At 43.3% G+C, this 576,716-nt stretch overlaps 16 protein-coding genes, 3 long non-coding RNA genes and 1 pseudogene across 117 annotated transcripts; 12 read left to right on the forward strand and 8 right to left on the reverse strand.

Moving 5' to 3' along the window:
• The first annotated feature begins 85,931 nt into the window (after positions 1 to 85,931).
• On the forward strand, positions 85,932 to 92,892 carry LOC110500218 (troponin I, slow skeletal muscle). Of its 2 annotated transcripts, XM_090214203.1 has the most exons (6): positions 85,932 to 86,100; positions 87,372 to 88,251; positions 89,992 to 90,123; positions 91,470 to 91,559; positions 91,858 to 92,034; positions 92,377 to 92,892. In XM_090214203.1, the coding sequence occupies exons 2-6, from the start codon at positions 88,150 to 88,152 to the stop codon at positions 92,455 to 92,457; spliced, it is 582 nt and encodes a 193-aa protein (XP_090070329.1). In that variant the 5' UTR covers positions 85,932 to 86,100; positions 87,372 to 88,149; the 3' UTR covers positions 92,458 to 92,892. The 2 variants fall into 2 exon arrangements, with proteins under 2 accessions (XP_090070329.1, XP_090070330.1); XM_090214204.1 differs by lacking the exon at positions 85,932 to 86,100 and having other exon boundaries at positions 87,315 to 88,251.
• A 19,212-nt stretch (positions 92,893 to 112,104) lies between these two features.
• On the forward strand, positions 112,105 to 169,792 carry LOC110500219 (non-muscle caldesmon). 50 transcript variants are annotated; one of them, XR_016490226.1, is made up of 17 exons: positions 112,306 to 112,723; positions 132,885 to 132,978; positions 138,521 to 138,603; positions 146,359 to 146,493; positions 149,227 to 149,611; positions 149,830 to 150,033; positions 150,707 to 150,780; positions 151,453 to 151,717; positions 152,679 to 152,819; positions 154,573 to 154,616; positions 154,737 to 154,812; positions 157,388 to 157,522; positions 157,729 to 157,821; positions 161,549 to 161,617; positions 163,130 to 163,195; positions 165,028 to 165,064; positions 167,841 to 169,792. XR_016490226.1 is itself a non-coding variant. In XM_036957608.2 (16 exons), exons 3-16 carry the CDS (start codon positions 138,530 to 138,532, stop codon positions 167,855 to 167,857), a joined length of 1,752 nt encoding a protein of 583 aa, XP_036813503.2. In that variant the 5' UTR covers positions 112,306 to 112,723; positions 132,885 to 132,978; positions 138,521 to 138,529; the 3' UTR covers positions 167,858 to 169,792. The 50 variants fall into 50 exon arrangements, 27 of the variants coding, with proteins under 27 accessions (XP_090070338.1, XP_036813514.2, XP_090070340.1 ...); XR_005038574.2 differs by having other exon boundaries at positions 112,312 to 112,759; positions 167,838 to 169,792; XR_005038573.2 differs by having other exon boundaries at positions 112,312 to 112,759.
• A 3,405-nt stretch (positions 169,793 to 173,197) lies between these two features.
• On the forward strand, positions 173,198 to 183,060 carry LOC110500220 (troponin T, cardiac muscle). Of its 8 annotated transcripts, none has more exons than XM_021577447.3 (16): positions 173,198 to 173,218; positions 173,967 to 173,993; positions 174,298 to 174,318; positions 175,229 to 175,261; positions 175,534 to 175,551; positions 176,470 to 176,487; positions 176,846 to 176,863; positions 177,310 to 177,328; positions 177,444 to 177,507; positions 177,683 to 177,799; positions 179,323 to 179,400; positions 179,507 to 179,620; positions 179,751 to 179,863; positions 180,161 to 180,251; positions 180,969 to 181,009; positions 182,851 to 183,060. In XM_021577447.3, the coding sequence occupies exons 9-16, from the start codon at positions 177,451 to 177,453 to the stop codon at positions 182,888 to 182,890; spliced, it is 651 nt and encodes a 216-aa protein (XP_021433122.2). In that variant the 5' UTR covers positions 173,198 to 173,218; positions 173,967 to 173,993; positions 174,298 to 174,318; positions 175,229 to 175,261; positions 175,534 to 175,551; positions 176,470 to 176,487; positions 176,846 to 176,863; positions 177,310 to 177,328; positions 177,444 to 177,450; the 3' UTR covers positions 182,891 to 183,060. The 8 variants fall into 8 exon arrangements, 7 of the variants coding, with proteins under 7 accessions (XP_021433122.2, XP_021433123.2, XP_021433124.2 ...); XM_021577448.3 differs by lacking the exon at positions 180,969 to 181,009 and adding an exon at positions 181,322 to 181,359; XM_021577449.3 differs by lacking the exon at positions 176,470 to 176,487.
• A 4,619-nt stretch (positions 183,061 to 187,679) lies between these two features.
• LOC110500222 (dynamin-1-like protein) lies at positions 187,680 to 200,039 on the reverse strand. 4 transcript variants are annotated; one of them, XM_021577460.3, is made up of 19 exons: positions 199,551 to 200,039; positions 198,893 to 199,037; positions 198,119 to 198,165; positions 197,951 to 198,022; positions 197,787 to 197,873; positions 197,452 to 197,614; positions 197,101 to 197,221; positions 196,841 to 196,972; positions 192,632 to 192,838; positions 192,121 to 192,241; positions 191,757 to 191,912; positions 191,325 to 191,414; positions 191,146 to 191,238; positions 190,462 to 190,515; positions 190,200 to 190,277; positions 189,822 to 189,959; positions 189,634 to 189,743; positions 189,065 to 189,224; positions 187,680 to 188,910 (listed from the first exon to the last, which is right to left on the reverse strand). In XM_021577460.3, the coding sequence occupies exons 1-19, from the start codon at positions 199,650 to 199,652 to the stop codon at positions 188,854 to 188,856; spliced, it is 2,133 nt and encodes a 710-aa protein (XP_021433135.1). In that variant the 5' UTR covers positions 199,653 to 200,039; the 3' UTR covers positions 187,680 to 188,853. The 4 variants fall into 4 exon arrangements, with proteins under 4 accessions (XP_021433135.1, XP_021433137.1, XP_090070354.1 ...); XM_021577462.3 differs by lacking the exon at positions 190,200 to 190,277; XM_090214228.1 differs by lacking the exons at positions 196,841 to 196,972; positions 197,101 to 197,221; positions 197,452 to 197,614; ... (3 more) ...; positions 198,893 to 199,037; positions 199,551 to 200,039 and adding an exon at positions 193,031 to 193,150.
• A 354-nt stretch (positions 200,040 to 200,393) lies between these two features.
• Positions 200,394 to 203,425, reverse strand: LOC110500224 (dnaJ homolog subfamily B member 9). The gene is made up of 3 exons (XM_036957624.2): positions 203,223 to 203,425; positions 202,551 to 202,790; positions 200,394 to 201,779 (listed from the first exon to the last, which is right to left on the reverse strand). Exons 2-3 carry the CDS (start codon positions 202,765 to 202,767, stop codon positions 201,334 to 201,336), a joined length of 663 nt encoding a protein of 220 aa, XP_036813519.1. The 5' UTR covers positions 202,768 to 202,790; positions 203,223 to 203,425; the 3' UTR covers positions 200,394 to 201,333.
• LOC110500223 (sugar phosphate exchanger 3) lies at positions 203,395 to 213,012 on the forward strand. The gene is made up of 14 exons (XM_036957620.2): positions 203,395 to 203,577; positions 204,210 to 204,409; positions 205,106 to 205,220; positions 205,607 to 205,699; positions 206,249 to 206,332; positions 206,542 to 206,687; positions 208,274 to 208,370; positions 208,654 to 208,738; positions 209,112 to 209,329; positions 209,812 to 209,953; positions 210,312 to 210,413; positions 210,716 to 210,915; positions 211,033 to 211,098; positions 211,245 to 213,012. The coding sequence occupies exons 2-14, from the start codon at positions 204,333 to 204,335 to the stop codon at positions 211,335 to 211,337; spliced, it is 1,518 nt and encodes a 505-aa protein (XP_036813515.1). The 5' UTR covers positions 203,395 to 203,577; positions 204,210 to 204,332; the 3' UTR covers positions 211,338 to 213,012.
• Positions 213,013 to 213,738: 726 nt separating this feature from the next.
• LOC110500225 (cyclin-dependent kinase inhibitor 1) lies at positions 213,739 to 223,589 on the reverse strand. 2 transcript variants are annotated; one of them, XM_036957622.2, is made up of 3 exons: positions 223,440 to 223,589; positions 217,495 to 217,994; positions 213,739 to 216,873 (listed from the first exon to the last, which is right to left on the reverse strand). In XM_036957622.2, the coding sequence occupies exons 1-3, from the start codon at positions 223,550 to 223,552 to the stop codon at positions 216,815 to 216,817; spliced, it is 672 nt and encodes a 223-aa protein (XP_036813517.2). In that variant the 5' UTR covers positions 223,553 to 223,589; the 3' UTR covers positions 213,739 to 216,814. The 2 variants fall into 2 exon arrangements, with proteins under 2 accessions (XP_036813517.2, XP_036813518.2); XM_036957623.2 differs by having other exon boundaries at positions 222,721 to 223,570.
• A 9,583-nt stretch (positions 223,590 to 233,172) lies between these two features.
• On the forward strand, positions 233,173 to 239,291 carry LOC110500930 (suppressor APC domain-containing protein 1). Its single transcript, XM_021578436.3, has 4 exons — positions 233,173 to 233,517; positions 234,900 to 235,067; positions 238,652 to 238,816; positions 238,994 to 239,291. The coding sequence occupies exons 1-4, from the start codon at positions 233,416 to 233,418 to the stop codon at positions 239,087 to 239,089; spliced, it is 531 nt and encodes a 176-aa protein (XP_021434111.2). The 5' UTR covers positions 233,173 to 233,415; the 3' UTR covers positions 239,090 to 239,291.
• A 2,100-nt stretch (positions 239,292 to 241,391) lies between these two features.
• LOC110500228 (uncharacterized) lies at positions 241,392 to 243,325 on the reverse strand. The gene is made up of 2 exons (XM_021577471.3): positions 243,179 to 243,325; positions 241,392 to 242,910 (listed from the first exon to the last, which is right to left on the reverse strand). The coding sequence occupies exons 1-2, from the start codon at positions 243,208 to 243,210 to the stop codon at positions 242,364 to 242,366; spliced, it is 579 nt and encodes a 192-aa protein (XP_021433146.3). The 5' UTR covers positions 243,211 to 243,325; the 3' UTR covers positions 241,392 to 242,363.
• Positions 242,453 to 251,192, forward strand: LOC110500226 (PR domain zinc finger protein 4). 3 transcript variants are annotated; one of them, XM_090214230.1, is made up of 11 exons: positions 242,453 to 242,768; positions 244,472 to 244,529; positions 244,654 to 244,769; positions 244,877 to 245,065; positions 245,214 to 245,948; positions 246,176 to 246,325; positions 247,805 to 247,923; positions 248,070 to 248,155; positions 248,254 to 248,816; positions 249,692 to 249,860; positions 250,121 to 251,192. In XM_090214230.1, exons 3-11 carry the CDS (start codon positions 244,655 to 244,657, stop codon positions 250,467 to 250,469), a joined length of 2,475 nt encoding a protein of 824 aa, XP_090070356.1. In that variant the 5' UTR covers positions 242,453 to 242,768; positions 244,472 to 244,529; position 244,654; the 3' UTR covers positions 250,470 to 251,192. The 3 variants fall into 3 exon arrangements, 2 of the variants coding, with proteins under 2 accessions (XP_090070356.1, XP_021433142.3); XR_016490250.1 differs by lacking the exon at positions 242,453 to 242,768 and adding an exon at positions 243,689 to 243,776 and having other exon boundaries at positions 248,231 to 248,816; XM_021577467.3 differs by lacking the exon at positions 242,453 to 242,768 and adding an exon at positions 243,689 to 243,776.
• Positions 251,193 to 251,287: 95 nt separating this feature from the next.
• LOC110500227 (transmembrane protein 209) lies at positions 251,288 to 256,963 on the forward strand. 2 transcript variants are annotated; one of them, XM_021577469.3, is made up of 15 exons: positions 251,288 to 251,392; positions 252,374 to 252,518; positions 252,637 to 252,695; positions 252,838 to 252,969; positions 253,089 to 253,306; positions 253,547 to 253,739; positions 253,930 to 254,105; positions 254,234 to 254,305; positions 254,395 to 254,491; positions 254,578 to 254,703; positions 254,867 to 254,964; positions 255,094 to 255,208; positions 255,295 to 255,392; positions 255,519 to 255,592; positions 255,795 to 256,963. In XM_021577469.3, exons 2-15 carry the CDS (start codon positions 252,379 to 252,381, stop codon positions 255,847 to 255,849), a joined length of 1,653 nt encoding a protein of 550 aa, XP_021433144.1. In that variant the 5' UTR covers positions 251,288 to 251,392; positions 252,374 to 252,378; the 3' UTR covers positions 255,850 to 256,963. The 2 variants fall into 2 exon arrangements, with proteins under 2 accessions (XP_021433144.1, XP_021433145.1); XM_021577470.3 differs by having other exon boundaries at positions 251,336 to 251,392; positions 252,397 to 252,518.
• Positions 256,964 to 257,050: 87 nt separating this feature from the next.
• Positions 257,051 to 300,595, forward strand: LOC110500231 (S-adenosylhomocysteine hydrolase-like protein 2). Of its 3 annotated transcripts, none has more exons than XM_090214237.1 (17): positions 257,051 to 258,378; positions 281,128 to 281,236; positions 283,186 to 283,329; positions 287,396 to 287,496; positions 287,725 to 287,827; positions 288,016 to 288,110; positions 288,248 to 288,354; positions 288,588 to 288,704; positions 288,877 to 288,940; positions 289,979 to 290,067; positions 290,167 to 290,237; positions 292,554 to 292,648; positions 294,306 to 294,404; positions 295,669 to 295,737; positions 295,952 to 296,030; positions 296,876 to 296,996; positions 298,048 to 300,595. In XM_090214237.1, exons 1-17 carry the CDS (start codon positions 257,926 to 257,928, stop codon positions 298,052 to 298,054), a joined length of 1,923 nt encoding a protein of 640 aa, XP_090070363.1. In that variant the 5' UTR covers positions 257,051 to 257,925; the 3' UTR covers positions 298,055 to 300,595. The 3 variants fall into 3 exon arrangements, with proteins under 3 accessions (XP_090070363.1, XP_090070364.1, XP_090070365.1); XM_090214238.1 differs by having other exon boundaries at positions 295,669 to 295,732; positions 295,947 to 296,030; XM_090214239.1 differs by lacking the exon at positions 298,048 to 300,595 and having other exon boundaries at positions 296,876 to 297,000.
• On the reverse strand, positions 267,370 to 269,581 carry LOC118942918 (uncharacterized). Its single transcript, XR_016490251.1, has 2 exons — positions 268,994 to 269,581; positions 267,370 to 268,558 (listed from the first exon to the last, which is right to left on the reverse strand). It is a non-coding gene; the product is annotated as an uncharacterized LOC118942918 (long non-coding RNA).
• Positions 300,596 to 302,626: 2,031 nt separating the features above from the next.
• On the forward strand, positions 302,627 to 337,841 carry LOC110500229 (striatin-interacting protein 1 homolog). 9 transcript variants are annotated; one of them, XM_090214232.1, is made up of 23 exons: positions 302,805 to 302,870; positions 309,581 to 309,650; positions 310,747 to 310,821; positions 312,475 to 312,546; positions 315,676 to 315,810; positions 316,047 to 316,167; positions 325,352 to 325,420; positions 327,300 to 327,406; positions 328,882 to 329,009; positions 329,329 to 329,517; positions 329,899 to 329,949; positions 330,808 to 331,040; positions 331,783 to 331,848; positions 331,988 to 332,051; positions 332,529 to 332,600; positions 333,013 to 333,087; positions 333,265 to 333,362; positions 333,538 to 333,664; positions 335,312 to 335,412; positions 335,670 to 335,736; positions 335,937 to 336,041; positions 336,224 to 336,428; positions 336,996 to 337,841. In XM_090214232.1, the coding sequence occupies exons 4-23, from the start codon at positions 312,531 to 312,533 to the stop codon at positions 337,247 to 337,249; spliced, it is 2,283 nt and encodes a 760-aa protein (XP_090070358.1). In that variant the 5' UTR covers positions 302,805 to 302,870; positions 309,581 to 309,650; positions 310,747 to 310,821; positions 312,475 to 312,530; the 3' UTR covers positions 337,250 to 337,841. The 9 variants fall into 9 exon arrangements, with proteins under 9 accessions (XP_090070357.1, XP_021433148.3, XP_090070358.1 ...); XM_021577473.3 differs by lacking the exon at positions 312,475 to 312,546 and having other exon boundaries at positions 302,720 to 302,870; XM_021577472.3 differs by lacking the exons at positions 302,805 to 302,870; positions 312,475 to 312,546 and adding an exon at positions 309,151 to 309,423.
• Positions 337,842 to 340,411: 2,570 nt separating this feature from the next.
• LOC110500232 (short transmembrane mitochondrial protein 1) lies at positions 340,412 to 346,307 on the reverse strand. Its single transcript, XM_021577476.3, has 3 exons — positions 345,971 to 346,307; positions 345,688 to 345,741; positions 340,412 to 343,404 (listed from the first exon to the last, which is right to left on the reverse strand). The coding sequence occupies exons 1-3, from the start codon at positions 345,983 to 345,985 to the stop codon at positions 343,330 to 343,332; spliced, it is 144 nt and encodes a 47-aa protein (XP_021433151.1). The 5' UTR covers positions 345,986 to 346,307; the 3' UTR covers positions 340,412 to 343,329.
• Positions 346,308 to 350,337: 4,030 nt separating this feature from the next.
• On the forward strand, positions 350,338 to 357,890 carry LOC110500233 (aldo-keto reductase family 1 member B1-like; annotated as a pseudogene). Its single transcript, XR_016490252.1, has 10 exons — positions 350,338 to 350,517; positions 350,925 to 351,096; positions 351,434 to 351,550; positions 351,657 to 351,734; positions 351,853 to 351,975; positions 352,093 to 352,199; positions 352,481 to 352,562; positions 353,238 to 353,321; positions 357,285 to 357,367; positions 357,446 to 357,890. The product of XR_016490252.1 is annotated as an aldo-keto reductase family 1 member B1-like (transcript).
• Positions 357,891 to 358,594: 704 nt separating this feature from the next.
• Positions 358,595 to 369,692, reverse strand: LOC110500234 (aldo-keto reductase family 1 member B1). The gene is made up of 10 exons (XM_021577478.3): positions 369,443 to 369,692; positions 362,527 to 362,694; positions 362,183 to 362,299; positions 361,812 to 361,889; positions 361,429 to 361,551; positions 360,618 to 360,724; positions 360,259 to 360,340; positions 360,055 to 360,138; positions 359,866 to 359,948; positions 358,595 to 358,795 (listed from the first exon to the last, which is right to left on the reverse strand). Exons 1-10 carry the CDS (start codon positions 369,506 to 369,508, stop codon positions 358,753 to 358,755), a joined length of 951 nt encoding a protein of 316 aa, XP_021433153.3. The 5' UTR covers positions 369,509 to 369,692; the 3' UTR covers positions 358,595 to 358,752.
• A 13,423-nt stretch (positions 369,693 to 383,115) lies between these two features.
• LOC149973020 (uncharacterized) lies at positions 383,116 to 392,531 on the forward strand. Its single transcript, XR_016490254.1, has 2 exons — positions 383,116 to 383,273; positions 389,831 to 392,531. It is a non-coding gene; the product is annotated as an uncharacterized LOC149973020 (long non-coding RNA).
• A 9,573-nt stretch (positions 392,532 to 402,104) lies between these two features.
• Positions 402,105 to 414,309, reverse strand: LOC149973021 (uncharacterized). Its single transcript, XR_016490255.1, has 3 exons — positions 414,178 to 414,309; positions 407,950 to 408,004; positions 402,105 to 402,243 (listed from the first exon to the last, which is right to left on the reverse strand). It is a non-coding gene; the product is annotated as an uncharacterized LOC149973021 (long non-coding RNA).
• Positions 414,027 to 433,961, forward strand: tfec (transcription factor EC). Of its 24 annotated transcripts, none has more exons than XM_090214253.1 (9): positions 414,112 to 414,412; positions 418,510 to 418,588; positions 421,234 to 421,485; positions 422,064 to 422,165; positions 424,421 to 424,463; positions 425,834 to 425,890; positions 425,998 to 426,073; positions 426,991 to 427,138; positions 432,754 to 433,961. In XM_090214253.1, exons 2-9 carry the CDS (start codon positions 418,520 to 418,522, stop codon positions 433,207 to 433,209), a joined length of 1,203 nt encoding a protein of 400 aa, XP_090070379.1. In that variant the 5' UTR covers positions 414,112 to 414,412; positions 418,510 to 418,519; the 3' UTR covers positions 433,210 to 433,961. The 24 variants fall into 24 exon arrangements, with proteins under 24 accessions (XP_021433158.1, XP_090070371.1, XP_090070377.1 ...); XM_021577485.3 differs by having other exon boundaries at positions 414,163 to 414,412; positions 421,219 to 421,485; XM_090214249.1 differs by having other exon boundaries at positions 414,186 to 414,412; positions 426,964 to 427,138.
• The last annotated feature ends 142,755 nt before the right edge of the window (positions 433,962 to 576,716 follow it).

The raw sequence follows: 576,716 nt of genomic DNA on the forward strand, positions 1-576,716 counted from the left end.
ATCTGATCAAACCCGCATATGCGGCTCATGGTAATGTCATTATGCCCTATAAGTAGTAATGCCTACATATGGTATCAGTACTGAATGTTTTTTTATTTTTATGATTGACAGTTACCAAGGTCATACAAAGGTTACTTTGACCATTCTATGGCATAAACAAGGTCGTTCTTGTAGGTTCGTTTTACTGTCCTATGGTCCTACTGTCGTAGGTTTTTTTTCTTTCTCTCCATTCTATGGTGGTCCATCTTCTTGTGGGGTTTAAAGGGTGTTATAGTTCCGGTATGAAATAATTAAAGATGCGATACTATAGCTCTCCTCCACACTGAGAGGGTCACCAGGGTCGGATCCGCTCGGTGTTGCTGGTGGCTGTCCTTTTTAGTTCCCTGGCATTTCTTCCATGTGGGATTTGTTATAAATGAGGGGATCAGGAGTGTTCAGAGGGCTTGCGCTCTCTCTCTCTCTCTCTCTCTCTCTCTCTCTCTCTCTCTCGCTCGCTCTCTCTCTCTCTCGCTCTCTCTCTCTTTCCCACTCTATATTTGTCTCTCCTTCCCTCCCTCTTGGTCTGTGTTCTGACCTAAAAAAAAAGCCTTGTTCCAGCTGCTCAGTCAGGAAGAGGCGTTGACTGAAGTGCTTTTGGGAAATAGGTGCAATAATGTCACGTTATTAAATATGCAGCATTTGATGTAATGAGACGATTGCCGTATCAGGGCCTCGGATAGTCAATCTGCTGAACTTGCCTCGTCATAAACGCACTTGCCGGTGTATTAGAATCAAACTAAAAAAGACCTCTTGGGTTGTCTGTCTGGATATAAGTAGATTTTCATGATGAATAATAAGTCTTTATCATGTAAATGTGACCCATTCCAGCAAAAACACAGGGATATATTAAAACCTTGGTCAAAATTATGTTTGTATCACATTGGAATAACAAATGCCTTACCCATTTTTATTGAAACATCCCTAAAAGATGGCTTTTCAGGGCACAAAACATGTTGATTTGAAACAATCCACTTTGAAAGTATGTGAAGCATGAAGGAACAGATTTGTGCCGCACAGCCGTCATTGTCTTGGTACAATATTGCAATTTGAAAGGTGATCAAGCATGACTCAATATGCTACAAGGCCAGCTGTCAGTGGGCCATACAGTAATATTATAATTCTGGCATTCCTTGTTTGCCTCTTTAAAGCTTGATCATTTTGGGAGGATTTTACATTTAAAACAGTGCTCCATAAAAAGTGCATTTATACATGTTATTGGTCACATACACATGGTTAGCAGATGTTAATGCGAGTGTAGCGAAATGCTTGTGTTTCTAGTTCCGAAAGTGCAGTAATATCTAACAAGTAATCTAACAATTTCACAACAACTACCTTATACACACAAATGTAAAGGAATGAATAAGAATATGTACATATAATATATGGATGAGAAACGGCCGAGCGGCATAGGCAAGATGCAATAGATGGTATAAAATACAGTATATATATACAGTGGGGAGAACAAGTATTTGATACACTGCCAATTTTGCAGGTTTTCTTACTTACAAAGCATGTAGAGGTCTGTACTGTTTATCATAGTGTAATCACTTCAACTGTGAGAGACGGAATCTAAAACAAAAATCCAGAAAATCAATGATCAAATGATTTTTAAGTAATTAATTTGCATTTTATTGCATGGCATAAGTATTTGATCACCTACCAACCAATAAGAATTCCGGCTCTCACAGAGCTGTTAGTTTTTCTTTAAGAAGCCCTCCTGTTCTCCACTCATTACCTGTTAACTGCACCTGTTTGAACTCATTACCTGTATAAAAGACACCTGTCCACACACTCAATCAAACAGACTCCAACCTCTCCACAATGGCCAAGACTAGAGAGCTGTGTAAGGACATCAGGGCTAAATTGTAGACCTGCACAAGGCTGGGATGGGCTACAGGACAATAGGCAAGCAGCTTGGTGAGAAGGCAACAACTGTTGGCGCAATTATTAGAAAATGGAAGAAGTTCAAGATGACGGTCAATCACCCTCGGTCTGGGGCTCCATGCAAGATCTCACCTCGTGGGGCATCAATGATCATGAGGAAGGTGAGGGATCAGCCCAGAACTACACGGCAGGACCTGGTCAATGACCTGAAGAGAGCTGGGACCACAGTCTCAAAGAGAACCATTAGTAACACACTACGCCATCATGGATTAAAATCCTGCAGCGCACGCAAAATCTTTGGAGGGAGCTGAAAGTCTGTATTGCCCAGCGACAGCCTCGAAACCTGAAGGATCTGGAGAAGATCTGTATGGAGGAGCAAACAAAGGTTTCTGTACCAAATATTAGGTTCTGCTTTTCTGATGTGTCAAATACTTATGTCATGCTATAAAATGCAAATTAATTACTTAAAAATCATACAATCTGATTTTCTGGATGTTTGTTTTAGATTCTGTCTCTCACAATTGAAGTGTACCTATGATAAAAATTACAGACCTCTACATGCTTTGTAAGTAGGAAAACCTGCGAAATCGGCAGTGTGTCAAATACTTGTTCTCCCCACTGTATATATTTTTGTTAATGAGATGAGTAATGTAAGGTATGTAAACATTATTAAAGTGTCACTTTTTTAAGTGACTATTGATCCATTTATTAAAGTGGCTAATGATTTGAGTCTGTATGTAGGCTCTGTGTTAGTGATGTCCTTGAGATAGAAGCTGTTTTTCAGTCTCTCGGCCCCAGCTTTGATGCAGCTGTACTGACCTCGTCTTCTGGATGGTAGCGTGGTGAACAGGCATTGGCGCAGGTGGTTGTTGTCCTTGATTATCTTTTTGGCCTTCCTGTGACATCGGGTACTGTAGGTGTCCTGGAGGGCAGCTAGTTTGCCCGAGATGATGCGCTGCGCAGACCGCACCACCCACTGCAGAGCCTTGCAGCTTGATGGTGGTGCAGTTGCCGTACCAGGCGGTGATACAGCCCAACAGGATGCTCTCAATTGTTAATCTGTAAAAGGTGGTGAGGGTTTTAGGTGACAAGCCAAATTTATTCAGTTGCGCCTTCTTCACCACGCTGTCTGTGTGGGTAGACCATTTCAGTTTGTCCGTTATGTGTACACCGAGGAACTTAAAACTTTCCACCTTCTCCACTACTGTCCCGTCAATGTGGATAGAGGTGTGCTCCCTCTGCTGTTTCCTGAAGTCCATGATCATCTCCTTTGTTTTGTTGATGTTGAGTGAGAGGTTGTTTTCCTGACCCTCACCTCCTCCCTGTAGGCCATCTCGTCGTTGTTGGTAATCAAGCCCACTACTGTAGTGTCGTCTGCAAACTTGATGATTGAGTTGGAGGCGTGCATGGCCGTGAAGTCATGGGTGACCTGGGAGTACAGGAGGGGGCTGAGCACACACTCTTGTGGGGCCCCAGTAGTGAGGATCAGCGAAGTGGAGATGTTGTTTCCTACCTTCACCACCTGGGGGCGGCCCGTCAGAAAGTCCAGGACCCAATTGCACAGGGCGGGGTTGAGACCCAGGGCCCCAAGCTTAATGATGAGCTTGGAGAGTACTATAGTGTTGAATGCTGAGCTGTAGTGAATGAACAGCATTCTTACATAGGTATTCCTCTTGTACAGATGGGATAGGGCTGTGTGCGTGGGATGGCGATTACATTGTCTGTGGACCTGTTGGGGCGGTATGCAAACTGAAGTGGGTCTAGGGTGGCAGGTAAGGTGGAGGTGATAACATTCTTGACTAGTCTCTCAAAGCACCTCATGATGACAGACGTGAGTGCTGGGGGCGATAGTAATTTAGTTCAGATATCTTTGCCTTCTTGGGTACATAAAAAAAATACATATGTCTCCAATTTAAAAAGCTGTGGAATCTGCATTGAAAATGATAAGCTGTCTGTTCTAACAATACAACAATACTGTACTTCAAATGCTTGGACTTTCAGGGCACATTTTCTCTATCGATTCCCCACTGAAGAGCTCTAGAGGCTGTGTTGGTCTCTGTGGGGCTAGGGGGGGTTAACGGTGTCACACATGGTCACACAGGCTGGAGTCAGTGTTGGAGCCCCAGCCAGGCTAACAGTGCATGAAAGAGGAAGGGCTTCTGTGGCTGCTGGGCCTCTCTTGGGATGACAGGGAGTGTTGTTGATCAGTAGAATGCTGGAGATGCAGAGAGAGAGAGAGAGAGAGAGAGAGAGAGAGAGTGAGAGAAAAAGAGAGAGGGAGAGTGAAAGAGCAGGATTGAGAGTGAGGGCAAGAGGCAGAAAGACAAAGACAGAGTTACAGAGAGAATGAGAGGTGGGTTAATACACTGGCTGGCTGCTTGCCTTCCTGCCAAAGAGCCCTCATCCCCAGTCTGGGCTTTGCAGCTAGGCACCATGAGGTGTGGAATGATGTGGAACCGTGCGTCATTGGCTGGCAGAGGACCCCAGGCATTGTGGTGCACAAGGGACAAGAATGGGCAGCCAAATCCTGGTTGTCACGGGAATAAACCCAGGTCTTCAGGAGGGTCCTCAGTGGAGGCGAGGGAGAGGGCAGGTAGAATCTTTTAGAGGGTTGAATGTCGGCTTGGGGGGGGGGGGGGGGTGGATTTAATTGCAACGATTTCTTAGTCATTGCCAAGTAGCTACTGTGCTGTTCGCTGTATAGGTATAGTGAGCATAGAGGAGAGAGGGCTGACAGTATGTCAGAGAGCCCTGAGAAGGGGATATCACGCTTGGGCGCGCCAAGAGATTAGACAGCTGACAAGGCAGGGCTTCGGCCGCTCGCTCCCTCACTCTGTGTTTATGAGAACACAAGGGGGAGGCCAGGCCGCTGATAGGCTTTTGGCACAAGGAGGGTTACTGGAGTCCTCTCTCTCTCATATCCCCCCTTCCCGTCGACCGTCCCTGAGAAATTAGTAAATTCGCATGACATCCGATCTGGGTTTATGTGTTCACAATATTCCACACTTCAGGGAGATTGGTGCTCCCATTTCAGATGAAATTGTTCCATAGTTGGAGCTTTTCTTAGGCAAATGATTGTCGTTCCTCTTTTGTGCTGTACCTTAATCAAGCCATACTCTTCCGTCACGGCAAATCTCATTCTCACCAACAGCCTGTGGGAAGTGATGATACAAGTTTAAAACGCTGTATGGTTGTAGGTCTAGGCTTACACAAGTTGTAGGCCTACATATTTTTCCACCAAGATCAAGTTAGGTTAACTAAAACACTACACTCTTAGACGAAAAGGATTCCAAAATGGGTTCTTCTGTTGTCTCCTTTTTGGTTCCATGTAGAACCCTTTTTGGTTCCACGTAGAACTCTTTTGGGTTCACAAAAGTGTTCAACTGGAAACCAAAAAGGGTTATTCGATAGGTTCTCCTATTGGGACGAAAAGCAGAAAAGCGTTTTAGGTTCTAGATACCACCTTTTGTTCTAAGAGAATTGCAGTTAAACCCCAACAATTGTTGTCAATTTCTTCCCATTAGTTTTCACAGACTTTTTGGTCACTGGTGTTATTTTTTAAGCTGTGCCCACTCTATTCTCAACCTGTCACTCTCCTGTCAGAAACTACAAAAGCCGGGGAGAACTGAAGAGTGAAAAGCAGTCTTTTCACATACTGCAGTTCTGAACACGCTCTGCAATAATGTATCAAAGGATCTGTCATCTCAAAAAAGTCACCACGGAACCATGTAATAATAACATTTGTTTTTTTAACCCTTGTGTAGTCTTGACATTCTGTATACTCCCCTTGTCCTAAGGGTCTTCACTAAACCCCTAAAATAAAGCTGAATTGAATTTTAAACCCCAATCTATTTTGCATGAAGACACAACCTGTCATTCATCACAAACTTTGTGAATATCTGGGTTTTCTCTCTTCACATTGCAGAAAGACTGCATTTAATCAGTGAACACTCGTTTTTATTACACCCCACCTGTCATAATTGTTTTCTTTATGAAAGTAGAGGTTTATTATTATTGTTATTATTATTGCTAAAGATATTGCATAGGTGTAAACATAATTTTTTTTTAGCAAGAGCTAGCACTTCTATAGCTTAAGAAAGTAGCAGAAATGTGAAGAAAGTAGTTTTGAATGCATTTTATCGAAGGGAAACAATAACAGTCTTGAAATTTTTGGCAACATAGTGATATATTCTTATATACTGTACAATGAGGAATTCAACTACAAAATACTAGTCTTCTCCCATTTTTTTAACCATTGCCCCCACCCCCAAGGTGTATAAAGAACAACAATAAGAATAAAATAAGATAAGATAGATACAAAACAAAAACGTGAAGAATATAAATCAATCAACTCTAATTAGCACATGTAGGACAGTATGCAAGTGTGTGTGCGTGGACTTTGCAGATGTATTTCTCACTGTGTGCAGCAGAGTGTATTTGTTTTACAGTCCTTTTGGGGGCAAAATTAGCATCTCCTCCTCTTGCCTGCCTTAGACTCAGGAGGATCAAGACAAGATTCAGCCCCCTGAACAGCTTTCACAAGCGCTGCATAGGCTGCTGTTCGGGGGAGGCGCTCCCTTCTTTGAATGTGTGGGGTTACAAGTGCCTTTCCCAGCTACTCCAGGAACACCCTCCTCTTGTTCCGCTTATCAGGCATCCAGATTATAAGGACACAAGGCGAGACCCAAATGCAGACACAGGAAGCAGATGGTTGAGCTCTGATATTTATTAATCCAGGCAAAAGGTAGGTCGGGGACAGGAGAGAGTTCATAAACCGGGTCAGAGTCCAAAACAGTACCAGACGAAGAGCAGTCTCGAGGTCAGGCCAGACAGGGGTCCAGTAACCAGATGCGAGTCAAAACAGTACAAGGGGATAGGCAGGCTTGAAGACAGAACCGGTAGAGTGGTCAGGCAGGCGGGTTCGGAGTCAGGACAGTCAAGGGTCGAAACCAGGAGGAATAGAACCAAAAGATACTGGAAAAAATATAGGAGCACGGAAAAATGCTGGTTGACTGGCAAACAAGACGAACTGGCACAGAAAAACAGGAAACACAAGGATATATACACCTGAGACAATAAGCAACACCTGGAGGGGGTGGAGACAATCACAAGGACAGGTGAAACAGATCACGGTGTGACACAGGTAGGGCTGATCTTGTTCCATATCACAAAGGCATTGTATGAGGACACATCAATGATATTATAGAAGATGACCAGGGGACAGCGGGCAGTCATCCTCCTGCAGCTGTAAGTTCCAATAACCTTGTCCATGTTGTCCACGCCTCCTTTATTGTGGTTGTAGTCCAGGATGATGGCTGGCTTCCTGTCCTCCAGTTCACTGATCTCAGCTGTTTTGTGCAGTCTGCTCAGGAGGACCACATTCTTGTTCCTCTTTGGGAGATAAGAAACTAGAGTGGTGCTGGGGGTGAAGGCAAACTTTGATGGGAAGGCCTCTCTCCCCCTTGTTGCGAGGAGTGCAGGAGGAGCTCACACTTGTTCTTTCTATCTGTGCCAACCATGGTAATCTTCCTCTTCCGGAGCTGCTGGCTGAGTTCATAAGAGGTGAAGAAATTGTCACACGTGACATTTTGCCCCTTCAGTCCATCTGTCACATCAAGCACAACCCGCATCCCCTTGTTCTTCTCCGGGCCTCCACTGGTCGGCTTCCCTGTGTAGACTTGCATCTTCCAAGCGTAGCTGGATTGTGCGTCACAGGCCACCCATATCTTGATGCCATACTTTGCAGGCTTGCTGGGCATATACTGCCGGAAAGGACAGCGACCTTATGACAATAGAGATTACTATCACTAATTAGTATCAGTGTCACATAAAACAATCACATAAATCCATGATATTACAGCAATACATAATACATGGAACCAGTTGAATGGAACCATTTGAATGGAACCAGTTGCTCATCCACTGTTACTTCAGGCCCAGGGTTGTAGAGGTATGGCAGACGCTCCACCCACTTCTCCCAGATCTCTCTTATGACCGACAGTTTGTCTCTCACACGTCCTGCAGGTCTTGACTCACGGTTATCAAATCGTAGCGTTCTTGAGAAAGTGTGAAAGACTTTCAGTGGCATCGTGGCTCGGAAAATCACCCTTCCATTTTGCTTCTCAGAGACTACATGTAGCCTCGCCTCAGGACCTGTACACGCCCACTAAGATTAGCAGCCCGATGTAGGCACGCAGGTTAATCTCATCCATCTTTTTCCAATTGTCTCCATATTTACAGAAACCCTCCAAATGTGTCATCTCCAGGATTATTTTTTCGATGGCTGGTGTGATGAACATGTAGAACGTTGAGGCGATGTCCTGGCATGTCTTGTGGACCCTGGGGTCATCCTTATGACATGTTGTGCTGCCATCCTGCCCTGGGTGTCATATGGTGACAAGGACCATGTTATTTTGCTATTCTTTGACAAAAATGTCTCTCTTTCAGCTTGGGGAATCTTCTTCTTCAGATACCTCCTCCTCTTCTAAATCATTATTCTCTTGTTCCTCCTGGACATCTGAAAAAATCAGATCTTCGACCTGTTGGGCACTGAAATGTGCACTCATGGCTTCAGTAAAGAGAGAACTGGGGGGACTGTCATCTGCAGCACCTTTATAGCCTCTGACTGCATTCCCCCATTAGTAAGCAATGCTTTCAAGAAATGTTTATTTTGTCTGAAATTGTTTTTGTTTTGTCTGTGAATTTGAGTCATGTGTGGGGTCGTGAAGGGGTAGTGGAGGAGAGATTCTGCACATGCACAAGAAAGTTTTTAATCAGTAGCACACATAATCTCAATTTCTCATTGTGTGTGTGTGTGTGTATGTGTCTGTGTGTCTGTGTGTCTGTGTCTGTGTGTCTTTGTGGTGTGTAAATTATTTTATAACTGCCGGGTCAAAAATGACCCTAAGACAATCTTTGTACCCTGGTGGTGTACAGCTTTCATGGAAATATGAACAAAGCTGATGTTTCACTTTTTCTAATGTTGGGGTCACTCTAGGATAAGTAATCACATTTCAATTTTTCAACATTCATTTTAAAAATAATTTAGAGTGTTTTCTCTGCTGTTAAACGTAGTGGTGGGTCATTTTTTACCCCTAAGACAACACAACATTTTTCTGTTACAAATACAGAGTGTACAAAACATTAAGAACATGTTTCCTAATGTTCCTAATATTGCGTTGAACAGCCTCGATTCATTGAGGCATGGACTCTACAACGTGTCGAAAAACGTTCACCAGGGATGCTGGCCCATGTTGACTCCAATGCTTCCCATAGCCACAGTTGTGTCAAGTTGGCAGGATGTCCTTTGGGTGGTGGATCATTCTTGATACACACAAGAAACTGTTGAGTGTGAAAAACCTAGCATCATTGCAGTTCTTGACACAAACCACTGCGCCTGGCACCTATTACCATACCCCGTTCAAAGGCACTTAAATCCTTTGTCTTGCCCATTCACCCTCTCAATGGCACATACACAATCCATGTCTCAATTATCTCCAGGCTTAAATATTGTTAATCTCCTCCCCTTCATCTACAATGATTGAAGTGGATTTTTAACAAGTGACATCAATAAGGGATGATAGCTTTCACCTGGTCAGAGCATCTGTCCTTAATGTTTTGTACACTCAGTGTATGTTTCCTGCTCTGTCTTTTAGTTTAACATGTATCTACACTCTTAGAAAAAAATCTGCTATCTAGAACCTAAAATGGTTCTTCAGCTGTCCCCAACCCTTTAAAGAACCATTTTGGGTTTCAGGTAGTGCCCTTTCCTCAAAGGGTTCTACCTGGAACCAAAAAGGGTTATCCAATGGGGACAGCCGAATAACCCCTTTGGAACCCTTTTTTTCAGAGTGTAGTCTTCTCCCAAGGTACTGTTGAGCATTGTTGTCTATCACATTCATTTAGCAAAGTGTCCTCATGCCAGTTTCAACAAAAGTCTGTACTTGAACTACAAGTCAGTCATAAATTAGAACTTTGCTCATTTTGGTGTTCTGAGTTGCTGAGATAATTATAGCCCACTGTTTAATGTGTGGGCAGTTAACTTGGCAATTTGCACAACAGAATATCAACAGGGCCCATGGTGAACTTCACAGGCCCCGCTTTCATTTTAGAATTGGCTCCTCCACTGACGTGTGTTTTTAGAAACGCTGCCTAAACCTCAAATAGTTAGACAACGGCTGTGCATAATTCGCGACGGGAAACGTGGAGGGATTTGAACATTTTGAAAAGGAATGTTTCAGCTGTAAAATCAAGGTCAAAATTGAATTGGCGGCTTGCTGGACTATTAACGTTTAAATCATCCTCCCAGACAGGGGGCCGGTGGCTACTTGTGTTATTATCACCACCAGGGCACGTTTTAATGTCAGATTAACCAGAGAACTGATTGAACTTCCTCCATTAGTGACAACCCTTTAGGACTAAGTGGCGGGCATTTCACGAATAAATGGACTTGCCATTTGAAATGTTGCTGTGCACGTCCGTCAGCTAATGTTCTTCCCATATCAAGATGCACGACACCGTAGGAGAGGAATTGAATAGAGGCCGTTAAGGTATTGAATCGAATACCCTCCTCTAGAGAACGTAACATTTGTTGTATTAATGAAGTGGGTAGAAGCCTGGTCAAAGCAGAGAGACACAACTCAGCACCAGCAGATGGGAAAGGCCAAGTCTGCCATGTGTGCTGGCTTATGAGGATGTAAGGGGAGCTGAGGAGGAAGCTAGCTCAGAGAGCCTAGAGAGATGGGGCTGATTTAGAATGTGATAAACTATCTTTCTGTTGCGGGAATAAGTGGTGGGAGCTTTAGAATGGTTTTTTTTTCTTCTCGCGGCTCATATAATTCCTCCACCTCGGCTGCGCCAGTGGCAGACAGTCGGTATTAATCCATTACATCCCGAGGAAGATTACATTGTTTTGGGAGACATGGAAAGTCCGCTGGCCGCTGCTATACTGAATATAAAATGGTTAAATCAAGTTATTAAAATACCACTGGTCACTGTGTTTAATTAGAGATATGTTACATTTAAGGTAATGTCTGACACCTACAAGGAATTGTCACCCCGTGATGGACAGTTAGACATCGGAGTGAGGTGATTGGCTCCCTTAAGAAGGGATTGTACATTGATGTGGTGATGTGCTGATGAGGCACAGGGAGTCAGGCATAAAGAGGGGCATGCTAAATAACCATCAAACAGAAATAGTCAATGGTGAGGAACTAATCAGTGATTCACACAGATAACTCTGGGTGTTTTCACCCTGGATGACGTGAGTCACACAGCTGATTTGATACCGTCAGGGACGGAGAATACTTTTCCCTCTCTTTTCTCTCTCTTATTCCCTCTTCCTATCCTTCCCTCCACAGCTGAAAATGCCACCAAGTCATCTTTCCTGAGACTAGTAGCCCAAAATGTTATTGTGTGGACTCATATTAAGCGGACTTTGCAGTCTGCATATCAAACAAGCTCTCACCAGGTCAGATTCAGAAGAGGAGATGATGAGAAGAAAAGGAAGAAGCATCTTTGTGATGCATGGGGTCACAAAAACCCACGTGTTTCCTCAGTTCAATGTGTTGGGTTGTGTTGGGAGGCATGAAGGGTAAATGCAGGCAAACACATTAAGGGAGTGTTGATGTAACCAAACTTTAAACTGCTTATTAATCATGCATTTCATCTAGTTACATAATTTACCAGAGCAAATCAGTTCAACTGCAATGCTCAACTGTTGGTGTAAATACTTAAACTGCGTACATAAATAGTGTTCCATTGTGCTCTTGATTCATGGAGTAATCCAGATTTTTCTCTGCAACTACTTTAAATAATTAATGCACTTTATATCAGCCGCCCCAAGCATAAATGTTAGGAAAGTGTATGTATGTATGTACGTATGTATGTATGTATGTGTGTGTGTGTGTGTGTGTGTGTGTGTGGTGCGTAACGTGTGGTGTACATATAATACTATCCATATATGAAATATATGTATAAGAAATACTCAAATTAGGATACATTAGCATTTTAGGTCCATGTTTTATCCAGGGAAGTTCATTTCAACTTCTGAAATATTCCAAATAAGGAAACACTGAATAATTTTGAAATTTTTTCCATCTACCGTCAGAAACAACAAAAGTCTTAGCCACTATTCTACTACAATAACACTTTTGATGTCAACATAAAATGATTATAGAAGCATGGCCACTAGTGGTAAAATATTGAATAGCCATCTTCTCAGCAGAAAGACAGTTAAATCATTCTTTATCTTTGTCAAAGTAGACAGAGATTGTGTGATTGGAGAAGGGAAAGCACTGTTTGCCACCTGAGGTCTCCACAGGTCCGATGTACAAGGCTTCAGACAGCAGTATGCCTGGCTGCATCCTGTATCATGTGTTGTTAGACCACTAAGGTAGCTTGAAGCATGGGCATACTCAAACCACTGGTCCACTTTGCTTACCCTTTTCAAATCCATTATTCAAACATATTGGGGAAGGGCTGTGTTTCTGTTCCCCATGCTACCTTTCAACACACATTCACAAACCATGTGCCACAACAAAAGGTTGACTCAGTGCTTGTCGAGATTTGAGACATCGTGCAGATTATCAATAGATGATGGCGTTCTTGTAATTGAACTGGCTAACAACAGAAAGACAAACTAAACTAGGAAAACTAGGAATAAATGGTTATGTTAGCAGAAAGGATACTGTAACTTTCTGTTATAATCTCCACCCGGCACAGCCTTTCTAGGGAGTTTTTCCTAGCCACCGTCCTTCTACACCTGCATTGCTTGCTGTTTGGGGTTTTAGGCTGGGTTTCTGTACAGCACTTTGAGATATCAGCTGATGTACGAAGGGCTATGTAAATAAATTTGATTTGATTTGATTTGAGTAAGAGCTGGCCCAGTCCAATAACACAGACACACACAGACACACACACACTTGGCTTTAATTTAAGAATTTAAGTCACAATTTCCATTTTAATAATCAGCAAAGACAGTATCAATCCGATACTCTAAATAAACACGATCCACTTTTGAGATAAGAAAATATATAATGAGGATTGTTTTCAAAATGTCACATTGTCATGTAGCAGTGAACACCTTATGGGCATGATTTGTATATGGGGTTATATTGCAGTCTGGGCCATTCAGACATTTTCTCCATCTCTCTCCTAATGTTGTTAAGTACTGGAAGACACCGGGCTGCATGCAAAAGGCTATTCCAGGCCATTTATCTTGCGTTCAGTAGCCTTGAAATGGCATTTAAAGATTTTATTGTGCATTTCATGAAAGGTCGGCATTGCTCGTTGGGCACTTGATGTGCAGTGGACTGAAAGGTTCCTTGCAGCCAGTCCCGTCTACCCCGTCTGCCCCCTCATCCTCTCTCCTCGGATCAGTTCCCTCAGGGAGAGGGTACTTTTGTTGTTGTTGTTTATTATTATTATTATTATTATTATTATTATTTTGCCCTAACCATACGAACCCTCCCCTAAATGGAGTAAACTAATGGTCAACAACACTTAAACTTCTACTTCCACCATATACATTTTACGGACACAATATATTTTGTTTGTTTTTAGTCCCATCCTTCAGCTACCTTCAATCCCTCCCATCTATTTCTGAAGAGCAACCAGTTTGCATTTCTATTTTGTCACGTGCTCCCTCTCCGGCCTCTATTATTTATTATTTCCGTGTCATGTCCGTGCGTTGTCCGTTTGTCTTATTTTGTATTATGTTGTATATATTTATGAAAACACTCACTCCCTGAACTTGCTTCTCGACTCTCAGCGCACATTGTTACAGAATAACACCTCACCTAAGGTAAGCATCGGGGAGTGTTTCTTGTTTTGTTTTTGTTTTGGAGGTGATCTCAGATCCGGGTGTCAGAACCGGAGATACCTGGGACCAAAAAAAAAAAAGTGCTTTTCTTTCAAAAACAAGGACATTTCTAAGTGATCCCAACATTTTGGACGGTAGTGTATTTTTCAAATGTGCTGTTTCACAAAAGTACTGAACCTATATACATTTTGCTGACACAGTATATAGGAAGGGTACTTTCACTAAACCTGTGTGGGCAGAGAGATCAGCTCCTGATCCGTGGTGCAGCGGATAATGCTGTAAGCTGTGTGTATATGGTACACACAGAGCATGTACACACACACACACACACACACACACACACATACACACAGCGCCCACGTTTACACACACACACAAGCACAGACGTGCACACATACACACACTGTTTCAGAAGACAATGCAAAAAAACCCACAAAAAAACAGTTTCTTCATTTAATAGATTGAACAAGCCTCCAGTACATACTCCCTGTTGTGACTATGTTTTTAGGACTTCTGTTGCCTTGTTGCCTGGTACAGTCTCCTGGCCTCGAGATGATCCAACTAACAACCCTAAACCCCTACAGCTACATCGATGTGGGGTCTGTAAGGTGTACGGGCACAATATGCAGATGAAAAGATTTCCCACAAGGTCAGAGAACAAGACGTGCAGCCACGCTCTCCTGCTGTTGCCAGGACGGTTGTGATCTCCGGGGTTACACCCTTCTGGGTCCCCACGGGCATTCTGAGTCTGCCTCCGGACAAATTACACATGGTTCTACAGTACTTTACAGTTTTCAGAGAGCATCGCATGCTGCTTTGTGTGGGGGATTCCAAGCATTCACCTACAGTAATTTAAGCTGCCTAACATTATACTCTACCCATTCATTCTACTAACCAACTAGGAATTAAGTGTGGCAGTCAAAGCCAGCAGTAACAAATACCTCAGTATAATGTATTGCGTAGTGGTGTTGTCATCTTTAGACCAAGTATCCCTCTCCTGGTATGGTAACCTGGACTCAGAGCATTTCGTATTATTCTGTACGTAAATCCGGATTCTCCATTTAGTATGGAATGTTACTTTTGGTATGGTTACATAAGACAAAAAAAGGGTGGGTGGATGGATAGGCACATAATGCGAATGTCTAGCAACTTAAAGGTTGGAAGTTCAAATCTCATCACATACAACTTTGGCATTTTAGCAACTTTTCAACTACTCACTAGTTTTGAGCTACTTTGCAACTACTTAGCATGTTAGCTAACCCTTGCCCTAACCCTAACCTTAACCCTTTTAACTAACCCTTCACCTAACCCTAACCTTAACCCTTTTAGCTAACCCTTCACCTAACCCTAACATTAACCCTTTTAACTAACCCTTCACCTAACCCTAACATGAACCCTTTTAACTAACCCTTCACCTAACCCTAACATGAACCCTTTTAACTAACCCTTCACCTAACCCTAACATTAACCATTTTCTCTAACCCTTCACCTAACCCTAACATTAACCCTTTTAACTAACCCTTCACCTAACCCTAACATGAACCCTTTTAACTAACCCTTCACCTAACCCTAACCTTAACCCTTTTAGCTAACCCTTCACCTAACCCTAACATTAACCCTTTTAACTAACCCTTCACCTAACCCTAACCTTAACCCTTTTAGCTAACCCTTCACCTGACCCTAACATTAACCATTTTCTCTAACCCTTCACCTAACCCTAACATTAATCATTTTCTCTAACCCTTCACCTAACCCTAACATTAACCCTTTTAACTAACCCTTCACCTAACCCTAACATTAACCCTTTTAACTAACCCTTCACCTAACCCTAACCCTTTTAACTAACCCTTCACCTAACCCTAACATTAATCATTTTAACTAACCCTTCACCTAACATTAACACTAACCCTTTTAACTAACCCTTCACCTAACCCTAACATTAACCCTTTTAACTAACCCTTCACCTAACCCTAACATTAACCCTTTTAACTAACCCTTCCATTAACCCTTTTAACTAACCCTTCCCCTAACCCTAACATTAACCCTTTTAACTAACCCTTCACCTAACCCTAACCCTTTTAACTAACCCTTCACCTAACCCTAACATTAACCCTTTTAACTAACCCTAACATTAATCCTTTTAACTAACCCTTCACCTAACATTAACATTAACCCTTTTAACTAACCCTTCACCTAACCCTAACCTTAACCCTTTTAACTAACCCTTCACCTAACCCTAACATTAACCCTTTTAACTAACCCTTCACCTAACCCTAACATTAACCCTTTTAACTAACCCTTCACCTAACCCTAACATTAACCCTTTTAACTAATCCTTCACCTAACCCTAACATTAACCCTTTTAACTAACCCTTCACCTAACCCTAACATTAACCCTTTTAACTAACCCTTCACCTAACCCTTTTAACTAACCCTTCACCTAACCCTTTTAACTAACCCTTCACCTAACCCTAACCTTAACCCTTTTAACTAACCCTTCACCTAACCCTAACATTAACCCTTTTAACTAACCCTTCACCTAACCCTAACATTAACCCTTTTAACTAACCCTTCACCTAACCCTAACATTAACCCTTTTTGCTAACTCTTCCCCTAACCCTAACATTAACCCTTTTAACTAACCCTTCACCTAACCCTAACATTAACCCTTTTTGCTAACTCTTCCCCTAACCCTAACATTAACCCTTTTAACTAACCCTTCACCTAACCCTAACATTAACCCTTTTAACTAACCCTTCACCTAACCCTAACATTAACCCTTTTAACTAACCCTTCACCTAACCCTAACATTAACCCTTTTTGCTAACTCTTCCCCTAACCCTAACATTAACCCTTTTAACTAACCCTTCACCTAACCCTAACATTAACCCTTTTTGCTAACTCTTCCCCTAACCCTAACATTAACCCTTTTAACTAACCCTTCACCTAACCCTAACATTAACCCTTTTAACTAACCCTTCACCTAACCCTAACCCTTTTAACTAACCCTTCACCTAACCCTAACATTAACCCTTTTAACTAACCCTTCACCTAACCCTAACATTAACCCTTTTAACTAACCCTTCACCTAACCCTAACATTAACCCTTTTAACTAACCCTACACTTAACCCTAACATTAACCCTTTTAACTAACCCTTCACCTAACCCTAACATTAACCCTTTTAACTAACCCTTCACCTAACCCTAACCCTTTTAACTAACCCTTCACCTAACATTAACCCTTTTAACTAACCCTTCACCTAACCCTTCACCTAACCCTAACATTAACCCTTTTAACTAACCCTTCCCCTAACCCTAACCCTAACCCTTTTAACTAACCCTTCACCTAACCCTAACATTAACCCTTTTAACTAACCCTTCACCTAACCCTAACATTAACCCTTTTAACTAACCCTTCACCTAACCCTAACATTAACCCTTTTAACTAACCCTTCACCTAACCCTAACATTAACCCTTTTAACTAACCCTTCACCTAACCCTAACATGAACCCTTTTAACTAACCCTTCACCTAACCCTAACCCTTTTAACTAACCCTTCACCTAACCCTAACATTAACCCTTTTAACTAACCCTTCACCTAACCCTAACCCTTTTAACTAACCCTTCACCTAACCCTAACATTAATCATTTTAACTAACCCTTCACCTAACATTAACACTAACCCTTTTAACTAACCCTTCACCTAACCCTAACATTAACCCTTTTAACTAACCCTTCACCTAACCCTAACATTAACCCTTTTAACTAACCCTTCCATTAACCCTTTTAACTAACCCTTCCCCTAACCCTAACATTAACCCTTTTAACTAACCCTTCACCTAACCCTAACCCTTTTAACTAACCCTTCACCTAACCCTAACATTAACCCTTTTAACTAACCCTAACATTAATCCTTTTAACTAACCCTTCACCTAACATTAACATTAACCCTTTTAACTAACCCTTCACCTAACCCTAACCTTAACCCTTTTAGCTAACCCTTCACCTAACCCTAACATTAACCCTTTTAACTAACCCTTCACCTAACCCTAACATTAACCCTTTTAACTAACCCTTCACCTAACCCTAACATTAACCCTTTTAACTAACCCTTCACCTAACCCTAACATTAACCCTTTTAACTAACCCTTCACCTAACCCTAACATTAACCCTTTTTGCTAACTCTTCCCCTAACCCTAACATTAACCCTTTTAACTAACCCTTCACCTAACCCTAACATTAACCCTTTTTGCTAACTCTTCCCCTAACCCTAACATTAACCCTTTTAACTAACCCTTCACCTAACCCTTGTCGTGGAGCCCAATCAGCAACGCAAAACGGTCTTGAGTGGCAATAAATCTGTTAATTAGCTTATTCACTTTTCATACAACAACTATTTGACACACCCACACGTCCATACTCCGGTCACTATATTGGGCTGCAGCTATCCATACTTGGTAATCTTCAGAATAGGAATAACAAACAAAACATTCTGTTAGTTACAGCATGCCTTTTGCTATGTAAATATCATTGTGGGTTTACCAATAAAGTTACCATATTGTTTTTAACATGATCATCATTGTCTGTTATCTTTTAGCATTATGAATTCGATTTGGGCTATACGTAACTTTCAATGAGAGTGCCGCAGGGCAACCAATGCACAGTTGGGCTGGGAGCAATGTTTGGAATGCATGGTTTTGTTGGGTAATTGGGACTCGTGAAAAGGTAGGGGATAACAGTGGCTTGCGAAAGTATTCACCCCCTTGGCATTTTTCCTATTTTGTTGCCTTACAACCTGGAATTAAAATTGATTTTTTGGGGGGGGGTTGTATAATTTGATTTACACAACATGCCTACCACTTTGAAGATGCAAAATATATTTTGTGAAACAAACAAGAAATAAGACAAAGTCAATACTTTGTAGAGCCACCTTTTGCAGCAAGTACAGCTGCAAGTTTTCTTGGGGTATGTCTCTTTAAGCTTGGCACATCTAGCCACTGGGATTTTTGCCCATTCTTTAAGGCAAAACTGCTCCAGCTCCTTCAAAGTTGGATGGGTTCCACTGATGTACACAATCTTTAAGTCATACCACAGATTCTCAATTGGATTGAGGTCTGGGCTTTGACTAGGCCATTCCAATACATTTAAATGTTTCCCCTTAAACCACTCAAGTGTTGCTTTAGCAGTATGCTTAGGGTCATTGTCCTTGTGAAGGTGCACCTTCATCCCAGTCTCAAATCTCTGCACGACAAACAGATTTCCCTCAAGAATTTCCCTGTATTTAGCGCCATCCCTCGTTCCTTCATTTCTGACCAGTTTCCCAGTCCCTGCGATGAAAAAAAAGGGCTGATGAAAAAAGGGTGATGAGAGGTGTTGGGTTTGCGCCAGACATAGCATTTTCCTTGATGGCCAAACAGCTGAATTTTAGTGGGGAGTCTCCCACATGCCTTTTGGTGAATGCCAAACGTGTTTGCTTATTTTTTTCATTAAGCAATGGCTTTTCTCTGGCCACTCTTCCGTAAAGCCCAGCTCTGTGGAGTGTACGTCTCAAAGTAGTCCTATGGACAGATACTCTAATCTCATCTGTGGAGATTTGCAGCTCCTTCAGGGTTACAGTGCCTTGCAAAAGTATTCGGCCCCCTTGAACTTTGTGACCTTTTGCCACATTTCAGGCTTCAAACATAAAGATATAAAACTGTATTTTTTTGTGAAGAATCAACAACAAGTGGGACACAATCATGAAGTGGAACGACATTTATTGGATATTTCAAACTTTTTTAACAAATCCAAAACTGAAAAATTGGGAGTGCAAAATTATTCAGCCCCTTTACTTTCAGTGCAGCAAACTCTCTCCAGAAGTTCAGTGAGGATCTCTGAATGATCCAATGTTGACCTAAATGACTAATGATGATAAATACAATCCACCTGTGTGTAATCAAGTCTCCGTATAAATGCACCTGCACTGTGATAGTCTCAGAGGTCCGTCAAAAGCGCAGAGAGCATCATGAAGAACAAGGAACACACCAGGCAGGTCCGAGATACTGTTGTGAAGAGGTTTAAAGCCGGATTTGGATACAAAAAGATTTCCCAAGCTTTAAACATCCCAAGGAGCACTGTGCAAGCGATAATATTGAAATGGAAGGAGTATCAGACCACTGCAAATCTACCAAGACCTGGCCGTCCTTCTAAACTTTCAGCTCATACAAGGAGAAGACTGATCAGAGATGCAGCCAAGAGGCCCATGATCACTCTGGATGAACTGCAGAGATCTACAGCTGAGGTGGGAGACTCTGTCCATAGGACAACAATCAGTCGTATATTGCACAAATCTGGCCTTTATGGAAGAGTGGCAAGAAGAAAGCCATTTCTTAAAGATATCCATAAAAAGTGTCGTTTAAAGTTTGCCACAAGCCACCTGGGAGACACACCAAACATGTGGAAGAAGGTGCTCTGGTCAGATGAAACCAAAATTGAACTTTTTGGCAACAATGCAAAACGTTATGTTTGGCGTAAAAGCAACACAGCTGAACACACCATCCCCACTGTCAAACATGGTGGTGGCAGCATCATGGTTTGGGCCTGCTTTTCTTCAGCAGGGACAGGGAAGATGGTTAAAATTGATGGGAAGATGGATGGAGCCAAATACAGGACCATTCTGGAAGAAAACCTGATGGAGTCTGCAAAAGACCTGAGACTGGGACGGAGATCTGTCTTCCAACAAGACAATGATCCAAAACATAAAGCAAAATCTACAATGGAATGGTTCAAAAATAAACATATCCAGGTGTTAGAATGGCCAAGTCAAAGTCCAGACCTGAATCCAATCGAGAATCTGTGGAAAGAACTGAAAACTGCTGTTCACAAATGCTCTCCATCCAACCTCACTGAGCACGAGCTGTTTTGCAAGGAGGAATGGGAAAAAAAATTCAGTCTCTCGATGTGCAAAACTGATAGAGACATACCCCAAGCGACTTATAGCTGTAATCGCAGCAAAAGGTGGCGCTACAAAGTATTAACTTAAGGGGGCTGAATAATTTTGCACGCCCAATTTTTCAGTTTTTGATTTGTTAAAAAAGTTTGAAATATCCAATAAATGTCGTTCCACTTCATGATTGTGTCCCACTTGTTGTTGATTCTTCACAAAAAAATACAGTTTTATATCTTTATGTTTGAAGCCTGAAATGTGGCAAAAAGTCGCAAAGTTCAAGGGGGCCGAATACTTTCGCAAGGCACTGTATCTTTGGTCTCTTTGTTGCCTCTCTGATTAATGCCCTCCTTGCCTGGTCTGTGAGTTTTGGTGGGCGGCCCTCTCTTGGCAGGTTTGTTGTGGTGACATATTCTTTAAATTTTTTAATAATGGATTTAATGGTGCTCTGTGGGATGTTCAAAGTTTTGGATATATTTTGTTATAACCCAACCCTGATCTGTACTTCTCCACAACTTTGTACCTGACCTGTTTCGAGAGCTCCTTGGTCTTCATGGTGCCGCTTGCTGGGTGGTGCCCCTTGCTTAGTGGTGTTGCAGACTCTGGGGCCTTTCAGAACAGGTGTATATTTACTGAGATCATGTGACAGTTCATGTGACACTTAGATTGCACACAGGTGGACTTTATTTAACTAATTATGTGACTTCTGAAGGTAATTGGCTGTACCAGATCTTATTTAGGGGCTTCATAGCAAAGGGGGTGAATACATATGCACACACCACTTTTCCATTTTTTTTGTTTTGGAATTTTTTGAAACAAGTGAATTTTTTCATTTCACTTTACCAATTTGGACTATTTTGTGTATTTCCACTACATGAAATGCAAATATAAATCCACTTAAATTACAGGTTGTAATGCAACAAAATAGGAAAAACACCAAGGGGGATGAATACTTTTGCAATGCACTGTATCTATTGAATATTCTGTTGAAAGATGTACTGCAGTATGAATATTGAATCATGTATTGAGCTCTATTTTTATAACATTGAGGTTGTGTTGCACCAATGTTAAAAACCTATTGTGTGATCATGTTTAAAAGCATTTACTCTATACTTCCAGTGGTATAGCCTACCTTCTACTGAGCTGCAGTAATGATTTAGTAGCTGGGTAGTTCTCCGTAAATATATTTAGCTTGGCATTTAGCCCAGACTCTTGGTTGGTTAGTAGTTTGTCCTGAGTCTGTGGAGACTTTTGAATATGTTTGTTCTTACTTTGTTTCTTACTTTTAACTAACACGTACATTCTTTACATTCTTACTTTACATGTATTCTTTGACATTTTTTTTTTTTCATTTTTTCTTTCTTATTTTTATAAATAAATCCACCAACTCTTTTGTACCGAACCTCTTGCATTCCGCTTCCATCCTTCTCCATGTACCTTCATCTTTAAAGGTTAAAGGTTAAAGCATTACCAACTAGCCACAAACACATCCCTACTCAGTGGTGCTACTGGCATCATCACACTTCTCATACTATCAGCCTAAAACCTGCCAATATGATTGCTCATAACCCTGGGACTTGCATAAATCTCTATCCAGGCTCTGTCACCGGTTGATAGATGAACGGGTAAAAAAAATTGCAATATTGGGAACCAAACAATGCCTGCACTATAGTTAAATATACTGTATCTCTGGAGAAATATAAAACTCTGTTCTCTCAAGGACAAAGCGAGAGAAAAAAAATTAAAGAGACACAGAAAAGGGCCCGGTTTTTCCCCCCAGCTGTTTACAGGGTGCCTCAGAGGCCGTAAATTTAGAGGAGTTGAAGCATATTGGGCATCATCTCCGGCACCCATCATTCCAGAAATTGCCCCTCTTTACCCTCTCTGCAGAAGTACTCAGTTCATTGCTATGCTCGCGGATCCCTCACTCTGTCACTTTGCGGGTGACACTCCTCGCGGGCCCGCTAAACAACCAGCCGCCATGATATCCGAAGTGTAGAGGAGCCGATTGGAATTTGGCCTCCTCGAATATGTAAAGGCTAATGATATTTCCCATACAAGACCCTTTTCACACTCGCAGTCGTTGAAGTCAAGCCTTTAAAAGCATTGCGAAGAAAGGCTCCAGATGTCTAATCTGTCAAGAAAATGCTCAAGTCATGAGCGATTATTTTGCCATCTAACTGAATATCAGATCTGGCCATCTACACATCAACCACATCTTAAGGGGATTTAAACATGGCTTAACAGATTCCCTTTGACTCAATAAGCTCAGTCCTTTGAATGGAGGATCCAAAGGGTTGCCTGGAGGTCTGCAGTCTCTGCACCTAAATTCACAAAAGTGAAATATCCCGACACCAACTTTTATCGAATTCGACACTTTGAAGGGCTTTTTCTCTACTCCATCTCTCATTTTTAAAACTATTGATTCCCCCCCCCCAACCATTTCTGACCTTGCATTTTCAATAAGCTTCCCTTTTTCCTTCTAGCTTTTTTCGTTTTTTTCCTATAGCCGTACAATGTGTGTGTCTCTCTCTCTCTCTCTCTCTCTCTCTCTCTCACTCTCAGAGCTGGCAAAATTGTAACAGTAAACACACCATCTACTCTCAGCAATTATCAAAGGGGTTAGAGTGGGAGAGGAATTGATCTACACGCATGCAGCACAACAGCAAACAAAGCCTCTGTTTCCCCTGTGTGCATAGCAATTATGAAGTGCAAGAAGAAGCAACATTTGCACGAGATATAAAAAGACATCTAGACAGACATCGACAAACACAGTGTGTCACAAAAAAACTGTGACCAAACAGAAACACTTTAGCAATTGGTTGTAATTATCACTTGCATTTTGTTTTTGTGTTCCTCTGCAAAAAACACGTTCTTGATGTTTGCCTGCCCTCTTGACGATCATATTGATCAAGTTTACTATTTCCAAGTGAGTGCAAATATCTTCTTGTGGAAGCAGTTAGAAATGACTACATCAAACACTGTCGCTACATACGACCTATTAAGGTTTTGCACATAGGGCATCCTCATACAACCCCTTTCCTACTTCCATAATAGATTTCTTTGTTCTGCATCTTTGTCGCAACTCTCGTCTGTCAACTGCATGTGACTGTGTGCGTGTTCCTCTGCCTCCCATTCAATCTATTCCTGGAGTGTTTGATTCAAGCCCTGACATGAAATGTCCCTCAGTCGCTGGAGCGAGATATAGATAAATGAATGACATTTAGGAAAACATTTATTGATGTGATGTAGCTGCAACAGTCTGTTGTTTTTCAGTGCCATGATGGTACAGTCAAAGAAGTGCTGGGTTGTTTGGTTGACCCAACTGCTGAGTTGCTGGCATTGGTTCACTTAGTTGGGTTGTTTTCTTCAAAAACGCTGGGTTATTGATGCTGGGTGCTGGGTTATTGTTGCTGGTTTATTGAGATGTGACCCAGCGGGTCAGATCAGAAGACTGGAGGGGTAGTTTACTAGGGGCAAGGCATTGAGAGTAAATGTCATTCCTGTTCATCTGTTCCATTGTATGGTTGTTGCATGTGAAGGTTGAACATTGACATATTTGTAGCTTCAATGACACTTACAGAAGTGGATAAGTTTCTTGACAGCATATGTACATCACGTTGTTGGGAGGCAATAAGGTGGTATACTGTACCTTATTATAATGTGCCAGAAATAATCCAAATATTATAGAAGAATGTGTACAAAAAAAAAAAGGAAAATTGCATTTGCACAATATAAATTTAACATGATGGACAGATCTAGCTGAAAGCCATGCCCCTAAAAAGGCACTCCTCCTGAAAATAGCCTGAAAATTACATTTAAAAAAAGACCCAGCTGCTTGGTCAACCCAGCATCAGATGAAAAACTACCCAGTTGATGGTTAAATTAACTGATGTTTGGGTAATCCCAAAAACCCAACATGTTGGGCTATTTGCAAGACCCAACTGACTGGGTCAAAATAACTATTTAGCCAAGCGCTGGTTTACCAAATAATACACATTGGGTTGTTTTTAGCCCATCATTTTGGGGGTTAGAAATGCACTCACAAGGTCTGACAGAATCAAAATAAAAGCTATTATCTTGATGTGATGAATTAGTGGTGGTGGGAATATACTGGTTCCTTCCATTTACACAGCTATAGCAATAACAATTTCTTACTCTTTTATAGCGCTTTTCGTTACAATCTGAAAGAGCTTTAGGAAAAAATGACATGCCCTTAAAAAAATGTGTCAATAGATGGACGATCACGGCAGGCAAGGTTGTTCATTGGCTTGAGCTGTCAGCAAGGCTAGAGTAGAGGCAGTTTGGAGATGAAACGGAGTGGGGTCACATCCAGGGGGTTTCAGACAGCGCTTTCGGAAAGTATTCAGACCCCTTGACTTTTTCCACATTTTGTTACGTTACAACCTTATTCTAAAATTGAGTAAATATTTTTTTTCATCAGCAATCTACACACAATACCCCATGACGACAAAGCGAATGTATTAAAAATTAAAAATAAACAGAAATATATGAGTGGCTTTGGGACAAGTCTCTGAATATCCTTGAGTGGCCCAGCCAGAGACCGGACTTGAACCCGATCTAACCTCTCTGGAGAGACCTGAATTAGTTGTGTGGCAACACTCCCCATCCAACCTGACAGAGCTTGAGAGGATCTGCAGAGGGGATTGGGAGAAACTCCACAAATAAATGTATGCCAAGCTTGTAGTGTCATATCCAAGAACACTCAAGGCTGTAATCGCTGCCAAAGGTTGTTTCAACAAAACTTATTTCAGTTTTTACTTTTTATACATTTGCAACATTTTCTAAACCTTTGTTTGCTTGATCATTATGGAGTATTGTGTGTAGATTGATGAGGAAAAAATGTGTGTAATCAATTTTAGAATTACGCTGTAATGTTAAAATGTGGAAAAAGTCAAGGGGTCTGAATACTTTCCCGATGCACTGTAAACTGTGTACATACAGGAACGTACACCTGTACATTTAGTGTTTTCAATACAGACATGAACTCTATGTACTGATTTAATTGATCATTTGCACAGACTGATTGCTAGTGTTTGGCATCTAAATTAAAGACATGAGTAAGAGGACCATTTCTATTCTCAGGGAATGTTTGTCCAAGGATACAATTGCTTGTTTTCAATAGCGACCACAAGTTATGTACTCCACTTGAAAGATACCGGGAAAGAAATCATACCAAACAGCTGGTGCTCCATTGAGTCTTTACAGGTGAGATGCACTGGGCCAAAACTATTTGAATCAATGTTGTTTCCACGTAATAAAATGATGTTGAATCAATTGTAAAACTGATTGGATTTGAAAAAAGTAATTCAAGTAAGGGGATTTTATTTATTTTTTTCACCCAAATTTTAACCAGAATCCAATGACATGGTGATGTTTCACGTTGAATTCACGTTTGACAACAACCAAATGTAAGTCAAAACTAAACTTTGTGTGCCCAGTGGGGAGCTGTATGAGCAACTGGCTGAACATTGGCATCAATCTACAGTAATTAGCCCAGGCAGCCGATAGTGCAGATCTAGTGCACACTATCATCTAATACCCTGAATACACCGCTCGCGTTGCGTGCACGAGTGTTGCAAAATAAATTAAGAAATCTATATTATTCAATTATTGCGTCAACAAGCATCTGCGTTGTCAAGGGCTTAAAATAGATCAGTTCTATTTGTGACGCAGATCGCGGTGCAAGTCCTGCCTCTCCCATCTCCTCATTGGTTTATAGAAGCAGATACTCACATGCCATCTCCTAATTGGTTATTCCCACATGGGTGATTGAAAGACAAACTGTGTTGTCGGTCATCATGGTAATATTATGAAAGTTTAGATGTCAATCGCCATGTAAATTCAAAGACGAAAAAGCCTGGACGGAGGAGAGATGACTAGAAACGATTCGGTTGACCGTTTTATTTGTGGATTAATTGTCGAAGTAGAGGACCTTGTGCTTTTTAGGTCAAATAACAACTCAATGCTTATATCCCAGGACAAATTAGCTAGCAACAGCAAGCTAGCTAAATAGGACAAATTAGCTAGCAAGTGCAAGCTAGCTCTCTAAATTGCCATAAATGTTTAATGCTTTTCGACCTGTTCCCAAAGTAATGTAATTGGTTCAGAGTTTGTTTTGATATTATAACCTGCGTGTCGTGATTGCATTTGGTGTGGGGGGACAAAATTAATGTATGCACGATGGCGCACACGCGCAGCCGGTTTGGGTTCCATGTTAGATTGATGTGCATTCCCCATATTACATTTGTGTCCGCTGTGGACCGACTCGTACATAAACCATTCATGATTCAGGCTTTTTAAAAATGTATTTCACCTTTATTTAACCAGGTAGGCTAGTTGAGAACAAGTTCTCATTTGCAACTGCGACCTGCCCAAGATAAAGCAAAGCAGTTCGACACATACAACAACACGGAGTTACATATGGAATAAACAAACATACAATCAATAATACAGTAGGAAAATCTATATACAGTGTGTGCAAATGAGGTAGGATACGAGAGGTAAGGCATCAATGGCATCATTTCCCTCTTTAACTAGCTTTAACAGTGAAAAGGCACAACAACAAAAACTGGAAATATATGTGTAATGTGAGTAAAACACCATTTTCCACCACCATTTTTGTATTTTCAGACAATGTAGGATGTTGCACACCCTTGGCTGAATGCAGCGTGCAACATCCCACATTGTCAGACATCCAAATGGACATCCAATAGTTGTGGAAAGTTGTTTTATTAAGACAGTACAGATATTTTTGCAGTTTTTTTACAGCCTTCTCCCCTTTCAAGGTAGATAAGGAGGGAAATTATGCCATTTTAGCCTGAATCGAGGATGTTTTATGTACAAGCCGGGCCATGGAGGACATGAGCATATTACTTTGAATGCACATCAATCCTAGACGATAGTGCAGATCTAGCATGCACTATCGGCTGCCTAGGCTAATGAGATTTTTTTTATGCATGTGCTGAGAAACTCCACCTGATAAGGCTAACGTTGGATTCTTGCTATCCCCATGATTGACAAGAGCCCATGTGACATTATTCTTCGCGCATCTTATGAGTGCCAACAGCCGTAATTGGCTTTCTTCCTCACACAGGCACACACATTGTTTTGGCTCTCAGATCTTCCGAAGCTCCCTTGTGTGTTCTCTCTCTCTCTCTCTCTCTCTCTCTCTCTCTCTCTCTCTCTCTCTCTCTCTCTCTCTCTCTCTTCCGGGTTCACACATGGGTAATAGAGGCCATCTGCCTAAAAGGGCATTGTCAGCAAAAAAGTACCAAAAAGATTTCAATTATCAATATACCATTTAATATATCGCCTCCAGGCCAAACAGTCTGGCATCTAGACAGCGCGAGACAGAGGATGTTATCTCTCAAACGCATCAGCAGTATGGCTACTGCCTTTCTGTGGCAATTTGGCATCTCATGGCTGGGGGGATGGCCAGTCTCATTTGAGTACACTGTAGTGTAAAGTTACAAGAGTATGATGCTCTAGTGCAGGTATTCCCAAACTGGGGTACGCGTACCCCTCACCTTTTCAAACAGTCCATTTATATTTTCCAACAGGTCTAAACATTTGGGTGAGTTGTTTTTCTCGCCAGAGTAGCCTCGTTTCAAAACATCAAAATATCAAGTTAAACGAGTTAGTGTTCAGCGAAATAACAACACAATGTCAAATACAGGAAGCCTAGTTAAATAATTAACATCCAATCACATCAACCGTTACTCTCTCACGGGAATTCCACTAACGGTCCATAGCCAAACGTAGCTGCAGCTCATGTTGGTATCTGTACTGATGGCGCAACAGGGAGACAGGGAGACATAGTGGAGTGGTAACGTGTGTGCAAGCAGTTGCTCCAGATGCCACTTGGGTACACTGCAGCATCCACCGAGAGGCACTTGCTGTCAAGGGAGTGCCTGACAGCTTGAAAGATGTTTTGGACACTACAGTGAACATTTTCTTAAAGCAAGGCCCCTGAACTCTCGTGTATTTTCTGTACTATGCAATGATATGGGCAGCGACCATGTAACGCTTTTACAACATACAGAAGTGCGCTGGTTATCAAAGGGCAAAGTATTGACACGTTTTTTTAACTGAGAGGCGAGCTTAAAGTTTTCTTTACTGACCATAATTTTCACTTGTCTGACCGCTTGCATGATGATAAGTTTCTCACACGACTGGCCAATCTGGGTGATGTTTTTTCTCGCCTGAATGATCTGAATCTAGGATTACAGGGACTCTCCGCAACTATATTCAATGTGCCGGACAAAATTGAGGCTATGATTAAGAAGTTGGAGCTCTTCTCTGTCTGCATTAACAAGGACAACACACAGGTATTTCTTGTGTGCAAATGAACTCAAGCTTACGGACAATGTCAAATGTGATATCGTTGGCTGGCCCTCGCTTCATACTCGTCGCCAAACCCACTGGCTCCATGTCATCTACAAGACCCTGCTAGGTAAAGTCCCCCCTTATCTCAGCTCGCTGGTCACCATTGCATCTCCCACCTGTAGCACACGCTCCAGCAGGTATATCTCTCTAGTCACCCCCAAAACCAATTTTTTCTTTGGCCGCCTCTCCTTCCAGTTCTCTGCTGCCAATGACTGGAACGAACTACAAAAATCTCTGAAACTGGAAACACTTATCTCCCTCACTAGCTTTAAGCACCAACTGTCAGAGCAGCTCACAGATTACTGCACCAGTACATAGCCCACCTATACTTTAGCCCAAACAACTACCTCTTTCCCTACTGTATTTTATTTATTTATTTATTTTGCTCCTTTGCACCCCATTATTTTAATTTCTACTTTGCACATTCTCCCATTGCAAATCTACCATTCCAGTGTTTTACTTGCTATATTGTATTTACTTTGCCACCATGGCCTTTTTTGCCTTTACCTCCCTTATCTCACCTCATTTGCTCACATCGTATATAGACTTGTTTATACTGTATTATTGACTGTATGTTTGTTTTACTCCATGTGTAACTCTGTGTCGTTGTATGTGTCGAACTGCTTTGCTTTATCTTGGCCAGGTCGCAATTGTAAATTAAAACTTGTTCTCAACTTGCCTACCTGGTTAAATAAAGGTGAAATAAATAAATAAAAATATGGCAAAGCACCTGAGTGAGTTGGGTGCGCAATTATGCAGGTACTTTCCCGAAACTGAGAACACAAACAACTGGATTCGTTATCCCTTTCATGCCCTGCCCCCAGTCCACTTACCGATATCTGAACAAGAGAGCATCATCGAAATTGCAACAAGCGGTTCTGTGAAAATGTTATTTAAATCAGAAGCCACTGCCAGATTTCTGGATTGGGCTGCACTCAGAGTATCCTGCCTTGGCAAATTGCGCGGTTAAGACACTGATGCCCTTTGCAACCACGTACCTATGTGAGAGTGGATTCTCTGCCCTCACTAGCATGAAAACTAAATACAGGCACAGACTGTGGAAAATGATTTAAGACTGAGACTCTCTCCAATACAACCCAAAATTGCAGAGTTATGTGCATCCTTTCAAGCACACCCTTCTCATTAACCTGTGGTGAGTTATTCACCATTTTCGATGAACAAGTAAGGTTTTATATGTAAGATGGTTAAATAAAGAGCAAAATTATTAATTATTATTATATTATTTTGGTGCCCTGGTCCTATAAGAGCTCTTTGTCACGCCGGGTTGCGACAAAAACTCACACTCATTCTTATGTTTAATAAATATATTGTATAGTGTGTGTGGCAGGCTTACAATAATGGCAACAACAAAAAAACATTTGAGTGTGCGCTGACCCAGGTGCTAGAGGGGGTACGCAGCTGGAGATTGAATGTTTGAAGGGGTACGGGACTTTAAAAAGTTTGGGAACCACTGCTCTAGAGAGATGACTTTGATCATGAAATAGGATAAGGCTTTTGAAGATGTATCAGCTTTTGCATGAACTCACTACATCCTAAGGTATTACAGACAGACCATCAGGTTGGTACAATCTATTTGTATTCATTCCAATTGGGTTCTTCATTGACACATCACTCTTATATAAGATGATATGTTCATAAACTGTACAATTTTTCAAAAGCACCTATGAAGTCCTATATAATTTGGTTCAGGTGTGAGCCAATTTTCACTGCTTTTATTTAACCAGGTAACTTGACTGAGAACCCATTCTCATGTACAGCAACAACCTGGAGAATATTTACAGGGGAGTGGCGATGAATGAGCCAATTGGAAGCTGGGGATGATTAGGTGGCCATAATGGTCAGATTGGGAATCCAGCCAGCACACCAGGGTTAACACCCCTACTCTTACAATAAGTGCCACAGGATCTTTATTGACCACAGTGTCAGGATACCCATCAAAAGTCCCAGCCAAAAGGCAGCACCCTACAGCACATAGGGCAATGTCCCCAATCACTGCCCTGGGATGTATTTTTTTAGACTAGATGAAAGAGTGCCTCCCATCCATGGACCAACCAGGACAAATGCTGCTTAGTTTCAGAGGAGATTCATTCATACAATCAGTCATGGGAGGTGTAACTCCTAGCAAACTTCTGTATCACCCATACTATGTGTAAAAGAGAAAGCTCTATGTGTGCTCATCGAACATATCCCACCCCTTCATATTTCAAATGATATCCTCATTTGTTTTACGGTTCAAAATTAAACTAATAATGGGAATCAACAAAAAGTTATTGAAACAAATTTTGAAGCAAAGTTGTGCATGTGCATATATTACAGTAAGATATGCACATGAACAACTGAGAGCTTAAATATTAAACTTTTATTTGGGTTTCACCGCTCTTCGTCTTCCTCTGAGCATTCACTCTGCACCTGAATGAACATACTGCTTAAAGACAGTGAGAAACATGATTAACTTTTTATACCTTTCACACGGCCAACTATTCAGCTTCGGCAATGGCATCACAAGGTACAACGCCTTCTTAAATACATGTATGAGTGAATAACGCAAACACTGCTCAGATTTAAATAAGTCATTGTACTGTAGTGTAAGAGTTGGATTTAAAAGAACGGTATGTTTCTAAGGATTTTTTTTTTTAATCATATTTTTAAGGATTTTTACAGTTTCTTTAGGCTAAATACGTATATAACATGCTACGCTGGTGACCAATTTTTAAGCAAATGTTTACGTCAGTAAATCATGCTTTCAAGGCTGTTATGATCTCTTTTTCTCCCGTTATTTTTTCCAACATCTGCTCCTGAAGCCTCAAGGTTAGAACTGCCTCCAGGGTAACTGTGATTGTTTGGAGCATATGTTGTTTATGAGTTGAGCCAGAGCATCAAAACAGTGCAGAAGAGCTAGCTAGCTTCTCCTGGAATGAAGCTGCTTAAAGCTGCATAAGATTAGCAAGGATGTGTGAGTTTTGATGGAGATCTAGCGTGAAATATGTTTCGGGCAAAAGGTGGCAAGGTGTCCTGATGAGAATCTAGTCAGCTAGCTGAACTTGTCACGACAAACTGTCATACTGCATGTGTTTTTTGCATGTTTTATGTCTTGTGTCTCTTGGAACTATTCATAAGTATTCATGACACCCATAGTAGTGCATTGAACATGTCCACCATCTGACAACGTATTTACAAGGCAGACTACATGTTTCAAATGTGTAATTTCCCTATTTTGCCAAGAGACACATTTCGGCTCCTCTGTCCTGTTTGTATGCAGTGGATATTAGATTGCAGCAGCTGTCTTGCAGTGTCCAGATTGCGCCCCTCTCCTCTGTGGCACCAATCACACTCTATCAGGGAATACTTTAGCTCCAGCTATGACTTTAGACGTGGTGACAGAAAACTAAAAACAGTCTGTCCTCAGGGATTGGTCTATAACATCATTCTAATATAGGCCAATTTGACTTTATCTTTTTACCTCCCAAGGACAGGGTAGCACCTGCTGAAAGAATGTGATTTTATGTGCATGTTTATGGACACCTTGACTCTGGAGACTGGAAGGTGACTGATGGCTCGCTGCTTCCCAGAGAAAAACTTGCCCTACCCACAGACACACCCCTCTTCCCATTAATCAAAATGACACGGAGAGGGGAAACTTCCCCACATCCCACGTCTCCTAAAGACGTCTCCACAACCTAAAGAGGACATTATGTCTCTAGCCCCGACAGGTAGAGTAGACACAGGGACAGCACACGGAAAACAGAAACAAATGAAGAAAGAGTGAAAGAGATGGAGAAAGGTTAAAAGATATATTGAAGCACATTCCTTGACATACCTGTATTTTATTCAGCCAAGACTAAAACAAAGGTGCATTGATTCTTATGAATTATGTAGGCCTTACAATATAGGTGTGAAAGTGAAGTGTAACCATATTTATAGAGGTTAGTTGGTGGGGCAGTTAGGTGGGTGGGAAGGAATGCACATATCGCTGATAGACAGATACATTGATTGACAGAGACATACATACACAGCAAACGCTCCAGTGTTACAGCAACACTGGCCGTATTGAATTGAATACTGGGCCAGTTTCTACACGGGTCCACACTTTTCAGTAACAAATTATGCTCCTACACTTAGTCAGTGTGAGGGAATTAACAGTTTTAGTGTTATGCAATAACACCTCCTCCTCTTCTTCGTCTTCTGCTTCTTCTTCTTTGGGATTCGGTTGGCAGATCGCATCCAACTTGTAGGTGCATACACCGCCACCTACTGTACTGGAGTGTGATGCCAGGCACGGCCTACCTACATTCATTTGCGTTGATACAAAATTGGGAGAGAAAAAAAATGCCCTGACAATTATTTGCCCACAAAGAAAAACACCACCTATTCCACTATCTAATCCTACTCCAGGCCAATGGTCTGGGAAGACAGAACACTATCACTCAACACACCCTGCAAATCTTCTGCAGTAAAATCTCGCAATCCCAAGCACTTCTCTGCAGCTGCCACCACAACCCTCAATTTTCTGTGACTTTACATTCCATTTCTACAGTACAGTTGTCAACCATGGCTATGAATTCTAAGAAACCTTACTGAAGCACATATTATTCCTATCCCTTTCTCTTGGTCTCTGCTTACTCACAGGAATCCTCTCAGGATCCTTCACCCTGTACCCATCTTCCTCTACCACTCTCTTCACTGCTTCGGCATACATACACTTTCTGTACTACTTTGACCCTGGCAACCTCAACCTGTCTTTCCCTCACTGGACACCTCCCATCTACAGCCCCATGGGCACCCCCACAGCTTATACACAAAACTACACATTCCTTCGTCTCTTCCTTCGTCTCTTGCCCTCTTGCACACTTCTCACATCTAGAAATCTCCCTCCTGCACACGGTTGCAACATGACCATAAGCTTGGCACCTAAAACACTGCAGGATATTCGGAACAAAAGCTCTTACGGGATAACTAACACATCCTAACTTGACCTTGTCGGGCAAAGACTCTGTATCAAAACTCAGCAGGACAGACAATGTCTTCACCGTTTCACCACACTCTCCCCCGGATCTGCGTCTCACCAAACGGAAGGGCATCACAGACACCAGGAGTCTTCAATCTCAGCTCATCCTCAACACTTGCCATCCCCATTATAACTCCTATCAATGGCGCCCTTCACCGAAGAGCAAAGCAAGTCACAGTCCTTGTCCCGAGTCGCATGGATCGGAGCGCCCGCTACCTCTTCATCAGATCTTCCAGAAGGCTGATGAAATCCCCTACTCCATATTTACTCATAGTATGTTCCACTTTCATCCTTTTTTTCCTGTCCACTATCTTACCGCCAACCTAACCTGCCGCTCTTAGACCACCACCACAATAACACCTCATATAGTATGTTTAACCATAACACCATAACACCTCCCGTTGGATTAAGGACTTTGCAATAATATTTACAAGTCTTTAATGCCATATGCTCGTATGTACTTTAAGTGTAATGTGGTATAACCATCAACCTATTTTAAGGACGTGGCCTGTTGTGTAAATGCCACCCATTTTTTGGTGTTATTCAGGGGATCCTTTTTACCCTGTTAAGGTCGACGTGCCTTGGGAGAACGGCGGCGGTGGCGGCTAATCGACAGTAAGTATGGAACTGTAGCAATTTTAAATGTGGTGTTTAAGGCTCAGTGCCTTTGAATCCCCTAGACCTGCTCTCCTCCTCCCTTGACATACCTTCCGTGAGTGTTGCAACACATTAGTGTCTATATGAGTATGTGAATTAAACATATAAACCTAGTGATATTTGCTTGTGAGAAATCTGATATTGCTGTCTATGGAAGACTGTCTGGTAGGAGCTCCTGGAGCTGAACATATTTGGAAATTATGTAGGCCTATTGAGATAGTGCCTTGTGGTGCTGAAAATGAAAATAAATTGCATCCTGATATTGTTGTCTGATTACCATGCTCCACTCCTTGATGCGAAGACCCTGTGCTATATTTAGCTTAGTCCCAGGGACTTCACATTGCATCTAAGAAAGTAGCAGGGTACTGCTAAAGAAACAGTATTTTATCTGTATTCCTCCAGCATTAATTAAACATTTACAAAGACTTCAGGACTGGCAGTGGACATACTCAAACTTCAATTAATATAACCATAGACCACTTAAACTTTCACAACACTTGCACTTACGGATGGCCAAAAACAAAAATTGAAAGCCACGCCTTCACTTAGTCATCGCTTTTTGAGTGAATTGTAGAGTTAACACCCATTACTTAATTTGTTTGTTTGTTAGTGACAGAACATGGCTGTTGAATTCATTCAACTGTGAGTTCCAGCTGTAGGGAAATATTATGATTACAATTAAACTCTTTAGAACAATACATGAAATATATCATAGGCCTTCATTTGATGGGCAAGTTTTACCTTAAAACAGTGGTGTTAGGAACCTCCTGGTTTACTGGCGACATTAGGCCTGCAAATCACATTAGGCTGGCTTGCTAAGGGATGTATAATTCCTATTCGAATCCAGACAGAATTAAGAATGGAACAACTAGTTCAGTAACGGGTGCGATACATCTAACTAATGTATGTTATTTATCTTTGTGTACCATAAGATGAATCAATCAATGTACACGCAAAAACACAGATATTAAAAACAATCCTAAAAAGGTCTACCTGCAGTAGATCGAGCATGCTAGGAGATCTGATAATGATCAGTGTGGTTTTGGTGGCAACGTTTTACTCTTCACAGAGTGGAATGGAATGTATGGCGGGCCTATGGAGAACCTACCTCAGAACAGTAACATGCAATACATGGACTGATGTTTCGTCAGCCAAAATGGTAGTAATAACGACAGATGGAATATGAAAATGAATGTCGCTTTTGCTATGTTATTAAAAGTTAAATGACAATGTTATAACGAAAACATTGTAACTTGAAGAGATTTCACAATATGTACCTGACGTTTGCAGACGGTGTGTGGAAAATGTCCAGACCAAAGAGAATGTTTTTGTAAAGATGAAATGTGAAGTTAGTTGTCTAAATTGGATCTGAGTAAAATCCAGACCTTGCCTAGTAACTAGTTACGCCCAGAGAACTTGCCCTAAAGGTGGAAACGCCCATTTCTGACCCAAGGGTATAAAACATGTGAGTTAAGAATGAACATATCAGACTAGGTGACCACGAGCTACAGCCAAGCTCTGAGATAGTTGCAAACTCAAAACACAACATGAGGTTGAAAAAGACAAAGGAACCTTTTAACAATCTATGCTACGGATGATTAGCTGTGTCTAAGAGGGTGAACTCAAGCAGACCACCCGGTTACCACTCTCCAAGTAATCGTGTGTCTACACTGCTTTCATTCCTATCCTGGAGCCTTGAGCTGCACGGCTGACCGTACTCAGAAGACCCCCTTTCAGAACGAGGGTGAGGAAACAGACCACTAAGAGAAAGGACACTGACATCGTGTGGACAATCTGAGAGTTACACCCGGTAACAAAAGGGCCGCCATCAGAGGAGAAGGAGGAACTCGGTCCACGAGGAGATACCCAATCAGAGACCTTCGACACGTAATTACATCATTATATTCTGACCCATAAGAGCGGCAGTTCGGGGCAAGGTTAGGTTTAAACTAAGCATGGTTTAGAAATGTACCCAAGTGTGTTTTTCTCTTGTGCACTCTCTCTTTCTCTCTCTTTTTAAATCCCCATTTTGTGTAACACGTGTCATATTGTGTTGGCACGCTAGGGACCTGTTTCATTGTACTAAGTTCTAATCAATAGCCTAGACTGTGTGTTTGTGGATGTCTGTCTTATATTATCATTTTAGCTTGTCAGTAAACAAATAATCAACTCAATTGTTTTGGTACGGACTGACTTAGTGGGACTCGGCTTTGTGCAGATTTCCAGATTACGCAACGTTCAGGATGAGACTGTAGAGGAAATTAATTAATCAGCAATTGTTGTAAAATCGATATTCTGATATTCTTTGAGTTAATTTGGGGAAATATAAACTCAATATAACCAAACTTTCCCATGGTGCCCCAGGTTAATGAGTTAATATTTACCTGATTCATTTAATCACGTAAGTATAAACAGTTAATCATTCGATGAACAGCAGTCGTCACATTAATCAATACAATGTCACGACAACACTTACATAGTTTATTTAACACCTGAATCAACTCTAGAAATGCTACACAAAAAAATCCACATCAGGTAACAATGGCTAATTTGCTGTGTAGATGGGTAGACGGATACAGTACCGTGGATGCATACAGACACACAGAATTTGTAGGTAACATAGTTGGATACATGCTCTTCTCAAAATGACTGCATCAGCCTCCCTCCATTACTTAGAGAATACAAAAGTGGCCTTTGCCCTCGTCAATTTCAATATCACACAGGCCACAATATCTGCCTTGACAATATCAACTTTTCTCTCTCTCTGTTCCCTTCACTGTGATGATATTACAGTACGAAGGTGAGCGAGATAGTGTGTTACTCAGTTTAAAGCATTTTGATAGTGTCCCTCACCACAACATCCCCAATCGTTGGAAATGCAATTATGCTAATCATGACAGTCGAGGACAGGGGCAACAAAGCACTTTGAGTTTTTACCTCCTCTCTTGCACGGCCCTCGTCCCCGAGAATAATTACACTTAAAAGCACATAAGTTGGGCCCTCTTAACAGCTCGAACAGAGATGAGTTGGAGAGCTAGGTACTTTATATGTGTGGCAATGCTCTTTAAAATGTTTACTGGTCAGAGGGCGGAGATGGTAAATGGACAGCTAGGGCTGCAGCAGAGACTCTGACCATGTGCGTACTCCCCTCCCCCCACACACACACACTCCCTGAATGCTCTCAGCACTATTGGTCCTTTAGTTTCAGCATCTTCACATTAATAGGACTGCGGAGACCAGAGGAACGCTTAGCAATGGCTCACATTGTGGTGATGTTCTCCGAATGACAGAGTAATTGTTAGACTAATGATTTAGTGGAGTTATTCTGCCCTTTACACGATAACATGACTATTACCAGTCTAATTACATGGTAATAACATCATAGCTTGTTGTGTTATCATTATTGCGTATTATTGATTTTGGTTACATCTTTATTGCTTATATTGCTGTTAGAATCCTTATTACCTTGTTAAGACTAATGTATAGGACAACTATGCTTCTTTACTCTCACTTCGAGCATAAGCGTACATCTTTATCTACCATATTTATATTTAGTGTTACTTCCCACGCATGGCTGGATTCATGATTGCGGTAGAATTCATGATATTGAGCTGTACTGTCAAAGAGGGGTTTCTAGCCTCATGCCTCTCCATGTTTCGTGCATTTCAATATATAACTCAGATCTTTCAGGCCCCACTGCCCTCTCACCGGGCTAATTATCCTAAAGTGTTCTCCAAACCAATAATGTCACTTTGCGTCAGGGTAGCGGAACATTCTAGCTTCCTAAAAAGAATCTCGGGAATGAACCAGAGACAGTGATATGTAGTGTGTGTGGATAGAACAGCAGCACCGGAGCAGCAGGAGGCCAGCTGTGACTCGGCTCTGACTGTGTCCCCCCCACACTAAGTCAATGTAGGTCATTTCTTCTGATTATATTTCCTGGGTTTTTCCCTGTAGAGCCCCAGAGTGTAATTATGTGTGATTATTAGGTCATGGCGAGATATCATTAGCCCACAGACAGTAGAATGGGATGCACTTATCCTACACTGCAGTCTTTGAAGATGGGGAGGACAGGCTCCGACAAGTTTCCACGTAACTCTAGTCATATGAAGATTTCAAATGGGGTAATTAACAATGTTACTTATAGAGAAATAGCGAGAATACTAATAATAGTAGATACAACTATATCCACGCTGCTGATGCTCTTTTCTTGAAACTATACAAACAAATGTGGCTGGATGGTTTGGGGGAACCAGAAGAGAAACAGTGTGGTCAACGTGTTTTTTCAAGAGGTTGTGCACATTCTGCGCTCTAGACCTCACAACCACTTTCCTCTGGGAAACAAGCCCAATCTGACTCGCGTATGTTAATCCTCGGGTGTTTAGAAGTCAAGGAGAGCGCCTCCTAAACATCTGTTACTAGGACTATGGGGCCGGCCTTTTCACCCTTTACTTAAAAGAGAAGCGTTTCATTACATGGAAAATGCACAGCAGATTGGATGTGCATTCTAAAGCAGGGAGCGGTAAGCCTCTAATGCAAATATTATCCATACATCCGAAGCCATGTATTCTCTCACAGATTAAATTCGCTATTCCTTACATGCTCTCTTTGCAACTATCTTCTAGATACCCCTTAAAACTATTTTAATCTTCAAAGCAAGTTTATACTCTGGATGGACAAGGTGGATCTTATTCAAGAGTGAAGAGAGTCGTCTCCAGCATCACTTGCCTTAGTGAGGATGGCACTTGGGAATAAATGGAGGATGTGATTGCTGGTATAAGTCTTCGGTAAGAAGTCATCATTCTCTGTAAAAACAGGATATGACACACTGTGGCAGAACGTCCTTTGCTGGCTCACCATAATCGGTCGTTATGTAATGCTCTAACTGTTTTATAATAGTAGCCACTTAATTGGATTTCTTTTAATGCCACGTATACGGTTGTGGAGTCTAGTTTACTTGTGCTCCAGTTGGTTAATATGACTGATGTTGTTTCCCTTGTTCACGTTGCTGGTCGAGAGACTGAATTGTCTAATGTACTGTGGACCGCACACTGCTTTGTAAACGTATTGTTTGATTTGATGAGATTGCCGCTGGCAAATGTGTGTGTGTGTGTGTGTGTGCCTTCTATGTCTCAGTCAGTACAGCTATTTAGCCTTTCTCTTAGCCTGCAGTCAAATACCATACCTAGTACATTTGTCCTACAGGATCTTATTAGTGAGGCAAGAAATGTTTCTTTGAGAGAGAAAACATCAGCAGAAGTGTGGTCCATCATTTACACTTTCAGCGTTCCTTTTTCACTTGTATGCAGAAATACTCATTTAAATTGAATGTACGAGGGTATAGGCCAATATGCTGCACAAGCACATATGTTACGTGCTCAAAAGGAATTGAATTTCATGTAAAAACATATATCATTTTATTTCTATTGCTATCTCTGTTGAGTGGAGGAAGAGAGGTGGAACAGAGCAGGTACTGTGGCGGAGCTGCCTGAGATATCATAGCCAGTACAGAGATGGCGGTCCTGGCCAGGCTGAGGACAAAGAGGTCATACTCAGTGGGACTTGGCCACACACACTATCGCACCTGCCAAGGAGCTATGGGAACTTCAATGCTAGGGCTGGACAGGGCTGGACAGGACTGGGCTACAGTGCTGTAGACTAGTACTGGTGCAGTGAAATCTCACTGGCTATGGCTTTCAAAATCCTACTCCCAAAGGATTTGAAAGAACACATTTATGTCCCATTGAAATATACTCACGAGTAATCAAATAGCCCGTTTGTGATATAGGACCCTACAATTACATGTTTTTCTGACAACAAGGTCATTTTATTTTGGTTTGAGATCAACAAAGATCTTGGATGATGAAGTCGATGAGAAATCATAATGACTTATGAAAGAAACTTGCTTAGATGTGTCTTCGGGACAGGGCCGAGGCACAATGGAGAGGGATTGCCTCTGACTTCTATTCTGCAGATTACTGTATTAAATGTGACATAAACCCGGGCAATTCCACTCCTATAATGGCCAGGGAGAAATGTCTCAAGCAGTGATTGCTTTCAGCTTCATAGTCCTTGAGACAATTGTAACAACGTGTACACAGAGTATGATGACTGTAAGTAAACCCCCAATGAATGGCATGGCACGTCGTCATTGTAAATGACACAATGGAGCCATTTTAAATACACTGTGTGACCCACTGAAGTGTTAAACATGTACTCTCCAATTAGATATGATGACATATGCAGTAGTAAAACTCCAGGGCATGTTCTGCCAGGCCCTGATAATAGCTTGTTAAGATTGACTACTGGTGGTCGAAGAGCTAAGTGTAGGGCACCACATAATCAGCTCATTCAGAGGGGAAACTGACATAGTGAGTGACAAAATGTTTTGGAGTTTTACTCCCGTGTCAATGCAACTCTGGTAATGCTGGAGTAAATGTAAAGATCTTTGACAACATCTATTGAATCCCTAAAGGAATTAGCCCACCTACAAAACAATGTCAGACATGCCGGAAGACTACGTCAGACAACACGGTATGGAGGATGTAGACCAAATCAAGCCTGGGTTAAAAAACAACCAAGCGCTGTGTAAACTGTGGAAAGAACACACGTTGGGTTATTTCGACCCACTCAGTTGGGTCACTTAGTTGGGTTGTGTCCCTTGACGATTGTAGGCATGGCTTAGTAGGGGCTTGGCTTTCAGATAGTTATTTTTGGCAACCCTTGCGAATAAAGGTCATTTCAGCTCCTCTGTTCTGTTGTGTTGTCATCACATGTTAAGGTTGAGCAAAGACACTTTTGTAGCTTTACATGCATAGCCACTTGAGGAACTCATACTCTTGGGTAAGCCCTGCTCGACATACAGCTAACAATATAACAGAACAGATTATCCGGGATGACATATACATGACATGACATGACATGACATTAGCCACGCCTCCAGTCTTCTGATCTGACACAGTGGGACATAGCTCAATAACCCAGCATCAATAACCCAACTGAGTGAACCAAATGGCTGGGTCAAAATAACCCAACATGTGTTCTGTCCGATATTTACCCAAATTGGGATGTTTTTATCCCAGGATTTATTTGAGTGTATGCAAGCAGGACACCAATTGTGTCCCTGCTCATATTCCAAACTTCAATCGTCCTGTCAAAGTTGGACTCCTCCAATGGTTGATCCCCAAGGCAAGGGTGAAGGAGAGTTCAACCAGAGGAGAACTACCCAATCAAAAGGACGGCTTGAGATGGGGGGGAAAGGAAGAAAGGAGGAAGAGCAATACTCCAATCAAGGAGCTAGCAAGATAGTCTCCGCGAGATAGCCTCGAGTATAAAGCAATGGTTGTGATTAACACTTCTGGTGTCATACACTGAAGATGAACTCTTAAAACCTCATTTGAAACCGTTGGGATTAGCTCCGTGGAAAGGCTTTCAAAAGAGAAGTGCTCACTATCTGATTTCCCTTGCGTTAGTGGCTATTATTCTTATTCATAAAATACTGCCAGAGACCACTGAGGATTTTATGTGTCTTTGGTGGTTTCATTAAATGGAGACATTCTAATTAGACTGGATGGACTTTGATATCAGAGTAGTTGAACACATTGATGAAACATTGATAATCTGTTACCAACGGTTACAGACTTAGTTTGATGTGTTCGCTACTATGCACTGTACTGACCATGTTCATGCCTGTTCACTCTCCACACATTTTCAGGATCAGCCATTGTACATTCCTTCTTGTGTTTGCTACATTCAAACTTCCTATTTGTGAATTGTCATGTACGTACATAACCCAAAACGATCTCTGGAGCGTTTGACTCCTGTCCATATTTGATAATTGTTATGGTATTCATGTTAACAAGGATATAGATGTCACAATCTGTTAATATGGCACATCAGTGGTGATGTGGGGTGGGGAGGGGTGGGGGGGGGGGGGATCTGACCGTCCTTGAAACCAACCCGTAACAATGGTTTAATAAAGTAGAATGTGTCATGCGTCTCCAGGGCCTGACAACATTAGTCTATCTGTCAATCAACCGTAGGCGCCCGTGCCACTTTGATGCCCCTTGAGTGTGAAATAATTAAGATGCTGTCGCACTAAACGCAGAAGCATTTGGTGCATAAAAAGACAATATCTCTAAAGTAATTATCACGGACACTAGCGCACCACCGTGCCTTTGTGTAATTACCAAAGTGACATTTTTACGAAAGACTTTGCATGGTGATTTCACGCGTTGATGTCATGTGCGTCCAAGCATCGGCCTGTCACTAGCAGCCTGTTCATTGTGATGAGACAAAATGCACCACCGGTAAGACAAATTTCAACTGATTTGACTCGCCAACTTTTTTACTCGCCAACTAAACAACTACTTGTTAGCATTGTCTACTAGTCAACTGATATGACACTGTCAAATGGAACATTTTGAAAAAGTAGAGGAAGTTACATTTGAACAAATCTTAAGTAACCAATCACACGTGGATATAAGAAACATTGTAGTTTTTGGAGCTAGGCAATATTAAGAACCCTGTAAAGTGCCTCAGTGGCAAATCTCTGAGTAAAAACCTTGGCTTTTTACTTGAATTTCAGAACAATTACTTACACTATTAAAGTATTACATTGTATTACCATTAATATTGGTCATCCCAGAACTAAATTCACACACAGTTTGGTCAGAATCTATCCACTAGAGATTATATTTCCATTACCAAATGTGATTACACAAGGCACAGGACAATCTGAAGGACATGTAAGGGATATTTTAGAGTAGGTGATATGTCAGCGCACAACAAAAAAACTATTTCAAACCTGTTGGAAATCTGTGTTCTTTTTCTAACAATATAATGTTTTTCTTGCTAGGTCATTACATTGTCAATAGTTGACATGACAACTCGAATGTAAGGTTTCGTTCACCATCAATCCGATTATCTACCTTCAGAGCTGGATAATGACAGTAATCTCAGAGTGTTCTCACCAATCAGCTGTCACACACCAAGTAGATCACGAGATGTGCTTTGTTGCTATGGTCACAAGCCCCGAGTGCACCGATATGACACATATCAAATCTCGAAGAGAGGGACACAATTTGAACTGCACCATTGTGCCCGCCTGTACATACACCAGGTAGCTAACCACAGCAACATCTCTTTTTTAAAATGTGTTTATCAATTGCAATCAACCAGGTATTAAATAGTATTCTTGGATAGTAATACTTTGATTACTGCTTAAGAGCACTTAATCTTTTTCGAAAGCCTAGCTAGGGGTAAGTAATCCTATTTTGATTTCCTCACTGATCACGGCAGCATTGTTCTTATCAAAGTGTTCAACGAGATTACTTTCATAATGAACATGATTACTCAGTAGGGGTAGATGTTTTGCCAATGGCAGTTCAATCACCACCCAAATGTCAAATCTGGAACAAGTTGCACCTTTATCTAACGCTGCGATGTTATCAACATGATCAACACATTTTATTTGTTTTTATTTTTTATTTTTGAGTGGCAGCCCACATGTATATATGATATGAACTAATTATGAAATTATCTGAATTTGTATATTGTATCTGTAACCCCTGCCCCACCAAAAAGGGACACATTTTTCAATGTATTTTTGAATGCATTTGGTCACAAACAGAAAGATACACCTTTAGCTACCACATCTTGGAAACAATCCTTGAAATGAAGGATCTTGCATCTCAGTGATGTGAATCAAGCTGTGTGAACCTTCCCTTTAGAAAACAACAAAGATCGCATGTAGAAAGATAGAAGACGTGATGTTCCTACATGTGTTCTCTGCACTCATTTGATTTACTCAACCACACCTCCTTAATTCCTGTAAACCATATGAGTGGGAGTGGGATAAATGGCATAAATGGCAAACCACTTTCCTCCACTACACTACAAGAGACACTCTTCAATGCTCTGTGACATTAGACAACACTATGGCTCTTGAAGGAGCTCTTGCAGTTGTACTTTTACTTCCACATGAAGAATATACTAATGGTTGCATTTTCCACAAACAACTTGTGAATAATTATTGCAAGCACGCATAATTAAATTTCACACCAGATCAAGTGCTCCGTCTTTATTCTCCCATGTCTCCCCCCGTTATGACATATCGGCTTATCCTGTTAAATCGTTCTGGCTATCAGACTCTGCAGTGTGATTGGTATGTCAAGCTCATATCCAGTTTGGAGAGGAGAGTAAATCAGAAGGATTGGGGACTGCAATATTATAGATACAGCAAAAACAGTGTCTCAACAGGGTGTGGAAAACCAATGCACATTTTTTTGAAGTGTCTCTGCCCCTCACTGTGAGATAGAGAGATCAGTCAGTCTTTGATGTTGGGGAAAGAAACATTCCCAAAATCAACAGGCCCTGTAATCTACAAATAAACCAGTGACAGAGTTGCTAACAGGAGCCCAAAGCCAGAGGGAGATGGATCCAATGCAACTTAGATTTGTCAGTTAATGCTCTCGTGCTATCAGAAACAAGGGTTTCTGCTTCACAGGAAGAATATCACGCGGAGGAAAAACCCATGGGAACACTGTCTGAATCTCACCAATGTGGGAAACTAGTTTGTTCCAGTCAGTTTTTTTTTTTTGCATTTAAACTTCTTCACTAATGAACGACGGAAACATGGAACACTTGCACAAGTCCAGACTGCTTATCAAGATGTCAGTATGTTCACACCGTCCTGTAGTAACACTCAGTTATAAGGCTAGCATTTGCTGAGGACATACAGAATCTACAGCACAAGTGGTGGGAGTATGAAGTATGTCTGACATATTGGTTGTGTAGTCAATGTGTTCTTGTACTCATCCGTGGAGGAGTAAGTGGTCATCATTACCTTTGGAACAAGTAACAAAGCAATGGTGATCATGTTGAAATCCTTTCTGCACATGCAGTCTTTATGCTCCTGAGATTAGCACCAACCTGCCACCCCTGAGTCTGAAGACTAGACATGGCCATATTGTAAATGTGCAATAAAATAGACCTTTAATTGTCAATTAATCTGTGGTTCATCCGTGTTCATTATGATGCACTTAGCGGAAGCGACTTTAACATTGTGTAGGAGAAGCATTACATTCTGTGATGCTAAAGCTTCATTTACAAGGTCGTAACTTACGGTTAGGTATCCTCCTCTGATGCACTATTTGCAATTTGGCAAGCAAACATATCTTCAGGCAAAGCCAAGTGTCCCTGTGGAGACCAAAGAGCGAAGGAGAGAATGTGAATTGTGAAGGTGATATATTCAATTATATGATATAGATATATCCCAAAAATATTATTACATTATTTTGTTATCAGAACAGACCTTGGGGGCATTGAAGTATTATTACAAAAAGTCATGGTGCAGAGTTTAAACTATTTATTTTGCTTGGTGCTGCTGCATTACAATGTCTTCCATATAAACTATGATTACACTATGGGAACGATTCAGACATCCAGTGTGTCCCCCAATCTCTTCTCCTACTTAATAAAAGTGTACTTGCTCAAACAAAGTGGTATGCGTGCCTTCCTTCCACCACTTTGGCAAAGAGGCACAAATCAGACACTTGCTGAGAGACAGTTTTACTGCTGCAGTAACTCTCACACATCAGCCATGTAGTCTGGCCACGGCGCCCCCGCCGTTGCTAGGCAACACCTTGGGGCCAGCTCCCCCAGCTGCTGACCTGATTAGTTAATCGCAAAAGTAAACTGAGTGAACAACGGAATCACTCAAACAGCAAGGCATTGACTCTTCTATTGTCACCTGGTGACGGACGACAAGACGTGTTTATGATGCCGCTCAGTGGGAGATAGGCGAGTAGGTAGTGCCCTTTAAGTCATGGGGTCACTAGTGCAATAACTTATGTAGGTCTGTCCAACTGCTGAACATGCAATAGCTTTGCCACAAATTACCTGATTCTGAAAAGTCTGTTCTGGAATATTTTTCAAGCAGTATTAGCTATTCCTAAACATTAGCCGTGATCAGTCTTTGTGAAACAGTGGATACATTTTTTTTTATTAGAAGGTGGATACCATTTGCATTCCACAGGGTCGTACAGTTAGTTTGAACGGTACAAGGGAACATTTCATATCCTCTGGACCACCCTGCATTTGCGTCGTCTCACTTCCATGTATAGCATGTGAAGCCATTCCAAGTGTGCTCGCTCCAGGTCAACCATGTCACAGTGCTGTAGTGAATGTAATGTGACGAACAGTGTCTTTTTGCTAGCTTATCTCCAGCTAACTTGTTAGCTCTGACTCAGAGCTCCTCTCCTTTTGTCCACTGTTGCCATGAGAGGTCTCACCATGGGGACAGCGCTTTGTTGTACAGACAGATATGAATTCATGTTCACAAAGAAGGACAGACATGGTAGAGGATTCCGACAGATAAGTGAAGGTCACCAATTTGAAAAGAAGATTTGAATCACATTGTCGTTGCTATAGCCGACAATTCTTTGATTTGGCTTAGTGATAACGGCTAGTGGATATCAAATGGTACTCTGCGGACATACAGCATTGTGAGCTAAGAAAGACGGTCTAACCAAGAATGATGTGTTATCTCTTTTGGGTTTCAGCTGATGATGACCGAACATCATAACAATAATGACGTCCTAAACCTAGAATGAGTCGACATTACGAGTAGCAGCAGCCACAACAGATCTTCCTAATTGCATCTGCTAATTCAAGTTATTTTATAAATTATGTTCCTTGCATGTGACAGTGGATGTTGTTTCAAAAGTGACAGATGCGCATGCCTTGCCTTGGCTATCCGACATACAAAGTAGCTTGTTCATGTTACTGCATAGTGGGCGTGTGTGCCTGCTGCGCTTGTCATCGCCAACGCAACTTAAACCACGCACCAAGTCTATTGACAATCAAATCATTTATTTCTCCTTTCCATCTCCATCAAAACACGAGGAGGAGGAGGAGGAGGAGGAGGAGGAGGAGGAGGAGGACATACTTTTACTGGAGCCAGAAATGACCTTTCTCTAAGAAATCCTTGCGAGAAGTCATTGGTAACCCAATTAACAGGAAATGTCACGCTGGTAATTACGTCCCACAATGTGAATCATCCACGGAGGGTAGCTGCCACTGGCCTCTTGCGGAACGGACGGTAGGTGACATTGAAGGCTTTTCTCTTTCTCTCTCTCTCTCTCTCTCTCTCTCTCTCTCTCTCTCTCTCTCTCTTTCATTTCCTCGGCCTCGATCTTGGCCTCTGTCTCTCTTTTTCTCTGTCCCTCTCTCTCACTCTATCTCTCTCTTTCGGTCGTGGTCTCTCTCGTCTCTCTCTCTCTATCTCTCTCTCTGCTCTGTCTTGGTTAGTAATTTATGGAGCTGGAGACAGGATGTGGGAGTATTGTCGAGCAGGTGATCAAATCTGGGACATTTGTCAGAACTACCCCAAGGTACAGCAGAGTCTGGCTATAATGACCAGAGTCTGTCTCAGATCCGAAAGAATTCACGAAAATAAGAAAAATTATACAAGAATAAGACATGGAAATTCTGATTTTAAAGGCTCAGTGCATGAGAAATGCAACAGTTGGGAGTTGGTGTTTAAACAGCTGTTACAGTCCACATTATCATATTTCAGTTGTTGTGTTAGGGAGGTTTTGTATATTTTTGTGTTTTTCGCAGAAGCTGTATTTTAGATGTATTGCACAGACATATATCCCACATATATCACCCTTGTGGTTTATGGCTTCCCTTTACATTTCAAAATATTCAAATATATAATATAGGCTAGATACTGATGGAGAACTAATTAACTTGGAGAATGCAGTGATTTGGGGAAGTATTTGTCCAACTAGTGTAGATGTGAAAGACAGCCCCATGCACAGATGGTCACAGTACATCTATCCCCCAGCAGAGCAGATGGGAGGTCTTGGCTTCCCAGCGCTACATTTATTTTGTTCTCAATTCCAGTTGTAAATTAGCTTTTGATGTTTTCTGTTGTTTAATATCTAGATTTTCCTCAGCCGCTGTGGCAGCATATTCACATGTCACAATCAATACATCTAGTAAATAAACCGACCTCAACATTCCACGGTTCCTGCTTAATGTGAAATACTGTTTACAGAAGAATATTGACATCATGATACAATGCACCTAAAATGATTCAAATGCTCGCATCGTTCATGATTACTGATGTGATGTGGGAAGAAATACACTATATTGGACGTAATGAGGAAAAACTATTCCAAGCTTTACACGAAATGCTTTTACTAAGATTAGCTGTGCACTTCTTACTTACCAATGTGGTTAATGTTTTCTTTTTATCCAAAGTAGTCTATTGAGAAACTTATTGGCAGGCTGAGAATAAAAGTTTCTTCAAACAAGTATTTGTCTTTTTTCTTCCAAAGACTTAAGTTGAAAATGAACACCCTCAAAGCATATACCCACTCCTCCTTACATTCCAGAATTGTTTTTTGCAATCATGAAAGTGCCTAGCAGACGCCCTCCCAAAACATTTTCCCATATGTGTTCTTGTCAACGAGGGGTGGGAACATTCTTTCTGCAGAGTCTCAGAGCTTGACCTTAGACATTTTTTGTTCAATTCCCTTTTGATAGGATTATCTTCTCAATTATTATGAATGATGGAGGCCTTAAAACACGTGGGCCGCTCTCTTTCATGTATTGTCCCTATCTATAATGACTTATTTTCATAAATATCATGGTGAAAACCGCAGTTCATCGCTGGTAAATGTTATAGGTGCTCCGTCTCGATAGTCAAACGGAACAAAGAGAGAGGAGAGCTTAGAGAAGACCAATTCTGATAATACAAGATTTTGACCCAGTTTTTTTTATTGTTTTTGGAGTGCATGAAAAGAAAAATGGAGTCTGGACAGTTTACCAATAATAAGAATATTTCCCCGCGAATAACTATTTGAGAAACATCTGAAGAGTAGTTTGCTGATATAGTTGGCTACAAATTAATGGATTAAAGTAACAATCATTTGGGATACCAATAAAGGGTACTGATAATGCTTTAGTGACAGTGAGGTGCCAGACATTGAGTAGAAATTGATTAGAGTTCAGGACATCTGAAGCCCCTCTCTGTTAAAAATATTGAATAACTCAGATACATATTGAAATCCTTTGCAATGACATTAGTGCAGTAGGAGATATACACCCTGTGCCAGATGAAGACAACATACGTACCTAGACTACCACAGTGTCCATGACATCTAAAGATATATATATATTTTTAAACCATTATTTAACCAGGTAGGCTAGTTGAGAACAAGTTCTCATTTACAACTGTGACCTGGCCAAGATAAAGCAAAGTAGTTCGACACATACAACAACACAGAGTTACACATGGAATAAACAAACATACAGTCAATAATACAGTAGGAAAATCTATATACAGTGTGTGCAAATGAGGTAAGATAAGGGAGGTAAGGCAATAAATAGGCCATGGTGGCGAAGTAATTACAATATACCAATTAAACACTGGAGTGATAGATGTGCAGAAGATGAATGTGTCATGTACTGTCATGTTGTGTCTTGTCTCTGTCCTTTCCCTTCACCCTGTCTCCCTCTGCTGGTCGTTGTTAGGTTACCTTTCCACCCCCTCTTTCCCCCAGCTGTGCCTTGTCTCCTCCTAACCACCTCGTCACCCCTTTTCCCACCTGTTCCCTTTTTCCCTCTGATTAGTCCCCTATATCTCTCTCTGTTTTTGTTCCTGTCCTTGTCGGATTCTTGTTTGTTGTGTTTCATGCCTGAACCAGACTGTCGTCATGTTTGCTGTAACCTTGTCTTGTCCTGTCGGAATCTGCCGGTCCGTCTGAGCCTACCTATGTTTGGTAATTAAAGAAGCTCTGTTTAAGTTAATTCGCTTTTGGGTCCTCATTCACGCACCGTAACAGAAGAATCCGACCAAGAATGGACCCAGCGACTTCGGATCCTCTCCACTCAGCCGTCGGGATCCAGGGAGCGATGCTAGGCAGACACGAGCAGGAAGTGTCTGCTGCTCGACATGCCGTTGAGACCCTGGCCACCCAAGTCTCCAACCTCACAGAACAGGTTCACCATCTCCGCCTCGATCCACCGGCCACTTCCAGGGCTTTCGAATCTCCGGAGCCCAGAATCAATAACCCGCCGTGTTACTCTGGGGAGCCCACTGAATGCCGCTCGTTCCTCACCCAGTGTGATATTGTGTTTTCTCTCCAGCCCAACACTTACTCCAGGAGCACTGCTCGTGTCGCCTACGTCATATCTCTCCTTATTGGACGGGCTCGTGAGTGGGGCACGGCAATCTGGGAGGCAAGGGCTGAGTGTACTAACCAGTATCAGGACTTTAAGGAGGAGATGATACGGGTTTTTGATCGATCTGTTTTTGGGGAGGAGGCTTCCAGGGCCCTGTCTTCCCTATGTCAAGGCAATCGATCCATAACAGACTACTCTATTGAGTTTCGCACTCTTGCTGTCTCCAGTGGCTGGAACGAGCCGGCCTTGCTCGCTCGTCTTCTGGAGGGTCTCCGCGCAGAGGTAAAGGATGAGATTCTCTCCCGGGAGGTTCCTTCCAGCGTGGATTCCTTGATTGAACTCGCTATTCGCATTGAGCGACGGGTTGATCTTCGTCACCGAGCTCGTGGAAAGGAGCTTGCGCTCTCTGTCGCCCCCCTCTCCGCATCACTACCATCTTCCTCTGCCGGCTCGGGTGCTGAGCCCATGCAGCTGCGAGGTATCCGCATCTCGACTAAGGAGAGGGAACGGAGAATCACCAACCGCCTCTGTCTCTATTGCGGTTCCGCTGGTCATTTTGTCACTTCATGTCCAGTAAAAGGCCAGAGCTCGTCAGTAAGCGGAGGGCTACTGGTGAGCGCTACTACTCCTGTCTCTCCTTCAAGATCCTGCACTACCTTGTCGGTCCATCTACGCTGGACCGGTTCGTCAGCTTCCTGCAGTGCCTTAATAGACTCTGGGGCGGAGGGCTGTTTTATGGACGAGACCTGGGCTCGGGAACATGACATTCCTCTCAGACAGTTAAAGGAGCCCACGGCCTTGTTCGCCCTGGATGGTAGTCCTCTCCCCAGGATTCAGCGTGAGACGCTACCTTTAACCCTCACTGTTTCTGGTAATCATAGTGAAACCATTTCTTTTTTAATTTTTCGTTCACCTTTTACACCTGTTGTTTTGGGCCATCCCTGGCTAGTTTGTCATAATCCTTCCATTAATTGGTCTAGTAATTCTATCCTCTCCTGGAACGTCTCTTGTCATGTGAAATGTTTAATGTCTGCTATCCCTCCTGTTTCCTCTGTCTCTTCTTCACAGGAGGAGCCTGGTGATTTGACAGGGGTGCCGGAGGAATATCACGATCTGCGCACGGTGTTCAGTCGGTCCAGGGCCACCTCTCTTCCTCCACACCGGTCGTATGATTGTAGTATTGATCTCCTTCCGGGAACCACCCCCCCCCCCGGGGTAGACTATACTCTCTGTCGGCTCCCGAACGTAAGGCTCTCGAAGATTATTTGTCTGTAGCTCTTGACGCCGGTACCATAGTCCCCTCCTCCTCTCCCGCCGGAGCGGGGTTTTTTTTTGTCAAGAAGAAGGACGGGTCTCTGCGCCCCTGCATAGATTATCGAGGGCTGAATGACATAACAGTGAAGAATCGTTATCCGCTTCCTCTTATGTCTTCAGCCTTCGAGATCCTGCAGGGAGCCAGGTTTTTCACTAAGTTGGACCTTCGTAACGCTTACCATCTCGTGCGCATCAGGGAGGGGGACGAGTGGAAGACGGCGTTTAACACTCCGTTAGGGCACTTTGAATACCGGGTTCTTCCTTTCGGCCTCGCTAACGCTCCAGCTGTCTTTCAGGCATTAGTCAATGATGTCCTGAGAGACATGCTGAACATCTTTGTTTTCGTTTACCTTGACGATATCCTGATTTTTTCACCGTCACTCCAGATTCATGTTCAGCACGTTCGACGTGTCCTCCAGCGCCTTTTAGAGAATTGTCTTTTTGTGAAGGCTGAGAAGTGCACTTTTCATGCCTCCTCCGTCACATTTCTCGGTTCTGTTATTTCCGCTGAAGGCATTAAGATGGATCCCGCTAAGGTCCAAGCTGTCATTGATTGGCCCGTCCCTAAGTCACGCGTCGAGCTGCAGCGCTTTCTCGGCTTCGCGAACTTCTATCGTCGTTTCATCCGTAATTTCGGTCAGGTGGCAGCTCCTCTCACAGCCCTTACTTCTGTCAAGACGTGCTTTAAGTGGTCCGTTTCCGCCCAGGGAGCTTTTGATCTCCTCAAGAATCGTTTTACATCCGCTCCTATCCTTGTTACACCTGACGTCTCTAGACAGTTCGTTGTCGAGGTTGACGCGTCAGAGGTGGGCGTGGGAGCCATTCTTTCTCAGCGCTCCCTCTCTGACGACAAGGTCCACCCATGCGCGTATTTTTCTCATCGCCTGTCGCCGTCGGAACGTAACTATGATGTGGGTAACCGCGAACTGCTCGCCATCCGGTTAGCCCTAGGCGAATGGCGACAGTGGTTGGAGGGGGCGACCGTTCCTTTTGTCGTTTGGACTGACCATAGGAACCTTGAGTACATCCGTTCTGCCAAACGACTTAATGCGCGTCAGGCGCGTTGGGCGCTGTTTTTCGCTCGTTTCGAGTTCGTGATTTCTTATCGTCCGGGCTCTAAGAACACCAAGCCTGATGCTTTGTCTCGTCTCTTCAGTTCTTCAGTAGCCTCCACTGACCCCGAGGGGATTCTCCCTGAGGGGCGTGTTGTCGGGTTGACTGTCTGGGGAATTGAGAGGCAGGTAAAACAAGCGCTCACTCACACTCCGTCGCCGCGCGCTTGTCCTAGGAACCTTCTTTTCGTTCCCGTTCCTACTCGTCTGGCCGTTCTTCAGTGGGCTCACTCTGCCAAGTTAGCCGGCCACCCTGGCGTTCGGGGTACGCTTGCTTCCATTCGCCAGCGTTTTTGGTGGCCCACCCGGGAGCATGACACGCGTCGTTTCGTGGCTGCTTGTTCGGTCTGCGCGCAGACTAAGTCCGGTAACTCTCCTCCTGCCGGCCGTCTCAGGCCGCTTCCTATTCCTTCTCGACCGTGGTCTCACATCGCCTTAGATTTTGTCACCGGACTGCCTTCGTCAGCGGGGAAGACTGTTATTCTTACGGTTGTCGATAGGTTCTCTAAGGCGGCTCATTTCATTCCCCTTGCTAAGCTTCCTTCTGCTAAAGAGACGGCACAAATCATCATCGAGAATGTTTTCAGAATTCATGGCCTTCCGTCAGACGTCGTTTCGGACAGAGGTCCGCAATTCACGTCTCAATTTTGGAGGGAGTTTTGCCGTTTGATTGGGGCTTCCGTCAGTCTCTCTTCCGGCTTTCACCCCCAGTCTAACGGTCAAGCAGAACGGGCCAATCAGACTATTGGTCGCATCTTACGCAGTCTTTCTTTTCGTAACCCTGCGTCTTGGTCAGAACAGCTCCCCTGGGCAGAATACGCCCACAACTCGCTTCCTTCGTCTGCGACCGGGCTATCTCCTTTTCAGAGTAGCCTCGGGTACCAGCCTCCGCTGTTCTCATCTCAGTTCGCCGAGTCCAGCGTCCCCTCCGCTCAGGCTTTTGTCCAACGTTGCGAGCGCACCTGGAAGAGGGTCAGGTCTGCACTTTGCCGTTATAGGACGCAGACTGTGAGGGCTGCTAATAAGCGTAGAACTAAGAGTCCTAGATATTGTCGCGGTCAGAGAGTTTGGCTCTCCACTCAGAACCTTCCCCTTAAGACGGCTTCTCGCAAGTTGACCCCGCGGTTCATTGGTCCGTTCCGTATTTCTCGGGTCATTAATCCTGTCGCAGTTCGACTTCTTCTTCCGCGATACCTTCGTCGCGTCCACCCGGTCTTCCATGTCTCCTGCATCAAGCCCGTCCTTCGCGCCCCCGCTCGTCTTCCCCCCCCCCCCCCCATCCTTGTCGAGGGCGCACCCATCTACAGGGTCCGTAGAATTTTGGACATGCGTCCTCGGGGCCGTGGTCACCAGTACCTCGTAGATTGGGAGGGGTACGGTCCTGAGGAGAGGAGTTGGGTTCCCTCTCGGGACGTGCTGGACCGTGCGCTGATCGAGGATTTCCTCCGTTGCCGCCAGGTTTCCTCCTCGAGTGCGCCAGGAGGCGCTCGGTGAGTGGGGGGGGTACTGTCATGTACTGTCATGTTGTGTCTTGTCTCTGTCCTTTCCCTTCACCCTGTCTCCCTCTGCTGGTCGTTGTTAGGTTACCTTTCCACCCCCTCTTTCCCCCAGCTGTGCCTTGTCTCCTCCTAACCACCTCGTCACCCCTTTTCCCACCTGTTCCCTTTTTCCCTCTGATTAGTCCCCTATATCTCTCTCTGTTTTTGTTCCTGTCCTTGTCGGATTCTTGTTTGTTGTGTTTCATGCCTGAACCAGACTGTCGTCATGTTTGCTGTAACCTTGTCTTGTCCTGTCGGAATCTGCCGGTCCGTCTGAGCCTACCTATGTTTGGTAATTAAAGAAGCTCTGTTTAAGTTAATTCGCTTTTGGGTCCTCATTCACGCACCGTAACAGAATGTGCAAGTAGAGATACTGGGGTGCAAAGGAGCAAGATAAATAAATAAATACAGTATGGGGATGATGTAGTTGGATGAGCTATTTACAGGTGGGCTATGTACAGGTGCCGAATGAAGAATGACTCAATGATTTTACAGATTTTATTGGGGACATTGGCTTATGCAGACAGTGGCAGAGTTTGGTTGCAGAAGGGGTAATACAAAGACATGCACCACTGACTTCTGGAGAGCCTACATGTAAATACCAAGATACAGTATATAATACTGCTTAAGTAAATATAGGCTCATTAGTGTACTTCATGCAGATAGCATTATAAAACTAATAGCATTATTCTATTAGCTCACAGCTGTGGGTTATCCAAGGTCCACATCACTTACAGGTCTCACATTAGCTACAGCCGCTTTCCAAAAATAATGTGTTAAAAATATCAGGCTCAATGGCTTTATCATATCATGGGCTTGTCTCATAATCTATATTCGATGCTAATTAGCTGATTAGCCTGCTTAGAAGAAAAACATGTGCCTGATCGCAGTAGGCTCCAATGACTGCCAACTGTCATCACTCGTCTGTGCGAGCGAAGGAGAGAGAGAGAGCGAATGTGGACGTGGACGACACTTCATTTGGGCGTCTGGCTGGAGGGTAAACGCCATATCTGGATTTTTTTTCTTCCTGTCACCCCAGTTTCTGTCTCCACTGCAAACTGAAGAAGAGATTGAAGAAGAAAAGCCTTGGTCATACTAAGTAGCATTTTTTTTTTGGAGAGCGACAGTTGAACACTGAGAGGTGTGGTTGAACCGGTGGTGGTTGGAGTCGATCCATGGGGATGTGTCCCAGCTCCAATGGGAGATGGAGTGCTTTGAAATCTTGGTGATGAGAAGTCGATTGAAAGATTGAATCATTTTTTATCTTTTAATATGAAGGCGTGGCGCTCGGCCTGTTGGCACCTTGGCCGGGCTCTTGATTGCTCACAGATTCCACACACCTAGATGTCCAGGTTGCTGAAAGTGCAGGAAGTAGCTAGACTATTTGTCCCCTTTTCCATACTACACTGAACAAAAATATAAACGCAACATGCAACAAATTGAAAAGATTAGAGTCAGTTCATATAAAGAAATCCGTCAATTTAAATAAATGCATTAGGCCCTAATCTTTGGATTTCACATGGCTGGGAATACACACGAAGCCCACACAATGCCATACTCGGTCATCTGTTCGGTACAGTTGAAACCGGGATTCATCCGTGAAGAGTACACTTCTCCAGCGTGCCAGTAGCCATCGAAAGTGCATCTGTTGGTCATAGATAACTTTTTTTTTAAAGGTAGGGATGTGGATCAGAAAACCAGTCAGTATCTGGTGTGACCATCATTTGCCTCATGTAGTGCGACACATCTCCTTCGCATAGAGTTGATCAGGCTGTTGATTGTGGCCTGTGGAATGTTGTCCCACTCCTCTTCAATGGCTGTGTGAAGTTGCTGGATATTGACGGGAACTGGAACACACTTTCGTACAGGTCGATCCAGAGCATCCCAAACATGCTCAATGGGTGACATGTCTGGTGAGTATGCAGGACATGGAAGAACTGGGACATCTTCAGCTTCCAGGAATTGGGTATAGATCCTTGCAACATTGGGCCCGTCCATTAGCGTGATGAAACAAGAGGTGATCGCGGCAGATGAATGGCACAACAATGGACCTCATGATCATGTTACAGTATATCTGTGCATTCAAATTGACATAAATAAAATGCAATTGTGTTTGTTGTCCGTAACTTATGCCTGCCCATACCATAACCCCACCGCCACCATGGGGCACTCTGTTCATAACGTTGACATCAGCAACCGCTCACCCACATGATACCATACACGTTGTCTGCCATCTGCCCGGTACAGTTGAAACCAGAATTCATCCATGAAGAGTACACTTCTCCAGCGTACCAGTAGCCATTGAAGGTGAGCATTTGCCCACTGAAGTCGGTTACGATGCCGAACTGCTGTCAGGTCAAGTCCTTGGTGAGGACAATGAGCACACAGAGGAGCTTCCCTGACACGGTTTCTGACAGTTTGTGCAGAAATTCTTCTGTTGTGCAAACCTACAATTTCATCTACTGTCTGGGTGGCTGGGGTCAGACGATCCCGCAGGTGAGGAAGCCGGATGTGGATGTCCTGGACTGGCGTAATTGCACGTGGTCTGCGGTTGTGAGGCCGGTTAGGTGTACTGCCAAATTCTCTAAAAAGACGTTGGAGGTGGCCTATGGTAGAGAAATGAACTTGAAATTCTCTGGCAAAAGCTCTGATAGTCATTCCTGTACATTGACAAAACTGCACATTTTAGAGTGGCTTTTTATTGCGCACCTGTGTGATGATTATACTGTTTAACCAGATTCTTGATATATCTGTCAGGTGGACGGATTATCTTGGCAAAGGAGAAATGCTCACTAACAGGGATGTAAACACATTTCTGGGATCTTCGTTTTTGACAGTATCTATACTTTACTTTACTATTTATAGTTTTGACTACTTTTACTTCACTACATTCCTAAAGTAAATTATGTACTTTTTACTCCATTAGATTTCCCTGACACCCAAAAGTACAAAATTGCATTTTGGAATGCAGGTCAAATTCACACACTTATCAAGAGAACATCCCCTGTCATCCTTATTGCCTATGATCTGGCGGACTCACTAAACACAAATGCTTCAATTGTAAATTATGTGTTGGAGTGTGCCCCTGACTATCGGCAAATTAAAAGAAGAAAAACCAGGAACATTTTGCCATCTGGTTTGCTTAACATAAGGAATTTGAAATTATGTATACTTTTTTAAAATTTTAATACTTAAGTACATTTGAGCAATTACATTTACTTTTGATACTTAAGTATATTTCAAACTAAATACTTTCAGACTTTTGCTCAAGTAGTATTTAACTGGGTGACTTTCACTTTTACTTGAGTCATTTTCTATTTAGGTGTCTTTACTTTTATTCAAGTATGACAACTGGGTACTTTTTCCACCTGTTACACCCTGACCATAGTTTGCTTTGTATGTTTCTATGTTTTGTTTGGTCAGGGTGTGATCTGAGTGGGCATTCTATGTTGTGTGTCTAGTTTGTCTGTTTCTGCGTTTGGCCTGATATGGTTCTCAATCAGAGGCAGGTGTTAGTCATTGTCTCTGATTGGGAACCATATTTAGGTATCCTGTTTGGTGTTGGGTTTTGTGGGTGATTGTTCCGGTCTCTGTGTTTGCACCAGTTAGGGCTGTTTTGGTTTTTCCACATTTCTTGGTTTTGTTAGTCTATTCATTTTATCCACATCTCCCTGTGTCCAATTTCTTTATTAAAGAACCATGAGTAATAACCACGCTGCGTTTTGGTCCGCCTCTCCTTCGACACAAGAAAACCGTTACACCACCACTGAGTATCTGCTTGGAGTCATGTACCTGCCGTTTACCCATGGGGTACGCAGACCTGCACTATTTCTTAATTTATCTGAGAAATTCAACAGGGTTTGGTTTACTTTACTCTTAAACACTAACTGGATAATTATCATCTGCCATTCATTAGCATTGGCAATTTCCTTTTGTTGAGATGAGGAAAAGGAGGGCTGATTGAATTCCAAATTAAAAATGAAAGGACTGCAATATCTAAACATAATAACAGTCCACTTTACTCTGCTCGATAAGGTGTTGAGTTATGAGAAATGTGTAGGAGGTAAAAAGAAAAAAAAAAAAAACACAGTTTGTGTTTGACAATCTTAATCTATTCTTTCTGAGGACAAGTAAGGGTATGAAGTGAGTTGATTAGCAACATTCCACTTCTGAAATCTACAATTGTGCTACATTTCTTTTGCCTTTTGCCTACTTTTTCTAGAGTTAGCAAGACAGTATCAGTCATGTTAACCAACGAGAGCAACTAGTTCAAGATCTAATGAATACAACACATTACATGCACAAGACTAAACCACAATATTGGTATGTCTTGTAGATACATGCTACTTCCTGTCTTTGTCATTTACAGGCACACCTCAGGACACACTGGACAGTTTATTGGGGAATGTACTGTATCTCTACACCAGAGCCATTAACGACATCACTCTACCCACTCAGTGCTGTACTGCAGACCAGTTTTGGCACCAAAGATCTTCTTTGGCACCTCAGATGACATAGCTACTACAGTGACAAAATTATTATAAAAATGGCTAAATCTGTTCTGTAAATTGTTAGACATTGATCATCATACAGGTAAGTGGGATTGTATTCTGATGAGTTCACCTATTTGGGAGTGTATGGCACTTCTTTCTGAATCATGTCGATAACATCTTCACAGCAGTGTGCTGAGGCTCAAATCAAATAGGCAGATCCTCTTCTGTCTCTGGAGAAGGCTTGGATCAAATATAGAATCTTGGTTGGAATGTAGAATTTATGGCACTCACTGTCTCGTTGATATAATGTCATCTTCTGGGTGCTAATAGAGCCGAGCTAATGGAGTGTTTAAAAAGCACATGATGTATTATCTCTTCGGAAAATTCATTTATGACAAAGAACCTATGTCAACCCCATGACAGTCCTCTAAGCCTTGAAATAATATTAGAATTGACTGAGAATTCAGGGGTTTGCGTGCTCGAAGTGATTAATGTGAAGCATGTCTGTCTGCAGTGCACAGCATGTAGCATAGTGAGTTAGCCCTAAGCTAATTAGAGAAAGAACACTGGGATCAAACACAGCACTCAAAAGAGATGCTAAAAGCATTTTAGCCTATTCAACTCCCACCGCTTCTCCAAGACCTGAACATTAACTGTATTTTTACAGTGTATCTAGTGTGAACATCCTTAATGAAAAATGTATGTTATCGTTTATGCCATTTTATCCACATCTCCCTGTGTCCAATAACTTCAGGAAGTGGAAAATACCTATCTGAATGCATTTTAGTGTGTATATACAGTATGTGAAGGTGTTCTGCAAGCAAAGGCAGAGTAGTGCCCTGCGGTACACTACCTTCCATTGGAATTGTAAAATAGGTGGTCATACGTCAAATTAGATCACAAACTGTTATTGAAGCAGGGCTCCTCATATACCCTGTGGGATTCAGCTTGGCAGTAAGGACACTTTCAATAGGCGCTAATGCGTTTTGCTGTCTCATAACGCTTATATTTGATAGCAGCCAGGCAGAGCTGAAGGGCAGGTGTGTGTGTGTGTGTGTGTGTGTGTGTGTGTGTGTGTGTGTGTGTGTGTGTGTGTGTGTGTGTGTGTGTGTGTGCGTGCGTGCGTGCGTGCGTGCGCGCGTCCTCATCCCAGCCAGCTCTGTGATATTTTGTGGCTCTATACTCCATACATACCAACTCCTGAAAAATGACCTTTAATGCAACATGGTTGTCCCCAGTTCTTTTCCCTTCTAAATCTCCCTCCCTCCCTCCCTCCATAATTCCCAGCTCCCTCCCTCCTTTCCTCTCTCCAACATCAGGGCGGGTGGGTGGCGGTCTGGTTGAATAAAGCGAAAACAACTCTAACCTTAACAATTCAGAGCTAATGCCTAATCTTGACCTTAAACACTTGGAAATAAGACGTTTGGAATAACTTCAACATTTGGACGTTTGAGAAACATGGATGAACGTCTACTTCTGATGTGAGACTGTGAGAGCTTGTTGATTTCCTTCAGTCTATCTGGCATTAGTGTGTAAGCCTATAGCTTTACTGCCTAACATGCTGACCAAACTGGCTCGAGGCATGCGCCAGCGTGCGCATGCTGATTTTGTCTATCCCCACCTCACGCGTTCACAACACTCATGTTAAAATATTAAAATCAGGCGCCTCCTGAGTGGCGCTGCAGTCTAAGGCACTGCATCGCAGCAGTGGTGTAAGGTACTTAAGTAAAAATACGTTAAAGTACTACTTAGTAGGTTGTTGGGGTATACTGTATGTCATTTATTTGACTATTTATATTTTTGACAACTTTTATTTTACTTCGTTCCTTATGAAAATAACGTACTTTTTACTCCTTAAATTTTCCCTGACACCCAAAGTACTCGTTACATTTTGAATGCTTAGCAGGACAGAAAATGATCCAATTCACACACTTATAAACAGAACCTCCCTGGTCATTCCTACTGCCTCTGATCTGGTGGACACACGAAACACAAATGCATCGTTTGTAAATTATGTCTGACTGTTGGAGTGTGCCCCTGGCTATCCGTAAAAAAAAAGAGAAGAAAATAGTGCCGTTTCCTTAATATAAGGAATTTCAAATTATTCATACCTTTAATACTTGTATACCTTATTTGGATAATACAGTGCCACCGACACGGCCCACTACCAAGGACTGCCCCCCCCCCTCTCCTTCTCCGTGGCCAACGTGAGTAAGACATTTAAACGTGTTAACCCTCGCATGGCTGCCGGAGCCAGACGGCATCCCAAGCCGCCACCTCAGGGCATGCGCAGACCAACTGCCTGGTGTGTTTACAGACGTATTCAATCTCTCCCTATCCCAGTCTGCTGTCCCCACATGCTTCAAGGTGGCCACCATTGTTCCTGTACCGAAGAAGGCAAAGGTAACTGAACTAAATGACTATCGCACCGTAGCACTCACTTCTGTCATCATGAAGTGCTTTGAAAGACTAGTCAATGATCATATAAATATATGGATGAGCAATGGCCGTGTGGTATAGAGTACAGAATATACATATGAGATGAGTAATGTGGGGTATGAAATCACTATATAAAGTTGTTTAAAGTGACTAGTGATGCATTTATTACATCCAATTATTCATTATTAAAGTGGCTAGAGATTTGAGTCAGTATGTTGGCAGCTGCCACTCAATGTTAGTGATGGCTGTTTAACAGTCGGATGGCCTTGAGAAAGAAGCTGTTTTTCAGTCTCTCGGTCCCAGCTTTGATGCACCTGTACTGACCTCACCTTCTGGATGATAGCGGGGTGAACAGGCAGTGGCTCGGTGGTTGTTGTCCTTGACAATCTTTTTGGTCTTCCTGTGACATAGGGTGGTGTAGATGTCATGGAGGGCAGGTAGTTTGCCCCCGGGTTTGCATACCACCCCAATAGGTCCACAGACGATGCAATCGCCATCACACTGCACACTGCCCTATCCCATCTGGACAAGAGGAATACCTATGTAAGAATGCTGTTCATTGACTACAGCTCAGCAACACTATAGTACTGCTGCCTACATACAGACTCGAAATCATTGGCCACTTTAATAAATGGATCACTAGTCCACTTTAATAATGTCACTTGAATAATGTTTACATACCCTACATTACTCATCTCATATGTATATACTGTACTCTATACCATCTACTGCATCTTACCTATGCTGTTCGGCCATCGCTCATCCATATATGTATATATGTACATATTCTTATTCATTCCTTTACACTTGTGTGTATAAGGTAGTTGTTGTGAAATTGTTAGATTACTTGTTAGATATTACTGCACTGTCAGAACTAGAAGCACAAGCATTTTGCTACACTCGCATTAACATCTGCTAACCATGTGTATGTGACCAATAACATTTGATTTATTTTAAAACCAAATCATTTTAGACTTTTACTCAAGTAGTAATTTACTGGGTGACTTTCACTTTTACTGGAATAATTTTATATTAAGGTATCTACTTTTACTCAAGTATGACAATTGGGTACTTTTTCCACCACTGCATCGCAGTGCTAGAGGTGTCACTACAGACCCAGGTTCAATCCCCGGCTGTATCACACCTGGCTGTGATCGGGAGTCCCATTGGGCGGTGCACAATTGGCCCAGCATCCTCGGGGTTAGGGGAGGGTTTGGCTGTGAGGGGAGCCTTACTTGGCTCATCGCACTCTAGCGACTCCTTGTGGAGTGCGCAGTCACCGGCAGGCTGACCTCGGTCGTCAGGTGAGCAGTGTTTCCTCCAACACATTGGTGCGGCTGGCTCCGGGTTAAGTGGATGGGTGTTAAGAAGCGTGGTTTGGCGGGTCATGTTTCGGAGGAGGCATGACTCGACCTTCACCTCCCGTGCCCAGCGATTAGACAAGATTGAAATTGGGGAGAAAAAGGGGGTATTAAAAATACTAAAACCAACTGTGAACCAACCATATTAATTTGAGGACAGGTTGAAACACACATGAAACATTCTTGGATATTCAGCTAACTTGCTGTTGCGAGCTAAATTGTCCTGGGAGATAAACATTGGGTTGATATTTTACACTATATTACAGTGTTTATTTTCTTTTGCTGGATCTCTGTAGAATTTTCTAACTAAATCGTATATTCTCTACTCTAACAATGAATCCTTAGCTTTTTTTGTTAAATCTCCCCATCTTCTTCTTCTGTGGATTGTATACGGAGGTTGCCAACCAACCTTAAGGTGCATTAGAGCCACTAACTGGCCTGGAGTGTTTACCTACTGTAGTTCATCTTTCAATCACCCACGTGGGTTAGTATGCTACTAAAAACCATTAAGTAGATGGGAGAGGCTGGACTTGCAGTATGTCAAGCGTCTAAAATAGAACCAAGTTCTACTTCAACACCTGGCTATGCAGACGCCTGTTGACGTGCGTGAGCAGTTTGGATGAAATGATTGAATAACATGTAGGTGTACATTTATTTTGCTACATCTTGCACAGGCAAGGCAGGTGGTTTGGTCAGCATGCAACTTAACGCGGGCCAAATAGCCTACACACCAATCACCAAACACTTCTGGGAGCAGGCAGAGAAAGTTAGTGGACACACTGAGGCAAAAAGGACAATGTCTGAGTTTAATTCAGTAAGAGAAAAGCTGTGAAATGGAGTTGAAAATAAAGAGAAGGGAGGGCCAGAATAGTAATGTTTGGGAAAGATTTGAAGTGGTTAAAGAGGATTATAGCAGTGCCTATACTGTGTGACGACTGTGAGGCACTATACCCTACAATGAAGGGGACTTCAAGTAGGCCTATGGCACGTCAAGGGAACTGTAACCTACTTTTCAGATGGGTTAAATGAAACTGAAATCTGAACACTGACTGTAGGCTTATAACCTCTCACATAGTCTTAATATTAGCTCCTGCAGAATTAAGCATTTCTTGCAGTAAAATGATACACCTGTATATTTTGGCTCAGGAACAGGAGTGATTTCTTTCAGGAACAGAATATGATTTCTTTCTTTTCAGCATCTTGAGAGAATGCGAATGCACATTTAGAGATCATCTGTAGTAGAAGTGCTACAGTATCTTTATCAGAGTCATAAATACTGACAGTATTTCAACCACATAAAATAGGATACGCATGCAAGCCGTCTTATCAGAAACATATTAGGTCACAGTTTTCTATTTCCTTACAATCGGTCAAACTGATGGCATTTGGACATTCTGCACAGAAAATCGTTCAATGTTTTTGTTGTTGTTGTTGTTCTTGAGTTATTTCATTTTCTCCTCAGTCCCTAAACATCTTTTCTCCACGAAAGAAGCAGAGATGACAGAGAGAATTTTACCACTGTCAACTAGATTGAAGCATTCATTTTAGAATTTATGACATTATTCTGGTGTAGAAGAGTTTTATGGCAACACATAATGACAGAAGAGAGGCTAATTATAGACAAGATGACAGACAAATAACCTACCAAAATCTTGGAAATTAAAATCAGAATTATACCTAAATTAGGCAACAACAAAAGAATCCTGCACCTCCTGTTTTGTCATCTCTGACTCTAGCCTGCAACGCATTTTCTATATTTGTGGGTTAGGGTCGGGTGCGGACCTCAGGTTTTCACTTTATCACACAGTGGGCATTTGTGGATGGGTTACTTAGCAATTGCGGGCGGTTGCGGGTGAACGAACAGCTGACCCGGGCACCACTAACACACAAACATCTTGAGTATTTTCATTCCCATCACATACCTCATGAATCCTCATGAGGCAGCTGTATTTGAAGAGGAGGAGGAGGAGGAGGAGAGAAGAGAGAAGAGAGAAGAGAGAATAATAGCATCAGATTTTTTCCTTTTCTATAGTTTCATAAAGACAAGTTATTTGTGACCGTTTTAACAGAATCTGTCACATCTGACACATGGTGCAGTTTATCTGCTCTGCAGTCACATATCACAAAGAGAAACCTGAGGGGGTATAGAGGTTTCCCCCGCCTCCCAAATACACACACACACACACACAACACACACAAACACATGGATGACATGTAGATGACACACACACACATACACGATTTCAACAGCACAACATACGAACGAGTACCCCACGTTCAGCACTGCACCCCCAAACTCCACACCTGCCAACATGTGTTAGATGTTAGAGATGCTGTGTGTCTGGGATATCAGCAGAGCTCCACGCTCAGTATTCATGTCACTCTCCTTTTTGTGTGTTTTTTTCTTGCCTTGACTACTGTGCAAACGGCAGATTGAGTGAGTGTACTCAAAGCAAAGTACTTTGCTGTTTTTTTGGTTGGCTTTTACCAGACAAACAAACACTTTCCCAAACTTCCTCCACTAAATGAGGAACACATGCTGGATGCCCGGTCTCAAATGCAGACAGTTTACCGAAATAGAAAGGTCAAGATAAGGATGATGACGGGGGAATTGCAGTGAGTTTGACCTCTCTGGTGTTGCCAGGGGGAAGTAAATTGAACTAATCATCTTTGATTAAGGGATGGACTCTGGCTGGGAGTTAAGGTGACAACTAAGGTCATTATTCATAATGTGAAATGACGCATGGCCCGCAGCACCAACCAAGCAGCGCCACCCAGACAGACACCAGTATGGCAGTACTTGTGGATGCATACGGTAGTTAAGACAAATCGTAATTTCACATAATTCATTTATACGTCTGAGTAATGCCTGACAATGTGATGTGAATAAACTACGCTGAGCTCTTGCATTGTCAGCTAAACCCAAGAGAAAGGCATTCTGAATCTAGTTACAGTGCATTCGGGAAGTATTCAGACCCCTTGACTTTTTCCACATTTTGTTACGTTACAGCCGTATTCTAAAATGGATTAAATAAAAATGTAATATCCTTATCAATCTACACGCAGTACCCCATAACGATAAAGTGAAAACAGGTTTTTCAAAATTGTAGCAAATTTATAAAAAATGTAATAATAAAATACCTTATATTCATAAGTATTCAGACCCTTTGCTATGAGACTAAGGTGCATCCTGTTTCCATTGATCATCCTTGAGATGTTTCTACAACTTCATGGAAGTCCACCTGTGGTAAATTCAATTGATTTGACATGATTTGGAAAGTCACACACCTGTCTATATAAGGTCCCACAGTTGACTGTGCATGTCAGAGCAAAATCCAAGCCAAAGAAATTGTCCATAGAGCTCTTGGACAGGATTTTGTTGAGACACATTTCTACAGCTTTGAAGGTCTCCATGAACACAACGGTTCCAGAGTGCTCAGGACCTCAGAATGGGGCGAAGGTTCACCTTCTAACAGGACAACGACCCTAAGCACACAGCCAAGACAACACAGGAGTGGCTTTGGGACAAGTCTCTGAATGTCCTGGAGTAGCCCAGCCAGAGCCCGGACATTAACCCGATCGAACATCTCTGGAGAGACCAAAAAATAGCTGTGCAGAAACGCTCCCCATCCAACCAGACAGAGCTTGAGAGGATCTGCAGAGAAGAATGGGAGAAACTCCCAAAATACAGAAACTCCCAAAATGTGGAAAGAGTCAAGGGGTCTGAATACTTTCCAAAGGCACTGTATGATTGTTCACACAATCTGCCTTTGTTCCTAATCAACCAATAATCTTTGGTGCTGAAACTGTGCAGATGCTGAACGTACAATAAATGTAACAGCACAAGCGATGATATTGACAGTCTTTTGCAGTTTATTTGACCGCGGGGAACGAGCAGCTGTACACATAATTCATCTTTAAACACATGTTTCAAGGTCTGGATGTTGGGGGGTTGTTTATTTTACTGTCATGCTGGGTTTTTTTTTGTTGTTGCAGTTTGTCTCTCCTGCTAGCTAAACGGATGCAGGCAGAATCCAAAATCGAGTGTGTGGGTTTAGGAATTCAATATTCCATGGTTCTTGTTAGAGACTGAAGTGCAAACAACTCTTGCTCATTAAAATAATGTACGTCTCAAAGTCTGGGTGAATTCAGGCTGACCTTGCTCTAACAGTTGAACTCGGTTTCATCACAAAAGGGAATGGATGGAGTCTCACAAGTTAACCGTTGAGTTGTGCTGCGTCTTATTTGAAATATGCAACCCAAACTCCTACAGTTAACCCCCTACACTCTTGGGAATTGTCCTAAATGGATAGGGCATAACCATTGTAGAAAATAAAGGGAAGAGTTTGGAGATTATGGGAATAATTATAAGACTAAAGATGAGGACACAACACTTCACCTGTCACAAGACTGAATCCAAACATCACACTGTTGCTTTTTATGTGCATTTGACATTTACTGTACTTTTAGGCTCATTTGTTACTAAATCTGAAAATACTCTGGATACATTCAGTAACATAATACCAATATTTTGGGAACATTTGGGGTAGGTGCAAAAAATGGCAATGGTGTGAGTGAGAGGTCTAACGGACACACACCTCTCCAAAGTGTGCACAGTTCCTAAGTAATTTCAATGCGCTTTTATGACTTTAAAAAGATTCTTCAACTTTAAGTTGCTTTTTTTAGGTCTCATAGGAACTCCTTTATACAATAACTGTTGTTTTTTATGCAATCCAAACACAGTCCATTATAAATCACAATCTGGGTCAGGTGGGCATCATTTGAAAACTGGTTCTATTGCCAACATGACTAGCTTAATTATGAAACATGATGTTAGGTTCAATTCATAGAAGCAGATCATAACTTTGGTGCATATGGAATGGAGTCATCGAGTGCATTCAGATGCAAGGGCCGTGGCAAATTTTCTCATTCTGTTCAGGACAACCCAGGGTACAACGCCATGTCATCTTGTAACTGTACATCAAACATAGTGATCATAAACGTTGACACTGTATATTAAGAGAGTGTTATGATATGGAAATGTGAAGCTCACATTTGGACTCACAGGGTTTTGGCTTGCTTGAATGACATCAAGGCGGTATTTATTGTAATCTTCAAAGTCTCATCTTTCAAAATACATAGTCCTCGTAATTTATAGGAACTCCCTCGCTCAGACAACAAATATTTTCGAAAGTACCTGAGTCTGCTTTCTTCTGTTACCGTACAGAAAGCTCAGGCCCGTCAATGTTAGACATTTGTGAGAAAAAATGTTGTACACGTTATTCAAAAGTCTTTTCATGAGTCTTAATCCATTTATGTCCTTGACTAAATTAATTTCCCAAACAAGACTAGTTTATTCAGGGCCACAGTTGATGTGCTTCTGGACGCCAATGTTTGCAAAGCTACTTATCATGACTTTTGCTGAGGATCTAAGCTCATCTTGTTTATATGAGAAGAGAAATATGATTTGAATAAGCTTTTAATGGGCAGAGAAATGGCCCAAAGGACGTTGGCAATCTGAGGAAAGCGTTTAATCAGTTCAGAATCTATTTAGCAGGACAGACTTCTGTTATAAAACCTGGAAAAACATATACTGTATCAAGTGAACCAAGCAGGGGCTTGACAAATATGCACCTTTTCATTTGAGGATTCTTAGAGAAGTGCACATTTGTGTCAATGTAAAGGCTATAGTTCAGTGAGCCGTGCTTGTGTAATGAGTAACCTTGCCTAAGTAGCTTCCTAAGACTTGCCTAAGTAGCTCCCCAAAATAACGCCCAGGCTATAGCTCAGAGGACTAGGCTGTTCAAATTCAGTCTATTAAATTGTTATCACTATCTTGTTTGGAATCGTAGTGTACACTTCTACTGTATCTTGTTAAAGTATTTCATAAGTTGACGCAGTAGACCATATTGCCAAAATGAGGATTCTTGGAGATTTTGTGAGCGATACTTATCTCAAATTCAATTGCGTTGTGTTGGAGAAGAGCTGTGTCTCACGGTTGCAGCACTGCGACGTGGCGTTTGTCTCGATACGGTTGCTGCTGTGGGCTCAATTCACTGAGATTGCAAGCAACCCATTTTCAAGGGGACATTTTCTAATATCCAGTGACAGAGAGACAGAATGTTCTTGCTGGTTGAATTAGAATATGGTATTATGTCACACTCCACCCTCACTGATCTAGACAGACACCATTATGTGAGGCACTTGAACAGATCTAGCATTCCTTTTCATTTCTTCGCTTAGAAACATATTGATGAACGCCAGATGGAGAAAGTACTGCTCAGTATCAAAATCCATTTGAATCACCCGTCATTCTCGACGTGTAATGCTGAGATGATGCATTCACCTCCAAAAAACAGAATTAATGCAATGCTCAAACCCACTGGGGGAAAAAGATAAAAGCCAATGTGCTAAATATACTGATCTCTGAGATAAAAAGTTAAAGTTGAGGCATCTCAAACACATTTCTGCCAGCGGTGTGTCATGGCTCAGCTGTGAAGTCCAACCATTATGTGTGGAGAGAGAGAAACTATCGCAGTTCTGGGTCTTGACTTCATTGGTATTGCTGGTAAGTGCATGGGCTTCGGTACACTAGTCCCCAAAGTGAAATAAGTACCATGTGATCAAAGATATTACTGAGTATTTGAGCCAGTGGGAAAGTGCCCTGAATTTCTTTCCTTTCAGGGAAGGTAGCCTCCACAGGTAACCAAATGGATGAAAAAGCATGAAAAAGCAGCTACAGTATCACCATGGGCTCTATTGGCAGTGGTAAAATGACGTTGACCTCCAGTTATTTGACAGAACTGAAATCCCTCCATTTGCACAGATACTGCTGGGAGGTATCTGAATGCAATGCAGTATTCTACCTGCCTGGGACACAGTTCAGTCAGCTGTGTATTTGACTTGATATGTTTTTATTTTCCATGTTTCCACCTGCCATAATGTGTCTAAATACATAATGACAGAGTTGAAATATTCAATATTTTCTATATTCTGTATCCCACCCCTACCTTGCCACAAAACAACTGATTGGCTCAAACGCATTTAGAAGGAATGAAATTCCACAAATAAACTTTTAACAAGGCACACCTGTTAATTGAATTAACAAGGCACACCTGTTAATTGAAATGCCTCACGAACCTGGTTGAGAGAATGCCAAGAGACTGCAATGATGTCATCAAGGCAAAGGGTGGCTACTTTGAAGAATCTAACATATAAAATATATTTTGATATGTTTAACACTTTTTTGGTTACTACATGATTCCATATGTGTTATTTCGTAGTTTTGATGTCTTCACTATTATTCTACCATGTAGAAAATACTAAAAGAAAAACCCTTGAATGAGTTGGTGTGTCCAAACTTTACTGGTACTGTATATCTACAGTTGAAGTTGGAAGTTTACATACACTTAGGTTGGAGTCATTAAAACTTGTTTTTCAACCACTCTACAAATTTCTTGTGAACAAACTATAGTTTTGGCAAGTCAGTTAGGACATCTACTAAGTCATTTTTCCAACAATTGTTGACAGATTATTTTACGTATAATTCATTGTATCACAATTCCAGTGGGTCAGAAGTTTACATATTGTGCCTTTAAACAGATTGGAAAATTACAGAAAATTATGTCATGGCTTTAGAAGCTTCTATCTTTTGAGTCAATTGGAGGTGTACATGTGGATGTATACTCAGCAAAAAAAGAAATGTCCTCTCACTGTCAACTGCATTTATTTTCAGCAAACTTAATTAACATGTGTTAATATTTGTATGAACATAACAAGATTCAATAACTGAGACATAAACTGACAAGTTCCACAGACATGCGACTACCAGAAATTGAATAATGTGTCCCTGAACAAAGGAGGGGGTCAAAATCAAAATAACAGTCAGTATCTGGTGTCCTCACACGCTGCATTAAGTACTGCAGTGCATCTCCTCATGGACTGCACCAGATTTGCCAGTTCTTGCTGTGAGATGTTACCCCACTCTTCCACCAACGCACTTGCAAGTTCCTGGACATTTCTGGGGGGAATGGCCCAAGCCCTCACCCTCCGATCCAACAGGTCGCAGACGTGCTCAATGGGATTGAGATTAGGGCTCTTCGCTGGCCATGGCAGAACACTGACATTCCTGTCTTGCAGGAAATCGTGCACAGAACGAGCAGTATGGCTGGCGGCATTTTCATGCTGGAGGGTCATGTCAGGATGAGCCAGCAGGAAGGGTACCACATGATGGAGGAGGATGTCTTCCCTGTAACGCACAGCATTGAGATTGTCTGCAGTGACAACAAGCTCAGTCCGATGATGCTGTGACACACCGCCCCAGACCATGACGGACCCTCCACCTCCAAATCGATCCCGCTCCAGAGTACAGGCCTCGGTGTAACGCTCATTCCTTAGACGATAAAAGCGAATCTGACCATCACCCCTGGTGAGACAAAACCGCGACTCGTCAGTGAAGAGCACTTTTTGCCAGTCCTGTCTGGTCCAGCGACAGTGGGTTTGTGCCCATAGGCGACGTTGTTGCCGGTGATGTCTGGTGAGGACCTGCCTTACAACAGGCCTAAAGCCCTCAGTCCAGCCTCTCACAGCCTATTGCGGACAGTCTGAGCACTGATGGAGGGATTGTGCGTTCCTGGTGTAACTCGGGCAATTGTTGTTGCCATCCTGTACCTGTCCTGCAGGTGTGATGTTCGTATGTACCGATCCTGTGCAGGTGTTGTTACACGTGGTCTGCCACTGCGAGGACGATCAGCTGTTCGTCCTGTCTCCCTGTAGCGCTGTCTTAGGTGTCTCACAGTACGGACATTGCAATAAGGCACATTCACGCAGATGAGCAGAGACCCTGGGCATCTTTCTTTTGCTGATTTTCAGACTCAGTAGAAAGGCCTCTTTATTGTCCTAAGTGTTCATACCTGTGACCTTTATTGCCTTCCGTCTGTAAGCTGTTAGTGTATTAACAACCATTCAAAGGTGCATTTGGTGTGATAAGTGCAAATAAACAACAGATAAAAGTATCTATATCCACAGTAAAACGAGTCCTACATCGACATGATGTGCCGCCCAGTAAGGCGACAACCTGAAATGCCGCCCAGTAAGGAAGGAACCACTGCTCCAAAACCGCCATAAAAAAAATCCAGACTACAGTTTGCAACTGCACATGGGGACAAAGGTCGTACTTTTTGGAGAATTGTCCTCTGGTCTGATGAAAAATGGCTTAAGGACAACAACGTCAAGGTATTGGAATGGCCATCACAAAGCCCTGAAAAAGCGTGTGTGAGCAAGGAGGCCTATAAACCTGACTCAGTTACACCAGCTCTGTCAGGAGGAATGGGCCAAAATTCACCCAACTTATTGTGGGAAGCTTGTGGAAGGCTACCCGAAACGTTTGACCCAAGTTCAACAATTTAAATGCAATGGTACCAAATACCATCTGTCCTAAGACAACCTGAATGTGATGAAAGAAATAAAAGCTGAAATAAATCACTCTCTCTACTATTATTCTGACATTTCACATTCTTAAAATAAAGTGGTGATCCTAACTGACCTAAGTCAGGGAATTTTTACTAGGATCAAATGTCAGGAAATGTGAACAACTGAGTTTAAATGTATTTGGCTAAGGTGTAAGTAAACTTCTGACTTCAACTGTAAATACAAGTCTATGTATAAAGGCATAATGGTAGAAATGTAAAGAGCGGTGGTGTTGTGAGTAATAGTAGGATCCAATGTTGTGAAAGGGGACCCGCGCCATGATATTTACAGCTCCCGTTCATCATTAGTGACATCCAATCTGCACTGCATTGAAACTACCCCGATAAATTACTACAGACGAACAAAAGATGTTCCAGCACCAGCCAATTTGACAACTGCCAATTACTACTAGACTTACACTGTAAAACAATGATGTTGTTTAAACGGTAACTTACTGGAACCAGTTACCTATAAGTTACTGTAAAAGTAGGTACTGTATGTTACCGTAAATTCAAACTAAACTTTGGTTTAACAGTACATTACTGTAATGTAATATTAAACCAATGTTTCTTTGGAATTCACAGGTACATACTCTACTTGTTTTTTTTACAGTAAATTACCGTAATAACATATTATTTAAATGTTTTACTATGTATCAAATACCTGGCTTACTGTCAACCAAAACAATTATTTCATAAAAATACACGCCAACTTGTGTACCATAGGACTAAATGGTCTCTTATGGATACATTCTTAGAAGTAAAGGAGCCTGGAAGAACCTTTTGGGGTTCTAAAAATTGCCACACGGGATCCTTTCCAGTTCAAAGGTTTCTCTAGGAACCCCTCTGAAAAGGGTCTTTGAGAAATCCCTGTGTAAAGGTTCAAACCGGAACCTTTTGTGATGGGAGGGGTTAAATGTTTTACCTTTTTAATAATATATTGTAGGGGATGCAGCCTAACAGAAGATTGTAGGCGTGGCTTATTGGAGGCATGGCTTTCAGATAGTTATTTTTGGCCACCTGCTACAGCAACTTTAATTCCTGTTCATCATGTAAAAATTTCATACACTGCAAAGTTCAAAAAAAATTATATTTATGCATATTCTAATATAATGTTAATGGTTAAGTATAGTAATAAAGTGGTAACTAACTTTGGCACTAGAGTTACTCTGTAACCTCATTGAAATTACAAAACCGTCAATATTCAACCTTAAAATGTGATGACAATTACAACAGAACAGATGAGCAGCATTGACATTTACTCTCATGGCTGGCTTAAAAAGGTCTTAAAGTCACGTCGCTACTAAGCCACACCTCCAGTCCAGGGTTCCTCCAGGAACGCTTTGCTACATTAAAAACATGAAAGGTTCCTCCAAGAACCCCTCAACTAATCCAAAGTTGCAAAGATGAACCATTGACTAGCAATGGGGATCTCCAGGGTTCCTCAAGTCACCACTAATTCTAGTAGTGTATAGTGATAATTGCTTTGCAATGACTCACCACATTCATCAGCTAATTTATATTCATGTTTATCCTCGGAGATTGTATCAAAATGCAGGAGAAGCGTCTCTTCCACTTGCCAGCTCTTCCGAAAGCAGGCCTTGGGAGTATCAGATACTAGCTATACCCGCTTCTGTTACACCCAATCACATTTCACCTCTCTGCCAGATGCAGTGGTTTAGCATTCAGGGAGATTCACATATCCAAATTTACTTGAAATTAAACTTCAGATTGATCCACTGAGGACTTCCTTGCTAAATTGTTCAGCTCCTGTGTGCGGAGCAAAGCAGAGCAGAGTGGAGCTCTCTTGGATAAGGCGGGCGGTACGTTAGCTAGGGCGGGTTATGAGATACCCTTATCAAGATGGCAGGCAGGCCTACATAATAAATGTGGAAATAAAGCAGCCAGCATCTGTGATCCGCTGCAGCAGACAGCCCTTTCTTTCTGGCTATATCAGAGGCACATAATAAAGCTTTGTTTAATGCCACAGCTCCTCTCCTCTGCTCTCTTCTCTTCTGTCAGGGCAGAGCTGACAAATGAAAGGGCCCTCCTGACTCCCAGATAAGCCCAGGAGATCCCGGGCTAGGGATCATGGGCCATGGAAAGAGCTGTATGTAGTCCTGTAATTATCCCATCCAGGCTGGCTGGCTGTGAGTGAGTGAGTAAGAAACAGAGACATTTGCCTGCTACCTCTCAATTAGAACAGAATTCAATTGTACACCGAGGGGGTTGATGTGCGTGTCTGTGTGCGTGTGTGCGTGTGTGTGCGTGCGCGTGTGCGTGTGCGTGAGACAATAGCCAGATAGTCTGAGGTTGTGGCATTGAAGGTTTCTCCTGTAAGCTGTCTTGTGGTGACTGTGTCCGCCGCTTAGCTTTAGCCAATTAAAAATCAATTAATGAGTTCAAAGTCCTCTTGCGGGCTAATGGGATATGTATGGTTGGACTGATAAGATTCACTGTAGGTATCCTCATATGCACTATGTGCTTTATCCACCATTATATTTCAACAATAGCAGTGTTTTTATATCTGTACAATCTGTGCAGACAGAAAGCAATTTGTTCGAGGTCATAAGCTAATTAGCTAACACCTTTTTGTTTCTAACCCCAATGAAACATTGAGCTAATTTCTTGTTGTATTTTTCAGTATTTGTGTCCAGAGGGGTTTATGAGGCAACTCGGGAGAAAATGCCCTACATTCACATCGGATTATGAGGCATTACAATATTGCAATCGCTCAAGCAAACCTTAATTCTTACAATTTGTATTTATTTATTCAGATAGTTGAGGAAGTGGTGTACTGTATATTATGTATGTGTTTACAATCCACATCCCCGACAGAGAGATTGACAGGAGTTAGGAGAATAAATTGCTTGATGTAGCCTGCTTGTCCATTTCTCAAGATGCCTGATCTGACATTAATGGTAGATAGACTATACTGGGCACTCTGTTTATTTTTTTCCCCCACTTCTCCTCTCTTCTTCCCCTATCCCCCCTATCCCATCCCCCAGTAGCCCGGCGCCTTACAGGCCCATCCTCCTTTATCTGTGGGATGTGTAGTCATCCGCCCAGCCTGCAGCGCAGCAACCCCACAACGAGGGTCAACGGAGGTCATCCAACCGACAGACCAATCTGAGACATGCGTGCACTTCTCATGACCCAATACGTCACTCAGAAACACTCCGCCGCCACCATGTCTCATCCTACCGTAACCTGTCTCATCCTACCGTAACCTGTCTCATGCACCAACAATCCCAAATGACAGGACACAGGATCTTATCAGGGCTGCTGAGCCTGCTGGGGACAAGGAGGGCCGGCCCAACACACAGGTAGGTAAACCAGTCCCAGTCTTCTGGGAAGAGGTGGTTAGGTTCAGTAGGGGGGTAAGGTAGAAGCAGAACAGGGCCTAAGAGGATGCAGGTTAGCAAAAGTGTTGGTGTGCTATCTGTCCTTAGACAACCTGAAGTTGTTTACACAAACTAGAATGAACATTTATGAATTGCTTATGGATGTGTGACATGGTCCTTATGTAGTAAATCATTATGGATAAAATGTCAAATCATTCGGAAATATAACCTATCTGGAGAAGCAGAGAGTTGTGCAGTTGACAACGGGGCTGTAGTGCAAACCTTATTTGACAGTAGAATGTCAGCAGAAGAAATGCTGGATCCAACAATGTCAATTCCTACTAGTCACCTCAACATGTCAACAGCCTGTCTCACCAGTCAACCCTGCAGTAAAGACTGTCAATACAATACACACCCACATTTACCGTAGACAGAGTTAGAGTGACGGTGAGGTGGAACTGTCTACGGCATCACAATAAATAAGCACCGTTAATGTTGACAACAGAAGTTTAATATGCTGTCAAATGGATGAAGGATTTAATGTTGCATTGTGTCTTCTAGCTGAACGAGGGAGGGTTCTCCACTCCGTGCGTCAGCGCTGCCTCCACTCCCTGTTTTCAATGTACATGTGGGAATTGGATTCATTGAGTAGCGGACTGCAGTGTGTCATGCTCCACCTTCTCTATTATCATCTTTAACAACTGTATGTGACATGTTTACGAGTCCTCTCATTTGGAACCATTGCGTCATCTATTTTCTCCCTCCGAATGTGATCAGTCATGAAAAGCTTCTCCCTTGTGGCCGAAGAGAGTAATACATGTCAGAGATCAGTAGCAGCTTGGCTGGAGAGAGAGTGTGAGCGAGAGAATGAATGAATACACCGCACATTGGCGGAGAGTAAAACGTTCCCATCAAAGCCACTCCCATCATTATCAGATTCCCCAGCATGCTCTACTGCAGGTAGACTTTTTGCTGGATTGTTTTTCAAATCTGTGTTTTTGCATGTACATTGATTGATTGATTACTTTTCTGCCACACTAAGATAAATAGCATACATTATTCTAAACTAATCCATTCTGTTAGTTAGATTTATTGCACTGATATGGTTGTTCCAGTTTAAATGGTTTAGGTAGTCTCCTCACAATTTTTCTAACCCTGACAAACATCCTGAATGCAGGTTGTGGTTGACTAAAAAGTCCAACTGTTGGCTGGATTCCAATAGAAATTACACATCTGTAACGGTGGCACATAATCCACAAGGTTCCTAACATCACTGTGTATGGGAAAAATTTGGCCATCCAAGTAAGGCATTATGAAATACAGTGCATTCGGAAAGTATTCAGACCCCTTGACTTTTCGCACATTTTGTTACGTTACAGCCTTATTCTAAATTGGATTCAATAAAAACATTTCCCTCATCAATCTACAGACAATACCCCATAATGACAAAGCAAAAACAGGTTTTTCGAAATGTTTGCAAATGTATAAAAAAACAGAAATACCTTATTTACAGAAGTATTCAGACCCTTTGCTATGAGATTCGAAATTCAGCTCAGGTGCATCCTGTTTCCATTGATCATCCTTGTTTTTACAACTTCATTGGAGTCCACCTGTGATATATTTAAATTGATTGGACGTGATTTGAAAAGGTGTAAACACCTGTCTATATAAGGTCCCACAGTGCACGTCAGAGCAAAAACCAAGCCATGAGGTCGAAGGAATTGTCCGTAGAGCGCTGAGACAGGATGGTGTCAAGGCACAGATCTGGGAAAGGGTACCAAAAAATGTCTGCAGCATTGAAGGTCCCCAAGATCAAAGTGGCCTCCATCATTCTTAAATGGAAGAAGTTTGGAACCACTAAGAGTTGGCCGCCCAGACAAACTGAGAAATCTGGGGTGAAGGGCCTTGGTCAGGGAGTATACCAAGAACCCAATGGTCACTCTGACAGAGCTCCAGAGTTCCTCTGTGGAGATGGGAGAAACTTGCAGGACAACCATCTCTGCAGCACTCCACCAATCAGGCCTTTATGGTGGATTGGCCAGACGGAAGCCACTCCTTAGTAAAATGGCACATGACAGCCCGCTTGGAGTTTGCCAAAAGGCACCTAAAAGACTCTCAGAGCATGAGAAACAAGATTCTCTAGTCTGATGAAACCAAGATTGAACTCTTTGGCTTGAATGCTAACTGTCACGTCTGAAGGAAACATGGCACCATCCCTATGGTGAAGCAAGATGGTGACAGCATCATGCTGTAGGGATGTTTTCAGCGACCGGGACTGGGAGACTAGTCAGGATCAAGAGGAAGATGAATGGAGCAAAGTACAGAGAGATCCTAGATGAAAACCATCTCTAGAGCGCTCAGGACCTCAGACTGGGGCGAAGGTTCACCTTTCAACAGGACAACAACAGCTAAGTACAAAGCCAAGACAATGCAGGAGTGGCTTCGGGACAAGTCTCTGAATGTCCTTGAGTGGCCCAGCCTGAGCCCGTAGTTGAACCCGATCAAACATCTCTGGAGAGACCTGAAAATAGCTGTGCAGCAACACTCCCCATCCAACCTGATCGAGCTTGAGAGGATCTGCATAGAAGAACGAAAGAAACTATCCAAATGCAGGTGTGCCAAGCTTGTAGTGTCATACCCAAGAAGACACAAAGCTGTTATCGCTGCCAAAGGTGCCTCAACAAAATACTGAGTAAAGGGTCTGAATACTTATGTAAATGTGATATTTCAGTGTTTTATTTTTAAATGTGCAAACATTTCTAACAACCTGTTTTTGCTTCGTTGTTATGTGGTATTGTGTGTAGATTTTTAAACAATTTAATCCATTTTAGAATAAGTGTAACATGACAACACGTGGAAAAAGTCAAGGGTTCTGAATTCAACAACCATGTCTCTGTTACTAACAAACACAGTCATGGGTGGTAACACCCGGAAAGTATGGCTTAGTGGGGGCGTGGCTTTCCACGAGTGGAAGTGTTCCACCAGTTTAAGTGGTCTATGGTTATGCCAGGTATAGATTCATTATGTTTGTGGACAGTGCTGAAGTTTTGAAAATGCTTGCTTAAAACCGTGTGCCATTAAAGAAACGTTCTTAATCCAACATGGTTGTCAAAAGTTTGAAGATCTCTTTGTGTAATGGTTAAAAAAGGCATTATCGCATGACACCATGGTTGTAAACTAAATACACTTCCTAGTGTTACAAAATACAATATGAGGTGTTATTGTGTAACACTTAAAGTGTTAACTCCTTGACACTGACAAAGGGTAACAGAGTCAGCGCTAAGCACAGTGTTAATTTAACACTAAAAGTGTTATTACATAGACACTGGCCCAGTGTTAAATTTAACACTGGAGAATTTGCTGTGTAGCGTAACATTACATTGAATGTAATCCATTGTTGCTATTTACTGAATATTATGTTTGTTGACTCGCACACCAACGAATGGCATTGGCTGTTATTGAATAGGCCTCTAGGGAGTCTTTATGCTGTATGTTTCCCTTCTCGCTTTTGAGAAACATTTCAAATGGAGTAAAAGTCATTCTAAAAAGCATAGAGCAAAAGAGCACCTTTAATTGTCAGCGTAGTGGAATTGGGTTTTTACAGCTTAAGTCATTGGTGTGTGGTGAGTTTGCCCATGCATGTGTTGGCAAGATTAGTTATTATTGTTAAATGCAAATAGCCTCTCATGATCCCCACGTTGGATGAATTGTAGCTTGCATCCCTCTACTTTGAAAGAAACAAATTATATACCGCCCTAAATATTCATTCAACTGAATTCAGGCCATGAGAAGAATGGGAAACAGTTTCCCTTTTTCTACATTTCCCCCTATTCGGAGGGAGTGGAGACGAGAGAGGAGCCGCCACAGAGCACAGATGCTTTTCAAAGGCCTTATGCCAAACATGCCCCCTGTGTGGTGATTGGTACAGCGATTTGGTAAATATTTGATAGCGTGGCCTCATGTCTTTGAATCATTGCGTCCTTTAGGAGTTGTTTTTAGGTCAGGCTGAGAGACCGTCGATGTTGATACAGGGCAGTACAGGACGTGGTAGGCGGAGAGTGCGTTTGAAAAAGATACTTCAACTCTGTACAAAGTATGTCAAAAGATAGCAGCGAGCCCGTCGCCTCTCGGTTATTGTCCTGCAGAGCAGTAACTCTCTATTCGGACTCAAGAGCTTTCATCTGTGTTAAACAATATGCCCCCCTCTGTGACTGAACAGAAGTGATGAAGAGCGAGGGTGGAGAAAACACTAAAGGCAAAAATAAAGGCTGTTTACTTCAAGACATTGATTGAGCACAAAATAGTAATATGATGGGGTGTCGACTGAGAATAACTTTAGCTGTTCAGTGAACTTGAAGATGATGAAGAAGGACCTGTATCGACTACTTATGATTAATAGTGTGTACTTGTTATGATAAACAGGATTCTTGACATGGGAACTTCGGTCTTCTGTCTTTCTCACCTTGTTTCAAATCTGACACTACAAAGTAATGGCAATTTGAGACTAGTGACATAACCATTCATGTTCCATGGTGTCAAGTAGAACCGTAACTGATTTGGGCCTAATGCATGAATCTCTCAACATCATCCTGTTCCACAGCTTAAATTGTTTGTGTCTTCGGATACCTTCTGTGACAGCAACAATAATATCAAGTGCATCATGTGTTGTATGTTGATAATAGTGCAATACTTGATTCAGCATAAGTGGGTCCATTGTCCAAAGGCCTTAGGCAGCCATGATGGTGATTGAACTGGGTACAGACAGACAGAGGAGTGACGTCACCAGGCTTTATTAGCAAGGTGGGCATTGGGGAGTAGTTGACGCTATCTGTGAAGGCTCGTTGGGGACCCTGTTAATGGAAAACCGTTATGTAAATCCAATCGAATTAAAATTAGAACCACACTACTCCCGTCTAAGGTATGCAGAGGGAGAGTGGAGTTGAGTGGGGGGGTGGGGGGTTGTTAAATTATATTATTACTGCAGCTAATTTACATAAACCAATTGGCTGTAGGGCAGAATTTCCTTTCACCCTGGTATTAACTACCATTATTAAACCAAATAAGAAAAATGAGTCGTATTTTGTTTAGTTTTCGGATTGATGAGTGAAATCTGTTGGAAGGCACAGATCTCTTCTTTCAAAATAAGTAATTATTTCATCCCACTCCCTTATTTGGCTGGTCATACTTCAGCAGATATAGGACAAGGTTCATAGTTTCTCATTATACATTTTTATGATCGGATCCTTGATGCAGCGTTTATCCCTACTGAACACGACATGCATGGTGTAGGGCCCGTCAAACTCAACTCTGGACCTCAAAGCGCATTCCACTACATTTTGTCATTGTTCCCCTCTTATCAGGGACTTAGACCCGAGACACCAGGTGAGTGCAATTAATTATCAGGCAGAACAGAAAACCAGCAGGTTCCAGACCTCGTAGGGTAAGAGTTGAATACCCATGGTGTAGGCTGTATATTGTCATCTTCCTCTCGAATACGTGTCAAACTCATTCCATGGAGGGCCGAGTGTCTGCGGGTTTTCGCTCTAATTTTTTACTTGATTGATGACGGTTATTAATTATTAAGGATCTCCCCTCACCTTGTTGTCTAGGTCATAATTGAAAGGAAAAAACAAAAACCTGCAGACACTCAGCCTTTAATGGAATGAGTTTGACACCCCTGCTCTAGAAATTCTGCAAGAACCTCAGTGGGCATCAGTTCATTCCTGAGGACTCATATTGTCGTGTTATCCTCACGGTTAATGGTGCGTTCAAGACAACTGGGAACCCGAGAGAAAAAAAAACTAGGTCAAAACATGACATCGGTGATCTTCAGGTTGGAAAGTGGAAAGAGGATCGAGTTTTGGACTTGGAATTCCGAGTTGGAGGACCGTTTAAAAATATTTCTTTCTCATCCCAGCTCTTTTTTTTCCAGAGTTTCCAGTTGTCTTGAACGCGCTGAAGTTGAATATTTCCAAGTTCCCAGTTGTCTTGAACGCGCTGAAGTTGAATATTTCCGAGTTCCCAGTTGTTTTGAAAACGGCAAAATAGGCGAGTTATCCCGTATAATGACAAGCATTCTCTCAATGGACAAATGCAGCAGGGAGATAATTGTGATGGTAACACACATACAGCGCATTGAAAATAGTGTTGAGGTCTCCACTGTGGCACTAAGTGCACGTGACGGCACCTCAAATCTCTCTGGTTCCTCGCTGAATGGATTATTCATTAATAATGCCTGCCTGCCTGCCCACCTGCCTGCTTCAAGTTTAAGGCCCTAAGACCCAAGTGTTTGCTATCTGTTTATAACGGATTAACCTCTAAAATTAGATGTGTGACAAAGGGCATGTGGCAGACCAGGTTGAACAGCACCTTAAATACTGGAGCACATTTAGGCTTCATCCCAAATGGCACTCTATTCCCAACATAGTGCAAAACGTTTGACCAGAGTCTTATGGGCCCTGGTCAAAAGTAGTGTACCATGTAGGGAATAGGGTGATATTAGGAACGCTTACTCAGTCTCATGGAAAACATTACCATGAGACATATCGAGTTACTGTGTGTGCATCACTATGCAGCAGTGACATCAACCCCAGCTATTTTAGAGCATGGAACAGTGGGCATTGTGTGTGTGTGGATAGTGCCCGATGTGTGTGTGGGTGGGTGGGAGGGTTTTGTGAGTGCTTGTTGATATGCGTGTCTGCATACCTGTGTGCATGTGTGGGTGTGTATATCACACCACACATTTCTCTGTGTCAAATGCCAAGAAATGGCCTGTCCCTGTACCCTCTGATTTTCTCGCGTGTGCTGGATGCCGCAAACTTGACTCAGATCTCTAAATAGAGAGATACAGTAGTTACCTAGAGAGTACCATCCTTTCTACCACCAGGCCCAAGCCTACACTACACTAAAGTAAGTGGCGCAGTTGGCCATTACATTACCCAGAGTAATATCCACCTGTAATTAGGCCTGCGCTACTGAGCTCAATGTGTTCTCATTTACAAGCCAGAGCCTCTGGCTACATGGCTCCACTGAATCATAGTGTCAGACAGCCCCATAAAATGCTCAGTTAAACAATTATGTGCTTTTATAGCTGCCGCACCTGACCATGAGAACATCATAAGGCTTTGTTGTCTTTGAAACTGGTCTTGGAAGTATTATACACGTTGAAAAAAATGTTCTTTCAACACTCAACCTGCTTTTCTGCTTTGGTTAAACGTAATAAATAACATAAATTCAAACTAAATGTTACTGTATATACAACAAATATGTTTCCATGTTGTACCAAGTAGATATTAAGATATTAAGTTGGTTCCATAACATAAAGAAAATGACTCAAACACTTTCTTCACGTAAAACGTTCATAATAGCTGGTTACAATACAGTAACCAAATGGTGATCTCATCAATGGATGGCTTCAGTATCACAGTATGTACAGTTGAAGTCAGAAGTTTACATACACTTCGGGTTGGAGCCATTAATTAAAACTAGTTTTTCAACCACTCCACTCATTTCTTGAAGACAAACTATATTTTTGGCAAGTCGGTTTGGACATCTACTTCGTGCAAGTCATTTTTACAAAAATTGTTTACAGACAGATTATTTCACTTTTAATTCACTGTGTCACAATTCCAGTGGGTCAGAAGTTTATGTACACTAAGTTGACTGTGCCTTTAAACAGCTTGGGAAATTCCAGAAAATGATGTCATGGCTTTAGAAGCTTCTGATAGGCTAATTTACATCATTTGAGTCAATTGGAGATGTACATGTGGATGTATTTCAAGGCCTACCTTCAAACTCAGTGCCTCTTTGCTTGACATCATGGAAAAATCTAAAGAAATCAGCCAAGACCTCAGAAAAAAAATTGTAGACCTCCACAAACCTGGTTCATCCTTGGGAGCAATTTCCAAATGCCTGAAGGTACCACGTTCATCTTTACAAACAATGGTACGCAAGTATAAACACCATGGGACCACGCATCAGTCATACCGCTCAGGAAGAGATGCGTTCTGTCTCCTAGAGATGAACGTACATTGGTGCGAAAAGTGAAAATCAATCCCAGAACAACAGAAAGGACCTTGTGAACATGCTGGAGGAAACAGGTACAGAAGTATCTATATCCACAGTAAAAATGAGTCCTATATCGACATAACCTGAAAGGCCGCTCAGCATTGAAAAGTCACTGCTCCAAAACCGCCATAAAAAAGCCAGACTACGGTTTACAACTGCACATGGGGACAAAGATCGTACTTTTTGGAGAAATGTCCTCTGGTCTGAGGAAACAAAGGGCATGTGGTAGACCAGGTTGAACAGCACCTTAAATACTGGAGCACACTCTGGTCTGATGGCCATAATGACCATCATTATGTTTGGAGGAAAAGGGGGAGGCTTGCAAGCCGAAGAACACCATCCCAACCGTGAAGCACGGGGGTGGCAGCATCATGTTGTGGGGGTGCTTTGCTGCAGGAGGGACTGGTGCACTTCACAACATAGATGGCATCATGAGGTAGGAAAATTATGTGGATATATTGAAGCAACATCTCAAGACATCAGTCAGGAAGTTAAAGCTTGGTTGCAAATGGGTCTTCCAAATGAACAATGACCCCAAACATACTTCCAAAGTTGTGGCAAAATGGCTTAAGGACAACAAAGTCAAGGTATTGGAGTGGCCATCACAAAGGCCTGACCTCAATCCTATAGAAGATTTGTGGGCAGAACTGAAAAGGTGTGTGCGAGCAAGGAGGCCTATAAACCTGACTCAGTTACATCAGCTCTGTCAGGAGGAATGGGCCAAAATTCACCCAACTTATTGTGGGAAGCTTGTGGAAGGCTACCCAAAACGTTTGATCCAAGTTAAACAATTTAAAGGCAATGCTACCAAATACTAATTGAGTGTATGTTATTAACTTCTGACCCACTGGGAATGCGATGAAAGAAATAAAAGCTGAAATATATCATTCTCTCTACTATTATTCTGACATTTCATGTTTGTAAACAAGTGGTGATCCTAACTGACCTAAGACAGGGACTTTTTTTACTAGGATTCAATTTCAGGAATTGTGAAAAACTGAGTTTAAATGTATTTGGCTAAGGTGTATGTAAACTTCTGACTTCAACTGTACATCGATTAGACACCAATATCACCAAGATTCAGTGTTGGTAAAAAACATTCAATCATCAAAATTAGAAAAAAATTTAACAGATTATATAGGATGAAATTCACTCTCACGGGTGGCGAAAAAGAATAATAAGAAAGCCACGCCCCCAACTATTTTGATATACTTCTGTCGCCACATTCCACCCAACGGTATGTCATGTCTGTGTAATCTTTATTTAACTAGGAAAGTCAGTTAAAACAAATGACAGTGAAGGCCTACTCCGGCCAAACCCGGACGACACTGGGCCAATTGTGCCCCGCCCTATGGGACTCCCAATCACGGCCAAATGTGATACAGCCTGGATTCAAACCAGGGACTGTAGTGACACTTCTTGCACTGAGATGCAGTGTCTTAGACCGCTGTGCCACTCAGAAGCCCACTTGTATGTGTACAATGTTTAAAAGCTTTAATTTTATTTTTGTATTTCTCCAGTATCTTTCCTGAAGGAGAAAGCCTCCACTTCTATGTAAAACATAATACAATTAAGCATAAATACTACAATATAATACAGTCCTGAGTAACACTACAGTAAAAACTACAGTATAGTACAATCCTCATTAAAACTTTGTTCCAGACATTGTTATGAGCCGTCCTCATATAACTCTTCCACATATCAAAGTAAAGTGCCATTGTGCCCCTTTATGTCTCTATCAGGGCAGTGATTCAAGGGTTGAGGACAGGGAAGGGCAAGACACCCCCCCCCCCCCCCCCCCCCCAAACACACACACACACACACACATGATGATCATAATGTAGCCAATGTGTGTTAGGGAGGCGTATTAAGGGGCCCTATTTTAGAGAGCCATTCACATGAGGCAGCAGAAGCCATAAATCAATCATTCAAAATCATAAACCGCTTTTTCCTGCACGACATCACTGCTACACGTTCACTCTCTGATTGGCTTCTCTTTTAAAGGTAAGTTATCCGATCGTCTCGGCTCAGTCTATGAAAGCAAATAATATTCAGAGAAATATGTGAGAGCAATTAAAGCAGATAGGTCTTTTGAATGTTTCAAGTATATATTTTTTTTTGGTTAAGACCGTTGTTGATAGCAATCTGCCATGTAGAGTAGAATTTGGGTTGACATTGTTCCAATAAGAAATGTGTTCGCTTTTCAGGGATTATTTCCTATAAATTAACGATACAAATAGATTAAGTGTCAGTAGTTGCCAGCAGTTGCCAGCAGTGTGTATGGTTTGTGTTTACCTCATTGGGGCTAGTGTGTTAATGCTGTAGCAGTCACACCTCATATCTTTGCTCAGATTTGCAATGAGTAATTATTGTAATAAAATTGTATTTTAATGGTGTTTGACCTGCTTGGTTGTAAAATGTGGCATTGATTTTGAGTCCCCTCCCACCGTTACTCAGTGGCAGGAGCGGGCAACCTGAGATGTGTGTGCGTGCGTGTGTGTGTGTGTGTGTGTCTGGGTCCGTTCACACGCGTGTCTACTTTAGTGTAAGGAGCCCAGAGGGTTTATTTTAACACTGGGGGCTAATAAGTCTTCTCTACCAGTAGAACAGCATGCCACCGGAAAGGTCACAAGGTTGATCTTTCCTTGTAATGTCACAATGGTGACATTAAAGCAGACAGCCTTTTTACTCAATGGACCTCAGTTATTTGGTGGCCTGGTGCAGCATATACTGCAACAATGCCCTTGGTCGGTCAAACTTTCCCCTTGCGCAGTAGCTCATGCTAGCACCAAAGGTGATAATGGCTCAAGGGTATAGCACCACACACCTGAGGGGAGAGGAGAAATACTGAGAAAATGTCAGGAGAAATTGTTTTTAAAGGATCTTGAGTATTTAAACCTTTTTCTCCTTCATCGTTTTCTATCATCAGACAATTCCATCCAAGGGCCATGTTAACCTTGACAGTGAACCCTTGTTCTCTGGGTAATAAGAGAGCCAAGGTCAGCCTCTTTTATCCAAGTCAGGACATGAGGACCTTGTGGGGGGGGGACCTTGATGATCACAACTGTTTTTTCCAATAACTTCTATGATGAGTGATTTCTGTTTTTTTTTTTACTGTAGCTAATCACAAGTCTAACACGTGTGATGTAACCTATTACATTATATTCATAAGTGATCATTGTTTCTTACATCTCTGATACTTTCCATATGATGTCTAGTGTTGGGAATGTTCTGCCAATAAACCTCTGACCACAGCTATGTTGGCTCCCCAGCAGTACTCATAAACCAGAACAGCCATGTCTGAGGGGTGAGTCTGTAACTGTCACACTCTGTGTCTTTCAATCAATCACCCAACTATGGCAATGTTGTCAATATGGGACAGAAAATAACGCCTTCTTTCGATTTGTTTGTTTGTTTGTTTGGTTTGCAATATGTTGAATCAGACCGGTAAGTCAGTTTTGGACATATTTTTCCCACCTCATACCCTTTGTTGTATCTCATATCTTAAAAATGCCCTTTTGTTCATTACTTTGCTTTTTTTTGCACAATCAAACCTTTGTAATGGTCATTTTGGTACTGTATACATATGCTATGCAAAGCAGTTAGCATGTCATGCTTATGAATAGCCACACTGACATCTTGGCAACAGCTTGTGGGACTTAACATGTTAGACATTATAATCTATCAGCAATTACTGAGTAATTGTCGTGTCGCAAGGCCATTTGTCTCAGGCTAACTGATAATCATCCAAATGATCCCAAGGCCACCGTAGCAGTATCAACACGGAAGGATTCATTTGGTATCAATACCGAGCCACATACAGAGTAGAAATGAGCCCCTTGCTCTCTGAGACTGTGCTTCAAATGAAGGCTGGTGATTTGGTGGCGGAGCATTACATTCTATTACATTAGGAACCACAGCTCATCCTAATCAATAGAGACAGGCGGTTGTATGCTCTGTAGCTCCGTTGTAATAGAGACCACATATGACTATAGGCTAACATCATCAGTGACTGTAATGAATAAGCCTACCTACATATGAAGATGTGCTAACATGATTAGTGACTGTAATGAGCCTATAATATACTTTGTATGTCTCATCTCTCTCTTTCAGAAAAAGACAAAGTACTCAGCAACCCGCAGGTTACTGCTGAAGGTAGGTCGGTCTGATGGGAGTTTTCTTCTGTATGGACGTGAACAAGAAAATGTGTTCATAGTACTGAGAGCATATGTATGTTTAGCAGGCTGCATTATGACTGGTACACATGTTCAGATGTAGAATCTTAATTTGACCTACAGCATATTGTCACAGCAAACCATCTGGATCTGGCCCAAAAGGGTGTCCAAACCGGCCTGCGAGCGGTTTGAGTACAAAAATATATACAAAAGTTTGGGGTCACTTGGAAAGGTCCTTGTTTTTGAAAGAAAAGCTCATTTTTTTGTCCATTTAAAATAACATCAAATTGATCCGAAATACATTGTAGACATTGTAGATATGGTTAATGTTGTAAATGAGTATTGTAGCTGGAAATGGCAGATTTTTAATGGAATATCTACATAGGCGTACAGAGGCCAATTATCCGCAATCATGTGTTCCAATGGCACATTGTGTTAGCTAATCCAAATTTATCATTTTAAAAGGCTCATTGATCATTAGAAAACCCTATTGCAATTATGCTAGCACAACTATAAACTGTTGTCCTGATTAAAGAAGCAATAAAACTGGCCTTCTTTAGACTAGTTGAGTATCTGGAGCTTCATCATTTGTGGGTTTGATTACAGGCTAAAAAATAATCTGCCTTTTCCAGCTACAAATAGCCATTTACAACATTAACAATGTCTACAATGTATTTCTGATCAATTTTATGTTATTTTAATGGACTTAAAAAAGTGCTTTTCTTTCAAAAATAAGGACATTTCCAAATGACCCCAAACTTTTGAACCGTAGTGTATATTATATACACTGAGCATACAAAACAAAACAGCCTCAACTCATCGGGGCATGGACTCCACAAGGTGTCAAAAGTGTTCCACAAGGATGCTGGCCCATGTTAACTCCAATGCTTCCCACAGTTGGCTGGATGTCCGTTTGGGTGGTGGACCGTTATTTATACACACAAGAAACTGTTGAGCGTGAAAAACCCTGCAGCGTTGCATTTCTTGACACACTCAAACCTGGCACCTACTACCATACCCCATTCAAAGGCACTTAAATATTTGTCTTTCCCATTCACCCTCTGAATGGCACAAATTCACGTCTCAAGTGTCTCAAAATCCTGATTTAACCTGTCTTCTCCCCTTCATCTACACTGATGGAAGTGACATCAATAAAGGATCATAGCTTTAAATCTGGATTCACCTGGTCAGTCTATGTCATGGAAATATGTTTTTTTGGGGGGGGGGGACAAATCCTATACAAAAACTATGGATAGAGGACCATTTTTGTTGCACATTTTGACGGTGAGAAAATATAACACATTTTCAGTGTAGCCGCCCCAGACCTCATTGAAGACCGAATGCGAGCAAAATGAGTTTGACACCCCTGCTTTAGTCAATAATGTTGCTTGATAGGTGGTTAGGCTATTACCTTGCCAAAAGTAGGCTAGATGAAAAGTGCAATACTGTTAATATAACTGTGCGCTAGAGTGGGTTTTCAGTGAATTTATGTAAATCACAAAATTCTCAGCACCAAAGAATTATCAAATTAAGATTCTACATCTGTACACACACAACAACAACAACAACATACAAGTGCCTAGAAAATCATGTTCGCCAAAACTGATTGCAATAATAAATACAAGTTCAAAAACATTTGAAAACAGACTATTTGGTACATCATTTAAACTATGATTTGTACTGTGTTATCATTAAGTTGTTCAGTCATGTTCCCTTACAGCAAAAGCTACTGAAGAAAGCTGGGGTCTTGCTGGTCCAGGAGCAAAGCAACAAGGTGACAGAGAGGGAGAGCACCTTGAGCGAGAGAGTACCACCGCTGAAACTCTCCGGCCTATCTGTGCAAGAGCTTCAGGTACACTTACATAACGCCAAGGCCCAACGTTCAAGTACCTATATATTGCACTTCTATAGTCCAGAGTGTATATGGCTCTGGACACAGATGAGCAGTATTTCTGTTACATGTTTTTGAAATGTGTATTTCAGTTTGTATTTCACTGTCCTGAACTACAATTCAATGTATTTTGTAAAATACAAAATACTTTTCTATACCATTTTTTTTTTTTTATAATGGTTCACAATTTGTTGGCCCCCTTTCACCCTGTATTGGTATCAGAAGTCTGCTGGCACTATGGTGTGATAAAAGTGTCTGGTAAATGACCAATATGTAAATGTGAACAAAAATGAACACTTGCAGGGAATTATTCTAATGCTCTCCTCCCCATGAAACAAGGCCAAAAGGAATACCCAGTGTGCTTTGCAATTGTTTCTTTTTACATAAACATTTACATTTTGCTCATTTAGCAGACACTCTTCTCCAGAGTAACTTATAGTCAGTGCATTCAACTAAAGTAGATAAACAACCAAATATCAAATCAAAGTGTATTTGTCACGTGCGCCGACCTTACAGTGAAATGCTTACTTACAGGCTCTAACCAATAGTGCAAAAAAGGTATTAGGTGAACAATAGGTAAGTAAAGAAATAAAACAACAGTAAAAAGACAGGCTATTTACAGTAGCGAGGCTACATACAGACATTGGTTAGTCAGGCTGATTGAGGTAGTATGTACATGTAGATATGGTTAAAGTGACTATGCATGTATGATGAACAGAGAGTTGCAGTAGCGTAAAAGAGGGGTTGGCGGGTGGCGGGACACACTGCAGGTAGACCCGGTTAGCCAATGTGCGGGAGCAGTGGTTGGTCGGGCCAAATATCACAACCATAGCAAGTCAAATGTTTTTTTTTTCATTACAAGGCGTGTACTTGCAAATGTATTTTGAAAATACCTAAAATAACTGTAGTTTGATTAAATACAATAATTTGCAGAAGTATTTGCTCTTTTATTTTGATCCATTGGTCTTTAGAGTATTTTTTAATTGTAGCAAGATAGTCTATATGCCCATCTCTGGCTCTGGTCAAAGGTAGTAGGGAATAAGGTGCTCTTTGGGGCTCAGATAGTAGCCATCCAAGCTTACGTTGTCAGGATTTATTCCCTGGCGTGCTGTTGGTAAAGAACAGCATCTCCTTTTTTGTTTAGACATGTAAAAAAAAAAATTTGTAGCGCCCTTCTACCTGTCTCATTGATGAGTGGATGGAATTTTAAAGAGGTGGCTTTTGTAGTTTGTTTGATGCATCCTCCCACAGTACTTTTTCAACAGTCCTTGGTGGCTTATAGATGACTGAGTCTTTTTTCTTCACAGGAGCTCTGTAAGGAACTGCACAGGAAATGTGACACGGTGGATGAGGCACGATACGATATCGAAGCAAAAGTGCTCAAGAATGAGAAAGAGGTTTGCTTTTTGTAATGTAAATTAAACGAGTTTACACTGTCAGACTCAGGACAGTTACCTGAAGTTACCTGAGATCTATGAAAGTGCCTCAAAGTGTATTTCGTTGAAGATAACTATTTTTATACTGACTACTTTTGGTGATTTCAATATTCTAGAAGTTCCAAAAGTACCACAAAATGCTTTCTTTTTCAAACAAAAGCGTTTTGATTTTCATTGAAATGCCAAGACCACAAATGGCAACATGCTTAGCTGATAAGGGTACAGGAGAGTGAACCTTTTTTCTGTATGAACATCTCAGCTCGCGGACCTGAATGCAAAGATCAACGAGCTGAAGGGGGGGAAGCGACCTAACCTCAAGAGGGTCAAGAAGTCTGCCGACGCTATGCTGGGGGCTCTGACTGAGGCCAAACTCAGCTCCAAGTCAGACTTTAAGTCCAACCTGAAGACAGTCAAGAAAGACAAGAAGGAGGAGGAGGTAAGACTGGGAAGTTTAGAATAAAAAACTCATGCAATGGCTTCTGGTAATGTTATAGTTTACAGCGCAGTTTCAGCTGGTACTGTATTTTCTCGGTACTAACTACACAAACATGTGGTAACAATGGGTACTTAGTCCAAATAATTCACATTTGGGTTAAGGTTTGATTCAAATGACACTGTATCAAGATACAAAGTTCACTGGTCTTGTTGCCGTGTCTGAGTCGTGTTTGATCATCCATGCTGTACGTGACCATGGCAACCAGGCCGTCATTGTAAATAAGATGTTTTTCTTAATTGACCTTCCTGGTAAAATAAAGGTTACTGTCCATTCTCTTGGCAGAAAGTGGACCCGGGTGACTGGCGTAAGAATGTGGAGTCCATGTCTGGAATGGAGGGCAGGAAGAAGCTTTTCAATAGCTGAAACAGTTACAAATGCACGGGCTCTGTAGAGATCTGTGGCTGCATTACCTGCTTGTTTACTCATTCATATTTAGGATTTTCATGAAAATATATTTTTGCAGTGAGATTGTGTGTTTTTGGAGGAAAGTATGAAGTGTGAGGTATTTTACACTAAAGACTATGGGAACTATTTAGACAGTGGGATATAATCAATATAATCAATGTAATTAAAAACTAGTTAGTGTCGGCTACTTTAGATCATTATTTTTCGATGTCATGTTTGATTTAGATTCCTATAAAGAGAAAATAGTACAATGTGGAACAATGTTATATACTCATCATTTTAGTTCATTTTGTAAATATTCAATTCCAGTTTGTTATTAAAACATCTATTATTCTGTTTAGGTGTAATATCTGTGTGTCTGCCAATATTGCTGATTAAAAGAAAAATGATGAAGTTAGTTGTCTTTCATGTTGTTTACCTTTATCATAATGCAATATGCAAATATTAAATACACATACAGTGTGGAGGCTGTTTATAACATGGATAAGCCACTCAATGTGTAGTTTTGGCTTTTTCAAGAGCAGTTCTCCTTTCAGACTGTGGGTGACACTATTGACAAGCAGTTGGACTGTTTAACCAAGGTTGCCATTTTCAGTTCATTCCTATCACCACTAGGGTGTGTTAAAACATTAGCCTTTCATTTAAAAGTTGACCTGTGGCTGGTTTGTGTTTACAAATGATACCTGGAAGTATCACTCACTCTCTCTCTGACCTTTGGTTATCAATGCCAAAGTCAGCAATTAGCCTGATGATCACAGTCTTCCCTGGCCCAAAGACTACTTGCAAAGTAAGGAGACGTTTGAATAGTTGTGTAGTTCAGGTGAATTATACCTCGAAGTCATTAAAGCGACCGAAACTGGTTGAATTCAGCAGACATAAACGTAAGCACTTTCTAAAATGGGTGCCATACTGCGACCAAAACGCTGCTACATATGGCCTATAAAACCAGTCATAAGAGTATCCATAGAACTGTATTGGAGAGGGGAGGCAATGTTTTGGCAGAGAACGAGCTGGCTAGAGGAAGGGAAGGACAGTAGGGAACAACGGCATCCTCTCTGCAGATCATTACAGATGGTGCCGAGGCACACGTAGGTGTGTAACCTGCCGCCAGGCCACAAAGGGTGGGGGAAGTCAAGCAGCACGCTTCTGCAAATATGCATTTGTTTTTATGTGGCAGTGATGGGTTGTTATAGTTTTTCTGTGGTGAAGGACCTAGCCCTTTCCACAGCTCTCTTTGGCATGGGACACATTTGCCTGTGCTGATAGGGAAATGGTCAAGGCAAACGTGGTCGGAGTAAACATTTGCAGTGTCTGACAGAGGCTCTAAAACGATTGACATGCTGTATCCCATATGTGCTGTGGGAAACGGAGACACTATATCAATTGTGTTTGTATTTACAATGCGGTACAATGTGACTCTTCAGGTAGCTGATACTCCTCTGAAAAAGTTGTTTTTACGTTTTATGATTAGCAGACGGCCCAGTTTTGAATGAAAGCAGATACGGGCTCCGTGGTAATATTAAACATCCCCACACGATGTTATATGTGACCTTGCTGTGACTGGACTGCAGGAATGATTTCAAAGGTTTATTGTATGTTGCTGTACTGTATGTCACTGTGACTTAGACTGAAACAATCGAGGAACAAGGCTTGAGATCCACTCTGAGTACATGTAAAGGGTTGGTATTAAAATCAGTTGCTCAGCATGCAGTGGCCTGCAAAGCTTAGACTGGCTCATATAGCATCAATAGACAGACAGCTTGGCCAGGCTTGTGAGATACAATAATTGGCTAGGCTACATTGAAGTGTGGGAAATCAACTTTGCTATAAAAGAAGTATGTTGTTCATTGCTCTCTCTTCCATGTCTGGCGATCCTTGCCAGTGTAATATTTCCTTTCAACAGTCGCCCTGTAAAATGCATGCATTCTATATCAGACTAGTGACATTTCCTTAAATGACAATAAACAAGGGTTACCCACTAGGGAGGTTGTTGAAGTCATTCTTTCAGAACTAACCAATGAAAGTGCCCAGACTTCCATTTATGGGCATCAGCCGGCATGGCACGATCACTGGAGGGCCATGGGGGAGATGCTCTTTAAGGCCCAATGAAAGTAGTGACCTGAACCACATGCTGAGAGAGAACAAACTCAACAGATGTGTGGAGGAGTGGTCCACCTCCTGCCTTAGTGGGATGTTTTATTAGGCTTCCTATGGAGCATAGGCTGTTGGGCAGGTGCCAGGGCCCATCACACTTGACAGTATCTTTATGCTATGGGATTTAAGAATGCAGCGTTAGACGTCTCTGAAGCCTCCTCCTTGTCATGGCGATGGTTCCCCACCTGCTCCGAATGGAAATGGCTCAGTTACTGTAAAGGGCTGTGCTGCTTAGTGTGCAGCAAATTATGTAAGCCATTTCATCACGAGTTAAGTAAGGGTGTTTTCACACTTGCTCCCTTTCAGCCAGTTTTTGTGAACTCAGTTCGCAAAAAAAAAAAGTGCAGTGTGAACACTCCAAAGGAACTCAGACCCAATCAAAAAGAGCCCTGAAGCGAACCGAACTTGAGACTATCTGGAGAGGTGGTCTGAGTTCGGTTCGCTTGAATTCCGCCATCCGATTACTTTTTTTAGGACAATGTGAACGCAAAGCGTAACTGACTTGCCTAGGAAAATAAAAAAATAAAAAAAGCCAAGGGCAGTTTGAGTACAAAGAGAACTGACTTATTTTGCTTTTCTTTACCCCAGAATTCACTTTAAAGAAGACTGAGATTGGTTCTTTTAAAGTGGACTAAATGAAAACACCCTAATTTATTGGCAATTGAGGCGTATGGCGTATGGGAACAAGTAACATTATTCAACCACATTCCATGTTCAACGTTTTATATTCTCTGCCACAATTTGTCAAATTCGGGCATGAAGGCTCAAGTTTACATTAGGTATAGAGCTGAAGATGTAAGTAAGATGGATTTTCTGTATGTGCTTTAGCCTTATAGCTGGGGATGGCGGTGTCCCCCAGGGATGTGTTCTGGTGCACCTTGACATGTAGAAGAGGTGGAACCTGAGCCAGGTGGGTCACAGCTAGGCCTTCTAATCTCTCTGTAGGCCCGTAACACGCTACATGTAATTGATCATAATAAATCATTTGACATAATGCAGAGTGGAAATTGGCCGTGGAAGGAGGTCATAGGGGGATGGAGCAGGGATATGTTAAGTCCCATATAGGAATTCATCATGCAGCTTAAAAAAAAACTAGGATCCACAGAAGGGGCTTGGGTTTCATGAGACCTGTGGGGGATTTGGGAGATTAAGCACATGTATGGATGTTAAGTTGCCGTCCTGCGTTATTCAGTTTCATTTCGAATTTCAGGTTCAATGACAGTGTTCATTCGTAAATGAAAATGTGACACATTTGTCAAGTACAGAGTGTTTCTGGTTCATCTACTATGCTGTCACTTGCCGTGCTTGTGTTGAGGCCAAGCACACCAAATCCACTACAACTTTGTAACAACCTTTCCATAATGTTTCATTAGTGTCAAACAGCTTTACAGCAGCGTATTTACAACAACATTGTGTTTTTACTAGGATTCACTTGCCACAATTCACTAAAACTGGGATCGCTGCTCTGGAGACAGATTTGTGAAGCTGACGTTCTCAGATGAATCTTTTCTTTGCCCATGGTCCGAGGAAGATCAAAGGTCAATGTTGAGTCAACCATGAGATCAGAAGCTGTGGGAGTGTAGCCTTGACTGTGGCTACAGCTGAGCATCCATCCTCAGGTTGACCAAACACAGGGTGGAGAAAGCAAAGTGTTAATCCACCCTGTCTTTGATGTCGGCCGTGGTGTTAGACGTTGTTTTTCTGCCGCGGTGCTGGAGGTCAACACAGCTGCTGATTGAGGATGATTCCTTCTGATAGAGCAGCACAGAGGGTTTGTAGTCAGCTTCAGCAGGGGTAACATTATAACACTCACACTTGGTTATGCTGTATATGGGTGGCATTTGCCTGCAGGATTTGTGTGTTCGTTTGTGTCGTAACACCTAGCGATCATGAGAGTGCTCAGAGAACTCCCTGATTACGTTATTTTTTTATTTTTTTTTACCTGTCTAATAGACTGACACACAATTCAAATCAAATGAAATGAAATTGCATTGGTCGAGTACACACATATTTCGCAGATGTTATTGCAGGTGTAGCAAAATGCTCATGTTCCTAGCTCCAACAGCGCAGTAATACCTAAATATACAAAACAATATATGGAAATACCCAAAAATGTAGGAAATGAATTAAGAAATATACAAATATTAAAACGAGTGGTGTCAGAGTCTCGAATATGAATATATATGTACAGTGCCTTCAGAAAGTATTCACACTCCTTGACTTTTTACACATTTTGTTGTGTTACAAACTGGGATTAAAATATATTTGTCATTTTTTGTAAACAATCTAAACAAAATATTCTGTAATGTCAAAATGGAAGAAAAATTCTAACATTTGTAAAACATATATGAAAACATAAAACACAATTAAAAAAAAAAAAGTTGTTTATTTCACATTGGTTAAGTCAGTTAAGAACAAATTCTTATTTATAATGACCGCGTACTGGAGAACAAGTGGGTTAATTGCCTTGCTCAGGGTCAGAACAACCTATTTTGACCAACCACTAGGCTACCTGCCACCCCTAATATATCTTTATTAGATAAGAATTCAACCCCCTGAGTCAATACATGTTAGAATCACCTTTGGCAGTGATTACAGCTACCATGCTGTGTTGTCATGTGTTGCTGCCTTGCTATGTTGTTGTCTTAGATCTCTCTTTATGTAGTGTTGTGTTGTCTCTCTTGTTGTGATGTGTGTTTTGTCCTATATTTATATTGTATTTATTTATTTATTTTAATCCCAGGCCCCCGTCCCCGCAGGAGGCCTTTTGCCTTTTGATAGGCCGTCATTGTAAATAAGAATTTGTTCTTAACTGACTTGCCTAGTTAAATAAAGGTTAAATAAAAAAAAAAGCTGTGAGTCTTTCTGGGTAAGTCTTTAAGAGCTTTGTACACTTGAGTTGTACAATGTTTGCACATTATTCTTTTTAAATTCTTCAAGCTGGTTATTGATCATTGCTAGGCAGCCTTTTTCAAGTCTTGCCATAGATTTTCAAGCCGATTTAAGTCAAAACTGTAACTAGGCCACTCAATGTCATCTTGGTAAGCAACTCCAGTGTATATTTGGCCTTGTGCTTTTGGTTATTGTCCTGCTGACAGGTGAATTTGTCTCCCAGTGTCTGTTGGAAAGCAGACTGAACCAGGTTTTCCTCTAGGATTTTGCTTAGCTCTGTGCTTAGCTCTATTACGTTTATTTTTATCATAAAAATATCCCTAGTTGGTGCTGATGACAAGCATTCCCATAACATGATGCAGCCACCGCCATGCTTGAAAATATAAAGATTGGGTACTCAGTGATGCTCCAAACATAACGGTTTGTATTCAGGACATGAAGTTAATTTCTTTGCCACATTTTTTTCAGTTTTACTTTAGTGCCTTGTTGCAAACAGGACGCATGTTTTGGAATATTTTTATTCTGTACACGCTTCCTTCTTTTCACTCTGTCAATTAGGTTAGTATTGTGGAGTAACTACAATGTTGTTGATCCATCCTCAGTTTTCTCCTATCACAGCCATTAAACTCTGTAACTGTTTTAACGTCCCCGTTGGCCTCATGGTGAAATCCCTGAGCATTTCCCTTCCCCTCCGGCAACTGAGTTGGGAGGGTGACCTGTATCTTTGTAGTGACTTGGTGTATTGATACATCATCCAAAGTGTTATTAACATCTTCAAAGGGATATTCAATCTCTGCTTCTTTTTTTTTTTTTTTTTTTACCTTTCTACCAATAGGTGCCCATCTTTGCGAGGCATTTGAAATCCTCCCTGGTCATTGTGGTTGAATCTGTGTTTGAAATTCACTGCTCGACTGAGGAACCTTACAGAAAATTGCATGTGTATGGTACAAAGCTGAGATAGTCATTCAAAAATCATGTTTAACACTACTATTGCACACAGAGTTTGTTAAGCAAATGTTTACTCCTGAACTTATTTAGGCTTGCCATAACAAATGGGTTGAATTCTTATTGACTCAAGACATTTCAGTTTTTCATTTTTAATTAATTTGTAAAGAAAAAAACATAATTTCACTTTGATATTATGGGGTATTGTGTGTAGGCCAGTAACAACACCTCAATTTAATCCATTTTAAATTCAAGCTGTAACACAACAAAATGTGGAAAAAGTCAAGGGGTGTAAATACTTTCTGAAGGCACTGTATGATGGTGTGTACAGACAGTTTGGACAGTATATGAATAGGAAAGGTGTGTACAGCAGTACTGTAGTTGTGTAGGATGAGTCTTGACTAGAATACAGTATTTACATATAAAGTGGGGAAAACAGTATGTAAACACTATTAAAGTGACCAGTGTTCAATGACTATATACATAGGGCAGCAGCCTCTAAGGTGCAGGTTAGAGTAACTGGGTGGGAGGCCGGCTAGTAGTGACTATTTAACAGTCTGACAGTCGGATATTTAACAGTCTCTCACCTCCTCATTGGTTTTTAGGAGCATATACCCACATGGGTGATTGAAAGATGAACAAGGTTCACACTCCAGTCCAGTTGATTGCTGTAATGCAACTTAAAGTTGTTTGCCAACGCCATATAAAATCCACAGAAGAAGAAGACTGAACTAGGAGAAATGATTAGAAACTCACTAGGTTTCCACTTTTATCTGTGTATACAATTTTGGAGTAGAGAACAGTAGTGGGTAGAGACTCAAAATGGGTTGATATTACAAAGATCCAAAGATCCAGCAAAAAAATACCTTATACATTTCAGGTAAAAAAACAACCCAATGTTGATATCTCAGGACAAATTGGCTAGCAAAAACAAGCTAGATAGTTAAAAATCCATGTTTCATATGTGTTTCAACCTGTCCCCAAATTAATATATTTGGTTCAGAGTTCGTTTTCATAATTCAACCTGCATGTCCTGATCGCTTCTGGTGTGGATGGACAAAATCAACATGCGTGCGATAAAGCACACGGACACACTCTCGTGCCAGGTGTAGACACCATGTCAGGGGCCAAGCCAAATTTCTTCAGCCTCCTGAGGTTGAAGAGGGCTGTCGCGCCTTCTTCACCACACTGTCTGTCTGGATGGACCATTTCAGGTTGTCAGTGATGTGCACGCCGAAGGACTTGAAGCTTTTTACCCTCTCCATCAGATTGTTGTTGATTTCTCTACTAATTGGGAAGCTGCCATTGGATATGTATTTCCTAGAAAGGAAGGGGTATATTTCAAAGGGATCTAGCTCCTGCCATCCAGGACCTCTGTACCAGGCGGTGTTAGAGGAAGGACCTAAAAATTGTCAAAATCTCCAGCCACGGCCTCCCGGGTGGCGCAGTGGTTAAGGGGGCTGTACTGCAGCGCCAGCTGTGCCACCAGATACTCTGGGTTTGCGCCCAGGCTCTGTCGTAACTGGCCATGACCGGGAGGTCCGTGGGGCAACGCACAATTGGCCCAGCGTCGTCCGGGTTAGGGAAGGTTTGGCCGGTAGGGATATCCTTGTCTCATCGCGCATCAGCGACTCCTGTGGCGGGCCAGGCGCAGTGCACGCTAACCAAGGTTGCCAGGTGCACGGTGTTTCCTCCGACACATTGGTGTGGCTGGCTTCCGGGTTGGATGCGCGCTGTGTTAAGAAGCAGTGCAGCTTGGTTGGGTTGTGTAACGGAGGACGCATGACTTTCAACCTTCGTCTCTCCTGAGCCCCTACGGGAGTTGTAGCGATGAGACAAGATAGTAGCTACTAACAATTGGATACCACGAAATTGGGGAGAAAACGGGGTAAAATTCAACAACAACAAAAAACACACAAAAAAGAAACAAAAAAACATCTCCAGCCACCCAAGTCATAGACTGTTCTCTCTGCTACCGCACAGCAAGCGGTACAGATGCACCGCTTGCCAGGAACCAACAGGACCCTGAACAGCTTCTACACCCAAGCCATAAGACTGCTAAATAGTTAGTTAAATAGTTAACTAAATAGCTACCCAGACTCTCTGCATTGACCCCTTTTTGCACAAACTTTTTTGAATCATCACATACGCTGCTGCTACTGTTTACGATCTGTCACTCTATTCCTGGTTGTATGTACATATCTACCTCAATTGCCTCGTACCCCTGCACATCCACTCAGTACTGGTACCCCTTGTATATAGCCAAGGTATCGTTACTCATTACTTTCATTATTATGTGTTTTACTTTTCTATTATTTCTCTATTTTCTTTCTTTCTGCATTGTTGGGAAAGGCCCGTAAGCATTTCACTTTTATAGTCTACACCTGTTGTTTACGAAGAATGTGACAAATAAAATGTCATTTGATTTGATTTGGCATAGCATAAACCACAGTGTATTGCTGAGGTAAACACCTGAGATCACGATTTAATTTTGGAGTGAACAACAACAGCCTGCAGAGCTCCAGGTTATTATAACAACTATAAACATGATATTTTAAGCAATCAAATTATGCGTGAGAGTGGTTTTACATGAGAATAGTTAAGGTTAGTGATTTGTGGGCCTGGGGATTTGTGAGTAAAGGAGAAGGGGAAATGTGCCGGTCTGAATTATCTACCTTGCCGTTAAATACCTGCGACGTTATCTCGATCTACTCAGAGCAAACAAACATTTCATATGTGGTGTTTGTTGGATTTATCTGATGTGAGCGATGTTGATTGGAATTCTGTTTATACAGAACGTGCCAAAATCTAACGGACACTTTGTCCACACATAAAGTGGCACTCACTCACACACACACACACACACTCACAACATATTGCTCCTACCATACGTGTCCGGATTATGACTTAACATGTGCAATAGAGAATTACTATGCATGTGTATTTTTCTGGTTCAATGGCCTCATTTGCTTAAATGCAGCCTTTGTCTATAATGTCATTGTTTTAAGAAGAGAACAAAAGAGCAGAGATGCCCTTCTGCTATTTCCTAGTCATTTGCAGAACACTGGCTCTATTGTTTTATTATGGGGTCGTGGCTCCTTACCAACCCGCTAACATTTAGAACAGGGTTGGAGAGCCCTCGCCTAGACGTTTAATATTAGTTCAGATTGCGATCTGAGCCTGTAGTTATCAAGCGTCTCAGAGTAGGAAATGGCCCCAGAGTATGGTTCTACAGTACTTTTACGCATAGGAGTAAGAGCATGTTATCAACATTCCTGTGACATAAAAGTAGTCGTATCTCAGGGTGTATTTAGGAAAGCTTGAGAGGTGTCCTAACCAGTTAGGAGTTGCCAGAAGATGGATGCATTGAGACGACCGCAAGCGCACACATTTAGGGAGAGGAGGGATGTTTTAAAAACGTTTAATAATGCCGATTTAATCAAAAGATACGGGTTAGATTGGGATGGTATACTTTATGTGACTGACCTTGTTCTTGGTGCTATTTCTCCACCTACTGCTCTCATGGCAGAGATCAAAGTAATTGGCACTTGACACTTCTTGGCAACAGGAAAAATGCAACAGTGTAACAGCGATGATTTGGGTCCATCACAGACTACTATGAGCCGAACAATCCGTCAAACCCTGATGGCACTTACGGCACCTTAAATCAATCGAAGGTTCATTGATTTTCCCACCAATCAACGCCAGATTATTCAAAAACAAGCTGCTTTCACGCAAATCGCCAGTCATTGACTGTACCCTCATCAAAATCATTGCCCCACACATGGATGAGGACACGTTCATCAATGGAAAGCGGTACCACAGTATTAACACCCAAGTGGTTATTAATGCAGTCTATATGATGCTTGATGTTGTAGCCAACTTGTCTGAGTCTACACATGACTCTAGAGTGCTCAATGAGAGTGGGCTCAACATGGTTTGAGCACAATGTTGTTCCCCCTGGATGTCACCTGCTTGTTGACAAGGGGTACCCCCAGAGTAGATGGCTGCTGACCCCTTTCATTCTTCCTGGCGCTCAGCTCAATTATAAACAGCTGAGGCAATAGGCCTAACATTTGTTGTAATGGACTTTAGGCCAAAACATTTTTTATTGGACTTTATCTCAGCATATTAAAAATATGAATCTACAGTTGAAGTTGGAAGTTTACATACACCTTAGCCAAATACGTTTAAACTCAGTTTTTCACAATTCTTGACATTTAATCCTAGTAAAAATTCCCTGTCTTAGGTCAGTTAGGATCACCACTTTATTTTAAGAATGTGAAGTGTCAAAATAATTGTAGAGACATTTATTTATTTCAGCTTTTATTTCTTTCATCACATTCCCAGTGGGTCAGAAGTTTAAATACACTCAATTAGTATTTGGTAGTATTTGCCTTTAAATTTTTTAACTTGGGTCAAACGTTTCGGGTAGCTTTCCACAAGCTTTCCACAATATATTGGGTGAATTCTGGCCCATTCCCCCTGACAGAGCTGGTGTAACTGAGTCAGGTTTGTAGGCCTCCTTGCTCGCACACGCTTTTTCAGTTCTGCCCACAAATTTTCTAAAGTCAATACCTTGACTTTGTTGTCCTTAAGCCATTTTGCCACAACTTTGAAAGTATGCTTGGGGTCATTGTCCATTTGGAAGACCCATTTGCAACCAAGCTTTAACTTCCTGACTGATGTCTTGAGATGTTGCTTCATTATATCTACACAATTTCCCTTCCTCATGATGCCATCTATTTCGTGAAGAGCACCAGTCCCTCCTGCAGCAAAGCACCCCCACAACATGATGCTGCCACCCCCGTGCTTTAAGGTTGGGATGGTGTTCTTCGGCTTGCAAGCATCCCCCTTTTTCCTCCAAACATAACGATGGTCATATGGCCAAACAGTTCTATTTTGTTTCATCAGACCAGAGGACATTTCTCCAAAAAGTACAATCTTTGTCCCATGTGCAGTTGCAAACCTTAGTCTGTCTTTTTATGGTGGTTTTGGAGCAGTGGCTTCTTCTTTGCTGAGCTGCTTTTCAGGTTATCTCAATATAGGACTCGTTTTACTGTAGATATAGATACTTTTGTACCTGTTTCCTCCAGCATCTTCACAAGGTCCTTTGCTGTTGTTCTGGGATTGATTTGCACTTTTCGGACCAAAGTACGTTCATCTCTAAGAGACAGAAGGCATCTCCTTCCTGAGTGGTATGACGGATGCGTGGTCCCATGGTGTTTATACTTGCGTACTATTGTTTGTACAGATGAACGTAGTACCCTCAGGCGTTTGTAAATTGCTCCCAATGATGAACCAGACTTGTGGAGGTCTACAATTTTTTTTCTGAGGTCTTGGCTGATTTCTTTTGATTTTCCCATGATGTCAAGCAAAGAGTAACTGAGTTTGAAGGTAGGCCTTGAAATACATCCACAGGTATACCTCCAATTGACTCAAATGATGTCATTTAAACAAGAAATTTGTGGAGTGCTTGAAAAACGAATTTTAATGACTCCAACCGAAGTGTTTGTAAACTTCTGACTTCAACTGTATTTAAAATTACAAGTAAATGTGTTTTTATCAGAAGAGGAGGTGTGTCACAGCTCAAGGATGGTCTGCCGCATAATAATGGCTTGTGCAATAAACTGGTTGGTTGTTTAGCAGTAAAAACAGACAACCCCAGACAACCCCATGTTGACAACATGTGAACATGTTCCTCTTCGATGTTTATTGAAAACATAAATACATTTGTACAATGATCACTTGTCTCTCAAATACATGGTTACAGTTGTTGGTTAGCTAGCTAGCACATTTGAACCATATTACCATTGACATAAAATCTGTCAAAACACCTCAAAACAAGACATGGTATCAAGAACAAGATTAAACTAGCTGAAACAAGTCACTTACGATTCCCACATGGCAGTTTATGGTCATTGTTGGTAGCGATCTGGCCATCCAGAATCACAACAACTCACAGACCTCTGCCCCATTGAAGCGCGGGTATCTTTTGTGACGTTGTCAGCGAACCCATCTACATTGCACGACATCTTCAAACCACGGCAGATCCCTAACTAACTTCCCGACGATGGAAACCCAGAAGCTGACAATGACAGTGATGATGACAGTGATGGAGACGATTGCGATGATGATACCCGCCCCAGTGCCATAGGTGGAGAGGGAACTCTTTTCCTTCAGCACTTTGCCAACCTTCACTTTAGGTAGGCTCATCACACCAGTGGAGGCTGCAGAGGGGAAGAAGGCTCACAATAATGGCTGGAAAGGTGCTAATGGAATGGCATCAAACACATGGAAACCATGTGTTTGGTGAATTTGATTCCATTCCACTTATTCCACTCCAGCCATTACCACAAGCCCGTCCTACCCAATTAAGGTGCTGTGTCAGCACAGGAGAATGGTCTTGCAAAACACAATATCTAGCTACAGCTTAACTTTAACCTTAGGAGCTGGAAAGCACAATACAGACATGCCATAGTGGGCTAACATTTAAGTGTAGGCTAGATTACTGTGAACAAATAAACACACCATATTATTTCATATTATTTATTTTAAGAGAGTAATATTCTTCCTGCAAGCGAAAAACCTTTATTTTTAATTGTGTCTTCTCCCGTTCCAGCTGAGCAATATCCTTCTCGTGGTTTGTTGGAACCAGATCTTCCGGGGAGTCAGTGAAAATGGACAGACCAAGGCGCAGCGTGATTAGAGTTCCACATCTTTTATTTGCAGTGAAACTTAACAAAACAATAAACGAACCGCGACTTAAGTAGTGCAACAAACAATATCCCACAAACCAGGTGGGAACAGGGACACCTTAAGTATGATCCCCAATTAGAGACAACGAACATCCGCTGCCTCTAATTGGGAACCATACTAAGAGCACCAACATAGAAATGAAAAGACTAGAACACCCCCTAGTCACGCCCTGACCTACAACACCATAGAGAACCCAAAGGGCTCTCTATGGTCAGGGCTTGACAGTGGATGGGTGTCCTGCAGCAACAGCGAGATGTAGGGCCCCTCAGACGCTGTGCCAGAAGCTGGAGCGAGAGATGCGCTGCAACAAGATAATTATTGTTTTCAGTTTGGCATACTTATGGCCAATAAAAATAGTTTGTTAAGCAAAATATAATGTGAATAAAAAGTGTTTGAAATTGAACAGTAAGCTTAAATCATACTTATTGTCCTGCTTGTTGACCCTCAAAAGCGCACAAGCTTGGCCCTCTCCAATGCACAAGCTGGTCACATTTGAGCGACACAGATAGTTAAACACACATTCAGCTATAGCACTGAGGGATTTAGGTGGAGGGCCACTTCCTGAATGCAGAGAATTACCCATAAGACAACAAAATAGTCTACATTACAGTGTGCATGACGTAGCAACTTAACTCAACTTTTTACAATTGGTCAACACCATTATAATTATATTTTATGACGAGTACATTTTAATATGACAACACAAACAAGACATCGAATAGCCTACAAAACAAACATCATAACGCTATGTTGATAGGCCTGTAATTGGTTTGAGATTAATGTTGCTTAAACATATCAGTCTTGTTTTCGGAAATGTGTAATCTGCTCAGTGTGCCCTTTTTCTACTTGAAAAACTACAAAACGTCATCACACTTTCCCTTAACGGCTCTACTCATGACTTAAAAACGTTCTGAGATCAACTCATCGCTGAAAGTAGGAAAGAGACGCTTGATAACTACCTTTTATGTCATACTCTGAGCGGTGAGTAAATTAGGTCAGTCATACTTTTATCTCAATAACCTAGGAGTAATTCTGAGACGCTTGATTACTAATGGCCCTGATCCGCACTGACCAAATGTGTACGTGTTTGGAGGCTGTACGTGTCTCAGCATGCTTGAAATTGTTTGTTTTTACATTTACATTTTGGTCAGTCTGAAGACGCTCTTATCCAGACCGACTTAGTCCGTGCATTCGACTAAGGTAGATAAACAACAACATATCACAGTCATAGCAAGACAAAATAATATTCTGTAACCGTTACTGACGATGTTATTGTAGAATGGCGCCAACAGTGAGGGCCGCCTGCTTCTAGTCCTCAGGAAACTTTGCAGTATTTTGTTTTTATATGTATTATTTATTACATTGTTAGCCCAGAAAATCTTAAGTGTTATTACATACAGCCTGGAAGAACTATTGGATATCAGAGTGATGTCAACTTACCAGCACTACGACCAGGAATACGATTTACCTGAGGCGGATACTTTGTCCGAACCACCCAGGGCATTGGAACTGAATCCAGAGGTTGACCCAAAACAACGATGCCGCAGAAGAGGTAGACGGAACGGCCTTCTGGTCAGACTTCGGAGGCGCGCACACCACCCACTGCTTCCGATTATATTACTCGCTAATGTCCAGTCTCTAGATAACAAGGTAGGCCAAATTAGGACAAGGGTTGCTTTGCAGAGAGACATCAGGGATTGTAACGTACTCTGTTTACGGACACATTGTCACGCCCTGGTCTAAGTATTTTGTGTTTTCTTTATTATTTTGGTCAGGCCAGGGTGTGACATGGGTTATTTATGTGGTGTGTTTTGTCTTGCGTTTTTTTGTAGGTCATGGGATTGTGGTTAGTGGGGTTGTCTAGAATAGTCTATGGCTGCCAGGAGTGGTTCTCAATCAGAGGCAGGTGTTTATCGTTGTCTCTGATTGGGAACCATATTTAGGCAGCCATATTCTTTGAGTGTTTCGTGGGTGATTGTTCCTGTCTCTGTGTTTGTTGCACCAGATAGGGCTGTTTCGGTTTTTCACGTTACGTTTATTGTTTTTGTATTGTTCATTATCATCTTTATTAAAAATGTATAAAGATAACCGCGCTGCGTTTTGGTCCGCCTCTCTTTCAACAGAAGAATCCCGTTACACACATGGCTCTCTGGGGATATGCTATCAGAATCAGTACAGCCACCGGGATTCTTTGTGCGTCGCGTCGACAGAAATAAACATCTCTCCGGGAAGAAGAAGGGCGGGGGTGTATGTTTCATGATTAACGACTCATGGTGCAATTGTAACAACATACAGGAACTCAAGTCCTGTTTTTCACCTGACATAAAATTCCTCACAATTAAATGCAGACCGTATTATCTCCCAAGAGAATTCTCATCGGTTATTGTCACAGCCATGTATATCCCCCCTCAAGCCGACACAACAACGGCCCTCAAGGAACTTCAACTGGACTCTATGCAAACTGGAAACCATATATCCTGAGACTGCCTTTATTGTAGCTGGGGATTTTAACAAAGCAAATTTGAGAACAATATAGCACGCATGCTGGTAAAACTCTGGACCACTGCTGCTCTAACCTCCATGATGCATACAAGGTCCTTCTCCGCCCTCCCTTCAACAAACCTGACCACGACTCCATTTTGCTCCTCCCTTCCTATAGACAGAAACTCAAGGACTATTCAACGCTGGTATGACCAATCACAATCCACTCTTCAAGATTGTTTTGATCACGCAGACTGGGACATGTTCTGGATGTCTCAGAGAATAATAACGATTTATATGCTGATTCAGTGAGTGTTTATAAGGAAGTGCATAGGAGATGTTGTTCCCACTGTGACTATTAAAACCTACCCTCACCAGAAATCATGGATAGATGGCGGCATTCGCAGCAAAACTGAAAGCACAAACTACCGCATTTAAACATAGAAAGTTGACTGGGAATATGGCTGAATAGAAACAGTGTAGTTATGTCCTCCGCAAGGCAATCAAACAAGCAAAATGTCAGTTTAGAAACAAAGTGGAGTAGCAATTCAATGGCTCAGACACGAGAAGTATGTGGCAGGGACTACAGACAGTCACGGACTACAAAAACAAAACCAGCCATGTCACGGACACCGACGTCTTGCTTCCAGACAAATTAAACATCTTCTTTGCCCGCATTGAGGATAATACAGGGCCACCGACACAGCCCGCTACCAAGGACTGTGGGCTCTCCTTCTCCGTGGCCAACGTGAGTAAGACATTTAAACGTGTTAACCATCACAAGGCTGCAGGCCCAGACGGCATCCCTAGCCACGTCCTCTGAGCATGCGCAGACCAGCTGGCTGGTAAGTTTACAGACATATTAAATCTCTCCCTATCCCAGTCTGCTGTCCCCACATGCTTCAACATGGCCACCATTGTTCCTGTACCCAAAAAGGCAAAGGTAACTGAACTAAATGACTATTGCCCCATAGCACTCACTTCTGTCATCCTGAAGTGCTTTGAGAGACTAGTCAAGGATCATAGTACCCTCCAAACTCATCATTAAGCTTGAGGCCCTGGGTCTCAACCCTGCACTGTGCAATTGGGTCCTGGACTTCCTGATGGGCCGCCCTCAGTTGGTGAAGATAGGAAACAACATCTCCACTTCACTGATCCTCAACACTGGGGCCCCACAAGGGTGCATGCTCAGCCCCCTCCTGTACTTCTTGTTCACCCATGACTGCATGGCCATGCATGCTTCCAACTCAATCATCAAGTTTGCAGACAACACAACAGTAGTAGGCTTGATTACCAACAACGTTGAGACAGTCTATACAGAGGAGGTGAGGGCACTCGGAGTGTGGTGTCAGGAAAACAACCTCTCACTCAACGTCAACAAAACAAAGGAGATGATCGTGGACTTTAGGAAACAGCAGAGGGAGCACCCCCCTATCCACATCAACGGGAGAGCAGTGGAGAAGGTGGAAAGTTTTAAATTCCTCTGCATACACATGACGGACAAACTGAAATGGTTCACCCACACAGACAGTGTGGTGAAGAAGGTGCAACAGCGCCTCATCAACCTCAGGAGGCTTAAGAAATTTGGCTTGTCACCTAAAACCCTCACAAACTTTGCAGATGCACAATTGAGAGCATCCTGTCAGGCTGCATCACCGCCCGTAACCTCAGGGCTTTCCAGAGGGTGGTGCGGTCGGCACAACGTATTACCGGGAGCAAACTACCTGACCTCCAGGACACCTACAGCTCCCGATGTCACAAGAAGGCCAAAAATATCATCAAGGACAACAACCACCCGAGCCACTGCCTCTTCACCCCGTTACCATCTAGAAGGCGAGGTCAGTCCAGGTGTATCAAAGCTGGGACCGAGAGACTGATAGAAGCAATTTATCTCAAGGCCATCAGACTGTTAAACGGCCTTCACTGACACAATGAGGCTGCTGCCTACATTCAGACTTGAAATCTTTGGCCACTTTAATAAATGGATCACTCGTCACTAATAATGGCACTTTAATAATGTTTACATATCTTGCATTACTCATCTCATATGTATATACTGTATTTTATACCATCTATTGCATCTTGCCTATGTCACTCAGTCATTGCTCATCCATATATTTATATGTATATATTCTTATTCCATTCCTTTACTTAGATTGTGTGTATTAGGTAGTTGTTGTGGAATTGTTAGATTACTTGCTGCACTGTCGGAACTAGAAGCACAAGAATTTCGCTACACTTGCAATAACATCTGCTAACCATGTGTATGTGACCAATAACATTTTATTTGATTTTAAGTGTTCTGTTGGTTTATTTAGTAGGTTATATTATTGTGAAGAGCATCACTGCTAGTTTAATGCTTTTGAAAAGTGAACATAATTACAGTGCATTTGCAAAGGAATCAGACTGCTTGACTTCCTCCACATTTTGTTACAGTACGTTACAGCCTTATTCTAAAAAAATATATATTTTTAAAAACTCTTCAGCAATCAACACACAATATTTTTAGAAATGTTTGCACATTTATTAAAAATCATAAACAGAAATAGCTTATTTACATAAGTATTCAGACCCTTTGCTATGTAACTCGAAATTCGGCTCAGGTGCATCCTGTTTCGATTGATCATCCTTGAGATGTTTCCACAACTTGAGTGTAATCCACCTGTGGTATTGTCACGTTCTGACCTTAGTTCCTTTGTTTTGTCTTTATTTTAGTATTGTCAGGGCGTGAGTTGGGGTGGGCAGTCTATGTTTGTTTTTCTATGTTGGTTTCTGTGTTCGGCCTAGTATGGTTCTCAATCAGAGGCAGGTGTCATTAGTTGTCTCTGATTGAGAATCATACTTAGGGAGCCTTTTTCCACCTGTGTTTTGTGGGTGTTTATTTTCTGTTCTGTGTTTTGTTGCACCGTTCAGGACTGTTCGTTTGTCGTGTATTGTTTTGGTTTCAGTATTCATTCTTTATTAAATTACAATGAATACTTACCACGCTGCACCTTGGTCCTCTCTTTCTCCCGACGACAACCGTTACAGGTATATTAAATTGATTGGACATGATTTGGAAAGGAACCTGTCTATATAAGGTCCCACTGTTGACAATGCATGTCAGAGAAAAAACCAAGCCATGAGGTCAAAGGAATTGTTCGTAGAGCTCTGAGACAGGATTGTATTGAGGCACAGATCTGGGGATGGGTACTAAAACATTTATGCAGCTTTGAAGGTCCTCAAGAACACAGTGGCATCCATCATTCTTAAATAGAAGAAGTTTGGAAACACCAAGATTCTTCCTAGAGCTGGCCGCCCTGCCAAACTGAGCAGTTGGGGAGAAGGGCCTTGTTCAGGGGGGTTACCAAGAATCAAATGGTCACTGTGACAGCGCTCCAAAGTTCCTCTGTAGAGATGAAAGAACCTTCCATAAGGACAACCATCTTTGCAGCACTCCAGATCAATGCCACTCCTCAGGCACATGACAGCCCACTTGGAGTTTGCCAAAAGGCACCTTAAGACTCCCAGACCTTGAGAAACAAGATCCTCTGGTCTGATGAAATCAAGATTGAACTCTTTGGCCTGAATGCCAAGCGTCATGTCTGGAGGAAACCTGGCATCATCCCTACGGTGGCAGCATCATGCATTAATGCAAATTAAATTAAAAATCATACAATGTGATTTTCTGGATTTTTGTTTTAAATTCCGTCTCTCACAGTTGAAGTGTACCTATGATAAAAACAATTACAGACCTCTACATGCTTTGTAAGTAGGAAAACCTGCAAAATCGGCAGTGTATCAAATACTTGTTCTCCCCACATATATATACATTTGCAAACATTTCTAAAAAACAGTTTTTGCTTTGTCATTATGGGGTATTGTGTGTAGATATATGGGGGGACAATTTAATCATTTTCTGCTGTAATGTAACAAAATGTGGAAAAAGTCAAGGGGTCTGAACACTTTCTGAATGCACTGTACACGTGACGGATGGGAAAAATAATGAACATTATGTTATGTACATTATGTTGCAATCTTCAATTGGCACCTCTCTCCTATAATAAGGCTTGGAAAAGTATTATTGTGCTTACCCTGAGAACATCTGGATATAAAGTATTTTCAATGTCCAGAAAATATGTATTTTCACCTTTCATTTAGCACCTAAAATGCACCTGATTTCAATGTACGGAAAATGCTTATTTTCTTCTTTAATTCAAGCACCTAAATTGCACCTAATGTCAACATCTGGAAAATACGCTTTTCAACTTAATTTTGCTAAAAATTTGTTGACAAAAAAAGGTCACAATGGACCAGAATGCTAAGAATGACATCTCAAACAAATTCATCACACAAAAATGTAGGCTATTACATAACTGAATGAGTAAAAACGGTGTCTAAAGAACTTTAAAAGTGCCCTGCAATACACGAATGTGTAAAAAGTCTCACTTTATTACCTGGTTAATCCCAACATGTATCAAAAGAATGGGGGATATTTTGAGTCCTTTCTAAATTGTTTTTACGCTAGTCTCTAAGTGTTTGTTTGAGCAAACGGCCCCATTTTCGCCAAGATTAACATTTCATATGATCTTTCCTGACAGAGGATTTTCTTTCAGAGGCCCCTTGAAGGATAACCAAAAAAGGACATTCTGCAAGTGAGTTTTGGCTGCTTCGATTTTTTTGTGGTATTACTTTCAATGTCGGCATTTATTTCTTCACTTTTTTACGAAATGATGGACTGAGTTTTTGACTTTTGACATTTTTTTTTCACTGACAAATTTGGCCAGAATGAATTTTTAAATACATAGGCTTGGTAGCTCTTGGACCAGACTACGGACAATGCATAGGGCTCTCCAGCGGTAAACATTATGGGAGATGTGTGCGATTATGTTTTGAAGGGAGGGGCTTACGCTTTGTAGTAGCCTATTATTGAATACTGTGGAGCAGACCGATCCGAAGGCAGATTCTATCTCTTTACATTGACTGACCTGCTTCGTGGTTGTTTGCTACCCAGGTGAATCAACAATAATTTACTTTGTGAACTCAATAGGTAAGTTTTGCGCCTCAGAAATAGTTTGTGTTGTTTATCCAACTTGGTGAAATTTGTGTAGCGCGCACGAACGTAGTGCTTATGTTTACAACTTGTGCAATGCTCTTTTGGGGCTACGCAATGCTGCAATTTATTATGTCATTTTAAAATTATAGATTTTTACAGCAAACTGCGCACCAGCAGATTCCTAATAACTTTTTCAAAAACTACATTTAACCTATAAAGAATTAAAGAGTTCATGTAGATTATTTGTGCATGGCAATGAAATGTGGTTGTTATCGAGTATAATATGTTTCATTATATGGCAAATCACTTTACAAAACCTATTACCGATCTGGATGTGAATTCTGGAATGTCCCCTCAGTCCCTACCCGCCCCATGTCATAGATTCTTATCAGACAAATATGAGGAGGCAGTCTCCAAACTCATGGAGAGGGATGGGAGACAGATCTCTCTCCATTATAATAGACAATACATAGGCTGCATATTAATTGACAATTTCAGGTAATGTGGCATGTGATGATTTAATTATGCTTTTGATTGGTATTTGCCAGTGGGCTAACTTTAGGATGAATTACACCTATATAAATAATTACGTTATGAATGCATTAGTTTTAACTGAATAATACCTCAATGAAAAACAAACAAAACAACATCCTCCTTTACACAAAATAAAGAATTTTCCACTTAAAAGCACTTTCCTTTCATTTTCTGTCTACCCAAAATACATCCCAAAATATTTGTGGGGAGCCTTTGCCAGCACTGGACAGTCTCCAACAGCAAACTATGGCCTTAGCGCTGTGTTGTGGGATTTTACTGTCTCTTGTAGACGAATACTAGCTGTCTTCAATTGCCTGAGCCAAGGGATGTCATGAAAGCAAAGGATCCATCAGGTCAGGTCCTCTCCACTGGGGGTCTAAATGACTGCCTTGGCCCTCATCAGGGGTAGGCTTAACCATCTGCACTGGGTTGGCTAGAATCCTTATCCCTGTGTAGATCTAGCTGATGCTACACAGCACCAGTTGAGCCCAGTTAAACCATGATTAATCTGAGTAATCAACTTGATATCTAAGTTTATCAAAGCAGCAGGAAACGCTGATGTTATAACTGGCTGTAGAAGGCCACTCACTGATTCAACACTGTCCAAACAGTGTGTGGTATTCCAAGAACCTTGTCTCTCTCTCTCTCTCTCTCTCTCTCATCTGACCGCATTGTGGTACAGTAAACCATTGCAGTGAGATGCAATAACTCCAAATGAATCCATCCAAATAGTTTGAAGGAATCATGTCCTGTGCAATCCCACCATCACTTGGGCCAACCACCTCTTTTTCTTTATTTTTTTTTAACGTAGTTTATCTCAGCCTTCCGTTTGATCTCAGGTTGATTACAAAGCAGTTGCTGTGAAGTGAGTGAACGGTAGAAAAGGGGGGTTCGGGGGCTATGGAGCTGTAGAATTCTCCAAGCTAGACAGCACAGTAATTGTCCATGAAGCTGTATCTGATAACACTGCGGTGTTTGGAAAATATGAGGGGAATGCCTTATAAGGAACAGATTGAACCTGCTGACAGACCATTGGAATAGCCTTTGGAATGCATAACAGCCAGGCTTCGTTTTTTCGTCTCTTTCTGCCTCTTTTTTTTTTGCCTCTTTCGGCTTCTTTTCTTTAGCGTATAAAGAGCCTGGGTTATGCGCTGGGCTGTGCGGAGAGAGAGAGAGGGAAGGGGGGGTCTGAAGGTAATTCTGCACAGTGATAACAAGGGTTTGGCATGGGCTAGGGCCCGGGCAGGATGTAGGGAACACTGCCCTGGGTTTCCGGAGCCTGGTTTGCCCTGTGTAGTACAGGCTGTCGTTACTCTGCTCTCTCTGCCCTTCATTTACAGACTGTTTCAGGATCAGTTCTTCCATAACCTTAATCATTACTCAAAAAGACGTAAAGATGGCTTCAGACCAGTGGTCAAGGAAGGAGAATACACCCTCAAGGACCAGAGAAGGGAGTTTAGGCCTAGTTGGCCAAAGATTGGAACTTTGGGATGGGACTTGGACATAGACATGAGGCTTCACCCTGGAGCGTGCGATAGATTGTGGCCAAGGGCAGGGCTTAAATGCAGCCTTTAGATTCACAAACAATATAGTAGATCCCCTTAACTGTACTAGATAACTTTTCATTGCTCTCTGACTGACCTGAGCTACTTGTGTTCAAGGTCCCTGCAGGTGTGAAAACACACATTCTATCTACTCAATCAATACCACTGTCTTCAGGGTTGAGAAGCTGATGAAGTTATTGAGGACGATGTGAATCCAGGCCCTCTCTCTTTCAAGGAGTGCCTGGAGACACTGTGGTTATGAGAAAAAAGCTATTTGTTAGACACAGTTAGTATTTGAGAGAAGGCTAGTTGAATCATAATGTCTTTGAAAGGTGGCGTCCTCTTAGGATTCATGAGAAATATCTCAGTTTTTTTCCCCCTGTGTGTCTCTCTGTTTACAAAGGCAGCACAATTTTGACCAATCACATCAAATCTTTTCATATCAGATATTTTTCATAGAGAAAAAAAGATCAGAATTGGGCTGCCTGTGTAAATGCAGACCCAGAGTTCTGCAGTGCCTCTGTGATGCGAGGCAGAGCTTTAATCCACTGCAGTATTCAGTTCCAGAAGTTCTTAATATCTCTGCTGCAGCCTGCAAGCCTACAGTTACTATTACCACGACTGAGAGAGGCTGCCAACTAAACTGAAGTACGAAAAAGTTAACTCGCATCGGAAATTGTGTAACACAAACTATTTGTTTGTTCGTTTTTGCTATTACCATTGAAATATATTCAATTTATGTTTGTCAAATGTTCTGCAAGGAGTTCAAAATGATTACATGTTGACATGTAAATCCAATCATACACAGGCTTCTTAGAGTTCGCCAGAGCCTATTTTCTGGTTTGTCTTAATATGGACAACTTAAAGTATGTCAAGCATGCTTTGCCTAGTTCAGTTTATTGCCACTTGGGTTGATTTTATGCAGATTTTCTGCCTCAAGATATATTTGTGGGATCGAGGAGCCATATTTATATGCTGTCAGTTACACGACAAAGATGTCTCTTCTTCATTTTTGATTGAAAGAGTCGGCATCGTCAATGTCTCCAAGGGAGAAATCGAATTGGAGCACACAAAGCTCCAATTTGTGTCCTCTCGACAACTGTTCTCGTGGAGCGTTCAGTTCATTTGAAGTGGAGGATGATTGACATGGAACTCAACCTCAAGTGATTCTGCCCTGGACTCTGGCCACAGCATACTCACTGTTATTTATTTTCAGCTTTGATAGCATGTAATTTGAATGCACCCTATCCAGAACCACACAGTAAGTTGTATAATATGGTAAAGTTGGAGCACATTTGGAAAATTTGAGGGGAAAAAAAGGAATCTGCTTAACTCTTAACTGGTGACGATCAAAATAAATGGGTCAAATGCGGCATTCCTAATTTGTGAAGTAAGAGCGGCCAGCTGAAACTGAAACTCTAGATTTAGTTTATTTAGGACCCAGCAAATATGCAATAAGTGGCTTACAGATGTTTTGTTAGTAATATATAAATCAAAAAAATTCCTCTCTCCTTTTGAATCTTTCCTCTCATGGCATGACATCCTCTCTGTAATTCAACTTTATATTCTGTTTGTTGTTCTTCATTACCCAGCCAGGTTGCAATGGAAAGGTTCTGCATTGCTTTAGAACCCGTGCCAAACCAGGCTCGTATGTCTCCTCAGTCCTTGGTATGGAGAGTCTGGCAGTAGTAGAACTCTTCTGGGGAACGAAGAGTCTGGATTTCTCCCTGGTGATGAAGAAGAACGCTGACACTCGTTCTTTTTGCTGTGGCTCAGATTAGAAGGCCTTTTAGATCAAACCTCTCCCACATTTCTTAGACTTTGAAGTGCTATCATTCAAGGCCAGATTCCCTAATTGGTAGCATGGCAGACTGTGTTGATAATTGGCACATTTACCCATTGAACGCCAGTTGGCAGGCAGCGAGGCCTCCAGAACTCCACCAGCTGTATAAGGATATTTTCACATCCAACTCACTCACAACACAACAAACTCTCTTTTTAGAAGATGGGCAATGGTACAGGATCCCTTGGCTTACTCAACCCAAGTCTTATAAGGTAAAAGTACATTTTTCACCCCAAGGTATAAACCTAAAGGCTGAGGGTTATCGTGGGAGTGTGAGTTCAGTTCACTACCCCGATTCTCATACACTACTACTTATGTCATCCTCTAAAGATGTGTTATGTTCAGCTCCCAAAACGGCGACGGGGCTGAAAGTGTGTAACATTGTCGAGCAGGCCTTTTGCCCCTGGGCTTCTTTCCTCATCTGATAAAACAAGCACAGGAAATGTCTCTGCGAGCTGATTTGCTCTGTGTTTTCGTCTTCCCATAGGGACCACAGACATGCCTAGTGCTTCGACAAGTCCACCGGCACTAAGTTTCTTCACGTCCCCCCCCCCCCCTTTACAGCCTGCTAACATTCCTCCTTCTCTCCCTCTCCTCCCTCCTCCTCTCTCTCCTCAGCCACCAAAACTAAACAAACATAGCTGATCAAGGCTTTCATCACCTTTTTTAAAAGTCCCATATTGTAGGTTCCTGTGGGAATTAAAGGTCATATAGGTAATATAGTGAGGTAAATCCCAACAGTGTGTGTGAAAGATGCTATTGAGTGGAGGACCAGTGAGGTCATGTGTTTGGAGATGGAGATGGAGAGAGAGTCTATGAATAGCGACACAGGTATGAGGGAACAGATGTGTGTGTGTGCGTGCACTTAAAAAAATAAAACACCCTCAAATCTAGTTGTTTCAACTAATTATTATTAAATAACTGGTTCCACAGCATTTTCTTTTTGTTTACTCAACTTTTCGGTCAAAGTGTTACCTGAACTTAACATTTTTAGTTGGCCCAACATTAGAAAATGTTGAACTTAAAATGATGTCTTTGCTCAATTTGTCTCATATACTCTTTCAACCAGATTGACACATGATTGCGTTATGCACGTTCATTTATACAGTAATTAGTATTCAACATGTCCTCACCTGGGACACAGGCACACACACACACACACACACACATCTCTTCCCTCATACCCGTGCTGTTATTCATAGATTCTCTCTCCATCTCCAAACACATGACCTCACTGGTTAAGGTTTGGCACGGGGTAGGCCGCCATTGTAAATAAGAATTTGACTGACTTGCCTAGTTAAATAAAAAATGTGAACTCACAATCTCTTGGTTCATGGCAGTACGAGCTTCCTGCTATGCCACCATGTCTGTGTTAATTATCAGTTAATCTGACTATTCTCTCATTATTGATTTGACTGACTTATTTAAGCAATGTTTGGTTTTTCTGTAAGGTTGTTGGTGGGCCATTTTACTTTGTTTTAATGTTATTCCTTAATCACTATGATAAATGAAATAGTTTTTCTTGAGTGTACTTTTAACAGATCTGAGGTTTACTTTTAAGTCCAATGTGTAGCAATACAGGTGAAATCAGTTATTGACACAGACATGGTGGCGTAGCTGGAAGATTAGAACGCTGTGAACTGAGTAGTTGTGAGTTCAAATCCCAAGTGAGGAAATGTTGAATATTAATTACTGTATAAATGAACATGCTCAATGTGTATTGGAAATGTTGTATGTTAACAGCAGTGTGTGTAACTAGTTCCACAGCCCAAAAAATAATTTCTAGTTGAATTAATATTTTAGCAAACGCATCATTTTATGTGTTGGAACCAGCTACTTAATAATAATTAGTTTGTACGTGCGTGTGTGGAACTGTATGGATGGTAGAGGTGGTGAGAGCAAAGGGGAGTGTGGTGGTTTCATGGTGAATGCTGGCTCTCATGGGACAGAGCAGATGGAGGAATCAGGCTCTTGGGTAACAAGGGGATTTTACCATTCATATACAGCCATTGGATTTACCTCCGGCTCAGACACGCAAAGTGGTACCTTTTTTTAACTTGAGAAACTGGAGGATTTGCATCGAGTTCTCCGATTGACATCAATGGATGATTTGTGTGTCTGTGAAACCTCGAGTTATGCAGGCGTAGGGTTCTGGAGACAGGATTCTGCACTTTATTGCTGACTCTCCGTACAGTGAGTGCACACGAGAGATGAGGATGTTACTCATCTGTGTGTCACACATGTCTAGGCTCTGACTGGTATGACACAGGGTGCTGATGTGCTGTGCTAGTTGTAACACTACTGTACTTTGAGTAACACTTTATTGGGAGATCACCTTTACCCTTTGAAACGAACTGATGTAACAAACTTTGTCGCTTCATTATGTTGATTGTGCTGCTTCAGTTCAAAAGACTTTGACTTTGGAACTACGGTATCAATACAGTTCGATCCTTCTGGCCTGTCTGGATCAGGGACAACGCTCCCTTGCACAGCACAGCAGCAATCCGAAGCGATGACGGCTGCCATTTTTCTTCCTGTTGGAGCCAAATGTTATGTTTTTAAAGGTGCAGACCTTCAAATTGTCTCCAGTAATGTTACCCACCTGAATTAGCCAGCCCGGTCTGGGGTCTGTGTTCTGGATGGTATTAGGAGCAGTAGTAATTGTTTAAGAGTGCATTTATTGAGTGTACTCTCTCCCTTGTAATCAGAAGCATATTCCGGCATAAGCATAAGCATAAGCCTCTGAGGGTTGCTCAGGAATGTATTACAAGCAACGAGAGGAGCGGCGCAGCGAGCAGATCTCCCCTTCCATTTCTTTTCCACTCCACATGTCATTGCTTCCATACAGAGGAAGGCAATGAAATCTGATTAAAGCTGGAGATCAAATCATCAAATGGCTGACATGGAGGATCCATCCCCAATATAGCAGTTATAGTGTGTGTGTGTGTGTGTGTGTGTGTGTGTGTGTGTGTGTGCGTGCATTACTGTGTGTTGTGTTTCTCTCTCTCTTTCTCCTGGCATCTAATAATGCCAAAGACTTCTCCCCCACTTCAGAGAAAGGGGAATGTAAGTATCCCCCTCATCCACATACAGTACTGTGCGAGACCCGAGCCCAGCTTGAATTTGTTAGTTTGGAATCATTTCAGTATCGGGTAATTCATAAATTCACTTCACTGTTGGGTAACATGGAGCTGGCAGGTGGACTGCTTCCGTCCTATATGGTACCCTATTCCCTTAATAGTGCACTACTTTGGACCAGGGCCCCATAGGGCTCTGGTCAAAAGTAGCGCACTATAGAGGAAATGGGGTGCCACTTGGGACATAACCACTGCCTTTTGAAAGGGGTTTTAATCAGAGCTCCTCTGCAGGCAGAGAGGCTGGCAAACGAGAATGTCTTACCTCATAAGAGACCTGCTCAAGGTGATTGGGAGAAACCATCAGTCATGTTATTGTTAAACAGCCCAGGTCTAGGGCAATGGTGCTAAGGTGCTAGCCAAAACTCTGCTAAGAAGGGACAGATTCAGATTCATGCTGGGTTTCAACTCTCCTGCGTACACTTGTAGGAAGATAGCTGATTCATTGATTCAAGTATAGTGAAGTAGTTTTATTACTATTGAAAACAAACCCTTCTACCTAACAGGCCGGCCATCTTCAGTTAAAGATAAATTGATGAGTAGGCCTAATTATTTAATGGAACAAGACCCAATATGTAGCATCAATAGTCTGACAGACCGAGAAAACCGGCTAACAAATTTAAATGCAAAAAGCAGTGGCAGTCAGTCAATTCCACACATGCCAACAAAACAACAACTCGCTAACAAGTGTGATGCTAGGCTACCCAAAGACAATGGAGCAAATCTGCTAGGCCCCGCTGCTTATTTATGCAATGCACGGTTAGACTAAGTGAAGTAAGCATGCTCATTAATGGAGTGTGAGCGCTTCTTAATTACAGGCCTGTTAGCAGTAATTTTTTACCTTTATTTAACTAGGCAAGTCAGTTAAGAACAAATTTGTATTTTCAATGACAGCCTAGGAACAGTGGGTTAACTGCCTGTACAGGGGCAGAATGACAGATTTATACCTTGTCAGCTCGGGGGTTTGAACTTGCAACCTTCCCGTTACTAGTCCAACACTCTAACCACTAGGCTACCCTGCCGCCCCAATGGCTCTCCTCTCGTCAGACAAATGCAGACAGGTCTTCATGAGGAGGAGCATTCTGCTAGCTAGCTAAGACAAGACAAGGCTAACTCTGTCTGAGTGAGATGGGTTGAATAGATTGAACACATGCGATTGGGTGGGGTGGAGGTTTCGGGAGAGGAGTGTGGTGGAGGGGATGGAAGAGGGAAGGGGTGTGGGTGTATGACGTTGGGTGAGATGGGAGTAGATTAAATGGTTGGTTTGGTGTGAGGTAGTTGAGTAGTGTAGAGGGTTTGGATGAGGAGGGTAGAAGGGGGTGTGGTTGATGGGGTTGGAGATTTGGGAAGGATAGGGTTAGGTACTAGGGGTGAGGGTTAGAAGAGAGAGGGGTGTTGGGGGTGACAAGCTGGCAGGCCTCATTAAGCCCTGCTTTAATGAACCCAGCAGCTGAGTAACAAAACACAGGAAAAAGTAGAACAATGATGGCTTGTTAGGGGGAGGCCTGTGTCTATGTCTGCCCCGGGTTGGCAGATTCTCTAGGACAGAGGAGAGGATGTCTGACTGGTCTGGGCTCTGAAGCTCTGTGCCACCCGTTTACTATGACAGACATCTGGGGGACCACCTTGGATAATAAGCAGCCATTAGTTCAGGTTAAAGTTAATGACCAGTAATAGTACACCACCCCTGCCTGGCCCAGGGTTTGAGCCCATCCGAAATTAAATACCAGTCACTCAGGTTCAATACATAAACAGAGGGAACCGACTGGAAGTGAATAAGGTTGTGTGTGTGTGTGTGTGTGTGTGTGTGTGTGTGTGTGTGTGTGTGGCTCAGGTGGATGGGTATCATGTGAAAAGGAGATGGTTTTCCTTCTGAGCAGATTACTAGCAGAAAATAAATCGGGGGGGGGGGTCAGATTTGTTCCCATTATACTTAAGTTTACAGAGTCATCTAATTTCCAGTTTTGCCATTAGCTAAAATTGAACGAACCCCTATAAAGCGAACCTGAGCACTCTCCTGAACCGACTACTTCATTATTTACAATTTCATGGTTGTCTGAGATGTGTTATTCTAATAGATTTAGGAATTAGACGGTTTAAATAACATGCATTAACCTATAAAGCTGAATTTTATCCTTCGTTTGGCAGTAAATGTCACCTCGTGTTGAAAGAGAGGAGTAGTCTTCTTACCTAGAGTTGTGTCAGTGACGTAGCTTTAGTAGGCACGTAAAAAATACTTTATAGTCTGAAATTGTATATCTGAGGCAACGCGCCATTTTACAAAAATACTTAAGGCACTCACAAGAACTAACCATGAGGCTTCCAAGACTGGACAAGACAGAGAGAGATAAAAAAAAAAAAAGAGTAGTGGGAGAGAGCGAGAGGAGACAGAGAGCGAGAGAAACAGAGAGACGGGCAGATGGAGAAAGAAAGATAGAAGGGAGAGCGAGAGACTGGGATAGTAAGAGAAAGAGTGAAGGAGGAAGAGAAAGAGACAGGGTGAGTGCTTTGTTATGTCTCCTAGAGCTCTAGTGTTTCCTGAAATGCCTGGCAGCAGAGTCAGAAGTCAGAGCCACGGGGGGAAGAAGAGAAGGGAACGGCCTTCTGTCCTGACAGACAAGCACCGCTGAGTTGACATAATTTAACACACTGCCAACGCTCAAGATGTTTCACTGACAAAAATGGCTATGCTACTGAGATCTATTGAGATTTTGTTTTGTTTGCGTGTGGAGGTTGCGGGCGGATGGGGCCCATTGACAGATAGGACTAGGAGAAGAGATATATATATATATATATATATATATATATATATATATATACATATCAACAACATATATATATACCTGTGCTTTATGGAGATCAATGGCTTCTGGCCCCCACTAGCGCCTCGGGGAGGCACACAGAGTTTCAACCCCTCCCAGACAGACCGCTGGCCCTCTGCGACGCTAATAATAGCATCCAGCAGAAATATGCACAGAAACGAGATCACCTATAGTGCAGCCTAGCTTCCTGGATAGGAGAACACTGAGGCACAAGAAGGGTTGTCTCCTCTCTCCACTCAGACAGGAATGTTTGGTCTTGAGGAGCTGAACCTCACCACTATCGATTCCAATGATATCACACTCTCCTTACGCTGAGCTAGCTGCAGGCTCAGAGTCTGAAGAAGAGCAATATTTACACTAGAGGCAAACACACTGTATAGACGTTCATATTTATTTCACACAGACAGACCTAGACATTGCGCCGTAAGCAAGGCATCTCTAGAACACCAAGAGGGTTGGAATAGGAGACTCCTGGTTTCTGTCTAAGATGGCGGTGTTGTTGATATGGCTCTTCAAAATGAAGTGGATGGTTTAGAATGGCCCAGTTCCCTCACGGATATCTCACCAAGGGATTTGGTTGTGGTGGTGGGAAGTAGACTTGACTGGAGGACAGCTTCGTTACATCCATCACATCACAGTTAAGACCATGGTTTTTAGCAGTGCAATGACAACCTCAACAGATAGGAGTTTACGGAAGAGAGGAGCTTGACTGATAAATTAGCTGGTCTCTGGTCACAGTTTCCACTCCCATTCCCATTCATCAGTCTGCACTGCTACTGAACACATCTCTTTGTGTTACACCTTGCCTTTAGCCCCAATGCAGTGACCCCCCCCCCCCCATACAGATGTGCTCAGGCCTGCTGAGTGACGCTTGGATGCAAAGAGCAACAGACCTCGTCCTCTATCTGGGGCGGCAGGGTAGCCTAGTGGTTAGAGCTAGTAACCGGAAGGTTGCAAGTTCAAACCCCCGAGCTGACAAGGTACAAATCTGTCGTTCTGCCCCTGAACAGGCAGTTAACCCACTGTTCCTAGGCCGTCATTGTAAATAAGAATTTGTTCTTAACTGACTTGCCTAGTTAAATAAAATAAAAATCTCGTCCTCCAAAAACAAAAACACCTCCGGCAGCCATCACAGCTCCAAACTCCTTCACAACGAGCTCCATTATAATCAGTTATCCTGACAGGTATTTTTTTTAAACGTATTTGTTCACTAAACAAACCAAAATGTTTTCCCAAGGGGTCTCGAAGTAGCCTAAATGCTGGACCTCTCCACCTTTCCCGTCCACTCAGAGTAATAGCCCTCGGTGAGGTCATCGTGCTAGAGCTAGAATCTTAATCTTCTCTCTCTCTATCTTCTACCCCTCTCTCTCTCTCTCTCTCTCTCCCCTATCTTTCTCCTATCTCTTCCCAGGAATGCAACAGGCCCCTTATTTTGAAAGATCTCTTGTCACATAATACCCTTGAATATCCTTGCGCAACGCTTCAGGAAGCACATTCCGCAGCCTGATTTGCAGATTTGCGCGTGGCTAAACGATCGGATTGATGAAAATGTATGCTCTGAGGTAAAAACATGTAATTTTGAGGCAGTAATCATGGTACCAATTTTCTGTGGGGCAACACGGCCCCCTGGGTAGACACAGACAGAAAAAAAAGGCAATACACAAACATCTGTCAGTGCCTGTGTCATGTTCTGAGCAGGCCTCACAAGCCTCTCCTGGTGTGTAAGTGGTTGCGCCATGGCTTCTTTGCGGCTCGTGCTGCTTGTATGTTTCCATGTAAGGCATGACAGGAAGGCATTTCTCCAACTGTGATACAGACCAGGCACATAAATCAGTCAGATGTTTTCATTCATCTTTTTTTCCCAGTAAGTTTTTTTCTCTCGAAAGTATAGCCACATTTTCTTCCTCCTGGCAATCGAAGGGTCTCTCAATCTCCGCAAAACATAATTAAGTTTTTTTATGGGGGAAACTTGTCAGAAATGTTTTGGTGTACGATACTTGTTTTTTTTTTCTTTACAAGACACATCAGGAACTTCTCAGGGCTTTATGAGAAATACATTTGTATGTTCCAGAACATGTGTTCCAGGTGCCGTGACAGATACGGTGTCTGTCTGAGTCCGTTCCCCACTGCTCTGGGTCATAATAATTATGTGGAGAAAATTGGGCAGCTCAGCCCAGATCCCCTGAGACCCTTAAAGAGGTGGTGTTTTAAATATCTTGTTCTTGTCAAATCAAGAGGGGATTACAGCAGGAACACTGGTCTGTAGGCCTAGTGGCTGAGTGCCTGTCCTGTCTAGCTATATGATTCACTATATGATACACTATGTATGTACCATATGGGAGATGGAATATGAATAGGGGCCCAAACTATAATAAGCTGCTTACCAGGGGACATTCTAGCCTCTGTAGTCCCATACTGTAAACTGTAGACAACTCTTGTGACGTTGTCATGCTATACATGTACTGTATAGGCCTGTGGTTCCCCAAACTTTTCGAGATCACTTTCTGAGTCATAATGAAGACCGAGATCTACGGCTCAGAATTATTTTAAAACCTAAAAGAACGTAGGCCTATGCAACATTTAAAAAAAAGTTCTGTAGCAATGATATCTGTAGTAGGCTATAGGCCCAATACATTATCGGTGCATATTGGCTAGGCTTGAATTGCCCTGCCAATGTTGTTCTTCTCAGACAATTTTCTAAGTATATTTCAAAACTCGAGGTATATGATCTTGTTGTATTACTTGTGAGGCACATCTCAGTGGGTATAAATAATGTGCTTTCTTTATTTTACTGGACTGATTGTGCCTGGATTTGTTGTTCAGTCTCAGCGGAGGGAGAGCATCTCGCAGTCGGACCGTCCCTCAGCTCTCGTCCCTCAGCTAAGACTGACCATATAGGGGGTACCGTATTCCAGCTGGCAGCAAAACTCGAGTCACATTGCATTATTTCTGCACCAACTCATGTTGTTACTCCTATGACCAGAGAAAGTGAAATATTCCTTGATTTAAAAAAAAAAGACACAAGCTGCTAATAATAATAATAACAACAACGCAAGCCTATAGATACACTTTGCTACTCATTCATTGAAGCGTCATTGCTGGTTGCAGCGCAAGTGGAGAAGCGCATTTTATGGCATATAGCAGTGTTTTAATAAAAAGTGTTGACAGTGCTGCTGAGTATGAACTTAAACATGAACTCACTCATAAAAACGAAAGCTCTTTGCTGCATTCATTGACAGTCTCTCTCTAGTCATGGTTTTCGATGTTTTGAAATCACAGTATCAACTTACTTTGCTGTACGCTCAAGGAAGCTGCAGACAGACACATGATCTGAGCAATCCGATTGGCTAGCGGTAGGCCTAAAGGTACCCTTGATTTGCTCTCTGGGCACGCGGAGTTTGTACCTTCAGACACATGAAATGGGAACACTTCGCCTCCCCGGCATGCAGGGCAGCTGAAACAAGTCCACCTACTGCCAACAGCGCGAGACAGAAAAATGTAGGAATGATTGGCTTTATCGTTATTCTTTTCTATAAATGTTTAGCGATCGACTAGGAATGCCTCGGATCGACGGTTTGGTGGGACTGTTACTCACGCTTCACTATGTTATCATGCTCCATCTTGCTCATGCTCCATACACGAGTAAGGGCCCCTACTATGGGGCCTCTAGTGACACACAGGTCTATTTTGGTACAGGATGTGCTCCCGTCCCGAGTGGCCCCCAAACTGCAGACAGAGAGCAATACCAGAGTAGCAGATCCAGACCTTTTGGTTGTGCTGGCATCAGTAGTGCTTTGCTTTGAGTAAAACACATCATGTAGGTGTCAACACCCCAGCCTTGCTACACCCTGCTACTCTCTCTGGTCAGTGAACCTCAGATGAATGATCTGTCGAGGAGTGGTTCAGGGCCCGTTTGGAGGGTGTTTCTACTAAAAGACGGCAGGTGTCAAGATGGCGAGTTTGCACGAATGGGACGTGTCCCAAAATGGCGCCCTATTCCCTACATAGTGCACTACTTTGGAAGAAGTGCACTATATAGGTAATAGGGTGACATTTGGGACACAGACAGGATGAAGGAAGAGGAAGCTATTCTCCTGAAAAGGTGGGGTGAGAGAGTCATTCGTCAAAGTCCCCGGTCGTGAGTGAGTGTGTTTTCACTGAGTGAGTTTCCTGTCCACTAAATAGGATTCATTTAGTAACCACCCCCCCCCCCCCCCCCAACCCCTTCTGTCAAACTGCTGTAGAGTGGCTTCATACCAACGTCGGTATAGAAAGAATATGGAGACAGTTAGTGTACTGTATGTCCTAGTGGAATTATATGAGACAAAGGCTGTTGATATCCTGTGTCAAGAGCTCAGGTTGACATTTATTGTCATGAATCTTGTCCTGGAGACAGAACCGTGCGATTTCCACTAGATAGGCCAGCTGCAAAGTCAAAATTGGCTACATTGTAAAAATTCAGGATTTGTATTATTTTATTTTTGGTCTTAATTCAAGGTTAGCAGTGTGGTTAAGGTTATGGTTAGGGTTAGATTTCAGATCAGATGGTATGACTTTGGCTGTGCTAGCTAGTGACCACAGAGCTGCCTCCAGAACAATATTCATGATGAAAACGCTAACCTGCGTCAAGCGTAGGCAGATATTTATTGAGTTGACCTTCTGGATATTTGGACTAGAGTCTTGATGTATTATTTCAAAGGTTACATGCTGACAGTTAAAACCACTCCATGTTGACTAAATACGAGAGAGAAAAAAAAGCTAAGTGAGCTTCTTTATAGCTTTGTTCTACTGCTGAGTTTTGCGTTTTTCCTCTTGGCCAGACGTTTGGTTATCTTCTTTGATTGACAATAGTGGCAGGCATTTGTCAGAGACCAAATAGTCTGGTTGGCTGATAAACAAACGGTTTCTAACTGTAGCGCAGGGCTGAGACCCCTCGGATTGAGACTATGTTTAGCCACGAGGAATGTAACCTACGGTACAGTCCTTCCGGCTTTAGAGTGCAGAATGCAAGCACTTTCGCGAAAGAGGAAAAAGTATATTTTTCTAAAAGTGAACAAAGAAAGGTTAGGTATTTTCAACTCCCTACTGGCTTAAAATGGAGTCAGCCTTTGCCACAGGTTCACACACGCTTGCACCATAGAGATCGAGCCAGACAAAGATATAGAGTTGCACACAATGTGGTCCTCTTGTCTAGGGAAAGTCAGGCTAATAATATTCTGGGTTTACTTTGCTCTGTCTCAGAGATGCCACCAGAGAGACAGCATCATCCGTCATGTTGCTTAGAGATACAGCCAGCCCTAACCAAACCTGGGTCCAAATAGTATTTAAAATCGTTCAAATAGCTGAACTGTGCTTGATTGTGCTTGCCTGGGGCAGTGGAACCACTGTGGTCTAGCCCCAAAAGTGCAAACCCCACCCCATCTGGCACGCCAGGCAGACTTCAAGCAAAAACTCAACGTACTTCAACAATTCCCAATACTATTTGAACCCTGGCCCTTTTAACCCCGCTCTTTTGTGGTCAGTATGTTATGAGTGTGAGAGCTGCCTGTATCTCACTGCACAGCATGTTAGCTAGAAATATTTTTCTCTCTCCCAGTTATGTTACGGGAAAGGGAGCTTTTTTTTTCTTCCATATTTGGTCATATGGAGTACAGCCAGTAGCCTTTTGATGGTGTACAAAAAAAAAAACATCCCTATTTTGTGTGGGATTTGTTCTCCTTGGGCCGTGCTGCTCTGATACGGGCCGATTGTGAATCTGACGTTGAAAGTGCACCATTAAGGCACGGCGCAAGCCTTTTAAAACACAACGAGGACAAGAGAAAAGGCCTCATCTCGTGTACTGATGTTGCCCGTCGTTCTGAAACTAGCTGACATCTTTACAATGTCATTTAGGGTTCACTGTATAAACTAATCCCAATGCAAATGACTCTCTTAAAACAGTGTTTATAGCAAGGTAATGTTTTACTGACATCCTCCTTTTGTCCACTCTTCTCCGCTGTTGGCAGTTATCTCATTTGGACTGAGTCTTGGGCTAGTAGTTGATGGTTCAACCCATGATGATGGGAATTAACTATGGTGTGGTGGGTGTATTGTCTTTGCTGACGTAGGAAGGCCTCTCTGGGGGGGAAAGAGGAGGTGTGTGTGTGTGTGGGACCAAACCAGAAGGGTCAAAATAGATGATTGCAATGACTGTTCTATTTAAAACACCAATAGAACATGCCATGCCGAAAGACCCAAGCTAATCACACTGGCATTGGGAAATGTATCAATGTTCCATCATGGGGCAGAATTTGTGATCTCTCATCAGAATGAAAGGCATTCGATGGGCTTTTTTCCTGTCCTAAAAGGGTTATGTGACACTGAGTAATTTGACAAAAATGTTACGTCGCACACTGCGTTTAGTAACTGAGATGTCAAGCATATCAGGGAAAGAACCTTGTCTAGCACCACACTGATTGGACAGCAACATCAAGTAACACACTGGATCAGTTTGTGCCTGTGATGATTACAGTGTGTCTCAGTGATGGATTCTCAGCTGTGAGCTGTTACCGATAACCTTAGGCTATAGCTAGCAGTCAGTCAGAGTGTATTCATCACTGGGCAAGGAGATGTGTCAGGAATTGTGAACCATCGTCTGGGAATGCATGCAGGGGTCTCCTTATCCATCCCCAAGTGGAAACTCAAAGGCTTGGACCTCTTTTTCTTTTAACCCCAGTATTTTCCCCCTCGCTCCTCTCAATCTGACGGCCAAAGTCGGCACAATAGCAATCTGTGGTGATTTGGGAGGGATTGTGTGTGATCATCAGACTAAGTCACTAATGATGGCCGGTCTTAAGAATTCAAGGATGCATGGCGGGCAGATTCTTACCCAGTCACTCACCCAGTTTAGTCAGCCCTTATACTGTCATTTCCAATTGGCTCTCAGCTCTCCACTATTCTTAGAGTAGTGCTTTAATTTGACGAATTCTTCCGTGTTAGAGCTAACCGAAACTTCTCGCGGAATGAATTTCTTTTGGAGCGGACAGAGCCCTAACACATGAAGCAGATGGTATTGAGATCGAGCTGAACAAATCTGAGCTCAGGCGCTTTTGGCCACCTCATATCCTGCCCAAAGAAAGATGTGTCCCAGCTAAAGTCTTCTAGTTGGACACCACGAGATCTGTCCTCAGGTCAGCTGAGTTGGCTGACATTCCCTTGGCATCAGTATGTAGGGGAGGAAGTATGTGCAGTCGCACACAGATGCACACAGCCGTACACTCCTCCTCCTCACATTATCCCAGTGTTCACGATGAGCACGTAGTCAGCAGCTGGTCGGATCATGCCTTTGTGGTCCAACAGCAGTGTCTGTACCATGACAGACGAGGAGAGGGGGAGAAGGGAGAGAGAGAGAGAGGGGGATAGGGAGAGAGAGGCAACGAGAAAGAGAGTCAGAAATCATGGCCTCCCCCATGCCAAAAACCAGTGAATTTATGTGGCCACATCCTGGCGTGGTTCACAGCCTGGGCTGGGCCAGAGGCAGTAAATGTGTTAATGGACCCGAGGCGAGGCGGGGCCAGGGGCCCGACGTGTGAGATGAGAGGCAGATCACGCTGAACGGGACCAAGGGAGGACAACCTCTTCCAAACACATCATTACAGGTGGCGATGGACAGGACACACGCACGTTGGCTGGCCGCACAGAGACACTCACAGACCAAGACAGACACGTACACACACACACACACACTCCCAGATGTTCTCAGAGATGGAACATGTCTCTGCCCTCTGCATTGCTATCCACATTTGGATACATACCCACACCCCTACAGGTATCCTTTTGGCGTTTGCTCAAACTCAAACTGCCCCTTGAGCACCTGCAAAGCATTAGTCAGTGAGTCAGTCAGTCTGCAGTCAGTCAGTCAGTCTGCATATGATATCTGCTACAGTTAAACTCTGCTCTGTTCCTCTCCTCTGTGTATGAGTAGACAGAGTGCAGGCTGTGTGACTGTGAGACAGTCCTGATGGCTCCTGTGTACACACTGCTGGGTGGGAATGGGGAATCCTGACCTGTCACCTGACTGACAAGGAGTGACTATTACACTGTGCAGAGCTTAGTTTAGCTCGGGAGGGGATGATGCACAGTCTCATTACTGTACAGGCCATTAGCTGGTCTACTGCACCGTAACACAGACACAGACAGTCAACACACATACAAGTACACACAGACCTGAACTAAGACCTGAGTCCACCATAAAACATCACACCAATAGGTTCTACTCCAGCAGGTCTGAGATCAGTGTATGATTTTGTCTCACCACCTACAGTGCCTTGCGAAAGTATTCGGCCCCCTTGAACTTTGCGACCTTTTGCCACATTTCAGGCTTCAAACATAAATATTTAAAACTGTATTTTTTTGTGAAGAATCAACAACAAGTGGGACACAATCATGAAGTGGAACGACATTTATTGGATATTTCAAACTTTTTTAACAAATCAAAAACTGAAAAATTGGGCGTGCAAAATTATTCAGCCCCCTTAAGTTAATACTTTGTAGCGCCACCTTTTGCTGTGATTACAACTGTAAGTCGCTTGAGGTATGTCTCTATCAGTTTTGCACATCGAGAGACTGAAATTTTTTCCCATTCCTCCTTGCAAAACAGCTCGAGCTCAGTGAGGTTGGATGGAGAGCATTTGTGAACAGCAGTTTTCAGTTCTTTCCACAGATTCTCGATTGGATTCAGGTCTGGACTTTGACTTGGCCATTCTAACACCTGGATATGTTTATTTTTGAACCATTCCATTGTAGATTTTGCTTTATGTTTTGGATCATTGTCTTGTTGGAAGACAAATCTTTGTCCCAGTCTCAGGTCTTTTGCAGACTCTATCAGGTTTTCTTCCAGAATGGTCCTGTATTTGGCTCCATCCATCTTCCCATCAATTTTAACCATCTTCCCTGTCCCTGCTGAAGAAAAGCAGGCCCAAACCATGATGCTGCCACCACCATGTTTGACAGTGGGGATGGTGTGTTCAGGGTGATGAGCTGTGTTGCTTTTACGCCAAACATAACGTCTTGCATTGTTGCCAAAAAGTTACATTTTGGTTTCATCTGACCAGAGCACCTTCTTCCACATGTTTGGTGTGTCTCCCAGGTGGCTTGTGGCAAACTTTAAACAACACTTTTTATGGATATCTTTAAGAAATGGCTTTCTTCTTGCCACTCTTCCATAAAGGCCAGATTTGTGCAATATACGACTGATTGTTGTCCTATGGACAGAGTCTCCCACCTCAGCTGGAGATCTCTGCAGTTCATCCAGAGTGATCATGGGCCCCTTGGCTGCATCTCTGATCAGTCTTCTCCTTGTATGAGCTGAAAGTTTAGAGGGACGGCCAGGTCTTGGTAGATTTGCAGTGGTCTGATACTCCTTCCACTTCAATATTATCGCTTGCACAGTGCTCCTTGGAATGTTTAAAGCTTGGGAAATATTTTTGTATCCAAATCCGGCTTTAAACTTCTTCACAACAGTATCTCGGACCTGCCTGGTGTGTTCCTTGTTCTTCATGATGCTCTCTGCGCTTTTAACGGACCTCTGAGACTATCACAGTGCAGGTGCATTTATACGGAGACTTGATTACACACAGGTGGATTGTATTTATCATCATTAGTCATTTAGGTCAACATTGGATCATTCAGAGATCCTCACTGAACTTCTGGAGAGAGTTTGCTGCACTGAAAGTATAGGGGCTGAATAATTTTGCACGCCCAAGTTTTCAGTTTTTGATTTGTTAAAAAAGTTTGAAATATCCAATAAATGTCGTTCCACTTCATGATTGTGTCCCACTTGTTGTTGATTCTTCACAAAAAAATACAGTTTTATATCTTTATGTTTGAAGCCTGAAATGTGGCAAAAGTTCGCAAAGTTCAAGGGGGCCGAATACTTTCGCAAGGCACTGTAAATGACACTATACCGGGATCAGGAGGCGACACACCTACAGTGTTGACAGAGCCCTGACTCCGAGTCAGCCAGTCAGACGGAGTTGAGGTGCTCGGTTGGGATGACCTGACCCAGGTGAATGTCAAAGTCATAGTCTAGAATGATAGATTTCACTGTCTTGGCTCTCGCACCACGCTCATTGACAGAACTGGGCCTCGAAACAGAAACAGCCCTTTGATCACTAGGTTTCATTGGAACTCATTAAGTGAATAGCACCCTGGGGGGGAATGGCATGGAATGAAGTATTAATAGCTTTCTCCTTTTCCAAACAGATTTAAGACCCCCCTCCTACTCAACGTGGAACAGGCCGAGGCTGGAGTGACTGACAGACTGACTGACTGGTGCTCAGATTCTCTCTCTCTCCAGGTGAGAGTGCGTCTCCTGTTTCCTCCCTCGGGCAGCTTCTCTCTCAGCCTTTCCTTTCTCCCTTTCTCCCTTTCTCCCTTTCTCCCTTTCTCCCTTTCTCCCTCCCTCCCTCCCTCCCTCCCTCCCTCCCTCCCTCCCTCCCTCCCTCCCTATCCCTGCTTGTCAGTGCCAGAGCCAGACATGATTCATGTCTCCAACCATAGGACAGGGAATCAGGGATACTGTTGTTGCTGTCGGAATCTGTCGCTCAGACAATGCATGATATTGTCAGGAATTGAATGGAATGGTTAGATTATATTATATTATATTATTATATTATGATAATCAGGAGGAGGATGAAGAGGAGGAGGATGATGAACTCAAGATGGTGATGATCAAGCTGATGAGGATGATTATAATGGCAGCGATTGTGATGAAGACCTTTATTGTACATGGCCGTGCCAGGCTCTCACAGTAGCCTATGGATAGACTGACAGTGAGTAAGAGTGACAGCAGCCTACCTCTCCACCCCACCTGAGAGGCCCAGACAGGGGCCAGAGCAAAGAGCGCATAGCTCACATTCCTCCAGCATCTCCTAATGAGTAGGCCCCAGCGAGAGAGAGGAGGTGAAGGATGCCTGGCCCTAGCCTCGCTCTCCCTTTCCCTCTCTGCGCCTGCCACACAATCCCTGGGTCTTGTGCCAGCCCAGCACTGACATGGCAGATACCTGGGATACCTTTATTTCTCCCAGCTCCCTCCCTCCCTCTAACCACACCTGGCCAACCCTCACACCTGGGTCACCATGGCAATGTGCACACTGCTTGCGCTTTACCTGCAGGTACAGGCAGAGCCAGGGAGCTGGGAGGGTGGGAGCCGGCCCACAATCCCCTCCTCTTCTTTTCTTCTCTTAAAGGGAAAATAACAGCATTCCTTGGGATGACAAAAGTAGAAGCCTTAGCCAGAGTCCCATAGCTTGACCATGTTTACTCTCATGTCCCCACTACAGTAAACTGTGCATATTGTTGCAGTTTATGGATATATTGGAATATAGTCTAAGTAGACCAAGTTTGTGTTGGCTTCAATGTTTTCTTCATTCATTCTTTCTGTCTGTCTTTCTTTCGTTCTGCCTCTTTTTCTCTGGAGTTAATTTTAGTCCCACGCTCAAGTCGCCCAGAACGGCTGCAGTCCAAATATTGTGTCTTTTAATCAGTTTTGGACTCGGGGCAATCTTTGGATAACATGGAGTAAAAGCTGCTGTTGTGTCCCAGTAGAACTATCTCTCCCCTCTCGCTCTCCTTTTTTCTGTTTATCCGGCGAAGAAGTGTCAGGGGGTGTAAGTAATCTGCTGACAGGCCTGCCAATGTTAACGTTACACTTGACAACTTTTTTTTCTTCTCAACAACTTAAAGTGCTTCGTCCTCTGGAAGAATCTTCTGGAGTTGTTTTTAAAATGGCATGTGAATGAGTAACTTAAAGCTTCTTTCAAGACGTTGTGCTAACATCAGAATTTTAAAATGCCGCATTCCTCAAATAGTTTCCGAGGCGTACTCTTGAGGTGAATGTGTTTGTGCTAAAGTGGTGAAGACAAAAGTTATTCGGCTGTGTGTCACAGCAATGACTCATGGGAAAAAAAGAGGCCTCTATGTTCTATGGACTCACAGAGCAAAACAGTACATCAACATTTCACTGCATATTAACATAGCAATGCCTCTAAGAATGAAATGGTGCCACATTCTCTTCCAGCTCTCTCCTTGTGAATAGAGGACACATTGTTTGGGTGGTGTTAACACAAACCTGTCCTAAAATGATAGGGGGAAATAAAGCTAGCGTTGTCTGGATAACATCAACGTGGCTTTTTAATATAATGTTCCTTAAGCGCTGGGTAGTGTCAGCCAGAGAGTTGCGGCAGAGCATTAATTTGACTGGTAAATGTTTCATTATTGCCATTGTAGCTCTGGAGCTGGCAGACAGAGAGGGAACGAGAGAGAAAAAAGTAATCGTTTTACAGTGGGGCGAGAGAGAGATAGTTTACAGTGGGCGAGAGAGTAGAGTGAGCGTGGAAGAGAGAGAGAGAGAGACCTTAGTTCAGAGGGAGAGAGAGAGTAGAGAGTTTACAGTGGGCATTAGAGAGAGAGAGTTTACAGTGGGGAGAGAGAGTAGAGAGTTTACAGTGGGGAGAGAGAGTAGAGAGTTTACAGTGGGCGAGAGAGAGAGAGAGTTTACAGTGGGGGGAGAGAGAGAGAGTTTACAGTGGGGAGAGAGAGTAGAGTGAGTGTGGAAGAGAGAGAGAGAGAGACCTTAGTTCAGAGGTAGAGAGAGAGAGAGCCCTTAATTTACAGTTGATAGAGAGGAGAGAGAGATAGTGAGTGGAGCGAGAGACCATAGTTTACAGTGAACAGGGAGAGGCAGGCTAAAAATCGGTTCTGGTACGCAACCCTCAGAGGGAAAGTCAGAAAGATGTAATTCCAGGAAGCTCCCTTTCTCTCTCTCCATTCTTCTGCTCTGTGTATGTTAGCTTTGACGGAATATGGGTGGTCCCCTCGAGGAATCGGTGCGACACTGACATCGCTCCATTTTATCGACGGCTATACTCTGGAATGCTCTGCACTCTCACAGGCAAACTCCAAAACCCTGTTGAATATAATATCAAATGATGATCTATGCCTAAATCGTCATTCTTAAATATTCCCCAAATCATAGTCATACTAATAGTGTGCTCTCAGCCCCAGTGCTGCTTTTAGGAAGTATGTGATTAAACTAACGCTGGTGATGGCTTTAGTGTTTTTGGTATTGCTCTCATTTTGTCTAATTACAGTTGTGCGAATTACCGAAATCCACGTGCCAATTTTCTTCCTCCTGCAAATGGCGTAAGTGTATCTAAACATGGAGAGCAAATTATTTCTGTGTTGGAAATAATCTGGCCCGAATCACACGGGCATCGCAGTTTGACTCTGATAGTCCTCTAGTTGAAATGAGAAGGAGGTGGGGTCTGTGAGAGGCGAGAGAAAGAGAGGGAGGGAGGGAAAGAAATGGACAGAGGGACTAGCTCTTGGAGTGATGGGTTTTGTTTTAAAGCATACCTCCCCTGTCCTTGTGTTTCCTGTACACGCGCGTGTGGGTGTTGGAGACCCTTTTTGGTCCTCTCACTGTGTGAGGCTGCAGAGGGGCACAGAGCAGGAGGCTACAGCATGATCGACAGCACAACTCGGGAAGCAAGCCTGAAGAACCCACCCTGCCTCTCTAAAACTGATCCCGGATCTGATCCTAGCCATCCACTGACAGCCCTCTAAACAAAACAGGAAAAGTTGTAGAGATTTGGGAAGGAGAGAGCAAGGGGTGGTGTGTGTGTGTGTGTGGGGGGGGGGGGGGGGGGGGGCGTAGAGTTGAAGAAGGGAAAGACAGCAACCGGGAGAAGGAGGAAGGGAGGGCGAGTGGGAGGGAGGGGAGGAGTAGAAGGTGGAAAGGAAGAGGCGTTTGCCTTTTCTGTTGACTGCTGAGGCCGGTGAAAGATTGTGCAGCAGCAGGAGCTCTTTGTGTTGTAGCCGTGCTGGGATAAAGCAGTGGGAGAGAGGCTGGAATGGTTTAAGAGGGAACACAGTACATTTAAAAGTCTAATCGTCACAACTGCTAAGGTAGAGTACTGTAGCCTTTCACTCAATGCACTTTGCTGTTAGCTGTAGCAGTAGGCTAGATTGGGGTTGTGTACAGTTGTGTTCTTGTAAGAGAAGAGCGTAGGTGGATGATGACAGGCTAAGGATCTTCTGGGTGGTCCTGCTCCTCTCCCCGTCACGTACCCAGGGTATTTTAGTGAAGAGCGTTAACATCCTGCGCTAACATCTACTTCCTCCTCACACACTTTCTTCTCCTTTCTCCTCCTCCTTCATTCCTTCACTTTCTCCTTTTTAATTTTTTTTTTATAGTGAAATGTGACTGTGTGTTTGGCGTGGAGAGATATCAACGTTTTCACAGTACTGTACGGCTAGTATTGGTAGTGAATATCCCTGTATCGAGGTCTAGAGCAGAAAGACATCCGGGTCGTATTCACTACGCATCAAGCAGAAGAAAACAGAATGAAACAGGGAGGGACTACCTACCAATAAGAAACGCCTATTTTAGTTTTTCTGTTGCGTGCCCTAATGAATATGACCCAGCATAGGATACAGAGGTACCGGATGGTGGTAAACTCATATGTTCTTCCAAATCAAAGTTTATTTGTCACGTGCGCCGAATACAACAACTTTACAGTGAAATGCTTACTTACAAGCCCTAACCAACAGCGCAATTTTTAAGTAAAAAATAGGTATTAGGTAAACAATAGATAAGTAAAGAAATTTAAACTGTAAACTGACAGTGGAAATAACAGTAGCGAGGCTACAGTATATACAGGTGGTACCAGTACAGAGTCAATGTACGGAGGCCCCTGTTAGTTGGGCTAATTGAGGTAATATGTACATGTAGGTATAGTTAAAGTGACTATGCATAGATGATAGAGAGTAGCAGCTGCGTAAAAGAGGGGTTGGCGGGTGGCGGGATACAATGCAAATGGTCTGTGTAGCCACTTGATTACCTGTTCAGGAGTCTTATGGCTTGGGGATAAAAGCTGTTGAGTAGCCTTTTGGTCCTAGACTTGGTGCTACGGTACCGGTGGCCATGCGGTAGCAGAGAGAACAGACTATGACTGGGGTGGCTGGTGTCTTTGACAATTTTTAGGGCCTTCCTCTGATACAGCCTGGTGTAGAGGTCCTGGATGGCAGGCAGCTTAGCCCCAGTGATGTACGGAGCCGTACGTTCTACCCTCTGCAGTGCCTTGCTGTCGGAGGACGAGGAATTGCCGTACCAGGCAGTGATGCAACCATTCGGGATGCTCTCGATGGTGCAGCTGTATAACTTTTTGTGGATCTGAGGACCCATGCCAAATCTTTTCAGTCTCCTGAGGGGGAATAGGTTTTGTCGTGCCCTCTTCATGACTGTCTTGGTGTGTTTGGACCATTCTAGTTTGTTGGTGATGTGGACACCAAGGAACTTGAAGCTCTCAACCTGCTCCACTAAAGCCAGGTAGTACAGGAGGGGACTAAACATGCACCCCTGAGCTCCAGTGTCGAGGATCAGCGTTGTGTTGCTACCTACCCTCACCACCTGGGGGCGGAACGTCAGGAAGTCCAGGATCCAGTTGCAGAGGGAGGTGTTTAGTCCCAGGATCCTTAGCTTAGTGATGAGCTTTGAGGGCACTATGGTGTTGAACGCTGAGCTGTCGTCAATGAACAGCATTCTCACGTAGGTGTTCCATTTGTCCAGGTGGGAAAGGGCAGTTTGGAGTGCAATAGAGATTGCATCATCTGTGGATCTGTTTGATCGGTATGCAAATTGGAGTGGGTCTAGGGTTTCTGGGATAATGGTGTTGATGTGAGCCATGACCAGCCTTTCAAAGCACTTCATGGCTATGGACGTGAGTGCTACGGGTCAGTAGTCATTTAGGCAGGTTACCTTAGTGTTCTTGGGCACAGGGACTATGGTGGTCTGCTATGTAAACTACAACGTTGTTGATGATGATGTCGTCCTGCAGGGCGTAACCATGGATGATGACTTTGAGCGGCGCCGAGAGCTCAGGAGGCAGAAGAGGGAGGAGATGCGCCTGGAGGCTGAGCGGTAAGACTGGCCTCCTCGTCTTCCTCTTCTTCCCATCTCCTCTCGTTACTTTTCCTCCCCTTCATCTTCCTCCTGCTCCTCCGTCGTGTCTCCAACCTCTCTCGCTCTTCTTCCCTCTCCTCAAACCTCTTCCATGTCCATCAACAACTACACACACACTGACATATCTACGATATTGTTGTCTTATCTCATTGGAGTTTATCAGTATAAACTGGGTGGTTCGATCCCTGATTGCTGATTGGCAGACAGCCATGGTATATCAGACTGTATACTATGGGTATGACAAAACATTTTATTTTTACTGTTCTAATTACGTTGGTAACCAGTTTATAATAGCAATAAGGCACCTCGGGGTTTGAAACATATGGCCAATATACCACGGCTAAGGGCTCTGTCCAGGCACTCCGCGTTGCGTCGTGCTTAAGAACAGCCATAAGCTGTGGTATATTAGCCATATACCACACCTACTTGGGTCTTATTGCTTAAACATACCACTCTGAACATGACGTCATAACGGTAAGTGTGCAGCCAGAGGGAGTTACAGGTGCACGTGTTGTCCAGAGGGGGTGTTGATGACACAGCGAGTGCTGTGATCATATGACCTCAGTGCTCTTCAGAGCCCAGTTGAAGTCAGTTAAAGGGCTTTGAGCTGGGCTCAGGTTGTTACAGGTCCCTGTGATCTCCATGCCAAGTTGGAACCAGAGAGCCAACCCTTAAATAGTTTGGACTCTCCTCAGGGCTTTAAAAACATCACGCAAATATTGGCTTCCTCTCCTCCTCATGCAGGCAGTAATCTACCACCGATCTGATGACCTGTGTTGTGTTCTCTCTCTCTCTCTCTCTCTCTCTCTCTCTCTCTCTCTCTCTCTCTCTCTGACTCAATAAGTTCTGCTTCGTCTCTCATCATGTCACTGGTAGAATGTACTGTTGACCTCACATAAAAGGTCTCTGTGCATCCTCAAGTCAAATGAGTTACTGTAATACTTACTGTAACAAGCCCAGACATTTCAATTGAGCTCATCTCAAATGGATCACCTCAACCATGTCTCCTTTTACAGAGCAAGGGTACAGGAGACCAGGGCTGTCCTGCCCTGTTCCTGGAGAGCTATCGTCCTGTAGGTTTTCACTCCATCCCTCATCTAGCACACCTGATTCTAATAATTAGCTGGTTGAAAAGTTGAATCAGGTTGGTTACAACTGGGGTTGGAGTGAAAACCTACAGGAGGGTAGCTCTCCTTGAACAGGGATGGAGAACCCTGCAGTAGGCTACTTAACTCCAGGAGCTTAGTTTGCCCAGCCTGTCTGGGTAGCTTCATCCCTTATCCCGATTATACTTACAAACAGTCATTTAACCTGGCCACACACATCATAAAACATGAAAATGCATCATGGGCAATAGGATATGCAAATGTGTATCTCTGGAGGTCCAATCCCTTACTGAGCGATATGGCAGTGACATTTACTGAAGATATGAGAAGAGCTCCCTGCAGACCAGAGCTACTGAACAAGTCTGTAAGGCCTTGGATATGACATTATGTTAGTGTATGCTTGGCAAGATACAAAAATGTCAGTGCTCACCCTTAAAATGTGTTGCCAATAGAACAGAACAGATTAACCAGAATGACATTTACTTTCACGGGTGGCCAAACAGAACTATCTAGAAAGCCACGCCCCTACTAAGCCACACCTCCAGTCTTCTGATCTGACCTAGTTCGTAAACCCAACTGGCTGGGCAAAAAATAACCCAATGTGTGTTCTGTCCACTATTTAACCTAGCATTTTCTTGTGTGTTAAAAAAAATAAAAAACTTTATCTATGACACTGGACTCCTGATTTGTAAATACTGTAATGTGGCTAGAAACAGAAAATACTTCTTCCCAGTCAACTCAATCAGTGAATATAATCCTCTCATACATTTAATTGTGATGTGTGGTTATGTTGTACAACAAATGTAAACCTCTGTAGCAATGTTGGCATCTATTGTTGTACCTTTTAGGCATGTGCCTACGCCTCATTGCTCCAGCTCAGTTGATTAAACGATAACTTAATGCAGTCGTTATATTTCACGACGTGTCATAAAACCCGCGTTTTATATTATCTATATTATCCCACAGTGTTTATATTATATGGCATTTGGTAGAAAATACAGACTGTATGAGAGACTAAGATTAGTAAGTTATAGGCATGGTGGGAGTTTGTTCATGTCTGTTTATTTAGTTGGCGGGACCATGCACGATTTTCAACCTACAACCTACCTATGTTATTGATAAAAGATCCAATCGCTATATTTTGCAAATATGCTATAACAATCAATATTTCCATGTCTCTCCTTATCTAACAAGTCAAAAACACATGTCTTGTCGGACCAATCCAGTCAACCATCACCAAATATTATGTAAAAAGAAAACAGATATGCACGCATGCACACACACACACACACACACACACACACACACACAGACAGAGGAGTGAGAGCAGTCCAGTCTATACAATAAGATCTGCAGTCTGGGCTTCCAAACACTTTTACATTAGAAGTGTTTACTAGTAAAGATCACAAGGAGCTGTTTCCTAGTCGCTAGGCACTGGAGGAGGACTACATGGCTGGGCTAACGTGTGTGTGTGTGTGTGTGTGTGTGTGTGTGTGTGTGTGTGTGTGTGTGTGTGTGTGTGTGTGTGTCACAGGAGGTTGGTGGCACCTTAATTGGTGAGGATGGACTCGTGGTAATGGCTGGAGTAGAATGGTATCCCAACACAGGGTCTCCAGGTGTTTGATGCCATTCCATCCGTTCTAGCCATTTATTATGAGCTGTCCTCCCCTCAGCAGCCTCCACTGGTATGCATGCATGCTTGGGTTACTGTATAGCCCGTGCACATGCAATCTGGAGGTCTGAAAGTCCTGTAGGGGTTCAGCCAGATTGGACCGTCATCAGGTGGTGAAGGCTTGACGAGCTCCATTCGCCTCCTTTAGCCCAGTGAGCCAAGATTGGTGTGTTTGTGTGTGTGTGTGTGTGTGTGTGTGTGTGTGTGTGTGTGTGTGTGTGTGTGTGTGTGTGTGTGTGTGTGTGTGTGTGTGTGTGTGTGTGTGTGTGTGTGTGTGTGTGTGTGTGTGTGTGTGTGTGTGTGTGTGTGTGGCTCTGCAATGTGTCAGATCCAGTCCGGACCAGAACAATCTGTCTTGTTGACGGAGAGGTGAAGCTCCATCCCTAATCACCAGCAGGCCAGAGACTACCCGGCCAAGGTGGACTCCGCTTCACCGTCTACTGTGTAGTTCTGCTGTTCTTAATCAATCAAATGAATGTAAAGGCATCCACACTGCTCCCCTAAAGAATGTGGTATAGAGACCAGTGTTTCTGGTCACTGTGGCCCCAGGGGTTGGCTGACTGGGCCTTTTTTGTATTGCGCTCTGTGACAAATGACATACAACGATACAGCTGGGATCTCAAGCTGTCTGGTTGGTGGCCGGCACAGTGGAGTTCACATACTGTCCTCTGCCCTCTGTGACTGACCAGGGCTTTGCTATGACAATGTAATGCAGACACACACGTACACACACTGGAATCTTTTGAGTGCTGTTTTTATTTGTCCCCTTTTAAAAAAATGACATTCTGTTGGAATGTTCCCAAACCTTATAATCCTGTCCTGTGTTCTGTCATGTCACACGCGTATTTTTTTTCCTGGCGACTGAGCCCAATGCAGTTTACTTCATTTATGTCATATTTCATAGCCTAGGCAACATGCAAAGCAGTTCTGTGCAGGCCAGTGTTTGTCAGTCTGCTGCCCTTTGAGAAGCGAAGCTCCCATTTTCTCCCCCATCTCCTCCACATCTGTGTGCAGGCCAGATCTCCAGGGAGGCCAGGAAGAGGCCAGGAAATAACACCCATCCTCAGTGAATGGACCGTTCCAAACATGCCCTCCCCAACCGGCGGCCTGCACCATAAACTCTCACTGGGCCTGCTTGTGTCTGTATCTGTTAGGGCGTCTGCCCAGCTCTGAATGTTTGGGGTGGATTACGGTACAGTTGGAGCAGTCTGGTTCCCTCTCATTTTGGTGGTCCTGTGACCCACCCACTCTATTTCTTTTGGTGGGGGGGGGGGGGGGGGGGGGGTGGCATTTGTTCCACAATGTATATAAACCGAACAAATGTGTCTAGACATGACCCATAATGTCAAGCTGTAACTCAAAAGTAACCCACGCCCCAAGCGGGTATCTCACCATGGGAAGCAGTGTACTTGTCCTTACTCAGGTGCTCAGAAATAGGGGCAGCAGCTATAGAGGTGGGTGATGAGCAAGTTAAATGGTATGTAGGTCTATGGAGCACTGATAACAAGATAGAGGCCTGTAGAATGTCTGTAGACTTCTGGGTGGGGGCTATGGCGTTGCTCTCGCTCTCTCTCTCTGGGCCTAGAGGAGAAAGTGAAGGACAGGGCGAAGCGTGGGAATGGGCCAGCCGTTCTGGCAGTAAATCACGCCCCCCCCCCCCCCCCCCCCCCTTCCCTGTGCGTTCTCTCTCTCTTTCAATCTCTCTATCTCTCCCTCTCCATTTTAGTCCAGTAGAGGTGAAGAAGTGTTTTCTCATGGGCTTTCCGAAGTTGTTTTCACGGACATTGCTGAGATATTTTGCCGTAAAGAAAATATTTGGAAATATTTTCCCCTAATGTGTTTGGTGACTGGACCTAGTGTGACTGGACATTTTGTACTTACTCAAGTAGTCAGGAGCTGAATGCAACATTGGGCTTAAATCAACTTTATTGTACACACTGTAAAAGCGGACGACGGCAACATTCGGTTGGGGATTAGGATTTAAAACAAATGCAGAAGTGTTTACTGTTGAAAATGTCACACATTTGCAATAAAATGATTACCTTCATCCTGCAGAATTTAACCCACAAGGACAACATGTTCATGTAATGGCCGACATAAGTTATACATGTCATTGCAAGGGAAGCTGGCTAGCCAAAGTTTGCAATGCACTTTATTAACTGTAAGCACTCCTCGAGTAAGGCCACCCTTAATAATGGCTCGAGGGAGAGAGGGCGAGGGAGAGAGAGACCTACCTGAATGTGATTGCTGTGGCTGGACTCTCAGGCTCCTACTGTATAGGAAGATGTATTATCTTGAGCATAGGATAAGACCTCTCCCTATATTCTCTCTCTGATGGGAGGAGAGGCCGCACTGAAGTGGTAGGTGGTCTATAAGGAATGAGGATATTGCATTGGGGCCTTCATTGGTGCAACAGTCTAGAGCCAAGAGCTCCAAGCGCTTTGATTGACAAGAATGCTAACTAAGCCGTTAAGAGTTTGTTGGACTTTCGTAAAGCATCGTCAACCCGGAGATACTGTGATTCTAACTGCACTGTGCCACTAAGGACTGGTCCGATCTATTTTTAGACGCTGTTGTCTCAGTTTCCCATGACATTTAGGCTGTTTCTGGGACTATGCTACTCTCCAGAGGTTGAGTCAGTCTTTGCCACTCTGTTTTCTACAAACTGCACTTGGTAATATAGCCGGTCATCTATGTGCATAATGTTAAGGATGACGGGCAATATAGACTTTTCGAATAGAGCTTCTAGTGAAAGAGAGTGTGTGTGTGTTTCTCAATACACATACTACCGTGCTCCAAGTCCGCTAATTGGAGCAGTCGGAGTATGAGCACGGAGGGCAGTTCTCAGATGCATACTTTGTTTGTACACGTTTTGAAGCATGCGTCGATGCGAGCTTCAGCTCCCAGGATTGTTGATGTGAGATTGACGCAACCACGTAAGAAACGAAGACACATTTCTTGAAAACAATGGCGGATTTGGGTTATAAACTGAAGTGAGAGAAAATGATTTTATCATTTTGGAGTAACACCCACACTCTTTCTCTCCTTCGGTCCCTCTCACTTACAGTGCATGGGAGTGTATGTACGTTTGAGTGCCAGGGTGAGAGGGGGTGTGTGTATGCTAAAGGTATGCACCTCTCTACAATTTGATACACAGTTACAATCCCATCAGACTAGAATCTCTATTCTAACAGTCTATATTGCTCTTCATCCTTAACATTTGCACATAGATGACTGGCTATATCCCCAAGTGCCGTTTGTAAAACAAAGTAGCAAAGAGTGACTCAACCACCCACTGTGGAGCCAAGACCAGCCAATTAGAATGAGTGTTTCCCCACAAAGGGCCTTTATTACAGTTTGTGTTAAGTGACAAAACTGCCCATTTTAGAGTGGCCTTTGATTGTCCCCAGCACAAGGGGCACCTGTGTAATTATCATGCTATTTAATCGGCTTCTTGATATGCCACACCTGTCAGGTGGATGGATTATCTTGACAAATGATATCTTGTTTTGTCTGTATTGGTCAAACGTAATGCAATATTAGGGGAGTGCACAGTGCTTCTCAAAATTACGTTATCGTTGGTTTTCCTCACAAAAACGTACTAAGGAGAACGAACTCGGAGCATGGTAGTATGCATATTGAGAAACACCCTGTGTGTATGTATGTGTGTGTGTGTATATATATACATTTACATATATATATATATATATATATATATATATATGTAAATGGATATATATGTGTGTGTGTGTGTGTGTGTATATATAATATATATATATGTGTGTGTATATATATATATATATATATATATATATATATATATATATATATATATATATATATATATATATATATACACACACATATATATGTATGTATATACATACATATACATACATACATATACATACATATATATTATATATATATATATATATATACACATACATACATATATATGTGTGTGTGTGTATATATATATATATATATATATATATGAGAGATGGAGAGAGAGAGGGAATACAGTATCATGATGTCACTGTCCCCCCTGGTTTAGCTTGGGCGTGAGCAGAGTTCTGTGTTCAATTATAACAACATTCCTCAGTCAGTTTACCCAGCAGGAGAGACTGCTGTTCGCAAGCTGTAAAGTCTCCCATAAAACCACTCTGCTTAACATGTTAACTGCACATGCTTCAGTAACATGCAATACGCACTGCCAAACGGCCATATGATGTTTGCTTAGCTTAGCCGATGCCTGACACTGACTTTGAAGATCACACAGAGGCAGACAGAATGGAGCTCTTCTCACAAACAAAACAGAGGCGGGGAAGATAATAAGTTAGTTCAGTCCTTTAGGGGAGGGGCTTTCCCAATGGTTCATGAAATTGAAGATGAATCTACATAGAATGGACTGGGTACCTCTCTGTGGGCTAGAGACTTTCCTGTCATGCTGTCAAACTGCAGGGTGTTGAGATCAGTGATCTGGCCTTATAGTAGAGTTCTCGGCTGGCCAGTACAGTACAGGCAAAACACACTCACATACTGTACACACGTGCACACACTATACACACACACACAGACACTATACACACTACGGCCCTTCACACACTACGGCTCCCCACCACTCCTCCGCTCCACTGGGCTGAGCCTGGGCTGAGGCAGGCGTAGGCCAGCAGCTATGTTAGTCGGGGTCCTCTCATCACTGGCCAAGCCACATCTCGAGACACTGTTTTCATCAGGCTGTGAAAAGTGAAACCTCAGCAGCAGCACCAGTGGCCTGAGCTCAGCAGAGCAGAGCAGAACAGGGTAGAATGTGAGTACAGTGAGTCAAGTAAAAGACACCGTGAGTCTTTTGTATTGCACTGTAAATACCTGGAGAATTATCTGGAGAACAATGACTTACTTGACTCTCCTCTCTCTTTCTCCCTGCCTCAGATTGGCCTTTCAGGGTAGTAATGAGGATGAGGAGGAGGCTGCAAGGGAGCGTAGACGCAGGGCGCGTCAGGAGAGGATGAGAGGGATGGGAGGCGAGGAGCCCAGTGACAGCGTGGTGATGACCAACAGCAATAGGTAAGACCTGAAGACTTGTGTTAGCTCCCAAACATAATGTCTAGGCTTTAGCTCAGCGGCTAACAGTATTGCGGTGCTTAGGAGATTGTGGTTTGAACCCAGTTGCCCCTATAATAATGGATGTGTGTGTAACAAGGTTGTTATAGTAAACTGAAACGAAAACTAATCATCAAAAAAAAACAATTTAGTAAACTGAAATAAAATAATTAACAAATCTTTTTGAAAAACTATACTGAATAACGGAAACTATTATCTTTGACTCCGAAACGAATCAAATCAAATGTTCCGTTTTAGTTTTTTGTCAGGCAAGAAGACTTTGCCAAGAGCAGCACAGCAGATATTTGGCACGTTTGACTGGTAAAGCTAAAGCGACAGTAGATGAAAGTCAAGGAGGGAAGTCGGGGGAGGTGCATCTGTGACAGCCAAAAGTCAGACACTAATCTGGTTTTCTATCAGCAAGGCTCAGATCAAAGGCAGTTTTGCCATTGTTTATATACGGCTTTCTTTAAAATGCCGAAATAAACATGTACCTAACCCCAATATCACACACCAAACAAATAAAATCCTAATATAATATAACGTGTGTACACGTAGTACAGTCAATAATAGAGAGAGACCCTCAAATATCACGTGTATTTGTATATATCCACTGTACATAAATCGCGGCAAATTGGTTCCTGTTTCCGTCATGTTTGCGTGGGTCAAACAAAAACACCCTAGTGATTGGTTGACAATAGAGCCTCCAACAATGCAGACGATGGCTGCAGGATGAAGTCGTTGAGGAGCAACTGCAGAGACATCATGACCTTTGATCACATGCAGTCAACATGTAGGTGCAAGTTGAACTGTTTATTTATGTATTTTGGATTTTACCCACTTTTTCTCCCCAATTTTCAATCTTTTCTCATCGCTGCATCTCCCCAATGGGCTCGGGAGAGGCGAAGGTGGACTCGTGCGTCCTACGAAACATGACCCGCCTAACCGCGCTCCTTAACACCCACCAGCTTCACCCGGGAGCCAGGCACACCAATGTGTCGGAGGAAACACCGTTCAACAGGCACCCGGCCCTCCACAAGGAGTCGCTAGAGCGCGATGAGCCAAGTAAAGCCCCATCGGCCAAACCCTCCCCTGACCCGGATGACGCTGGGCCAATTGTGTGCCGTCCTATGGGACACCCGGCCACAGTGAACCCGGGTCTGTACTAATGCTTCTAGCACTGTATCTGCACATGTGCATGGGAACGCTTCACGCTGCTTCAGAGAGGTATCTACGGTACCAGAGTCTTGCACTTCAACGTTCCTGGTTGTTGCGGAAATTGACCCACTACTACTGTTTACTTTGTGCGTCTACATCATCATCGCTGAGTCTACCTTTAAATGTAACCTATGACCTGACCCATCACCTTGTGCATTATTGCACCACAGTGGAAAGAACTGACATCTCAAAAAACACACACTTAACACATAAATGGTTCCTAGCCTCCCACAAATAGGCTTCTTTCTGTCCCTTAAACTAAAACTGAAAGTAAATGACGTGAAAAACGAAATAATTTTTTAACATTTTTTTATCAAACTTGAACTAAATAAAAACTAGTAAAGTGGATCTGAAAACTTACTGAAACAGCTAAACTGAATTTCAAATAAAAATCTTAAATCTAAAAGCAAAACTATAACAACCTTGGTGTGTAACCCTGATCTCGTCCACTGTTAGAATGCAGCTTCCTCCTCCCTGGAGGAAGTCCATGGAAGCTCCAGGTTTCCCGTCAGCTGTCCTACCCTTTCCTATCCTCTTCTGTTCTTTTTTATGGTATACTCTCTCAATGGAATAGGTGCACTGTGGGTCCCTATCGTACTGTAGGCCAGTACCCTTTCTAAAGTGTTGAAGAAGCACAAGTCTTACAGTAGAGTATCGCAGACATAGACTTACATAATTTAAACAGAGACCCTCTTCTTTTGTCTACCAATCAGTCATAAATAGCTCACCCTACTGTCCGCCCCCATACCATCTCCAGTTGAGGTCAGTACAGCAGTTGACACTGGAAGTAGTGGGCTGCTCTGACATACACCAGTACAGAAGCACTGTTGTAGTGGAGAATGGTTTCTCTCTGTGAGGTCACAGCCATATCCTGTGGCTATGGAACAAGTCCGGGATTGTCTCGACCTGTGATCGGACGTAACCCGACCCATTGTTGATTGTGTTTGGTTCTGTGCTAACATTTGCCAAGCGGTGTCGTCAGCCTGTATTCAACTCTGCCGGTATGTGCGAGGTGGTTGGAGGGTTGGATGCAGACCCACGAACGGTATTGTATGGATGCCCTGTCAGCTTGCTCTGAGGCTGGGCAAAAGGAGGTCGCTAGTCGCTAGTGCAATGTGGACTGGATACGTTTCTGGGAGAGAAAAGAAGCCATGAACTTTCGTGTCGGCCTAAGTTACGCTGTTGGACCTAACCTGTGGATAAAAGAACAACCTCAAGCTAGGAAGACAGAAGACTCAGTGAGGTAAACTGATTAGACGTCTGAACTGGGAAATGGAGCTGAAATGCTATTTCCCCTGTTGTTGATGTCCATGTGAGCCGGGTAGAAATCCATATTCGTGGTGTCCAGATATTGGGGAATGTCCAGCAGAGTGGTGGTAGTTTAACTTCAGAAGCAGTGACCACATAGCGAATTCAGTGGTTAACTGTTTTTTGTCCCTCTGTGTAATTGACTGTGGCATGTATCTCTCTCTCTCGCAGTGTGACAGAGACGGTGTCTGTGTCCTCCTCCTCTATGACCTCCTCGGGTGGAGGAGACGATGATGAGCAGGCCCTGCTGGAGCGCATGGCCAAACGAGAGGAGCGCAGGCAGAAAAGATTGATGGAAGCTCTGGAGCGAGAGAAGGATCAGAACCCCGGCAGTGACGGTAACCACGGCAGCGGGGAGAATACTGTGGAGGAGAGGTCCGTCGGCCGCAGGGGCCGTTACCAGGACAACGAAGAAGAGGTGGAAGAGCGGAACTGCCGAAAGGAGGAGGAGGGGGAGGCTGCTCCGGAGGAGGAAGAGGCTGAGCAGGGAGAGGAAGAAGCGGATGAAGAGGTGGTGGAGGAGGAGAAACCGAGACAGTCCTATATGAGAGAACAGGTCAGTCTATTCTTCTTTTATGGACATTTCTGTCCATTTTATTTTCCATCAGTGTGTTTTCATTCATAAAATGTACCTTATTTATCCATAGGAATCCATTGACGTAAAAACTAGAAACGAGGCATGATCATGGATATATTGATTGGAATGGTGGCCGGAGTTTGCTGATTTATTTATCTGATTTTGATAAAACATGACACTTCCATTCCTTCTCACAGGAAGATACAGAAGAGCAAGCAGTGGTTTTAAATGAGGTTGAGGAATCAGAGGCAGAGGTTGAAGAAAATGCTGCATTAAGTGATAAGGTAGAGGAAGAAGTAGAGGAACCAGATCAGTTAGAGGTAGAGGGCACAACAGTGACCCTGAACAATGAGACTGAGGAAGACTGTCGGATGTCAACCATCCAAAACGGCTTGGATGGGGTAAGACTTTAACATAGAGGTGTGAAATGGGAGCATGAACATCTCTGGATAACTCAAATGTCTCCGAAATAATTATCAGAAATCGTCGTATTAACTCTAAAGACAACGCATAGTGTCTTTGTCAATGAAGCAGAGTGGCGGTGTAGCCTGAATGAATATTTCCCAGACATTGAAGTTCTCCAGACGCTAAGTGTGGGTCACAGTGTGGTTTTGCATCCACGGTAATAGAGCTACATCTCATAAGGTGTGGTTGAGGTCACGGTCATGTGGTTATCTTTAACGTGGTTTAATGCCATGCCATCCACGGAGTGGTCACAATACGGTCACTGTGTGTTCAGCTGCACGTTTGCCTCTGTGGGGAAGAGGTTGTGTGTGAAACCTGTGTTTTGCATATGTTTTCATGTCTACTCACTTTCCGCAACCCCCGGTTTTGCTGTCAGATGTGTGTCCCAAATGGCACCCTATTCCCTTTATAGTGCACTACTTTGAAGACTTGTGCCAAAAGTAGTCCAGTGGGGAATAGGGTGTCATTTTGGACAAAGCCAGGGTCACAGAGTGGAGTCACTGGTCTGGTTTGGATGGTGTGATGTCACATAGAAGCACCCACGCACAGACACAAGCATTCCTTCATTCCCAGAGTTCAGTGTGCTCAGCGTGTGTTCTGTGCCTGCAGGTGAATGAAAAGCAGAATGGAGGTCTGCACGAGGAGACTCCTCAAAAACACAAAAAAACAGAAAGGACACTGAGGTAGGAGCCAGAGACTTATGTGCGCTAATGGTATAATGCTACACGCAACACATGCATGCATACACACACATACAAACACACGCATTCTGTGGTCTTAGCATTCGGGCTCCTGAGTGGCTCAGCGGTCTAAGGCAGTGCATCTCAGCGCTAGAGGCGTCACTACAGACGCCCTGGTTCAAATCCAGGCTGTATCACAACCGGCCGTGATTGGGAGTCCCATAGGGCAGTGCACATATGTCCCAGTATTGTCCCGGTTTGGCCGGTGTTGGCCGTCTTTGTAAATAAGAATTTGTTCTTGACTGACTTGCCTAGTTTAAATAAAAGTTTTTTAAAAATTAATATAATTCATTGGTCATGATTCAAAACCTAGGGGGAGTTGAGGTGGAGAGAGGTGGGAGAGTATTGCCCAAGGTGTCTGTCATGTAATTGAAAGGCATATTTATCCCAGCGCACACAGACACACTGTTGTTTAGCATGATTGGTTTCTAGAGGAGAACAGCTGTATTTGACACGGGTCATGTAATCCTAGCTCCCCAGAGGGAAGCACTGGAGTGAAACCCGGCTGAGTCTTAGTGTGTCTGTGTACCTGTGCATTTGTAGGCTTGTGTGTGTGTGGCTGTCTTTCTACCAGTGTGACGAATATTAACCTGTCTTCCTGTGCGTGTCCCATAGCCGCGGCAGCGTGCGCTCCCCGGCGGCGGGGGCGGAGGAGCAGGACGACACGGCGCCCCTGGAGGCGGAGCTTAAGCTGGAGGAGCTGAAGCGCCGCCGTGACGATGCGGAGAGCGAGGAGTTCGAGAGGATGAGACGGAAGCAGCAGGAGGCTGAGCAGGAGCTGGAGGAGCTGAAGAAGAAGAGGGAGGAGAGGAGGAAGATCATAGAAGAGGAGGAGAGACAGAAGAAACAGGAGGAGGCCGAGAAGAAGGACAGAGAGGAGGTAGGGGTTCTCTCTCTCGCGCTCTGCCTCTCTCCTTGACTCTTCTGCACTCTCTCTCTCTCTCTCTCTCTCTCTCTCTCTCTCTCTCTCCCTTCCTCTCTCTCCCTCCCTTCCTCTCCTCATCTCAAGACTGTACACTTGATTTAGTCATAACATCTGTTGAAGATAACAGCTATATGTCATATTCCTGCCTGCTTCACCATGACATGGTCTTACTATATACTGCATCCTTATCGGCGCACTCCTATTTGAATCCCAATAATAATCCCTTTATAGGCCATCATTCTTCGTCCCCTGCTATATGACCTCACCTTAACATATCTACGCTATGATAGTCAGTCCATAATTTGCGTGTACATACTTGCACTTGACACCGCGCCATTCACCGTCCAATCACCTAGTTTGTCTTATGCAGACAGGTTTTTCTGGTTCCATCTCAAATGGCACCGTATAAAGTGGACTCATTTTGATCAGGGCTATGGCTCTGGTCAAAAGTAGTGCACTATATAGGGAATAGGATGCCGTTTCAGACACGACGTCTGTCATTTCCCGACAGGTCTCTGTGCTGTGCTTGGTTTTGAACATGGGGTCGTCTCATGTTGTGGTGCATAAGAGGCTGTTTTGTGTCAGGGTGGGTGAAGCCTGGATATAGGTGGACATCAAATAGAAGCCTGGATATAGGTGGACATCAAATAGAAGCCTGGATATAGGTGGACATCAAATAGAAGCCTGGACATCAATATAAATAGTGTTTACCTACTGCACCTACTGTACAGTACCAATAAGAACAGACTGTAATACAATAAAATAAACTGTAAAGAAGCATTTTCTTCTTTACTTTCAACTTAGAGGAGTATACCTGTGCTTAGTTATTGTTTGCGTGCGTACATTCTTGGTCGTGCGTGCATGCGTGTGTGACCGCTTCATAACTGAGAGTTCTGCTGTGTTCCACATCTCTCAGGAGGAGAAGAGGAGGATGAAGGAAGAGATAGAAAGGAGAAGGGCGGAGGCGGCCGAGAAGAGACAGCAGATGGGGGTGGAGACTGTCGACGCAGAGGCCAAACCCTTCAAATGCTTCAGTCCCAGAGGATCCTCCCTCAAGGTCAGTCGAAAACTTTTGACCTTTGACCTCTGTCACCTCCATCTATGATGTCTGTCTATGACCAGGTTCGAATACTATCACATAGCTTTAACCTATTCAGCCCTTTCATAAATCTAGCAAGTACACTGCAGGGATCCAAAAGCTACTCCAGATGTAACAGTTGGCTCCCATATAGTAGCTTGTACTTCTTAGTCTTTTTCATGGCATAATCTCTACCTTATTCTCATTCGCCTCATTGTAGGTAACAGGACCATTTTACTGGGAACGTTATGGCGTCATTGTTGTTGACAATAAGTGTCTCTGTTCTGTTGTCTTCTGTCTGTGTGTGTTTGTCTGTTGTCTCGCTAGTGCGTTAAAGGCATGGAAACTTGAAACGCCACAACTTATCACTTTAAAGATAATATTTGTCATGGAGTAGTGTGTTCAATCATCTTATGTGAATAAACGCTCCAGTGTTGCTGAAATAAACTCCCATGCAGTGAATGTCCTTGGGGGTTTTCACTTTTCTGCCAATGGAGAAAATCTAATTATTCCAAGTTTAGCAAATCTCCATCTCACAGGCTGGGTACACTGAAACCTGCCCTGAAATTACTTTGTGTGTTAGTGTTTTTTTTTTTAAGGTAATAATCTAATTCCATTTGTTGTTGTTTGTGGTCTGGTCTGTTGGTGAATGTTAACATCCTTCCATTCCTCTCCACAGCTTTACTTTGTCATCATGTTCACTGTAGGTACAGCTGATGGTAGAAGTTGCCCACAGGTTACAGATCTAGGATCAGATTACCCTTCCCCCATATCTTAACCTGAACCATTAGGAGGGAGGAACGTAAAACCAGACCCTAGATCAGTGTCTATGGGCAACGTTGTTCTACTCGTAGCTCATGCGTGTGTGACGCATTATTGTGAGGTTCTACTCATTCAAGTATTAACATTATTAACAACATTTCCTGTAGTTCCAGTGTAACGTAAACACATGAGTACACGCTCAGATCCTCTTGCACTGGTCCAGAGTAGTTACATTAGGATACAACGTTCCACAAGCTGCAAATGGGAGTCAACACAGTTAGCTAGATAAAGAGAGCTGCTCCCTTCAAAAACGTCAGACTCGGAGGATGCAGGAAACCGATTAGGTTAATAGGATTAGTGTACCCGCGTTGGAATGGTGCTGCTGCAGCTTGAGAATAGGGTATTTCCTGTCAAGAGGAGTATTTTAGGAACACCCACATTTCGGTAGCAGAGCCGAGCTAGAGACCAAGCAGGGTCCTTTTTTATTTCATTTTTTAGAGGGAGCGGGGATGGATGGTTGTTCTTTTCATTTCAGGATCGCTTTCCCCCCCTCTTAGCCCTGTTGTCGTATATCATAAACAGCAGTCGGAGCGAGGTTCCCACAGCGCGGGGCCTGAAAAAGGCCTGTGCTTCTCTGCTCTCTGCTCTGCTCTCTGCTTTTCCTGGCTGGGTGACAGTAGCTGTAGCTAGTGCTGTGGAGAACAGAACAGTCAGTCACATTGTGTCTTGCTGGGCTAGGAAAAGCCCAGTCTAAACAAGGATGTAATGGGTCTGGTAAAAAAAAAGAAGGGAAAGGTAGAACAGGAGAAAGGAGGAGAGGGTGCTGTTGGGTTTGGATGTGTGTGTGATGTGGGAGTGCTATGTGTATATTTGGTAGTGTGTGTGTGTGTGTGTGTGTGTGTGTGTGTGTGTGTGTGTGCGGCTACTGCCTAATAAATGGTTGATGCATAATTCACTGATCTCTCTACAGATTGGTGAAAGGGCAGAGTTTCTGAGCAAGTCGGCACAGAAAAGGTGAACAGTCGTTTCCATTAATTGTTTGAATCACAACTGGTGCTCTCAGTGTGAAGTCATACAGTTCAGTAATAAAATGACCCTTTGGCTAATTCTGTTGTTGTTATATGTTCTGACCAGCACGGTGAAGTCAACTCACTCTCCTGTCGTCTCTAAGATTGACAACAGACTGGAGCAGTACACCTCTGTTGCCCAGGTCAGAGGTTACACATCAACACAAATCACCTGACTAGTACAGTTACCAATGAGCCCTATGAGAACAAAATGTTGAAAAGATGTAGGAAAATGTTATTTTTTTGTTGAATTTTTTTTTAAATTACATCTTGTGTTGACTGGGATTGTATAACTGTTACCATTGTTGATTATCATATCTAGAACATACAGTATATTTCAATACTGCTCTGAATCTGAAATCTACAGTACATGCTTTAGATAATTGTAATGATACTATACTACAATCATTTTGATTTATAAGCCAAGAGAGTTTGTATCTATATTCTTCGTAGCTGTCTATTTACCACCACAAACCGATGCTGACACTAAGACTACACTCAATGAGCTGTATAAGCTCATAAGCAAACAGGAAAACGCTCAACCAGAGGCGGCGCTCCTAGTGGCCAGGGACTTTAATGCAGGGAAACTTAAATCCATTTTACCTCATTTCTACCAGCATGTTAAATGTGCAACCAGAGGGGAAAAACTCGAGACCACCTTTACTCCAAACACAGAGATGCGTACAAAGCTCTCCCTCACCCTCCATTTGGCAAATTTGACCATAATTCTATCCTCCTGTTTCCTGCTTACAAGCAAATACTAAAGCAGGAAGCACCAGTGACTCGGTCAATAAAGAAGTGGTCAGATGAAGCAGATGCTAAACTACAGGACTGTTTTGCTAGCACAGACTGGAATATGTTCCGGGATTCTTCCGATGGCATTGAGGAGTACATCACATCAGTCACTGGCTTCATCAATAAGTGTAGCAATGACGTCATCCCCACAGTGACTGTGCGTACATACCCCAACCAAAAGCCATGGATTACAGGCAACATCCGCACTGAGCTTAAGGGTAGAGCTGCCGCTTTCAAGGAGCAGGACTCTAACCCAGAAGCTTATAAGAAATCCCGCTATGCCCTCCGACAAACCATCAAACAGGCAAAGCGTCAATATGGGACTAAGATCGAATCGTACTACACCAGCTCTGACACTCATCGGATGTGGCAAGGCTTGCAAACTATTACAGATTACAAAGGGAAGCACAGCCGAGAGCTGCCCAGTGACACGAGCCTACCAGACGAGCTAAATTACTTTTTTGCTCGCTTCGAGGCAAGTAACACTGAAACATGCATGAGAGAATCTGTGTGATCACGCTCTCCGTAGCCGATGTGAGTAAGACCTTTAAACAGGTCAAAATTCACAAGGCCGCAGGGCCAGACGGATTACCAGGATGTGTACTCCGTGCATGCGCTGACCAACTGGCAAGTGTCTTCACTGACATTTTCAACCTCTCCCTGTCTGAGTCTGTAATTCCAACATATTTCATGCAGACCACCATAGTCCCTGTGCCCAAGAACACTAAGGTAACCTGCCTAATTGTCTACCGACCTGTAGCAAAACCAACACCATCATTACATTTGCCGATGACACAACAGTGGTAGGCCTGATCACCGACAACGATGAGACAGCCTATAGCGAGGATGTCAGAGACCTGGCCGTGTGGTGCCAGAATAACAACCACTCCCTCAACGTGATCAAGACAAAGGAGATGATTGTGGACTACAGGAAAAGGAGAACCGAGCACTCCCTCATTCTCATCGACAGGGCTGTAGTGGAGCAGGTTGAGAGCTTCAAGTTCCTTGGTGTCCACATCACCAACAAACTATCATGGTCCAAACACACCAAGACAGTCGTGAAGAGTGCACACAAAGCCTATTCCCCGTCAGGAGAATGAAAAGATTTGGCATTGGTCCTCAGATCCACAAAAAGTTATACAGCTGCATCATCGAGCGTATGGTTGCATCACTGCCTGGTATGTTAGCTGCTCGGCTTCCGACAGCAAGGCACTACAGAGATAAGTGCGTACTGCCCAGTACGTCACTGGGGCCAAGCTTCCTGCCATCCAGGATCTCTATACCAGGCGGTGTCATAGGAAGGCCCTAAAAATTGCCAAAGACTCCAGCAATTCTAGTCATAAACTGTACTCTCCACTACCGAATGGCAAGCGGTACCGGAGTGCCAAGTCTAGGTCTAAAAGGCTTCTTAGCAACCTCTACCCCCAAGCCATAAGACTCCTGAACAGCTAATCAAATGGCTACCCAGACTATTTGCATTGTCCCCCCTCTTTTACTCTGCTGCTACTCTCTGTGTATTATTACCTCAATTACCTTGACTAACCTTTGCCCCCTCACATTGATTGACTCTGTGCCGGTACCCCCTGTAAATGCCATACTACTGTTATTTTACTGCTGCTCTTTAATTATTTGTTGCTTTTATTTCCTATTTTTTACTTAACACTTATTTTTCTTAAAACGGCATTGTTGGTTAAGGGCGTGTAAGTACGCATTTCACTGTAAAGTGAAATTGTATTTGTCACAAACACAATTTGATTTGATTTGTATGGCTCCTTCCTCACGGCCATTTTAAACAAGTCACAAAAATAATTCCAGATACGAAAACGCAATAAGACATTTCTCTTCTCTCCTTTGCCGACACCGATCATTCCCCACTCTGAATCCAACACTAACATAGTCTCCCATTCCCTTTTCCCTATACAGAACAAGGATATGCGGTCCCCACGCTCCGGTGCCGTGGACCTGCCCATGGTGACAGATGGGATACGCAACATTAAGAGCATGTGGGAGAAAGGCAGCGTGTTCAACTCGCCCGGGGGCGGCGGGGGCACGTACAAGGTGGGGACCGGGAAACAACCGGGAATCTGGAACTCCATTTGGGTGCGGTTTGGGAGGAAGTAGGGAGCAAAGGGGGGGGGGGGGGGGGGCAGGGACTCGTTTCACTGCCACTTCCTGTTCATCCTCGATGACGACCAGCCCAGGGCGTTCTGCTGGAGTTGAACTTTGCCCATGTCTTTTTTTTCTGTTCCCTCCTCTACACACAGGAAGCAGCTGGGATGAAGATAGGTGTGGCGGGCCGCATCAACGACTGGCTGAATAAAACCCCCGAGAGCAAAACGCCAGGAGGAAGGCCCGCGGTAGGTCGTCTCCACGACAACCACTTACTGTACAGTGTGTTTGTCCTCTTTGCACCTCTTTATCTAATCCTATATTTATCCTTTATTGAGATGAACAATGTCTTTTTCAAGGGAGACAGCGAACAGACACTCATTATGAAACATAGTATATGTGCGGTCCCAACTCCGTGTTGCTCCTGCACTTGAGCTGTAGTGTAAGCAAGCATTCATCAGACCAGAGACTTAAGCTCATTTAATGATGATGGATAGGGCTTTCCGTGAACTAGCCCGAGTGTAAAAAAACATTAACGACGCCTGCTCTTTCCATGACATAGACTAACCAGGTGAATCCAGATGAAAGATACGATCCCTTATTGATGTCACTTGTTAAATCCACTTCAATCAGAGTAGATGAAGGTTAAAGAAGGATTTTAAGTCTTGAGACAATTGAGACGTGGATTATGTATGTGTGCCATTCAGAAGGTGAATGGGAAAGACAAAAGATTGAAGTGCCTTTGAACGGGGTATGGTAATAGGTAGGTGCCAGGCGCACCGGTTTGAATGTGTCAAGAACTGCAACGATGCTGGGTTTTTCACCTCAACAGTTTCTTGTGTGTCTCAAGAATAGTCCACCACTCAAAGGGCATCCAGCCTTGACTTGACACAACTGTGGGAAGAGTTGGAGTCAACATGGGCCAGCATCCATGTGGAATGCTTTCGACACCTTGTAGAGTCTATTTCCCGATGAATTGAGGCTGTTCTGAGGGAAAGAAGGGTTGCAACTCAATATTAGGAAGGTGCACTTAATGTTTTGTACACTCAGTGTATACAGTATGTTCTAATAGTTTTGAGAAGTGCTGTTAGCTACCATGTATTTTTGTACTTGTATTAATAATTGCCTGCAAATCTTGGAGCGGTAGTAAGATGATGTGCCCTGCTGGGAGAAATAGTCTGTCACCTAGTGAATATGAAATATAACTCAGATTAAAAGAAAAATAGCAAAGTGGATGAACTGTTGAGTTATAATCTAAATAAAATCAAATGTATTTATATAGCCTTTCTTACATCAGCTGATATCTCAAAATGCTGTACAGAAACTCAGCCTAAAACCCCAAACAGCAAGCAATGCAGGTGTAGAAGCACGGTGGCTAGGAAAAACTCCCTAGAAAGGCCAAAACCTAGGAAGAAACCTAGAGAGGAACCAGGCTATGAGGGGTGGCCAGTCCTCTTCTGGCTGTGCCGGGTGTAGATTATAACAGAACATGGCCAAGATGTTCAAATGTTCATAAATGACCAGCATAGTCAAATAATAATAATCACAGTAGTTGTTGAGGGTGCAGCAAGTCAGCACCTCAGGAGTAAATGTCAGTTGGCTTTTCATAGCCGATCATTAAGAGTATCTCTACTGCTCCTGCTGTCTCTAGAGAGTTGAAAACAGCAGGTCTGGGACAGGTAGTACGTCCGGTGAACAGGTCAGGCTTCCATAGCCGCAGGCAGAACAGTTGAAACTGGAGCAGCAGCACGGCCAGGTGGACTGGGGAGTCCTGAGGCATGGTCCTAGGGCTCAGGTCCTCCGAGAGAAAGAAAGAAAGAAAGAGAGAATTAGAGAGAGCATACTTAAATTCACACAGGACAGCGGATAAGACAGGAGAAGTACTCCAGATATAACAAACTGACCCTAGCCCCCCGACACATAAACTACTGCAGCATAAATACTGGAGGCTGAGACAGGAGGGGTCAGGAGACACTGTGGCCCCATCCGATGAGACCCCCGGACAGGGCCAAACAGGAAGGATATAACCCCACCCACTTTGCCAAAGCACAGCCCCCACACCACTAGAGGGATATCTTCAACCACCAACTTACCATCCTCAGAAAAGGCCGAGTATAGTTACAGTATAACCATGAAGTCATGAAGGAAAAACACATAGCACATAACCGCAGTCATTTATTTGTGTTGTAAAAAGTACATATCACATATTATCGGAGTATGTATTAGTTTAGTATGAAGTGTGACATGGTTCCTACCATGGATCACATGCTGGTTATCAGAAGGACTTAGGGCTTTAGTCAGACAGGCTGCTTCCCATGCTGGGCTGCATGGATGCATTCCAACATACCAGTGCTTCATCTCAAATGGCACCCTATTCCCTACGTAGTGCACTACTTTTGACCAGGGCCCATATGCCGTATTTATCCCAGTATTTTACCCAACAGACTCAGACTTTTCTGTTTCCATCTACGTGGACCGGCACCCGCGTTTCACTCAGCCATGGCCATGGCTGCTCTAATTTGGAGCCAAGGCCCCTGGGTACTTTTCAGCTGACCGTTACGGAACAATTGTTAACGGTGAACTTTAACACCTTCTCACAAAGCAACAGTCTTGAATGATGCAGAGGTCGTTGATTCTGCTCGCCTTTAAGTCTTTAGTCACAAGTCTTTAAGGCGGCAGGTAGCCGAGTGGTTAACAGCATTGGACCAGTAACCAAAATGTTGCTGGTTTGAATCCCTGAGCTGACTTGGTGAAAAAAAATCTGTTGATGTCGCCTTGAACAAGGCACTTAACCCTAACTGTTCCTGTAATTTGCAGAATCATTGTAGAATATACATTTGTTCTTAACTGACTTGCCTAGTTAAACAAAGGTTAAGTTAAAAAAAAATATCTAAACACTGGTGGCCCACTGGTTTGGGTTAAGTCTCGATGGAAAAGCACTTCTAGAGTACTCCATAGGGATCTGTTCAAAAGTAGTGCGTGGAAAAGGGGTGCCATTCTGGACGCAGCCCAGTCCTTTAATCTCTGTAGTCCTAATTTAAACTTCAGACCGTGTTTATTTTAAGACGTTCATGCTACACCCAGACCTGTTTTCAAATAGGCGCAAAGTGTGAGGGCAGCACTAGAATGCAAACGTACATACAGTAGCCACTGCCATAACCTCTGTCGGAGTCATAGATCATGGCGGCGTAGTGATACACCATGTGGCCACTAGAGGGCCGTTGCCATGGTGACGTGGTGTTGAGAAGAAGTAGTGCAGAAGGCCCGGGCATTGTGAGTGGTTTGGTGTGGCTGGTTATATGGTCGGTAACATGATACCTACTGCCAACCTTTGATGTGTAGCTTTTTAACCAGCTAAGAACCCCTGTGAGTTTTACATGGACATTAAAAGTGACTTTCACTTAAATAATTGACATAAAAGACTTGATTAATGAATCATGATCGCTCTCCGATATAGATTCTGATATGGGTGACTGACTTGCTCTCTGGGAATGTTTGGTCTGGTCTGCCTCTGCCTGCTGACAAATGATGTCTTGAAATGACTGCAACATCTGTCTCCCTCTTGTGGTTAAAAGGAGCATAACATAATCGCATTTCTGAAATATTCTTTACTGACTGTCGCTCTTCTGTCTTCTTTCCTTTAGAAGCTTCTTCCATTCTTCAATCTGAAGTGACTGTTTCTCCTTTCCCCTCCTAGCTCAGCACCTCTCTGGGGTAATCCTTCTCTTTGTCATCCCTCCTTCTTTCTGCTGGACTTCTCTTTCTGCCTCTTCTCCCTTCCCTTTTCTCAGCACCTCAGGTATTACAACCCAATTGTTGACGCACTTCTGTTTCCTCAATTAAAATACTGCAGACATTGTTGGAATTGTGTGTCTTGAATGTGAGTTGACGAGGACTACAGACACTGATGCAAGGGCCACCCTCCTTCTCCTCCCTCTCTCTCCCTTTTTCCATCCCTCCTTTCTCTCTCTGCAGGACCTAAAGCCAGGAGATGTGACCAACAAGAGAAGTCTGTGGGAAAACAAGGGCTCCTCCCCAGCCAAGGTAACCTGAACCACCTGAACTATTCATAGTACACACACACATACACTCTTGTAAAAAAAAATGTATTATCTAGAACCTAAAAGGGTTCTTCAGCTGTCCCCATAGGATAACCCTTTGAAGAACCCTTTTTGATTCCAGGGAGAACCTATTTGGTTCCAGATAGAACCTTTTTGGGTTCCATGTAGAACCCTTTTCACAAAGGGTTTTCTATGGGGACAGCCGAAGAACTCTTTTGGAACCCTTTTTTCTAAGTGTTCATGTACATAAACACACACACCTGAAAACAAACCTGAGTTTAGACCATGGCTAATGCCATGAAGAATGTACACTGAACAAAAATATTAACGCAACATGTAAAGTGTTGGTCCCATGTTTCATGAGCAGAAATAAAAGATCCCAGAAATCTTCCATAAACAACAAAAAGCTTATTTCTCTCAAATTTTGTGTACAAATTTGTTTGCATCCCTGCTAGCGAGCATTTCTCCTTTGCCGAGATAATCCATCCACCTGACAGATGTGGTATATCAAGAAGCTGATTAAACAGCATTATCATTACACAGGTGCCCCTTGTGTTGGGGAAAATAAAAGGCCACTCTAAAATGTGCAGTTTTGTAACACAACACAATGCTACAGATGTCTCAAGTTTTGAGAGAGGGTGCATTTGGCATGCTGACTGCAGGAATGTCCACCAGAGCTGTTACTAGTTAATTTAATGTTCATTTCTCTACCATAAGCCGCCACCAACGTCATTTTAGAGAATTTGGCAGTACTTCCAACTGTCATCACAACCGCAGACCACGTGTATGGCATTGTGTGGGTGAGCAGTTTGCTGATGTCAACTTTGTGAACAGAGTGCCCATGGTGGCGGGGGGGTTATGGTATGGGCAGGAATAAGCCACGGGCGACGAACACTACTGCATTTTATGAATGGGAATTTGAATGCACACAAATACCGTGACGAGATCCTGAGGTATCTGTGACCAACAGATGCATATCTGTATTCCCAGTCATGTGAAATCCATAGATTAGAGCCTAATTTATTTATTTCAATTCACTGATTTCCTCATATGAAGTGTAACTCTGTAAAATCTTTGACATTTTTGCATGTTGCGTTTATATTTTTTTTAGTATAGTTACAGATGTCAAAACAAAAATCCTACAAATTACTGGAATTTGTACCATCATCCTTTCTCACACAGCTGTGTCCCAAGTTGTACCATACTCCCTACACAGAGCACTTATTTAAAAAAATAAAATAATTTACTACAGCCTTATGAGCCTTGGTCTAAAGTAGCGCGCTACATAGGGAGTAGGGTTTCAATTAGGACACATATACAGTAAACTCTACAGTACATTCACATGTCACACAACAACAGTACACTTAAAAGTATACCTGGGGAGTGTTTTGAGGCCCTGTAGTATTCATCTGTTAGTTAATAATATCATATGATGTACATTTGCCAGCTAGGGGGATAACAACGGCTTGTTGCTTTGTCTTTTTTTTGTTTGAAGAGCTCTGAAGAAGAGCTCTCTTAGCTAGTTGACTTCACCGTTAACTAGTCTGGAAACCCTGGAGAGGTAAAGATGTTTTAAAGATGTCAACTTCACTGCACTAATATTATCACTGGAATGACCTCAGTCTACTATGATGTCAGGTCTTCTTCTCTTTTACTGGTAATAATTCGCTCTGGCCTGGTCCCAGATCTGTTTGTAGCAATGACCATAGGAGTTGGAAAGGCAGCACAAGAAGATCTGGAACCAGGAAAGCTGCACTGTAAATAGAAGTCAATGTTAAGGGCCATGTATTGTGCTATTGAAATATATAAACTTGGTGGTTCGAGCCCTGAATGCTGATTGGCTGACAGCCGTGGTATATCAGACCGTATACCACGGGTATGACAAAACATTTATTTTTACTGCTCTAATTACGTTGGTAACCAGTTTATAATAGCAATAAGGCAACTCGGGGTTTGTGGTATATGGCTAATATACCACGGCTAAGGGCTGTATCCAGGTACTCCGCGTTGCGTCGTACTTTAAGAACAGCCCTTAGCCGTGGTATATTGGCCATATTCCACACCCCCCCATGCCTTATTGCTTAAATATACTATACTATGGGTAATTACTGCCTCCAGTGCCTTTCACAAAATGGCTGTTCTATATTGTTTTCCATCCTTTAATTTCTATGCCCCTCTTAGACACAACAGCACCCACTCTTCCTGTATAGTCCTTTCTCTACTGTATATTTTAGTTTGTGTTGTTGTAGAGGTACACTTCATTTTACACATAATACATACACTTGGCCTTGCTAGCAGAACCAATCCTTGCTACTGTATGTGTGGTTCCTTTTAACCACATCCTGAACAGGCAGTTGAAAGGACAGTTATTTCCAACCTCTACTGTGACCCTCACAATACAGGACCCCATGGCGCTCCAACGACCACAGTGTTGGCCACAACCCCACCAAGTGGCCTCCGCTATTTACTAGGATGATATTTCACCGATAAAAGACACAATAATTATATTTATTTATGGAATGGCTCTAAATTTGGCCCCTGGAGCAGAGAGGCTTGTGAAATAGGCCCTGGCATGCCTTGCTCTGCTGTCTCCCTATAGCGGAACACACAGACAGAGTACAGCAGCCTGCCAGCAGTGCAGTCCAATGCTGTGGCGAGCCACATAGAGCTGGAGGGGCACTAGACTGCTGGTTAGTGCTGACGTAAACCAGGCGTGGTGCAGGGAAAGGTAGCGGGCTAGCAGTTATGAGCTGTGTTATTAACTAATCACAAATTGTGGTGATGTCAGGGGAGCTGTATGAGGGGATAGGGAACGTAGGAGCCTGATGGGCTTGGGATGAGTTCATGGGAGCGGGTGGGATATTAGTGGCAACCTATTCCCTATATAGTGCACTCCTTTTAAGGCTCTGGTCATAGGATGCCATTTGGGACACAGTCAGGACAGTGTTACCACAGGGAACTATGGGAGACGTTGTCCACGAACCACCGCGACCGGGCTTTGCTGGATAGGCTTCGTGTGGCTGTGTGTTTGGGGATGTGAATGCAGGGTTTGGATGTGTTGGGCAGGATGTGAACCCTGTTCATGTTGTTTCCCCAAATCCCCCGTTTGGCTGGAATAAGCTTCATGGTTCATTACTGTGGCATTTGCACTCTGTCTCAAACCTCTCAACCGAAGGCCCTAAAAATAATGGAAATCCTACTCAATTGAATATCAACCCTTCCTTATTAATGTAGAAGAGGTACATTTGGTCGAACCACGGCCTGAGATCGAAAGGTTCCAGTGCACACAGCTTCTCTCAGGAAATGGCAGCGTTGACTAAATGGACTGTTGAAGTGACTGCTACCTCAGATGACTTTCTCTCTTGACTTATTTCTCCACCTATCTTCTCTCAGGTGACTGGCAGAGGGGAGAATAAATCTGTTGCCAACGGTGAGTCCATTCTCTTACCATTACCAACATAGTTTTAAGCCTTAGGCTGAGGTCAAAGGTGACTGACTGTGTGTGTATCTGTGCCCATCTTGTTTGGGCCTATGCATGTCTTTGTATCTACGTTATTCATAAGTCTGTGCTCTACTGACAATACACACCCAGAGACGGTGAGGTTAAAGGGTTCTGCTCCATCTGAAAAGGGACAGGGAAAGGAGCCTGTTGTAATTTACCGTCGACCATGTGGCCCAGCAGCACCCATAACTCCCTTCCTTCCCACCCTGTAACACTATCGCCCCTGGGACCTGGCGTCAGCTGTAAATCATCTGTGTTTGCTGTTTGGCTCTCTGGCGATGGCGTTTTCAGATGCCACTTTCGCATTGTGTTCTATTTCCAAAGTGGCCCGCGCGCCACAACTCTTTTGTCCCGGTAGAGAGAACTGTTTGACCTTCAGGGATGCCGGGCGTGTCTGTGTAATGTGTCGTTTTTCCAACCCCCCCCCCCCCCCCCCCCCCCCCCGCCCTCAACTCCCCTGCATCAACCCCGCTCGCCCCTCTGCTCCTTACTCCGACCTGGATTCTATTGTTGGGGTCGGACCTTCCAGGCTGTGAACAAATGAACAGCTGTTGGGTTGACACATTACTAGCTCGTGTGGTGGAAGATTATCACGCCATACACCTCATTTTGTCAGGGGCTAGCAGAGGAGAGGCAAACTCAATATAACAAGCTCACTTCACAGTTTAGGCACGGTGTGGCTCCATGGTTAGTGCTTTCTGAAAATCTCGACCCAAGACAATCTGTCTCTCTACTTTAATCCTAAATGTGTTAAAGTAGAGAGAAAGACACTTGAAATAGCTACACATCCGTTTCTCGACACACACACACACCTTGTATTCACCCCCCTCCTCTTTGTTGTCGCTGAGAGAAGGGCAAATGACAACATGACAGGCGTCAGTTATATAAATGTCAGTAGAGACAGGTAGGCAGGCAGGGACCTCACAGGCATCTGACACCACATTGAGCAGCATGCAACAACCCCAGTCTCATGCTGAAAGGCCTGCTTAACTGTTCTTACTGAAGGCTCTAGTCATACTGCAAAGACTTAACACCAGATCAAGATTGCAACCAAGACAGAGGTCTCTTTAGCTGGCTAAATTTGACTGACTGTGGGTAAAGGCATAATGGTTTTGTCCTGAGGTGAGACATCCTAGATCTCTTTCTAATAGATATGTATGTGTGGGTGGGTGGATGGATGTGTGGATTTAACCCATCAGACATATAGTACCAGTTAAACGTTTGAACACACCTACTCATTCAACTATGAAATAGCACATATGGAATCCTGTAGTAACCAAAAAAGCTTTGCACACTCTTGGCATTCTCTCAACCAGCTTCACCTGGAATGCTTTTCCAACAGTCTTGAAGGAGTTCCCAAATATGCTGAGCACTTGTTGGGTGCTTTTCCTTCACTCTGCGGTCCAACTCATCCCAAACCATCTCAATTGGGTTTGGGTCGGGTGATTGTGGAGGCCAATCACCCGACCCGATCTGATTCAGCATTCCATCACTCTCCTTCTTGGTCAAATAGCCCTTACACAGCCTGGAGGTGTGTTGGGTCATTGTCCTGTTGAAAAACATCCCACTAAGAGCAAACCAGATGGGATGGCGTAGCGCTGCAGAATGATGTGGTAGCCAAGCTGGTTAAGTGTGCCTTGAATTCAAAATAAATCACTGACCGTGTCAGCAGCAAAGTGCCCGCACACCATCACACCTCCTCCTCCGTGCTTCACGGTGGAAACCACACATGCGGAGATCATCCGTTCACCTAGTCTGCGTCTCACAAAGATACGGAGGTTGGAACCAAAAATCTCAAATTTTGATTCGTCAGACCAAAGGACAGATTTCCACCTGTCTAATGTCCATTGCTGTGTTTCTTGTCCCAAGCAAGTCTCTTCTTCTTATTGGTGTCCTTTAGTAGTGGTTTCTTTGCAGCAATTCGACCATGAAGGCCTGATTCACGCAGTCTCCTCTGAACAATTGATGTTGAGATGCGTCTGTTACTTGAACTCTGTGAAGCATTTATTTGGGCTGCAATCTGAGGTGCAGTTCACTCTAATGAACTTATCCTCTGCAGCAGAGTTAAATCTGGGTCTTCCCTTCCTGTGATGGTCCTCATGAGAGCCAGTTTCATCATAGGTTTTTGCAACTGCACATGAAGCAACTTTTCCATATTGACTGACTTTCATGTCTTAAAGTAATGGACTGTCGTTTCTCTTTGCTTATTTGAGCTGTTCTTACCATAATATGGACTTGGTATTTTACCAAATAGGGCTATCTTCTGTATACCCACCCCTACCTTGTCACAACACAACTGATTGGCTCAAACACAACTGATTGGCTCAAGGAAATAAATTCCACAAATTAACTTTTAATTTAAATGCATTCCAGGTAACTACATCATGAACCTGATTGAGAGAATGCCAAGAGTGTGCTAAGCTGTCAAGGCAAAGGGTGGCTATTTTGAAGAATCTCAAATATAAAATATATTTTGATTTGTTTAACAATTATTTTGCTTACTACATGATTCCATATGTGTTATTTCATAGTTTTGATGTCTTCACTATTATTCTACAATGTAGAAAATACTAAAAATAAAGAAAAATCCTGGAATGAGTAGGTGTGTCCAAACTTTTGACTGGTACTGTAGGTTAGAGGTTAGTGTATTCAACCCTTAGAGTTTGACTGTAGCTCTTATCGACTTGTCTCTGTCCCTCAGCAGGTATGGGACACGAATGATACAACGAGCTTCTTCTGATGGCTGGTGGGGACCAAGACAATCCAAGACTCTTCCTTTTCTATGTATTATACCAAAACAAATATGACCACCACCCTGAGGGAACCCAAGGAATGGAGAGAAACAGGAGATTCTATTTAATAAGCACTGTACTGAAACGAACAGCCACCAACCATCTCGTCACATGACAGTGTAGTGCCTTTGCACAACGACTTACTATGACTTACTTTCACAACAAACAAACAAAATAATATGCTGTGAAATTTGGATGTTTTTATGATATGGTCATTTGTTTTATATGTGATAAGCAAAAACTTACAGAAGAGAAAAAAATGAATTGAAATTAGATATATTTCCCATGCGCTCTTCAGTACATGTGTAGTTTTGATATAGTAGAGAAATGTTTTTATGTGAGGTGTCCAGTTCCACAATCATATCCGTGTTCCGAAGAGAGACGTCTACCACCAATGCTCTGTCCATGTCGTCCATCTCACTTCTTTTTCAAATTTATATTTAAAGCAAAGCTTCACACACGGCTATTTTATTCATGTTCACCAGTTCAGGAGAGAGATTATACGGACTCCGTAGAGTTGGCTTATTTCACCTTTTTTTTTGTCTTACCAATTAGTGCAACAATGGTCTGAGTTAATGTGTTAGCACATAAGTACACGTCGTTATGAATATTATACCGTATCTTCTATTACAGCTTTATACTCAAGATTTGTTTCGCTTTTGTACTCTAAAATTGAGTGACTACCAACCGACAAGAGGCAATGAAAGGCAGTGCAAGCAACTAAAGGAAAGTTGTATATTAAAACGGCTATTATAACGTTTATTATCCTAGTTTCAATTTATTTATGTGTTTTTTTTAACGTGTTTTGTCATCGGCTGTCTTTGTAGCTTTTGTACCTGCTGTTTGAATCTCTAAATTCACTTTGTTAAACTTTCAAGCAACCCATAATTCAGCAGGTGTACATAAGAGTTACATCCTCATCGTAAGGACTCTCTGACCCACAACATTCCACACCACTAAGCACGCCGCCGGGCTTATTCACATGCATGCTCCAATGGCTTCTATTCAGGAGGTTAAGGACCTCAGCTTTGTCAGTGAGTTTGTCTGAATATGGCAGGCCAGATACACATTTATATACTATGCCTGTACCATGAGACGGCGTTGGTTTAAGCCGTATGTCGCCTTGCCATTTAAGCCCAAATCCGATGTACTAACTATAGGACTCTAAAAGAAGGGAAAGTGCACATTTCGATATTGACAACGACAGAGGATTGAGTCAGTCAAAAGAAGACAGATTTTGACTCCAGCCAACAATTGCGCTCGACGCTTGTTCTGGGTTTGAGTTTTCCTAAAAGTTCCGTAGTGGTATGTAAGGTCGTGTTTACAGCACAAATCCTTTACATGCAACGGTCTCAAGGCCTTGTTGCGTGCACCGAATAAACTGTACCTTGCACGCTGCCAACTCAGTATGACTTCCGCTGTTTTTTTTGTGTTTTTTTTACCGTTTCATTATCGATGTTCTATGTTTCATGTTTCATTCATTCATTTTGCATGACGTGCTTTGATAATATGGGTATTATATAGAGGTTAGCAGGGGCATTGTAAGATTGTTCTGTGTAAACCTTGACAATCACATTCCATGACTCCTTAGAAATACGAGCAATGGAGTCTGACCAAAATATCTAACATTATTTTACATTGCTGTTATTTCATATTTTGGTCATTTGCTTTTTTTTGTCCGTTTTTAAATTTTATTTTATTTTATTTCAAACACCCTCATTTATTGTGTAGAGTTAACTATGCAAGGCACTCTGTCGTTTCAGATACAACTTTGTTATAGTACTGGGTAGTTTCCTACAGAATGAATGTTATGAAATATTTGTACCGTTGACTCAACAACAGCAATAAAGAGATATAAATTGTTCCAATTTGTCCAATTTATTTTCTCTTTCCTTCTAACACTGAACTCACTATGTCATTGACTGCTTAGACAGCTTTACCTCTACCTATCTTGGAACTCAGAACCAAATGAATGTTAACAGTCTGTGTGAGTATGACATGACATGACTATAGCCCGATTAGATGAGCCACTGTTAAGACCTTGTTCCTGCTTTAATGGTTGAGATATATATCAGGCTTCCTTTATCTCTAACAATAGACTTCACTGCCCTAACCAATCAGATATAAGAGGTGGTCACATGGGTGGCAGGGCTGCATTATGTGAGCATTAGAGTCTCATTGAAGTTGTCTGTTTCTGGATCTGAAAGAATAAGACAGGTCCATTTCTCTTTCCTGTGGGGTTTGGAGGTAAGGCTGTTGACTGTGACCCCTGACTTGACTGTAACAATGACACTTTGCTGGGATGCATGTGTGAATGAATGCCTGCTCTGGGGCTAGACTGCTGTTTTGTAACCCATGTCAATCTGGGCACGTGGAATAAATGTTTTCTGTGCAAGAAGGGCCATATCATATTTTTGTTGCATTAAGAAATGCTGAACTAATACATTTCAGGCAATGCCAGAGAGAAAAGTTTATGGATTCTGTTTGATTTGCTTCTCATGGCTCAGACTGGACCGAGACAGACAGTCAGTGGGCACTAAGCTAGTCTTCTGTAGGGGGAACTGGGTGTTAGCATGCTTTGGGCTTTGACTTAATGCTGGTTAATGCTGAAAGCGGCACCCGCAACATTCCTGCCACTGTCAAACCATTTTATTCCAGCACTCAAGCCAGGGCCCAATGCTGACCGCACACATTAAAGCAAAACACATTTAATTCCACAGGGAAACAAGTCTCATTGCCTGTGAATTCTTGGTGGATTTCAGTTAATACGTTTTCAGACACAGCTCTTTAAACAGATGGTCTATATTCTACTTCACATCTCTCTTAGCTGGAGTTCTCTGTTGTAGCTATTTGGAGGTCGGACTGGGACACTATGTCCTCAACTGAGTTGAAGTCTGGTGTTGAAGAAATTCACTCTAGGCTAGTTACTTCCGTCCAAATGTATGTTATGCATAGGTGTGTGTCCCAAATACACTTCACTTGTCATGAACTGGCACGTAAGGTCAGAGGATGGGCATAGGGAAGGAAGGATGGGTGAGGTGAGGAGTAATGGTTTTCTAATCCAGCCCTCTAGGTTTGCTTCAGTTTTACCTTCATGGCAAAAATGGTCAATGTTAAGATTGACTCCCATCTCCTCTGATAGATAGTTTCATAATGGGATCATTTTTGGAATGTAACGCATGTTGCTAAAAGCTGTGGAGTTGATGGGTGCTGTATGTACAGCTCTAGAGGGTTGGCCAACCCGTTGTCCAAAATAGCTGGCCTTGACTGGCATGTTATTCATTGATTTACTGTGTGTGTGTGTGTGTGTGTGTGTGTGTGTGTGTGTGTGTGTGTGTGTGTGTGTGTGTGTGTGTGTGTACACAAGCATGTAGGCGCTCAATAAGCTCAGCCAACTTCATTGTCTGGAATAGCACCTAACACCTGCTGATGAACTGTGGTTTATTATTGTTAAAAATAACCCCTCTGTATATCAGCGGAGTGACTTTAGTTTTATGATCTGACGATTTATCTTTCAACGGAAAGTTGTCATCTCAAATGATTCATCCACACGATAGCATTCTTACATTTGTTAGTTAAATATAGAACTATATAACCTCATGAATCTGTTCCTGTCTGTAAAGTAATGATAACCTTCAGGTTGTCCATAAAATGCACCGTATCTGGTATGACAAGGCCATCAGCTTGAAATAAAACGTTGGAGTTTAATAAATGCCCGTACATATTTGGGAGATATGTGCCATTCCTTAGCACCTGTGCAAAGTGTTCACCTGCTATTTCTAGAAGAGTGTAAACTCATTTATAATACACTGATATACGATTGGGATGGCAGGGCAGTGGTTGTAAAAAATAAAATAAAGTTTAATTCACTGTTATCTGTTTGTCTTAAACTGGAAATCTATAAATAAAGTATTGGAAAGTAAACAGTGCCTTTTAGTGCCTGGTGCAAAGAATGCTTAAATGTGGCCCTCAAAGTGTCCGTTGCTGTCCCAGTCCCAGTGTAATGGTTAGTGTGTTATCCTGCCCATAGAGCAGAGAGGAGAGGCCCTCCATGCCAAGAGGAAATGGCTGAGGATTAGTCTTGGAGCTGTTTAGAGCTGAGGGCCTCAGGGCAGCCAGTCCCAGTGGTGAAATAACACCACATACAGACACTCAACTCAAACACATCAGATATTACTGTGCTGTGTGTCTCTATGTGCCGCAGATGAAAACGTCACTAGGCCTGAGTGCATTTAGAATGTTCCCTATTCCTTATCTAGTGCACTTACAGCCCTGGTTAAAAGTAGTGCACTATATCAGGAGAAGGGTGCCATTTTAGACACAGCTTTGTGTGGGGAGGAAAGATTCAAAGGTTTCAATCTTTATCCAGTATTTTTGCCATCCATCCGTGCCCCAGTCATTTCACCACTATATTTCTTCTCCTCGTCCAGGTAATCCAATCTAAACATGGCAGATGAAGAAAATGAGTAAGTACAGCATATTTATCTTTGTCGTCTCAGAAACTACAGCCTACACTACAGAATATTTAGTACATTTTTTTTCAAAACAATGTCTTCCAACAAAATGTCTCATGTTTTTCTGTTTCTTTTCTTTTCAGGGAGGAAGGTACAGTAAGACTTTGAGAATTGATTATTACTTTTTGGCTAAACGAAATATGCTTCAAGCCCACTTTAAGCTGAGTGTACAAAACATTAGGAACACCTGCTCTTTCCATGTCATAGGCTGACCAGGTGAATCTAGGTGAAACCTATGATCCCTTATTAAATCCTCTTCAATCAGTGAAGATGAAGGGGAGGAGACAGGTTAAAGAAGGATTTTTAAGCCTTGGGACAATTGAGACATATATTGTGTGTGTGCCATTCAGTGGGTGAATGAGCAAGGCAAAAGATTTAAGTGCCTTTAAGTGTCAGGCGCATCGGTTTGTGTGTGTCAAGAACTGCAATGCTGCTGGGTTTTTCACACTCAACAATTTCCCATGTGTATCAAAAATGGTCCACCACCCAAATGACATCCAGCCAACTTAACACAACTGTGGGAAGCATTAGAGTTGACATGGGCCAGCATCCCTGTGGAACGCTTTCGACACCTTGTAGAGTCCATGCCCTAACGAATTGAGGCTGTTCTGAGAGCAAAAGGGGGTGCAACTCGACATTAGGATGGTGTTCCTAATGTTTTGTACACACAATTGCACATATATCGCTAAGATTGACTATATTAGCTATATTGCAAATATATTGCTGAGCTGACTTAACCTGTGTCTGCGCAGTCGCAGAAACCCCCACAGAGGAAGGTAAAAGCTTTGTATGGCTTCGTACATTACTTAGACGTTGTTGGATTGAGTGCATGATAGATATACTGTAGCAAAAATAACTGTAACAAAAATGTTTTTTTTTTTTTTTTTTTTAAAGCATGATTCGTGTACCTGATCAAAATATACGTTAAACTAGATATTTTTTATGTGAAATTTCAAATGCTATGTCTACATTTGTCTCTCAAGATAAACATTTTGGAACGTGCATATCATTTGTATACTGGTTTCCTACCCTTCTGTCTTTGTGGTATATGCTTACATGGATATCCAATGTGTATGAGACTTATACCCTTTTCATGTGTCCTACTCCATATTCCATCCAATAGCTAAACACATGTTACACCATGCACTCTCCATTCCATAAACAGAATGTGTTGTTCACTCTAGAATGGTTTTCAATGTTCTGACAATGGTTGCATGAAATGTTTGTATGTACTGTATGGAAATGATACTGATACTGAATCCGATTCAAACAATTTGATCCAATCTGATCATTATGTATGAACATTTGTTTCATACCAGTTTGATGGTGTAATAAACAGTTTGCCTTGATCTTATCGTAGAAGTGGCCCTGACTACAGGTCTAGGATCAGATCACCATACACCAATTCTGAACCATAATCATTATTATCCTAAAACAATATCTGACCCTAGGTCAGTGGTTAGGGCTTCTACCAACTCATTGCCTTGTATGGAACCACTAATTAATCTTCTGTTCACTCATCAGTCGAGGTTGAAGTCCCGGCAGAGGAAGGTAAAGCGTCCCATGTGCTGTGAACTGCATGTATACAGATCCATAAATATAATAGTATTATCAATATATGCATATTGTACAGCTAGAGATTCCGTTTTCTTCAGTGTTGAAATACTCTATATTCCTATGTCATACATACTAGTTTCATAGAATGCACTGTAAAATGTTGCCTCTAGTCACTGGTACCTTAATTTCAGATGGCATACAGTATAGTTAATGCTGCATTAATGATTTTGGCTGTATTAATTATGAACAAAACAATGCGCTTTAAGCCTTATTCATATGTCTGATGTCCTTACAATAGATGCTGCTCCTGCAGAGGAAGGTAATGCTTTTCAATGCTTCATATGTACAGATTCTGCATGCTAATATACATGTAATGTACCCCACATACAAGTTATATACTGTACAACAAATAAAAGATGTGGTATGAGCACAGTGTTTTTGTAGTCAATGAAGTTGAAAGCAATTGTCCCGCAGATATTCTGTAATGTATAACGTACATAATATCTCTCCTCACGGAGCTGCAAAATAATATTTGCTTCATAATCAGATCAAAGACTGTATTTCTCTCTGCTTTATTGACTCTGCCTTAGCATAACAGTGGCTGACACTAAACAATCATATGCTTTTAGCCATAACAGAACCTGCCCCAGAACCTGTAGAAGGTACATTTGTATCTTGGCTATTATTATTATTATTATTGGCTTAGTACCAAAAAAAGTAATCATCCTTATCAAAGTGATAGTTAAGCGATGTATCTACTGTAGGTCTAAATGTGTAAAATAGCTGAACTATCCCTTTTTAAGTGATTTGCTTCACTCGTTGCAAATTCACTAATCAACGATATGACTTTACCACAGAACCTGCCCCTGCAGTTGTAGGTAAACCGTGTCATGGCTTGATATGCTTCTTGTTTTTGCACATTATTATTATTAGCGAATAATAACAATTGATCCACTTACTAATCCTTCGCTACCGTTACCGTAGACCCCACACCATACGTAGAACCAGGTAATGCTTTCTTGCTTTTAACATTAAATGTCATTGCTGCATATTAAGATGTACCCTAGCTACAGTATCAATATTAGACTTAAGTGTTCAGAGTAAAAGTATACCGGTGTTATTATTTTACCAAAAGTAGTTTGGCGTTATGTCGTGGAACATGTTTGTTTTGGTTCTGTCTTCTTTGCTTCAAGCTTTCCTCGCATACTAACATTGTATCTTCACCATAGAGCCAGAACCAGAGCCAGAGCCAGACGTAGAAGGTAAAGACCTGTTTTTGCTTTACCATGGTCTTTAGTTTCTAGTATAGATGTGCATTTGTGCTAATAGTACGCATTCCTTAATGCCAGTGAAGTAATCGAAGACACATGAGCAATCGGCATTGTATTAATGCAACATACAGTACATACTTATTTTCACAACACTGACTGAGTTATTTTTATTATTATATCAATTATAAAATGTATTATTTTTCTTTACCTCATATTTTTTACACTCAACTGATCCACTCCTCATTATCTTATCCTTACAAAAGAGCCCACTGCAGTAGAAGGTAATTTTGATCTTTTACCTCGACATTACAACGTTTTCCCCTGCATGGTTTATACCTTCTATCTGCAGTAGTAACTTAATGTTTTAACTAGGCACGACAACAGCTTGCAGCTAATCTGGCCCATAGGTGCTGTCAAAGTCGCAACAAAATATTTTTGCACATTAATTTTCATAATTATTTGCTTCCTGCTTTATTGATTCATTCATGTGTCCTTGCAACCGAGCCCCCACCTGTTGTAGAAGGTAAAGCTTTTGGGGGGCTTCATCTTACAGATACATACAGTGCATCATCTCATATTCTATTATTCGCTTCATGCTTTCCTATCTGCCGCCCCCCGCAGTAGTAGAAAGTCAAGCTTTTCTTGGCTTCGAATTTACTTAGTTTGAGCTGCATTTGATATCCCAGATGCATGTATGTTATAAGCTTTATTATAAACTGGGTGGTTCGAGCACTGAATGATGATTGGCTGACAGCCATGGTATATCAGATGTATACCATGTGTATGACAAAACATGTATTTTTTTAATACTGCTCTAAATACGTTGGGAACCAGTTTATAATAGCAATAAAGCACCTCGGGTGTTTGTGCTATATTGCCAATATACCACGGCTAAGGCCTGTGTCCAGGCACTCCGCGCTGCGTTGTGCATAAGAACAGTCCTTAGCCATATACCACACCCCCTCAGGCCTTATTGCTTATATAGCACACCTTTCACTGGTACCATTTGTGCCACTTTAGCATACCCAGCTAACAAACGTATCATAATGATTAACCCCCATTACTGACTAATGTGTACTGATTCAATATCAATAGACCTTTAACAGCATGCGCTTTACAAAGTCATATTCTCACACTTCACTGATCCACATTTCAGTCTATCGACTACTAAACAAATCGTTCTCATGTCCCTCACATAGAAACGCCTGCAGAAGAAGGTACCTGTTATACGTTGTTTTTGTCTTGTACAGAATGCATGAAGTGTACTCCCATAACTATAGACTGTGACGGTCTGCTGTGAATGTTCATTTGTATTCCTTAGTATCTAATACGTTGTGTTCCATACCATTGACGCTGCCTGTCAGAACATTGAGCCATCACTATGTGATAATGCATTGGTTTTGGTTGCGTAATACACACTTTCATACAGTAGGTTTCAATAGATAAGGCCTATCACTGAAATATCCTGCAGTAATAATCCATGTGTTACTATAGTGTACTGTACATGTATGAGTCTTGTGTTGAAAGCTCTGTGTGTAATCATCCCTTCTTTTTCTGTATGTTTTTCACCAACAGCCAGTGGAGAGACTCAAGGTGAGTGTTGTCTAGTTCTTTGTAACTTATAGTTCTAGATCCATTCTTGTTCTCTGTAACTAGTTCTAGGTCTATTCTTGTTCTCTGTAGCCAGTTTAAGGTGTAGTTGTCAAGTTCTCTGTGTGTATTTTGTATAGAATTTCAGAAAATCACTCTTAGAGTCATGTGTCTCAGTCTAAAATAAGTATGTATTATTTTATTATTTTTGCTATAAACAACAGACCATACTGAAGGCACAATTCACAACTGTTGAAACATTTCCAAAGCCATTTCTGTTTTAAAAAACACTTCAAACCTTTGGATTTTTCTCAATTTGGTTAAGAGATATTTAAAAACATTTTGATTTTTACTAATCAGATTTATAAAAAAAAATCTATATTGAATTTGATCACTTCTTATTTCTACTTTGAAATAAATATAATAGCCTTTTCTGTTGTGACTTACAGATTCCAAAGCCAAACCAAAGTAAGTGTTTTGATTCTACTTCGGCCAACAACTTTCTCTTGTGGTTTTTCCGTGTCTCTGAATCAAAGTCATTAAACGGAGAGTATTTGATGGAATCATCTCTGATGTTTTTCAGAAGTTTTATGCCAAATGTTGCCCCTCCAAAGCTACCAGAGGGAGATGGTAAAGTCGATTTTGACGTGAGTGATGCAATCCTACCAGCTAGATTACCTGAATATAGCAATAAGAGTGCCCAACACACTATTCACTCTCTCTGTGTGTGTGTGTGTGTGTGTGTGTGTGTGTGTGTGTGTGTGTGTGTGTGTGTGTGTGCGTGCGTGCGTGCGTGCGTGCGCGTGTGTGTTTGTTTTACAGGACCTGCATAGGAAGCGTCAAGAGAAGGACATGGCTGAGCTGACCTCTCTGATTGAGTCTCACTTTGTCCAGAGGAAGAAAGATGAAGATGAGCTCATCAGTCTCGTCAACAGGATCGTAAGTCCTCTACTGTAGCACTGCTGGAGCTCAAGCACACACTGCTGGAACACTACATGGGCATGTTTAAAAAAAAATATATATATTATTTTTTATTTCACCTTTATTTAACCAGGTAGGCAAGTTGAGAACAAGTTCTCATTTACAATTGCGACCTGGCCAAGATAAAGTAAAGCAGTTTGACACATACAACGACACAGAGTTACACATGGAGCAAAACAAACATAGTCAATAATACAGTAGAAACAAGTCTATATACGATGTGAGCAAATGAGGTGAGATAAGGGAGGTAAAGGCAAAAAAAGGCCATGGTGGCAAAGTAAATACAATATAGCAAGTAAAACACTGGAATGGTAGATTTGCAGTGGAAGAATGTGCAAAGTAGAAATAAAAATAATGGGGTGCAAAGGAGCAAAATAAATAAATACAGTAGGGAAAGAGGTAGTTGTTTGGGCTAAATTATAGGTGGGCTATGTACAGGTGCAGTAATCTGTGAGCTGCTCTGACAGCTGGTGCTTAAAGCTAGTGAAGGAGATAAGTGTTTCCGGTTTCAGAGATTTTTGTAGTTCGTTCCAGTCATTGGCAGTAGAGAACTGGAAGGAGAGGCGGCCAAAGAAAGAATTGGTTTTGGGGGTGACCAGAGAGATATACCTACTGGAGTGCGTGCTACAGGTGGGTGATGCTATGGTGACCAGCGAGCTTAGATAAGGGGGGACTGACTTGGAGCCAGTGGGTTTGGCGACGAGTATGAAGCGAGGGCCAGCCAACGAGAGCATACAGGTCGCAATGGTGGGTAGTATATGGGGCTTTGGTGACAAAACAGATGGCACTGTGATAGACTGCATCCAATTTGTTGAGTAGAGTGTTGGAGGCTATTTTGTAAATGACGTCGCCGAAGTCGAGGATCGGTAGGATGGTCAGTTTTACAAGGGTATGTTTGGCAGCATGAGTGAAGGATGCTTTGTTGCGAAATAGGAAGCCAATTCTAGATTTAGCTTTGGATTGGAGATGTTTGATGTGGGTCTGGAAGGAGAGTTTACAGTCTAACCAGACACCTAGGTATTTGTAGTTGTCCACGTATTCTAAGTCAGAGCCGTCCAGAGTAGTGATGTTGGACAGGCGGGCAGGTGCTGGTAGCGATCGGTTGAAGAGCATGCATTTAGTTTTACTTGTATTGGAGGCCACGGAAGGAGAGTTGTATGGCATTGAAGCTCGCCTGGAGGGTTGTTAACACGGTGTCCAAAGAAGGGCCAGATGTATACAGAATGGTGTCGTCTGCATAGAGGTGGATTAGAGAATTACCAGCAGCAAGAGCGACATCATTGATGTATACAGAGAAGAGAGTCGGTGTTGGTGAACATTCTGGTTGGCTCCCATAGCTTAAGCCTGGGCTCAGTGTGCCAACATAGTCTTGAGGTACACAGATGAATCAGGTTGGATACCTTATCTGTCACGGACTGTAACTGTGTGCGTGTGTGTGTGTGTGTGTGTGCGTGCGTGTGTGTGTGTGTGTGTGTGTGCAGGAGAAGCGTCGTACCGAGAGGGCAGAGCAGCAGAGGATTCGTGCTGAGCAAGAGAAAGAGAGGCAGGCCCGTCTAGCCGTGAGTCTCTCATTGTGTAATGTTTCCATTGTGATATCAAGGCCAACTGCGGCCCAAGTTGTTTTCTCCTCTTCTTTAACCTTCTGTTGCTCACTCCCCGACGCAGGAAGAGAAAGAGAGGAGGGAGCAAGATGAACAGCGTAGGAAGCACGATGATGACGCTAAGAAGAAGAAGGCTCTCACTACCATGACTCACACGTACGGTGGCATCCAACAGAAGGTTAGCGCTAGCTCCACACGCACTCGCTCTCTCTCATGATTACAACATTTGCATCAGAGTTGCTGCCCCCTCGTGGTTATCTTGACACGTGCATGCCCTCTCGCTGTGCTGCGGTGATGTCCATCCACAGCAAGAGGGCAAGAAGGGAGCCAAGAAGCAGACTGAGAGAGAAAAGAAGAAGAAGATTCTGGCTGACAGAAGGAAGGCTCTGATCATCGACCATCTCAACGAGGACAAACTCAAGTATGATATATTTAATTACCCCGAAATACTCACAGGTCTTTGACTGAGTCCCAAATGCACCCGGGCTCTGGTCAAAAGTTATGCACTTTTAAGGGAATAGGGTATCATTTCAGACACACACTGAAAGCTCTATTTCATTGTTGAAAGTATCTATTGCACAGGTTTATACATCGAAGAAAACATGAAATGCAGATGAATACACATAGTTGCTTAGAAAGTCTGCTGTGAAGGAGAGACCAAAAGTAGAACCTCATGCGCTGACTGAACGCTGGCGTCCCATTGGTTGTCGCCCTGCAGGGAGAAGGCCAATGAGCTGTGGCAGTGGATGATGGAGCTGGAGGCGGAGAAGTTCGACCTCAGCGAGAGGCTGAAGAAGCAGAAATACGACGTAGGTGTTCTCACTCCGGTCCAAGCTATGGTGACAATACCCGTGGCTGTTCTGTGCATGGTGATCCACAGGGTAAAAACAAGATCACAGGTCGTGCCTATGACATGACAGTATAATACGGTGATGATTACAAGACTGTGATGTTTTACTTCAAATGGGTCTGGGTCTTTTTCATGTGTCCTGACCTCCATATCATCTCCTCTGTCTTCCAATGACTGCATACCACAAGGGGCTGGTGAGGGGAGGACGGCTCATAATAAATGACGGGAGTGAATTGAGGAAAACTGTACTTACTTCAACTGTGATCGGGTTGTCTCACCTATCTCAAAATGAATGCACTGACTGTCTACGTCTCTCTGGATAAGAGGGTCTGCTAAGTGACTAAAATGTTCATGTAAAATGAATGGTATCAAACACATGGAAACCACGTGTTTGATACCATTCCATTTATTCCATTCCTATGTGCCCGTCCTCCCCAATTAAGGGGCCACCAGCCGCCTGCGCTCTATTCCAAAGCATTACGTGTGTCCCTTTACATGCTGTGAATGCAGTCTATTTCACAGAGAGTAACTTACACTCATGACATACAAAGCCGTTTAAACATATACATGCATAACATGCCACATCCCCTATTCTGAAACTGGTGGTGTTAATCCTACTGCCCAAGAGGACACCCTACGAGGGGCGCAGCTGTCTAAAACTCTGACTTGCTTCCAGATGAATGTTCTCCAGACCCGAATCAATGAGCAGCAGAAGTTGTGAGTAATGGGCTGTGGGGGCGTCAACCTCACTGTTGTGTAGTCCGCTGTCAGTCGTTGTTGTCAGAGTGAGCGTTTTTTATTTTACACTCGGGGCTCAGGGAAGCTCAACCGGGCGACCGGGTCAGGTCAGGTGGTGGACCACAGGTGAATGTTTTCAACCAAAGGTGAACCACACACTCCACACACTCAGACAGGTGGCGGTGCAGCCAGGCCGTGGCTCCAAACGGCAGGATCCCAGGTTTCCCTACAGATTTCAGTCAGTGTGTTGTCTCAGTGCTTAGGCAGCCTCCACTGTGTGTCCCTTCACAGATCAATCAGCTTCTGGCCCGTGTCCAGGACCACCAGAGGTAAGTACCCAGAGCCACACTGGTCAGTTTCTTCTCTATTTAAAAGAGCCTGGGGGGCCTAAACCAACCAACAAATGATAATTAATGCTACTCATTAAAATAAAACATTAAATCATGTTTTGGAATACTATCAAGACATTTGCAGTTGGGAACATTCAATGGAGTGTGTCTCAAAAGTCTAAAGTGGCTTCCTCTCTTCGTCTCCTCCCATTAATCGGTATTGATCTGAAGACACAGGGGTATGTGAAAGCAACCTTTCCTGCTTTTTTTCATCAGTGCAGACGAAGGAACGGAGACAAGGAGAAGGAGCTAGTTTAGACTATTGAGATACACCCATTGTCCCTCATCCATTCACTGTTCACTGTCTTAACCCCAAGGCCTTTTAAAGTCACATGATCCTGCTTGAAGAGAACTAGCTCGGAGCATATGATCCAACCTGGGAGAAAACATTAGGATCGTAGTGCTGCATCCTAATTTGACCAGTCTTTAGAGTGGCTCCTTCCATTCCATCCATCCCTCTCCATTCATCTAGAATAGACCCAAATAGTCTGGGAAGATCGTGATCCTAATCAACAGCCTACTATTGGCCCCAGAACATTGTGTCATCATCAAAACTGGCAGTAGATTATAGTCTTTGTAGGCTAACAAACTTAGTTAAGTCATATGTATTGCAGTTCATACATTACATACTGTAATGCCTCCAAAAAATGACCTCTGGAAAAATGGGTTGACTCCTGTCCACTATTTTCTGATGGTAAGTTGAATTTTACATACAGGTATTGGCTGGCTATAGCTTTCTAACTCATCTGTCAGGCTTGAGGAATGATAGATTGATAGCCTATAATAAATTATACATTTAAATGGTGCATTACGGGTGAAATTCTAACTTCCAATTCAGTCAAATGTTCACTTAGTCATGCATTGATGTCAATGGGAAACTAAGAGAAAATGAGAGTTAGGATTTGGCCCTAAGAGAACATCACGGTAAGACAGCTGAAGATAGGACACGATCGCCATGTCATTCATTCATCCTCGTCCTTCACTAACCCTCGGTCCTGTGTGTGAAAGTTCTGTCTTCCCTTTCATCCTGTGATATGCATGCCAACTCTCACAGAACTGTCTCTGTTTTCATTCCCAACCCCTCCTCCATCCCACACTCCCCCTCTTCCATACATCAATCGCTAACTATCTCTAACTCATTCTTTCAAAACTACTCTTCCTCTCTGGTGCTGAAAATGTTTAGGATCGATTTGTTGAAGATGTTCCTGGTAGAACCTTTGAATATACATGTACTCGATATTTAAAATATTTTGTTGGTCATATGTATTCACTCACATTAGTATAATAATCGCTTGAGGAGCTTATCTCTTTCAGCTCTTAGTATACCTACGTGTATTGTTCCCAAGTATACCAATATAATAGCGCCACCTACTGGTCAGATAGAGTGACAGAGGTGTTTGACTGGTCTGCCTACGCTGTGTGGTTTCACAGTGCCAAAGGCAGAGGCAAGGCCAAGGCGGTCAGAAGATAATGAGACCTGGCAGGATGAAGTCTTCAGGACTGAGACGCCAGACGATGACGGAGGATTGTTTTGTTGTTGTTCTTGTTATCAGTGTACATGCAAATTACTATGGAAATGTACTGTTATCACGGTCACTGTTTGCATGAAGCTAGAAACAATAAAGAGATGTTTGCTTTTGATTCAGTGTCTGGTTTGATTTTAATGAAAAATCTGAAAAGTTTTAATGAAAAGTCTTGAGGCTGAAAAAATGTACAAGACATACCCATTGGATAAAAGCGTCTGCCAGTTGGCATATATTATTATTACATAATGTACAATACTGTGGCTCCAGTAGTGCTAAAGCTTTCGTCTCATTTCCCTGAGGTCGTGAATTCAAATCTAGCTTGCTTCTCTCCCTCCAGTTCTGGCTCATAACTCATAACGTAAAGCGTTTTGAGCATCTGGAAAAAGCGTTATATAAATCCAATCAATTATTATTATTAGACAAAGCAACACGTTATTGAAATAAATGTATTTATTAACCACACATAGAATACTACAGTACAACATAACACATACTATTGCCTGCACAGTGCAATCCCTTACAGAAAAACCACATGATTTCCAATGTAGAAAATAACGATGTCGCATAAGAAATTTTACTTGACATCGTGTTTTTGGAACAGTACACGTGAAAACAAAAATGTGTTATGATACACACAGCGCTTTTAACGTAGTGTATTCAACTTAGATATTTGACACACATGATTACATTGTATATGTTTATTTATACAGTAATTATTATTGTGTCCTTACCTGGGATTTGAACAGCATTCCGATCTTCCTGCTACTCCACCATGTCTGTGTCAATATCTGATTTCACCCTGTATTCCTACACTTTGGGACTTAAAAGTAAATCTCAGCTTTGTTCAAAAATACACTCAAGAAAAACGATTATATTTATCATAGTGATTCAGGAGTAATAGGAGTAATAGAATAATATGCCCCACCAACATTAGATATCTATACAGAAAACCCTCAAATGTCTGAAATACGTCAATCAATGATGTGAAAATACTCTGATTAACTGATAACTAAAATAACAGTGCACATGGCACTCTTTTGCTAAGTGCAGAATTAATATATAAGTAATGAATATATAGGTAATGAATATACAGTATAAGGGAATACTACAGACTTTGTGGCACAGCAGAAATATCACACCTTTTAGCTGAACAGAAAACCACTTACTTTAAAACCACCATAACTTTTCATTACTTTAATTAGAAATTGTTTGGGATGGTTTGAGACCAATGTGATTTCCTGAATACTGGTAAAACGAATGTCTTGAGAACATCTTACAAACATCCTAATATGGTCCTCACCCTTATGGAAAAACCACATGAATTTCACGAGATCACATGTGATCTTTATGTGAAGTTAATGTGATAATGTGACAATATGTAAAGCAATATGTGATAACATGGAACTACACATGACAACATGCAAACACATCTGAAAACATGATCTCATGTGATGTTCCAAAAATACGTTTGCAAATTGTTTCAAATGTGAAATTTCACTTGCACATGATGTTCCAAAAACACGTTTTAACATGTGAAATGTCATCTGAATACATATGAAGTGTTCCAAAAACACGTGTTCACATATGAAATGTCATGTGAAGTGTTCCAAAAACAGGCTTTCACCTGATATTTCACACATGAAATCATGTGTGATTTCCGTAAGAGGGATACCAGCAACCTGAATTTCCTGGTCCGTGGCCATGACAGAAATCGACCACTGATGTATTAGCAAGAATACATTTCTGCACTGAAAAAAGTTGCACAGAATCAAGTCAACAATTGTGCGATTATCTGACAACACCAACAAAATAAGTAGCATAGCTCAGGGACACAACATTAAGTGTGCATAAATGCTCTTGGGCTTGAACTTGCACACTTTTGGTCAGCAGTGCTTTGTAACTTATTTGTTATCTAGAACATATATCTACACACAAAAAAAAAAAGAATACGGTTACAGTACAATGTTGTTCCCTGGTTTACAAAAGGTCAAAGGTACACTTAAGGTACCTTCAGAGGTATACATGGTACTGGTCGGTACCTTTTAGAGTACATGTGCAGATAATCTAGTAAAATGGGTTTTTTTTTTTATGTACCCAATATATTCAATCATTACTGCAGTTTTAAATGTAGGTGATGCAATGTGCTGGCAGGAGCTCATTAGCATATTTGGGGCCATTTGTTGTATTTGTGCCAACCGTCAGTGGAAATGTTGTACCAGTTTAACTAGTTTATCTTGGTTTGTCGTTATGTTGATGATGGTTGAGCCCCTCTTTTGACATTGTCAGTGCTGCAGTCTTTGTAAGAACAGCTGACAGTCAAGGGTTGCACTGTTAAGAGGTTACTGTGCCTTTCCAGTAGCATAATGGCAGCTAGTTCATAGAAAGTTTCATTTTCAATAATTTACTGTCAACTAGCTGTAAGTGGGTTATTGTAAGATTCACAGTAACTTACTGTAGCTAATCTGTCACACTCACTGACCTGACGGTCTGGTAGGAAAGTGAGTATTACAGTGACATGGTGACTAGCTAAGATTTAAATATTGTATGGCTCTTTGACATCACGTGCACTTATGTTAGCATTTAATAAGACTGGATAGCCAACAGCGCACAAGCTTAGTGTTTATGAACAGAACACAACAGACCACATTAACTGAGACGACATTCCTTCTCATGGGAGACCAAAAAGAGCTAGTTGAAAGCCACGCCTGCAATATTCTGACAGGCTGCAGTTACAGTATGCTGCCAATCAGCAAGTGATGTTGTCAACAGAAGATTCAGTGAAGACACAATAGGTTACTAGCATGTAATGCTAGTGGCAGCAAGTTGCCTGTAGGTTACTGACAATGTTTTGCCAGTTAGTTATTGTGAATCTTACAATAACTTACTGACAAATGGTTTTCAGTTAAGAAATGACAAATTCACAGCAACAAGCTGCCATCAAGTTACTGGAAAATGCACACTAACCTCTTCACAGTGCAGCTCATTACCAACACATCCTCTTACAAAGTTTGCAATGTCAAAGGAGGTGCTCAACTTACATTGGCAAAACCATCAAACGTTTAAACTTCTACTGATGGTTGCCACAAATACACATATTTGAACAATATGCAAATGAGCCCCACATTGAATTGTACCTTATATTCAAAATATTGGGTGGAGAAAATGTCCCATTATACCTACAAGGTACGGAACTGTACCATGTGAGGTCATATGTGTACCCTAACCATACCCTTATTCTTCGAGAGTGTGTTAACATTCCTGCCTAGAAGGCCAGCGTCTCGGAGTCTCCTCTTCACTGTTGACTTTGAGACTGGTGTTTTGCGGGTACTATTTAATGAAGCTGACAGTTGAGGACTTGTGAGGCGTCTGTTTCTCAAACTAGACACTCTAATGTACTTGTCCTCTTGCTCAGTTGTGCACCGGGCCTCCCAGTTAGAGCCAGTTTGCGTTGTTCTGTGAAGGGAGTAGAACACAGCGTTGTACGAGATCTTCAGTTTCTTGGCAATTTCTCACATGGAATAGCCTTCCTTTCTCAGAACAAGAATAGACTGACGAGTTTCAGAAAAAAGGTATTTGTTTCTGGCCATTTTGAGCCTGTAATCGAACTCACAAATGCTGATGCTTCAGATACTCAACTAGTCTAAAAGCCAGTTTTATTGCTTCTTTAATCAGGACAACAGTTTTTAGCTGTGCTAATGTAATTGCAAAAGGGTTTTCTAATGATGAGCCTTTTAAAATGATAAACTTGGATTAGCGAACACACTGTGCCATTGGAACACAGGAGTGATGGTTGCTGATAATAGGCCTCTGTACACCTATGTAGATATTCCATAAAAGAAAATCAATAGTCCTTTACAACATTAACAATGTCTACACTGTATTTCTGATCAATTTGATGTTATTTTAAAATGGACAAAAAAAGTGCTTTTCTTTCAAAAACAAGGACATTTCCAAGTGACCCCAAACTTTTGAACGGAATTGTATATAAAAAAAAAAATAACAGAATACCGTCATTTTATAGAAATAACACCAAGTTGCTCGATATACTTTAGGCAAAGTGCAATTTTTTTTTTGTGCCAATATACAGTGAGTAGACAAAACATTAGGAACACCTGCTCTTTCCATGACAGACTGACCAGGTGAATCCAGGTGAGCGCTATGATCCCTTATTGAAGTCACTTGTTATATCCACTTCAATCAGTGTAGCTGAAGGGGAGGAGACAGGCTAAAGAAGGATTTTTAAGCCTTGAGACAATTGAAACTTGGATTGTGTTATGTGTGCCATTCAGAGGGTGAATGTGAAAGAGGAAAAATGTAAGTGCTTTTGAACAGTGTGATAGTAGGTGCCAAGCGGACAGGTTTGTGTCAAGAACTGCAACCCTGCTGGGTTTTTCCACACTCAACCGTTTCCTGCCTGTATCAAGAATGGTCCACCACCCAAAGGACACCCAGCCAACTTGACGCCACTGTGGGAAGCATTGGCGTCAACATGGGCCAGCATCACTGTGGAACGCTTGACACCTTGTGGAGTTCATTCCCCGATGAATTGAGGCTGTCCTGAGGGCAAAAAGGCAAACTGCAACTCAATATCAGGAAGGTGTTCCTAATGTTTGGTATACTCATTGTATGAATAATCAATCTCCTTTAGGTCCACAGACCTGGTGGTGCAGCACAAACAGCTGACAACAACCAAGAAGTTGTGAGTTCAAATCCCAAGTGAGGTTGATTCCCAAGTAGTCAGCATACTGTCCTTTAATGTAAGCGCCTTCACTTCACTTCAACAACAACAAAAAACACAATAGCGTTCTCGGGGACGTCTCCGGAACAAACCGGAACTGTTTAATTTGAATGTCAATTATGCCTTTTCTAAAAAGGCAAAAATATTTTCAATTACACTTTCACACGCAAACATGTTGCATCCTCATGTCACATTTATTTAACATGTTTTCACATGTGCTCAACTGTTGTGACGTGTAGCTTCATGTTATCACGTTGCTTCATATGTTGTCACGTTATCACATTAAACTTCACTTAAAAAATCACACAAGATCACGTGAAATTCATGTGCTTTTCTCCCCGTAAGGGATGCACCACATATTGCCTGCACATTGTAAACATAAAATGACATAGAAAGCGGTACCAGTGCTTTTGACATTATAACTTAAATACATTTAATAAATAAAATATATTTAGGCTTACAGTATATTTTGTTGTGTTATACATTTTCATAAACAATGTGGGATGGCAGTATCAAATGTATGTGAACTGGAGAATATTTACACAAATTATATATTCTCCAGTTGAAGGCTAGGGTGTGAAACTGAGGTTAGAGTTTCAGCTTTGATTTAGGTTAGAAGAAAGGACAATTCATCAATCTCTCCCTGTTGTGTTACACTCAGACAGCTGAAGATAGGACAGGTTTTGCCTTCAAACAGTGAAAGAGGCGTCACTGCAGTACCTGCTTCGAATCCAGGATGCATCACATCCGGCCGTGATTGGGAGTCACACAGGGCGGCACACAACTGGCCCAGCGTCGTCCGGGTTTGGCCGGGGTAGGCCTCCATTATAAATAAGAATTTGTTCTTAACTGACTTGCCTAGTTAAATAAAGGTTAAATAAAAAAATTAAACTAAATAATAATAATAAACATTATTGGTTATAATTACACAGTACAGATATGCCTTAATGAGGTATCAGTTTCTTATACAGCTGAGCGATGATATGTATTTAGCCTTAACATAGCTGTGAGCCAGTACCATGTTTCAATCAACACACTTACGTGAACCACAACAGTGCCATTTCACATTGGCAAATCACAAGTCTTCCGGACATGATAAGCAGACACACACCTTCTGTCTTCCAGACATGATTAGTAGATTGCAGATTGACTTCAGTGGAATTCTCCTCCTTACCACAGATGAGTCTCTCTGATCTCAGCAATGACCTGACTGGCCTTCTGCAGAGCCTGTAGACACACAATGAGATACACTTGACTATGAAGCTTGTTCTGAATAATATAATATCGAAGTGCTACCTTTAGTTGTTGCTTTTTTGATCTACTTCCTGTACCAATGTTTGGGTGCATGTCAAACCTCACTGTTCATGGTCAAGGTACCAACCTCTAGCATGTCTGCAGCCTCCTTGCGTCTCTGGGCCATGTCCTCAGACTCAGTGAGCAGGTCGTTGAGAAGACTAGACTTATAGAGCTGACCCACCAGCTCACTCTGCAGACTGTCCTTCACATGGTTCACCAGGAAGTGCATCACTGCCTTAGGCACGCTACAGGACAGAGGAGGGAGGAAGGGAGAAAGAGAGGAGGGAGAAATCTGAGCTGCTGGCCTAATGGGAGCAAATATCTCTAGACTTCAACACTGCGCAGAAATACAACGGGTGGCAAGCAACCTAGCGGTTAAGAGCATTGAGCCAGTAACCGAAAGGTCGCTGGTTCGAATCCCTGAGCTGGCAAGGTGAAAAAAAGAATCTGCCGCTCTGCCTTTGAGCAAGCCAGTTAACCCCAAACAACAACTGCTCCCCGGACACCGTGGATGTCAATTAAGGCATCCACAATCCCTATCTGGGGTTGGGTTAAATGCAGAAGACACATTTCGGTTCAATGCATTCAGTTGGGCAACTGACTAGGTATCCTCTTTCCCAAAAAGAGAGGGACGGTGTCAGAAAACACATGCACCTGTCTTGGATGTTTTTCCGGACGATGAGAAAGTAAGACTTGATGAGTCTCTCGATGACCTCACAGTCACGCTGCTCCCGAGAAGACAACTTCCTGGCAACGGGAACGGGCTGCGGGAGAAGCATCAGCCAATCACTGATGGGCAACACACAGCATTTTGAAATCAAATAACTTTATTATTTGCTCACCACGTCCAGCAGGTTGACGGCAAGGCCCTTATGGGGGCTGGCGGGGCCAGAGCCGGGGGCCCCCTCGTCCCCTTTCTTCAGCATGCCTCTCCAGTTCCCTGTCCCCTCCTGGTCCCCCTGGGGCCCTGCTCCGGGAGGCTGAGGTTACACACAACACAAACAATCAGATGTAAAGCCGTTTTTACAGCATCTTGTACCACAAGTTGCAGAACCACAACGCAAACCAATCTATTTAAGTCAGAGCCAAGCTCAAACGCACAGAGAGGGAGAAGGCAGAGAGGACATTGTTAAGAGAGGGCATGAGTGCTGGGGAGCAGACTGAGCACACAGAGCAGAGCACAGCAGGAAGTACGGAGCATGCCCACACCCATGCCCCACCTTGGCACCCTCCGCGTCCACAGAGGCAGGGGGCTGGGTAGGAATGGGAGGCTGGCCGACTGGACCATTAACTACTGACTAAGAGGAAGAGAGGAGAGGAGGAATGAGAAGGGACTTGTGAAGTCAGGAGAGGTAAAGAAGAAAAGACCAGGGACAATTGGTATTACATTGCGATTAAAGAGAGCTGGAGAGATTGAGCATGGGAGCCATTTTGTTTCGAGTATTATCGAAGTGATTCAAAGTACGGTGGATAGTTAGTTACCTTATCCCTGGGGACGGCAGCGGGCAGCTCTCTCATTCTGTTTCTCCTCGACTCCTACAGGACACAGACAGCAAGGAGGAAAGTTACATCACTTTTACAACACACAATGTCCTCTTTTGCTCAGTTGATTCCCGGTACCTCCCATCTGTAAAATGTATGCACGCATGACTAAGTCGCTTTGGCCTAAAGCGTCTACTAAATGACATACACTACCCGTCAAAAGTTTTAGAACACCTACTCCTTCAAGGGTTTTTCTTTATTTGTACTATTATTTTGTACTATTTATTTGTACATTGTAGAATAAAAAAGTGAAGACATCAAAACTATGAAATAGCACATATGGAATGGGTGGGAACCACACATGCAGAGATCATCTGTTCACCCACACCGCGTCTCACAAAGACCTGGCTGTTGGAACCAAAAACCTCAAATTTGGACTCCTGACCAAAGGACAGAGTTTAACACTTTGTTGGTTACTACATGATTCCATATGTGTTACTTCATAGTTTTGATGTCTCCACTATTATTCTACAATGTAGAAAATAGTAAAAATAAAGAAAAACCCTTGAATGAGTAGGTGTGTCCAAACTTTTGACTGGTAGTGTACATTATCATATTATTATTACATCACACAACTATTATTATACAGAATTCATGTCAAGAGAAACGGTAATGAGCTGTCACCTCTATGTTGTTGTTCATGACCCCACAGGCATCAGCAAAGTCAGGGTGTTTGGTGTTGATGTAGGCCAGCTCTATGGCCACCAGATTATGCACCTGGAGTAAGAGAGTTGTATGTGATGCGATACAATCGGCATACAAATAACCCACATGCACATTAAACCGTTTGAACCTAAATTTACCATCTCATTGGTGATAGGCAGCCTTTTCCTGAGCAGAGAGGTGACCACTTCTACTATGGCGTCATGGAGCTTTGGAAATCTCAACAACTCCTATGGAAAACACAGGTATCAGGTGTGTGTGTGTTTAACTATACTTGTGGGGACTAGATGTTCCCACAAGAATAGTAAACAAACAAAAAGATGACCAACTGGGGACATTTTGTTGGTCCCCACAAGGTTAAATGCTATTTATATGTGGTTTAGGGTTAAGGTGAGAATTAAGTTTAGGGTTAGGAGCTAGGCTAGGTTTAGGGTTATGGTTAGGTTAAGGGTTAGGTTTATGAGAAAATAGTATTTTGAACGGGACTGAATTGTGTGTTCCCACAAGGTTAGTTATACAAGACTGTGCGTGTGTTGTGCGTGTCTGTGTGTGTGTGCGCGCACAGTGTCTACCTGTGTGCTGTAGTTGCTGCAGTGTTGGATGATCCTCTGCATCTCCTCATGGACCAGCTCTACACAGCGCAGGCTGGGCTCCTCCAGTCTCTTCACCTGCTTCTTCACCAGCAGCTCAAACGACACCTCGGGCACAAACAGAGACGGGCGAGGGCCCTAGAGAGAGAATGAAAGAGGGAGAGAGCGAGAGAGAGAGAAATTAGAGTAGAGACAGACATGTACCGTGTGTTGTTCCGACAAAGTAGCGATGATAGGAAGACACCGATTACTGTTTATTCATTCCCCAGTTTGAAGGTATGCCCACTCTTTGGCCAATACTGTTGTTAGAAGGAGAGAAGAAGAAGGTCTCAGAACTTCTACTCACAGTGGCGTTCCTGATGGCGGTCAGGATGTCTATGGTGTTGAGTCCTCCTAGGGGATCCACTGACTCTAATGTTCGCCCAAAAGTCTCGTGAAATATGTAACAGATTCTGGCACCACCGCATCTGCAAAACAAGAGGATAGATCAAGTTGACAGGGTGTGACAAACATGATGTGCTACTTTGAATCAAAGTAATAGTGCCAACACTCAAACTCATCTCAAGCATTTCATAATACAGGTACTACTACATGAAGTGTAGGGGAGGCAGGTAGCCTAGTGGTTAGAGCGTTGGACTAGTAACCGAAAGGTTGCAAGATCGAATCCCCGAGCTGACAAGGTAAAAATCTGTCGTTCTGTTAACCCACTGTTCCTAGGCGGTCATTGAAAATAAGAATTTGTTCTTAACTGACTTGCCTAGTTAAAAGGTAAAAAAAAAAGTGCATCTGGGTTTTCACAGGCATTTTGCCCAGACATCAGCACCACCTTGTGGAATAGAGACGGTACTACTACTCACAGCTCGGCCGTCTCAATGTACTTGGCAGTGCCCTCGATAGTGTGGCAGTACTCTGCAGCGAATTTGGTTATGAGCTGCAGAAGGGTGGCATTCTGGTCCTCAACGGGCTGGCCGTAGCTGCTCAACAGAGACTGGTACTGGGCCGCCAGCACGTTGATACGCGTTTTCAGCTCCGGTAGACAGTCTCTGATGTGGTGCATCAGTAACCTAGCAGGGACAGGAGAAATAGAATCACAGAACATTGATTTGAATGGCACTTGAATGGCAATTCCAATCTAATAGTTCTAATTCTATGGGCACAGTATCTGAGACCTTGAAGTTTCAATAGATACAGTAGGTTACTGTAATGAGAATATTTAAGATGAATAAAGTTCATGTTTAATTAAGTGTGACATTTACCTTTCTGTAATACACATGATTTCCAGTGTTCTGTTTGTGACACTCGGGTTGATGGTCACTAGACTCGATGCTGAATGTTATGGATTAAACTCATATCTGTTGATAGTGATTGACGCTAGACTGGAGGTACAAGGACCGAGGACACAGTGATTATTATTGTATTGTCTGTGAACAATGTGTGATTCTGTAGCAGCTGACAAAGTCACTGGCCTTTTGTTTTGATTTCCTACAAGTCTCTTGACTGGTGTTTACAGAACAGTTGTCAGCTGATTAGGTTATACAGTGCATTCGGAAAGTATTCATACCCCTTGACTTTTTCCACATTTTGTTACGTTACATACAGCCTTATTCTAAAATGGATGACATCATTTTTTTTCTCATTATCAATCTACACACAATACCCCATAATGACAAAGCGGTTTTTTTTTGAGAAAAAAAAATATACAAAAATATTTACATACGGTTAAGTATTCAGACCCTTTGCTAAGAGACTCGAAATGGAACTCAAGTGCATCCTGTTTCCATTGATCATTCTTGAGATGTTTCTACAACTTGATTGGAGTCCACCTGTGGTAAATTCAATTGATTGGACATGATTTGAAAAGGCGCACACCTGTCTACATCAGGTCCCACAGTTGACAGTGCATGTCAGAGCAAAAACCAAGCCATATTTTTGGAATTGTCCAAAGAGCTCAGAGACAGGATTGTGTTGAGGCACAGATCTGGGGAAGGGTACCAAAAAATGTCTGCAGCATTGAAGGTCCCTAAGAACACAGTGGCCTCAATCATTCTTAAATGGAAGAAGTTTGGAACCACCAATACTCTTCCTAGAGCTGGCCGCCCAAAGTCAAACTGAGCAATCGGGGGAGGAGTGCCTTGGTCAGGGAGGTGAACAAGAACCCCATGATCACTCTGACAGAGCACCAGAGTTCCTCTGTGGAGATGGGAGAACCTTTCAGAAAGACAACCATCTCTGCAGCACTCGACCAATCAGGCCTTTATGGTAGTGGCCAGACGGAAGCCACTCCTCAGTAAAAGGCACATGACAGCATGCTTGGAGTTTGCCAAAAGGCACCTAATGAACTCTCAGACCATGAGAAACAGGATTCTCTGGTCTGATGAAACCAAGATTGAACTCTTTGGCCTGAATGCAAAGCGTCAAGTCTGGAGGAAACCTGGCACAATTCCTACGGTGAAGCATGGTGGTGGCAGCATCATGCTGTGGGGATGTTTTTCAGTGGCAGGGACTGGGAGACTAGTCAGGATCGAGGGAAAGATTAACGGAGCAAAGTACAGAGAGATCTTTGATGAAAACCTGCTCCAGAGCGCTCAGGACCTCAGACTGGGGCGAAGGTTCATCTTTCAACAGGACAACGACCCTAAGCACACAGCCAAGAAAATGCAAGAGTGGCTTCGGGATAAGTCTCTGAATGTCCTTCACTGGCCCAGCCAGAGCCCGGACTTGAACATCTCTGGAGAGACCTGAAAATACAGTGCCTTGCGAAAGTATTCGGCCCCCTTGAACTTTGCGACCTTTTGCCACATTTCAGGCTTCAAACATAAAGATATAAAACTGTATTTTTTTGTGAAGAATCAACAACAAGTGGGACACAATCATGAAGTGGAACGAGATTTATTGGATATTTCAAACTTTTTTAACAAATCAAAAACTGAAAAATTGGGCGTGCAAAATTATTCAGCCCCTTTACTTTCAGTGCAGCAAACTCTCTCCAGAAGTTCAGTGAGGATCTCTGAATGATCCAATGTTGACCTAAATGACTAATGATGATAAATACAATCCACCTGTGTGTAATCAAGTCTCCGTATAAATGCACCTGCACTGTGATAGTCTCAGAGGTCCGTTAAAAGCGCAGAGAGCATCATGAAGAACAAGGAACACACCAGGCAGGTCCGAGATACTGTTGTGAAGAAGTTTAAAGCCGGATTTGGATACAAAAAAAATTCCCAAGCTTTAAACATCCCAAGGAGCACTGTGCAAGCGATAATATTGAAATGGAAGGAGTATCAGACCACTGCAAATCTACCAAGACCTGGCCGTCCCTCTAAACTTTCAGCTCATACAAGGAGAAGACTGATCAGAGATGCAGCCAAGAGGCCCATGATCACTCTGGATGAACAGCAGAGATCTACAGCTGAGGTGGGAGACTCTGTCCATAGGACAACAATCAGTCATATATTGCACAAATCTGGCCTTTATGGAAGAGTGGCAAGAAGAAAGCCATTTCTTAAAGATATCCATAAAAATTGTCGTTTAAAGTTTGCCACAAGCCACCTGGGAGACACACCAAACATGTGGAAGAAGGTGCTCTGGTCAGATGAAACCAAAATTGAACTTTTTGGCAACAATGCAAAACGTTATGTTTGGCGTAAAAGCAACACAGCTGAACACACCATCCCCACTGTCAAACATGGTGGTGGCAGCATCATGGTTTGGGCCTGCTTTTCTTCAGCAGGGACAGGGAAGATGGTTAAAATTGATGGGAAGATGGATGGAGCCAAATACAGGACCATTCTGGAAGAAAACCTGATGGAGTCTGCAAAAGACCTGAGACTGGGACGGAGATTTTTCTTCCAACAAGACAATGATCCAAAACATAAAGCAAAATCTACAATGGAATGGTTCAAAAATAAACATTCCAGGTGTTAGAATGGCCAAGTCAAAGTCCAGACCTGAATCCAATCGAGAATCTGTGGAAAGACCTGAAAACTGCTGTTCACAAATGCTCTCCATCCAACCTCACTGAGCTCGAGCTGTTTTGCAAGGAGGAATGGGAAAAAACTTCAGTCTCTCGATGTGCAAAACTGATAGAGACATACCCCAAGCGACTTCCAGCTGTAATCGCAGCAAAAGGTGGCGCTACAAAGTATTAACTTAAGGGGGCTGAATAATTTTGCACGCCCAATTTTTCTGTTTTTGATTTATTAAAAACGTTTGAAATATCCAATAAATGTCGTTCCACTTCATGATTGTGTCCCACTTGTTGTTGATTCTTCACAAAAAAAATACAGTTTTATATCTTTATGTTTGAAGCCTGAAATGTGGCAAAAGGTCGCAAAGTTCAAGGGGGCCGAATACTTTCGCAAGGCACTGTAGCTGTGCAGCGACGCTCCCCATTCAACCTGACAGAGCTTGAGAGGATCAGCATAGAAGAAATGGGAGAAACTTCCCAAATGCATGTGTACCAAGCTTGTAGCATCATACCCAAGAAGACCTGAGGCTGTAATAGCTGCCAAAGTACTGAGTAAAGGGTCTGAATACCTACTGTGTGTAAATGTGTTTTTTTATTTTTATAAATTAGCAAAAATAAATTGTAATGTGGTATTGTGTGTAGATCAATTTTAGAATAAGGCTGTAACGTAACAAAATGTGGAAAATGTCTACGTTTCTGAATATTTTAGAATGCACTGTAAGGACCTTCTTAGTGATGACCAGTTAGACATTTTCTCTGCTTCTGTGCTGGAGGAGTCTTCCTGCCTCAACTTGTAATAAATCGGTTAGATTTTTTGATTGCCTTGATCCGTGACTGCTCTTCTCTTTTGTTCACCTTGAAATTCCTATGACAGAATTCCATTATAGTAGTGGTAATTTCATGGGCACCATATCTGAGATCTCAAAGTTCCATTAGATAAAGTAGGCTGCACTTTGTGATTTATTGGCTGATCAGAGTTAAGAACATTTCCTGGCAAGTGTTGTTAGAAGTCACTACTGTAGTTGCTACTACCATTCCTGATGTGCTTATGTAATACACATACTAAACTGCAGTATGGAGGGAACAATAACATTCTCACCTGTTCAGAGTCCTGGACAGATACTTGGTTCCATTTCGATTAGCGAGAGAGGGATACTTCTTCTGCAGGAAAGCATGTTCATCTCGGATGGCATCGCTCACCGACTTCTTATTGTTGATGTCCAACTGACTCCTGCGTGAAACAGACAGAGACGTGTAGCACAAGACCGATTTCAGCTAATGTTGACTTTTAGGTAAGGTAGAGTACAGGATACTTTTGGGAGTGAGTGTAACGTGCTACAGTAGAGTATAAAGCCAGACCTGTTGACCACTCCGATGAGGCCCAGTTTGACAGGGATGACCCGGCCCAGCAGGGCGTCCATAGCATCAGTACCAGCGTCCATCAAGTCCAGCTTGGTCACCACCGCCAGTGTCCTCCTGCCTGTACACAACAACAGACTACAGAAATGAGTCCAACACAACATACTGTACACACCATACACTTTTACCAGTAGCAGAGAGAGATAAGTGGCTGCCCAAACACTGTGGATGAAAATGAGCATTATAGCCCTTTTACATTGATGTCAAAACTGAAAGGCGGGTCAAAACCCTGACATCCAAACTGTTCCCATCAACTAGATATGCGGGAAAAAAGTCAAACCCAGTACTGACCGTCGGGATCGACCTCACGGGCCACTTTGAGGGCCTCTGAGGTGGCCATGTCTGTGTTGGCAGCGGTCACAGCCAGGATGATGGAGTTGGGGTTGGAGATGTGCTTCAGGATCAGCTCTCTAATCTGCACCTCTATGTCTTGGGGCTGGTCGCCCACTGGGACCTGTAGGGTTGGGGGGGGGCACAAACACAGAGGAGTGACAGACGACGGAGTCTTTTAGTGTATCAAGCTCCAGCCAAGGTTTCAGTTGCCCTGCATGTCTGCTAGGCTTCTAGGTTCTCCTATGCAGAGCAGACACTTAGTACAGTTCATCTCCATCTCCAGTCACTGTTACCTTGGTGATGCCGGGTAGATCCACCAGAGTGAGGTTCACCACATTAGGAGAGAAAATCTTCAAGTGAATAGGCTCATCGCTGATCCCCTATAGGAAATACAATGACAAACAATGACTAGCTTTGTTGAAATTGTTAGGGACATATGATGTGACGGAGATCTTACCTTGTTAATACCGGAAATTCTTTCCGTTTCATTTTCGATTTCCTGCCTGATTTCACTGAAGTCTGGGTAGATCTGAAAAGACCAGCTTTGTTCATGTACAACACAGAAAACACAGAAAACAGAATATCATGAGTAGCAACACGTATCAATGCTTGAGATAAGTCATACCTTGTTTTTGGTGTGTAAGAACTTGCCCCATTCATCTCCTTCCACGCCTGTGGAATACAATAACACACGGTTTAGATACACAAAATAAGGTAATGGAATACGGGAGCGCTATCAATAATATAATGTGTCCTACATGCCATTTAGCTGACACTTTAATCCAAAGCAGCTTACAGTCATGCGTGCATACATTTGACATTATGGGCAGCCCCAGTGGGAATCGAACCCACAACTCTTTGCTTTGCAAGTACAACGCTCTTCCAACTGAGCCACACAGGATCACAATCATAGATTAGAATACTATATCAATAGCATCTCTATGATCACAATCATTGAAGGAATAACCCTAGATAGACTACATGTTCAGGTGTGGTCTGTTCTACAGGTCCCTAATAACGGTCAAGGGAGGCAGGTATACATTGTTATGCGTTTGTCCATGTTGTGGGGTCTGCAGTCTGAGAAAGAGGAAGTTTCAGCTCCTATTTTCAACAATGTGGTTATTGCAAAAAACAGCTCCCTCTGGGTTTAACATGATACAGTAGCAAGCGTGTGATCTTCTGAGTTTCACGACTAGATGAGGTATGAAATGGTACAATTGGTCTGAAGGGTTGCAAAACTATAACATGGGTGGCAGGTCAGAAACAATGACACAAAGTGGCCTGAAAATACAGAATGGGGAATCACGCACGCACGCACACACACACGCACACACGGTTGTTAGTGGTCAGTCAGTGTGCTCACATATGGTGGTGTTCCATCCCAGGTAGGACTACGTACCATTCTCATCTTTCATTTTCCTGCCATCTCCAGGATCCACATGGACTAGCTGTAGGATGAGTGGCCGGCGGGTCACTACACCTGTCCCACGGGGCAGCATGTCCTTGCCAACCAGGCTCTCCAACACAGAGCTCTTCCCACTGCTCTGGAGACAGGCATCACATTATGTCACATCATGGAGTTGGGTTAACAGCTATCACATAAGGACAGATCTGAGAACAGCAGTGTTACAAAATAATATGGCACATAAGGTGGTGGTGACCTGACTTTAGGAGAACTGATAATGAAGATGATCTAAAAATTGTCCTACAGTAATTGACAGGTGTTCCTCATAATGGCTGCTGCCAAAAAGCAGGCTTTGCCCGGGTCAAATGGAACATTCCAGCTGTCTGTTAACACATGCACACCAATAATAGCCACCCAACTGACTCGTGCACAAGCAGAATAGAAAGAGGTGTATTTTTAACAGCACCACGCTCCAGTTCAATGGCTCATTTTCAGCAATCCTGATGTTTTGCCCGAACATAATGAAAACCTCGAACACAAAATAGCTGGATAGATAGCAACGCATGTAGCTAGCTATGTAGCTATCTTTCAGGGTCATGTGAAGAGCCTAGCAGCATAGCCCATTTTTGACAACTAAGGGGAAGGATTTCACCTGGGTTCCAACGACTGCTATCTGCGGCAGCTGTATTATGTCTGCTCCCACCGTATTGAAGACATCTTGAAGCTTGTTTATAACGGGGATTAGAGCCTCCATGTTCAAGCTAAATTGACACCTTTCTAGAGAGATAAAATAATGGAGCAGCTATCCACCAGCTCTGTTAAAAGTCATTCAATGTCCCACAGACAGCATTGAAATAAGCCATTCCCACCAGTCTGCGACTGCGTTGTGTATTGTAGGGACTTGTAGTCTTCCAGATGCCAAACGCTGCTAGAATTTTATAAATATGACTGCATTTCCCAGAATAGGGCTGCTGCTCAAAAACGTTTGTTTTTCTATGGACGTGTAAGATTAAGATCACTTTACTGGTCAATTGCACACAAGCTCCAACCCGAAATTTGACTTGAGCTTTTAACCCAACCCCTCCAAAAGACACACTGGGCACCCAGGGAGCTCTTGTGGGGGCTTAAAGTGCCTTGCTCAAGGGCACAGGCAATAGTATATATGATTTGATACCATCAACACCCCAGTCGCCAGCTCACTTCAAGACAGATTTTTCCTGTCAGACCCGGACTCAAACTGGCAACCCTCTGGTTGCTGGCTCACCTCTCAAATCGCTAGGCTAAAAATAGTAGCTACATTATAGTGGCAGGCGAAAATAGTGTTTTGTAAACCTATTCTGAGATTTACACAAATTGATCAAATGTCAGAGCATGAATAGAATAGACACACATTTTGAAGATACTACAGTAATCTCAACCCCTGAATTTAGAGAATAAACTGTGATATAGAACATGATAGCATAGAATGATAGAAATAGATTTGTCTGCAGGGACCTTAGAGTAAATATATTTTTATTTCCAAACAAGTACCACTCCTCATTCTTTCAATATTTAAAAATAGATCATCCTTAGGATTAACAAAGTGCAGACAGCATTCAATAACTGAACATTGGTTTCACACAAAATTATAAATCAGGCAGCAAAGTCAAAGAAAGAGACAACAGAACAAAAGGTGCCAACTGCAAATATTGCACATAATAAAATGGCAGAGGCACACTTTTCTGAAAAAAAACTAGAGGTAACAGTTGATAATGGTGTATAACCTGGTTAAATACACATTTATAGTTAGGTTCTCTTCAACTTCACGATGAGATTCAACTCAAGTAATAGCAACTTAACACACTTGGGGGGGGGGGGGGGGGGGGGGTGCCATAATAAGTCCCCAATCAAATGCAAAAGCTCTAAAATTACAAGGCATAAGCCATTTAAAATGTGCTATAACACTGACTTTGTTTCACGATATTGGAAGAACTCTTTCTGAAAGAGAGAATTACTTTGGTTTTGCTTAGCTATTTCAATCTTCCAGAATGAAAATAAAAGAAAGCGTGATATTTTTTTCTCTCCTAACTCAATACATTTGCTGCTCTCAAAGATGGAAGCCAAGAGAGAACCTGAGAAATGGGAGAGTCGGTGCTTGTCATAGCATGATGTAAACAAAGTCAATTTAAATCTGAATGGAGGCATTGTAACATGCAATGATATCCATAAGTAAAAACCTAATACATAAGCCCAGATAAATTATATCCAAAATGAGTGAAGGGTATTGCTTGAGAACAGTTTGTTTTATGGCCCATAGGCATCAACATATTTATAGCATATTTTCTTTCTTTCCAAAACCATGTTCCAAAGTGCTAAATTAAAAGTAATTACAAAATAACCACAATAGCTAAACCCATACCCCGTGAGTAGTGGGATGTGTTTCTGGTAGAGATCAATCAAGAACAGTCTGTGTATGTGGTGACCATGTTCCCTCTGCGCTGTGTCACTGTCCTGCAGTGTTGTTTTGCCGAGCCCTGGAACCGGCTGTCCGCCCCGCCTGTGTGTCCATTAAAAGAGAACATCTTCTCCATGTCCTCAAACACGTCATCAAAGAGTTCTCCACCAAAGGAGCCCTGGAAGTGTCTCTTGTGCCTGTTCTGGGCCTTCTGATGGGCCTGTTGGTGGGCCTGGAAGTGGCTGTTGAAGGCCCTCTTGTGATGGGAGTGCTGGTTATGACCGAACAGGTTAGAGTCTCTGAACAGGTCATCAAAGTTGAAGTTAAAGTTCTGGTGGAAGTGCTGTCCACTCCTGCCACCGCCTGTGCCTGGCTCACCAGGGGAGGGGCCATGTCCAAACTGGTCATACTCCAGTCTCCTCTTATCGTCTGATAAGGTCTCGTACGCTGGGCAAAGGAAAGGAAACATAAGTCTCTTGGTGGTGTCCAGACATAAAAAACAAAACAAATGCTTTAACATGGAAAAACTTCATAACTGACTGTAATGGGAATATTAAGATCAATAAAGTTCATATTCAGTTTAGAGTGATTCACTCAATGTTAAGCATTTCCCTTTCTGTATTACACATGATTTCCAGTGTTCTGTTTGTGACACTCGGGTTGGTGGTCACTCGACTCGATGCTGAATGTTATAGATTAAACTCATATCTGTGTATAGTGATTGATGCTAGACTGGAGGTACAAGGACTGAGAACACACTGATTATTATTGTATTGAATTGTCTGTGAACACTGTGGCAGCTGACAAAGTCATTGGCCTTTAATTTTTACTTTATACAAGCCACTCGGGCTGTTGTTCGTAGTACATTTAGCGTTGCTGATCAGGCTATTGGGCCTTTTCAGCGAAGGCCAGTTAGACATTCTCTGCCCCTGTGCAGGATATTGTTACCACTGTTTGCAAACTTGTAATTAAGCCATTATTGATATACATTATTGATATTATCAATGACTGCTCTCCTTGTTCACCTGAAAATGTCTATTACACTGACAATATTAAAAGATTGGAAAACATATATTACTTGTTGAAATGTTTACAAGAGTATTAATACAACTACAGGATGAATAATTAACACTCCATCCAATACATTTGATGTGGACTTGATGTAAGGAGCCCTGATATAACAGATGAGGGGAGTGCCCAGAAGTTGACAGGACTCACCCTCAGCTATTTCCCTGAACTTTGCCTCTGCGTCAGGACTCTTGTTTCGGTCAGGATGGTACTTCATGGCTAGCTTATGGAAGGCCTTCTTGATCTGGCGCTCAGAGGCATCTTTTGGCACACCTAGGATGTCATAGTAGTCCCTCTGTGCCAGTATGAACTCAGTTATCATGAGAATACATACTGCTAACATTAAGACGGACTGTGCTGTGGCCATATTGGTGGTTAGCGCTTGCCTCCCTGCCCAGGAAAGAGAGAGGTTTGACAGTTAGTTGACAGTTTGCTACTTACACAAGCAAATAATGTAAAATTGACAAAAGTATAACTATGTAAGCGTTTTTTAACCTGTACTGTAGAAAGGAAGCATGGCAAATCTGTAAAACCTTCTGTGTGACATAGGCTTTTCTTTTTTTAAATCCCACTTTAGCTAGGGACATGATCTACAAATGTATTTACCCTAGTGAATAGATGGTTGAGTCAGCCACAGAATGATCCAACCATTTACATTGTATTTAAAGCAATTGATAAGGTAGTTTAAACCATTGAAGGTGGGTGGGGGAGAAAAAAAGTGTCAGAACAACAAGCACATAGAGCCTGTGAAAACTATGAAACACATCTGTTCTGTATGCAATTTCTAAGCTAAAAAAAATCACAAAAAAATTGAGAACTTACCTTGAAAAGCACTAACAACAGCGGCTCTTCTATGAGACGATAATGGCACAGCTGATCCGTAGGTGACAAACGATAGCAGGTTGCAATCCCGAGCTGTAACACCACGACTCGCAATCTTATTGGTTAATTCCTCCACCTACTGACTCGAAACACCACGATTGGCTGAAACTAGGGGCATGTGGATCTGTGTTGCATGCTTTCACTTCCGGTACACTCCAGTCCTGTTGGTGGCGGTAGGAAATGTGAAACCACAGCAGAAGAAAACAAAAAGAAACCGATTGCTACACTGTACAATAGCAGACTGGACTGTAAACAGATGATCTCAAGCTAGCGTCGCTGTTTAGGTATTAAAAAGGTAAGTCCTTATCCGTTTGACCTCAATCTTGATTACATATTTGCATTTCCATATTGTGTTATCCAATGCCAAATGTATATTTAGTGAAAGAGAAGTATCAAGCTAGTGTATTCCATATGCATTACCTATCACCAGAGTGAGTCACTTGAGTTAAGTGCTGCACTGCTGGCCAGCAACAGAAGCAGACAGAAGACAGCTCCCAAGGATATTTATTGCAAACCAATAGCTATATTCTTCCTATCTAGAATCAGTACATGGAAAAAGTAAGCAAGGAAATCTCAATCTTTGTTGTATGTTGCTGCCTTTATTGGCAGAGTGTAATTCAGAGGGTGTTTACACCAGATAAAGGTTTCAGACCAGATTCCAAGGTTTGTTGGCTGTTTAACTAACATTAAGGTCCCATGATGAGAAGTAGGTTAATGGTAACAAGCTTGTGACTTTATTCTTTGGAAGAGGCTTACCAAGACCTTTGGTCACCTGTTTGTGGCTTTATATCCTATACCTTTTACCAACGTTTACTAAGGTAAAAAATATCCACTTGGTCTCATAGGACTTTAAATCCCAGTTCTCTCGTTTCAGGCAAAGCTGTGTTTCTGACTTAGAGTTGTGTTTGCTGCTGTCCTGTGATCTAGGCTGTACTCCTGGATAAACTACTGTGGTGCTGTTCCCTCGCTGAACCCCCTATCACTCCTGCCTCCTACTGCTGTTCCCTTGAAGGCCTCCACCCCCTCCTATCCCTCCTGGTGACCCCTGTGATGTCGTCCCCGTGCTGTGGCTTCCTGGCGCAGTACACCCACCATCACCTGGTTGCCTTCCTCCTCACCTTCTTTAGGTAAACTCAACTCCTGAACTCCCACCAGCCTTGTAGGGATCTGGTATAAGACCCTCTGAATGTTCAGAGTTCTCATTCCAGTTCTCTTTGCCCTAAATGCTCTCTACACAAGCACTTAAACCAGAGCATACATACGCATTTGATACGCAGGCTCACTTGTGCTCATATAGGCCTACATCCTCCTTAAGTAAATACATTACTAAGCCAGGGGCCCCAGCACATGCTAATGCCTGGACCGGAGCTACAGTACTCACAGTCCTATACAGCTCTCCACTGATTTATTAAAATTTAAATGACATCATTGCTTCTTGGTCAGACTGGTTGTTATCAGACTAGGAGAAAGTGAACGTATCAGACAGTTGAGCAGAAAGAATCCGATTAACGCTGAATCTGTGCCTGTGTTGCTCACATTACCTCTCCTGACCTCCCTACTCTGAACCCTGACCTTTGACCCCACTCAGCTGTGCCAAAGATTTTATTGCTGTGCTTTCCAGGCCCTGTCATCAGGAAGTGACGTGTAGCCTAGAGTTCTTATTACAGGTTATATAGTAGTTGTAAACGGGTTGAGTACTGACCTACACACCAGCTGCTTTAAACAGCTAAACACATCATTGGAAGGCCCTGGATGTTTCTGGTCCCTTGTTCTGCTAAGAATGTAACAGGGCTTTATTAAGTCTCCCCTCCCTCTCCCTCCAGCTATGTCCTCCTGCACGCCTCAAGGAAGACCTTCAGTAATGTGAAAGTGAGCATCTCAGCCCAGTGGACTCCCTCTGTGCAGAATGCCAGCTCTCCTGCCTTCTCACCCGGGGAGGTACATACTCAGGAGGATGCGGATTCACTTCCTTGAATTATCCCCCCATTTCGCATCATCTAAAAGATGGCCTCTGATATAATGACTTAATTCCTGGATGTCTGCTATTTTGCCTTAGTTTGCACTATTGGATTTGTTTAGTGATCTCTTCAGGTGCAGTCCTCAATATTTACTTTTTGTGTAGTGGATGAGGAAGTGTTATCACGTGTGGAGCTACTGATGAGTACTGAAACAGACCATGAAGTACAGCTAATACTAATGGTCAAATGGTTAAATAAATCCCTTTATTCAGTTGCTCTGAAAATGTTTTTGTTTGATATGATATAATGTTTATTTATTGTGTTACTGTATGTATCTTTGATTGTCTATTCGGAATCTTCCTCCAGACATGGGAAAAGAATAACCTGTTTGCAGACTCCGATGAAGCCACTCTGTTCCTGGGTGTCCTTGACACCATCTTCCTGTTTTCCTACGCCGTGGTGAGTGTCAGGGCCAGCTGGGGTCATGGGGGAGGGGCGTACTTGTAGTCTAGCAACAGTGAGTCAATGTAACCTAATCAGTCATGTCAGATTTACTTCTCTCTCCTGCCCCACACTGAAAGTTGACTGTGGTGTTAATTCGTGAATATTATCTTTAATTATCAACATGGAAACAAGCACACTGGTGCCGTCTTCTCACATTCCCTATTCTGACCTCCCCACTCTGAACCCTGACCTTTGACCCCACTCAGCTGTGCTAAAGATTGTGTGGCTGTGCTTTCCAGGCCCTGTCATCAGGAAGTGACGTATAGCCTAGAGTTCTTATTACAGGTTATAATCTTGAGGATATATGGTAGTTGTAAACAGGTTGAGTGCTGACCTGCAGTGGAGGGTTTGGCCGGGGTAGGCCGTCATTGTAAAATAAGAGTTTGTTCTTTACTTACTTGCCTTACTTGCCAAGTTAAATATATATATTTTTTAAAGTCATAGTTAAATAGTCAAAGCAGGAGGACAGAGTAAATATGCGTGTGTTGTTCAATATTCATGCAGGGCCTATATATGAGTGGAGTGATCGGAGACCGCATGAACCTCCGGTATGTCCTCTCCTTTGGTCTGTGTGGTTCAGCCATAGTGGTAAGTGGGGCATTGCTTTTTATATTTCACATACATCTACACAGTTGGTACATCAGATTTTTACAATAGGCACTTAGTTAAAACGTAGTTACTACAATAGTCATATATATACTGCAGATTCTGCATTTTGATCCCATTACATTTCATTGTGCTCTATTGATGACGTAATCCAATATAACCTTGTGTTTTTCCCCTCCTTCACTTCCCAGGAGTTTGTGTTTGGTACCCTGACTGAGTGGCTGCAGTTCTATAACATCTACCTGTACTGTGGCCTTTGGGTGCTGAACGGCCTACTGCAGTCTGCTGTCTGGCCCTGTGTGGTGGCAGTCATGGGGAACTGGTTCGGCAAGTCGGGGTGAGTATCATGTCCCTCTCTCTGCCATGACACTAGTATACTCCAACACTGATCAATAGGGCTGGGAATTGCCAGGGACCTTACGATACGATATTATAACGATAAGATATTTATTGCGATTCCCACAATTCTATATGTATTGTGATTCGTTGTGATTTTTATTGCAATTCGATGTTCCAAACATATTGCTCACCATATGTCAGAAGGAGAGCCATGAGAGTTTTGGTCAGTCAGGGAAATAAGTGTTGAAAACAAATGGACTCTCTAAAAACAAGATGGAGAACAAGCTATGAAGGAAAAATACTGTAGTTTAGGTGCAGGTACAGAAAACTAGCAGAAAAATAACATTGCGATATTGTCAAAACGATCTACATTGATCACTACTGATCAATGCCGATCACTCACACAGATTGAGTTCGGCTCCCTGATTGTCAACAATCAGAGGTTGTCTTTACAAACAGCAGCCTTAGGGGATTGCTTTAACTGTGGGGTCGTTCCATATGATTTCAATCGCTTTCTGACGACACCCCTTTTGATTTGCCAGAAACCTGTCATACATGTTTGCGCATGGTGAAATTGGTCAGAAAGTAACATTTTAGACCTGAATGGCAAAACATTCAGGAGATAGGTGTTCAAAGTTGACCCATTTTGCGTAACTGTTTCGTTCCCCGGCAAGAAAACCAAAAATGTCAGGCAAACAGAAGGGGGAACTAACAGAGTCACTGACCAACAACCAAGATGAAACAGGTGGGGTTTTAGGAGAGGTTCTGAAAGACATGGGCGTGTCCACTGAAAGTTGACTAGCAACAAAAACTGTAACCTAAAGGACACCAAATACATTTGCCCAAGAAGAGGCAAACAAAAGAAAAAGCCACACCAAACTTAAAGACAGGAAGCAAAACAAGATCAGATCAGGATTGTTTGTCTAGAAATCAAAATAGGTCGCGCCAACTAAAGGTGTTAACCCTCCACATCAGTCAAGACAAGTGTCGCTCTTAAATAGCACCTGGGCCAGGACAGGTGAAACCCGTTCCCCCTAACGTGGTGGAAGCCAGCACAGGTGTAACACATACTGACTAACGAGGTGACACCAATCGGTGCGCCCTACGTGCTAACAAGCTATACGTGCTAAAGTCCAACCTCAAAACATAAATAGAAAAACAAATCCTGTAACAATAACCCACCCTACCATGGGACGTCCATGTCTTTATCTCTGATGAAGATAAACGGTTGAGTTTGGTATCATTTAAAAGTTTACAAATGGGGTTGTCAATCTATTCTATGATTTATTTTTTTTAAATGTTTTTAATAAAATTAAATAAAATTTAAGCCTTAACACCAATTATCTAAAAACACGTGAACTCAGATTTGACTCATTTTCACAAATGTTGTAGCTTAGACCCTATTTTAAATCATCTAAGATCTTATTTTACATCGAAGGGGTGCAGTCAGAAAGTGATTGAAATCATATGGACAGGAAGTGATGTACTGCTTTCTTCTAATTTAGTATTGTGTTGAGTATGTTGTGTGTATTGTGCATGTTCTTTAGAGTGCTGTAACCTCTGTATGTCTCCTCCTCCCTCCAGGCGAGGTTTTGTGTTTGGCCTGTGGAGTGCCTGTGCCTCTGTTGGGAACATTCTGGGAGCTTTCCTGGCATCCAGTGTTCTCAAGTACGGATATGAGGTGAGTGCAGATGCACACAGATATACATATTACAGATCTGCTCTGGGATTCACCTTTTTATAAGGTCTAGATGAAAAAGGGACATGTTGCATAGACAATAGAAATAGAAAAGGTAGACATTGTTGTCTAGAGAAAAGTGAATTTATGCGGTATTGTCTTTCTCTCAACCCCTTGCTACATAGTAGTCCATCTGTGGGCCCAGGGAAGAAAACATGAAAGCTCAGAGTATGAACAGCACAATTCCCAATACAAGGCACCTCAGTGTTATGCTGTGTTTCTGCAGTATGCCTTCCTGGTCACTTCAGTGCTGCAGTTTGCTGGTGGGGTGGTGGTGTTCTTTGGTCTGCTCACCTCCCCTAAAGAAGTGGGTGAGTATTGGGTCCACCCATGCTCAGTTTCCCTCATTGATCTGGTATTATCTCCCTATCATTGTATCGTACTGTACTTTTTTTCACTTCAAGCTTCGAGTTCAATTAGTCGTGTGTACAGGATACGCATGGTATACACCGTCCAATGAAATGCTTACTTGCAGGATCCTCCTCGAAAATGCAACAAGAATAAGAAATAATAAAATATAAAAATACGAACATAAAGTAAATGGCTCAGTAGAATAGAATAAACACTTTTAAAAAATTGTGAGGATGTTGTAATACTGTATGTGGAATATGATATAAAGCTCATATAGCTATGATGTACTGTGTGACTCTTTTGATGACGAGTGTCGTTTCTCTGTCCCATCAGGTCTGTGTTTGGAGTCAGAGACAAGTCTGAGTCCAGTGGAGAGAGATGCAGACAGCCACAGGCCTCTGATGAGTGATGAAGAGGATGAGGAAGAGGAGGGATCGGAGGAGGTGTGTGACGGAGGGTACTACACCATCCAGCAGGGGGATGAGGAGCCGCGGGAAACACCCAAAGCCATCGGATTCTGCCAGGCCTTCTGCCTGCCCGGGGTGCTGCCTGTGAGTGGGATATTACTAGAGCTCTCTGTGTGTCTCTGTGTCCCTCTTTCTCTCTCTTTCTCGTGATCCCTCTAACTCTGGCTAGCTGTCACCCACTCACTCTCTCACACTCACCCTGCTATCTCCCTCTTTCATTCACCCCTCCCAATATCCAATGTTCACCCAATATCTATTTCTATATCTCTATCATCTTATCATCCTCCCTGCCTCTCTGCTATCTGCCCCTCCATGTTTAAGCGTTTTCATTCTGTCTCTGTTCTTTAGCTGACAGTTTTGTTTAGGCAGTGGGGGGGGGGGGGGTGAAGACGTCACTAGTTGCGTTAGTCTCTTTCTCTCAACTTCTCCTCCCAGAACCTTGCCTTTGCAAATGGATCAATAAAGCAAGTATTGTATTATGAAGCATCTGACGATATGAAGATTTTAGTTCTGGCTTTCTGTGATGACTCTCTCAGTAACTGGTGACTGTCATCCTCTCTCCCCAGTATTCCCTGGCGTACGCGTGTCTGAAGCTGGTGAACTACTCCTTCTTCTTCTGGTTGCCCTTCTACCTGAGCAGGAACTTTGGCTGGAAGGAGGCCCAGGCCGACAGGCTCTCTGTGTGGTACGACGTGGGAGGCATCATAGGTGAGTTTTTCCTGCCCAGGCCTAGTTAACGCTGGCTGTATTGACTGGTTAATATGAATGACATTGGCATTGGTGTTGTTGAATGCGGTTTAGCTGTGGTAACATCCTAGCTAGCTATGCAGAGTCATTTATCTATGTTATCTGAAGGGGTCTACGTAGTCTACGCAAATGGAGCCGATTGAAGTCCGTTTGCATCGCTCTCTAACGTAGTTCCACGTACATTTGTGCGACTGAGTTTTTGGAACACGACGCAAATGGACCTCCGTCTGCTCCGTTTGCGTGGACTGTGTAGAGCCCTTAAGACGGGACCGCAAATTGTGTATTAATCTTCTGCTCTCTGTCTCTCTCTCTCTCACAGGTGGTACGATCCAGGGCCTGATCTCAGACTGCATGGGGAAGAGAGCTCCAGTGTTAGCCGTCAGTCTGCTGCTGGCTATGGGAGCCCTGGTGGGGTACAGTCGTGAGTACTCCTCCTTTTTTCATCCACCTTCCTCCTTTTTCTAGCCCAAAACATCTCACTATATTACTCAGGCCAACATTCAATTTCAATGTGATCCCATTTACTTAAGAAATAGTATTCCCATTTTATTTATTTTTTTAGGTCAGAGAGAAAAAATGGAAATGGTTCATTATTGTGTTATGTCAATTCTAGACCACCAAGGGGAGCCCTTGATGGGGGGGGAAGAAAATGAAGAATCATATGTCTCATACAGAATCCACAAAAAAAACATGTGAATTAACCCTGTGTTGTCCCCCCCTCAGACTCCCCTCCGGACCAGGTGGTGAATGCAGCTCTCCTGGCCACCACAGGTTTCTTCATAGGAGGGCCATCCAACATGATCAGCTCAGCCATCTCTGCAGACCTGGGGCGACAGGAGGCCCTCAGGGGCAGTCAGGAGGCTCTGGCTACCGTCACCGGCATAGTGGACGGGACTGGGAGTATTGGAGCTGCAGCGGGACAGGTAACACACACTAGAGATCGAGAAAGTACACACTCGCACGCACGCACATACATACATACACACATAAATATGTGCTTTCCATTGATTTAATGTTGAGTATTTTACCTTGTCTTTCAGTACTTGGTATCGCTGATCGAGAGCAAACTGGGCTGGATGTGTGTGTTCTACTTCTTCATAGTCATGGTAAAATAATCTGTCTAATCCATAATGTGAGACAATGTTCATGTATTCCGTTAATTAGTCACTTATTCTCCTCAGGAGCATCTTACATAAGACACAGTGTTGTCCCTGTTTGTGACATATTTGGTCCTGTTGTGATTGCCTCACAGACGGGGGGCAGCATAGTCTTCATCTTGCCGCTGATCGTGACTGAGATTCGGGCCATGTGGAGGGACAGACAGGCAAGGACACAACAGCTGTGATGCCTTCCTCACGGGGGCCATGTTTGTTCCTACTCCTTCCCTATGGGGCCTACTAACTGTCAGTCAATCAGATTATGTCCACTGATCACTACTGTAGATATATGTACAACATGTCTATGAATGTGTGTGTCCAATCTATGTATATATTTGGTCTGAATCACGTTTTTTAAAGATTACTTCAGCGCCTTTTACGAGTGGGGGCAGGGCCCTCTCAATGTTTGTGGTCTAAGATAGGAAGTTCCAAGCAGCTGTCAATGATTCAAATTCCTTTACCTGTTTACTGAAGTGTATAATGATTACTTGTATAGAATGATTGGATCTGCTCATTTGCTTAGTAGAGATCAGATTTCAAAGGCACGCAAAACACACACTCACTGAAGTCGGCCACTCACTCTTAGAATCTCACAGTCACACATCCGCTTGGTGGATTTTCAGTCATTGCCTGTAGCACATACATGTAGTCAGTGACCACGCTTACGTGCACACAGTATTCTGGACAGTAGCTCATTCATATGGGTTAAATAGTAACTGAAATATGGCCTACAACCTCTCACATGTAGCATAATATAAAGTTAACTCGTGCAGAATTATGCTTTTTTTGCAGTAAAATGTTAACTTTGTCTCGGGAACAGGAGTGGATAAATATTAATGATTTCTTTCAGCATCTCTTGAGAAAATGTGTGTAATGTGCAGACAGTCTTATCATAAACCTATTTAATTGTTTGCTCAGCTTTTAATTTAATTCAAACCGGTCAAACTGATGACATTTTGGACATTTTGTACAGACCTATCGTTCCATTGTTTTTGGAATCTTTCCACTGTTCTCCCCGGTCGCTAAATGAAACAGACAACTTTACCGGTTTTAGCTAGATTACTACTGCGTTCATTCTATCGATGTAAGACATTATTCTGGTGAGCACTACTTTATTTGGTCTTCTGGGACAACAAGTTATGACAGAAGAGAAGTTGCATGTATCTAACAATAGTTGGCAAACAAATGGCCTACTAATTGTCAGAAATTATAAACAGAAAGTGTCTAAATTAAGGGTGAAATTAGCCAGTAGGCCACACGGTCCAATACGGAGCATCAGTAAAACTTTTTCGGGTTATTGTAAACGGGAAATGATGTTTAAGTGTGTCAACTCACTTGAGTACCCCGAATAATAACGGAATATTGGTGTGCATTTAAACGTGGTCAGTGTAAAAAGTACGTTTGCCGATAAAGTTTTTAAGCAGCTTTGTAAGTCATAAAGGTCAGTAAACATTAACTGCACGCCTCTGAAATATTTTATTTATTTATTTAAAGAACAGTAAGATGACATCAATGTAAAAAACATCGTCTTATCAAAATGAGGTAAAAGTATACTGATTTTATTTACTGTAGGTACATAAATTAAAACGGTACAAGTAGTTCTCCTGGTTGGACTGGGATCAGTTGCTAAATTACTGTAGTGGTTTTAACCAAGGTCACAAGTGCATTTCAGCTGGTCCAGGACCTGCTAAACTTGATGAAATGGAATGTGTATTTAATTGTAACATTATCGAATGTATGTTCTTAATCTGTGATGAATGTTCGTTTTTTTCTCTCCATATGTGCACTTTAAATTCATATTTTAATGAGCCTATGTGATGTTTGTTTTGTTTTTTCAAGAAAAGAAAATTGACTCTTTCTAAACTGTTGCCTCCTATATTTTTATTCTTCACAAGGGAATTTACTATATATGTTTGGGAAACCACCTCAATGAATTTGAACTTCAATGACCTAAACTGTATTCACACAACTGACTTCTTTGTATAAATCTCATAAAGCAATGAAACCAGCATTTAGAAACATTGAATTAGCATACTTGTATTTATTTTCACATATAAAATGGACACAAATTAAGAGGATCTGTTCAGAAGGACTTTCGCGGTAAATTACTAATGGGATAGACACCCTTGTAGAACAGTAGATACATTCTGCTCAATCCTGTTACAGACGTGTTACGTCACTTCAGAACCACCAGGAGGAGCCTTTAAGGCAAAAATAATACCATCAAAATATGTGTAGTATTAGTAGGCCTCATTTTTATTTAACTAGGCAAGTCAGTTAAGAACAAACTCTCATTTACAATGACGGCCTAGGAACAGCGAGTTAATTGCCTTGTTCAGGGGCAGAACGACATATTTTTACTTTTGTCAGCTCAGGGATTCGATCAAGCAACCGTTACTGGCCCGACGCTCTAACCACTAGGCTACATGTCTCCCCTAATATAATTAGTAGGTTTAATATAATTAGTAGACTTAATATGGGTAGAGTTAGTAGGCCTACTAGATTTTACAGCTGTTGACACTGAAGATCATATTAATGTACAAGGAGGTAATAAATGATGGATGAAGACGAGTCTAAACAAACAATACGTTTGTATATTTATATCATTTATTTACATGTTTAATCATCTGAAACATACTGTAACAAATTAACATCAAAGTCAACAGTGCACCAAAAACCGGTCATTGAATCCTCATTGAAATGTGTCATTTTATTTTCAAACTATTACCAAACCGAATCAAAGCTAATAGTCTGTTCCCATGTAACATTGTAATACACTTTGCATACATTAACCATTATCCTATCAAAAACCTATATTATCCATTCATGCATATAAGGCATGCAATACTATGTTTTGATATACTTGGGATACTGTGGGCCAGGGGGGATGCAGGATTGAGCAGCCCAGTAGCTGTATACAGATCTATGATCATTAACTTATCACAGTTCGCTTGCCAAGGGAATTCTGGGAAAACCAGTACAGTCAGTAATATTACGGCTGAGTATTACCTTGTTTTAACACTGTTGTAATACCAAGAAAGCACCTAATATCTATTTATCATTTTGTGTCCGACCCAAACTACGTTAGCCCATAGTCTGTGTCCCAGTTCAGCAGTGAAGGTTTGTTTTTTCTAAACACTTCCCCATCCATGAGAGTAGCTCTATAAAATCAGAAATATAGAATTATCTTGTCAATAATGTTTTAGTGCAAAGACAGTTCAACAATACACATAATCAATTAGTTTTACCGAAAGGGTATTTAGAATTATTTCCCTACAAAAACAAAATATATAGTTAAAAATAAGTTAACAGACTTTTAAAGATTTGTTTTGAACACGTTGAAAGACAGGCGCATATATACCAACATGCACATATAGACTCAAGTCCAAACACACACAAAACAACAACAAAAACACCATAAAATATTATTAAATAAAAATGGATAATCGATTCCATTTGTGAGGTGAAGTGTGTAAACGGAAATCAAGACGTTCTGTTGACATGTCTCTCTACGTTGGCAAGTCAAGAGGGCGGTGTTATGAGGACCTCTTTGGATCCAGCCCTCTAGAACACAGGCCACTCGTCTGGCTATAGAACCACTTTGATTCAGGGTCTCGGACATCATTCTGTTGCGGTCTATTAATAAAGTCCCTGCCCCCCCCCCCCCCATCCTCCATTCTGTCTACTTCTGGGAAACCAGTCAAAGCAAGCCAGAGGGCTAGAGATAACAAAGCTCAGGACTCCCAGAGGACTTGAGTTTCCTCAGTCCTGCTTTGAGCTGGAATGGGCCTATCACTCTGACACACTGACTCTTTTACCTGATGTGTAACTAAAGCCTATGGTCTGAACCCATTTTACCACTGAACCAGCTATGGACAGTAATACAAAATCATCTCCTGTAGTTTCCAACAAATATGTTGTAATTATTTGACAATTTTTTATTTTGTATATCTTTTTTCAATTATTTTCACTTTTTTGTCAATCGCTCAATGAGGTAGGTAATCCAGATTATGGCTATTTGTTCAAACATGACACATTTTGGGAAATGCACTCCCTGTAGGACTGCTATTTTTTGCCACTATTATTTACAGTATTGCGATGTGACTCTAGAGAATGAATGGTATAAAGTTTGGAATGTAATACCAATGGATACATCTGTGATACTGTATATTAATCACAGGTATATCTGAGATGTATATGTGAGATGCTTAAGGCATGTGGATGTCTATGTCCCTTGCCTCAAGCCAACGCTTACAGATGTCTCACAAATCATATATGTTTTCATTTTTTTGAGGGTCAACTGCCTCAGTTGTCACAACAGTCTAGTATTTAGCACAGCAATGGAAATGTGTTACAGCTCAGCTCCTCATAAAAAAAAATAATCATTTACTGACAGAACTTGGAATGTTCCGTATGCATTAAGGATCCATGTACTTTTGTCAACTACAAACACCATTATAACTTCAACTCCGAATAATGTCAATGCTACATTACCTTCATACAGAAAAGAGTCGCGTTCAAAACCTAGAGGCTGCCATTATAAAGAGACAAGAGTAGAAAAGGATACATTGTAAAAAAGGATTTAGCCAACAAAAGCCATATATTCCGTTTTGTTACCAAACAGTTTCCAAGAATATGTTTTACTACCTTTAATAAGATAAATGGGTCAAAATGAAGCGGGCTAAATAGATCATGGAAAGAGTATGGGCTAAATAAAAACAGTTTTACATTTTATTCCGTTTTGTACTGAAGTTCTTGACCAATTTTACAGAGACGGTGGTGCCAACGGTGAAGTGTATGTCTGCCATAATAACAATATTTGAGCATGAACTTAAGCTAATTTAAGCTTGTTGCCTACTGACACCTTATATCACTCTGTAATAATACTCACACCAAGAAGCTGACATGACGCTTTAGTATCTTGTTGTTAAGAATAAAACAATTAGCGTCATAAAAAAACATATATTGAGAAGCATTATTACTCAATAAGATGTATCATTATCATAAAAGTCCCTACCGATGCAGCCATCGCCTGATAGCCTAAGTGCTGGAACTTCACCGTTGACCTTTGTACCCTAGGCTAATTATGGTCACGTTGCCAATTTGACCTGAGGTGACCCCGGGGCCTCTTACTCGAGTGGCTGATACTTTTACAGCCGTGGTGAAACTGAAGACGACACGTGGATTGTGGTCAGGAGTAGTTGAACTCCTCTTATCAAAACTCTGAGATAGGCTGTTAGAGAGCGGGCTGAGGTGGTTAGGGGTTAAGAAATACTATACCAAGGGTACTGTTGGAAGAACTCTCTTACAACAGAGCCGTTTAGGTTTTTTCCTGATGAGTGTATTTGAACTATTTCACAGTATAATCTAAAGCTTAGACAATCATACAAGCTTAGGAAATATAGATGAAATACAGCTATATAAATATATATACAAACATATCCATCATTTCCACTCAGAGATATTTCACTCTGAGAGGACGTTAGTTAGCTTCCTTGCGTGGAAATCAACAGAGTTTGTCAGGAGTTTTTAAGACATTTTGTAGCTATGAGCTTTTTGACAGTCAGAGTTGCTACAGAAAGCTGCAGAGATTATAAATTCATCTTAATGAGGTGATTTCCAAACGAAGCATGCCCACTGAATGGTGCTCTTTCTTGGGATGCGTTTACTGCAGGAAGGACCGTTTGTGGTGCATGGCCCTCCTCTTCTTCACAACAAAGAATTCTGTGGATGACCGCAGAGAGAGAGAACAGGTGTTAGTTCCCAGTCCCAGTAATGTAAGGGAAATAATATTTGCATCCCAAATGGCACCCTATTCCCTGTACAGTGCACTAATTTTGACCAGGGCCCATAGGGTTAAAAGTAGTGCACTAGATATAGAGGATAGGGTGGAATATGGGACACACACAACAAGGCTTATAACTGGGAAACTGTTTGGGAAAATGGCATAGGTAACAACACAGTGTTGTTGTAAGGCCTAAAATACAGTGCTTTTGCAAGCACACTGAGGTATTCACTGCTGTCACTCAATGCTTATTAACAGGTTAACAGGTTAATAACAGGTTCATATGAAGTTCAAAACAACCTGTAAACTTCTATTATCTCTCTATAAATGAAGACCTCAGGGCTTGTGGGAGTAATAATAATAAAAAAATACACAAATGTATTTATTTATATTATTTATTTATTATTATTATAACGATAGTCAAGTTAACCTCTGGACTCCAACATGTTGTAGGCTACTAACTCTCTATTGCCTTTTTTCGTATGGTTTTTGTACCAAGCCCAATAGAAGGAAAAAATAGGGGGAAAAGTGCGGCACCTCTCCCGTTCATTGACACTGACCTGTTATGGCGGCTTGTCTCCGTTTGACTGCTCCTGCCTTCTGGCTGGCCACCATCTTCTCCGGCCTCTGGATCCTATAGCTCTCCCTGGTGGTCACCTCCAGGTACTCCACTCCAATGCTGGACGACCCTGGAGATGATGCCTGCGCCAGCCTGACATTCTCGCTCTCTGCCCTCCGCCCGGCGATGCCAATCACCGGCTTCTTTACCACACAGCTGTGGTAGAACGCCGGCACATCCTGGCACTTCATCTCCTCCCACTCCATGCTGGCGCTGTTGGTGGCCGGCCGGCCGGCGTTGAAGTCAAAGCCCCAGCGCTTGTTGGCCGACTCCACGGTCATACCCAGGTGCCTCTGGAAGTCCTGTTGCAGCTGCTCGTGGTCCACAGGCCCAAACAGGTTCCTCCTCACCGGGCCCTGGGCCCTGCGCTTCAGCTCCTCCGTACTCCCACAGACCAACATGGCCCCATCAGATGATAATGATGATGCCATCTCAATGTCCCTGAGAGAGAAAGGGAGAGGGTTAAAGGTGAGGTGTCTGTTTTTCTGGTGTGGCCTAGGTTTAGACACACACTCATACCAACACACTAAACACACAGACACGCCTGTTCTGTTCAGCGTTTGCCCTTTAGGGGCATCGTTGAATTGTATGTGATCAAACACACATGCCCTACCTCCCTCAAACTCAACACTGGACCTTGAAGCCAGTTCCACTGCATTTTTTCATGGTTTCCCTCTAATCAGGGATTGATATAGAACGTGGACAACAAGTGGGTGCAATTAATTATCAGGTAGAACAGAAAACCAGCAGGCTCCGGACCTTATAGGGTAAGAGTTGAGTACCCCTGCCCTACCTAACCCACTTAGTAGTTAACCATATGGTAAGAGACCCACACACCAAATAAATCTCCAACATCCATAGAATCAGAATAGAAGAACACCTAAAGTATGTAAAAATGAACCTGCTCCACCTGCTCTGGTCTCTGCTCTGGCTGCCAGAGGTGAGAGGTCAGGAGGAAAGGTCACATGGTGCGGCCCGGGAAACGTATGGAGAATGTTTCACCTCATGTGAGAATGTTTTATGTGCTCTTCTAGTCACCCCATGTAATTACAGGTATACATTCTGAACTTCAGGAATGTTACACGTTTTTGTAGTTTACGAGTTACAACCGTCCAATACTAGTGTTTTAAATGAACTTATTTTTAGTGACACGCAAACATTCTACACACCAAGGAAATCTAGGCCTCTCAGAGTAGGAGTGCTGATCTAGGATCTGTTTTGCCTTTTAGATCATAAGGAATATAATTATATGGACAGGTCCTAGATCAGCACTCCTACTCTGAGACTGTGAATACAGGCCCTGATCAGCTTTTTATTTTAAATTAATATATTAATAGGTTCAAAATCACATAATTCCCCACAGCAATTCAATTTAAAAAATCAATAGCAAGTAAACCATTATACAGCTTCCAAAGTCTAGAAAATATTAATTAATATCCAATAGATCACATGTAACAGTCTGAATTGTTTTAATAAATACCTGTTAGGTTGGTCAGATTTGCCTTGCTGAGTCTATCCCTGGTATATAATGAGAACTTCCCTTCCCTGACCTTTCTTATCAAAGTTAGAAACATCTAGATCTTTTTTTCTTATTATTTTGCCTCCTTGAAATACAGTTTTACCCGCCAGAGTGTATCAGTCAGTTACCCACTATCAGCATCAGTGAATGGGAAGGAACCACACTGAAAAAGGTGCGCCAGACAGGCAGTGAATCATTTCTACGCCTTTGTTTATCTAAAAAATCGTTACACGGTGGGATTGAGCAAACTTTACAGCGTCTGGGACACAACTGCGTCTGCATTTAAATGCCAGCCCCCTCATACAAAGAAACACGCTTGTGTAACAGAAACCATTATTCCACATTGTGAACATTAGGTTTTATGCATCAGATGGACAACCTTTTCAGACGTTCATCTATAAAGAAAACGCAAAGAAACAGCCAAATTGAAAATAAAACGCATACAAAAAAATAAATAATAAATGTATGAATTAAACGGGTAAAATAAGTTTTTTAGGATCTTGTACTTTGAGAGACGCATACATGGGTTTCTTGGATGACAACTGCTGGGTGGCTTGGCTGACTCAACTGCTGGGTTTCTTGGATGACAACTGCTGGGTGGCTTGGCTGACTCAACTGCTGGGTTTCTTGGATGACAACTGCTGGGTGGCTTGGCTGACTCAACTGCTGGGTTTCTTGGATGACAACTGCTGGGTGGCTTGGCTGACTCAACTGCTGGGTTTCTTGGATGACAACTGCTGGGTGGCTTGGCTGACTCAACTGCTGGGTTTCTTGGATGACAACTGCTGGGTGGCTTGGCTGACTCAACTGCTGGGTGGCTTGGCTGACTCAACTGCTGGGTGGCTTGGCTGACTCAACTGCTGGGTTGCTTGGCTGACTCAACTGCTGGGTTGCTTGGATGACTCAACTGCTTGGTTTGACTCAACTGCTTGGTTGCTTGGGTGACTCAACTGCTGGGTTGCTTGGGTGATTCAACTGCTGGGTTGCAGGCATTCGGTCACTTAGTTGGGTTGTTTTCTTTAAAAATATCAAGGTTGGGTTGTTGATGCTGGGTTATTGATGCTGGGTTATTGATGCTGGGTTATTGATGCTGAGTTATTGAGATATGACCGAGTGGGTTAGATCAGAAGACTGGAAGCATAGCTTTTGTAGGGACCTAGCTTTCAGACACTTGGTGACCCGTGAAAGTAAAGGTCATTCCGGTTAATCTGTTATGTTGTATTGTTATTAGGAGTGTGAACGTTAACATGTTTAAATTCAATTGAGATCTTTAACGTTAAGAAAAATCCCTAAATGAAAAACAAAGTTTTTCTGTTTTTTACCCTACAAAATGCAGTTATCACAAAACAATATATTTTCCATGTTATGGACATCTAGACAATAGGCAATTAAGGCCTGGGGAAAGTTATGTATTTTAAGTAAAACCAGAGAGGAAGAGGTTGGTGAATTTGCAAGGCATGCAAGACAAGACATTGTGAGTTACATATTACCAAGACATATACGCTCGTTTCTGCCTGCCCCCTCATTTCTCTCCCTCGTGCTCCGCTAATGGTGAGAGTTTGTGTTCACTCTTTGGTTTGTTTCGTGTAGAATATCGTAGCCTATTCATTCATGATAGGCCCTGCTTTACTGATGTTGCGAGACATTGCAAGCCAAGAAATTGCGAGATACAGCATTCTATTGCGAGATACAGCTTTTGATTGCCGATCGATAGGCCTAGTGCACAGTTCGGACTCTGTCTGCCTGGTGGCCAACCTGCCTATACTGTGCCCTCTCTCACCCTCTGTCCCTCACTGGCTCGCTATGAAAGACACAAGTGTTTGCATTTTCGTAAGTACGACAACTAATCAGTCTCCTCCATTCCAAAATGACGGAATCTTAGGAGTCAATCTTGCACTTAGAAATGGGAGGCAACGTGGAGAAAGTGGAGGAATAAATTGTTTTGGAGTCAACTCTCCACCCCTGTCATCGTCGTTAGGATTTGGAAAAATGGCAGCAAAGTCCTGTCTGGAAATACTTTAAGAAGTTAAATGAGAAGGAAATGCTAACTTGCTAAGTGGAATTGAGGGTCAGTAATGGAGGTACAGGTGTAATGCTTAACCGTCTGAAAAGGACACATTGTGAGACCTCAAACCGTTGCTTGCAGCAGCGCATCTCCATTGTGAATTCACGTTGAATTTTATGCATTTTTCTTCGCGTTTTGACGGAAAACCGATTTTAAAAAATGGCTGTTTAAACGTTAAGAAATGTTTACCATTTGTCACATCCCTAATTGTTATCACATTTTAAGGTTGAACACTGAGCCTTTTATAGATGTAATGAGGCATAGTCCCTCAAGAGCCTATGTATATCCAAATGTTGGGATAGTTAGCACTTTGTCACAATATGTAAATAATCATATTACTCATTTTATATTAATGTATGTAATGTGCAAAAATATTCTAGGATCGTTTTATTTTGCACTGAACAAACTTAACATGATTAACAAGAATGACACTTAAATCTCACGGGTGGCCAAAAGTAATTATCTTATAGCCACCTCCCTTATAGGCCACCCCTCCTGAAAATAAAATGTTAAAAGTTGGTGGGTCAACACTGCATGAAAGTGAATAAAAACCAGATTGATGCTAAATTAACCCATGTTGGGGGTAATCCCAACAACCCAAAATGTTGGGTTATTCAAGAAGGGAATTCAGCATGTGTTCTGTTCAATATTTACCTAGTGCTGGGTTACCAAATAACACAAATTGGGTTGTTTTTAACCCAGCATTTTTTTGAGTGTAAGAATCTTAAGGAAAACAGGGGCGAGAGCCAGGGAATTGAGGTCGACTCAATTGAGCATTGCGCAATGGCCTGTCAACTGTTTGAAAACAAATGTACAGATTTAAACTGGGAGTTTTTACATTATATTCGTTGCTCTCTAGCTATAGATATTAAATATCTTATATAAAGCATAATCATAAAGGGAACAGTAGGACTAATAGGATATTGGTTAGGCCTACTATGCCAAAGATGCCTATTCTCGACATTGCGTTCATGACGCAGTTTGATCAAATTCTTAGCCTGTTCCGTAAAGAAGAAAAAACGTTTTACGTAAAAATACTTTGATTAAAATAAGTCTTCTTTCCAATAACATATTTTCATGAGAATAAAAACATTATTCTAAACTAATATAAACTGCCATTCCCTCAACAGCAACAGCTCAACTCCTTGGAGTGAAAGTTGTTTGCGTCGAAAAAGTGGGCGCGGTAACTAGATCATTTACAACTCTCTGGAATCCCCAGACCCACACAAACATTCTCAATCTCCGATCATAATTGTGCCCAACTTCTCCAAATAGGCGATAAGAGGAGAAACACTTTGAAACTACCACATTTTAAGAGTAGAGCACTCGATATCATTGCCAGATGTTAAAATAGATTCAAAGTAGCCTTATTTTGAACCAATACACAGAAGAAGTATAAATCACAGATGACGCAGTTACATTCGCATACTACATGAGATGTTGGTCAATGAGATGCAACAGAAGAAAATACACATTGACAATAAAAACCCGAACAGCACAGATTTTCCTATGGTTTGACTCTGCAAAGTGTGAATAAGAATAATGCAAAACTTATCAAATGTTGCCAATGTGACTTCTCTTACCATCAGTGTCCAATGATGCACCCAAATCTGAAATAATGTTGCGAATTCCTGACGTTGTGGGTCAAAATTGACGCGCCTGACCGAAGTATAGACTGATGCTCTTCACTGTCAACGATAAACTAATATCACTTTAAAAGCTCCCAGTTATTGCGCTCTCTTGTCCCCTTATGTGACTTGTTTGTTCCTAGAAGGCAATGGGACGTCCTACCGCCACAGAATATTTAATCACGTGATAATCACCGCAGAAGACTTAAACACGTCATAATCATCATAACAATCGGGTTTTGGGAGCTGGACCATTGAGCTGGACAATGCCCAACACCTTTATATAATCAGTGATTCAATCAATTTCATCCAATGACATAAATAGTTGGTATAAGTGCGCATCCTGGCCTTGCATTCTTAATTAAATACACTATTAGAAAAAAAAGATGCTATCTAAAACCGAAAAGGGTTATTCGATGGTCCCCATATGAGAACCCTTTTGAGTTCCATGTAGAACCCTTTCCACAGAGGGTTCTACCTGGAACCCAAAAGGGTTCTTTCTACCCGGAACCAAAAAGGGTTATCCTATGGGGCCAGCCAAAGAACCGCTATGGAACACTTTTTTCAAGTGTAGGCTAATGTAAAATCTGGCATACAATAAAAATCATCTTGGTATACTACTTCTTTTAAATCAACCAACACATTTTCTATTAGTTTTTCAATATATTTCCTACCTCGTTTTCATTATGAGAACGTTTTGAAGTTCGGTTGTAAGATTCGAACTGCGCGCAAAGATTTGTTGCGCTGTTCTCTCTCTAGGTAAAATATCTTGGCACATAGGACCCATTTACCCAGCTCTTTTGAATGTGACACATTCTTATGTTGGCATTGCGTCACGTTTCACCTTGGCTCCGATCCAAGACCACAAGTCACGTTGAATTTCAACGTGAGCTAGTCAACCCTCTACTCCATTTTGTATTTTTTTCTCCCGCAGTTTAGCCTACGTTTCATTTAGGTACAGTCATCTCCCGCTCGAAAAGTTCTCAATGGGACTGGCTAGGCACAAAATGTTTTTTGTTGCTTTGTGCCATTTTCAAATAGTTTGACCTATAGCTGATATTACTATTTAGGACAGTAGGTTACATATCAAGCATAAGGTCCATGTTAGTCTATTATGTTAGGATAGTTAGTCTATTGCGCTATCTATTAGTATTAGTCCGAATTAACATGAATTACTTATTCTAACTAACATTAGTTACAATGTTAGTATAAATAAACTCATATTTAATGAAAATGAATTAAACATGTTCAAAGCTTTATTAATACACTATTATAGTAGGCCATATATGGACAACAACAAGGCTGCGTTTACACAGGCAGACAATTCTGATATTTTCCCCCTAATTGTTTTTTTTTTCAAATCTGCTCTGAAAAGGAGCAGATTTGGGCTGCCTGTGTAAACTGCAGCCAAAATGTCATGTTATTATTGATGATTTATGTGTTGTTATACCTTTAATTTATGTTTTTAGTCTCCTGGTCTTACACTCTCACATAGAGATAAATGATGTCAATAAGAGATGTTTGCTTAGGCTACACAAATTGTTAAACATTTCCAGTGAATGACTGAGTGAGGTGTCTGTTTCTCAAACTAGACACTAATGTACTTGTCCTCTTGCTCAGTTGCGCACTGGGGCCTCCCACTCCTCTTTCTATTCTTGTTAGGGACAGTTTGTACTGTTCTGTGAAGGGAGTAGTACACAGCATTGTACGAGATCTTCAGTTTCTTGGGAATTTCTCGCATGGAATAGCCTTCATTTCTCAGAACAAGAATAGACTGACGAGTTTCAGAAGAAAGTTATTTGTTTCTGGACATTTTGAGCCTGTAATTGAACCCACAAATGCTGATGCTCCAGATACTCAACTAGTCTAAAGAAGGCCAGTTGTATTGCTTCTTTAATCTGGACAACAGTTTTCATCCGTGCTAACGTAATTGAAAAAGGGTTTTCTAATGATCAATTAGCCTTTTAAAATGATAAACTTGGATTAGCTAACACAACGTGCCACTGGAACGCAGGAGTGAAAAAATCAGCCGTTTCCAGCTACTATAGTCATTTACAACATCAGTCATTTACAACATCAACAATATCTACTGTTATTTTAATGGACAAAAACTTTGCTTTTCAAGGGACTGTCTAAGTGACCCCAAACTTTTAAATGGTAGTGTATATGGTATCACTATTAAAGTAATATCTCCTTCCTTGTATCTTTATTACATACCAGTGTATCCCCTTCCTCATAGGTCCTTTCTCCTCTTTCAGTTATTACATAGGTTCTGTCATACTTGCATGGCTGTGGGGTGACATCATAGGGACTGTTTGTTCAGGGGCCAACACCCAACACCACTCCTCAGTCTGAGCTGAGGTTGTTCCAGGTTTCCAGACCAACGGCTATTGCTATTTATACATCAGCTGATGTAAAGACATACAGCATCACTTTCCCACCGAATTGGATATTGGCGACCAAAACATGGCAACTAGAGGTCATTTTTGAACATTTGTCTCTGAACTCGATTGTACTGCATTGTACTCTGCTTAACTTAACATAGGCCTACTATATTTTCTGGAGCTTGGATGCCAACTTTTCTGGGAGTAGTATTATCATAACACATAGCTGGCCGACCAGGCCCCTGCGAGATGAGTTTAAAACACAGACAAGTATGATCTGTAGAGCTGGCAAGGATGTGTTTGAGATATAGTCTTTGGTTAGAGTGCATTTTGTTAGTTGCACATATTCAAATAAGGGTTAGGCAGAATTCTTCCAGAAGAGAATGACTGGGCGTCTCCATTTGTTTCCAACTCAGTCATGGTGACGATTGTCTTATGACAGAGTAATGAGTTGACTCACTCACTGACTGTTCCCAATCTTGAGAACGTGCCCATGACAGTGTCCACGACTCTCTGAATTCAGCTGGTACCCTTTAAGAACAAATCAGTCTTTGCGCATGGCAGGGTTGGGCTTAATTAGAATTGAAGGCAGTCAATTCAGGAAACTGAAATTAAAACGAAATGATTGAAAAAGAGGCATCTATTTTTAATGGCTTCTTAATTAACTGCAAAGGAGAAGCTATCCATGTCAAAGGTTTTATCACTTTGAATTAAAATTCAATTTGAATTGAGCCCAACCCTGGTGCATAGCAGTTTGAATGCATTGTAATGTGTGGATTATCATCAGCAGACAATGAAGCTCCTCAGTGTTTGTGGGAAATGTGTCCCTCCATTGTTTTCCCTTGACCCTGTCCTTATTTACTGTCTATCTATTGGTCTCCAGGCCAGTCTTTAATCCTCCTGTCTGTCTACAATAGAATTTAACCTTAATGTTTGTTGATTCTTCTGTTCACAACACAGTATTGCTAAGGACAGCACATTTGTCTATTAGCACATTGACCCATGTTGTCTAGAGAGTACAGGCCCTTTAGAAACACACACAGCACAACAGCCAATACCCTAACTTGCACAAAGTACAATGTATTATATGGTTGAGTAGGCCCTATTATGTATTGTGTTGGATGATAATCATATAATCTAAAAATAGCTATCATTGGTTTGACATGTAAAATGTTTCAGAATAATCTCATAAATATGTATTGGTCTTGTAAAAAAAACGACAGAAATCAGTAACTTTTGCGCTATCATTACAATACTATCCTACACTGAATCCTATTTGTCAAACTCAGGATGTGGAACAATTTTCTTAAAGGTAAAAAAAGGGAGGAATCTTGTCAATCGGCTTCTGGGTGTGAGGAAGCTCTGAAATGAAATACTTGCAGGCTTATATGCCCCAAGATGGTAAATGTGCACATGTGTCGTAGGAGGCACTGCAGAGGACACAGTTCACAGTTTCATTTCTACAGGAAGTCTATAGTAAGAGGAAGCAGAGAACCACAGGGAGGAGGACCTCAGTTCACACGTGTAGGGGGTTTCATATGCCCTTCTGACAGAATTAACCAAGGCTTATACGCTCATGGAGACCATACAGTATGTCCCACATGCTAGTATCAGAAGCACATGGGGTTTCATTTGATGGTTGTCAGAAATGCAGGACACCCCATAATATTAAAATGCTATTTTAAAACACATACTATTTTCAGGAAATTCTCAAGATTATCCTATAAATTAGGACACTCACTAGGCTTCGCTGTTTCCTGTGTGGTTCTGATAGTGATACCACATCATCAGACTTTGGCTGCAGGGAAAGAAGGGAGGCAGGCTGTCAGATTCCAGTAGTTACATGTCTGCTGCTAGCGTCGATTCATTAAAAATATAAGAGTACTACCACCACTAATTTTCTGTCTCCCCAAGGCTCAATATCATACTCCCTCAACATTCAGCCACGTAGGATATATTGCAACCCAAGCTGTGCAGAGCAATAATGGTATGGCAATAACAAGCAGCAAACCATGACGGACCCCCCCCCCCCCCCACCAATACCTCCAACCTCCCCCATGCTCCAGTAAAGGAGGTGAAAGGAGGTGCCAGTAGGGGAGTAGTAGTCCTCCAGCTGTAGGAGTTACAGGTGGGTGAGGAGGGGAGAGGGGGACTGGGTTCAATTTCATGGGGGGTGAGTGGGGATCGGTGGGGGTTCAGGGGGGTAGGTTGGAGAGGGAGAGAGTGCAGCAGCTGGATATTATCAGGGGGTGCACTGGGGGAGTAAAATTTCAGGGTGAACTGGTTTAAGATGAACTATGCCTGGAAAGGCCAGGCATGGTGTTTATTTTTTTGGGGGCTAGCAGGACTGTTTTTGGGGGGGCTGGCAGGACTGTCTTTTGGGGGGCTAGCAGCACTGTTTTTGGGGGGGCTAGCAGGACTGTTTTTTGGGGGGCTAGCAGGACTGTTGTTTGGTGGGCTGGGAGGTTCTGTGGTGTAGAGCGCAGACTTTCAATTTCACTCTCTTCCTTTGGAGTGAGCTACAGTATGTGCTGTTGTGCGTGTATGTGTGTGTGCGTGTGTGCATGCTCGTTTGTGTATAGATACAGTATAGACATTTCTAGATACAGTATACAGTGGATTCAGAAAGTATTCAGACCCCTTGACTTTTTCCACATTTTGTGACATTATAGCCTTGTTCTAAAATATATGACTTTTTTTCATCACTCTAGACACAATACCCCATAATGACAAAGCAAAAAAAGATTTTTAGACATTTTTGCTAATTTATTAAACAGAAATAACTTATTTACTTAAGTATTCAGACCCTTTGCTACAAGACTCGAAATTGAGCTCAGGTGCATCCTGTTTCCATTGATCATCCTTGAGATGTTTCTACAACTTGATTGCAGTCCACCTGTGGTAAATTCAATTGATTGGACATGATTTGGAAAGGCACACACCAGTCTTTATAAGGTCCCACTGTTCACAGTGCATGTCAGAGCAAAAACCAAGCCATGAGGTTGAAGGAATTGTCCATAGAGCTCCGAGACATGATTGTGTCGAGGCACAGATCTGGGGAAGGGTACCAAAAACTTTCTGCAGCATGGAAGGTCCCCAAGAACGCAGTGGCCTCCATCATTATTAAAGGAAAGAAGTTTGGAACCACCAAGACTCTTCCTAGTGCTGGCCACAAGGCCAAACTGAGTAATCGGGGGAGAAGGTCATTGGTCAGGGAGGTGACCAAGAACCCGATGGTCATAATGACATGGCTTCACAGTTCCTCTGTGGAGATGGGATAATATTTCAGAAGGACAACCATCTCCACAGCACTCCACCAATCAGGCCTTTATAGTAGAGTGGCCAGATGGAAGTCACTCATCAGTAAAAGGCACATGACAGCTCATTTGGAGTTTGCCAAAAAGCACCTAAAGACTCTCAGACCATGAGAAACAAGATTCTCTGGTCTGATGAAACCAAGATTGAACTCTTTGGCCTGAATGCCAAGCTTCACATCTGGAGGAAACCTGGCAACATACCTACAGTGAAGCACGGTGGTGGCAGCATCATGCTGTGGGGATGTTTTTCAGCGGCAAGGACTGGAAGACTCAAGTCTGTAATCGTTGCCAAAGGTGCTTTAACAAAGTACTGAGTAAAGGGTCTGAATACTTACATACATGTTATATTTAAATTATTTTGGTTTTATACATTTGTAAGAGTGTCTAAAAACCTGTTTTTGCTTTGTCATTATGGGGTATTGTGTGTAGATTGATGGGGGGGGGGAAAAAACTATTTAATCCATTTTAGAATAAGTCTGTAACGTAACAAAATGTGGAAAAAGTCAAGGTCTGAATACCTACCGAATGCACTGTATACAGGTGTGTGTGTCTGTATTTAGGGTACCGAGTCGTCTGTTATTTTCAGTGTGTCTGTGGTTTAAGGTGATGAGGTCCCTGCTCTTTGAAAGGCGTTTTTCCAGTAAATGTATTTGTGTCGGTGGGCCAAGGAGATAACTCTGGCCTTTGTTTTCTTCCCAACGTGTGTGTATGATGGGAAGTGACTCTCTAGCCCTGTCTTAATGACACTCTACTTGACCTATGTAATCCAACATACTTAAGGTAAAGTTTTGGGCGAAATGTGTACATTTCAGACCCAAACGCTCTCACGCATACTAGCCTTGAATAGCATGTCTGTTCATTGTCTTTTGGAGGTAAGGTGAAATGCTGTTATAATTCCTATGCTGTGTTTTTATCCTTATCTTCATCTGGACCCCATCTGGTTTATATCTGGTCACAGTGTATAGGGCCCAGGCCTGCGTGTGTATGTGTAAGCATGTGAGCGTAGGTGAGTGAGGTCGTGCGTGCAACTAGCAAGGACACTCTCTCCTCCAGCTGGATGGAGTTTGCTTGAACTGCTGAACAGCAGTGATGATGAGGCTTTATGGGTTAAAGCATGTGTCAAACTCATCCCACGGAGGGCCGGGTGTCGGCAGGTTTTTGCTCCTCCCATGCACTTGATTGATTCATTAAGATCACTAATTAGTAAAGAACTCTCCTGGTTGTCCAGGTCTGAATTGAAAGGGAAACCCCCAAAAAACAGTAGACACTAAGCCCTCCATGGATTGAGTTTGACACCCTTGGGTTAAAGTAAGAGAGAATACATCCAGAGAACTGAGTGTATTCTGTAAGGGGAAACATTAGGGAGAGGGGCAGAGAGACCCTGTGCTGGGGTCCGCTCAATTGTTAAAGGGAGGTAGGGTGTTGATGGTGACTGGGTCAAGTGGGCTCATCTCCACTCAAATAGCTCTGGTCTGGAGTGAGTCTGATCTTATGAACCTGACTGAAAGAGAGAGAGGGAGAGACAAAGCGAGAGAGAGAGAGAAGAGAGAAAGAGAAAGATTCTTCCCTTCACAGACTGAGCCCCTCCTGTCTCATGGCTCGCTTCACTGCTCGCTTCACCTTGCGTAGTCAAGGTCATTACATGGGGTTGTGTGTGTAGGACTCCACCGACCTACTCGCTGGAACAATTGGCCTTGAGCATTGAGCAGGGTTGAGTAGGAGACGTCTGGCTATCTGCTCCAGAATAATGTTTAAATTACACCTCCGTTAAAGATACCCTCAGTGAGTTCTATTTCACTGGAGGACTGACTGGGGATTCAAGATCAGGTAGGTCCTTGCGGGGTTGACCAATGTGTGCACGTGTGTGCATACCTCTGTGGTTGCTTGTGTGTATTTATGTTTGGAAACTGTATGTGCTTGTTTGAGAGAGCTGTACAGGAAGCAGGGGCCAAATCTAAATCATCAAGTAGAGGTAGTGGACAGAAGTCTCTACTATGATGAGTGCTTTGGGAGTAGTGGTGTGTTACAGTGCTAATGCATTAGCAATCATCAACAAATAGCACGTTTAAAACTTTTGGGGGTTTGGTAATAATAATGTTTGGTGACAAGTAAAGCAAACAAAGGATAAGTCATCATCAAGACAGTTTGAGTTTCATACTCTTGTTTTTATCTTTGCTTTAGGGCAAGAGAGAACTGTTTAAGCCCTGGGGCTATGATTTAATTAGGGGTGTTTTCCGCCACACTGATCCTCAACAAGGGAACCCCACAGGGGTGCGTGCTTAGCCCCCTCCTGTTCACCCATGACTGCGTGGCAACGCAGGTCTCCAACTCAATCGCCAAGTTTTCTGACGACATAACAGTGGTAGGCCTGATTGTCAACAATGACGAGACCGCCTACAGGGAGGAGGTTGAGGGCCCTGGTGGAGTGGTGCCAGGAAATTAACCATTGCCTTGTTTTGTATCACATTCCAATGATAAAACTGGGGGGGACAAGAGGACAAGTACATTAGAGTGTCTAGTTTGAGAAACAGACGCCTCACAAGTCCTCAACTGGCAGCTTCATTAAATAGTACCCGCAAAACACCAGTCTCAACGATACTCAACTAGTCTAAAGAAGGCCAGTTTTATTGCTTCTTTAATCAGGACAACAGTTTTCAGCTGTGCTAACATAATTGCAAAAGGGTTTTCTAATGATCAATTAGCCTTTTAAAATGATAGACTTGGATTAGCTAACACAACATGCCATTGGAACACAGGGGTGATGGTTGCTGATAATGAGCCTCTGTATGCCTATGTAGATATTCCATTAAACATCAGCCGTTTCCAGCTACAATAGTCATTTACAACATAACACTATGTTTCTGATAGATTTTAATTCATTTTAATGGACAAAAAAAAGAGCATTTCTAAGTGACCCCAAACTTTTGAACGGTAGACATTGCTCGTTCTGTAATTTCTTAATTTCTTTCTTTTTAGATTTTTAGACTATGTGTGTATTGTCTTGTATTGCTAGGTAATACTACACTGTTTTAGAGTATGGCCCAATGACGTGTCAGCATATTCCTTGTTGTTTTGATCTAGACTGACTCTGGTTGATTTTAGTTGATTTTAGTTTTAGGATTATGTTGGAGATTAAAGACCCTGTCCTCGAGATCTCCAGAACAAGTCCTCCTGAGACAATTTGTTTGTCCTGGGAAATCTTCGATTGGCATTGAACCAACTGAACCAGCCTGCTCTGAATTGTACTCTTTTACTGCCCCCAAGTGGTTGTAAAAGGGTACAACTTTGTTTGGAAAGTTAGAAAACGTCATATGTAAACTAGCTGCTACCAGCAGTGAACAGGCACTACCGTTACAACAAGTAGCTTTATCTCTATCCGCTGGACGCAATGCTTCACTGCATTGCCAGCAAATGGAAGGGAGGGGCCCATTGACTCTATGTATGGTATAGGGAGGAACCCAGGACATTCTTTTTTTGTACCAAACCCTCTTGAAAATTGGGAACATATAGTTCTATTTGCTGTAGCATTCCTCGTCTGAATTAGCCTGTTTACACATTCCCTTGTTGTAGTCATGGAGCTGTCAATCTCTCAACTCATCATTTAAATGACACTTAAGAGGAGATTTAGATTGATGTGCTTTCACAGTAGGCTACATTGTCTTGACGCTTGTAAAAATAAAATGGGGCCCAACCGCTCTCTGTGCCATGGTCACATTTGGACCAAGGTTACATCTTGCCAGGGGGCATCTGCAGCAAAACCCCATGGTAATCATAGATTTTCTTCTCTATGGGAGTGATAGCGTGTTGCGTGCCGTGTCAATTTGCTCTGTTCAGACTGTATTTGAATACTGTATTCTACATATTTAAACCAGGCTTACCGGGCTGTCAGAAACAAATTGACACATTAAAAACAACCTTTTGTTTTTAATGAAATGTATACTAGTGTCAACTCTTAGAAACCAAATGCTATCTGTGACTTAAAAGGCTTCTTTGGCGGTCCACATAGGATAATCCTTTGAGGAACCCTCATTGGTTCCAGGTAGAACCCTTTTGGTTCCAAATAGAACCGTTTTGGGTTCCATGTAGAACCCTTTCCACAGAGGGTACTACATGAAACCCAAAATGATTCTACCTGGAACCAAAAAAGGTTTTCCTATGGGGACAGCCAAAGAGCCCTTTTGTCACCCTTTTTTTCTAAGAGTGCAGAATCATGTAAGCCTGAGGCTTTTTGTCATTCTCGTTTGACAGCAGTCAATGACCTAAGCGTACTGTACGTACCTTATGGTACTTTGCATTGTGTGATCTCTATGCTCAAGTGAAGTCACATTCCATAACATGTTAGAACAGAACAAACGCGAAACTGTTTGCCTGAAACCAGGGATAACTCCTCACGGCATGGCTACACCCATTCAGTCTGTACTCCTCTGTTTCGATAGGGGATGTTTTTGATGTAGTGTGTGGAGCAGGGGAAGAGGCTGCTATCTCCATGCCTGTGTTACCCCCCCCCCCCCCCCCCCCAGTCAAAAAAATACCCCAGGCTCACTTTTCCAATTCCTGTTTTCTGTCGCTGCAATCTTTTTTTTCCATTGCCTTGTTCAGTCCCCTCTGGTGGATCTGTCAATAAGCCAGTCATGACAATGACACGTAGAATTTTTCATTACCTTGCCCCAGGGCACTATATAGTTCACTACCCATGCCTCTTTTCCACTCTTGTTCACACCCTCTCTCTCTCTCTCTCTCTCTCTCGGATTCTCTCTATTTGTTCCTGTCCTGTTCAGACGAAGCCTGCTGTGTTCCCTAGCTGTCTGTACTGCTGTTTAGCGAGAAGTAGAGCTGTGTAGGATTGAGCAGGACAACGTGTGACCACGTAGAACAGTCTAGGGCTGTGTGTAGGGCTGTATCAGCAGGGCACAAGGGCTGTGTTGGGCTGGCAGAGGTAGGGCTCTCCCATGGCCTACCCTCAGTGCCCAGCCCCTGGGTCCTACACCATGGTCATCATCCCTCTCCGGAGCAGCCTCTACAGTCTTGACGCCCTACGCTTCTACCTATGGGTGAGACCTGTGTGTGTGTGTGTGTGTGTGTGTGTGTGTGTGTGTGTGTGTGTGTGTGTGTGTGTGTGTGCCTGAGTGCGTGTTGATACGTATCAGGGGCTTCAGTTTGACAGATTCATAGGTAAAATATGCTGGCGTGAGTGCACACCGTGTCTCTGTCTGACTGACTGACTTATTGCACCGTACAGTATGTTCTGCATATTACCAAAGTGAGCGTATCAAGACAGGAAGGCCGGCGTGTGCATTTCACATGGTCTTATTTCACATAGGATTATGTAGAGAACTGTAGCTGCGATTATAGATAGCCAGTGTCTGTTCGACATGAAATGAGAGAGGGAGTTACAATGAGGCAATCAATTCCAAGCGTCATAGACACAAGCTATTGTATTGAGTTTGTATTGAGTAACACCAGCCAATAGTATCAAATCAAATCAAATGTATTTATATAGCCCTTCTTACATCAGCTGATATCTCAAAGTGCTGTACAGAAACCCAGCCTAAAACCCCAAACAGCAAGCAATGCAGGTGTAGAAGCACGGTGGCTAGGAAAAACTCCCTAGAAAGTCCATAACCTAGGAAGAAACCTAGAGAGGAACCAGGCTATGTCGGGTGGCCAGTCCTCTTCTGGCTGTGCCGGGTGGAGATTATAACAGAACATGGCCAAGATGTTCAAATGTTCATAAATGACCAGCATGGTCAAATAATAATAATCACAGGCAGAACAGTTGAAACTGGAGCAGCAGCATGGCCAGGTGGACTGGGGACAGCAAGGAGTCATCATGTCAGGTAGTCCTGAGGCATGGTCCTAGGGCTCAGGTCCTCCAAGAGAGAGAAATAAAGAGAGAAAGAGAGAATTAGAGAGAGCATACTTAAATTCACACAGGACACAGGATAGGACAGGAGTACTCCAGATATAACAAACTGACCCTAGCCCCCTGACACATAAACTACTGCAGCATAAATACTAGTACACCCCAGGTTCTATCTGGAGCTTCATTACACACATAAGGCTACACTCTTACATTTTTGTCATTGCTTAAAATGACTCTATTCACTCCTTGTTTCATGAGGTAGTTCTAGTGTCATGGATACAGATCCATGTTTAGTCTTCGAAAGGCAGAGCAGCAGGACTCCATTGCAAACAGCCACCCCAATGACAAATTCCCACATGTTTAGTCCAGCTCCTCACAGCTTCCTGGCAAAAGCCTCAAGATAGTATTACAGTCGCACAGTAGTAGGCGACTCATCAACACTTTATTTCCATATCCAACACAACATACTTGTAGCTCTACCAACTTCCCTTTCCAACACAAATCTCCTATATGGAAAATAAAGCTAATTGAATTTGAATGTTGCCTAAATCTCACTTCTTGTTGTCTCAGATTAAGAGGCTAAAGAGCTTGGAGAGGGAGCAGGACTCTCTGTGGACCGGGCTGCAGGTTCTGGAGCGAGCCCGACTATGGTACCGTCATAGACTGGAGAACAACAGATCCAGGCAGGCTAACGTGGGCACCGGGGCTGGAGCTAGGGCAGAGGTGTGGGGAGGAGAGGTGAGTTACTACAGTGAGATTGTTTTACACAGATAGACAGAGATACAGAACTTCGCAAATTGTTCTCCATATTGGCACCAAACAATAAAACGAGCAGTCTAACTAACATTTTAAATGGGAATTTTATGCCTTGGAAACTCAAGCTGAGCTTGCATATTCTGTATATACAGTTTAAGTTTGAAGTTTACACACACTTAGGTTGGAGTCATTAAAACTTGTTTATCAACCACTCCACAAATTTCTTCTTAAATCAAATCAAATGTATTTATAAAGCCCTTCTTACATCAGCTGATATCTCAAAGTGCTGTACAGAAACCCAGCCTAAAACCCCAAACAGCAAGCAATGCAGGTGTAGAAGCACGGTGGCAAGGAAAAACTCCCTAGAAAGGCCAATATCTAGGAAGAAACCTAGAGACGAACCAGGCTATGAGGGGTGGCCAGTCCTCTCCTGGCTATGCCGGGTGGAGATTATAACAGAACATGGCCAAGATGTTCAAATGTTCATAGATGACCAGCAGGGTCAAATAATAATAATAATCACAGTGGTTGTAGAGGGTGCAACAGGTCAGCAACTCAGGAGTAAATGTCAGTTGGCTTTTCATAGCCGATCATTCAGAGTATCTCTACCGCTCCTGCTGTCCCTAGAGAGTTGAAAACAGCAGTTCTGGGACAGGTAGCACATCCGGTGAACAGGTCAGTGTTCCATAGACGCAGGCAGAACAGTTGAAACTGGAGCAGCAGCACGACCTGGTGGACTGGGGACAGCAAGGAGTCATCAGGCCAGGTAGTCCTGAGGCATGGTCCTCGGGCCCAGGTCCTCCGAGAGAGAGAAAGAGAGAATTACAGTGTCCTTAAATTCACACAGGACACCGGATAAGACAGGAGAAATACTCCAGATATAACAGACTGACCCTAGCCCACCCAACACATAAACTACTGCAGCATAAATACTGGAGGCTGAGACAGGAGGGGTCGGGAGAGACTGTGGCCCAGTCCGACGATACCCCCGGAAAGGGCCAAACAGGCAGGATATAACCCCACCCACTTTGCCAAAGAACAGCCCCCACACCACTAGAGGGATATCTTCAACCACCAATTTATCATCCTGAGACAAGGCCGAGTATAGCCCACAAAGATTTCTGCCACGGCACAACCCAAGGGGGGACGCCAACCCAGACAGGAAGATCACGTCAGTGACTCAACCCACTCAAGTGACGCACCCCTCCTAGGGACGGCATGGAAGAGCACCAGTAAGCCAGTGACTCAGCCCCTGTAATAGGGTTAGAGGCAGAGAATCTCAGTGGAGAGAGGGGAACCGGCCAGGCAGAGACAGCAAGGGCGGTTTGTTGCTCCAGTGCCTTTCTGTTCACCTTCACACTCCTGGGCCAGACTACACTCAATCATAGGACCCACTGAAGAGATGAGTCTTCAATAAAGACTTAAAAGTTGAGACCGAGTGCGTCTCTCACATGGGTAGACAGACCATTCCATAAATATGGAGCTCTATAGGAGAAAGCCCTGCTTCCAGCTGTTTGCTTAGAAATTCTAGGGACAGTTTGGAGGCCTGCGTCTTGTGACCGTAGCGTATGTGTAGGTATGTACGGCAGGACCAAATCGGAACGATAGGAAGGAGCAAGCCCATGTAATGCTTTGTAGGTTAGCAGTAAAACCTTAAAATTAGCCCTTGCCTTAACAGGAAGCCCGTGTAGAGAGGCTAGCACTGGAGTAATATGATCAAATATTTTGGTTCTAGTCAAGATTCTAGCAGCCATGTTTAGCACTAACTGAAGTTTATTTAGTGCTTTATCCGGGTAGCCGGAAAGTAGAGCATTGCAGTAGTCTAACCTAGAAGTGACAAAAGCATGGATACATTTTTCTGCATCATTTTTGGACAGAAAGTTTCTGATTTTTGCAATGTTACGTAGATGGACAAAAGCTGCCCTTGAAACAGTCTTGATATGTTTGTCAAAAGAGAGAGAGATAGTTTTGGCAAGTCAGTTAGGACATCTACTTCATGCATGACAAAAGTAATTTTTCCAACAATTGTTTACAGACAGATTATTTAACTTACAATTCACTGTATCACATTTCCAGTGGGCCAGAAGTTTACATACACTAAGTTGACTGTGCATTTAAACAACGTGGAAAATTTCTGAAAAGTATGTCATGGCTTTTGAAGCTTCTTATAGGCTAATTGACATCATTTGAGTCAATTGGAGGCATACCTGTGGATGTATTTCAAGGCCTACCTTCAAACTCAGTGCATCTTTGCTTGACATCATGGGAAAATCAAAAGAAATCAGCCAAGACCTCAGAAAAAAAATTGTAGACCTCCACAAGTCTGGTTCATCCTTGCAAGCAATTTCCAAACGCCTGAAGGTACCACGTTCATCTGTTCAAACAGTAGTATGCAGTATTAACACCATGGGACCATGCAGCCATCATACCTCTCAGAAGGAGACGCATTCTGTCTCCTAGAGATGAACGTAATTTGGTGCAAAAAGTGCAAATCAATCCCAGAACAACAGCAAAGGACCCTGTGAAGATGCTGGAGGAAACAGGTACAAAAGTATCTATATCCACAGTAAAACGAGTCCTATATCGACATAACCTGAAAGGCCACTCAGCAAGGAAGAAGCCAGTGCTCCAAAACCGCCATTAAAATATCAGACAACAGTTTGCAACTGTACATGGGGGCAAAGATTGTACTTTTTGGAGAAATGTCCTCTGGTCTGATGAAACAAAAACAGAATTATTTGGCCATAATGACCATCGTTATGTTTGGAGGAAAAAGAGGGAGGCTTGCAAGCCGAAGAACACCATCCCAACTGTGAAGCACGGAGGTGGCATCATCATGTTGTGGGTGTGCTTTGCTGCAGGAGGGACTGGTGCACTTCACAAAATAGATGGCTTCATGAGGTAGGAAAATGATTTGGATATATTGAAGCAACATCTCAAGACATCAGTCAGGAAGTTAAAGTTTGGTCGCAAATGGGTCTTCCAAATGGACAATGACCCCAAGCATACTTCCAAAGTTGTGGCAAAATGGCTTAAGGACAACAAAGTCAAGGTATTGGAGTGGCCATCACAAAGCCCTGACCTCAATCCCATAGAAAATGTGTGGGCAGACCTGAAAAAGCATGTGCGAGCAAGGAGGCCTACAAACCTGACTCAGTTACACCAGCTCTGTCAGGAGGAATGGGCCACAATTCACCCAACTTATTGTGGGAAGCTTGTGGAAGCCTACCCAAAACGTTTGACCCAAGTTAAACAATTTAAAGGCAATGCTACCAAATACTAATTGAGTGTATGTAAACTTCTGACCCACAGGGAATGTGATGAAAGAAATAAAAGCTGAATAAAATCATTCTCTCTACTATTATTCTGACATTTCACATTCTTAAAATAAAGTGGCGATCCTAACTGACCTAAGACAGTGAATCTTTACTAGGATTAAATGTCAGGAACTTAAATGTATTTGGCTAAGGTGTACGTAAACGTCCGACTTCAACTGTATATGTCTTTACAAGCTAACAAGTGTCGTTAAACCGTACAGTCGATATTAAACATATCCCTCTGTACAGGGGGTGTCTTCGTGCCTCCTGCGGTCTCAGATCCAGAGGGTGAATGGATCTTTGGGTAGTCTGATGATTGAGCCCAACGTAACCAGCTGTCCCTCCTCTCCGAAGAGGGACGGGGTCGAGGTATCAGACAATGAGCTACGGTGGCAGAACACGGTACTGGTACAGGTGAGAGAGAACCCCTTTAGTATCTTTATCCTTGATCTCCAACCCTGGTCTTGGAGAGCTAACGGGTGTGCTGGCTTGTTTATTTCACAGCCCAGCACTAAAGCATCCTACTTCAGTTCTTTTGATTCATGTGAGTGGGTAGATTAGGTCAATTTTTCCTATGTTTTATTTTGGCAGGAGGTGAGCGAGAAGAATTTTCAAATCTCCCTGTTGGAGCTGGAGAGAGACCGCCTTTTGCAAGAGCTGAGTGTGCATCTAGGTGTGGAAGTGTAGTGGGCATAACTGAGTTATTTGAGTTTGTACATTGCTATTAAGCCCATTTCACTTTTATCCCACATGAGCGCACACACGTGACTGAACACCACTTCATAACTCTTCAACTAAAGTTATTCCAATCTATGTACGGATTTCATTGTCTCTCATCACTGTAAATATGCATGTAAAATAATAATTCAATATACTGAATGTACAAAGACTGAGTGTGTTATTGTCTTGTTTTCTTCAGTCCTGTTGGCTGAATAACCAAACTGACATGTAGGATCATCACCTCAGGCTCGTCCTCAAATTCCAAACCTGTATGCAAATGCCAAGTGGTCTTAGGCTAATTATGTTTGTCTGTCATGTACCGCCTGTGAAACACAGAGCAACACCAAACATCCCCAGAAGGCCCTAAGACCCTCAGCTATGGTGAAATGTGAAGGTGAATTCATATGTTGCAGTTCAAAATCTATAGTCAGAACATAAGCAGAGACAAACTATAATATTTAGATGATTGTCAAGTTATATATATATTTTAAGAGATTGAAAAGGTGTCACCAAGTACACTGCAATCTGATACACCAACTCCTTGTGCAGTAGATTTGTCTCCGGGCAGTAGCTAGTACCCTGCCAGCACCCTGTACCCTCTCTGTCAACGTTCATCATAGTTCACATTTCCGCCCCAAGCCTGTGAGGTTTCTGTCGATACACGTTACCGCTCCTCCGCTGGTGGTCCCGCACTGATGTTACCTCAGCTGATAAGACTTATCTATCCTCTCTATCACTGACACATGGCTGGCTCGCACACACACACACACACCTCGCGAGGATAAACACACTAAGGCAGCCATGCCCTGCACTCAATCTATTTGCACAAACACTATCAGACTAAATATCATTCCCCTGTTCCATTCAGTATAGTGTGGCTGTATGCTGGCGTTTATGGGCTATCATGAACAGGAGCTTTGGGAATGTTACTTTGCAATTACTAGTGCAGTCTACCACATGGCAGCAGGCCTATTTATCTAACGTTCTATTTCTTCCTTATGTTTTCTTCCTTCTCCTGTTTTCATTGTTCTCGCCATCTTCTCGTGGACCATTGTTGTTGTGGGGGATTTTCATCAGAGAGAATGGCGGTATCATTGTCCCCCAGAGAGTGTTTATCCTGTACCTATACTGGCCCAGTGTCTCTGCTCACTTGTTTGGCCCAGAGAAGTGATGTTGCCGCTGTTTGTCTGTGTTTGGAATTATACATATCCCACCAAGGACTTATAGTAATCCCAAACAGAGAGCGAGAGAGGCAGGGCACTGGGATGGACATACCCAAGCACTGCACGTTTAGCGGGGCACATATCACGTGCTATCGTTGGCCAACGCTTTCAGATTATGACGACTGCCTGAAACTCGCATTTGAAAAGCAGCTATTGGACTGAGAGAGGAGGCTTTGCTCAGTCAGCTAGGCCAAGGAAAGTTGAATGCTACTGAATTGTCACATCAACACATCAAATACAGTATGTTGCACACACTGTATTTGTAAAGTGCACATTTCTTTGGCCCGAACAATAATGATAAAATTGCATTCGTAAACGCAATCACGTACAGACCCTTTGTAACAAGACAAAAAGAAAACATCCATTACGGAAGATGCTTTCAAATAAGTAGGCCCCTGTTCCCTCTCTACAGACCGCCACTGAACCATCAAGAACAGGGTGCCAGCACTCAGCTAATTATTGGTTCTAATTCACACTGCAGAGCCAAACAACCTTTTATTGAGGATGTCATGCTTCTATGACACTTGACAATCTTTCTTCCTTGCCAGCATGGTTTATTGACTTTCAACTCTGCTGGTCTCCCACTCAACCTATCCTGTACCCTACTTGTTGTGATGTTTTCTTTTTCTTTTTTTCTGTGTTTTTCCTAGAGCTGTAATGATTTGTGTCTATGGTTTTTCCTATGAAGGAGAATTAGGATATACGTGCACCCACTCCCCTGCAGGTCTGTAGTGGTGTGAAATGTAAACAGATACATAGTTTGGTGGCTTCCTCTCGGGTGCTGCGGGTTTTTAATGCATTCCACAGACTATTAGGATGGAGAACTTCCTGCACAACCTCAGATGGCACCCTCAGATGGTTACTAGCTTTGAAGTACTCAGGAAGTCTAATAGACTTCACTGGGGGTCTAAATTAATCTATAACATCTCCAAGATGTTTTTATCTCCAAGATGTATTACAGTAAAACAGTAGTGTTGTGTTTGCATCAACAAAGTCCTGTGTATTTTATTTTCATGGCTGCCTGGCAATATCAGATAATGGATGTGTTTGTTTATGACAACTCGATAATGGTGTCCATTTTATTAACAAAGGGATACTGAAAATACTGTACATCCTCTTTTAATACTTGTTGTAATACAGTGTCCCAAAAGGGCACCATACAAAGAAAATAAGTGTCACTTTTCATCACTGCCAAAGATTATGCTAAAATGTATTAAAAAGTGTCCAAAGTTTCAATCATCCACACATAATAAAGTGTGATAGATGTTAACCTATTAGTCAGAGTGTAGAGTGTAAACAGTCATGAGACACACACTTCTGATGGATGCACCACTCCAGGCTCTCCTGTCATCAAGGCATTGATGTTCGGGCCTACACTCCCCTGAACTGAGTTCAAATGCTGAAAGGATGGATGACTCAAATCCACTTGCTTTCAGTCCATCACATCAGTGTCAAATAGCTAAGGATGAAATATGATTAATTCGCTCTAAAAAAAAAGTTTGGGGATTTTTTCCCCCCCAATCATTTTACTGGCACACTGAGTCACTGACACAACTGAAAATGTCATAAGGAATGTAGACCTACACAATTATATCTCTAGTGGCCTGTTTTCGAGTGTGATGCGATGACACTGTACATGAACAAGGAAGTGCAAAGCACGTACTGTACCTATGCAAAATATATTTGGGTTAAGGTCATTCTAAGCCTCACACTGGTTTACAAAGGCAAACCAAAATACCCTAATGCCTGGGGCTCCATGAGAGAAACATTGTGCAACTTTTAACCTGATTTAGCATCTGATAGCAGGCTTTACAGAGTCCAAAGGTGTCCATTGTCAAAATGCACTGTCTTGTTGCTTTTTGTCAAAATCAAGTAATCAAAATGTTCATTGAAATGAGTGATAGAGTACACAGTTCATTCATATATAACTTTCATGTCATTTCTTTTTTTTTAACCAAACTTCAACAAGGGTAGCATAACGTGATAGGAAAGTTAAAGTTTATTCGTTTTACACAGTTCTAGAAACTCAACTCTCCACTGTCGCTGTTCTTTGACTCGCCGTCGCTGTAGCATTCTGTCATCTTTGGCACGGGCGCACGGCTGCGCATTTCTCCAGCTGACATTTCAACTATCCCACCACCACGGGACACGTTGACATCTAACATACTCTGCAAGTGTTTTATGTAGTATATTGCAGCACGCAGTGTCTCCACTTTGCTGAGTCTTTTGTCCTCGAACTCTTGGGGAAGATGCTCCCGGAGCCGTGCGTAACCCTCGTTTACACAGCGCACCCGCTGCCGTTCCCTTTGGTTCCTTTTTCGAATGAACGCTGGTTCGAATGAATAGTCATATACACCGATGTGCCTGTGGAATGGGAAATATGAGAGACTCCCTGCGAATCTCTGACCGTACACAGGATCCAGGTAGGTTGTTGTGTTCAGGGGAAAGGGAAGTCCAAGCGTGTCCTTGTAATGCGCTATCTGGTGATTCATGGAGAGGCCGAGCGCTATGGGTTGGACATATGGGATGCGCTCATATAATCCCTTCTTCTGTTCCGACATCTTTCTGCAAAGAAAAAAATAATTTAGGGTTGAATTATACTAATGATATAGGCTATTCATTATAACACAATACTATTAGATTAGCCTGTAATCATGAAAAGTATGAAGCTCATCAAACCCATGGTTGTATTGGAAATTATAGGCTATTTCTAACTTTCATGCGTCTTAATTTTCCCAACACCCAAAAGCCTTCGAAATTACAGTGTAAAATCCATGGCACAGACTAGAACATTTCCATTAATTCCACAATTGAATTAATGACCTGAGCTTACCTTCTCACAGAGTCTTCATAATCATCTCTCATCGTGCGTTATCGCCTTTCCCCGTTTATGTTTGTCTATTGAAGTATGCAGCTGAAATTGTAACCTGTTAGAAAGCAAGTTGTCATATCCCCATTCCCTCTGTCTGTGACAATCTCTAGTTTTTGTTGGTTATCATGCCAGGTGGGTGTGATCCTATTCTGGGCGGGGAGAAAGGGATAGCAACACATTCTCTCAAAACAAAACTACAGTATGCTATGTATATGAGTAGACATGTATTACTGAACAAAATTGAATAATTGGGGATATACTTTTGACAGCAACATGATAGGGATAGTGGGGACAACGGGAGATAGAACTGTCAAACAAAAGCCATGTCTAATTTGCATATTGAATAAGCATCTAAGTCAATTCGCTTAAGTTACGTTTACACAGTTGTTGAACTGTGTAGCCTAAAAAAAACTTTTTGTTAGGGTCGGTGATAAAATAAAATAAAACAGAGAGGCTTTGGCAAATGACCTCAGATCAGATGTTTGTCCTGCAGCGCTGCATCTTGCTTGCGCATGCTCAGTGTGTCACGCTGTCATGGACCCGGAGAGGAAGCCTTTTGGTATGTTAGCTTTTGTTTTCTTAAAATGTTCACTTACTGTATGCTAAAAAAATATATATCTATTGCATGAATATATAACATCACAGCATTGTCTTTGAATCGTCAACTTGAGCTATACGCTCAAAAAGGGATCGTAAGGTTTGTTAGATCAAATTGTTAGTTTTTCTTGATTCTCGTCAACTAGCTAACGTTACTGTTAGCTAGCTATGCTTAGCAAGCTAGATAGATAAATAGCCAGCTAACTACAATGCCAATTGTATTCATGTGGCTAAAAGGTGCAATATGCAGAAATCGTTTCTCATTTTCCTAATAGTTTGCCTAATTTAAGTTTGTGTCTAAACAATGGATAGTGTAGATAATACTTTTTTTCATTAAACCAATAATTATTTTGTATTGAAGCTGGTGTACAAAACCGAAAGTAAAAAAAACTTCTTACACTTGCTTTCAACGAGAAAGACTGATCTATAAGTCACATTTCTATGTGAATTTGGTCAGGTCACCCACAAGTTAGCTTACATATAGCATACTTTGTTGATAGGGCCTCAGGTCAGTGGCTCTGATTTGGACTGTAACATGTTCTATGAAAGAGATATCTTGCTGTTAGATAGCTAACTCATGCATTGTGTCATATTTTGCAACATATTTTGGTGAATGTGACATGAAGCAAATTGATTATTGATCTCTATCTTCTCCAGCTCGGCAGAATGCACACATTTCACACTATCTTGGATGAGCACACACTACCGAAGTCAGGTATCCAAACACTGTGAAAGACTTTCCACACACATTTTATGTTTTTTTTGGTTTGTTGTCAGCCTCAAATGGGATATTACACAGCTTTTTCTAACACCTTTGACTTTTGTTGATTCCTCTCCAGAATGAATGACATGAACCTCAGCCCTGTTGGGATGGACCAGTTAAGTGTGCCCTCTGTGAGTGCCAGTCATCTGTGTCTACCCACCTCCCCAACACACAACCCCATCACTACAACAGGTAAAACACATTCACTTATCTGGTGAAACTGTATTTTCTTAATTTGTTTACATATTTATTGCAAATATAGTTGTTGATACAATGATCAATACATACATTTTCTTCAGGCATGTCTGTGGCTATACCCAGCCTGGGGCCCTCTCTTGGGTCTCTGCCTTCTGCTCTGTCACTCATGCTGCCAATGGGTCCTCTTGGTGACAGAGGGGTCATGTGTGGCCTTCCAGAGAGGAACTACTCATTACCTCCTCCCCCCTACCCACACTTGGAGAGTAGCTACTTCAGACACATACTGCCAGGTAGGACGAAGCACTTCTCTTCACCACAGTATGTAATCTCCATTGTATCTCTCATGGATATCTTAAGGATTAATGATATTACACCATGACACCTTAGCTGATCTATTTGTACGTGGATTGGACATGATTTCTCTTTCTCTCTATCAAGGTATCCTGTCTTACCTGGCAGACCGGCCTCCCCCTCAGTACATTCAGCCCAGCAGTCTAAACATGGATGGGACTCTCTCTGTGTCCAGCCAGAACCCCTCAGGGATGGACCCTTACAATGGCCCTGGAGGGCCTCTGGAACAAGGCCTGGTGTCCCTGGACTCCCGTCAGGTTGGTGGCCAAGGAGACCTCCACCAGGGTGGGGGCCACGAGGTGCAGCTGGACTCCACAGGGCTGAACATGGAGTCCCGGGTCAGCAGCCCCATGTCCCCAGACAGGATGGGAGAGGACCTGGCCAACATGGAGGGGGTGGTGGGGGCTGAGAACCAGCAGCAGCTGGGAGGGAGAGGCCAGAACCATGAGGGCCTGGGAAGAGTTGAGTCCTCTGGGGGCGTGATGCCCATGCACGGGCCTGGCCTGGAGCTTCCTGTGGGGATGGAGCCAGAGCACCTAGGGGGCCGGGTGGGGAACTCAGGGGGAGGCGGTCTGGGGGAGTCTTTACACAGCTCAGGGGAGCTGAACTCTGGGGTGGTGAGTGTGGTTCTCAACCAGTCCCAGCTGGAGCCTGTGTCACTCCATGGTCATTCGGGCATGGGCCTAGAGTCGGTGAACGTGTCCCCCATCACGGCAGAGGTGTCCCTGGGGCCAGAGAACAGCCTGTTGCTGGTCAACTCCACCCTGCAGCTGGAGGACTCCACCTCCAACAAGGAGAACATGGTCACTGCCTTCACCATCTGTGAGTAAGAGGGAAGGATGGCGGACATTTTGCTTTTGTGTTTACTTGTGCTGAGTTATTGCTGGGCCCGGTGGCTCATTTTGGTCTGTAAGGGAAATTTGAGCTTAGTAATGTATGAAGCTACACTAGCTTACTGTTGTTCTGCTCTCTTGATCCATTGGAAGCCTTTGAACTTCTGATCTGTATATCTTTGTCCTAACTTGTTGTTATACTGTGTTGGAGAACAGGGTGTACGCTGTGTGAGCGGTCGTATCCCTCCGACTGCCCAGAGCACGGCCCAGTCACCTTTATCCCAGACACGCCCATCCAGAGCAGAGCCCGTCTGTCTCTGCCTCGCCCGCTCTGCCTCCGCATCTCTGTAGCTGATCAGCCTTTAGGTATGGAAACCGCCGTGGAGATGCAAGCCTCAATTAATCGGGGCATGGATTCTTACAAGGTGTCAAGTGTTCCTCAGGAATGCTGGCCTGTGTGGACTCCAATGCTTCCCACAGTTTTTTCAAGTTGGCTGGATGTCCTTTGGGTGGTGGACCATTCTTCATACACACCTTAAAACTGTTGAGTGTGAAAACCCCAGTAGCGTTGCAGTTATAGACACAAACTGGTGTGCCTGGCACCTACTACCATACCCCGTTCAAAGGCACAAATATTTTATCTTGCCCATTTACCCTCTGAATGGCGCACACACACACACAATCCATGTCTCAAGGCTTAACAATCATTCTTTAACCTGTCTCCTCCAATTCATCTACACTAGTTGAAGGGGATTTAACAAGCGGCATCAATAAGGGATCATAGCTTTCACCTGGTCAGTCTGTCATGGAAAGAGCAGGTGTTCAAAATGTTTTGTACACTCCGTGTGTATTGATCTGGGCATTTCCATGTAAAAGGAGCCATGAGCACCAACATGTGAAGTTCATAGGAGCATTTAAAATTGGGTGTCAAATGAAAGCCAAGAGTCCATATTTTTGTTTTTTACATTAAGACATATATACATTTTTCAACTATGTTCCTTCCTAAAAAAAAATGAATAAGCAAAGGTTTTGATTTCTGGTTAAACAGATGGAAAATGGCTCTTAGAAACCCTCTACCAGGAAAAAGTCTTAAAAGGTATTATAAATAGATAAAAAGACAATAATATTGAAGACCCCTGTCAACTAATATCAAAACTTATATTTTGTTTTGGGGACATTTTCCTGCCTTCTGTAAGTTTTAAACATTTTGTGCCTTGAAATTACGTTACCAAAAACGCACATATTTTACGATATTATCTAATTTCTCTCCCTAATGAGGAGAGAAGATAATGAAAGTTCACAGAAGTAACAAGTAAAGGTCGACCTATCAATTAGTGTTTTTACTGATATTTTGTTTAGGAATTATTAAGTCATTTTAAATTCAAAGTTACCAAATCGGTCATTTCCGCAATTGAATTGGCTACAATGGGAAATCACAGTAGTCGCAAACCACAGTTGGGTTCACGAGATTGGACAGTACAGCACAGGAAAGAAAAGTATAGCTTAGTACAGTAGACTACAGTACAGAAAAGTATAGTACAGTAGTGTCAAGTACAGTGAACAGTAGAGCAACACGAGTTGAGTACACTAATGTACTGAACTGTACTGTTCTGAACTATACTTTGCTGTACTGAACTCCACTATACTGAACTATACATTACTGTACTCTACTGTTCTGTACTGTACTCTACTGTGTTTGCCGTACATTTTAAGTGAAACATCTGAGTCTCAGCGCAATTCCGTTACTGTGGAATTGCCCATCTATGAGATCTGCCCACTGAAAACAACCTATAGCTTGTTTGCACCTCATCAAAATCTCTATATGTGTGTGTGTGTCTCTCTTAGGAGTGTTTGCCCGGGACATCATACCTCCTAGGACCTGCTTTGGGCCCATGGTGGGTCAGCACTGTAGCAACGTAGACCTGCAAGACTGGCCAGACAAGGACACCCCTCAGATATGGAAGGTCAGCGGCTTATACTATACACATCTCTTCATTTAGTTTTCAGATGACCTTATGATAGCATTTCATGGACTCACATGCAATTCTATGTCAATTATGTGGATGAAGGAAGGCACCATTCTGACCAGTAGATGGTGGTGTTGTTTCAGATGTTCCACAACAACGTGCTGGAGTTCTGTATTGTGACCACAGATGAGAATGAATGCAACTGGATGATGTTTGTCCGCAAGGCACGGTAATTATCACTTAGTGAAGCCACCTCATGCATTTTGCTCAATGTTATCTTTGATCCAAAATGACTTCCATTCAGATCTGTGGTGTCTCTGTGAGCAGGACCAGAGAGGAGCAGAACCTGGTGGCCTACCCTGACAACGGGAAGCTGTTCTTCTGCACGTCCGCTGAGATCCTCCCAGACCAGGAGCTGCTCTTCTACTACACCAGGGACTACTGCAGGCAGATGGGGGTCCCTCAGGTCCCAGAGGGCCAGATGTGCCAGTGCGGCAAAGAATGCCAGTCCTTCGCGGAGCTCAAGTCCCACTTGAGCAGCCACAACAACCAGGACCACCCCCATTCCCACAGCCCCAGCCAGGACCACCACCAGGAACACCACCAGGAGGGCAAGCTGCCCAGTGGTACATCCAGCTCCTCCTCATCCCCCTGGGCCTGCCACTCCCACTCTAATAACACAAATAACTCTGGCTCCAACCCACACTCACACAGACACTCGCTTGAGAGGAAGTACAAGTGCAGTATGTGCTCGCGGGCGTTCACCACGTCCACTAAGCTCAACGTGCACTTCATGGGACACGTGGGGATGAAGCCGCACAAGTGTGAATACTGCAGCAAGGCCTTCAGTGATCCGAGCAACCTAAGGATGCACCTCAAGATACACACAGGTAGGAGATGGGTGGCGTGGCCTGCAGCTAGGGGATGGGTGGCGTGGCCTGCAGCTAGGGGATGGGTGGCGTGGCCTACACTCACACGTGCACACGTATACACATTGACATGGGACCTTTCAACATAGCAGCTTAGCATTATCTGTGTCAGTCTCAGGGGTGTTTTTAGATTATTCAAGATATTATTAGTTGCTTTAAAGACATGGGGGTTCTACTGTATACAATACCAGTCAAAAGTTGTCTTTATTTTACATTGTAGAATAATAGTGAAGACATCAAAACCATGAAATAAAGCATATGGAATAATGTAGTAACCAACGAAGTGTTCACCCTTTGCCTTGATGACAGCTTTGCACACTCTTGGCATTCTCTCAACTAGCTTCAACTGGAATGCTTTTACAACAGTCTTGAAGGGGTCTTGAAGGGGTTCCCACATGCTTGTTAGCTGCTTTTCCTTCACTCTGCGGGCCAAGTCATCCCAAACCATCTCAATTGGGTTGAGGTCGGGTAACAAGGTGCACCTGTTAATTGAAGTGCATTCCAGATAACTACCCTATGAAGCTGGTTGAGAGAATGCCAAGAGTGTGCAAAGCTGTCATCAAGGCAAAGGTTGGCTACTTTGAAGAATCTCAAATATAAAATATATTTTGATTTATTTAACACTTTTTTTGGTTACTACATGATTCCATATGTGTTATTTCATAGTTTTGATGTCTTCACTATTATTCTACAATGTAGAAAATAGTAAGAAAAAAACCTGGAATGAGTAGGTGTGTCCAAACTTTTGACTGGTACTGTATAAGGTGATTGATTATATGGTCTACGTATGCTTCTCATATAGGTTTTACTCACTCGAACGTCATGTGCTCCCACAGGTCAGAAGAACTACAGGTGTAATGTGTGTGAGAAGTCGTTCACTCAGAAGGCCCACATGGCGTCTCATATGGTGATTCACACGGGGGCCAAGAACTTCAAGTGTGACCTGTGTGACAGGATGTTCATCAGGAAGCAGGACCTCAAGCAGCACATGTTCACACATACACAGTAAGTCAACTAAAACAAGCTATTGACATGAGTAGTATGGGAAAAAGTCTCTGCTCTAGTTAATAGCCTGTAACTAGGGCCCAAAGTTTCTACTCAGGTCACATGGCCAGGGAAAACTCCTGGACACCAGATGTAAACATACTTTATAAAATATCTGGATTTCCATCTGTCTATTTTCCTCTGTTCTTATTGGCATTTCCCCTTCTATCCCTCTGCACTCTTTTCTCCACCCCTCTCCTGTCATCATTCCCAACGCACAGAGAGCGACAGATCCACTGCCCCAAGTGTGACAAACATTTCTTGAGGACCAACCACTTGAAGAAGCACATGAACTCCCATGAGGGTCGCCGGGACTACATCTGTGAGAAGTGTGAGAAGGGCTTCCTCACCAAATACCACCTCACCAGACACCTCAAGATCTGCAAAGGCCCCAAGACTGACCGAGGGGCCCAGGAGGAGGAGGAGGAGGAGGAGGAGGAGGATGAGGAGGAGGATGAAGATGATGATGATGATGAAGAGGAAGTAGAGAGACTGATAGATCCAGATAGCAGAGAGGACTGTGGGTTAGAGGGATACGATTCTGAGAAAGCATTGTCGCCACACAATTGACTGTGACTTCATTGTGCCAATACTAGATATGTTTATTTATATTTACTTCGTTTGAACTGTTAGTTTGTTTTGCCAATATCTCATTTGTTGTCAAGTTAAGGTTTCTTTTATTTTCAAATATCAGTTTAACATTGGGAACAATCAAACAAGGATAACCCAGATTGTGATTTAGAGGTACTGTATATGCATAGACTTCATGTTTTATTTCTTACATTTTCCTTGCCAGACAATGATGATGATATGCTGCTCTATCATCGCTCCATACATTAGTCTGAACTGCCATCCTATAAGTCGTTTGTGTCGATGTCGAAATTATGTGATTCACGTAGGCTGGCTTTGGCCCAACCCATCGGTTTCTGGGACCAATCAGAATGTGTTTGGGTTCTCAAAGAGTCGGGGAGGAAAGCAAATCCAGACTCATCATGGAGAAGTAATGTTAGTGGGCTTGCTGTTTGGCCGGAGCGATGTGGCTGAGTAGCCAGGCAATAATTTTCCTAGAAAAAGTTATAATTATGTTTTAACTCAAAAGACATGGCCTTTTAACACACAATAATATATATATTTTTAACAGTGGTCATCTCTTTATGGAATAGATGCTGAGTTTGAGTCTGTCTCTGGATGCTGGTTCTGCTGCTGGTTGAATGTTGAAGAAGTATACCATGTGATGTGTCTGCCACAATTTATTTTTGTATGTATGTATGCAAATATATGAATAATGTAAAACGTCAATTCCTTATTGATTGTGATAATGTAACAAAATATTACATTCCACATCTCATCTGTAATAAGGTATTAGCCAATTCACAACACAGCAGCACGTTTTGAAAAGGGGCGGGTGTACGAAACGGAAGTAGTTAGACAGCTCTTGGACATTACATTTCCGGTTGAAATGCAAAGTTTGCAGCGCCGTTGGAACTAACGGGGTATGTATAAAATATACTTACATTTAGCTGTATTTACTATATTAAATTAAACGTATCGTATTGGTGGTATGACTGACTAAGTAAAAACAAGTTAAACGAGTTGGTAAGACAAAAATACTTTGCCAGCGATTTAGTGTTTATATTAGCTAACCAACTGTTGACGTTAGCATGCTATGCTAGCCAGCCAACTGATTGCCAGAACATACATTTATTTATTTCACCTTTATTTAACCAGGTAGGCAAGTTGTGAACAAGTTCTCATTTACAATTGCGACCCGGCCAAGATAAAAGCAAAGCCGTTTGATACAACAACACAGAGTTGCACATGGAGTAAAACAAACATACAGTCAATAATACAGTAGACAAATAAGTCTATACATTACGCTTATTTACACTGAGCTGCATTGGGGTCGGGAAAGCAATCATGGTTACATTAAGACACAGTGAAGCTGCATGGGATATGGGTCGGATAACGTACCTCGATGCAGGGATGGGGATATGCCAGTGACCCTCTACTCTAAATTGGACCATTATCCACACTGATACATTGTGAAGATTGAAATACTGCTAGTTTTCCTGGAAAACTGCCCTTTTCGGCCTCATGCCAGCTAGCCGTAGCGATTGATTGCAGCCATTTTTGAGTTGTAGTGTCAGGCAATCAGCTCTTTTTGTTGTTCAACATGATGTAGTGGCTACTGCTTGCTAGCATGAGGATGAAAATGGCAGTTTTCTGGGAACGCAAGCAGTATTTCAATCTAACCGATGGAGCAGTGTGGACAAAGGTAAAATTTGGTGTACTGTGGCATATCCCATTCCTGCATTGAGGTACATTTTCAGATCTTGCACCGGCGCCATGGTGTGTTAATGAAACTAACCGTTATTGCGTTCCAACCCCAGTGCCGCTCAGTGTAAAACAGTTTAAAGACAGGGTCGGAATCTTCTGTGTCAGACACTGTTGACCATTCTGTCTGAATTTATCAGCCTACATGACTCCGACGAAACAGGAGGGCATGTCTACTCTCATTGACAGGACGATGAGGATGAGGAGGGAGGAGCAAGCGCGCCAGGTGGTCCTCGCCTGGGCAGTCCTCAATGTGTCGCTAGCTGGCATGATCTACACTGAGATGTAGGTTGTGTTTTCTTGTCAACGACTGACTCGCATGATTAGTAATCTGTTGCTAATGCCTAACTAGAAGCAAGTGGTGCTAATGCCTTTCTCAGTAATTTGTACATTGTCCTCTCAGGTCAGGGAAACTGCTGAGCCTGTACTTCAACATTGCTTACTGGCCTATCTGGTACATAGGTGAGTGCTCTTGTTGCTGTGTCGTTAATGGAGAGAAATTAAACATGATTTTGGGAGGGTGTGGCACTGATGCACACTGTTTACAGGTGAGCCATAACCTGTCAAATTCATGTTATCTCTCCTTCCTTTTCCTTTCCCACAGAGCTGGCCTTCGCCTCGGTCTTCAGCCTCAACGCCCTGTTTGACTTCTGGAAGTACTTCAAGTACACCATGGCCCCCTCTACCATCGCTGTTACCCCTGAACAGCACCGCCTTCTTGGCCTCAGAAACTCAGGTGAGTCATTGGCTGCAAAGTGGTTAAGATGATGGTGTTGTACGTGTTTGTTTTATCTATGAAACCCAAATGTAGTCTATCCCTCTTGTACGTTTGTCTTTTTAAACATCTCTATTCAGGTATCCAGGCGTCACCCCTGCTCAAGCAAGAGAAGCAGGAGGCTCAAGCTCCGGCTCAGTCGTCGCCCCTCCAGGGTCAGAGTGTGCTCAGCTTCAGTCCCTCCAGACCTGCCAGCACCAGCCCCAAGTTCTCCCCCAGCTGTGTTCCTGGATACAGCCCCCTTTTGAGCAGCCCGGGCAGCGGGGGACACTTTTCACCCTCCCTGGCCTTTGGAAAAGTCTGTCAGACCCACAATGCTCTCTATCTAACTATCAATCTGATGCATTTGTGTTGTGTGTTTGTCAATGAAAATGGTACACTAGAGGTGTTACTGTAACCATAGGCAGTATCTAGCTACCATTTAAGTTTCCAGTGTTGTGGCTACCACTTTTGTTTTCCTTGTCATGTTTGAAATCTACTGGCATGAAGTCAGGGAGATCATGCTTTCCCATTTGTAACAGCTTTCTGTTGATTGCAGTTGAACTACAGCCCCCCCTCATCCTACCCCAGCAGCATTGGCCCAGTGGATGGCACCAGCCTGAGGGCACGCTACCGCACCTCTCCCTCCGTGTTCAACTCCCCCGGGGGAAAGGAGGACTACATGGAATCCCTGAAGACCCTGGACAGGTTCCTTCGCACCGAGGAGGAGAAGAGCCACCGCAGTCAGTTAGGTATGAGTGTGACAGTGTAGCTTATTTACTACTAGGGAAACTGGTCTGGATTTTTTTTAAACAGACCATGGCTCACTTGATAAAGACATGGCAATCCCACTGTGACTTTCTTGGTTAAATAAAGTATAATAATGAACTACAACTCAGCAATTTTGTAATATCCTGTATGCATCCTTTGACTGTTTCTCAGGGAGCCCAGAGTCGGTGTCGCCCTCCCACAGCCCCACGTTCTGGAACTATAGCCGCTCGGTGGGGGATTACGCCCAGAGCCTGAGGAAGTTCCAGTACCAGCCTGCCTGCCGCTCCCAGGCCCCCTCAGCCAGCAAGGACGAGACTGACCTGGGCTCCAAACAGGCTGCCGAGGAGGTCAGAGGGATGAATCCATTGATTCATCAGTCAATCAATAAAATAACTATTCTTTATTATACCAGAGGGACATTTATTTTCCTAGCAGGATTACACATTCTCCTGTAACTGTTCTTTTTGATCTGCAGGTTTGGGCCAGAATCACAACCAGTCGTCTCGTGGTGGACAGCATAGACAGCTGGACAGCCAAGCTCAGAAATGTAAGGAGATATAAAACTGAAGCTCTGGTCAAATCTGTCATTTTGTCTGAGAAAGTGGTTGATAAGTGTGTAGTTTCTCTTTCTTTCAGTGGATAAATGACACCATTCTAGTGCCACTGGTGAAGGAGATGGACTCTGTGAATGGCCAGCTAAGGAGAATGGGTTGCTCTGAGCTCCAGATTGGAGGTATTGATTTTGCAATGAGCCAAAATGGAAAATGTAGTTTACGCCAACCCAGTTATACTTACCATGTCTGTCGCCCTATTCAACAGAAGCCAGTATAGCCAGCCTAAAACAGGCTGCTGTTTTGAAGGCCTCGGTCATCCCTACCATGACTGCAATTGTGCAGTACCTGGACATCACCCCTAATCAAGAGTATCTAGTGGAGAGGATTAAAGGTAGGCCTATGAGAGGTTATGTTTTGTATCCTTGCTTATTCACTGTGCTATAATCCTGTCATATACTATAGGTGTCCACAACTGATGGACCAAGGTCATAAGACTTGATGAAAGCAGAGATTGACATATCATTATTGACAATGTGTTTGTTTCCCCTCGTCAGAGCTGGCCCACAGTGGCTGCATGAGTTCTTTCCGCTGGGACAGGGGCGGGGATCTCAAAGCCAGGAAGTGGGACACAGACCTCCCTTCAGACTGTGCTGTGAGTCTCATCTGTCACCTCTAATCTCGACCAAAAAAAGTATAGTCTGACCTCCTCCTGTCACTATGACGATAGTGAGAGATCAACATGGTTGAATCTCAAACACAAGATGTGTTTTCTGTCCATTAGATCCTCATGCATGTGCTATGCACATACCTGGACTCCCGACTCCCGCCTCACCCCAAGTACCCCGACGGAAAGACCTTCACCTCACAGCACTTCACCCAGACGCCAGACAAACCTGGTAAGGCCGAGCAGCACAACACACACAGAATGGACATCGTTCTTCTTCTATTCTTCACCGATACCCCGCTCTTGTTTCTTAAATAGACGTGACGAATGAAAACCTCTTCTGCATTCACCAAAGTAGCACCAATCCCCCGCACTACCAACTTATCTACCAGGCCCATGTCTACAGCCTTCCCAAGGTAAGAGCCCATCTCTGCCTCTTTTGACCCTATGGCCTTTTTGGTCATGCCTTTAGTGAGTGAGATGTTTCTGTCAAAAACCACATGTGCTCCATTCATTTGAGTCCCCTCTGATTGTGCTCCCAGGGAAGGAACAACCTGTTCCACACTGTTCTCATGTTCCTCTTCGTCATCAAAACCAAGGAGTCTGGGATGCTGGGGTGAGTACTCCCAACTATTCCACTGTATTTAAACTTCCCAGTCACTGACTCATGATGGGCACTGTAATAAGCTCTTTGTGATAATGTGCTGCTATGCCACTTTAGTAAAGTGAACTTGTCATGACCACATTGGCAATCAATCTCTATGTAAAACATTAGTGTTTTAATTGCACATAAGTTGTTGTACTCTGTCTTTTTACAGGAGAGTAAATCTGGGCCTATCAGGCGTGAACATCCTGTGGATATTTGGGGACTGATGCAATCTATCTCTATTCTTGAGCATTTCACAGCAGAGTGTCACAGCAGAGTGTCACAGAGGACTTTAGAGGTCAGATACTTCCTCAACATTTTGTCAAAGGTTTGTTTGTGAAATAATAAATTGTAGCTTCTGATAACAAGAATATTCTGTAGATGTTAGTCACCATAACTGTCCTCAGATCCAGGCTCATAAGGAAGCACTTATAAGAGTAACATTTTGTTGTACATTTTTTCAGTCATTATCCTTAGAAACAGCAGACCACATTTTCTCAGTTTTATTTAGTTTCATTTGAAAGTAGCTATTGTCATTTGTGACATTTTTAAATCAAATTATTACAATGACCATGACATTTAGTTTGATTTTATGGTGCATCAAAAACAACCGTACTGTATTTTAACTCGAGGCATCCACAACTGACTCAATTTTCTAAATATTCTGTGAGTGTGTCAGGGTGGCGTCCTTGTAAATAATATACCACAGGTTTGTCTGGTGGATTGCATTGTGTTGAACCCTCCTGGCTTGAATGTATGTTATTGTTTTCCTTTCTGTATGAATTGTTTGTGAGAGCTTGAATATTGCAGCTAAAATGCTTGAGTTCTTCCTTTTTGTTGAGTGACAGGATTTGGAGCGGTAGAAAGTTACCTGCACAAGAATGCATGGCTTTGTTTACTAGGGCTGCAGTTACTTGCATTGACATGCATATATTATGTCTTCTAATTAGACGTTTGTTCCACAGTTCAAATGCTTGATAAGTACAAAGCCATGCACATGGTATGCCTTTTAGAATTTCATGATTATGGAAGGTTCCAAGTAAATTGCTGTTATTTTTTTTACTTGGCAAGTTCTGATGTATACTGGTCAAAGAGGTGCCTTTTATGATAGGTTGTGTGAATGTCATTCATTTTGATAAAAAAAATAGAAGCTAATTCAAAGCTGGTAAAAGGGCTGCATGGACTTGTGGGCTCATGGGGTGACTCCAATGCACTCCAACCCCCCCCCCCCCCCTTTCAATAATTTTGAATATTATTTTTGTTTGTAGTGAAATGGTTTTCAATTGAGACATGGAAATAAACATGATTGATTGAATTCAACCGTCTATGGTTGACAGCATATTGACGTTTCCATATATTTTTTTATTAGAGTTCCTCTTTAGTCCGTACTCTGTAAATCACTTAATTGTTATCAATGCATAGACTTTGGCGCGAGAGCTCTACATTACGTTACCAGAACCCACCCCATGGTGGCAGTATTTATTTGCTCCCAGAACCCATTTTCTCTAGATTGACCTAATGAAATATCAAATCAAATGTTTTGTCACGTGCGCCGAATACAACAGGTGTAGTAGACATTGCGTGAAATGCTTACTTACAAGCCCTTAACCAACAATGCAGTTTTAAGAAAATATTTACTAAATAAGCTAAAGTTGTTTTTTTTAACAAACAAGTAACACAGAAAAATAGCAATATGGCTATATACAGATGTGCATTGAAAGAGGGGGTTATCAAATTAAAGAATGTAAGCAACCATGTCCAAATGAAATATTGTTTTTCAGATGGCATTGTGCCATGTGATGCAGAACTGAAAGGCTTCAATTTACATACATTTGAATTGCATTCATACCAGAATACAGTATCATTGGTTAAATTAAGGTTAAATAAGAATCAGTGTTTTTGTCACTGGTGCCGTTTACTTTGTATTCTTGCTTAGAGGACTACATGTGAGACCTTTTCAAATTCCTTTACATTTCTTTATAAATTATAGTTTTTTTCCCCCAGATAAATTCAATGTAGTTTGGATACAAGACTTGAATCAAATATGAAATGTCATCCCTCACATGAGTAACTGGCTATATATAAAGTTGTGTAGTACTGCACTGTATAGTCCTCGTTAAATACAAACTTAATCTACCATAATGCATTTGAAAAGGTAAAACTTCTTGGGAGATGTAGTTCTGTACTGTTATCTGTTAAATTATTTGGGAAGGCTTGGGGGTTTAAGTTCTTTTATGTAGCTAGTCTATTTACTTTTATTTTGATAGTATGAGAAATAGTGCTTGTATGGCATTGATCATTATATGTCCGCTAAATGTTTGAGACTTAAACTACGAAGACCACAATGCCTTGCTCTTAATCACTACTCTGCCACTCACAATCCGTCGCCTAGTTATGTGTTGGGAAAAGGACTTTGCGAAATAGCAGCGATGTCAGTCCAGGTTTTGGCAGCGGAAATGGCCGAGGTCGAATTAAAAGACGTACCCAGCAAAGAATTAACACCCGAATCGCATCTGACAACAAAGGCAGACGACAAAGAGATAGTTGAAAGCGAACCAAAAGCTGTCGCTACTTCGGCTTCTACCCCAACGATGGAGCCTATCGTGAAAACCGGGGACCCGAGCCCTGGTTTTCTTATCCCGAACACTAAGATGCCGCAGGCGTCCGCGATGAAACGGACAGATCCCCAACAAAACGGTGGAGAAGCTTTCGTAAATCGCGACGGTACGGTGGCAGAGGCCCCAAGATTGAAAAAGGTGAGGATGAACGTAAATGCGACAATGGCATTTATTATGGTATTCTGCTTTGGGCAGATGCAAGTTTTGTTTGTTTGCAATGCTAACTAACGTTAGCTAGCCAGCAAGCTAGAAATCTGGCATTGTGTGACGATGGCTGTAGCTCAAGCTAGCAATAAAAGCAGTTTTGCTGCAACCTGACTAGTCAGAAGTCGTTTTTATAAAGATATTCAGCAAGTAACGGCAACGTTAACTACATCATATTTTTTAAGGATATTGTGTTCATGTTCGCTGCCATAGATCCTATCATACTGTCTAAAATGTTAACGGTGCGCTGTCGTGGCGCTGTGCGATGCCAGTGTTGGGACAACAACGTGTCCATGTAGGTAAACTAGCAAGGACGCTGTGAACAAAGTAGCTGGTCCTGATTGAAGTTTAATGCAATCAGCATTCTACCTGGTGATGGTTTTGTTAACGCGTTTCAAGACTCACTCACGCCATGTCACAATTTTGTCCTGACAACGTAATAATGTGATGTCCACACATGTTCATCAAAATGTTGGTTTTGTTGCCACATGTAGCTAATGGACATTTGACCGATACAGGTACAACCATGACAATACAACTAAAATAGCATTCGGCAAATCGTGGTGACGGTCAAATACATTTAACAAAGACCGTTGTTAGACGTGATTTAAATGCTGTTGTGGGATGATCTGATTTTGCATGGGTGTTCTCAGCTGTAGAGCACAGCAGTGGTGTGTCTGATCTGGAAAGATGCAGCTTTCAATGCAAGCTAGGCTACATTACTTTATCAATGTCAATTTTTCGCCACCGCTCCAGTTTAACCTCCCCACAACGGTAGCAGACTCATCTGACTGGTCTTTCGCATCTTTCATCTATTTCTTGTCTCATTCAGTCTGGCAATAGATCACAGACTACTTAGGGGAGTTTCCGTCATCCAAGCTTACTCTGCTAGGCTCTCCTGTGGCTATATATCACCAGAAGATGTAGGCCTATGTGTGTTCCCTGTCTCAACACCTCTTCCCCAGGAGGGGGTTGGCAAGTCTCTCAGGTCACTGGTCAATTACTCTTATCCCACCAGTGTCATGGAAAGTTCTGAACAGAAGAGAATAATGGGCTCAAGGAAAGTAACACTTCTAAGTAATTCCTTGAAAAAACTGGTGTCGACTAGGCCTAAGAAGTCTCATGATAAATGGTTGTTTAGGATTTATGGCCTGTGATCGCTGTCATAAAGCTATTAATCAAAGGTGTTCAAAATCAATGTTGTGGAAGGCAGTTCATTTGCAGACGGCAATTAAATTGTGCTGTCATATTCAGGAAATTAAGTAGGGTTATAATTGGATGTACAACATTACAGCAAATGGCAACTTTTTATAGCTCCAAGTTTGTGCTGACCCTCCCTAAAACATATTGGTTTGTAGCAGTGATTTAATTCCTTGTCCCCCAAATAGGCAACAGATCTGACACCCTCACACTTATTTTTTCTTAAACATTTGTTTTCTCCCCAATTTCATGGTATCCAATTGTCCCATTGCTGTATCTCCCGTACAAAGGTTGATAGCCGTGCGTCCTCCGAAACACAACCCAGTCGCACTGCTTCTTGAGACAATGAACGCTTAACCCGGAAGCCAGCCGCACCAATGTGTTGGAGGAAACGCCGTACACCTGGCGACCGTGTCAGCGTGCTCTGCGCCCGTGCCGCCACAGGAGTCTCTAGTGCGCGATGGGACAAGAACATCACTGCCGGCCCTAACCCGGATGACGCTGGGCCGATTGTGCGCCGCCCCATTGGGTCTCCCAGTCGTGGCCGGCTGCTACAGAGCCTGTACTCGAAACCAGGATCTCTAGTGCCTTAGACCACTGCACAACTCACACTGTTCTGCCACCAAGCCAGTGACTATTAACATTGAACACAGGACTGGAAAGTAGTGGTCACGCAGAGAGCGAGGAAGAGGACTGGCTTGCGACAGATGGTCCATCAGCCCTCCGTGTCCGATAAGAGCAGCAGGACCAGGAACCCTATGAGCAGCAAGGAGAGGAGGCTGCTGCATGGCATCTGGCTCGTTATGGTGACTTGTCCTTAAAGGGACCACCAGCAATAACTTAATGAGAAGATTTAGGGCTGTCCGCCACGGCACAGATTCAGTATTCTGTTTTATACATGTGAGCTACTTAGACTGCATTTTGAACATCACTAGCACTTTCTGAAGGGGAAAACAGATTTTATACCGGCCTATGACATTTTGTATCCTCTCACTTCACAATCATCAAAGCAGCCATGCATTGAAACAGGAACCTGCATGCAAAGTCTTAGGCCTATTTATAGGCTGCATGTTCGTGTGTGCTGTGCATTGTGTGTATATAGGCTGCATCTGTTGAATCACCCAGTGCAGAAATGGCAGTGAGATGGAGAGCAGCAGTAGAGTAGATTTGATGGTATGTGGCATGGATGGCTGGTTTTAATCCATGCCTTACCATGTCACCCCATGGGGTATTTAGCATGGGGGGATTAATCTGCCCACTCTGGGTGGGCAGATGTTAGCCTTCGGACCGGCTGAGTGATCTGCTTAACCCCCCGACAGACTCTGCCATCCTATCATGATGTTTCTGGACGGAGCAGGGAAATATACGCTGCCCCTGCCAGGAAGAACGGATTAGCAGCGGTAGGTTTCAAGTTTCGGCGCCATGTGTGGCTAAGACGGCTGCTAATGAATGTACCCATCCTCGCGCCAAGCACAAGCGTTTGCCAAGTTACAGATGCTGACGACTGCTATGGGTAGGTGCTGAAAGACTGCCAAGGGTTACATGGACAACCTCCCTGGTCATTCTCCGCCCTACTCTCTGACCCAAGGAAAAGGTCCCCCAGCATTAGGTATTTTCATTAAGTAGGGGTCACAAGCTTACTGTGGACTGGGCATGACCTGTAGGCTAAATTGCTTGCAGACAGCTCTGTATAAAAAAATGGTTCTGTTTGAGATCGTAAAGAAACTCCTTGCAAAACGTCCTGGTTTATAGTCCTAAATGTATTTGGGACTAAAATATGAATATCTGTCTAGGTCTTTTCCAGGCAGTTGGTCGGTCAAGCCCTTTGATGCGCTGAAGCTGGAACATCCACACTTGCATAGGGACATGGGCCTTACTCTAGGAGAGTTTGAGTGGAGAGGATTCTCTCTGTAGCCCTGTGGATGATGACGACATATAGCCTACTACTTCTTGCTGTTCCAAAGCGTAGAAGGAAAAATAATGCTGTCTCTACCTAGCTATTCAAATGAATACACAGGGAAGTGTGTTTTCCCTGCTCTTCGTGCTCATATCTCCTCTGCTGTCAAGAAGACGTGTTTTGGGCACGGCTGCCGTGCCGTGACTCGACCCCGATAGTGCTGGTCATTGGCAGCCGCCCCGGGGATCCCTCATCTGAGTCAGGCTCTCTGACACAAGCGTCTCCATCAGATTAACAGCCTGAGTGCCTGCTCCCTCAGAAGAGCCCATTCTGCTTCAATGATGTAGCTAGTGATTCAGGCGGACCAACTAGAATGAGGATTATCACATTGACCTTGAAAGGGCAGTAGCCGACAGGGCAAACACTCCTGTGTCATAAAAATGCAGATATCTTGGCAGATGCTTTATTACACTTGCATGAAAGGCTAGCTATTGTTTAACTATTTATCAGTCTTATGGCTTTGGTGTAAAAGCTGTCCAGGATCCTTTTGGTGCGGTACCAGAGGGAACAGTCAATGACTTGGGTGGCAGGAGTATTTTTTGGGGGCCTTCCTCTGACACCGCCTGTTATAGAGGTTTTGGATGGCAGGGTGCTCGGCCCAAGTGATGTACTGGGCTGTACGCGCTACCCTCTGTAGCGCCTTGCAGTCAGATGCCAAGCAGTTGCCATACCAAGCGGTGATGCAGCCAGTCAAGATGCTCTGTGGTGCAGCGGAATCTGAGGGCTCAAATCTTTTCAGCCTCCTGAGGGGGAAGAGGTGTTGTCGTTCCCTCTCCATGATAATTCCTTAGTGATGTAGACACCGAGAAAGTTTTTGACCTGCTCCACCACAGCCCCATCAATGTGGATAGGGGTGTACTCAGCCCTCCTTTTCCTATAGTCCACTATCAGCTCCTTTTGTCTTGTTGGCGCCGTTTTATATCGGAGTGCCTTTTGATTTGAGGGCCTGCACATGCGCAGTTCGGTGTGAGACTACCGTTAGACTGGATTTTTACGTTTTCTGCGATGTTACCTTCGCTAGACAAAATTGCCACGACAGCGCCTTGTCCTGATTTAGTGGGAAAAAATCCTTTGTGCTTGGTCCCACATTAGCCATTAACTGTTGGCTAAAGATTGTGAATGAGTTTGAACATTCGCAAAGGTCTCTGGCCGGGGCCACCCCCAGAAACCAGAGATCGAGGCCTGTGTCAACAACCTCGAGCCCAGTTGAGAAAGACACGCTCCAGTGGGGCTTCAAGGAGAGCCGTGCATGTGATGCGGTGTTCATTAACACGGAGGATGGCTGGAGGAAGAAGAGGAATGGTCGGTGATTGGGACTAGATTTGTTGGTGTAGTGCTCACAGTAGCAAACTGAGCTGGAAAGATCCCTCCGTGCCTGGGCCTTACTGCCTCGCTCCAGGCCGGTCTACAGGAGCTTGATGTACATCGGACAAACCGCTAGAAAAGACCACTCGAGGCCTAGTCTTTTGTGCCCTTTGTGTCGTTAGGAACTGGCAAGCACGAGTTTACGACCAACACACTATCTTTTGTCCGCCATACGCAATAGGACAAGTCGCATTTGCTCACCAATGCTGATATATTTAGATATCATACCGATATGAATGTCTAGAGCTCATGTTGACTATCGTGCTTCTCAGCCTGCCTTGGACACTCTGTAGGGAATGGGATGTGAGTGTGTGTTTGGCATGGTGCCCAGTCAGTGCACTCAAGTCTTCAACTGATTATCGCTGTGGTTTTTAATGGCCTTGGAAAAAAATTCTCACACAGTCGTTCACGCACACGCTGTGTTCACCTGAAGTCACCCCACTCTCTCGTTACCTCCGTGTTCTGCTGTAGGCAAACAATAGCGGGAACCAAACCAAACAAAGACGTTTCTGCTGACTGACCGCACTTCCTTTGTGGGTTGGTAGTCATTGTGTTCTGTAAAAGTGTTAATTCACTCTCCCTTTTCTTACAATGTAATTACAGCACAATACTGGAGTCCTACTGCACCTTCCGTTGCCTTGATCTGTGGTGGTGTGATTATTCCCAGGGAAATGGGCTGTTCGCACCACGGCTAGATAATCTCTCTGCTCGACTCCAGACCCTGAATGGACTCGTGTTTTTTTTTGTAATATTTCTACCACACATGTTTTTGAAGTGAAAAATGTAGGCTAGCTACTCCAAATTAGTATTTTTCTTTAGAGCCCATTACACCTGGATCTGGCCTGGGATATCTCTGTGCTGTAGCCAGACAAACTTTCTCGCAAAGCTGTCAGGTGCATGTGTGCCTTGTCAGCATCTGGGGTTCCACCTTCAGACCCTCTCCCTTCCTGTCGTCACTTTGTACTATGGCTCTGGAGGGTGTGTTCTGTGAGGTGAAACATTCAGAACGACCCAGCTAGAAATATAAGCTTCTGAAATCGTCAGAACTGGTTTCCACAGGCTCAGTAAAGTGTACCCAGTAGAATATTCGTACTAGAGGTCGACCGGCTGATTTTTCAATGTGGACACCGATAATTGGAGGACCAAAAACAGCCGATACCGATTAATCGGCCGATTTTAATATATATTTGTAATAATCACAATTACAACAATACTGAATGAACACTTATTTTAAGTTAATACATCAATAAAATCAATTTAGTCTCAAATAAATAATGAAACATGTTCAATTTAGTTTAAATAATGCGCAAACAGTGTTGGAGAAGAAAGTGAAATGTGTGCCATGTAAAAAAAACTAACGTTGAAGTTTCTTGCTCAGAACATATGAAAGCTGGTGGTTCCTTTTAACACGAGTTTTCAATATTCCCAGGAAATAAGTTTTAGGTTGTAGTTATTATAGGACTATTTCTCACTATACAATTTGTATTTCATATACCTTTAACTATTGTATGTTCTAATAGGTACTTTAGTATTGCCAGCCTAATCGCGGGAGTTGATAATAGGCTTAAAGTCATAAACAGAGCAATACTTGAGGCACTGCGAAGAGCTGCTGGCAAATGCAGGATAGTGCTGTTTGAATTAATTCTTACGAGCCTGCTGCTTCCTACCACCGCTCAGTCAGACTGCTCTATCAAATATAAAATCAGAGACTTAATTATAATATAGTAGCACACAGAAATACGAGCTTTGGTCATTAATAGTTTCCGGATTTGACCATATCATTTCGAAAACAAAACGTTTATTCTTTCAGTGAAATACAGAACCGTTCCGTATTTTATATAACAGGTGGCATCCCCAAGTCAAAATATTGCTGTTACATTGCACAACCTTCAATGTTATGTCATAATTATGTACAACTCTGGCAAATTAATTACGGTCTTTGTTAGTAAGAAATGGTCTTCACACAGTTCGCAACAAGCCAGGCGGCCCAAACTGCTGCATATACCCTGACTCTGCTTGCACAGAACGCAAGAGAAGTGACACAATTTTCATAGTTAAAAAAATGTTTGTTAGCAGGCAATATTAACTAAATATGCAGTTTTAAAAATATATACTTGTGTATTGATTTTAAGAAAGGCATTGATGTTTATGGTTAGGTACACATTGGTGCAACGACAATGCTTTTTTTCGCGAATGCGCTTGTTAAAATCACCCGTTTGGCGAAGTAGGCTGTGATTCAATGATGAATTTACAGGCACTGCATTGATTATATGCAACGCAGGACAAGCTAGATAACTACACATGGTTGATGATATTACTAGTTTAACTAGTGATTATGTTTTTTTTTTTTTATAAGATAAGTTTAATGCTAGCTAGCACCCTACCTTGGCTCCTTGCTGCACTCGCATAACAGGTAGTCAGCCTGCCACACAGTCTCCTCGTGGAGTGCGATGTACTCGGCCATAAATATAATCGGTGTCCAAAAATACCGATTATGAGAACTTGAAATCGGCCCTAATTAATCGGCCATTCCAATTAATCGGTCGACCTCTAATTCGGACAGTTAGACGTTAGCTAACCGTTAGCTGAAGAAGATCGTGTTGAATGATGAAGTTGAATAGGAATATTAACTAGAGGAATAATATGAAGATGAAGAACCAGTGCAGGGGGGCTAGATGGAGTCAGTGTGCTGAGTGTTAATTTGGAAAGTCCCCAGACAGTACATCTCTCTGACAAAGGCCTCCTCACACAGGCCACAGGGAAGGAATTCCATTCAGACTCTGACACCAGGCCCCTGTACAAAGCATTATGTTCAAAAAGTGCGGCATCACAAAAGTCCCCACACACAAAGGAAAAAGCACTGTTCTGTCTGCCTGTTTTCCTCCCCGCCAGAGATAAAAAGGCACGAGCCACGAGCAGCGGTAGGCTAATCCAGTACTGGGAGAGACCATTCCCGTGGCGAAAGGGGTATAGGACTCCTATGAGCTGGATTAGTCTGACTGTTCAATCAGCTCTGTTGTAGTTGCTTTGGTTTCAACCTGCACCCTCTGTTGCACTGGCTTTGATTATTGGCATCTGTTGGGTTGTAATACATGGATCTTGATACTTCACAGCTGTTGTGGCAGGTAGCCTAGCAGTTAAGAGCGTTGGGCCAGGAACCAAAAGGTCGCTGGTTTGAATCTCTGAGCCGGCACCGTGGAAAAATCTGCCATTCTGCCCTTGAGCAAAGGCTGTTAACCCCCCCAACCACAAATGCTCCACGGGACATGGTCATCGATTTTAAGGCAGCCCCCCCGCATGTCTTTGATTCAGAGGGTTTGGGTTAAATACGGAACACACAATTCGGTTGAATGTATTCAGTTGTGCAACTGACTAGGTATCCCCCTTTCCCCTTCGTAAACAACCGGTGTAGACTAACATTGAAATGCTTACTTATGGGCCATTCCCAACACTGCAGAGAAAAATGTAGAAACAAATGACACAAGGAATAAATACACGATCAGTCATGATAACTTGGCTATATACACTGGGTACCAGTACCGAGTCGATGTGCAGGGGTATGAGGTAATTGACGTAGATATGTAAATATATCCTAGGTAGGGGTAAAGTAACTAGGCAACAGGATAGATTAACCATAGCAGCAGCGTATGTAATTAGTGAAGAGTTAGTGCAAAGAGGGTCAATGCAGATAGTCCAGGTAGCTATTTGGTTAACGATTTAGCAATGTTATGGCTCGGGGGTAGAAGCTGTTAAGGGGTCCTGTTGGTTCCAGACTTGGTACACTGGGACCACTTTTGTACTGCGGTAGCAGAGAGAACTGTCAGTGACTGGAGTCTTTGGCAGTTTTTAGGGCCTTCCAATGCCACCGCCTGCTTCCACTGCCACCACCTGTTTCCTCTGACACCGCCTGCTTCCACTGCCACCACCTGTTTCCTCAGGCCTGTTTTTTCGGCCCAGATTACACGACCACTGAGTTTTGCGAGGGAAAGCTACATTACAGTCAGGCGGACAAATGCCCGAACAGACATTTTGTAATTCGTTCAGAGCTCACAGATGGTTGGATCACTTCCACCGTCGCATTTAAAAGGTGCAGACTCAGAATAGCATGACCCTAAAAATGACTTAACTGCCCTCAGTGTTTTATGTAATTGTACATTTCCATTGAGACAATACTATTTTCGGGAACACTTCTTACAGACATATAATTCCACAATCCCCAGCTCCCCCTTCCTTGCTTTGTTGTGGGAGAAATAATCTCTAAATTGCTTCCTGTCTGTATAAATGTTGTTTTCAATCACTCAGGCTTAGGCTAGATGCAGGCCTAGCTGTCTGTCACTGACCCCCTAGACCTTGAGTATCTTTGTTTTGTTGTACTAGTAAAATAAATATGTAGCGAAAACGCCTGAATCCTTAAGCTTTATTCACAAACAAGCAGAAATGGCAGAACTGTTGCGGTATTAATCCGACTGCATTTATAGACACTCGGCTAATGGAGGGAGAGGCAGCATCAATGAGTGTGTGGCTGGGATTTGGGGAATGGGGCAATCTAGTATATTGATCGTGTTTCTCTGATCAGGGAAATTATTAAAAAGCACTAGATCCCATGATCAATAGTCATTGGGATTGGTTGGTGGTGTCGCTGTCAATGGACGTTTGGTTAGGCCGATTGGATTCTCAAAACGACCCTGAGGGATTGGAACCGTGACCTTGAGCTAAGTAACACGGACCCTCCAACAGTCGAATTGGAGCATTGTTCTCATGGTGGTTTTGTATTTATCTTACGTCAATTGTCAGACTTTTCAGCAGCCGCTTTTTAGTGCCTTGGCGTTATGCGTCTCTGGGAAAGCCCCCTTTTTGCAGTGATCCCGCCTGACACAAGCATATATCTGCTCCTGAATGTGCAGGTAGGTAGCAGGCAGCCACACTTAATCCCTGCTAAGCCTTGGCGTTCCCCATCTGGTTTTACAGTGACTTAGATGCTTATTTCCAGTGTCACCGAGTCCGTTCTCCTGGCTACATGTTGAAATGAAGCGAGGCCAACTGCTGGGGCCGAAGCAGCTATACTGTGCTAAAGGGTGTATTTCTGAATGCACCAAGCTCTCTGTGTCCTTTTTTTAATTGTCCTTCTTTATGGGAACACTTGTCTGTGTGTGTATAAATCAGCTGGGGCACCGCTTACATCACACCCCCGAGGGCAGCCAAGCGGCGCTGCACTCTCCTCTCTGACTCGAACTCAGGCTCACGTAGCCATCCTCCTCTGTAGCCGTTGGAAGAGGGCACGAGACACTTCTGAGCAGCGATTGGACGGAGCGGTCCTCTTTGGAGAGATCTCTTTGCATCATCACTCTGCGTGTGCATGATTCCATGTGCATAGACTACCCTCTTCTTATGTTGGTGGGGTTGGGGGGGGGGGGGGGTTTGGTGTCCAGGAGTACTGAGGGCAATCGAGACCACGCAGATTCCGAACCCTGGTTCCTTTCTGGCCGTGCAGGTTGTCCCTAAATGGTAGCTGAGCAGGGTGAGCCTCTGGCTGTCTGTCCAGATTTCAGCGTTAATTTGAATTTCCTTTCTGTCCCAGTCAGTGTCTCTGTCCTGCTCACAGAATAAATAGAATGATTAACTGTATGGGTGTCTGACATGCTGATATGTGCAGAAAACAAGACCCCCCCCCCCCCCCCCGATCAGCTGGCCCAAACGCCAAAATTAGCCCCTAGTACTTAGTCTAATAATTAGCCCCCCCAAACCAAAGTTTTAATAGTGTTAGGCCTGCAAATGTAAATAGCAGTAAGCAATGTGTTTTTTTTATTTTATTTGAAGTGAGAACCATATTTTAAAGGTAAAATAAAGTACAAAAGATTCACTGTTTTTTTTTTCATTTTGTAGCTACAAGCATATCTTGTTTTCTCGTGAGGATTTTCCACGCAAAACAACTATTTTCAGAGCTCGGCCTTCTATACTTTGATATTTCTGTTAAAATCTGTTCACTCAGCCCCACATTTAAGTCTCTCTATATAGCACACCATGTACCTTTTTTGTTGTAATTTGTATCTCGTCTCAGTATAATCAGAGGGCTCTTTGTCCTGCATTATCTGGGTCTGTTTTGATCCAGTCGTCCTCTAATGGAGTGTTATTCCGTGACAGCAGGGCTGGGGAGGCTGAATAAAATGGGTAGAGTGCTGTGTGGCCTAGCCTCTCGCTCGTTCGCTCGTCTGTTGTGTTAGGTGAGCCGTGTTAGTGGGCGAGCTCAAAGAACAGCCTCTTCAGTTGCTCTGAAGGTCCTGTAGCACAAAGGAGTGCTGCTGGTTTTAGGGAAGCACCAGGGAATGACGTAAATGGAAAACATGCAACACAAAGAGCTTTGGGTAAGCGGTATCCTTGAGCCTCAACATAGTTATTATTGTGATTTCAAAATAACAATTAAATGTTCAAATGAGAGCGTCGACATAGATCGCTGAGTGGCGGAACACGCCCTGTGTGAATGGTCGCTGCTTACCCCACAGACCCATAGTTCTACATGTTCTATTTCTACGCGTCGGCTCTTATTACCTGTTGGAGCTCCATATTCCTCGAACAATGTCACATTCTAAGAACTCCCTCCTGTGAAGGGGTCAGCACTGTGTTCCCCTCCCTCACCGAGAACAGGTGCAGCAGCCCGTGTGTGGGTGTTCTCTTCCCTGTCACCCTGGCCAACTGGTCCCAAAGGGGGGAGCTATGTTTCTCCCGCAATTACACTCCTAAAAAGGACTCCGGTCGGAGACTTAAGTTGTTGACATGGCCTGTGCTCTGTTCTTGTCCTGTTAAGTTTAGCCTAGTTTTTTAGAAATCTGTCTTTTCAGGATCGCCTAGGCTATTCAATACCAGGTCTCTATGGAGTCGTCTGGTGCCCCGTTTCTCCTGTTTGCTGACAGGCATGAACCTCGCTGTCACAACTGTTGCCAGCCAGTGTTTGGTTTGGTTGCCTGCCCTGTCTCTCGGCGGTGATATGGCGAGATGTTTGTGTTGACACAAAGTAGTGTCTGTAATAATTGGGAGAAATAACATTCAGAAGCGTTAGACCCCTCACCGCTGCAGTCAACACATGAGATGTGATTTATTGTATTTTTTTCTGAACAATCCGGATTTTCAGACTAATCTTTTCTGCGTTTTTATATCCCCAACCCTGATCTTTCACCAGTCCATTTGTTTTTGTTTAGCTTTTAGAACCTGAATTCATAAAATGGGTCAGCACTCTCTGTGCTGTCAAAAGATGACCTGATTTTTTTTTTAAATAAAAAAAGTTTTTATAAATGATGTGTATATTTTTTTCAATCTTGGCAAACGGCAAAGCATCTGACTCCTGGACGGTCTGTTCCAAGAACTTGTTTCCCTGTGGGTAGCCAACTCCCCTGTGAGGAGGGCCTAAGTGAAGTCCGAGAGGATTAACAGCCTGTCGTCGCTCCCCAACAGAGACTTCCATTCTTCCTCCCGCTGACTACTGACAACCTTGCATCGGGTCGCATGTCTCTTTTTGCTCTGACTGACTCAAGTCAATGAAGTATTGGGTGGGTGACGATGGTAGGTTTCATGAACCATGGGTCTCTTGAAGCAATATTCTAATTGAGACTAACCAGGGTAACTTTGCAGATTTGTTAGAATCTGTGGAAAAGTGGCGCATGCACAGAGTTGCAGCCTATATAATTACATAGAGCGAGAGTTTGTCATAAAGGGAATCATTTCAACTCAAGTACCGATAGAGATGTACTGTATGACCCTTCTATTGAAGCCTGAAGCTGTATTTTCCCTCAACATGGTGTGGCTTGTCCCAGTGTCCTTCCCATCTCCATTAAAACCCTTTTGAATAATAGGCATCATTCAGAAAAAATAATGTTGAAGATTCTACGTCCTCGAGCCCGGGGTGTCAGGCCAGTGGATTATCAGACTTGTTCGATGCGGACATTGGTACGTGGGGTTCAGCGGCTGGCAGAACAAAGGAAGTTTCCGAAATGAGTCCAGGCAGCCTAGTTTGATCAGGTTTGTTGTGGTTTTAGTTTTCAAAAGGTTCTCTAACTAAAGCACCCACCGCCAATAAGACTCTGAGGGAGTCTGCAGCAGTAGGTTGGTGAGATGTTCCTCTTGAAGGAAACTCTAACTTGTTGTTAATGGGTAAATTCCTGGGGGGGGATGTAGCATTATGGTTAGTTTTGACCGGTATCTTCTAAAATGGGCAGTAAGAGGCAGATAAGCTGAAGTGTTTGAAGACTGTTCTCATCAGAACAATGGGACACTCATGCCAGGCTGTCCTCAGCCCATCCTGCCAAGACTCTCCTCAACTGTGCCCAGAGAGACTTATGGTGTCGACTAGAGGTTGACCGATTAATCGGAATGGCCGATTTAATTAGGGCCGATTTCAAGTTTTCATAACAATCGGCAAGTCGGTTAAGAACACATTCTTATTTTCAATGACGGCCTAGGAATGGTGGGTTAACTGCCTTGTTCAGGGGCAGAACAACAGATTTTCACCTTGTCAGCTCGGGGGATCCAATCTTCCAATCTTGCAACCTTACAGTTAACTAGTCCAACGCAATAACAACCTGCCTCTCTCGTTGCACTCCACAAGGAGACTGCCTGTTACGTGAATGCAGTAAACCAAGGTAAGTTGCTAGCTAGCATTAAACTTATCTTATAAAAAATAATCGATCATAATCACTAGTTAACTACACATGGTTGATATTACTAGATATTATCTAGCGTGTCCTGCGTTGCATACAAGTATCTAAGTAAACATTCATTCAAACAGCACTTTAGTGCGTTTTGCCAGCAGCTCTTCGTTGTGCGTCAAGCATTGCGCTGTTTATGACTTCAAGCCTTTCAACTCCCGAGATGAGGCTGGTGTAACCGAAGTGAAATGGCTGGCTAGCTAGCGCACACTAATAGCGTTTCAAACGTCACTCGCTCTGAGCCTTCTAGTAGTTGTTCCCCTCGCTCTGCATGGTTAACGCTGCTTCGATGGTGGTTGTTGTCGTTTTGTTGCTGGTTCGATCCCATGCAGGAGCGAGGAGAGGGATGGAAGCTATGCTGTTACACTGGCAATACTAAAGTGCCTATAAGAACATCCAATAGTCAAAGGTTAATGAAATACAAATGATATAGAGGGAAATAGTCCTATAATTCCTATAATAACTACAACCTAAAACTTCTTACCTGGGAATATTGAAGACTCATGTTAAAAGGAACCACCAGCTTTCATATGTTCTCATGTTCTGAGCAAGGAACTGAAACGTTAGCTTTCTTACATAGCACATATTGCACTTTTACTTTCTTCTCCAACACTTTGTTTTTGCATTATTTAAACCAAATTGAACATGTTTCATTATTTACTTGAGGCTAAATTGATTTAAAGTATTATTTTAATATAAGTGTTCATTCAGTATTGTTGTAATTGTCATTATTACAAATAAATACATTTAAATCGTCCGATTAATCGCTATCGGCTTTTTTGGTTCTCCAATAATCGGTATCGGCGTTGAAAAATCAAAGTCTCCTCAGCAGGCCTAATTATCTCACCCTTCGTTACCTTTCAGGCAGATTTTACACACGCTAAAGATCTAGCATAATGTTGTGTCCCTAAAGACCGATATGGGATCTCTTAAAACCAAAGCAGAGCTTAATCACATACTTGTGTTCCTCTTATAGCCCAGTTAAGACTGGGTCTGGTTTATTTGTTGAAGCTACCACTCCCCCACCATCCACATCGTAGCAGTCCAGGCTCCAACCCCTGTTGTTACTGCCGAGTGCACACTCACAGGGCCTGCCCTAGATGTGTCTCTGTACAGCTCAAGGGTCACAATGGAGTATGCACACTTCACACGCAAGGATCCGTTTACACACACACACACACACACACACACACACACACACACACACACACACACACACACACACACACACACACACACACACACACACAGGGATAACCTCCCTCTCCTGGAATCAAAGACAATAAGCCTTCTCTCTGTCTCTCTCTCACTCACTCATTTTCCCTGGGTTTCACAATGTTCCTCTGCTGTAACAAACTGAACTGTGAGCTCTCTGAGAGGATAAGGACTGGCTGGTCCTGGCTGCGCCTGTTGGCATTGCCCAAGTCCTGACTGTTCTGGCTGTGCCATGCCATAGAGACGGCGCAATCCATGTCATCTCTGTCAAAGACGTGTCACTGTCCGCGGCAGCCCATTTGGACTGTCCTCTGTTTACCTAACACTCTGTTAGGGAGGGAGTTTTCCCTTCCCGTCAGCTCGTCAAATGACTTTACCTTTGTGTCTCTCTGAAGCGGAAAAACCCCCACCACATCAAAGTTCAGTTTGGTCCCGCGCTCTGTCCTGGTGCTTTTCATTGCCTCGTTGTTTGAAAGGTCAAACTTCTTCACCGAGGGCGGTAACCGATTTCAAAATCCCTGGGTTTTGTCTTCCCATGTTTTGTTAAGTTTGGCAATGTGACATGGGGGGTTGGCAGAGGATGTTGGGAGATTATATATTTGAAATGCCTCACTCACTCAGTAATAACCGTGCATGCCACTAGCTAAATGACATCTTGGGATCTGGTCAGCTTCAGTGGACAGACTGATTGACTTCTCACGCAGTCAATCATTACATTGAAGGCGCCTGTTCTCAAAAGTGTTTTGAAAAGCGACATGAATTAAGCTGGTCTATCGTCAAACTCCAGGCCCCCCCAACGCGCTCTGTGTGCCCCCCTCTGCAGATCAGTGTCTAAGCAGTGAGCACCCAGCCCTTTTGCGTGCATTCCCCCATCTCCTGTCTGCCAATGTGGGCTCCACCCTGCTCTGTCTGGGGGTAGGCTAGTTCCCAGGCTCCTGTTACAAAGGCCTGCGCCTCAGTGTTTAAACTTCCTTCAGGGCATCACGTGACACTGACTCAATTATATTGCATGTCATGCCAGTGTGGGCTCCACATGCAGGCTTATCATTGTCATCTGCCCAAAATGATTTGGTGCATTATTGATAGCAATGCTTCTGGGTGCGTTGTTTTTGTGGTACCTCTCTGAATGCGTCTTTGTCTGGTTGTGGATGAGCAGAGGAGACTGGAAGTGAACTTTAGTCTGACTAGTGTTTGCCTGCTGAATGCAGTTCTGGAGTGGAGTAGATGCCTTGAGGAAAGTCTGTGGACTGGGAGAGAGGAGAGAGAGAGAGAAGGGAGGCAGAGTGATCCCACATGTAGGTGCGATAGTCTAGGGATTTGGCCTAACAGTATCATGCGTCTCTGTCCTATGCCGAGGGGGAACGTTTTCATTCAGGAAAAAGGGATGACGTAATGTGTAGTGAAGATGAGGTAGGCTAACCTAAATTGAAGCTATAAAATTGTCTTTAGATAATACCTAGGTGTTGGTGGGAACCAGAAACAGAATGTGTTGTATATTTGTATTTAATGTTTTAAAAACTTTTATTTTGACAGGGAGTCGTGCTGAGAACACAATCATTATATATATATATATATATATATATATATATATATATATATATATATATATTTTTTTTTTTTTTTACATCCAATACACGAAAAGCAAAACAAAACCATAGAAAACAAACACATTCTTCAGCAAAAAGGTCCTCAATCAGCCAATCAATTCATCCAATTTTAGTGTGCCTTGGGGATTTTCCCACAAGTAAGGTGCAAACCAAATAGTAACAACAGATGTACCTAACTCAGTGGAGATGGATAGGACAGCCATCCCTGAGACGGAGTCTGCTATCTCGTACGTCCAAGTTAACCATGTAGAAAGGTACCACTGGAGTTTACGCCGGGGGGTGGCGTTATAAACAAACGCATCGATCTACGAGCCTTCAGACGTCCAGCCTACTTTCTGATCCAGAAGGACACAGGCTGGGGTTGACACGCTGTCCTCTGATCTTAAAAAATAATAATAATAATAATGTTTCTGCTGCTGAAGAGTTCTTCTCCCAGAAACAACCATTCCTGTCCCGGTAGAAAAAGCTTTTTTATCAATTTGTTCGATTTTGTAGGAAAATGGATTTCCCTGCCTCTGTGAGAAGTAGTGCTTTAGTCGTGCTGACCGGATTGCTAGATTTGTAACATTTTCGCTCATGAAGGGGGTTTTTCTCATGGAAGAGGAGTAGTTTTTTCCTAATAGTGGAAAAACAAACACATTTTAATTTGTCAATGTAGATGCATGTCTTAACATTGTGTAAATATTTTCCCTTAACATGTCCTGGCCTCCCTTCATTGCTTCAAGGGGCTTGTGTGTCTTTCCTGGTCTGATCCAGCTGATGTGCTGTCATGTCAGGAATCAGGATAGCTTGCGACGACTCTTCTCCCCATCCAGCTATGAGCCCTCCAGCCAGAGTATAGCTCAGTCTGTAGCTAGTGTTGGCAGAACATCACAAATAGTACTGTAGAGCAGGGCCTGCCTGTCAGCTGCAGGGATGGAGGACCAGAGTTCTGACCCCTCACCCACATACTCCCAACTGCGTATACAGAGTATTTCAGCAGGCTGATGTAGTGTTGTAGTACATTTTTATCATGGGCTCACTCTTTCTGTGTTTCTCTCCCTATTAAAAAAAATAATCACTTTCTCACTCTCTTCCTTTCACCCCCCCCCCCCCCCTCCCTCTCTCAAACGGTTAATTCCTCTTCCTGTTTTGTCTTTATTCTTCCCGATGTCGATTTATGGCAGCCCCCCCCAGCACCTCTCTGATTTCAGAGAGGTTGAGTTAAATGCTGGAGACACATTTCAGTTGAATGTGTTGTTGTACAACTGACTAGGTATATTATTTTTCCTTTCTCTCCTTTCTCATAGTCCTCCAACCCGTCCTGTATCATCCACCCAGGCCTGTACTGGTCCTATATGTCTCTGGCACCTCCCTCCCTGTCTGTTTATCATTCTCTCTGTTGAACTATGGACTCTGCCTGGTGTGGATTCTACAGTATCAGATCGGATCACATCTGTGCCTGTTTATTTTTCTCCGGACTGTAGCTTAATGCTCCGTGCTGTTTGAAGCCCCTCTTCTCGCTGTTCTCCTGGAACGCTTTCCAGGGCTTCAGACCCCATGGCGGCTGGTTGCTCAGTGGGTATCGCTCTGCGGCTTCGCCCTGGAACCGCTTACCCTGCAGCCGACCCTAGTGAGACTGGGCTTGGAGCAACACGCATGCCGGCCTCAGGCTCTCCCACTTTCAGCTCCGGATACTACTATAGTAATATGACTAGTATACACTGTGGCCAGTATACTAGGTACGTCACACCATTCACGAAAATGGATGCCTCCTACAGACAGTCACGTGGCCGTAGCTTGCTTTATAAAGCAGCCAGACAGGCATCGAGGCATTCAGTTACTGTTCGGTTGAATGTTAGAATGGGCAGAACGAGTGGCTTAAGTGTCTTTGAGCGAGGTATGATCGTCGGTGCCAGTATCTCAGAAACCGCCGGCCTCCTGGGCTTTTCACGCACGACCGTGTCTAGGGTTTACCGAGAATGGTGCGACAAACAAACAACAAACGTCCTGTGGGCCGGAAAAACATCTCGTTGATGAGAGAAGTCGAGGGAGAATGGTTCGATTCGTGCAAGCCAACAGGCGGGCCACAAACAGGAACATAATGGGGCAGTACAACCAGTGGTGTGCAGAACGGCATCACGGAACGCACTCCTCGCCGGTCCTTGTCATGGATGATGGTGCAGCTATTGCAGCAGACGACCACACCGGGTTCCACCCCTATCAGATAAAAACAACAAGAAGGGGCTCCAGTGGGACGGCGATCCCCAACACTGGACAATTGAGGAGTGGAAAAACATTGCCTGGTCCGACAAATCCCATGTTCCTGTTGCGTCATGGGGATGGCAGAGTCAGGATTTGGCGTAAGCAACATGAGTCCGCAGCCCCATCCTGCCTGGTGTCAACGGTACAGGCTGGTGGTGTAAGGGTATGGGGAGTGGTTTCCTTGCACACGCTCTGTCCCTTGATACCAATTGAGCAACGTTTGAATGCCACAGGATATCTGAACATTGTTGCTGACCAGGTACATCCCTTCATTGCTACAGGGGGGTCCGACCCAGTACTAGATCTGTATCTGATAAACCGGCCACTGAGTGTATATGACTAGAGCATATCAGACCATATACCGTGGGTATTATATTTTCAATTATTTGTATTTATTTAACTGTTGTAGTTATGTCGTGAACCAGTTTTATAATAGCAATAAGGCACCTTGGGGGTTTGTCGTGTATATGGCCAATATACCCCGGCTAAGGGCTGTATCCAGGCACTCCGCGTTGTGTCGTGCTTAAGAACACCCTTAGCTGTGGTATATTGGCCATATACCACACTTCCCCGGGCCTTATTGCGTAATGAGACCTCACCTTTGGTGGTCTTGGCCAGTCAGTCATGTTACACAACTGCCAAAAGCCCGCCTTTCCAAGCGAGTACACGACCACCTGGTGACGCCAACCTTGCCGATGCAGGTACCTCTCTGTCTGGGCCGAGGGAGCACAAGGCACCTGTCACCTGTCCTCCCCAGGCACTGTAAATGTGGCACGGGATGGTTGTTTTGGGCCATGGGGGTGCCTGTGATTCTGGCTGGCTGGCTGGCCAACATTGACCTGGTTCCTCTCTAGGCTACAGTCAACTAGCCATGCCCAGCTCCAACGAGAGGTGACCGCGTGCTCTCTTCCGCAGTGTTGGGTTAGCATCTATTATTTACATCTCATTAGCCTTGCAATCACTGAACATGCACCAAACATACTGTCTGTATTATGCGCCGTGGTGCTGTGCAGTGCTGCAAGGTTAATGCCGTTAATGCAGACTCTGCAGTAGGATGTAGGGAGAGAGAAGGCTAGTATTCAATACTTTGCAGCATTGGTGGTGCACCAGAGAAGGCTTTGATCTCTCTGCGACCCCTGCCCTGTCTCATCCTGGATGTGGGATTAAGACGAATCATTGGTCCAGTCCGATTAATCCATTTCTGTAGCATCTATTTAATCCACAAAAATTGACAATTTGGCCTAGCTATGAGTATTCCCTTAGCCGCATTGGGGAGAGATCCACATGGTTGCCCTCTGTCAGTGATCAAGATGAATTGCTGCTGTTCATATTTCTAGATGAATGGTCACCCCCCCGCTACAGTCGTCAGTAATATTTTCCTCTAATCTGTTTAAACATCTCCTCCCTCTGCTCTGTGATCAATGTGTTTTACTGTTCCGCAGGAAATGTAGAACGGTAGTTCATTCATCATGCCCTGCTGATAATCCTTAGCCTGCCATCCAAACGGTTTCCCCTGCGTTTCACTGTCATGTCACTACAACGGTGGGCCCAGAGTTCAGTCTGGTTTACCCGGGTTAGGTGATCCTAGTGCTGCTGTAGGGCAGGCAGTTTACCCTGTACCCTGCTAGCAGTCTGGTCCTCCCTCCCTCTCGCTCTTGCATAAACCATCAGCTCTCACTAGCATGTTAGCTAATGCTACGCATGCAGCTGTGAGCACATTTTCCAGATCGAGCATCGTTTGGCTTTTAGAGGGAACAAGGGGGAAGTTTATTTGAGTGGCATGTAATCTGTTCACATTCTCTCCAATCATTTTCACTCTTCACTTTCCTGGTGGTGGATGGATGTCAGCGTTCTGAATGGAACCCCTTTTCGTCGGCCTGTGGTTGCTCATGCGTTCATTGAATGTCTTAACACGAATCATGCACGTCGGCCTCACTTATATTCTGGTGCTGACCTAGTCTAACACGCATTACGAAATGGAAATGATCTATTGCCGCGTTCCCAATTCTTGGCACTCTTGTCTCCTATTTCTACGTTAGTATGTTAGTACTCTTTATATGTTAGTGCTCCTGGAATGTGTCAGCAGTCAGCCGACACACACACGACATCTGGGTCTGAGGTTTCATAGGGCAGGAGGAGAGGACCGAGGGTCAGTAAACAAAGCATTAATCGTGTGTGTGTGTGTGTGTGTGTCGGCTGTCGAAGAGAAGTTAGCTCCGGACACTCATAAGGTCAGGAGGCACATGTCCAAGCAGTCCGTTTCCGTCACACACTAGCATGACGATCTGGCATAAGGACCAAGTCAGGTGGCCAAGTTTGAAATCCGTTTCCTGTTGTTTGCCCCTCTGTGACCCTTGGTTTGAACTTTGATTAAAACAAGCAACAAACTAAAATGTTTTGCAAGAAGATGAAGCCAAACCTTTTGATGTTATGTGACCTCTCACTGCTGGGCAAGTGGGCTATGGGCTATTGTGAACTGCCACCATAGAGCTCCTCTACGTCTATTTCTTCAAGGCTACAATATTTTCTAGTTCAGCGACCTTGGTCTCACACAAGCAAAATGGGCCTAATCACTTACACAAAGTCTCTATTGTCTGTCCCAGTGGTGGCAGCCCAGGGTCTCTCCTTGGCAGAACCCACTGTCCTGACCCCCCCCCCCCCCCCCGATTCTGAAGTAACACAGCCTCAAAATACAGTTCTGCAACCCTCCTTCCTACCATTTTTCACCCTGGGTCCACCGGTCTACTCTGAATGACCTCAATAGTCTCCAGCCAAGAGCCCGTTGTGGGTCACACAGTTTTTGTCCGTGATAAAGAATCCCCAATCCAATCCAGCCTGGGAACAAATAACAATTAAACAAGTAGAGGGAGAGAGGAGTGGGAAAAATAGAAGTGGGGAACAATTCTGCTTTGTTTCTGAGGCACAGCACATGGGTGACAGTCCAGACCAGTCCGGGCTGGATCGGGGGTAAAGCAGCCTGGGTAAAGAGGGTATAAATGGACAAGGCCCATAACTGCTAGTTTTCCAGACCCACGCCCTCTAGTCCAAACACCAGTTTCTCACCTCGCACCAGTCCACTGAGTCATGTTGTCGAAGAAGAATGACGACAGTGGAGGTGAACCCAGTAGGAGAAAGGTAAGACGGGAGGAGGAGGAGGATGGATTAGGTTGGGACTGACAGGCTTCGGTAGATTAAATTAAATCTACATATGTGTACAGGCGTTTATGGATCTCATTGTTGGTGACGTATTTTTTTTCTCCAGTTTATATGAGTTTGGTCAGTACCGTGAATGGTTCTAATGCCAGTGTTAATATAATACCACGTGTGACATTCTTCTGAGTGAAGATGAAGGAAGCCGAGTGGATACTTGAAAAACCCGACCTCCTATCATGAGTACGCAAGACCTTTGCCTCCCCCGTGACTCATATCCATTTGGTTGGTTGGTGTGAAATCCAGATTGCGCAACCATGAGTCACTCCCACTCCCTCTCGGTATTTCGGTAGTCACGCCGTAGCTTCCTGTAGAGAGAGGTGGACGGGCGCGTCTGGTACTCTGGATGTGCGTCAGACACTTGTGGGCTTATTTCAGCGTGACTGAGTCAGTGTGTTGTGCGTGTACACACACACACTCATTCGACAGTTTACACTTTTGTTTTGCGCTCCGACGATAAGTGGAATGTTTACACACATCGAGGTGTAGTCCAGGTGCTTGAAAAATGAAACCCGGATAAAAGATTTCAAGAAACATTTTCAATCTCAACTCTGTTTTCGTCTGTGAAATCTCCCAGTGCTCATATTTTTGTCCAGATTGTGAAACGTTACATAATCGCTCAACAATGGTGCTCTACATCACTGAGATTTTCATACTTTTTTTACATCCGGTTTGATCATAACATAATCTACGGCATCGCTTTCCGTTTAGTTTTTCCATTAAGTTGTGTCCGTGTTGCTGGTTTTTATGACGCCAGTAAGTAATCCATCAATATTACCAGCAGCAGGATTAACATATATCTCCTCCAAACCAAAGCTGCCTCCCTGGCTCTGGCCTGTTAGTAGAATGTAGGCCTAACATAATGTTACTGCAGATAAACTGTGATTTTTAACCCGTGGTTGTGTTAAATCAATGACTAGCCCCGAACCCCTAGACACTTGCCCCCACACCCCCTTTAGATCGTACAGAACCTGATGTGGGTAGATGGTGGAAACTCGACATAGCCTCGATGGCTACGGTTATCATGTTGCTTTGCTTATTCCCATCTGATACTTCCTTTTAAGATGTACAAAGAGCCAACAAGAAAGTCTGTCAGGGAAAGGAGTTGCTGGGTTTTTAGTTTTTGACTGGGTGTTGGACGTTGGTGCCTGTGTGGGCGTTGTGGTCTCATTCCTCCCTCTGCCAGCAGATCCAGTTTGCGGACCAAAAACAAGAGTTCAACAAACGTCCCACCAAGATTGGCCGCCGCTCTCTGTCCCGATCCATCTCCCAGTCCTCCACAGACAGCTACGGCTCAGGTACTGAGAATACGCGTGTGTGCGCGCGCACACTCACATACACACCTGGCACGTGCACACACCTGACATGCTCACGAGCGCCCTGACACACCCTGTGCCTATCCAGTATCACACAGTAAGAGTCTATTCCCAGATAGGTGGGGAGCAGGAATGTTCTCTGTAACATATAACTGGATTAAGATGAGATGATACAGGCCACAGAGAGCTGCTAGTGTTCTCTCTAGTTTCTAACACTGTGTTCCATTCAATAATAACTGCAGCCACACACACACACACACACACACACACACACACACCATGTCCTTGTGAAAGTTTGAGATCAGTTGTTTTTTCTTCTGGCAGGCAGGCCAGTGTAAGCCGGATTTAAGGTTGTGGGTCCATAAAAGAGAGGGGGGGAGAGAGAAAGGTGGAGGCACTATACGTGTTGTCCTGGTCACCTGCTTATCCCACTCCTGGTTGTTCCCAGGGCTCCTAGAGGCCCCTTTCAAGAGCGGGGGGAGAGAAAAAAAGGGAAGGGGAAGGGGAGGGAGAAAGAGGAGAGGCAATATTTTCCACTGAAGCGCTGGGATGGTTTGTAGTAGGATGGAGGGGCCTGTCAGTCCTGCGTGTCATAAAAAGGGCGTGACCCTTGCTTTACAACCAGAGTTAATCTGGCGGGGTGACGTTCAGTGTTTTGAACATGTTTGTCAGGAGTGAAGTGTGAAAGACGTAGTGTGAAGTACGACTTCCCTGGCATCCCCTACGTGGCCTCTCATTCTTCCACTTGTGATGTCACTCACAGCCTACCTGTCTGTCCCTCGTCTTTTTGAATGTCATGCACAGACACTCACCGGCCGCTTCACCCAAATACCTCAAGTTCACTCTCCCTCCTTTCTTCTTTGTCCTCTCACTGTACCTCGTTGCATTCTGTCCCCCCCCCCCCCCACCCACCCACTCTCAACCCTTTCTCCTCCGCTGGGCTACTCTTTCTCTCCCTCTCTTTCCCGATCCCCTCTACTGTGATCCTCAGCTCTGTGGTTGCTGTCATTATTCCCACAGAAAGAGTCAACAGTCCGAGTCCTGACTGTCCCCGCTGACCATTCTGTCTCTTGCTCTTTCTTTTCCCCTCTCTCTCTCTCTCTCTCCTGTTCACATACATGCTCTCTGTCCCAGCCCTGGGCCTTGAGTGCGCACACACACTGTGGGAGAGCTGTTGTTCGTCTTAAGGCGTCCACATGCTTCCCACCTGAAACAGTTTGTAGATATATTATGACGTTTTTGATCTTCAGCAATGGTTTTTGTTTCTTTCGTGCGTTCGTTAGCCGACGTCTACACCTCTTCGTCAGTGATTGGTCAACAGTAGGGATTCTTCAATGAAGTGTGGTCATTCAACGAGATACGACTCGTTTTCTTGCACTTTTTCTTCACTTGAGAAATATTGCGTCCAGCCTAAAGTTAGATGTCAAACTGCCCGACTAAGATATCCTTGGCAAAAAGGTCCAAATTAATGACTGATTTCTTGAATTGTTAGATTCATTCTGACAATTTTAATTCTGGCTACGGCATCTCAAGATGGACAAACGGTACCACTGTCGCTATTTTCTTTTTTTTTTTTAAGGGAGTATGCGAGGCACGGACGTTCACTTCACCTAGCCGAGTTCTGCTAGGATCAAACCCAACCGAGTATGTAGATGCCCAGGCTCTTCTGGTTTATACTGCCCTGGGGTTCAGTCCCTAGATATATCTTGTAATGTGAGATATGCCGTTGTTTTGGACATCAGAGTAGATTGTGGTCTAGTGTGTGGTCATGTCACATGTTGTTGGTTTAATGTCTATATCCTGAGGGCATGTTGAATGGGAATTTTAGTGTGTGTGTGTGCAGCTCGAGTGCTGCTGTTGAGTGTGTGTAGATGTGCTGTTGCGTGCGTGTCCTGTCCTCTGACCCTTCTCTGTCCTGCTCCCTCTTTTAGCTGCGTCGTACACAGACAGCTCTGATGACGAGACTTCTCCTCGGGACAAGCAGCAGAAGAACTCCAAGGGCAACGGAGACTTCTGCATCAAGAACATCAAGCAGGCCGACTTCGGACGCAGGGAGATCGAGATCGCGGAGCAAGGTGGGCTAGGGATGATGTGTGGCAAGGTGGGCTAGGGACGATGTGTGGCAAGGTGGGCTAGGGACGATGTGTGGCAAGGTGGGCTAGGGACGATGTGTGGCAAGGTGGGCTAGGGACGATGTGTGGCAAGGTGGGCTAGGGACGATGTGTGGCAAGGTGGGCTAGGGACGATGTGTGGCAAGGTGGGCTAGGGACGGTGTGTGTGTGTGGGAGAGAGAGAGAGGGATTCTCTGATGGTGTGATTATGTGTGTGTTGGATGTGTGTGCCTTGCTGACAGGCCATCTCCCCTAGGGCTGTTTGCTTAGTGGCCGTATGTTCCCAGCCTGTGAGATAAACAGCAGGGGGCCGCCTGCCTCTCCCACTAATACCCAATCAAGCACGCTGTGATGGGACACTCCATCCTCTGCTGAAACCCAACAGGACACACCACTGACCACGCAGTCCCCAGTGTCTGTACTGCACCACTGACCACCCACAATCCCACGTGTCTGTACTGCACCACTGACCACCCACAGTCTCCCGTGTCTGTACTGCACCACTGACCACCCACAGTCTCCCGTGTCTGTACTGCACCACTGACCACCCACAGTCCCCCGTGTCTGTACTGCACCACTGACCACCCACAGTCTCCCGTGTCTGTACTGCACCACTGACCACCCACAGTCTCCCGTGTCTGTACTGCACCACTGACCACCCACAGTCTCCCGTGTCTGTACTGCACCACTGACCACCCACAGTCTCCCGTGTCTGTACTGCACCACTGACCACCCACAGTCTCCCGTGTCTGTACTGCACCACTGACCACCCACAGTCTCCCGTGTCTGTACTGCACCACTGACCATCCACAGTCTCCCGTGTCTGTACTGCACCACTGACCACCCACAGTCTCCCGTGTCTGTACTGCACCACTGACCACCCACAGTCTCCCGTGTCTGTACTGCACCACTGACCATCCACAGTCTCCCGTGTCTGTACTGCACCACTGACCATCCACAGTCTCCCGTGTCTGTACTGCACCACTGAAGCTGTAAAGTCTGAAAGTAACATTTTGCTTGTTTGCAATATACAGCCTTTTAAATGTATGGTGTTTAAATGTATGGTGTTTAAATGTATGGTGTTTAAATGTATGGTGTTTAAATGTATGGTGTTTAAATGTGGTGCCAAACATTGGGATGCAGGGAGGATGAGTGCAATCTAGATGGTCGATGTGTCAGCAGTGGGCACAGAAAATGACATATTTGACTGTTTCAATCAGAGAGGACTTAATTTGATCCATGTGAACGCACAGAGCCTGCTGCCGAAATAAGAGGAATTAAAACGCCTCGCTTTTAACACACGGGCTGTAGTAGTTGCTGTGCCCGAGACATGGGTCAATTGAGGACAATGAGGTTGAGCTACCAGGTTATAGCGTTCCATAGACTAAACTGAAACGGTGGCGGGTGTGTGTGTGTGTTTTTACTAGGAATGATATGCATTTTAACCCTCGCTCAGATCTGAAAATGGATGGTCTTGAGGTTGCATGAGTAGATAAACACCTTCCTAAATGTTGTCCTGTACTTGTCGGTGTGTGCGATCGGCCTCCTAAGCAGAATAATTTCTAGGATTTACTATAATCAAATTGCTGTGATCTTAGACCTCGTAAGGAAATAGGATCGCTACCTGGCCAAATTCAGAAGGACAAATCTACAACAAGATTATGACGGTTAACTGTAGAAACCAGGCAAAATGGAAAAGGCCATATCCCAACATTATATAGACGCCGTTAATGACGACTTACATCAGCCTCGTAAACTGTGGAACTTTTTAAAGGGCATTGGTTCAAAAGCTCCCCATAAGGTAAAATCCTGTAGTATTGGCCTGGATATTAATGAGGTTTTATGCTATGACTGCCAGAGGTTGCAAATTATTTAAAGTTTTTTTTTAAATATTTTTTTTTAAAACAATAGCCTCATCTCTGGTTAAGAAGTTACCCTATCTGCTCTGGACACTGGCCAGTCTTTCATCAACAACTTTTACCCTAGCAAAGCTATCACAAATGAACAATCTACTATGCTTAATGAGCACAAACAAAGCAACTGGGCTTGGATAACCTTTCCTGCAAGATTCATAAAGGATAGTACTTGTCACTGCTAAAATGATACCGCGTATTGTAATCCTTTTCGATTGGTATTGGTGCATTTCCTAACCATCTCAAAACAGCCCGGGTGGTTCCACTCTCCACAAGAAGTGCAGTAAAACAAATATAGGAAACCGCCTCATCCAAAGTTGTTGAGAGAGATTCGTTTTTAATCAACTTGAAGGATACCCTCTTGAGCACACACTTTATGAACTACAATCTGGCTTTAGAACAGCTCATTCCACTGATACTTGCCGTATCCACTTCTTTTTTTGTTTGGACCACATTAAGAAGGAAAGTGAAAAGGGGAACTATACAGGTATGGTCATGTTAGACTCGCAGAAAGTTTGACACTGTGGACACATTCTCCTGGTGAAACTGAAGTGCATGGGTCTAAATGATGTAGCAGGGAATTGGTTTTGGTCTTATCTGACCAACAGAATACAAGTATGTGATGTTCTGTCAGAGGCCAAATAAATAACCTGTGGCGTACAACAGGGATCAATCCTAGGGCCTCTCTTATTTCTTATATATGTTAATGATATGCCAGGTACAGTAAAGTGCAAACTCCTGCTTTATGCTGATGATTCAGACATACTGGTATCAGGAAAGGATACAGTTTACATAGAGGGGACCCTGAGTAAGGAATTGCATTTTGTTAGATATTGGTTGTCTGACAACAAATTGTCACTACATTTGGGAAAAACTGAGGTTGCTTAGGGCTGACAAGATAACAGTAAACTGTGCAGGCAAGGAGATTGAATCTAAAACACGTATCTTATCTTGGTGTGTCCCTAGATCAATCCCTTTCTGGAGACCTGATTGATGCTAAATAATTTCTAAAATGGCAAACATTGATTTTTTTTTATGTGTTTATCTTAACACTAGATATTTTAACATTAAAGTTAAGAAACTGCTTGTCTCGACCTCGATTCAGTGTCATTTTGATTAGGCTATCAAAAAGCTGAAAGAGAGAATGCAGGTCATGCAAAATAATGTTATCAGGTATATGCCGAATGTCCCCTCTAGGACCCACGTGGGGTACAGGAGTTCTGGGAGGTGGGCTTGTTGCCTTTGGAGTCCAGTGTGGACCAACTTAATCATATGTTTGACATCCTAAATGACCGTACCCCAGGTTACAAGAAACCCCACATTGATATGGTCTATAACCAGCACAGTCACAATACCAGAGCTAGTGACATGTCTTGTGAAATCCCAAGAGTAAACAGTACTGTGAGAAGCACATTTTTCTATACAGGCATTTGTCTATGGAATAGCCTTCCCTTGGAGGTAAAGAAAAATAGCTTTAAAAAGCAGTGTTTTTCATTTGGACAAGGCCGTCTAAGTAAGGGAAACCACTCCACTGCCCCGTGTGCCCCCTACTGCTGAGCAGGTGTATTTATGTGAGGGATCGGTATGATGTGCAATTAGATTGTTTTAATGTGAAATGAATATGGTTAATTTTTTTATATGGTTGACACAGCCCTGGCTCGGTGGGCCTCATCACACAGCCCTGGCTCGGTGGGCCTCATCACACAGCCCTGGCTCGGTGGGCCTCATCACACAGCCCTGGCTCGGTGGGCCTCATCACACAGCCCTGGCTCGGTGGGCCTCATCACACAGCCCTGGCTCGGTGGGCCTCATTACACAGCCCTGGCTCGGTGGGCCTCATCACACAGCCCTGGCTCGGTGGGCCTCATCACACATGGCTCGAGCTCTGAATGTCTGGGTGACAGACTATAGGCAGCGAAACAGAAGGATTCCCAAAGAATGTTGGCCAGCTAACTTTCATTAACCACTCTTTAACCATTTAGAATTGTTTTGTCATTTTAAAGATTTTTCAGAGAAGGATGCCTTTTTGAAGTTTTGAAACAGGACCAATGTTTTTTTTAGTTGTTGGAATGTTGGGTCTAAAATAACCTATCGGTTGCTTTGTCTCCTCCACACAGAGATGCCAGCCCTCATGGCCCTGAGGAAGAGAGCCCAGGGAGAGAAGCCGCTGGCTGGGGCCAAAGTAGTGGGCTGCACCCACATCACAGCTCAGACAGCCGTGAGTTACACACACACACACACACACACACGCCACCATCCACCGCTCAGTCCACTGTGAGTCTGCCTCTTCTGCTCAGAGAACCACAACTCACAGCCATACTGAATGGCACTCGTCTTAAGCCAGCTTCACGCATCTCTTAGCCGCAGGACTTTGCTTCGAACACAAACGTCTCTGTTGGCTGTGTCCATAACTGAGCGCGCGGTCTGGTCTGTGTGTGTCGTGCAGGTGTTGATGGAGACGCTGTCTGCCCTGGGGGCTCAGTGCAGGTGGGCTGCCTGTAACATCTACTCCACTCAGAATGAGGTGGCAGCTGCTCTGGCCGAGGGAGGTGAGTGTGAACAGGGCTGCTTCATTTGAGCGTCTGTGTCGTGTGGGAGCTCTTTCTCTGTCGCGACCGCCGGCTCTCTGTGCCCATCAATTCAATGGTAGGATATTCCTAAGAACATGCTGCATTGCTCCATTTCTCTTACTCTTCTCTTACTTTCTCTATTTCTCATCTTTTCGATTCTCTCCCAGGGTTCTCTGTGTTCGCGTGGAAGGGCGAGTCGGAGGATGACTTCTGGTGGTGCATCGACCGCTGCGTCAACCTAGAGGGCTGGCAGCCTAACATGGTACGTGTCTGTCTTGTCTCCCTCAATCACTCCCGTCTCTCAGTAACGGACTGGCACCCGGACTTTGTTACGGCGTAAACGGCGTCAGTCCTTTATCCCGATCAGTTAGAGAGACGCGTTGTTGTCTCCTGCTCCAGATCCTAGATGACGGCGGAGACCTGACCCACTGGATCTATAAGAAATACCCCAACATGTTCAAGAAGATCAAGGGAATCGTGGAGGAGAGCGTCACTGGAGTACACCGGTGGGTGGATCACTGCTAACCACACTGCTTCATTATTAGTTGACTCATTGTCTAGACTGAGGAAAAACAGTATTTTGCCAGTAAGCTTCTTCCCCCTTTGTCAGGGGTTTGTTTTGAAGCAAGTGGTCCATCTTCTATGGCCATGTCTCCATCTAGTGGCCATAACGGGTAGTGTCAGGGTTTTACTGGTAATGACTCCCCCCCCCCCCCCCCCCTCTTATTGCTGTGAATAGGTTGTACCAGCTGTCCAAGGCGGGGAAGCTGTGTGTTCCGGCCATGAATGTCAACGACTCTGTGACCAAGCAGAAGTTTGACAACCTCTACTGCTGCAGGGAGTCCATCCTGGACGGGTAGGACAACTCCGGCATGCCTGTTCAAAGCAGAAAGCCAGAGGAAGATCACGTCGTTGTCGTCACACATAATTGTCTTTGGGCGCTTGACGGCCCGGGAGTCTACGGACGACTTAAACATGTTGTCATGCTAACTTTTTTTTGTGTGTGTGTTTCTTCGCTCTCCCTCCAGTCTGAAGAGGACCACTGATGTAATGTTTGGGGGGAAACAGGTGGTTGTGTGTGGATATGGAGAGGTAAGAGTGTCTTACTCTCTGTGTATTAGTGATGGGGGGGGGGGGTCGATAGTTGCATTTCGCTACATTATTTGTGGACAGTATTATATTGATATTTGTATCGATACAATGTTTTTTACTACTGTAGGTAGCATTAGCTGTGCTTGCACCAAAACTCTGCTATTTTTCCTCCATCTTCAGACCTTTTATTTCCCTGACTGATCAACACTAGCTTTCTCATTTGTTCGGAACATAACATCGCAACACATAAAGTGTCTCCACAACATTGTATCATGAGGTCCCTGGCAATTCCCAGCCCTTCTGTATTTTTTACAATTTGATTTATTTTTTTACCTTTAACTAGGCAAGTCCGTTAAGAACAAATTCTTATTTTCAATGACTGCCTAGGAACAGAAGGTTAACTGTTAATTGTTCATGGGCAGAACGACAGATTTCTACCTTGTCAGCTCGGATTCGATCTTGCAACCTTTCGGTTACTAGTCCAACACTCTAACCACTAGGCTACCTGCCGCCCCAAAGGGTACTTTTTGTAACCCTAATTTTACCAGGTAAGTTGACTGAGAACACATTTCTCATTTACAGCAACGACCTGGGGGGAAAGTGAGAGGGGATGAATGAGCCAATTGGGAGTTGGGGATGATTAGGTGGCCATGATGGAATGATGGCCATATTGGGAATTGAGCCAGAACACCGGGTTTAATACCCCTATTCTTACGATAAGTACCATGGGGTCTTGAGTGACCACAGAGAGTCAGGACGCCCTTCTTTTTTATGTCCCACCCGAAAGACAGGACCCTACAAAGGGAAATGTACCCAATGCCTCCTACTGGCCCGTCAAACCCATTTCCAGTAGCATCCAGGGACCGACCATGACCAATCCTGTTTAGCTTCAGAGGCAAGCCAGCAGTGGGATGCTGCTGGCGATCTAAACCTATTATATCAACATGGACCACCAGAGGAACCTATTTACCATCCATGTCTATAGTAGAGCCTCCATCAGTCCTATGCCCATGTGTGTTTTTATTTGCGTATCCATAGGTGGGGAAGGGTTGCTGTGCTGCTCTCAAGGCCATGGGCTCCATCGTGTACGTCACAGAGATCGACCCCATCTGTGCCTTGCAGGCCTGGTGAGTTCAACCAATCGGAGCCTGGTACGTGAACTAATCGGCCAATGGCAGCAGGGTGAACGAGGAAGTAACGCGTTTTTTCTTTCCGTCCCCGTTCAGCATGGATGGCTTCAGACTGGTGAAGCTGAATGAGGTGATCAGACAAGTGGACATTGTCATCACTTGCACAGGTGAACAACTCTCCCTTGTCCCCTCGGTCAGCACTAGATGGCCACGTTCGAGTATATAAGTGGCAATAGTGTCAAAACTAATAACCAAGTGTAAGTACATGCGCCTGTTGGAGTTTAAGTCAGGGTTAGGGTTTAGATTTCTTTGTAAAGTCAATTTTGTGGTTAAAAAACACTACTCCCATCCTTTCCAGCATGGGCATAGCAACAGCAACCACCTTCTCCCTACAGCTTTACTGCTTGGCTAATTCAGCCTGCACCACTCTATTCTCACACAGACACACACACACACTTCCCTCAGCAGCCTCAGTGACTAGGCAGTAGGGTATAGGCCAGCGGTCACCAACCGGTCGATCGCAGTCTCCAAGGCATTTCTAGTCGATCACCAAACATTTCTGTCAAAAAAACAACAATGATAAATCCTTGCGTACCTATTTTTTTGTTTAGAGCTGTTGGTGCGCTTGATTCAGCAGCCCTAGCGCCGGGAAGGCAAAAGTGTTCCCATTCCGAACCATTTCATGTGTCTGAAGGCAGGCCCATAGAGCAAATCAAGTTCACCTATAGGCCTTCCGCTGGCCAATCAGAGAGCTCAGATCAGTGTCTGCACAGTTTCCTCGTTGCCACAGGCTGTAAAAAGAAGCCTCGAACGCACAGCAAGGTTGATACTGTGAGATTTCTTCACTTTTTTTAGAACCATGACTAGAGAGAGACAACGAATACAGCGAAGAGCTGCTGTTTGTATGAGTTTTATGTTTGTTGTTATTCAGTACTGTCAACACTTTATTCAACACTTTTCTAAGCTATGAAATGAGCGTTCTCCCTACTCCCACTCGCGCTACATCCAGCACTGCAGCGGCACTGAATGGGTATCGCGAAGTGTTTCCATACGCCTGTGTTAGCGTCTTTATTGTTTTTAATATCGAGGAATATTTCACTTTCTCTGGTCATATGAGTAACAACATGATTTGGTGCACGAGGCAGACATAATGCAGTGCGACTTGAGTTTCGCCATCAGCTGGTAGACTGTGTCCCCCTTTTTCAAATCAAATTTTATTTGTCACATGCGCCAAATACAACAGGTGTAGTAGACCTTACAGTGAAATGCTTACTTACATGCCCTTAAAACAACAATGCAGTTTTAAGAAAATACCTGAAATAAAAGTAGCAAATAATTAGAGCGGCAGTAAAATAACAATAGCAAGGCTATATACAGGGGGCACCGGTTAGTTGAGGTTTGTGAGGTAATATGTACATGTAGATAGTTATTAAAGTGACTATGCATAGATAATAACAGAGTAGCAGCAGCGTAGAAGGGGGGCGGGCAATGCAAATTGTCTGGGTAGCTATTTGATTAGATGTTCAGGAGTCTAATGGCTTGGGGGTAGTCGGCTGAGAGGCAGCCTCACCTCTGCTCCTTCCCTCCCCTCAGACTAACCATCAGATGCAGACCATCAGTCCAGTAATTAAGCTAATTATTATACTCACTCCACTCTGTCTCACAAGTAATACAACAAATGATCTAGTACCATTGCGATCATACCAGAGAAGAACAACATTGGCTGGGCAATTCAAGCATAGCCAATATGCACTGATAATGTATTGGGCCTATAGCCAACTACAGACATCATTGCTACAGAACTGTTTTGAATTGGTTAATGTTGCATAGGCTTACTTTTTTAAAAGTCATGTTAAAAAAAATAAAGTGATCTTGACTCAAAAGATGTTGGTGACCACTGGTGTAGACATTACAGGAGTCGCCTCAATCACTCCGACCTGGCAGCCACGTGCGTAGCCAGCCGGTCAGTGCTCCACATTCAGATTCAATCAGAGTGAAGAGTTAATTGGGACAGACTGCATCACCTCCCTCGTCTATTAAGCCCGTCGACAGGCTGCCGTCCTCGTCAACGTTAATTGAAAAAGGACAGACACCCGTAATCACTCGTGCAAATGTGTGTGTGCACACAGACCTGCACGCTCACACACTCCGACTTCGAGGCACGCAATGCCATTCAGACACTTATTCATACTGTAGGTCTATGTGGAAAGTGGATGTGGAGCCCAATGGTGCATTTTGACTAGATTGATTTTAAAGAAAAAATCTATTGCAGGAGATTTATTCCTAGCATCATTTACATAATTCGATTTTGAAGTCGTTATAAACGTCATTCAGCATGTATCGGCCCGGCAAGAGGTATTGGTAGTATTCACCTCTCTCCTCTGTCCACGTGATTTTCTCTGACGTTTCAGTGTACAGTAGTGAACATGATGTTTGAGAGTGTAATATCGATGGCACGTTTAATGACGGCCCCTCTACTTCAGGTAATAAGAACGTGGTGGTGAGAGAATACTTGGACCGTATGAAGAACGGCTGTATTGTCTGTAACATGGGACACTCAAACACCGAGATCGACGTGGTGAGTGGAGTGTGTGTATTGGTGGGAGATGAGGGGGGGGGGGATTGTATGTACGTGTGTGGGTGTGATACTGTGACAGCTTGACTGATCGTGTGGGCGGAAGACACTGCTGTCACCAATGCTTGTCACGTTATTGTCACTGTGGGGGAAGCTGTGATACGACAACACGCCCCTGACCTGACGTTGTTATAGTTATGGGTTGGCTCGCTGTGGCTTATGCCTGTCAGTTGTTATCACTGTTAAGGTGACATCCTCAGGGTCATAGTGAAACCATTTTCATAGTGACTGTTGTCATCAGGGCCTGACATGAACTTTTTTGTCCACCCACCACTGCGGCAGATTTAAAAATCTACCAGCCACTCAGATTTTTTACCAGCCAAAATAGTTTTCTTACATTATTATTATTATTTTTTAAACGGATGAGCATGCGTTGTAATGTTTCTAAAACAATACATGTATTACCACTAATAAGTGAAGTGGTATATTACTCAGTTACTTCATTTTTTGTCTTAACCAAAATACCTAAGATGAGATAAAAATGTTATGCCCCTTTAAGGGCGGGAGGTTACCGTGGCAACGAGGGCACTGAGCCATTTGGACTCGTCAGTGACTGCCTGTGATATAGAGAATCTGACTAGTAGCCGATGTCTTTGCTAGCAGTTTAAGCAAACTCAAACACTGAAAAACAACCTAGCTTGTGAACAAAACAATGTAAATAGCCACGAAACACAAGGACAAAGTCTCACTTTAGAGTCAATTTGACCAACTTTGGATTTCAAAGTGGCGCAGCGGTCTAGGGCAGTACTTGAGGCGTCACTACAGACCTGGGTTCGATCCCAGGCTGTGTTGCAGCCGGCCGTGACTGGGAGACCCATGAGGCGGCGCACAATTGGCCCAGCGTCGTCTGGGTTCGGGAAGGGTTTGGCCAGCCAGGATGTCCTTGTCCCATCACGCTCTAGTGACTCCTTGTGGTGGGCTGGGCACCTTCAAGCTGACTTTGGTCGCCAGCTGGACGGTGTTTCCTCCGACACATTGGCGCAGCTGGCTTCCGGGTTAAGCGAGCAGTGTCAAGCAAGCAGTTTGGCTTGGCAGGGTCGTGTTTCGGAGGACGCATAGCTCTCGACCTTCGTTTCTCCCAAGTCCGTAGGGGACAGCGATAGGACAAGACTGTAACTACCATTGGATATTACAAATTGGGGAGAAAAATGGTAAAAAATATAAGAAATTAAACAAATTGACCACCTTTTATACTTGATCGCACCGGTTCCAAAATGAGTCTTCAGCGCGGTGCACCCAGCTCCCCAGCCAGGCTGTGTTCCAGCATGTTGAGCGAGAAGGGATATTATTATAGGATTTGTAGTTCTTTGTGTGATTTTAGCTACCAGCTATGAAACAAAATGACAGAAATACTTTGAAAACCGCTACTGCAGCATTAGTTCAGCTGTACATGAGCTCATACTTGACTTATTTACAAATGGGATTGACATGCTTGTGGAGCCCTGACCAACCTCCAACGTGGCTGGTGAAACGGACATCTTACCCACCAATGCCAAAATCAATCCGCATTTGACGGGGTTTCATTTTAGGCCCTGGTTGTCGTAGTGAAACTGTTCTCATGGTAACTGTTTCCTGTCCGTTTTGTTGTCCTCTCCTCCAGGCGAGCCTGCGGACCCCGGAGCTAACCTGGGAGAGAGTGAGGTCACAGGTGGACCACGTCATCTGGCCCGACGGCAAGCGCATAGTGCTGCTGGCTGAGGTGATTCATCATCATCGTCACATTAGTACCGTCACGGAGAGCCTTGTATTATCTCAAATCACTGCTCAATCGCACGGGTCAATGATCTGATCTATAAATCCTCTCAACTTCCGAATAACTGGGCGTGAATAGATCCATATGTAACTGTACAACAACCCCTATCTGAGGCTGAGCCTGGTAAACAAGCAGTACATCTACACCACATTTGCCCCTCTCTCGCTCTCTCTCGCTCGCTCGCTCGCTCTCTCGCTCGGTGTGCGTGCAGCACTCCCTTTCTCTTAGCAGAGAGAGACAGAGGCACTCTGTGTGTGTGCAGCAGTCTCTGACAGAATGAAACCACCGTGAGAGCGAGCCAGACAGAAAGCCAGACAAAGCCAGGTGCTTCAGTGTGTCTGCGGTTTGATCTCCTCCAGGCTTTAATCAGAGAACAGAAACCCCCTCTCCTCTGCTGTTTGTTTGCCCCTCTCACGCTTCCCTCTTTTGACTCTATTCTCTCAGTCTTCACTCCTGGACTCTCACTTCTCCTCTACTGTCTCGAGCTGAGGGGCTTTTTCAAAGTGAAGTTGCTTTTTTGTTTGTTTGTTTTTGTTCTCCAGAGCTCACCAGTAGCTAGTGTGGGCTACCTCGGTTTCCCCCGGGCAGTGTGCATACTGGGCAGTGTGCATACTGGGCAGTGTGCATACTGGGCAGTGTGCATACTGGGCAGTGTGCATACTGGGCAGTGTGCATACTGGGCAGTGTGCATACCGGGCAGTGTGCATACCGGGCAGTGTGCATACCGGGCAGTGTGCATACCGCATAAAGTAACAGTACGCCCGTTGTGCTGTCACTGCTACTCGCAGCAAACGGGGAATTGAAACTAAAGCGCCACCAAAGACGTAATTGCTACGCACTAACACAACATGTTGCAGCTCTCTGGGGACATAATGAACATTATCGCAGGCTTTCTGTGCCACTAAGGAGCGTATGGTGGCGGTAGTAAATGGCGATCAGTTCCTCCTCCTTTGTGAACGCTGCCTCGTTAGCAGTCTGAGCCCAGTAACAGTACCAGTCCCATTTTCTCCCTCTGTTTACATCTCTCGTCTGCACCACGTCTTCTGTTATTCTGACCTTGGACTCGGCAACACTTTTTCTGACATTTTGATGATGTTGATGTCAACCACACACACACACACACACACACACACACACACACACAGTATCTTATCATTGAGACGGAGCTGTAGGCAGTTTTCCCAATGTGTGTGTCTCAATCTGTCCTCAGGGTCGTCTGCTGAACCTAAGCTGCTCTACGGTCCCCACCTTTGTCCTGTCCATCACCGCCACCACTCAGGTACCGTGCGTTTTTGTGATTTGTGTGTGGGGTGGATCAGCGTCGGCGTGTGCGCCACTTCGTACAGTAATCGGAGAGATCAGGGTCCTGTCATTGCTCTGCCGCTGAGGCCAGGCCAGGCCGCGTGCGTCATGAGAGCGACCGTGGCGTTGCCTTGGTAACAGAAGTGTGTGTGTGTGAGAGATTGACATCCGGGTCTTGTTTCATACCTCAGGCCCTGGCTCTGATAGAGCTGTACAACGCCCCGGAGGGACGCTACAAACAGGATGTCTACCTGCTGCCCAAGAAGATGGGTAAGAGGCCGAGCTCTATGTCCACACACACAGACATACACCTTCATCCCTCTGTCCTCAACCCTCTGTCTCACACACACACACACACACACACACACTCCGTAATCCTTATTCGCTCAGGCCTCAGCCGAGGCAGCCAGTAGTCACCTGACAGCACCCGTCCGCCTGTCTGAACCTCTGACAAAACCCTTTTAGGGGTAAACATTGAGTTGAAAGTGGATCAGCCAGAATGCACAACCGACTCAGCTCAGCAAATGGAAGCGATTAGATTCAGTATAGGGATAGAGATGGCTAGCATGACCGTGAATATGTTTTGAAGCAGCTCTGTGCTAACTCAACCTAATCCAAGACATGGCTGCAGGGGTTATCCGTGTTCTACGTCATGATCCAAAACGAACACTGGATGTTAGTATATCAGGTCGTGTTTGCGCCATTTTGTCTTTCGTTCTATTCATTTACAGTCATTGCACTGTCTGGGGAAAAATATAATCCATAGTAGAACGCATCCTACGCCAGCGCATGGCGTAAAAGCAGGGAGAATGAGAAGCAGAGGGGCAGACTGGCAGAGGTGCTCAATATAGGTCAGCCTGTCAGGCCCTGCTGCTAAGCTCACTGCACCATCACAGCCGGCGTGAGGGAGAGAACGGGACAGGAGAAGCAGCCCCAGTGTGTTCAGCTAACCCCACACAAACAAATAAATGAGTAAATAACCCACAGCCCCATGTCCCTGCTAGCTAGAGTAACTAGGCGCTCTCCTCCCACTCCTTCTTTTTCTGTCTCTCTCTATCCATCTTTCTCTCTCGCTCTTCCCCCCCCCCACACTCCCTCCTTCTGCATTATTCCAGATGAGTATGTGGCCAGTCTTCACCTGCCTACGTTCGATGCCCACCTCACTGAGCTGAGTGACGAGCAGGCCAAGTACCTGGGCTTGAACAAGAACGGGCCCTTCAAGCCAAACTACTACAGGTAAACATTAACTGCCTGCTAATATTGTATGTCACATACACTGAGTATACCAAACATTAGGAACACCTTCCTGCTTTTGCGTCGGGGCATGGACTCTACAAGGTATTGAAAGTGTTACACAGGGATGCTGGCCCATGTTAACTCCCACTGTTGTGTCAAGTTGGCGGGATGCCCTTTGGGTGGTGGACCATTCTTGATACACACGGCAAACTGTTGAGCGTGAACCCAGCAGCGTTGCAGTTCAAATAAAATAGATTTATAAATATCTTCTTACATCAGCTGATATCTCAAAGTGCTGTACAGAAACCCAGCCTAAAACCACCAAACAGCAAGCAATGCAGGTGTAGAAGCACGGTGGCTAGCATGTCCGGTGAACAGGTCAGGGTTCCATAGCCGCAGGCAGAACAGTTGAAACTGAAGCAGCAGCATGGCCAGGTGGACTGGAGACAGCAAGGAGTCATCAGGCCAGGTAGTCCTGAGGCATGTCAGTTCTTGACACAAACCCGTTTGCACCTGGCACCTACTACCATACCCCATTCGAAGGCACTTAAATCCTTTGTCTTGCCCTTTCACCCTCTGAATGGCACACATATGCAATCCATGCCAATTGCTTAAAAATCCTTCTTTAACCTGACTCCTCCCCTTCATCTACACTGCTTGAAGTGACATCAATAAGGGATCGTAGCTTTCACCTGGATTCAGCTGGTCAGCCTGGCATGGAAAGAGCAGGTGTTCTTAATGTTTTGTCTACTCTGCGTACATCTTTCGTGGTGTTATATTGCAAAGGTGTAATGTTATGAATACAGTTATCAGAGTTATAATGAGAAATCAATCAATCAAATGTATTTATGAGGCCCTTTTTACATCAGCCGATGTCACAAAGTTCTATACAGAAACCCGGCCTAAAACCCCAAACAGCAAGCAATGCAGGTGTAGAAGCACGGTAAGACAGCGATGCTTGGTAGAGAGAGCTCCACAGTGCAAGATTGTTACATAACAGTAACTGTAACTGCAGGATTTGACATTTTGTTTTTTTTCCCTCCCCCCCAAGGTATTAAACCAACTCTGAAATGAAGAAAATACCGAGGCTCCAAAAATCGTACAGAACCCAGAAGAAAGGAGAGAGGAGGACGGAATAGTCACACACCTGCTTTTTACTAGAGGGGAGGAGCTGTGTGCTAATTGCTCAGAGTGGAGGGCGTGGCTTACCTGCGCTTTTGCAGTGTTTTATTTATTTCCGCTAGAATAATGTAACTCTAACCTTTTTTTTGAGCTGCTCCTGCCATCTTGCGCTCCTTAGCAAGCGTCTCCTGGAGATTTCGTCTTCTCTTAGCTACTTGTCTGTCTGTCGAGTCAGTCGTACGTAAACTCCGTTGCAAGATCTTTTTATTGTTCGTTTAAAAACTAAAGATGGGAAAAACTATTAATGAAGAAAAACAAATGTACAAACAAATCTCTGTGTGAATGAAAGATGACCTCTGAAGATTTAGTGATGGACGTGTGGTTCATGTCCTGTTGTCCGTCTTTTCCTACTCTTGATTTTTGTTTTGTTTTCAAAGATACATTGAAAGGGATTAGATGAAGAGGGGGGAGGTCATTGAGTCCAATCATATCCTGTCTTTGCTCATTTGATTCAGATTTATTCTCTGTCCTTGTTTTTAAGTACGTTTTAATGCGTTGGTTCTCCTATTCCCCCAATCAAACTGGACAGTGACAGGTGTGGGGGACGGGGTCTTTCCCTGTGATTGGTTGGGACCTCTCTCCCGCACCTATCACTCAAACACAGTGAATCCATCTCAGCTCCCTGTACCACAGCCTCTCAATAATGAACAATGTTCTTCAGCTCCCAAACTGCTCACATGATGCCAGTGTTGAAGTTTTATGAGAAGTATTTTGCCGACCAGAGTTTATGACATCCATCCACAATGTCCGGAGCTAGATTCTCCTTTCAAAGCATTATACTGTATTATAAACTGGGTAGTTCGAGCCCTGAATGCTGAAAGCCGTGGTATATCAGACTGTATACCACCATGACAAAACATTTATTTTTACTGTTCTAATTATGTTGGTAACCAGTTTATAATAGCAATAAGGCACCTCAGGGGTTTGTGGTATATTGGAAATATACCACGGCTAAGGGCTGTGTCCAGGCACTCTGCGTTGCGTCGTACATAAGAACAGCCCTTAGCACAGGGTATATTGGCCATATACCACAAAGCACCTCGTACCTTATTGCTTAATTAGAGGCATGACAGGTATGGGAGATCATTACAAGGGGATATATTTAGATATTTATGTAGAAATTTCGATTTTTCTATCTTTCCTCCACCCATCTAATATCTTACCTTTGAAATTAAAAATCTGTCTCGCTATAAAGATAAGCAATTAAATGTTATGATAAATGTTGGGTATGATTTATTATTCTTTTTTAAACTGTGACACAGAGACTATTTCAGTGAGATACCAAATGTACAGCAAGGCTGGTAGTAGTTTCTTTGGCCAGGTCCTCAATAGTAAGCTGCTGTACGCAAAACCTGTACAGTAATTACAGCGCTAAAACCAATTAGCCATTGCCAGGCGTTAGTTGTGATTTTAACTGCAGTGAGGCTATAGCTTTATGCCTGGATCATTACATATGCTTGTAATTAGTTGGGGACCTTACATTTCACACGTTCCAAAATGTTTCACCACTTCAGACATCAGTTTACCTCATTGTTCCAATTTATTATGCATTTATGATAAAAGGTCATAGTCACCTTTTATAAATGTCCAAGATTTGGTGTCTTCGTTAGTTTGAGTTTTTCTGTTGAGGGCCAAACTCCTCTGGTACGATTATTAGTCCGGCTTAATTTCCTCCGCGTTTTTAGATTCAACTTTGTTAGAATCCCAGCTGTTAGGGTTTTCTCCTGAACCAAAAGCCCGTTACTACAAGCCAGCTGGGAGGAGCCAGCGGGGAGGAACCAGCTTTTCTTCTCATTTTTTAAATGTATTTTTTTTACATCGTATAGAATGGACTTAAATCCTTGAACATACATATTGCTCCCATGTTAATTATGCCCATACTATACATTCTAAAATGCCACTGTGTTCATGTCATACTCGTGAGCTACCGTTTGTGCATTTATGCCCCCCAGCCTCCATAATAACCATCTTCCAAGTCGGAGGCCCTGTCTGTGTGACCATCCATACTGCCCATATTTCTGTTTGTCTGACTTTTTAGAACATTATCCTTGTGCTGATTATCTCATCTGTTAGAGTGGTTTATTGTGTGTGTGTGTTAGGGTCGTGTGTAGTAGGACATGGTTGCTTCGATACAGTTGTCTCAGGATCATAGCCTGTGCGTTTCCCTGGGGTGAAAGAGCATTAGTCGGTCCAATAGCTGCGTCACGTGGGCAGGGTTAACGCCAGCATCTTGTATGGTTAACTCAAAAGTATAGGAATTCCAGCATATCAACTCTTGTATTTATTGTTGTAAATCCACAGTCAGTACAAATGGAACATTTTTTTTCTCAAATTTTTAAGTTGTTTAAACAATGTTTAAATATTGCAAGTGATAATGATAGATGAGCAATAATAAATCTAATCTTAAAGAATGAAAACGTCATTGTATCAACCTTTGTCGTCTAATATACGATGTGCTGTGTTTTTATTCATTTTCATGTGTTTTCTTGAACATACCTACATGTGGATAGAAAGATTGCTGCCGATGCTTATTAATCAGACATGGTTGCATTTACACAGGCAGCCCAAGTCTGAAACTTTGCCACTAAACGCGTTTAACCGATCAAACCTGATACCAATTATTGGGCAAACGATCAGTATTGGGGCTGCCTGAGTATGCTGATTTTCCCATGGCCTTGAGGCATCTCTAGACTCTGGCTGATCTGAGAGATGAGAGGATGACTGGCTGCTGGGAGCTCAAAGAAAGATAGACATCACTTGAGAGAGGAAGAGAGGATGTTATGCCAAACAAAGTAGTATCATTGTGAACTAGGGCGTTTCACTATAGCTTGGATGATTTGATTACAAGGCGCTGGTACCAGTGTTTGGTTTTACAGGATTGGTTTAGGTTATGTTCCCACAATGTTATTTACAAGCCATGTGTCCTATAAGACGTATTACTGCGGTTGTGAAGAACACGTGCTTCTAACATTAACACGGGTTATTCAGTGACTCAACACGATAGATTCTGTCTTTAAATTATGTTCTCAGAACTCATAAGTTTGGATACTTACTCTGTCACGGGGTTATAATTGGGGTATGCGCTCAGATGAAATGGATGACTGTGTTGCCAGATGACACAGTGACAGGGGGTGACACTGGGGGTGTCGAGAGCACTTGGAAGCAGCTGTTGTCGCGACTCAGTCACAGTCGTAGTGAGTGACCTAATCAGAGCGAACCCACTCTGCACCAGCACCCTGAAGCACACACACACACACACAATCAGATGTTGACTGCCTTTTATCCCGCTCATGCAACACACCCTGACTTCACTCCGTTAATGTGAAAGGTTTGACACACAAAGGTAAAAACGCAAGATTCATAATTAAACTGTTGTTTTGGTCCTTAAAAGCCACCAATATTAACCATATCAGGAAATGAAATGTGTTTGTCACATGAGCAGAATGCAAAAGGTGTAGACTTTAGTGAAATGTTTACGTATGAGCTCTTTCCCAACCATGCAGAGTTTAAAAAAGGTGCTAATAAGAAAGAGGAAATAGTAACCCAGTGAAGGTGGCCTCAAAAGAATGACATTAACACAGGTGCATTTCACATAATCATGTTTGTTTTGACCGGTGTTCTTCATCAATAAATCCCTGCATACAGTATAAACACCCTCGCACCCAACCAGCCACCATGTGTCAAGTTCACGCACGTGAAACATATGACCTTTGCGCTCTCAAACTGTACACTCCAATCAGATCACGTTAAGTGCTTTTCTCAGTCAGGGGTGTTGTTACGGAGGGGGGGGGGGGGGGGCAATCTACATCAAGCAGCCCCCTGCTACAGTCACTAATCAATAATTCACTCAGGTCACTGTAGCGGTGGTGGGATGAGAATAACCGTGGAGTGGTCTAGTCTGTCGTCACCCCTCTCCGACCCCTACATTACCACCACTCAATGTGGCAGCCTGCCTCAAGGGATGGATGTTTGGGGGGAATATTAAATTCCCTCTGGAGCAGTGTTCTTCAATCATGATCCTGGAAGCAGGCTTTTGTTCTGGCCCAGCGATAACATACCCGATTCGTCAAATGGTCATCAAGCTCTTGATTCATTTAATCAGGTTTGTTACTAGGCTGATATAAAATAATTTTATTGACTCATAGGTTTTGTGTCTTGTCTCGGGTCTTGGATTGATTGAAATGCCCACTCTGACAAAGGTGTGGAGGATATCAGGATATGACAGATAATCTATACACAATCCAGTCATTCTGACAGAACAAGATGGATTTAACAGCTGTGTGAAGACGTTATGGTTACATTCAAGCACATAGATACAATTGAATAGCCTATCAATACTAAGCTATAATAGCAAATGTTTCATTGAAATCCACCGAAACGAACAATGTTTCTAATGTAGGTGCCATTATGGAACACTCAGCATCAGCACCAATTAATTGACCGCATTCGAAGATCCTCTACTCGACTGATTCACTCGCGGGTAAAACCAACCCGCCTGTCACCATTTACAGTAGAAGTTAACCCCGCCCTCTCTGGCGTCCAGTCAACCAATCACACTAACGGGGACGGGTTTCCTGAACTTGGAATACTGAAATCTGTTACAGTTTGTCAGGCTCGAACCTTACCGGAATGCACAAGCTGCAGAAAAAGTGAACGAACCAACACAGAAAGATGCAGGCAGACGAAATGGAGGTACCTATCATTCATTATATTAACATATAACTGCAACAAACAAAAGGCTTCTGCCTAATGGGAGATATATGTTCGTGAATCTATCTGCTGAAGGATTGGGAGGTAAAGACAGTTTGTAGCTAGCTACTCGTTGAGCCAGTGTAGAGAGGTCCATGTCCGTGTGGTTTGTTGTTGCTGGGGAGCTTTAAATGCCCTTTTGCCACAGAGCCGCTTTTGAAAGCATGCAGCCCAGGTTGTTATTTTGGTGACCGAGCAAGTGGATGCTATAAATACCGTAAGTTTATGGTTAATTCTGAACGTGGCAAATACAGGTAGCTAATGTGACTGTCAATGTCCAGGACGTTTTGTGGTCGAATCTTCTCTTGCAGCCGATGCCTGTGTATTTGTGCATGACATCGTAGACCAGTGTCAAATTGGCAAATATACAGTAGGTTTATGTACACAGTAGTGATGTTGGGGATATAAGAAGAAGAAGAAGAAATCATTCGGTGTGTACTTATTTGTCCCATATGCTCGGGCAGCAGCCTATATGTAGATATTCCAGTTTGTGAATCAATTACATTTTTAAATTGCATTTATTTGTCAGTGCAGAAGAGTGGATTTGAAATTGATAGAATAAGGCATAGGCTATTAGCTAGTTTCTCAATTATTACATATTAAGATGTAATTACTAACTGGATTTTTTTTTAAAACACACTAACAGGTTTTCAAAATGTTTCTCTAATTATATGCTTGCTTTCAAGTAAACATGCTTGACATTATGCTCCATACCTCTAGGATACAGCATATAGTTGTTCTAATAACTAATTCATTCAGCCATTAAAAATGAAAACAAATCAATTGCATTTTGGATTCATGTCTTGGCAGTGTAACCCAGATCCAGACTAGGTTGCCTAGCCCTGCTAGTGGGCAAACTGTGGTGGTGGGTAGCCTACATCTATCCAGTGAAATCACACCAATCATATCCTGGATCGTGTTTGTTGGGCATATTATATGGTGGGGGAAAAAATGATACAAAAAAGGAATTAGAGCATATTTCCCCTCCAGCCTCAAGCTTTCCAGGACAGAGGTGGGGGGTTTCAATGATGGTTGATGGGCATGAAATAAATGCATGAAACCTCATCTCCACACTGGTGAAATCTAAAGAAGGATCCAGTTGGCTCATTTCTTTACCAATGGCTTATTTTAAAGCAGGCTAATGCATCTGTAAACAGAACTCGGTGTAGTCAAGTAGCTAAGACTACATTCAGTGCTCAAGCCACACAATGCACGCCTAAGTCATCATAGTCGATATGAGATGATCATCCCACGTAATTCTATTGCTTTGTCCAGGCTATTCCTCATGTGATCTGTGTTAGAGTTGATTGTTGCATTGGCCCATTGGCTTGGCCGGCTGGCTTCGGTCATAGGTTATTTTTAACATATGCTTATATGAGAAGAGGGGGGATGGGGGCTGGTGGGGATTTTGACGGGATGCCCAGTGTTTTCACACACTGACGGTGGAGCGCAGGGTTCACTGTGCCAGTGTGGAAGGAAGGTTAGTGTTCATAGCAAGCTGGAGGGGGTGGGGGAGAGAGCGATTTGTTGATGCCCACGGGTAGCTGAGTGAGAGACACCAAATTCCCCACTCTCCTTCAAACAAACATGAAAGAGCTCTATTCAGAGCAATAACAACACCAACCTTAGTTTCCCGTGCAACAGACACAACCTTGTGGCATCCTCTCATCTCATCTGCAGGGGGACTAAGCCAATTAGACATACCTGTGTTTAATTATTATCCCAATCAAGCAATCGTGAGCTGAAATTTAAGATGTGGTTTCTAATCAAATCAAATCCAATGTTATTTGTCACATGCGCTGAATACAACAGGTGTAGGTAGACCTTACAGTGAAATACTTACTTACAAGCCCTTAACCAACAACGCAGTTTTAAGAAAGTATTTACTAAAATTAACTGAAGTTAAAAAAAATACATAAATAAAAAATAAGAAAATAGAAAAATAACGAGCAACAATAAAATAACAGTAACGAGGCTATATACAAGGGGTACTGGTACAGAGTCACTGAGCGGGGGCACAGGTTAGTTGAGGTAATTAAGGTAATCTGTACAGTACCAGTCAAAAGTTTGAATACACCTACTCATTCAAGGGTTTTTCTTTATTCTCACTATTTTCTACATTGTATAATAATAGTGAAGACATAGAAATCTATCAAATGTATTTATAAAGCCCTTCCTACATCAGCTGATGTCACAAAGTGCTGTACAGAAACCCAGCCTAAAACAGCAAGCAATGCAGGTGTAGAAGCACGGTGGCTAGGAAGAACTCCCTAGAAATGCCAGAACCTAGAGAGGAACCAATCTATGAGGGGTGGCCAGTCCTCTTCTGGCTGTGCCGGGTGGAGATTATAACAGAACATGGCCAAGATGTTCAAATGTTCATAGATGACCAGCAGGGTCAAAAAAATAAAAAAATAAAAATAATAATAATAATCATCATCACAGTGGTTGTAGACGATGCAACAGGTCAGCACCTCAGGGGTAAATGTCAGTTTGCTTTTCATAGCCGATCATTCAGAGTCTCTCTACCACTCCTGCTGTCTCTAGAGAGCTGAAAACAGCAGGTCTGGGACAGGTAGCATGTCCATTAAACAGGTCAGGGTTCCATAGCCGCAGGCAGAACAGTTGAAACTGGAGCAGCAGCATGACCTGGTGGACTGGTGACAGCAAGGAGTCATCAGGCCAGGTAGTCCTGAGGCATGGTCCTAGGGCCCAGGTCCTCCGAGAGACATAAACTATTGCAGCATAAATACTGGAGGCTGAGACAGGAGGGGTGGGGAGACAGCACTCACTTCTGTCATCATGAAGTGCTTTGAGAGACTAGTCAAGGATCATATCACCACCTTACCGGCCACCCTAGACCCACTTCAGTTTGCATACCGCCCAAACAGGTCCACAGATGACACAATCACACTGCACACTGCCCTATCCCATCTGGACAAAAATAATACCTATGTAAGAATGCTGTTTATTGACTACAGCTAGCATTCAACACCATAGTACCCTCCAAACTCATCATCAAGAAGGAGGCCTTGGTCTCAACCACGCCCTGTGCAACTGGGTCCTGGACTTTCTGATGGGCTGCCACCAGGTGGTGAAGGTAGGAAACAACATCTCCACTTCGCAACACTGGGGCCCCACAATGTTGTGTGTTCAGCCCTCTCCTGTACTCCTTGTTACCCACGACTGCGTGGCCATGCAGGCATCCAACTCAATAATCAAGTTTGCAGACAACACAACAGTAAAGGGCCTGAACACCAACGATGACGAGACAGCCTACAGGTAGGAGGTGAGGGCACTCGAGTGTGGTGTCAGGAAAACAACCTCTCACTCAACATAAACAAAAGGAGATGATTGTGGACTTCAGGAAACAGTAGAGGGAGCACCCCCCTATCCACATTGAAGGGACAGCAGTGGAGAAGTTGGAAAGTTTTAAGTTCCTCTGCGTACACATCACAGACAAACTGAAATGGTCCACCCACACAGACAGTGTGGTGAAGAAGGCGCAACACCGCCTCTTCAAACTCAGGAGACTGAAAATTTGACACCTACAACACCTGATGTCACAGGAAGGCCAAAAAGCTCATCAAGGACAACAACCACCCAAGCCCCTGCCTGTTCACCCCACTATCATCCAGAAGGGGAGGTCAGTACAGGTGCATCAAATCTGAGACCTAGAGATTGAAAAACAGCTTCTCTCTCAAGGCCGTCAGACTGCTAAACAGAAATCATTAACTCCGAGAGGCTGCTGCTGACATTGTTACCCAATCACTGGACACTAATAAATGGATCACTAGTCACTTTAAACAATGCCACTTTAAATAATGCCACTTTAATAATGTTTACATATCTTATATTACTCATATCACATGTAAACTCAGCAAAAAAATAAACATACCTTTTTCAGGACCCTGTCTTTCAACGATAATTCGTAAAAATCCAAATAACTTCACAGACCTTCATTGTAAAGGGTTTTAACACTGTTTCCCATGCTTGTTCAATGAACCATAAACAATTAATGAACGTGCACCTGTAGAATGGTTAAGACACTAACAGCTTACAGACTGTAGACAATTAAGTTCACAGTTATGAAAACTTAGGACACTAAAGAGGTCTTGCTACTGACTCTGAAAAACACCAAAAGAAAGGTGTCCAGGGTCCTTGTTCATCTGCGTGAATGTGCCTGCAAGGAGGCATGAGGACTGCAGATGTGGCCAGGGCAATGAATTGCAATGAGGCGCCTAAGACAGCGCTACAGGGAGGCAGGACGGACAGCTGATCATCCTCGCAGTGGCAGACCACGTGTAACAACACCTGCACAGGATTGGTACATCCGAACATCACACCTGCAGGACAGTTACAGTAAGGCAATAACTGCCCGAGTTACATCAGGAACGCACAATCCCTCCATCAGTGCTCAGACTGTCCGCAATAGGCTGAGAGAGGCTGGACTGAGGGCTTGTAGGCCTGTTGTAAGGCAGGTCCTCACCAGACGTCACCAGCAACAACGTCGCCTATGGGCACAAACCCACCATCGCTGAACCAGACAGGACTGGCAAAAAGTGCTCTTAACTGACGAGTCGCAGTTTTGTCTCACCAGGGGTGATGGTTGGATTTGCGTTTATCGTCAAAGGAATGAGCGTTACACCGAGGCCTGAACTCTGGAGCGGGATCAATTTGGAGGTGGAGGGTCCGTCATGGTCTGGGGCGGTGTGTCACAGCATCATCGGACTAAGCTTGTAGCCATTGCAGGCAATCTCAACGCTGTGCATTACATGGAAGACATCCTACTCCCTCATGTGGTAACCTTCCTGCAGGCTCATCCTGACATGACCCTCCAGCATGACAATTCCACCAGCCATACTGTTGTTCTGTGTGTGATTTCCTGCAAGACCGGAATGTCAGTGTTCTGCCATGGCCAGCAAAGATCCTGGATCTCAATCCCATTGAGCACGTTTGGGACCTGTTGGATCAGAGGGCGAGGGCTAGGACCATTCCCCCCAGAAATGTTCCGGGAACTTGCAGGTGACTTGGTGGAAGAGTGGGGTAACATCTCACAGCAAGAACGGGCAAATCTGGTACAGTCCATGAGGAGGAGATGCACTGCAGTACTTAATGCAGCTGGTGGCCACACCAGATACTGACTGTTACTTTTGATTTTGACCCCCCCTTTGTTCAGGGACACATTATTCCATTTCTGTTAGTCACATGTCTGTGGAACTTGTTCAGTTTATGTTTCAGTTGTTGAATCTTGTTATGTTCATACAAATATTTACGCATGTTAGGTTTGCTGAAAATAAACGCACTTGACAGTGAGAGGACGTTTCATTTTTTTGCTGAGTTTTTTTATTATTTTTTATTTTTTTTATTTCACCTTTATTTAACCAGGTAGGCTAGTTGAGAACAAGTTCTCATTTGCAACTGCGACCTGGCCAAGATAAAGCATAGCAGTATGAGCAGACAACACAGAGTTACACATGGAGTAAACAATTAACAAGTCAATAACACAGTAGAAAACAAAGGGGGAGTCTATATACAATGTGTGCAAAAGGCATTGCTCTAGTACGCTCTAGTACGTTTTAGCACTGATGGTGTTTGGAACTGAAAACCACCTCATAATACACAAGTCTCCATCTGGAGTTGGATCTGGGCCCAATGTATTTTAAATGAACAAGTCATTAGGCCAAACGATTCTTACATTTTCAATCGCTCCTATTGAATCTCAACCTAATCTGACAGATATTTTCTGAGGCTTTTGGGTGCTTCAGATTCCAATGAATTACAGATGTTAGGCTATCCCTGACATTTGCTGCCCTTCTGTGGTAGGATGCATGAAAAACAACTACAGACAGTCTTCGCACTCCAGCAACGGCTCCGCCACTGACACATGCCATTTAAGGACCGTGATTAGCTGTAATTTTCTCTCACTAAATTGCTGCTGAGACACTCACTCCAGGCTGACTAACAGCTGTCCTTAACCTATTTCAAAGTCTAGTCTGTCTCTGTCCAAGTGCTACGGCCTTTTGTATTGGCTGGCAGTATGTGAATGTTGTTGTTCTGCGGTGCTTTGATAACTGGTGAGATCGTGCATACTGTATCAGTCTGTCTCGACCTGGGAAAATAATGCTTTAAGCAACTATGACGGCTAACAGAGGTGGGCTCGGTCCTCTGTCCTTATCCCCGCCATGCTGTGTGTGTGTACGTACTGTGTTTGAGAGTGTGTGTGTGTGTGTGTCTCTCTAGGCGTGTGTGTACTATGGGGTCCTGTAGTAAAATGCCCAGAGGGCAAGCAGGAATCATGGGGTGAGGCTAATGTCAGAGCGGCATCAAAGACCCTTAACTGGATACGTACGTTAACCCACTCTGAAATCTAGGGCATGTTGACTCCTGCGTCCCTCTCGTTCAGTTTTTCCACTCCGACTGTTGCCTGTATTTGCATAGCCAGGCGGAAAAGAAAGCTCAACGAATGTGCTTACCCATCCGAGAAGGAAGAACAGTGAGTGGAAGAACCTGAACTGTGTGATTTCTGTGGTTGTAAAGGAATTATAACCACGGATTTACGCTGTGTGTGTGTGTGTGTGTGTGCGTGTTAGTGTGCCTTCATTTCCCTTCGCGGTTCTGCCTAGACTTCAGTGTTGTTTTTCTGTTTTCAGAGCTCCATGGAGTCCCCTAACCTGGAGTTTGAGTATGGGGACACAGACAGCCTGACCACTGAACTCTCAGGTAAGGTCTTTAAACCCTAACCCAGCGGTCACCAACCATAGACCCTGGGCAGCTACCGGGCGGGCTTTTGTTCCAACCGCAAAACACCTTATTCAACTAATTATCAAGTCCAGTTGAAACAGTTGCTGGAGCAAAATCGTGCAAGGCAACCACTGTAGCTTTCCAGGAGAATTGGTGATCACTGCTGTTCAAGTATACCCACAAGGGATATGCTCTGTCTTTATGTTCTGTTCATAACCAGAAGCTAGTCACTGCAACAAAATGTGCTACTGTGTAGTGTAGTACAGTGCTGCACTGTCAGCAGCTACATGTGATTTGATTTAATGCAAGATCATAGTTTTCCGTTGTTGAATGCAGCTGCTTTGGTTAGGTAGCTTGTCCCGCTGAGACATTAGCTTACACAAACACAGACACTACAGTTGCTCTCTTGTGACTGTTCCTCAGGCTGCAGTGACTGTTGACATTTAACTACTGTATACTCGCTGAAGAAGGATTAGTCAGTGATGTCATGAATCTAATAAAAACACTCTACAGAAAGGATAACTGGGAGCCAAAATGTATTTGTTTTATGAGAGGGACTTAATGAAACAGTTGGCTTATATTTATTTTAATTTTTGATTTAACCTTTTAATTAACTAGGCAAGTCGGTTAAGAACAAATTCTTAATTACAATGACGGCCTACCTTGGCCAAACCTGGACGATATTGGGCCAATTGTGCGCCGCCCTATGCGACTCCCAATCACGGCCGTATGTGATACAGCCTGGATTCCAACCAGGGACTGTAGTGACACCTCTTACACTGAGATGCAGTGCCTTAGACCGCTGCACCACTCGGGAGCCCATAAATTATAATATATGCAATTTAGCAGATACTTTTATCCAAAGAGACCTAGTCACATTGCGTCCATAATTTTGACGTGTCAAACCCACCATCTTGGCACTGTAAGTGCCATGCTTTACCGACTGAGCCATACAGGGCTTCCACTACAGTATACCCCGTGATGTCTTTCATGACCTCTGTTGAATCCTTCAGTACAGTACTATATGTCATCCTGTCTGTCTGATGGTTCCCCTGTCTCTCCTGTTTGTCCACAGAGATATACAGTTACACGGAGGAGCCCGAGTTCGCCCTCAACAGGGACTACTTTGAGGAGGATTTCAGGAGCCATGGTACTGTTACCTTCCTGTCTGTCAGTGGCGGTCATAATTTGTGCGTGTGCGTTCATTTTTTTTTCTAAAGCAGTGAGTGTGCCAAAGGGCTTTCTGACTCACCTTGAACACACTGTTTGTTTGCATACCCTCTGTGTTTGCCTGTTATTCTAGTGTTTACAGAGAGAGAGATGGATAGATAGAGAGAGAGAGTATGTAGAAGTGTAATGGAATGGATTCCCGCCCTAGTAATAGTCTTCAGAAAGAAAGTCTGAAAGAGGGAGAAGGACAGAGGGAAAGGGATAGAGGGTTGAGGGAGCTGATTAATTGACCGCTCCCAGGTGTAACGTTTCCCTTTTTCTGTGAGTGGTTCAGAGGGAGAGAAGGAACTGTTCTGCACAGTGGTGTGTGTGTCTGATTGCTTGTTCTAACCTGACACTTTCAGCTAGAGGTTTTGGGAGTAGGTGACACACACACACAGGAACACACACATCTTGCCAAACTCTGCTCTGCAACCGCTGTCTCTCTTAGCGCCACGACAAACCGAGCTGCCTTATCTATGCGCTGCAAAACCACAGCTAAACAGCCGTAGCTGACTGCTGTGACCAACTGTTCCGTATCATGAGCATTGTTATTATACAGCCGGTCGATTCTGTTTCATCTCCTAATGTGAATCATATTGACCGGGATGAATTGGACCGTGTCCATTTTGCTGATCTAATCTCCATACTCATTCAACCCCTCTCATATTCGCTGAAACTCTGCCCAGTTCGTTGCTGTACTGTCAAATGTGGTTGTGAACTTACTCCGCTTAGGAAGTTAGCGAAGTAAGCGGAGTAAGGAAGGTTCTTAATGAGTAATAATACATAATGTGTAGCTCCAGACATTCAGTTCCACAGAGCTTTATTGTCCACAAAGGGCAACTTTGTTGCATCTGCAGCACATTTACATGACTTAAGAGAACTAGGCTAGGTCTTGTCCTTCCCTACTCTGTTTCCCTAAAGCCAATAGGAATGAATGGGCGGATCAGTGGAAAGCTTGGCTGGCTGTCTGTGCTGCAGAGAGAGATAGGAGATGTGCTGTCTCTCTGTATCTGGGTTTAAAATATGTCAAACGGTGACCGGGCCCCTCATCAATGTTTTAACACATCTGCCAGACTGCCACTTTCCATCACTGCTAAATCTGTTATGCACCCATGTCCTCTGTGTCGCTACTCTCCACACACTTTTATCATAATGACCATTATCAGAGCACTTGTCAGCGCTGCGCATTAAAAGTTACATGGGATGAACTTTATACAGGGGAAGTTTTGTCAGAGTTAAAGTGCTTTCAGCAAGTATTCACACCCCCTCACGTTTTCCAAATGTTGTTGTGTTACAGCCTGAATTTCAAATGGATTAAAAGTTGATTTTGTGCCACAGTCCTACACACAATACGCCATGTCAAAGTGGAGTTATGTTTTTAGACTTTTTTTTTTACAAATTAATTAAAAATGAAAAGCTGAAATGTCTTGAGTCAATAAGTATTCAACCCTTTTATTATGGCAAGCCTAAATTACGTTCAGGTGTAAAACTTTGCTTAACATGTCACAAGTTGTATGTATAATAATAGTGTTAACATGATTTTTGAATGACTACCTAATCTCTGTTACTCACAAATACAATTATCTTTCAGGCCCAGCAGTGAATTTCAAACACAGATTCAACCACAAAGACTAGGGAGGTTTTCCAATGCCTCGCAAAGAAGGTAACCTATTGGTAAAAAAAATATATCTTTTTTTTTAAAGCAGACATTGAATATCCCTTTGAGCATGGTGATGTTATTAATTACACTTTGGATGGTGTATCAATGCACTCAGTCTCTGCAAAAATACAGGCCTCCTTCCTAACTTACAGTGGGGCAAAAAAGTATTTAGTCAGCCACCAAATGTGCAAGTTCTCCCACTTAAAAAGATGAGAGAGGCCTCTAATTTTCATCATAGGTACACTTCAACTATGACAGACAAAACGAGAAGAAATAAATCCAGAAAATCACATTGTAGGATTTTTAATGAATTTATTTGCAAATTATGGTGGAAAATAAGTATTTGGTCACCTACAAACAAAGCAAGATTTCTGGCTCTCACAGACCTGTAACTTCTTATTTAAGAGGCTCCTCTGTCCTCCACTCGTGACCTGTATTAATGGCACCTGTTTGAACTTGTTATCAGTATAATAGACACCTGTCCACAACCTCAAACAGTCACACTCCAAACTCCACTATGGCCAAGACCAAAGAGCTGTCAAAGGACACCAGAAACAAAATTGTAGACCTGCACCAGGCTGGGAAGACTGAATCTGCAATAGGTAAGCAGCTTGGTTTGAAGAAATCAACTGTGGGAGCAATTATTAGGAAATGGAAGACATACAAGACCACTGATAATCTCCCTCGATCTGGGGCTCCACGCAATATCTCACCCCGTGGGGTCAAAATGATCACAAGAACGGTGAGCAAAAATCTCAGAACCACACGGGGGGACCTAGTGAATGACCTGCAGAGAGCTGGGACCAAAGTAACAAAGCCTACCATCAGTAACACACTATGCCGCCAGGGACTCAAATCCTGCAGTGCCAGACGTGTCCCCCAGCTTAAGCCAGTACATGTCCAGGCCCGTCTGAAGTTGGCTAGAGAGCATTTGGATGATCCAGAAGAATATTGGAAGAATGTCATATGGTCAGATGAAACCAAAATAGAATGTTTTGGTAAAAACTCAACTCGTCGTGTTTGGAGGACAAAGAATGCTGAGTTGCATCCAAAGAACACCATACCTACTGTGAAGCATGGGGGTGGAAACATCATGCTTTGGGGCTGTTTTTCTGCAAAGGGACCAGACCGACTGATCCGTGTAAAGGAAAGAATGAATGGGGCCATGTATTGTGAGATTTTGAGGGAAAACCTCCTTCCATCAGCAAGAGCATTGAAGATGAAACGTGGCTGGGTCTTTCAGCATGACAATGATCCCAAACACACTTCCCGGGCAACGAAGGAGTGGCTTCGTAAGAAGCATTTCAAGGTCCTGGAGTGGCCTAGCCAGTCTCCAGATCTCAACACCATAGAAAATCTTTGGAGGGAGTTGAAAGTCTATGTTGCCCAGCAACACCCCCAAAACATCACTGCTCTAGAGGAGATCTGCATGGAGGAATGGGCAAAAATACCAGCAATTGTGTGTGAAAACCTTGTGAATACTTACAGAAAACGTTTGACCTCTGTCATTGCCAACCAAGGGTATATAACAAAGTATTGAGAAACTTTTGTTATTGACCAAATACTTATTTTCCACCATAATTTGAAAATAAATTCATTAAAAATCCTACAATGTGATTTTCTGGAATTTTTTATTTTATTTTGTCTGTCATAGTTGAAGTGTACCTATGATGAAAATTACAGGCCTCTCATCTTTTTAAGTGGGAGAACTTGCACAATTGGTGGCTGACTAAATACTTTTTTGCCCCACTGTAGTTGCCGGAGAGGAAGGAAACCACTCAAGAATTTCACCATGAAGCCAATGGCAACTTTAAAACAGTTAGAGATTAAAGGCTGTGTGATAAGAGAGAACTGAGGATGGATGAACACATCACTGAGTACCACTCTTCATATTTTCAAGCATGGTGGTGGCTGCATCATGTTATGGATATGCTTGTCAAAGACTAGAGTTTTTTTTTGGGGGGGGGGGGTTGTAAAGAAACGGAATAATAATCCTAGAGTAAAACTTGATTCAGTCTACTTTCCACTGGACACTGGGAGACGAATTCACCGTTCAGCAGGACAATAACCTAAAACATAAGGCCAAATATATACTGGAGTTAGTCACCAAGACGACATTGAATGTCCCTGAGTGGCCTTGTTACAGTTTAGACCTAAAACAACTTGAAAGTCTATGGCAAGACTGGTTGTCTTGCAATGATCAACAACCAACATGACAGAGCTTGAAAAATACAAATAAATAATAATGTGCAAATATTGTACAATCTAGGAATGCAAAGCTCTTAGACTTACCCGGAAAGACTCACAGTTATGTAAATTTATGTAAATGTGATATTTCTGTATTTCACTTTCGATACGTTTGCAAAAATGTAAAAAAATATATGTTTTCACTTTGTCACTATGGCGCAGTGTTTGTAGATGGGTAAAAATAATGATTTAATACATTTTGCATTCAGGCTGTAACACAACAAAGTGTGGAATAAGTATGAATACTTTCTGGAGGCACTACATGTCAGAATATGTCTACTAAAAGAGGGGAACTGACTAGCTATTTCAATTCCATTGATTATGATGTCCTACAAGAATCACGAGTTGAGGTAAAAAAAATAAAGGTCAGAAACATTCCTATTTATACACTCTTCTTCACTTTTAGGACTCAATCGCTCATAGCCTAGAAGTCAAAGGTGTTGTTGCCTTGATGTTGGATCCTGGCATTCTTTTCTCTTTAGTGAGCGTTCACAGTGGGTGATCAGTGATCAGTGTGTGTACTGCTATACCTGGCCAGGGCTGAAATAGCCTGCTGTGACCATGCATGTGAGCTGAAGCCAGGTCACTTTGACTCTGAGACCACTAGCTGCTCCTGGGTCAGTGTGAGTTTAATGACCAGAGCTGATCCCAGTCAATCTTTTGCAGGTGTGAGAGGGAGGGAGGGGGAGAGGGAGAAAGAGCAGACAAAGAAAAGAGAAAGTGAGAATAGAGAAGAAATAAGGTAGTGAGGGAATGGGAGAAGTAAGTGAATGGATAGAGTGAGCGAGAATAAGAGAGCGACAGACGTACAAGCTCGGTCACAAGGTCACACAAAGTCACCAAGACTGACCTGGTCTCTTTCACTCTGTCCCTGTCTCTCTGCAGTGCGGGGGAGGAGGTGGATTGAGCTGGGTCAGGAGCAGCAGAAGTCCTATGTGATGAGACTACTAGATGCTCTGGAGGTCACTGACCGGGACAAGAGGCTGAAGGTGGCCCGGGCCATCCTCTACCTGGCACAGGGTAATCATCATCACCGTCCCTGCACACTTCAAGATCATTTGCTTTGGCTGTAGCATATTTTGACATGCGTCTAAGAGATTAAGGGGATATTTAAATATTTCCTGTGCGATTTCTCTGACCAACATTTTCTCATGAAACAGAGGACATGTACAGTATATATGCTCGAGTCCTTCAGAGTCCGTTGAGAACGTTGTGTGGTGAGTGAGCATCTGAAACCTGCGTGTGGCGTTCCCCAGGGGTGTTTGACGAGTGTGACACGGACACGGACGTGATCCACTGGTCTCGCCACAACGTGTTCCTGCTGTATGACATGGGCATCTTCACCGCTCTCCTGGAGCTGCTGAGCATGGAGATGGAGTGAGTAGGACAACATTACTACAGTCGCTCCGTAACGCTGCCACAGCAGCCACAATGTCTCGTAATTACTGTATTATTGTGTTTCTCAACAAGCGTTAGCACCACTGTGGTTAGCGCTTACCTCCTCAGTGATTCACGGACCAATGCAGCTGTTTTTTTTAAATATCAATATCAAATCATTTACAGGGTGACAATTAAGTACCTTAATATTATTGTTTCCGATTTAAAATGGTCAAAAGGAACCAAAAATTGTTTCTTAGCAAAGGACAATTTCTCGAGCAAGAATTTTGCTAAGACTGTCTGGGAGAAGTCTGAGTGGGGAGGGGAAAACTGAAAACTAGCTGTTATTGGCAGAGAGGTTTGGAAATCTTTCTTAGTGGTTTATTAACTAATTTACTGCCTGGTGATGTCACCAGGCAGGCCTAAATTCCATCCCAACCAAAACAAGCTGAAATTTCAGGCAGCCTTTTTCAACAACTCTTACACTAAAAAGGCATCATCATTTGTTTTAAAAAATGTTTTATTTCACAGTATTATTCCAACCTCATAGGTTGGAAATGTATATAAAACACAGAAAAATCACGTGTTTGACTGCACTGGGCCTTTAATGCTACAGGGATGGTACACAATAGCATTCACCCTCCTTAGTTGTTAGCTGGAGTTGGAGAAAGAGATACAGTAAAATAAAGATATGAGGAAAGAGAGAGCTTCCCAAAGTTGCTTCCCAAAGTTGTCAAGTTGGCTGGATGTCCTTTGGGTGGTGGACCATTCTTGATACACAGGCTTGGAAAAAAACCAAGCAGCGTTGCAGTTCTTGACATAAACCGGTGCGCCTGTCACCTACTACCATACCCCGTTCAAAGGCGTTTAAATATTTTATCTTGCCCGTTCACCCTCTGAATGGTACACATACACAATCCATGTCTCAATTGTCTCAAGGCTTAAAAATCATTACTTAACCTGTCTCCTCCCCTTCATCTACACTGATTGAAGTGGATATAACAAGTGACTTCAATAAGGGATCATAGCGCTCACCTGGATTCACCTGGTCAGTCTCTGTCATGGAAAGACCAGGTGTTCCTAATGTTTTGTACACTCCGTACAATTTCAGGTGGGCTTTTCAAACAGCTCTTACACAAAAAGGGCATCACATAAGCGTACCCACTGTTCCTCTCTCCTCCGGAGTCATCTCCTCTGTGTCCTTCCTGCCTGAGGTCCCTCCTCTCCCTAATGGCAGATCTACTGCTGCCTCAGTACTTTAGGTCTCTACCACCCGCAGCCATTGACTAATCTGCCTAGTTGAAATGCCGTAGGTAGTTGCTGGTAGAGATGGTGCTGATTTTGGTATTTTATTAGGATCCCCATTAGCTGTTGCAAAAGCAGCAGCTACTCTTCCTGGGGTCCACAAAACATGAAACATAATACAGAACATCATTAGACAAGAACAGCTCAAGGACAGAACTACATACATTTTTAAAAAGTCACACGTAGCCTATATATCAATACACACAAACTATCTAGGTCAAATAGGGGAGAGGCGTTGTGCCGCGAGGTGTTGCTTTATCTGTTTTTGGAAACCAGGTCTGCTGTTTATTTGAGCAATATGAGATGGAAGGAAGTTCCATGCAATAAGGATATAATACTGTACGTTCTCTTGAATTTGTTCTGGATTTGGGGACTATGTCTGGTGGGATAAATGTGTGTGTCAGAGCTGTGTGTAAATTGACTATGCAAACAATTTGGGATTTTCAACACATTGTTTCTTATAAAAATAAGTGATGCAGTCAGTCTCAACTCTTAGCCAAGAGAGACTGGCATGCATAGTATTTATATCAGCCCTCTGATTACAATTAAGAGCAAAGCGTGTCACTCTGTTCTGGACCAGCTGCAGCTTAACTAGGTCTTTCCTTGCAGCACTGGACCACACGACTGGACAATAATCAAGATTAGACCAAACTAGAGCCTGCAGAACTTGCTTTTTGGAGTGTGGTGTCAAAAAAGCAGAGCATCTCTTTATTACGGCTATACCTCTCCCCATCTTTACAACCATTCAATCTATATGTTTTGACCATGACAGTTTACAATCTAAGGTAACGCGAAGTAATTTAGTCTCCTCAACTTGTTCAACAGCCACACCATTCATTACCAGATGCAGCTGAGGTCTAGCACTTATTGAATGATTTGTACCAAATACAATGCTCTAAGTTTTAGAGATGTTCAGGACCAATTTATTACTGGCCACCCATTCCAAAACAGACTGCAACTGTTAAGGGTTTCAGTGACTTCATTAGCTGTGGTTGCTGATGCATACAGTGGGGCAAAAACTTATTTAGTCAGCCACCAATTGTGCAAGTTCTCCCACTTAAAAAGATTAGAGGCCTGTAATTTTCATCATAGGTACACTTCAACTATGACAGACAAAATGAGAAAGAAAATCCAGAAAATCACATTGTAGAATTTTTAATGAATTTATTTGCAAATTATGGTGGAAAATAAGTATTTGGTCACCTACAAACAAGCAAGATTTCTGGCTCTCACAGACCTGTAACTTCTTATTTAAGAGGCTCCTCTGTCCTCCACTCGTTACCTGTATTAATGGCACCTGTTTGAACTTGTTATCAGTATAAAAGACACCTGTCCACAACCTCAAACAGTCACACTCCAAACTCCACTATGGCCAAGACCAAAGAGCTGTCAAAGGACACCAGAAACAAAATTGTAGACCTGCACCAGGCTGGGAAGACTGAATCTGCAATAGGTAAGCAGCTTGGTTTGAAGAAATCAACTGTGGGAGCAATTATTAGGAAATGGAAGACATACAAGACCACTGATAATCTCCCTCGATCTGGGGCTCCACGCAAGATCTCACCCCTCTAGAGCAGTGATGTTTTGGGGCTGTTGCTGGGCAACAGACTTTCAAGTCCCTGGCGGCGTAGTGTGTTACTGATGGTAGGCTTTGTTACTTTGGTCCCAGCTCTCTGCAGGTCATTCACTAGGTCCCCCCGTGTGGTTCTGGGATTTTTGCTCACCGTTCTTGTGATCATTTTGACCACACTGGGGGACCTAGTGAATGACCTGCAGAGAGCTGGGACCAAAGTAACAAAGCCTACCATCAGTAACACACTACGCCGCCAGGGACTTGAAAGTCTGTGTTGCCCAGCAACAGCCCCAAAACATCACTGCTCTAGAGGAGATCTGCATGGATCAATGGGCCAAAATACCAGCAACAGTATGTGAAAACCTTGTGAAGACTTACAGAAAACGTTTACAGAAAATTACAGGCCTCTCATATTTTTAGGTGGGAGAACTTGCACAATTGGTGGCTGACTAAATACTTTTTTGCCCCACTGTATGTAAACTTCCGACTTTAACTGTACATGCACACGCACATTCACAGACCGGCAGAGAGAGACACACACACACATTCACCAGAAATGTTAATTAATGAATACGCCATTCTCTCTCTCTTCCTTTCTACCTCCCACTTCCATCCCTCTTCGCCTCAGCGTAGGATATGAGGCACCTGCTGGCTCTTAGTGAGGGGGATAAGAGCAGAGAGAACAGGGTGAGAGCAGAGAGAAACAGATCACCGGCCTCTGATTCACACTTCAAATAGCTCACTGGCGAGGCGGCAAAGCCTTCAAGGCTTTGTTTCCTTCCTTTTTAGTCTTTGTGCTCCTCTGTCTGCTCCTGCCGCCTTTAGTCTTGGTCTCTTATCAACCTCTGCTTCTACGTCTTAGCCTTAGCAGGCAAGCAGCCGCCTCCTATTACTCTGTAGCACCTGTTAAGCTGCTGAGCAAACACACAGGGAATTTTCTGTCTATTTCTCCTCTGCTATTTATCCTGCCTGCACCGGTGTTCATTCTCAGTTGTGATAATTCTGTGTTTTCACTTCAACTTAAATAGAATCAGTCACATGCATCGTAAACAACTGGTATGGACTAACAGTTGAATGCTTACTTACGGGCCCTTCCAAACAGTGCAGAGAGAGGAAAAAATTTGAGAAATAATGAAAAAGTAAAACACATAATAATAATAATAATAATAATAATAATAATAATAATAATTAATAATAATAATAATAAAAGTAATGAGTAACGATAACTTGGCTATATACAGTCGTGGCCAAAGGTTTTGAGAATGACACAAATATTAATTTTCACAAAGTTTGCTGCTTCAGTGTCTTTTAGATATTTTTGTCAGATGTTACTATGGAATACTGAAGTATAATTACAAGCATTTCATAAGTGTCAAAGGCTTTTATTGACAATTACTTGAAGTTGATGCAAAGAGTCAATATTTGCAGTGTTGACCCTTCTTTTTCAAGACCTCTGCAATCCGCCCTGGCATGCTGTCAATTAACTTCTGGACCACACTGATGGCAGCCCATTCTTGCGTAATCAATGCTTGGAGTTTGTCAGAATTTGTGGAGTTTTGTTTTGTCCACCCGCCTCTTGAGGATTGACCACAAATTCTCAATGGGATTAAGGTCTGGGGAGTTTCCTGGCCATGGACCCAAAATATTGATGTTTTGTTTCCTGAGCCACTTTGTTATCACTTTTGCCTTATGGCAAGGTGCTCCATCATGCTGGAAAAGGCATTGTTCGTCACCAAACTGTTCCTGGATGGTTTTGAGAAGTTGCTCTCGGAGGATGTGTTGGTACCATTCTTTATTCATGGCTGTGTTCTTAGGCAAAATTGTGAGTGAGCCCACTCCCTTGGCTGAGAAGCAACCCCACACATGAAATGTCTCAGGATGCTTTACTGTTGGCATGACACAGGACTGATGGTAGTGCTCACCTTGTCTTCTCCGGACAAGCTTTTTTCCGAATGCCCCAAACAATCGGAAAGGGGATTCGTCAGAGAAAATGACTTTACCCCAGTCCTCAGCAGTCCAATCCCTGTACCTTTTGCAGAATATCAGTCTGTCCCTGATGTTTTTCCTGGAGAGAAGTGGCTTCTTTGCTGCCCTTCTTGACACCAGGCCATCCTCCAAAATGCCTTTGCCTCACTGTGCGTGCAGATGCACTAACACCTGCCTGCTGCCATTCCTGAGCAAGCTCTGTACTGGTGGTGCCCCGATCCCGCAGCTGAATCAACTTTAGGAGACGGTCCTGGTGCTTGCTGGACTCTCTTGGGTGCCTGAAGCCTTCTTCACAACAATTGAACCACTCTCTTTGAAGTTCTTGATGATCCGATAAATGGTTGATTTAGGTGCCATCTTACTGGCAGCAATATCCTTGCCTGTGAAGCCCTTTTTGTGCAAAGCAATGATGACGACACGTGTTTCCTTGCAGGTAACCATGATTGACAGAGGAAGAACAATGATTCCAAGCACCACTCTCCTTTTGAAGCTTCCAGTCTGTTATTCAAACTCAATCAACATGACAGAGTGATCTCCAGTCAACACTCGTCAACACATGATGTCAGCTGGTCTTTTTGTGGCAGGGCTGAAATGCAGTGGAAATGTTTTGAGGGATTCAGTTAATTTGCATGGCAAAGAGGGACTTTGGAATTAATTTCAATTAATCTGATCACTCTTCATAACATTCTGGAGTATATGCAAATTGCCATCATACAAACTGAGATAGCAGACTTTGTGAAAATGTATATTTGTGTCATTCTCAAAACTTTTGGCCACGACTGTACAAGGGGTACCAGTACCAAGTCGATGTGCAGGGGTACGAGATAATTGAGGTAGATATGTAAATATAACTAGGAATGTGAGTCAGACAAATGTATGCAAAAAGGGTCAATGCAGATGGTCCAGGTAGCTATTTGGTTAACTATTTATCTAACTATTTAGCCATGTTATGGCTTGGGGGCAGAAGCTATTCAAGGGCCTGTTGGTTCCAGACTTGGTGCATCGGTACCCCTTGCCATGCGGTAGCAGAGAGAACAGTATATGACTTGGATGCCTGGAGTCTTTGCCAATATTTAGGACCTTCCTCTGACACCGCCAGGTATAGAGTTCCTGGATGGCAGGGAGCTTGACCCCAGTGATATACTGGGCTGTACGCACTACACTCTGTAGCGCCTTGCGGTCGGATGCCAAGCAGTTGCCATACCAAGTGGTGATGCAGCCAGTCAAGATGCTCTCGGTGGTGAAGCTGTATAACGTTTTCAGGATCTGAGGGCCCATGCCAAATCTTTTAAGCCTCCTGAGAGGGAAGAGGTGTTGTCGTGCCCTCTTCACAACTGTTGGTGTGTTTGGACCATGATAGATCCTTAGTGATGTGGATACTGAGGAACTTGAAGCTCTTGATCTGCTCCACTACAGCCCCGTTGATGTGAATGGGGGCGTGCTCGGTCCTCCTTTTCCTGCAGTCCCTGATCAGCTCCTTTGTCTTGCTGATGTTGACGGAGAGGTTGTTGTCCTGGCATCACACTGCCAGGTCTCTGACCTCCTCCCTATAGACTGTCTCATCGTTGTCGGTGATCAGGCCTACCACTGTCATGTCGTTGGCAAACTTAGCATTTTGAGCGAACGCACAGTCATGGGTGAACATGGTGTACAGGAGGGGACTAAGCTTTCACCCCTGAGGTGCCCCCCGTTTTGAGGGTCAACGTGTCAGATGTGTTATTGCCTACCCTCACCACCTGGAAGTGTCCCATCAGGAAGTCTAGGATCCAGTTGCAGAGTGAGGTGTTCAGTTCCATTGTCCTTAGCTTAGTGATGATCGGTCCTGTGTGGCTTAGTTGGTAAAGCATGGCGCTTGGTAACACCAGGGTTGTGTGTTCAAATCCCATGGGGGACCAGTACGGAAAATACGAAAACGTATGCACTCACTACTGTTGGTTGCTTTGAATAAGAGCGTCTGCTAAATTACAGAAATGTAAAAAACTATGAGCTTGGAGGGCACTGGTGTTGAACCACATTCTCACGTAGGTGTTCCTTTTGTCCAAGTGGGAAAGGGCAGTGTGGAGTGCAATAGAGATTGCGTCATCTGTGGATCTGTTAATGAAGCCGGTGGCTGATGTGATGAACTCTGGAATTTGTTCCAGGACTCATCTGATGGCATTTTCAGTCTGTGCTAGTGAAACAGTTCTGTAGCTTAGCATTTGCTTCATTGGACCACTTCCGTCACTGGTACTTCCTGTTTTGAGTTTTTGCTTGTAAGCAGGAATCCGGAGGATAGAGTTATGGTCAGATTTGCAAAATGGAGGTAGAGCTTTGTATTTGTCTCTTTGTGTGGAGTAAAGGTGATCTAAATTTTTTTCTAGACAGGTGACATGCTGGTAAAAATGGATTTTAGTTTTCCTGCATTGAGATCACCAGCACTAGGAGCGCCGCTGTAGTGGCTGCGTAGATGCGGCAGTGAAGTCAGGCGCAGGAGAGCGAAAACTGATTTACGACGGTGTCGTTTAATATCCATAAACCACCGTCAACAGAACAATACAATACATGGGTCAAACAAAACCCAGTACATACCAGCATACCGTGCATAAGCACTACAAGAAACAATTACCGACAAGGACATGAGGGGGATCAGAGGGTTAAATACACAACATGTAATTGGTGGAATTGGAACCAGGTTGATGGAAGATGAGACAGAAACCAATGGAGAATGAAAAGTGAATCCGCGATGGCTAGAAGGTCGGTGACTTCGAATGCCGCCCCGAACAAGGAGAGGGACCAACTTCGGCGGAAGTCGCCTCTGGATGAGCATTTACTTGTTGACTTATGGATCTATACAGCTCATAGAGTGCGGTTTTAGTGCCAGCTTTGGTTTGTGGTGGTAAATAGACATCTACGAAAAATATAGGTAAGAACTCGCTTGGTAAATAGTATGGTCTACAGTTTATCGCGAGGTATTCTAATTCAGATGAGCAGAACCTCGAGACGTCCTTTAATATTAGAGATTGTTGTTGTTAACAAAGAGACACGCCACCCCACTTGAGCTTCCCCGATGTTACCATTCTGTCCTGCTGATGCATAGAAAAGGCACCTAGATTGAATCACTTTATCAAGGGGAAAACATTGGAACCGTTTCAAATTTTTACCACAGTATCCTTAACATGCCAATATTTTCTTTAGATCATCTTAGGAACTCATGGCAGGTTGAATTAGAGGTGCAGATGTCAGAGGAGAGCTGGGGGAACATATGGAAAACACTATATAAAGCCACTGCATGTAACCGAACAAGGGTTACATGTAGTTTCAATTCAAAGTACTAAATTTAAAAAAATGAGCCCTGATGAAAAGGAATAGCAGCTACGTGTTAGAGGCAGTGTGGACAAATAGGTACTTTATCTCACATTTTGGCAATGTCTGAAAATCTAGTCTTTTTGGTCTGAAATTCTCCATGTTATTCAGGACATCGCAGGTATTATTATTCAACGAGACCCATGTCATCTCCTTCTAGGTATTGTTCCTGTGGATACACTCCAATCCTCTCCACTTAAATTGATAGATCATCTTTTAGCATCAGAAAAGAAATGTGTAACAAAATGCTGGAAGAATGAACATGCACCCTCAGATATGTGGTTAGGACTACATGCTGACATGGAGAGAATTACATCAGTCTTGCAACAGAGGCAGCATAGGTATGAAGGTGTCTGATCAGAGTTCCTGATTTATGGGCTTTTTGTTTGTTTCTGTTTTTTGTGTGGCTTAATCCAATTGCCTTAGTAAAGGCAACAAAGATGAGCTGTGTATGTATGGTCCATTTTCTTTATGTGCTCTTTAATAAAAATGAATGTTTAAAGAAGAAAAGAAAAGCCACCTAGATTCATGTCATCCATGTCCTTGTTCAGCCAAGTTTCCGAGATGCATATTACAGTTCTTCAGGTCCCGTTGTTCTCCAGCGATTTGTACATTCGCCAATAGAATCAAATCAGTATGTCATGAGCTGCCGACTCGTTGAAGTAGGAATCTTCATCCAAATCGAGGTTACTGATCACTGTTCTGATGTCCGGAAGCTCTTTTCGGTCATAGGAAACGATTGCGGAAAACATTATGTACAAAAACAAATAAGATCTGTGCATAAAATGGCCGCTATACATTCCATCGACATTCTAGTCTTTGTCACTGCAGTTAGAGGTAATGAGAACTTCCTGACCCCATGACCTGACCAGGTCCTAGACATTAGCGATATCTCTAGTCTGTTGTGTTTAGCTGTGGTGTGGTATGATTTGTACTGTATGAATGTATTCTAAACTGCTTCTGTGTTCTCCTTTGCAGTAACAACCAAGCCTGCAGCAGCGCAGTGAGGAAACCTGCTATCTCTCTGGCGGACAGCACAGAACTCAGGTGAGCATCCTTCTACCGCACAATTTTTTACAGCAGTCCCCCAATCAGCCAAGCCAAGGTCTTTAACCCTACTCCTTCAGCAACCACTTGACACGTCACCAGCCCAGAGTCCCAAGTACCAGTTCAGCCCAGACTCTAAAGTACCAGTGTACCAGTGTCAATCCCTCACTGACTTCCATAGACTGATAATTACCTGTTCCTCCCATCGCATCTCTACCACTCTATCTAGGCAGCTCTATGTGTGCCTTCCCCAGTAATGATCTGCTATGAGAGCAGATCTGTCCTAATATCAATCAATCAATCAAATGTATTTATAAAGCCCTTTTTACATCAGCAGATGTCACAAAGTGCTATACAGAAACTCAGCCTAACACCCCAAACAGCAAGCAAAGCAAGCATGGTGGCTAGGAAAAACTCCCTAGAAAGACAGGAACCTAGGAAGAAACCTAGAGAGGAACCAGGCTCTGAGGGGTGGCCAGTCCTCTTCTGGTTGTGGAGATTATAAGAGTACATGGCCATTTAAGGCCAAATTGTTCTTCAAGATGTTCAAACATTCATCGATGACCAGCAGGGTATAATAATAATCAGTGGTTGTAGAGGATTCAACAGGTCAGTACCTCAAGAGGGTCAGTTGGCTTTTCATAGCAGAGCATTCAGAGGTCGAGACAGCAGGTGCGGTAGATCGAGAGAGAGTCAAAAACAGCAGGTCCGGGACAAGGTAGCACTTCCGGTGAATAGGTCAGGGTTCCCTAGCCACAGGCAGAACAGTTGAAACTGGAGCAGCAGCACGAGCAGGTGGACTGGGGACGGCCAGGAGTCAAGAGGCCAGGTTGTCCTGAGGCAAGATCCTAGGGCTCAGGTCCTCTGGGAGAGGAGGGAGAGAGAGCGATTTAGAGGGATCATACTTAAATGTACACAGGACATTTAAGTACATTTAAGTTCTCCACAGGAGAATTATACCAGATATAACAGACTGACCCTAGCCCCCCGTACATAGACTATTGCAAGATAGATACTGGAGACTGAGACAGGTGGGTCAGGGGACACTGGCCCCCGTCCGACGATAGCCCTGGACAGGGCCAACCGGGCAGGATATAACCCCATCCACTTTGACAAAGCACAGCCCCCACAACACTAGAGGGATATCAACAGACTACCAACTTACTACCCTGAGACAAGGCTGAGTATAGCCCACGAAGATCTCCTCTTGGGTCAGAGGCAGAGAATCCCAGTGGAGAGAAGGGAGTCGGCCAGGCACATACATCAAGGGTGGTTCATCTCTCCAGTAACTTGCTGTTGACCTTCACACCCCTGGGCCAGACTACACTCAATCATAGGACCTACTGAAGAGATGAGTCTTCAGTAATAACTTAAAGGTTGAGACTGAGTCTGCGTCTCTCACATGGCTTGGCAGACCATTACATAAAAATTGAGCTCATTTGGAGAAAGCCCTGCCACCAGCTGTTTGCTTAGAAATTCTAGGGACAATAAGGTGGGAAGCCAAATAACACGTCCTAATAGCTTGTAGAAAATGGAGGCCATTATGGCTTGTTTTCCATCTAGATCAAGGCGTTAATGCACCGGACACTGCCTCGCTAATGTTGTATAATTACTGTAGGGTTATTTAGGCTGATGCAATAGCTAGGCAAGTGCATATGGAAAGGTGTGCAACAATATTAAGTATGCGCACACACACTTACAGATTCACGCATACAAACTACACATAGGCAGGCATACTGTATTGTATTGTATGACTGTACTGACACACAGTCATGTTTTTGGAGTGGAGAGCTGTTCTACCTTGGTACAGACTATTTGTCTTGATGCATGCATGCATACACCTGTTCATTCTGACCTCTGACCTCTCGTGTTCCACTAGGGTCTTGCTAAGCATCATGTACCTGATGGTGGAGACCATCCGTCTGCAGACAGAGGATGACAGGCCAGAGTGGAGAACTGCCAGAGAGGCCTTCAAGACTGAACTGGGTTTGTGTGTGTGTGTGTGTTTGTACGTGTGTATTTGTGTGTGCAGTGTAAGACTTTTCTTTCATTTCAACAGTAAAACACGGTGAAATACACAGTAAAATACCTTAAATGTGTTTTACAGAATTAATTATGGTGCATTGTGGGTTAATGTTGTAAGTGGGGAAAGAGTCTCTAGCTCATTAACAGACTGTATGTTAATGTGTGCCTTCTAAGAGGCTATATTTGTTGCACAGGTGAGTGAGAATGCTGTACTCCCCCAGAATACAGTAATATACTGTATATAAGGAATTCTTCAAACCTTGTCCTGTAAATCGCCAGTAATTTACTGGCCAATTGCTGCCAGTAATTGACTGTAATTCAGAAAACACTACTAAAACACTACCATACTGTATTTTTGGAGCGCCGAAAAACCTTTTGACCAATAGTGGGTGCATAGTATTGTTGTGTCTTTTAAGAGGCTATATTTGTTGTGCCCTTTAGTGAGAATGCTGTACGAATTGAACTGATATGTGGTAGTGGTTCCCTGACAATGAAATGTGTGTGTATATAGGGAACAGATCAGCGTTAGCCTGGCTGACGTGACCCACGTGACGACACGGCTCGAGAGCTGGTGTCTGCTAGACTAGATCAGAGTGGCAGCGGATCTTTAATGGTTGAATATTTCACCATGTCCATTTGATTTGTTTTTCCCTGTAATCACGGACCGTTTGGAAGCCTTTGATTAGGCCTCTAGAAGTGCAAGTGATATGAAACGCCTAGTGTTCATTAATATGCTGTAATATACAAATGCCTAGCAGCCAACCTTCGTGCTCCAATCCCTTGTAATTACAGTAAATTGCTGCAATAATTACTTTCTTACAGTTTCTTAGTCACCTTTTACAGTATTGTACTGTGTTTAATTGCTTTGACATTAGAGTCATTTACAGGAAGCTGGCATCAAGTTGCCCTGAATAGCTCAGTAATGTATTGACACTATCCAGTAATAGTCAAATATATATCATAAGATATCTTGTTTTAATTACAATTATTTTGAAGACCAGTATACTTTACTGAAAATATTTTTGTAGTTAAAGGTTACAGATACTTTTTACATGCTATGACTTTGTGTTTTTTTTCTTTCTTCTCAACCTTGGTTGAATGCAAGGTGCTAATGTCAAGAGTGCCTGCTAAATGACCAAAATGTAAATGAAAACTTGCAAAGACCACTGGGTAATTACGGAAATATACTGTAATTGGTACTGTAATTTAGATTACAGTAACTGACTTGGTACTGTAAATTAGATTACAGTAACATTTTTGGTACCATAAAATGGATTACAGTACATGGCTGTACTGTAAAAGAAAGTACAGTAACTTATGGCCAATTGCTGCCAGTAAGCTACTGTAAATTATACAGGAAATGTTTTTGTGTGTGCGCCATGTGTGTACTGTAGGTGTGTGCTGGCTGTTGACCCTTTCCTCTCCTCTAACCTCAGGTTCTCCTCTGTACAACGGAGAGCCATTTGCCCTGCTGCTCTTCACCATGGTGACCAAGTTCTGCAGTATGAACGCTCCACACTTTCCCATGAAGAAGGTCCTGCTGCTGCTCTGGAAGACCATCCTGGTCAGTAAGCTACAGCACCAAAACCATCGCCTGTCCCTTTAGTAGGCTGGGCCGCTTCGCAACGGAGACATTTCATCCAACCGTTATGTTATCGTCCATTGTGCATTCAAAACTCTCGTTAGAAGGACGTTAGAATGTTACGGTAGTGTCAGGCTCGACTAGTTCCACAGTGGATTTGACAGGCTTGGAAAACGAGGTTTGCCAATGTCTGCATAGAGCTCTGTGCATGTGTGCTCAGGGACATCTCTATGGCTTTCTGTGTCCACCTGTCTCTGTGTGTATGTGTCTGTCTCAAACTCTGTGTGTGTCTGTGTTACAGTTCACCATGGGGGGCTTTGAGGAGCTCCAGGAGATGAAGGTTCGAGGCAGAGAGAGGCTGAGCCTGCCCCCCCTGCCTGAGGACAGCATCAAGGTGGTCCGGAGCATGAGGGCAGCCTCTCCTCCAGCCTCGGCAATGGAGCTCATCGAGCAGCAACAGCAGGCCAAGAGAGGACGCCGCAGCCGCAGGGTACGTATTCTACCTTCTATCACGCACATACTGCTCACACACTGTTCCTGGCGCTTTTCACATGCGCAACACCTCTGCGTTAGACTCGACTGAATACACACCCGATGTGCTCTAACAGTGAGCCTAACTGAACCCTGCGGTCACAGAGGGCATGGTGCGTGAGGCTAACAAGCATTGATTGCTGGCCTGGCTGTGGCAGCAGGAAATGTGAATTAGGAACCATGTGCACACCAGCTGTGTACTGTGTTCCCCTGCCAGCGGAGTGAATGACACGTTTTGTTCTTTTAACTTTTTCCTCTAATCTCCACTGTGCTGTTTTTAGACTAGAGCTCTGACTTCACCAGACTCTCAACCGCCCTCCTTTTCCGTGTGTCCCTGCAGAGTGCCTTTGTTGATAGCTTGGAAGGAGACAGTCCCTTTCCCAAGAAGCAGGTCTTTACCCACTTTCCCTCTGCATTTTCTCTGCCTCAGGCTGGTTCTTGCACCTTCTATTCCTCCACTTCTTTAGTCTCCTCTTCTCTCTCTCCTCTTCCTCGTATTCTTTCTCCTCTTCTTCCTCCATCTCCTCCTTGTCCTCCTCCTCTCCCTCCTCCTCCTCTCCCCCCTTCTTTTTCTCCTCCTTCACTGCGTTCTGCCCTGTATGGGGTGGGTGGGTACGGAGGCAGGGCTGGCTGTGGTCATTGAGGTCACATGACTGGAGCCTTCCTCTAGCCTCGATCTCCACTGAGTTGTTTTTCCCTCCATATTATCACTGTTTACAACAATTCACTGCAGCTTCTTTCCCACCACAGAGCCAAATGGCTTGTTCTTCATGGGATACGAGTCATATAATTCTATGCTGGTCACACTGCTTCCGTCCCCTCTGTTGCTCTCCTCACCACCACACACCTAACGACTAGTTGCTACCAGCACACCACCGTAGGTTACATTGCACTGGCGTTTCGCTGCTGTTGAATGCAACCCCCTCTCTGCTTGATGCTTGTTGCATTGATGATGCCTCAGTCATTCTTTGAATCCATAGACGTGGCATGAGATTACTGGGTTTGTGTTGTATGACTGATATGGTTGTAAGTGGAATGTTGGTTAACACTTGAATATGGAGTCGGGCCCAAACGTTCCTCTGTTTGTTTTTTTTACTGGGAGTTTATGTAACCTTTTGTCTTGGAGTGCAGCCTTACGGTTGGTAAATCTGAGTATTGCTTGTGGTTGAAGTGGGAAGCCTTGGCCTAACCCTGTGTGTGTGAGGGGACGGCCTCTTTTATGCCCCCTGCTGGTTGTTCTGGGTTCCAGCCCCTGGTAAAGCAGGACAGCCTAGACACGTACAACGAGCGAGACCCCTTTAAGAACGACGACGCACGAGACGAGGAGGAGGACGGCGAGGAAGCCGACAGTGGCATCGAGGGCGAGGTGGACCCCCTGGACAGTGATGTCATCATCCAGCCACCACCCCCACCGCCCCCGCTCAGACCCCCCACTGAGAGAGCGTCCCTACCCAAGGGTCTGCCCTGGGCCCCCAAAGTCAGGTAAGACTGGGAGGCCCAGTTCCAAACAAACCTCTAGCCCCTTGCCATAACTCTTAACCCTTCTGTGTTTCCAAATCTGAAAGGATTGGATGGGTGTAATATAGCTGAGACTCCCCATTCAAAATAAAAAGTTCAGACTGGTTTCTAGTTTTGTTATTCTACACACTCATGCTGCTGATAGTGCCCCCTCTGTTCAGGAGAACTCAAAGTAACCCACCTCAGTCACTCAAACAGTAACAGCCTGGTCCCTCGCAAGATGGCCTCCGTCTACACAGTTATGTGGATAAGTCCGAGAGGGCAGAGGACGACAGGGGAGGCAAGGAAAGGACGGCCTCGAACCGACCCAGTCTTAGCTCTTATCATCCTCTACTCATTATCTGTAAACTCATGCATTATTCACCCCAACGTGTGTGTGTGTGTGTGTGTGTGCGCAACCTTGAACCATAGCGTAATGCTGAGATAATTTAGCACGAGGCGGAATTCCAGATCCCAATATCGAACAGAGGCAGCATCGAGCGTGACTGATGAGGCTTTAAGCATGAGATGCATCATCTGCTTAGCAGCTGTATGTCTTTGATCAGTCTGTTTGGATAGTATCGCTACAAGCCCGGGAAGCCAGGTTAGGAAACACAGTAGGTCTAGTAGTGTGATCAGTGAGAAGGTGGATCACAGACTGGGGGTTAGTGAGGGGCAGCAGGCTTCAGGTGATTTGAGATGTCTGTCCGTGTGTGTGTCTCGACAGAGAGAAAGACATCGAGCACTTCTTGGAAACCAGCAGGAACAAGTTCATCGGCTTCACTCTGGGAAAGTGAGTGTCAATATCCCTGTGTACCATCTGAAAGGCTCGCTCCGTGTAGTCCACTGTCATGTGTGGTCATAGTTATTGCAGTGCCAGTGAATGTTATCTCTCTGTTGCTGTGCTGAGTGGTGTTATGTTTGTTTTCTAGTGACACAGAGACACTAGTCGGTCTTCCTAGACCCATACACGAGAGTGTGAAGACCCTTAAACAGGTAAGGAGAGAAATCAGTCTTATCATTCCTCCTCTATCCTCTCCTCCTCCTCCTCCTCCTCTCAATACCTCCATCCCTCTCTCTCCACCAGGATCGAGTGTTACACTGGCGATGAAGTATTGAAGTTTATTTGACCAGCTAGTCAATATCCCTGGACATTGACATCCCACTTAGAAATCAATTGTGTGTTTTAACTGACTGTGAAACACCTTTACACCGAGGAACACCCTTCTGTGTGTCAATCTGTGAAGTCTAATTAACGCCCGTTAAAAGCCTCTTCTGTTTACACATCGGGTGCTGCCTGACAAGTGATAGTCAGAAATACTACAGTATATCGCCATGTTGAAGTTTCATTGAAAAAGTGTGAAGTGGAATAGAACGGAATGGATTGTGGTAATAAAGTGCTTTGCGCTGATTCTCATAGGGCTTTATATCGTATTGTGGTGCAGTATAGGCTAACGCATAATTTCCCTCCAGCACAAATATGTCTCTATAGCCGAGATGCAGATCAAGAGGGAAGAGGAGCTTCAACAGTGCCCCATGACCCTGGTGAGTGACGCTTCTTACTGTTGACTTTATATGAAGTGACAGGAACTCCTCTCTTTGAATGAGTTTAACGCTAGGCTAAAACAAAACTGGACAATGAAGTTGGGGGGCTGGCAATGTTTTGACTCCTAGTTGCACCACACACCTCTACCAAAGCATCATGTCTGCTCAATGTCTACATTTTATATTTTTTAACTGTCGTGCTTTATCGTTTATGCTGTAAGTGCGTCTTTGCAATGAAACTTTTCGTTTCCATTTTGGCCGGGTCTCTCTTGAAAAATAGATTTTTAATCTCAATGAGACTAACCTGGTCAAATAGAAATCTGACCCTTCATTTTCTAAGTGTTGGAACAGGGCTTTGTGAGTGGAAACAAGATGAGTATATGTGTAACTCATATTGTGTTGTGTTGGTCAGGGAGAAGAGGATGTGGATGAGACACCCACAGAGATCCTGTATCTGGGAATGCTTCCTAACCTGTCTCAGTATGTGGTGAGGACATCTACCATTCTATTCTGCTCAAACAAGACACTTCACATGGCATCGTCTTACTTTGCATCTTGAAAATCATGCCTGCACTGTAGATTTTTACTAAGTATTTGCTGTCTAGACCTGTCATGTTTCCGAGCTGAGAGGTTGAAAGCTAAAAACCCACATTGTATTTATCAGATTGCCCTTCTGAAGCTGCTGCTGGCTGCAGCACCTACCTCCAAGGCCAAGACGGACTCCATCAATATACTGGCTGATGTGCTGCCAGAGGAGATGCCGTGAGTGTAATAGCCTTGTGCCTCTCCTTGTTCCCTCATAGTCATCTTTGCGGTTCAGGCTTAAGTTGGAAATGAATTTAGTTTGTTCAGAAATAAAGTCAATGACTATAGTTTTGTCATGTCAAGGGAAGTTGTTGCTATGAATCACATAAGGTGTGTGTGTGTGTGATGGCAGAATCACGGTCCTCCAGAGCATGAAGCTGGGTATTGACGTGAACAGACACAAGGAGATCATTGTCAAGGCCATCTCTGCACTTCTGCTCCTGCTGCTCAAGCACCTGAAACTCAATCACATCTACCAAGTAAGCCACCTACCACCACATTCTGTCTTTCTTTCTCTCTACCTCTCTCTCTTTCTCTGTTTCCCACCTTTCCAGCCTCACACACCAGGTCACCTCTATCTCTTGCTCTCCATCCCTTCCTCTCTCCCCCTCTCCTCCACCCCTTCAGGTCTGCTGCTGCTCTCTCGCTCTCATATCTCTTCCAGTGGTGTAGTGGAGGGCAAGTAAACGCAGTTTAACCATTTTTGCAGAAAAATGCATTGAAAGTATAGAAAGCATGACTTTTTTCACCACGACCCGGCGATCAGTTTACCCAACATTTTTTTTTGAACCCCTACATCACTGGTCTTCCCCCCACACACACACACACACACCTTTCACACCCTCACACACTAGGTCAGCCTCCACTCTCTCTCTTCTCCCAGCCCTCCACATTCACCACCACATTTCTCTCTCTTTATCTCCTCTCCCTGCCCCCACCCCTTTGGCTCCTGGCAGCCTATAGACAGATCCTGCACTGGAATGAGAGGCACACAGTCAAAGGTTCATACGTCTCCCCGCACGAGGAGAAGGCGATGGATAGAGGGAGGCAGAATAGAGAGAGGAGAAATACCATCAGACAAGAAATGGGCACATAGCAGCACTATACATCTTCCAAAATGCAAAATCTGAGCTCCCTCCAGAATCTGCTCTTGTAAAGGATTATAATTGCGATTTCTGGGGGCGATTAGCTTATCTTCTTCCTACTACTGCTTCTCTCTGAGAGGAGCGAGTGTGTCTCTCTTCAGCACACAAAATCACTCCCCTTAAAAAAGGGATTGGTTCAATATTTACTGTTTGGCAGCACCACCACTAGTGATAGGTAGTGAATCCTCTTCACAGAGAAATGGAGCATCTGCTCTTTTGAGAATAGTGTGCTTATACCTGGCTGCATCCCATACCTTGCAGCAGGTCAGGACTATTCTGTCAAATCCTACATGAACAAGGAGCTTAGTTCCCCATTTTTAAAAGGATGATAGATGAAACATAGCTGGATGTAAAATTATAGTAGCGCCATCTACTGCCCAAAATGATTACTTTCACTTTTATTTCCTACTACCAGCTGTCAAAATGAAGCTTGTTACAAAGATGTATTAATGCAACTGCAGAACCCAGCTGAGTGAAAGGGTTTGAGTCTGCCTATGGCTCCTATCCTGCTGGCTCTTAGACGGCCGTGGCGCAGCGCTGAGTAACTTTAGGGAGCGCAGATTGGCTAAATCCTCTTATTGGAACCCCCGTCGTGAGAGTGGAGAGGGGTTGTCATTTCAGAGTGTCTTTTACACCCCAAAAATCGGACGATGGAATGCTTTGAATTCATAATCATACAGCAGTAATAGTACTTGTGCTAATAAAATGTGGTCTTGAACATTCTTTTGATGATAGTAAACGATTCCATAGAATGAATACAAGAGGAGGAATTGGTCTTTTCCTGAACTCCGCAGGCTGCTCATAAAATATGAATTTTTCCTTATTAGGAATTAAAGGGCTATTGTGACTTAGTGCTTTATCTGGTCCTCCATGGTTCCTGTGCACTAAAGACAGTCAGTGACTTTGCAGTGACCTTGTACTTCCTGTCTCTCTCTCTCTCTCTCTCTCTCTCTCTCCCCCCCCCCCCCCCCCCCCCCCCAGTTTGAGATTGTCTCTCAACACCTGGTGTTCGCTAACTGCATCCCACTCATCCTCAAGTTCTTCAACCAGAACATCCTGTCTTACATCAGTGCCAAAAACAGGTATGATTCGCTGACTACCACTTAGTTTCTGCCACAGTGCCAGAGGTGCATCGGCACCCACATAAAGGCATGGCTTCCGTCTGCCAGGTATGTGTTTCCTGCTCATAAAAGACGTGGAGGTGCCAAAACACAAGGGGTTCAGGTGTGGATGGTAAAATGTGTCTCTCAATGACAGGTGTAACACCACTGTTGACAGAAAGATAGGCTGTAAATAATCTTGTGTGTGTGTGTGATATCTCTGTGTGCTCTCATTGTAGTATATGTGTGCTGGACTTCCCTCACTGTGTGGTCCACGAGATGCCTGAGCTCACGGCTGAGAGCTTGGTGAGTCCAGATCACAAACCCATGTGTTTACATCAGACTGTTCGAATGTTAAAGACCTGGCTATGGGCTTATCTGTTGGCTGTGATTAGACACTGGCCGTGTCTGGCTACCCCGTCCTAAATAGTAGGCCGTTATATACAGTATGTGTCCTTTGTGGGCGTTTCAATTCTCCTAACCCTTTCTTTTTCCTGTGATTGTAGGAAGCTGGAGACCGTAATCAGTTCTGCTGGCGTAATCTCTTCTCCTGCATCAACCTGCTGAGGATCCTCAACAAGCTGACTAAGTGGAAACACTCCAGGACCATGGTGAGAGAGACCTGAATAATGTGTCCCTTATTCAGTGCCCACTTGTAGAACCTATCAGATCCTTTCAGATCTACAAGAGTGCCTAGGGTGTACAGGCTAGTGGACCGTTTTGAAGTCAGACTTGTCGGGACACTTTTGAGATGCACTGTGTCCTTCCCTTCCACCACCTCCTCCTCTCTCAGATGCTGGTGGTGTTCAAGTCTGCTCCCATCCTGAAGAGGGCGCTGAAGGTCAAACAGGCCATGATGCAGCTGTATGTCCTCAAGCTGCTCAAGATCCAGACCAAGTACCTGGGCCGCCAGTGGAGGAAGAGCAACATGAAGACCATGTCAGCCATCTACCAGAAAGTACGACACAGGCTCAATGACGACTGGGCCTATGGCAACGGTAAGATGCAAATAAAGTTTTGAACGCATACCTGAAGTCAAGTCTTAATTCACTGGTGTGTAGGAGATGTGAAAGCTATGCAACGAATCAGAATGTGATGTTGAATGTGAATGTAACAATGTAGGTACATACTATATGCCTTTGATTAGGATCTCCGTAACTGAAAGTCCAATCACCCAACTACTGTAAGATAGCCCGGTAGCTAGGCCGGTATCTGTTGCCATAGTAACCAAACCAGGAGCCAGTTTAGAGGTTAGAGGCCCTCAAAGAAAAAGAGACGACCTGTCCGTCATCACATGTCTCAGGTTCTATTCTCAATGGACCAGATAGACTGAGAGAGATCCCTTGGTCCCTCAAGTCCCTCTGCTGAAAATTGCAATCCTAGACTTGACTCTTTTCTCTGTATTGATTGATTATTGAGGTCTAGCTGTCCTTTAACAACAGTATAACATGTGTATTCCAAACAGAACATCGACAGAGGCAATGGAAAGGGTTATGTGGTGCTGTTCATCAAGTTAATAGACCTGCGAATAAAACTCTGCTGTTAATTGTTCTTTTGTCCTCCAGATATCGACGCGCGGCCGTGGGACTTCCAGGCGGAGGAGTGCGCCCTGAGGGAGAGCATCGAGAAGTTCAACAGCCGTCGCTACGACAAGAACCAGAACGGCGAGTTCGCCCCGGTGGACAACTGCCTGCAAAGCGTTCTGGGCCAGCGTGTTGAGCTGCCGGAGGACTTCCACTACAGCTATGAAATGTGGTTGGAGAGAGAGGTGTTTTCACAGCCTATCCAATGGGAGGGTCTACTACAACAGGCCCGGTGAAGGGGGAGGACACGCATACCAGGGACACAAGCCTACGACTACTGTGATCTTCATGTAAATATGTGGCAGAAATAGAACATCTGTTTTGTAATCACCTGTATCCATGCAGAAATTGTACAGTAACGGTATAGACAGTAATAATGATGTCATGGCAACTTGGCAGGAACAGGCTCTTACAGTACAACTATGTGGAATACTGTGATTATTATGTTAGTCACGACAACCAATCCAACCACTATGTCCACTATAACTATAACCACCAGTACATTTTTCCTCACTCAATTTGGTTCGCCTCTGTGCTTTGTGGAATAATGAATTTTATATCCATGGCATGTCCTCTTTTTTTTATTTATGAAGATGTACATTTGAAGTACTGGCACTATGTTTAGTTTATGTTGTAATGTTTTACATGTGTATTTATTCATGATCGCAGCCATTATGTTTCCGTATGTAAATCTCATAGCTGCAGATGATATTGTGCTTGATAATTCTAGAAAGAAAATGCCTATTTGTAAAGAAAGTACTGTGTATTAACAGGCGAATGATTAAGTACCTTACTGTGATTGTTTTCAATTAAAATAGCAAAGGGGAATTTCTCAAGCAAGAATTTAGCCAGGACTGTCTGGAGTTGGTCTGAGTAGAGAGGGGGAAATTAGCTGTTATTGGTAGACAGGTTTTGAACTAATTTACCCCGCCTGTGGATGTCACCAGGCAGACCAAATCTCCATCCTACCAAAACAGGAAGAAACAGCTGTTACATTTAAAGGGCATTATCATAATTTTCACAATTTCACAGTATTATTCCAACCTCCGTGTGGAAATGTATATAAAACACAGGAAAATCACATTTTTGGGAGAATTTAACATTTCCCCTTTCTAGATGAATAGTATTTTAATTTGTGTAATCACAAACAGATATTCCTGTAAGTCATTGATCATCAACTAGATTTTTTTTTTTTTTTTTTTTTTTTTTTTTTGTTTAACCAGGCAAGTCAGTTAAGAACAAATTCTTATTTTCAATGACGGCCTGGGAACAGTGGGTTAACTGCCTGTTCAGGGGCAGAATGACAGATTTGTACCTTGTCAGCTCGGGGGTTTGAACTCGCAACCTTCCGGTTACTAGTCCAACACTCTAACCACTAGGCTACCCTGCCGCCCCTATGTCTACAGATTCAGCTGCGGGATGATTTTTTAAAAACTTCTTCAGCGGATGGTCAGGGTGCCGAAACATAATTACAAATCATTTGTAGACATAAAAAAAAAGACAGAAAGACATAAAACAGTATTTTACAAAGATAATAAATGTGCTTACATTTGTACAAGATCATATCTCTCTATTATGCGTGGGAATACTTGGCAAACAGATTTCCAAAATGAAGTCACTTGGACCTGATTTCCTGGTGTTTTTCATGTCTAACAATGAGAAAAAATAAGAACTTGGAGGGGCAAATAAAATCTCCCGCTGTCCAAATTCAGCCCACGGCCAGCCAGTGGGGGAACCCTGCTGTTAGTAGTATGTGGTAGTTCATTTATGTTTATAAAGGTCTGTGAAGCCTTATGCCAGATAGAGAGAAAATAAAGGATAAGGACAGGCGAACCTTTTGAGGCTAAGCTGAAGGGTTTGACCAGGGATTTGGAGGCTTGAGGGGGTTCATCGGCCCAGCGTGGGGAGGCCGTCTCTGGGTAAATCGATGGCAGTGTCCCTGACTCCCTCTGGGACCCTGAGAAGTCCTGTGTGCTTCACTCTCTGTCCTCCCAAATGTGTCATGGCTGTCTTGGTTTAGCCCTCAGTCCACCTCCCAACTTCCACAGAGCAGCACGGCAGCCAACCTTGACTGAAGCACAACGACTGAAGGGCTACAAGTGTCCTTGTGAGGCTATGCTCTCCCTAGTTGTCACACAATGTTGTTGATTTTTATGAGATCTGTTGTCTTGTCAATTTATTTCACTGTAAAGTAGAACTACCCTGGGCTGTAAAGGCCAGTACATATTCTCTGGTGAGTGTTCTGTGACTTTCTCTCAAGAATATGGAACATTCTCTGATGACACAAGCACATAAGACATGATCATGGTCACTTTTTCCTACTATCTAGTGTAGACTTTAGAGAGAGAGAGAGAATTTGTGTAGGCGGTGGAGATGTACTTGGTTGTATTATCTTTGTATTGAACAATGATTGTGTAACTGAATTGTGCTTCTTCGAGGAAACTATGTCCGCATGGCTGCAGTTTTATCTTTCTGTTTGAATGTGTCCTATTTAAAAGTGTATTCTGAAATTTGATACAATATTTCAAAATGTGACTTGTTAAAATTCTGTTTTTAGAACACATATTCAAAATGTACTCATCATTTGGTATATGTAGGGTGTTTTGGTAAATGCACCTACATTATTGTCTATTGAGTCAGCACAATCTGGAGTATGTCTCAAACGTCATGTCAAGTTTGTCCCACACAGGTGAAGAGAAAGTCATTTGACCTTTTTAGTTCTGGGTTTTCTTGAATGCAAAATATATATTTTTTAAATAACTGCTTATCTTGAGGTTCTCAGGTTTTCAGTATGTACAACCTGAACTTTAGAATTATTGTACAACTATGGCTTCCTCCTCACTACCTATACAGTATGTAAGTATGAATGCAACTGGTGGACTTGCAATAACATGGTAATAACAATCTAAGCATTGAAAAGTAGTCTACACTTGGATTGGCACAAACAGTAACCCAACACAATGTTGATAATTTCTTTACACTTTTTTTCAGAAACCCTAACCTCATGTGACAAAGTAATGAGTGGCAGTTTTGATTAGGAATGAATGCTTTACTCAGAGCACCTCTCATTCAAAACAACGCAATATCTCTTTTTCTACCTGATATTGTACAATCACTGGAAATACTTTACAGTACATGTATGTATGCATGTTTGTTGAGTTCTGGCACAGTTGGAGGAAGTGTTCCTAGATGTGTTTTGCAGTGTTTGGATATTTCTATTTGTGTTTTTGTCATACTTTTATAGTTGACTGTAATAATAATATTGATTTTGTTCAGGGGTATGTACAATCACTGTCCTGTACAGAGGCATTATTCTGTTGAAAGACATATCAGAGTTGAAACTTGTAAAATAATTCTGTCCTTCATATTCTGTATTTTCTAAATAAAGAGATCACTGGTTTTAATTTGTATACATTTATTATGGATAATGTTTATGAAGTCTACACTCTAGACTCCAGCCCTTTTTTACAACCTATTCAGGATAGTATTGTCTGACTTATGTGCATTCCACACAAGGTTTCCGTGGAGATCAGGTAGTGTGAGAATACGTGATGATTTCTTTTTTTATTTTTTTTATCCCAAACTTAAAAAGGTTAGCAAAATTGTCCCCTCCCCCACTTGGTATAGGTCTACTTATTGATTGTGAATAAGGAATGGTGTTTTGGTAATTTAACATTCATGATGCCAGGAGATAATCAGAAGATTACCATGGTGATGAAAACAAATGATTTGTGGGAGACAAAGGACGTGATACAACTAACGTCATGCCCAGCAGCACAGAGGTGGGGGACAACCTTTTAAAAGTGGCTGCCTATTCAAACACCAAGAACAAGCCTTGTGTCTACAACCACAGGATACAAACACATTGGGTTTCATCTCTGCCGGACTTTTACGCCGAAAGGTTGGTAAGGGTAACTATTTCTATTATAATTCTAGGTTATTTCAATACTTGTGTGTGATTTCATTTGACATAAAAATAGCTTTCACTTGTTCACAAAAAACTGCAACGTAAGGTTTGGGATGTGGGTACGCATCCTGTACTTGAAAAGTAAAAGTAACCTATTTGTGTGATGTCTCTGATGTTTCCAGGTTTCTTCGTTGACACATTTTCAGAGAACGAACAATCTCACAAATTATGCAGGAGAGGAATGTCCACACAATAGTGCAGTAACTTTGATGCAGTTGTTGCATACATTGATCACTGGTCAAGGGTGCAGTGTAAAGCAAGTAGCATACATTACTAAAACATACTGCTTCACATGAACTTGTCCATGTTATCTATAGTGATTATCAAATGGTTGGTCCACAGCCTACACAATCAAGAAAGAAAAAAACTGAATCTAGAAAGTGGCAGGCCTGCCAAAAAGGCTGAGACTAGGTCATCCAAGAAGAGATCAGTCAGTGCCAAAGACACCAAGTTAGAAGTGGACATTCTCAGTCCAGCAGCCATGCAGAATGTTTACTACATTTCACACAATGCAGTTGACTGGAGTTCCGAGGCTTTGGATGGCCTGAGTCAACAAAAAATAAAATAGGAGGAATGAAGAGCAAGAAAACAAAAAGGGATTCTACCATAAACCTTGCCAAGACCAAAACAAACAGTTTAGTACGGGCTCTATTCTATCCGCATGGCGGAAATCCAGCTTTACAGCGCGACATAAATGTAAAGGCAATCAGTGGAGGCTGCTGGGGAGAGGGCAGCTCATAGTAAGGAATGGAACGTTTTAACACCATTCCAGCCAGTATGAGCCCTAAGCAGTCTCCACTGGTCCCGATTTAGCAGACTGCATTCATGCTAAACGCTGCTTATTTTGGCTAAATGGGAAATTAGCTTTACGTTGCAGAATCTGTAACACTTCAGTTTAACAGATTGAATAGAGTCCCAATTATAATGTAGATTTTAGTTTCTCTATTCTGTTCAAATTTAAAATATCATTTTGGTGACATCTGGTGGATTGGTTGTGATTTACAGAGAAGAGGGGAACAAAAACATGGAACTATGTTGACCTCTGCTGGCATACCATACCCAGATGCTCTCAAGAAAAACATAGCTGTGACGCGGGTGAAGAATGCTTCTCTGGATAATGGAGGTTAAGAATAAACATGGCAAGTTATAATAACTGCCCTACAAAATAGGGCCTCACGTGTGGCGCAGAGGTCTAAGGCACTGTTAGCTGTGCCACTAGAGAACCTAGTTTGTCACCGGGAGAACAATTGGGCGGAGTCCGGGTTAGGGGAGGGTTTGGCCGGCAGGGATGTTACTGTCCTATCGCGTAACTAGCAACTCCTGTGGCAGGCCGCTAAGCACGCTAACACGGATGCCGAGTGTACGTACGGTGCTTCCTCCAACACATTGATGCGGCTGGCTTCTGGGTTAAGCGGGCGTTGTGTCAAGAAGCGGTGCGGCTTGTTTGGGTTGTTTCAGAGGACGCAGGGCTCTCGGACCTTCGCCTCTCCCGAGTCCGTACGGGAGTTGCAGCGATGGGACAGGACGGTAAACTACCAATTGAATACTATGAAATTTGGAAGAAAAAAGGGGAAAAAAAAGGCCCTACAAAATACATTTTACTGGATGGTGATGAAGTATTGAGTTAGTGTTATCAAGCAAGGGACCTATCTTATGTGATGTAACACCTTTCAATTTGACACAGAACCAACATCAGCAAATGTATTAATGCAGGTTTAACAGATTTAGGCACATCTGAATTAGGTCTACGATGTTAGAGAACAGCACTTAGCTTAGAATAGACGCCAAACAATGCAATTTACACGAGTGACTCATTCTCAATTCCATAACACCCACAGAAATAAAATCCATAGAACAGGCCTCCTTAATTCTAGATAACATCACTCAAAAGCAGTAACTGCACTGTTTAGTTGGCAAAAATGACAAACGTATATTGTAAAAATGCCATGCTTAGACTTGATATAAATGCAATTGCCAGTACCCCACCCAAAGGCCTGCCCTGCCCAGCTGCTTGCGAGGATAAGGCCAAGGTTTCTGAAGTTTATTAGATCCCACAGCAGTTAGTCATCTTCGCATATCCACTCATAAATAGAACCCTCATAATATTATCTTAAAAATTTAGCTAAGTACTTTAAGAATACAAACAAAAAAACAACACTGGACCAGCCCAGGCACTGTAAAAACCCTGATTAAGAGAATCATTTTTACAATTTATTCCTCTGCCCGTGTAACCTTAGATTAAATTAGATGAAAAAAATATGTCCTTTGCAGTGTGCATTTTGTTGTTCCAATAGTCCCCATCTCTTCAATCTGCCTCTGATCAACATGGATCGAAAGAAACACTCTTCTTTAATCTGCTGGAGGTTTCTTCTTTGCCGCCACATCCTTCTTGAAGGCTTCTATCTTTTTGGATATGTTGGGGACCTTCAACAGAGGTGGAGTAATCAGAGAAGAGTGCCAAAAAATAAAAAGTTCAATGACATAGGCCTATTGTGTTATGCAAAAACACAGGGGAACCATTGACACTGACATCTATAGTGGGTTGTTCCCTAGCGGACTAAACTCCACGGTGAAGGAAATTCCTGATGACACTGCCAATGGAGTGGAGCCGAAACCAGACTTGGTGGAATTGAGCGCTGACCAAGGTCAATACTCTAAAAATATATATATACAGTGCCTTGCGAAAGTATTCGGCCCCCTTGAACTTTGCGACCTTTTGCCACATTTCAGGCTTCAAACATAAAGATATAAAACTGTATTTTTTTGTGAAGAATCAACAACAAGTGGGACACAATCATGAAGTGGAACGACATTTATTGGATATTTCAAACTTTTTTAACAAATCAAAAACTGAAAAATTGGGCGTGCAAAATTATTCAGCCCCCCTAAGTTAATACTTTGTAGCGCCACCTTTTGCTGCGATTACAGCTGTAAGTCGCTTGGGGTGTCTCTATCAGTTTTGCACACCGAGAGACTGAAATTCTTTCCCATTCCTCCTTGCAAAACAGCTCGAGCTCAGTGAGGTTGGATGGAGAGCATTTGTGAACAGCAGTTTTCAGTTCTTTCCACAGATTCTCGATTGGATTCAGGTCTGGACTTTGACTTGGCCATTCTAACACCTGGATATGTTTATTTTTGAACCATTCCATTGTAGATTTTGCTTTATGTTTTGGATCATTGTCTTGTTGGAAGACAAATCTCCGTCCCAGTCTCAGGTCTTTTGCAGACTCCATCAGGTTCTCTTCTAGAATGGTCCTGTATTTGGCTCCATCCATCTTCCCATCAATTTTAACCATCTTCCCTGTCCCTGCTGAAGAAAAGCAGGCCCAAACCATGATGCTGCCACCACCATGTTTGACAGTGGGCATGGTGTGTTCAGGGTGATGAGCTGTGTTGCTTTTACGCCAAACATAACATTTTGTATTGTTGCCAAAAAGTTCAATTTTGGTTTCATCTGACCAGAGCACCTTCTTCCACATGTTTGGTGTGTCTCCCAGGTGGCTTGTGGCAAACTTTAAACAACGCTTTTTATGGATATCTTTAAGAAATGGCTTTCTTCTTGCCACTCTTCCATGAAGGCCAGATTTGTGCAATATACAACTGATTGTTGTCCTATGGACAGAGTCTCCCACCTCAGCTGTAGATCTCTGCAGTTCATCCAGAGTGATCATGGGCCTCTTGGCTGCATCTCTGATCAGTCTTCTCCTTGTATGAGCTGAAAGTTTAGAGGGACGGCCAGGTCTTGGTAGATTTGCAGTGGTCTGATACTCCTTCCATTTCAATATTATCGCTTGCACAGTGCTCCTTGGGATGTTTAAAGCTTGGGAAATCTTTTTGTATCCAAATCCGGCTTTAAACTTCTTCACAACAGTATCTCGGACCTGCCTGGTGTGTTCCTTGTTCTTCATGATGCTCTCTGCGCTTTTAACGGACCTCTGAGACTATCACAGTGCAGGTGCATTTATACAGAGACTTGATTACACACAGGTGGATTGTATTTATCATCAGTCGTCATTTAGGCCAACATTGGATCATTCAGAGATCCTCACTGAACTTCTGGAGAGAGTTTGCTGCACTGAAAGTAAAGGGGCTGAATAATTTTGCACGCCCAATTTTTCCGTTTTTGATTTGTTAAAAAAAGTTTGAAATATCCAATAAATGTCGTTCCACTTCATGATTGTGTCCCACTTGTTGATTCTTCACAAAAAAATACAGTTTTATATCTTTATGTTTGAAGCCTGAAATGTGGCAAAAGGTCGCAAAGTTCAAGGGGGCCGAACACTTTCGCAAGGCACTGTATATATTAAACACCTACCTTTTACCTGTTTGTCCTCTGTTGTTGCATGCCTGTCTTTGGCTGAAATCCATACTTTTTCAATCGAAGTTAAACTAAAACCACTTCTGTTTGCTCATTGCTGTTGCTCTAAGATGCCAACACAGCGCAAATGTCGCCAATTGAACGTCAACAAGGAAACAGTTGGTGGTTGTATTTGATTAACGTTTATTGAAAAAGTATAGATTTCAGCAAACGCAAGGCACGCAACTACATAGGTACACGGTAGGGGTTTCATAATGTTTATTTTTAATTTTTAAGTAATTGACCTTGTCGATGTAGTTAAGACTCCACAAAGCCTGGTCTCTGCTCCACTCGGTTGGTAACGTTAGTGGAGTTTAGTCCGCGGCGCTAGTTGCTCCTCTTAGCAGTACCTCGTAGTTTTGAGCGAGGTACATCCCAACAACGTTTCCCAAAGTAAACCCAGCCTGCAAGATTAGAAATAAAAATGGTTATTCCATACGGAATACATGCTGTTGTTTTTACTAGATAGGTCAGCAGCAATAACAATGCATAGTTATGATAGTTAGCACACAGCATAGTTATGATGGCTAGCACACAGCATAGTTATGATAGCTAGCTACAATAGCCCAGCAATACACACAAAGAGAAGCAGGAAGTTTGCAATATATCGTTGTCATTTCGATATCAACTCACCAGGAACTGTAGCATTGTCGTGTCTAACGAAGGAGACAATATTTTATGTATTTTAGCAATCCAGTTGGCAGTTTCAAAGTTCGGTCGAACCAGCTAGCAATATCATCAAGTGTATAATGCGCATGTCATGTCGCCCTCAAAAAAAGCATTTATTGGCCACAACCCGTTTACAAGGTTTCTGTCATCTACGCGGATGCTGTGTGGTCAAAACAGTTCTTATTCGGTGGGGTTTATCGGCGGATGGCATCCAACGTTATGGTGCATTACCTCCACCTACTGGAGGTACTGGAGACCGCACCCGATTAGCCACCGGGAGAAACTAAATTCTACCTGCCAGCTGCGTTGCTCTTAAAAAAAGACTACATATAATGAGGTTCTACTCAATATACTTTTAAAACGAATTTCCTGTATCCCCTTCTCCCTCATAGTAGATCTCAGCCTCCCGCTTTCCCTTTGATACTGCCCACACTGTAGCAAGACATGCTCCATGGTCTCCGTTTCCTGGCAATAATCACACTTTCCTGTTGGAAGCTTTCAAATAAAATCGAATTTTATTCGTCACATAGGCATATTTAGCAGATGTTATTGCGGGTGTGGCGAAATGCTTTCCTATCACATTTAAGGTCTTATTCAACCGGCTGTGTCCCACCCGTAATCTTGTATAAAAAAAAAAGTATCCGCTCTTCTGTCCCTTCCTGCCGTTCTCCCCGACTTGCCACTGTATTTGAAATAAATGGCTGGAGAAAAACAAGCTTATTTTTGGTTCTCGTGGAGTGTGACAGTTGAACTAAGCTCACGAGGCATTTATAAAAGTTATATTCTTCAAGAATAAATGGATATATATAAGTCCAAAAATGGTTGTAGCAACAACAGATTGCCCCTTTAAATCTATCAAAAGTTTGCGAGTTTGAACATGTGTCCATTAGGCCTATGGATTAAATTGTTTTATCAGCATGCATTACATTGAGCAATAAAAGCCTCACTTTTATGCCATAGGCTGGTATCCGCACTGTGCAGCTTTTGCAAGAGCACAATTTTCACTGGCTGTCCACTGGTTTCAAAAACAATGATTGATAGGCACCTTAAACGGCTTGAATTCAAATCATTATTGGTTTCAAATACACATTTAGATTTGTGAACAGCCATCCACAACAGGCACAATCCGTAAAATGCAAATAGCTAAATGAGAGAGCAACAGTGTGATTCACATCAATGCGCTATGTAGATATCAATAAGTGATGTCCGCATCGCCGTAGACTACACCACCACTGCATCCTTACCTCCAAGTGTTAATTCAAATTTGATAATCTTTGGATGTCGACAGCATACCATTGGAAGACAGCTTGGACTGTAGCCTACAAAAAGTATATTCCTGCGATCCATCAAACCCATTTGGTGTGTCATCATAGTGGTCTCTGACTTGTGGTCAGACTCGCTCAGGAGGAACAAATTAAAACAATTCAATGCTGATTTGAATGTCATTGAGACAGAGAAGTGTCAACATATATATTTTTCCTCGCAAACCTAATTTCTGAATTTAAAAGTAATCATCTTGTTTTTCAAAAGTATCTAATCTGATCACAATATTTTTGCTGTTAACATAACGGATTACATGTAATCTGTTACTCCCCCAACCCTGTTCATAATGCAACATATGGAATGCCATTGCATTTTAATATGGGAGTGGTGAGACAGTAACAAGCCTTTGTCTTTGTGTTGCAAACAATAATACAAAACTCAACATGTAAAGTGTTGATTCCATGTTTCATGAGCTGAAATAAAAGATCCCCAAAATGTTCCATATGCAGAAAAAGCATATTTCTCTCAAATTGTGGACAAATTAGTTTTTATCCTTGTTAGCTAGCATTTCTCCTTTGCCAAGATAATTCATCCACTTGACAGGTGTGGCATATCAAGAAGCTGATTAAACAGCATGCTCATTACACAGGTGCACTTTCTGCTGTGGACAATAAAAGGCCACAGATGTCTGAAGTTTTGAGGGAGCGTATAATTGGCATGCCGACTGCAGGAATGTCCACCAGAGATGTTGCCAGAGAATTGAATGTTAATTTCTCTACCATAAGAGAGAAATCGTTCGAGAATTTGGAAGTACGTCAAACCTGCTTATCAACAGCAGACCATGTGTATGGGGTCGTGCGAGCAAGCGGTTTGCCGATGTGAACAGAGTGCCCTATGGTGGCAGTGGCGTTATGGTATAAGCTACAGACAACAAACAATTGCATTTTATCGACGGCAATTTGAATGCACAGAGATAACGTAACAAGATCCTGAGGCCCATTGTCGTGTCATTCATCCGCCGCCATCACCTCATGTTTCATTCAGCATGATACTGCACGGCCCCATGTTGCAAGGATCTGTACACATTTTCTGGAAGCTGAAAATGTCCCAGTTCCTCCATAGCCTGCACTCACCAGACATGTCACCCATTGAGCATGTTTGGAATGCTCTGGATCAACGTGTATGTCAGCGTGTTCCAGCTTCCGCCAACGTCCAGCAACTTTGCGCAGCCACTGAAGAGGAGTGGCACAACATTCCACAATCAACAGCCTGATCAACTCTATGTGAAGATGTGTTGCGCTGCATGAGGAAAATGGTGGTCACACCAAATACTGTCTGGTTTTCTGATCCACGCCCCTACCGTTTCTTGAAGGCATCTGTGACCAACAGATGCAAATCTGTATTCCTAGTGAAATCCATAGGTTAGGGCCTAATTAACGTTTCCCAATATGAACTGTAGCTCAGTAAAATATTTGATATTGTTCCATGTTGCTTTTGTTTTTAATTCAGTAAACTTATTGAACATCTTTCTGGTTGATCTCTTTCAAAAGTATAACAATTAGACCACTTTGCACACACATTTGAAGACATTTTTTAAATCAATAAATGTTTTTTCATGTTTTATTTTAGTATGTGAGTCAGTAGATTACCTTGGTTAAGTATTTTCTATACAGTATGCTTTTACAGAATCACCAATAACTAACTGTAATACTTTGGGTATGTGTGTTTGAAAATGTATGTATGTGTTAAAGCTATTTAAAAAATGGCAGTTATGAGAATTATGCTAGGATAATGTTATGGTTTGCTCAACATACCGTATTTAAAGTAAGAAAATTAGAACACCTCACCAATAGTAGCGAATCATAATCAGAGCTGATCCAGAAGTCAAATTTGTATGTGAGATTTGAGGAAAAAGCTGGTCCTGGCCCAACTCAGTTTTAGATCTGGCATCCAGATTCACACGGGTTTTGGCCCGCTTCACGGATCCGGACCAGATGTTGCAATAGGTCCAGGCGCGGATCTGGCGTGGATCCTTCTTGCTGTCTGGATAGCTAAGGTCTTTATGCCTGGCTTGAACCCATATCACGTGATTAGTCTAATTTACTTTTCAATCTCAGTTTTTCATCCTTTGTTTGTAGATTTCCACTTTTCTCAAATTCAGATAAACGTACATAAAACAAAGTGGGCACTGCAGACACTACTAGCTCGCTAGCTAGTTTGTGTCTCCAGAGACTTCTAGACAGGCTATTCAGGGCCATCACTAGTTACCACATAAAGCCCTCCCATTTCTGCAATTTCTCTTCTTAAAATTTGATTTTAAACCTAACCTTAACCACACAGCTAACATTTTATGCCTAACCTAGATAGTGTGTTGGTTCAAATCTAGTAAACTAGCTATGCTTTTGAGGCTTGTGTTGCAGATCTGCATAAAATATGGAGTCTGTGGTTCTGGGTCTGTTGCGTTTAATCTAACCTATTTTTATGCTAGGCCACCGTTATACATTTTATGCTATTCACACCTTCGTACAAAAATGTATGCAAGGGATGTTGATTTCAACAGTCAGTGACTCAAGCATTACAGCTTGAGACTGTTGAAATCCCCGTGACTTTTTAATCATTACTTTTTTTAATCACAGTCATTGTAAGGTCAAAAATCACTCCAATGTTGTATTTAAACACTAGTGAACAGGTTATTACCTTGTTTTTAAAGGAAGAAGATTTGACTCTAGACATACTACAAATACTGATCAGCAGCAAAAAAAAGCTGTATATTCGACATTGTTATCATATGTTCTTCAACTCAATCGACATTAGCATGAAATGCATACTGCATCACATCCTGAATTATTTAAACAAGCAATGGGTTCTTTGTCATTGTGACAAGCAAACCCTCTGCGCACGTACACACACACACACACACACACACTCATACATACATGCTGATTCATTCAGCTACTCCTTCACCCTCCCTTTCCTGGCCCTATCTGCTGCTTTAGCTGTAGGGGGCGGGAGGCAGGCGTAACCAATCAAATCCAGTCGCTCTACATAAACCCCATTCACATCTGTGTTTCAGCTGTTCTTGTGCTGCACTGAGAATACTGATTCCTTCAACGCTGAATACAGGAATCCTCTCCTCTCACAACAGAGAATCCTAGGATTGATACTACAGCAGCTCTTTAAAGATGACACCCACTGTGACTCTCAACACCGGGGCCAGCATGCCTATCTTGGGCTTGGGGACATGGGGGGTAAGATAAAGCGTAATTTAGTTTCTTCTTAGGCATCTTGCATGGATAGCATTGATAATTGTTGAATTGGCAGTTAACTGCTTCTTTCTTTTGGCAACTCCCGGTATGTTCATGTTAAAATATGAGTCTTCTCATTTGCCACATATCCTGAGAGTTTTAATGAACTATGATGACCAAGATGAAGCATCTTATTTTTGCACTTATGTTTCACCGTCACACTTGGAATCGGGGGTTAGCCTATATTTGACTTTTTGACCTAACATAGGCCGTCTATTAATGATGATTATATTATACAGTATAATCAAATCTGTCCTGATTAGTATTTCTACAGTATTATGTAGCCTTTCTGACAGAGGCTCAAGTCAAGTGTGAGGTTACCACAATAGGCCCTCTGAATCCGTGTGCAGGCAGAAGCAGGCAAGGTAACGGAGGCAGTGAAAGCAGCAATCTCTGCAGGCTACAGACACATAGACGGAGCCCACTGTTACCAGAATGAGGACATGGTGGGGGTTGGCATTCACACCATGATTGGCCAGGGGGTGGTGAAGAGAGAGAGAGGAGCTTTTCATCGTCAGTAAGGTGCGTATGAGGACGATTATCCACTTGGTCACGGTGTCAAAAAAGGGGAAAACAAGATGCATTAGTCATGTTTGTAGATTTGATCATGGAGCCACTATGATTTCCCCCTAGACGCCAGGCAGACAAAGAGCTCGAAACGGGCTGAAGGCATCACATCACATGCTCTGTATAGCCACCAATGTCAAGCTAGTTCTATCATTTGTTCTGGGTGCTCTCTTACTCAACTGCCACACATCCCCATAACACTTCAAGAATTTGTCCATAGGCTAGTTTTGGCATTTAAATTGTATTTCAACATGCACCGCAGCAGTCTAATATGACGGTTTCTCCCAAATAGCTGTGGTGTACGCTCCATCAGAAGTCTATGGTGAAGGGAGCCTGTCAGAAGACTCTGAGTGACCTCAAGCTAGACTACCTGGACCTCTACCTAATACACTTCCCTATGTGCTTTCAGGTACTGTGTGTGTCTGTGTCACGAAAATGACTATCAGCTTTCAAACTATCCCTGATTTAAGAGTGAGAGGACTATTGTCCTGTAACTAGTTTGTTTGCCATTGCAGCCTGGAGAGAATCTATTTCCTTTTGGTGAAGACGGACAGGTAGCCGCAGGTGAAAGCAACTTCCTGGACACTTGGGAGGTAAGGAAAACAAAAAAAAATGGTATACTGTATTCCAAAACAAACATCCCCTAACACCAGCAAACGAGATTATACTACAAGACAATTTACAGTTTACTGAGCTTGACCTATTGAACAGGCTATGGAGGAGCTGGTGGATGCTGGTCTGGTCAAGGCTATCGGTGTCTCCAACTTTAACAAAGACCAGATTGAATCCATCCTAAACAAGCCAGGCCTCAAGTATAAACCTGCCAACAACCAGGTACTGTAGTCTTTGGTGATCAAGACAGACAAAACAAGTCAATACAGTTTTTAAGCAAGGCATTATTGCCCCAATCTCTGTATTACCAGCGCCTCTTCTTTATATTTGTCCCTTCAGATTGAATGCCACCCCTATCTGACCCAGGAGAAGCTGATCAACTACTGTCACTCTAAAGGCATCTCAGAGTCAGCCTACAGCCCTCTGGGCTCCCCAGACAGACCAAGGTGAGATCTTATAAAAAGTGTGCTCTAATGTGTATACAGTCACTTTGGATTAAAAGGAAGGTTATAGAATGAAGCAGAAATGGACCTGTACACTGAAATGATCCAAAACGGGCATTGTATTTAATTGGTTATTGACAACCTTTCAATGCGTGTGTGCATTGTCAGACCCTACCCTTTCCCTACTTACAGATGTTTTTCAGGACCCACTCACCATTAAAAATGATGTGCGTTTGACTTCAGGTCAACATAAAGAAGACTCAAATAAATGACATTTTCAACAGGGCGAAACCTGGTGAGCCGTCTCTGCTTGAGGACCCAAATTTAAAGACCATCGCTGATAAGCACAATAAGACTACAGCACAGGTATGAGAGAAGCATCAATAACCCCTACAAACGGTGAACTTTCTCCTAATTCTGCCTTTAGTGACATACTATAGCAAGATTTGATCCTGTATTTTAAGCCTTATCCAGAAATATTAAATTACACCAAAAATGAAAGCAATTGTCTGAGGATGGTGCTGGACCATCTGACATAAAAAGGGGACACCAATGAAAAAGCCAAATAATTTTTAAAAATAAATGTAAGTTAAAATCCAGGCATGTCACATGATTGCACCAAACGCAGGGCCCCTAGCTATAGGGAATACAAAGGGTATAACCAACCCGTCTTCTCAACCATACTTACTGCGGTCAAGATTCGTGAAATTCTACATTTAACAAAAGTTCATTAAAGTTGAGGTTAACGCAGCTGATCACTCTCCAATGAATATTACATTAGCCTGAAATTGGATATGGGTCCCATGTGTAGCATTTAAAGAAAATGGCTAGGGGTTAGAATGGGGACAATCAATTGTTAGGGTTTTGGCTAGTGTTTTCCAAGACAAGTCTCTAAACATTAAGAATCATTGTTTTGAAACCGTGCCCTCGGGGCGTGGGTCCAACGCTCACATGGTAACAGCTACATTCTTTGTCTGGATAAAAGGTGTCTTGGTCTAGGGTCAATCAAGTGAACAATCAATGTTCTTATCCTCTCCACAGATCCTTATCCGCTTTCAAATCCAGAGGAATGTGATCGTCATTCCAAAGTCGGCTACGCCCTCCCGGATCAAGGAAAATTTTCAGGTATTTTTTTGACCATAATAACTGTAGATGGAGTTGGGTCGGTCAGAGGTTAAATCCCTGCCTCCTGACCTAGAGGTTCCTATCTTGTCTGTTTTCTACAGCTTTCACTGTCAAATATACAAAGAGCAGTGTTCTAAGTGTGGAAGAGCCATTGGCTCTGGTAAGAATCTTACCTCTGATGTACGGGGTTGTAGGTTCGATCCCAGGCTCAGCTCCTGAATGTGGTTGCGTTGACTATCTGGGATAGTTGGAAGGCTGTCAAAACTCATGGTGGTATATACCTGGGGTCGCCTCCTGTAAAAAGCAGTGATTATGGAGAAAAGCTCCTGGAAAAAGTAGGCACTTATAAATAAAAAAATATAGATATTAAAAACAGTGTCCATTCGGGAAGTATTCAGACCACTTCACTCTTTCCTCATTGTTACATTACATCCTTATTCTAAAATGGATTATATATTTTTTTTTTCCTCAATCTACACAATACCTCATGACAAAGCTGTGAAAGGAATGTAACAATTCCAATGTGTTCATTAACCAATTCAATCAAAACTACACACATTATAGTCAATATTATGATGATAAGATTCATACATCCATACAGTAACATAATAGTATTCTGTTTAGTTATAGTTCTAAGTTAAATGTATACATCATTTTAGTCATTATTCATAAAAATCAAATAACAAAAGCAAAAACTGGTTTGTACATTTTTGGCGAAAAAAAAAACCCACAACTGAAGTATCACATTTACATAACTATTCAGACCCTTTAAAGCGGTACTTTGTTGAAGCAGTTTTGGCAGCGATTACAGCCTCGACTCTTCTTGGGTATGACGCTACATGCTTTGCACACCTGTATTTGGGGAGTTTCTCACATTCTTTTCTGCAGATCCTCAAGCGCTGTCGGGTTGGTTGGGGAGCGTCGCTGTACAGCTATTTTCAGGTCTCTCCAGAGATGTTCAATTGGGTTCAAGTCTGGGCTCTCACTAGGCCACTCAAGGACATTCAGAGACTTGTCCCGAAGCCACTCCTGAGTTGTCTTGGATGTGTGCTTAGGGTTGTTGTACTGTTGGAAAGTGAACATTCATCCCAGTCTGAGGTCCTGAGCAGGTTTTCATCAAGGATCTCTGTACTTTGCTCCGTTAATCTTTCCCCTCGAGCCTGACTAGTCTCCCAGGCCCGGTCGCTGAAAACATCCCCACAGCATGATGCTGTCACCACTGCTTCATCGTAGGGATGGTGCCAGGTTTCCTCCAGACATAAAGCTCTGTCAGAGTGACCATCTGGTTCTTGGGCACCTCCAGATGTGAAGCTCAGCATTCAGGCCAAAGAGTTCAATCTTGGTTTCAACAGAACAGAGAATCTTGTTTCTCATGGTCTGAGTCCTGATTGGTGGAGTGCTGCAGAGATGGGAGAACCTTCCAAAAGGACAACCATCTCCACAGAGTAACGCTGAAGCTCTGTCAGTGACCATCAGGTTCTCGGTCACCTCCCTGACCAAGGCCCTTCTCCCCCGATTGCTAAGTTTGGCTTGGGGCGGCCAGCTCTAGGAAGAGTCTTGGTGGATCCAAACTTCTTCCATTTAAGAATGATGAAGGCCACTGTGTTCTTGGGGACCTTCAATGCTGCAGAAATGTTTTGGTACCCCCTGTGCCTTGACACAATCCTGTCTCGGTGCTCTACGGACAATTCCTTCGACATCATGGCTCTGTTTTTGCTCTGACATGCACTGTCAACTGTGGGACCTTATATAGACAGGTGTGCGCCTTTCCAAATCATGTCCAATCATTTGAATTTACCACAGGTGGACTCCAATCAAGTTGTAGAAACATCTCAAGGATGATCAATGGAAATGGGATGCACCTGGGTAGTGGACAATTTGATACACACAGGAAACTGTTGAGCGTGAAAAACCTAGCAGCATTGCATTTCTTGACATACTCAAACCGGCGCCTGGCACCTACTACCATACCCCGTTCAAAGGCACTTAAATAGTGTCTTTCCCATTCAACCTCTGAATGGGAAAGACAAAGTGACATCAGTAAGGATCATAGCTTTCACCTGGTCAGTCTGTCATGGAAAGAGCAGGTACTCCTAATGTTTTGTACACTGTGTATATGATAGAGTTAAAAAAACAAGAGATGAGTTTTGAACCTACATGCAAGGCAGGATTTAACCTGGAAGCCACGGAGACCTTCACACTTTTACCTCTTCATACAGTGCCTTGCGAAAGTATTCGGCCCCCTTGAACTTTGCGACCTTTTGCCACATTTCAGGCTTCAAACATAAAGATATAAAACTGTATTTTTTTGTGAAGAATCAACAACAAGTGGGACACAATCATGAAGTGGAACGACATTTATTGGATATTTCAAACTTTTTTAACAAATCCAAAAACTGAAAAATTGGGCGTGCAAAATTATTCAGCCCCTTTACTTTCAGTGCAGCAAACTCTCTCCAGAAGTTCAGTGAGGATCTCTGAATGATCCAATGTTGACCTAAATGACTAATGATGATAAATACAATCCACCTGTGTGTAATCAAGTCTCCGTATAAATGCACCTGCACTGTGATAGTCTCAGAGGTCCGTTAAAAGCGCAGAGAGCATCATGAAGAACAAGGAACACACCAGGCAGGTCCGAGATACTGTTGTGAAGAAGTTTAAAGCCGGATTTGGATACAAAAAGATTTCCCAAGCTTTAAACATCCCAAGGAGCACTGTGCAAGCGATAATATTGAAATGGAAGGAGTATCAGACCACTGCAAATCTACCAAGACCTGGCCGTCCCTCTAAACTTTCAGCTCATACAAGGAGAAGACTGATCAGAGATGCAGCCAAGAGGCCCATGATCACTCTGGATGAACTGCAGAGATCTACAGCTGAGGTGGGAGACTCTGTCCATAGGACAACAATCAGTTGTATATTGCACAAATCTGGCCTTTATGGAAGAGTGGCAAGAAGAAAGCCATTTCTTAAAGATATCCATAAAAAGTGTTGTTTAAAGTTTGCCACAAGCCACATGGGAGACACACCAAACATGTGGAAGAAGGTGCTCTGGTCAGATGAAACCAAAATTGAACTTTTTGGCAACAATGCAAAACGTTATGTTTGTCGTAAAAGCAACACAGCTGAACACACCATCCCCACTGTCAAACATGGTGGTGGCAGCATCATGGTTTGGGCCTGCTTTTCTTCAGCAGGGACAGGGAAGATGGTTAAAATTGATGGGAAGATGGATGGAGCCAAATACAGGACCATTCTGGAAGAGAACCTGATGGAGTCTGCAAAAGACCTGAGACTGGGACGGAGATTTGTCTTCCAACAAGACAATGATCCAAAACATAAAGCAAAATCTACAATGGAATGGTTCAAAAATAAACATATCCAGGTGTTAGAATGGCCAAGTCAAAGTCCAGACCTGAATCCAATCGAGATTCTGTGGAAAGAACTGAAAACTGCTGTTCACAAATGCTCTCCATCCAACCTCACTGAGCTCGAGCTGTTTTGCAAGGAGGAATGGGAAAAAATGTCAGTCTCTCGATGTGCAAAACTGATAGAGACATACCCCAAACGACTTACAGCTGTAATCGCAGCAAAAGGTGGCGCTACAAAGTATTAACTTAAGGGGGCTGAATAATTTTGCACGCCCAATTTTTCAGTTTTTGATTTGTTAAAAAAGTTTGAAATATCCAATAAATGTCATTCCACTTCATGATTGTGTCCCACTTGTTGTTGATTCTTCACAAAAAAAATACAGTTTTATATCTTTATGTTTGAAGCCTGAAATGTGGCAAAAGGTCGCAAAGTTCAAGGGGGCCGAATACTTTCGCAAGGCACTGTATATTTAACAGTGGCAGAATTGTACACAAAAAAGAGAATGTGGCTTCAAATCACACAATCTTTTGGTTTCAAGCCACTGGTTCCTTCGCATGTCTACATTGTTATTTTGTCGCCTTCAAACAGGTGTTTGACTTCGAGCTGAATGACGAAGACATGAAGGACATCTTGAGTTTCAACAGGAACATGAGAGGATTTGCTATGCAATGGTGAGTTCCAGAGTTTCTAAGTGCTGACTTAACCCTCTTTACCTGTTCTTCCCTGACGTACCCTCCTCCTCACTGCAGGGGCAACAAGCACAAAGACTTCCCTCTGCATGCAGAATACTGAAACCTCCGTGTGGACACCCACATTCCTACACTGGGGACATACAGCGAGAAGTCCAGTAGTTGTACAGATTCAACCACTACTGTGACCTTGTTCATGAGGCAAACAGAATGTCAATGTGTAATGTAATAACTGCCAGATATTGTTGCCTTTACTTGTTCAGAGTTTAAACATGTTGTACGTTTACCTACATGTTGGGAAGTGCCTTTGAAAGCATGGTGTCCTTGTGCTCCTTGTTGTTATATAAAATTATATTAATAATTCCTTAGACATTGATCTTTAGAGATATCTCAACCAATATGTTAACATTGACAACTTACACAGTAAAATGACTCATTCCAGAATTTCTTTATGTATTGCGACATATTTAGATTCTAATCCTGAAATAAACTGCTACCTGACTAACTTGATATATTCATATGTCCTTATTTGCATGTATAATATTATACAAGAACACAATATTGAAGCAAAGAAAGCTATCATAAAAAAATAAAACTGTTCAAGGGAACTGGGAATTTCACAACAGTATCACACAAGTCAAAGTCTGTGACTAGGGGTTTTATCATCCTGTAAGGCAGTAGTGTGGATGATTCATTCTAGGCCAAAAGGCGCCTATGACTAGGCATTTGAGGGAAGGAGTGTTCCACAAAATATCTTAATGCACTATTAGGATAAGCTATGTCTATATGGCAATGTTTCACCCTTTGGCCATTTTTAAAAACAAAACCGATGTAATACTGTACATCACATACAATATTCATGTATGACATACCCAGCTCATCTGGTTGGACTGAATTCTCATGGTTATTATATGGCCTTTAGATGTGGAGGCTCATTGAAAAAGGTCAGACCATTAGACTCAAATCAAAAGAGACACAAACTGGGTCATGTGAGAAGCCACAAACTATTGTGCGTTAGCAGATCCAAGGCTCCAGATTTCCTACCAAACCAGTAACCAAACTCAAGCTTTTAATACTTCACTAATATCGATCCTATGTCATTGTTTCCATGATTGTTGAAAAATAATTACTATTGTGTATTAGGCTAGAAAGCAACAATATAGGTCAGAGTGTATATGTCATGAGAAATACAATACTGCAACACACAGATACTAAATCAGTATTTAATAGCTAGAAACTAGCTCAAGGATGGCCATTTATGTACACAGTCTTAAAGGGAGAAATAAGAATGTATCAAAACGAGAACAGAGGCCAGACATCTCAAGCAAGCCACAACACCAGAAGTAACTTTGTGAATCCCCATTTCCCTAAAATTCGGCATTGAAGGGGTAGTCCTTGTGCTTCATGCTCCTGGGTGACAAAGAAAAAGCACAATTCAGAGAGACAGTACAATTGTTCACATGTTCAAACATCAAATAAACACTTAAGTATGTAGAAAAAGGAGGAAGGCAAGCGCTGCTAAGGTACAAAATAGTAGGTTTTGGTAGACAGAAGGTGCTCTTTGGTAAAAGGGGGAAATTGGTCATCAAAAAGAAAGGAGGAACCAAGGCACTCTTCATATAATTAGTTAAAATGTCTTATTTATATGGAATGCTCAATGGAAACAAAGTTTAAAAACTGTTGGGGAATAATCAGAATTAGTTGGGTAACATAGATAAGATGTTTTATTTTCATTATATGTTTGTGAGTTACTTCTCATCAGAATGTCTATTTTTGTATAATACTGTTCGCCATTTGCAGTCATCTGTTCTCTGTCAGGACTAAGTTACTTGGGCCGCAGAGAGGGGAGAGGTCAAGCGTGTATCTCTTGGCTCCACAATGTCTGTGTGCCAGTCAGTGTGTCTCTGTGATCTTGTCAAGATAGGATGGATTTGATATATGGCTGTTGATGTGGAGGATTTGTTTATGGTTCTGAGAGCGAGAAAATAACATAGTTTAGGAGACAAAGCTGAACGATAATTTATGGCCAATGCTGTCTGGCTATGTGTGTCTTTGCTATAAAGGATCTCAGTTGCAATGTGTAAGGGACTCTCAGAGAATTCATTGATAGACACTGAATTGATCTGAGAGTCACGGGGTTGTGATGGAGCTCATATAATTAAAGATGGACTTTATGATAACTCTGACTTGTGTGTGGTTTGCTCTCATGATTTGGTAAATACAGGAAATTTCCACGACAAAACTCAGATGCGTTTCGGGTGCATAGCCTTCGTCAGGGAGTACACCAAGTATATTTACATTCAAAGAAAAGTAACACCGTAATAAACATAGCTGTCATCACATTCAAATTACGATTTGACTGAAATTCGGGGGGGGGGGGGGGGGCTTTATAATACTTATTTAAACAGTTTGAGCCTCTGCAGAGTGTGTATGCTGTAAAATACAGTACATGGGTCAAACTAAACCAAGTAGAGTCTCACCCCATCACTGGGCAGAATCTCCAGTTCCTGTTGAAGCCCAGAATGCTCTTCATTTCCTCGTCGCTCAACACAAAGTCAAACACCTGCATGTTTCAAAAAGACAAAAAATGACCCCAAAGCGACACGTGTGAACTAAAAATCAGATGACACACCTCTTCAAATAAATGGAGAATTTATGGGAGCGAATACCTTGAAATTCTCCTGGATACGTGTGGGGGTGATAGACTTGGGAATCACAATCGTGTTCCGTTGAATATGGAAGCGGATCAGGACCTGAAGTGAGGATGACAGAGAGAGGAAAGCGGACATGTAAATGTGATCCCAGGATAAAGAAAATATCAGTGAGGTTCGGGGTCGGCTCGATAGTGTGAAAAGGCTATTAGAGTACAGTACCTGGGCAGAGGTCTTCTTGTGCTTCTCAGCGATGGCCTTGATGTTGGGATCATCCAGCAGAGAAGGCTCCTCTGGTTTGGCCCTGTTATTGACACAGTGTTACAATCTTTTCACAGGGAGAACTGTAAAATGGCTTCGTATGTTCATCATTCATGTACTAGGTGAATGTACACCGAGCATACCAAACGTTAGGAACACATTCCTAATATTGAGTCGCAATATTGGATTTAACAAGTGACATCAATAAGGGATCATAGCTTTCACCTGGTCAGTCTATGTCATGGAGCAGGGGTTCTTAATGTTTTGTATACTCAAGAGTATATCTCTTAGGTATTATTAGTTGAAGTATATACACTCACCATGGTCTGTCTGGGGAACCCAGGGGGCTGTAGGCTGTCACAGAGATGCCCTTAGAGTGACAGTAGTTGATCAACTTCTCCTGGTTCAGATAAGGGTGGCATTCAACCTGGCGGCATAAATCATTTGTGAGGTTATTCACTTCACACGCAGTTCTTATACATGGGATGTATTGTAGAATTAGTGGGGTGGTATTTTACGTTGATAAACATACATAATTAAATTATAAGGTAGATTACAAATAAATAACATTTATTTGAATTAAGACACATTGTGTATTACTGTCAAAATAAGCCCCATGAAGTTTTGCTGTTTATTCCAGAAGCCTGGGAAGTTGTTCAGTATGGTGACAATAGAAAGCACAAGAGGGTATGTCCACTCAAATAATCAGATTGATATGTACCCGTTAATCAAGATGTCTATTGGGATAGATGTGCCTGGAAAACAGCAGGAATATAAAGGTCACCAAAGCATTGCTGCCTTGCCTCAGGGAAAGAGGCTGACTATAAGGCACTAAACTGTCCTTTATCTGACCGAGCTGTCACTGTGAATAAGACAATAGGGCAGGGATGTTGACAATGAGGCCTCTGCCCTTTGAGGGAGGGTTTAAAACAAGCGTTGGGTGCTCAGTGTCCTGAAAAGTCTCATTTAGAAGAAGGTTGAGGGATACAAGATACAATTAGGAATGTAGGGCCAGCATTGTGTGCTTCACAATGTATTGTGTTGATCCCAGGCTTGTGAGCTTTTTGAGTGACTATCACTATCAGTAAATACTCATTCAGTAAACACTCATTCAGTAATGAACGTCAGTACCTGGTTGTTGGCAGGTTTATACTTGAGGCCTGGCTTGTTTAGGATGGATTCAATCTGGTCTTTGTTAAAGTTGGAGACACCGATAGCCTTGACCAGACCAGCATCCACCAGCTCTTCCATACCCTAGTATACGACAACATCAGATCAGACACAGGTCAATATGGCATCCCCAATTTGTGATAGATTACAATAAACTCAGGGTTGTATTCATTAGGACACACAACAGAAAACAAAAATGTGCATTTCTTATTGGACCGGGTAGTCCCCGTTTCAGTCCGTTTGGTGTCTAATGAATATAACCCAGTTTAAGTGATGTTCAATTGAAGAAAACTGTACAGTGTCCTATAGTGTCTTAGAGGACGCGTTCTCTCTCACTGGCTCACCTCCCATGTCTCCAGGAAGTTGGAGCCATCATCGATATAATTTCCATTGCTGTCAGTAGGGAAGAGTGCTTCTCCAGGCTGCGCAACAAACGATAGTAGTAAAACAATTATAAAAGTCACAAGACACTCCTCTTACATCACCATGAACCAGGGTTATTCAAATCTAGACCTTGAAGCCAGTTCTACTGCTGATTATCATTCTTCCTCTCTTATCAGGGACGGATTTAGACCTGGGACATTATCAGGTAGAACAGCAGCACTCCCATACCTCCAGGCTTGGATTTGAATGCCCCCGTCATAAACCAATGATGGAACCTCCTTGAGCAAAAAAAGCTACAAGTGAGATAGTGTTAAAATGGTATTAGTCTCACCTGAAAGCCCATGGGCCAGTGCATCAGGTAAAGATCCAGGTAGTCTAGCTTGAGATCACTGAGAGTCTTCTGACAGCCTTCTTTCACCATAGACTTCCCATGGAATGTGCACCACAGCTGAAAAGAGAGCAAGCTTGAGTTGCGTAACTTCGAACCAATTTCCTCAATTCAATCTAAACAACAGATTCACTAGCCAAGATTTGATCACTTCAATCATATAGCCTTGATATCAAGTGTGTTATTTTAAGTAGCATATTAAAAGAGCGATTCAACTTCTCACTGCAATGTCAGTGTTACAAACTTGAGACCAGAGATGACTGTCCTGCAGTGACATTGTATCTCACCTTGCTGACCACGAACAGCTGCTCTCTCTTCACCACCCCCCCCTTGACCATGGCATGAATGCCCTCTCCCACCTCGGTCTCGTTCTGGTAGATGAAGGCCCCATCGATATGCCTATAGCCTGCAGCTATGGCCGCCTTCACCGCATCAGTTACTTTACCTGGAGGGGACTGGTACAGAGGAGGGAGCAAGATCTTTAGTAGGCAATCGGCAGTTGAAGGTATGCTTAGGACGCTAAAGGTGCGTTACGGGTACGGAGGTGGTATGACATCATCAGGGACAACATTCCCTTCTGGGATGGGGGAGGCGTTCCCCGGAGGGATATTGGAAAGATAATTGGAGATCTACTTAGTCAGTTGCAGCTACGGTATGTTTAGCAGTGCATGTAGTATGGTACAGCTACATGGATAGATGTCAGGCATTGATTCTGGTAGTATTAGTAAGTATGGATAAATTCAGGGGGTCAAGCAGCTTGATCATCATGGTACTTTTTGGTAGTAAAGTTTACAGGCATATATTATGGTAAGTATAATTGAATTACAGTACAGTAAATGGTGAAATAAGTATAGTTAGCTGTAATTGTAATGGCTTAGCAGATTTTTAAAAAGCATTATCAGTCTTTACCTGGCTAAAAGAGAATGAATATAAGATCTATTGTTTACAGGAAACACATTCTACAACTACAGACGGAGGTTGTGTGGAAAAGGGACAGGGAGGAAGAAATATTTTTGTCATGGGCAAAGAAACTCAAAAGGGGTGATGATATTTAACTAAAAATGATTTCGATCCGAATGTGCAAACTGTCCAAACAGATCCGCAAACAAAAGGTGGATCCTTTTAAATGCGCTATTGGACGATAAACAGATCTGGCTCATTAATCTATACGGTCCAAATAATGATGATCCACACTTCTTAGAAAATATTTATAACAATCTATCGATCTCACAAGCAACAAAATATCCTATTATGGTGGGAGATAACACAGTTAAGTAACTTCAATGGACCGGAAAGGAAATCCCACCCTCGTGCACTTAAGAAGACCACGACTATCATGGACACAGCTAGTCGATATACGGAGGCTTAAAAACCCCGACCTACTGAGATATACATGGAGGAGGCTACATCTAGTCGTCTTGACTACTTTCTTGTGTCCTTCTCGCTGGAAAAACTCCAGGGTTGATGGCACAACTCAATTTTGTTGTTCCCTCTAATATTTTTCGGCACTGAGCAAATTCCAGGTCTGCTGAGCGCAAACTTGAACCCTGTGATATTTCTGTGCAACTTCCGGTGCATGTTCACTGTGAACACTGAGGCTGCAACCACTTTAATTTACTATTTTAACAGTGGCCAAGTTGGCTATTTGATCATAATGTAGGCCTACCAGAGTGGCCTACCATAACAAACAATGGAGGGAATGAATCACATAACATTTTGAAATGGAAATACATGTTCATCATTCAGCCTACAGTAGCAGCCAATGTGTGGTGTTCAATGTAGACCTACGTTCCATGACTTTGAAAAAAACAAAAAACATGCAGGGCTTGACATTAAAACCTGTTTATACACTTGTCCTTCAGACAAGGTGACTGAACATTATTGTGTCATTATAATTCCCATGCCATTATTACAGAGAATCAGACACATTATGCTACCCTCTGTCTATTAGCTACTTAGCTTATTCAAGCCTGTCTCAAAATACAACACTGCCCCTTTAAGACAAAAAAAAAAAACTCTTTATCGGACTCGCTTTTCAAAGATGTCTAGAAATGTACACGCTTTGCGCTCTTGTAGGAAGCAATCACTTCCCTATTGCGGTCTAGAAATGTACACGTTTTGTGCTTTTGTAGAACGCAATCACTTCCTTATTGCGGACTACAAATTAGCTATAACTGGGCTATTTACTCACTAATTGGCGCTCCGGTCCGGCCTGACTACAAATTAGCTATAACTGGGCTATTTACTTACTAATTGGCGCTCCGGTCCGGCCTGAGTCGTGCCTGTCAATGCAACAAATTACTACACCAATGCGCTCTGCCTACAACAACATCTCTTGCATAGTTTGTTTTGTTTCGGTATGTTGCAATGAAAGTAGCTAAAATTGTGTTGATTTGATCACAATTCCCATAGTAAAAGGGAAACATTGATAGTGTTAACTAAATGGGGAAAACTCTAGAAAGTTGAGCAAAGTTCAATCTTCAGTCTCATTGAGGATCTAAATGATTAACGCTGCAAATGGTTTGTGTGTCAGAGGGCCAGGGTCAGTATGTTATATCTGGAGTATTTCTTATGTCTTATCCATTGTCCTTTGTGAATTTAAGTACGCTCCCTCTAATTCTCTCTCCCCCTCTTGGAGGACCTGAGCCCTGGGACTAGAGGTCGACCAATTAATCGGAATGGGCGATTAATTAGGGCCGATTTCAAGTTTTCATAACAATCGGAAATCTGTATTTTTGGACACCGATTTGACCGATTGTTGTTTTTTTTTTTTACACCTTTATTTAACTAGGCAAGTCAGTTAAGAACACATTCTTATTTTCAATGACGGCCTAGGAACAGTGGGTTAACTGCCTCCTTCAGCGCCAGAACGACAGATTTTCACCTTGTCAGCTCGGGGAAATCCAATCTTGCAACCTTACAGTTAACTAGTCCAACGCAATAATGACCTGCCCCTTGTTGCACTCCAAGGAGACTTATTTATTTTATTTCACCTTTATTTAACCAGGTAGGCTAGTTGAGAACAAGTTCTCATTTACAACTGCGACCTGGCCAAGATAAAGCACAGCAGTGTGAACAGACAACAACACAGAGTTACACATGGAGTAAACAATAAACAAGTCAATAACACAGTAGAAAAAAAAGAGTCTATATACATTGTGTGCAAAAGGCAGGAGGAGGTAGGCAATAAATAGGCCATTGGAGACTGCCTGTTACGCGAATGCAGTAAGCCAAGGTAAATTGCTAGCTAGCATTAAACTTATCTTATAAAAACAATCAATCATAATCACTAGTTAACTACACATGGTTGATGATATTACTAGATGTTAGCAAGATGTCTAGCAAGTCCTGTGTTGAGTATAATCTGACTGAGCATACAAGTATCTAAGTATTTGACTGAGCAGTGGTAGACAGAAGCAGGCCCTTAAGCATTCATTCAAACAGCACTTTCGTGCGTTTTGCCAGCAGCTCTTCGTTGTGCGTCAAGCATTGCGCTGTTTATGACTTCAAGCCTATCAACTCCCGAGATTAGGCTGGTGTAACCGAAGTGAAATGGCTGGCTCGTTAGCACGCGCTAATAGCGTTTCAAACGTCACTCACTCTGAGCCTGTGGTTGTTTCCCTTGCTCTGCATGGGTAAGGCTGCTTCGAGGGTGGCTGTTGTCTTTGTGTTGCTGGTTCGCGCCCAGGGAGGAGCGAGGAGAGGGACGGAAGCTATACTGTTACACTGGCAATACTAAAGTGCCTATAAGAACATCCAATAGTCAAAGGTTAATGAAATACAAATGGTATAGAGGGAAATAATCCTATAATTCCTATAATAACTACAACCTAAAACCTCTTACCTGGGAATATTGAAGACTCATGTTAAAAGGAACCACCAGCTTTCATATGTTCTCATGTTCTGAGCAAGGAACTTAAACGTTAGCTTTCTTACATGGCACATATTGCACTTTTACTTTCTTCTCCAACACTTTGTTTTTGCATTATTTAAACCAAAGTGAACATGTTTCATTATTTATTTGAGGCTAAATTGATTTTATTGATGTATTATATTAAGTTAAAATAAGTGTTCATTCAGTATTGTTGTAATTGTCATTATTACAAATAAATAAAACAGTTAAAAATTGGCCGATTAATCGGCGTTGAAAAATCATAATCAGTCGACCTCTACCTGGGACCATACCTCAGGACTACCTGGCCTGATGACTCCCTAATGTAGTCCACGTGGTCGTGCTGCTGCTCCAGTTTCAACTGTTCTGCCTGCGGCTATGGAACCTGTTCACTGGACGTGCTACCTGTCCCAGGCCTGCCGTTTTCAACTCTCCCTACTGCACCTGCTATTTCAACCTCTGAATGCTTGGCTATGAAAAGCCAACTGACATTTACTCCTGAGGTGCTGACCTGTTGCACCCTCTACAACCACTGTAATTATTACTTGACCCTGCTGGTCATCTATGAACATTTGAACATCTTGGCCATGTACTGTTATAATCTCAACCTGGCACAGCCAGAAGAGGACTGGCCACCCCTCAGAGCCTGGTTCCTCTCTAGGTTTCTTCCTAGGTTCCTGCCTTTCTAGAGTTTTTCCTAGCCACCGTGCTTCTTCTACATCTGCATTGCTTGCTGTTTGGAGTTTTAGGCTGGGTTTCTGTATAGCACTTTGTGACATCGGCTGATGTATTTGATTGATTGATTCTCTAGCCTCTCTGGACTAAAACCTAATTATGAAAACTTATTGGATTGGATCATTAAAAGACAACTTTACCCTGTAGTTTACCAATAAAATAGTCCGATGGTGAAGTAGACAAAAATAAATGAACTCACTACAACAAATTTCGTTAGAAAGTTAGCAAAAATAAACGACATCTTGCAACCATGGAGAGGTAAATACCTGTCTATTTATGGAAAAATCACACTTTACACTTTAGTGATATCACAGTTTAGTATGACGCTGCCTACTTATATTTATATAATGAATACGAGTTTGGGGGGGGGGGGGGGGGGGGGGCTAAAATGATTCAATATTAAAGAATTAAACCTCTCAATAAAAGCTTCAGACATACAAAAGTTATACTTAAAGGTCATGAATAGTAAAAAAATCATGTTTTTCATGAAAGTGGATGATATTTGAAGGAAACCAGAGCAAAGAATGATGACCAAAGTATGAAAAATGATCATAAAGTTACTGGTCCCCTCCCCCATGTCAAACACTTGGACAAATATACCAGTTTCATTTGAAAACCAAAACGTTGACAGCAGTGCCATACAGATTGCAAAATAGCTGGGAAGAGATTTGAGATGTTCCGAGTACTTGCCCCATGGTTTATGAACTGATACACAAAACGACGCTCGATTCAAATTCAATTATTATACAAAATTCTTGCCACCAACATAATGCTATGTATATGGGGCAAATAACCATCTCAGCTCTGCAGATTTTGGTCACAGGTTCAGGAGTGGCTGACAAATCATAAGAGGGTGGTTTACCGAGATACAGTCGGTGGAATGGGCAGAGAGCAGCTGAAGGGTGGGTTCAAAAGCCTATGATCTATACATGTTATGACTGAAAATAATATACACAGTGCATTCCGGAAGGTATTCAAACCCCTTGACTTTTCCCACATTTTGTTATATTACAGCCTTATTGAACAAAAATGTCCTTATCAAGCTACACACAATACCCCATAATGATAAAACAAACTAAAAACAGAAATACCTTATTTACATAAGTATTCAAACCATTTGCTTTGAGACTCGAAATTGAGCTCAGGTGCATCCTGTTTCCATTGGCCATCCTTGAGGATGTTTCTACAACTTGGAGTTCACATGTGATCAATTCAATTGATTGGACATCATTTTGAAAAGGCACACACCTGTCTATATAAGTCCCACTGTTGACAGTGCATGTCAGAGCAAAACCCGGGCCATGATGTTGAAGGAATTGTCCGTAGAGCTCCGAGACAGGATTCTGTCGGGGCACAGATCTGGGGAAGGGTAGCAACAACAATTCTGCAGCATTGAAGGTCCCCAAGAGCACAGTGGCCTCCATCATTCCTAAATGGTAGAAGTTTGGAACCACCAAGACTCTACCTAGAGCCGGATGCCACTCCTCAGTAAAAGGCACATGACAGTCCGCTTGGGAGTTTGCCAAAAGGCACACACCTAAAGGCCTCAGACCATGAGAAACAAGATTCTCTGGTCTAATCTCTTTGGCCTGAATGCCAACCAACCATCACGTCTGGAGGGAACCTGGCACCATCCCCACGGTGAAGCATGGTGGTGGCAGCAACATGCTGTGGGGATGTTTTTCAGGGACTGAGAGACTAGTCAGGATCAAGGGCAAGATGAATGGAGAAAAGTACTGAGAGATCTTTGATGAAAATGAGTGCTCAGGACCTCAGACTAGGGCGAAGGGTCACCTTCCAACAGGACAACGACCCTAAGCACACAGCCAAGACAACGCAGGAGTGGCCCAGCCAGAGCCCAGACTTGAACCTGATCAAACATCTCTGGAGACCTGAAAATAGCTGTGCAGCGACGCTCCCCATCCAACCTGACAGAACTTGAGAGGATCTGCAGAGAAGAGTGAGAGAAACTCCCCAAATACAGATGTGCCAAGCTTGTAGTGTCATACCCAAGAAGAGGGGATGGTGGATGGTCCAATAATAACAAGTATTCAGTCGCCTGCAAATGTATGGATTTGTGGATTCAAATGTATACAGACTTGATCACAAAATATGAAACAAAAGGCATGTGTGACTTTTATAGATGCATCTGAGGAAATGGGTGCAGCCTTTCAACCACAAATCACAGGACCACAGCTACGAAAAGCTTTGTGACAGAAACTACGGGGCTTATTGCCTATTCCTAAAAACGAAAGAGTTCACACAATATCTTGACAATATATATCGAACAAATGGCATTGCTCGTTTTCTGGAATTACAGCTGGCTCCCAGTTATGCTTATTGTCAAGAACGTGCTAGAGAGAAAAGTAACTGACAATATATTATAATTACATTGATAACGGAAGAGAGAAAGATACGTATTCATTTGGCATAAATACATGCCATTGTGTAACGTCCAAAGTAGCTAACGAGCTCAAAGACCAAGAACTCAAAAAGTTGGCGCTAGCTACTAGTAACATAGATAGCTTTCTTGGCAAACTACAGGTAAAAAGGATTACTTGCAATTTAGAACGAACCTTCCACGTCCCGAGACCGAGAATGGGCATTTCTGCACCGGTGTTCAATTTCACGGATGTTGCCATCGTCCTCTTTGCTACAAAATACACCTTTTAGATACTTCGTTGCAATTGCAGACGGTGCTTGTCCAACCTCAAGTACGGCGCAAAGTCCTGTTGATAGATTGTTTATGTCTGGAATTATATGTTGCTAAACATATTGGACAACAGCGCCACCGAGTGCCACCGTCATTCTCTTTATTAATGAGTCGTGTCATACAGGCAACTTTGACATAAACCTGCAGATGGATTTGAAATGTTTACAGAATGCGAATGACTTCTTCATAAAAACAGAATCCTGAACCAAAATAGTTTATTAATAGTATTGTCACAAATTGAATAATCATTGCTCCCCCCTCCCCCCTCACACATTGACCTTGAATTCTACATTTGCATCCTATCAATTTGTTTCTGACACTTCATCAAAAACGTTTGCTTCACCTCAAGCATTATGGGTAACAAGCACTAGAGGGAGACATTACCACACCGTTCAGTTGGCAATCAAACGCTTAAAGGGGTAATCAGCAATTGTTGCGATATTTTTTACTTTGAAATTCATATACCCATTGATTCTTGAATAATATAACTTATAGACTTCTGAGCTTAGTTCAATTGTCTTACCGCACCAGAACCCAAAATATAAGCTTGTTTTAGTCTTTTGTTTGGTAACACTGTATTGCCTAAAAACACTATGATCTTGTGGATGGTCTGTCCTTGCATCCATAGCTCTGTCGATGAATTTGGGAGCATTGACATTTCTCTAGCCCCAATACCTAAGCTATTTACCAATTCAGGGGCGGTGTAACCACTTTGTTATTGTTAAACTGGCATATTATGGCTCCTACACCATGCGATACTGAAAAACTGAAATTACGCATTTAGTGATACATGCATGAAGTCAAAAGGTTAAATTCTAACTGAAATAGCTGAAATAAAAAATCCCAGAAATGTTCCAAATGCACAAAAAGCTTATTTCTCTGCAAATTTTTGCACAAATTTGTTTACGTCCCTGTTAATGAGAATTTCTCTTTTGCCAGGATCTCCACATCTCCGGCTTCTTCACCTGCGGGATCATCTGAAACCAGCCACCCGGATAGCTGATGAAACTGAGTTTTCACAACCAAAGAATTTCTGCACAAACTGTCAGAAACCATTTCAGGGAAGCTCATCTGCATGCTCGTCGTCTTCACCAGGGCCTTGACCTCACTGCAGTTGGGCATTGAAACCGACTTCAGTGAGAAAATGCTCACCTTCGATGGCCACTGGCACGCTTAAGAAGTGTGCTCTTCACAGATGAATCCCGGTTTCAAGTGTACTGGGCAGATGGCAAGCAGTGGAGGTTCTAGCTTGTATGGCTCCCTGGGCGATCTAGAAATGTACACGTTTTGTGCTTTTGTAGAACGCAATCACTTCCTTATTGCGGACTACAAATTAGCTATAACTGGGCTATTTACTCACTAATTGGCGCTCCGGTCCGGCCTGACTACAAATTAGCTATAACTGGGCTATTTACTTACTAATTGGCGCTCCGGTCCGGCCTGAGTCGTGCCTGTCAATGCAACAAATTACTACACCAATGCGCTCTGCCTACAACAACATCTCTTGCATAGTTTGTTTTGTTTCGGTATGTTGCAATGAAAGTAGCTAAAATTGTGTTGATTTGATCACAATTCCCATAGTAAAAGGGAAACATTGATAGTGTTAACTAAATGGGGAAAACTCTAGAAAGTTGAGCAAAGTTCAATCTTCAGTCTCATTGAGGATCTAAATGATTAACGCTGCAAATGGTTTGTGTGTCAGAGGGCCAGGGTCAGTATGTTATATCTGGAGTATTTCTTATGTCTTATCCATTGTCCTTTGTGAATTTAAGTACGCTCCCTCTAATTCTCTCTCCCCCTCTTGGAGGACCTGAGCCCTGGGACTAGAGGTCGACCAATTAATCGGAATGGGCGATTAATTAGGGCCGATTTCAAGTTTTCATAACAATCGGAAATCTGTATTTTTGGACACCGATTTGACCGATTGTTGTTTTTTTTTTTACACCTTTATTTAACTAGGCAAGTCAGTTAAGAACACATTCTTATTTTCAATGACGGCCTAGGAACAGTGGGTTAACTGCCTCCTTCAGCGCCAGAACGACAGATTTTCACCTTGTCAGCTCGGGGAAATCCAATCTTGCAACCTTACAGTTAACTAGTCCAACGCAATAATGACCTGCCCCTTGTTGCACTCCAAGGAGACTTATTTATTTTATTTCACCTTTATTTAACCAGGTAGGCTAGTTGAGAACAAGTTCTCATTTACAACTGCGACCTGGCCAAGATAAAGCACAGCAGTGTGAACAGACAACAACACAGAGTTACACATGGAGTAAACAATAAACAAGTCAATAACACAGTAGAAAAAAAAGAGTCTATATACATTGTGTGCAAAAGGCAGGAGGAGGTAGGCAATAAATAGGCCATTGGAGACTGCCTGTTACGCGAATGCAGTAAGCCAAGGTAAATTGCTAGCTAGCATTAAACTTATCTTATAAAAACAATCAATCATAATCACTAGTTAACTACACATGGTTGATGATATTACTAGATGTTAGCAAGATGTCTAGCAAGTCCTGTGTTGAGTATAATCTGACTGAGCATACAAGTATCTAAGTATTTGACTGAGCAGTGGTAGACAGAAGCAGGCCCTTAAGCATTCATTCAAACAGCACTTTCGTGCGTTTTGCCAGCAGCTCTTCGTTGTGCGTCAAGCATTGCGCTGTTTATGACTTCAAGCCTATCAACTCCCGAGATTAGGCTGGTGTAACCGAAGTGAAATGGCTGGCTCGTTAGCACGCGCTAATAGCGTTTCAAACGTCACTCACTCTGAGCCTGTGGTTGTTTCCCTTGCTCTGCATGGGTAAGGCTGCTTCGAGGGTGGCTGTTGTCTTTGTGTTGCTGGTTCGCGCCCAGGGAGGAGCGAGGAGAGGGACGGAAGCTATACTGTTACACTGGCAATACTAAAGTGCCTATAAGAACATCCAATAGTCAAAGGTTAATGAAATACAAATGGTATAGAGGGAAATAATCCTATAATTCCTATAATAACTACAACCTAAAACCTCTTACCTGGGAATATTGAAGACTCATGTTAAAAGGAACCACCAGCTTTCATATGTTCTCATGTTCTGAGCAAGGAACTTAAACGTTAGCTTTCTTACATGGCACATATTGCACTTTTACTTTCTTCTCCAACACTTTGTTTTTGCATTATTTAAACCAAAGTGAACATGTTTCATTATTTATTTGAGGCTAAATTGATTTTATTGATGTATTATATTAAGTTAAAATAAGTGTTCATTCAGTATTGTTGTAATTGTCATTATTACAAATAAATAAAACAGTTAAAAATTGGCCGATTAATCGGCGTTGAAAAATCATAATCAGTCGACCTCTACCTGGGACCATACCTCAGGACTACCTGGCCTGATGACTCCCTAATGTAGTCCACGTGGTCGTGCTGCTGCTCCAGTTTCAACTGTTCTGCCTGCGGCTATGGAACCTGTTCACTGGACGTGCTACCTGTCCCAGGCCTGCCGTTTTCAACTCTCCCTACTGCACCTGCTATTTCAACCTCTGAATGCTTGGCTATGAAAAGCCAACTGACATTTACTCCTGAGGTGCTGACCTGTTGCACCCTCTACAACCACTGTAATTATTACTTGACCCTGCTGGTCATCTATGAACATTTGAACATCTTGGCCATGTACTGTTATAATCTCAACCTGGCACAGCCAGAAGAGGACTGGCCACCCCTCAGAGCCTGGTTCCTCTCTAGGTTTCTTCCTAGGTTCCTGCCTTTCTAGAGTTTTTCCTAGCCACCGTGCTTCTTCTACATCTGCATTGCTTGCTGTTTGGAGTTTTAGGCTGGGTTTCTGTATAGCACTTTGTGACATCGGCTGATGTATTTGATTGATTGATTGATTCTCTAGCCTCTCTGGACTAAAACCTAATTATGAAAACTTATTGGATTGGATCATTAAAAGACAACTTTACCCTGTAGTTTACCAATAAAATAGTCCGATGGTGAAGTAGACAAAAATAAATGAACTCACTACAACAAATTTCGTTAGAAAGTTAGCAAAAATAAACGACATCTTGCAACCATGGAGAGGTAAATACCTGTCTATTTATGGAAAAATCACACTTTACACTTTAGTGATATCACAGTTTAGTATGACGCTGCCTACTTATATTTATATAATGAATACGAGTTTGGGGGGGGGGGGGGGGGGGGGCTAAAATGATTCAATATTAAAGAATTAAACCTCTCAATAAAAGCTTCAGACATACAAAAGTTATACTTAAAGGTCATGAATAGTAAAAAAATCATGTTTTTCATGAAAGTGGATGATATTTGAAGGAAACCAGAGCAAAGAATGATGACCAAAGTATGAAAAATGATCATAAAGTTACTGGTCCCCTCCCCCATGTCAAACACTTGGACAAATATACCAGTTTCATTTGAAAACCAAAACGTTGACAGCAGTGCCATACAGATTGCAAAATAGCTGGGAAGAGATTTGAGATGTTCCGAGTACTTGCCCCATGGTTTATGAACTGATACACAAAACGACGCTCGATTCAAATTCAATTATTATACAAAATTCTTGCCACCAACATAATGCTATGTATATGGGGCAAATAACCATCTCAGCTCTGCAGATTTTGGTCACAGGTTCAGGAGTGGCTGACAAATCATAAGAGGGTGGTTTACCGAGATACAGTCGGTGGAATGGGCAGAGAGCAGCTGAAGGGTGGGTTCAAAAGCCTATGATCTATACATGTTATGACTGAAAATAATATACACAGTGCATTCCGGAAGGTATTCAAACCCCTTGACTTTTCCCACATTTTGTTATATTACAGCCTTATTGAACAAAAATGTCCTTATCAAGCTACACACAATACCCCATAATGATAAAACAAACTAAAAACAGAAATACCTTATTTACATAAGTATTCAAACCATTTGCTTTGAGACTCGAAATTGAGCTCAGGTGCATCCTGTTTCCATTGGCCATCCTTGAGGATGTTTCTACAACTTGGAGTTCACATGTGATCAATTCAATTGATTGGACATCATTTTGAAAAGGCACACACCTGTCTATATAAGTCCCACTGTTGACAGTGCATGTCAGAGCAAAACCCGGGCCATGATGTTGAAGGAATTGTCCGTAGAGCTCCGAGACAGGATTCTGTCGGGGCACAGATCTGGGGAAGGGTAGCAACAACAATTCTGCAGCATTGAAGGTCCCCAAGAGCACAGTGGCCTCCATCATTCCTAAATGGTAGAAGTTTGGAACCACCAAGACTCTACCTAGAGCCGGATGCCACTCCTCAGTAAAAGGCACATGACAGTCCGCTTGGGAGTTTGCCAAAAGGCACACACCTAAAGGCCTCAGACCATGAGAAACAAGATTCTCTGGTCTAATCTCTTTGGCCTGAATGCCAACCAACCATCACGTCTGGAGGGAACCTGGCACCATCCCCACGGTGAAGCATGGTGGTGGCAGCAACATGCTGTGGGGATGTTTTTCAGGGACTGAGAGACTAGTCAGGATCAAGGGCAAGATGAATGGAGAAAAGTACTGAGAGATCTTTGATGAAAATGAGTGCTCAGGACCTCAGACTAGGGCGAAGGGTCACCTTCCAACAGGACAACGACCCTAAGCACACAGCCAAGACAACGCAGGAGTGGCCCAGCCAGAGCCCAGACTTGAACCTGATCAAACATCTCTGGAGACCTGAAAATAGCTGTGCAGCGACGCTCCCCATCCAACCTGACAGAACTTGAGAGGATCTGCAGAGAAGAGTGAGAGAAACTCCCCAAATACAGATGTGCCAAGCTTGTAGTGTCATACCCAAGAAGAGGGGATGGTGGATGGTCCAATAATAACAAGTATTCAGTCGCCTGCAAATGTATGGATTTGTGGATTCAAATGTATACAGACTTGATCACAAAATATGAAACAAAAGGCATGTGTGACTTTTATAGATGCATCTGAGGAAATGGGTGCAGCCTTTCAACCACAAATCACAGGACCACAGCTACGAAAAGCTTTGTGACAGAAACTACGGGGCTTATTGCCTATTCCTAAAAACGAAAGAGTTCACACAATATCTTGACAATATATATCGAACAAATGGCATTGCTCGTTTTCTGGAATTACAGCTGGCTCCCAGTTATGCTTATTGTCAAGAACGTGCTAGAGAGAAAAGTAACTGACAATATATTATAATTACATTGATAACGGAAGAGAGAAAGATACGTATTCATTTGGCATAAATACATGCCATTGTGTAACGTCCAAAGTAGCTAACGAGCTCAAAGACCAAGAACTCAAAAAGTTGGCGCTAGCTACTAGTAACATAGATAGCTTTCTTGGCAAACTACAGGTAAAAAGGATTACTTGCAATTTAGAACGAACCTTCCACGTCCCGAGACCGAGAATGGGCATTTCTGCACCGGTGTTCAATTTCACGGATGTTGCCATCGTCCTCTTTGCTACAAAATACACCTTTTAGATACTTCGTTGCAATTGCAGACGGTGCTTGTCCAACCTCAAGTACGGCGCAAAGTCCTGTTGATAGATTGTTTATGTCTGGAATTATATGTTGCTAAACATATTGGACAACAGCGCCACCGAGTGCCACCGTCATTCTCTTTATTAATGAGTCGCGTCATACAGGCAACTTTGACATAAACCTGCAGATGGATTTGAAATGTTTACAGAATGCGAATGACTTCTTCATAAAAACAGAATCCTGAACCAAAATAGTTTATTAATAGTATTGTCACAAATTGAATAATCATTGCTCCCCCCTCCCCCCTCACACATTGACCTTGAATTCTACATTTGCATCCTATCAATTTGTTTCTGACACTTCATCAAAAACGTTTGCTTCACCTCAAGCATTATGGGTAACAAGCACTAGAGGGAGACATTACCACACCGTTCAGTTGGCAATCAAACGCTTAAAGGGGTAATCAGCAATTGTTGCGATATTTTTTACTTTGAAATTCATATACCCATTGATTCTTGAATAATATAACTTATAGACTTCTGAGCTTAGTTCAATTGTCTTACCGCACCAGAACCCAAAATATAAGCTTGTTTTAGTCTTTTGTTTGGTAACACTGTATTGCCTAAAAACACTATGATCTTGTGGATGGTCTGTCCTTGCATCCATAGCTCTGTCGATGAATTTGGGAGCATTGACATTTCTCTAGCCCCAATACCTAAGCTATTTACCAATTCAGGGGCGGTGTAACCACTTTGTTATTGTTAAACTGGCATATTATGGCTCCTACACCATGCGATACTGAAAAACTGAAATTACGCATTTAGTGATACATGCATGAAGTCAAAAGGTTAAATTCTAACTGAAATAGCTGAAATAAAAAATCCCAGAAACGTTTCAAATGCACAAAAAGCTTATTTCTCTGCAAATTTTTGCACAAATTTGTTTACGTCCCTGTTAATGAGAATTTCTCTTTTGCCAGGATCTCCACATCTCCGGCTTCTTCACCTGCGGGATCATCTGAAACCAGCCACCCGGATAGCTGATGAAACTGAGTTTTCACAACCAAAGAATTTCTGCACAAACTGTCAGAAACCATTTCAGGGAAGCTCATCTGCATGCTCGTCGTCCTCACCAGGGCCTTGACCTCACTGCAGTTGGGCATTGAAACCGACTTCAGTGAGAAAATGCTCACCTTCGATGGCCACTGGCACGCTTAAGAAGTGTGCTCTTCACAGATGAATCCCGGTTTCAAGTGTACTGGGCAGATGGCAAGCAGTGGAGGTTCTAGCTTGTATGGCTCCCTGGGCGAACCCCCCCCCCCCCCCCTTTATAGCGCCCCCCCAACAAACAAAAAAAGCACAATTTTGCACTATTTGTAATTTTTATTCAGACATTTGGAAACACACAAATAATTCATCATAACATTTAAAACTATATAAATATAAAAATGTATACAAAAATAAAACTCATAAATATCAAAAAGAAGTAACAAAGATAAATAGAAACAAATTGTAGTATATAAATACAAAATAAAAAAGAGAATTGAATTATTACACTATTACACCATTGCTAACAAAAAACACAAATAAAACTAAATTGCACAAATCCTTTATCACACAAATAGAATAACACACTTATAAAGAAGAGAACCTGATTATTACACTATTGCACTTCAAACAAGAAACACACAAACTAAATTGCACAACTGCCATCTACACGTAAACCCTGAACATTCCTGCCTTCATCAATTACATCATCATAAGAAATCTGCCCAGCGATTGCATAGTTAATACTGATGACAGAAAGGCCACTAAGGCGTTCCTGTGACATGGTGGACCTCAGGTAGGATTTCATGAGCTTCAGCTTTAAAAAGCTCTTCAGCTTTAAAAAGCTCTTCAGCTACGGTCACTGGAAGAGTAAGACAAATTCTGAGAGCAGTCCACAAATTTGGATACATATCTAAGAGCTCCCTTTCGTGCATAAATATCATCAGCTCAAGCAGGGTCATGGTCTTCGATGGCAAGTCAGGCAAGTTCTTCAGTTCCTGTGCAAGCTCTCTGCCATCCAAGTCTGAGTGTTCTTTATAGTGCAGTGTCATACTAAGGGATTCGCATTGTTGTGTCAGCTCCTCATTTGAGAGACTTTGGAAGGTTGACAGCACTCCAAACTTCTCTCCCACACTTCCTGAAGGGCTGAGGTTGCAGAATCAACAAAGACATTGAAAAAATGTCACCTCCAGCTTCTTCAGGGCATCACTCAAAGGCTCATAAAAGGATTTGTATGAAAAGTGCCTGCTTTGTGGACCTCAGACTTTTCTGTTGTAGAACGGCCTCTACATTCATACCGTCGCAAACATCCTTGGCTAACATTTGTGCGGTCATAAAGCCTGTTGCCCTGTAGTTGCTGAGACCTCGCTCTGTCTTTCTGAGAAGACTGACTGCAACAGCCACATGCATACTGGTAGACTGCATCAGCTTGCTTACATGTTGGATCTGGCTCCAGATGTCACACCACACCACTGTACAGATGCTGAAGCGGTATGATCCCACCTCCTCTGACAAGGACTGGGCCTCAATCTTTATCACAGGGTCTTTGGTTTGATCACTCACCTCAATCAGTGCCTCTCTCACCGCTGCTGCCTGATACCTCAGTGGCTCGACACTCTTAACTTTACTCTCCCACCTTGTCTCAGTCCACATCTCCACATGTTTTTTTCGGGATGGCCCATCGCTGTGTGGAGGCTGAGAACAGGGTGTACAGTTTGTGTAAGATGCCAAAGTATAGAATGATAGAGAATAATTTTGCCAGCTTCATGTCACTCACCAGGATTGAAATTACCTCAAGAAATCGATGAGTTCATTCTGTATTTGGTGGCCAAAGTAGTTGGTGGTGTGACTCGAGGTCCCTTTTTAGACACGGTTGAGGTGCTCTTTCATGACTGGATCAAATTGTGCCAGCAGTTCAACCTCTTTGAGGAAATTTCCATTTGATGGAGAGTACAGCATTTCTGTTTGTCCCCTTAGTGCCAGATGTGCTATTTGATAGATTCCCCCGCTCCCCCTTACCTCGGGCTTCCAGTGGGGAGACCTGAGGTCAACCTACCATCGCCCCCCTCCCCATCTCGTACTTCTGAGTGGGAGACCTTCCCAGGTAGTAGCCTGCCTAGCTCACAAACTAAAATCAGGGCGCCCACTCCGACAAGGTTAATTGACCCACAGTCCCACACGGTGATGTGCAAGTGAGCGATAGAAAACCAAAAACCAAAAATGTTTGTTTGGCCGCCCCCAGCAAGATGGTGCCCTGGGTGGCTGCCCATGTTACCCATACCTAAATCCGCTACTGGATGGCAGACAGCGTGTTTGGCGTTGTGTCGGCGAGCGGTTTGTCGATGTCAGCTTTGTTAACAGAGTGCCCCGTGGTGATGGTGGGGTTATGATATGGGCAGGCATAAGCTCCAGACAACGAACACAATTGCATTTTATGGATGGCAAATTGAATGCACAAAGATACCGTGATGAAATCCTGAGGCCCATTGTTGTGCCAATCATCTGCCGCCATCACCTCACGTTTCAGCATGGTAATGCACAGCTCCACGTAGCAAGGATCTGTACAAAATTTATGGAAGCTGAAAATGTCCCAGTTCTTCCACGGCCTGCATACTCACCAGACATGTCACCCATTGAGCATGTTTGGGATGCTCTGGATTGACGTGTACGACAGCGTGTTCCAGTTCCAGACAATATTCAGGAACTTTGCACAGCCATTGAAGAGGAGTGGGACAACATTCCACAGGCCACAATCAACAGCCTGATCAACTCTATGCGAAGGAGATGTGAACGCGGGAACGTTGCTTTTAAATTTTTAACCAATAACGCAGATCTTCCACGATCTGGAATGAATCCAGACCTTAACCAGGTTAGTCTCGTTAAGATAAAAAAATATATTTTTCTGAAAATCCCTATCTTAAAACATGTGCAATGCGAATGTGTGGAGCCTACTGTAAGTATCGAACAGTTATTCACCCTCATGACGAATAAGCCAAACCCCGAGAGGCAACCAAAAGGAAAAAAAAACACCTCTTTTGTCAAAGTCAGACAAAACCTCACAGACCCTTTAAATGAGCCGTTCAAAATTCTGAAAAGGACGTACCGAAAGGAAAAAAGAAAAATAAGAAAAGAAACAAGAAACAGAAAAGTTATCAGAGCCACTGTCTGTGTACCTCACAATGGCTCTCGCTGAAGTTTGTGTCTCTTCTGATCTTCTCCCAGCTGGACTTCTGATTTCCACCCTGTCTCCTCTGATCTGCCTGCAGACATCCGACAGCCTTTTGCCAGCCTGTGAGCTGTCAAAGTACCCCTGGAATCAAACGCCCAGCCATCCCATCTCCATGCTCCGGCATGATCAAAGAGGCACAGGTAAGCCAGACATGAAGCCACATACAATTGCCATCTAAAAAGGTGGAACATTTTCATTTTTTTAAAAACATTTATCTTTTGTGTAACTTGACTAGGCTGAGTTGACACGGCTCCTGGAGAACAGAGTCAATGCATCGATCAGAATCAAGGACAAAAAAGATTAGCAGTTTTGAAGATAAGAGAGATTAGTTGATCTCGATCTGACTGTCTCCCTGAAACTTTTGGACAAAAAGTTTAACACTGTTGTGAGTTGTCTGAATTTGAATTTGAGATGGAATATTCATCACCTTCCTTCTAAAGTTCATGTTTAAGTTATTAATTAAATACATATACACTGTCACTGTCTCATCCATGTCAAGATATGGCTATGTGTCTGCTATGACATACAATATACCTACTATTACCTATGATAAAGTACAGGCAAGCATATATAGACAAAGATAAATATGGACAGAGAACACACACACACACACACACACACACACACACACACACACACACACACACACACACACACACAGGCCATTGACCAACACATATTATTGACCCAGTATTCCTTTCCAATGCTGCTACTGATCTCCCAGTCTGGCCTCCCTGATGTGTTTGGTCATAATAGGGTCTCTGTGGGACGGTGGCCATGCTTCCCTTCTTCTTCCTGCTCCCTACCAGAGATCACACACTAAATATTTGAGTCCTGACCTGTCCCGGGGAGATCAAACAGTATCTCTGTGCTCGGCTCGCCGGGCCTCCTCTCTCCGACTCTGTCTGTCTGCCAGGGTGAACTGTCCACGGACATTCTGTCTACGGACTAAACACAAAATAGGAGATATCGTCATCAGGCTTTTACTAGAAATCTCTACTGAAATCAATGGATAATGCTTTTCATCATCATGCTTTAAATCTTCACTGGAAATCGTCGCTGGAAATACCAGGAATACTAGCAATCTCAACTGGGTTAATAGACAGAAAACACGAACAAAGCAGTTATTATTGAATTGGGTCTGATCAATGTGAATCAAATTAAAGCAGTGGACAAAGTTATTTGCGGGAAAACACAACAATGTAGAAACAGAAACATTGTAGAAAGTCAATGGTTCATTAAATATAAACGTGTCTCTTTCTTCTAGCTTTTGATGGAATGCTGGCTGGACAATCAGACCTTGATGATGATACTTGAGTTCTCAGAAAGAACAGGAGAGAGGTCATATAAAGACATGCAACAAGTAGTCTGCACTATCCACCTCACCATCACACAGAAGAGCTCCTCTGTCCAGTGGGACGCCTGCTACCCCTCTCAGAGCTGGGCGACCCTTCACCTCTGCTGTGCACTGAGGCAGACACAAGCCTCTGAGTGTCTGCTTCCATCGTCTGCCCACTCCCTGCCTACGTGTTTGTAATGCGGTGTGTGTGTGTGTTTGTGTACGGTCCGTGGAGCATCCATAGCCACGGGCCTCTCCTGTCCACTCCTGGCCCCTCAAACAAGGCATAGGCTTCAGCTTGATTAACCACTTAGTTCATCCCCTCAGACAGAATAATGCAGGGAGAAAGCAGAGTAATGAAGTGCTTCTCTGACGCCTTGATTTTTTGGGTTCAGTACTGTTTGTTCCCTGTGGACAATCTGAAGATGCTTCTTTTTCGCCAAAACAAGTGCCCATCCATGTCCCTCTCTCGTCATCCCTAACTGGTGTGAATAAACATAATCATAATGGTACATATTTTGAGAGGAAATTGGAGGCCTTTTCTCTCAAATCACTTCTGATGGGCTGTTCATCTTTCTAATTATGTAGATTATACTGTGTGTGTCAGACATGGGCTCAACAGACGCGGAATAGAAGAGTGCTTTGCCTTTGTACCGGATGGAACAGAGTGTCAGAGTTCCACAAAGGTTGGCAATTACGTTCTCCCGTATGCTTCTTTGTTCATGAGAAGAGGAACCGCACTCGACAGACAGACATGGATAGACTGTCTCAAGAATGATTGAGGATTGAGGAGTCAAGACTTAGCTGAAAGTCAAGTAACTGTGCAGAGCCTGCAGTCTAGCAGCAACACTCACGGCTAGACACATATACCAATCCCCAGACCCCACCGTGAACTGGGGTTCAATTCCTGCATCCACCTTTCCTATTGTTCTCCTACTTGCCTGTCTCCCTCTTTGTTTCCAACTGTCTAAATCAAGTCCAAAATGTAAAAAATATAGAAAAAAGGAATGTCAAGTAACTGCTGATAGTATTTTTCTTTCATGATATCAAATTGTCTCTGCCTACATTTATACTAAATTTACAATGTACATTTACAATGTACAGTATCTGACTTTAAGGACTTCAAACAGCCCTGTTTACTGTAAACAATATTATGTTAAGAACTTGCACAAGCATCCCTCATAGAGGAAATAGATGCCATGTCAAAAACTGAAAATTCACCCTGAAACTTTTACAGAAAATGTCACTTATACTTTCGATCACCGCTCCTAAAAGCTCGAACTCCATCCTAACAACGCATCCCTCTTTGAAAAAGACGCCACGGAGTGAGTGATGTGACACACATTCATCAGTATACACAGCAGGATGACTTGTCAAAATCTGTGGGGGATTATTTCTGTCCAAGATATGTCAAACCAAGGATTTGACGCAACAACTTCCCTTTGCACTCCACTCCAATAGACACAAAAGAGGAAACAGGGTTTTGGTTAAATATCTAGGGCCTTTTCACTTGTCCATCCAGGGCTGATCTCCAAAGCTGAAGTTAGAGTGCAACATTATAATACTCCATTGACTTCACCTACAGACCTGCTACCCACTCCAAACACAGGTAGGCTAATTCAGTTTTCATTCTCGTAACCAATCATCACAGATTTATCTAGACAGATATTTCTGATTTAAAAATTGTAGCTAGCAAAGGTTTGTAGCAGTAGGCCTGTGTGATTGTCATTTGAATGGATTCCATCAATTTGGATGATGATGGAATTCTGCGCCTTGTCTGGAGGTACTTCAAACCACAGATCTAGGATCAGATAACCCTATCCCCAATGCTACCCTTGAGCATGAGGGGGGGGATGAAGTATCTGACCGTAGACGATTGGTTGGATACAATTTATACCTACTCTGGTCCTATCCAACCCTAACTTCTCCACTAACCACATCCTGCTTAACAGGAAGTATATCTTATTCAGTATGGATTGCTCTTTACAAACATCGGAAACATTTAAACTGTTGACACTTGTTGGGTATTTTGAAGTGATGGTTCCGATTGGCTATGCGATGTTGGGGAACTAAACTAACTCTATAATAATAATATATCAAATCAAATTTTATTGGTCACATACACATATTTAGCAGATGTTATTGTGGGTGTAGCAAAATGCTTGTGTTTCTAGCTCCATCAGTGCAGTAGTGTCTAACAATTCACAACAATACACACAAATCTAAAAGTAAAAGAATGGAAATAAGAAATATATAAATATTAGCTCGAGCAATGTCGGAGTGGCACTGACTAAAATACAGTGGAATAGAATACAGTATATACATGAGATGAGTAAAGCAATATGTAAACATTATTTAAACATTATTAAAGTGACTAGTGTTCCATTACTATTATATACGCTTGATTCTAAGTCATTATATGCCCTGACTAAAATGTATGTAGTAATGCTGCGGTTTACTGACATTTGATTTTTCCCCAAACAAAGAAAAAAAATCCATCTGGCTTTGTGATTGAGAAGTACCAGGAAAGGAAATAAACATGTGAGTCACTGTAGATAGTCGTGTGGCTGCAGCCTGGCAGTTGTTTGTGCTTGTTTGTCTGAGAACAGCATGCCTCATGTGCTGTGATTGTTTTTGTTCCAGTGAACTTCAACACTGTGCACAATGGCATTGCAAGAAAAGCCTTCCACACCCCCCTTTTTTTGGGGGGGGATTTCCTGTTTTGTTTGGTCACCAGATATGATTCTCAATATGTTTTATAAAACTCTCTCGGACTTCTGTAATTTGGCACATTCATCACGGGGCATTTGATTTGATCATGTTATATGGGCATCCTGTTTAGACAGGAATGCATTGGCTTGCACCCTACACTGGTGAGGGGCGAGGGACCCAGTGCCAGTATTTAAAGGGGGCACATGAGTCATTACAGAACGTGTCACTATGACTTAGCGAAAACTCTACATGCATATTGTGCATTATGAGTGGTGTGTCCACTATGTGAAAAGGGTTGGCATGCTGTCAGTGTGTTGTAATCTGTGTGGGAGTAGACTACTCGATGAGTCAGTTATTTCATGAGTCATGTAATACCTAGGCTATAATAGGATTTCTTAATATAGTTTTACCCCAACTGGACTTAAACATATAATAGTCCTTTATGCATTCCTATAGGATGGCAAGAGAGGGGAACCACAAGGAGCATAGGAAATAGTGTATACATTGCCCTCTTGTGGATCATAGGGGAAAGACAACATGAACATGACGAAAAGTTGAGCATCTTGGACCACTACCACCTTAGTGTTCAGTATCTCAGATACTGATAATATCTCAGATATAACACAGATCAGATATTATACTAATGTTAATGATAGTGGAACTAAATAACATTGCCTCAATAAGAAAAGGATGACTTTGGTTTGAGATGACACTACTCTTCTATCAAGTGCTATGTCTGGTGATGGGAGAGCACTTCAGACACTCACTTTGCCGTAGAGGGGAAAAGAGTGGGCACTTCACTGCTCCACAGACACTAAACTAAAATGCTGAAAGAAGGCTTGAATAGAGAGAGATAGAGGGATGGAGATGGACAGACCGGAGAGAGAGACGGACAGAAAGGCGGACAGAAAGAACGCGAGAGAGAGAGACCGAGAAACAGAGACTATGACGTAGAAAGAGAGCGAGAGAGAGAGATGAAATAATGTAAACATTGTATCATTGTATGGTCTAACAGTTCAGTTCCAAGTGGAGACCATGCTAACCTTACCCCAGTGGGGGGTCTCATTGAGTTCAGTGAAGGTATACGTTGCAACCCAGACCTGACCAACTAGAGATGACATAGATTGACATAGAGGATGGAGACGAGGAATCTATCTCCCCCCTCTGAGACCAATCCACTGTCTCTTATGCTGGGGCGCATTTGTCTTTGATGTAACGAAAGTGATCTGATTGACTTGGGAGGCAGACAGTCAGATAGATCCAAGTGTATTTTCTCTCTCATGGGTAGGGTAATGCTGCAATCGCAAGGCAGACATGCTCTCTGTCTGTCTGTCTGTCTGTCTGTCTGTCTGTCTGTCTGTCTGTCTGTCTGTCTGTCTGTCTGTCTGTCTGATAACTGAACGCAGGTGGTACAAATTTGTGAAGAGACGGTTCAATCAACAAGTGTGATATCTTGACGAAGGACGCAAGCTGTCGGCTACCTCAAAACAAATAGCCTGTGTGTCAACATGCCTCTCAAACAACAAGCCCAAAGAATGATCAGACTGTCAGGAAACATCTTGAAACACAGAATGGGACTGGTAGGCCTATTCTACCCGGCAGTTGAAAGGAAAAGTGATGTCAAGAAGTAATTTCATATAACTATGACCTAGAATCTGAGTTCATTTGCACACATAACACATGTGGTGAATGTGGAGTAGCAGAGTGCTTACGGTTGGGCTGTTCAGAACAGAATAGCAGGGCTGTGCTGTGCCGTGAATAAGGCTTGCATCTCTCCAGGGTCCGTAGCCTCATCATTATCCCAGCTCAGTGACTCACATCCGAAGGAGAGAAAGCAGTCTCTCATGGCTGCCTTGTTCACAGCTCCACGGGAGGTGTGGAGGGACAATGATGGAGAATTAGCGGTGAAAAGAGCAAATAAATAGGTGCTTGCTACTTGAAAGGCCAGTCACAAAGCCCCAGCAGCCCACTGAAGACAAGAGAGGAAAGAGAGAAGAAACATGTTTTTTTTTCTCTTCATGTCTTGCCTGATGAAAATAAAGGGTTGAGGCTCAAAGGAAGACACAGAGGCAGTGGGGGATAGGAGGTGACGAGAGAGCAGAGAGCCTCACAGAATGGTGGTGTCTGTGGGATGGGTTTTAATGAGGAGGAGAGGTGGAGGGTGGTTGAGTGGGTGAAAGGGGGCATGGGGGGGTGGGGCGGGGGGGTTTGCTCGTCAGACTGTGACACAGACGCTCAGAACATAACATCCTCCTGAGGAAACGATGCACTGACTTCCTCTCTCTGGGGCTGAGAAGGACGTGTGTGTATATGTGTGTGTTTTTGGTTGCACTATCCTTGTGGGGACCAGAAGTCCTCACAGGGATAGTGTTAAACAATCAAAATGTGTCTGGAAAAAGGAAAAAGGCTATTTTAGGCTTAGGGGTTTAGGTTTAGGGTTACAATTAGTGTTAGGGGTTAGGTTTAGAGTTAGGAGTTAGGGTTATGTTTAGGAGTTTGGGGTTAAGGGTTAGGGAAAATAGGATTTTGAATGGGAATCCATTTTTTGGTCCCCACAAGAATAGTCAAAAAAACATTTATGTGTGTGTGTGAGTTGGGCAGAGGAGGGGCAGAGTGACAATCATGAAAGCTGTCTCTTTTAAAAGGAACGAAACCGAATAACATTTGCATGTTGCCTTCGAAAGACCCCAAATAAATAGCCTGGAGGCCCGTTGAACCAGGAAGATGTAACTGGGATCTGATTGACCCATTGATGGAGAATTAAGTGATCATACCACGCTGTGATCAATAAGTTGCAAGAGAGGACACAATACAAGGGGATTCAAAGCTTTTAAGCTTCCTAACATGTCATGTTTCATCATCTTGCGACTCAATCATATTCAACCTTGATTTTACGGCAGACTGTGAATATAATTTGCTGAGTCTATTCTATATGGAATATGCATGTAGTATGAGGTCCATCTCATTGAAATATACAGAACAAAAATATAAAACACAACATAAAATCATTTGAAAGATTTTACTGAGTTACAGTTCAATTTGTTTTGTTTTTCAAATGATTTTTTACCTTTATTTAACTAGGCAAGTCAGTTAAGAACAAATTCTTATTTTCAATGACGGCCTAGGAACAGTGGATTAACTGCCTTGTTCAGGGGCAGGACGACAGACTTTTACCTTGTCAGGAACTCAGTCAATTTAAATAAATTCATTTGGCCCTAATCTATGGATTTCACATGACTGGGCAGGGGCACAGCCATGGGTGGGCCTGGGAGGGCATAGGCCCACCCACTGGGGCCCAGCCAATCAAAATACTTTTTCCCCCACAAAAGGGCTTTATTACAGATAGAAATACTCCTCAATTTCATCAGCTGTCTGGTTGGCTGGTCTCAGATGATCCCGCAGGTGAAGAAGCAGTATGTGGAGGTCCTGGGCTGGCACGGTTACAAATTCTCTAACATGACGTTGGAGCCAGCATATGGTAGAGAAATGAACATTCAACTCTCAGCATGCCAATTGAACGCTCCCTCAACACTTGAGATATCTGTGGCAGTGTATTGTGTGACAAAACTGCACCATTTTAGAGTGGTCTTTTATTGTCCCCGGCACAAGATGCACCTGTATAATGATCATGCTGTTTAATCAGCTTATTGATATGCCACACCTGTCAGGTGGATGGATTATCTTGGCAAAGGAGAAATACTCACTAACAGGGATGTAAATAAATTTGTACACAAAATTTGAGAGAAAGAAGCTTTTTGTGCATATGAAACTTTTCTGGGATCTTTTATTTTAGCTCATGAAACATGGGACCAACACTTCACATGTTGCATTTATATTTTTGTTCAGTATAAATGCATATATAAATCATTTTGGTGGGCATATATAGTCACATCCTTATTTTTCAATTCAACACTATCCACCCCTAACACAGGTGTCAACTGTTTAGTAAATGATAGACAAAGACAGTCACTGCTCAATGATTTAGGGCCATTTGACCTCTAAATATGGCTAAGTAGTGTAATGGGTGCAACTGGCAACAAAGGCCTGGTTTAGTGACATTACCTTGTCCACAAGTGCCCATTAGTATATTACCACTGGCAAAATGGACTCCTTGTCAGAGATGGCAGAATGTCCTCTCCCTAATAGAGGGACCTACACGCAAACAATGGCTAACACAGACACAGACCCAAGTCAAGTGCAGACAAGGCCAATTGTTCAAAATGGGCAGGCTAAAACAGGGTATCGCCCGTGGAATGGACGACAGGTAGACTAAATGTTTTCTTATTTTCCCGTCGCCCAACCTCATCCAACACATTTGTCCAGTGTCTGAGATAGAATGGGCAATTATCTAGCACCCCGGGGGCTCTGCAATGCTGGCAACAGAAAAAAAAGAAGGGGCAAATTAAATAGTGTTTGCGTTATGCACAGAGAGAGGGAGAGGGACAGGGAGAGAGAGAAAGCGAGAGAGGGAGAGTGAGGGGGAGAGAAAAAGAAGGGGAAAGAGAGGAGAGATGGAGAGAGAGCCAGCCAGAACCTTGCCAATTACATCTCCATGTGAAAGAAGGGATGAAGAGGAGAAGGGCCATTGCTTAGGGCCCACACACTTCTCCTTCCCTTCCACCTCGCTGCCACCTCTCCTTACCTCCCTATTAGAGGCCCCTTCCCTTCTAGTCTCTGCTCTGTTTACTTCTCAAAGCTGTCTCTGAGTGTGTGGGGCCGTCTCTCCACTGCCTGAGCTCTAATGGGGAACAGATAGGGATGACACACAGACATTCAAACAGGCATGGGCCAGGGCAGCCGAAGCTGGCTGAGGGGTCCTCCTTTGTGCCACGGGTGATTAACAATGTAGGCAGAAGTTGCCCGAAACCACCGGGAAAATGAAAGGTGTCAACTTGTATGTTATATGGTCAGGGACAATTATTTGACAGATGTGCATAATAGACCACTGAGAAAGGCCCCAAATTGACTTATTGACGTACAATCTCTGTGTGGGACTATACAACGTAAAGTGAAACATGGCATTTAAATGTATTACACTGTTTACAGACAGGCCACACTGCACTGAATCATGATTCGGATGAATAGTCCCCAATATGTCACTTTAAGTCATTTACAGATAGCTCTCGTTATTTACTGATAACATTGGTTTGCTGGCAACTTGTTTTCCCCAATTCAATTGCCCAGCTTGATTTAGTTTATGTATCAACTGAATTCAGTATGCTGCGGTAATTTCGAGGGTTTATACAGAACACGATGCTCTTTATTACTACAGTGACACTCTCATTATCCCCTAAAAGATTTAGTAGCTTTAGGAAGAGACAGGGACATCATCAAGAAAGCATGACCCCATGGCCCCATATGGGTATTTGGTGAGCAAGGTGGGAAGGGTCAAACATTACAGAGTGGCTTAATGACTGCATAGGCCCTTGTCTGTCCTGTTTCTCTTCGACCCAGACAAGACTATTCGTGGAGAGCCATGTTCGATTCCCCGACTGACCTGCCTGTGGTGCAGCTGGTGAGGGGTCAACTAAGGGGACAGCCTGAGGGGGTGAAGCAGGAATACTTGGGCCCACCAGGACCACATCCCCATACCTGGCCCCAGCAGCACCGGCCCTACCTCTACCCTCCTCACACTGCCTGTCCAACCCGGCCTGCCCGCCCTCCATGCCCATACCTGGGGGCCTACTACACAGAGCAGCAGCCTCCAGCCTGGTATCAACCACACAACACATGGGAGGTATGGACAACCTTCTTGTTCAATTTCTCACATGGGGGATATACAACTCTTTACCTACAGTTGAAGTCAGAAGTTAACATGCACTTAGGTTGGAGTCATTAAAACTCGTCTTTCAACCACTCCAGAAATGTCTTGTTAACAAACTATAGTTTTGGCAAGTCGGTTAGGACATCTACTTTGTGCATAACACAAGTAATTTGTCCAACAACGGTTTACAGACAGATTGTTTCACTTATAATTCCCTGTATCACAATTCCAGTGGGTCAGAAGTGTACATACACTAAGTTGACTGTGCCTTTAAACAGCTTGGAAAATTCCAGAAAATGATGTCATGGCTTTAGAAGCTTCTGATAGGCTAATTTACATAATTTGTGTCAGGTGTACCTGTGGATGTATTTCAAGGCCTACCTTCAAACTCAGTGCCTCTTTGCTTGGCATCATGGGAAAATCAAAAGAAATCAGCCAAGACCCCAGAAAATAAATTGTAGACCTCCACAAGTCTGGTTCATCCTTGGGGGCAATTTCCAAATGCCTGAAGGTTCCACGCTCATCTGTACAAACAATAGTATGCAAGTATAAACACCATGGGACCACGGAGCCGTCATACCACTCAGGAAGGAGAGGCGTTCTGTCTCCTAGAGATTAATGTACTTTGGTGCGAAAAGTGCAAATCAATCCCAGTACAACAGCAAAGGACCTTGTGAAGATGCTAGAGGAAACAGGTACAGAAGTATCTATATCCACAGTAAAACGAGTACTATATCGACATAACCTGAAAGGCCGCTCAGCAATGAAGAAGCCACTGCTTCAAAACCGCCATAAAAAAAACAGACTACGGTTTGCAACTGCATATGGTCTCATGAAACAAAAATAGAACTGTTTGGCCATAATGACCATCATTATGTTTGGAGGAAAAAGGGGCAGACTTGCAAGCCGAAGAACACCATCCCAAACGTGAAGCACAGGGGTGGCAGCATCATGTTGGGGGGTGCTTTGCTGCAGGAGGGACTGGTGCACTTTACAAAATAGATGGCAACATGAGGAGGGAAAATTATGTGGATATATTGAAGCAACATCTCAAGACATTAAAGCTTGGTCGCAAATGTGCCTTCCAAATGGACAATGACCCCAAGCATACTTCCAAAGTTGTGGCAAAATGGCTTAAGGACAACAAAGTCAAGGTATTGAAGTGGCCATCACAAAGCCCTGACCTCAATCCAATAGAAATTTAGTGCGCAGAACTGAAAAAGCATGTGTGAGCAAGGAGGCCTACAAACCTGACTTAGTTACACCAGCTCTGTCTGGAGGAATGGGCCAAAATTCACCCAACTTATTGTGGGAAGGTTGTGGAAGGCTACCCGACACGTTTGACCGAAGTTAAACAATTTAAAGGCAATGCTAACAAATACTAATTGAGTGTATGTAAACCTCTGACCTACTAGGAATGTGATGAAAGAAATAAAAGCTGAAATAAATCATTCTCTCTACTATTATTCTGACATTTCACATTCTTCAAATAAAGTGGTGATCCTAACTGACCTAAGACAGGGAATTTTTACTGGGATTAATTGTCAGGAATTGTGAAAAACTGAGTTGAAATGTATTTGGCTAAGGTGTATGTAAACTTCCGACTTCAACTGTATGTGCAGCCTATGTGTTTGATTGACAAATCTACTGTACATTGTAAAGCAGTGGTCACCAACCTTTTCTGAGTCAAGATCACTTTCTGAGTCAAAATGCATGCCGGGATCTACTACTCCATTTTTTTTTAACATGACTTAAAAAACGTAAGCCTATGCAACATTACCAGTTAAGAACAGTACTGTAGCAATGAAGTTCGTGCAGTAAGCTATAGGTCCAATACATTATCACCGTGTACTGGCTTTGTTTCAATTGCCCTGCCCATGCATTGTTGTTCGGGACATTTTTTTAAATTATATTTCAAAATTTGAGGTTGGCTATATGATCACACCGGTAATAGATCGATCAGTTGTTGTATTAGACGTGAGGCACAGCTGAGTGAGGATACATTTAAATAATTAGCTTGTTGTTTGTACTTTACTGGGCTGAAGGTCCCTGCATCTGATGGTCAGTCTCAGTGGAGGGAGAGAGCAGCTGACATGCTGACCACACCACTTGCGTCGCGTCCGCTGCAAAATACATTTGCACATACATGTTATTCAATCATTGCAACCCCACTGCTCGCAAGCGTCTGCGTAGCCAGGCGCTAAAATAGAACTTGGTTCTATTTGTGACGCTTCACGCGCTGCAAGTCCCTCCTCTCCCATCTCCTCATTGGTTTTTAGGAGCATACAGCCACGTGGGTGATTGAAAGATGAACTAAGGTCTGCATTCCAGTCCAGTTGGTAGTGGTAATGCACCTTAAAGTTGGTTGCTAACTGCCATATAAAGTCCAAAGAAGAAGAAGCCTGAAGTAGGCGAGTACTAGAAACAAACTCGGTTTAACGCTACCCCTTTATCTGTGGATTAATTGTTGGAGTAGAGGACCTTGTGCATTTCAGGTAAATTAACAATCCAATGTTTATATCCCAGGACAAATTAGTTAGCAACAGCTAAATTGCTAGCTAGCTAAATTGCCATAAATGTTTAATGCTTTTCGACCTGTCCCCAAATTAATATAGTTGGTTCAGAGTTTGTTTTGATATTTCAACCTGCGTGTCCTGATCGCGTCTGGTGTGCGTGGACAAAATCAACATGCCCGCGAGAGGTCTGGTCAGCATGTGAGGGTCCGCCTCTCAACGTTCCTCCGCTCTCCTTTTCCTCTGCTGACACTGACCAAAAAGGGTCACCGTCTTCCAGCTGATGGCGAAATTTGAGTTGCACCGCTTTAATCCTGCCTCATGCACAAATACCTGTTGTTACTCCAATGAACAGAGAAAGTGAAATTCTTCACTATTAAAAAAGACCCAAGCTACTGATAATAACAACGCAAGCCTATCGATACACTTTCCTACTCATTCATTACATTGCTGGTTGTTGTCTGAGTGGAAGTAGGAAGAACATGCATTTTAGGGCATATAAAAGTGTTGAAAAAAAGTGTTGACAGTGTTGACAGACAACTTAAACATGAACTAACTCAGAAAAACTAAAGCTCTTTGCTGTATTCGTTGACAGTCTCTCTCTAGTCATGGTTTTAAACTTTTTGAAATCTCATAGTATCAACTTTGCTGTAGATTTTTTTTATAATCTCAGCCATCCGATTGGCCAGCAGTTGGCCTAGTGCACTTGATTTGCTCTCCTGGCCTGCCGGGAAGTCCGAGTTTGTACCTTCAGACACATGAAATGGTTCAAAATTTGAACATTTCTCCTACCCGGCGCGCAGGGCAGCTGAATCGGGTACACCTACCGCCAACAGCGGGAGACAAAAAAAAGAAGAAGATTGATGATTTATCGTTGGGTTTTATACAAAATGTTTGCAGATAGAATAGGAATGCATTGGAGATCGACTGTTGTAAAGTATGGTTGTATCAATGAAGGCACAGAAATCATTTTCATTCATAAATCAACAAGGTGAATGATGCTCATTGTTGATGATCCTGTCACATTCTGGAACTCAATATGGCTAGGTAGACAACTAGAGCTACTGAGGTGAGGCACCTAGCTCGGTTCAAGGGCAGTGTTGTTACTGTCCCTAACCCGGTGGTGGTGGAATCTATATTTATTTATTTATTTTTTACATTTTTACCCCTTTTTCTCCCCAATTTTGTGGTATCCTATTGTTTTTAGTAGCTACTGTCTTGTCTCATCGCTACAACTCCCGTACGGGCTCGTGGAGAGACGAAGGTTGAAAGTCATGCGTCCTCCGATACTTAACCTAACCAAGCCGCACTGCTTCTTAAAACAGCGGGCATCCAACCCGGAAGCCAGCCGCACCAATGTGCACCTGGCGACCTGGTTAGCGCACACTGCGCCCGGCCCGCCACAGGAGTTGCTGGTGCGCGATGAGACAAGGACATCCCTACCGGCCAAGCCCTCCCTAACCCGGACGACGCTAGGCCAATTGTGCATCGCCCCACGGACCTCCAGGTCGCGGCCGGTTACGACAGGGCCTGGGCGCAAACCCAGAGTCTCTGATGGCACAGCTGGCGCTGCAGGACAGCGCCCTTTACCACTGCGCCACCCGAGAGGCCTTGGAATCTATATTTTGATTAGATTAGACACACCATATCAAACAAAACTTTGAGAGGAAAGCAATGGATGAGTGTGTTGTGTGAGACTTGGCTGAGTGTGTGTGTCTGTCCGTGCGTTCTGGCTGTCTCTGCTCTGCTATCAATACTTCATCTCATGATGTGTTTAAAAAGGCATGCCGATGTCCGCACATTTGAGCCAGGAACCACCCAAAAGGTCTCTTTGTGTTTCAAGGGTCCTTTCTCAGGAATTCTGTCCCACAGGATTTGGCCAGTGTTTTCCCTGAGAATAAGTCCTCCTCACAAAGTGCTGATGGACCACTGAGCCAAGACATGTCACTGGAATTATAGCTTTCAGGTTTAACATGTGTGTGTGTGTGTGTGTGTGCGTTTATTTTGGTTGTACTAACACTAAATCCGGTTTCTTTTGAGTTTTTTCCTCTCTCTCCTCCCCTGGCTTCTAGCTATGCAACTGAGAGTTTATATTTCCCAGTTTGGGGATGTTGGGGCTATTGTCTATGAAGTAGAATAACTCCCAGCTCAGTTACAGTTGGCCAAGACAGGTTACCCAAAGCAAGAAATGAATCACACTTGCAGCCGGTGTTGGGGAGAAGTCAGGGAAACTTCAAAGCAGCAGTTCTGTTTTCTCTGGTCTGCAGGAGGCCTTTCATGTATTAAAGTGTGTCTGGTTCAGGGGAGCTAGGGCCTTACCTGCATCTCGGTGTGTGTGCCATTGAGTGGGTGTGTGAGCGAGAACGAGAACGAGCGATAAAGAGTGTGTGTGTATACACCTGTGTATTTATTTGTGTGTGTACTCACACGTGTTTGCCTGTGTCTAAGAGGTACCAAGAGGGTCGATCCTATCAGAAGCAGAGTCTCCCCTAAGGCTGCTGGGGGCATGGGGGATGGATGGGTGGGAATCCAGCAGTGTGTATGTACAAGCAGCCCCTGCTGAGCCTGATTATGCCTGATGTTGACTGTCTCAGGGCAGGTGGAGGTGGAGGGGTTGGTGGGGGGCCCAAAGCCGACAGCCATATGGACCCCACTGAGGGGTTGGGTGTAGGAAAGGGGGAATTCAGAGATTCAGGCCAGTGATTGGGCCAGACCACCCATCTGGGCTGGCGCGGTGCCTGGGGGTGTCGTGCTGTGTCCCACTAGGCCTGCAGTCAGTCAGTATCTATGTATCTACACACTCCCGTCCAGACCCCATCTCTGCTGGGATGAATCCAAAGGAAGAGCGTAGGTAGGGTATTAAAGTCCCACAACCAGGACAGCTGTGGTTCAACAGAATAGCTTTTATAGTGTAGGCCTACACTCACTCTGAGCCTGCCTGGGAGACCTGAGGGCCAGTTGCAGTTACTGTACAGTACTGTAGCATCTTTGAACTATACCTAGGCTACTCAGCTTTTTTAGGTGTCTTGTCTACTGGCCAGAATACTGGCCAGTAGACAAGGGAAACAGTCCATCTTCCATATGGAGAAACACTGTCGAGCAGATGTGGATTCCCCTGGCACACATGATTCTGATCCAATCCCTCTGAGTGGATAAAGGGAAAACAAAAAAATACGTAATGTACTTTGTTGTATATGGAAGCTGGTGTTTGGAGGATATATTGGCACGGTTTGCCAATATAACGCTTTTTTTGGTTACTACAGGATTCCATATGTGTTATTTCATAGTTTTGATGTCTTCACTATTATTCTACAATGTAGAAAATGGTAAAGAGAAAGAAAAAACCCTGGAATGAGTAGGTGTGTCCAAACTTTTGACTGGTACTGTATATCTCATACTGTACTTTCCTCCCCAGATGGGGACTTTTTACACTTTTTCCATTTGCATGTAAAACATAAAAACGAATCCATTCCAGTATTAATACTCCCTATACATTAAAGTAAAGGCCTTGTTTGACATTTGGAGATTTTCGGATGTGATTCGTAACAGCATTTAAACGTTGTATTTTATGACCTTTTTATTGAACACACACACACACACACACACACACACACACACACACACACACACACACACACACACACACACACACACACACACACACACACACACACACACACACACACACACACACACACACACACACACACACACACACACACACACACACACACACACACACACACACACACACACACACACACACACACACACACAGTCCCAGTCCTGAGCCATTGTATTAAGTCATTGTATTATCCCTCCCTCTCTTCCTCCCTCCCACAGATGGGCTCTTGGCAGCCTAAGAGGCCTAGGCAGGGGTTTGGGACAGGACAGGGACGGCCTTCAGTGTGACTGCCAACTCTCAGATCTCTGCCCCATCATCCACATACACACAGGGCCTACTGCACACTGGAACACCGGCATCCCTGGCCCCTATTATTAAGCGGCCCCCACATACTAGACGTTATGAGATGAATGCAGTGCATGTAGCAGGTGTCTGCCAAAATTCCTTTCCTATTTAAACCTCCCGGCCCATACCAGCGGTTAATCCTATTACGGCTAATTGAGTGAAGTCGTCAGTCTTTTTCAGTTAAACCAAGTTCAGCCACTAATAGGATTCAAAAGAAAAGGTACAATGGTACAATGCATGAAATAGAATAAGCAACCAGTTAGTCCAGTAGTGTGTGGCTGGAGCAGTGAGCAGCAAGTGGTGAGCAGTGGCTAGTAAGGCCTGAGGAGATCTGCCCCCCCTGCTGACTTGGGATCTGTTTTATAATGAGCGAGGGGTGAGGCTGGGGTCTCTGGAGGCTAGAGGTGCTGAGAGGGAGATCAGGACTCAGTGGTGGGAGGGTGTGGTGGCGGGTTTGAAGGGGTTATGGTACTAGTGAGGGGTTTGAGGTGGGGGCTGTTGGTGGATGGTGACGTTCCTGTCTGACTATTGGATTGATCCTTATCCCACTGTGCTCATCAAAGGGACCACACAAGGGACAAATGCTCTATTATTTGTGTCATGTTCATGTACACATGGACAATATGAACCTGGAGCCCATTTCATGCTGTTCATACTTTAGAGAAATAGGAATTGCTTGAGCAAAGCCCTTAACATTTCTTAATTTCCCTACGTTCTAAACGGAAAAGCAGACACATTTTCCCTAAAAGTTCATGACAGAAGCAGAGTTGATCTCGATTTGTTCACACCACCAGGTCAAATGCATCAGTGGCCTCGTGAAAGACCCTAGCGTGATCTTATCCTCCCTAGTCACCTATGACCTGCTCCTATCTAAAGAGGATGAGGATCGAGAGAAGAAACAACTCCCTCACACAGACCCACTGTGTCCTGTCATCATTTGGTGTAATTTAGCCCCCTCCCCCTTATCCCTTCAGCCCCATCTCCCCTCTCCGGCCACCAAGTTAACTAGGCCAAACTGGGACACACCTATTACCAGTGGCGTCAGGACAGACACTGCCCCAGGAACTAACCTTTGGAGAGGGGACAGGGACCAGTCTGAGACTGGTGTTAGCCAGTGGTGCTGGGCTACACAGACTCCTTTTGAAGAGGACAGCCATGAAGACTAGGCTAGCAGTGATACACAGTAGTTCCATGGGGTGAAATGAGAGACACGTCTGTCTGTTCATGACAGACAACTATTAGTCTCCCTAGGCGGACAGGCTGTTGCCAGGGTGGCAGGTAGCTTGGCCAGTAACAGAAAGGTTGCTGGTTCGAATCCTCGCACCAGCAAGGTGGAAAATCTGCTGTTCGGCCTTTGGGCAAGGCAGTTAACCCCCCCAATAACTGCTTCCCAGGCGCCGATGACGTGGATGCCGATTAAGGCAGCCCCCTGCACCTCTCTGATTCAGAGGGGTTGGGTTAAATACAGAAGACACATTTCAGTTGCGCAACTGACTAGGTATCCCCTTTCCCTGGGTCTGGGATTTCCGTCACGAGACAACTTGGACTGGCTGACATCGAAAGAACACAACTTCTTAAAGTCCAATGGAGTGAGTCAAAAATAAATACAAATCTTAGTCTGGTTTTGGAGATGCAATAAACTTGAAAATAAAAACCTAAAATAAAATTGATGACGAAGTATGACATGTGCAAGATCTCATACTTAACTGGTACGCAACTAAATTCAATTATACAATCCCTCAATAAAAAGGCAAAGTGGTTTAACGACATCCTGAAATAATATAACAGGTTTAAAAGAATGTGACCTTTCACTAAGCACGGAAGACTGGCCAACATAGAACTATACAATTCACAACTCTCATTTTCTACAGTCTACTTAGAACAATCCCTTAAATCTCCTAAGTGTTTAAAGAGCTTACAGGCAAAAAAAAACAACAGCAATTACAGAGCTAATTCAAATCCTCACACTAATGCCATTGGTGGGTGCTGTACTGTGGACTCCTGTATATTTTATACATATTAATAAAAGCACATTATCTATCTATAGATTCGCCCCATGGAAACTTTACTTCCCTCACCCATCATCTCCAGACAAGGACATGACATCTCCGTATTCACGCTTTCAGATGGAGGGAGAGATAGAGTGGCCCGGCAGACAATCAAATACTGACTTGCCGTCTTTTCCGCCTAATCACATTGACACGGGTTGCTTTAACAGATGACGGGCCCCTCTCTTCCGCCATGGCCTTTACCGCTCGGATAACATGTCCTTTTGTTTCTTGTATTTACATGGAGTCCCCTGTGGTGTTGAGGGTGTCTGCCTTGACCTGCAGCAGGAAGAGGGGAGTCCATAGCATTGGATCCAAACACGATCAGTTACAGTACAATGTCGAATCGGTGCTTCTTGTTGGAGGTGGTTTCTCTAGCAAACGAGATGTTATCTCAATGAGACTATCCTGTATAAATAAGGGTTTAATTCAATTAAAATGAAAGGGAGTCAGAAGACTGTCTCTCAGTGTTCGCAGTCCACTGGGGATATGCCTATTCCATTCTAGCTTGGTTCCAGTCTGATTTATATCTTGCAACAGAGTAGTTAGAGGAGTCTTCTTTTTTTGGGCCACATATTTCTGAAGTGCACAACCCACGTATTGTGGGGTTTAGTATCTACTATCCTACTTGGTAGGACAGACAGACGGACGGACAACAATGTCATTGACTATACTTTATCTATACTACCTATCTATACCATGAATCAAGTGTGGCCTTTCCAACAGGCTGTTAACTGGCTCAAACTGTGACAGAGCTCAGGGCGGTTAACCCATCATGCAGCTGTGGGAAATTAAAAGGAAAGAGCAAGCAAAGTCCACTGTGGAGAGCCATGTCGTTTTAGCTGGGTTTGACTTGTGGGAATCAAGGTTAGGGACAGAGAGTGTCTTCAATGGCTGGTTGAAGCAGGAGTTGTGGGTTTGAATATGTTACATAACAAACTAAATCACTTTGGATAAAAGTCTTTAAGTGCTAAAATGGTCATGAATGGTTACACACAGAGAGTTTATCCCTCCTGTCAGAGACATTTAAAGTTGAAATGGTATGTCTGCCCCCTGGTCTGTCCTCTGAATTAGAGAGGGTTTAAACCAGGGGTGGGCAAACTACGACAAGCGAGCCACACTAGATAGAAAGTACGTAGAAATGATAAATATACTACAGTATATACTGCCCTTTTTCTGGTCTGCAAATTGATTTGGACAAAACAAAAATCAGGCCCGTGCTGAAACTTTTACCCACCCCTGGTCAATTCCCCCGGTAACATCACCAACCACAACCACCCCCAGAGAAGTGAGGCGGGGGAGGGGTATTGGTGTTGTGGAACCTACGAACCCTAAAGATTAAGAACGAGAACCCAAATGAAACAAAGGGGGGCCAGGAGAAAAAGTAAAAGATAAAAAAAAATATGTAAGAATTGGATTAATTGGCATAATGCAAGGTGGCTAGGCACAGGGAGGAAGAGTGCCAGTGTCAGTAGGCAGAATCCCCACCATCCTCAAAGTAAGATGGTCTGCACAATTAGCCGTGCGACCCTTGACCCCGGTCAGAATAATTAATGAATAACAGAGGGGATAAAGACAAAAGACATGGAGCGGTTTGGGTGAGGAGCACGGGCGGCGTAATACATCAAAGCAGGCCGGTAATTGGCCCGGTGGCTTTCATTCTTTGCCCTATTTCTTTCAATTCATTGACTCAAAATAATGGGTTCAGGTTCATTATCAACAGGTCGTAAGCTCTGGGAGTGCAAAACTTTCAACAGTGTAGTGGTTAAGCTGTGCTGAGCTGGGCTGTGCCATGTTGATGGGTGAGTGCTAAGCTAGCTATCCCCCCCCCCCCCCCCCCCCCCCGAGACCTGACGACATTATTAGGCAACAACGCCCAGGGAAAAGCAAGGAGTTGTACAGCTACAGAACCGAAGAGTCAGAGTGGCCATCATATTTTAAGAACAGTTTAAACCGGAAACAAACACCGCCACCATCAAGCGATAGCCATTATGCTGGAATACAATTGGTGTGGACAGGTAAGTCAAACGGAAATGCTGTTTATAGCTGTGTTTTGTTTTAGTCACTCGTTTCAAAGTGAGATTAGAAATAATGTAGAATAAATAACAATAGTTATCAAATGGTACTAATATAATAATATAATATGGCATCACTCTTTGAGAATTACGGGAATTTGACCAAATCACAAATAACAGTTTCAATCGAGTACATGATTGGACCATTGACAATTGACAATTGAATTAACTTTTAGATAAAGCCACTGTGTTGTACACAAAGCCAGGAAAGGACCATCAACATTTAAGGAACTCTGACGACAAGATAAACATCCCTTGGTCAAGGCCCAACCACTTGGTCTACAGATAATCATCTCTGGCATGCTCTTATCATGACCACTCGTCTTCTCCTGCAGTGTAGTTATCCTGTAGGGTGAGATGCATCGTTGAGTTAGGATAACAGCATGTGCACGGGAAAGTCTGGTGACGTCAGCAATGTTATGGCTACATGGTTACTGTAATATTATTATTACACTAATAGTCTAATGACCATGTAATACGCACATGGTCATAGAACAAGTAGAACAAGGAAGAGAGTTGTGGCATTTCGAGAACTGTATTTTCTTTAAAGGTGAAAGCTATAGTACAGGCTACAACCTGAGTGTTTAAAATGTTTTTCTGAGCTTTCTTCCTTACACCGAGGTCACCTTTTACAGACAACAAAAACAACAAAGAAAATATTTTGAGAGACATGTCATGCAAAGAGAATCATTGATAGGGGTGGCAGATAGCGTTGGGCCAGTAACCGGAGAGGTCGCTGGTTCCAATCCCAGAGCCGACTAGGTGAAAAAAATCTGTCAATGTGCCCTTGAGGACAACATCAGGTTCACATACTCTGTGTTGCCTGATGACAGACAGAGGTGTGTATCTTGCAGTACCACCAGTGAGGGTTAGTCACAATACACAACCTATACTGGCGTTACTATTCTGGTGCTAACCGTGGCGCTGAAAGAGCGTGTGTACGGTCGTACATTCCACACGGGGAAAATACCGAGCCCCATTCACCCATCCGTACTATCAGGTGTCTCTGACTGTGTTTGCAGATGGCATTCCGCGTCAAAGGGCACAATTCAGAAGGAACTGAAACATCAGATGACGTGTAATTAGCCCATCTCACGCTACATACCGTGGCGGAGAGAAGAGTGTAGGAGAGTTTAACTCAATTGCCTTAACCCGTGTTTTTAGACAGAAGACACGTGATTGTTGTCATAAATAAAATAAAACACCCCAGCACTTGTTGTGGTTCGAATCTAACCTCTTACAACTCACGCTTCTTTCTTTGAATCTGTGCTTTATTTGCTGTTAAAACGTTTCCATAGAACCATTACCTGGGTGTGCCATGTCAAGCAATTAATATCCTAATAAGTCTAAAGTCAGTCTTTTGGTCTGGAGGGCACCCCGCTGTGATGAAAAGACTGGTGCCGTGTCACATTAGCCTCACACAGGTGCTCGCTCTCTTTCTCTCTCTCTCTCTCTCCGTCTCTCTCCGCTGCACATCAGATCATAGTGATGCTGAGCCTGAAAAGAAAGGGGAGAGAGATGGAGGGAGAGAGGTGTGTGTGGGGGGGGGGGGGGGGGGGGGGGGAAGTGAGAGGAAAAGGGGGAGAGAAGAGGTGGTGAGAAACATCTCAGGAATGTTCCGTGCTCTGGTAGTGCTGGAAGTTAACGCTGGGATTATTAGCCGTCCCTTGTAACATTAAAAAGACCAGGCTGAAACAACTGTTGGACCTCTTTAAGGATTGCTATGTTACACCTTTAAAGGGTTTAGAGGCTTACTGCTGAGCTGACCCACACTGACATCACATGGAACACCATCTGAACTATCAGGACAGTTAGTACTCAGGGTTCAGTGGGCTTGAGTTAAGTCAAAAAGGTCTCAGCTGTTAAAGATAACGTCCGATAATCGATTGTTTTTGCCCTGTAATTGTTTTTGTTACCGACCAATAGCTATAGATCAGGGATGGCCAACGTTGATGGGGGCCACCAAAAGAAATCGGAACTCTGCATACCCCCATCCATGGAGGAATAATACCAAGTTTAAGAGTTAAATACTTGCAATTCTACACATTTTGCCATGGGGCAGAGAGAACATTTTGCAGTTTTGCAGCAATTGGGTGGAGAGAAATGTTTGCTAATTCGAACAAATTTAGACAGCTGGACGCTAGACTAATTTACCAATCTGTCACGCCCTGGCCATAGAGAGGCTTTTTATTCTCTATTTTGGTTAGGCCAGGGTGTGACTAGGGTGGGCATTCTATGTTCTTCTTTCTATGTTTTTGTATTTCTTTGTTTTTGGCCGGGTATGGTTCTCAATCAGGGACAGCTGTCTGTCGTTGTCTCTGATTGAGAACCATACTTAGGTAGCTCTTGCCCACATGGGTTTTGTGGGTAGTTGCTTTCTGTTTATGTGTCCACGTCCCGCACCCGAGCCGCCGCCGTAAAGAAGGCCCACCCGGACCCTCCCCTTTAGAGTCAGGTTTTGCGGCCGGAGTCCGCACCTTTGGGGGTGGGTACTGTCACGCCCTGGCCATAGAGAGGCTTTTTATTCTCTATTTTGGTTAGGCCAGGGTGTGACTAGGGTGGGCATTCTATGTTCTTCTTTCTATGTTTTTGTATTTCTTTGTTTTTGGCCGGGTATGGTTCTCAATCAGGGACAGCTGTCTGTCGTTGTCTCTGATTGAGAACCATACTTAGGTAGCTCTTGCCCACATGAGTTTTGTGGGTAGTTGCTTTCTGTTTATGTGTCCACGTCCCGCACCCGAGCCGCCGCCGTAAAGAAGGCCCACCCGGACCCTCCCCTTTAGAGTCAGGTTTTGCGGCCGGAGTCCGCACCTTTGGGGGTGGGTACTGTCACGCCCTGGCCATAGAGAGGCTTTTTATTCTCTATTTTGGTTTGGTCAGGGTGTGATTTGGGTGGGCATTCTATGTTCTTCTTTCTATGTTTTTGTATTTCTTTGTTTTTGGCCGGGTATGGTTCTCAATCAGGGACAGCTGTCTGTCGTTGTCTCTGATTGAGAACCATACTTAGGTAGCTCTTGCCCACATGGGTTTTGTGGGTAGTTGCTTTCTGTTTCTGTGTCTGCACCAGACAGAACCGTTTTGGTTGTTCTCTTTGTTGTTTTGTCATTCAGTGTTATGTTCTATTAAATAATGATGAACAAGCCTCCCGGGTGGTGGGAGCTGTACTGCAGAGCCAGCTGCGCCACCGGAGACTCTGGGTTCGCGCCCAGGCTCTGTCGTAACCGGCTGCAACCGGGAGGTCTGTGGGGTGACGCACAATTGGCCTAGCGTTGTCCGGGTTAGCGAGTGTTTGGCCGGTGGGAAATCCTTGTCTCATCGCGCACTCCTGTGGCGGGCCGGGCGCAGTGCGCGCTAACCAAGGTTGCCAGGTGCACAGTGTTTCCTCTGGCGCATTGGTGCGGCTGGCTTCCGGGTTGGATGCGCGCTGTGTTAAGAAGCAGGGCAGCTTGGTTGGGTTGTGTATCGGAGGAAGCATGACTTTCAACATTCGTCTCTCCCGAGCCCGTACGGGAGTTGTAGTGATGAGACAAGATAGTAGCTACTAAAAACAATTGGATACCACGAAATTGGGGAGAAAAAGGGGTAAAAAAAACAAATAAAATAAAAATTTAGAAATGACACCTTGTGTATTCTAGTATTCTAACTCTCAACCGTAAGTTGAGACCCCCAACAGTTTTTACATTTGGTTTTAGGAAATTGATCCGCGGGACGCCAGTATATTGTGCTGGTATAGATTGTGCTAGCCTACACCTGCTACTGTACGCATACAAATCAAAGTAGATCAGTTGGTCATGAGAGGGTTTTAGAAGCGAGGAAAACTTAAAAAGAGAAAAGGCTTCTCCTCTACACGCAGACAGGCTAAGAATACAGCTGATTCGCCGAGATGAGAAACGGACCTTATCTGATGTCCAACAAATCATTGTATATTTCCTCCGTGACTATCTTGGCGCTCGATCTTGGATCAGGTCCTAAAGAGATAGGATTGGGACGGGGGACGGAGACCCACGACAGGACATGGGGAGACAAGGCCCCTCTTTGACAGGCCGGCCAAGGGAGGCTGGCACAGTGGTGTACTTTGTACTCCTCGCTCTGGGGGCCTCGTCTTCGTCAATATCAAATTAAACTCAGGCTGAGATGATTAATCAATTAAGAAAAAAGGAGGGCCATTGATCCAATTTAAAGCAGACTGACCTGGACAATTAATTATTGTTCTATAAAGAAATTATTGAATATTAAAATCTATTTGATTAAGTTATAACAGTACTGTTATGAACTATAGTAGAGTACTTTGGGGATAGTTCATGGTTCATTACATCCCCCTGTCTGTTGTCAGTGGAAAAAATACATTTCCATGCCGAGTTGTAAGTATTTGTAGAACTTTAATAGATAGTAGAGTACAATTAAAGCCAGTAAAACAAACAGAATACAGAGGTCAATTACAGCGCCTTCAGAAAGTATTCATACCCCTTGACTTATTTCACATTCTGTTGTGTTCCAGCCTTAATTCAAACTGGATTTAAAATATTTATTTTCTCACCCATCTACACACAATACCCCATAATGACAAAGTAAAAACATGTTTTAGACATGAGTCAATACATTGTAGGATTTTGCCTGTGCTTAGATGCATTCCATTTATTTTTTATCCTGAAAAACTCCACAGTCCTTAACAATTACAAGCATACCCATAACATGATGCAGCCACCACTATGCTTTAAAATATGGAGAGTGGTATTCAGTAATGTGTTCTGTTGGATTTGCCCCAAACATAAGACTTTGTATTTAGATCAAAAGGTTAATTGGTTTGCCACATTTTTGCAGTATTACTTTAGTGCCTTGTTGCAAACAGGATGCATGTTTTGGAATATTTATATTCTGCACTCTGTCAATTAAGTTAATATTGTAGAGTAACTACAATGTTGTTGATCCATCCTCAGTTCTCTCCCACCACAGCCATTAAACTCTGTAACTGTTTCAAAGTCACCATTGGACTCATGGTGAAATCCCTGAGCTGTTTCCTTCCTCTCCGGCAACTGAGTTGGGAAGTATCTTTGTATTGGCTGGGTGTATTGATACACCATCCAAAGTGTAATTAATAACTTCACCATGTTCAAAGGAATGTTCAATGTCTACTTTTTATTTTTAAAAAAAAATTATTTTTATTTTGTCTTTGTGAGGCATTGGAAAACCTCCCTGGTCTTTGTGGCTGAATCTGTGTTTGACATTCACTGCTCTTCTGAGGGACCTTACAGATAATTGTATGTGTGTGTTACGTTCGTTGAAAGATTGATTGGACCAAGGTGCAGCGTTGTAAGCGTACATTTTTTCTGTATTTAAAATGAACACCAAAAAAAAATACAAAACTAATGTAAAGTTTTGCAGGCTATACAGCAACTAACAAAATCAAGATCCCACAATCTAAGGTGGGGAAAAGGGTTGCCTAAGTATGATCCCCAATCAGAGACAACAATAAACAGCTGCCTCTGACTGGGAACCATACTAGGCCAACAAAGAAATAGAAACATAGATTTGCCCACCCAAGTCACACCCTGACCTAACCAAATAGAGAATAAACACGGCTCTCTAAGGTCAGGGCGTGACAGTGTGGGGTACAGAGATGAGGTAGTCATTCAAAAATCATGTTAAACACTATTATTGCACACAGAGTTCATGCAACTTATTATGTGACTTTTGAAGCAAATTTACAGTCCTGAATTTATTTATGCTTTCCATAACAACTCAATCGACTCAAGACATTTCAGCTTTTAATATTTTATTAATGGGTAAAAATGTGTAAAAACCTAATTCCAATTTGACGTTATGGGGTATTGTGTGAAGGCCAGTGACAAACAAAATCTAAATTGAATCAATTCTGTCTGTAACACAACAAAATGTGGAAAAAGTCAAGGGGTGTGAATACTTTCTGAAGGCATATGGGTTACTAAGAGTGTGACACATAACAACAAATCCCTGGGGCAATAGGATTGTGGTGATCTTGTAAAATGCATATCCAGTCATTATTTCCTTGGGTAAGACAGGCAAAAAAAATGACACATGGCATGTAATCAGAATTAACAAGGCTAATAGAAGTGTATAAAAGTGACTGTGACGTATGATTATGTGTAAACAACATTCAGCTGGGCTATGCAATGCCAGTGTTGAGATTTATGTGCTGCTGTGTGTGTCGGGAATGTGGAGTTGATAAGAGGACTTATTGGCCTTTTGTAGTTCAATTTTTTCACAGTATCTGAGTAAACATCCAAACAGTGTCTTGTGAGCCTAACCACAATAACAATTTTAATTTACTATCCGGCAACTTTTCTCAAATCCTCATGTCTTTACACTGTATGTGGGTTTCCCCCTTGCTTCTACAACACAGTAACCACCTCGCAACAAGACAGGGGACAGGGTGCCAATCTACTCTTCTTCCTCCCCCCTATCCTTCACCGCTTTCACTGGCTCATGGTTGCTTCTAACCTCAGCCTGGGTGCCTCTGGGTAGCACAGATCCCCTGTGTGCGCGTGCGCTCTGTCTCCCTCTCCCCCTCTAAACATCCAACTGTGCCATGACAGGGGACCAAAGACGCTCAGGACAAAAGCGCCTTTGTCCGCCACACACAAACCACATATTATTTGCTCCTGTAAGGTCAAAGTTGATCAAATGTTCTGCTTAGTTCTCATTAAACAGCTATTGCATTATTTAATTTCCCACAATCAGATTAGGGGGGGGGGGGGGGGGGGGGCGTAATGAATATATCGAGTGAAAGGTTTTGAACGGTGGCTTGCAGATTTAGCCCAAATATATTTTTAATGTGCACTTTCAAAAGTTTGGAGGAGGATTTTACTCCAGGGAGATCCAAAAGGTCAGTTGGGGGAGGAGGTAAGGCAGGGATGCGACCAGCGCTTTTTTTTCCCCATCTCCAGTCTCCACGTTATAAGCCAGGCAGGGCTGCTTTTAGTAACTCTGAATTAAATATTATTCACAACGCGCAGTAAATATCACCCTGGTTGAAATGAAACCATTTTTTGTGAGCTGTCAGCTTTTCTCCCTCAGTCACAGAGTAGATGATAAATCAAAACAATAGGAACGCAGCGTGAGCTCCCCAGAATCATACAGCCATGACAGGCCAGCTAATAGTTCATTCTCATTTCATCTACCCTGACATTTGGTGTAAAATGGACCAATTGCTTTCCATTCTCTTACCTCTATCGGATGGCTTTCTGCTCTGAGCGGAAGCTCGCTGTTTTCCTAATTGTTCCTGAAATAAGACAGACCAACAAGGGTTGGTTAAAACCTATTGCATTAAATGTGCACTGGTTGTGTTCAGCCTGACAATCAGGGTAACAATGTAAACAATGTTGTGTTGCTACCATGCTGTGTTGTCATGTGTTGCTGCCATGCTGTGTTGTTGTCTTAGGTCTCTCTTTGTGTAGTGTTCTGGTGTCTCTCTTGTCGTGATGTGTGTTATGTCATACATTTTCTTTTCATCCCACAGTAGGCCTTTTGCCTCTTGGTAGGCCGTCATCGTAAATAAGACATTGTGCTTAACTGACTTGCCTAATTAAATAAAACATGAAAAAAGAGCATGAAATGCTTATGACTCTTAGCGTGGTAAAATATTAAATCAAGTAGAACAATAAAATGGTGGTGGTTACAATGAGACATAGTATTGAACTTTTTTCCCCCTTCAAATTCAATCAATTTATGAAAATAGACTTTGTCAATGGAGAGGCCATCAGTGAAAATATCATTGCGTTAGGTATACAGTACTACAATGATAGTATTCAGTCTGCTTTTGACATGCATTCTTTTCAGACTACTGCTTTGCTATCGGAACATCTACTTAAGAAAATATCCAATATATCATACAGCAGTGGAGGCTGGTAGGAGGAGCTATAGGAGGATTGGGCTCAGTGTAATACCTGGATTGGAATAAATGGAACGGCATCAATGGGGTTTGCATATGTTTGATCAGTTTGACACCTTTCCATTGATCCATTCCAGCCATTACAATGAACCCATCTTCCTATAGCTCATCACACCGGCCCACTCTGTTACAGGTATATTTCTTGGAAGTGGAAAAAAACTTGAGTACATTTGTTCCATGAAATTGTGCTCTGCTCGTGTTACGGTATCCTGAGTGCATATCTTAGAACCTCAATGTTATAGAAGTGACCTCTTGGTACTCCCCTTCCCTCTCTGCCAAAACACAGATTAAAGTAGCCTGCAACGCCACTTCTCCTAACCTCACCCAGAGGATGACAATAAAGAGGATCCATTTAATCCCAGACAAGTGGTCAACCCAGTGCTCAGCCAAGGTTAGGGACAAAGAGGCCCCCCAAAACTGCAGACACAGACACAGCAGTTTACCCATAAGCCACTGCTCTGTGGCGCTGGGCAGCTTTGTGTCTGAGGGTCAGGGAGGATGGAGGAGTCATGTGGCAGGAGATGGCCATTTGGTGATTCAGGGGGAGGTGAGGGTTTCGTGAGTACCACCAGGGAGGTTTATGATTCAGATTTGTTACACTATTACCTCCTGAAGTTAAAGCTGCTCGTGCTTGAGTAATGACAAGAACAACTATAGCCATTTGATGGTAGCCTAGTGGGTAAGAGTGTTGAGCCAGTAACCGAAAGGGCGCTGGTTCGAATCCCCGAGCCGACTAGGTGAAACATCTGCCGATGTGCCCCTGAGCAAGGTACTTAACCCAAGTTGCTCTGAATAAGAGTGTCTGCTAAATGACTGAATTGTAAAGGTAAAATGTTCCGTGACAACAGGGACACTGAGGGGACATTCTGAGCCCTCAAATTGTGTTGATGCACTCTGTAGTTGATGTTGATCACGCTTCTCTAATCAGTAACATTTTATTTGGGTAGTTTGTAAAGTATCTACAGATGGACAATCAGTAACATGTCAAAGTCTGTCTGTAGTTCATCTACAGGTGTTCAACAAACCATTTGTCGACTATCAGCAGAATTTTAACAGCAGGTCTTTGGCCTTTCAGTAGCATCTCAACAGTATATCTCATCATTTTCAAAAACGATAGTGAATATAAAAACACCTGAAAACCCCATTCATGTACAGGGTCTTTATGTCTGTCTGAGAGGAGAACAAAGATGTTTTATTTTTATCAAGACACGAGGAGTGTGCATGACAAGGTGGAGCACACCTGATTGGTAGGGCTAAGCATGAAGTCATTGAAAATGGTGAAAAACATCTACTACATTCCCATTAACGTGAGATGTGGAAATCATGGTTAACATAGCTATTAGGTGATCAATTTTAATCTGATTAATATTGGAAGGCAAAATATTGTGGTTGTGCAACGTTGCGATATGGACGCATGGTTCATTTTAATAAATGACGAACCTTTAGCATTAACTATTCAAAATGGACATGAAACATGAAATTATGGCTGAGGAACATTTGTTGGAAGTAACGTGCATTACAAACCAGAAACACGAAGAAAATACCGATATTTTGCACTTCTTGCCCACTGTTACTTCTGTCCCAAGGCTGTGTTACTCCCGCCCCATCGACAGCTACAAAAGTAACGGTGCAGTTGTTCTGTTCTCTGTCTATATAAAGGCACAAGGCGAGACCCAGATGCAGACACAGGAGGCAGAAGTCCAAGATGTTTATTAACAATTCAAAAGGGGTAGGCAAGAGAATGGTCGTGGACAGGCAAAAGGTCAAAACCAGTTCAGAGTTCCAGAGGTACAGAATGGCAGGCAGATTCGAGGTCAGGGCAGGCAGGATGATCAGGCAGATTCGAGGTCAGGATAGGCAGGATGATCAGGCAGATTCGAGGTCAGGGCAGGCAGGATGATCAGGCCGATTCGAGGTCAGGGCAGGCAGGATGATCAGGCAGATTCGAGGTCAGGGCAGGCAGGATGATCAGGCAGATTCGAGGTCAGGGCAGGCAGGATGATCAGGCAGATTCGAGGTCAGGGCAGGCAGGATGATCAGGCAGATTCGAGGTCAGGACAGGCAGGATGATCAGGCAGGCGGGAAAGTAGTCCAGAAAAACGGGCAAAGGTCAAAACCAGGAGGACTAGTAAAGAGAAAAGAAAAGCAGGAGGACTAGTAAAGAGAAAAGAAAAGCAGGAGGACTAGTAAAGAGAAAAGAAAAGCAGGAGGACTAGTAAAGAGAAAAGAAAACCAGGAGGACTAGTAAAGAGAAAAGAAAAGCAGGAGGACTAGTAAAGAGAAAAGAAAACCAGGAGGACTAGTAAAGAGAAAAGAAAAGCAGGAGGACTAGTACTAGTAAAGAGAAAAGAAAACCAGGAGGACTAGTAAAGAGAAAAGAAAACCAGGAGGACTAGTAAAGAGAAAAGAAAAGCAGGAGGACTAGTAAAGAGAAAAGAAAAGCAGGAGGACTAGTAAAGAGAAAAAAAAAGCAGGAGGACTAGTAAAGAGAAAAGAAAAGCAGGAGGACTAGTAAAGAGAAAAGAAAAGCAGGAGGACTAGTAAAGAGAAAAGAAAAGCAGGAGGACTAGTAAAGAGAAAAGAAAAGCAAGAGCACGGGAAAAAACACGCTGGTTGACTTGAACATACAAGACAAACTGGCACAGAGAGACAGGAAACACAGGGATAAATATACCATGGAGAATAAGCGACACCTGGAGGGGGTGGAGACAGGTGAAACATACCAGGGCGTGACAGTCAATTTCATTTAAACTAATTTACCCTAGAAATGAAATTACAGCTGCTAATGGTAGAAAACATATATAAGTTGTCATAAAATAAAATAAGGTGTCTCTAGCTCTATCGATCTCTGAGTAATGATGAAAGTGTTATTTTTCGGCCCGGTTCTCCCCTACTATAGCAGCTCATTACCCTAGTTCAAGACAAGCGTATCACAGGGAGATCCATACAGGCACGCCTCTCATTGGCGCTGCTAGGTTCACAGGAAAATTGGCATACCTTCCAAATTTCCAATCTACCTTCTAATCTCAGTCATTTAAACTGAAGCAAAGAGAAGGAAGAAGGGAGGGAGGAGGATGACCTTAGATGCCTTAGCTCTCAGGTGTCCCTGTGAACAACCTCTTGTCATCCATGACAGGGACGGACCGGCCTAATTGATTTAAGGGCGAAAATCACATTACTCCATTTCACTGTAATTACATCTCCTGCGAAATGACTAAAGAAGAACGGTCTCGTTCATCTCCCCTCTTCACCCTAAGAACCTATTAGGAGTGTATGACATTGTTTGTAACATTGCTGCTCCTCTTCTTCAAAAGTCTTGATTCGTGTGAGTGTGCTTGTGTATGAGCATGTGTGTGTGTGTGTGCATATGTATGTGTGCATGTGTGTCTGTGTGGATGGTACTGTTAGTTAGCCAAAGGGTCATTCAGTGTTTGATGACCTCTTTAGGCTATGGATGATTAAAACAGAAACTGAAAGATATGCGTTGGACAAAAGATATTGCCACCAATTAGCTAATTATAGGTTTATCTAGAATTAAAAATCTACTCCCTTAAAATGTTGTATTGCATTCGAGAAATGCAATGACATTCCTAATTCACTCATATCAAAGTTTACAATATCTATTGCATGCTGTCGGATTTTGTACGTTGTACAATAGATATTGTGATTGGTACGGACAAGCAAGTCTTTATTAAAAACCAATCAACACTATATCCATCTACACAGTAGACATCTCTCTATTCCCAATATACCGTAGGCTACGGTACATGCGCATTGTAAAGAAGCGTACGAATACAAGGTCAACATTTCCAATACAGGCACATATCACTCCTATACCAACATCAAGCTCAAGGTAACAGTTAGGCACACACATATAACACTGACGTTAAAGTGGCTGTAATATTTAATTTCTATATGAATCATTAAAGGGAGGTGCAGCGGCTATTATGCATTCCTTTTCTAGCAGGATAAAACAGCCCTTAGATGTGGGAGCAGGACTTTGAAGTCTTGTCTCAGAAGCAGGCCAACTCTTACAGGAAGTACCTTGCTCATGTTTTAAATATATATGCTGTGGTGTGTGGGACTAACAAAGGTGAGCATTCTGGATGGGCCCCAAGATGAATGGAAAATGGCCAGCTAGGAATTTGGGCAGTGGCGAAAATAGACGTAGGCATAAGGGGTCAAACAAAGATACACGCAAACGCACACACACACGCGCGCATGCACGCACACGCGCGCACACACACACACACACACACACACACACACACACACACACACACACACACACACACACACACACACACACACACACACACACACACACACACACACACACACACACACACACACACACACACACACACACACACACACACACACACACACACAGAGAGAGAGCTGAACAAGCACTTGTCTGAGAACTCCAACTTCCTTCCCAGTTGAGAACTTCCTGTCCACTAAATGCAGAACAAAATGATACTAAAACATTTGCTAAAGTGTCACTTCAATTCGACTGCTCATTTCCTCAGATAATTAAAACTGTCAGTTAACACAATGACTCCACTAAGGCCAGTAGCCTAACGGTATCAGTTTAAGGATTTCCCACAATAATAAAATCCTGAACCATTCAGGCCCAGAAACATGTGTGTTTACTACGTCACAAACAAGCCTCCCATCAGAAAACGAATTCACAACAACATGCTTCTTTACGACACTGCGAGACAAGGCCTTAATTGAGCATTTAAGTGTCAAGTTAAGCATGCACTCCAAAGACCATGTGCTTGCTTTCTGCTTCATTGTAATGACATCTGAACCCTTATTGCTGTACTTAAATTCAGCTCTGATACGTTTACTTAACTGTGTCTAAAGTTATTAGGGCGTTCAATCATCACAAATATTGATACAGCTGACATCGACTGAAGTAGTGAGAATTAAGCTATAGTGACAAACAGACACAACACAATGTTTTTGCAGAATATTTGGGTGAGAAAGCATTTTTTTTAAAATGCTATCAGAATCCATTTCCCAGACCAGGTGTTTGTTGGCTGGGACATTTCGCTGAACGTTTTGGCATTATCTGATGCTACAGGATCAAGAGGTTGAGTCACACAAGCTTCCACTTTGCTGTCCTCAGTACTTCTGGTACAGAGAGGTTCTGGTAAGCACAATGCCTTCGGAATGCCCAGTGAGACCTGTGTGTGTTTGTGTGTGTGTGTAGTAAAGGGATTCCTGGGGAAGTGAGTGTCAGTGAGATAACCTGGGAGGAATGTGCTAATCAGAGCTGAAAGGGTTTCAGGCAGGAAAGTGTGGCAAGTCAGAGGCAGGAACACAGAACTATCCCCCCCTGCCTGCTTCAGACCAACTGCCATCTGTATTTCTGCCACAGTCAGGCCTTTTCCTAACCAATGTTAGGGTTTGCAATGAGTGCTTGGCTCACGCACGCACGCCCACACACACTTAAAGGAAGTGGACCTGCTCTCCAAAAAGCTGATGTGTCATACCTTCCTTTCCTGGAACGACATACGTTAGTTTCAGCAAAGCTCAGGAAGCGCACATGGCAGCTCCACTCTTCTTCTCCTTTTTCTGTTTCTGGGATCCTGACAGACAGGCAGTACGGTAGTGCTTCTTCTTCTGTTGCCTGAGTCGTCTCTGTAGGCGGAGGCCGTCACTCTCGGAGCCATGAGTCGATCCTGTGTGGTCAAAGTGATCACTCTGACTGAGATCCAGATACTGCCGGTAGGTGACAACAGCAGGCAAAGGAGAGAGGGAAAGATGGGGATAAATAGGGAAAGAGAGAGGGAGAAAAAAGGGGAGGGGGGTCTCTGCAGTCTCACCCAGGATACTGCATGTATATGGAGGTACTCGCAGATCTTGTGCTTGGATGCAAGTGAAAGTGCTTTTTTGGTTGATGGGGTGTCTATGTATGGTGGGTTATTGTAATGGCATTTTCTGTGTGACCTATATAATACTCACTTACTACTTACACATGCACATATACACACAGTTCCATAGAGCATGATCTTCAAGACTGACATTCCAAAAAAGGGCAATTATACTCAGTGTGGAATTATCTCTCCTCCTTCTATACAATCTCAGATGTGTGGTCACAGCTATTAACTGGTTAGCTGGCTCAGCAATATCCACAGAAACCATGTCTGAGAACATATCTGTCGTGTTCCATATACAGTGGGGAGAACAAGTATTTGATACACTGCTGATTTTGCAGGTTTTCCTACTTACAAAGCATGTAGAGGTCTATCATTTTTATCATAGGTACACTTCAAATGTGAGAGACGGAATCTAAAACAAAAATCCAGAAAATCGCATTGTATGATTTTTAAGTAATTAATTTTTAAGTAATAAGTATTTGATCACCTACCAACCAGTAAGAATTCCGGCTCTTACAGACCTGTTAGTTTTTCTTTAAGAATCCCTCCTGTTCTCCACTCATTACCTGTATTAACTGCACCTGTTTGAACTAGTTACCTGTGTAAAAGACACCTGTCCACACACTCAATCAAACAGACTCCAACCTCTCCAAAATGGCCAAGACTAGAGAGCTGTGTAAGGTCATCAGGGATAAAATTGTAGACCTGCACAAGGCTGGATGGGCTACAGGACAATAGGCAAGCAGCTTGGTGAGAAGGCAACAACTGTTGGCGCAATTATTAGAAAATGGAAGAAGTTCAAGATGACGGTCAATCACCCTCGGTCTGGGGCTTCCTGCAAGATCTCACCTCGTGGGGCATCAATGATCATGAGGAAGGTGAAGGATCAGCCCAGAACTACCCGGCAGGACCTGGTCAATGACCTGAAGAGAGCTGGGACCACAGTCTCAAAGAAAACCATTAGTAACACACAACGCCGTCATGGATTAAAATCCTGCAGCGCACGCAAGGTCCCTCTGCTCAAGCCAGCGCATGTCCAGGCCCGTCTGAAGTTTGCCAATGACCATCTGGATGATCCAGAGGAGGAATGGGAGAAGGTCATGTGGTCTGATGAGAAAAAAATATAGCTTTTTGGTCTAAACTCCACTCGCAGGGTTTGGAGGAAGAAGAACGATGAGTACAACCTCAAGAACACCATCCCAACCGTGAAGTATGGAGGTGGAAACATCATTCTTTGGGGATGCTTTCCTGCAAAGGTGACAGGACGACTGCACTGTATTGAGGGGAGGATGGATGGGGCCATGTATCGCGAGATCTTGGCCAACAACCTCCTTCCCCTAGTAAGAGCATTGAAGATGGGTCATGGCTGGGTCTTCCAGCATGACAACGACCCGAAACACACAGCCAGGGCAACTAAGGAGTGGCTCCGTAAGAAGCATCTCAAGGTCCTGGAGTGTCCTAGCTAGTCTCCAGACCTGAACCCAATAGAAAATCTTTGGAGGGAGCTGAAAGTCCGTATTGCCCAGCGCCAACCCCCGAAACCTGAAGGATCTGGAGAAGGTCTGCATGGAGGAGTGGGCCAAAGTCCCTGCTGCAGTGTGTGCAGACCTGGTCAAGAACTACAGGAAACATATGATCTCCGTAATTGCAATCAAAGGTTTCTGTACCAAATATTAAGTTCTGCTTTTCTAATGTATCAAATTATTATGTCATGCAATAAAATGCTAATTAATTACTTAAAAATCATACAATGTGATTTTCTGGATTTTTGTTTTAGATTCCGTCTCTCACAGTTGAAGTGGCGGGGCGGCAGGGTAGCCTAGTGGTTAGAGCATTGGGCTAGTAACCGGAAGGTTGCAAGTTCAAATCCCCGAGCTGACAAGGTACAAATCTGTCGTTCTGCCCCTGAACAGGCAGTTAACCCACTGTTCCTAGGCCGTCATTGAAAATAAGAATTTGTTCTTAACTGACTTGCCTGGTTAAATAAAGGTAAAATAAAAAAAAAATAAAAAAAAGTGTACCTATGATAAAAAATTACAGACATGCTTTGTAAGTAGGAAAACCTGCAAAATCGGCAGTGTATCAAATACTTGTTCTCCCCACTGTAGGTCTGTATCCATTTCTGTATTTACACCACAGAAAGAGCATTAATGTAGTAGTATTACTTCACAATACTTAATGCTTTATAACACTAAAGGTTGGGATTCATAGTAGAAATGAATCCCAACAGTTACGTCCAGAATTGAAAAATCCTGTCCAAGCCGAAATAATAACCCAGTGTTTCATAATCCAGATTAGTCTGAAGTGAAACAAGAACTTGTGTAAGGGTGAAACTGAGTTAAACAACAGCTGGCTATCTAGAATAGTGAACACTAGTGAGCTCTGTGACATACAGAGGCGTCATCAAAGGCCATAGATCACTGTGCTACTGCAGGGCTTCACTGTCTGACTTCAAGGAGAACGCACATACCGAGGTAAATCAGTGCAACTTTGTCACAATTTAAAGTAGATTTGAGTATGGATATTATGTACAGTTCGTAGAGTACTTTTAAACGTTAAAAACATCAATTAACTTAATTTGATATATTAAAGCGTTCTTAGTAACTTTTGCACGGTCTTTAGAATGTGAATGTTTTTTTTTTACCAAGTTTCGTCTTGAAAATGTTTTTAGACCAATTTTTTATGACCCTCTTCATCATAAAAGCTCATTTAATGGGAAGCCTGAATCTGTCCATACATTATTAGTGTTTTCTTGTTGACTTTGACATACTGCGCATCCCATTTAACTCTCATTTATCATAACCGACAGAACATTTCATAAACATGATGCACTTTCTTTTTCAGTGCCATCACAGCTACTGTATGTCGTGTGAAATAATGTGATATGTTATACAGGAGACAGACAGTAAGAGTCAGTCCCAGAGTGATCCATGGATCAGATCAGTAAGCTGTCTCTCTCTTCTCTGCCTGTGAGACATTCCTCGTTTTAGTGGCTTAAGCAGTGAAAACAAAGTTATGAAGTGGGCACAGCTGCTGTCCTAATAGGAGTCAAAGCTCTCATGGATATTCTCCCCACCAGCCATTAGAAAAACAAACGAAACAACAACAAATTTATGCTCTGATTCAATCATAAGCCAACTGCATTGGGAGTACAAAATATGTCTGCCTCAGGCCTACAGTACATCTACAGTGCCAATGTCTGTTAGGCATACTGCTTGATGATGTATATGCTAGTGGAATGATATGGAGAGCATTCAACTATGTATCTTGTACAGTGGGACAGAATAATGGCATGGGTCAAGTGCACAAACAAACCTGACTTTGGGTCATTTTGACATAGAAGAAAATAATTATAAGCGATATCCAAACCAATAGGGTGTGTGGGTGTGGGAGCAGACGTGACAATATAGTCCCGACACGAATCTCTAAGGTTGCTACCTAGGCTGGCTGGTTGTTCGTTCTATCGGTTCGGGTTCCAGAGACGCGACCCAGTCGTTAAGTCTTTCTGTTCTGTGTTCTGTGTAGTCGTTCGTTCTAAATATTCCATTGCCATACTGGCTGGAAAAGTTCTTATCCCTTGCTTGCTAGCTAGCCAACTACGGCTAACTGACCGTCACGTCAAACAGCAAAGTAGCTGCATTTGCATTTGTTTAAGATGTTTTTTAGTGACATTTATTGGTGTACATTCATAACAATGAGCTAATGATGTGTGATTTCGCCTGGCATAGAAAATGTGCATACTCATTAGGACACTGTTGTTCAGAGAAGCTAGCCAACAACACAGCTAGCACAATCACTTCAAACTGAAGCTGGAAAGACTGCAAACTAGCTGCATTTAGTTTTCTATTGAAATTTCATTGTATATATCCATAAAAATTATGCTAACTGATTCATGATTTCGACTGGCTGAGATAAACTGTCTGCTTGTCTGTCTCGTCCTGACAGGTGCATTACTATGGGACAGCTGGAGATCGAATTTCAATATTCAAACAATGTCGCAGATGTTGGAGAGACCGACAGCAAAGTTTGTACAAATCTCCGGTGTTGAAAGCCAAATGCTAGTCTAAAAGAAATGGAAGATAATGTCTAGATGTTTTTATAGAGGAGATCAAGTTTCTAAATTGCCTGGCTGGGCTGATGAGACAGTGGATTGCGCAGTGAGATGGAACAGTAAATAGGCATTTCAACGTCATTGCTTTGGCCACTGGTAACTTGTGGAATAGAAACCGTTTGGAATGCAATTTTAACCACAAAGCAACTAGGATTAGACCCACCCGTTGTATAAATGATGATGCATTTACATGACACTTCAACATTCTATGGCAGCCATGTTAGCTCCTCATTAACATTACATGGGTAATATTCAAACAATGCTACGTAACTGATTTGTCTAGAATTAGAACAATATTCACAATTCTAAAAGTCGGCCTAACTCTTTAAATATATGACTCTGATCACGACAATCCACTGAATGACAGAAGGGACGTCACAATCAGTTCCAACAAGTGCAATAGAATAAACTCTTCCATTTTCAAGAGTGTCAAAGTAATTTACAAACCTGTACATCGCCGATTCTCCAGGCAGATATCTTATTCTGTGCCTAGTGAACTGCAGTGTGTCTTGTCTTCATGCACAGCCCTGTCATTGTCGTGCCGCGCATTAGTGACAGAAGATACATTACTTGGTAGGAATCTAATTAGATGTCCCCTAACGACCTAATAGGCGTGTCTCCTGCTGCATGTACAGTAGAGAGAAGGCTATTAATCCAAGGACAACCTCTATCTCTTCAGACAACAAGCTGAGTGTAGTACGCTGGCAGGCTTTTCCATCCACTGTGGAAAAATGTTGATTGAGTAACAAATGGCACCTTGTTTAGCCCTTAGTTGCCAGCGATGAGACTTGGTCTCTCTCTTCATTGGTGACAAGTTCAGTACTGTCGTGCGGGAGTCCATTCTGAGCAGGGCCAGTCATCTATGTGAGCTATGTGGACGACAGACGACAGCACTGGTGTTGACCAGAAATGCTGTGCAAAATGTGCATCTGTGGTCAAATCAGGTGCTTCTATAGTACTTTTGTTTAGATTATTTGTAAAAAAAAAAAAAAAAATGTACAACCTCAAGATGTTGTTGCTAGTATTTGAGTAAAGGGTAGCAATCTGGTTGTCTGCTGTGGTCTGGAGCTAAAAAAAAAAAAAAGTCATTCTGAATGTGAAGCCAGAAGCTACTCCTAAAAGGAGACAAACGTTTACTGCCAGGAGTTCAATCAGCAAGGCAAATAGTTTCCAGTAAAGACGTTCAATTCTCACGGGAATTCACTCATAGTAGAAATTAAAACCCAATTCATCCAGTGCACCTAATAATCAATCAACCAATTCTTCCCAAAATGCTTAGGCAACGGTAAACCAATTTTAAAAAACGACTACAATGATCTCTTTTATAGCCCTAGACAAGAGTAAAACATTTTTAGACAAGAGGATAAAAATAGGGTCACGATAGCTACAGTACTAAAATTAGCCCCCAGATATAGTCCATCTAGGGTTATTCTTGGAGTAATTGACATTAGACAATGAGCGGCCAAAGGAGGGGTCATGGTGCAAATGGCCCTCCAAAGTTATTTAAAAAAGAAGAACAAGAAACCAATTGTGCTAGAGTCAACTACTAGACCCCCGAAGGAGATCGTAGAGAGTCCGGACTAGGGGTCGATCGTGATTGGCCGATAACTCCCAAACAGAAACAGGGCGGTCCTGTTGAATTAGTCGAGATATAGGCAAAAGCCATAGGCAGATATCCTGTTGGGATCAAACCCGGGGGTAATCTGATGAGTCTCTGTTTGAAGTGATTATCATGGAGGGAAACTAAGGGATAGTCCGCTTTCTCGCCTAATTAGCAAATTTAGTGCAGAGCCTTAAGAAGTTTATAAAGACACTGGCTGAGGACAGGAGGGGACAGTCCTCAACATATCAACTCATATCAACTCACCAGGATAGCCACCGGATAGCAGCAGCTTAACCGCAATCCTACTGCTACTTTGAGCTGTTCTACAACTAGCAGACCAGACCTGAAGACAGTCTCTCTCTGACCGATGAGAATGCCACACTTAAGTGACTGTAGTTACTACAAGATGCGAGACGGAGCCCGAGTTTCCAATGTAAGGATTCATGTTTAGCAATAGCAACAGTATACATACACCAATGAAGTCGACTTGGACACTTTGTTGAGATATTCATAATTGGTTTAGTAAGTTGGTTGTAGTTGTATGGTGTGTGTGTATACATTTAGGGCATAGACATTTGAAGGATACTACATTGGGACATCTGCTAGTGCTCTACTTACTGTTACAACTTTTTACACTCATGGTAAATCATCTTCTTACTGACTGTCTAAGGTTTGATTTGTCCATGATTTGCTTGAGAAGTCAAGAGGACATGTCTTGTGTTCAGGGGTAAAACATGATTAAGATGATTAAGAACAATTTGACGAAACAGCTTCAACATGACTCACGACTTGCTACACTATCAATGCTCTCTCTGAGACTGCACTGAGCGGTGACTTTTATTTTTGATGTCTATCTTAGATTGCATACTAACACTAAACTCTGTTATCTGAGACTACATAGTAACCGTTGCCTGTTGTGTTACCCAATAACTGATCTTAGGTCTGTATGGAACAGGTCCAGAGCCACCTGGAGGGCTCTAAGTTCCACCTGCACCAGGCCCAGAGTCAGCAGGTCAAGCAGTACCTGACCCTGGGTTCCAAGCTGGCCGGGGGACAAGGGGGCCACCCTCACCCCACTGCGCAGGGAGGGCAGCTCCTGGGCACCGTTCCAGTGATGAGGAATGCTCACATGGCCCCCCTCAGCGATGGCAGCACCCCCAGCAGCCCCGTTACACTGCTGACCCTGGCATCCAACCACGACAGCGAGGTGAGTGAGCGTTTTGATTGATCTTTTCAACAACAGCAAGTGTTCATTCCTTTGATATTTAGTGTTGGGATTCAATCAATCCTGCTATTTGTTTGTTTTATCTCAATGTCTTTGTTTAGTAGGTCCTTACAGTGCCAAAAATAGTTAGGTGATTTAATCACACTATGCAGGTTTGATTACAGAGTCCTAAATCTCTTTTACCTGAGATACCAGCTGTGTAAACAACTCAGTTGTTCTCTAGTGACCTGCCCATTCTCTTTGAAATGCTCAGCAATAACTTCAGAGATTCAGTTCCTAAAAGAATCTCTGTTAAGGAGGAAACTAGTTTGAAAACAAACATTTTGTTTCCCTCCATGGCTGATCTCTTCCAGCATGGTGGTGAAGAAATGTCTGTTATTGGATTAGGATCCTAACTGTCCCACCCTCTGAATGATAGGTTTAGAGATGATGCAAAAAGAAATGTTACATTGAATTACAATGAGAGCATTTGCTCACCTAACGTTATAATGACCTGTTGTTGGATACATAATGTATCTGAATTGAACTGAGCCTGGTACAATATGACTGTTTTCTTTTAGTTTCCAATGGATGAAGTTATTGATGACTTGATTAGCCTGGAGTCCGGCTTCAATGACGGGGGCTTGGATTGTATGGATCCCAGCATCATAATGCAAAACAATGTAAGTATGACTAATCATATTAACTATTATATCAGTCGCAAATGTCAAGGGAAAAACACTTATTTGAATTGCAAAACTAAGGGTAAAAACAGAAGAAATGCTATCGACATGCAGGTGTTTCTGTCTATTGATTCTTGCTGACCTTATTCCTTGATCCAGACGTGATTCCCAGAAGATCCTTGATCTCCTTGACACTCATGAAGAAGCATATATTGGGTAGTTAAGTTCAGCTTTAAAGTTAAGTTGCTTAACTAACTTCTTTAAAGGACTTAAAAGGGGAATATGAGGATCTACTTCCTCGGCCAAACATTAACTTTCAGGCTTGACTTGCTTGGGAAAAAAGGAGCTGGCTTTGAGTGAGGTCAGATTAAGTCCACCGATGAGTCAAAGTTCATTTCACCTGGGTTGAGGCTTAAAGCATTTCTCACATTGCTCAAGGTGCCGAACAATACGGACTAATCCGCAAGTGGTGTCATTACACGGTAACTGATGACAGTGTGAGAATAATGTGTTAATTAGTATAAACACTAAGTCTGTGATTTTAGTTTTTTTTGCTGAAAGCCCTACATGGACACTGGTCACTACCAGGGAGTTTGGGAATGGTAGTCAAGAAGACATAGGGAGAACGGCGAGACTATGCTAGATATCTACTACAACAACAAAAAGATCTTGTTCAGACTAGGCATTCCATTAGAAAAATGCATGGATGGCAGCAGAGACAAGTGCTCCCAGTGCGAATTATATCTGGAGTTGAATTCCAAAAAACGAAGACTCATTTGAGTAGCGATTATAGACACCTGAACTCACCACAGAGGTATGTGGTACTAAAGGAAAATGGGGTTCCCACCTGCATTTCAAGAGAGAGGCATTGAGGAGAGGCCAACCAGACAGAGAGATAGAGATGAAGAGAGATAGAGATGAAGAGAGATAGAGAAAGACAGAGGCAAGCAGGCAGCCAGGCACACAAACACACACATAGAAAAGGAGGGAAAAAACGGGGTGATAGAAAAGCAGAGGGGTGTGTGTGTGAAAGACAAGATGGGGGGGGTGTAGAGAGTGAAGATCAGAGCGACAGGGAAAAAAAGGGAGAGGAGGAGAGATTTAGAGCGAGGCAGTGAGGCATTGGATTGGGTTAATGCCTACACTCCCGATGGGCTTGTTCTGAAATGATAGCGCGCTTAAATGGATCAATTCATTCTAATTAGTCATACAGTACGATGCATCACGTCGTTTTGTCATGTCAACATATCCCAGGAACACAGATGGGAGCGGATTGAAGTGATTACGATGTGAGCAGTCGGGGGACTGTTGCAATCTTTCATTTTGATAAGTATCCCCCCCCCCCCTCTGTTAGAGATAATGACAGAGAGAAAGCCATCTACAGGCAAAGCAAACCAACTGCAAATATTGAAATGTCTACAGTTCCTTCTTTTTCTCCCACTCCCTTCTTCCTGCCCTCCCATAACTTGACCTCTATTCTTATCCCTCTCTACACTATTCTAGGAACTGAATTTCACACATACACAGTGACAAATTGTCTTGACACAGCTTGTGGCATCTATGCCGGCTTTTGTAGGACTCCCAAAAATGCACAGCTCCCTAAGATGAGACATGTATCCCTCTGCATTCCAACAGAGTTCCTAAAAGAGACCGTAGTTATCCCGCTTGTTCTGAAAATATATGCCTATTTTCTCACAGTGGACAAGCAGCGTAGAAAAACAGTTTGGTGTCTGTTTGGGCGGGTTATGACCCGGCTTTCATCCAGTGGGGTGCTATTTTGAACACACAGACGCCTCTGTGTTCTAGGGGCCCTTTCATGCTGAGTAGCCATAGTGGCCACTGATATTGGTACTATTAGGCTAGTAAACAGGGGCACGGAGCGAGGTTGTACCCCCAGAGAAGGACCTGAGAGGGCCTTAGGGGACGCAAACAGGGCTGTGGTCAGGCAGGGCCCCTGGTGGGGAGACATGGAGGCCCCTAGCCTCTCTTGCTGGATCACACAAAGCAATGCCCTGAGGGCTGAGAAGTGACAGGACTGCCAACAGTGCTATGATTGCCCTCATCTGAAAGCCTTACAAATTCCTGCCACCATTTAAATGCTTTCAACTGAGCCAAAGTCAATCTGCTTCCAAAAGTTTCAATGACTTAGTGAACCTGAGGTCCCCGAGTCTGAATGAAACGTTATCTCTCTGTGTCTGTGCGTCTGTGTTCAACCATTCCCTGACATCTTCCTCCTCTCCTTTTCTTCTCTCCAGGTGCTGAGCAGCAGCATGCTGGACATCTATGGGTGTGAACCAGGTATGACCACAGCCCCTCATGGCCGAATGACACCCACCTCACGCCCCACTAAGCTCACTACTGTAAAAAGGGAAGTCACAGGTACGAACACACATCATAGCACTAAAGATGATCAAAATAATCAATGCATGATCACATCGAAAGAGGATAGAAGTGTGAAACTCAACCACATACTGTAGGTGACACATTCCTGACAAGTCACAGTTACTGGCATCCATTTTTTTTTTAGGAATGAATAAGTTTAGCATTTTTTTAAGGTGCCCGACAACAGGAAACAAGAAAGAGTAATCCATGTAGTCATTTTTCTTCTTTAGCTGAGTAGAATTATGACAAAATGCTGTGTAGGCCCTCTTCTTCAACCCTGATGTGTACAGCGTTAATCCTACACAAACTATTCAACTTATTACTAAGTAAACTCATGAATATCCTTAGATTAAGTTTGTCTGCTCTCAGCTTGATTGCCATTGTGCATTCTATACAGCATCTACAACTTGTCAGTCAGTTTCTCATAATGGTAGACAGTGCAGGTTCAACATGGATTTGTTTTGGATAAATTACGGATCGCTTCTATAGGGTGCATGTGTAGTAGCACGAGTTCACTGTCTAGCCGTATCAAGTCCAATGAAGAAGGAAGCTGAAGGAAAACAAGACACATATGTTTACATGTAACACATAGATTTTCCCCTTAAATGTGTAGTGTTTGGACTACAGTTGTATCACTCACATCCCTAACTATCACTGGCCTCTGTCCATAGTCCTTGACACAAAGGACCTCTGAGAAACGTTTTATAAATGCCATGCATCGAGTAAAGCTAATTGATTTAGGAAATAGAAAGGATGCCTCAAGAACGCTTCACTCCGACGAGAAAATAAGAGAATTAGTATATTTTTCATATAAGTGTGCGGTCGGGAACAACGGGCAGTTACACAGAGGTCTAAATGACCTTATTGAATCAACAGAGACGAATTGAGAAATCCAATCACAGGTTCTAATTATATCATTTGGGAGAAATGTGAATGTGAATATGAATGATATAGCATGCCTTTCCCCTCATGGGTAGATCAGCAAATTTGTTAAGCAGACCTAATTGCCAGCCTGAGTGGCTTAAAAAGAGGACACAGATTTTTCACAATGAACCAAAGAGAAGAGACCAGGCGGGCTGGGAGCGAGTGGGATAAATCGAGCCCTTTCACTGTGTGCGTGAGTGTGTGGAAGGTTCAGGCTTTCTGTCTGTGGTGTCAAAGATCATCTCCACTCTGTCTGCCACCCCAGAAATATCCAGGCCAGAACTGTGTATCGACTGACTGGAGCTGCTTTCATACTCTGTGTGCGTTTCTTATCAGGCTGTGTTCTTCTTTGTGTTTCACAGAACATGAAACGAGAGTGATGGCCAAAGAACGACAGAAGAAAGACAATCACAACTTGAGTAAGAGTCGATCCCTACTCAATACAGAGTACCGTTCGGAAATGTTGCGTGGGGCCACTAAAGTAACTCAATGTCCTCTCACTCTCTCTCTCTCTCTCTCTGACCAGTTGAAAGAAGACGAAGATACAATATCAACTACAGAATCAAAGAACTTGGAACAATGATACCAAAGTCGAATGACCCGTAAGTGATCTAGCGCTTGTTAGATTTTTCTCAGTCTTTATTATGTTCCAAACATTAGCTTACCTGACTTATAGAAACTCCCCATGATCAAGTCTATTGCCATGAAAAGAAGCGCAAATGTCTGGCTGGTGTTAAGCATATCAAATACTAAGCACAGGCTGCTAAATGTTGTTAATTGAATTCAAATTAATAGTCAAGAGCACATTTTGCTTCTATTTCAAGGGTGTACTTGAGTAGCTATTGTAGTCTTCACGCTCTGCAAAGTAGTGAGTCTGTGTCCTCCATGGGCACTCAACAGTAGACTACAGCTTAGAGCTCAATGATGAAGATTGGGGTCAAACGCAAAGAAGGCCACCACCCATTTGAATCAAAGTTTGAGCACAATTGGCCCACTAAGATGGAATACGGAAGCCGGGAATTGGAATCCGACTGGCCCAACAGCAATTTAACTTACGATAGAATTTAAATGGAAGGTTACGGCTGTCGCCGTGCCATTAAGACAAGATAAAGAAGATTATTAGCAGTGGAGCAGACCAACGTCTTGTTCCAAAGAAAGGTGCATTTTACAACTGCGTCCTCCTTTTTAAAAAGTAATGGTATCAGGGAACGGGGCCTGCACTCTTGGATTCTTCTAAAGTCACATTTCCCCCCCTCTTCCGACACCTATTTTTACTTGAGGATTAATTTTACCATACAAGCGGTTCCAGAATGGACTTTCTGCCGACGCACTTATACTTAACTATTCTATTAAAATTCCCATTCAAAGGCTGGATGTAATGTCCGAGAATGAATAATTGGCCATGTAAATCACTATTTCTTATTCATATATAAAAAATGGGTCCCTGTGTAAGTTTTTGTACAGAACATTCCGCTGAGGCGGTGAATAAAAGGTTATCTTTTACGTCCCTCTGCCGTAGTGATATGCGCTGGAACAAAGGCACCATTCTCAAGGCGTCGGTGGAGTACATCAAGTGGCTGCAGAAGGAGCAGCAGCACGCCAGAGAGCTGGAGAACAGGCAGAAGAAGATGGAGCAGGCCAACAGGAGGCTACTGCTCAGGATCCAGGTATGGACTACGGGAGAGAGAAAGACAGACACCCTCAAAACCCGAGCCCCCTACCACTACAGATCCCCAACCCAGCGACTTCCCCATCCTTAACACCATGTCAATGTGCACCATCACGGCCCTGATGCTCAATAGAGACCCCCCCCCCACCTCACCCCCTTCCCTGACAGAGACCGGACTTGCTTCTGTTGATGTTTGTCAAGCAGTTCCTCATCACCACTGTTCTCTTCCACGTCTCCTCTCCAAGCCACAATAATTACCTAAATCAAATCAAATTTATTTATATAGCTGATATCTCAAAGTGCTGTACAGAAACCAAGCCTAAAACCCCAAACAGCAAGCAATGCAGGTGTAGAAGCACGGTGGCTAGGAAAAACTCCCTAGAAAGGCCAAAACCTAGGAAGAAACCTAGAGAGGAACCAGGCTTCTCGCTGTGCCGGGTGGAGATTATAACAGAACATGGCCAAGATGTTCAAATGTTCATACATGATCAGCATAGTCAAATAATAATAATCACAGTAGTTGTCAAGGGTGCAGCAAGTCAGCACCTCAGGAGTAAATGTCAGTTGGCTTTTCATAGCTGATCATTAAGAGTATCTCTACCAATCCTGCTGTCTCTATAGAGTTGAAAACAGCAGGTCTGGGACAGGTAGCACGTCCGGTGAACAGGTCAGGATTCCATAGCCGCAGGCAGAACAGTTGAAACTGGAGCAGCAGCACGGCCAGGTGGACTGGGGACAGCAATGAATCATTATGCCAGGTAGGCCTGAAGCATGGTCCAAGGGCTCAGGTCCTCTGAGCGAGAGAAAGAAAGAGAGAAAGAGAGAATTAGAGAGAGCATACTTAAATTCACACAGGACACCGGATAAGACAGGAGAAGTACTCCAGATATATCAAACTGACCCTAGCCCCCCGACATATAAACTACTGCAGCATAAATACTGGAGGCTGAGACAGGAGGGGTCAGGAGACACTGTGGCCCCATCCGATCATACCCCCGGACAGGGCCAAACAGGAAGGATATAACCCCACCCACTTTGCCAAAGCACAGCCCCCAAACCACTAGAGGGATATCTTCAACCACCAACTTACCATCCTGAGACAAGGCCGTGTATAGCCCACAAAGATCTCCGCCACGGCACAACCCAAGGGGGGGCGCCAACCCAGACAGGAAGATCACATCAGTGACTCAACCCACTCAAGTGACGCACCTCTCCTTGGGACGGCATGAAAGAGCACCAGGCTTTCTGTCTGTGGTGGCAAAGATGATCTCCACTCTGTCTGCCACCCCAGAAATATCCAGGCCAGAACTGTGTATCGACTGACTGGAGCTTCTTTCATACTCTGTGTGCGTTTCTTATCAGGCTGTGTTCTAAGCGAGTGACTCAGCCCCTGTAGTAGGGTTAGAGGCAGAGAATCCCAGTGGAAAGAGGGGAACCGGCCAGGCAGAGACAGTAAGGGCGGTTCGTTGCTCCAGAACCTTTGCGTTCACCTTCACACTCCTGGGCCATGCTACACTCAATCATATGACCCACTGAAGAGATGAGTCTTCAGTAAAGACTACCTTACATGATGACTCCTTGCTGTCCCCAGTCCACCTGACCGTGCTGCTGCTCCAGTTTCAACTGTTCTGCCTTATTATTATTCGACCATGCTGGTCATTTATGAACATTTGAACATCTTGGCCATGTTCTGTTATAATCTCCACCCAGCACAGCCAGAAGAGGACTGGCCACCCCACATAGCCTGGTTCTTCTCTAGGTTTCTTCCTAGGTTTTGGCCTTTCTAGGGAGTTTTTCCTAGCCACCATGCTTCTACACCTGCATTGCTTGCTGTTTGGGGTTTTAGGCTGGGTTTCTGTACAGCACTTTGAGATATCAGCTGATGTATGAAGGGCTATATAAATACATTTGATTTGATTTGATTAAAGACTTAAAGGTTGAGACCGAGTGCGTCTCTCACATGGGTAGGCAGACCATTCCATAAAAATTGAGCTCTATAGGAGAAAGCTCTGACTCCAGCTGTTTGCGTAGAAATTCTAGGGACAATTAGGAGGCTTGCGTCTTGTGACCGTAGCGTACGTGTAGGTATGTACGGCAGGACCAAATTAGAGAGATAGGTAGGAGCAAGCCCATGTAATGCTTTGTAGGTTAGCAGTAAAACCTTGAAATCAGCCCTTGCCTTAACAGGAAGCCAGTGTAGGGAGTCTAGCACTGGAGTAATATGTTCAAATTTGTTGGTTCTAGTCAGGATTCTAGCAGCCGTATTTAGCACTAACTGAAGTTTAATTAGTGCTTTATCCGGGTAGCCAGAAAGTAGAGCATTGCAGTAGTCTAACCTAGAAGTAACAAAATCATCGATTAATTTTTCTGCATCATTTTTGGACAGAAAGTTTCTGATTTTTGCAATGTTACGTTGATGGAAAAAAAGCTGTCCTTGATATGTTCGTCAAAAGAGAGATCAGGGTCCAGAGTAATGCCGAGGTCCTTCACAGTATTATTTGAGACGGCTGTACAACCATTAAGATTAATTGTCAGATTCAATAGAAGATCTCTTTGTTTTTTGGGACCTAGAACAAGCATCTCTGTTTTGTTCGAGTTTAAAAGTAGAAGTTTGCAGCCATCCACTTCCTTATGTCTGAAACACAGGCTTCTAGCGAGAGCAATTTTGGGGCTTCACCATGTTTCATTGAAATGTACAGCTGTGTGTCATCCGCATAGCAGTGAAAGTTAACATTATGTTTTCGAATGACATCCCCAAGAGGTAAAATATATAGTGAAAACAATAGTGGTCCTAAAACGGAACCTTGAGGAACACCGAAATTTACAGTTGATTTGTCAGAGGACAAACCATTCACAGACACAAACTGATATCTTTCCGACAGATAAGATCTAAACCAGGCCAGAACTTGTCCGTGTAGACCAATTTGGGTTTCCAATCTCTCCAAAAGAATGTGGTGAACGATGGTATCAAAAGCAGCCCTAAGCTCTAGAAGCACGAGGACAGATGCAGAGCCTCGGTCTGATGCCATTAAAAGGTAATTTACCACCTTCACAAGTGCAGTCTCAGTGCTATGATGGGGTCTAAAACCAGACTGAAGCATTTCGTATACATTGTTTGTCTTCAGGAAGGCAGTGAGTTGCTGCGCAACAGCTTTTTCTAAATTTTTTGAGAGGAATGGAAGATTCGATATAGGCCGATAGTTTTTTATATTTTCTGGGTCAAGGTTTGGCTTTTTCAAGAGAGGCTTTATTACTGCCACTTTTAGTGAGTTTCTTACACATCCGGTGGATAGAGAGCCGTTTATTATGTTCAACATAGGAGGGCCAAGCACAGGAAGCAGCTCTTTCAGTAGTTTGGTTGGAATAGGGTCCCTATTCCTATATATGCAGCTTGAAGGTTTAGAGGCCATGATTATTTTCATAATTGTGTCAAGAGATATAGTACTAAAACACTTGAGTGTCTCTCTTGATCCTAGGTCCTGGCAGAGTTGTGCAGACTCAGGACAACTGAGCTTTGAAGGAATACGCAGATTTAAAGAGGAGTCTCTAATAATCATGATCTTGAATTCATTACTGTGAAGTGAAAGCCATCCTCACTTGGGGAATGCTGCTTTTTAGTTAGCTTTGGAAAAATAGGATGATCGAGCAGCAGTGAGGGCTCTTCGATACTGAATGGTACTGTCTTTCCAAGCGAGTCGGAGGACTTCCAGTTTGGTGTGGCGCCATTTCCGTTCCAATTTTCTGGAAGTCTGCTTCAGAGCTTGGGTATTTTCTGTATACCAGGGAGCTAGTTTCTTATGAGAAATGTTTTTAGTTTTTAGGGGTGCAACTGCATCTAGGCTATTGCGCAAGGTTAAATAAATTGAGTTAGGTTAAACTCAGTTAGGTGGGTAACTGATTTTTGTCCTCTGACGTCCTTGGGTAGGCAGAGGGAGTCTGGAAAGACATCAAGGAATCTTTGTGTTGTCTGTGAATTTATAGCACGACTTTTGATGCTCCTTGGTTGGGGTCTGAGCAGATTATTTGTTGCAATTGCAAACGTAATAAAATGGTGGTCCGATAGTTCAGGAGTATGAGGAAAAACATTAAGATCCACAACATTTATTCCATGGGACAAAACTAGGTCCAGAGTATGACTGTGACAGTGAGTAGGTCCAGAGACATGTTGGACAAAACCCACTGAGTCGCTGATGGCTCAGAAAGCCTTTTGGAGTGGGTCTGTGGACTTTTCCATGTGAATATTAAAGTCAACAAAAATGTGAATATTATCTGCTATGACTACAAGGTCCGATAGGAATTCAGGGAACTCAATGAGGCACGCTGTATATGGCCCAGGATTCCTGTAAACAGTAGCTATAAAAAGTGATTGAGTAGGCTGCATAGATTACCTGATTAATAAATAGAGTGATAGGCTTCGGCTCCATCCGTCCGGAAGGAGGAATCAGGTCAGAATTAGGTTGTGAGTCCTAATAATACCCAGAGCCATGCCTCTCTCCCCCCACTTCCCCTCGCCCTAAAACTAAGCATTAAAACAGGGGCGACTGGGTATTGACATGGCAGCAGAGCAGAGCCAAGCAGACAGTGGAGACGTTACCACATGTCCTCAGTCACTGAGCCGTCGCAATTAACCAACCAAATGAATCAGCGCATTCACGGCTCTGGCTCTTACGCTGAACTCACAGTCAAGCTAAACTTCTCAATGTAACAGTGTCATCCTAAAGGACGCCGAGACCAACAAAACACATAGAACACAAACGAGACGAAAAGAGACATTTCACGTGGAGAGAGAGCTAACACAGGCATTTAACGGAACGTTAGCCTCACAGCGTTAGCCTAAAGAAGGGCCGATGACAGTTTAGTAACACACTGTAGGGAGAAAGACGGCATCAACACCAAGCATCACCCACATAAACATCACGCTAGTCTTACTTAAATGTACTGTTGGAATCCTACAGAAAGATGTTGTAACTGAGAGAAACAGACGGTTATAACTTTGCATCATGTAACGTGGGAACAGCAATGCTTCTCCCTTGCATCGCATTCCTCTACACTCTTTTTATCCCCTGAGTTTGTTTAGCTAAACGACAAGCTAGCCTAACCGTTATCAAGGTAGATTGACAACAGACTATTACCCATAGTGTTACTGCTCGTAGAGCGTCAATGGGGAGGCGTGAACCACATTGCTGACCTGCTGGTAGCTGATTGATGAGGTTTTGTCATTGGTTCCTCCCCGTCATGTTTATAACACATATCCCGAGGGCCCTGGCTGCTTCCTGGGAGGGGGGTCTGGAGAGGACGAGTAGATTAAATGGATCGGCCTCCACTACATTAGAGTACTATTTAAAGTCAATTCCTAATCATCTACCAGACTATGAGGTGGGTGTGTGTAGGGGAGGCAGGGAAGGGGGTGGGGGGGGTATGTGTGTGTGTAATGTGTATGCATTCATGTGTGTTTGTGTGTGTAAGGGTGTAAGGGTTGCCAACTCGTACAGAGCTCATTCTAAGAAAAGTAATCTCCTTCATTAAAAATCTTCTTATTCGAACACTGTTCCCATTCCTATGTATTTGAGAAGAACACTGTCCTGATCCTTGGTCCTTTTCTGTGCGTTTCAGGAGTTGGAGATCCAGGCCCGTGCTCACGGCCTCCCCAGCATGGCCACTGCCCTGGGTACTGTAGAGCTCTCCTCCCACCTCCTCAAACAACAGCAACAGCAGCCCTTGGCTCCCCAGTCACAGCAGGGTCCTCAGCCACCCCTGTACCAGGAAGAGCTGAACGGGGAGTACCTCCAGAGGACCTCCATGCCAGCCATGACCACTGGGGGCGTCGCTGGCGTTACAGACCAGGGTCAGGGGGTGGTTGACGGCTCCACCACTTTCTCCGACCCGCTTTCTCACTTCACAGACTTCTTCAGTGCCACGCTCAAAGAGGAGCAACGGCTGGACGAGATCCTCATGGACAACCCGCTCTCGCCGTTCGGCACCGACCCACTTCTCTCCGCCGGCTCACCCGACGCCTCCAAGGACTCCAGTCACAGGAGCAGCTTCAGCTCGGATGATGACGACCTATGATCCCTGACCCCTACGCGACCCCACGGTGACCCTTTGTCAAAGGTCAAAAGACATAGAGCAGTTGGTCACCCTCACAAATTGGTGCGGGGATTTGTTCCAGCCCAGCACCAACAACACATCCGATTCTACTGACCAGCTCGAATCAATGAGAGCTTGATTAGTGGGCTCAGGTGTGTAAGTGCTGGGCCAGAGCAGACGCCTGCACACCTTGTGGCTCTCCAGGACCAGGGTTAGTTACCACTGGCACTCCCACTTTTTACAAACTTTGGTGGAGAGTGTGTACCTCGCGGGCAGAACCAGACTCATGAGAAAAAGGGAGAAAGACAATCGGTCCATACTGATCACATGATACGGTTCCAAAATGCATTGGACACTGCGGTTGTTGCACACCACTGTAAACTATACGGTGTCTTTGCAATATGCCAAAAGAGGACAGTGTCCTTTTTCAGATGTCTACTATTACAGTTATTGTATAAAAGGACTTTAAACCACTGAGGTTCACTGATGGGCCCTATCTAGAGCTAGTTACTGGTGGTTCCTCTTTCAGACAGAAATTAAAATGGAACAGTGATACTTGGCGAAAAAACACTTCCTTTGTTTGTCTTTAAATGTATTTTTACAAAATGTTGTATGTATGTATGTGTTTTAATCCATGTATTCCTAAAAAAAAACATTACATTATCTAACATGCTCTCTTTTGTATTCTTAGTGGGGGTGGGGAAAAAATAATAAACCCCTTTTTTTTTTATAAATCAGACCTGGCGTTTTTTTTTCATTATAATCACACATGCTTACCACATACCCAACACAAAAGCTCTCGTGTTTAATTTGTAATATTGCCTACTCTATCACAAATAATTATGATAAAAAAAATTAAAATGACGGAGAGACCTCCTGTTAACTTTCATTATTCTCCTATCTAACAGGAGCCGTTCAGTTATGAACCAGGAAGAGTGACGGAGAGGTTGATTATCACATAGTCAGAGGCAAGACCTATGAGGCTAAACTGATGAATGAAGGTCCATACAGGTGAACTGTCTGAACAAAGGTGAGAGTGTGGGTAAAATGAAGGTTTCGCCCAGGGTGACAGACAGTAAATGAGCGACAGAGAGAATGGGAAAATGAGGAGTGATGATGACGAGCCAGATAACGGCTCTTAAGGACAGGGAAAAGGCAGAATGAAAGGAGAGTGAGTATAAAGTAGGCTTTAAAAAACGTGGTCGTTAAAAGTTCCACGAAGAAGCTAGGTGACTGATTTAAAAGAATATGTCAAATTAATCATTGAGAATCAAAATAGTTGATCAAAAACTTTACTCAGAAAAGGTTAGTCAGACTTGTTTTGGATACATATAATGCTGAAATCTTTAGAAGAAATCTTTAATCAGTGGATATTTTCTAATCATGTTAAAGTTATGCATTAATAAAACAACAAACAGTCCAGAGTGAAAAAAACAACATTTCAATGCGTTTCAGTGGATACCCTGTGTTCCTCATCAAAGCTCTTCTAAATTAATGTTTTAGAACGTTATTAGCTGTATGTTTCTCCCATAATGAAATCGAAAGATTCCTGCTTGCATCTCCTCTCTAGCTACAAAATAAAATTGAACCACGAATCATTATGAAATATAGGCAGGCCAACTACAAAGCGATGAGTGATGTTTACGGGTAATTGGCCAACGCAATTATGGAAGGTAAATATGGATTTTCATTAAAGAGAAAACATGGAGGGTCTCGGAGAACTTTGCGTTGCGTGACTAAAATACATTTTCCAAAGGCATAATTTACATTTTGATGTCAATACGATTCTCTACAGATACTCTCCTATTGCAAAAAATATAAAATAAATAATTTGGATACACAAGCTTATCATTATGTGACTAAAAGAATCAACACATTTCATCAATTGAATGCATTTCAACCATGTCCAGTTTCCTTGCTACATCAAAGACAATATTGAACAAAGTTCAAGGGCTTCTACTCAAGGGCTTCAAACAGTGATGTGGCCTGAGGCAACGGTGACATCAGAACTAGGAACTTTTATTCGGAATATCACAGTTCATTAAACCACCGCTTTGGAAACTCAGGGGCAAGACAGGGACACAACGTGTCTTATTTAGATTGACAAAACAGTCGGACATTGTTAAGAGTATCCGATAACAGTTTAATATAGGAGACATTAACCGATACATTCAATAACTAAATATTAATGTAAAGATGTAAAACAGATTAGTTTATCATATATAAAACCTTCCTTGATATGGTGCTGCCATGCCCTCTTTCTAACCTTCTGCATACGACAGAGATTGTAATTATTCTTCTACTAGAATAACTGCCAAAACTGTGTGGTTTGTAAAATAAGCTTTCCATTGCTTTATTGTATAACTTCTGTGCGTAGCTGAGCATTACCTCACCACTAGTTCACTGCCATAATTCACCAGTAGGTGGCAGCAGTATGTTGTGTAGTCATGTCAAAAACCCCAAAGCTCTCGTTTTACCAATCCCAATACAAAACCAGAGATTTATAGTACTATTGTGGTTGATTTAACGAGCAAGGCAAACGAACAAACGCCAAAAGGCTTTCATGTTAATGTGAAATTAACTCCTTACTTTCTAATATATATATAAAAAAAATAATAATATGAACATATCATTTTAACATTACCCCAGTAAAATTACGAGTACATTTGGGTTTCTTCTAGATGTACAGTATATGGACTCCAATACAGACTCACCAGTCTTATAAACCCAATAGATGTAATGAACCTCCGAGGTGCTAGTGCAGTGTTCTGTCACCACAACAATTTCTCACCCCTTTTCCCACTAAAGTTGACACGGATGCTGCCGAGCTGTCACCTGTAACAGCATGCCACAGCTGCCAGCCTAGCGTGCTACAATGCTTTCACCTGCTGAAGCTGCCAATGGCAACTTTGGAACACAACGAGCACTCTGACACACACACACACACACACACACACACTCGCATATGTATATGTGCGTGCGCATAGGCACACACACCATATTCTCACCTCCTCACCTGCCACACCAACCCGAGCAGGAGGGGGAAAAAATATAATTTACAAACAGTCATCAGCATCTGGCCTGTGACAAGGCTTGTGCACAAAGTTAAATTAAATTTGACTGTGAGTAACAAAGTGACAGCAGGGCCCAAACATCAAGTGTCATATGTATTTTCATGCCTCGACTCAGAGTTGCCGTGTGGTAAACAACATGCTGATTCTGATCCAGAGATCCTGGGCACTGGATACATATGGCACATTGCACTCCATTGCCAATCTAGTACAGTACTTTTGACCATGGCCAAATGACACTGTATTCCCTGTAATATAATGCGCTACTTTTGACCAGTCATTTGATATTTGCAGATACTGTAGCGCCCCTCTGCCATACTGTACAGTACCACCCCAACATATTCCATGATCCTTCGGGGCTGGGCCTCCAGTCCATTGAGCCTTTACGAGGCGAGACCACACCATGACCAGTCTCTCACAAACTCCCACGTCACACGCTAGCAAACCATCGCATTAACGACGGAACACAAAGGGATGAAAAATAACCAGCTGGGCTTCGAAACCCTATAAAATGAATGCGATTTCCAGAGGTTTTTATGAATCAAAACAGATGTCAAAACATTTCTTCAAACAAATTGACTTCCAATTATTTGCGCCACACAATTCCAGATGTTCAACAGATGGGGGCGCGGAGGGGGGGGCCAAAGGTGTCTCGAACCGCAGTTTTGTTTTATTCTGACAATAAAGGCAGGCGGTTACAGTTGTATGTGTTTTAAATCAGTGGGCGGGGCTGAGAGGTGAGTGGAGGGACATGGACGAGAGAAAGAAAGCACATCATTAGGAAAATGTCAATCCAACCAGCGACAGAGAGAACAGAACACTGTAGCATTCATATAGTCAGTTAATATCTCTGTGCTGCAAGCCAGGACCAACCGTATCAAGGTTTCTCTGAAATGCTAATGTGATCCCTCTGCATATTTCTCTTTCAGTGTTCAAATTAAATGAAAAAAGGAACAATTACTGAACTCACTATTTTCAATGCGTGTTCACATGAAGAGCCTAGGCATATGGTCATGCGTATGGACGTACATTCAATTACATGGCCAGATGTTGTCTTTACGCACGTCTATGAACATACCAAGAACTACAATATAAGAATGAGGCCCGGCAGCCTCCTTTACGCCACAGACTCGGCTAATAGTGTGTCTAACTGCACTGTGTCCAGGGAATGGTCCCGACTGGCTCTGATCCCATTATAACCAGAGCCTTGGGGCCCGAGGGAGCCATTGGGGATCCACCAGGGATCGAAGATGTCCGTGTTATTCAGCCTGGGCCCATAGAGGAGCCATCCACTGGGACTCCATTGGGGCTCCCTGATTCAGCCTCAGTCTCCTCACTAACGGGCTGCTTTTAGCACCTCCGGCCCAGCCTCTGATCTGAGGGGGCCAAAATATCCCTTCTCTGCCTCTCTCCCCCTCTCCATCCATAATATCTCCGGCTAACGTATTCTAATGGAGCAGAAAAGCAGGTCCGTTTTGTTGGGTTAGCGTCTTACTTTCCCCGTTTAATTCCTCCACTATTGGGAACTGCTATGCTAATCCTCCCATCATTGGCCCCCTCTCCCACTCTTCCTCGTTCTCCCTCTGGTAACCTTCTGTAATCTGGGTGACCTTGGTGGGGCAGTGGGGATGGTGGGGACGGCGGGGGGACGGTGGGGCCGTGGCCATGGAAGGCCCTGATTCATTTGTCATTCAAAACGGGAGCGACAGGTCTAAAGCTATGATGGTCGCTGCTTTAACTGCCACCCTTACCGTCCCGAACCCCCCCCCCCCCCCAAACACCTTATGGGGAAACCAAGAAAGCAAGCAGGGAAAATATTCTGTAAAACAAGAGAAAAACAAAAGTTGAATCTAATAGTGGAGAGTGCAATTGGACAATGCGCTATAGTGTGTCTCTCTGTTCTCCTGCGCGTCTCCGGCGTAAGTGAGTGTGTGTTAGTCAAGAGAGAGACGAGGTGAAGCGAGATGCAGGGCGGGACGTGTGGGTAAATGTCAGCCAGGTTTGGGGGGATATGATGATCATTACTACAGTGAGATAATTGGCTCTAGCTGTGTGGGCCGAGGTGTTTGGTGAGGGCCTCTTCTCTCCAATGGGCATCTTTCTACTCGTCTACATTATTCATCTATTCATCCACCTCTTTATCTCTCTCTCCTCTCCTCTCTCACCCAGGAATCCAGGCCATCGCTGGGCCTTCATTCATAATTGATGGGTAATTGTTTATTAAATGCAAGACCTGACCCTATTATGTCTATTACCATGTCTGCAGAGTAGTAGTGTGTGCATTTTCCCATATTCTAAAGATCTTACCATCCCCTTTAGGAGATGGGATCGTATGGATAAGTGGGTATGGATGGATGGATGGATGGACGCAAGGGAAAACAGAGGTGTAGGGAAAGGGGGAAAAAAGAGAGAGAGGAAGCCGGCCGAGGGAGGAGAGGAGCGAGAGGAATGATAAAAAGAAAGAAGTCAATGCCCATGCGATTGGCCCGCGCGGAGTTAAGTCAGACTCCGTACAGAGTGAGAGGAAAGGACGAGAGACAAAGGAGCTAAAATAACCTATTTTGCTCTCATTACATTGACTCTTAATCTCTCCACGGCCCGTCGTGGGCAATCCCAGCTCTGGGCGTTTGGAGGGTAAAGCCTTCCGACGAGACCGTCCGTCAAAAGCGGATTCATTACCTGAGATGGGACTGCGGCTGCGTGCCAAATGGCACCCCGTTGGGCTACGGTCCAAAATAGTGCACTATGTAGGGAAAAAGGTTGTCATTTGGGAACACAGCGCGAGTGTCTGTCTGGCCACCACTGAGTCCAGTTAAATGTCATCTCTGCCAGGGAGGTACAGAGACGCAGAGAGGACCTGATTGGGACCAGGCACCACTAGAGGTCAGTGTGGCTACAGAATTAAAAGGTATATCTCTACATGCCTGACAGGGCTGAGGCTAAGGCTTGGACTCAAGCAGATGCAAACATCACAAAAGGGAGGACAAAATATAATTCAGGTGATGGAAATGAATTGAAATGAAACGATTAAGTTCAGTTAATTACTCGGTAGCTTAGGCAAATCAGCTTAACTTATATCGAAAATCATTACTTCAGCTAAAGCGTAGTCAGGCAGGCAGATTCCGGGAAGATATTTAGCCAACATGTACTTAAAACAGCCTATATCAGTGTATATAAAGTAGGAACTCGGTTAATGGATTAGATAGCATACTGTGTGCCCCATGTATCCTAACACATATTAATGTGCCATTAAGTTATATTAAGTCTTGGGGAAAACAGTAAAACACACAAAAAAATGCATATCCACAGATGGCTGAGTGTAGAAGGAGAAGTTGGGGTGTTTTTTTCCTATCGTACTTGGTGTCATTTCATACTAAGTGTTTGTGTAGTCAATGTGATGCCACAAAGTGATTGACAGTTTTGTTCAATACAATTCCCTCCCGAAAATAGAAAAAATAATAATTTTGACACACATTTATTTAATGAAAGCGCTCATTGGAATACCATAGTATCTTTCCACACACACACACACAGGCAGAGAGATGAAATGAAAGGAGGACATATTGTGTGAGGTATAGTGAGTGTAGCGATCTGTATGATGGAATGTCATTACCTTGGCTGGGTTCAAAGTGATTAACACGGAGTGTTAATTAAGAGCTCCGAGCCTGAGGAGTGGGTGCGTTGCTAATCTAACGACACAGTTCTGAAGAGTTCGCTCCTCTCTACACATAAACACACAGTAGAGATCAGCAACTGCTGGCTTCTTTTAAACAAAATGTATTAAAACAATAACACGGTTCACAATAACAGTCGAAAATAGACTCGGAATGAAAAATGTAGCATATTGAGTTAATCAAAGTCACTGTATGCTATGATAAAATAGCACCATTTACATTTATGGTAAATACTTAATAATATTACTAATAATACTTGTGTTTGTACATAAGACAAAATGTAACTGAAACATTTTATATTACACATACAATGTTGTGTAATACAGTGCATTTTAACCATAGACACTGCACTTGAGGCTCACCTAGTGTTACAGAAACCTTTGTGGGAAAGTGCACTCAGTCTCAACTCATAATCAATGAACGCAGCCTGGATTTAAATAAAAATGGCTACTAGTGAAATCAACTACAGATACACGTGAACAACGGAACATACTACTCTGAAGCAAAAATATTTTGGAAATTAAATACATTACAAAACTAATAACTATGAAAATGGTTCAAATTAACAATGATTATAAACCATTAAAACATTTAAATCTCTCTCTTTAAGAACATCAGGTGTAGGCCTACATCAAATAGCCATAAACCGATCTAAAGATCATCAAATCAAATGTTATTGGTCACATACACGTGTTTAGCAGATGTTATTGCGGGTGTAGCAAAATGCTTGTGTTTCTAGCTCCATCAGTGCAGTAATGTCTAACAAGTAATATCTAACGATACACACAATCTAAAGTAAAGGAATGAATTAAGAATATATAAATATTAGGATGAGCAATGTAAGAGCAGCATAGACTAAGATACAGTAGAATAGGATAGAATACAGTATATACATATGAGATGAGTGATGCAAAATAAGTCAACATAATTATAGTGACTAGTGATCCATTATGATCCATTGGCCAGTGATTTCAAGTCTATGTAAATAGGGCAGCAGCCTCTAATGTGCTAGTGATGACTATTTAACAGTCTGATGACATTGAGATAGAAGCTGTTTTTCAGTCTCTCAGTCTCAGCTTTGATGTATCTGTACTGACGTCACCTTCTGGATGATAGCGGTGTGAACAGGCAGTGGCTCGGGTGGTTGTTGTCCTTGATGATCTTTTTGTCCTTCCTGTGACATCGGGTACTGTAGGTGTCCTGGAGAGCAGGTAGCTTGCACCCGGTGATGTGTTGGGCAGGGATGCACCACCCTCTGGAGAGCCCTGCGGTTGCGGGCGGTGCAGTTGCTGTACCAGGCGGGGATACAGCCCAACAGGATGCTCTCAATTGTGTATTTGTAAAAGTTGAGGGTTTTAAGTCAAATTTCTTCAGCCTCCTGAGGTTGATGAGGCTCTGTTGTGTGGGTTGACCATTTCAGTTTGTCAGTGATGTGTACGCCGAGGAACTGGAAGCTCACTTCACACTCCCAGGGCCCTTTCCTCCTCCCTTTAGGCTGTCTCGTCATTGTTGGTAATCAGGCCTACTATTGTTGTGTTGTCTGAAAACTTGATGATTGAGTTGGAGGCGTGTGTGGCCACCCAGTCATGGGTGAACAGGGAGTACAGGAGGGGGCTGAGCACGCATCCTTGTGGGGCCATAAGTGTTGAGGATCAGCGAAGTGGAGGTGTTGTTTCCTACCTTCACCACCTGGGGGTGGCTCATCAGGAAGTCCAAGACCCAGTTGCACACGGTGGGGTTCAGACCCAGGGCCTCAAGTTTGGAGTGTACTATGGTGTTGAATGCTAAGCTATAGTAAATGAACAGCATTCTCATATAGGCATTCTTCTTCTCCAGATGGGATAGGGCAGTGTGCAGTGCGATGGCAATTGCATCGTCTGTGGATCTATTGGGACGGTAAGCAAATTGAAGTGGGTCTACGGTGTCAGGTAAGATAGAGGTGATATGATCCTTGACTTATGTCTCAAAGCAATTCATGATGACAGAAGTGAGTGCAACGGGACAATAGTAATTTAGTTCAGTTACCTTTGCTTTCTTGGGTACGGGAACAATGATGGACATCTTGAAGCATGTGGGGACAACAGCCTGTGATAGGGAGAGACTGAATATGTCCGTAAACACTCCAGCCAGCTGGTCTGCTATGCTCTGAGGACGCGGCAAGGGATGCTGTCTGGGCCGGCAGCCTTGCGAGGGTTAACGCGCTTAAACGTCTTACTCACGTCGGCCACGGATACAAATCTCCTCCCCCCTCCACCTCGATGTACACTACTGAACAGTAAGGAAACAGAAGTTCCAGTGGCAGACCCTCTCAACACTATCGAGTTGATTAACTGAACTAGAGAGAGAGAGGAGTGAGGAGTGAAACGCCCATCTATCCCAAAAGCCTATTTAGACCAGCAACGCCGGTGATTATACAGGGGTAGAGCAGGCTAATGCCGTCCAAATGTATGAGCAAGGCAATTTAAATGAGCTTCTCTGTTGTGCTGCGCGTAACACACGTGGAGTTCTGTAAATAATCGGCAGCTGTCACCCCCCAGCTCAAACACATCGTACGGAGCAGCTACGTAGCTAATGCCATGTTAGGATTAGCTAACACAGATGAGTGAATATATCATGAACTGAGGAGTCCTGCCAGGCCAACAACAGTTTACAGTACAGAAGGAATCTTCTGCAACACATAAAATGTAATTAAGGAGTGGGGAGAGAAGAGCAGAGAGAGGTGGGGGGGCGTACACACACACATACACACAACATACAACATGCTCCTTTGTTACTTGCCGTTATGCATCCTAATACCCAGAGAGTAAAATACCTTTTTTCGCATTATGGAATTTGTCATGTTCAGTTGGAGCTGTCATATCTAGGAGTGTGTGCGTTAATGTGTATAATCTGCTTTGCAACACATCAATTATGATGGATATTCCTCCAGCGCCAGGGTTTTGATAGCAGCCTTTACGGTAATCAGTCTTCTCTTGTTAGGCAAGCAACCTGTTTAGTAAATAATGATCCACTTTGGCGGAGGCTGGCTGCTGTTCTATTATGATGCTGGCTGGTGAGAGAGTGTGTTTGTGTGTGTGTGTGTGTGTGTGTGTTTGCCAAGGAGCAAGGATCAAGCCGAGTGCATACAAAAATGCTTTAGGCAAGAATTCAATCAAAACCGCAATGTGGAAAACAAATACATATTTTACAAATTCTCCCACGCAATCTTTCACTGTCTCACCCAAGCATGCCACAGAGTGCATGTATGCCAGCTCTGGCTTCCCCCTTAAGTAGGAAGCAGGTAGAAAGAAAAAAAGTGAGAAGCTTTGCCAGCTTTCCACCTTCTCTCCCGCTTCCTCTCTCCATCCCACTCTCTTTCTCTCCCTCTCCCCACTTCTCCCCCCACTCCCTCTCTATCCTCTCACTCTCTGGGGCTGGGGCCTCAGGGAAAGAGGAGCAGAGCCACAGTCCTAATTCGCTGCTCAACCCTGCAGCGGGCGTAAGATAACAGCAGGGCTTAAAACACCCGGCCCGTCTCCCTGTTCCCTCTCTCTCCTTCAACAAAGGCCTGTTTGTTCAAACTTCCACACCTGAGACTGCTGGAACGTCAGCGCACAGCCACATCACCGTGAGGGCGTCTTCAAAAATAAACATGTTTAAAACAAGGCCCTCCCGTTTTGCTTGGCTCAGATCCTCGTCGTATCCCCCTCCATTTTTCACGCTCGTATTTGGTGTGGAGACGGAGAAAGGGCCTTGAGAGGCTGGTGATGGTGGGGGGGGCTGATTACAAACACACCAACGGGCTCTGGAGGGCTTTAGCCCCTGAGGCCCATTGGGAGCTACATGGATCAGATGGAGGTTTCTGTCAGACCCAACACTTCAGTCAGGCCTTCACTCGATTCCCCCAGCATCAGCACAAACCCTGACTGATCCGCCTGGAAATCACTCACAGACCCTGTTGCGCAAAGCACCGTAGACGGCTGTATTGAAGTTACTAGAAGTGCCTAAACAAATTCAAGCCTTATATTGTCAATCAATGGGAGAATTTGGGGGAGAGTGAAGGTGGAGGAAAGAAAATGGCCGCCACCTACTTATCCCCTCAGAATCGACAGTTAAAAAAGCAAGAGGAAAAGAGTCAATTGACATTGACAATGACGTGGCAATGAAGGAAAAGATCATATCAGATACTTTCACTGTTTGTTTATGGTCAATATATTCAATTTACTTCACTACCTCCCTTAGTTCTACCCCTAGAAGTCAATCCATCAGGGTTGAGTGAGAGAGAGAGAGGGGGCTTGAATCGTCCCGTGACAGAAGAACGAGTACCGAGCCACTGATCCTCAGTGCATTCAGTGGTGTGGAATGGCTTTATTTATGAAGTAGTACAGGCAGGCTGGCAGGCAGGCAGGCAGGCAAGCAGGCAGGCAGGCAGCGAGATGATGCAGTCAGCCACACGCTACGGCCAGTAGCCATGCAACCTTCACACATTTTAAAGATTGATGCTGTTTTGCGTGAAGAATGGTCCCTCATGTGAACGGCAGTCAGGGGACTGAGGACCAGCACCTACATTAAATGGTGCTGGAATAAATAAAAAAAGAAGACAGATATTTCTTCTCCAAGAAATTGTTGGTGTTGAAAATATTTCAAAGATATGACTTTATGTTGTTACATTCATCTGATTTGAATGTCGTTAACTGGAGGCAGTCACATGTGAGTTACGCACCAGAGGATTTGAATAGGCCGGAGAAATGAAAAATGCCCTTGAGATGATCTTCTCCCTCTATCGGTTTGCTTGATCATCAAGTCGGACTGACGGGCAATTAAAATTACACTCACGTGACACGGTCATTACATTCTAATCAGCAGCATCAGTAGCTCCAGTGCAGTATTCACTGACTCTTTTGGAAGCATGGTGTTGAGTATAATTTTTAGAATTGTGTGAGGTAAAACAGTTGCTCCCTAACTGGCCATAAAAGAGTGAATAGATCCCTTTTCGCAGACACCTGGGGAACTTTCTAGTCATGGAAAAGTGTCTCTAAAATCAGGAAATCTCTACAGTACTGCCCAGAGAGGAACAACTCCTCACCAAAATAAATCCATTAAACTCATTACAGATACACCCACTGTCCCGTATACTCCCTCTCCGGCGCTCAAATTCGTCAGGCTGCTCATTATTGCATACACCTGTCAACATGGTTACTCGCATCAGCGCCTCATCAGACTCACCTGGACTCACCTGGACTCACCTGGACTCAATTACCTGCCTGATTAGCTTCCCTATATATGTCACTCCCTTTGGTTCTTTCCCTAGGCGTTATTGTTTCTGTTCCATTGTTTCATGTCTGTACCTTACTCATGTTTCTTGTTTTGTTGCCTCGTGTTATTTATTATTAAAATCACTCTCTGAACTTGCTTTCTGACTCCCAGCGTACACGTTACAGAATAATGCCTCACCAAAGGGGAGCATTTTTTAGTTTTTTGTTAGTGCAGGTGACGTCGGGTCCGGGTGTCGCTACCGGAGCAACCGGGGATGCCTCAGCTGGCTCGTCAGGCTTCCATGCCTCAGTCGGTTCGTTTGGTTTATAGACCCGGTTGCCCCGTCAAGCGTCCGATGCCGAGTCTACCGAGGATGCCTCGGCCGGCCTGTCAGGCTTCCATGCCTCTGCCGGGTCGTCAGGCTCCCCGTGCCTCGGCTGGCTCGTCAGGCTCCCGCGCCTCAGCCAGCTCGTCAGGTTCCCGCGTAAGGGGTGGGGGGGGGGGCTATTTTACCTCGGCTTAAACCTGACACACCTGTGGAGTAGTGAAGCATCAGGAACACATACCCCATTGTTTCTTCACTTCATTCTGTGACCACCTAGCTGCAATCCCCCTTTTACAGAGGGACCACATGCAGTCCCAGTGGTGTTTACTGAGTAACTAGGGTGAATTCCTTTTACAACAAAGTTAACAAACGTAGCTAGGACAGTGGAAGTTCTTGAGCTCTGACATGATACTGGATGGGGCTGGCCTATGCCCAAGTTATAACTAACTACACACTCTCAGATAGACTTTTAACAGCATGACTAACATGGTTAAATGTAAACCAAATGCCAACACATGCTACAGAGGAGCATCTGCCGGCAAGGCACTTGAGAGGAACTTAAGGTTGTTATCATCAGTATCACTGAGAGTGTGTACTGTATCATACAAGTCAGACAGGAGAGGAAATACTTTTCCATCTTTTCACAACCCTTAAAAAGGCTAAATATAGAGTCTGGCTTTTGTACCGTTGGATCACATATTTCAGTCTGACCCCGTTTCAACAAACAAAGAAAGCACTCAATGTTTTCTTTTTTTCCCCCTTCCTCTCCTTTCCTCAACACATTTAATATCTCACTTCTTCGTCTGCGCAACGCGATAGGATTTACAGCTAAAAACAATAGTGGGGGCTCAGATGCGTTCGCTCAGTAAACTGCCCGTTTGTTAAAGAGAGATGTTATACTCCGGTCACGTTGGTTCCCATCTTGTTTTGCCAGGTGGAGCCGCCACAGTCTCACTGTTTTGATACAAACCAGCTGGCAGAGGCCGATACCAGTTTAGTCTGAGGAATCAGCCTGTGCAAACAAACACACGGATCCCCGCTGCATCTGCCAACCATTAGCTATGTATCGGCAGGGAGGGAGGGAGAGAAACAGAGAAACAGAGCGAGGGATGGTGTGTGTGAGAGAGAGAGAAACGGAGACCGGGAGAGAGAGAGATTGTGTGTGGGCGAGAGGGATTTAGAGCGAGAGAGAGAGACAGAGAATGGGAGTGCGGGTGGGAGAGAGAGCGAGAGAGAGAGAAGGAGGAGAGAGAGAGAGCGAAAAAGAGAGAGAGAACAAAAGAGAGAGAGAGAGAGAGAGAGAGAGAGAGAGAAAGAGAGAGAGAGAAAGAAAGAGAGAGAGCGAAAGAGAGAGTGAAAGAGAGAGAGCGAAAGAGGGAGAGAGAGAGAAAGAGAGAGAGCGAAAGAGGGAGAGAGAGAGAAAGAGAGAGAATGAAAGAGAGAGAGAGGGATGGCGAGAGAGATGGAGGAAGAGTGATAGGTTCTGCTAAATAAGCCTGATCCTGTTTCAGAGCCAGCAAATAAACAACAGCCCCAGCATCATTATTCATTAGAGATGATATGGCCAGGGAGGTTTTAAAAGCACACCTGCTCTGTGTGGGAGGGCTGCATGCCCACTCACTGACTGACTCCCCCATGCACTGGTCCTCTGAGAGGAGTGGGCTGGCCAGACGTCTGCATACTTCAACCCCCATGGGAGACACCACCTAATTCTTACAGGAGTGGTGAGTTACCTCCATGCAATGTGAAGTGCTACGATGGGGGTTATTCAAAGTGAATTTATGCCATTTATTCATTCTTCATCATTCTAAAAGTACAATTCAACAGCGCAATATGAGTAAGTAGGTGAAGTGAAATCCAGCATTGTTTTCATGTAGAATTCCTGGGGTGCGCCAAGAACACATTCCCTGCAAACATGTATCGGATTATATTTTCAGTCATTCCAACACAATGCATGAAACTGATGAAACATTTGCTCCGCTAAGCAATTCCAGAGTGTCAGAACGATTGAAGCGTACTCGTAAACACGCACTTCTCCCGGGAATAGTAAATTGTTACAAAGCAAGGAAAAGCTTTTGTGTTGATGGCAGAGAAGTGAAAACCACTCACATTGGTTTCGGTGTGTATGGATAGCTTTTATGCTTGAAAACATCTCCAGTGCCAGGGGTAGTGTTACTAAGAGAAAGGAGAGAGAGAGAGAGAGGGGGAGAGAGAGAGAGAGAGAGAGCGCGAGCAAGAGAGAGAGAGAGAAAGAGAGAGAGAGAGAGAGATAGCGAGAGAGAGAGAGGGAAATTAGAGAAAATGTCAGATAGAGAGAGAGAATGACAGAAAAGGTCAGAGGAGGGAAATGGAGAGTGGGGTAGCGGTGGAGCTGTTTTCATTGGCACACCTGCGTTGAAAAACTCCCGGTAACAGGAAGGTCTAAAAGTAAATTACATCACCGGCGAAGCCAACAAAAATGTTTCTCATTGATGTAATTTGACAGCGATTTGAATTATGCTGACACTTATAAACTTATCAAATTATTGAGCAGTGAATTCTGCAATAATGCCACACTGGCTGCCTGTGCTTTTTCAACATTTACACTGTCACACCCATTTCTCTTCTAAATACACAAAATGAAATATAATGAACATTTGACTTCCTAGTTATGGTGAAGTTAAAGGGATAGTTCAGGATTTTCCTTGAGTCAGATGAACTTGTGGATACTATTTTTATGTCTCTGCATCCAGTATGAAGGCAGTTAAAGGTAGTTTTGCGAGCCAATGCTAACTATCATTAGCATACTAGCTGTACCCAAAGACTTCCAGTCTTTGTGCTAACCTAGTTACCCCTCCTGAACTACTGTATTTGATCAGACTGTGTGTATGTATGCATGTATGTATGTGTGCGCGTGTGTGTGTGTGTGTGTGTGTGTGTGTGTGTGTGTGTGTGTGTGCGCATTTATCTCCACTGGGCTTTCCTTTCTTCCCCTGGCTCTGTTCATTAGCTGAATCTTGTTCCCCTGCCCCGCTCCACAGCACCGCTCCTGGTGCTAATCATTCTTAATTTCAGAGGCCCCTCAGTGCCCCCACTACCCCAGCTATCCCCTACCGGGGCCCCAACACAACCCCCTCACCAGAGCCTGGTCCTCCAGCCTCCACACACATTAACACTCAACACAGAGTGGACCACACCATGCATAACCTACTATAGCACCACCCGGGTCAGGCCTGGTCAGATATAGAGATAGATACTGAAGTAGTTTCAATCAATCTACAATAACAGACAATGGCTGGACTGTGGGGTCTAAAGGTCTGGAAGACTCAAACAAACTTTATTGGTAGGAGAGAGAGAGAGTTCAGAATGCTAACATTGACACTATTCATCTCAGATGAGTGGCTCATGCATGTCGGCTGACTTGTTACCATAGAAATCAATTCCATAGCACACCACCCTTCACCACCCATGATTGTCTCACTGTTTGGGAGGAGAGACTGACATAGCTGTATGTATGTTAAATGGTTGAGTAGACGTAATTAATCACTTGGTGCTGAGGGGTATTTTGTGGAGGAATGGCGACGGCGTAATTTGTTCCAATAAGGCGTATCTGAAGGAAGGGGAAATGTGCTCAACCACGTTGCAGTCTGAGAAAACATTGTGGAGGAGAAACAGACAGCATGGAGCACTGAGAGAATCCTCCCTCCCCACTATGTCAGTCCCGGCTGGGCTGCTACTCAGGCAACCCTCCCCTGGTTGGCTGGGGCTGCTCACTCTGCGTGGGAGGGAGTGACTCTGGAGACATCCTCAGCCACTCCACCATGAGAAACCTTGCTGCCTTCAATCACATTGTCGCCTGTAATTAATATTAATCATTGTTCCTTCATCGCAGTCCTGCTGCTGCTGATAAATATTGATATGGTGCTGCGGTGACGATAAACAACAACAAAAAATGATGTACTGCTAACATTAGGCGAGGTCGTGAAAATGTGAGAAATTGAATACGAGCAAGCACATGCACCTACACACACATGACCCCCCCACCACACACTATCATTTTCAGATGATACGGTTGGCCTGTACACTGACGGTGAGGTCACAATCCTGTGATGACCACACCCACAGTAGGCCCGGGCCAGTCATGGCTGGCTCCTGGTTCAAAAGGAAGTGACACATTGTCACCCAACTGCCCTCTACCCCCCCCCCCCCTCCCCCCCGTGTGGACTGTTTCTCTCTCCTGAGGGCCTGTTTAAACCGCCTTTTTAAACCGCCTTTCACAATTTAATTGTCCCTAATCACTGTTGAAGGTCAAAGCCACTCAGTGAAACAGTGCCTCAGTCTCAGCACACACATGCACACTCACACACACACAGGAAACTTCCAACTGTCACTGCCAACTGGGAATCAGCGATTGGACAGCCATGCGTTGCCCCAGCAACCACCTAGGCTAGCTACACAGCACTATACAGTCCTTTATGAATAGGTTATTTTGGATATACAGAAACAGAGTGAAACTGTAATTAGGGCCCTTTAAGGTCCAAGTAGTCTCATAGGAATTCATCAGAGAGGAAGCTGAAAATTAACAGTGAAAACATAAAGTTGAAGTCGGAAGTTTACATACACCTTAGCCAACTACATTTCAACTCAGTTTTTCACAATTCCTGACATTTAATCCTAGTAAAAATTCCCTGTCTTAGGTCAGTTAGGATCACCAATTTATTTTAAGAATGTGAAATGTCAGAATAATAGTAGAGAGAATGATTTATTTAAGCTTTTATTTCTTTCATCACATTCCCAGTGGGTCAGAGGCTTACATACAATCAATTAGAATGTGTTAGCATTGCCTTTAAATTGTTTAACTTGGGTCAAACGTGTCGGGTAGCCTTCCACAAGTTTCCCACAATAAGTAGGGTGAATTTGGGCCCATTCCTCCTGACAGAGCTGGTGTAACTGAGTCAGGTTTGTAGGCCTCCTTACTCGCATTTTGCCACAACTTTAGAAGTATGTTTGGGGTCATTGTCCATTTGGACGACCCATTTGCGACCAAGCTTTAACTTCCTGGCTGTAGTAACCGTAGTCTGGCTTTTTTATGGCGGTTTTGGAGCAGTGGCTTCTTCCTTGCTGAGCGGCCTTTCAGGTTACGTCGATATAGGACTCGTTTTACTGTGCATATAGATACTTTTGTTCTGGTTTCCTCCAGCATCTTCACAAGTTCCTTTGCTGTTGTACTGGGATTGATTTGCACTTTTCGCACCAAAGTACGTTCATCTCTAGGAGACAGAACGCGTCTCCTTCCTGGGCGGTATGACGGCTCCGTGGTCCCATGGTGTTTATACTTGAGAATGATTGTTTTTACAGACGAACGTGGTACCTTCAGGCATTTGGAAATTGCTCCCAAGGATGAACTATACTTGTGGAGGTCTACAATGTTTTTTCTGAGGTCTTGGGCGATTTCTGAGTTTGAAGTTAGGCCTTGAAATACAACCACAGGTACACACTCAAATTATGTCAATTAGTCTATCAGAGGCTTCTAAAGCCATTTAGACAAATTTTAGATAGATAGAGCCTGATAGACTAATTTTCCAAGTTGTTTAAACCACAGTGTATGTAAACTTCTGACCCACTGGAAATGTGAGAGTGAATTATAAGTGAAATAATCTGTAAACAATTGTTGGAAAAATGACTTGTGTCACGCACAAAGTAGATGTCCTAACCGACTTGCCAAAACTATAGTTTGTGAACAAGACATTTGTGGAGTGGTTGAAAAACGTGTTTTAATGACTCCAACCTAAGTGTATGAAAACTTCTGACTTCAACTGTACGTTGCTATAAAAATATCCACATTTCTGCAATTACACAGACAGACAGACAGACAGACAGACAGACAGACAGACAGACAGACAGAGAAAGAGAGAGAGAGAGAGAGAGAGAGAGAGAGAGAGAGAGAGAGAGAGAAAGAGAGAAAGCAAGAGATAGAGAATATATGAGCTGTAAAAACAGAAGTAATCATCTGTGTGTGTGTGTGTGTGTGTGTGTGTGGACTAGAGCAGAGGATGGTGTCTGAAGGTCACTGAGACATTGAGGCAATCACCCTAATGAAAACAAACGAGGGAAAGAGAGGGGCTCTGCTATGCCTCAGTATAATCACACACGCGCACACGGCCCTGTGGCACACACTCAGTCTCACACACACCGCATTGTTATTTTATTTACTGTACATGCTCATCTAGCCTTTTGAGGCCTCACCAGCCACTAATGACACTTACCACATGAAAAGACAAAGAAATACGAGAAGGTTGATCCTGGAGGGATGTATATACAAGGCGAGCTAGAAGCAGGAGGCACTGCACCCGACTGTGACATTCAGCCTAAAGAAAATGATTAATGGCACAGTGCGGTATGTATCATCATATAGCATGGAAATATTTACATGCTCACTTTGACTGTACAATACCTATACACTGAACAGTCTTACACTGAGTCTTAAAGGTCCGATGCAGCTGTTTTTATCTCAATATCAAATCATTTTTGTTGGGAACAATTAAGTACGTTACTGTGATAGTTTTAAATTCAAATGGTCAAAAAGAAACAAAAATAGCTAATTAGCAAAGAGCAATTTATCAAGAAAGAATTTAGCTATTGGTCTATTATCTAATCTACCATTTGGTGATGTCACCAGGCAGGCCAAAACCTATTCGCACCACAACAGGCTGAAATTTCAGGCCTAAATTTCAGGAGTCCGCATTATAATCATTTTCACAATTTCACAGTATTATTCCAATCTCATAGTGTGGAGACATATAAAATAGGGATGTAACGTTTCAAATGTTGTGTGAGGGAAAACAGTTGCTCTCGAACTGGCCATAAAAGAGTGAATAGATCCCTTTTCGCAGACACCTGGGGAACTTTCCAGTCATGGAACAGCGTGTCTCTAAAAACAGGAAATCAGGAAATCTCTGCAGTACTGCCCAGAGAGGTAAATCTCCTCACCAAAATAAATCCATTAAACTCATTACAGATGCATACTGTATACTCCCTCTCCGGCGCTCGAGGTCGTCAGGCTTCTCATTATTACGTACACCTGTCAACATGGTTACTCGCATTAGCCCCTCATCAGACTCACCTGGACTCAATTACCTGCCTGATCAGCTTCCCTATATATGTCACTCCCTTTGGTTCTTTCCCTAGGCGTTATTGTTTCTGTTCCATTGTTTCATGTCTATATGTTACTCATGTTTCTTGATTTGTTTCCTTGTGTTATTTATTATTAAAATCACTCTCTGAACCTGCTTTCCGACTCCCAGCGTACACATTACAGAATAATGCCTCACCAAAGGGGAGCATTTTTTCGTTTTTTGTTAGTGTAGGTGACGTCGGGTCCGGGTGCCTCTACCGGAGCAACCGGGGATGCCTCAGCTGGCTCGTCAGGCTCCCCATGCCTCAGCTGGCTCGTCAGGCTCCACATGCCTCTGCCAGGTTGTCAGGCTCCCGCGCCTCAGTCGGGTCGTCAGGCTCCCGCGCCTCAGTCGGGTCGTCAGGCTCCCCATGCCTCTGCCGGGTCGTCAATCTCCCCATGCCTCTGCCGGGTTGTCAGGCTCCCGCGCCTCAGTCGGGTCGTCACGTTCCCGTGCCTCAGCAGAAGCAACTAGCCCGCTCCTGGTCCCCGGGATCATCCCTCTGGTCGGCGTCCTGTTTCTATGTTTTGTAGTAAAAAAAATAATAATAATTTTGCAACATGAAACCTTATTAACATCTGTTCATATACAGTATAACCCCAGGAAGAATATGACACGTTTTAAACATTTTCTAACAAGTGATCACTTAGATATGGTCATTTACACGCTTTCATAAATTCTTAGAATGTTTGGGAATTGCGTATACGAAGGCATTTGTGAAACTTCTATAGCAATATAGAGTGGGAAAGCGGCCTGCATTTGGAGAATTAACAGACACTGCAGCAAATAAAACCTAATAAAAACATCTGTCTCGTCCAGGACCGGAGTCGACACAGACCGGTGCACCATAGCCAATCAGAGCTACAGTAGGCCTTCATGCAAACAAGCCATTGCCACACAGGCCTGCCATCATTTACTTTGAATTGGACTGTGTGTTTACAGGCAGTTTTAACAGCGCGACATTAGATCATTAGAACGCATTCACCAAATGCCACAAAATACACCTGAATGGATTCCTGCAAATATGTCAATACCTCTTACATTTGGGAACTTTACAGTCCTATTGATCAAACAACCATGAAAAGGTAGGCTCTCTCAGTTATGCACATCAACAACAAGACAAATAACTAATGCTAGCCAGAGCAGATGATGATGAGCTAAAATATAACGAAGGAACATTAGATAAACCCTCTCAGAGGGTTTATCAGAGAACCTCTCAGAGTGTGGTTTCCTTTTTCCTTCAGCTAGCGGTCAAAATTGCACGGATTAATGATGGGGAAATGTAGCCTACTTGTCCTTCAGCAGCTGGCTAAAGTTGCCTAGCTTGCTAGCTAGCTACTTACAGACACAAATGAGAACCTCACCCTGACCTTTTTACTCGCCCTAACAGAGCTGGTTAGCTAGGCTGTCATGAGCAAACGGGAGGAGAACTTACTCCATAAAAACGTACAAACGGTGAAAACAATTCCATTTTGAGATGGGATGAAATACAAAGTTGTTCTCTATATTAATTGGGTATATTATGGAACATTTTTTAAAGATGGATATTGATACATTACTAGCTCGAACAGTTAAGTGGGTGATGGTGATTTCAGATCAAAAGTGGTGGGGGGGGGAAGCATACATTGCACGACCCCCCCCAATCTGATAGTGGGGTGTTAGATGCCCACTAGTCTCCCTTATGGCTCAGCTCAGGTGACTACAAATACGCCATACATCCTTCGCTCTCTCTCTCTCACACACACGCACGCACGCACACGCACACACACACACACACATGCGCAAACACACACACACACACGCACACACACACACACACACACACACACACACACAGTCAGTTCAGAGAGGTCCATCATTAGCAGATTTGAATCTACAACGGAAAATGTATGTTTATGCAACAAATGTTAGTGCATCAAATTGTATCTAACCGAATTGCGTCGATTCGTTCCCTCTAATCAAACCAAATCGCATCGAATCGTACAAACTAAAATGCATCTTTCCGGTATCTTTGACAGTCAAAAAGTGCAGTGAAAAACATTATTTTCCTGTGTTTTATATATGCAGTATTTCCACACTATGAGGTTGGATTAATATTATGAAATCGTGAAAATTATGACAATGCACTTTTAGTGTGGGATTTTTGTCCTGCCTGGTGACATCACCAGGTGGTAAATTAGTTAATATACACATTTTTTTTACCATTTTTCATTTTTTAAACCATTTTAATTGAAAACAAATCACAGTAAGGTACAAAATTGTTACCCAGAAATGATTTCATATTGAGATAAAAAAAATGGCTGCATTGGACCTTTAACTGCCAAATAAAGTGTCTTAATAGGGGATTGGGCCACCACAAGCTGCCAGAACAGCTTCACTGCATCCATTCTACAACTGTCTGGAACTCTATTGGAGGGATGTGAAATTACATCATTTGGTGTTTTGTTGATTTTGGTGGAAAACACTGTCTCAAGACCCGCTCAAGAATTTTCCCATAAGTGTTCTATTGAGTTGAGATCTGGTGACCAAGACCCCTCTTTCAAAGTCAGTGAGACCTCTTCTTCGAGCCATGGTGGACAAAATAATGGGCAACTGGACATTTCTATACATGACCCTAAGCATGATGGGATGTTAATTGTTTAATTAACTTAGGAACCACACCTATGTGGAAACACCTGTTTTCAATTTACTTTGTATCGCTCATTTACTCAAGTGTTTCCTTTATTTTGACAATTACCTGCACATATGCCCCTTTCTTAATCTTAATGGCATGTTAAACAATCATTTTCTTTATTCATCAGAACTGATTAGAATTACAGTGATTAAGAATGGGATTTCAACGGCACAGTTCAATTTTCATATCAAAAGCCTAAAACATGAGAGAGAGTCTTCTGTCTATGATAGAGAGACTTCTGTCTATGATAGAGAGACTTCTGTCTATGATAGAGAGACTTCTGTCTATGATAGAGAGACTTCTGTCTATGATAGATAGACTTCTGTCTATGATAGAGAGACGTCTGTCTATGATAGAGAGACTTCTGTCTATGATAGAGAGACTTCTGTCTATGATAGAGAGACTTCTATGATAGAGAGACTTCTGTCTATGATAGAGAGACTTCTATGATAGAGTCTTCTGTCTATGATAGATAGACTTCTGTCTATGATAGAGAGACTTCTGTCTATGATAGAGAGACTTCTGTCTATGATAGATAGACTTCTGTCTATGATAGAGAGACTTCTGTCTATGATAGAGAGACTTCTATGATAGAGAGTCTTCTGTCTATGATAGATAGACTTCTGTCTATGATAGAGAGACTTCTGTCTATGATAGAGAGACTTCTGTCTATGATAGATAGACTTCTGTCTATGATAGAGAGACTTCTGTCTATGATAGAGAGACTTCTGTCTATGATAGAGAGACTTCTGTCTATGATAGATAGACTTATGTCTATGATAGAGAAACTTCTGTCTATGAGAGAGACTTCTGTCTATGATAGATAGACTTCTGTCTATGATAGAGAGACTTCTGTCTATGATAGAGAGACTTCTATGATAGAGAGACTTCTGTCTATGATAGAGAGACTTCTGTCTATGATAGAGAGACTTCTGTCTATGATAGAGAGACTTCTATGATAGAGAGTCTTCTGTCTATGATAGAGAGACTTATGTCTATGATAGAGAGACTTATGTCTATGATAGAGAGACTTCTGTCTATGATAGTCTTCTGTCTATGATAGTCTTCTGTCTATGATAGAGAGTCTTCTGTCTATGATAGAGAGTCTTCTGTCTATGATAGAGAGACTTCTGTCTATGATAGAGAGACTTCTGTCTATGATAGAGAGACTTCTGTCTATGATAGAGAGACTTGTGTCTATGATAGAGAGACTTCTATGATAGAGAGACTTCTGTCTATGATAGAATTACAGTGATTAAGAATGCGATTTCAACCATAGACGTCTGTCTATGATATAGAGACTTATATGATAGAGAGACTTCTGTCTATGATAGAGAGACTTCTATGATAGAGAGAGACATTGAAAGATTGCAACCCACATCGATTTTGAGTGAATGAACCCCGTTTCGTTCGTTGTCTCGATGAACGTAAAGGCCAGGATGTGGGGCCTTAATTAACAGGGCTGCTAATTAACAAGCAGTTGTAAATCGGGACACACACACACACGCACACATGGTGGGCCGCCACCACCACAGTAATTGCACGCTTTGTTGAGGCCAGCACCAGCCCACTACTCAGTATGCAGCCCGCCAGGCGAGCCCCCGTCTACCAATAACATGAGTGAGAGATCATTGAAACATTAGCACTGATCAATAATAGGAGGCCCCACTATTGCATATAAACCATCCCAACGGAGGACAACAGCCTCAGGCAGGGCAGCGAGAGGAAGGGAGGAAGGAAACGCCTCAGAGAAAGGCAAGGACAGAGTGGGGAGGGACAGGGAGAGAAAGAGGGAAGGGGTTGAAAAGGAGGGAGAAGAGGGGAAGAGGGAGAGGGAAAGGGGAGAGAGAGGGAAAGAAAGAAAGAAAGAGCCTACCACATCCTCTCTGAGCAGCAGGTGAGCAATTGGTTTTGACATTTACACCCACACACACACCGCTAACTTTAATTAAGACGTGATTGTGTTGTTTTATTGAACAGATTTTACTCAGTAGGAGGAGAGACAGACTAAAGTGAAGTGGCTGCTACAGTAGACAGGCCCTGGTGGATGCTCTACCTACTGTACAACCACATTCCCCATAACAGATTCTCTGAAGGTATAAATCCAACCAATAGGCTTTTCTAAAACCAGGAAGTGGAAAGCTGATCAATTCAACTACTCATTGAAGTCATATTTACAGTGAAAAACGACACATTGAAGAGCCATGGTGAGTCAATCTAAGAGCGCAGAACGGCTGTTGACGATACGCAGCAAGGCCTGTATCCACAAAGCGTTTCAGAGCAGGAGTGCTGATCTAGGATCAGTTTTGCCTTTTAGATCATAATGAATAATATGATATGGACAGATCCTAAATAAGCACTCCTACTCAGACACTTTGTGGATACAAGAACGGCACCTACTCTGAGAGGCTTTGTGGATACGAGCCCTGGTGTGCTACACAGACAGCCTAGCACAGTACATGTGTACTGACATCAACCTCTCTACTGTACCTCTCTAATAAACAACCTGACTCAGCATCTCTGTCTCTCTCTCTCTACTGAACTCTGTTGAACCGTGTTCATCCATTCTCTCTCAGAGAAATCCTGGTGGTTTAGTTTTCATTTGGAGGGGATTTCGTCCCTATCAAGCGTCAGCAGACCAGTATCAAACGCATGTGAACACTGTGCTGTGGGGCTTGTAGCCTTGTAAACAGCAGCTGGCAGTCCTCCAGACCCCCCTCCAGTGCCGTGGAGTTGTGACACTGATCCCAGCCCTATCGCTCCCTCACAGCACACACACACACCCCCGTGTAATAGACCCTTCAAAGCTCACCTCTATCTATATTTTATTTGCGTCTGTGCAGTGTGTGTGTAGTGTGTGTAGTGTGTGTGTATGTTTTCTTCCCTCCTCCTCCTTCCTTTGCCAGCATTGGCTTCTTTATTGCTTGTTGTTGACATGGATCCCTTTAGCCCTCAACAGGAGGCAGCAGGGGGGGGATCTTCTGCTGCTAACCAGACGCCCGCCACCTGCTACCACACTACCCATAGTGCACTGCACTGCTCTGCCAGGGCAACAGACAGAGAGCGTTATTATTGAGCAGGTCAGGAATAAGGCTGAATCCCAAATGGATCCCTATTCCCTATATGGTGCACTACTGTTGGCCAGAGCCCTATAGGGTACCCTGCGGGCCCTGGTCAAAAGTAGTGCACTATACAGGGAATAAGGTGCCATTTAGGACGTATCCTCAGACACAGCAGACAGCCAGTAGTGCTTGAGGCAAAGACACTCACACTGAAATGATGTTCTCAAACAGACTCCATGTTGTCCTCTTTATTCTGACAGCGAGCGGCGGAACATCCACAAATAAATAATCATCTTGGCCAGACGTGACTGCTGCTGCCATCTCAGGGCTGGAAGGGCTGGAGAGAAAAAGGATTGTTTTTATTGTGGGATGGTGCTGTCTGTGCGACAGGCAAAGCGCTGTGTGTCTGTGCCACACAGACGCTGGCGAACGGGTGACATGAACAGTGTCTCAAGGGTTTCTAAGGACACATTGAGGGGGTTATTGTCAGTTCCAAGGGCTGAAGGGTTATGACAAAGGCCTGGTATATACAGACACATATTGTGTACAATGTAAAGAAGAATCTATGATGCAAGTTCTGGAAATCAACAAGGTCTTGGTGGCGAGGGTGGTTTAAGAATGCATACAGAATTTTAAGCATCGTTATGAACTGCCATTTTGTTTTTGCATTTTTGCCAGAGGGAATATAATAGATTTTTGTGTTGACGCCGGTTTATTTAAATGGCTAGAGCAAAAAAAGTCTTAAAATGCTGCTGATGATAATGAAAAGAATAAAATAACTCCCCAGCCGGCTTATAAAAGAAAGCAGACAGATGTGTTTGAAGGTCCTCCTTCAAAGCCCGGCTCGACACCATGGCCGTGTCGGGGGAATTTCTGTTATTAATTGAAGTTAATTTTCTGGGATATCAGTTTGCCGGGCACGTGGGAAAGATTGATAGCCCCGGTCACTGTGTCTCCCGAGTGTTGGGAAAATGACACTGTTCCTTCACCAGGGCTCTTTCACTTTTATCATCACAAATCAAATTATAAACATCGCAGACCAACCTTGCTGGGATTCTGGCTGGAGGAGATTTCCATAAGATTAATTAGGCTCGCCAGCCAAAGACTGAGCCGGGCGGAAGGGACAATATTTTTTATATTTTTTTTAATGCGATGGGAGGAGGTTGGATAGAGGGGGTGGGCGGGAGGCGGTGGAGAGGCATTCATTGCAGTATGTGAATAAGGGAAGTCAATTGGACAATAGGTAGTTAGTGTGGACTAGCATGGATTCTCAAAGACACCAGAGGACACCGGACCCTCTCCCTCCTCTCCCCTCTCTGGGCCTGTGATGTGGAGGGCCACGTGGTGAACCCCACATTTAATTAGAACACTTTGATACCCACAGGAGTGCCTGGCGAGCCCCGGGGCATCCTAAACACTGACTGACACACGGCACACTCCGGCCGCTCCCCGCTCTCCAATTAGAGACGCGTCACGCTGTGCTACCACACACTCCACACACACATCTATGACCATACCACTACTACACAAGCTCCACACACACACACACACACACACACACATCTACAGTACATCTACACACAGCTGCCAGTTGCCAGCCCAAACAAGCACTAACCCGCCCGTCAGTATTTGCGTGCCTTTCCAAATTGGCATTTGGATTAAATGGTGCCTAAGATGCCCTGAAGTGTGTCAGAGAGAGAATCTCTCACCTGAGCTGATCGGGGTGCAGAGAGACTGCAAACCAAGTGATTAAAATGAGGATATATTTTTAGGGGTGGATAGAGAGAGAGAAAGGAGGGATTGGTGTTTGGAAACTGTCTGGCATGAGGAACAGACACACAGAATTTGGTTGGCATGCCGATGTGCAATCTGCAATATTAATGTGGGTTGGGCTGAATAAATGATAACAATGCAGGGAGCTTTGCTGTGTTACACTGGTGTATTTTTAATGTGTAGGGATAAACCTAACACCACAACATTTTACAATGCTTGACTTACGTGAACAATCACTGGGTTCATGCATTATGCAAATCGGGACGCTTTCATCCAACACATACAAGTGTTTGTACGTAAACAAACAGCTTACTCTTTAGCTAACAAGATGTTGCTGTAAATAATAGATATTCAAATCTGCTCTCTGTCTCTCTCTCGCCAGATGGAGAAAAGAAGAAAGTTGTGTAATTTCCTGTATTATTTAACACGTTCCCCTCGCCGTCGCTTCCCCCGCTGCTCAACGACAAACAAACACAAACAACGAGAACATCAAGAGAGGCCTCGGCACGCCGTTGTTGTTCTGTCGCAGAACACAGCCCTGTGAAAACACTTCCTTTTGCATTACCAACCCCTGTTATAAATGTATTATCCAGCTTTTAAATATTAATAACACGAATCTGACATATACTTCTCTCAAAGAGAAAGAGCGTGACTGTCTCCCCCGCAACGGGAGTGTTGTGTGGTTGGAGGTTTTAATCAAAAGAAATCAATAGGATAAATATTTCATCTCGAAAGACAATGGCAACTCACAATACCGAACGCCATCACAGACTTTGCATGCGTCCGTCAATGTTAATTCCTCTAGAAGTCTGTCATATGAAAACGTACTGCATGTCAGGCTGTGTGAGGAACCAGCTGAGAGACTCTAAGACATTGCTGTAATGGATTGCTAGGACATGGGCCTATCTCAACACAACAAGCCTGTCCTGTGTGCTAGTCTGTTTATCCAAGCTTCAGTCAGTTGTAGTGTTTCATCAATAACCTTGTTTGGTCAGAGATGATCTTTATCGATGGAGGAAATCAAACAAACAGAGAGCACTAATGGTTTGATAATCACTGACAAGGACAGGGCTCCTCGTAACCACTCTGGGCTGGATGGTAGGCTTAGTGGTGGCTAGAGGAGGAGCGTTTTGTTTCCAACACCCCCACCCCCTAGCCCCCCTGCAGAGATTATAAAACCCTATTACCATACCCCCCCCCATCGCACACCCTGCTGCCCCAACTCACCCCAACCCCCAGACACTCTCTCACCCCCCCCCCCCCCCACACACACTCACCAGAGGTGTTGGGTGTCCCTTCCCTTACCAAACAACCACCCACCTTCCCCCTACACCCCCTGCCGCCCCTTCCCCTTGATACATGTGGGGCCCTGGGACCGCAAAACACCCCCAGATGGGTTCTCATTACCCCACGCTGACACCAGTCACATGCCGTTTTAAGCATAGAACCACATTTTCTACATTAAAAAATGACATATGCCTTCAAAGCCAGGTCCTATACATATAGATGTTGCTAAAACGTAGCATGACTGGCTGAAGTGAACTCTGATTCGTGTGGAACTCCAACATCTGTCAGAAATCCAAAGTCCAATCATCTTTCCTCTAGGCAGGGATTGGGCGGCGAGCCCAGACTGTGAGCACCAATGGCTTTATTGGGCCTGACAAATTGAATGACTCTTAGAAAGCAAGTTATTTGGCCTTATAATGCACTTTGTCATTGTTTGCCTATATTTTGGCAGTAATACCAGCAGTATACCACTTTGAGGTTGAATGTGATGTATGGTGTACTGACTGCCATATTTCTCTCCCGCCGAAGTGTATAAGATTTACACCCATCTCAGTTCTTCTTGTCTCCTGTTTTCATTTCTGTCTTCTGTATCAAAGTGCCTCTCAGCACAGCTTGTGTTCCTTTCAAAAGTGATTTGTCAAAACGTGATTGAGGGACGCATCTTTCTCACTCTCACGTCAGTCTCTCCGACTTCCCACCCTTTTAGAGGTGATGTGAGCGAGATGGAAGGGAGCTGTCAGAGGATCAAGAACATCTGTATCAATCAACATGGATTTGTTGTTGGAAACCGACTTTTACTGTATAAATCAGTTATCAGGTTACTGACTCTGTCTGTACATTTATGTTATATCCCAGTAGTGGATTCATACATATGCGATTATTGTTTGGATTTGTTTCCGTCACACTCGGGTATGTATACTTAAGGCCTGGGGCTTTTAAAAATCACCATTCTCTTGGCTATGCTATATCAAGTCAATTTGATGGCAAGCATAAACATGCTACGGTGAGTTAGCTATAGGGAGCTCGATAGTTCACGTAGCCCGTGTGATCATGGTAAAAGTGAATAGGGGCCAAATACTGCAGCGTACACAGATAAATACATTTTAACAAGTCTAGGTCTCTCTAGGGACAGACTGGCTGGTTTTATTATATACTTTTTAAAATTTCTTCGTTTTATTTATTCATTTATTCATTCATATTCATGTATTTATTTATTTCCTCCCAAAACTCTTATCTCCATCTGGGAGAAGAAGAAAAAACAACAGTTTAACCAATAAAACAGTTGAACTTTTTTGAATAGCTCCACCAGAAGCCAACTTGAGAGTTAATGCTGAATCGTCAGCCAAGTCTGATGCTTGCCAATGATACACTGCCTGCGTCCTACTCACTAAAGACTACACACTCAATATGCTTCTTCTTCTTCTTCGCCGGAGCGTTCATGACTCCAAGCGGAATGGAACAAGCCGGTCACAAAATCCAATCAAAGGACTCAACATGGAAACCGTTGGCACTGGTACATGAGGTACTTCTTAAACATCTCCGTGCTCACTCAGGCCAAGCGACCAAAACATATAACACTGCTGAGCTTCATCCATTCGGCAGCTGCTAGCCATTACCATTTGTTATATATTCTGTATATCAACAAGGAAAACATTAAATAAAGAGTTCCATATGCCATTTGTGTGTTTGACGTTAAACGGTTTTGAGTAATTTAACATGATCCGTTTGGAGAAAGAATCGCTCTCCCCTTTCCAGCAAATGTTCTTCCACAAAGACACAAAAACACATGGCGTGGAAGGCATGCAAGTACAATAACATTTACACTGGAAATCACAACCACATTGGGCTTGTGTTGTGTCAGGTAAGCAGCTCCAGCCAAACCAATCCACACACTGTGCTGTGCTGCTCGTCTTGCTGATGTGTACTGGTGGCTGTCGGACCTGTTGCCGCTTGGCTCACAGACATACAGTGTTGGCAGGGGCCCAGCATAGCCTATTAAGGGGAACGCCAGCCAACGCCGAGAGACAAACAAGGCTCGTCTCCGCTCCGTGACGTTGTGTTACATTAAGGCTTTAATCGGTGACAGTTCACCGCTAAACTGTTGTAAACACTCCTCGTCAGCGTGGGCGGAACTGTGAGAGAAGAGCTAACAGCAATCTGTTGGTAAATTAATGAGGAGGGGCTTTTCTACTCCTCCTGCTCCCCCGTTGGCACAATGCCAGGCCTGAAGTTTCAACAGGCTGGCAGGGATAGGAGGAGAGAAGGATGAGGGAGAGGAAGGTGGAGGAGAGGAGTGGAGGGAACGGGAGGGGGTGGGAGAGGAGCCCTCGGGATCCAGCGGAGGAGAGGAGATGGGGGTTTAATGTGAGAGGATCAAGATGGATTCAAGGTTTCCCCCTAAAAATAACTCCCAGTCTCCCACCACCATATTATATCCAGTATCCACAGCCTAGTCTGGAGCTGGCTGCGCTCTCAGTGAGTTCAAAGTGACAGTTCACATTGAGCAGGGTTGCCCTGCCTGTGCCAGAGAGGGCTTTTAGCTGCAACTAATTTACAAAATGGATTGTGTGAACAACCCCTGGCCTCACCCCGCCCCCTTTCCTCACTTCAAAGCAACTTTATCAGGGGAGAGATTAGACTACACTTAACCCCTAACGAGCCATATGAGGGACAGAATAAAAGGTTTCTTAACTGCACTTTTATTTGATGGTTTCAATATGAGCCACGGGGTGGGGAGGCGAGGTCTAGAGCTCTTGATGGCTTCATATATAAAAGCAACCTTCTGTCTCCGACCGGCACAACTCATACCCACCTCCTTTTGACTAGACACAGCTGTTTCCCACCCCTCCCTCTTTCTTTCTCTCCTCGCTCTCTCCCTCTCACTTATTATTTTTTTTGTTGCAAAATAGGCCAAAGTAACTTCCAAGGGTTTCCCCCTGGGGTTTATGTGATATTTAACTACGGCTACAGTGGCATTTACTAATTTTATATGTGCAGAATTTATGTCAGAATCTTATTCAGAGATTTCCGGGACGTGGAGCAAAGGTGGCCCGGTCTCTGTCCCGCTGTGTATACAGTGGTATTAAGTGAACTATTCACAACACGTACGGTGACATGTGCATCGCTATTTTGTCTATAACTCTGCTGCCTTTCCTCACCTTGCGCCACAATTAAATGCTAACCTTAGCATTTGGAGAGGGTGACCTGCAGGAGCCAATTTGTTGTCCGCTGCACCTCACCTTCAACACAGAAGAGCCAGATAAAAGCTGTGGGGTGTCTTGTCAAAGGAAGCCTCTCTGAGGGGCCATCTTGTTGACAGGGACATGGGTTAAATCAGGCAACATGAACACAGAGACAACACGCTGTGGGTTGGTATAAGTCACCCTGGAAATAGTCCATTAACAAGCTGCATCAACTGACACAGAGTCATTTCCTCCACAGTGCACTTCTTTTCACTACTAAAGCCACATAGGCGTTCCACATAGGGCTCTGGTCCAAGGTAGTGCACTATATAGGGGAATAAAGTGCACTTCCAGATGCAGCCACAGCTACAGTCCAGAAAGACACTTTCAGCATCCCAAGCTTTAACCAGTGGCCTCTGCAAATATATACAGCGATTAAACGAGAAACTGTCCCGAAAGACAGTTCTTCACCATAAAAAAACCCCCCGTCAATATTCAAGTCAAGTCAAAGTTACAGTATGGAGAATTGGGGGGAAAATGAAAGAACGATAAAAGAAAATGCCTGAGAAAGGGTTCAGAGGATTGACCCGCGGGGCTTCAAATCAAATTGCGACAGTATTGTATCCCCTCCCATTTCCAGTAGTGCCGGTAAGCCCCTTATTGATACACATGTGATGAGACCACCCATACCTGGGGCTCATCCCCCTGTACTGTACAAGACGGAGGATAGGAGGGGGAGAAATCACAGGATCCTTTTCTTATTCTAAAAGCTAAATCTAAATCCCCTGGGTGGGTTTCTGTCTCAATAAAATAATTACCTCCTGGTCTGCATGCTCGTTAATCAAGTAGTTTAAAGTTTTATGCAAAAAATGTAAAGTATTCCTCTTATCCCCCCTTTCTTCACCTGGTGGAGGAAGGATCGTTCGGTGCCCACTTTTATCTCTGCAAAGTCGCTGATGTGCAGTTTTGAGATTTCTATAAAACATACTGTATCGCACAGATTGCTTTTTAATTTTATGTTTAGTCTACGGGAACCCCGATTGTTGCACTCCCTGGACTGGGTTGAGAAAGTAATTCAAGTATCAGCATAACTGTTCGTTTAAAATAAATCTGCTCTGAGCCAATGAGAGGGCAAGTCATGTAATGGTTTTGTTTAAATAAACAAAATGTGCAGTTTTTCCTGAGATTCCTCTGTTTGTAATTGTCAGTTATAACCGTTAACATCTGTTTGGCTCTGACGCCCCGGTTACAAACGACCCCAACAATTCCAACACCCCTTAGACAAATAGACAGGAGGGAACAAGGCAAAAAAAAAAATTGAACTAAAAGTCCAATGGAGATTTGGGAGGAATTCTTTGGAAGCCCCCTGATTAGGACCATAATGCCAAAACATATTTTAGATAATAATACATATATTTTTTACTTCCATTGAGTATCTTTTCTTCATATATGTTTTTTTGGACTGCAATCTTTCATTTAATAAGTGTCTTCACAAAATGATCTAGGACCAGAGGGAGCGGGATTAAAATCTGACATCCATTTGATTATTGTCTTCACAAAATGATCTAGGACCAGGGGGAGTAGGATTAACATCTCTTGTTGTAACAATAGACATGATTGCTCCTTGAAACGAAGCGATAGAGAACAACACTTGTGAGAAAGAAGTGTTAATAACCGGTTGGAAGTGTCGAGGGTGTCTGACAACAAGTGAGATCCTTCATCTGTGGACGCAGTACGACACTACGCCGTTGACGATGGGTCTAAAACATGGAGCGTTAATTCGGGTCCCGACACGTCTTCGTGTTTTTTTCCTTCTTCTGCTACTTCACGTTTCTTTGCAACATATCACAGGTTGAAGGTAACAGACATATGTTTTAATCAATGGTATTTCACCTAGGATGGGCGCAGGCAACTGGGCTATACTCTAGCTCGCAAAAACAACAGTAGACCTACTGCTATGTTTTCTAGCCATGAATGTACGAATTGATTCAGAGCCGTATCTAACAGTATCTATTGACTCGAACAAATCAGAAGCATTCCATTCAGACTTTCAAATCTAGGACATTCAGTTTACACTAAAGGGCTGTAGGGAGCAGACAGATTCAACCAATCCCCTCAGTCGCCTCTACTGCACAGAGAGGGGCAATTCCATGGTAACGGAATTACGCCGAGACTCACTTTAAAATGTCTACCAAACAAAAATCATTGATTTCAAAGTTTAACCAGCCATTTAACTCTATGCACAATGACTACTTTAACAATTCCACTGAACATTTGACAAAAACACATTTCCAGGAAGAACTGTGGAGATGCAGAGTTTAGTGACAGACTAAAACTGAGGGAGATTTTACCTTAATTCTGTTACCAAACTTTGCATCTGCACAGTTTTTCCAGTAAATGTACATTTTTTTACTGTGTCAATTGTTCAAAGTAGTCATTGTGCATAGAGCTGTGTGATTTGTTCAACTTTGAAATCATGTTTTTTTTCGTTTGGCATATATTTGACAGTTGTCCATTGTCCATAGTCCTATCCTCCTTTAAATATGACCAGTAACTCTTGCTACTGAACTGTGTCCACATAAGGGGAATCAAGCCAACCTATTCCTGGCCAAGCCGTCTATCTTCAAACAATTTCAACCTAAAGTTACACTCACTATGAATGCCACGTGTTCTTTTATCCCCCCCCCCCCCCCCCAAAAAAAAGAAAAACAGAGGAAACATGAATTAATACTGAAATGCTAAGCAACGAGCCTTCTCCTCCACTCTCCCACCAAAATAGAAAGAAACAAGCGTCCCTCGTCCTCCTTTCATCCTGCTCTCTCGCTCCATCGAATGTACATTTCTAATGCATGAGGCCCATGGTAAGGCATTGTGGAAGAATCCAGCATCAACCAACAAAGCAATCAATAAAACATGGAGGCATGGCGTTCAAAGCCATGGTAAACGCACCTGACATGGAGAGGAGGGAGAGGACGTGCATCTTTTGTCAGATAGGGAAGGGAGAGAGGCAGGAGTAGTGCACTGTAGAAGTACACAGTGTGGTGAGGAGAAGTAGAAGAGCCACGACTGTTGCGATGGGCAGTGGAAAAGGACGGGGCAGCTTACAGGTGACATGTGAAGCCAGCTTACCTTTCAATCTCCCTTTGCGCGTCTTTTTTTTAGGGAGGGATGGAAATAGAGAGAAAGAGAGAGAGACAGAGAGAAAGAGAGAGAGAGAAGGAAGAGGGAGAGAGATTGTTCTATCAAATGGTTTTATCTTCTAAAAGTTGATTTGATTCGTTTGTTTATTTCATTGAATGATTCTCATGATAGTGACTGTAGCCTATACATCTAAGGGTTGTGTGAAGCTTTATGTGAGTTTGTTTACCACACTATCATGTTCCAGGAAGTCTTGTAATTCTATCACATAGGAAACAGATATAATTAGATATTAGTGTTATTTCACACACTTTCCTCTGAAGGCATAATTGGATTCCATTTGAACCGTCCTCGTCACACACAACCTCAACAAATGATTGTCACAATATGAGAAACACACTCAGAGGGAGACATTAACACTCATACCAAGTGGGCATGGAAAATGGTAGATTCTCACATAACATATAGGAAAACCTGATGATTTTATTCTCTTAACCATAGAGGTTCATTGGAAGAAATAACTATTTGCCTGTTGAATAAACAAACTGTGAAGGTGACTACGGTGGACTGTGTTGCTAATCATCGTGTATCATCATTATCATGTGTAGTAGAAATTTGCTGGAGCAGGAATGTTGAAAATGTCCATCATCGTGTCTGTCTGTTTTCTTTGGACAGGAGCAGCAAATCACCTCTAAAAACTGTCAATAATTTTCAATCGTGACCGCTGTCCTCGATCCATAATCTCACAGTCCCTCGACGGACAACACACACAGGCCCACATCCATGATCCATCCACACATATGGTAAAGGTGGCCTAAGAAATAGAAAAGAGACGAGTCCAAATGAAATAAATAAATAGACAAATAAATAAATAAAAAACACAAGCTAGTGTTCTCATCCATTTTTGATGACAACCTCCTATTGATTGGGTGCGTTTGAAACTAAACAAGCATATCCATGCCCCAGAGCGCTGAACATGCACACTGATAATTATTTATGACATATTTGGGTGGAAGAGAAGAGGCCGGAGAAGTTTTCTTGGCATAATAAACCCGGGCTGCTCTCTATTTTACCGTGCAGTAATCTACTGGGTGATCCCAGAGACTCACAAGGCTAGGTCAAGTAGAGTGGAATAGTCTCTTAATGAGATATATATAAAAAAAAACTTTTGGAGAGAGAAGGGAAGGATCCTATAACGTGATCTGTTTAATTATCGACCAATTCCACACACTCTCGATAACAAAATCCCAAATCAATTGCTTTTCTTACAGAGATCTACATAGGCCTTGTGAATAGAAATGCACAGGGAAACACACAAATAAATGATGACTCTTTAAAACAGCGGTGGAGGATCACCCAATTTAGCCCGTCGTAAGTGTCAGCCGCTGGGTTCAAATCATAACAGCGCCGACGTATTATCTTGTTAGCCGTACCTTGTCATGACGCCGAGGCAACATCTTAATCTGATCTAAGAACAGGCCGATCTAAGCAGCTACGCGGCTGGGTGGAATAAAACCTGTTCAACGTGCAGATAAGCCCCGGAGAAAGATGAGACAGGGCCTAATGTGACAGGTGATACACTTCACATTTAACAAGCTTACACTCCAGTGTGTCCGTACATACAAACAACCCGTAAGTAGCTTAGAAATCAATGGCCAGTGAGCAGGGAACAGACAGGGTTTTTATTTATTTCCTGAGGTGTCTAGCAGACAAGAGCTTAGCCATCCATAATCCATGTTTAATATCAGGAGAGGAAGAAGCCTCGGTCGGGCCAAAATGGCAACCTCGGATATCCAATTTGAGCCCAAATAAAAAATTGAACAGTAATGAAATACTAATCAAGTGGGTTGTTTACTTAGCTGTGATCTCTGATCTCTGTGTCTGATTATGTTTTCTCTCAGGGTGGGTGTGTGTGTGTGTGTCCTGATCTCTGAGCTGTGTTGATGTGTTAGCTGGCCGGCCTCATGTACTCTCCAGACAAAACGGTCATTCCATAGATCAGCCTTGTAGCGTTGCACAAGCTGGACCAGCCGTCATAACATTATGGCACAGAAGTAACTACCCTTTAAAATGCCAAAAGTTAGGTGTCAGACACGGACACACACAAAGTGGCTAGGCCTCCTGCAGAGGTCGGTATAGTAACGCCACAAAGATCAAATGCTTTTCTTGACTTCACACACACACAGACCAAACCCTGCATGGTTCTGAGATGATGGACAAGACTTCCCGAGACGTCTGTAGCTAAAACTATAGATGGAAAGTCTGTACGGACTGACTGAATTAAGAGGCGACCGATCAACTCCGTAAGTCACACTGCAAAGCCTTCCTTCCTCACAGGTTGCGCTGTAAAACACATCGGCCTCCTTGCAAATCTTTTCTTCCACCTTGGAAGTATCACGTGTTTAATAATCACAAAGTCCCCTTCGTGGTATCATAGGAAAATAATGTAAAACACTGATATTATCTACTCCAGCTGAAAGGCATCGTGAGATCTCCTGTGTTAATTAATTCCATACCTGTCATTCTGGTAAAACTCTCAAATCTTAACACATACCATCTCTTCTATTTCCATGTGAACGAGAAGAGAAAAAGGAAAGCTGCAGGTTGTGCTGAGACTGAGAGAGGGAGGGTATGAAAGTAAGTGTCTTCCTCTTCTGATTTTAATTGCGAGGTGCAAAGTGAAATGGCTGCACTCCATGACAGCGTTACAGAAGCACGAGTGTCAATGAGACTGGATGGGTGGAGGAGGGGGGGCTTGGAGGGAAGAAGGGAAGGTGACAGACAGAAGAACCCGTCCCCAAGGTGCTCTCCAAGAGCAATAGATAAAGATTCCCCTGGGACATTTTTCTCATTAGTCGTCAGACACAGTTCAGTAATTCAGGGGGTGTTGGGTTACCATTTGTCATGAGACAAAAAAAATACATGTCACTCCATGCTTTGCTTCCTTTATTTGGATATGTCACCTCGAAGGAAAAATTATAAGCCTGGCTTGCATTCAAACAAAGGGACTGCTGCACACACAGGCAAGCACGTACAATCACACACACACACACACACACACACACACACACACACACACACACACACACACACACATACACACACACACACACACACTGAACGGTGGGTTTACATTGAGGCGCGTAATGAATGACGGCAAACTCTGCGCGATGCTTATCGGCCTGACTGTTGTGATAAGTCCGTCTTTAATGAGTATGAGGTGTTCTCCACCAGAGAGAGCCAGTGTTTTAATCCTGCTGGCTGTACGTTACTTCTCATGTCGGAGTCTAAGACAACGAGACACCTGCATTAGGCTATCTGGGTTTGTCACTTTCCTTATTTACGGCGCAATAGAAAAACCAGAAGGATCGAGTCACCTTAAAAAAACAAAGAAAATAACAACGACTAACGGGCGATATTGACACTAGAGGTAGTCTGTCTAAAGTAAAGATGCAGGGCGGCTGAAAAACATGCTAATCTTGCACCCGACACTGTCTGTGTTTGAACAGTTATCTTCGGCTACAATATGTGCTCCTCCAACAAAAGGAGAAGCTTTTCTTCAAACGCGCTGTGCAAGTTCTGGACGTTTTTATTACACCCGTTAGCCACATTCATTCTGCCGCACAAAAGGAGCCTTTGCTTGTGTGTCACCTCGGAGACAAAGCCATACCAAGACAGATGAATTCCAGAGGATGTGCTTGTTTCTAAAGAGAAAGATCTATTCTCTCTCAGAAGCCTTGACACCACACCGCCAGATACAACAAATGGGCCCTTTCAGGAACATCTTTGCAGGCGCAGTGGAAGGACAGGGAGGACAGGTCCAATGGAAAGTGCCCGTGACAAACCAGCACTTCCACCTCTTTTATAAATTCACTACCCCAATCAATATCATCAGACTTTTTTTCCCGAGAAAGAAATAATGAATAATAGAAAAATATTGAAATTCAATTTCAGTGAGAGAAACGGAAGAAAGCCTGCATATAACCTTGTTAGATTTTCCACACCAGGAGGTGTGTTAGGTGTTAGTTATCCCCTAGGCTTGTGACTGTGTGCCATCTTTCTCCGTATCCCTCTCTGTCTGCATGCTTAAGAGAGGAGGCCTGGGCCTATTAGGGAAGACTGAGACTGTAGCAGACTAATTGTGTCAGCGACTGTACCTAGGCCCATCTCCGCCATCATCATCTCACATAGTGACCTTATCATGAACAGAGAGCGAGAGCCAGGGCGTGTGGCTTCACCGCGTGCCCTCGCAATACTGATGGACCGCCAGTCTATAACGGGGAGAATAATACGCCTCGCTCTCATCTCACTCATGAACCCCCCCGCAGGGTCAAAGGTCAGGCCATATCTGTCCCGAGTGGTCATTTAACTCTTCTTAACACAACAAAGATTGCAAATTACATCCCTGTTGCATAAAAAGGTTACACACGCCGTGCCAAGAGGTCCCGGGCTCTCATTGCATATTTAGAAAATACTTGAAGCTCTCGGCTCGGCCTCGACGGCAGGAATGTCCACAGGTTCAGGGAGGCTCGCGCGGTGGGAGAATAACGGGTTGGTTCATCCTTCTAAGCGACCTTGGAAATCTTCTCAGCTACTCACAAATACAAACCCTGGCTCCCTCTTAACAGATGCCTTTCATTATTAATATTGTAAGAAATAAGCAGTGGGAGAAAAGTAGGGAGACTATGGGGTTTTATAATACTAGTACCCAGCAGAGATAGTCCACATAGACCACAGGAGGTTGGTGGCACCTTATTTGGGGAGGACAGGCTCGTGTTAACATCTGGAGTGGAATCAGTGGAATGGTATCAAATACAACAAACACATGGCTTCCTGGTATTCGATGCCATTCCATTTGCTCCGTTCCGGCCATTATGAGCCGTTCTCCCCTCAGCAGCCTCCACTGACATAGACAGGGATACGTGACAGAGCGGTGAAATTACAATTCAGACCTAAAATAAACACAGAGGTTGTTGAAATGGAATAACAGGGCGTGTCCTGTGGTAAGTCGAGGCTACACAAACTTGGACAAAACTCGTAGAGTATTAGTAAGTTCATTTCCTAACCCTCATTTGTCATGTCTCGATGCCAATATCTTCTAAAACCAGTGGTAAAAGAAACACCTGACCGCACAAAGACATTGGTGCTGTTCCAACATCACACCCAGCCTCTGGCCTCATATCCCCCTTTAAAACAGTGTTGTTCCTCCCCTTCATGTAGGGGTTATCAGCAGTCACCCGACTCTGTCTGACAAGCCCCCTGCTACAGTACAGGGAACAACTGTCTGTCCTACAGGCCTTAGTCTGACCAAGCAGAAGAAGAAGAGCTACGTGTTTTACACTCCTCATCTTCAGGGAAAAACAACCGTAGAAAGTCTGTGTGGACTGGAGGCTGCTGTGCTACTGCCACCACTGACACTGCCTGGGGCAGACTCGGATGCAACTCAAATGCCCCGTGTGGCTCAGCTGGTAGAGCATGGAGCTTGCAACGCCAGGGTTGTGGGTTCGATTCCCACGGGGGACCAGTATGAAAATGTATGCACTCACTACTGGATAAGAGCGTCTGTTAAATTACTCAAATGTAAAATGGGACAAGCCCCATACAAACGTTGATATCTGAACAAATTGTCCTTGTTTGGCAAATAGAAGGAAGTGTTTTGTGTTAAGAGGTTCAAGTCAGTGTCACTGATTTTAGGACAAACATGTGTCTGCTGTATGTCAGATGTATTTATCAATGTATAAATATGTCATAACACAACTACATATGTACTGCATGTATCCCTTCACAAAAAAATGTAAATACTGCGTATCAGAACAGTAGATAACCTTGTCCTCAACAAATACTACTGGAGACATACTGGAGTTCACTCAACGGTTGGACTAACACCAGAGGTCAGTAATAGCTACAGATACACCACAGTAAAGAGATGATACATTTTCCCTCATCTGAACTCACGCTGAAAGTTGAATTAAGATATTTATAGGACGACAAGCTTTTGAGCTGTGAGCAGAGAGAGACAGAATTATGTAAATTCAAATAGCATACTCTTAATATCAAAAGAAAAATAATGAAGGGGCTATAATGTGTTCTCTGTAACAATGAACAAGTTGGAGGAAATGTCCTCCCGAACCGTGATCTAGCAGAACAATGGGCCTGTTCATGGACAATTAAAACAAAGAGTCAATGGAGTTCTGCTGGGGAACAGTGATGAGCATGAATGTCCTTTATGGCCCGTGCAAATGGTTCCTTCTATTAGAGACACCACATTCAACCTTAAAGAAGAAACATGGGATTCTTCTCATTCTTGTTCCTCTCTTTCTCTGTTTTACTCTCTCTCTCTCTCTCTATATCTCTCTGACCCTTTCTTTCTAGCTTTGCCTCCCTCCCTCTCTCTTTCTCTCTCTCTTTCCCTCTGTCTCTCTCCTTCCCTATCGGCCTCTCTCTTTCCTTTATCGCCCTCTCTCTCTACCTATCTCACTTTATCTTTCTCCCTCTCTCTTGGTTGTTTGGGGAAGATGAAGATGAAGATGAAAGTGTGTCCTTCCCTCTTTCCTTCTGACTGTTCCTCCCCAATCCCTGGGAGTGGAGTAATCACCTCTTTACCATGGCGCCGGCTGACACTTTTGGAACGAACCAGAGGGCTGAGGTTGGTGAATGTGATTTCACACAAGGCAGGGTTTGCAGGTGACAGGACTGGGGGACTATCTGATTAGTCCCTCGCTGTAGTCTCTGAGCAGAGCTACAAAGCATGGTACTCTACTGTCTCTCTCCCTCCCTCCAACCTCCCTACTCAGGCCCTGTCACCATAACAAACACTCATTATTTTGAATTGACTTATTATAGAAAGCCTCTCTCGTTGCAATTTGTACAAACAAACATGTGGGGTATCTGTATGGAGATAGTGATATATACACATATAGAAAACAAACACATCGTTTGCATATATTATGGGGAATTTTGTATCATTGCGAGCATGCATACACATGAACACACAGGCAAACAAACAAAGACAACAATTTGCCCTGATTGTAGATCTATCTGTGCTAAAAACAAATGCTATTCATCCCCCTACCCCCTGTAACTATTCCCCAGGTCGTTACTGTAAATGACAATGTGTTCTCAGTCAACTTACCTGGTAAAATAAGGGTAAAATAAATACAAAATATCAAGGGGGTATTCGTATGTGTGTGCAAGTGTATGCTTGTGTGTGTGTGTCTACGTATATGCGTGTGGTTGCATGGGTTCTTGTGTGTGTGTGTGTGTGTGTGTGTGTGTGTGTGTGTGCGTGTGCGTGTGTGTGCGTGTGTGTTTGTGTGTGCGTGCGTGTGCGTGTGTGTGCGTGTGTGTGTGTATAGAAGTAGAAGGTTAATGCAGACCTGTGAGCAGAGATGACAGCAACTAGACCCTAGTGAGCACCAAAACGAGGAGTCCAGGGACTTTCATCTTCATATGCACTGGCCCCTTTGTCCCTCTCCAGTCTCAGACTTCACATTTATTGCCAGGCTTTAGAGAGGGCAGCGTGGCCTTGAGAGGACCCTGTAGTCATCTATTCCACTCAAACACTAGTTAATTAGCAACACCACGGTTTGGGGTTTGCTAAATCACTGGATAGAGTAATCAAACCACAAGCTGACAGGCCGCGATACAAACGGCTAAGCAGAAAGAAAAGGACCACGGTACTAACTCTGAAAGAAAATAATTACAGCACTGTGTAGTGGTGTGTGGGGGTGAGGGGCTGTGTGTGTGTAGTAAGTGTGTGTGTGCATGTGTGCAATAAGTGTGTGGGTGTGTGTGTGTGTGCTTGCCCCGAAAAAACCTACTCAATTAAGATAGATAGGGACTGAATAGAGGAGACAGAGTAAAATGTTTAAAAGGACTATCAAGGCAAACATCAGCCTGCTGTCAGAAATGCCCCTTCCCATGGTAAGTCTATGGAGAGGAGGGAGAGTGACCTGCCTCCCTCCCTCTCCCTCTGTCAGATAGACCTATTGTTCCTCTTGACAATCAACAACCAGCCAGAGGTTACACGGAGGTGTTCAAATCACTCACTTCCCTTTTATTATTTCACATTCTTCCTGAACAACATCCGTGAACAATTTTTAACACTCACTTTTCAAAAGAAAAGGAGAGAGGAAAAATATAATATGGCAATTTAGCTAAATAATTATAGCATTTTAGTCCTCTTCCGCCTACACTCGGAGGCTCCGCTGGCGAAAAAAAGCTAATAATTCAATTTCTCAGTGCCTGTAATTGTCACCGATGTACCTAAAGGTCATATCATTCACCCAGAAGAAAGGGAGGGAGAGGCTGGAGACATGCTCAGAAGAGGCAATTTAACACAGGGCTAATGGGAGGAGTGTTACTCAAATGGACGAAGGAGTGAGGGAGGAGAGAGGGAGGGTGTTCGGTTAGCAGCCACTTGGTAACGGTGGGCTCATACTGTATCGGCTCTCTCCCTGGTTGCTACGCCCTCCATCACCACCGCCATCATTCTCAGGTAACTAACAGATGAGTGATGGAGCCAAAATGGAGATGATGTTTAGGCCTGTGTTAGAGGTTAAGCCCGGTGGCCTTTCAAATGGCTGCCATCATAAAAGTACGGTCGGGAGGCAGGATTGGGGGAGTAGCAGCCCTGGCTTTGAAAGTAATTGACTAATACAGTGCTGGGTATTAAAGTCATAGAGTGCCAAAAGGGAACACACAGCCGCTTGACCCTAAGCCACTTTGGAGTAATCTAGTATTCAATCCAGCGTGTAATGACTGCTGGGGCTGTCAATCCTCTGGGCTCTCTGTCTCTGCCTTGCTCCCCCAGTCTCTCTTTCTCTCTCCCTCTCTGTCTCTCTCCTCCCCATAATTCCCTCTCTCTCCCGCTTCTTCCCTCCCCCCTATATCACTCCACCAATCCCCCTTTCTCGCCTGGCCCATGAATGCTGTTGATTCACAGAGAGGAGATGGAGGGATGACTGAGTTGAGGGTTGACTGAGTGGCCTAGAAGAGCCAGGCTTTGGGGTGTTAAGTCCAGGGCTACCCACAGGTCCCTCCTCCATCCTCCAGTCTAATCCAGCGACACCAGAGGGGTCAACACACTCTCCGTCTCCCCCACGACCTCCTCCCCGAAACAGGGCGCACTGCACACTCCTCAAACTCCCTCTCAAACAGGTTATTCGTGTTTAATACAAATGAATGTGGAACCGTTGGTGAGGTGAGGAGTTCAGAAGCGGTGTCTTTGGGAACGGGGGAAGGCATCATTAAAGAGTGGAGCGGTTCGAACAATTTGCTTAACCTCTCGGCGGTCTCTGTTCTCTGTGATCAATAGGTTTTATCCACCGTGTGAGTCGTCCATAATGATGAGCGGACCGACAGAAGGATAAGAAGCTCTGAGTCGGAAGAGAGGAGAGGGCCAGGATTTTCGACGTGCTCTCTTATTAAAATCATTAATCTGTCTTCTGAAAAACGCCCTCCATGGACTTTCAGTATTGTTCCTAATGTTAGACAGAATGTTGCACAGAGGTGTTGTAATCTTTGCAAATAGTATTTTAGGTCTTTCTTCCTATTATGTACAGTATGTGTTAACGTACCGCAGTCATGATGAGATGTGTGATTCACACACACCTTTGTCAATGTGATCTGGTGAATCTGCGAAAGACTAAACATGCACCTGTACGTTTCTAGCCAGACCATTTAATACTCGTCCGTGCATCACAGAAGTATCTAGCAATAGCAAGATAAAAAAACCTAAGGAAACCAACCATCGAGGACAAGTGCACACTGCACCCCCCCCCCCCCCCCCCCCCCATCCCTGCTTTCGCCCCCATCGCAGAAGAGAAAGGCACCTGTCACACTGTTTGAGCAGAGGTACGGAGATGGGGGGGGGGAAAACACGGCAGCACTTCACAACACTGTCATTGCCATTCATAATACGCATTGCAGTATAAAGAGGGCCATTAGGGCCCCAACCTGGGAGCCATTAAATCATTCTAAATCGCTGTAACATCCCATTAGTGTCAGTGGTGAGACCACATAATAGTCTGTATTATAGAGATCACCACCGCGGACCCATTTGGACTAAATCACAGCAGCCTCTCTTCTCCGACTGGGATCCTTATCCCTCGTCCCCTAGAGCACAGGGACACCCGTGCCGAAGAGAGGCTGGATGCTCCTTGGGATCTCCTAGTGCGTTAAAAGCAGAAGGATCGGGCGGACCGTCCACAGCACCACCCTATGAATTAGGCATGATGCAAGCCCCATTAGAAATGATGCTATTAAGCTATCTGTTGCTGTTTCTGTGGGAAAATCATACAACAGAAGCACGTTTAGCTTGTTTAGTGGACAAAATATCAATTGAATTTGAACCGAAATGCACTACTGAGATGTGCTGATATACAAGCATAATTAGGATTGGAAAATGGACTTTACTCCCTAAATCAATTGCCTGCGATCTGGGGGAGGATAACGAGTCAGAGCTTGTTGGGGTGGATTTGCAATCTGGAGATGAGCTAGACAGTAATGTGATAATAGCAAGGTCCAGTGGGCCCCAACTAACCTGTGAGGAACCAGACCATGACAAAACAGCCATGCAGAGGTCACACAATCATAGGCCTAACACACAACCATGACGAGACAGCCATGCTAGAGGTCAGATGTCACACAATCATAGGCCTGACACACAACCATGACAAGAAGCCAGGGATCACATCATGAAACAAATAATGCTCTCTATAACAACGAATCCGAATAGAAGACAGGGAAGGAAAAAGCATGTTCAGAACGAATAACTGACTGCTGATTAGACGTTAAGACACCCACCAAGTTTGTTACAGAACACAAATATTGATGACATAAACAGAACAAATGACGAGAGGTCACGGTTAGTAAACAGAAATGAATAGCAGAACAAATAGATAAGGTAGGGGCGCTGGGTTTGAATAAAAAAAACTCCATGAGAAATATGCATCTTCCGTTACATATCTATATATCTCCCTCCACATGATAAATAGCTCCTTCCACAAACCCTTGGTCTGCCCTATGAGTTCTTAGAGGAACAAAGCTATGATGAATGGATTAATGCCAGAGCCCAAGCAAACACCTCTCCTGGCTGATAAAAAGATATCCTGCCAATGACAATTTGGGGACACTGGTGACCCGAGGAGTGGTCTATGGGGTATGCCCCCCAGAGAGGCACGGTGATGGAGCCGAATGACCATTAGGGGGAAGATTAAGTGCCCCTTGCTTCCGACACTCACTTCATTATACATGCAAGCCCTCGCCCCACTCGCATCTCCCGAAAAGGCACAGCTCCTTTGTTTCTAGTGACTCCCGCCACTTTGATTGCTTATTTATTGGCTGTCTCCGTTGGCAACCCCGGGCTAGAGAAACAAATCCCATTGGCCACGTGCCCCTCCTATCAGGTGAGAGAAGAGAGGAGAGAAGTGAGACTTACATTTTTTTTTTATTGTGCGGGATACTAACACAGGTGGGAGGGACATTTTTTTTTTGCCTGTCAAATGTTCTGTGTGTCAGGAGGACGAGAAAGCAGGAACCAAAACTACAGCTGACAAATAGAGAGCCCTCAATATGAATGGCTGTACTTTGAAACAATGGGTATGAATAAACAATAGCTCCCACACAAATGCTAATAAAAATGATGTCATGGGGGAAGGGGGTTGGGAGGTTAGGGTCATTAGACAACCTGAAAGAAATCTCCTCTAATAAGCATATTAACTATATTAACTAAATGAAATGACTGGATAAAATGACCATATTATTACTTTGTCTTGTTAGACTAAACTAAACTGAAACATATACTGGCATACTGCATTTTAGTCCTGTTCTCTGTTCTCAAGCCCCCTTTTAAAACAACCAATCACTACAAATCGCCGGCTGATATTTTCGCCAGATTTTTACAGCGTTTTTACAAGCGGTGATCAGAGGAAGGGCGAAAGTCCTCGTCGGACATTTAAGAGCCAAAGTGGGCTTCGTGAGGACTTTCATGGCTCTTTAAGTAAATTCCAAATACATGCCACATGTGTTCCAACATTTCAGGGTAGGAGGACAACCCCCAACACCCCTACAAGGTGTAAAACAGGAACACATTTTATATAGGAGAAAAAGCTGAATAAAGAAACACTTTTAGAGCGTGTTGGGTAAAAGGACAGTGTGAATAATTAACTGCTAATCTAAGTTACTCGGTTGGGCTTCAGTGTACTACTCATCCTGTTATGAAGATATGGCAGGAAATGTTTTTTATTCTGACATTTCCAAAGTGAAGAACTCAACTGATATGTCCTCAGGCACCCCTGTGTTCAATGCAGAGCAGAGTGCTTCCACAATTAAATACAACCTGAGAACCTTTAGAATTGATTAGGCTATTTTGTTAGCTAGCTATAGGCTACTAAGAAATCAATGCAGTTAGCATAAAACGGCAATGTAATCCTAAAGTCAATGTAATCCTAAAGGCAATGTAATCCTAATGATTCTTAAACCATGCAGTACTGTCTCCTATCAAAATAAAAATACAATCTGAATCAAAATGGCTACTTTTAAAACAGGAGCCATCATGAATACTTTAGTTTTAACAGCCTGATAGTAGGTCTCAGAGTACTAAGAAAAATGGATATTTCACACTTCAGAGTTGAAGACAACCACATGGCTGATAAGCTTTCAAACATCCCTCAATGAACAAATGTTACACTAAGCGTACCTCTGTCACATATCAATAGATAATCAGCTTTGACATTGAAACCAATAACGCCCGGACTCACTGTAGGAACTTACGATTCTGTTTTCTCTCAAGAAATGTAGGGCATCAAAAACTGAGTTGTAAAAAGTATCTGAGCCACATTTACAAACCATTATGAAAGCTATAATCAAACCAGTTGTCTGAGAAGTATGAAGGGTTTTGATAGCACTAAGTGGAAAGTTTGCTGAAGTTATAAACAGGCCACAAGTTACATATTAGGATTTTTTTTGGGGGGGGGGAAACAGCATAGATGTGGAAAGTACTCTACTAACTCTACTCTCTATAAATACAGAATGCCATTTTCGGAAAAGAAAATTCTATGCAATTCTGCATTAACATTTATGCCCAAAAGCCATCCATTATTAAATATAATTTGAGATTGATGAGCTGAAAGTGACATTAATGGTGGTAACGAGATTGATATACTTAGACTCAAACTTAGACACACGTTGTCATGCACACACACACACACACACACACCAAATATTAGGGGGCGCTCTCCACCTGTATTTTGACGAGACTCGCATGCCAAGACATTTGTGAGAACACCTAATAGGCATTTTCCTGAAAACCCTTAATGGGTGTTACATTATAAAACTATATCCATATTCATGCAGACTGACAATGAATGATGACAATAGAATTACTACTATTAACTCATATATATCAGATTTTGATTTATGTACATATCCACGCTCATAATCCAAAATAATCCCAGCATTCACACCTTATGCTACATTTTTTAATCCTAATATTATGCCCCGTTGGATTTATTGAATATATCACGACACCAAAATCAATATATAAAAAAATATGGTTACAATATGGCTAAACATGCTTTTCTATACATTTCATCACATCATATCTACTGATCATTCCTAAAAGTGGACAAGTGCGTCCAAGAAGCATATGTCAAATCAATGAAGGGAAATCTATTAAAAAGTGTATAGATTGACATGGTGGATCATCAGCACGATCGATTTCCTCTACTGTGCTGTTCATGAGACGCCACGTTCAATCTCAACTTTGCTCAGGTAACCAATACATTGTTCCCGCCCTCCCTCGTTTGCATACGGCAAAAGAAGTGCACGAAATTGGCGTTTAAAAAAAAAAATCAAGTTCCCTCATACAATTGACAAGAGACAAAAGTCTCTCAAAAGTCTCAGCCAATGAAGTACAGTAGTCCTCTAAAGTTGAAACAAAGGGCTCTTTCCTCTGACTTGGCTGACTTCAATCAATTATAAATGATGCAGTCACTGTAGGCCCACAAAAGGAGACATCTCCACTCCATAGTCACATGTAATTACCCAAGTCGGCTGCTCCGTGGCGTGTGATCTTTGGCTGACAGGAACATTGACTGATGACCTTCCCAGAGAAAGGACTCCCCGGGTCGGGTCGCCCAGCATGCTAGGCTCTCCTCAACCTCCATAACTACCCCTCCCAGCCCAAACATCTCAATACACCCCCGTCACACCCGGCTTTCAAATACAAAGCTATTGACAAATCAGACCGTCAGTGTGAAAGCTGGTCTCGCCTATCACTCACAATCAAGGATCTATCTATCACTCCTCGGCTTTGTAGGGCAAGAGAAATGACTCCTCATCGTCTCGGCCCGTGCTAATTTGACACAGCCCACTTGGCTCGCCATAATTGCTCTGTCACTGTCAGTCCTTGGTGGAACCCCAGCACTGTACAATTTGGACACAATTACCGGGCGTTTACCGGCAGCCATTATACCAGCGGTGTTGCCCGCTCCACTCCTCACATTGCCACGGCTCATCAAACGTGGACGCGGCCCATTAATGAACATTGTTAGCATTTCTCTTAAACTTCTCTTCTCCTGCCTCTAATAAACAGCCAGTGTTCCATGAAGGAGCATTGCCATCCTCCATGTGACATGATATTTATTGTCTGCTGGGTGGGGTGGGGAGGATCTGCTAGAACAGGAGGAGGGGTGACAATAGATATCAGGTTGGATGGAGAGCGGGACACAAAGAGAGAGAGAAATAGAGAGGCCAAAAAAGAGAGACAAAGACAGCCACGGAAAAAGAAAGTGAAAAAAGAAATTGACATCCTAAATCTATAGGACATCAAAGTAAGCCGAAAGAACACCATTATGACCAGAACTGCATTGGTAGCTATGAATACATCAGTGGCCATCAGAGGTCATTCTTCAGCTGCCTGACACCTGTTTTGTCCTCATTGGCCCAGAGGAGAGGACACCCGCCGTGACCTAATGGCGTCCATGTCCTCTAAAGACCGCTCATTTCCTGCTCTGCCCCCGGGGTGGCGCTGTGTGACACAACAGGGGCCATCTTTAGCGAGGGGGTCACCATCCATCACGGGCCTGTGGCGTTGCTCTACATCGCTGTTTCCTATTCCAAGGTAATTATACACTGATCAGACGAGTCAGGGGTGTCTCCCCGCGGTGGTCACAGGCTGAAACTCAAGCTGAAACACATACACGTAAGCAAAGGCACACTCACAAGCAGACTCCCCCCCTTTACACACAGACCCCCCCCCCCCCCATACACACACACACTTGCCCCTGTATCCTCCCTTCTCACAGGGGTAAATTAATGAAGCCCAATGCAACTGCATTCGAAGACACAAAATGTCCTCTCATTAGGCTCCTGCCTGCCTGCCTGCCATCCCAGGGCCACATCATGAAATATACAGACATACATTAAGGAGGGGTTCAAATCGGCCACATTATTTATTTATGGCCAGTTTATAGGGGCTAAGGTCTTACTCTGGTGAAAAAAGAAGACAATCGGGTAAGGAGGGAATGCCATTTGAGGTACTAGAGCTGTACTGGATTGCAAACCTAGACTTACTGTTAATCAATTTAAACATATTATGCAAGTAAATTGTTATTCCTTAGCTGACTATTGCAAGGGCCTGTGAAAAGGCTTTTCATTTCAGAATGCAGACTGAGAGAGAGACACACACCAATACCCTCCATACAAAAGTAATACTTTCCATGTCTCTGCGGTCCTGATATGTACTAAGTGTTTGGCTGCTCACAGAATAAACTCATTAATTTGCTTAATTATTTAGGCCTATCATTTTCCTCGAGTCTTGGTGGGGAACTGTCAGCGAGGCAAAGGAAACAAACACAACATTCATGTTCTCACTATCACATAATAAACAAACACAAAATACACCGGAGACTGATTACAGGCACTACACCACAGAGAGAGAGAGAGAGAGAGAGAGTTTCTTCTCTCCGACAGATTAAATTGTTTCAGCTTGTTTTTGACAGCTACACAGGGTGTGTGTGTGGCTATTACTGCAGTGTGCGTCTGGTTGTAATAATTAAAGCCTACCGTACTACCGACCTGAATAAATTAATACTTCCTGTGTGAGCAGCAATGTGCCACTGCACATTCAGACATGCTTTGTTCCTCCTGATTACTTTCTTTGTTTCTTGTACTGTTGTGTGTCATGTGTGTGTGCATGTGTGTATGCACACGTGTGTGTGTGTGTGTGTATGTGCGTGCACACTTTGCATATGCTTGTGTGCGTGAGCGTGATAAAACGATGCGAGTGATAGGGAAAGCTGTCTTTCTCTAATGTTGCACATTTATCTCATGAATATAAATTAAAAGTTTGGCGCCTTTTACTTTATATTTTCATTCTAATTAGTTGTGAAGGGGCGTGAAGGAGAGAGGGCGGAGGCTTAGAAAGGCATTAGGTTTCAGACAACCCAGGGCAATGCTCTGTGAGACGAGAAGTGGACAGAGTAACATACAGCCGGCACACAGCACACAGAGCGAGGCTTTATCATATCCCCATAAACATGCAATGTATTATTGGTTTGCATTGAACTGGTTCAAATCACAATTCATATTCCCTATGGCTGTGTTCCAAGCCTGGCCATTTATCCAACATCTCCAATTAATCCTGACTCTCCATTGGCAAAGCACACACACACTGACACTGTACTGGCACAAAATAACATAACAGATTATTTGAAAAGCAACCTGCCCTCTCTCCTCCTAGTCCCCATTCGCCCCCATAACACATTTACCCTATCAAGCCATTTACCATTTACTCTCTTCCACCCTCTTGACCCCTTAGTGGTGGGGAACCAGTGCATTTAGCATTAGGCTCTGGTGTGGTGATGTTGCTGCTGGTGGCGTGACAGTGCAGGAACTTGGGCTCTTGTCTAGATAGTAGTGTAATTAGGGAGGAAGCGGTGGCAGGCAGGCACAAGCTAGCTACCAAGCCAGGGTAAATCCCATTATTTGGCCCTCTCCCGGAGAGTGAATTGTGTGTCAAGTAGGATGCATGTGGTAACCACTATGAAATTACCGCTGGGAGGGGAGGAGAAGGGAGGCTGAGGGCATGTAATGCACTGCCATTGTGTTGTCGAGTGCACCCAAATAAGCAGGGGTAAATGGAGGCACTGCGGTAGGGCAATGGGGCTGGGGGTGGCAGGGATGGAAACCAGTGGGATGCTGTTGGTGGGACCCCCTGTAGTTGTGTGTGTGTGTGTGTGTGTGTGTGTGTGTGTGTGTGTGTGTGTGTGTGTGTGTGTACAGTGCTGGTAGCTCACAAATCATATGACTGCGATGCTAGAAAATGTTGAGAAATAGAGTACCACCCACCCACCATCCCTCAGTTTTTTGGTCTGCCAGAAAGCTGTAGTCACAGGCTTTTCAAAGGCCTCCACTCTAGTAGCAGTACGACTAGGGCACAGAACTGCAGACTTCGGAAGCACAGGGAAATACCTCAGGCTTACAGAAAGTCACAGACGAGAGACCGGGACATTAAGAGAAAAAAACAACACTAAAACTGTCAGATGAGGACACAAAACAGAGTTCCGGAAATCTATTATGAATGGGGAAAAAATTGAAAGGTAGTGGCAGAATAATAACACAGAAGAAAGAAAAAGGAGGAAAGGAGGAGAAGAGGAGACACTTACGAACAGCCTCCAGCACCGATAGCTGCCGCCGTTCATCAACAAAGGCCTCCAGTCAACACGCGTTTTTTTTTCATGTAACATTTATCATCAGTGCTGTCCGTCAGAGGCAGACGAGGCGCTGATCTAAACCAGACATCAACCTCACGACAGCAGCAGAGCTACAGAACTAGGTGATGGTCTCAGCTCAGGAATGCTATCTAGCTAGCCCCCGTGTTATTAGGTCTAGAGAGACAGGCAGACACGATATTGCCATGACAACTACAAACAGTAATCTCTTTGTTGGAAGAGAAAAAAGAAGCCTTCAGTGGGATTGCTTTAGATACTTTGGGCCCAATCATACTAGTGTTGTTTAGACTTCAAACACGCCCTCCGTAGAGGAAGTGTGTCTCCTGCTAATAGCTGGTAGCATGACTCGGTTAAGCTGCTTATTTCAGCCATAAATAATGCATTTAGGCATATGCACTTGACTTTTGTAGAATAAGAATCGCTCTGTGATTGACACGCTGGTTTGTTGAACCTGGAGTTGTATCTACACGTTCACCTTTGGAAATAGGCTTGTCCTCTTTAATATTGCTATGTTAACATAAGTCTGACTACCACCCCTTGCAGCACATCACCTCTTACATCCATGACAAAATGTGCTTTCTATTTTTGGGTGCCTGGAATTTTTTTTTACAGCCAAATCAAAGCTACTGAATTGGCTTTTTTTTTAAAAATTGTATATTTGTTTACATTAAAGCCAAAGCAAATCCAAGCAGAGCATTGCTGTTTGACTCTCATACAGTCCTCATTCACTCAAGTCTCAAAATGTATTCACCACGTGCACAGGATCCTGATACAACAGGTGTTAAAACAATACAGTGAACTTCTTACCTTGAAAGCTCTTTCCCAACAATGCAGTGATAATAACAGATGAATGCAAAATTATAAAAGAAAAAAAAAACACTCGAGATCTATGATGCGAGTCACAGAAACAAGAGAATGCAACTATATACAGGTCAGTGCCCGGCTACATAAAACATCTTAAGCGTTTCCCTTAAGGAATCATTTCCCCTTACCTAAGGGATTTGTTTAAGGGCGTTGCGTAGAGCCCCTCAAACGGTTTCCTTAGGTAAGGGCATACTTAAGGATTTATACAGTAGTTTCAAGGCATGCACGGCAGAAAGAGTCTCTTGTTATCATGGAGACGACCTGAATTACTGACAACGAGATCGTATTGATTTTTGGGAGATCTCAACACAGAACTTCTACATTCAAGACAGGGAGAAACAAATTGATTCAGAGGTAACTTTTTTCTCAACTTGTTTCTATTACTTCCTAGCACATCAAGCTAACTTACATAGCAAGTTACCTGGCCCAGTACTTTACTCAATGTGCAGTGGTACTGGAGTGGTTGAGATGTGTTTATACATAAAAAAGTGTCAGGTAGTAGGATATGCCTGTAAACAAGGGCTAAAACTGGAAGCAGATAATATACTAATGCTATTAATCAATCAGCACTAATCACTCTGGTCTCCTATATACATATACTGTATGTCACATGGTAAGATGATAATGATACGGCCATTTAGCAGACGCTTTTATCCAGAGCGACTTACAGTTAACACATAATGACATACTGTGCCTTTGGGAGTGGAGGCGCCCATTTGAGAGCATGGGAATATGGGAATATGGGAACATGGGAACATGGGAATAGACATTGCAGCTCTTCAGACCTGGAGCCTTCGATGTATTACTATCTTACTTAGTGCTTATTTACAGGATAACACCCATAATCATAAAAGATACAGTGGCAAATAAACATTAAAAGACACTATCAGACTACACAGAATATCCATGAAACAATGATATGTAAAATAGGCATGCAAATATGTCCCTATGCAGCTATATAATAAACCATATTTTCCATCCATGCATGAACAAGACTTAGAGCAGATGAATATCTCCAGTACAAAATATGTTCCCACATCCTCGTTTTTTTTAAGACCTTGTCTTATGGCAGGGAAATGTATTTCATTTCACATTTAATCCCCCTTGGTGTTACACTGCTAGGAGAGAGAAAGAAGAGAGAAACTCATATTACTGTGCCCCTCCCTAGTCCCCCCCTGGCTGAAATTAGCACATTGAATAGCTTAGAGGTGGGTACTAATAGCTGGAAGCATGAGGACGGGTCTCATGTATAAATATCCACATCAGTCGGAGGACTTTAATGTCTGACCTTGGGCCAAATCACCCAACTATTGTCACTGTTTATCATGGGAAGCATGTAGGTAGTACAGTACACACACAGGGGCAATGAGATAATATACTCTATAGCAGGGATGTGTAGCGTACAGCTAGACCACACACATGGAGAAACATATCGCACTGTAAGTGGTCCAATAAACTGTAGGACTATTAGTGAAAAAGTAATTTGATCATATGGTAATGTGGTGCGTAGATACCACAAGAGCCGATAAAATAAGGACGTGTGTGAAAGAATATAGCTTCTTCTGTGAACTTACTACAAAATCGTACACCTATGTACGTAACTCCGACCTGCGTAGGCAAACTCATGTTTTAGTTTTGTCACCGTACTGTGTAGGAAATTATAAACTGGGTGGTTTGAGCCCTGAATGCTGATTGGCTGACAGCCGTGGTATATCAGACCATTGACACATTTCTTTTTATGGCTCTAATTACAATGCTAACCAGTTTATATTAGCAATAAGGCACCTCGGGGGTTTGTGGTAGTATATGGCCGCGTTGCGTCATGCCGGAGTATATTGGCCATATACCACACCCCCTTGTGCCTTATTGCTTAAATATACAATTGCATTCTCATCCTTTTGAATGAAACTGAAAGTATGGTTATAAAGTCAAGTAAGCCTATGTCCTTGTAAACCCTGCATCACACTAGAAGCACAATAACGTCCTCCTCTCTGTTGCTCCTCTTCTTCTTCTACTTTGTTGTGAGCAAATGAGAAAAAACCCAAGGTAAATTCTGCTGGTATTTGTCAGGGAGCTCTTGCTGGTCCCCAGTGATATTTATTTGATCTTGTTTGCTTCATTATTCATCTTGTGGGACCCTGTTGTGACTTGTGGATAAATGCCATATGAAAGCATTGTGATCTGAGTATGCATCTCCACTTTTATCCCTGCTCCCCAAACAGATCAATTAGTAAAACTAAACAGTAAATTATTAATCAGCTTGCTTTGTGTCCTCGTTCCGTCGCTGGAAGAAAACACTTCATTAGAGTGAAAAACATCTCGTGATTGAGGGAAAGTATAAGCCGAGCTGATGTCGCTCTGGCGTCGGAAAATAAAAAGAAGAGTATAATTATCGAGGGTGTCCATCATGCCAGGTAAGTTTATTTTCCTCCAACACCGTCCCCCTGAAATGACGTGCACTCGTAAAATGGGGTCAAGTGGAGTGGTTCAATGTCATTGGCGTCGTGTGTCGCCCGATGGGTGCTTGTGATTAAAATAACACCAGGCTGTTACATGTCACGGAGAGGCAATCATACCATACTTCCAAAAATATTCAGATCAGTCGAATTTTAATGAGGTGTATGGACTCAAGAGGGTTACCAGCCACCAGAGAACCAACCTGAGGATGGTGGGATGGAGAGACAGCAAGGTACATAAACTTTTTTTCAGCAAAAGAAAAAAGAGATCCAGAATTCCAGGGTCCACTCCCTTGGTCTACCGATTGCTCTGCTGTTCTGAGTTCGGAGCAATTTGAATAAATTATTCTGGGGGAAGAGAAAAAAAATTACTTGGTGGGTTCATTTTGTGCGAAATTATATTTTCACTGGAAAGGTTAATTTTGAAGGGAGCTTGAATGTCTGGAAACGGTGCAGCTGAGAGAGCCAGGCAGGCAGCCTCGCTCGGTACGGTGTGGAGGAGAGGAGAGAGGAGGAGAAGCGGCAGTTATTAAAAGCGATTGCATTTCCTCCCGGTTGTCTCCAGAGAGCAGAATCAGTGGAGATGTTAAACCTTGCTTGACACCCCAGTTGGATAATTGTGGGTGTGGGAGCTAATCAGCGGAAGATGTCTCCTCAATTTAAATCTTGTCAGTTAGTCGAGATTAGGCCCTCCTGTATCGGGCGCCATTAGCTTTGTTGCATGTCAATGTGCGAGTGAAGATGTACGCAAGGTCCGGCTGCAAGGGTAAAAAGGGGTGCTTGACAGTGGATATATAACAGGCAGATTTATTCAAGCTAAAACCCAGTGTGGCATTTTCTGAGGAAACCATAAAAAAAAACAGGGAATTTATGCAGCCTTTTGAAATTGCATGTGTTACCACTGACCTAACCAGGCGCCCAGTGGAATAAGAATGCAGTACATAGGGATGTGTTCCATTTTTTTTTTTTTTTAGGTATAAAAGCATTTCAACGTCTTAAAATGTCTTCAACAACAAGGAGAGGGCAACGAGGCAAATAGACTGACTTGGATTCAACACATACAATCAAAGACTATTACAATTCCACTCATGTTCGGGATGAGACATAAAATATACAGTACTGTATATATACGCAGTCTTCTTTTTAACTACAGATGTTGAATTATAGAATAAATCTGGGACTGGAGGAAATCATATAGGATCCATGCGTTAACGGCGCCATACATAAATGGTTAATATTCTGTGACGGCATGTCATCTCATTAATAAAAAAGGGTACAACTTTAGCCAGGGCTTTAAAAGAGGGGACTAACTCAAGAATGTGCAGTGAATTTTATAGCTCCTCAGTCTGGCTGGCGTGGGGCCATGCCTTTGCATTCCCCCATGGTAAATATTTGTAACAGATTTTCTCCTGCAGGACAAAAGCTCCTTTCACTGAGCAGGTCCCGTAACCTCGGAGCGAACGCGGGGTCAGGCCAAATAAACAAGGCAGTCGTGCCAAGTTCACCGGCCCCAATGATTCCTGGGCTGGGCCCGCCGCATACCAGCTTCTCTCCTCATCACAAGTGGCTGAGTGCTGACAGATGTTTCTGCTAGCCGGGCTAAATGGAAAAGAGACCCCTCCTCCTCTCTCTCTTTCCTTCTCTCTGTATCATTCATTCTCTCTCTCTCTTTTGTAGCCTCTCTCTCTCTCTCTCTCCTGTAGCACTGTCTTTCTTCCTTGTCAATGCTGCTGGTAGCCACTTGTAATCCCAGACGGAAGGCATTCTCAGATTTATGGAATATGAACTCCGGTAGACTCCAGTGACCAAACAAAGACTGCCTGAACAAAACAGCAATCCAACAGACCAAACAGTCAGGAATACAGTATGTAAACTCAAACCAGAATACCTGAACAGCAGAGACTCTAATAGTCAGAAGAGTCAAATATACAAAAGACTGGTTGGTTGTTTAGCAACTATAGGGCAAAACAGACAGGGTTGTCTTAAATGGTTGACAACATGTAAACTATATTTCTTCTCCAATATTTATTGAAAACCTAAATACATTTGCACAATGAGCACTTGTTGTCTCTCAAATACACCGTTACAGTTGTTGGTTAGCTAGCTAACAAATCGAAGCCATAATTAGCATAGACGTGACAGTAAAAACACCTCAAAACAAGATGGTATCAATAACAAGATGAATCTAGCCGAAAAAAAGCCACCTACGATTCCCCACATGGCAGTTTCGTGTCATTGATGCTAGCTATCTGGCCATGCAGAATCACAACAACACACAGACTTCTGCCCCATTGAAGTGTGCTCACCGTTTTAGTGATGTCGTCAACTAACCCATCTTGATCAGCTTAGATTTCACTGAATGACACCAACACCCATATGTGGACACAACACCTTCTCCCTCATACGGGTTCTCTCGTACAGTCTGAGCTCCTAGCATTGAGGTGAGTAACCTGAGAGCCAGGTTCTAATTATCAGCTCTGAGGAGGGAGGGCGGTGCTGCGCCAACACCGTGGCCCAGCGAGACCCTCTCTGGCTGGGGTCGGGAACCCTCCAACATCATGCGTGGAAGAAAGTGAGACATCGACTCATAGCCTGGCCCACCAGACTTTTACCCCACGATTAGAGGCATCAAAGCGGGGAGGCAGAGGGGGCGCTGTGAGGTGTAACAGGTTGTAACGAGTTCACGGCCGGGCAGCTGGAGGGCCAGAAGGTAAGCAGTTGTTGCTGGCTGTTGTCTTGAGCCCCAGACAAAGGCTCAGTGTGTGAAACAACAGTTACAGCTGGGGGAGCGGAGTGAGACATTGATCCAGAACCGCACACGTTTGACACCCCTCTGAGGTCTCCACCGGTGGCCTCGCCTCCGCAGCCAATCCATGGCAGCCAGAAGTAGTAGTGGTGGTATTGTTTGGTTTGTAATGTCTGTATTAATTTGTTGTTTTTATTTTGAATGTCTTATTCTGTAAACATGATTATTATCATGTGCTCGGATTGAGTCAGAATTTCTACATTATAATAACCTACACAGTATAAGGGTATCATATAATATTATACAATATGTATAAGGCTATCAAACCAATCGCGTATTTATATTCTAATAACAATGTTAATGATGGGGGAAAATGTAAAGAAGGATGTCTCCTTTGAAAAAATAGAAGATTTGTGTTTGTGTTTATATATCAAAGTCTGTACAGAGGGACACATTAAATATATTAAAAAGGAAAAAAGCGGTTGCCATTTTATCTCCTAAGTTCTAATAGTCAGTAAAAACATTAATTATTGATAAGCCTGGCAATTGATTAGTTAATCAGATAATGTAATTGAAAAATGAAAATCATCAGACTTGAGTGAGTGTCTGCTACATTCAAATCCACATGGGGGTAGTGGTGATGGTGGAGGGGGGGTTTTCATTTCTTTGGGGATCAGGCCTACGTAGAATTTCATCATTACCACGCCACACTATAAAAGCAGAGTGGTGATTAAAAGAACTTGATTGATTTGGCTCTCATTGGAATTAGCCGTCCTGTTCTGTCACGACTCTCTCTCTCTGTGTGTGTGTGTGTGTGTGTGTGTGTGTGTGTGTGTGTGTGTGTGTGTGAGTGAGTGAGAGGGAGGGAGGACCAGCAGTCACAGCATGGCCGACTCTGGGAGGGAGCGTGTGTGTGTGTGTATATGTGTCGTCAAGAGGTGGCCCCACTCCCCCAGTTTTCACTCTCCGGCCGCATGCACCACTCCGCACACACACACACTCTGCACTGCGCCACACTCCTCCAACCCACAGCACAGAAAGAGAGAGCCTCAGCACCAGCAGACACAAAAGCTATTGATTTTACTATCCACCACAATGAATGATAATCCTTAGCCAATTTCTGAATTTAGAAATGAGTTCAATACTAATAATGATAGTGGAAGGGTTCTTTAAACTGTAGAGAATTGAGAGAGAGGAAATGGGCTAGAGAGAGAGAAAGATGGAGGAAGGGAAGATTTGTGTAGTGTTTGGCTTTGGAAGAAGAGTGGATATGACTTCTTGCCATGGGTGTAATTAAATAAAGATTACACCAATGGTTTTACAGTATAAATTACTACATTTTTACTCTCAAATACAATTAATCTTATTTGACTTTCCTCAATGGACTGAGAAGCAGAATAGGGCTGTATTCTATATTCCGCTGCTTTTTGTTTTTTAGCAACTGGCAACTTTTAAATGAAACTATTTCAAATCCACCTATTTTCATGCATCACTCTTCGGCTTTAATTTCGCAATTTGCAATATACAGGAGTCTACCAAATTCATATGCAGTCTTATACTATTTCATGCCTCATAAAGATATATTGTAGCCAGTTTCACATTCTCCATACTGCTTTCCGCTAAACACGGTCTTCCATAAAACTAAAACAAGCACATAAATATACTTAACATTCACATTGTTTGGATGATAAAAAAAAAAAAATCTGTCCAATTAAACAATAGACAAGCCGAAATGCAGGAACTAACCGTACTGTAACATTTATATATGTTCTCATTTCTCCACACAAACTTCATGGTTATTCAGATAACACCAATAAAACTTCAGAAACATCCCTGACAAATGTTGCAAGGAAGCTTGCTATGTGTGTGCATGGCCGTGTGTATGCACCCCTGCATGTGTGTGCACATACATGTGCATATCTGCATACATGTGTGTGATCGCACAATTGTGCGCACATGCGTGTGTAAGCGAGCATGAGTTCATGCGCGCATACATGTCTGTGTGTGTGAGAGAAGGGGGGGGGGGGGTAGTCTTTTATTTCGGTAGCATGCAGTCAGGCACACACAGTGGGGTGATGTGTGTTAATCAGAAGCCCTCTGCCCCTGCCGGGGTGTTAATTCGGGGGCCCGTTAAAGAAAGGTGTAGATTAATAGATAAAGGAGGTCCATGGGAGGGTCAGCCTGATACGGACGCACAGTGTTCCGGGTGCTTGTCAGACGCCTGCTCGGATTAAGCTTCAGGTTCCTTCTCCATTGTGGAAGGTGAGAGGTTAACCATTTACCCAGTTCATTGGGCTCTCAATCAGGTTTTCAAGGTGGATGGTGGAATATCTACATAAAGACATAGCATCTGTATGCCCCTCAGGCTTCATTTGTATAGAGCTGAACTAAGGGCAATGCAATGCACAGGTAATATGCTACATGCCATTGGGGATTACAGGGACATTGAATAGGGTGAAAGAAGGAATATCATGTATATGTGCACGTGTAAAACTACAATATATTAATTGGATCATATTTGTAAATGCAGAGATGGCGATGTGTTTGGATAAAATATCGACAGGCTATCTGTGAATTCCTAAACCTTGATGTACCACAGGTATACATGTTAACGTGGGGCTCAATGCTTTACTCTTTCTCGTTTCAGGAATCCCTAGGAATAATGTATCAAAGGAGGAGAAAATCCCAGGGAGGAGGAAAGACAGGGGGGAAAAAGAGAGGGAAGGGATAAAATGCCGAACATGAAACTCTGCAAATTTGACTTATAACAAGCAAAATTACACCCTGCTGTCATTTAAATTATGGCTGCCCTCTATAAAGGTGTCTTTTAGGTGTGTTAATTGAATCCGGCACTATTTTCCAATAATAATCTGTAAAGTTCAGCCATCCATCCCTCACAGGATCCCTGCCGCGTGCCAGAGGAGGACGTATCTATTTCAGTGGCTTAATTTATTTTCATGATTCGCTGATAATGACTGCAGTGCAGGCTGTACATCAGAATTAACCTTCATTTCACTGAGGTATATTACAATGACAGTCTCAGACACATTTCACCTACACAAAGGGCATTCTCCCCTTCTCTCTCCCGCACTTTATAATCATCCTCAGCAAGACGAAGATTGTTTGATAGCCGATTAATTTTCATAGGAAATCAAGTGGCCACAGCTCCCCCCTCCATACCCCCCCCCCCCCCCCCCCCAATGCCACCACACAAGCTTGTGCTTAGTGACTTTTCTGGCAATTAGGTATTTTATTTAATCTTTTCTTTCTAAATGGCATTTTTCTTACTAACCCCTCCTCCCTTTCTTGATATCTCCGCCTGGTAATTTATTTTCGGGCGATGGCAACATAACAAAAGTCCTGTAAATTAATCAGGGACATCAAGCGTCAGAGAGAGGAGAGAGAGAGAGACGGGGGCCCTCTCTCTAATTTCTATGCAAACCATTAAGTGTCAGATATAAATGGTTTCAGTCAAAAAATGTCATTAGGGACGTGACGTCACATTTGAAGCCAGCGCCGGATCATCTCCGTCCTATTTTCTCCCTCATGAGCTCTTTGTTCTTCTAGCCTTTGTAGGATCTGGGCACTAAAAAGGCCCTATGCAAATTACAATAATACATTTCGCTAAGCACCGCAGCGACGGCATGATAGCCTATTTAGAGTGAAACCAAAGCAACATTCAATTTATGGTATTAACCCAGGTTGCCAAAAAAGTGATTAAGAAATTACGGAGTTGGTTCTCACTGCATGAAGTTTTTTTTTCCACCCTCATTGACATGGCACCTATAATAAGGAAGGCTGATAATTGGAATATTCTAGAGAGCAGAGAGCAGCCAGGGCTCTGTTGGAGCTAAGAGCTGGGGGTGTGCTCTCTCTATTGCTCCTCTCTGAAGGCCTGAACCAAGAGTGCACACACACACAGTCTGTCTCTATGGTAGGGCATACACCTCTATTGGCAAGAGCACAGACTCACAGCCTGCAGGTATGTGTGTATGTGTGTGTGTCCATCAAAGACACCGATCCTCAGCCCTGTCTGTACCAGCAAATAAATATAATCAATCCTCCATTTACATACAAATGGGCTCTCCCCCTCCACCCCTAGTAATCTGCTGCCTTCTTCAGGGAGAAGAGTCATATTCACTCCATACTGCAATTTAAAATTTATCATCAGATGGTCTATTGATAGTTTTTTTCTCCTCCACTTCATTTTATTATTAGAGGATATTGAAGGCTTGTTGGGGCTGACGAGGCACATATGCTCCGTGATTTCCTGCCGCGAGGACATGATTATCACGACTATTGACATTGTCACTTCTCCCATCACTTATCATTGCTTACCGCCCCGTTTTCTCCTAAGATCTGGCTACATTATCATGCCGTTTAGATAATGTGTGTAAACGGTGGGGGACAGTGCCACCGACGTCCGTGTCACTAATGTGCCTCATTCACTCAGTGTCAAGTTGATGGGCCATGGACCCCTGAGAGCGTGTCAATCCCACTTTGGACAAACACCCTCCATCAAAATGATCAGTAACACTGGGGGCCGCCGAGACATTACTCACACAGGGGGGGGAGGGGTCAGAGAGAGAGAGACAGTCAGAGAGAGACGGCCCCACATGACCTTCATCATGTCTACTGATACAGCACTTGGGGAAAGGAGGGAGAAAGGTCCCATAAAGTATCTTTACCCTTTAAGAAATGGCCCTTTGATGCAAAACGGCGACAGCCGTCAATAGCGACCTACTGTATTGTCAACGTCCATCTTCAAAATGCAACTTGTCACCATGTAATTAATGTGTCAGAAGCAAGGCGTGATAACACATAAAATCATCCACCATCCGCTTACACTTAGATGCTTGATTGTGTAATCTTTGTTATACATTGGATAAAAACATTCAAAACGAGTGCACTATTAACCGTTTCAGTCACCCTTCTCTGGCCTTTTAATCAGGGTTTAATAGCCGTTATTAACTCATTAAGGATCCGTTGGAGAGCTGCTGTGACCTCCAACAAAAGTTAACACTCTGATGCAAGAGTTATTTCCTCATGTTCAATCATTTAATTGCGACCTATGCAAATTTGCTGCTGCTCGTTACCAAACCAGCTGAAATAATTAAGTAGAGTGGCTCAAATTAAAATACAAATGGGGAGATTTTTGCATTAGCCAGTATCCATCCCCCCAAAATCGATGCTATTAAATTGGTTCAGTTGTTTTTAGTGAGCTCAGCAGCCTTGGCAGAATGTGCGTTCTCTGTTTTTTAATATGAGGCCTCTTTAGGATGTGTGGACTGGCTTTGACAAATATACGAAAAATAGAAAATGTCATGCCTGCTCCCGCTCTTCCCCCCTGGCACTCGAGGGCGCCAGACTGTCCAGTATTACGCACTCCTGTCACCATCATTACGCACACCTGCATCCCTCGTCACGCGCATCAGCGATTCATTGGACTCACCTGGACTCAATCACCTGTGTTGTTACCTCCCCTATATCTGTCTGTTCCCCAGCTCTGTTCCCCGCTTCTGCATTAAATGACGTATGTAGTTTTGTTCCCTCCGTTCTGATGCTGTTCCTGTCCAGTCCCATGTCCGTCGATAAATAAATGTTCACTCTCTGTACCTGCTTCTCTTCATCAGCGTCGGTTCTTACGAGAAACACATATTTACATGTTGTACATCAACACCACACATGGAAGATTTTCCAGTCTATGTTTGCTTCTGTCAGGCAATAAAACTTGTTAGGCCTCATACTGCACGCCTAATTTGTATACTCAAAAGCGGAAAAGAATTTCATCAACATCTAATTCCACTATAAGCGGTAATCGGAAGCCGGAGAGACAAGTGACTGTGTGTGTGTGTGTGTGTGAGTACGTGCATGTGTTTTGTGCGAGTGACAGTGTACCATGTGACTGCCGCCAGTAGAATCTGACAAAGTAATGCAATTAGCTGCGATAAGAAACTGTTAAGATGTTTTTCTTTAGGTGTAAACAAAGATGTCATCAGCTTCAAAGATAAAACTGAAGTGAGAGAAATATGTCTGACAGTACTGCATATCTACAAAGACTGACTGTCACAAATAAATGACTATTATTCTCGAATTAATAATTATTTTCCCAGAAAGTGAACGGCTGTTTCCTGTCTTTTTTAAGTATTTATTTGTTTTATGTTAGAGTACATCAAAATGAGTAGGCCTATCCCTATGGAAAGTATTCTGACACAATGGCAGGTGTACTATGATAACCAGATACAGAACAGATACAGTACAACTGTTGGTTGTCCTGCCATGTACAGAGAACATGATGATGAAGCAGCAGTTTGTTAGGACAACACACCCCTGCAAGTGATATACCTGAGAGCATCCACGGGAGCAATCTGCATTCCCTCTCCCTTCTCGGCCTCAAGCAAAGTTCGATCTGGGAGAAAAAAAAACCTATCAAATTAACCAAAACTGTCACTCAGGAATTACGACGGGACTGAATACCGCAAAATATGTTCTTTGAAGTCCTCATTTCAGCAAAAATTATATAAATATAAAATGGACTTTATATCTAATTAAAATGATAACTGCATTCTCATTTTTCTAACTCTCCATATCCTCAGGGCCAATTGGGATAGAGTGAGTTTTTTCCTTTTTGCAGCCTTTCAGTCTCTCTCACTCTCTCCTTCACCACGGCTTTCTCTCTCTCCTCCTGAACTGCTCCTACAGCAATATCACATCATTACCATCTCCCCAGCTGAGCTGCAGCCAGCCGTTATCATGCAGCATTATTAATCTTCTTGTCTTATCAACTTGCAAATCACAAACCATTGAGCCTTATGGCGTGGTTTTGGGTTGGCCGTTATTCATTTTGTAGGTCTACCTAGCCTCCCGGTCACCCCCTAAATCACCTGACGATTGTCAGTCTCTTACTTTTGCCCTGGCCCCTGTGGCCCTGTACTGTAGCAGTGGAAGGAATCCACGTCCCTCTTTCTCTCTCTATCCTTCACTTTCTCTCTCTTTCTATTTTCTCCCTCTCTCCATCCACCCTTGCTTTCTCTTTCTCGCTCACTCTCCCATCCTACCCTTTCTCCATCTCTCTCTCTTCATCCTCCCCCCGCTCTCTCTGTCTCTCCCTCTCCCTCTTTAAAGAGAGGGCCCCTGCTTTTGAAACAAGGAGACAGTGAGGAGGACACATTTCATTAATGGAGAATTAACATCGCACTGCTATGAGTTGACCTCTTTTCCTGACACGTATGTCCAAGCCATTCTAGTCATTTTTTCCCCTGCCATTAGTATTCTGGGTGGGATAAAGCAGAGCCAGGCAGAGCAGAGAACAGCCAACAGAACAGAGTCGGGGAAAGTTTCTTGAAAGCGCCACCACTGACCCTGCGTTCCTGTTCTTCACTTAAGTTAAACATTATTTTTTTTATTACTAAGGCTAAAATATTCAATGTGTTGGAAATGCAGTGTGGCTAATGCTATGCTATTTGAGGAAAATATGTGGGTAAAGAGCATGTGTGTGTGTGTATATTTGAATTTGCATTTCCTTTGAAAACTTTGCATGATAAATGACTTTTTCTCACCCTTAGCTCATTAAACGCTCTACAACAGGTAGCGCCCATTAAATATTAAGCAGAAGACAAAGTGTTCTATGTGCACATACCCACACACCGGCCAAGTCTATGTGGACCAAAGTACTAATCCACCATCTCATCTCATTTAACATCAGTTAAAACCGACAAATCTGTTTTAACTTTGTTAATTTTGATTTAATCATTCAGAATTATTTACAGTAGAACATGAGGGATTTCGATTTCAACATTGACTTAATAATGGTGAAAAATACTAGTTGTCAGACAACATTTATGATGCAAAGTAGTCTTTCATTCCAGTAATGTAATTGACAGCCCCTTTATGCATTGGAAACTTCAAAAGATAACTTCCTCAACAATTTGGATGAAGAGTAGGCCTAGGCTACTTTTAAAACACACACCCACCCTAACACACGGCATTAAGGCTTTCGCAGTGGAAGATATTTTAGAGGAACATTTTCCAGGAATACGTGGCCAACATGATAATTCACAAAGCTTACCTAATCAATTCTGCAGGCTTCATCTGCCTCCTATCAGGCCCTTAGAATAAATCAGCTCTGTTATACCTCAAGAACACTTATAAATAATGAAAACAGTTTCTTAAAAAGAAAAGACCGCTTAAGGACAAAATGTTGATTACAAAAGTGCCTTTTATCCATGTCTTCATATTTTAGGATTCTCAAGATGCAAGACTCTGGGTGAGGTACTACTAGAACGAAATACTACATCTGATCAAAAATGAACTCGAGATTTTTTCAAAAGTGCTGACAGCACAAAAACAGACAGACAGGTGGTATTTGGATATAGACATTCAGATTCAAGTCTCTCCACGCTATCACTTTGATCTTGTGTGTATCATCTTGTCCTTGAAACTGGTCTGAACTCTGTAGTTTACAGCAGGCAGCACACCATGGTCGACCATTAATCCAATATTAAAGTCATCCATCTTTGAAGGGGCAATCTGTGATTGCTACATCAATTTTTGGACTTTTAAATTAACGATATATAGCCACTGAAGAATATAACTTATAAATGCCTCATCGGCTTTGTTCAATTGTCGTTCCTTATCAGAACACAAAATATAAGCTTGTTTTAATCCATTGTTTATAAACAATGCAATTGCAAACAAACTTTAATATCATGGATGGCCAGTCCCTGTATCCATAGCGCTGTCTATGAATTTGAGAGTGGTTCCATTTCTCCAGCCCCTTCCCTCAGCTGTTTACCAACAGTGGCAGGGTTGCCACTTAGTTATTGGTTGAACTGCTGCTTTAAACACAGCCTGAATTTACCTCAAAAGTTTCAAAAGAGTACAGCCAAACTCAGGAGGTATAACATCTCCAGATGACTATAGTCATTTATAACGTAATATGTGTACCTGTGTGTGTGTGTGTCTGTGGACGCAGTACCTCCGTTGTGTGAGTAAATGGAGAGAGTTAAAACACTGAGACAAAGCCGAAAAGACCTTTACATGTTTAACAGCATGTGTCCTATTTTGCCGTGCTATTGCTATGCAGAGGCAGTACCAGAGGGACAAGGCAGACTTTTTATGCCTGCCTATAAATTAGAGCGCTTGTGGGTTGATGAGCAGTGAAGGGGAATCGTGCCTGAATCCCGGGTGAAGCTGCTGTGAAGGGAGCGGTGACGGAGACAGGCAGCTGGGGCCCTAAAAAGTACAAAACTATTGTGGCCAGAGGACAGACGCACACACACAAATGCAGGCATGCACACGAAGACGCATACGCACACACACAGACCACCCTAAGCACATGAAACCCCTCACACACGCTCAAATCCTCATGATGGCTATCCTCTATCCTGTATGGCTCGTCCAGATAGAAACAGCCGCTGGGTTTCTCTCCACACACTAGGTATATGCTGGCCTTACATTGCCAGCAGGCTCGGGTTCTACGCTCCTCTTGTTTCCTTCAGTGAGGATTTACATTCTGCTCCTGGCAGGTCAACCAACAAATTGACCAGGAAACCACAGGAGATAGGCTGGAGGCTTTGGCTGAGCTGAGGGGGGAGAACTGCTCAGAGAACAGCCTCTCTCAGTGGAACCACTGATCAGTGCCAAGGTTTCCAGTGGGAAGGCTAAGGGTGTCGGAGCAGTGGACGAAAGGCTGGCAGGCAGGCAGGCAGGCTGGCTGGCTGACTACATGCGGACCTTCCAGGGACCTGGTGGAACTCAGAGGCCAGTGTCCCCCCAGCGGCAGCCTGCAGGCCAGAAGCCCGGGGCTATCGCTCCACAAATCAGCCCCGTTTTCCAATCAAACATGGGATCCAACCAGGGAACCAGACCCACAGAGTTGCTTATAACAGTGAATAATTTACCACACAGAAAGGTCGTCACACCAAACGGACAGATTTCTCTCTTTGAAAAAACATCTCCAGGCCCCATTGGCCCGGTCGGTCTGTCTCCAATCCTCAAAAGTACATCTCAATCTTTAATGCACTGATAAAGAGAAAGGGAGGGGACATGGAAAGCCCGAGCGTGAGTGTAACATTTGTAGATTTTTACATTTAGGTTTATTAAAGGGGAACTGCAACCGCTGACTTGGCCTCGTATTTTGGCTTGCTCCTCAAGAAATGCTGGCTGCCATGACAGGAGCCAAACGTGAGTTGGCTTGGGGGTGTGGTTTGATGTGCGTGTTTCTTGTGTGTGTCCTTGCCACCACCAAGACACACCTGTCTGTCAGAACCTTGCCCGCAGCTGTTTCCCCCCACGCAATTACAACAAACAAACCTGCTGCAAGTAGAGTTGAATAACAACAGGAAGATGTATGCTGAGATGCCGGAGGAAGCTTTGAAGAGGTCAGTAGATATAATATAAGCCATTTAGCAGACACTTTTATCCAAAGCAACGTACAGTCATGCATGCATACATTTTATGGATGGATGGTCCCGGGAATCAAACCCACTACCCTGGCGTTATAAGCGCAAATGCACTACCAACTGAGATACAAAGGGCAGAGTAATACGAGAAGATGTGATTGCTGAATTTATGTAGATATTCTAAACTAAGTGTTTTGATAACTTTCAAATGTAGTAACATATTATATGTTACATATAGTGACATATCTTTTGTGTACACAATACTATAGAAATAGTGTTCTGCTAATATAACAATGTGCACTTTTCACCTTTAATTGTCATTCCCAGCCGATGTCATTCTCCCTCCCCATATTGACTGATACCATTCAACTAAAAAAAAAAAAAAGACAATACAAGTAAAAGTTGACTCCGTAATGCAGAGTGCCAGGTCTCTCTCAATTGAGAGATATCAGTATCAAGCACGTCTGTCAATCTAGACTTCATCACGTCACCTTGCAAGTCTCCATGTGGTGGCTCCATACATGTTTCTGTGAACATATACACATTCCCTGTTCTATTACCAACGGCAGATTGGATAGGTAATATCTGACACACAAACAGGTACTAATGTTGAAGTTTAAACGGGTAAGACAATCAAACGACCGAGGCTAGCATCTGGCAAAACCATCACCAGTCCTCTCCATCTGTAACAATAGGCAGAGTTGTGGCAGAGTTCAGTGACGCATTGAATAAAAAGGGTGTTGCAAATACTGGACATTTCTGCTGTACTGTATAATTAGTAATCACCTTCAGCACCACATTGTGGATGTGTTGAGTGCCAGGTCTCTCTCCATTCAGAGACGTCAGTATCAAGCCTGTCGGTCAGGACTCTATCACATAATGTTGCAAGTCTCCAAACCTACGTAATTCTGATCTCCCATTGATGACCATTAGTGAGCAGGCAAGAGGTGAGGCTTATGGGCATGGCAGCGTATATATCACCCGCTGGCCCTCAAAGATACTGGTCGGTCACACACACAAACACACCCACAGAGCATTGTCTACTACATCAATGGTGGTTATGATTAGCATGGTGGAACCAACCTTATCGCTGTATTCACCTTTCTATTTCACTTCAGATATCATGATATTGCGTCATTAACCTTTTAGTTTATCAAACCGGGTATTTTCTTTATACAACTTTTCACATAACACACATTACCATTGATTAAGCAGTCTGTTTCATCAGGACAGTATCTCGGGTCAAGCTAATTCTAAGTTGGCACTAGTTACCACAGCAATAAAGTAATAAACCCTGCCTACTTCTACAAGTTCTTAAAATGTGATTTTAAACCTAACCTTAACTACACTGCTTAACTTAAATTAAGAACAAAAAGCAAATGTTTGTTTTCATTCATTTTTACGATAACCAATTTTCACTTTGTGGCTGTGGTAACCCTAATTCTGTGGTTTACAACTATAGACTGACTGTAGCTCCAGATTTGATTAGATTCAGGCCGGTGATGCAGTTACGGTTTGTTGCTCCTAGTTCACTGAATTAGTCAGTCTCAGATTTGAGTTAATGTAACAGGGTTGGTTATGTTTCCACTTCACACTGCAGAAACATGTATTCAATGTTTATGTATTCCTATTGGTTGATTGAATACATATCAATAAGTTGTTATGCCATTAGTCATGCTTGCACATAAGGAAGATCGCAAACGTAAATTCTTACCGGTCTGATATTGACATACAAGCGGCAGGTCATCTTCTAAAATATTGTATTCTATATTCATATTTACAATGTGTACATGTCCTGGTGTGTGTGTGTGTGTGTGTACATACAGTGGCAAGAAAAAGTATGTGAACACTTTGGAATTGTAACGATAATGCTGTGAGTCAAGAAGCAGGTGGGGGTGAAACGTTTAATGAAACAACTAACATGAAACAAGACAGCGTAACAGAAGTGAGATAGCACAAACACAGGATCAATACCATGTACAAAAGGAAGGGTCCTGTAAATGGGAGGTAATGAGGTCGTAATGATGAGTCCCAAGACCGGTGGTTAGTATTCTGGCAACGTCGCTCGCCGAAGGGGAGGAGCAGGAGTAGACGTGGCTGTACACCCCCCCTGACACGCAGCTCCTCCAGGGGTCTCACTGCGGTGGCGGTCTGCCTGTTATTTTTGACGATGGCCAGAATCACTCAACCGCAGGAACCTCAGTCTGGCAATGAGTCCACAGGGCCAGGGCTGGCTGAACATCCAGAACATTCTGGGCGTACTCTGCCCATGGAAGGAATCGTGCCCACTCACCCTGCCGGTCCACACAGTGACTCCTCAGGAACCTCCAAAGCTCCTGGTTCATCCTCTCCACCTGCCCGTTGGACTGAGGCTGGTGCCCGGAAGTGAGGCTGACCGTGACCCAGATGTTTCAGCACTGGGGCGGAGGTAAAACAACCCTTGAGAAGATGGTAGGCCATGTTGGCTGCTGGACCCCACACCAGCATACGGGGGCCTCCCTTAAGGAGGGAGGTGAGAGGAGCGGCAACAGAGCTGAAATTCCTGATGAAGCTACGGTAGAATTTGGCAAACCACAAAATCCGTTGTAACCCCTTAATGGTGGTTAGGACAGGCCATGACCTGACTGCATCTACCTTCTTGTCGTCCATCTTCACTCCCTGCGGGCTGATTTGGTAACCCAAGGAGACCGCCCTCTGATATATTTGACACTTCTTAGCCTTGACGAACAGGTGATGGGCCAGGAGGTGTTCCAGGACTGCTCGAACGTGTGATGTGATCCTCCAGATTAACCGAGTAGATCAAGATGTCTTCAATGTATACGATCACCTGGCGTCCGAGCATGTCCCTGAACACCTTGTTAACGAATGCCTGGAACACTGACGTAGCATTGGCTAAGCCAAAGGGCATCACCAAGTACTCGTAGCGACTAGACATTGTGCTGAACGCGGTTTTCCACTCACCCCCCCCCCCCCCCCGGATTCTGATGAGATTGTAGGCACTCCGCAGGTCCAGTTTGGTGAAGAACCGGGCCCCGCGGAGCTGCTCAATGGCTGACGGCACCAACGGGAGGGGGGACCGATACTTCTTCTGTAATCAATGCAAGGGTTTAATCCTCCATCCCTCTTGGCCACGAAGAAGAAACCAGCCAACGCAGGAGAAGTGGACGTGCGGAGGAACCCCTGTTTGGAGCGCCTCCTGAATGTAATCCTCCATGTAATCCACCACAGACAGAGGGTAGATGCATCTGCGCGGAGGTGTTGCATCAGCAAGCAGGTTGATGGCACAGTCCCAGGGGCAATGAGGAGGAAGACAGGTGGCCCGGGTCTTGGAGATTACCTCCCTCAGATCCTGGTATACCTCCGGGATGTCGGGCTGAAGGGCAACCAAACAACTCTCAACCGACGTGAAACCACAGGGAACAGGGAAGCAGGTCCTCCGGCAATCAGGTGACCAGTCTGTGATTCTCATCCTCGACCATGAAACGGTGGGATTATGGCGGTGACGCCAAGGGTGGCCGAAGATGATCTTGTGAAATGGTGATGAAGAAGGGGATATTCTCCTGATGATTGGACTCCACGGTGAGGTTGTGGTTGAGTGATGTGTAATGGTTCCGGATCCTGATGGCCGACAATCGAGGCCTTGCACCGGAAAAGGAGAGGAGAGCGGGTATGAAGTAATATTGAGAGAGGAGGCAAGGGTCTGATCCATAAAATTCCCTGCGGCACCGGAATCCACTAAAGCTGTTGACACAGGACTTGAGGGACAGTCAACCAATGAGATGGACACCAAAAAGAGCCCAGCAGGAAGTGATGAAGATGGAATACTCACTCCTGGCCCAGGGGATGGCAGATCACGTGATGTCCCTCTGTTCTATTAGATCACGGATTCGGACATGCTGGACACCGCTGGAGCCTGTGCCCTCATTGACCACAGTACAGACAGAGCCCCAGTTGTATCCGTCTGCGGCGCTCCGCCGCAGGGAGGCGTGTGACCCCTATCTTCATGGGCTCAGGCTCTGAACCCGAGTGTTCGCCGAAGGAGGGGAGAGAAGCGATGAGAATGCCGATACTCCCGGAGAAGGTGAGTGCATACTCGGCAGCCGCCTGATCCCCCTGCCGTAATTGAAGTAGACGCTCACCTCCCTCTCTGCCCTCCGGGGAATGATCAAATATACATTTAAAACAGAGCCAATAACCCCTCATAGGAATTTAGCTCCTCCTCTCCTCTCTCCCAGATGGCCGTAGCCCATTCCAATGCCCGCCCCGTCAGCAGAGAAATAACCGTGGCAACCTTAGACCTTCTCGGTGGTGGGGGCCACTATCTGGTGTGTAAAATAAAGGGAGCACTGAAGTAGGAAGCCACAGCATTTGGATGGGGTACCGTCATATTTAAACGGGCATCGCTGACCTGAGCGGGTTGCTGAATGGGCTGTTGGGCTGGCTCACGGGGTAGGTTGGTTCTAGAGTATCCACCGCTATTAGGATGCAGCGCCTCCCGGGGATGTTCGAGACGCTGCAAACTGCGAAGAACCTCTTCTGTGGCTGTCCCCAGTTGTGCCAGCTAGTCATGGTGCTGACGCAGAAGACAACCCTGTTTGTCCACCATCTGAGAGATATCCGTTGGTAAACAAGTGTTAAGTGTTAAACAAATCAAAATGTATTTTATATTTCAGATTCTTCAAAGTAGCCACCCTTCACCTTGATGACAGCTTTGCACACTCTTGGCAGCTAGATAGCATGCTCTAATTGTAATGGTCGCATTTGCGCCCCGCTAATTCACAGTTATTTCCATGCTAACAGACAAATCTACAGCCATCAACATACTGTTGTCCTGCACATCTAATGTGCTTCCTTGTGTCTATTGTCAGAATAAACACCAATCAACTGGGACCGCTGGCTGGGTTTTCCTTTCTTAAAAAAACAAACAAAGCAAGAGAGTTACTAAGTATAATCACATCTGTTACATTAGCTACCACCATAGCTGCATCCATTACTTAGTTTTGCCTTAGATAATACAGAATACACATGTATGAGCTACAAATGAAATCGCAAATCCAACGTAGTTAGCTAACATTAGCTAGCCTGTAGCTAGCTAGCCTGCCTGCCTCGCTAACGTTATCAAATGATAACGTCACATAACCAGCAGTATGTAGACAATACATACGCTTGTATGAGCTACGACCTAACTAAGTTGTAATGAGGTAGCTAGCTAACTAGCTATGCTAACGTTAGCTAGCCTGTCTCGCTTTATCAAAAGATAGCTACCTATATAAACAGAAATTGCGTTATTTAACGTCATTAGCTAAGTCATACCAGAGAGATCTGGTCATTGCACACCAAGCTAGCATTACTGGTGCAGACTTGGGGACCGACAAACTCCAACCACTTATTCCGCATACTAGGGACCTTCGGCAGGGCATGCAAACTATATATAGTCAACCCATATATGGCTTTTCAGCCAGCTGTCCTTTTAACGAGTTGGGGGGCGATGAAACAATGGAGCCCTATTCAATGAAGGGAAGTGGGCGGAGTGGCAATTTGCACGTGGAGCTTGGAAAAAAGGGGGCAGGATTTATTGACATAATTTGAATCCAAACCCAACCTTCATTCACTCGTTGTGACGCACTAAGGTTGCAAAACTCAGATTTAGACAAGACTGACTTCATGACCAGTTTTGATAGCCTTTAGCCGCACCCTCATACTACTCCTTCTCTGTTCCGCGGGTGATGTGGAGGTAAACCCAGGCCCTGCATGTCCCCAGGCACCCTCATTTGTTGACTTCTGTGATCGAAAAAGCCTTGGTTTCATGCATGTCAACATCAGAAGCCTCCTCCCTAAGTTTGTTTTACTCACTGCTTTAGCACACTCTGCTAACCCTGATGTCCTTGCTGTGTCTGAATCCTGGCTCAGGAAGGCCACCAAAAATTCAGAGATTTCCATACCCAACTATAACATCTTCCATCAAGATAGAACGGCCAAAGGGGGAAGAGTTGCAGTCTACTGCAGAGATAGCCTGCAAAGTAATGTCATACTTTCCAGGTCCATACCCAAACAGTTCGAACTACTAATTTAGAAAATTACTCTCTCCAGAAATAAGTCTCTCACTGTTGCCGCCTGCTACCGACCCCCCTCAGCTCCCAGCTGTGCCCTGGACACCATTTGTGAATTGATCGCCCCCCATCTAGCTTCAGAGTTTGTTCTGTTAGGTGACCTAAACTGGGATATGCTTAACACCCCGCCAGTCCTACAATCTAAGCTAGATGCCCTCAATCTCACACAAATCATCAAGGAACCCACCAGGTACAACCCTAACTCTGTAAACAAGGGCACCCTCATAGACGTCATCCTGACCAACTGGCCCTCCAAATACACCTCCGCTGTCTTCAACCAGGATCTCAGCGATCACGGCCTCATTGCCTGTATCCGCCACGGAGCCGCAGTCAAACGACCACCCCTCATCACTGTCAAACGCTCCCTAAAACACTTCTGTGAGCAGGCCTTTCTAATCGACCTGGCCCGGGTATCCTGGAAGGACATTGACCTCATCCCGTCAGTTGAGGATGCCTGGTCATTCTTTAAAAGTAACTTCCTCACCATTTTAGATAAGCATGCTCCGTTCAAAAAATGCAGAACTAAGAACAGATACAGCCCTTGGTTCACCCCAGACCTGACTACCCTCGACCAGCACAAAAACATCCTGTGGCGGACTGCAATAGCATCGAATAGTCCCCGTGATATGCAACTGTTCAGGGAAGTCCGGAACCAATACACGCAGTCAGTCAGGAAAGCTAAGGCCAGCTTCTTCAGGCAGAAGTTTGCATCCTGTAGCTCCAACTCCAAAAAGTTCTGGGACACTGTGAAGTCCATGGAGAACAAGAGCACCTCCTCCCAGCTGCCCACTGCACTGAGGCTAGGTAACACGGTCACCACCGATAAATCCATGATTATCGAAAACTTCAATAAGCATTTCTCAACGGCTGGCCATGCCTTCCGCCTGGCTACTTCAACCTCGGCCAACAGCCCCGCCCCCCCCCCCCCCCCGCTGCTCCTCGCCCAAGCCTCTCCAGGTTCTCCTTTACCCAAATCCAGATAGCAGATGTTCTGAAAGAGCTGCAAAACCTGGACCCGTACAAATCAGCTGGGCTTGACAATCTGGACCCTCTATTTCTGAAACTATCCGCCACCATTGTCGCAACCCCTATTACCAGCCTGTTCAACCTCTCTTTCATATCGTCTGAGATCCCCAAGGATTGGAAAGCTGCCGCAGTCATCCCCCTCTTCAAAGGGGGAGACACCCTGGACCCAAACTGTTACAGACCTATATCCATCCTGCCCTGCCTATCTAAGGTCTTCGAAAGCCAAGTCAACAAACAGGTCACTGACCATCTCGAATCCCACTGTACCTTCTCCGCTGTGCAATCTGGTTTCCGAGCCGGTCACGGGTGCACCTCAGCCACACTCAAGGTACTAAACGATATCATAACCGCCATCGATAAAAGACAGTACTGTGCAGCCGTCTTCATCGACCTTGCCAAGGCTTTCGACTCTGTCAATCACCATATTCTTATCGGCAGACTCAGTAGCCTCGGTTTTTCGGATGACTGCCTTGCCTGGTTCACCAATTACTTTGCAGACAGAGTTCAGTGTGTCAAATCGGAGGGCATGCTGTCCGGTCCTCTGGCAGTCTCTATGGGGGTGCCACAGGGTTCAATTCTCGGGCCGACTCTTTTCTCTGTATACATCAATGATGTTGCTCTTGCTGCGGGCGATTCCCTGATCCACCTCTACGCAGACGACACCATTTTATATACTTTCGGCCCGTCATTGGACACTGTGCTATCTAACCTCCAAACAAGCTTCAATGCCATACAACACTCCTTCCGTGGCCTCCAACTGCTCTTAAACGCTAGTAAAACCAAATGCATGCTTTTCAACCGATCGCTGCCTGCACCCGCATGCCCGACTAGCATCACCACCCTGGATGGTTCCGACCTAGAATATGTGGACATCTATAAGTACCTAGGTGTCTGGCTAGACTGCAAACTCTCCTTCCAGACTCATATCAAACATCTCCAATCGAAAATCAAATCAAGAGTTGGCTTTCTATTCCGCAACAAAGCCTCCTTCACTCACGCCGCCAAGCTTACCCTAGTAAAACTGACTATCCTACCGATCCTCGACTTCGGCGATGTCATCTACAAAATGGCTTCCAACACTCTACTCAGCAAACTGGATGCAGTCTATCACAGTGCCATCCGTTTTGTCACTAAAGCCTTATACCTTATACCACCCACCACTGCGACTTGTATGCTCTAGTCGGCTGGCCCTCGCTACAAATTCGTCGCCAGACCCACTGGCTCCAGGTCATCTACAAGTCCATGCTAGGTAAAGCTCCGCCTTATCTCAGCTCACTGGTCACGATGGCAACACCCATCCGTAGCACGCGCTCCAGCAGGTGTATCTCACTGATCATCCCTAAAGCCAACACCTCATTTGGCCGCCTTTCGTTCCAGTACTCTGCTGCCTGTGACTGGAACGAATTGCAAAAATCGCTGAAGTTGGAGACTTTTATCTCCCTCACCAACTTCAAACATCAGCTATCTGAGCAGCTAACCGATCGCTGCAGCTGTACATAGTCTATTGGTAAATAGCCCACCCATTTTCACCTACCTCATCCCCATACTGTTTTTATTTATTTACTTTTCTGCTCTTTTGCACACCAATATCTCTACCTGTACATGACCATCTGATCATTTATCACTCCAGTGTTAATCTGCAAAATTGTAATTATTCGCCTACCTCCTCATGCCTTTTGCACACATTGTATATAGACTCCCCCTTTGTTTTCTACTGTGTTATTGACTTGTTAATTGTTTACTCCATGCGTAACTCTGTGTTGTCTGCTCACACTGCTATGCTTTATCTTGGCCAGGTCGCAGTTGCAAATGAGAACTTGTTCTCAACTAGCCTACCTGGTTAAAAAAGGTGAAATTAATTTTTTTTTACAAAAATGAACAAATTTATGCTATTAACACTTTGTAGTCAATTTTGACACTATGATAAATGTCTCTGACTCATATATTATCGACGCCACGTAGGCCATTTTCAAAGGGATCAGTTACTTTTTAATGGCAGTTGCTCTTTAATGATTAAGAACTTAAGAACTGGACTGGTCTGAAGCCCTATGCTATGTCCAGGCACTGGCTAATTACGTTTGATCTAAACGGAAATGTTGAAACCAGCAGTAATTGTGCATACTGGCATTTTAAAGCTCTAACTCATGCTGTATTTAGCACCCTCTTCATTCAAAAAGAGTTGGGCGTGAGAAAATCAGAAGTAGTTTGAAGGAGTTATGCCCACTAAAGAACTCCTAATACTTTAACTTGACACAAGAGTTCAAAACCTCAAACCTGAAATGTCTTCTCCCATCGACTCCTAGTGCTGAGTCATGAGCATGGCCTTATGTAGGCACATATGTTTTTTTGTCTGTCTGTTCCCAGGCATCTTGAACAACTAAGATGGTGCAATCAGCATCCATCAACCCTGGTCAAATAACCAGAGAGAGAGCAAGGCTTCCACTGTTACAGGGCAAATGGCCAATTGATGCCATCTCCTGCGAACGTGGGACATGCAGGGTAAAACAATTATCAGGACCAGCTGTCCATGGTGTACTGCAGCACTATTGTAGCATAGCCGCCATGCAGTACCCAGCTCTGCTCTCCCAGGTAGGGCCTTGCTGACTGGCTGAGAGAGAGAGAGAGAGAGAGAGAGAGAGAGAGAGAGAGAGAGAGAGAGAGAGAGAGAGAGAGAGAGAGAGAGGCATGGTAAAGGAGAGGGGGAGACTAAAGATAAGGGAGGAAAGAAGGAAGAGGGACTGAGACCAGGAGACCGGGAACGGTGAGCCTCCTCCTGTGACAGTGTTCCGCTGTGTTGTCGCCTCTGTGGTGGGGGACTTGTTTCCTCCGTCGTTTGTCGCCGCTCCGCTCTGTACCCACTGCCCTCTCCCCTCTTCCTTAATGAGTGTGGATGCCCCACTGCCTCGGAAACCTCAGCACCTGCCGTGGGTGGCGAGGGGTTAATCCTCGGTGGGTCTCTCCCTCTCCCTGACGCCCCTGGGCGGGCTGCAGAGGAGCAGGCAGGAAGAGCTGACAGCAGCAGTAGTGGCGGCGGAGAGGAGAGGGTGACAGGAGGCACAGATACCCTCGGGTTCCCCCCGTAGCACGCTAGAATGAGTTGTTTCAGACGCTGCTGGAAGCCTGACAACTGGCCTTCATAAATTACAAAATGAAGATTGATAATCGCTTCTCAGCCTCACCTCCTCCTCCACGTGGGTGCACACACAAAGTACGCACGCACACCTGCAAGTACACACACACAAGGAAGATTTATGTGAAAATCACTGTCATTTGCAGCATGCTTGTTTGTTGTCAGGCACCAGGTTAGCTGCTCTCCTCCTCTCTTCCCTTCTTCATGCTCTGCCAATTAGATAAAAGAGGTCCACAGGCTCAGAGGAGTGTGGAGAAGAAGTGTGTATTACAGGCTGTAACGCCTGGGCGAGGACCGGGTGAATAGGAAAACTCATACATGTTTTATTTATATGGAGGAAAAACAACTCCTGAGGAGGCATCTCTTGCTTGTGCTGAGAGAGAGAGTGAGAGAGAGCACTTTGAAGCACCGTGGGGCACATGGAAGGACCATGGGTGGGGTGGTTGTTATGCGACAGAGTGTTGGGGCCTACACAGCACTCCATTTTGAACTCTTTGGCTCCCAAACGAAGGGAAGGGATGCAGTGCTACCTAGACGGCACAATGAAGGTCAAACACAAGTTAGCTGGAACTTTGAAGAAACGTCACAACTTTTTATGAACAAAACTGGAGAGAAGGACTCTTTCACAGAGACGGGGATAATAAAAAAAAATGAAACAAACTCAATACAGGCTGCCTAGCTCATTCTCTTACAGACACAAGTCTCGATTTTTCTCCTCTACTCTCTCTATAAGGGTCTCTCTTATGTTGTGATTACATTGCACCTATCCTGGTTACTATGTCTGTGAGGAGTTGGAAAGAACTGTATGAAATATCATACTGACTGCCCTGTTATGGCATATGAAAAGGCAGGGAATCACTAAAGCCAGCAAATGAAATCAGGACTGGCTAAGAGAGGTGGGGTATGAATGTTCCCATATCAATTTTGCCCTTCCAACCCTCCCAAAAGGAATTCAGTGGGGAATAAATAAAGAACATTTAACCGCTCTCGTTTTCCTCGTTGCCTCCGGCCGTGTTAAATTCAGGGCACTTCACGAGAGATTGATGCTCCTCTATCTGATGCGTTACGAATGTCTGCAGGGATCCGGCGCCACCCACCCTCCTAAAACCGCCCAGCATCAGCATAACGAGCTGCCGAAGCAGCGGCCAGCAACACACTCCACTCTGAGAAGTTTATCGACTTGTGAAATCGCATTCAGAACATCCTTTTTTTTTTTTTTGAGACCAATAACCTTGGCTTGTAAGTTGCTTACTCAACAGACCTTATTACGGGTTTGGGGGGGGGGGGCTGTTACTGTCACTTCTATTGAAAGGTCAGCAGCGCTGTTAGCTGCCGCTCCCCATTTCATTATGATCACGCCATTATCATAAGCTGATTCACAAATTGGCATGGTGGGAGGGCAGAGGGTGGGGGTTAACAGCAGGGATGACCAGGGGGCGGGGGGGGGGGGGGGGGGCAGGGTAGGGGAGTAGAAGGGGTGCAGACAACAAAAAACCTCCTCGCTCAGAGAGCAGAACGAGACTCGTCCGTCTCCCATCCTCTCCTTGTCACTGGTAAATTGGCAGCCGTCCAACGAATGACAGAGCGAGAGAGAGAGAACCCTTACATGCAGACACACTAGGATGTCTCCAGGGCCTGTCAGAGAGGAGAGGAGAGGAGGGGTGGAACACAGCACCAAAGAACAGGGAGAGAGAGAGAGAGAAAAGTCAAATAAAGCTGACTGATACTTTCTCCTTTCTCCGTCAGACGGTCTAAAATGCCAAACATGATGTAAATCATGGTCCCATGACCATCCATCCTGGTTCGTTGTCAGTTTCCTGCAGGCCGTCTCCTGTCTTCGCCGGGTGATTTGGACAATTGTCTCGAAGTGAGAGACAGTCCAGGATGGATGTTTATTCAAAAGCGTCCCCGCTTCAATAGCCTGATGGCTGACATATTTCAGTACCGGGGCACATCACCATCAAAAGGGGCACCTTCGAGCATTAGTCTCCCTGTACTGAACAATAAATAATTGAATATGCTATAGGGGTGATATGAGCGGAAGAAAGGTGTATAAGGGATATGTCCCCATTTATCTCAACACCTATCGAAAGCGTCACCTGGGTTCAAGAAACTAATGGCTCAACATGTCTTTATATTCTATTGCACCATTCAAGTATTAGTACTGTGCACATTAGATTTTCGCACAATCCTGTTTAATGTGCAATAAAGGGCACTCATTCAGACCGTATGCGGCAAGCGTGCGTGTGTGTGTGTAGGTGGGAGGCCTATCTCGGGTAGACGCATAGCGGTGACAGTTATGACGGGGTAACAAACGTGCGGGGAGCGTTCTGGCGCAAAATCAGTGCTGCTGAAACAGCAACCAGGTGCTACAGAACACATTGGCTGCGCTGAATGAGCTTACCCCCATAACAAGAGCTGGCCTGAGACCACGCAGCGAGAGGTGCAATGTAAATGCAAGCTATAATTACCACTATTATTACCACTATTAAACTAGCACGGTCTCGAGCAGAACCGAGGACTGGAGAGCAATGGATGGAGGGAACAAAAAAGGGGGGGATACAGTACCCAAACAGAGTGAAAGAAAGAAAACAGCTAAATTTTGTCTCTGGTCTCAGTGTATATGTCCCCGCTCTGACCTGCCCGAGCATATTGACTTAACCCAGTCATCAAGGCTATGAAGCCATGTGTATATTTCTACAGGTGAGCAGTTAAAATGTTCCTAAAGCTAGGAGCCTGTCTGAGATGAACTACCTCCGGCCCTGTGGCCTCTCCAAAACATCCCCCTCAAACATAATCAGGCGTCTGTCAGAAACAAAGAGCGCTAGCTCCCAGAAGACGCTCAACATCGGAAATAACTGCAAGTTTAAATAATTTTCAAAAACAGCAGGCCAATAAATTTCCACGAGCGGAGGTTAATTTATTAAGGGGAAACCTCGGTGCAATTACCCTGTCCGATTCCGCTCTCCTCTGTCTCCATGCCCCGAGGGCGCCAGTCTCTGAAATGTCACACAGAGGAATTATTTTTCACCTGAAGAATGCAGCTCTGAAAAACAGTCTAATCTGGACAGGCCTCAGCTAATAACATACAGCAGCACCTGTCACTGTATATTAGTTCATTAGCTAACTCTTGTTTTTTTCTTAATTCCTATCAAAATAGGAAAAGCCAAATTAATACTTTTTAGTTCTTTCAACAAAGTTGACAATGATGAGCGATCTGAGAGAAAGAGAGATAAAGAGAGAGAGAGAGATTGTTCAGTGATTATATTAGACTGGCAGCTTGGTCTGACTTCAGCCAATTAGCTTGACTAAATGAAGTCTAAAAGTAATGGCGCTCGTACAGTTCAGTAATTAGTGAGGCTCATGTTTATCCAGGGCTCCTAAATGACTCCCACCCCATTACACGTGTTTTGGTGTCCTTAATATGACACGATGTGAGACGCATAACAGTCACACACAGGCTCTAGTACACTGACTGCCTCTGTCTACCCCACCCCCATCCCGCCCACCTATCTAAGCTCTCCTCCCATCATGCAGTTCTGTTTTGCGAGCGCCTGGATGGAAGGAGCTGCTATCTACAGTGACGCTCTACCATGTCTCTAATTACGACGGTATCTTCATCTAGTCAAATCATCCAGATCCCAATCAGATTTCCCCAGGCCCTGACGGGCTCCTACCGCCCAGGAAGAGAAGACTGAGCTGAGCTTCCATCCTATTTCCTTTTTTAATCAAAGTCTGACTCAAGCTGTTCCTGTGTGAAGGGAGAAACGATCATGCTGTGTCTTTTTGGAAACCAACGGGCAAACTATGTTGCCCAAACACACTTACCGGCTGGAACACTCGAAGACATCCAGGAACCAACAGTTGGGCTCTGGTCTGCATTGACGTGTGTGGGAAGTTGCTTAAATCAAACAAGGCACAGTGTGGGCCTCTGGGGAAGTTTTGCAGTTTTACCCCCATTGAATAGTGGTCTGTAGTTATAGTATTTAATTTTGGTTTGGAGCAAGTTTCTAACTCATTAGCTAGTAGACTTGCAGTGCAGCGCTATAGGTCTCAGAGTTCCCCACACAGCACAACAAACAATGAAAAGAACAGAGATTTACAGTAATTTCATAACCCTCGCCGCTGTACCAAGAGGCCATCATTTCATCACTACACTAAATCAGTACAGTATGATAATCTTAGCCAAAATAAACATGTTTCCTCCACAATCCATTCATATTCAATGTTGCTGTTTTATAAAAACCTAATCGAGAGCCAAGCTCATTTGCACATCAGAGGTCTGAGTTAGCAATCTCTCCAGGCCTCTTGCTTATTCCCCATCACTTCCCCGCCCATCCCAGCTAAATACTAACAAACCCAAACGGCAGGAGTCCAAAGACCTCACATTAGAATTTCTAAACAGTTTAAAGAGATAAGCAACACACTTACCATAAACACCCATGATGTTATAATATTCATAACAACTCCCCTCTGATATGGTAAATGGTAGCTGTAAATGCTAAATGTTGTTTTGAATATCTTGCTAGCTAATTGATTGTGACTCGTTCGTTAAGGGAGACGCACACAAGCGAGATGCAGATGGTTTCTGCTGCTTTTTTTTTCCCCTGCTAGAGAAAACTGCATGCAGCAGGGTTTTCATCATCTAGACAAACTATTTGATCAGCCCTCTGAGAACTCAAAGCTGCTAACATAAGATATTGCAGAAAAGATATTGCAGAATGTGACATTTTGTATAGTTTGTTTTCTCTGGATGGAAATGAATATTAGAGACAAATACTTCACACTACAGTAAGCCTTGATCAACTTGGCAAGCAGAGGGGTATACTAAAGCAGATTCAGTGAGTTAGCCAGCTAACTTTGATAAAACACCAGAAATAACTATTTTCTTTATGGTTCACAGAGAAAGCTAAACTTTGATCTGTGTTGTTGATTGCTGAGTCAATTAGCCCTGAATATGCACTGAAGTTATTTTAGAATATTTGGGTAAGTTAGCTGGCTTACAAGTGCAGTTAGTGAGTCGCTGATGTGAAGTCTGTTTGCCCGAAAAAACATGAGCTACTTAGAAATGAAAGCTGAGCATCGATTGGACACAAAGGAGAGCAAAAGCAAAACATGATGAATATGTGCCAAATCAATTACCAGCTGCTAACATAACCCACTGGCTAATGAGGTGCACACAATTCAAAGGACATAATGTATGAGCGGGACCCAGGGAACAGGGGTGAGACTCTTGCTCTCTCTCAGTGTTAACGTACACGAAGCAGGCCCTCTCTCTCCTTCTCCCTCCCTCTCATTGATTTGGTTCTGAGAGCGTGGAGAGCACAGCATCCTGAAGGGGCCTTTTGAAGTGCACATTGTAGTGAGTCTCCTGTAACAAATCACCTCCTTAGCGCTCAAACAGAGAACCCATGATCAAACCGCCACATCTCCACACACACAGGCAGAGCCATGCAAAAGAGTGGAAAGTGAAATAACGAGGGGGAAGAGAGAGGGAGATGAGAAGGAATAATGGAGTGAGTGGGCATACACTCTGGCTCTGGCATGGTGGGGGGAAAACAAATCATCTGCTTTAGAAAAAACTCAATATGAAGAAAACAAGGTAAATACTGACAAAAGTATGGATGTAAGCTAGCAACACATCTGATTCGAGGTCTGTGTTGGTGTGTTGGTGTGTGTGTGTGTGTGTTTTGTGCTGTGCGTGCAAAAAGCCCAAGCTCCATCACATATCAATGCCTCCACAACGGAAACACTCTGCACACACATTACATTGCACAGGTGTTGTAATAAATGTTAAAAAACAGCCCTAAAATGTAAAAACTCCCCCTAATGTCCTCCACCTCTCCCTCCCATGTGTGTGTTCATTAACAGATTACAACAGCTGTGGCTAGAGTGCATTGAGAGGAGAGGGTGCTGCTGTAGCAAAAATCACAGATTGGATCTGAATGCACACACACACGCACACAGGGGGGTATCACTAGGCATCTGCGTGGAAGGAGCAGGTCCTAGAGGTGAGGGAGGAAAGCAGCTCTACAGTAACAGGCCCAGTGAGCCAAGCCTGTGTGGTTATGCTGCTCTCCAGAGGCCTGGAGTTGGGAGGAAACCCACAGACCCACATCTGAGAGAGAGCGAGAGAGAGAAGAAACCCGAGGGAGAGCCAGAAAGAAAGAGGGAGACAGAGAGGGAGTGAAGATGAAGAGGATGCAAAATGGTGGTGCAGATGACATCCAAAGAGAAAGAGAGAGAGAGAGATAGAGAGTGAGCGATAGAGAGAGAGAGAGAGAGAGAGAGAGAGAGCGAGAGAGAGCGATAGAGAGAGCGAGAGAGACACGGAAAATGAAAGTGGTGAGACAGAGTCCCTCAGACCCTCCCGGACTCCCTCAGCTTGGATGCAGTCTCCCTGTCTCTTTTCAGTCACCTGACCTGCCACATTATGATAATGCAATAAACGCAGCAGAAAAGCAAATCCCAATACTTGTAATTTCCTCTCCCGCGCGGACTTCATGTAAATGCTTGTGTCCGTCGCCATAGGGGGGAGCGAACAGGCAGCGCTGCCACACAGAGATAATAGCAAACGTGTTCGCAGGGGATGCTATTTTTACGACCACGTTACCCAAATCCGATCCTTCAGCACATTTCTTCAGTAGACAAAGGTTCTCTTTTTTTTCTTCTTCATGTACCTATTTCAATTAATATTCAGTGGAGAGTGAAAGTACAGAAATCAATTTATCATGCTCCGGAATCAAAGTTGTTCTGTTTCTTTGATAATGGTGTAACAGACATTTACATACCGTGGAGCTCAATGTGATCCTTGTCCCAGACTGTCTTGTCTGTTTTCCCTACTTCCCATCCTCCCACAGCACAAAAGATGCACTCTTTCTTTCCCTGTCAGTCCTTTGACATCCAGTGTGTGTGTGTGTGTTTGTCCGTGATGTGAGTGCACTACACTTGTTATTCCCCGGGTTGTGATGTGACTCCAGACTTCTGCCTCTGTGTTTACAGCTCTGTGGGCTTGTTTCCTACTCAGGACGAACACTGACAATGATGATGAATAAGTGAAGAGTCTCTCTCTATCCCCCCCCCTCTCTCTCTGTGGCCTGGTGCTTTATTTTCTTTATCCCGACTGTTCCCCAGTCTCTCCTCTGGCAGGAGGACATACAGGCTTCCTGGAATGGGAATGCTCTCAGAGGGGTCTAGGGACAAACACATGGATAGAGGGGAAAAACACCTGTTTATCACAGACTTCAGTGGGAATATGCAGGATTGTGTGTGTGTGTCTGAGAGGAAATTATACACTCCGAGAGAAAAGGGAATGCATTAAACAGAGTTCTCTCCTGTGGCAATACACACACGCACCCTCCCACCCAGCCTTTCTCTCCTCTCCCAAAGGACACCTTTATTAACCCCTACCCTACTAATTAAAGAGCTCCAACACTATAGCACACTAACTAAATGGTATTTATTTATCTCCCGACTAGAGACAGGCTCCTCTGTAAATACCTAGTTACAGTGGGTTATAGGCCCAGCAAAGACATCATTATATACCAGTCACTTAGGGTTAATGCCCGGCCTGACAAAGAGCGCATTAGAAAAGCTTTTTCCCGCTGAAATGTGTCGGGTAAACGCCATAAACAAGCTCTGGGAAGGATCCTCGTTTGTCTTGATTGCTGGGGCTGTTGTGGAATGTAAACAGGAAGACGTGGTTCGGGTTTTAATCCAGTCTCGTATTATGCAACATCAAGTGCCTCCTCGCCTCAATTAAAACAGACGATCACATTAGGCCTTAAATCTTTAACACAGCCGGCTGAAAGGAACCATGACTGGCTAATAGTGTGTAATGCCTTTTGTCTGTGAGATGTGGGGGGGAAATCCGTATCGTCAGTAAAAACAATGCATCAATTAAGCAATTAGCCGGAGTGCCGCAAACGAACAGAACAAACTGGGCAGCTATCCAAGCCCTCCCTCCTCCGTCCCCAATAAGGCAGGCAGGCACCATGCCAAGGGGCATGTAGCGTTCATTATGAAACATCACAGAGCAGAGGGTTGCCTTTCATTCTGCCAGAGTGGAGGCATTTGTCTGCCAGCCAGAGGAGTGTAGGCGAGTGGAGGAGAGGAGATGTTTTGTTCCAGCAGATGTTGATGTTGTTAGCGGGGTGGAGGGGTAGCGAAGGGCACATGGCTCGGTCAGGCCTGATGCTTAGTTGGTGGGAAACTATGGGGGGGGGGGGGGGGGGGGGCACAACAAAGCAACGTGCCATGGCCCTCTTCACTCAAACACAGATTAATTAAGCCATCAAAGCAGGCCTGCAGTGGCAGCCGGAGCTTAATTGTGGTAATTGGGGTTAATAAGGTGCTATTACACACTGATCACAAGTATTGTTTTATGGAGGTGGGTAAATTGAGCTGGGTTAAATATGGGCGGGGGTGGAGGGGAAGGGGGTAAGAGGGTTGGGGCAATGCCAAGTTTGTTGTTCTTCCCCCCCCCCCCACATAATGTTTATTGTCCTGGATACACGGCTGGAGAGTGAGTGAGAGGCTGGTAAAACATGGCGGTTGCTGCCCAATTATCAATACACTAATCTATGAATGGATTGATCAACCATTCAATAAATCAATGCATTTAACCAATTAAATGTAACACCTGATCATAAGCATTGTTGATACGTCACAGAACAGAACTATTAAGGTCACGCAGTCCTTCCAAACATACATACAGTTACAGAACAGAACAGTACCATTTCAATAGGAAGTCATCAGTCCTTCAAAGCAGTGATAGTTTAGACGTGTCCTGGGTCCAACCTCAGTAACATCTTCTTAAAACGGAGACCGACGGTGAAAGATGGTGAAACAGGAAATCAATGTGACGAGGCTAGCTCTCTGATTAATGAATAGATTTCACGTCTGGCTAGCCTCAGCGACGAGCCTCTAATGTCTTTATATCAGCCATATATATATATATATATATATATATATATATATATCACACACACACACACACAGGATGTCAGAGGCTATAGCTGACAGACTGGACATAGTGGAGAAACATCACATGACTGAAAATGGACAGAAAAAAACAGTCTGTAGCAATTATTAGTTGTAACTTTGTACAGCAATACTGATATGCTAAGTATGAAGCCCATTCTGTGATACAGGCTGTGACAGTTCTCCCTTTCCACTCCAATTCCATAGCAATTACACAGCTCTTATAGAACCACTATTAGCCTGTCTTTAGCCCCTACATTTGTCCTGCTCACTCCCACTGGCTACTGGCTGCAGAGAGCACTTCTCCAGTTTAAAGTGCAGAATTATCATTTGCACTAGATTAAAATGTGGTCGCTGTTACAGCTTTCTCTTTTGTATGCCCCTTTTTAAACACTAACATAAACCAGGGGTCGCTTGATGTACAGTGCATTAAATTAGTGCTTTAAGTAGGATAGAATGCATAGAACACAGGCACATACAGGATGTGAAAGAATCCCTCTAACTCTTGGCCAGACAAGTGTATACTCTTGCCTCTGATGAATAAGACCTATCTGACTTCAGCACATTTACATGTCCTGGCTACATCCGTTTGTACTTGAATGTGAACACGGTGTGAATGAACAGAGTGCTTAAACAGTCGGACCTAACCTGGCAAAGCTCTGCAGCGTGTGTGCATGCTATTTGTGTGTGTGTGTGTGTGTATGGTATGTGTGTGTGTGTGTGTGTGTGTGTATGTATGTATATATATATATCTGTGTGAGTTAGCTTCAGCCCTGCAGGCTCTCCCCAGCTCTGAGTGGTATAGTTTTGGCAGACAGACAGACAGTGAGGGAGAACAGAGCTAGGTGGGGCAGGGATCAGCACTGACTCCAGGCATTCAGCCACATCTGACTTTGATTAATTGGCAAGCCGCTCCTCTGTCTCTCCACCCAGCACTCTGACAGAAAGGTAGAGCCCAGACGCACTGTGAGCCTTCAACAGGAAAAGACACACTGCACACACACACCCATATAAAACACACACACAGTCCCTTGCTCACTCACTACATCAATGCAGAATCATCCAAGCTGGTGAAAGTTGTTGAATATCTGTTTAAATGATTTAAAAACAGGAGTGTGTCTCCCTCCCTCACTCTCGAAATGCACAGATCATCCCCCATGGTTCTCCCTAAATTAGACAAAAGGGATTTTTTGAAATGCCATTTTTTTTGCCACCCTGGCTCCTGATGTCTTATCAGTTACAATGCTCACCTATGTACTTTTTCCTTTGACTTAGTGTATATCCTCCTTACGTCTGCAGATCGAGGGCATCTATTCTGTCTGTCTTCTCAGTGTGTGTCTGTGTACATATATTTTGTCTGTCTGCTGAGTGTAGCCCTCCACAGCTCCGCATCTCTCTGACTACCAGAACAACCCTGACAAACGAAGCTGCTTAAATGGATTTCTCGGTCTTTAAAAACGACCGACAGGCAATCGCTTTAAAAGCATCTTTAGCCACAACAACATAACTTCTCTATGTTTTCTAACAAAAGTGTTTATGCTAAAGAGGATTTCTTTCAATCTCCAAGAGAGAAAAGAGTGTCCCACTGTTTAATCTATTTACGTATCTGCTTATATTTCCATTGGGAAAGAGTTGTTGAATTGCATAGTGCGTCATAGTTTATGTCTCTCCCTTCCACGGGCAGAGACAGTAGCGTGATAAACCTTTCGGGGGGGCCTTTGGAGAGATACATTTATTGGTCCTAAACGCTGTTATATGGATTCAGCACAGATGCTCTTATTAATACAGCTTTAAGCAATCATTATCATCCCACTACATGAGTGCACTACACAGGCAATAGGGTGCCATAGTGTACTATAAAAAGGAATAGGGTGCCATTTTGGAAAAGCCTAGGACTAAACAGCAACACGGCAGCGATAATTCTCCATACCTGGCTTGCTATGTGGTACAGTAATTGCACTTGTAGCCATCAGAGTCAATACCATGATTACATTTATGATTTCAAGTATGTTGCATTGTTGTTGCCTGATGGAAGGTTCTTAAGGCTGTTTACTGTACCTGACTGTCGGAGCAGAAGGTGTAATTATGTTGGATTCAAGAAGGAACATGCACTGTACCGGACAACAGCTGACAGCAATTCATTTCATTTTTAACAGTAATGGGGGGGGGGGGGGGGTTTAAACAGCATTACAGTAAATAGATGTCATTTCACATTTATCCAGAATTGCCTGACTTGGTTAAAGTGTCCCTGTTTGTGTGTAAATAGAGGGCCCCAATCTCTCCTACAGAAGGCTAATAAAGACAAGAAAGTATGGTTGAAGTAGCCTAAACATGGAGCTCCAAGCTCAAATCATCAGTCACAGCAACACAACACAGTGGCCTCCTGTCTCCCCTACTCTCTCTCTCCCCTCAACGCCGGTGGGAGTCAGATGATGGCTAATAGACCCTACAGGGACCCAGCACCACTTACCACTTCTGAAGCACCCACCAAACAGGTCCCTTCTGCTGCTCGTCACAATGGAGCGGAGGGCCATGCTACTGTTTGATACCCTCTCTCTGTCGCTCTTTCTTTCCAACAGCTTCATTGAGAGGAAGGGAAAAGGGAACACTCCATACTACTACCTCCTAAAGCAGCTCCTCGCCCTTTTTGATCTGTGGCAGTGTTGAACATGCTCCCTTCTTTTGTAAGCCGCTCAGAGACAACTGATGTACAGATAACAGCCTGGGTGCTACTGGGATTATTTCCTTATGCACCGGTGTAAAAGAAAAAACCTTATTGGCTGTAATGGTGTTTTACGATCTGATTCCCCACAATAGGGGCCAGATATTGCCTCTTGTGGTTTGTAATCCACAGGCCAATATCAATATCACTAACTCCTGTACTGCCTGAAGGGGGTAAAATGCGCATACGTTTTACGTTTTACTTTTCGAACAGAAAGAATCGGTTTCAGAACAATAGATAGTGAATGTCTTACTGTGACCTACTCCAGATAGATTGGCCGTGTATAACAGAAACTGACCTTTAAAAATACAATATGCTAATAAATAGCTGTGGCGAGAGCCAGGCACTCCATACAAATGGACCGGCGGGAAACGGCTGGCGTTTTAATCAGGTGGAGTTCTTTTTAAAAAGGGCCCTCGGCCACATAATTGATCCCTAAAGGTAAGTCCCACACAGGAACCTGGGGACACCACTCTCTATTACTATAAAGAACTACACTACCCTTTGTTTTGGGCTCTGGGAGGAAGGGGATTTAAATATACAGTATATTCTAGTCATATAAAGGCCACAAATGGTAAGCATTTTAATGATGAAACTGTTTTGATGTCCTATTCCTACTGAATATGTAATAGGAACGGTGTGTGTTTTGCCCCCCTCCAGTGACAAAGCATAGGCAAACAGTGAGGTTCAGATGAAAAGAATGCGATAATAAAGTCACTGAATCAGTGTTATTAATGATATGCTGGAATAAATACTGCGTCTTAACTTTAAAGTCAAAAAGTGCCCTCCTCGGCTAAAAAGTGCTGCTTATGCTGCAGCCATTTGCCTGAGGTAAGTGGCTCCAGATCCTTCCCTGTTTGACTCCAATCAGCACTACTGCCTGTCACCACGCACAGACACACACACACACACACACACACAGACACACACACACACACAGATACACACACACACACACGCACACACACACAGACACGCACAGACACGCACACACACACACACACACACACACACACACACACACACACACACACACACACACACACACACACACACACACACACACACACACACACACACACACGCACACACATCCTCAGCATCTTGACTGGATCTTCTCTACGCCAGTTTGTTGGTTCAGAGTATTATCAATTTCTTGGAAATCAATGTGATAAGGAGGATTATTTCTAAAACAATTAGTCTACTTCTCTGCTTTCGAGTACCGCCATTGATCTGGTGATAAACAAGAGATTTATGAGTATATCGACCCCATTGGGGTTTCTGTGGCCTATAAGAGCACAAAAGCCCGAATACAATCAGTGAGACTTCTCTCTCTGCAACCACAGTGTAAAAACATGGGCTTTGGCAGGAGAAAACACATTCGCAGGGCGGCTTCCTGCGGTTAGCTGTGATTATAGGTCACAGACACTGTCAGAGACACTTCACCACAAGAAACATCCTAATACTTCCACGTTTCAGGTACAACCAGCTCTACTGGGACTATTTCTGGCATTTGTGCTTGTCTTCTCTATGCTCTGGTGGTAAAATGGAGCAATAAAACGAACTCTAGCTAAATGTTGCAGGTTCATGTAACCGAGAGTTAGCCCTGGAAAAATAATCCAGTAATTACGTTACTAAGTTAGGTGGTGCTATAGAGATGATCTTAGACCAGCTGGGTAAATATATGACACACCGCACAAACATGTGCTTAATGTGAAATATTACACTGATTAAATCATGACACACCGATTCATTCCTCGCAAGTACAGCATAAACATTTGCCAAGACACGGCTATAGCAACGGAGTAGAAACTCTGTTCCAAAGAAGCCAGTGAGGTTTTTGGAGTCAATTTAAGACAATTTATATAAATTTTAGGCTGACTTCTACAAGGCGGTACTGGGAAGGGAGAACTCAGGGGCTGAAAATTCACCCATATGTCTTTAAGGATGGGGCATGGTATGGCATAGTAAATTGTAGGTTCAGGAGACACAATACAATGTTTCTTAAATTTCTTTTAATCTTCAAGATAGGATTTTAGTGACCAACATATCATAGTTAAAACATTACACATTTAATTGTCAGATTCAAAATCCAAGGACAGTTCCTTTGTTTCCTCTACGTAACCAGCATGCACCGTGCCTCCAAAATATCCCATAAAATCCTATCGCGGCACTTAATTGTTCAATATGAAGCCAAAGCATCTGAGGTAATTCCAATCTCTTTCTCCAATGAATATGTGCAATTGTCCTCTTTCCCTATTCTAATGTAATGCCATCTGCGCCGCGACGCGATTGGCTCGGTGTTGCCATTGCTGCCAACCGGGGTCAGCGCCACCATCAAGCGCTGTAATTGAGTAGTTAGTGGCAATTTTCTCCCTTAATTTCCATCTGCGAAAATCCGGTGCCTGGCATGGAAAATAGCACATTACACCAAGCAGCGATTGTGGTGAAGTGTAATAACATCGTTTCCACAGTTTGAAAACTTCCCCCGAACAAATGAGGATCATTGCTATACATGTCATATCAACCCAACCCCCACCAAACACATGAACTGGGGTGCTACAGAGGGAGACAGAGGAGACGTACCCATAAAGAATGGGAGATGTTCCATTAACATACAGATAATTACCTTCCTCTAACACGCCAGCCCTCCCTTCAACACTATAATCCCGTGACAAAGCCTTTGAGGCGGCGTATCACAAACACCATGTTGACACCGAGGACAGGCTTAAAGACGGTGGCCATTTTGTTTCTGCATATTTATCATGACACTCGTATCAAAGAGAAGGTTGATTCATGAGCGTGTAACAAATAACCAATGCCGTTCAGTGTGTGTTTTCTGACAGAAAAGGCCAGGGTGGAGTTATAAACTAATGGTCCAATAGGTTTGAGCAGGTGTGAACGTTGCGACTTGATACGTTTCTCTGGCAGATTTATGCAGATCATAAAGCGACATCGGGGACAAAGAAGAGTGGAAATATGAGTCTGACTTCTAATGGCTAGGTTATCACACAGAGGGTTTTAAACATTGTGACGCATGCACGAACACACACGCACAAGCACACACACGTACAGCCACACACACAAACAGGAAAGCATTAACACGCAGGCACGCACATATTCATATTCACACATACAAGGTCACATATTAAAGTTTTGCCATGTGGAAAATAAAGCCAAGCCTAATGATCTTCCTAAGGAATGTACAACAGGAATGTTTTCACAAAAAAATGTATTTACAATAATACATAAAGCACCATTGACTTGAGACACGACTTCCTTGTAAACATAAATGTCATTCTGTAACGATTCATGAAGGAAAGAATCCTCTCTTCCTTGCTTTTTAATTTTTTTTAATTACTCTGATGAACTACATCAAAAGAGAAGTAATAATAGTAGTAATTCACACAAGTCTTTTTCATAAACTCCTGCCTCTCTGTTTAATGCATGCGACAGCCCTTTCATTCATTATTTATAATGCTCTGATGATGTGGTAATGACAACGGCATTGTTTTTTTACACTTAGAGAGTCTGTGAATCAGAGAGGCTTTCATTACGGGCACACCGGGCTGGCGGATTATCAAGGGCAAACAAAAGATAATTAACAACAGGCAGGATCTGGGACAGCCCAACCTGCTCTGTGCTCTGGCAGGAGGCCCCCTAGTCTCAGGGTTCACTTAACGCATGCAGGTCCTTTCAGCACACAGACGCTGGCGCAGCCTTCGCAAAGACTCAAACAGCATAATTAGTGAGATCTCCTGTTAGGAAAGGGAATGCAATTTATTTTTCCTTCTCTCCTCCTCCTCCCTCCCACCACCTCCATCTCGCTTTTCTTTTTGAATAGATATTAATACTTTGAATTTTGGCGTGAGAGGCCCTCAGGTCGGCATTGTTTAAAGCCAGGTTGTAAATGAGGATAAAAGAACGATGGATGATAATGTGGTGCATGGATAATAAGGTACTGAATTGCTATACGTTATGCTGTAGACTTACTCTTGGATTCTGGTCAACGAGAGTACCCAAATATCATCTTTACATTGAATTAAATGGATAACGTGGAAGAGAAAACAACAACATTACTTCTACACGGTTTCCAAGAGTCTGAGCTCTTGAGGCAGGAAGAAAGATACCTAAGCACCCCATCCCTGTCTCCTTGTCCTCTGATGAGCTTAATGTCAGAGACCAATCTCAACCCACGCCACACTGCCTAAAACTGGCTCTCTAACACTACAACTCTAACAGTACAACTCACTATAACACTACAACTCACTCATAATGCACTGCATCAATAATTGTGTGAATGTCTAGTGTGTGTGTGTGTGTGTGTGTGTGTATGCGCGCGCGTGCATGCGTGTCTGAACTTATAATATGTGTATTCGTTATGCAGTATAGTATGTGCATGTATAAGTGAATCTAGCCATCTGAAGCAAACCCCTTGAAAGTATTTTCAAAAACACACACATGTGTCTGTACGGGAGGCCAACTCAAGGAAAAAGCAAACAATGCTGGAACCGGGCTTTTAAAGACAATGCTTTGAGTATAGACACCATGGTAAAGAAATGGGCACCGAAGGACCTGTAACGGTCTTCCTTCACTGGCTCAGACAGCACCAAAGAGAGTGAGAGAACCTTCAGTTTTCAGTCTGACTACTTAGAGTGAAGGCAAGGCAGGTTTTTTTTTATTAAGGAGTAGGGACAGCATTCATTTTTTAAACCTCCTCAATAAAATATCATACAGTCGTTCCATATTCCTCAGTATTATAATGATATGAATATTTAAATGTAAATGCATTCCGAGCACGGGCTTCTTCTTCAGTAAGGCATCAGATCTCATTTTCTACTTAAGCTCTTCCGTCATGTTTATGCATATCCACATGCATGATACATATCTCTTTTTAAAGCCTCCTAATGCAACCCTGATAATTTTGCTTGACTTTAATGGGCTGTGACTTCATTGGTGAGCTTCTCTCTTTAAGACAAAAATAAGAAAAATATGATCAAATGTCTCTTTCATGTGAAATGCGGCGAATGTTTTTTGAAACTTCTCCTTCTCTTCTGTTGCGTCGATGGAGTAAATACATCAAAAACAGAAAACCCACGTTATATTTCTAGTTATGAGGCATTGTGTAATTGGGATAATGTGATTGATACAGTATCTTTCTTGTCGAAAATTATAATGCAACGAAATAAAAACGATGGTAGTAAATTCTATTGAATGGATAACATACGAATTAATGAGAAATCACACCTCAAACAGATTTTGTACATTATATTCTAACTTGAAAATTACATGATAAATAGTCATTGAGAATATTATGCATCTCATTATCAGTGTTCTATATGCCAGGGCTCTTGTAAGGTTCTGATGGACCCAAGCAATTTCCTCTCAGACCACAGGATAAGACCCAGATACAGGCAGTTTGAAGTAACAAACGTTTATTACAAAAACAGGGGTCAGGCCGAGGTCAGTAATCCAGAGCAGAGTCCGAAAAGTACAGAAAGGCAGGCAGGTGGGCTGATAACCCATGGAGCACTCGAAGGGTGAGAGCCCAGTGGCTGAGCAGGGAAGGATGTTCAAGGCATATTCCACCCACATGAGTTGCTGGCTCAAAGTGGTGGGGTTTGCCGAGACGAGGCACCAAAGAGTCGTTACCAGGTCCTGATTGGCATGCTCCAACTGGCCGTTGGATTGGGGATGAAACCTGGAGGACAGGCTGGCCGATGACCCAATGAGTGTGCAAAATGCCTTCCAGAACAGGGACGAGAACTGAGGACCACGGTCCACCAGAATACATGGATCCGGAAGTCCATGGATCCGGAACACGTGCTGCACCATGAGCAGGGCTGTCTCCTTGGCATAAGGAATCGTGAGGAGGGGAATGAAATGGGTGGCATTGGAAAACCTGTCCACCACCGTGAGGATAGGGGTGTTGCCATCCGACGGAGGGAGACCAGTGACGAAGTCCAAGGATATATGTGACCATGGATGGTGAGGGACAGGAAGAGGTTGAAGCAGGCCAGCCGGAGCTTGCCGAGGAGTGCAGGTGACGACAAAGGTGGATACATCCGGAAACATGGTGGGCCACCAAAAGCGTTGTCGCACAAAGGCCAGGGTTCGACAGGAGCCAGGGTGGCAGGCAAGCCTGGAAGAATGAGCCCCTTCCAAGACCGGGGAGCGAGCAGCGTCTGGGACAAACATCCAGTTAGCAGGTACGAGGTAGGAAGAATGGTCTCGGGGTCCGAGGATGTAGAAGCGGGGCAATAGCGGCGTGAAAGCGCGTCCTGCTTAATATTCTTAGACCCGGCGGTAGGAGATGGTGAAGTTGAACTGGGTGAACATCGAGATTGCCGGGAGTTGAGACAAAGTGGTGGGAGCTGTGGTGAAGTGGTAAGTAAGGTCCAGGAATGCCCGGCAGCTGGGGACCACGTGAATGGAACATTTCCATCTACACATTCCCAGCAGTGATGATGTATCCAAGGAAGGAGATGGTGGAGTGATGGAACTCGCATTTCTCGGCTTTGACAAACAGCTGGTTCTCCAGGAGAACGTGTTCTTGAGCCGGGCGGGAAAAGATGAGGATGTCATCGAGGTAGATTAACTGGTTCAACATATCCCGGAGAACGTAATTAACCAGGGCCTGGAAAACAGCAGGAGCATTGGTCAAACCAAATAGCATCACCAGGTATTCATAATGTCCGCTAGCAGTGTTGAAGGCTGTCTTCCACTCGTTACCTTTCCGTATCTGTACCAGGTGGTTGGCGTTCCGCAGGTCTAACTTAGAGAAGATAGTGGCCCCTGGAGCGGCTCGAAAGCCGAGGCGAAGAGTGGTAGCGGTTCTTAACCGTGATGTCATTGAGGCCCCAGTAGTCAATGCAAAGGCGCAGGGTTTTGTCCTTCTCCACAAAGAAGAATCATGCACCGGTGAGGCAGGCAAAAGGATGGATACCCCCTGCAGTCAGGGAGTCCTTGATGTATGTCTCCATAGCCTTAGTCTCTGGACCCGACAGTGAATACAGCTGTCCCCGGGGTGGTGTAGTGCCCGGGTGAAGGTTAATCCCGCAGTCATAGGGTTGATGCGGAGGAAGTGAAGTGGTCCAGGCCTTGCTGAAAACCTGGTACTCCACGGGAACGGCGGAGATGTATGAGGCTTGTTCCGAGCCCACAGGAAGACGTCCCGGGCAGGCTGCGCAGGACTTCAGGGAATGGGCGTGGCAGAATGGGCCCCAGCCCACGATAATACCAACAGTCCAGTTGATAAGGGGATTGTGGTGCTGGAACCAAGAAAACCCCAATACCATGGGAACCTGAGGAGACTTGATGAGCATAAACTGTATAGACTCACTGTGGTTCTCAGACAGATGCAGGTGGATAGGAGTAGTATTGTGGGTGACCCTGCCTATAGAGCGCCCATCAGGTGCTCTAACATTCAGGGGGCTGGAGAGCTGCTGAATTGGGATGCCCAGCTCAGACACCAGGGTGGCGTCCAAGAAACTCTTGTTGGCCCCAGAGTCAATGAGAACCCGGAGAGATATAGACTGGTCGCCCCACAGCAGGAGGGCATGGAGAGGGGTGCGAGTAAGGGGAGAATAAAAATGATCCACCAGAGTACTCAAACATAACGATGGTTATTATGGCCAAACAATTCTATTTTTGTTTCATCAGACCAGAGGACATTTCTCCAAAATAGTATGATCTTTGTCCCCATGTGCAGTTGCAAATCGTAGTCTGGCTTTTTTATGGAGGTTTTGGAGCAGTGGTGTCTTCCTTGCTGAGCGGCCTTTCAGCTTATGTCGATATATGACTCGTTTTTACTGTGGATATAGATACTTTGTACCTGTTTCCTCCAGCATCTTCACAAGGTCCTTTGCTGTTGTTCTGGGATTGTTTCGCACTTTTTGCACCAAAGTACGTTCATCTCTAGGAGACAGAACGCATCTCCTTCCTGAGCGGTATGACGGCTGCGTGGTCCTATGTACTATTGTTTGTACAGATGAACGTGGCACCTTCAGCCGTTTGGAAATTGCTCCCAAGGATGAACCAGACTTGTGGAGGTCTACAATTTTTTTCTTAGATCTTGACTGATTTCTTTTGATTTTCCCATGATGTCAAGCAAAGAGGCACTGAGTTTGAAGGTAGGCCTTGAAATACATCTACAGGTACACCTCCAATTGATTCAAATGATGTCAATTAAATATCAGAAGCTTCTACAGCCATTACATAATTTTCTGGAATTTTCCCAAGCTGTTTAAAGGCACAGTCAACTTAGTGTATGTAAACTTCTGACCCACTGGAATTGTGATACCGTGAATTATAAGTGAAATAATCGGTCTGTAAACAATTGCTGGAAAACTTACTTGTGTCGTGCACAAAGTAGATGTCCTAACCGACATGCCAAAACTATAGATTGTTAACAAGAAATTTGTGGAGTGGTTGAAAAACGAGTTAATGACTCCAACCTAAGTGTATGTAAACTTCAGAATTCAACTGTAGACACATAATGACCGGCGGTTCCGTAATACAGACAACTCTGGGTGTTAAGTCTGCGTAAGCGTTCGGCTGGAGACATCCTAGCTCTGCCGACTTGCATCGCCCCTGAAAAAGGCCAGTCGGCAGACATCCTCTCCCTCCTACATTCCCGTAGCCGGCCATTGATCCGGATGGTCAAGGCGATGAGTGAATAGAGATTCGTAGGCAGCTGCCGGGCTGCGAGACTCGTCCTTAACCTCCTCTGATAATCCATGAAGGAATGTGTCGAACAGGGACTCCAGGTTCCAGGCACTCGCGTCATAAAACGTGCGGAAATCAACCACATAGTCCGCCACACTGTGAGAGTCTTGGCGTAGCTGTAGTAACTTCCAGGCAGCCTCTCTCCCGGACAATGGAGAATCGAAAACCTTTTTCACCTCAGCCACGAACTCCTCCAGGCTGAAACACACGGCAAATTGTTGTTCCCACACCGCCGTAGCCCAGGCGAGAGCCCTACCGGACATTAGCGTTATGCGATACGCTATCTTCGAGCGGTCCAAGGAAAGGGCTGAAGCTCGAAGATGAAGAACACTGGGAAAGAAACGCTCGACGGGTTCCTGACCCTCCAGCGAAGCGCTCCGGAGGAGGTAAGCGGTATTCTCGGGAAGCCGGAGTGGCCTGGAGCGACGCACTGCTGACAGAGGTGGACTGGGGTGCTGGAAGGCTACTGCCATGGTCGGCTGCCTTACAGATAATCCAGGGAATTGCTCTAGCAATGTATTCAAGGCACAGTCATAACGTCCTGCCAAGGTCTGGAATCCGTCCAGAAGACCTCGAAGTAACTCCTCATGTCTCCCAATGGTGGCTCCTTGGGACAAGATGGCGTTGCGGAGTTGGTCCGAGTCTGCTGGGTCAGTCATGGCCAGTTCGCACCATCAGACCTCAGGATAAGACCCAGATGCAGACAGTTCGAAGTAACAAAAGTTTATTACAAAGACAGGTGGCAGGCCTGAGGTCAGTAATCCAGAGCAGAGTCCGAAAATTACAGAACGGTATGCAGGCTCAGGGTCAGGGTAGACAGAATGGTCAAAACCAGTAAAACAAAAAAACAGGGATTAGAGAGTATTGGAAAAACGCTGGTAGGCTTGACGAGACATGACAAACTGGCAACAGACAAACAGAGAACACAGGTATAAATACTAAGAGGATAATGGGGCAAATGGGCGACACCTGGAGCGGGGTGGAGACAAGCACAAAGACATGTGAAACAGATCAGGGTGTGACATCCTCTCTGAAAACCAAAGATATTTTCTATTTCATGACAAGATGTTGTCATTTCACTTTCAGATTTATGAAAACTTAGCAGATATGCATCAGTATCTGACATATTGCACGACTAGGTTTGAAGGGGATATGATTAATAAAGGAAACGTTAAACAGTCAATAGAATCAAATGTATTTCTTCATATTCTGTGGATCTTGGCCATGTTCTGTTATAATCTCCACCGGCACAGCCAGAAGAGGACTGGCCACCCCTCATAGCCTGGTTCCTCTCTAAGTTTCTTCCTAGGTTCTGGCCTTTCTAGGGAGTTTTTTCTAGACACCGTGCTTCTACACCTGCATTGCTTGCTTGTTCGAGGTTTTAGGCTGGGTTTCTGTACAGCACTTTGTGACTTTACATCAGCTGATGTAAGAAGGGCTTTATAAATACATTTGATTTGAACTGATTTGCCACAATGAGGTGAAGGCTGCCAATACAGAAGCAACCTGCTTTCACTAAACCTGCTCTACTTATAACCTCAAACATGTTTGATCCAACAGCAATGGGTAAATTGGTGATAAAAGATCATCAAATGATTACAGCAAAAATGTTTAGCTTCAAATCAACTTCATGAATCAATCATTCAAATGTATCAGCAGTTGTCACAAAGTGCTTTACCAATAAAAAGCCAAAAAACCCAAAGAGCAAGCAATGCAGAAGTATAGTGAAATCAGCATATCTACCAAACAACATATGGTATAGGGAAGTTAATTACTACCAAACTACAGGATCAGATATACTTGAACACAACAAATACTGTAATTCAACTGCATGTAAAATAAAGAAAATAGTCTTGAGACGAAGAACCTGCAATCTCCTGTGATATCCAGTAAAGGACACCTTGGTGTCCTACTTGTTGAGAGGATATTGTAGTTACGCAGTCAGGAGAGGGAGGGAGTGGCCTGCCTGTCTGGTGTCACCGTTAAGTGTGAGGAGGGAAGACAGAGGTGCAGGAGGATAAGATTAATAGAACCTCCTCCTCTGGTCACAGTCATTATCACACACGACTCAGAGACACAGGAAAGAAGAGCCAAAATGTCAGAATGAATAACAGAGAGCACATTTCTAATCATTATTTTTTTAACCCTCATTTCATACAATGGAGCTTTTATTTTCCAAATCTACAACCCGCAATGGGAAATGAGAGAAAATTATCAAATTAACAACAACTGTACATAGAAAAAGGATTAAAACAGTAAATGCCATTCTCTTCTCCACTGCTCAGTAGGTGCAAACATGTGCTACAGCCTTTGAAAGGCTTTGAATACAAGGCTAAAGGGACAGAAAAGATGGAATCGATTTCAACTCTCTTGATCTTGTGACCCTGAGAGGAAGTGAGGAGGAGTGGAGGAAGAGAGGAGAGGAAGAGGAGGCGGTGTTGAGGGCCCTGCCAGTGTGTGTTCCTTTGCCTTCCTCTGCTTTGATGCCGGAGGGAGGTCGGCAGGGCTGGAGGGGCGGTCTGGAGCACAGAGAGGGGAGAAAACATGGTCCTCCTAAAATGGCGAAAACATGGTCCTCCTCAAACAAATAGAGAGATGCTGGCGTTAGGCAGGTAGGTAGGGGCACTTGGCATTTCCAGTGGCTGACAGGCCAGCTTGTTTGTGGGCTCTAATGAGCACTCGGACTCCATTAATGAGCGGAACTGAATCCATTATCATCATTATTTCAAAAGGAGGCCGGGCTGCTAAACAGCTCCCTGCATTAGCAGGAGTTGCCCTTGTTGTTCCATTTGATCAGTGATGGTGGCAGGGGGTTCACCACACCCATGTCTGCTACAGTCTGATTACTACAGTACAGGTACACAAGCTGATACACACTAACACATACATTGCATCATACAGTACATGTACACACACTGATTGGTCTCCCCCTCCCCTTTTCCTTTCAGCTGGGGAAATGAGTGACTGAAAATTAGTTTGAGAAGTTATGACCCTGCGAAGAGAAGCCATGATGCGAGCTAACAGTGTGGTGACATGCTGTAGCGAGGTTTGAAGAGGGATCAAGCGAACAGAAGAAAAAAACTCATACATTTTTCAAAAATAAACACTGGGAACCAGTGGATGAAAGGAGAGATCCTCCAAATCCATCTCTCTACCACCTTTTCAAGGGACATCACATCAAAGGACCAATTAGCGTGTGTGTGAAATTGGGCGTTGTGGCTGCAGCAGCACTGTAAGGGGCTGTCAGGGCTGGGGCCAGCCAGCTCACTGAGCAGCTGTCTGCAGTATGGAGCCTAGCCTGCACCCCTACCTCCCCTCTGCTGCCTGGTGACAGGGCCCCTCCTGAACCTGCCTGGCCCCTGAATGTATGCCATTCTCTCTCTCCCCCTCTATCTCGTTTTGTTCTCTTCTCACTCCCTCTATCTCTCCTTTTCTCCCCCTCTCTCCCCCCACCTCTCTCTTGCTCTCTCGTTCTGTTCTCTCCTCACTCCCTCTCCTCCTTTCTCCCCACTTCTCTCTCACACAGTCCGTTAAAGGATTTTAATTAGGCCTCAACTGTACAGCGCCACACAGCGCTTTTGTATCTCCTGAATGGTACAAAGGCTGTGAATCTGAACCAGTTCACAGCAAAGGCACTGATGTGAGGAGGGAGGGAAAAGGCCTCTTTACTCTTTCTCCCTCGCTCTTTATTTTGATATGTGCTACTTCACACCCATTCGGTCTCTTCTTTCATTGTGCCCTTCTATCTCCTTCTGTGGTCGTGGAATTATTGAAATGTTAACGTTGCCTTTGATATTTAAGACAAAGGGTACAGCTCAGCAGACTACACAGCCGACTGTAAAAAAATGTATTTTTTTTTATTTCATCTCACTCTTTGTCATGCTCCGCCAATACTTTTTCCCTGTGTATATTTCTAAATCGCTGTTTCATCTTTCATCTTGCTCTGCCCTTTCCTCCACTGTAATGACATCCAGTACTACGTTTGACTAAAGAACGGACAATAAGTAATGAATGATTGTTTTCGATTCACTGCCCACATTGTGGATTCTCCCATAGATTTGGTTGTGAAACCAATCATAATAGTCTCCATCCCATTTAAATTATAACTATATTCTATGCATATACTGTAGTACAAGGGAAACAATATATACAGTCAATGAATGAAGTCTTATTATACAGTTATAGTCAATTGTCATACAAGGAATTATACATGGCACAAATCTATACAGTACACCATGACAACCTAATGAGCAATGTAAACTGACAAACATGATAACAGTGAATTAAATATCTGTACGTTCTGATACTGTATCTGGTATCTGGTATTATTACACAAGCTGCTGAGTGTCACCCTGAGGAAAACACTGATACCAGGGATGGCACCGAGCCAGCAATGTCCAGACCCCCCCCCCTTCATCTGTCCATCCTTCCCTCTCCCTCCCTCCTCTCCCCTTTTCTCCCCTCCCTATGGTATCTTTCCAGTGCAAGGGCCGTCGTTTACCAGTCGAACCCAAATTAGCTGGGCAGGTCTTATCCTCTTCATCACGCCATCACACCATTCAAGGCGCCGTGCGGCCGGGCAGGCGCCGTTTCCTTTGGCTCTCTACTGACAGTCCTATCTGACAGCGTTTTACATCTCCCCTGTTCTGCCTACCCCTCCACTTCACCGCCAGACAAAGAAATGAATACCCCTAGTGACTGTTTTAATTAAGCAATTTCATGCAAATTACACATTTTAGATTGTCAAATAATATACTGCGCAAAATTGTAAGCAGGCTGATCAGATATGCATGGAGTGTTATTCTTCCAGGCGCTGTGCATACATGGAAAATGAACAAAAATGCTAATTTCTAATCTATTATGCAAACAGTGAGATACTTACATAGATTTGCACGCCTTTCTTGGCATGGCTGAACTGCACTGTTGAATTCTATGGCTAGGATTGATGCCTGGATAGGATTTCTAAAGCGTTCTCTTTTGCTTTTATTTACCTTTTCAATCATATCTTTCCCGATTACCTCTAAGTACAAATATTATTCAAATTCCGGCAATTTGTTATTTTGACAGCAAGACAACATAAACAAACATTAATACTGTAGATGTAAAATATGTCTGGTTACGGTTTTACATTATAAGGCCTTTTAATTAACTTTACCTTAACAAGATTTGAACAACCAATGATATTTTTTAGAATGTAATCACAAAGACCATAATAATTCATGTTAGTGATCCTCCAATCCTCCATTTTCTCCCTTTTGTACATAGAACCTATTTTAAATTCATTATAATCCACCCAAGCCTTAGCACAGTGGAATCAGTAATGATGACAAAAGGAATATAACATTATATATTTTTTTATCATAGTTGGCTTGATTTCATCTCGGGGTCCTGCCTCGTGAGAGTCCTTAGAACAAGCGACGTTCTTAGAAAAAAACGTCTCATGAAACCACATGCGCTAAAGTCAGCGTGGTAGCACAGGTAGCTAGCACAATGAGGCCCTTCTTTAACAAAGGAAGAGGAGAGATCTTGCTGTTTCTTTGTGATTTAAATACATTTAATCAAAGGTTTGTTTCGATATGCTGCCACTTAATAGTGTACATTACCACATTCAATAAAAGCGAATGATTTGCTGTCCTTCCAGTCCCCTTTTTTAATGGGGGACAAATAGCAGGATAAGAGCGGGGACGTTGACGTTAATGACAGGGTACAGAACACAGGCCTTGACGTGGGTTTTCCAGTCAGAACGTGGCAGTTCATTTTAATAATGTACCCTCATACAATAATCAAGGAGGGGTTCTTATAATGAGAACTAACTACAATACACATAAAAAAAATTCTAACCGAATAACGAGGAGCTTTTCAACAGCCAATGAAAAACCACACAGGGCCTGCTAATCCCAATGGTCTGGCTTCAGTCAGTCAGCAGGAGGCCTCTCTAGGCCCTTTCTACTGTACACCCCTGCAGGGAAGGCTCTTATATGATTCCTCTGATATCAATGAAGTCAACAAGAGCAAGGCAAGAATAACATCGGATATAGAGGGCCAGGAGTTTTCCCTGAGCACATGACATGACCAGTAAAACACACTATGCAGTAACTAGGTCTAATATTGACTCTAACTAGGGCCTATACCATGTCCAAAAAAGCATTGTGGGTATACGAAATGTTGTTTTATAGTATATGACATTTTACAAATGTTTTATGCTTTAAATGCTAGGATGTCATACTAATTTCAACTTTTCATGTAGTATAATTCACTTCACACTATTGAGGAAGAGAGTCGTCTTTCGAGACCTACATGTGTTTGACAACAGCTGACATTCAGATATGGTGATGCGCTGTACCAAAATGAACCAATGGCATGAATCAATGCAACTGCGCATTAGATAAGGCATTCTCATTACGGACGAGGATAGTATGTCGATATTTGTTGCTTACTCCACTTACTAAACAGTATGTTCTAAATAGTAAGTACAATTAGTACACAGTATGCAGTTTTAGTAAGAAGAAGACAAGACAGCCTCCCAAAAAACTCCTGAACCTATAGACATATAGGACTTGAAGTTCAATTTGTTTCAGCCAAGGCACACAATACAGAATACCATCATATTATGGCCACATGGTTTTGAGTCTGAGGACGGAATGCTGCGGTACAGTAGAGACTTTTAGGCTGATTTTACAACAGACATACAGTTACTGTCTGGCCTCGTTTACAGAAGGAATTCTGAGGCGTCCCAGACCAGACCAGGGCTGTGTTGTTAACAAACAAGTCTACTTCCAGTGGCACAGAACATCATCATTCATAAGGAACTATTCAATTCTTACTCAAGGCTCAGACTCAGGCACAGCAGCTCTGTCCTGTGGTGAGGCCTGTGATGGAGATAAAGACAACAGTGTGTAGCAGACTCCATGCCCCACTCAGTGTTATGGCCTTTGTTTCAGGACATCTTAGGGACTGACTTTCACACTGCCTCATCCCCTCCACCCCATTTCTCTCTCTCATTTCCTTCCCTACTCTCCCCTCTTTCGCTCCCCCCCTCTCCCCTCCATCACAATCTAAACAGAAATATGAATCTGAATTCAAAGCCCCATCATCTCTCCGATGTACCATATGACTGCCGAGCGAACCCATTGCGTCATTCGGCCAGGGCTTGCGTCCTGTCCTGCGGTCAGTCAGTTTGTGTGGATGTAAACAAAGCTTGCATAACAGCGAGGCGAGCTGGGGGGAATCAGAAGCTGGCAGCCTGTCTACTCCACAGTGTTTTGGGTGATATTAAACGGTAATTACATGATCTGAAAGACAATCTGATTAGTGCATGGCAACAGTTGATATTGATCCCAAGTGTAGGATCTGTGGCCTGGTGGATACATGGATACATGTTTATCATATGGCTCTGGCTTGACTGGGGAAACTGATTCAAACGCTCTTGTCAAACAGCGGAAAACAAGCCAGCGATGAAGTGAGAGTTCAAGAGTCTTTCGTTAAGTTCAGTACCAATGGAAGTCAGATTTTTACCTTGTCAGCTCAGGGATTCGATTTAGCAACCTTTCGGTTACTGGCCCAATGCTCTAACCACTAGGCTATCTGCCGCTCCTTGAAATGGTCTAGGAAAACTAATACAATAATGAGTTATTTTACTAGCCACTAATCAAACATATCGCTTCAAAAAAGTACTTGGCAAACCTCAGCCATGGTATTCAGATCCAAAAACGCCGTAAAAGTACAACAAAACCTCCCTAAATCATCAACACAAATCAGTGACTACTCATTATTCAACGATGCGACAACGGAACAGTTCCACAAGCAGAGTGATGGAAATCCTTTTCCTGTTTCCAGGCCTCTATATCACGATGAATGGAAAGCACAACAGCCCCAATGTTGTGGCGTCTCGTTAACTGTGCCTCTAGGTAATCCAATTGATCTGCAATTCATTTTCGCAAGCGTTAAATCAATGCACAAAGACATGAAAAGCCCCGGGTTTTACAACTTCAGTCAGAGATACCGACAACACTTTGTAACACAGATAATCACGATAATGCTCCTTGTTTGATTGTTTGTTTGTAACTCGGTTACAGTATGATCAATGTGTTGAATGATAAAAGCGCCAATACGTTTGGGGGGAGTGGATGAAGACAATGGAGAGTGAAATGTCTCTATACCTGTGGACCCGAGAAGACTAGCGGTCACCTAACGGGGATCCAAATAAAGAAAAGGGTGGGATTAAAAAGAAGAAAAAAATGCAATATAAATCAATATTTTTATTTATTTATTTACCCCTTTTTTCTCTCCAATTTCGTGGTATCCAATTGTTGTAGTATCTATCTTATCTCGTTGCTACAACTCCCATATGGGCTCGGGAGAGACGAAGGCTGAATGTCATGCGTCCTCCGATACACAACCCAACCAGCCGTACTGCTTCTTAACACAGCGCGCATCCAACCCGGAAGCCAGCCGCACCAATGTGTTGGAGGCTACACCATGCACCTGGCAACCTTGGCTAGTGCACACTGCGCCCGGCCCGCCACAGGAGTCGCTGGCGCGCGATGAGACAAGGAGATCCCTATCGACCAATCCCTCCCTAACCCGGACGACGCTAGGCCAATTGTGCGTCGCCCCACGGACCTCCCGGTCGCGGCCGGGTACGTGGGCGCGAACCCAGGGACTCTGATGGCACAGCTGGCGCTGCAGTACAGCGCCCTTAACCACTGCGCCACCCGGGAGGCCACAAGAATAGCTTTTGCATGAAAATGGTATGTACTGTACTCATGTCCCTCTCCACTACCCACAGCCCTTAGCAGGCACAGTGGATCAGCGCCCCAGAGGCATCTATGGCTCTTTCCCGGTCACAGACCTTACACACCAAACACACTCTAACCTCTTCCCAGCACGACAACAATCCATTCTCACCTCCCCATCGCAAACAAGAAGAAGACATTGCCTGGACCCAACACAACACACAGTACACAAACATCGACTGGTATCTCATCATTCAAAGTACAGTAAATCTTGAACTAGAGCGATACTATCCCTCATTCCATATTGATTGATAAAGCAGCAAAAAATTCAATTATAATTGATTCCAGATGAGCTTACCCATAGTGCCTCGGAATGCTACGCCGCTCGGAATCTGAATAGCAAGCTGGTAATTAGGTCATGCTGTTCAATTTTTAATGATCTCTGAAATCATATTCATGCTCACAGTGTGCCAGGTACAGCCGGCCCAGAGTGATACATCATCATTCTGTGACATGAACATAAGGCCTATCCGTTTAATTGTGTGACCTTTGCAGACCCGGAGCTGTACGCTGTGTTGAGGAGAACTATTCAGTGGGGAGTGCATGGGGAGGATAAGTGATGGTTATCGGCAAGGAGAGGTGCACAAGGCAAGCTCATCGTAAAAGAAAGCAGTGCAGATGTGGCATCGATCAATCTATCAATGTGTCTTGGGTTTTTTGTTGTAGTAAATACTTATTAGATGTGTTTTTGTTTTCTTGTGCATTGTCAGGTAGCAAGACAGGTAATATGCAGGTAATTCATCTACTTTAATCATGTCCACTACGAGAAATTAAAAGAAAAGCAATCAACAGTAGATGTTCAATCCAACTCATCTTCGTCCTCATCAACTCATTTTGTCCGATGATGACTGATTGATTTCTGATTTCATCAATCAAGCATAAAGGCACACATAGCATTTGGAGAAACTGGGCGATCAGATCAACTATCAAGAGCTCTTGACCCAAAGGTTGGCCCATGGTTGGGGCATCTTTATTAGCCTGGTAAAGGCCAACGGATCATGCATAGCCGGCTCTCTTGACTTCCCTTGTCAGAGCTCCTAGGTAGGATAGTCCAAGCATACAATTATAATACAGTGTCACCGGGTCAACCACTGTGGGCAGACTGCTATTAGATTAATACTAAAGCGCAGGCTGAAGTATAGTATAGGGAGAGACAAAAGAGATGGTTTGCGGCAACACCTCATTCACCTTCCTCCATGTAAAATCCATCATTAGTGAGTGATTGCTCATCCCACGCCAGCTTTTCACAGTAACGTGCATTTGATCCTATAATTATCCTCCCGGTGAAATGATTACATCTGGAGTTTCCAAACTGACAACTCTATTTGGACATAAATAATCCCCTGTATCGGAGCTGCTGATACCTGAAACTAATCTACCCGCTCAAGCGTGCCTTCTCTAAGACCACGTATGCGTGGTGCATGGTGCTACTGGTGCCGGTAATTTAGCCATCCTGGTTTGGCTTCTTAAAGCGTGCCGTTTTATCATTGTACGGGTTTGGCTGTTGCTGCTGTGCTGTAATTTAGTAAAGGATGTAAATGGGGTTAGAGCTACAAGGGTGACAGGCTGCAGATTCTGAGTCGGATCCTGAGATTACCACGCTTGCCAATAACCGGCCTGAGACGCTTTACTGCATCGGATACCATGGGTAGCACAGATCACTGCTAATACTCACCTCCTCAATACCTATCTGCTCTATGTGAAGGTACAGTAGTTATCATTCAATGACTAACTGACTAATAGATTCCATGTGCCAGCTACTAAAACAAATACAATCGAACACTATCGAGCATGTTTATGCGCTAATTTGAATATATAGATTCACAATTTTACAGTTTGACTTTGTTTATTATTCTGATAAACGGTTTTATTGAGGTTTCCAGTGGGACAGCTACGAATCACCCACAACTGGGGACTTCTGTCTTGGTCTATTCATAGCAATTTTGATTTGAACCAAATCGCAACATTCTCACACTTACTAGGGTATTAAATTAAAAGCAGCGAATTTGAAATACATTGAATGAAATTCTGTCTGTGGAAGAGAACAAAAAAAAAAAACACGAAAGCAACTGCTGCTGAAGAAGAGAGAAAATGTATGGAAATATCACCTTAAAGCAGTCTAAATAACTTGCGGCCTTCGTTTATTAACGGTACTCGTGTTAATACATCATTGTAAGAGGAGCGTGAAGGACAGGCTTTGATGGGATTAGTACAGCTCGGCTATAATGGCACATTTCTGTTCAATTAAAATTCAGAAAGAAGACGATGCATCAAGAGAAAGGGAGAGGCGACTGGAGTGTGAGAGATAATAAAGCAAGGCGACATACTTATTATTAGGCCAATAATAAATAACAGGGCTGAAATGACACTCATAAATAGAGCCACAGTCAGCAGGCCCATTAGCATTGCCAGGCCGACATGACAAGGCAATGATGCTGGGTAAATACATGCTGTTTATTCATTTGGACCCGTTTGGATTTAAATAGCGCTTAGCCTAGCCGGGCGAGGTAGAGATGATGAACAACTTCCCGGCGTATAAAATGATAAAGGGCAAATAACATGCACGATAAAAAACATTTTATGTCACTCATTTGGTAGAGAGAGAGAGAAGGGGTGAAATAGCATTGGATTTGACACATTAGCTGTAGCAGGCAGCAAAGCTGATTTTCAGCTTCACTATTAAATCAGATGGGACTACAAAGAACGACGCTGCCAGCTTTGCATGGTCCGTTTATGTATTTATCTATTTACATTACCGTGGGAAGCTTTGGTGAGTAGTGCAGTGCATCCTCATCATGCTGGTGGGAATCCCCCTACTAATAACACTAAGCTGTGAAGAAGGCACAGTGATGCCGAAACGTTGGTGGTTTACCCAATAAATTACTGGAAGCTTGTATATAGAGTGTGCAACTCTATTTTTATAGCCTACTGTTATAAGCTTTGAGTCTCACACACACAGTCTATAAAAAACACAGTCTATAAAGAACACACACACCCATTTGTAACAGTTTTGCTTCCTTCCCTCTCCCCAATCTAGTCTTGAACTAGGGAACCTCTGAACACATCGACAGCAGTTACCCTCGAAGCACTGTTACCTATTGCTCCAAAAAAGCCATCTTCATGGTCTCAGAATGAGTAACGTCACCAATTGAAACGCTACCTAGCTAGCCATTTCTCTCTCTATCTTTCTCTCTCACACACACACACACACACACACACACACACACACACACACACACACACACACACACACACACACACACACACACACACACACACACACACACACACACACACACACACACACACACACACACACACACACACACACACTCTAGCATTGAAATCGTGATGTAGAGCCACCTTGAGAATGTCATCTCAAGGGAGGGGTTCAGTATGAAATACACTCCAGATATGCTGAGTGGTACCACCTCACTATAAAAAGCAGGGGACAGCGCGGCTTATTTGGAAATGGTCTTGGTATGTGGAGTACAGTTGAAGTCGGAAGTTTACATACACCTTAGCCAAATACATTTAAACTCAGTTTTTCACAATTCCTGACATTTAATCCTAGTAAAAATTCCCTGTCTTAGGTCAGTTAGGATCACCACTTTATTTTAAGAATGTGAAATGTCAGAATAATAGTAGAGAGAATGATTAATTTCAGCTTTTACTTCTTTCATCACATTCCCAGTGGGTCAGAAGTTTACATATACTCAATTAGTATTTGGCAGCATTGCCTTTAAATTGTTTAACTTGGGTCAAATGTTTCAGGTAGCCTTCCACAAGCTTCCCACAATAAGTTGGGTGAATTTTGGCCCATTCCTCCTGACAGAGCTGGTGTAACTGAGTCAGGTTTTTTAGGACTCCTTGCTCGCACACAATTTTTCAGTTCTGCCCACACTATGGAAATATGCTTGGAGTCATTGTCCATTTGGAAGACCCATTTGCGACCAAGATAAAATATTAAGATGGGCAAAAGGACACAGACACTGGAGAGAGGAACTCTGCCTAGAAGGCCAGCATCCCAGAGTCGAACTAAAACCACACTCAATGAGATGCACTCAAACAGGAAAACGCTCATCCAGAGGCATTGGCCAGGGACTTTAATGCAGGAAAACTTAAATCAGATTTAGCTAATTTCTATCAGCATGTTTAATGTACTCCACACACAAAGACGCGTACAAAGCTCTCCCTCACCCTCCATTTGACAAATCTGACCATAACTCTATCCTCCTGATTCCTGCTTACAAGCAAAAACTAAAGCAGGAAACACCAGTGACTCGGTCTACAAAAAAAGTGGTCAGATAAAGCAGATGCTAAACTACAGGACTGGAAAATGTTCTGGGATTCTTCAAATTGCATTGAGTACACCACATCAGTCATTGGCTTTATCATCCCCACAGTGACTGTACGTACATACTCCAACCAGAAGCATTGGATTACAGGCAACATTCGCACTGAGCTAAAGGGTAGAGCTGCCGCTTTCAAGGAGCGGGACTCTAACCTGGAAGCTTATAAGAAATCCGGCTATGCCCTCTGACGAACCATCAAACAGGCAAAGCAGGACTAAGATCAAATCGTACTACACCGGCTCCGACGCTCATCGGATGTGGCAGGGCTTGCAAACTATTACAGACTACAAAGGGAAGCACAGCCGAGAGCTGCCCAGTGAGCTAAATAACAGACGAGCTAAATAACTTCTATGCTCGCTTCAAGACAAATAACACTGAAACATGCATGAGAGCATCAGCTGTTCCGGACGACTGTGTGATCCCACTCTCTGCAGCCAATGTGAGTAAGACCTTTAAACAGGCCACTGAGCCAGACAGATTACCAGGACGTGTACTCCGAGCTTGCGCTGACCAACTGGCAAGCATCTTTACTGACATTTTCTACCTCTCCCTGTCCGAGTCTGTAATACCAACATGTTTCAAGCAGACCACCATAGTCCCTGTGCCCAAGAACACTAAGGTAACCTGCCTAAATGACTACCGACCCGTAGCACTCATGTCTGTAGCCATGAAATGCTTTGAAAGGCTGGTCATAGCTCTCATCAACACCATTATCCCAGAAACCCTAGACCCACTCCAATTTGCACACCGCATCAACAGATCCACAGATGATCCACTTCACAGTGCCCTTTCCCACCTGGACAAAAGGAACATCTATGTGAGAATGCTATTCATTGACTACAGCTCAGCGTTCAACACCATAGTGCCCTAAAAACGAATCACTAAGCTAAGGACTTTGGGACAAACACCTCCCTCTGCAACTGGATCCTGGACTTCCTGACGGGCCGTCCCCAGGTTATAAGGATAGGTAACAACACGGGGGCCCCTCAGGGGTGTGTGCTCAGTCACCTCTTGAACTCCCTGTTCACTCATGACTGCACGGCCAGGCACAACTCTAACACCAGCATTAAGTTTGCAGATGATACAATAGTGGTAGGCCTGATCACCGTCAACGATGAGACACCCTATAGGGAAGAGGTCAGAGACCTGACCGTGTGGTGCAAGTACAACAACCTCTCCCTCAATGTGATCAAGACAAAGGAGTTGATTATGGACTACAGGAAAAAGAGGACCGAGCACGCCCCTATTCTCATCGACAGGTTGTAGTGGAGCAGGTTGAGAGCTTCAAGTTCCTTGGCGTCCACATCACCAACAAACTAACATGGTCCAAGCACACCAAGACAGACGTGAAGAGGGCACAACAAAACCTATTCCCCATCAGGAGACTGAAAAGATTTGGCATTGGTCCTCAGATCCATAAAAGGTTCTACAGATGCACCATCGAGAGCATCCTGACTGGTTGCATCACTGCCTGGTATGGCAACTGCTCGGCCTCCTACCGCAAGGCACTACAGAGGGTAGTGCGTGCGGCCTAGTACATCACCGGGCCAAGCTTCCTGCCATCCAGGACCTCTATACCAGGCGGTGTCAGAGGAAGGCCCTAAAAATTGTCAAAGACTCCAGCCACCCTTGTCATAGACTGTTCTCTCTGCTATCGCATAGCAGGCCGATACCGGAGCGCCAAATCTAGGTCCAAGAGGCTTCTAAACAGCTTATACCCCCAAGCTATAAACCTGAACATCTAATCAAATGGCTACCCAGACTATTTGCATTGCCCAACCCCCTTCTACACTGCTGCTACTCTCTGTTATTATCTATGCATAGTCACTTTAATAACTCTACCTACATGTACATAATTACCTCGACACCGGTGCCCCACGCACATTGACACATTAATTACAGGTACCCCATGTATATAGCCCTGCTATTGTTATTTACTGCTCCTATTTAATTATTTGTTATTATTATCTATTACTTTTTTAGGGGTTTTGTTAAAACTGCATTGTTGTTTAAGGGCTTGTTAGTAAGCATTTCACTGTTGTATTCAGCACATATGATAAATAACATTTGATTTGACTTGCTTGGGCCAAGAAACACGAACAATGTACATTAGACCGGTGGGAATCTGTCCAAATGTGCGATTTTGGGTTTCAACCACCGGGTCTCAGTGAGACAGAGTAGGTGAACGGATGACCTCCACATGTGTGGTTCCCACCGTGAAGCATGGAGGTGGTGTGATGGTGTGGGGGTGCTTTGCTGGTCACACTGTCTGTGACACACTTAACCAGCATGGCTACCACAGCATTCTGCAGCGATACGCCATCCCATCTGGTTTGTGCTTAGTGGGACTATCATTTGTTTTTCAACAGGACAATGACCCCAAACACACCTCAGATGACCTAGCCTTCACAATCACCTGACCTCAACCCATTTGAGATGGTTTGGGATGAGTTGGACCGCAGAGTGAAGGAAAGCAGCCAACAGTGTTCAGCATACAGTCGGGAAAAAAAGTATTTAGTCAGCCACCAATTGTGCAAGATCTCCCACTTAAAAAGATGAGAGAGGCCTGCAATTTTCATCATAGGTACACTTCAACTATGACAGACAAAATGAGATCATTGGGAACTCCTTCAAGACTGTTGGAAAAGCATTCCTCATGAAGCTGGTTGAGAGAATGCCAAGAGTATGAGAAGCTGTAATCAAGGTAAAGGGTGGCTACTTTGAACAATCTAAAATATAAAACATATTTTGATTTGTTTAACACTTTTTTGGTTACTACATGTTTCATTTCATAGTTTTGATGTCGTCATTATTAGTCTACAATGTAGAAAATCAAAACAATTAAGAAAATCCCTTGAATGAGTAGGTGTGTCCAAACTTTTCACTGGCACTGTGTGTGTGTGTGTGTATATATATATATATATATATATATATATATATATATATATATATATATATATATATACATATATATATACATATATATATATATATATATATATATATATATATATATATATATATATACATATATATATATATACAGCGCATTCGGAAAGTATTCAGACCCCTTCCCTTCTTCCAAATGTAATTAAGTTAAAGCCTTATTCTAACATTATTTAAAAATATATATAATTCCTCAACAAAACACAATACCCCATAATGACAAAGCAAACACAATATTTAATTGGTCTTGGGGACCTTCAATGCTGCAGAAATTTTTTGGTACCTTTCCCCAGATCTGTGCCTCGACACAATCCTACCTCGGAGCTCTACGGACCCATCCTTTGACCTCATGGCTTGGTTTTTGCTCTGACTTACACTGTCATCTGTGGAACCCTTTATAGACAGGTGTGTGCCTTTTTAAATCATGTGGGAAAAAATGTGGAAAAAGTCAATGGGTCTGAATACTTTCCGAATGCACGGTAAGATACACCTAATAATTGAAAAAAAAGCACACACCATGCTTCCGGTGTGTGTGTGTGCCAGGACTGGGAGGGAGGTGTTAAAACTACAATAATCTAGCTATCAAGGGCAATCAACTAGCAAAGGCAAATTACTGAGATTACTGGTCTAAAAATGTCCTTGGATTTCAAACAATCAATACTGAAACTTTAAGTTTCTTCTTAAGTATAAAAGTTAAAGATGCACTAAGCAGAAATCACTCTGCCATTTCCTGATTGCTAAAATTCTAATAGTTCACCTAATTTCAGTTTGTGTGACAAAACAAGCAAGTAGAGTGTAGAGAATCATTGTACCATCTAAAATGTTGTGAAACATATTTTCCATAACCAAAAATATAGTATTTCCAGCTTGTGTACATAACCGAAAGTAAAAGACGCAAAAATGAAACTTAAGAACGGGAAGCATAGAAATAACACATATAGAACAGATATACCGCTTCTTAGACTTGCTTTCAATGACAGATCTATAATTCACATTTCTATGTGAATTTGGTTGGGTCGCCCAAAAAGCTAGTTTAAGGAAAAAATTGCACTTAAGAAGAAATGTCTTAAGAAGGTTTTGTGAATCGGGCTCTGGTCTTTACAGGTTGAGGGGTCAGGTTGTAATGGTGTTATGGACACCTGAATGGGGCTGAGAGCTGTCTGTGTTGGAGGATAAAGCCAGAGGGCATAGCACCATAGCCTTTCACTCTAGACTCTCTGTGACAAGTCCAAATCACTGGGGATAAGCTCTCGACTCTTGTACAAGGGACACAAGTTGTTTCTTCATGCAAGGGCTGCAATATTGTTAGTGTGAGAGAGAAAGCTAGAGGTCCCCGTCTCTGTCTGTGTGAGACTTAGGTTTTTATTTCCCAGGGCATACAGGGTCACTAATAAGGACGTGTTTATGCAGAATGTGGCAGAGTTTGTATTTTTTCTCTCTTTCTACACCCTCTTGCCTATTCGCTCTGTTTTCAATTATTTACAGTTTTTGAAAAAATAGAAAAATAAGTAGTCAAGCTTTTGGACATTCCTGATTTCGTGCTGCAGCACTTTCCTCTGAAACATCATGCATATTTAAAGTTAATAAAGCATATTCCTTACCTTTTATCCAGGCTTTTTAATGTGAGATACAGAGAAAGGAACATCAGAGAAGCATGCAGATAGATCTCTGTGTGTCCCTGGGTTCATCAATGCAGTAACAGCCACTCTGGTCCCACAGAAGAGCTGCAGCCATCACCACCACAGTAATCATTATTGTAAAAAAGGCAAATTACAACAAATATTTGTATCAATAATTTGACAACCGCTGCATACCTACAGGTAACTGCCAAAATAAAGGAAACACTTGAGTAAATGAGGGATACAAAGTATCATGAAAGCAGGTGCTTCCACACAGGATGTGCATCACTCGCCATCGGCGCCATCGCATGAAAAACACTCACACATACAAAACACATATACACATGCATATTGACGCCCCATACACACACACTTTCACACTCTCCACATACGCTGCTGCTACTCTGGTAATTATCTATCCTGATTGCCTAGTCACTTTTGCCCCTACCTACATAGTACCCCAACTACCTCGTACCCCTGCACATTGACTCGGTACCGGTACTCCTTGTATATAGCTTCGTTATTGTTATTTTGTGTTAATATTTTAAATTTTTATTTGCAAATGTTCTTACATTTTAGCTGCATTGTTGAGAAAGGGCTCGGAAGTAGGCATTTCACGCTAACGTCTACTCCTGTTGTATTCGGCGCATGTGAGAAATACATTTTAATTTGATTTGTAGTTCCTGAGTTAATTAAGTTAATTAACATCCCATCATGCTTAAAGTCAAGTATAACCATGCCCAGTTGCCCCAAATTCTGGCTACCATGCCTAGAAGAGATCTTAGTGACTTTGAAAGAGGGGTCTCATATGAGCATAGTGGGTTTAAAGGGTGTGTGTGTGTGTCTGTGTCTCAGTCACCAGATCTCAACCCAACTGAACACATGGGAGATTCTGGAGTAATGGTGTGAAAGAATGGTGTCGCATCCCTCCAATAGAGTTCCAAACACTTGTAGAATCTATGCCAAGGTGCATTGAAGCTGTTCTGGCGGCTCATGGGGGCCCTATTAAATGCTCTATTAAAAGAAAAAAATCCACCCAAAACCACTCTTTCCTTTACTTTACAAAAAATATACAAATATGTGAGAACAATATTTTTTGTGAACAAAATTTTCATTTTAGCGTTAAAATAATGTTGGTAGCAACATGGACAATTGTATTGGAAATCTGTTGCAGCTCAAGTCGACTACTAAATCCACAATGCAATGAATGCTCTCTCTGTGGCCTGGCTGATCAGCTAGCTGGCTAGGTAGCTAAATCAAATCCAAATAAAATGTTATTGGTCACATACACATGGTTAGCAGATGTTACTGTGAGTGTAGTGAAATGCTTATGCTTCTAGATCCAACAGTGCAGCAGTATCTAACAGATAATATCTAACAAGTCCACAACAAAACCTAATATCTAATAACATCCACAACAAAACTTAATACACACAATCTAGTAAAGGAATGGGATAAGAATATATAAGTATAAAATATATGAATGAGCAGTGACAGAGTGGCTAAGATGCAATAGATAGTAAAGAATAGATAGTGAAGGATACAGTATACAGTATATACATATGAGATGAGTAATGCGAGATATGTAAACATTCTTAAAGTGCCATTATTAAAGTGACTAGTGTACCATTTATTAAAGTGGCCAATGATATCAAGTCTGTAGGTAGGCAGCCACCACCTGCACAGAGAGGTGGCTGCCTACCTACAGACTTGATATCATTGGCCCCTTTCCTTTACTAGATTGTGTGTATTAGGTTTTGTTGTGGATTTTAGTAGATATTAGGTTTTGTTGTGGACTTGTTAGATATTATCTGTTAGATACTGCTGTTTAACAATGTGATGGCCTTGAGATAGAAGCTGTTTTTCAATCTCTCTGTCCCAGCTCTCTGGATGGAATGGGATGAACAGGCAGTGGCTCCGGTGGTTATTGTCCTTGATTATCTTTTTTGCTTTCCTGTGACATTGGGTGTTGTAGGTGTCCTGGAGGGCAAGTAGTTTGCCCCCGGTGATGCGTAGGACAGACCGCAACACCCTCTGGAGTGCCCTGCGGATGTGGGAGATGCAGTTGCCGTACCGGGCGGTAAAGCCCGACAGGATGCTCTCAATTGTGCACCTGTAAAAGTTATTTAGGGTTTTCGGTGACAAGACACATTTTTTCAGCCTCCTGAGGCTGAAGAGGCTGTTGCGCCTTCTTCACCACACTGTCTGTGCGCGTAGACCATTTGAGTTTGTCGGTGATATGTACACTGAGGAACTTAAAACTTTCCACCTTCTCCACTGCTGTCCCATCGATGTGGATAGGGGGGTGCTCCCTTTGTTGACTTCCACGATCATCTCTTTTGTTTTGCTGACATTGAGTGAGAGGTTATTTTCCCGACACCACACTCCGAGGGCCCTCACCTCCTCCCTGTAGGCCGTCTCATCAATGTTGGTAATCAAGTCTACTACTGTTGTGTCGTCTGTAAACTTGATAATTGAGTTGGAGGCATGCATGCCCATGCAGTCGTCGGTGAACAGGGAGTACAGGAGGGGGCTGAGAACGCACCCTTGTGGGACCCCAGTGTTGAGGATGTTGAGATGTTGTTTCCTACCTTCACCACCTGGGGGTGGCCAGTCAGGAAGTCCAGGACCCAGTTGCACAGGGTGGGTCCGCATGGTGCGTTCTGGGCGATTCTGGGACAAGGAGCATTCTCCTTCAAGGAGTGAATGGGAGTCTATTGGGCGCTAGCTCAAAAACTAAACATTAGCAACAACAAGAAGCACAACATTGCAGATATTTTCCTAGATGTGAGATAATTAACTTGCTAACTGTAGTATCGTATAGCTTTGGAATCATAATATCACGTACTTTCGAGGAAAATAGGCACATTCCTCGACATATACACTGACTTTGACAAGGGATTGTGTGAGGACTACCTTAGCAACGGCGTGAAGCAGCATGACAACGTGACCGCGATTTGTCAACAGTCTGCTGGGTGGAGCGTTATTCGTTCCTTCATTCATTGGATTCCTATCTCCTTTCTATAATATCTCTGGCAACGGCACCATGCAATGCACCCTGGACAAAAAAGGCAGACAAATAGTCCAAATGTGCTAGACCCTCCATTAAATGACCAATATCTCGAGGTAGGAATATCGCAAAAAATATGATCAATGGCTCATTCGAGAGAAGACATCCTCCCGAGTTATGACATCGGACAGTATTGAAATCTGATATATATGATATACATTTTTGCTATCTAAAGGTCGTATTCCTATTAACTTCCAGTGGAGTGAGTGCCTTTAACACAGTGCTACGTCAAACCGGACGGATTTCTGCCTGCTTGAACACCAATAACTCAGATACACATGAACACATGAAATTACCCAGGGAATCGATAGAACATCACTCAGAGATGCACAAAACATTATACAATTCATTATAAAACTCATTTAAGGAACTTTATGTTGGTGTTTACTTTATTTAGTCAGTTACCTGTAGGTCTCTACAGATAGCCTCACAGTTTATCATTCAGCTCTTTGAAAGTCGAGTCTGGTTGCCATAGACCAAGGGAGGCCAAACATATAATGTGTGAGAGAGACATAATCATATACAGTAGGGCCCCAGCAGGACAATGGGGATATCACAGACCAAAAACAACTGACAGTGTCCAATCCACAGACATTCAACAACTTGACACATTTGTCACTTTCGTTTGTACCCATTCCTTCTTATTGTCTGATGGCTGCGTGTGTTCTCATCTGTTGTTCATCATCTAGTGTGTGTGTGTGCTAGTGTGTATCCGTGTGTCTCTAACTGTGTGTTCTCATCTGCTGTGTATTGTCTCCTGCCTGACAGTAAGACTCAAATGAGGGGACAGCCTGGCTCGCCTAATATTGTTTTGTCAGGTTATTGTGTGTGTGTGTGTGTGTAAGTGCACTGGTCAAACAGGGCCATCTCCACTGTGAACAAAAGGCTAGTAGTGGATTTGGTGGGAAGCTTCAGTGGGATGGCCATAAATCACTAGACGAGCTGCTGGATTCTGACAGGCTTGTACAGCTTTATCTGAGGCACAGCTCTCGGCCTGTCTAGAGTTTATGCATATCCGCTGGATATCCCACCTCTCAAACAGGGGGCTAGCTGCTGCATCTCTTCTCAAGGCCTTGCGTTTCTTCAGCGTTGCTTAATTGATTCTACTGGGGTAGAGGGGAAAAAATAAATATATCTCTCATCGTTTATTTACGGACCCTTTGATGTGTGATATTTAAAAAGGGTTAATATGTATAGGGTTAGACTCTCAGGTGATTTTAACATTTCACTGACCAAAAAATAAAAACATGAAGTTGTAGAGGAGGGAGTTCTTCAGAAGTGTGTTGTGGAAGCTCGCATACCAGCACATGAAAAAACGACAGAATAAAATAACATAAAATAAAAACTTTCATGGGAACTTATTCACTTTTCAGGGTTGACCGACGCTACTACTGTATATTCACCTGTAGTTGTTTTTGTGTGTCTATTTCCTTACCAATCCAATGCTTGAAGCAATTACTTATTACTGTTAATGGCAATACCTGACTACAACGTTAAGATGAAAGTTCAGAGGGTTAGGATACAACATCAGATAGCTCCATTTCCTGCCAGACCTAGATCAATATCTCTCTGCATTTCTTCCCTCCATCTCAGCTCTCGTGTGTGTGTGTGTGTGTGCATGAACACTCCTCTACATACACCTCTTCGTGGACATGTGTGTGTGAGGGGTGCTGGTGGTGGAGTAGCCAGCCAGCTAGCCAGGAGCAAGACCAGGGGAGCCAGTGAGGCATGAGTGGAGTGGGTCTCCATGCAGTCCTAGGCAGCTCCGAGCAGCTCCACAGCACCCAGCATATTCATAAATCAGCCCTTTCAGCAGCTGTCAGAGGCTCCATAATGAGGGTCATTATTCAGGCAGGGTGTCAAAGCTACTATCAGAGGGACCGTCCCTGGAAATCACACTCACTCTGCTCCTTGTTAAATAAACAGTGCAGTATACAAAATGGCAAACAAGCCGAGGGTCAATCTGATACAGTGCAAGGGCACACTAGGCCTCCAGAGTAATTTACCCTCAGGGAATACCCCATGGCTGGGGAGATGGATTGTATTTGGCCCTCAAAAAAGATTAATGGAAATCAAAGACAAAAAGGAACAGAGAGAAGCAGAGAGAGAGAGAGAAAGAGACAGACTAACTGATAAAAATAAAGAGCGTTGTTGAGGATAGAAGGGGGCTTTGGCCTGATGGAATTATTGTACTATATGTACATTACAATAATAGTATATGAACAAAATTGTATAGAATTCAATAAATAACAATCTGTCTACTTACAGTAAGAGATGAGAGAAATCTACATGAGATTAACTTTTGTTCTGGGATATTTAATTCAAAACCGGACTGAAATCCAATATCGTCAGATACTGTCTGTAGGCCTACAATACTGAGAAATGACAAAGTGACACCAAACTTTGGCCCTAACCTCAAACACTAGCTGATGTAATGGTCTAATAATATCAGTGTCTGAATATACCTGATCAAATATTCATCCTTTTATTGCTTTGATAATATCCGACAAGGACCTCACAAGCTGTTTTATTAATTTTGGGTGATGGTGGAGTGGTATGGTGTGTAAAGGAAAGGCACGTGTTAGAAGGCAGACAGATAGATCACTACCATGGGCATGGTACACTAGATGTGGGGGCACACTGGGCTTTAGCTATAGGCCCTTTGAAAATGAACAGAACTTAAAACTTGAAATGTCTCTAATATATAATAATTATATAATTTCCAACAGCCATTAGGCTGTACAATGGATAGTCTATTGGACTCCAGAGTGTTCGGTATATTTCACTTTCACTGTAAATATGTAGCCCATTGCACTTTTAAATGCGTTTGATTGTGTATTATTCTGTTTTTATGTACTCTGTCTTTTTAAGCACATTACCAAATTAATTTCCCCCTGGAGGGATAATAAAGTTCTAATCTTTATATATATATTACGATCTAATCTTTATACATTTGCCATATCTTTAGTTTGTGCATCTGATCGCAGAGGGAATTGTACCCTCAATCTTGATTTTTCTAGGGGCGCAATCTTACCAACTGAGACACAGGACCCTACCCACAGATCAGTGAAAACAGGGTAGTAACTACTATATTAAGAGGTCTAGTACAGGCTTAATTCAATCTAGTACAGGCTTAATTGAATAAACAATAAAGACGAAATGCAATATGATACTTTATTAAAGGGGAATGGCCTCGTCTCCGAGGGAAGATCCTCAGAGCCAGATGACGTGATGGCAGGTAGCCCTATGTGGGGCCGCTGGCATCGAAACACCCCACTGGTTGGAAAGGAGTTCCAGTGATGGGCCTTAAAGTTATTTTAGCTGGTGGTGGTGAGGCGGTGGATGGTTGTCGAAAACTATTGCTGAAAAACAGCAAGTGAGAGAATGAGGTTAAGTTGACATGTAAATACATCCCAAGATGTATGTCCATTTGTTGAGAGAGAGGAAGATGATAATTACAAGAACGAGCCCATAGGTTAAACAGCAAGCGTGAGGAATGTGCATTATTGTCTACAAGGTAAATAGTTGAATGACATTCCACACATGGCTATTAGGAAAGAAGAAAAAAGATGCTATGCAGATGATAATACGTTTGTATTCATTCCCACTATGCCCGTAGAATAAGAAACAAAAGTGCATTTTGTTATGCTGCTTGATTAAGTTAAACAAGCATTAAGGCCAATTTTACTGATTGAACTTGCCTTAACTACATCCCATATCTTTGTCTCATATCTCTCTATGACCTGACATACCTGCCAAATACCTGCTTCAGGCTCTCCCAGTTCACCTAAATACTTTCACTTGAACATGCAAGTCCATGTGTTATAGAAGGGGGGGGGGGGGTACGGTTTGGGGCTATAGGCCTAGTACAGGACACATGAGAGAAATGCAATATACATACCTCAAAAGTAGTGATGTACCCCAATATTGATAAGTCACAAGCGGATTCTCATCTAAGATTAAGGTACAGTATCATGGTCACACTGGGAACGTTCAAGGACAAAACATGTCCCGAGGAAGGGAAACAAGGATGTTCCACCTCTCCTTTATTTTCTGGTTAACCAAACAGCTAGGAGTACTTTCTCTCTTCCCACCATTGATTTTCATCTCACCTACCTGAAGGCAACAGATTAATCTTTTACAACTGAGTTTTCGACAGCCGCTCACGCTGGGCGAGACGCTCCTGAGCACCATGCAGCTTATGCACAACGCCAATTAATGATTTTGTCATTTCAACAGTGGGTGGGTGGCGCCGTGCTGTATATTCGTCAAAGTACTTTTGAGGCATAACTGCGACTCGTAATTTGCCCCATCTGTTTTAGTGGGAGAGAGAGGAGAGAAAAGAGATGGAGGAGAAAAAAAAGAGAGAGACCGAAGCCCGGGCAGCAATGCATAACGTTTGGTTTGTGTGACTAGTGATGCCGCCATGTCTTGAGGACATTGAAGAGGGAACATATGTTGTCGTCGGAGCCCCGCGGGCTGACATTGAAGATGAGGAAAGACAGTACTTCAAGGCAAATGTTGTCCCTGAAGAAACACTGCCACAACCTATATGGCTCAGAGTATTGACATGTCTCCTGTGGACCACAGAACTGTTACATTGAGATTTACACATAGTAGTAATGGGCAGCTAGGTCCCCTTGACTGTTCAGGGAAGAAGGACAAAAGTCCCCCAAAACTGGATCACTCAACAGGATTAGCCTGGAGGAAAGCTGCATAATCAGAAGCATTGCTACTGTAGTGTCCCAGACTGGGAATGCAGGGAAGACATTACTGGGAATGCATGTAAATGCAGGGGTGACAGGAGAGTCTTACAGTAGGCCCCACATACTGTACCGTAGTGTAGTATATTTACAGGATATTTAACTCCTTACACTTGTGGGAATTGGCCTATATGGATGAGGCTAAATTGAAAGGTTTCTTACAGAAGAAATATGAAATACATAATCATGGTAGCAATTGAAAGCAAAAAGTTTGGAGATAATAGGGAAATTATGAGACCAAAGGTGAGTACACAACAGTTCACTTGACACAAGACAACTTTACAATGTTGATTTTGTGCATTTTACATGTACTGTACTTTTACCCCATTTGTTGATAACGAAATCTGAAAATATTCTGGATACATTCAGTAACCTAAGACTATTCCTAAAAATGCGGGGTAAGTGCAAAGTAAGACAACAAAATTACAAGGATTCGAGTGAGAGGACTAACTGGTGGCTCCAAGTGGCCACACACCTCTCCGAAGTGTGCAGAGTTCCTAAGCCATTTCAATGCACTTTTATGACTCAAAGAAGAGTTTGCATAAGACTATGCATAAGGTACTGTTTCTTTAGCTCTCCTAGCTCCTAGCTGTGCTGTTGAGGAACTAAAGCAAGCCCGCTTGTAGTTGTTTCATTTGTTACACAATCCTGCATCCCCACCATCCCACAATTACGGTTGTTGTTTATGCAATCCAAAAACGGTCAAATATAAATCGCAATCTGGGTCAGGTGGCCATCAGTTGAAAGCTTGTTCTATTGCCAACATGACGAGCTAAGTTATAAAATATGATCTTATAGAGTTGCACTTCACAAGGCAATTCAGGAAACAGATCATAATTTGTGTGCGCATACAGTAGAAACGAGTCATGAGCGCATTCAGGTGCAAGTGCCGCGGCAAATTTTCTTCACAATAAACAAACATAGTGTAGGCTCATTCTGTTCAGACATATACAATGTATATCAAATCAAATCAAATTTTATTAGTCACATGCACCGATTACAACAGTGAAATGCTTACTTACAAGCTCCTAACCAACAATGCAGTTTAAAAAATCAGAATAAGAAATAAAAGGAACAAGTAATTAAAGAGCAGCAGTAAAATAACAATAGAGAGACTATATACAGGGGGTATATAGTCAATGTCCGGGGGCACCGGTTAGTCGAGGTAATTGAGATAACATGTACATGTAGGTAGAATTATTAAAGTGACTATGCATAGATAATAACAGAGAGGAGCAGCGGCGTAAAAGAGGGGGTGGGGCGGGCAATGCAAATAGTCCGGGTAGCCAATTGATTAGATGTTCAGGAGTCTTATGGCTTGGAGGTAAAAGCTGTTAAGAATCCTCTTGGACCTAGACTTGGTGGTCCGGTACCGCTTGCCGTGCGGTAGCAGAGAGAACAGTCTATGGCAAGGGTGGCTGGAGTCTTTGACACTTTTTAGGGCCTTCCTCTGACACCGCCTGGTATAGAGGTCCTGGATGGCAGGAAGCTTGGCCCCGGTGATGTACTGGGCTGTACGCACTACCCTCTGTAGTGCCTTGCGGTAGGAGGCCGAGCAGTTGCCATATAAGACAGTAATGCAACCAGTCAGGATGTTCTCGATGGTGCAGCTGTAGAACCTTTTGAGGATCTGAGGACCCATGCCAAATATTTTCAGTCTCCTGAATAGGTTTTGTTGTGCCCTCTTCATGACTGTCTTGGTGTGCTTGGGCCATGTTAGTTTGTTGGTGATGTGAACACCAAGGAACTTGAAGCTCTCAACCTGCTCCACAAAAGCCCAGTCGATTAAATGTTTCAGTGTTATTTGCCTCGAACTGAACATAGAAGTCATTTAGCTCGTCTGGTAGGCTCGTGCCACTGGGCAGCTCTCGGCTGTGCTTCCCTTTGTAGTCTGTAATAGTTTGCAAGTCCTGCCACATCCAACGAGCTTTGGTGCCGTTGTAGTACGATTCAATCTTAGTCCTATATTGACACGTTGCCTGTTTGACGATTCGTCGGAGGGCATAGCGGGATTCTTATAAGCTCCCGGGTAATTTCCCGCTCCTTGAAAGTGGCAGCTCTAACTTTTAGCTCAGTGCGGATGTTGCCTGTAATCCATGGCTTCTGGTTGGGGTATGTACGTACGATCACTGTGGGGATGATGTCCTCGATGCACTTATTGATGAAGCCAATGACTGTTGTGGTGTACTCCTCAATGCCATCGGAAGAATCCTGGAACATATTCCAGTCTGTGCTAGCAAAACAGTCCTGTAGTTTAGTATCTGCTTCATCTAACCAATTTTTTATTGACCGAGTCACTGGTGCTTCCTGCTTTAATTTAACATGCTGATAGAAATTTGGTAAAACAAATTTAAGTTTTCCTGTATTAAAGTCCCCAGCCACTAGGAGCGCCACCTTTGGATGAGCGTTTTCCTGTTTGCTTATGGCGGAATACAGCTCATTGAGTGCGGTCTTAGTGCCAGCATCGGTATGTGGTGGTATGTAGACAGCTACGAAAAATACAGATTAAAATGCTCTAGGTAGATAGAGTATCTCATGATAAACTGTAGACCACACTATCTCAGGCGAGCAAAACCTCGAGACTTCCTTAGATATCATGCACCAGCTGTTGTTTACAAATATACATAGTCCGCGCTGTTCTATCCTGTCGATACAGCGTATAATCAGTCAGCTGTATGTTGATAATGTCGTCGTTCAGCCACGTCTCCGTGAAGCATAAGATATTACAGTTTTTAATGTCCCGCTGGTAGTTTAATCTTCCTCTTAGGTCGTTGATTTTATTATTTTATTATTTATTATTATTGCATGTTAGCTAGTAGACTGGAAGGCAGTGAGGGTTTATTCGATTGCCTACAAATTCTCAGAAGGCAGCACGACCTCCGTCCTCTTTTTCTCCGTCTTCTCTTCATGCAAATGACGGCGATTTGGGCCTGTTCCCAGGAAAGCAGTACGTCCTTCATTTCGGGCTCATTCAAAAAAAAGCTTCTGTCCAGAAGTTATTTTTGGTCATAAGAGACGGTAGCAGCAACATTATGTACAGAATACGTTTTTAAAAAAGAAGTTAAATAAGTTACAAACGACGCAAAAAAAACTAACAAAAAAACACATTTGTTAGGAGCACGTAAAACATCAGCCATCTTCTTTAGTGACATGATACATGAGTTTTATGATTTGGACATGTGAAGTGCACATTTGGACTAACATGTGTTTTGCTTGCTTGTGTTTTGCTCCTCAATGTCTCATCTTTCAAAATACATCGAGTCATCTTAAATTTACAGCATTTCCCTCACTCAGACAACAAAAAAGTTACCCAATTACCGGGAGGGATGAGGGGAGTTCTTGTCATGCGCGGTGCTCAAGTTCAGGATGTCTGTCAGTCAAAACTCGTACAGCGCTGTGAAGCACAGAGCCAGAGCTCTGACGTCATGTATAGCATGTTACTGTACAGCCACTACATTCCATTTTAGGCGCTTATTAGTGCCCAAACCTACTATTTTCAACCCATTAATATATGCCATTTAAGAGACACATTTGTCCAATGCGACTTAATCATGCATGCATCCATATTTTATTTATTTTTATATATAACAAATTCAGACATCATCATCATTAATTAGATCTTTAAATTACAATTTGAATCCTCAAAGTGAAAAGCTACTGTAAAGGTAACTGTTTCAGACAATGGAATAGTATGGAAACTGTAACCTTGAAATATCATCAACGTGTTGGCGTCTCACTATAAAGCCCTCATAATTGACCCTGGTTAATAATGACATCATTGAGATGTTTATCAGAGCCCAGCCATAGGGCCTTCATTACATCTCTGTAGCAGAGGGTTAGAGAGGAGCTCCCTACTCAGCCCTGTTTGGACACATGATGAATGAGCCTGAGACAGACTGCTGCCATTGGAGACTGGAGAGCAGAGAGAGCTAGAGGATGATGAATAATGGCTCTGTAGTCTCTTTCCCCACAGGAAGCTCCTATTCCAGTACAAAGGGAGAGAGTTGACAACACAGAACCAAACCTATCGACAACCAGTGACAGAACCATGCCTTTCTATCCACAGCCAGGGACAGACAGAGGTAAACATCTTTAGACAAGTCTTGTCTTTAGACAAGACTCAAAGTTTCCCAAACCACCTTAGTTGTGCAATGAGCGAAACTGCATCATAAAAGTACAACTCTTTCTCCCTCTCCGTCTTTCTCCCTCTCCGTCTCTCTCTCTCTCCGTCTCATTTTCTGAATAAGGATAAAAACTCTCGGCGGAAAGACAAGCGCTCCACAAGGATGCTGAAAAATTAAGGCTTTCAGTGAGAAACGCAGAGAAAAAAACAAAAGGCACGTTTGCAAATTAACTTTGACTGCTCAACAAGGAGTGCGTGTTGACAAGGGAGAGCACTGATCTGATTTACTGACATAGGCAAAGGGAGAGAGACAAAACAAATTTAATAATCTTTTCCATCAAGAGGAAATCTTAGCCCTTTTCCTCCACAAAGACCCCCCTGGCTTAAATCAATTGCAAACAAAGCTGATTCTGCAGCAGCGATCGAGAGAAACAGGAGGGAATAAACAGTAGCTTTCAATTTAATTCAGCGCTGGGCTCGGGGAAAGCAAAACTTTCATCCATCACTTTCATGTTGCTCAGAAGGCAGCAGTAACTGAACACACACCTGGAGTGACACCGACTGTAGTACATTTTTCCACCTGCAATACACTTGACATCTCCTTATGTATTTATGATCACGTTTCACCTTTCGTTGCCTACTGTTCATCTACGATTCTGAAGTGTTGCTCATGCAAGCGAGTGAGGAATGAGAGTGAAAGAGAGGAGGGAGAACCCTTGAGGGTTATTTACTTTCTCAATCTCAATCACAACCTGTCTCTAATCATCAGGCCCTCAGCAAATAAATTCAGTACAACACAGCCACTACAACAGGAGCTGTCGAGCCACACTGGGGCTGCCTACCACAACAAGAGAATTCCTTTTCTAGTCTTTCAGGAACAGTGTTCATCAACCCTGGTCATGGAGACCCAAATTTTTGCTCTAGCCCAGAACTAACACCAGATTGAATTAATCAAGAGCTGGTAAGTTGATGAGTCCCCTAAAATGTGGCAACACTATAGTCTACCAGGACGTGGGATTCTGTAACGAACAGTATTATGCCAGTCTGCCTATTGTGCCCTGCTGAGTGAGTCAGACAGGACATGAATATGCCACCAGTGATGAAGGACATAGTCTAGCCAGTGATGCCCATGGCTTCTCTCTCTCTCCCTCTTTCTCTCTCTCTCTCTCTCTCTCTCTCCTCACCACTCAGGCCACATCCCTCCTTCCCACATCCTGTCATTAAGACTCTCTCTACGCTTCCTTCCCTTCCTTAAAAATAATCTCAGCAGTTTTTTGTCCATCCACTAATAATTCAATTTAGCAGGCCCAGCGCTGCGGCTGCCATTAGTTTGAGGACGTGATTTAAGATTGATGACTTGTGTCCCCCCGGGAGTCTGTTTCGAGGTGGGGGGGACCTGGCGATGGCCGGGTGGCAGCGCTGGAACAGGCGTGGGAGTCAAGAGAATTAAAGTTCCGAATTGATTTTCTCAAAATTTGAGCTGACTAATGTGACAAGTCGCAGCTGTGAGCGACTCAGTGCCGGAGCCATGCCCGTCTCCTCCAGGCTCCTCAGTGTGACATGGTGCCGACGGGAGGAAAGAGGGCTGGGGCCCCCCTTCTTACACACACACACACACACACACACACACACACACACACACACACACACACACACACACACACACACGCACACAGATGCATACACACACGCTCTCTCGCACAAACGGTCACACATACACAGCCGCCGCCACCCCCAGTGACACAGTGCAGCACAGAGCTGCTCACCCATCAAACTCCAGTCAGTGACACAAATTACAGCGGAGGACTGAGTGAGGGAAGCGAGGCTGGGCCTGGCACCTCACACGCACCGCTCAGCTCAGCTCCTACAGTACACCGGGCCACTGCTACACCGCTGACAAGGAACGGGTCACTACGGTGGCATTGGTGAATAATTCAACAGAAGACAGACAGACAGAGAGAGAGAGAGCGAGGCAGAAAGAGAGAGAAGGAGAGAGGGAGGGTGGGTGGTAGAGGAAGAGAGGGGGGGTAGAGAGAGCGAGAGCGCACGTAATGCATATACAGAGAGAGAGAGTGGAGGGAATACACATCAATCTGAAAATGCACACCGTGTCAGGCTACTATCAAAAACATGATGAACCGTCTAAAGGTTGCTGTATGTTGTAAAGCACCATGGACAGCATTAAACTTGTCTACTTTTGTAACATGTTGATACTGTACATTGTTATTGCTTTAAATGACAGAAATTCTATTGAGAAATCTTTGTTCTCAACACTGAAATTAAACCGTCTGCATTTGTTTCTCAGAAACAAAATAGCAGGCCATTCTAGTAGACTGAATTACTCTTTTAATCAAGTGTTTTGCATCTCAACGTCCCAACTGGTGAAAAGTCACAAAAGGGGCCATTTTAAATACGGTCTTGCAATTCATTTACAGATGACTTAAAGAAACGGTAAGCAAAAACAGGGGTGTTTGACGAGGGAACTTTGGAATTGAGTTTCACGCTCGAACGCAGCCTTTAAGACAAAGCACCTCAGGAGATAATTACAGTGTCAAGCATCCGTCGTGCAAGCGTGTGACGATTGGCCAATATTTAGCTTTAATTAAATCAAAGGCAGAAATGTAATTTCTCCTGAGTGATCTTTACACAGAGGCCGATTTAAAAAAAAAAAAACACAAAAAAAACATAGCTGTAGGTTGGTTAATGCATTTTCTTTGTTTGTTTTGCCCTCGATGTCCATGAGGTAGACGAAGCACATGCAGAGAGATAGACCACTCTTATACACCTCAAGAAGAACAGCAGGATTCTAACTGTTGTGGTGTGTTTCCGTGTGTGGAAAATACACTTAAATTAGCTGTAAACAATTTCAAATGATGGCTAGCAGCAGTTCAAGTGAATGTTGTAATAGGCTAAACACTGGGGAAAAGTCATTTACTATGTGCAGGGGCAGACTTTGAGAAAACAATGTACAGTAAAGCACACCTGTTACAGCGTCCCATCATTTTGAACTGACAATTTACAGTCAGAGTACTGGATAGGACTGAAGCCTACACAGAGTACATCAGCCACATTTTAAAGGTTGTGAGATGGAGTAGTTATGGCATCGCTTTGCAAACTCTATAACATATTTAAATATGTTATTACTGCAGGTCATTTAAGTGCTCTTATATCCCAACAAGAATTCAGTGGAAAGATAATTTTGGTAACTTAGTAACTCCTTTTATCTAGACTTCCACAAGAATGGCATTCTCATATGAACACATCAATTTGTTCTCACTAGTCAACTCTTGTTGATCTCGGAGGGCCATTTTCAAATAATTAAATAATAGAGTAAAATAAAGTTTCCAAGGAAGAAAATAATATTGTAAGCTGTAAAGTCTTTTAAAGGATGAATGAACACACTATGATGTGGATTTTAAGTCCACATATGTGTTAATGTTTGAGCTTGGTCATAAAGTTCAGGTAGGTATTGATGGTTTGGAGCGTAACTCGGAGGTAGTGATTTAATATGTTGTGTAAGTAAGCTGCTTGGGGTTTGGTCTGTTTTCATTACCCAGCAGCCACTAGGCTCCGGCTCCCTAGCTGTGTCTCTCTCCAGACCAGGGAATTAAAATAGGCCTCTCTCTGTGTTTGGACTGCAGAATGGAGAATGGGCGGGGAAAGGTCAATACAAAATTAATATGAGCATTAATATTCCTAATGCAAACTCACAATGTTGGAGCGTGTCATAGTTTTGATGGAGGTCTGCACAAAGTTTAATAATAAAACCCTGCTAGTGCCTCCATCTGATCTGTGTGGATCTTAGAGCTGAGACACCTGGGAAAGTTCAACACGCTGTAATTGTGACGATGTGTTGGGTACATTTCTAAAATGTCTATGATGCTGTTGATGAGCAAAGTGCAGTGTTTCGTCTCAGAGCTCAGTCTCTCTCGGTTTAATTGATTGTAAAACAGTTTAAAAACTGCCTGAACTGCCGAAAGACTCAAAGGTTGCCAGAGTGTTCAGAGATTTAATTACATTTATGATATGAGGAGGATTTGACTATACAAATTCCTTTAAACTGAAGAATGTTGTGTATGTAAACACGAAGTCTTGAGTTCCTCCGTTTCCTGAAAATACGTACACAGAACTGTCAAAAAATAGTATTAATTGAATTCCTTACACAGCTTACTTTATACTAACTGTAAGTCGCTCTGCTAAATAACAAAAATGTGCATGGAAAAATGTAAGCTTCACAAACATTACCTAAATTGTACAGCAGCAGTAGCTATATTTAATTATGACAAAACAACAACTACAAGGAATAGATTAATGTAAAATTCAATACAAAATTAAGTATTTTCCTGTCACAAGAGACGGAATGGGTGTGTTTTGCAGTAATTATTCATGATGACAACACACAGCAAAAAGTTAAGGCCCCCAAATTTACATTTTAGAAAAAAAAGTGTAGCATGGTTGTTGTCGTCGTGTTTTATTCATGATAAACTGATCACTTGGCTAGAAAAACCCCATCTGCCGTGGATGTACCTGTTATGCGCTATTATTTATGAGGGTGCTTGTTTAGGAATGCACACCGCCACATGTGCACACGTAATTAATCCAGCAGACAATTAGATATTGTTTCAATTCGCAGCTGAGTGCAATTAGCATCATGGGTAGTTCACATATGTTGGCAGTGCAACGAACGGCTTAGATTAGGCACTGAAAGTGCTTGTTAAAATCTCTAACCTAAGGCCCCTTGAGCAGAACTCTCCCCCTAATGATCATCATAATGTTGTTGATGGAGAAATAATCCATTTTCCCTTTGTAAGTAGTGGGTTCCGAGTTTGAAAACCTGATTAACCCAATCAGAGACTACTTCATTACCAATGCTCCGATTACCTCACCACTCTCACAATGACTCAATTACCAGGACAGGTGATTTAAAGAAGAAAAAAACTAAAATAAACAAAGAATCTCTCAAAGCAGAAGCAGTATTCAGTTCATTTCAGTTTCCCCATGACTGAACGCTCAGTAAAAGTCTGCTACTTTTCTGAAAGTGATTTGACAAGCTGAGGGAACTGGCCCTCGTCCAATATCCTCATCCTCTAATTTCCCATGTTTTCCAACAGGCTCTCATGCTATTCAGTAGTGAGTGGAGTCCCATTATTTTCTCCTCACCGAGAGGTTTTCCTCACCCAGTGACATCCATTGGAGGCCCTATTTGTGTTAGTTGGGGTAGTGGGCTAAAGGCTCGGAGAGAGAGCGCTAACTTGCTAAGCAGCAGTCCAGCTCCCATGTCTGGCTCTGCTGGGCTGTTTTGCCACAGTGGTTGCCGGGGTGATGCTTCATGGACTGCACTGACCTCTGCAATTTCGAACCGTCAATCTGAGAGTCCGGAGTAGCTCTCTCCCGCTTGCCCCTTTGTAGATGTGCACATCTTTTTATTCTAAATCCAGTCTCATTATTGTTCCTCTCCACTAGCCAGCAGGAAAAGCCCTGCTGAAGTTGGAGAGTTAATTGAGCGAGTCTTTCACACTGTTTGGTCTGAGAGAGTGAGCTGGCTGGCTTGCCGGCCGGCCGGAGCTCTTATTTGCGTAGATTCCGGATTTAGGGCCGATCGGTCGGCCGAGGTTGTCTGCTGCCGGACTTCACTTGAGCATTCATGTCTGGGCACTTGGTGCATTTGCTCATTACCAAGCAGAGAAATGTCAGGAGGAGAACCAGGGCTGTAATGTAATCTGGACATTGAACTGCTTCCTCTTTAATGATAGGTAGACTTACTTGGGTCCTCCACACTGTGTCATGTTTAACAGCGTCCTATAGCTGGAGCAAGAAAGGAAGGCCACAAGGTCTGCTGCATAATATCAACTTGATCTAGACTAGAGCTCTGGGCAATATATGTGGCCAGACATGCCATACTGTTCACCAAAAATGATGTAAAAGGTAAACAATTACAAAATAAACTTGTAATTAACATACTATTTTAGTAATCACCAAACACAGATACAGTGGGGCAAAAAAGTATTTAGTCAGCCACCAATTGTGCAACTTCTCCCACTTAAAAATATGAGAGAGGTCTGTAATTTTCATCATAGGTACAGTTCAACTATGACAGACAAAATGAGGGAAAAAATCCAGAAAATCACATTGTAGGATTTTTATTGAATTTATTTGCAAATTATGGTGGAAAATAAGTATTTGGTCACCTACAAACAAGCAAGATTTCTGGCTCTCACAGATCTGTAACTTCTTCTTTAAGAGGCTCCTCTGTCCTCCCCTCGTTACCTGTATTAATGGCACCTGTTTGAAGTTGTTATCAGTATAAAAGACACCTGTCCACAACCTCAAACAGTCACACTCCAAACTCCACTATGGCCAAGACCAAAGAGCTGTCAAAGGACACCAGAAACAAAATTGTAGACCTGCATCAGGCTGGGAAGACTAGGGGGACCTAGTGAATGACCTGCAGAGAGCTGGGACCAAAGTAACAAAGCCTACCATCAGTAACACACTATGCCGCCAGGGACTCAAATACTGCAGTGCCAGACGTGTCCCCCTGCTTAAGCCAGTACATGTCCAGGCCCGTCTGAAGTTTGCTAGAGAGCATTTGGATGATCCAGAAGAAGATTGGGAGAATGTCATATGGTCAGATGAAACCAAAATATAACTTTTTGGTAAAAACTCAACTCGTCGTGTTTGGAGGACAAAGAATGCTGAGTTTCATCCAAAGAACACCATACCTACTGTGAAGCATGGGGGTGGAAACATCATGCTTTGGGGCTGTTTTTCTGCAAAGGGACCAGGACGACTGATCCGTGTAAAGGAAAGAATGAATGGGGCCATGTATCGTGTGATTTTGGGTGAAAACCTCCTTCCATCAGCAAGGGTATTGAAGATGAAACGTGGCTGGGTCTTTCAGCATGACAATGATCCCAAACACACCGCCCGGGCAACGAAGGAGTGGCTTCGTAAGAAGCATTTCAAGGTCCTGGAGTGGCCTAGCCAGTCTCCAGATCTCAACACCATAGAAAATCTTTGGAGGGAGTTGAAAGTCCGTGTTGCCCGGCAACAGCCCCAAAACATCACTGCTCTAGAGGAGATCTGCATGGAGGAATGGGCCAAAATACCAGCAACAGTGTGTGAAAACCTTGTGAAGACGTTTGACCTCTGTCATTGCCAAACAGGGTATATAACAATGTATTAAGATAAACTTTTGTTATTGACCAAATACTTATTTTCCACCATAATTTGCAAATAAATTCATTAAAAATCCTACAATGTGATTTTCTGGATTTTTTTTCTCATTTTGTCTGTCATAGTTGAAGTGTACCTATGATGAAAATTACAGGCCTCTCTCATCTTTTAAGTGGGAGAACTTGCACAATTGGTGGCTGACTAAATACTTTTTTGCCCCACTGTACCTACTTCATTAGCAAGGCCTAATTCCCTTTCGGTCGGTCACAACCTACCACCAAATGAGAAATCCGATCCGCCCTGGGCAGATCCCTATTTTCCATCTTCCTTCAGGGAACCAGAGATTAGAGTTCGTGAGTATTTGGTTAACAGTCTCACTTACCAACATTCCACCTTAGTATTTGATTCACTTTGAGTCTATCTATTTATTGCTCTAAACTCGGAGTGGAGCGGTGGTTCTGCTGTAGCCCGAGGCAGAGGAAGCAATAATGTGAACCCCGGAGAGCTATTCACAGGGAAGAGCAAGCCTACCGACCAGAGAGAGATTTTCTCCTCCACTGTTCTCCGCTAGGGCGTTGGGGAGGCTAAACGGCGGAGGATATCGCTTATTAAACCATCTGCCTGATGCTAATTAGATAATCGGAGATAAAGAAAAGGAGTTTTCTTTGTACATTTTAATGAGATGATGTGTCAGGCAATTGGAGAGAGAGAAGTCCTGAAGATGGATGTAATTTCGTTTTGGGGCGGAAGATTTGGTTTGAGACTGAGGATTTTCAGGTGAAAGTGTAAAAATGAACAGATGTGGAGGAGTGATTAATAGTGGAAACATCTTGGCCACAAGAACAAAGAAAGATGGTAGTGGCTCCTTTTACTGCATGGGCATAAAAAGACTACCCTCCGTTTGCTATTGAGATGTTTGACACAATCATTTAAGCAGTTTTACTTATGCCCCTCTCATCAAGGCTGAATATTTTGAAGCATCCAACCTAATCAAGACATTGATTTTGAAAGCATTAATGATAGGATTCTAAATTAAGAGCGTAACACTGGAATCTTAGCCCAGTCTCTGTCTGCATCTGAACCTGTACCATTTTCCCTATAGAGGCCTGGTCAAATGAAGTGCACTACATAGGGAATAGGGTACCATTTGGAAAACACTAGTCTCTGGCCTGCTTCTAACCAGCAGATAGAGTTCAGTGGTAAGGATATTCTTCGCGGGCCCCACAACTAATGAGAGAGAGACTATTGATTAGGGGCTGTCACCAGAGAAGAACATAAAAGTACACATTCAATAAACAGACTTCATATCCCGTTCAACTAGTGTAAAGGTTAAGTGCTGAGGAATATTGCAAGGATCAATAATTGACTGCAACTTCATGTATGGTTGGTGTGGATAGCCTATATCATCATCTCATCTCCAAGCCAAATGCCACATCTGCTCTGAAGGCCACTTGGTGCAATCTGTTGGATGCATACGTTTAAAGCAAACCCAAATAGCATGGTTTACATTTGCGGTTCATATGATTTATACCGAGCACTCCACAGCGCGCTATAATAAACAAATAAAGTCATCACCAGCCATCAACACGGCTTGGGTATAAATAGGAGCTTATTAAAAGTTAATAACCACATACATAACCACATATTCTCCCTTTACAATAAATAACAAACTCAATTTCCTCACCGTTAATGGCGAGAGAGCGGCTCCTTAAGCAAGACAAATGAAGGGTTTGCAGCGCACAGTAACAACATTAACTGGCTAATTAAGCATCAATAGAGGGATGCTGCCACTTCTCACAATAATTACGCAATGTGGTTTAATGAAAAGGTTAACTATGTGGAAGGAATAGGACGTCTGAGATGTCTGTGTCTCTGTGCAAGGCGGGGACGGTTGGTTCCCAACAAACACCTTTCCCTATTTGTCTCCCTGTTAACCAGGCCCAGTAAGAGTTATATTATCCAGTATTTCTCCTATTGTATCTTTCTTAATGGATATTATATCCAATATCCACTTCACAGATGAGTGCACTATTACAATGGAGAGAGAAATAGAGTCTCTCTTACAGTATGTGTCCCCTAGCAGAGAAACTGGCCATAGGGCAATTCTTGCAAATTCCAGATGGGCTGGTCCATCTTTAGCCCAGTGGGCCTGACTAAATTGTGCAAAATGATCATTAATCAGTCCGGGCCATGAGAGGAAAAAAATTGGCCGCTGTGGGGGTCTCTAGGAAAAATATGGGCCGGTGTCTTAGAAATGCCCAGACAGATTTCTGGTTTCAGTCCGTCCCAGGCCCCTAGTATCACTGAGACGTCTGGGATATTCACAGAAGCTAAACTAACATATAAGCTTGAACTCCAGTAAAACTCGAGCATCATATTATTCATACAATAACTCCAAAACCACAATATTACATACAGTGCTGAGCAACACGATTTCCCTCTTTTAGTTGGTGAGAAAGCCTTCCTATGAATTCTCAGTTTGACTACCTAACTCTTAGAAACACATCAGAAACAGCACCCTTGATCTCTAGTCTAGACTAAAGTAACACAGGGTCTCTTGCTTCTAGTAACATCTATGTCCATAGGCTCCTCAGGCAATACCCTATTGGTCTTAACTCAATGTCATTCTCATAAATAATTACTTTATTACCCCAGGTAGACCAAAAGAACCCGAGGCGACACATCACACCAAACCACACATACCCATTACATATGACCTGTTGATCAGCTTATACATTCCGAATATACATCTTCTACATCGCAATACTCATTGAGGGACTCATCTTAAAGCGAGATTGAATGAGCTCTCAGTTCACCTCCTGTGTAACTGTGAGAGAGGCGTGTCAGCTCAGCGCTGGACCAGAGAGTGGACATACACAGGGAACACAGACCGGTATAGTACTGTAGTAGCAACTCCTGCTGCTCTATGAAAATACCAATTAACTATAGGAACCATGCTGTGAGGTGTAGATGGATATCCTGTATGAGAACATTTGCATACACTAAGGCCTTAACTATTCCATTAATTGATCATGCAAATACCCTTGAGGGTGCCAAATCGCAGACATAATCTGGCAGAGTTGCTAGCTAGATCGCACTACCCTAGAGTTGTCCTTTCATATGTGACAGAGGAGACACAGAAACCTTACATCCATTCTGTTTCCTCTCCCCGCGACCCCCAGAATGTGAGTGTACACATTTTGGCGTTTCATATGAAACCTCTTTTCTACATTTTCCCATGTTGCATCTGTGACATGCTCGTGAACAGGGTTTATATGAACAGAGGTCACCCTCCCTCTAGGTTATATGCTTCCCCGAACCCCATTGGTCCTATGAAAGCTGGGGAATATGGGGAATATAGGACGGAGCACAGGTGGGTGGATGGTGATATAATCGAAAGAGGACAGGGAGACAGTGTGGTTGACCATCTGCCAATGTCCTATAAGCTAGTCAGTGTATCTCATCTTTATGAATCCCCAGCAATCAAAAGTACCATAACCGTTGTGAACGACATCAACAGTAGTAGTCGATTTCAGGGGCAGTGTAACCTGTCTGTGTTCTAAGTCTGAACTCCCCTTTCTGACGCCCTTTTAATTGGAAATGTCTTGAGATTTGAAGAATGAAAAACGACATACATCTGAGATTACCTTCAGACTAAAGAAGTGTCAAATCCACAAATGCAATTAGAAACAGACGATTATTTAAGAAACAAAGAGTACACCTGCCAACGGCAGATTTCAAAGACCTTTCTACATACACCCCACTGTATGTACCACAGTGTGCCAGGGCCACATTTTATTTATTTAAGAAACACTGCTACTGAAGAGGATCAAGACGTGGAAAAACAAATCATAGTTTAATAATGCAACTCTTTGCATTTGTACATAATTGTATAAGACTTAATTATTTAGTAAACGAACTGACAAAAAAGTCCATTAGTGTTTTTCAACAAGAAACAAGAAATTACTCCGAGCATATGGGTTAGCTTAGGGGTGATATTTTATTGGTGACGAGTTAAAAAATGTATGAAATAAAAATATTTATATTTTTTTTCAAAGTCGGGGAGAATGCAAATCTTTGATGATGAGGCCTAAATGGATGGTGTCTTTTTAAAAATGGATGTGCTGCACAAAGCATTCCCTTAGCAAGCCTTTGAGAGCTTTTTGTCATGAATTTGTTATGAAAATGTTGGTTGACAAATAGGAAAACATAAATATTAAAAGCATTTACAACATTTTACTTTATGAGTTGACACATTTAATATGCTGACTAAAAGCTTGCCACGATTCTCAATTACTCTCCCTCCCTCGCTGTGTGTTAGCTAGAATCTTAAAGATGCATTCCGCGTGCACAGACTCACTCACTTTGAAAAACATTCTTGTAGCTTAAGGGTTCATAAATACGCTTGCATTACGTAGATAAGATGCTGCTGCTTTGCATAGAATACAGACTCCAAACATGCACTCACTGCGTTCATCAAACTGCACGGCTTATTAGCATGGAAGTAGCATTAAGCTTTAATACAGAAAACCCCTAAGAGGCCTAAACACAAACCAACGTCTAATTCCTCACAAACAGGCACAAAGCAAGACAGCACACAAAAGGCAGCCGACACACAAGATTACCATTCATATGCTCTCAAATGCTATACACACACACATGCTACGCTTCTAACGGAAGAATAAGAAGAAATAAAGAAACTAAGCAGATGTTGACTGAAAATATTGATATGCAAATGTTGGTCTATTATTCTTCTGTACGTGCAATAATAAAAGAAAAACAGACTGAATCTAGAACATTCTACAGTAAAATATGACAAACATGTGTTATTTTCTAAGTGTGTACACAAAATTGCTGGGAAGTTCAGCATTATTGTATTATGTCTGAATTAAAATGTTCACTACGTTGCTCGTGTTATACTGGGAATACAGGAGCTTACATCTGAAACAGCAGGGAATTCCACCACCTGACTTTACTCTTTTACATTCTCCACACACTCAAAAACAAGCTACCACTTTACAGAAACAGAGGGCTTGTCAAAAAAGAGAACGGGAACGATAAATAGCGGTGCGACCGCGGTGATTGAACATTGTTTTCTGAAGATCATAGTCCCAAAATCACACCTGACATTTCAAACACTGAAAGCTACCCACATATAGTCAGTCTCTCTCTCTCCTCCATCTCTCTCTCTCCAGGGTGCTGGGTTATTAATGAGTCAGGCACATAAAAAGCATCTGTGTGACTGGGAGTGTCAGCCATCAAAAAGTCTGTTTTGAACCATCTCTGTGCATGTTAGAGAATTATTCTCTTTTATAAGGACAAGAGACAATCAGTGATTGCCAGGGCTTTCAAATGACCAGACCTTGAAGCCTCATTCGCAGACACACTGTATGAATATTGTATGCAAAGTGTAGGAAGTTTGGTTGTCTACTGGGAGAGGCATGAAGACTGGAAGACGTTGGTGCTCGTAATGACTGTTTGCTAAGAAAAGAGTGTGTGTTTTGTGGTACAGAGTGTGTGTGTGTGACATATTTCCTGTAATTAATTGGATAGACTGATACAACAGCCACAGGTGAATTCTTTTTTACGGTTGTTATCATATGCTTACCACCAGATTATACAGTTAAGGAGCTATCCTTTTCAACGGAGGCCCACACAATAGTAACAGAACCTTACCACAACAGGTGAGACTTTCCCTGCCACCGACACAAACAGAGACACACATTACATTATACACAGAGACCTCTCGCTATGTGATCTTCCCAGTGCCTCCCTGGACTGGTAACAAATAATTGGGGAACTCTGAAAAGGGTTTTGATGCACCTCTCCTGTCAGAGCAACAGTGACAGTGGCAGCCCAGCATCATCTCCCCTCCACCAAACACACAGACCTTTTCACCTCCAACACTCTAAAACAGCATACAGGAAACCCTTTGAATAAGTAATACTCCAGAGTTTCACACAACTTCCAGCAAGGTGTGCCAGCGGAAAAACCCATTGAGCAAACAATGTTGATGTGGGAGAGGATAGATACTATATGTGGAGGATGCCTTAGTGAATAACAGATGGAGCACATCGGCTTCAAGAAGAGAATATGCTGAGGCCTGCAACTCTAGCAGGTCAAATCTGTGTACAGTACTGTCAAGAGGGGTGTCTGCCTATTACACAAACAATGTGAGATGTCCAGGCGGTGGTACAAGTGCCTCAAATTAAATCCAACACCATTTAGTTTCTGTCTTTCCCACTGAACCAATGATAAATCCTCTGTAAGGCCATGCTATCATCTCTAGTCTACAATGACAAAGTAGATCCCACCTTGTCTCGATATATGCATGTTGCCAGAAATCCTCTTTCCCATCGTTAACATTAACATTATACCCTCTTGGAGGATGACCAATGACCAGAATGCGCCAAAAGTACACGAGACGTAGCGCAGGGGAGCAGATATTTCACTCCACTCCGAGACAGCTGTGGGCTTGATGGGCGCCGGGAATGGGGCCATTTTAGTAGTTGATGTGTCCATCGCTGGCCGATATGTAATCCTCGGCTACAGTCAGGGCCCGAACATGACAGAAAATCATTAGCCTCTATAGGCTGTTAACTGTCACATGAATGATTGAAGAAGCAACGAGGCATCCAGTTTTGTGTGGCAGTTAAACGTCTGTCCTTCCAAAAGGGACCCCGCCGAGACCTATGACGAAGCAGCTTGGAGGAGGGCCACTCTCACCTTCAGACAGGGAAACCTGGTCTGCCATACTGCATGGTGATCAGGGGGATCGAGAGGGTCAAGTAGAGCATATGGCATCTGGTTTATACATGAGCTTGAGTCTCTTTAAATACAAGCTGATGGGTAAAGCAAAAGGCCAGCCTGACACAGTGAGACCAGACACCAGTGTCTGTTCAGTGATCAGAAAGCCTGGCCGGGTTGGTTTCTATGTACCATAACTGACATACATAGAACAGTGATTCACCAAACAAACATTTGACTCAATCTGATACCAACTGAACTGTAAAAAAAATATTATAATAAAAAAAGGGGCCCTCAACAGGAAAAACAGAATGTCTCATTTTCCACCTGGAAGGAGATAATAGGTTTGAATCAACGCTAAAAAGCAGAGCCTGTTTTTCTGCACTTGTCTCTATGTCTGAGATGGCAGGGCCAGGTTC

The sequence above is a fragment of the Oncorhynchus mykiss genome, chromosome 21 (assembly GCF_057628025.1).
Source record: "Oncorhynchus mykiss isolate SJ-2025 chromosome 21, ASM5762802v1, whole genome shotgun sequence".
NCBI lineage: Eukaryota > Metazoa > Chordata > Actinopteri > Salmoniformes > Salmonidae > Oncorhynchus > Oncorhynchus mykiss.

Excerpts from the sequence above, each read along its gene's own strand:
- tfec (XM_021577479.3), top strand. The coding sequence starts at position 418,520 with ATGGGACAGCTGGAGATCGAATTTCAATATTCAAACAATGTCGCAGAT. Across the intron at positions 422,166-424,420 it reads GCATCATAATGCAAAACAAT|GTGCTGAGCAGCAGCATGCT; the intron begins GTAAGTATGACT and ends TCTTCTCTCCAG. Across the intron at positions 425,891-425,997 it reads GAAAGACAATCACAACTTGA|TTGAAAGAAGACGAAGATAC; the intron begins GTAAGAGTCGAT and ends CTCTCTGACCAG.
- LOC110500226 (XM_090214230.1), top strand. The coding sequence starts at position 244,655 with ATGAATGACATGAACCTCAGCCCTGTTGGGATGGACCAGTTAAGTGTG. Across the intron at positions 245,949-246,175 it reads GGTCACTGCCTTCACCATCT|GGTGTACGCTGTGTGAGCGG; the intron begins GTGAGTAAGAGG and ends GTTGGAGAACAG. Across the intron at positions 248,817-249,691 it reads GCACCTCAAGATACACACAG|GTCAGAAGAACTACAGGTGT; the intron begins GTAGGAGATGGG and ends GTGCTCCCACAG.
- LOC110500930 (XM_021578436.3), top strand. The coding sequence starts at position 233,416 with ATGGCCTACCCTCAGTGCCCAGCCCCTGGGTCCTACACCATGGTCATC. Across the intron at positions 235,068-238,651 it reads CAGAGGTGTGGGGAGGAGAG|GGGGTGTCTTCGTGCCTCCT; the intron begins GTGAGTTACTAC and ends CCCTCTGTACAG. Across the intron at positions 238,817-238,993 it reads AGAACACGGTACTGGTACAG|GAGGTGAGCGAGAAGAATTT; the intron begins GTGAGAGAGAAC and ends TTATTTTGGCAG.
- LOC110500218 (XM_090214203.1), top strand. The coding sequence starts at position 88,150 with ATGATTAGTGACTGTAATGAGCCTATAATATACTTTGTATGTCTCATC. Across the intron at positions 91,560-91,857 it reads TGCTCAAGAATGAGAAAGAG|CTCGCGGACCTGAATGCAAA; the intron begins GTTTGCTTTTTG and ends TGAACATCTCAG. Across the intron at positions 92,035-92,376 it reads AAGACAAGAAGGAGGAGGAG|AAAGTGGACCCGGGTGACTG; the intron begins GTAAGACTGGGA and ends TTCTCTTGGCAG.
- LOC110500223 (XM_036957620.2), top strand. The coding sequence starts at position 204,333 with ATGTCGTCCCCGTGCTGTGGCTTCCTGGCGCAGTACACCCACCATCAC. Across the intron at positions 206,688-208,273 it reads AACTGGTTCGGCAAGTCGGG|GCGAGGTTTTGTGTTTGGCC; the intron begins GTGAGTATCATG and ends TCCTCCCTCCAG. Across the intron at positions 208,739-209,111 it reads CACCTCCCCTAAAGAAGTGG|GTCTGTGTTTGGAGTCAGAG; the intron begins GTGAGTATTGGG and ends CTGTCCCATCAG.
- LOC110500231 (XM_090214237.1), top strand. The coding sequence starts at position 257,926 with ATGTCCGCTAAATGTTTGAGACTTAAACTACGAAGACCACAATGCCTT. Across the intron at positions 287,828-288,015 it reads AGCTGCTCTGGCCGAGGGAG|GGTTCTCTGTGTTCGCGTGG; the intron begins GTGAGTGTGAAC and ends ATTCTCTCCCAG. Across the intron at positions 290,238-292,553 it reads CATTGTCATCACTTGCACAG|GTAATAAGAACGTGGTGGTG; the intron begins GTGAACAACTCT and ends CCTCTACTTCAG.
- LOC110500228 (XM_021577471.3), bottom strand. The coding sequence starts at position 243,210 with ATGAGAGATGATTATGAAGACTCTGTGAGAAG. Across the intron at positions 242,911-243,178 it reads TATGAAGACTCTGTGAGAAG|AAAGATGTCGGAACAGAAGA; the intron begins GTAAGCTCAGGT and ends TTTTCTTTGCAG.
- LOC110500229 (XM_021577472.3), top strand. The coding sequence starts at position 309,394 with ATGTGCTTACCCATCCGAGAAGGAAGAACA. Across the intron at positions 329,010-329,328 it reads TGCTCTGGAAGACCATCCTG|TTCACCATGGGGGGCTTTGA; the intron begins GTCAGTAAGCTA and ends TCTGTGTTACAG. Across the intron at positions 331,849-331,987 it reads ATCGGCTTCACTCTGGGAAA|TGACACAGAGACACTAGTCG; the intron begins GTGAGTGTCAAT and ends TTTGTTTTCTAG.
- LOC110500220 (XM_021577447.3), top strand. The coding sequence starts at position 177,451 with ATGCCAAATGTTGCCCCTCCAAAGCTACCAGAGGGAGATGGTAAAGTC. Across the intron at positions 177,508-177,682 it reads ATGGTAAAGTCGATTTTGAC|GACCTGCATAGGAAGCGTCA; the intron begins GTGAGTGATGCA and ends TTTGTTTTACAG. Across the intron at positions 179,621-179,750 it reads ACGGTGGCATCCAACAGAAG|CAAGAGGGCAAGAAGGGAGC; the intron begins GTTAGCGCTAGC and ends GTCCATCCACAG.
- LOC110500232 (XM_021577476.3), bottom strand. Across the intron at positions 343,405-345,687 it reads ACCTCGCTCAAAACTACGAG|GTCCCCAACATATCCAAAAA; the intron begins GTACTGCTAAGA and ends CCTCTGTTGAAG.
- LOC110500222 (XM_021577460.3), bottom strand. The coding sequence starts at position 199,652 with ATGGAGGCTCTAATCCCCGTTATAAACAAGCTTCAAGATGTCTTCAAT. Across the intron at positions 197,615-197,786 it reads ATCTACCCGGCATCACCAAG|GTCCCAGTGGGCGACCAGCC; the intron begins GTAACAGTGACT and ends CCAACCCTACAG. Across the intron at positions 190,516-191,145 it reads TCATGAACAACAACATAGAG|GAGTCGAGGAGAAACAGAAT; the intron begins GTGACAGCTCAT and ends TGTGTCCTGTAG.
- LOC110500224 (XM_036957624.2), bottom strand. The coding sequence starts at position 202,767 with ATGGCCACAGCACAGTCCGTCTTAATGTTAGCAGTATGTATTCTCATG. Across the intron at positions 201,780-202,550 it reads GTTCAGGGAAATAGCTGAGG|CGTACGAGACCTTATCAGAC; the intron begins GTGAGTCCTGTC and ends TCCTTTGCCCAG.
- LOC110500234 (XM_021577478.3), bottom strand. The coding sequence starts at position 369,508 with ATGGCAACATCCGTGAAATTGAACACCGGTGCAGAAATGCCCATTCTC. Across the intron at positions 360,341-360,617 it reads GGTTCCCCAGACAGACCATG|GGCCAAACCAGAGGAGCCTT; the intron begins GTGAGTGTATAT and ends TGTCAATAACAG. Across the intron at positions 358,796-359,865 it reads AGATTCTGCCCAGTGATGGG|GAGCATGAAGCACAAGGACT; the intron begins GTGAGACTCTAC and ends TTTGTCACCCAG.
- LOC110500219 (XM_036957608.2), top strand. The coding sequence starts at position 138,530 with ATGGATGATGACTTTGAGCGGCGCCGAGAGCTCAGGAGGCAGAAGAGG. Across the intron at positions 146,494-149,226 it reads GTGATGACCAACAGCAATAG|TGTGACAGAGACGGTGTCTG; the intron begins GTAAGACCTGAA and ends TCTCTCTCGCAG. Across the intron at positions 154,813-157,387 it reads AGTACACCTCTGTTGCCCAG|AACAAGGATATGCGGTCCCC; the intron begins GTCAGAGGTTAC and ends TTCCCTATACAG.
- LOC110500225 (XM_036957622.2), bottom strand. The coding sequence starts at position 223,552 with ATGGGTCCTATGTGCCAAGATATTTTACCTAGAGAGAGAACAGCGCAA. Across the intron at positions 217,995-223,439 it reads GTTCTCATAATGAAAACGAG|GGACATTGAGATGGCATCAT; the intron begins GTAGGAAATATA and ends TTTCTCTCTCAG. Across the intron at positions 216,874-217,494 it reads GAGACAAGCCGCCATAACAG|AATTCTTTGTTGTGAAGAAG; the intron begins GTCAGTGTCAAT and ends GGTCATCCACAG.
- LOC110500227 (XM_021577469.3), top strand. The coding sequence starts at position 252,379 with ATGACTCCGACGAAACAGGAGGGCATGTCTACTCTCATTGACAGGACG. Across the intron at positions 252,696-252,837 it reads CTGGCCTATCTGGTACATAG|AGCTGGCCTTCGCCTCGGTC; the intron begins GTGAGTGCTCTT and ends CCTTTCCCACAG. Across the intron at positions 254,965-255,093 it reads ACCTCCCTTCAGACTGTGCT|ATCCTCATGCATGTGCTATG; the intron begins GTGAGTCTCATC and ends TCTGTCCATTAG.